This window comes from Pleurodeles waltl, chromosome 3_1 (genome assembly GCF_031143425.1).
Source record: "Pleurodeles waltl isolate 20211129_DDA chromosome 3_1, aPleWal1.hap1.20221129, whole genome shotgun sequence".
NCBI classification, from domain to species: domain Eukaryota; kingdom Metazoa; phylum Chordata; class Amphibia; order Caudata; family Salamandridae; genus Pleurodeles; species Pleurodeles waltl.
The window spans coordinates 1,628,533,928-1,629,110,643 of NC_090440.1; the positions used below are offsets into that span (position 1 = coordinate 1,628,533,928).

The 576,716-nt window shown below is 42.6% G+C and overlaps 1 protein-coding gene across 1 annotated transcript; it reads right to left on the minus strand.

Moving 5' to 3' along the window:
• Nucleotides 1–15,590: 15,590 nt before the first annotated feature.
• On the minus strand, nucleotides 15,591–379,537 carry LRP2 (LDL receptor related protein 2). Its single transcript, XM_069225286.1, has 79 exons — nucleotides 379,275–379,537; nucleotides 319,961–320,068; nucleotides 305,095–305,217; nucleotides 299,570–299,686; nucleotides 295,755–295,865; nucleotides 294,439–294,552; nucleotides 294,173–294,289; nucleotides 288,948–289,091; nucleotides 286,578–286,697; nucleotides 282,467–282,595; nucleotides 281,627–281,796; nucleotides 276,904–277,127; nucleotides 266,321–266,527; nucleotides 264,553–264,755; nucleotides 260,884–261,024; nucleotides 257,785–257,988; nucleotides 248,753–248,945; nucleotides 241,295–241,420; nucleotides 240,252–240,382; nucleotides 229,198–229,335; nucleotides 227,752–228,033; nucleotides 220,249–220,488; nucleotides 213,278–213,397; nucleotides 213,074–213,190; nucleotides 210,887–211,264; nucleotides 207,821–208,069; nucleotides 198,749–198,960; nucleotides 194,665–194,849; nucleotides 178,305–178,533; nucleotides 177,505–177,682; nucleotides 177,096–177,224; nucleotides 168,916–169,082; nucleotides 165,158–165,301; nucleotides 164,598–164,707; nucleotides 159,643–159,820; nucleotides 144,488–144,701; nucleotides 139,395–139,634; nucleotides 130,913–131,101; nucleotides 129,369–130,289; nucleotides 128,290–128,455; nucleotides 126,265–126,423; nucleotides 124,820–125,109; nucleotides 119,753–119,956; nucleotides 118,228–118,470; nucleotides 114,464–114,589; nucleotides 110,097–110,216; nucleotides 108,360–108,491; nucleotides 106,725–106,926; nucleotides 104,147–104,442; nucleotides 99,292–99,808; nucleotides 98,367–98,519; nucleotides 91,336–91,506; nucleotides 88,789–89,012; nucleotides 87,842–88,019; nucleotides 86,716–86,912; nucleotides 84,178–84,423; nucleotides 83,106–83,234; nucleotides 82,455–82,574; nucleotides 80,214–80,330; nucleotides 79,986–80,102; nucleotides 78,511–78,648; nucleotides 78,046–78,168; nucleotides 75,885–76,013; nucleotides 75,437–75,568; nucleotides 74,652–74,783; nucleotides 68,358–68,501; nucleotides 65,245–65,410; nucleotides 52,824–52,952; nucleotides 47,298–47,518; nucleotides 45,696–45,875; nucleotides 43,921–44,040; nucleotides 42,330–42,417; nucleotides 39,734–39,801; nucleotides 39,493–39,613; nucleotides 37,376–37,511; nucleotides 33,391–33,504; nucleotides 25,480–25,593; nucleotides 23,575–23,646; nucleotides 15,591–19,439 (listed from the first exon to the last, which is right to left on the minus strand). The coding sequence occupies exons 1-79, from the start codon at nucleotides 379,372–379,374 to the stop codon at nucleotides 19,275–19,277; spliced, it is 14,001 nt and encodes a 4,666-aa protein (XP_069081387.1). The 5' UTR covers nucleotides 379,375–379,537; the 3' UTR covers nucleotides 15,591–19,274.
• Nucleotides 379,538–576,716: the final 197,179 nt, after the last annotated feature.

Sequence of the window (576,716 nt, forward strand, 5' to 3'; positions counted from 1 at the left end):
TGTGTTTATTGTAAGGGAGTTGACTTTTTAGAGGGGGTTGATTCACAAAAGCATGTTAGACTATGTAAAGGATTTCTCCTGTGGTACCACTTCCATGACTCATAAATGCCTTTATGAACTGGCCCCATATGTACAGAATATTTTCATGAAAGCCTATGTGACAGACTGTTCAACCCTGCACTCAAAAATCAGGAAACATACAAAAAAAACACTTGCAAAATAACAACGCTTTCTGTTCGAGAGCCAAACCAGCAGTTCATCGAATAGCACCTAGTGAATGTAAAAGAAGAACTACAGAGTGTCATTAGGAGAGACAGAACTTCCTGTTTTCAAATGTCAGACAATCACGAGCCAAAAAGACCCTGGTTTTTAAGAACACCAACCATATTTTTATTGAGAAGGGTTTTTTTGCTTCCAAGAGTGCTGTCAGTGCAAGAACAGACCAAGGGCCAAGTATGGACTAGGCCGGGGCGGAACTTGCAGAGTTTCACTCTGTGGAATTCCTCAGATACAGAAAAACTCCATAATATTTTGCAGAGTTCCATGAGCGGGAGTAATGTGGCACTCACACACTTGAGCTGATTTTTAGTGCCTGGAGCTTCTTCCACACTGTAAAATCAGCGTGAATAGCACCCTGCAGCACATGAGAGGGCACTGCTTCTTTCTGACGGTCAAGTATATTTTCAAACAGTAGCTTTCTAAACGCAAACGGTTGTGGCCTGCCGCGATGGCCTGCATTGAGAAATAATCCTAGGAAGCATCTTAGCACCTAAAAATTGTGCTAGGCAATGCAAATTCTCACTCGCCAATTTAACTTTGGCAAGCCACATACGAGACAAAATGCCACCCTTGGTGCAGAATTTTTCACCCAACACTGGTATGGATCAGATTTCTCCAAGTTTCCCCCGCATAAGAATGGGCACAGCTCCTGCAGCATTCACGGAAGCGTCCATCATACTTGTAGACAATGGGCAACGACAGCTAAAGCTACCCTAACTGACACAACAGATAAATTATGGATACAAGCTTGTTTCAAACACACAAGCGGCACAACTAAGTGGTAGTGCAAAAATTAAATCCTCACATGTATAGAATAGGTACAGCACAGACAGGAAGAGTGCAGGCATTCTTTACACAAAACAGGTAAGAGACAAGTAGCAAAAAGCAAGATAATTTCACAGAAAAACAAGTAGAGTACACTTGAAGTGACAATCCAGCCAATTCATAGAGAGACAAGTCGGAACTGAGCCAGTGGCCTAACCCAGCTGTAAAAAACAAATCACAACGAGCCATCCAAGGAGATGCCATGTAACTGACACAGCAAAAGTCACGTAAAAATGTGTTAAATTGTATTGTATTGTATTGTAATCGTATTTATATAACGCTTACTACCCCTGACGAGGCATCGAAGCGCTTTTCGATGAGTAGCACGCTACTCCGGAACCCAACAAGAATTAGTGATGGATTAGTATCGTTAAATAATGAGTACAGTTTTAGTATTATTATGAGTTAATTTGAGCCGCGGATATGAGAGTTTGTTAGTTAGACTGGAGTAATGGAGGGGTGGAGGAGGAAATAAATCCAGAGGTGTTAATTGGGAGTATATCCTTCATTTACTCAACCCAAAGGCTTGGGATGAGTAAAGGGGGGTGGAGGGGGAAGAGAATGTGGAAGGGTTAGGGAGAGCATAGTAGCAGGGTGAGATGAATGCAGGAGAATTTAGTAGGGTTGTGTGGGAGGTCACAGAGGTAGAGTGAGGTTTGGTGAGTTAGATGTGGAGGGAAGAGCTTAGGCAGAGATATTTAGGAGATGAAAGTGGTAGAAGGGATTTGGGATGAGTCAGAGTGAGAATGGAGGATAGTTTGATAGAGACATGACATAAGAGTGATGAGTAGATAAGTGTGATAAGATGAGAGCAGGAATTCATAGATATCTAGTATAACAACCCAAAAAAAACAGGAGCCATGCAATGATCCACGAACATGCCAAGCACAGAAACAACATATACACATACACATACATATATACATATATATATATATATACACACACACACACACACATATGCACATACAATACATAATTAGAATCATGGGTAAAAAAATACTTAGTCAGACAGGTTTAAAGAGTGTGTGTGTATTTTATTGTTATGACATAGTAGCAATACATATTTTCCAAAGAAACTATAAATAAATAGAAATATACATATAATCTGAAAAAAATATTTATCCACATAGGCATATGCAGTTCATAGTTGTTTGAAAAAGGTGGTTATGAAGGAAAGAGCCAACTCTTGAGTAGTTTTCTGAAGACCAGAAAGTTATCTGTGGCTCTTATAGTTGGGGGTAATGAATTCCATAGTTTGGCTGCTTGGACGGAGAAGGATGTACCACCTATAGTCTTTTTGTAGTATGTTGGTGTTCTAAGGCAGGGTGCCAGTCTTGAGCGGAGGGTTCTTTGTTGGATGTATTTGGTCATTTTCTTTCTGATAAAAAGCGGTCCTGTTCCATGTATAGCTTTGTGGGTGATACAAAGCAGCTTGAAAGTGCATCTTCTGGCAACGGGTAACAGTGTAGTGCTCTCAAGGCAGGGGAGATGTGGGCTTGCGGCTTTATATGGAGTAGTAGCCTGGCTGCGGAATTCTGGATATGTTGTTAAAGACTGTTTGAATAAAACAATAGGCAATTTTTAACACTTTTGTTTCAGTTTAGTGCGTTTTCTTACGCCATTGTATGAATACCTGTTACAAGTGGTAGCTTTTAAACATAAACATTCCCCCACCATCAATATCTGCCACGAATGAACCAAGCGATATCAGTTTGTCATATGTGCTGCTTATATAAGGCCTTTATTTTACGAGGGGTAACACTGTTGTCCGTTAAAACATACACACATCCTGGACTTAATTCCTTCTATGTGCCTCAGATTTCACATTCGATGAAAATGAAGCACAGTAAATTAAAGACTTCGCAAAGGATCACACATTGTGGTCACATGTGACGTCAGGATTCAGGTTTCCCGGTTACACGTTGTGCTATGCAGCCGCTGGGAGAATATATCTTTCTTCCTCTCTTTTACAACAAAAGGATAAATCTTTTTATGTAATAATGTCATTACCTAAATTAGTTCACCGTGCTCAATAAATACAAGAATGACATATTAATTCCCCAAAATATATGAGTGAAAGATAAACACAATATATGGAAAATTTAAGCTCAACCCAGTTACACATCAAAGAAAACTACTTTTGTCTACATTTCACAGGCTAAGGTGTCTTGGTTTAAGAACCGATTTAGGGAGAGAAAAATGCAATCCCCGAGATTGTTCACTCGGCTCTGTTTTGGCTCGCCAGTCCCCAAAGGCCAAGGGCAGCGCTAGAGCCAGGCATGAAGCCCGAGCTTGCCTTGTTATGCTACTTCTACAAATCTACATCAACAGAGCAGGCATTTCTTACGCAATAGGGACAGCACTAGGCCCGGGGGAAATTTAAATGATGGAATTTCAAGAAATTCTCTTTGTTACTCGAAGATTTTGAAATAATGCCATTACACTGTCATTTAATTATGCTCCCGTTCACGGCTACAGGAACCATGTGAACAACCAGAAAGGTAGAGGCTATTGTGAACAGTTTTAATCTGAAATTCATCTTTGCATCAAAAGGATAAATTTTGTGCTAAAATTTAGAGCACATGTACATTTGTCTGCTTTGCACCCAGTAGTTTTTAATCGAGTGCACTATTTTCCTTAATAGAATTGAAAATTCTTGTTGCGAAAGCTAGAAAGTTTTAGATTCACTGCTTTACAGAAATGTGCTCTGTGTAATGTGGCAGATATCATAGTTCATCAGTACCACAATGAAGGGGCCCACGGAGAGAGAGAGACCACCCACCCACCCAGCTTAGGAAGGCAGGGGGAGGAGAGGATAGTTAGGCAGGAAAGTAGGCAGGTAGGGGTGGTTAACAGTCATTTAGGACAGGTGAGTGAGAGAGGTAGCAGGAGATGTGGGAGGGTGGAGAGCCAGGTGCGGGCTTGTCCACCCTTCCAGGGGGAAAAACAAGGAGGTGAAGGATCAGAGCGGGGAGGGGTAGGCTACAGGCAGAGAAGGCATGAGAGGAATAGGGGAGCATATACGGTAGGAAAATTGAAGGGAGATATTTGAGGAGAAAATGAAGGCAAGGGAATTGTAAAAGTTAAAGTCTGCTTTTAAAAGAAGATATACAGTTAAATGTTTAAGTAATGTTGTGTTAAAATCCTGTTCTAAATAAATTACCTTTTACACCAACAAAGAGTGTCACGTATGTATGTCCCGAATAGACTCTGTCGGTGGTGTGCAAGTGAAAAATGTTGCTAGTCGGTTGTGTCCCTTTTCAGAGTTGCGTGTAACATCTGCGGCTTTTTAGCCAACATATCTGAAAGTTAAACTGCAAAAACATGGTTTGTCGTTACTCTTTCCAAAGAGTTTTTGGGCTAATGTGGAGCAATGTGAGATTGTGTGATATTGTTTTCTCAGGATTGTTTGAGTTTCCCAATCTGGCACTGTCAGAAAATACGATCCACATTCATGAATAATGCAACAACATGTAATTTAGACACGTGTTTAAGGGACCTCTAGTAATCTGATTAGAAATAGGGACGCGTTAGATAAAAAAGGAGACAGGAAAATACAGATCATGGTGGTTATGTAATAATCTTCCTCTCCCTTGGCCTTACCAAAATTACTTATGCAAAATTGCACTGCCTTTTTCAATGTAAAGGCTGCAAAAGCAATCTAAGTTGTACTGGTTTTTAGAGCATGACGCTGGACATGGACATGTCAACACTGATGTTCTGAATTGTCATCCTTCCAAAGTTCAGATTCCTTTTTGTGTGTCCTGTTTATTTGATCCTTACTTCTGCACCTCTTGTTACTCACATTCTTTCACTTTGATATTTGATATTTCTTTAACTTGCGAATACCCGAGTGTGTCTTGGCGCTAAGGACTTTCAACACTGACCAGGAGTGTATAATTACTTAGAGAGAGCGAAAACAGCCAACACTTCAGCTGTTTACGGAAAATAAACAAATTGGAATGGCTTTTAATATGTAATGGCATGGTATTCCGTAGCTGACAAGTGGAAAAAACAAATCGGCGACCACTCCGGGAACCTTTATTTATGCTGGGAACAGAGGCCAGAAATAAGGAAGCAGATCTTTGTCTTCTCTGGGGTGGTACCACTTACATTTTTTTCCTGAGGTAATCAGGCCCTACTCCAATCAAAGCTTCATATGCCAGACATAATGCCTTAAAGGCAACCCTCTTCTTTACAGGAAGTCAGTGAAGCTTCATCAAGATGGCTGTTATTGACCTGTGTTTAGGAATTTTTTAAGAAGACGGGCAGCTTCATTCTGCAGCATCTGGAGCTTTTTTAGTGCGCCCTGTGTGGCACCCATATAGCGGACATTATGTTGTCGATCTTTCATAGAACCAAGCCCATGACTACTGTTTTTTGCAGGTGAAAAGGAATGAAAGGCAACACTTTCCTCAACGATCTTAGCATCAAAAAGCAGGAAGAGGTCAGTTTATTTACCTGTTCCCTTAAGGATGAATCTGAGTCAAAGACCACTCTGAGGTTTCATACCTGGTTCAGGCTGAGAACCAGGAGTCCTCGGCCACCAAGGGTCATTCAAAAAACTGGTCTCCGTCCCAAAAAATAAGAACCTGTGTTTTGTCTGAGTTTAACTTCAGACAGCTAGCAGACATCCAGTTGACAATTGTGCTCATACACTTGTTAAATCTGTCATGGACTTCTTCCAGGTTGGCTTAACTTATTGCCCATTGCCTCATATCCTTTAAGAAGTCTTGTTATTCTTCCATTCTTCAGCATCCGACCTTCTTATGCATTCATCCTCTATAGCTTAGTCAGTGAGATTGGGTTGGGTGGGTGGGGATATCAGTTGGAACTTAAATATCTAAACTTAAAAAGCAGTTGGCCACAGGGTGAATGGGTGAGATGAGCAAGTTCCGGTGGAGAACTGCTCCCATGGGGAGCAGGGTCAGTACTTACATGTATTAGGTAGGCCTCTGGGGTTGATTTAGAATTTAGGAGATACGATATGTATTGATGGAGTAGGCACTGTCAGAGATAAGCCGTCCAACCATCTGGCCTATTTAGAGTGGGGAGTCAAATGGCTTTCTTTTAGCATCTGGCACTGCCAGGTATATCCTAGTGGTGAGGGACAGTAAAATAATTCAAATGACTCCTAAGCCATGGGTTAAATATCCCATGGTATGCTGGTAATTAGTTTTTTTATTTCTCAAAAAGAAACTCCCCTTTGGGTGTTTGTGTTTGAAAAATGTATGAAGTTTGGAAAGATTTGACAGCCAGCCATCATGTTTGATGAGTCATCGATCAAACTTTTTGCACTTTAGCAGGAGCCACTACAACATCGATTGCTGCCAATGTATAGTGATATTCACAGGGTGGGCAGATGAAAAGTCCTCTGCCAAGCTGTCTGCCTTTACTCCATCTCCCAAAACCTAAATCAGGCTTTCTGTCTAGAGTGTCACACTGAGTGAAAAACAATGGGTTGGGGGAGGTCGACAACTCTCATGGTTGTGTGGACGTGATCCACAGAGACTCTGCACTATACTTTGCAGACCCATCGCTAACTGCCCTGATAACCTGATCGATTCTTCCTTTACAACACAGCATGGATTAAAGGATATCCTGGGGATGCTCGAGCTACAAAAGTCGCCATCTACAGCTCAGTGCAACATTAATTTTTCCCCTGCTGCCCATCCGGCACGATGGTAGCATGGCGGCGATTAGAGAGATGTCGCAGCTCCAACTGAGAGGACACCTATCCTGCGGGGAATTCTCCCATCCCAGAAGGGGGCTGCAAACAGTACCAGGGATGCTGGGTGGGAGCTGCTGAGTCTCGCGGGGGCCCCAACCAGTTCTCTGCAAAGCACACTGGTGGCTTACATCTGCAGGTATCTTCCTGCAGCAAGGTGAGCCACCCCTATCAAGCTCATGGCAATAAGCACCTTATCTGTGTAGCAGTTAAGCTCCTTTTACAGCTAGCTACTTTGTGGGCACCACATCGGAATGCTCTATGCTCCCCAATCTCAGCCTTCAAGATTCGTCTGGCACACATCACTTATTCGCAGCTGCTCTCCTACGGAGGCCTGACTGAGGCATCCCCACTCAGTGGGACGCCACAGGCATGACCACTATGAACTTCTGCCCATAACTGGCGCAATCTCAGTGCGCCACGGACTCCGTGGTGTGAGAAAAGGTCAACATTCACCTCGCCACTCATTGAGAGGGACCCCAGTAACGAGCCTACAATTCCCCGTGCATATGCCACCTACCTAGCCATCAGGTAATTTTATGGGCTCCAGGACATCCAGGGGCAGGACTGACACCCCTCTTCTGCTTGCCCTGGTATTTCCCCTGCTTTGTACATGAATGCAACCTCTAAAGACAAGCAGCCCGCATACACTGCTGGAATGTAACAGGCTGTATGCTTACACTAATAGTCTGGAACCTAGTACATGCAGCCATTCACTCAAACCTGCTCCCACCGTCCTCCTGAAGGATCCTCTTGGCTGCTACGCTCACAGACTGTTGTCAGTTGGAGACCTCCATCTGGTGTCACACAGCTATACACTATAGACAGCCTGTTTGCTGCCAAAGAAGATGCAATCCAACGGGGTGTCAAGTTCTTTCTCTCAGGCGATGGCTAAAGACATAAGCGATGCTTCAAACTCTTATGTGGGCATGGTCCTGGCAAAAGAAGACCTTCTTTCTTATCTCTGGGACAAATTGAGAGCAACTTTGACCTCCTCCCTGGACACCCTCAGGGCAGACTTCAATTCCAGGTAATCTGTGCTACAGGCTGATCTGAACTCATGGGGCACATGCACACTTGATCTCGAAACAAAATGTCATGACTTCAGCCAGAAAATGGTCCCATTAGAAACAGAGACAGAACAGATATGTATGCAACTGTGGACAGTCCACCTGAAATATGAAGATTTGGACAATCACTCCAAAAGAGACAACATCCGAATGTGAGGTCTGGAGGAGTGGGCAGAAGTACCAGACCTTGAAGGCTTCACAGTGGGCATGTTCTCGGGACTCCTGAGAGATGACCACACCAATGTACGACTGGATAGAGTCCACAGGGTCAGTCCATAGACCTCCGGGGAAGAGAAACGTCCCTGACATATATTTGCCAAGTTGCACTCCTTCAAGACGAAAGAGTTCATTCTTCAAGCAGACGAAAAGCAAGACCCGGTGACATTTCATGGAGCTACGTGTTCTCTTTTTCAAAATATCGCACCGGCCACCCCAGCGAGATACCTGCAACTCAAACCGGTTACCGACCAACTACGCAACCGCTGGACCTACCCCTTTTGCCTAGCCTTTGAATACAAGGATAAGCTGCACCACTTCACTGACCTGGAGGGTGCTGAACACCTGCTAGGCTTAGCTGGAGTGCCACACTGGGCAGCTGAAGACAAGATGGGAGGCGCTTCTGTGGATCTTATGCAAACCGAACCTGGAGGACAATGGCAGACTCAACATAAAGGAAGACATACTCGCAAATGGCACACTATTATGTGGAATCCATGATTCCCCATATTAGGCCTAATGGGGAGGTCCTACCAGGAGAAACATTATTATACTCAACTCTGGACATGACGCTTCGAAGTTTCCTTACAAATGCCCAACATTAGCTGCGACCTCTGCCCGAGGGAAGGCTCTAACTAGACACGATTGGGGTCATACTTCTTAAACAGCATTTGCAAGAGTCTGGACTAAGAGAAAGGCATTAAACTTTTAGGCCACTCAAAGTATCCTGCAGAGTATACTGGCAAGCAATGACCATAGATCCTGGATCTTATGTGGTTTAAGATAAGTTTAGTTTATCTTGGGGAGCCTAGTCTCCCATGTTTTTATAGTTTCTTGATGTTCTTTTTATTGCATGTCTTGAGATGCATGAAAGTGGGGTGGGCTCGGAGGGTTCTGGGAAGGGGAAGAGGAGTTGAGCCAGTGGCAGCCAGGTAGTTGAGGATCACACACAATAGTTGCTCCCGTAATCCCAATGCCTCAAGCAGGACCAACATACACTTGACCCCCATGGCTGTGAACACTTTCTCAAGGAATTTTAAGGTCCTTAACTCCCCTGCCAAATGCCACAAATTCCGGAATTATATCCTAGACCAACACTTTGATGTAATAGGGTTGCAGGAAACTCATTTTAAATGTAGTGAAGACCACAGACTAAAACTCAAATCCTACTCACTGATCTACAAATCATCGGCAGGTATTAAACACAATAGGGTGGCAAGGCTTTTCCACTCCTCCCTGAAATTGCAAACTATGGAGCTTGAGTCTGACAAGGATGGGAAAGGATTCATGGCTAAGGGATCCTTCAGAGGACGTACTTGTGCAATAACTTTGATCTATGCGTCAAACGTGGGTCAAATGGATTTGCTCCTAACTTTCCTCTTCCAAATGGGGGGTTTTGCAGAAGGGGATATCATAATGTTGAGAGACTTCAATCTCATCTGGGACCCAAACCTAGACAGTACTCACCCCCATAGGAAACATACAGGCAATTCTACAAAGTCTACGGAACAGGAGCTGAGACAGGTTGGCCTACTAAACGCATGGAGAAAGCTTCTACTGAGAACACAAGACTACACTTTCTCCTCTCATTCACACCATACATATTCCACACTCAATCATATTTTTGTCAGTCAAATGTTACAACATGCCTTCAAAGCCACCAACATCTACTCCGTCACAATCTTAGACCATGCCCGGTAGAAGAATCCCTAGAATGGCAAGCTCAGAAGACCTCCTTGCACAGATGGCTTTTTCCAAACACTCTTACGTGTGACAAGAAAAGGAATATATAGGTCAAAAATCAAGGGGCTGATGGGAAATTGGTCCAAACGGAAGAGAGGAAGGCTAGTGTCTTCTGAACCTTTTACAAAACCCGTTGCATGTCCGACATCGTAAACAACCCTAAACAGCTGGAGTATCCTGTGGGCAGGAACTTACCCAAAATCTCACCGACCCAACATGAACTCCTAGAGGAACCCATTAATGAGGCAGAGGTCCAAAGGGCAATAGATTCCCTCAAGATACACAAATACCCAGGAACTGATGGGTTCACTTCTCAGCTCTGCAAAACATGTAGTTCCAACCTCCTGCCACATCTGACTACCCTTTTTAAATCATATCGCCGAGATACACGCTGTGACCCGTTCCATGGGGCAAGCCCTGATATCTGTCATCCCAAAATTTGGGAAAGACCCTTGTAAATGTGTGCCTTTACGACCGATTGTGCTGCTCAACCCTAAAGCGAAGCTGTATACCAAAATATTAGCCAACCGGTTCGAGGATGACATGCCAGAATTGATCCATCCGGATCAATCTGGCTTCATCAAAGGGCAACAGACCCATGACAATCTGAGAAGGGTGATCCACCTAGTGGAGAAGGCAACCAAGAAACAGATAGCTGGGGTGCCATTGGTGTTAGATGCAGAAAAAGCATTTGATCGGGTGGATTGGAACTTTCTCTTTCTTACACTAGCCCACTTTGGTTTCAGAGACAAAGTCATAGCAATGATCTGGTCCAACTATGCCCACCCCTGCTCTAGGGTCTTAGTAAACGGGACCGCTTTTGAATATTTCTCACTAGAATGGGGTACAAGGCAGAGGTGTCTCCTTTCCCTCCTTTTACTTGCTCTCAGCATTGAGCCCCTAGTGGCTAGGATTCAGGTCTCCCCCTTATCCAAGGATGACATTTTGGGTCCATAAATCATAAGATTTCCATGTCTGCGGATGGCGCCCTGCTAACCCTTACTTCCCTCCGAACATCAGTAATAGTCCTGCAAGCAGAACTCTTAGCATTTGAGCCTGTTCCTGGCTTCAAGGTTACTATGAATAAATCCTTTATACCTAACCTCACAGCAGCACAGGAGATGGAGCGAATAGCTTCCCCCACTCCATTTCAATGGAGAAAGAAATCACTTATTTAGGCATAAAAATTACTCCTAAGATAGCCAATCTCTATAGAGCTAATTATCCTCCACTCTTAACTATAGCAAAAACTTTAAAAATGGGCTCCATTATACTTGACTTGGCTGGTTCATACAAATTCTATAAAGATGACAATGTGTTATAGAAAATTCTATACCTCTTCCAAGGTCTCCCTATTGACATGGGGCAGGATTGTTTTTCTATACTCTTCACTCCAAGCTCAATGCCTTTGTCTGGCAAAACCATACAGCCCGTCTCCCATATAAAGTATTGATCCTTTTTAAAGAAGCACAGGGACTGGCCCTTCTGAATTTTCCACTATACCACAACTAGTAATAACAGAATGGTCTTTGAGGGGATCTGACGAACACTGGCTACAAATGGACAGGGCGGTAACAGGAAGAACAATATGGGATGTCCTATGGAAACCTAAATCAGTCTGCCCACCCAATACTTATCTAAGCACTCAGACTAGAGCTGTTCTGAAAGCCTGGGATGGGGCAACCCGCCTGCATGGTCTGATAATCTTCCCCTCACCCTACGCCCCCACACACAATAGAGCTTTTGCACCTGCTTTGTACCCTGGACCTTCGATTTGTGGTGCGAGGGGGGCAGCCTAACCATCTCCGACCTCTTCCACAGGTGTGAAATCCTCACATTGGACAACTACCAGTGTAACTTTAACCTACTGGCCACCGAGCTCTACCACTACACCCAGCTAAAGCACTGGGTAATACAGCCTGAGGTTAAACAAGCAGCCACTAGAGCTCTACTTCCCACAGAGAAATGAGTGCGCCACTCAGGGGATCCCGGGTTGCATTTCCTTTCTCTACGCACTCTTGGCCTCCACTACCAGCAGTGCCACTCCTAGACACATGACCCTCTGGGACCAGAGCTTAGGGACAACAATTAGCCCAGATAATGGTGGAAACTCTGGAGTGATATCCCTACATTCAAACGCTCAAAAGGTCTCAGAGACACCCACTGCAAAATACTTTATGACTGGAACTTGTACCCATCAAAAATATGCCCAGAGACGTTGGATAGGTTTTGGAGAGGATGTGGGCTTTTCGGTGACTTCCACCATATCTGGTGCTACTGCCCCATGATACTTCCCTATTAGAATGAGATTTTAGCACAGATGTGGGATATCTTGGACTACTCCCTTCCCCACACACTGGAGTTTGTCCTCCTACAGCTGTGTGACACATCCCTTAAGCATCAAACAGTGGGAGATTGATCCATCATATGACTAGGTTTGGGAGCAGCTAAGATGGCACTGGCAGCAGCCTGGAAGAAACCTGCAGCCCACTCACTGTTGCAATGGCACACTCACCTCTGGCAGAGCCTCAACATGGAACACATGACAGATGTTCTTACAGATTCTTGTGAAAATTTCAAATACATATGGGGCCCCTTGAGATTTTTGTCCATCATCCTACTTCACTTTTCTTGCTCCCACATAAGAGAGCAATCCACCTCTTCTGGACCTAAGCCCCAGCAATTGCTGGGACGTCCCTGGTTCTGGCCACAGTGAGCGCTCTAGGGCCCACCCAGCACACCCACTTCCACCAATCACAAGTTAGCTTCAATAAGAACTACTCTGTGCATGCATGTACATTTGTTCAATTGTTTCCTTTGTTTAGGGACGTTAAGGGATGGGGGTTGTATTGGGCTCAATCATGAAATGCTTTATGACATGATGTACTAGAAGCAACTCATTGTTTGATTGCTGCATTGGCGGACCCATATATATATGACACTGTACTTAACAATGGATTCTATGTAGGAAGGGGGTCTTAAGCCGTATCAACCCATATGCATAATTTCTTTGCCCAAAAAATCAATAAAGCTTAAGAAAAAAACAATAGGTTGGAATGCTATCCTAAGGGAACCCCTGTGGTTAGATTATTTACAAGCATTCATCTCATCACATTTTGTATGTTTGATTGCCAATAGTATGCCTAGAAACTGTGGACTTGCATGGATTTCCAAGCCTACTTCTGCCAGTAATTTCAAATTCTAAATAGTAATCCTTCTGCATCCATTCAATTAGTACTTCCATGGGTGCATATTTGCTACTTGTTAGTGAACCGTTCACTATATATATATATATATATATATATATATATATATATATATATATATATAAATATATATATATATATATATTGGTTTTAAGTTCCTGATCCAAATGATTCAAAAAATGAACAAGTTCAACCTCTGTATGAAATGAGGATGATGAGAAAAACCAACACAGTCACAACAGACCCAACTCAGGGCCCCCAAACCCAACTACCAGGCTAAGAATGCTCTTCTTGAGGGATGTCACGCCCAAAACATCCCCATGAAGCTATGTCCTAGGCTTTAAGTTTCAGATGATTTCCATTGTTATTATTGTCACTCCATCTTCCTTTTATTTACAAGAATTCATCTCATCACATTTTGTATGTTTGATTGCCAATAGTATGCCTAGAAACTGTGGACTTGCATGGATTTCCAAGCCTACTTCTGCCAGTAATTTCAAATTCTAAATAGTAATCCTTCTGCATCCATTCAATTAGTACTTCCATGGGTGCATATTTGCTACTTGTTAGTGAACCGTTCAATATATATATATATATATATATATATATATAAATATATATATATATATATATATATATTGGTTTTAAGTTCCTGATCCAAATGATTCAAAAAATGAACAAGTTCAACCTCTGTATGAAATGAGGATGATGAGAAAAACCAACACAGTCACAACAGACCCAACTCAGGGCCCCCAAACCCAACTACCAGGCTAAGAATGCTCTTCTTGAGGGATGTCACACCCAAAACATCCCCATGAAGCTATGTCCTAGGCTTTATGTTTCAGATGATTTCCATTGTTATTATTGTCACTCCATCTTCCTTTCTGTTTCACTTTGTGCTCCTTCCTTTTTTCTTGGGTTAAGTTTCATTTTGAGGTGCCTCTTCGACCCACTTCCATCTTCCTATTTTTCAACTTCATGCTTTTTTCTCATGCCCATTGTGCCCTTTCTGTGTGCGTGGCTGAATCACATTGAACACATGTAGGCACATGTAGGCAAGACAGTGTTGCACTGCATGCCCCACAGCCTTGCTAAACAAATTATCAGTGGAACTCTGTGGCCATCCGTGATGCTGTCTGTGACAAAGAATAGTGAGTTGAGTGAGTGATAGTGTCACTGTGTGACAGTGTGTAACCAGTCACTGCTCCTTATGATTAGTCAAGCTGGTGGTTCCACTGGCACTACTTTTTGGTACTAGAACTTATTTTTAATCATCAAAAGTTTACCCAGAAAGAGGGAGAAAAAAACAGCAAAGGAGGAAAGGAGGAGTAAGAAAAAGATAGAATAAGGATTGAAAGAAGGAATGAAAAAGATCTTGCAAGAATGAGATTAGGAGGTAGTGACAGTGTGTTGGATGAAGAAAGAAGGATGAGGTGGTATCAAGCCCACAATGCATTGATATTTGCCAGCCCTGGCGCTGGCCAGTGCCACCAACGGGCGTCTGAGAAATAATTAGGCCCCAGCACTTATTCTTTTGACAATTAAACACTGCTGGCTCCTGCTCACTGGTTTATTCTAGAAAAGAGAGCTCTCTGTGCACTGTGCTTCCATAAAAGAGGCTGACATTTTGAAGGCAGGTGGTAACACAACGTCAACACCGTATAGGGAAAAGGCATGATTTGGTTGGCTAAATGTCTCCACCACTACCTTTTTATCTCCTTTCAACATGTTTGCAGTCCTCCCTGCTTGTCCTAAATGCAGTCTTCTGGGTGTGGCAGTTTTACATCATGGGAACTGGGATGCAACGAGGAACACAGTGTCATGGAAAAATAGCCACCAGGATTGGTATTCAGAACTCAGCATTTCTTCGTAACAGATATAAAAAGCATGACGCATGCCAATGTAGGCCTGAGTGAAACATCCAAAGTAAATACATTGATGACACTCTGTAGATAGTCAAAATAAGCATTGGCAAAGCCTTGCATTGTGAGCACTGACAAAAGCATTTAAAAAAACTACTTCAGGAAAAATACAAAACAAGAAACTGATTTCAGTATACAATGTCTCAATGAGATAACGAATTACATTTTTGATTCATCATATTATATGTAAAATAGATCCTTGCACATTTCAAAGTAAGCACCCGTCATAGGAGCCGGAAGGATACACCAAACAGCCAATAGAATAGGAAAGCGAGAAACAGTCCTTTGAGAAGAGCCTGTATGCATTTGAAAACATTGGGCACAGTAGTTCGTCCAGAGAGCTGCACTGCAAGAGAGTCATAAAAATGGATGGATTGGTAACCACTGTAATACTACATTAGCATATGCTTTAGTCACGCTTCTATTATTAGTTCCAGCTCTCACTGCCAAAGCTTGCATGCGTGGATGCCCTGTACAAAAGCAAGACCTATTGCCTTGACGAATGCTTTTTTTCATACTATGTATGAAAGTGGATAATGTTGTTGCCTTTCTTTGCAAATTGTCAGTGAATTATTGTCCACAAATGGTTTCATAAATATATGATAAAATAACACATTTATTCAATAGATTCAGCAGCATAATTTTCCAGTTGTCATTTCTGAGAAGATTACATATCGATATAGTTACAATCATCATTGCAATTGTGTTTGCCATAGTTCTCTGTGGTCTGAAGTACGAAACAATAAGCAGCAGAAACCTCATCCGTCGATCCTCACAACAGCATCCGCAAGTTTAGAAGCAGCTGTCTGGCTGTCACATGAAAAGGTCCCCTCGCCATCCTGTTCATTATACTCTGATTTTTCTATAAAATACGTATTCAATAATTCGACATCGAACATTGCCAATCAATGGAAAACATGAACAGGAAAGCATTTCAAAAGAACATCACGAGCAATGCTGTTTTTGAAGATATTGTTTCCCTTTCCGTAAAAATGTGCTTAGACCTTACATAATAAGAAACTCATGATGAATGCTGTCGTTATAGATTGATTTTAAAGCAACCAGTTTATTTTGAAGTTCTGTTCGTGCAGGTGTTGAGCATTTAGGCACGGCCACGGACATTAAAGATGATTCCAAAATTGATTAGCAGTAGCATAAAATAACACATTAGGGGTCATTTAGAGATTCCGCCCAAACAGAGCTTGCTCGGGAAAAGGGCTGGGCTGACAGTGGCAAAGGTCCAGCCGAGTCCACTGGTCTAAGCCTTTCTTGACGGCCAAATAGTGAAACTCACAAAGGCCACGTACACACAGGGAGAAACTAATTATATTTGACAACCCCCCCCCCCGTCCATTAACCCACTGAAGACAGGAGCATCTCTAGATATGCTGGGGCCGACCGCCATACTGTGAGAGGCGCATTGTGTTAAGGCGATTGTCACACGTAAAGAGCAACATGAATGATAGATGGTGCCGATAATACGGGAAATACATTCTATGGGTGTTCCGCAATGTGTGGATGTAGTTTCCGAAGTTCACGCAGAAGAACTTGAGTAGGAATTTAAGTAGAAGGTACTGTATCTCAAAAAACGAATGTGTTGTGTAAGTGAAAGTGCCTGTTTTGCATTGTAGTAAGTCACTGAATTACATCATTACATCATGCAGACTCTTTCATGAGCTCAACTGAGGATGGCATTCTAGGAATGTAAATTGGAAATAGGGGAAACGACTGGGAAAAATAGAACACACCATAAAACTAATGTCAGCCTATTTGGCTCCATTTGATGTACTGTATGTCCGTGTATAATAGACCAAAGTTAAGTACACCGTCGTGTGGATAAATTGTGTGTTCAGGGTTGTAAAATAAAAGGTATGCACGGTAGTGGCTGGCTGCTGTGGAACAGAGGAAGATGCCAAAGGTAGAAGTATCTTAGGGCCATATGTACGAAAGCTTTTTCCCATAGACACAGAATGGGCAAAATCCTTTGGTACATCTGGCCCTTAGAAACTACTGTTTCGATTGCACTAAGCACACCAGAGCCACAAGCAAAAAACAGTGAACTTCATAGAGTTTCAAGTACTGGTGAATGAGAAACTTACACGTTTAGGAACTAAAAGGAATGCACTGGGACTGTGGACATGGCTGCAAAAATAGTAAAACTTTATGAGTAAAAATAGAAAACAGCGAACTCATTTTTCACTGGTTCGAACTTCATCTGACCTCGGCATAGAAGTTAATTAAGATAGCTACGTTTTGAGGTTTTACTAAATGGGCTGATCATTAATGTTGAAAGCAGCGCACTTCAGGCAAAATTGAACTGTTCGACAGTCTCTGAGCTCTTTTTCACTTTTACCGAGTGATTTCTTAACGACCTTATTTTGTTTCTTATGCAGCCTTACAAAAGCAAAAAATTAAGCTGTACTGTGCATATTTTAGGAAATATCCACATACGAATTTTTGAGGTATACATGTGTGTAAGAATATACTTTGGAAATACATATGTGTAATGAGATAGCTTCTATTTGTAGGATCTCCCATTCAAACTATCAACATGCCTGTTGTGCAAGCATTAGCTAATGCAAAAGTGTGCACTTCCTTAGGTAATCATCATCTGGCTATAAAAATAGCTTTATGTACGGAATAAAGTAGTCCCCGCCATACATTCTAAAGATATTGCAAGTCGCCAACTAGTTGCAGAACCATATAGAGGAACGAGGTCAAAGGGCGAGTTCCTTTATAAGGTTATGGAACTGATAGGTGACTTGCAATATATTTATCATGTACAGCAGGGGTCCTTCATCCCATATAATAGATGGTCACACCATCACCTTTCGCATAAACTACTTAAAACATTGGTGGGTAGCTTTTTCATATGAAAGAGAGAGCATGTTTGCAACAATGAAAAATAAAAATAGAACCTCTTTTGCAAAATTAACCACATCAAAAACCTGTTAGACAGATGTTGTAAAAATATATCAGAAACAGTTGAATACAAATCAGCTTTTTTTCTTTCTTTAAAAGTAGCTCGGAATGTGTAGAAACATGCAAAAAAGATTCTAACTTTACTATAATTATACAAGGAGTACAAAAAACAAACATGTTCTTTCTGCTTGTCAAGTAGGCTACAAAAATAGAGCAGAAGAAGAAAAACAACATTCATTGCTTTGAACAGTTGTTCTGTGACCTGATCTGCCATTCACCCCGGCTGCTCACAGCAGGCAATATGATGCAGACGTTGACTACAATACCAAAGAAAGTAGAGATGGGCATTTATACAGGTATTGCAGAATCCTATGTATTATACGGAAATGCCTTTTACTGATATATTATCATCTATGTATGTGCCTGTGAGGAGAAGAAGAAAAGGAGAGGCAAGAGCACATAGACAAAATACATTCATTTTAATGTGAAGGTGTATTCACAAGCATATGTTGTAGGCACAGTAGCAAAGGTTAATAAAGACCCAGAATCTCTAGGGCCTGAAATGTATGTACTTGGTTGAAAACACTAGAAGACACTTTTATTAATAGCACTGTCACCAATAAACCCTGAAGAGTGATTGTGCAGAGCGAACAATGCCATTGGAGTAGATGTCTGAGGCAAGCATTTACATAACTCAATCAAGCAATAAACACAGTTGATACGAGATCAGCAGTTTTAATCATAAAGATTACTGAGAGGGTCAATGCACAAGCTTATTCTGTACCTCTGAATACAGTGGTGCCTCTTGTAACTAATGCCTTAGTGCTGCATCCCACCTAAACATTCCAAAAATGAGCATATCAGTATGTTGAGGAGGCGATCCGGGGCGTCTAGGACCTACCATTGGCATAGCAGCCTCTTTGTGTGTGTGCTGATTTGACTTCCAAAGTCTCTGTAACTGAGTTACCACATTACGTGCAGCACACACATTTTTTGAGTTTGATCATTCTTTTCACCCCCTCCCAAGGAAACCACAAATCCTGCAAACATTTTCGTTAGCAGCAACAAGAACAAGATAATTATTTTTAACAAATTTACAAATGTACAATATATTTATAACATTATTTTCAGACAGCTTCAGTGCAAAGATATACATATATTACACCGTGATCATTGATCATAAACACAAGGATTGGCATAGGGTAAGTTGTTAAAAAAACAAGGCATAGCTTCAAGAGACCTCTTCCGCTATGGGGCCAGAGGAATTTTAAAGCATGGAATGTTAACCTCTTATTTCATCTGTTTTTTACAAAAATATGTGCAAATGTTGTTTTTACTTCTTCCCTAATGGATTCTATGGTTATACATCAGAGTCCTCCTTTACAAGGGTGGCAGTGTCTTTAAATGTGTCTTCTGTTGGAATGTAAGCGTGTTGTTGGTCTATTTTTAGTGAGGGTTGTGCTTGTGGCGAGGATGTTGATTGGTCAGGGCCATCTTCTCTGCTACCTTTCTGTTCTTTGTCCATCTGTAAAATGTATAAAGGCAACAGAATTAAAAAGACAATAACATAGGTTGTAGTAAAGCCTTCATTTTTGTCAGCAGGCAAGTAATAAAAAAAGCATGTGCATAAATCACTAACCATGTGTGACAAAACTGCTCTTTAAACTTGTCCTATGAGTGAGCCATGCCATTACATGTACTTTCTGGAGAAAGTCATTCTTGTAATGACATGTTGAGAGGCAACTTTGCACCTTCAGTGGAATAGGTTTTGGTAAGTTTCCTCTATATTGAGTAGGTGTCCACGTTAATATTCCTGATAAACAAAGCAAACTCAAAAAGGATATTTTAGTTGAGCTCTATATTTTGTGATTCATGTAACATGGTTCATCACCTATTCCTTTAAATAGTCATAAAGACCATTCAGATATGCAAAATTCCCTTTTCATACATGTTTAGCTCTCGTCTAGGCAATGCATGCGTGATGTCTCTTTGAGACATGTTGTATCCACAATATGGGCTTAAAACACTGCCCATCTTTTTCATTGGTTCCTCTTACTGTCCTTTGTAAATGCTCGCTTTTGTTTGGTGAATACGTCCCTCCTTTTGGACTTTTGTATCCTCCCATGAGGACTGCCCCCGTTACATGAGTTCTTACGCTTGAAGTTATTTAGGATACTTTGTGAGCATTCTTTTTTTGGTTGGCGTGCCTCTCCTCGTATTAAGTGTTTGTGTTTTGTTTACTTGTGCGGCTAATAGTTTCTTTTGTGTTCGCGCACTCTTTTTGTTGCAGAGCACACTGGTTTTCCTGGCTCAGTGCGGCGTCCGCTTCATGGATGCTACACTTTATCTTTTACAGTCATTCTATTTTCTCCCCATTATTTACAGGACAGCAGCAGTGAAAAAAGCTTCCCCCGGCCCAGCTATGTGACGTGCCTTAAGGAGTGGTGACAAACACGCTTGTTTTTTGCCATAAAGATCCTCTTTGAAATTGCTCACAGGCATCTATAAATGGCAGCATTTTGTTGGCTTTCACCATTGTTTTACTTACATTTTTCAGATCGGCAAAGTCTCAGCATTTTATTTCTGGAAGGCATGGCGAGAGATGATGCTAAGACTCAAAACCTGTTGTCCGGGTTCCAAAGTCGGCAGCTGTGAAGGTTATGCCACATCCTCTCTCCAAAACATTTTTTTAGGGGATGGTCTCTTTTTCCCCCACTAAGTTACCCTCCCAGCATGCAACTGCCATTATTCCCTTCCTCCCTTTTGTTTCCCTGAGTGCCCCTCGTGAGTGCATGGGAAAGGCATTCCCTTGATTACATGGAAGTGTGCTGTTAGGAGGTGGGCACTGAAGATGTGGATAGCGCTTTACTCTATTTTAAGACCCCAAAGCAAGGACAGCATAGATAACCTGTATTCCTCCATTATGCAACAAGGTCAGACATGACACTACTAGGCACATTATAGCACTGTATTGAGAAGTACTTATTTAAAGTGTTATCTCCCTGTGCCTTCCAAAAATAAAAATGCTGGGACATGTCGATCTGAAATATTTAAGTATAACAATGGTGAAAGTCAATAAAATGCTGCCATTTATAGGTGTTTTTGTGCAATTACTAAGAGAATATTGACGGAAAAAAACAAGCATGTTTTGGGTCGGGGGACCTCTTTTCACTACTGCTGTCCTATAAGGAACAGGAAGGAGAGCGAGCATCTGTTAAAGATATAGTGCAGCATCCATTTTGTTGCTTTGATCTTGTTTCACTCAGATAAATATTCTTTATTACCTAAACTGATGTTAAATCTTTTTGTGGTGTCTTTCACTTTGTTACTGTAATTAAGTGTTGCACAAATACTTTACACATTGCCTCTTAAGTTAAGCCTGCCTGCCTGCTCTGTGCCAAGCTACCACAGGGTGAGAACAGGTTAATTTAGGGTGTGTATCTGACTCACCCTGATTGTGGTCACTACTAGGACAGCGTGTTTACCTCTGCCAACTAGAGACCCAATTTCTAACAGTCAGCTAAGGTTTGGCATGCAAAATTTACATGCCAATCTGTGAAGAGGAAAAAAAGTTAAGGTAGGGTGAAAATATGTTTTCCCATTTTGGCTCCTATAGGAAATTCTGTGCATACCTATAGCCAAAAGCATTGAACAGAATTGCGTCAAATGTGGCATGAAAATAGAAGTTTACTCAGAAAGCATACTTTAGTTTGGTGTACATTCATTCATCGATTTTAAGATAAAAATGTATTAAAAAGTAACCAAGTGTGCTCTAAAGACTTAATATTTGAGTATATCTTGGCCATTTCAGATCTGCAAATTCAAATATTTAACAAATTAGAGGAATACAGTTAAACAAGGAAGTATTTTCTCCTATCGGCCATTCTGGATCCGTGGTTCTATGAGATTGGAATCGCAGATCTGAGTGATGTGATTGGCTAGGCACAAGAGAAAAAAAATCTGTTGTGGCTGCCATTTCAGAATGGAGGACAGGGTTCTATGCCCTGGAAAAAGGTTAAAAGGCGAAAAAGGGCCAGAGTGGTGTTCACTCTAACTTCCAAGCCACAGCAGGGGACACTCTAAGCATCCCATTTGTTTAAATTAAAAAAAATAAAGTTGCAGGTTTTGCGGGTCCTGTGCATGTTTCACGGTTTCCCTGACACCTAAAATGACAGTAGGTATCCCTGGTATCAAGATAAGTAGCACAAGCGTGAGCAGTCATTTTAGATATTGAGGATACCTGAGTCCTGGAAAAGTGTTGCAAATTTGCCAGAGAAAGGCCAATCCATGGCTAGCTTTATGTACCCATGCACCACCTAATAAATATTTGTTGACAGGGATTCGGAACTTTGAACACCCTATACGAGCCGCATGGATCAGAGAACCTTTCCCTGAGTTTGCAGTACCTAGACTTGAGGCTTATAATGGATTCATGGTACCACATAATGACATAAGGATCTATGAATCCAAAAAAAAGACTTAATTGACAAAAACATGCAAAATTCGACCTGACCAAAGGCCAAGGTGTGTGGCTTAAGCTTGCTGCATAGAGAGGTTTGGTCGGCCACAGTGTAGAGAGGAAGAGAGAAATAATACCAAAAACACAAAGGTTGGTGCTGTTGTGAAGAACAGCCTGACTACAGCAACACCATACACTCCCCAACAACCTATTGTAAACCCACTGCTGCCACTCACTCTGCTTCAGTGGCATGAAAGCAAGGAAGATTGTCTCACCTGTTGCCAGGTTGGTTAATAAAAGACAACAGGACTGAGGTTTCATGGGCCCCTTACTACCCCTTTGACCTGGTGCAACTGCATATGCTGCAGTAATTATAGCTACAAACCTACCCAGAATTTGAGTCTGCAAAGTAAGATTGAAGAATGCAGTAACACTCTATCAGTGCTCAAGATACCCTCATCCTAAGTAGTATTCAAAGGAGAATTGAAGAGCCTGTTGTTCAGGTGTCACTTTCTCCCACAAAAGCCCATCATGTGCCATTAGGTAGTGTCATATTCAATCCAGTTATAAATATTATGCTCAGCTTTCGTATGGGCTAGTCAAATATATCCAAAGCAACTTCGGTACCTCCAAGAGTTTCAACAGAAATGGGAAATTATGGAATAGTCTCAAGTGCAAAATCAACCGTTATGGTCAAAATAAGCGGTTTTCAGAAGCGTCTTTTAATTACATCCCTCAACACGGAGGATAAGGGGCCTTCATTCTGAGAAAACAACTAGAGGTAGACTCATACTGCAACTATATTTCACATGCCCCATGTCTAGATGAGCTACTAAATTCAATGTAGGAATCTCAAGGACAACCCTTTCTCAAACTTTAAGTCTGTGCATCTGAGGCTCTTTTCATCAGTTGTCTATAATGGTTAATAATGTCCTTTAAACATTTTAAAATAATTAGCCTCAAGCGGGTGGCAGAACGATTGGTGCATTCTTCGAAGCAGTGACTGCACAGTCACTATAATTACCTACATTATTATTATTATTATTGATAGTAGTAGTAGTAGTTGTTATTGCGGTTATTATCGCCATTATAATATTATTATTATTAATAGCATTATTATTATTATTATTGTTATACAATGATCACAGACAATTACTGAAAATGCAAAGCTTCAAGGAAAATGGAAAGAATTAAACATTACCTCTCCGTAGGTTGGGTTTTCAAAGTTAGTGCTTTGTTTCAATTTTCTTTTAAAGAAACTCCACTTTGACTCCTGTGAGATAAAAAAGCACCTTAGCACAAGATTTGGAAATCGGCCTGGCTTCTCAAATAAAAGGTTACTACACAGAAATCAAACTCTGTAAAAAGCAAAAGATCACAACAGATTATTTAGTAAATATGCAAGTGATACTTTTTTGCAGCAAACTTGCTTTTTAAAAAGATACCACATTTGCACCCAATAAACATTTTTAAGTGTAGGCTGTGATTTGTTTTCAAATTATAATATTTTTCCAGATAATATTTACTGCTGTGAGTAATACTGTCAACACTCAAGCCTGGATAAGGATGCCATTCTAGTGACGTGGTCACTCCTGCCTCTCAGTGTCAATGGCCAAGCAGGCAAGACCGAGGTCGGCCATACTTTTTTCTGCCTCTCAGGGAGAGAGGGAATATTCAGAGCAGTAAACTTACTAATGTGAAGAAGGCTAGCCATTTTTCTGGGATTAGCATTTCTAGAACTTGGGCTGGTTAGATATCAGGCTCAAATGTTTAATATATGATTTTATGGAAAAGATGGATATGAAATTGAGATACTACCTATGAAAAAAGTGGTGGAGACAAGAAGAGAAAAATGAATCCAAAGGGTCATGTTAGATAGTTGTATGTCAGAATAACAAGGACTAAAATATTGAGGGGCCAAAATATTGTGGCCTAAATATCTAGAGCCAAAATATTGTGAACATAAGTGCATATAAATAAGTATAAGCTTACTATTCTTAACTCCATGTTTATGTACTTAGACGACAGATAAATCATCAAGGTACATGCACATGGAGTGAGTTAACAACAGAAAATCTATACTTACCTTCACAATATCTTGGTTATCAATCTTTAGACATTATATTTTGACACCACAATATTTTGTACTCGATATCCCAATGGTTTATTTTTCGCACAGATATGAGCAGTACATCTATGTTCAAAGATGAGAACAACAGGGCCTTTTTATGAGAAGGTGATGCAGCAGGGCAAGTCACCTTGCTGTGCTGCACTGTGACACAGGGAAAGAGCAGGAATACAATGTATTCAAGGCAATACACTGCATTCCTGCCTATTCCCCTGCGCTGGTGTCTTCTTGGCAGACTAGAGCCAACACAGGTACCCTTGTACCATGGTGAAAGGATTCCTGCACTGCATGCAGGGACATCTTCCTGCACATAAACAATTCTCAGAGGTATATTCCTCTTTCTATGTGGGCAACAGAATGCAGCACACATAGAGGAATTAACGAGGCGAACTAAAGATATTTCTCCTCGTTACGCCTCACCTGAGAAAGCATATCTTTTTGGTGCATTCCCAGGTCTACCTTTCCAGGTAAATCCGGGAATTCATCAAAAACAATGGAAGTTACATGGGAACCCCCATGCAACAACTTACTAGGACAGAGTAAGACAATGCAGCAATTTGCGCTGCGTTGCCTTACTCCAGATTTATGGAGCCACTCAGGGACACACAAAGTGGGCTTGCGTGGCTTCCTAAATCACATGTAAGATGTGCATCAGGTACGTATCACGTTATATGCCCCTAAGTAGCTTCAAAGTGCCCAGAGTATGAACAGAGATGGGCAGACTAAATGGCATAGTTGTCTTCTTCTGTCAGTGTGTGTGTGTGTGTGTGTGTGCACGCGCACCAGGAACTGCAAGTGCCTATGCAGCAACTACAGGTAGATATGTGGGCCTCCAAGCTCCACTCTGCCTCATAACTAATGTGGTTTCACAGACCAGTGACACTCCCCAAAGAGATCGATGTCGCTGTGGTTATATTAGTTCCAAAGGCCATTTCTACACATACAATAGGTAGGTAAAAGGATAAGGCATGTTGCTACCTGTGTAGTATCTTCACTCGGGGTAGGTTTTGGTGGAGCAAAGGATTCTAGAGTGGCATAAAAAGGATTCTCAAAACTTCCTCCTGCTGCGTCTCCAGTATTTGTGATTGCTGCCTGGAAAAGAAAAGCAGAAACATTAGCTCACAAATAGCAAAGCAGAGTCATCATTGGCTCCAGACAGAAACATGCACCTTGACTGTAATGCATTGAAAATAATGTGATAATTTATTCATGCTAATACATCAGTAATTTTTTTGTCAGAATTTGCATTTTCGTTTTCTATTTAGTACTGCTGTGTTGTATAGTCTATTTATTTTTTATTTTATTTTACTGATTTTTAAATTGCATGCTTATGATATGCAGCCACTCTATGTCAGCAGTAGTACTGCACAGACATTTCTGATTTCAAATGCTGCATTTCTCAAGGAGAAGAATGCTGCAGAACAAAAACAAATCCTCGCCACCAGGAAATAATATGTACAGTGTGTATTGTAGTGCTTGTCAGTGTGATTTAATTAAATATATAAAACAAGCAGATAGTTTTTGTTCTGCTTTTCCAAATGGATTGAGAAGCAGTGATCTCACACTCATCTCTGTTAATTTCAAGTCGTTAATGATAGAAATTATTTCATGTCTACAAATTCATCATTATCTTTTACATGCAAAGCGCCTTGTTCACAAGTCCCGAGCTGCATACTGCCTCACTGTAGTGTGATTTTTTTTTTTTATGCTCTGGTGGTGCAGTGTGCCAACCCATATTTACAATGTCATGCAAAGCCTCCTTGCATGACTTTTAATGGCCTTGTAAATATGCCCCCCTTTCACGCATAACTCTGCTTGAAAGGAGCATTCCATGAGTGTTGCTGTCGGTGTTCCCATGCAACACCAATGGAATCTGGTGCATTCCCAGATTTACAAGGCTGGGAATGTTACAGATCGCTATGCCACCTCAGGGGTGGTGTTAAAGTGGTGCAACAGGGAGAAATAACATTATTTTTCCCTGCTTTTTCCACTTTCTATGTTTATGTGCAGGGAGATGTGCCTTCCCGCACATAAACAATCATCCCTGCAATGCAGACACCCTTGCACCATGGCGCAAGGGTGCCTGTGTTGGTGCTAGGCAGCAATTTTTGCGCCAGGGCAGAGGAAAGTACAGGAATGCGTTGTATTTCTGTAAATGTGATGCATACCTGCACATTCAAAATGATGCAGCACAGCGGAGCAAGCTGGCTTGCATCGCCATGCTGTGTCATTTCTTTGTAAAGGAGCCCCCAAATCTCAGATTCTACTGAAAAGGCATTTTTTGTTTGCTTATAACTGTGATGCCTGTTGAAGAGGCTGTAAAGGAGGCTGTAAATGTTATAACCATTGATCACATGTGGGGCTCCAAAAGAACCCACAGTACCCTAAAAACTAAAATAAAAAACAACTTTCTTGCAATGCCCATGGACCCCAGGCAAGGTTTTTTGAACCAAGGACTTGTCTGAGCGTACGTGGTACTGCAACTTTTTCCATATACACAGAATACAGCTGCACGGACCTGTTTGAGCAGTGGCATGGTGGCTTGAGCACAGGTTATGCTCTTCTGCAACCATCCTCTGCTGTGGATGGCAAAATGCTATGATGTGCAGTGAGGACTGGCAGTCTGTTGGAGCTTGATCATCACAGGGATTGGTTTCAGGACATGGCCTCAGGTAACAAAACCCCGATGCACGTCGCCATATACCTTACAATTTGGAGTTCGGTCATGAAATTGATTAGGAATAGAATCTCACTATCCATCCTTGGGCAAGGGACTATGGACAGACCCTGTATTTGGTTTGTCCAGCAGTATGCATAGCAGAAGTAATTGTACAGTAGGAAAGAGCTGCACAGGGCATAAGGTGTTGCGCTTGGGTGAATACAAGGTCATGTGACCAACTCCAATGCATAATGCCAAAAGCCTTGCTGAGCAGTGGCTGCCTGTGGGGGGGTATGGGCAAGTTCTTTATTTATCCAGCTGTCAGCCTCTGCTACACAAGCCAAAGGCCTTGTGCAGCAGGCATCAGTCATGTGAGTGTTTACTTCAGTGCCAGCACTGGTGCTGTTGTCCTCCCTAACCTTTGGTCAGACAATGTTGCCTAATTACCAGGCAACCATCCCATGCTGAATATGGCTAAATGCCTTGCCAAGTGAGGCTGGCCATGTGGTAAACTCGACACTGCACCTGTGTAGTGGTGGTTGCTTTATTTAGCAGTTTTTCGGATCCTGAACTCAAGTCCCTAAACAGAAAAAACACCTCTGAGCCAAACTGAGTGTGGTGAGGACAGGCCACCTCTGAGTTGCAGGCAGTGCCTCACCACAGACAATACTCTGAATACAAGCTCTGGCATCTGGAAGACGTATGCTCCTAGCATCGATGACCATTCAATGAGTACACACGGTTTTTAAAATTACTTCCGATTTTTAAAAAAATGAGAAGTTCTTGAACAATGATAACTGTCGTTTTTATGTACAGAGATACAACAAATGGACTTAAAGAAATGTTTCATTTTTACCAAGAATAGACATTTGTGGAAAGAATTTGTTTATATGTTTTATGTTTTTGCTATTTTTGTGTTTATATTGTCCGTTTTATCTTCCCAAAAAATTAGTGGGAACTAATCACACCAACAGAAACAAAAATAACGTAATGTAACGTATTTTAGGCAAAACAAAACCCAAACTAAGCACGAAACTCCCTGCGGTTTGCAGCCATCCATCCAACTTCTTTGCAATTCTCACATTCTAGCACCCTGCTCCATACCAGATAAATGCTTTGCATTCTGTACAGTAGTTTGACATTCTCTTCATTCTTAGATGAAACCCATGCTGCTCTCGCTGATTGATTATCTTCGTGAAGGTTTGTTGCTCCTTTGGCCTGTGGCTGTTCCAGGATGGTTTTGGCCTGCCACTTCTTTAAGTTTTCGGTGTATTTTCTTTATTCATGGGCTCAGATAGCACGATCTCCCAAAACAGTTGTCTCCTTGCGTGTCGACTTTTATTTTCATTTTATGGATGTGTGAAATATCCCCCTCCTTTGTTTTATCTCCGTCTGAAGTATCTTCTATATTTATGGCATTTCCAGAAGTTTCTGGTTGTAGCAGTGAGGAGGTCGGTAATTAAACTGCTGTCTTCCGCCCTGATGAAGCTTTCCGATTCAGTCACAGGTTATGCTGCTCCCTAATTAAATGGTGTAGCCGACGTTCCTGGGAATAGAATATTCACAATGGACTTACACTGGGTCTTTTTTCAAAGAAATATGTCCTAAACCTGAGAGGAAATATAGGTATAGTCTGAATCAAGTGCATCTCCGGTTTGGCAAAGTTGTTGTAAGTCCTTGGAGTCTCCAACTGTTCAGCGGGCTCCATCAATCCCAGAAACCAGACGCCCACTGTCACCAGTGTGAAGGGCAATGGACATACCATTAGTTATTATGAGCCTAAAATAATGTGTTGATACATTTAAAAAGACCCATTCTGTTTATAAAGCCGATGAAATCACTGCTTGTGCCAAACTGTCCCAAAACAGACCTGACACTGAGGTGAGATTTTCCGATCAGGTCTAAGGATCTTGACTAATAAGTCATGCTGTTTAGTCATGCAAAGTGGTTATAACTAAAGGTATAAAACCAGAAGCAAGAGAAAAGGAGTTCCATTCATACTTTGAGATAAAGTCGCACTGAACAGGCCTTCTGACTATAGGGAGAGCTGCTTTCTTCTGTCTAACATTCATAACCTGCTTTCTGTGAGAAAGTAAGCAGTTTAGTTTCATTTCAGCTACGCTGTACTGTTGCTATAGCTATGAATCTTACGATTAGGTTATTAATGCATTTGTGAATGTCCATATGTTGGTACACTTGCTCTACAATAACTTGTTAATGGGCCACATTCTCTTACTCTCTCTCTTACACACACACACACACACACACACACAGACGCACACATGCGCACATGCCATGGCTTTGCTTCCTGTCTGAAGTTCGGACCCCTCTCCACACACACACACACACACACAGAAAACATTAATAACCAAAACCAAAGTACTTTTGCTCCACAGGTAATACAATTCCCTGCATTATTACTGGAGAAGGTTGTCAATAAACAATGGTCTTCCTTTTGAAAAGTATCAGAATTCTCAATGAGGAACAAAAGGAGTTATTTCATTCTCATGGTACTGAAACCCTATAGAATGTGTAGCTCAGCTTTAGCATGCATTAAGGCATACTTGTCAAACAGGGTTCAAGTTCTGCAGCACAGCCCCCTTCAATGAGAGTTCAAATTTGTTTTTCAGGGCCATCCTTAGAGCTCCTTGAATAGACCTACACTTTTCAATCCATGTGCACGCCCTTTGGCTTTGCATCTTTAGATGGAAATTTAGATGTTATGCTGACAAGACTCAGATCTTGACCACACAACATGATAATTTACAAAGTACCGTCTCTATTTTCAGTTCTGTTTGCTTTCTATTATGGTTGATTGACATTTATATGTGACTTTGCCACCATTGAACATTGATGGTAGTGTGGAACAATATAACTACGGGGGCCCTGGGAGACTGGCCGGACAGTCTTGGGACCCTGCCATCTCCATCACCCGCTATAAAAAGCTTAGGAATGTGGCTACACAGCTCCCTTTTCAATGGAAGCACAAGTCAAAACAGTGACTAGTTCCTGTTTTGCAGCATTCAGAATAATATGGAAAATACTCAAATCAATCATTTGTAAACCGTGCTACTCACCTGCTAGGATGTCAAGGTGCTGAGAGTGGGGGGGGGGGAGGACTGCTACTACTCGATTAACCAGGTCTTGAGGCGTATCCTGAAGGTCAGGAGGTCCTGGGTCTGTCGTACATGGGCGTGGAGGGTGTTCCAGGTCTTGGCGGCGTGGTGGGAGAAGGATCTGCCGCCGGCTGTAGTTCGATGGATGTGAAGGACAGTGGCAAAGGCAAGGTTGGCGGAGCAGAGTTGGCGGGTGGGAGTGTGGAAGGTGAGTCGGTCGTTGAGGAAGGCCTTGATTCAATATCCTCCCTCTCCTGAAGAATGGTGGTAAAAGCACTTACTTTGCCACACCTGGACTATGGAAATTCCCTGCATCTAGGTGTGCCTAAATAAGATGTAAAAAGGCTTCAAATGACGCAAAATGCTGCGGCGAGGACAATTTTCAAGCTACCCAAGTGGTCCTCAGCAAAAAAGGCCAGTGGACACCCTGCATTGACTCCCTGTAGTGAAGAGAGTAAAGTTCATGGCATTATGCCTTACACACAGGGAAATTAATGGGAGAGGTCCCCTTATGATCAGATCACTTTTGACACCTTACACCCCAAAGAGGACTTTAAGGTCTTCCAACTTAGGTTTCTTAAGTGTTCCACACATACCGAAGGTCAGATGGGGGAGAGGGGGATCTTTTTCTTTTCTTTCACCCAAACTATGGAACTACTTGCCTAAAGGTTTGAGATTGGAGCCCGATGAAACTAAATACAGAAAGATGTTGAAAACTTGGCCCTATTCAAATTAATCATTTAGTATAACTGACAAGCAGAAAAGAACATGCTAGGAAGCCTTGGGGTAGCTACACACTTTATAAATCTGCTCAACTTAACTATTGAACATTCCAAAAATGCTTGTGAAACTCAATGTACCACACTCCAAATTGGAAAAGTTTTGTCTTCTTCTTCTTCTGAGTACAAGATTTGCAACATAAGCAGCAGTGGTGATTCAGTGATCATACCCAAAATCATTCATTGAGTTGATACTCTGTCTTATTGCCCCTATTATTTGTAAAACATTATTTTGAAAATTGTGGTTTTGCATGGGCATCAGTTGGCTGTATCAACAGGTGCTACTCAACTTGTCATTTGCTCCTTTGACATTCCACTTACTACCACTGTTTTAAGGAGTCTCGAAGGTAGTGATAGAAATAGAAGGTAAACAGAACCACATTTACTGCCATTTATTTTCACACTTTACCATCTCACTAATCCCACAGTTGTTGAAGGTCTGAGGGCAGAACAGTGTTTGTCAACAATGTGATATCACCAGCAATCAAAGAGTGAGTGATGATACTTTTACTACACTACTTGGCAACTTTACATCTATGTACTGTGATCATTCAAAACATCATTCAGCCTTTTGACTCCTGAGGACCCCCACTGAATCATTACTGGAAGCCGGGGACCCCCAAGCAATTTGTACGATTTAAATTTCAAACATCAAAACAGTAATCCGCAAAAAACACACAAAGAAGTACACATCAAACAAATATTCAAATTACTAAAGATATAATTATTTTATATTGAAAAAATATACAAATATCGAGAGAAAAAAATAATGCAAAGGTTGGCGCTGAATCTCGGTGACTAACTTTTCAATGTTTCGTTTTATTAAGGAAAGCTGAATCCTAAGGTCACATCCAGCATTTCCCAAGTGATTTCTGTGTTAATTTTTTGGGCACATAAATATCTGAGAAAGCTTTTTCACATAAATATGTGGTGGGGAAAGTAAGTTAAACCATAAGGGCCTTTCATGTCTCCATAGCCTCTCTCTCACATGTAATTCATTTGTTTTATAGCACCTCTGAAATCAGTGTAGGGCATCAGGGCACTTTACAGGGGACTAAAAGTTGTAGGATTCACGTCATCCACACTGGTAGGCATTTTCGAAGAGTGATTGGTCTGGAGAAGCACCAACTCGGGATTCAGAACACAATTCAGTGGTTAGCGTTGACTTTAATATTAGGAAAGTATTTCTGTGTAAGCAACCCTTTTTTAGTAGCATAAGGAAAATTAAAGACTGGGGAAATAACTACTTTCTAATTTGTGCCATGCAGTTTGACTGCAGCTCTTTAATGGCAGTTCATAGCTCACTGCGGTGGATTATGATTGTAACACATGAACTGTGCATTAACAAAAGAATCTTTGTGACAAAAGCAGTAACACACCATGCTAGGCACATCAAATTCTGTTCTCTGCAGCAGCAGTCCTCAATTTGTAAATAAAAAGGTGCCGGTGCCCACAGCCCTCCTCCTAAACACACAGCTGCTGCAATTAAATGTGTGGACACAGAATACTCAGACAGAGTAATCCTGAAGCCATCAAAGGCCTCTTCAATCTATATAAAGCCACTCCCTGTCCCTTCAGCTAACTCTTGCAGTTTTCTACTTTCTCTATTTGTGACGCTTTTTTGTTTATCTTTCCTCCGTCTTTCCCATATGAGCCTTTTGCTCGCACAAATGCTTGAGGCAGAAGAGTAAGCCCCAGCCCTAAAAAAAAAGTGCTAGTGCTCAGCACCGGAAACAACAAGCACAAATTAAGCACTGTGCAGCAGGCATATTAACCATCAACTCTACCGTTAAGTCAAAATTGCCACTAGACAAAACTCCCATCTCTCACCAGCAGGTCCATTAATCACTAGAGTAATCTTGACGCTTTTAGTTTTGCCTGAAAGATGGTGGATGTACAAGGAACTCTGCAGTACTTTTAAAGCTGCTGCACAAATGAAGTAACAAATCTAAACACATGCAAGCATTGCTGTAGAGGCCCCAGTTTGAGAAGTCCCTTCCTCCGAGCCCAGGCCTGCAGACCCCTAGGAATGTGTCATAGACTTCTGGGGGTATGTGGACCACAGGTTGGGAACCACTGCTGCAGAACATTAACAGTCTTGAAGCTTTTTCAATAGGTACTGCATTGGTCTGGTGCACTGGTCCATAAACATGCATTTGTCCACCACTGTCCTTCCCATCCAGACTTCATGACATAAAATAGGGGGAAAGGTGACAATGACTGATCAAACATTGCAAGGCAAATAAACTGCTGTAAATGGCCTCAACAGGGTTGAGTGATGAGATACAGCACAGAAATACACTGCTTTGAACTTCAATCGGCAATTCCTTCTCACCTGGGCTGGCTGGTCCACTGTAACAATGCTAACACTGCCTTCTTTGCTGGTTAAGTATAGCGGATTTTCAAATGTAATAGGTTGCTTTCCTGGATCTACAGTGAAATTATCATTCTAGGAAAAAGGAAACAAGAAGATACAAAATTAGTTAGTGCCACTTAGTTACATGCACCATTTGGCTGACTGTCCAGCTCCCACAAGCATTTTGAACAGTAAAATTAAAATATTGAATTCAAATCTTCACAAAAGTCCATGTTTGCAAGGGTGCAGAAGTAAATGGGTCTAGCGAGAGTGGTGGAGTAAAACAGTGAGGGGGCATGTGAGTGAGGGAAACAAGAAGATACAAAATTAGTTAGTGTCACTTAGTGTCATGCACCATTTGGCTGACTGTCCAGCTCCCACAAGCATTTTGAACAGTAAAATTAAAATATTGAATTAAAATCTGCACAAAAGTCCATGTTTGCAAGGGTGCAGAAGTAAGTGGGTCTAGAGAGAGTGGTGGAGTAAAACATTGAGGGGGCATGTGAGTGAGGGATTGCTTAAAGCAGAACTCCACGTGGCAAACTGTCAATTGCAGCTAACAAAAACACAATTGGAAATTGGTAAAAAAAAGTATATCATACATTGACTGGAAGCTGTGTTGGTTAATTCAGTATTGTGTCTGAATGTTTCACGATCATCAAATCATTTATATACACTTCTGAAGATTGGTTTAATGTAGTAAAAAGTATATTTTTAACAGTTCAAAGGTTGATACTAATGCTAATTGTCAGACAGACAGCAAAACCCATGTGCTTCTTTTACACTGCCTTGCGTCTTAGTGACCAGAGGAATTATTATGCTTACAGGTACTTACAAGTGTAAAGTGTGATTAGCATTCAAGACTCTACTCTATCATGTTATTATTCTTGTTTTGGTGAGTTGGCTTATGGAGTATGACTAGATAGCACTTAAAAAGAGATCTTAAGTTATATGGAGAGGTTTGGAAATCAAGTCTGGACCATTTGTGTGAGTTATGAAGTACCATGACACAGAAAAAATGTTGTTACATTGTCGTAGCAATGAATGGTTTGTAGTCTACAGAGTCATGAAAATAGTCATGAATCCTAGAGTCCAAATAAGGACATTGATGGTCTTTAACAGTATGTGCGGGATTGGTTTTCCTCTAATTTCTATAGAATGCTAAGCATCAGTGCAATCAATCATTGTTATTCAGAGTTCCCCGATCTCCAAAAGGGACTCAAATACCCTCTAAGTTGTCTCTTGAACTCATTAGCTTAATGCAATTACTGTATTAAATATATAGAAAGAGCTAATTCAGCCAACATGACCCTTAAAATTGTCTGATTGTGAGTACCAGCTGAGGATAATGAGGTAACTGCCAGATGATCACTAGTAAACAGTGTCAGTGCTTAACGCACATTTAAATAATCCTGCTTTGAATCATAATAAACACCTGATGTTGACCTGTAGTGATTATTAAACTTTCGTAGAAAAAACAAAATACATATGTATTAGGCTGGGGTTTATTTGTTCACTTCATGTTTTACCTTACAGTTTATTGTAGTCTATTGTATTATGGTATTAGTATTGCACTTACTAAACTATGTGGCTCAATGAAGCACTTAAGCACTTATCCACGAGGGTCGAACGCAACACCACATCAGTGTGTGGTTGGACACGTATTGTCTTTACTCTGAATCTACGTGGAAAGTGCGTCCATGTCATGGAGATGACTCTCAATGTAAAAAAGCTGCTGGCATGACTTTTTCTACCTTTTTCAGGGTCACAACCCCCTATTCAGAGACATTTTTTGCCTAAACAAGTTCAGTCTTGAGTTTTAGAATTGTAAAAATGCCCTTGTATCTGCCCTATTGAGAACCAGATTTCGAACTGCGGTGCTGGAACAAGTTAATTACTCTCCTAGCCAGTTGGCTGATTAAAGCCTTCCTCTGAGAAATAGGCCCTTCGACTGGGAGTAGCCTTCTCCTGGGAGAGGAAGGGGCAGGGGAGAAATCTCCATACAGTGCCTACCTCTATTCAGCCTGGAAATGTGGTTTTGACAAAGGCAAATAATGAGCAGGTAGAACTCCAGCGCCATTCACTGAGGGGTTACCTTTAAAGTCTTGGAGGGAAGAAACCAGTTCTGGCTGTGGGAGGTAATCACATCAGATACGTTCTTCTCAACCTTGGTTAAAACCACCATTTTTAAAATTTCTAGAATAAAACACAGGAGAGCTGTACAGTTCAAGGGCTGCTCCAAAGAAAAGTCGTTAAGAGATGAATCGATGATGTTGCATCCCAGGACTCAGTATATGCTCCCACTTCCTTAGAAATATCATCTACATTTTTAAGACCTTGCACTTAGGAAAACACTTTCAGAAAAGCGGAGGAAAAAAGATGATGGGTGGACTAGCTTTCTGATGAAGGCCTGTATGGAGTGAAAGGACTCTGGACTTGTACTTCTTGGACTTCTGTTGAACTCAGACTCCAGAGTCAGTGGTATTTGTTCTCCACCTCCCAGTTATAGGCAGTATAGGTTGAACTTACTGGGGAACCTGAAGGTAGTAGTTCTCCTTGGACTCTTGTGGGCTGTTCCTGGCTGGAGGTGACCTAAAAAGTGTGTGCCAGGCTTCTCCTTGACACACAGACACTGTGCAAGTGGCCAGGGGGCCTGGTTGCCTGGGTCATACAGTCAGAAAGAGTAGTCTGCCTTGTGGCTTTGGGATGCCCGCATGAAGATCCCAGGCCAGGAGACTACAGGAGGTGGGACAGGAGGGCAAGTTTCAAAGATCTTTTTCATATTATTGCTGTTTAAGTGAGGATTCTGCAGTGTCCAGTGGCTGAGAGAAGTGTTTTATCAAACAACCAGAGCATACACCTACATTTTTAAGGTCAGAGGGCACTTAAGTGACTATGAAGGTGCTCCGCACAGGTCACCAGGAGCAAGGAACAAAAAACCTCATTTGATACTGTCCACTGGAGCAGTATTAATCTTAAAAAAATAATCTGCTTGTGCATTTTCAGTGGTACCCTGACTATCACTGCTGGAGAGTCTACTGCCTGTTGGAGCCCTGTTGTGGGGCAGCAAGGTTCAAAGCATTGTCACACAACAACAAAATCTCTTTGGAGGTAAGGGTAGGTGTTATGGAGAAGCTCCATTTAACGGAGTGCTGACTGTCCTCCCCTTGTCACCCTGCAATGAGGCTGGGTCTGAAAGCTCATCGCCCTCCAGTACGTTGCCATCCGCTCTCCCATCTCCAGAAGGAGTTAGAGCAGGAGAGCAGAGGGGCCAGCATGGAGTGCGTGGGCTCTGAGGCGTCCACACAATCCTCTACACCAAATGAGTGCATGTCCCTCAAAGACAGGTATACTTGTTTTGGGGTTGTGGTATCAACGGGCAAATCAATGAGAGGAAAACAAAAGAAACGCAAAAAGGAAACTATTGGTGGCTACATCAAAGCATTGACATTATTTCTGGCTTGAAACATTTTAGAGCTGTTAAAATGCTTATGGTTGAATATATCTTGGAACATTGCTGAATATAATGCTAAACCAATTTTGACTTAAATTACGAATTAATTTTTGGGGTACACTGAGGATAACCACCCTCTTCCAGGTCATGTCTGACACTATATCCAGTCCTGGAATTTTGTGACACATCCTATTGCATTCTGGGAGTTGTAGTCTAGTCTTGTTTAGCTTCTGCTGAACAAATCACACTTATGCAGATGAAATCACTGATTCGTAATTGAAAAGTTTAGAAATGGAGACAGTGTCTGCAATGACCTGGCGTGAGGTGGTCACTCTAGGTACACACTCTGTAAATGAACACATTATTTTGAGGTGAAAACCATGTTACTCTGCATGCACATTTCAAAAAACATTCTAGCAATTTGAGATGTTACTTACATTTTATTACATGCATTAAACTTCTTATAAAAACACATGAAAAGCAAACATTTGTTTCTAGATTGCTACCTACCAATTGCATTGCTCTGTCTATGGTTGAGTCTGCCCCAAAGCCTGACATGCCAACGTCCATAGTAACGTCTGAGCCTGATCGGAATGTAACCCCGTTACTGCTGCCGTTCTCTGTTGACTTCACCAAACTGCTTAAACTTAAGAATAAGTAATAAATATCTTAAGTAAACATGGCATTGTAAAGAGTATTTTCCATATGGGGAACAGCAATACTTGAATGGCATATAAAGTAATGAGCTGCAAAATCATCCGAAATCGCATTCTTCAACATTAGCAAGTTGAGAAACCCTTATGAAGTTGGTAAAAACAGACGACTCACTACTCATTATCATGCATACTTGCTACAGCTCTGACAAATGGTTAATAAGAAACTGATAAGACATTGTGCTCTTTCAGAGTCCGAATCCTGATGTTTATTTACTTGAACTGCACTTTTTATAGACTGACTTGACAGTGCAGCTATCGCCAAACAGTTATGTGAGAACCACCAGGAGAGGGGCTTTGTCTCCACCCACATGTTGAGAGCCAGGAGTACATGTTTTGATTGGGCAGATGTTGTGTGCTTCCAGGAAACAGTGCTTGCTGACCATACAGCTATGCTCATTTTGTTTATTTATGCAGCTGTCTGAGCTTGAACTTTTCGGGGCACACACGTGCCACTGTGATGCTATTATAATGTCTTAGATAACTAAATAGTTTTTTTTTGGAAGGCAATAAAAATGATGGAATATGCAGAGCATTGGGGCATTGGAGCAAGGCTGATAAATTACAATCCTCTCCCGCTACCAGAGAATACCAATATATGATCAGGAACTAAAATATCATAAAACTCAGAGATTTTTGGAATACCAAATATGATAGGGAAAAGTGATTAACTATTCCTTCGAACCTGGAAGTAGTCGGGGAATTTCCTTGACATTGCTCGATGTGTATTTTGGCTCCACTACCAACATTTGCTGCAGTTGGCTGTACCTTCCCATACGGGTGGCACAGCGGGTACAGGCAACTGTACTTCCTTGCTACTGCCCAAGCAGCAGTGAGGTAACACCAGAGCCACTTGATGTTATCCTTGTCCTGCGACTTCTGGGCGCTGGGCAAGGGGGAGTGTGTGCTGCCCAGCTGAAAAGAAATGAAAGCGATGACAAGTGCCACAAACAGGGATTCACTGCAGTGGGAATATTCCCACCACAGCAGAGAGCCACTTTGTTGCCAGCGTTTGTTTTAAAACTTCGCTTGATTTGTGGTTTGCAAAGCTGACGTATTTAAAAACAATTTTAAAGTTTGTAGGCGCAAAACTACAAATTTGCTGCCCACCCATAAGTTGGAATTAGGACATTAAAAGAAGAACATGGCAGAATGTGAAGGGTATGATATATGCACAGAACACACTCTCTTTCTACACCAGAGCACAAAGGGATGCAGAAGTAGGCAGGTAAAGTATATGTCTCCTCCTTTGATCAATAAATCTTGGGTGCCTCAGACTTTGGTTCCAGTCCATCAAAAACACAGCTGTGTATGTACAAAGAAAAACTTTATTGCTGTATATTTCAGGTGCCTGTTACACCTCCTTCATGCATGATTTACAATTTGTTCATTTATCATAATAATATAGCCTCTGAGTTATCCTTAAAAAATGTGGTAACTGTAACACTAGATCAGCTAGCATATCCCTTGAACAAATCTGTATATTCTCTGGGAAGCACGAGTAATTAGCCACCAATTGATTAAAATTACTTCACAACTGTGAACAGCTGTTACCTAAGCGATTATGTTGTCCACAAACTACTCTCAGACTATGTCTGCCTGTTCCAATTTCGGCCTGAATCAGTGCATTACACAGGTCCTGAACACTATGGATGGGAGACAACATTCAAGTTGTCTTCTACTGACTGAAAAAGTTAACTATTCCTAGGTGACTGTTCCCTCCTGCCCCAGTACTGAGTGAAGGAAAGGGCACGTTCATTTGAATATATTTTTGAGGTTCTCAAACTATAAAGCATACATGTCATTAAAACCTTTCTCCACTTAGAAATAAAAATAATATGTGGAAAACAGCATAAAAGTTGGTCATTTTCTACTCAGAGAAGTAAGTGATATAATCGCACATGTCAAGCCTACCTGGGTAACTTGGGAAGGGGTGGCAAAAGAGAGCCAGTTTTTCTGTAGTTGAAGAAAGAGCCAATGGCAAGAGTTGCAATTACTATGATGAGAATCACTGTAAGCAACACTGCTACCGCTGCTGTGAGGGAAATCAAACAACATAAAAGAGAAGTTCAAAGCAAGGGAATATGACTGCTAACTTGTGACACAAGGGGGCTGCACATGATAGCGCTTCTTGTAACATAGTTTCTTAACTTACCTGTTCCAGGAGGGACTCCCCGAGAGTAGCCTATCTGACAGTAGCTTCCAGAGTAGCCAGGAACACAACTGCAACGACAAATGCCACAATAACTACCATTTCTTGGGGTTAGTGATAACCTTATTTTTTTCTTAGTTTGACTATCATTCATGGTGGGTCAAGGAATGCTACTCCCTCACTAGTTGCGGCCAAGCTTTGACCTACTGTTACATCAGTCGCCAGCACTACAGAAAAACAGCAACCGTATGTATAACTTTGAAAAACCACACTGCCTGTTTCTTGCTTCTATTCACTCCTCATCTGACCGATCATTTTGGTCATATTAATATAGTTTGAATTCAGTTGCACTTCATACAGAATCGCATTTTGGAGAACTCATATTAATATATTTCGAATTCAGTTTCACTTCCTACAGAATCGCATTTTGGAGATGCTTAGTAACTTGATCACTGTTGTCGTGGTTCAAAAAGCCCTTTCGGAAAAACTTAGAAAACTACTCCAACTGGGTTTTTTCGTATATTTGGATTTATAGGATTGTATAAGATTCTCAAAAATCTCTGGGAGTTCTCTTAGCAATCTACTGGATTTAGATAGTGCCAGAACACTTCCTCTATATCTTTAGTAATTTTCCAGTCTGCAAACCAAACAACCCAACTACCTAAGGAGCCAATTTAGAGTTAGCGGTGCGGTCTGTCATCCACCAGGGAAGTGGAATAAATGCTTCATTTGAAAAATAATGAGTGCCAGTGCCCAAAGTGCTGCTCGGAAGCTCGTGGCTGGCACTATTAAATTTCAGAGTGCCAAATACCAAGGCTGCATAATCTGAAAGCCCCTCAGGCCTCTTCAATTGCCTGTCAAACAAAGCTGCAACTTTATCTCACTCTTACAGGTTTCTGCTTTCCCCATTGGTGATGTATGTTTTCTGTGTTTCTCTTCCTCCTTCTTTCTCGTATCTGTATTTTTCCTTCTCCTGCTCTTGGGACATGTCTGATGAGAAAAAATAAGTGCTGGTCCCCAAACATGAGTGCCTGTATTAAGCACCGAGGCGAGGTCATGACCTCTGTTCCCCAAGCAGGCTATCACCCACCATACTTAGGGATGCTTGCCTGCCTAGCAGAGATTTCTACACCTTTAGAGGAACCGCCAACATGACACCTCTTCTAAAGGCATTTAAAGTTTGCTGAGTGGCCACCATGTTTAATGCAGCTGCTCAGCATACTTTTTGTTTTACAAACCCAAACTCCGAAAGAGAAAGTTTGTTTTTATAAAACAAAAAAAAAGTTGACCCTGACACCCTGAGAGTTTTCTCCCAGAGTGTGGGGGTTTTTCTTTTTTTCTTTTCATGACCGCTAGGCTTTTCCTGGTATTCCCGAAGAGAAACAAAAGTGTATTTAACCACCCGCTATAAACGGGGCAGGTGGTGTAATGCACTTACGTGGGGAAGTTGGTGTAAAGTTTCCGCTGTAAAGCCGGCAGAGGAACCGCAGGTGGACACAGTCATGATGGTTCACCCGAATTTAAAGTGAGCCGACAGACAGTTGTTTTGGTAGCTAGGGTACTCCACCATGTTTGTGGCAGGCTAACAACCAACTCTAAATCAGGGCTTAAGTATGGTGGTAATGCGTATTTGCACAATTCATTACTTTTTCCTGTGGAAAAACCCCATAAAATTTGGCATCCCATTCTCAAACTGAAAACAATTTTGGTACAATGCTTTGAGGAACAACTTTGTAAGTATTCACATGATTGGAAAGGCCATGCAAAACAATTCTGCAATACCTTCAATCCTACGCATTTGAACGTGTTTCACATATTTCGCACAGCCAACGCCTTACACTCCTCACTTGCGACCATGATGAATAGAAATAATGTGAGGCTTGGAAACCAGGCCCAATTCCCAATGTAATCACATAAAACTTACAAAATCACATTTTTAGAAGTGTCATTTGGAGAAGGCCTTTTTTTACTCCTATGGATTTGAAAGTATGGGAACGAGTCAGAAAAGTATTTTCAACTAATCAAACATTTCTTTCAAAGTAAATTCAGTTGGTTTGTTGTTATTCCACCAGCTCTGCGCGCAGCTATTACTAGGAAAAGGGTATGTCCAGCACAGTAGGAAATATTCTGTGAAGTATTAGTGCTTATGAGGAACGCCCTAACCCATTTAAGACAAACTTTGAAAACATCCTTTGAAAGTCACAAGTTATTTTATAACATAATATTAGTAATGTCACAAGCCCCTCACTTCATTCACAACAGTGGAGTAACGAAACTTGAGCCCCCCCCCCCGGCCCCCACCCCCCCTGCAAAATACATGGACTGCTCTGGACCGAGTCAGAAGCTCTTAGGCCAGTGGCCCGCCACGCGTGCACAGTGCCGGTGGGGGGCCCCTGGACTGAGGGAGCTGCTGGGGCTATTGTTACACCACTGATCCACTATGCTATTCTTTGTTTCAAAAAAATCAAAGGATGGTATCCCATGATGCACTTCTTTTGGATGCATGCCCACACACAGCAATACGGTGGGAATGGTTTGCAGTGCTGATAGTCAATGCTCAGTGGTCATTTAATAACAGTAGAGCAGCAGCTGGACTTACTTGCATTTCGGGAGATCACCTTCAATGGAGCACGTTCCTCCATGCATACACCTGCATGCTGGTGGCATTGTAGGGGGAGGTTCGATGGCTGAGGAAATGGGAAGCCATGCACATGTTAAATGAGCCCCTTTGGCAAGGCATGCAACTTGTACGTTTAATGCAAGGGGTGGCAGTGCTGAGGCTTGTTCAGTACATGCTAGGGTATATGAAACAGTCATGCCTGCACAATAGCAAGCCATTCGTTTACATAATAAATACATGACAGGAACATACCATACCTCGGTTAATTCTATGATAACATGAAAGTAAGCTATAATGAATACATGCAGTCAAAGCTATTATGTTTGAAAGAGCAGGAAGGTGGAAGTGACGCTGTCCGCACCTTATTTTAATTAGTTTTGCCTTCTGTGGCTAAATGCATGGAGTAAAAACCTATGATCCGGTGAGTAAGCCGGATACACATTAGCCATTAAGCTAAATGAAAGGCAAGCGGGATTACTTGTGCTGACCTTTAGGCTTCACACCTTAAGCTGATAATGGCGTGAAGAATTTAACATTATGAAGGAACTGACATCTGCAACATAAACTACTTGATTATTCTCTTCTTCAGTGTTTTGTGTAGCACTAAATGAAAGAGGGCGAGAACAGGGAAAATTAGGCAATTATTAAAGCACCGAGTAAGAAGACACATGCTTATTAGCAAGCATTGGACAATGTGAGAAGATATCCTTATGGAATGAATGAGAGCAAAGGGGTGAACAAGTAATGGAAGGAGTAAGAGGGACAAAAAGCAACCAAGTCAGGGAAGACATTAGAATGGAAGTAGAATGAACTGGAAGGAGACGAAAAAAGGTGGGTCAAGGATTAGATGAGGTGAGTTAAAAGCGATTTGGGGCTAGCCACTGGATGGTATGTGAGGGAAGAGAAAGGTATAACAGTACAGGAAGTGGTAAGAGGAGGGAAGAGTAAGGCGAGAGCGGAAAGGTAAGATACAGAGCATGGGGTAAAAACTGGAAACAACTGGAGAAGAAAAGGCCAAGGCATGCATTGAAAGGGCTAGGAGAAAGAAAGCCTATACATGATACAACAAAGGAATCTAGTAGACACTGCACCACAAGGGGAGAAAAGCCTTAAGGCATCCTTACTGATAATTCTCTGCCTGGAATTCCGAGGAAGAGGTTCAAGAAGTATATCCTACAATTTTAAGATTTCATTTAACTCAGGAAACATTGAACAATGGAAGTGTTTGAAGTCAATGATAGATCAGATAAATCAGTTTCACAAAAATAGGACTTTGTTTTCCACTTACATGCTCGTGTGAGTTTTCATTTTTTGCAACCTGCTAAATATTCATATTTTAGTTCAATGGGTGTGAGTATTTTTTAGTGTGCCATAAGAAATGAGTGTGACGTTAATCATGTATGCAATAACCACTTTTTATGTGAATGTGTGAAATGCCACATAAAGTACAAAACAGCATGCTCCACTATCAAACAAATCATTATTCCCACCATCACAAGGTTCCATGTCTAAACAATACCAAAGTAATGGTAATCCTCGTTATATGTCTCCACTTTGAAGGAAGATCTACCTGCATCACATTGTGTATCACTGCCTTCAATAAATCGTGAGCTTTGTGGACAAGAGCACGTGTATCCTCTAGGTCGCAGCAGGCACAGATGGGAGCAGACATCCTTACAGGGGCTGGAAACTGGAAAGGAAATCATGCAATCAAGTGTCAGTAAAAGCACTTCAGAATATGTTGGCTTATATTTTTTTCAACTGTACACTTCAGATGACATTGTTTGGCATTAGTCACCACATGAGCTTTGTCCCACTTCAAGGCTGAGCCTGAAACTGAGAGAACATTATGTCCCCTTAAGAGGGACAGATAATGACATACCTACGCATGTTTGGAAACACTATCAGGAGCTTTGTTGTTGATGAAGAAATCATATTTGTTTTACCTGGAATATACAACTTGACTGTTCTTTGTGGTGCTGAGTTAGAAAAGAGTGCTGTGTCTGGCTTTCAGGAACTTAAACACTGATTGACTCCACTGATGCGGATGACATCACCCCATGAATCATGCAATTTGTTTTTACTGGAGACAGTGGACAAACTAATTTGGACTATTTTTAATCACTGGATATGGACAACGTTCTCAAAAAAACAAAGGAGCCATTTCTAAAAAGAAAATGGAGGCGCCCAAATGAATATAAGTGGCCAAAAGGTGTTACCTGCACTCACAAATGACACATTCTCAGATATGCCAACTCACACAGTGCAATCACGTGACACACTGTCGCCCAGTGAGAAGCTGATATCACACAGTGGCAAGGAAAACGAGCTAAAAACTACTGCAAATGGTGGATTTCCAGCTCGTTTTCGGAGACTGAACTGCTGAAGTCCATTAAGGGGTGTGAAAACACCCCAGGACACCGGCACCAGCCTCAGCAAGTTTTTTGGGGGAGGAAAGGGTTTGGAGGTGGGGTGGGGGAAAAAGTGTATCTTTGGTACTTCTTAGCACGAGACCTCCACCCCCTGCAAGGCCACACTTCCTTCTCACACGGTGCATTTTATGTTTCAGTTGGCAGGCGTGCGTTCTAATTTGCAGAATAAGGATCTCCTGAGTTTTTGCGAGTGCAGATGTTGTATACTATGGTGAAATAGCCACCAGTTGAATAGATTTTCTGTTGACTTATGGAGCTAGAAACATGGATGCCTAAACTTGCCCTTGCTAATAAAATATTTGTCAGGGGTGTAGTTAAAGCAGAAAAGTGCCCTAAACATTTATTTTGTTTTCCAATGGATGTAGCGAAAAGGATTTAAACAAATGGAAACATTTTATCGACCCAGACCATAAAAGGAGAAAAAGGACCAAAATCCACCATTCACAAAACCCTCTTAGTGTAAAACGTGTGCAGGATCAGATCTGTCAGAGACAGACATACGTCTGGAAATAAGGAAATCTCATACATTTCTAAGTGGAGTGCCTGATGGCTTTGAGATTCTTAAAAATGTGGTCAAGTTTTCTAATCTTTGATGTAGGCCTGCAACTGTATGGTACTCCCCGTTCATGGATTTTGCCTACCTTTTGACCACAGAATTAAAGTTATTTTTCAGGTCCACACTGGTTGTTGCACTTTTAGTCGCATTGTTTGTGACTGACACTTAAAGCCACGTTATTTGCTTTTCACAGGACGTTTGGGTTGAGTGTAGTTATTTACATATTTAAAGGTTCCGTTTATAATTCCTATTGTGAATTCATTTAAAAAAAAAAATCCCTAAGCCTCAGGACAGGGGAGTAGTCTCAATATTTTGTTTTCTGCATATTGCACCATGTTGTCAATCAAAGGAACTTACTCGAATGGTTGTATCTGAGTTGATGATAGACTCGCACTTGCGTGAGCCATGGATTCACGGTCAGCACTTTAGTTTTTCCTCCATTCCCAAACTTATCCTCTTTCCACACCTCTCCCTTCTCCTTCGTTGTCCAGTAGAGATGACTTTCAAAGACATCCAGGCTATAAGGATTTCCGAGGTCTTATCAAACACAAGAAAAACATGTCACTGACCAAAATATTTATAAACTACTAAAAATGCATGATAAATCCCAACTCTGTTTGTGCTGCGCAGCTTTACAGTGAACTAGTTTCTGCAAGCAAAAATAACAAACTCAATGTAGCAACAAACATTAGCAGCAAAGTTTGCGAGCAGATCCTTGACAAATATTTATAAAACAAGCAAGGCTGTTCAAAAGCAAATCAAATGTACTTGATTTTAGTTCCTACAACACAAATGTCTGTGCAGATGTTATAGTGTACAACCTTTGACCATGAGGCCCATTAATGTATTCTTGGGTTACATGAGGTGTTTTAATTATGTATTTCTAAGACATAATCACACTTTAAATTGTATGGCACAAAGACATATGTGACGAATTAACACATAAGCGTGAGATTTCTATTCATGACCCTTGCTTTAATGGATGATCTTTTCTTCCCTGTGAATAGGAATGGCTACCACAACTGGCATCAGTATTTTCATGAGTTTGCCCGCAATTAACCTTTGGTGCCGGGGTGTAGAGAGGCGCAGGTGGCAGACTGGCATGTTTCTGAGAATGGAATCTTCACAAGGAAGAAAGTGGCGGCTACTTCGAAACATGGTAAACTGATCTTTAGACATTTAAAACAGGGTAAAGTACCAGATTAATTAAAAAACAATGCACCCAACTCCGCATGCAGCTGGACAGACAAACGTGCAGATCAAAAATAATTGTATAGCCGTGCCTTTAGGGCATGCTATTTCTTTCTAACTCTTCATAAGGTGGCTTATCAAGTATGCCATTGACTCTGGTGTAAGCAAAGAAAATAGTTCCCCTGAAACTTAATGGAATAATAAAAGGCAGAGGTAGGTGCTGGTCAGTGGGCCTGTCACAGCCCTGACATCAGTACAACTGCACTGGCTGCACTAATGGATTGTATGTTACTATATCACAGTCAAAATATCGACCTACAATAGTATGGCATCCTCATTACGTACTACTACATCGTCACGGAAATTACATAAGTACTATTCTTATGTTATGTTATCTTTTATCTTATCTTGTGAGTGGTCTAAGGCATATGGCAAATCAGAGAAGTAAAAAGGGTAATCTGCAGGAAACAACATGAACTTTCAAGACTGCAAATTAAATTTCCTCAGACTCACTTTCTATTCTCTACTAGTGTGCCCCTTCTACATAGTAAAGTGATAAATATATGTTCATAATTGAATACATGGTTGACAAATTACACTAAAAAAGAGAGAAAGCCTGTTGCTTTGAAACTAGGCAGCAGACTGTGCCAATGTGATGTGGTCAATTTCTGCTTTAATCCATTTCCTGCTATAGTGATGTTTAAATGGTGTCTTAGAAGAGAAGCTAAAATCTGATTTAAGATTTCAATTCAGGCCCTGCATTTTTACCTCCAACTAAAACAGTTCTCCTTTCACTACCATCGTACTTCATGGTTTCAACAATATTTTCTTTAGAGTCACTCCAGTAGATCCTGTCATTGTTTAAATAATCAATGGTAAGGCCAGTTGGCCAGCCGAGGTCTTCTGAGATCAGGACTCGCCTTTGCTGACCATCCATCCAAGCACATTCAATCTTCGGCTGTCTTCCCCAGTCAGTCCAGTACATGAGTCTGCAAACATAACACAGAGAGAAAGATCAGCTTTCAACTCCAGAGTTAAAGATGTGATTCAATTAGATTGATAACTTTTTTCAACAAATTAAAAAAGTCATAAAAGTACAAAGTGATATCAACAATATATAAAATACACAGACATGAGATTGCACAAATATATTAAAACATTAGTTTAAACAACCTCATCTCATACCATCCTTTCCGAGTTAAACTACCTTCTAAATAAAGTGAATACAGAGAGAAGAATACACAAACATGCTAACCTTTTAGTAGAAACAACCTAATATCAAACCATCCATTTCCTGATTTGTATTGCCTTCATGAAAAAAGTGCTACATTTAAACACACACATGGGTTGTCAAGTGCAAACAGGCAGTTTAGCTCAGATTTATAGTCTCTAATATGCTATGCAAAGAAGATTGGTTTAAGATTATATCGCCTCAAATGCTTATAGAAACCCCAGGACAGCATAAAGTGCTCAGTGCCTTGCTGGGTGTGCCTGTGACAAGGGCAAGGTGTCATATCCAGAGGGCATACCTTCATTGCCGGGAATGCAACTAAGTTATGTGCTATGCCAGCATGAAATCTAGACATTACAACACGATCAATATTAGTCGCAGAAGATAAGTAATACTGACAAATAACCAGTAGGACAGATTATATCTAATAGACAACAGTCGACTTCCTTAACACAGCACACATTCTACGGTCCTGCCTATGATTAAGAAAACATGTATAGATAAAACTGATATCGAGGGTCAAGGATTGACGATGATCTTGAAGAGCAGAAATATTAAATGAAACTACTAAAGGACACACCAATGTAAGGGAGCCCAGGGACATTTAAATAAATGATCCAGAGCGGTACAGTCTGAAATGACTGATTTGGTAAAGCCAGTTTCCGCTTTGGACCAAACAGCGAACCACAGTAATAGGGGTTTTACAAGGAGCAGATCTTCTAAAAATTGCAATCCAACCTCCCTGTGCATAATCACTGAAGAAACTGAGGCAGGCTTAACAGCTGCTTCAAAAAGAAAGTCTCCTCTACCAGGAGGGGGCTGCTGGAGGTTTAACCTAACCCCACAGTCCTCTTTCAAATGTGGCAGTGGACAGTCCTCTATCTTTATATGTGTCTACCATCTCTTTAACCGGTCAACTGCCCAACTTGGGTGAAAACCTAAAGATCCCCAGACAATTCCTGGTCAACTTGGATCTAGCATTAACGACCAGTTGGGACCATGTGCCATTGCTCCTAGAAAGTATCCCTAAATAGCAAAAGGAGTTAACTCTAACAATAGGTGATTCCCCAATAGAGAAAGATCAGCACTTCTGTGACTTCTTCCCACAGACCATAATAAATGTTTTGGATTTATTATTAACCATTTTCTTAGAGTCCATAAAATCCCTAAATACATTCATCAGTTTCTGGAGGCTGATTGTTCTCCTAGATAATAAAACAGCAACATCAGCATATAACAAGACAGGGACAGGCCTACCTGCAATGCTGGGTGCATCGGCTTACACAGCTTGGAGAGCACATTCTACTCCATTAATAAAAAGGGAAAACAAAAAAGTCAGCAGTACACAGCCCTGTCTGATTCTCCTCTTCACTCCAAAGAGGGGAGAGCATTCTCCATTGTGGCCATACCATACCTTCGATGAAAGGTTCCTGTAAAGATGGGCCAGAAACAAATGATCTCCTCCAGGGCACCAAGAGAGATCAAGGTAGGCCAAAGGATAGAATGGTTAACTAAATCAAAAGTGCTACAAAAATCAGCAAAACAAAGATAAAAGGACCCAGGCTCAGCCTTGGTATACTTGCAAATCAGCAACTTGAGGTACACACATTGTTCGATTGTACCCATAACCTTCCTAAAACCAAACTGCACCTCCGATAGTATGGAGTTTTCCCATGCCCAATCCTCAAGTCTCAACATGAGAATCCTACTCATCATTTTCACTGAGGAGTCTAGGAGGGATATATGGTGATGACATTTAGAGTCTGTCTTGTATCCTTTCTTAAAGATTGGGACAATAATAAACACAGCCCAGGAGGGCCGATCTAAAACTCTGCTGCTGCATTAAATACCCGTGTCAGGATGGGGCACCGTAGATCACTCAAGGATTGAAAGGCATGGAACAGGACCCCGTCTGGGCATGGGGACTTTCCACCTCTGCTTTGTTCAAGGGCAAGGAGAACCTCCTGAAGAGTCAAAGCTAATTGGAGATGGTTCAAACACATGGCTTGTTTGCCCACAGCTGGTCGGCAAACCTCCTGGGCAGAATCAGAAATGATTGCAATATGTGCCACCCATGCCTCCCAAAAAACAAAAGAACTGAGCTCAGGGACACTGTCATTCTTAAAAAAAAGTGCATTAACAGTATTCCAAAACAACTTAGGGTCATGTGTATCGGCAGCCTGTAGCAATTTAGGCCAGGCCTCTTCTTGCAATGCCTTTTTCCTACCCACTAATACTTGCCTATAATTCTTGCGCAATAGTCTTATAAGTAAGTCATGACTTTGGGGTGCTATGTAAAGCCAATTTCAGGGGCTTTGAAGCCATGGTGCACGAATAGTCAAATCACCCGCATTTTTGGGTATTATTATAAATTACATGTAGAGTAAGAAGTGCTCTTAGTGACCTGCTGATCATGTCAAAGGAGGCCAATAATTTTTCCTGATCCACCACCATCTCTAAACAGTAATCAAACTCTACAGTGTTCCTTCGTACTACCTGTCCTGTTCTAAAACAGGATTAAGATCAATCCCCGCTCATTTAATTTGTACACTATTGGGCCTTACTGAAGCAATATTAACTACGGATTCAGAAACGCCAGCATTTATGTTCCAGGAGGACAAGTACAGAACAGGTGGGTTGTGATCTCTCATTAGAGTTGGGATAACACAAAAAGAACTAAACAAATAAACAAATTATTAGCAATGGAAGAGACAAGAACATGGTCAATAAGAGTAGTGGGCTCTCTACCTATAACAGAAAGAATCAACATGAATTTATCAGTGCAACTACTAGTAAGTAAAATGAGGTCATATTTAAAAATTAATGAATTAAATGCATCCCCACAGTCATTGTGTGGGAAATGCGGTATACCATCCCTTTCTGTATCTGTAATCCCACATATCCACTTAGCCAGCAAGGGGCAGACCTGGATATTAAAGGCACCAGCTCAAAGTATAATAAAATTGGAATGAATTGGACATAAGAAGGCTTCCAACCAAAGTCGAGTGCACAAACCACCATATTGCATGACAAATTAAATACATTATTATAAAAAATGATCACCACTAAATCAGGACCACCCCTAGATGGCAGCCAGATAAACTGGGAATTGGCTGTTAATTTGGCAATTCACAAAATAGGGTGTGTGGTAAATGAGGAAACTTCAGCATTGGTGGTAACATCTGAACAATACAATGTCTTTAAATAGTCTTCATGATTATTACACGTGGACTTTGGGCACATGCTTATCAGTGGCCCTTCCACAAACTCTGTATAAAAGGTAATGGTGACTGTAAGAGAACACAAAAGCTCATTGTACCATCGGACTGAAGCTGGCCCCGCTGATGAGGCCAAATAAAGCTAAAACCATCCTGTAGCTGCTTTTGTTCCTGTTCATGGGGTGTGGGGGGTGTGGGCGAGCAATGCAGCAAGACTGTACCTCTTGGAGTAGGACCAAAGCTGATTTAGATATGGCAGCTCCCTGCCTGTTTGGTGGCACTGTGAGCAAAAATAACAATGTGTTGGAATTCAGCTCAAAGTGATTACCAGTGACTGAGGTTATTTCAATCTTTCCACCCATCACTGTTTTTGTGTTCTATGGCTTAGAGCAAATACATTTCACTTTCAATTGTAGGTGTTATCTACATCAAGCAGTGCATGTTATGACAGAAAAACAGCATCTTTCAAGTACTTTCTCTAGTTATAGTACAATGAATACTTGCTGAATAACTCCTGAATGCACTCTGAAGCTAATGCTCATTTATGCATCTAGCACAGTAGTAGATCACCCTCATTTTTTTTAGAAAAGTCTGTTGTTCTAATGACTCCTTCTTATGACCAATGTTGCTGTAGGTGCCTCCATGGTCTTCTGTAGATTTTGATGGTACATCTGATTGCAAAATATGAGTCTTTTTACAAAGCTGAAAGTGGACTGTTAGTGTGCTAGAATGCTAAGTTTACAAGCCTGGGTGGGGAATGGCAGTAATCTTGAATCCTATTGAAAGCTAAGGTCATCTTGAATTCAAACTCTAGCTAAAGTTGGTATGTTCCCTCACCCTCTGAATTTATGACAAAATGAGAACTATAATCTCCTTTTCAATGTATGATCAGAGGGAGATAGGGGTTTATCTACCATTGGTACAGCAGGTGCAGCAGCCCAATGAACCCTGACAATTATGGTATTTTACTATCGAAAAAGCAGTCAAAGGGCCCTTTCCCTTGCATGCACCAGGTTGCACGACATCCTTACAACACTACTGCGTGAGGATAGTGTGTTGGGATGTGTTTATTGATACAGATGCAATACTGGAACTTTTGAAAACATCTAGGGCCTGTTTTCAGGGATCTTAGTTTGCACCCTGAGCTCTGCCATTGCATGCCACCTAGAGCCTTTGTACAGATTGCAGTAGAAACTGAAGGAGCATCAGAACCTCTGGTTTGAGTGAAAAGATGGACCTCTACAGATAGCATTAAACAACATCTTTGCAATTTCTCAAAAGTCTACCAAGATAAATTGAAAACGTATTAGACATCCATGGTGTCAAATGATGGTTTGCAAAACAACTCCAATCACTGTTCTACAACACTTCTTTATCACTAAACTCACACAGACTGTTGCTGTGGGATAAGCTCACATCTGCTGCCTTTACCTGGGGAACCATGATTTCACAGTGGTCTATCCTGGACTTTGCAACCTTTTTAGGTCTGGCTTGACATTGGCCTTCTCTGCCAACCTATTGTTACCACTTATTTTTAAATAAAGAGTGGATCTTGGCTCCATCCATCCAGAATCCACCATCACTATTGCCTTCTTGGTGCATCATTACATCTCCTATAGAGTGTTTGCATTGTAATGCATGACAGACCATTTTACATCTCAAAATTACACGGACTCATCTTATAGATGTATTATAATCTCTGTGTTATCGTAAAAATATTTATTTTTCTGTGTAGCAGGCTTTGTTAATTTTTTTGTCTCAAACTGCAACTCTGATCCAATGACTTTGTGTTTGTTTTAGAACTGTTGACAGTTGAGTATACGTGCTGATGAGCGCAATTCTTACCCAAGTTTAGGATTCACAGCAATCGCTGCTGGCTGGTCCAGCTCAGATGAAACAAGCCATTTCCTGTATCTTCCGTCCAACATGGCCACCTCTATTCGGTTTGTCCCTGCATCGGTCCAGTACAGATGCCTGCATTTTTGGGATTAAAATACAAAATGCCATTTTCAGCTCTTCATTTTTCAGTAAGTATGAATAAACATTTCAGCATGTAATTTCTAGATGCCTTTAAAGCTATTTATTTGATTGACTTTCTGCTTTCATACGGATATAATTATCAGAAAATATACTTACTCATTTATTTACAAAATTCAACCTAATTAATCACAGGTTAAATATAAACGTCAATTACAGTGCAGTTGTTAAATCTATTTTACTCTTTTTTTAATCTTCCTTTCAGTATCATACAGTCTTTCCGTAAACAATATATTTGAAAAGAGAACTACAATGTTCCTGTAACAGCTATTTTAAATCAGCAAGCCAATCACATTTGTCATGAGGCTAAACAAATCCTCTAAATTCTGATTTTGTTGGAAAAACAAAGGGAGGAGTCATTATTTGGGCATTTTTATCTTAAGGAACACAGCAGGAGCATTCAGCAAGTTCCCAGAGAACCGCATCTGTGTCTGACTTTCAGGACGGTACCACTTTTTGCACACATCCTAAAAATCTACCGGGGTTCGCCCCTCCCCCCCCCCATGTATACGTTGGAAATATAACATAGCCATGGATATTGAACATGAATGGACAGTAGTTTTGAGATCCAAATAGTTTCCTACAACAATAATAATCAACAGTGGGGCATCATCCCTGTTCTGAACATGAATTGTCAGGGCACTTTAGGGAAAAATAAAATGGCGCCGTTTAGTTTACTGGTGTTCCAGAACGTGTAGCAATTCATCAAAGACAATTTAATAATCGAACTTACGGTCAAGAACCATTTAAAGGGGCTTCTGTCTCATTTAAATGTAATTTAACAGAAGTAAATTATTGCTCATTCGTGCAATGGTGTCATTCAGACAGTCTGTGCCTTGCTGTTTCCCTACTTATTGGCCTGGAATGTGTTGTCTTTGGCAGGAAAGGAAAATGCTATTTTAACCTGCTGAATAATTGAATAAAAATAATATGCAATTCTAAAACGGAGCCCTGGTACATTAATGGACAGGCATCTTTGTTTGCACGAGTCTAGCATGGTCATCCCTATTTAAGCAGAAAAGAAATGAACACCACGGAAAAGCCACCGAAATGTATTAAAACGCGTTCAACACAGGCAGTAGCAACACAGTAAGGTGTGATACCAAAAAGAGATTAAATGCAAGTGAGATAAAGAACAGCAAGAAAGCATAAAAACTAAATAAACGAAAGACCACACCTCCCAACAATCCTTCACATTTTGCCGCAGTATTTTATATTATACCCCACAGACTTGGGTATCTCACAAGTAGAGCATTGGATGTGACATTGGAAGTAGTTATATATTTCGCAAACATATGCAAAAGAGATCCAATGTATAAAGCCAATATAAGGTAAGCAAAAACGATGCAGTCCAAGGGTCGTGTTCATCTAGCTGGGAAAAAATAGATAAAAAATGCCCCATCACAAAACAATGGTAAAATAAATTGCTTGCTGACCCTAAGGGTGAAGTCAGCCAAGGACGCTAAAAGGAGGAGACACGATTTGAAAAAGAAAAAAAACAAAGGTTACAGGGATATTATAGATAGGAAATAGAATTACAAAAACCATAGAAATTCACTGCAAAAACCAAACATTACAGGGATGTTATAGTTAGGCTAACATTTTAAACATACCAAACCTCAGAAATTCACCTATTATAGTTGGAGTTATCTCAGGTAACTATAACTCGTGTCCTAAGGTAACTCTAGCTTCAGACCCCGCCATGGACAGCTTTTTTGTAAAAAATGTTACTGCAAATATTACATTGATATTATAAATGATGTTTTCAAAGATTTCCTTAGTGCCGTATTTTGTGAGCTAATTAGCAGTGCATAGAGAGGGCTTGAGTTATAGTTACCTTACGGCACGAATTAGAGTTACTTGAGATAACCCTAACTATAACAGGTGAATTTCTATGGTTTGGTACGTTTAAATGTGAGCCTAACTATAACGTCCCTATAATCTTTGTTTTTTAGTGAACTTCTATATTTTTAAGTCTATTTCCTAATTATAACGTCCCTGTAACCTTTGTTTTTTTCATTGAATTTCTATGTTTTTTTTAACTTATAGTAATTTTCATTACTATAAGTTAATCCAACCACCGCCGTTCACGGCCTTTGGCCATGTGCAGCAGCAGTTGGGCGCATGGCCTGACATCCATTTTGATAAGTGCCACGGGGAGGTGGCAGTCCCCGGGGCTGTGGGGGAGACAGGCAGCAACTCTTCATCCATTTTAGGTAAAAGCCCCCCGAGGCTAGTACCCCCGGGGCTGCAGGTTGGCCTGGGCGGCCCCCAATGTAAATGTAATTGCCCCCGGGACCTGGCCCACCCGGGGGCTGTTTTCAAAACAAATACGGGAGCCCGAGTTTTACTTTGTTTTGATTTTCTGTGGCTCCATGCTGAACATTTTTAAAAAATGATTTTTAAGTCTAGGTGGGTTCCCTCTGGAGCCCTAGCACCAGAGCTAAAGGGTCAGGAAGTCCCTACCCTGGCCCCTTTTTCTTATTTTTTTTTACTTTTTTTTAGGGACTCAACTGAATCTGAGTCCCAACATGGCTGCCAACACTTCCTTGTTGAAGTGTTGTCAGCCAAACAGATCTCACCACAAGATCGGGAGGGTTCATGGAGCCTGCACATCCCTAGATATATCAATTTGGTTCTCCTTTAAATACTAAAAAACAATATAACAGATTTACACCAACTAACAAGAGCGACATTTCTGCCAAATCATGTCATTCTGTCCAGCGGTTCAGGCGCTATCTCTGTTCAAAATCCCTATGGAAAAATGAATGGGGAAAGGGTTTTGGGACACCCCTTTTTTCTCGTTCCCGTTTGACAGATCGCCCAAAACCTTTCCAGACAGCAGCTCACGTGAGCGTAAATTTTTTGGGGGAAAATGTGGCGAAGTTTCATCAGCCAGCATAAAAGATAAGGGAAAGTAAAAATCTTTTTTTCTATAGAAACTAGGTCCTAATTATAGCTACCGAGGGGCAACTGCCTATAACTATAACTGCAACTATAACTCGCGCCCTAAGGTAACTATAATTCGTGCCTTCACCATGCACAGCTAATTACTCCACATATTATATCATTGATGACATCTTCTTTGGCATATTTGATATTATCACTACAACATTTGCAATAAAATTATTGATAAGAAAACATGGTGAGGGTGTGAGTTATAGTTACTTGAAAGAACTCTAACTATAAATGCTGAATTTTTATGGTTTTGTACGAGTAAATTCAGAACCATAATGTCCCTGTAACCTTTGTTTTATTCTGTGAATTTCTATGGGTTTTTAACTAATGAAATTTTAATTACTATAAGTTATTCCATCCTCTGCCGCACGCGGCCTTTGGCTGTGCACAGTGGGAACTGGTTGCAAGGCCTGGCCAGCAGCCAAGTCTTGTAGCCAAGCCCTTATAACCACACAACCCTGCGCCATATATGGCCTGTGGCCATGTGCAGCACAGATTGGCCACAGAGCCTGTCTCTGTTAGTGGATCTGTGAGTGGGTGCATGAGTGTCTGAGTGGGTGTGTGAGTGGGCGCATGAGTCTAAGTGCATGAATGAGGTTGTGGTTTTTCTTTCAAATTTTTTCATATTTACCAATATTTTGCAAATAATTCCTAAAAACATGGTGACAAAAATTATTTTAAACCCATATTTTGCCCCTAAAACACACCTATTTCACACCCCTGGGGTAAGAGTACCTTTACCTTGACCCCCTTATGCCAATTTCAATTGGGATTTTCACCTTCAGGGACCTTGTCCCGTGAAATTAAATGCCAGCCACAACTTTCTAGTTAAGTTGCAGTCAGCCAATTACACCGCTTCTTTTCGCATGCGCATTCATGAACATTTTTGAATTTCTGCAAAATATTTGCAAAATATTCACAAAGTCGCCACTGCCAGAGATATATAAATTTGGATTTCCCTAAATATTATAAACACAATCTGCGTACCGAAAACCTACTTTTCTGCCAAATTTGGTATAATTCATCCAGCGGTTTGGGCTGTAGACGTTTCTAAAGGTCCTATTGGAATTCACATGGGAAAAACAACTTTTTTCATCCCCCCATTTTTCGTGGCCCCCGCACGACGGATCACCCCCAAACCTTCTGTGCATTACCAGAAACACCACAACACTTTTTTTGGGAAATTTTCGTGAAGATTCAGAACATGACACCAAAGCTATAGGGAAGTCCAAAATGCTTTTTCTATGGAGACATGGTCCTAACTATAACTACCTAGTGGCAACCGCCACTAGATTATATATTAGTTAGGTGAATTTCTCACCTAACCAAGCTACGCCTCTGGGTGCAGCACCTTCAGATCTTGTTTTTTTTAACAAGTAGTATCTTTTTTGACTGCTGTTGCATAGAACGTACACTGTTCTTAGTAGGTTTTTTTGTAATACTGTGTGGTGTATTTACCAGGAGAACTTCACTGTTTGCAACAATGTGGCATAGAGTTTCTGTTCATAGACTAAACACTGTTTATAGTACTCAATTCTCTACTGATATGAAGTTAATTTCTTAATGTAGCTTCAGTGTGTGTCTAATGTTTGATACAGATAAAATCTGTCCCTAGTAGGGCATTTGTTGAGGTATTAGCCTTTATTATTTTGGCTTTCTTTAACCAGTTGTATAGCTATTTAACAACTTGTGCAATTAGGGTTTCCTATATATCTGTGGTTGGTTGATAAAGTAAACTCTGCTTCCCATAAAGTCTAAGGTGTAGGGCAGTGCTTAATTAAAGTTTATGGTATAGGGCAGTGCTTAATTTGAGACAGTATTTTCCAGTGCGGGGCACCAGCAGATATATTTGAGGATTGGAACTTATTTTTCTGCCTCAAGCATTTACTGCAAGCCAAAGGCACACATGGGAAAGGCGGAGGAAGAGAACAACGAAAAAGTGTCACAAAGGGAGAAAATAGGAAGCTGCAAGAGTGAGCTGAAGGGGCAGGGAGTGGCTGTAAATAGATTAAAGAGACCCGAGATGGCTTTAGGATTACACTGCCTCAATATTTCGTGCTCGCATATTTAATTGGAGCAGCTGCATGTTTCAGTGGAGAGCTTTGAGCACCGGCACATTTTTATTTACAAATTAAGAACTGGTATAGGGTCAATGTTGCACATAATGCTTGCTTTCAGCACCTAAGGGAATTGTGTCCGGGTTTGTAGAAATGATGCCTGATCAGCTATTTTGTACTTACAGTTAGACCTGTAATGCAATGGTTATATGGATACCTGTATGCAGGAAAATAAAGTTTGGATGATGTCATAAGTGATGTTATTGGTGATGTCATGTGAGATGTCATCAGTGATGTCATAATTGATGTCATAGAACATGTCAAGAGAGATGTCATATGTGAATCATAAGCACTGCATGGCTGGGTACAAGTTATAGTTAGTGCTGCTAACTATAACTGGTGAGTTTCTGTGTTTTTTAGTTCAAAATGCTAACTTTGTCAGTGAGAAATTCACCTAACTTTAACGTCACTTTAATGTTTTTTTTTTCAGTGAACTTCTAAGGTTCTTTTAAAAACAAAAACAGATATTCTTATTACATCTAACTATAATGTTACTTATAACCTTTGTTTTATTTCAGTTAATTTCTAGGATTTAAAAAAAAGTAAATTAGTTTATTATTTAATGGCAATCTCTAATACAGTAGTAAAAAAAAGATGGTTGGATTATTTTTTAAACTGATGGCTCTTGCGAGATGGTCGCAGGAGCCGGATGCACAATCCCCAGAGTGGACTCCAGGGCGGGCTCTACCTTCTATTCTACTCTTGTTAACCACTCGCAAGATTGTACATTTAGAATTGTTAATTACAGTGTTTTGCACATGCTGTTTAAGGTAGAAAACTGACTGGTGCACTGTTGTATAGAAGATATAAAGGAAGTATTTATTTACTGTCTTGCAAGCTGATGGGGTGCATATTTAGGTGGGTACATGGGCTGGTCTCTCCTGTCACACCTGTTATTCAGATGACAGATGTGCATATTACGGTGTGTACATGGATGAACCTTTCTTTCCAGCCCTCACTCTCAGATAAGGGGTGTGCCTAGTAGTGTGTGTGGCGAGACACTGGCCTCTCCGTTGAGACCTCTGCCTCAGATGACTAGTGTGCTTAGAAGGATGTGTGGGGAGAAATTCACCTCTCTGTTTAGATTTGTCTGTTTAGATTTATCTCTCAGATGACAGGTGTGCATAGTAGTAAGCGGAGAGGGACTGCCCTTTCCTAGCAGAACTCTGTCTTAGATGACGGGTGTACATATTAAGGTGTGTACATACTGGCCTCTCCTGTCATACCTGTCTCTCGGATGACGGGTGTGCATAGTAGGGCGTGTGCATGGACTGGCCTCTCCTTTCAGACCTCTCTCTCAGATGATTAGTGAGTGTAGTAGGATGTGTGACTGGAATGGCCTCTCCTTTAACACCTTTCTTTCAAATGACGGGTGTGTGTAGTAGGGTGTGCGCATGGACTGACCTTTTCTGTCAGACCTCTCTCTCAAATGATGGGTGTGCATAGTTGTGTGTGTGGAGAGAGACTGGCCTCTCCACTAAGACGTCTCACTCAGATGACAAGAGTGCATAGTAGTGAGTGGAAAGGGACTGCCCTTTAATATCAGACCTCTCTCTGAGATGATGGGTGTGCGTATTAGGGTGCATACATAGACTGCCCTATCCTGTCAGACCTCTCTCTCAGATGATGGGTGTGCATAGTAGGGTGTGTGGATAGACTGGCCTCTGCTATCAGACCTCTCTCTCAGATGATGGGTGTATGGAGAGAGACTGGCCTCTCTACTGAGAGCTCTCTCTTAGATGACAAGTGTGCATAGTAGTGACTGGCAAGGTACTGCAGTTTCCTGTGTACATTCCATACAGTTGTCCTCGGTTAATTATCTAATATGCAATCAGGAAGACTAAAGGTTTGCAGAGTGCCAGAGCCTAAGTGCATTGTGCTATGAAGGCTAAGGGTTGGTGAGCATTGGGGAAGATGCTCTTGGAGTTGCAGGGAATAACTCTCAAAAAGCAATGCAGTGTTTTCCAGTCGCAGAGATCGAAGAACAAGTAGCAGGCTCCGAACAATCTGGCAAGGAATGAGTCAGTTGCATTCAAGTGTTCTTAAACATCGGCCATACACAGCATGTGATTGGCCGTAATGTTTTTACTTGAAGTAACTATAACTCACGCCCATTTTACATCAGTTGTGATGTGTTCTAGGACATCTGAAATGACACTATTGATGACAACACTGTGCATGGTAGGGTCATGAACTTCAAACTGATATGAAACTAGAGGGTCACAATTGTGAGGCGAGGTATGGGTTTTTTAGTAACTTGAGACAAATGTATTTTTAAAAGGACTAAAATATAGTTAACGTAGGTAAAATCATTTAATAGCTCCCTAAATTTAATATTGTAACATTTTGGTAAACAAATATATATAGATATATATAACTGCGCCTAAAGTTACTTAACGGCACAAGCTATGTTTTTTTCAGATAAGTAAAACTATAAATATCACTATAACTGCTGAATTTCTATGATTTTTTGATTTTGTGTGGATAGAACGTGAACCTGACTATGATGTCCCTCTAACCTCTGTTTTTTTTCAGTGAATTCCTATTTTTTTTTAATGAAAAGTAATATATAATTATGATATGTTAATACATACACTGCCATGGGGGTTGGCCACAAGACAGACTATCGCCAGTAGGTAAAATAAAGATAGATATATATCAAGATACACAGTTTGTTGCCCATAGAAACAATTAGACCTTTTTCAACACAAAATGACAAGAATTACACATCTATACTTGATGGCCACATGACTGACAGCTTCTCTCGTACCACAGAAAAGAAGCAAATGTCATTGTTTCACTTGCCGTCCGCCTGATGGTGTCAACATGTGTGCTGACGCATCGCGTGGCTTAATGGTTCTAGATACGTCCCCCATGCCAGTAACCAGCAAAAGGCCGGGCTTTGAGGGCATGGTTTGGTCCTCAGAGGGTCCGTACCCTTGACAAAGTAAGATGGGGGAGAGGGACGGTTTAGCAAGCTTATTTAAAAAACAATCTATAACTGAAAAGCTTAAATAATAAACCCTAACTGAGGTTTTATACCTAAGTTTCTTTCTTTGTTTTACAGAGTGGGTCATAGGGTCTACCCACCTCTAGGACTCTACCAAGTGTTTGCCAAGAAGAGTATGCTTGTATGTTTCATATAAGTTGAATGCAACTAAGCACAATTGTGTACTACATCATCCTTGTTTACTTTAAAGATCTCACTTTAGCATGGGGGAACTGTGTGTCACCTAGTTTCATCAGTTTTGACATATTATAATTATCAAATAGTTATTTGAATGAACATGTGTATATAGCTCTTACCTTTATTTAGAAGTGCAGTGAATTTCACTAATCTCACAAAAAGGACACCGGTACAAGATGAAAAGACATTCCAGTAATAATCAAGTCTCTCCCTATTCATTTATTATTGCACATATTCGAATGAGGCTACGTACTATTGAAGTCCCATTAATTGTTTGCAAGGCATGCAAAAAAGATTGCAGCAGGAATATGTTTCAATGACAAAGACATTTACCGTACAAAGAGTGTTTGGACTGTAAGGCACAGTGAATAGGGATCTTTAATTCTGGCCTTGAAGAAAAGCAGTCAACCCTTTTGGGAGATTTGTAGTGACTGAAACATGTAGTTCCCTTGATGTAAGATTAGAGTAAAAACTCCAAAGACAACATCAGATTGTGTTTTTAACCTTGCAAGGGTTCCCCAAAAATAAACTTTCTCAGAAACATGGGATAACCACAGGCAATTTTAATATGGATTCCTTAGAAAATAGTAACAAAGAGCTTTGCTGATAAGCATTGAGCCAACCCAGACACACTAGGCATCGTGGGTGAGGACCCAAGGAAAATGCTTGCCACTAGTCTAACTGGTGGGTAAGGGTCCTTTTAACTAAAAAGGTTTCTTCCCCCAGCCCCAATATTTGTTTATTGACATGGAGAATAGATTAATTAGCAAAACAAGTTATCTCTCATTTGATATTATGATTTAAATCAGCAAGAAGTGGAGCGAATGCATAAACCTGGCTTCTCATTCTCTCTTTGTTGTAAGGATGATAAAAATAACAAATTCACTGAAAACAATCAAAGGTTAAATTGACTTTATAGTTAGGTATTTCTAATATGACCTTATGGTACATTAAAAAAACTGAAATTCACTGAAATACCAAAGGTGGAAGTGACATTATAATTAGGTATGCCAAAAAGCCAAACGTTAAAGTGATGTTTTAGTTAGGCCGTGCAATAACTTGCACCCCTGCCATGCACTGCTTATGACCTCATATAATACATCACCCATGACATGTTAAATTATATAATTGAGCCTGTTTTACTGAGATCACTTAAAGTGAATCAGTTGCAAATGCTCCCACATAAGGCAAAAACAAATTAACGTTACTTAGATACAGCTATCAGGTAAAATCAAACTGAGTGAAGCTTCCCGGTTAAACACACAAAGTACTAAATTCTTTTTCTAAGGCAGACTCACACTCAGACTTAAACAAAGGTGCTAAATGAACTGCAGTAAGATCTTAAATGCCACTGATGTTGTTTCTCACATAAAAAACGTGAATGGAGTTTGAAAGAAATGAAATGTATCAACAATGTTGGTATGCCTACTTTGGGTTTGCAGGGCTTTATTCATTTACATGGGCTATACAGATAGATTGTCCCACTGATTTTCCTGACACACAGAGATGCATTCATGTTCCTTTCAAACACATATCAGGCAAAATTGAACTGTATGAAGCTTCACTGTTAAACACACAAAGTACTAACTAATGTTTCTAAGGCTGGCTCACATGTAAACTGAAAAATAGGAGCTAAATACACTGCAGTAAGGACTGGTATATAGTTGACTTAATTACTCACATAAAAAATGTGCCTGGACATTTGTATCAAGAACCTTGGTATGTCCACACAGAGTTTGCAGGGCTTTATTCATTAACATGGGATGTTTTCTTTGTTGCTGATCAAAAAACATACGTCACTGACTATTACATGCCTATGGTGCCAGTGCTTTAGACTTTTTGCAATCATTCCTCCCATCATCTTTTATGTGTTTGATGTAACAGCCTAAGTGGCCAAGGGTATTTCCAGAAGAGAGTAAATTGCAAGGCAGAAACCAGGGTGGGGTTACTTATGATCCATTCAGGAAGGACTTTGCCTGGCAGTTTGGAATGGACTGTTTCCGGGAGAAGCAGGGTCAGTAAAAATTTGCATAAGTTTGCTTCTCCATCTAGAAATGGTTTGAAATGCTAACCAGAGATATTTCTAGCAGTTTAGATATTTTGCAAGCTTTCCTCCTATCAGCTTTTGTGTGCTTGGTTGTAAGTAAGAAAGTCCTCTGTACATACATCTTTTACCACAGTATTATGAAAAAAGGTTTGTGGAGGTAGTAATGAATGACCAGAATATTTGTGCTTATTTGTTGTACTTTTTTTATGTGGCGATGATGTGCTCTGTTATTGTGTTTTATTAAGATTGTTGTATTATTTTGTATCATTTGGTATGTTGTCCCTGTTGTTTTTTTACGTTATTTTGCTTTGTGGTATGATACTGTTATGTCTTTGTTGTATTGAGTAGTTATTTTAGAGATGACAATAAATGTTGCTACATTTCCAGCTAAAGCAGCAAATCACTTTGATGATATGATGTTACACTGACAAGCAACTATTTGCCCCTGGCTAAGGAAGAGAAAATACTGCTCTAGTTCTTCAACTACTTAAAGCAATATTTAAAACTGTGGCTGAAAACGTCAGCCGGATACCATAAGGAAAGCACGGCAGGTGCTAATTTAAAAAAACAGGCTCAGCTACAGTCGTGGACTGGCTGGTGTCTTAAATAGGTGAAGGGCTGGAGCATCACTATTTTAACACAAAGGAAAGTGGTGCTTATAACAGGAATGCCAGTGGCGTGTCTTGTTTTGGGGTGGAAATGTGTGTAGAAGCATTTGTACACATATCTAAAGAAAATAACGGGACAAAGCACAATTTTACACACAAAGCAACATCATATTGTAATTAAAATATAAGAAAACGAAAAACAATCAAAACAGAAAGCAATATTAATTGACAAACGCATAACACAGTAACATCATGTTGCAATGGTGCATCATGACAACAGGACACATCAAAATGCCACACACCTTACATGCACAAACATTCTTCCAGCACACAACCCCCTCCAAGCAGAAACCTTCTTTCATAATGGTGATAACAGATGTCTGTATCAAACACTTCCTTAATTTACAATCAAACATGAAACAGCGTCCGTGAAAAAACGTTACAAGATCCAATCCAAGCGATCTCTTTATGTTATACTGTGATAAGCCCCTACTAACCCTCCCCGGAGTTTCTGAGTAGGTGTGAGGTTGGGGTGGCAAAAATAAAGTGAAAGAAAACCATGACATCGAACCCCGAGCACCAGGGCATTAGCACTCCTAAGAGCGCCATATTTAAGTACTCTTGCTTGCGAGTGATGCGGCGTAGAAGAGAGAGGCAGAGGCGTTCTAGATATCTTCAAAACAACAACAAAAATACCCTATTTATTTGTATTCTCAGCAGACGTGAGTCCTCAAAGAGATCGCGTTCCATTGTGCATTAATTTGTCCTATACTAATGCTGTAGCGCCACCGTGTGGGCATTGCACACTGTTTAGGGAACAGCTGCCACAATATCTATTCCCTTTCACTTAGTTGGAATACACAGCTATATCCTTTGCACTTTTAAAACAGTGTACGTCGGAGGTGGAGCATTTGCCCAACATTCTCTTTGTTTATATCAGTATTACCTTACTCTTTCGTTTTGGTTCTTCCCTTACACTAATTTCCACATGTACTTCCCCATTCCATAGTGGCATTAATACAAATAGTTTCAAACTTATGGTAATAATGCAACCTGATTTACTGATACCCCCAAGTATTGGCAGTAAGTGGTGTCGTCTTACCACTCTAAAAATACAGATGAAGATGTAATGGAGGTCTTATTGCTACATTCCTCATATATAAACAAAATAGATGATCTGAATTCCAGTGTAAAATAAAAGGTTCCTTTTAGCAACATATTGAATAAACTATGTACTGTACATATGCGCTCTGCATCAATGCAAATTCATTTTTCTTTCTATTACGTAGGGATAAATGTTGAGTCAGCTTACCTTCCTACCCAGTCCACAGCTATGCCCTCAGGTTTTGTAATGTAGCGCAGGTTCAAGTCAACTTCTTTTACAGGGTTGTTTCCACTGAAATCGAAAGTGGGTAAGTATGCTCGCTTGATGGCGCCATAGGAGGCACCACGCCCCTGAATGCTGTAGTATACAATGCCTGCAGCAAAACCAAAATGTTATTTTTACAAGCACCTCTATATCTCTGAAAATAAAAGTGCGCCCTTCATTCGTTCATACTGTAAAATGTGAATCCCATGTGCAGGACATATTATAAAGAAAATATTTATATAATTTCGCTTTTAGGAAAAAAAAAGTTATGCCTGTTAATATGTACCTAAATAATATATTTGCATGTGGGTACATATACATATATATATATATATATATATATATATATATATATATATAGAGAGAGAGAGAGAGAGAGAGAAAATAACTGTAGGCTACAACAATAACACTTCTAGAGAGATGAGTAATGTTAAGTCACATTCAGTCCAGGACCATACACTGTATTTTACCCTCCTAATGTCCTGTAAATTTTTATGTTATATAAACAGTAATGCATTTTAAAAACTGAATACAACTTAACGTTTTGCATTTTTTAATTTATTTCTATTCCGTTTCCCATAACCTCACAAAGGCTCATAAAATTGTGCTGCTTACCAATGCCTAATTTGTAAAAATAAAATAATCATAAATAACGAAAAAAATAAATGCAGCACAGAATAGTTTATCCTAGGTACCCGCTGTCAGCACTGCAGAAACGTTAGTGAATATCAAAGCTGCCTAGTCTTTCTGATGCCTCTTTCTATCCACCCCTCACACTTCCTGCCTCTTTCTCTCACTCCTTTTCATCACAGCTTTCTGCCTTTGTCACTATTTACTTATATATTGTTTTCTACTCATCTTCCCTTTTCTACATTTCTCACTCTAGCTCTGGGTCAAAGTCTGAAAATAAAAAATACGTCCCAGTCCCAAAAATGAGTTCTGATGTCTTCCACCTGCAGCCACCCACACAACTTAAGAAGTGCCCTTTAAGTTTGTTTTTCTTTCAACATCTCAAGAACTATGTTAATAGTCTTAAAGATAGGCACTTGTGGAGTGGCCAGAACACTGGTTAATGACAGGTTATCCGTATAGCCTGATCAAGACTCATAATACAATATAGCCTTAGAGCCCGCTGTAGCGAGCGATACTTGTGAAGGGCTTTACGGACATTAGAACATTCTGCCACAAGGGGGCAGAATGTTCTAATAAATAAAACAAAGTCCTCACGGAGCTCGAGGGGATTAAAATACACTCAGGCTCCGTGAGGCCTTTGATCACAGCTGTTGTTGTGAACAAAGAACATTGGAGAGTTGACGCTCCAGGCTTTTACCAGCCAGTAAAAGCCCGGAGCACTCCATTGTCTCCAATGGAGCTCCCAACATTCCAATGTTCTAATATAGCCTTAGAACCCGCCGTAGCGGGCTCTACCGGCTATTAAAGGCCAAGGGAGAGGGACTTTAATAGCCGGTAGAGCCCGCTACGGCGGGTTCTAAGGCTATTAGAACATTCTGCCACTCAGGGCAGAATGTTCTATTAAAAAAAAAAAATGTTCACGGAGCCCGAGGGGATTAAAATCCCCTCGGGCTCCGTGAGGCTTTGTTCACAGCTGTTGCTGTGAACAAAGCGAACATTGGAATGTTGGTGCTGCGGGCTTTTACCGGCCAGTAAAAGCCCGCAGCACTCCATTGTTTTCAATGGAGCTACCAACATTCCAATGTTCTAATAGTAGTTAGAATGTTCAAGGAAGCAAACTCCACCAACTAAAAATATCAGTCTCTAATCTTCATACAAGACACTTTTTCTCATGCTAGCAGTCCACCATTTTTTATTCATTTCTAAAATTCAGCTACAGAAAGCTCCTGTCATTATTAAAGAATCATAGTAGACTGTTGTTACTCATCTCTTCTTCCAATGACCCATTTTGGAAATGTAAACTGTTAATTTCTAATTGATGACACCCCAATATATAATCCTGATCAATGAATGAATAGCTTAAAAAACTGAACGACTTAAATGACCGTTTGCGGTAAAACTAGACACCAAATCTTGCTAGTCCAGAAGCAATAGGGCTCCAGCATCAAAGATTCAAAGGAACGAGACTGCCAAAATGATTGTGTAAGTTTCATCACTTTTCAAGGATGCATAGATCACTGCAGCATATAAATCTATCGGTGTTTAAATGTGCTTTATACTTTAAAACTTCCTATGAATTGAGCTCAACAAAGTGGATTACAACAGATCGCGTATTCAGGTACAGCTAAACATGTGGAATCTGGCACCTCCAGCTGAAGAGCAAATTTAAATGTGTTCCATTGTAGGGTGGAAATGTCGATTTTTACTAATTTGATATTTTTATTTTGGGTACAACAATACAAAAGCTGAACTTCGGCTTATAGAGGGTGAGAAAAGATTGAGCAAAAGAAACAATACAAAAAGGTATTTTGGTAGAACACCATTAAAATACAGAGAGGGAGAGAATGCAAAGGCTAACCACTGATTAAAAACATATACATCAGCCAGTAAAAGAAACTAGCAGCCTTTCCTCTTATTCATACCCAAGAAACATAAGTAATATACCTAAAGGTGTATGCAACAGCAAAGAGCACATAAAAATAGTGATAGTAATACTCATTCTTTTTCATTTGTTCTTCATGTTAACATTAAATAGGGCTCTTCAGTTGGCCCGCCGCATTAGAATAAATATTAATTTGTATTGAACGTTATATTCAACATAATTATTTTCAAAACGAGTGTCAAAGTAGGGGTGATGTACAGAGCCATAGTTCTCTATAATTCAGTAGGTGCAGTGGCACCGGGGCCCAGTGGATGAGAGGAATCCTCTTCAGCCCAATCATAGCTGTCTTTATCACTTAACTAGGTGATAGGGGCATCGCCCTTGCTTACCTTAAATCCTTTATGCTCCTGCTACATCAGCAGTGATAAAGTTGGTCTAAAGACTGAAAAAGAGACCCAGTGTGGTGTACCAAGAAGAGTGACAACGAGGTGTGACTGAACACCCACATCAAAGGTGAAAAGGAAAAAAAGACTGTACTTACTGAGCCCTAATCCCTCTGGATCCCAATCATAGTCCACGGCGTGGATGTGCTCTTGGTTATCAATGTAGTCTGAGTACTGCTCTGAGGAGAGGTTGTACTGGCGGATGCGCACACTGTCTGGGAGCAATAACAATGGAGGATTTCCTGCAGACGACAAAACAGTACAACTGTCATTAACTTTTGATTACAAGTTCAAGCACACGATATCTGAGGGACTTTGAAAGGTCTTAAATGTCTCTACGTTTTGAGTTTTTTTACAGTGGCCCAATGTTTTTAGGACAATGGCAAACACTTTCAAAGCTAGTCGATCTATCTTTAACGTGCCAACACATTTAACCTCATTGCTGTTTACATGTAATGGATTTGCAAATGTTGTTTATCTCATAAAAGCCAGCCCTTACCAAACAACAGTACAAAAAGGATTTATTTGTGTTTAAAAGAGGAGGTAAAGAATGGAACTTGAGAGCGTCTAATAATTGTGTCTCTTTTCAGATGTAAAATAGTTCCTCATTCATTCCAAAAGAAACACTTTCAGGAAGGCGGAATGATAAACCAAAAAGCCAATAGCATATGGGTGAAGCCAAACCCACTGTAGGTATATTTTAAAGATTAAGGGCCAGATGTATCGTTCTTCACAATAGTGATTACCTAATTGCGATTTTTTGTGAATCACAATTAAGTAATCGCTATTGGAATGTAAGAAACTCCAGGAGTTTCATACTGCGATTCGCAAGGGCTCGCAAATGGACCTACCTCATTAATATTCATGAGGTAGGTCGCAATTTGCTAGCCATTTGAAATGGCTCCAATCACAGGGATGGTGGCCTGCTGGGCTTAGCAATAAAGCAATCTTTTTTTTTTTATGCAACCCGTTTTCCTCAAAGGAAAACGGGATGCATTTAAAAATGAAAAATGAAAAGTTTTGTTTTCATTTTTTAACAGTAGGCAGTGGTCCATAGGACCACTGCCTGCTCTTAAACAAACGTTTTTGCATGCATTCACATAGGGTAAGGGGTCCCTTGGGGGCCCCTTCCTCTTTGCAAATGGGTTACCTCCAATTTTAATTTGGTGGTAACTGCGATTGTTTTGCGACCGCATTCACGGTCACAAAAAAATCATACATACCTCTGCGATTCGGTATTAGAAAGGGACCCCCTTTCCTAATACCGAATCAGTATGTAGTCGCAAATTGGAAATGTGACATACCAAAATGCATTTTTGCGACCGCAAAAATGTTTGCTACATCTGGCCCTTGGTAACAAGAAGTCTAAGACAACTGCACTGCCAAGCCAGACCTAAAAATCTTTAACTACCCCATCAATTTAAGTAAGGTACAGGTGCTTACAATAACTAGCTAGTTACGAAGCATTAAGATCTCACATTCAATGTCTTGAGGAGTTCCTCCTTCTCGCTGGGTTGCAAAATGCCTTCAGATAAGTTTCATAAATCATACAAGTGACTTTTTGTAAAATTCCAAATACATTAATCCGCCATCCATTGAAAGGCAAGGACAATTTTAAACCCCAACAGATGTGATTTATGAGAAACACTCTATTGTGTGAGCTGCACACTGCAAGTGCGCCTGCTACAGAGATTTGAGTGGGCTGCATTTGATTCCTGATGTGTTTTCTTCTTTTTATTGGATTTAGTAATCATGCACTATTGGATAAAAGCAATGCACATTATTAAATTGCTCAGAAACTAAAAGGGACTGGTTCCAATAAAGGCACTTGTTATCCCCAGCATTGTAGCTGGACCCATGATATGTTTCACAAGACAGTTCATCGTGTGACAAGCTAGCTTCTTGCACAAGATGGAATCATAGCACTATAAGTAATAACTTATTTTAATTCTTCCAAGGTTGATAAACCTAATGCCATTAAACTGAGTAAAAGAACCGCTTTTTAGGGTCGAGCGCACGAATAGCCCTGTCCCTGATGTAATCTCTCTGTGGGGTTTTACCCACGCCCATGTCACGCCCATCAGTTTGGTTGGTTTGTGGGCTTGCCTTTTAAAATTCGCTTGATTCAATTAGTGAAAGGCATACATACGTCATGCCTTTTCTGGTGCTTAGCCTGCCTAGAGCGCACCGGCCAACTACTGAAAACATATGAGGCTCCATGTTTTCGGTATGGTTTCTGGACTACTTTGTCTCTTTATTTCATGGGCAGTGTAATCTCGCTGGGCAGTAGCCCAGCGCTTTGCATAACATCGACCCTGTTACATGGATATTTGCACTTTTGCCGGTTACATGGCTAATTGCACTTTTGCCGGTACGTTTCACTGCTAGCGAACTTCTGTTTCCTTTTGTGTGTCTGCTTTGCCCTCATAGCAGTCGCCGCTCGCTTATGTGAAATTGTCTTACTTTTCATTTTCACTTTATGTGGCAAGAAAAGTCCAATTAGTTATGTGAAACTGTTTTACTTTTCTTTTTCAGATTATGTGGTAAGAACAGTCTGATTAGGAGTTTACAACACCAATAGCTTTAACTCGAGCAAACGCGAGACCCATTGCATTGCACATGCTTGTTATTCATTTGGGACTAAAAATGGCAAAACTGTGCTGTAAAACTCTATGAAGAAACAAATTGTTAATGTGCAGCTCTTTATGCATTAAGTATTAGATGGAGTGCAGAAGCTTTGATATGTGAGCAGAGTGTATAGGTTTAGTAAGAACAGGTTTGAGAAACATTAGGCCCAGACACCACAAAAGTATTGGTAAAAGTCATAAATGCCTGAGAAACATTACTGAACCGCATTTAAGAGTGAGGTATGGGACATCAATGACTCTTCAGTGGTTTCTGATATCAGAACTTTGCGAAATATATTTTCTGTAGTTCATACACTCTTAGACACACACTGAGCACTGTACAAACTCACAAGGACAAGGTATGCGATGTGTCAGACGTCCATAGGTACACATACATCATATACACAGTGAAAGATGAATGTATAGTATCTTCAATTTTATTTCACCACTTTGTTTGGAAAAATATTTAACACACATATTTAGTCAATAACATTTAAATTGCATCTAATAAATAACATTTACCCGTGCAAATATAACATACAGTTTCTATCCGTGTAATGGTTAGTTATCTTGAACAGTGTGCTATGTAGGCACAAAGAACATCTGTGTCTTGTAGATCATGCCTTACTAGGCACTAACATGCTCCAACTATAAAGATAAACTAAATGCATTAAGTTTCAGGAGACTACATATTCTTTCTTTGTCAGAATTCTTTTTGTCTCTAGTCTGAAATTTGTCTGCCATTAATTCCTGGATTTAAAAGACCAGTCACCCAACAATTCTGATCCCTTCTTAGACATATTGTTTGCCTGATATACCTTTCATGACCGTGCATGTTCTCCCTGTACTAAAAGTCCACTCTGCGGCTTTCCTTTTCAAAGCAAATTGTCCACACCTCCACGGGCTGCTGCACTTCAGGTTGGGCCCTAACCAAGAAGGCAGACTGCTGCCAAGATTCCACCTTTGTTCCCAAACATCTCATCCTTTAATCTTCAGGGCTACCTTAGCCCTGGACTTCTGAGGAGAGGAGAGCACCTCCACTAATTTCTTTCTGCTGACAAGAATATCACAAGCAGCCTTTGATGGTGGGTAATTAGGAAGTGAATGCAAAAAAACGCCTTAGTTTTAGGGCTCTCAAGACATACTTTACTAAGTCTAACTGTCGATGAAAGAAACTCTGTTTTTTACCTATTCATTTATACCTGACAATAATGTATGGTGCTTCAGAAGGACAATTTTAAATTATTCTCATATTTCTTAAGTGGGTCCTAATGAACAGAACAATTAGTAAGAAGCCATTTCACATATGTTATTTCACTGCAATATGCTGATAAACTGTATTGTTATGATCATTTTCTAATCTAATCGAAAATTCGCATCCAAAAGCCATCAGTTGGGTAAAAAAGCAGTGCACTGTTGCAGCTGTAAAATGCATACACAGCTCCTTTGCTGAAGCTGGGAGCACCGCTGTTAAAATTTATTTTGATTGCTCCTGGCACTGAAACATTCTGCACTGTTCCAGGGTTATGCCGATGTAAACTATGGCACAGGAGATCGAAATGGGCTGGTGTTATGTATGCTCATTTCAAAATAATGAAGGGTGCAATAAGATATTGGGATTTCTTTCAATTCTCAACAGTGACAGTGAAGGCCACACATAGACTCCAATACACAAAGCCATTCATGAGTATTTGAAGTAGTACTCCTGCCGTACTTGTTTGCTCACTGTATATTTCTTTCTGAACTGGCCCAAAAACATCTAAAATGGGAAAAATATGGGAATAGTCAGTGGATACTAATATACAATTAACAAAAACAAAAAGGAATGTGCCCTCTTTTTACCTTTACTAATAGGGAGATGGACATTTTGGGCTGATTCAGAAAGGCATGAGAGAGTACTCATGTAGTACTACTTCCTGTACTCGTAAATGCTTTTGTTAATCTGCCTCTTCAAAGTGATCCAAAATGGCAAAATTCATTGAAATCTGAATTGTGCAAAGATTAACATTTGCAAGAATTGCCACTTTAGAAGCAAAACCACCGCCCAATTAGTAAAACACCTTGTACCTCCGTCCTGAAGTTACCAATGTCGTAGGCATCCGTTAACCCAGGAGGCTGGTAAAATACTTTCAGCTCCACGCTTTTAAAGAATAACATCCAAGATCTGGTGCTTTCACACTGATTACTAGGCATGGGTGAAATTTTAATTAAGCAGGAGTGATCAGAATAATTTCAGTAATTACGCATTACTCCTGTAATGCAAAATTACCAAAAGTATGAGATTACGCCAGTTTGAGTAATTAATAGTAATTTAGGGCACAAATCCTACAGTAGGAGCACAGGAATAACAAACTAAGGGAGAACAAGAGGCTGCTGGATACTGCTGTAGTTAGTACTATTTTGTATATGCAAGAGCGCATGTTGCACTGAGAAAATAAAGTTAAATGCTGAATTACGCTTCTCTCGTAAATATGGATAATTACGAGTAATTTTGTGGTAGTTATGAGTAATTACTCTAGAGAGAATTACACCAGTTACACCCACCCATACTGATTACTGCATGTTTTACCCAATAATTCATCTAAAGACTTCACCTGCTTGCACCATCTGAAGTCCACAAGTGAAAAACTCCTAATACTACTGACCTCATATTCCAGGCAGAGCACTCTGTGTGGAGCAAATTTGCTGCAAAACGATGTTTTTTTAACACTAATTTTATCTAACAATGTAAATAATTAATTGAGATAGATACCGTCAGAACTTGTGATGAGGTGTTTGTCTTCCGATCTAGCAATTAACAATAATTGAGAAACTAAATGTTAGATTTAGAAAAGTTAGACACTGATCAAAATTAGTGAGCAGATGTATTTTGCTAATGTTTTGCTGTTCAAAACGAAGAATGCGGGAAATAGGTTATTCTCTACATTTCTTGAGTCTTGCTACCTAAGAACTACACTATAGTAAACATTTCATATTGCTTTTGCTTTTTGCATATTAATGCAGAGAAAACACATTTATTTCTTTCTTTTTTTTTAATAATGAAAGGTCGCACAAAATGTAAGGCAAAATCACTTTGCTCTATTTTCTATGCAAGAAAAAAAAATATCTGGTGAAAAATGTTTATATAACATTGCCCAGTAGCAAAATCTATTTCCTCAAGCCTTGTTGCAAAAGCAGACAAATGGTGCAAAAGTGTTTTCCCCATTATTGACTCTGAAGCTAGTCAATAACATTGGTTGTCGGTTACCCTCATTGTTAAGGCTAGCCTATGGCTTATACTTTTGGTGAGGTCTAATAATGAGCATTTTTAAACACCCTTTAAGTCAATGATGCTAGGAGATGCTTTGGGTGTCTAGAGGTCACTGTAGCTATCGGGACAGGAGATGCTTTTGGTGTCTAGAGGTCACTGTAGCTATCTGGACAGGAGATGCTTCGGGTGTCTAGAGGTCACTAGCTATCTGGACAGGAGATGCTTTGGGTGTCTAGAGTTCACCGTAGCTATTGGGACAGGAGATGCTTTGGGTGGGTGTCTAGAGGTCACTGTAGCTATCTGGACAGAAGATGCTTTGGGTGTCTAGAGGTCACCATTGCTATCTGGACAGGAGACGTGTTGGGTGTCTACAGGTCACCGTAGCTATCTGGACAGGAGATGCTTTGGGTGTCTAGAGGTCACCGTAGCTATCAGGACAGGAGATGCTTTGGGTGTCTAGAGGTCACTGTAGCTATCTGGACAGGAGATGCTTTGCACGGTGTTGGTAAACTTACCATCTGCTGCACACTGCCTGCCCTGATGATCACCGACTGATTTAAATCCCTGGGCGCAGAAGCACTCATAACTCCCCTTCGAATTCTTACAGTCTTGCGGACAAGAGCCATAGATTTGACATTCATCAATATCTAGATAAGACAAAAAACAAAAGTTACGTTATTTTTTTTTTTTTTTTTTCTGGATGCCCTGTATGCTGCAATGGTTTGGCACAGTGCTAGGAATTGAATGGAATACCGATGTTACATTGACATCCTAACCTCAAAAATGTTGAAGGATGATAGAATGAGTCTGTCTTTCCACCTTCAAACCCATGCCATGACCTCTGACCTGCCCCAACGATAAAGGTTTACAAAAAACGTGACAATTAAACAAGCACTGACAAAACCAAAAGGCTGGCAAGAAACTTCAGTCCTATTGGCTTTCCTAATGCTTGTTTTTGTGCTAGGAATAGAGAATTCCATTTAATTCACCATTTGTATAGCATAGGCAATTGACATATTTAGTATGAACATATATTCCAGCCTGGCCTCTGCTGCCATCATTGGCTTACTATTGAGAACCATATAAGTATGCAACATTAACACGTAATTGATAGCATCTGGGCGTTATATATAAAACAAGAATGTACTCTAATCCCTATCAAATGTTTCACCTCTTAAAACAAAGTCTTGAAACGCAGGGAGCGCATTAGAATGCACCATTTGGTGTAAAAAATACATTTGTACACACTAAGGCACTGCACCAGCCAACACATCCCACAAACAGTGAGCTGATTATTTACCATCACATGAGTTCCGGTCACTGTCACTGGCTCTGTATCCAGGGTGGCAGGAACAGATGAACCCGCCTTCATTCAGGTTGGTGCAGTTATGTTCACATTTATTTTCAGAGCACGTCCGACCTGCTCCCGGATCTGGGGAAGATTAAAAACATGTAAATGGAAGTAGAAAGGACTTGTGTCATGATATTCCCATTGTGCTGCATCGAGTACAGTGCGGGACATCCTCCCTGCACATTTATACATTAAAATATACAATCATCAGACAACCTACCCAAGTGCCACTTTATTAACTATGTCCTTAAGGTTTATTTAGCTTAAAAAAGGTCCCTTTAACACGGAAGTACAAAAGTTTCATACAACTTGGATAAACTGGTGCTAAATAGGGAGGTCACACTAATACATTCAGTTCTACCACAAATGGTGCTGATACAATGAAGGGTGAACTTACTGCAACCAAGTTCATCTGTGTGGTCTCCGCAGTCATCATAGTTATCACATACACTGTGCAGAGCTACGCAGTGCCCATTGGCACACTTATATTCTTCAGTAGTACACGGTGCATTAGTCGGTGCTCTACCTATGAAAAACATGAGCCACAGGTCAATATTTTTAGTTCAATAGAAAAATCTAAGTGGCTTTTCAGTTACGCACTTTTGTGTGATTCAGAAAGTCATTTATCGCATTCTTTAAAAAATCATGTTCAAATTTAGAAGAAATGTGTAGTATAACACACGAAAACCCAAAGTAAGCCAATTATAACGTATAACAACACAAGATAGACCAGACAAAATAACTCTCCAAGCACTTTCTTAAATGGGTGGGAGTCACTTCAAAATTAAGGGCCAGATTTACATATTGGCGGACGGCCCACCATTCCACCATGGGGACGGAGTAAACTACTGTGCCCACCAAATTTATAGATCACCACCAAGAAAATGGTCATTTAGAATTCATTGGCAGGGACTGCCCTCACGGGGTTCCTGTCCATGCATCTCACTGTTTAGCGTAGGGCTGCGTCAGCATGACGCAACCCTGCATCACACAGTTATCTTTTTTTTATTTTCAAAAAGAAAACCCTCACACAGGATTTTCATTTTGAAAATAAAAATAGGAATGTTTCCCTCGTCATGGGAGTCATCTGTCATTGCCGGTAGCGTTGTTTGCTGTTTACTGTCCCTCACAGCCTGGGTTTTCCTGGCAGTGACAGACAATAAATAAGCTAATACATCTCTACCCACCCTGATTAGGGGGATATACATGTAGCCATTTCTCTGACAAACCCTACTCTTCATGAAATTTGGCTATGGGGGTGACAGATTAGTCTCTGCCATTGCTAAATCAGTGGTGCACTCGAAAATAAATCAAGAGGGTCATGTTGGTGGGGTGTATACTCCGTCACACCGCCAACATGTCAATAGGGCCAAAAGATATGATACGAGGTTTGACAGGCTAATAACTGCAAGGGCAACAAATCACATCTTAAGGAGAGGAAAATTAACAGAACATTGAGTTAACTTAGGAAACAAAGCACAATATAGGCAAACATGAATCTCTTCCTGAAGAAGAGCAGTTTGACAAGAAAATGCTTCTTAATCATCTCAGTGATGGACAGAAAATCTGAAAGATTCCATAATTCATTGTAGAAACATCGCCTCCTTCGCAGAGCACTTCACTGTCATACCTGTTCTCTTTGTTTCATGACAGGCCAGGAGAACTTGTCCCAATAAACACAAAAGTGTGGGGAGTTGGAAATGTTACAAAAACCACAACCCCCGATATTAGCTTAAATGTGTCCGTTCTGAAAGGCAGAATGAGGGCTCACGTTTTCAATGAACACTTAAGCCATCTGTAAAGCAATCGCATCTGCAATCTAAACACAGATTCGTGCTAACACCTGCTGGGTCCTGCCCTCTTTTGAATGCTCCTTAGTCAACTAAGCAATATTTAATCATAAATGAGCTGTAATTGCTTTTCATTGTTGTCTGTTTCTTAAACGAAAAGTACACCTCGCAAATGCCTGCTTGAACCTTTTTTCAGGCTAACGAAAACCCCATCTAAATAAATACACTGAAAACATATAAATAAAATGAATAATCTGAGCTGTAAATAGAAGTCTACGCTACAGAAATAGCTTTTGGTCTCGCAAGAAGTATGGAAAGCGCTATACAAATGCCATTACAGCAAAGAAAATAACACCCATTGCTCAAAGGTGTTTTCACAGGAATTAGCTATAATTATGAAACAACTTGTGATGTAACCAGATGCTTTTGCTCTTCCGTTGCTCTTCTGTGTTAAGATCATTTCATACAGAGTCTCTCTGACTGGAGTGATGGTGCCATTTTGCAAGTAACAATCATAGGAAACAATTTGCTTATCTGGGAATATGTTGCATAATACATTAGTACAATTCATACATACAAAATCAATCGTGGTATTTTGCTAGTTGTCTCCTCTCATTCTAGGTATTTCGAGGGTGAATTGTTCAGTTGTAGAACGTGCGAAATAAAATGTTCTTCAATATCGGTATTTGCATCATATAATTACTGTATATTATAAACTAATAAAATTCTCTACCATAAGCACCAAAGACCAGAGCCAAGAAAACTTACAGTTCTCTTCCTTCTCATCACTTCCATCTCCACAATCATCGATGTGATTGCACAACTCGTGACTGTAGATGCAGCGGGTGTTTTCACAGCGGAAGCGGAATGGTGGCTCACAGGGAATGTCCACTGAAATGCAATATATACTGATGTTATCCACACAGAACAACACTTTTGAACAAAGCTATAAAATTATAGTCCACTTTTGAGGGCTACACTGCCAGTCAAAGGCCCGCTCAAGGGTTATCGGTGAAAGCTGAAGGCTGGGGCTAATAACCAAAGAAGCATTACAAAAGGGTCGACACATTGTAAATATGCACTAAAGTATTAAAAAAGAGGGCATGTACTTGAGCGAACCTTTTGCTGTACACATTAAAATGGAACACAGAGGAAAAAGCAATTTTTTTCTCAAAATTGTCCAAAACCAATGTGTCAGACAGTTTTTTAGCAATTATTTTAACAGTCACTTACAGCACAGGTGAAGTTCTTCATCGGACCCGTCTCCACAGTCATTGTCTCCATCGCATTTCCACAATGGCTGGATACAGATGTGGTTCTTGCACTCAAACATCCAAGGGGGGCAGTAAGTCCCATTTGGATAGCGGGTTGCTGGTCAAAGCAAATCAAGATATGTACCAAGTTTAAAATATTATTGTTTCTGGTACATTCAAATTGTATGCTAACCACAACTGACTAGATTTACAATCTCATTGGTTACTTGACTTTGATTAAAAAGTGCATTTTATACAAGCATAAACAGTTGTAGATGTATGATAAACTTTCAATGCAGTAGAAACCCTTGAGACCAGGTTCTTCAAAATATCCTTCCGACTTATAGAATGGCATTTTTTACCAACGCATATCTTGCCCATTGGGGAGTAATATTACGCAAACAAGTTAAATTAAAAAAAAAAACAGAACTCTGTGCTCCATGCTTACACCCCAGCTCATCATACCTCCTTACCAAACTCCAGGTAGGCACTGCTTTCACAGTACTATCTGCCAAGCTCTGGAAAGCACTACCAGCCAAGATTCGAGTCAAAGCATAAAAAGCATTTAGGAGACACACTTCAGAAGGCAGTTGAAAAATCGCTGTTTCCAAGATAACTATATCATCCCACAGCCAAGCAATTTCAAAGATAACTATACCATCCCACAGCCAAGCAATTTCAAAGATAACTACACCATCCCACAACCTTGGGAGATAACCCAGAAAGAAAATGATACCTTCAAAGGACAATCTGCAGTTTACAGAACAGATATGGAACAACCTAACCAGTACACTACTTCTACATCCAGGTAAGCAAGAAGTGTTGCTTCTTAAAATTATCAAGTGATGTCAATTCACATAAAACCTTTCTGGCCCACACAGGTAATAATACTATACCACTCAGTGGTCGGCTGCCACTTGTAGCTTAATCCTCCTACACTCATATCAGACAGATCTGTTACAGGTCTTGTCCATCACCCAGCCCTATAGGGGCAAGAGCTAGAGTGCCCCACATAGGAATATAAATCCCTATATAAATGCTGCCATACTATGCAAAACAAAAACTGCCCTGTGACTCAGGTGATAAGAGGGGCCCTAGAGGTCCATTTTTCTGCTGCAGAATAGGATTTCCTCCCACACAATCACAGAAGGCCCCAAGGTCCCACCGGCCCCAGATAACCACATTGCCAAATGTAATAGGGACAGAAAATGGAGGTGGTTAATCTGAGCATGTAAATGGCCATGAACATGTATCGGAACACCACATGCAATTTCCTTCTGAAAACAGGGCCAGTAGCAGCACAGTAAGTGCCAGGATGTTACCTGTACGTCAAACCTTTCACATAATCAAATAACTGTTCTTTAAGTGAGAAATATTCATGAAAATGTATAACATCTGACTTGCTTGCTGAGCATACTGCAGGTTAAAAACTTCCAGTAACAGATTTCAACTCACGGCAAGTAGACTCGTCAGAGAAATCGAGGCAATCTGCACTTCCATCACATCGAAATCGCTCTGGAACACAGTGGCCACTAGTACACTGAAAATAATCAGGGTGGCAGGTCCTCAGTTCTAGAGAAAGGAAACAGTGTCATAAAGGTAATCACGGTATTAGTGGGAGAAGCACCTGCATGTATAACTTATTCTCTCCAAGCTTTATTTGGATAAACTGAGCTAACTTACCACAGTCCCGTTCATCAGAATTGTCTTCACAGTCATTGTCGTGGTCACAAACCCAGCGGTTAGGAATGCAGCGGAGGTTGTCACAACGATGTTCACTTTCTGTACAATCACGAGGACCTTAAGAAAAGGAGATGATAACACTCAGCGTGAGTAGAAGTGGGCGAGACTGAACCAGAGCTGAGCCAGTGGTGTGTCGGAGCTCTAAGAGCTCATGCATGACCCACGCCCTGGAAATATTTGCACTTAAATAGTCTAACAAACACCATATAACTATATGATAAGGTGTTCAAAATATAAAGAAGTGTTTTTTCTTTAACATGCAGAAGTGTTTCAACTTAGTACATCAGATTACATAACTCTTTGAGAGGCATTCATTAAAAACTGGCACATTTGAAAGGTTAACTAAAACATATTCCTCCCCGTCCGCCGCGCCATGATGTCACTGCCATTAGTGAACTAAAAGGCAAGTCACTTGTAGTGTGCATCCTATATGTGGCTTAAAGTGTAAACTGGAGCAACGTAATATTCTATTTAATTCAGGCACAAGAGAGGTGTCTGTACAGCACGCAGCCCCACCTCACATGCTGCAAAGTGCTCTCAAATGCAATAATGAATACAAAGGAAATAAAATATTTGTCCAGAATCTCACAGTTTGGTAAAGCAGAAAAGCCGGCGTTATTCAGGTTATCTGGTTTCACACTGTGTCATTCAGCCACTAGATGGGTCTGTGTTTCCCTTTCAAGTTTTACATCAAAGATTAAAATGTTTTCTTAAATTTTCGGCACATGTGGCTAGTGTGTGGGTGGCAGGCAGATGCCACAGTAAAACTCAGCTCGTTTTGGGCTCGAGGTTCAAACAGGACCTTGAGCTGAGCGAGCACCAGGAACCTGGCTAGAGCCTGGCTCGAGTTTCTAGTGGCTTGTCCACCTTTAAGGGAAAGGTCCTGTTAAACAGAGATTTCCTTTCTTGCTACCCAGCTCAAGATTATGGGCCATATGTACTAAAGCATTTTCCCATAGACACAGAATGGGTAAAATCCTTTGGTACATCTGACCCTATATTTTAAGACAATGTTAGCAAGATCATTGAGCTACCACAGATATTCCTTGTGTGAAGTGACATTTAAAAACTAATACCAGGCTTAAATACCTTCAATGCTAAAGGACATTTTGTAGCTGTGCTACAGGGATTCCAAATCATCTTAACGAACGGCAAGCCGAACACAGCAGCATAAATTGCAGTATTGATGCAGTGGCAATTTTTCTGTGCTGAAATGCCTCCGGCCTTGCCAATGCTTCTGAGACTATGGAGGTGTCCTCTTTGCAAGGTCAGTTTGCCTCAGAAGATGTGGGCCCAACAGTGAACATTTTCTTTGTGCAATATTTTCAGCACTCATGGGCCAAGGCAGTCCTATCAGGGGCACTTCCAGAACTGCTGTAAACTTCCCAAATGGGCACTTTGGAGGTTTAATGAGTCCTTTTGCTTAGATAAGAGGCTTAACTGGTGCACCAGGAGAATTGGATATTGCCCTCCTTCATACTTGTTTTAATAATTACTAGCTAAAGCGCACCAAGGACACAGTGGTGGCAGAGAAGATGGTAAAGACATTCAAGATGAGGGTTTGGATTCTGCAAAATCCAAACTAGCACCTAACCACCCAAAGCTGTCATTGCTCACTCAGCTGCTATGAGTGGCACACTATTTCACATGCTTTAGGAAGAGCCTGAACATCTCCTTGATATAATTGATCAAAAATTAGCTGCAGTCGAACGGTAGGTGATGCAATGCTAATGCACCATAAATTTCTGCCCAGTAAATCAGCACATTAGCAATGCTTGTAATATAGATGGTGTGGCTAGAAATATCACAACTGATATTGCAGATGTAGGAGTATACTGAGAACAATTTTGGTAATGATTCTAGTAATATCTATGGGGCTGACAATACCACCTACAATTAAATCACAAGATGTGGCAAAGCAGCCAAAGTCTCAGATGTAACACTAGGGGAAACATGCAGGAATCTGTAGGTGCACAATGATTATTGTATGTTAGCCACCGGTGCCAATAACTCCGGGGAGAAATAAACATTTTGATTTACAGAGTAGTTATTGTCTCACCCTTAGTGGTTAGCAAACCAGACCATCAGAACAGTTTAACGTCACTCTACCAACCAAATCTTTAATATCTCTAAGAAATTAATATTGGTTAAAAAAAAACACAGAAAGAAATTCTAACTTACTGCAGTTGCGCTCATCGGATTCATCGCCACAGTCATTATCACCATCACACTTCCATCGCAGAGGAATGCACCGATGATTGTCACAACGGAAATCCCCCAAAGGATCACAAGTCAATACCTCTAAAAAAATAAACGAGGAAAGTTTAAAGAATAGCTGGTTGAACCAAGACCTGCCACTCCCTACAGATCTGGCGCCTTACTCTTGACCCTCTCCTAGCATATTTAGAGTATTTTAAGCTCATCCCTTTCAGAAAACCTTTGCAACCTTCACAGACTTGAAATGATTTGTTGCCTCAACTTTTTTGCCATTAAGACTCCAGAATGTAGGGTAATTCTGTGAAACACGTTAGCAGCTGTGTGCTTCTGAGTGACAACTACTAAATGTTGTCTAAAATCTTCATGATGTTTGTAGCTTATTGTTGAAGAATATTTGTTGTATTAAAGCGGCTCATACACACTGTAGGGTGGCTAGTGTTTTGTGGCGGGCACTAAATGCTGGGCTTAGGAATCTTCTTACCTATCTTATAATTATAGCCTGTAAAATACTGTTATAACGTCTGTGTCAGATGCTCACAAGCACATGCCACACACATTCAAGATTATTTTCAAAACTGTTGGCTTATGCAGCGCTCATCATCTCCCAAAACTTACCGCAACCTTGTTCGTCACTGTTGTCCCTGCAATCATCATAGCCATTGCACACGGCCCACTGCGGCACACAGCGATAGTTTGTTCTGCAGTCAAAATCTGTGTGGTTGTCGCAGCGGTAAGCAGGCCCCACTAAAACACACACAAATATGTTTTTAATCAAATCAATTGATGGACTTGCAATGGCTGCATTTTATCCTGCAACCGCTTTTAACAGCAATGCCTATATATTGGATTTATGCAGAGCTCGTGAAATGATCTTTATGGTCTATCAAGCTAGTAGATTGGCTAAACGTGGCAAATACAATTTAGTTCACATAATTTGCTTTCATTGCTACAAGGAGAATAGTAACACTTCATGATTGTTATGTGTTAATAAGACGACAATGAGATTTCTAGTACAATAAATAAGTGTCTGCATGGTACAAGAGTGCAGTTTTAGCCACACAGACATTAACTACAACTGACCCAGCCCCGAATCTTATCATTATTATATCTGCTAAAATCTGATACCCCGGGGATTGCACTTTAACAGCTGCGTACATATCGCCTATGCCAAGTTCAGCCCTGCAAAATGGGGCAAATCATGGGGATTTTGAGCCCATACAAACATCTGCATCCCCTGGTATTTTCGGGGCTGAAATTTACCAGGGGAAAAATTGCAAGAGTGCGTTTTTTGTCACAAAAAGTTCACAGGTGTGTTACCAAGAGTTACAACACATACCTGCATTTCGCAGGATGCTGGTAATGAAGGCCACATCTTAACTAAGCAATTGTAATTTTCTCTGTTGACGGGAATCAGTTACTAATTCTAGACGATATTACATCCCATGAGTGTTACGAACACATTTTTATCATCTGCATCGACAACACTGGGCTAGTGAGGGATTTCAAATTCTCTGTTTTTCCCCGTGCATTCCCTATTTTGTCACTGCTAGAGAGAGAAAGATTTATTTTTATTTCCCAAGAATTGCAATTGAAGATGATTTTGCATGTCAGGCCAAATGTTGGGACTAATCATATTTTAATTTCTGAACTAAGCATCATTCCAACCCCTTCCCTTCCTGCTACTCACTGCATTCATCAAGCGGTTCGTCTGAGTGATCTCCACAATCGTCATCCACGTCACACTTCCAGCTCTGCGGAATGCAGCGACCATTGTTGCATTTAAACTGTCCCGGGTTACAGGTCCGGCCGGCACAGTGGGAGCTTTCCTCGTCTGAGTTATCTCCACAGTCATTGTCTCCGTCACACTGCCAGGCCTCAGGGATACACCGCTGATTGGTGCACTGCCACTGGTGAGTCTCACACTGGTGATTGGCTACACAAAGAGCAAACAACACACAAAATATGACACTTTTGAGAAAGATGCGTGTTTCTCTATGCTGCTCATTCAATACAAGTAAGGATCAAAGGTTCGAACACGCTATCTTCTTAGAGTCTCCAGGCCTGACTCACAAAGGTAAACTTGAACTTTTGTGTAAGGTTACTCTTTTTCAGTATTCACAAAACACAATTTAATAGTAAGTTTATGAGTACCAAGACTCAGCAGATAGAAAGGACAGGCTTATCATTTTATGTGCGGTGTTCTCCACCCCAACTGCGGAGTCTTACTATTAAATTGCAGTTTTGTGAATAGCGAAAAAGAGTAAACATACACAAGTGTGTAAGCTTGCCATTGTGAATCAGGCCCTCCATTTTTTGTTATCTGAGGCATAATATAATAAGAAAAGTACAGAGCTTGATATAATTAGTCAGAGATTTGAGGATAAAAAAGCTTGCATATCACTGAATAACCTGGTTAACCATCACCAGACATTAAAGGAGGTCCCATCCACCAGATCCCCCAGAAGACACACTACATGTAATGGAATCATTTAAAAATATGTTGAAGGATGACTAAAATGTAGTGGCACAGAAGGCCAAATTATGGAAGAAATGCTTACCTAAAATAACCATTTGAAGAATGAACATTTTTGGCCTTGGTCATGAGTCAGAAGGAGCAGAATTACCTCAAGAATTCCACGCCACCTGATTCTAAGTGGGTTGTTTTTTATACACTGGTTCTGGGTTTGGGAGAACTCCTCTGATTTTTCCAATCTCTAATGCTGTTCGACTTTTCTAACCAAGGGAGCATACCAGAAAGCACCTTCTCCTTAACTCGCCTACTTCCATCACCTCCCTCCATCACCCTCCACCTCACCAAGACATCCCTGCAAAACCTGCTCAGAGCTGGTGGTAAACGTATTCATAACACCTCATGGAACGAGGGTATTCTGTGTGGTTTTAGTAGAAAAATTAGTCTCAGATACTAATTCCCCATTCCAAGGGTTTAACTTGTAATAGCATGGTACTGAGGTGGATTCACAGGACGATTAGAGTTGAATTGTATGCAATTTTACCATGCCTTCATGGCCATGCAACATGTAATCAGCCCCTTTGGCCAAAAAGGACAGTGTAAGGATGTTTGTCAATCAAGGCCAAATTACATTGTGCTACCTCTTGCGGTACCTCTAGCGGTACAGCCAGTTCAGGAATATTTGGGTTAGGCCCACATTCAATTACCAAATGCCTGCCCTCTGATTTCTATCAAGCTTTGTTGCTATCCATCACCCCTATGTTGGTTCTTTAAAAGATCTCTTTAATTAGGTAACTAGTATTGTTATCTTGGACAATGTCATAATACATCATTGTCCTAGGACCATGATGTAAAGAAAGCAGGACCTAGGCATTTCACCTCTGCAATTTTCCTGCCTTACTTGCCCAGTCACAAGCCAACAGAGAGAGAAGGACAGGCCTCCTAATGTCACACACCCTCTTCCACACATGTTCTTTCTGGCTCCCCTGTTTGACAATTGTTTGGATTCACATTACACACACTGATCCAGGGCATATATCCAGGTGCCAGAAGAGATTCGGCGACACCACAGGCTTAACAGTACTTTCATGTCCACATACTCGTATTCTTGAGCCTCTATTCTACAATGTTTTTAACACTGAGACAGGAATGGTTTTCCACGTATATGGTAACTTAAACACAGTGGTCACTGATTGCACTTGCAGGCATGTGATAGACAGTCACATAGCCCAATCTCCCCATAGAGCCACTTCCAGTGTTACAAACTGCAATCACCAGACAGTAATAGCATTCTGTTACATCTCAGCTAAGTTTATGCTGTGAAGACAGCAAACATATATAGCCAAGATGCAATGGTCTTCATCCTGGAACCTCAACATTGCCAAGAGACCAAGGACATGTAGAACAAGGCGCAATACAAATCTATGTCTCATAATATATCAAGCATTTATCTTCGAGGGAAAAAAACTGCTAATGGTCATGTGAGTTAAGAAGAATGAATAAAAAACATAATGTACTTTAAGGTCTGAAAGTGCTCCTTTGACACATATTTACATTTCCCTATGTTTATATCAGGTTTCACAGGTGCTTCTAATATTTGAAGGCATGACTCAACATTTGCGAAATATTTAAATGATCACATTTGTAGTTCACAATTTCAGGATATAACAGAAAACAAAGATTAAATCCATGTGCTCCTTCACTGAAACAGATGACATTAACATTATGAGATAAAGTGAAATTTCTGCAACATACCACACAGCACCTGATCCTCATCAGATCCATCTGGGCAATCGGACACAGTGTTGCACAGGAAATGGGAGCTTGTACAGTTGCCATCGTTACACTGGAATTGTCCCACTGGGCAGTAGCGATGTGGACAAAGAGAAGGCTCATCTGATCCATCTCTGCAATCCCTCTGTCCATCACATTTCCACCAAATGGGAATGCACCTTAAAAGAGAATGTGGGGATTTATGTGATCAATTCGCAGTCAATTTATAAGAACATTTATAACTGTTAGGTTTGTGGCGAAGTCACAGAAGCTGAGCACATCTTTGCCTGTAAATGTTCTTCACTGGCCACACTTATTTTGGTATTCATCAGATGACCTCTTCTTTTAGCTAACCTGATTTAAACAATACCCAGACGAGTAATATATATGTATTATGCATGTCTACTTAATTTCAAACCGTTCATTTGTAGAATGATAGTCTCAATTTAGTGAGACCAATTATTGCCAGTCTGTTGTGTGACTGTTTCTTGTCGATAGAGATAATGTGTGTGAGGCAAGATAAACAAATTAATATAAATACTATTTTAAATACAGTGACATAATTGTGAATGATAGCTAGGTGTTCATGAAGAATTTAAACGACCATGCTGGACAAAGTGTAATATCCTATTTAATAAAATGGTGGACTGAAGTCCAATAACGGTAGGCCGAAACCTATTTTCATCAGCATGTGTCAGCCAATAGGCAGGCTAAAACTGTCAGACAGCTGATTGTCACTAAACGGTCTGCCTTGAAATTAATCTCTAGAATATGTCTCTTTGCAGTGAAACAGTAACAATAAAATATTTATGCTCATTTACTATTGGTCTTGGGAGTTTACCTTAGGGACTTGAATTGAGTGCCATGTCCAAAAATGTAAATTGTTTACTATAGAAGGGGGCGAATAATTTTTTGTGTTGTCACTACTTAAACACCTGCTCACATTGATTGACTAGGAAAATGCAAGGCAACTAAAAATTATCCACCTACTTTTGGTAGTTTTTCTCTTCTCTGCTGTTGTGATATTAAACTGTCTATTTCTGAAGAAAACCAATAATTGCCTTAAGGAATATTTTGACAGTGACATTTGACTTGCCCGGCAGTTTACCTTTCACTATCTGCACATAAGAACTGTGTGCTTGAACACGTGGGCAGGCAGCGTGCGATGGCACCAAGCTGAATTGTCAGAAAGTTGTCTGGACACTCGCAGCTGTAACCTTGACCTCCAGCTTTGATCAGGCAGAGGTGGGAGCAGCCACCATTATTGGTTCCACAGGGGTTGCTTACTGAAAAAAATAGAATAACATCAGTCTTTCACAGTCCCTCTAATTAAAACATGACAATTCTTTACCTGCTATAAAACCATGGGGTGATTTTTGACAATTTTTCTAACTAATGAGTATCAAAAATATTCACCAATGCAAACGTAATCATGTGATCCAATGATGAACAAGATAATTATTTGCTGCCCTATTATGACCCCTCTTACACACGCACAAACACACGAATTCACATCCATACAGGCATACCTACATACCTCTGGGGTTCAGAGAATGATTCCAAATGAACCTCAATCTTTCTTGGCTTATTATCACTGCCTTACAATCTTTATCTCCACTTGTGTTTCAACCTCTCTTTTCTTTTACTTTGTCGCACACAAATACATCCCTGGCTCGTACAAGTTGCACCTCTATGAGGACTGCTCCCTGAAGAGTGTAGTCAGTATTTTATAGTGGGGTCTTCTTCGATTTTCATGAAAGCAGAAACTGAACTAAAGACAATGCTTCTGCGCTGAAACATTTTTATTTCTTATGTAGGTCAGAAGTGTTTAAAACATATAAGAATAAATCCTCATAATCAAACGTTCCTAGCAAAGAGAGAATGTGCCTGGAAGGCCCATGCACAGACAGACAGACAGACAGACAGACAGACAGACAGACAGGTAAACACACATTGTTGTGTGCGAAGTTTTATAATAACAATTACTTATAAACAGCAAAACGTGTATTAACTGGGTTAGCTACTGTACAAAATGACAGCATGATGTCAACTTACCTGTAGGCTGTCTATACGGATGATAGACATGAATATCAAAGGGCCTGTGTGTCGTGTTGACCAAAACTTCTCTATCCAATCCAGTATACTTGTTTCCCTTTTCTACTGTTCGGGTGTTCCAGTCAGTCCAGTAGATGGTATCTTCAAAAATACTGATAGCAAATGGATGAGGCAAAGTTCCATCGTATACAGTGTGTCGGTGCCTTCCCTCTAGGTCACAGTATCTGCATGAACACCCAAAGAAAACATGGTCAGCAAAAAAGTTTGTATACCATTGCTACACAGGCTAACACACCCCTGCTGTACATTATAGTTTCCCAGGAATTCTTGTATAAAATCGTGGAACTTCAAAGTGACCTTTTAATGCAGGCCAGAGGGGATTTTGTTCCAAATAATACATGATCACACTGTCACCCATGCCACAAATTGCTTATGTCCTTGTTGTCTTGGTCCTTCATATTCAAGAAGTACTATGGTTGTAGGCAAGAAAAATAAAGGTAGAATCTACAGTGCAAATATAAAGACGCCACACAGCACTAAGACATCTTTTGCAGAGACATTATTAAAACCACTTTAATGTAAATTCGATTACTCATTTATCTGCTCATTCTTGCCCATCCATGACATCACTAACAAACCCTCGCCAATCAAGACTTGCCTTATATATCTTTAGTCTTTGTCAGGCCCAGATATGTTTTTAACATCAAGCACAACGGTGACTATCAAACCAAGAATGCCAGAAAATAGACTGTGTTTCAATCTCTACATGCTGAATAGTCATATACATGTCTTTCACTCTCACCCACTTTAGACTGCTAGACACATTTATTATTTTAAAAGCTATATAGTACAGCTTTTATCCCTGGGTTTTAGGGATGTGAGCTGCGGTAAAAAAAGGCTCTCTTTGTCTGGAGAATGGTCTACTTAATCTTATCTTTATGGATCATTGCTTGTTTGGTGGCCAGTAAGATGAACTGTTTAAAAAGGTTCTTTGAGAAACGTCATTACTCCCCGCCTCTCTGGTTTAAAATAATCTCCCCCTCTTGAGTTTTCATCATTCATCATTTTCAAAGACAGTCTTGTCCTTGAGTGTAAGACTTGTGAACGTTAGAAGAAAGGTAATCATTGATCTATGTGGTGTTGTCCCTTAAAGGGCCAGATCTATTCATATATTGGCTTCCTGCACAAGAAACAATGTGAATACCGTTTAATGGCTTTCTATATTAGTGATCTTTTTGGAGAAACTCCAGGGAGGGAACTTAATTTCTATGTAAACAATGCTAAATTAATGTTGTTATACAAGTGGAATGCTAGGAGAATGCTTGGGTTATATGTCCGGTATCCTGTGGGTAGGATTTCTAGTAGTGACTCCAAAGAAGAAGAGACTGAGGCCTTCTTTCCTAGGACAGCCAATGGAAGTAGGTTCAAAAGAACACAGCATAAGAAATATAGAGGACCAGGGACCTCTTTTTTAATCAGAGTTTCCATGGACAGCTGACAACAGGGTGCTTATGTCTGAACTTGAATGCATTTCAACGCTCTAAAGCAATGCTTAGTTTGTGAAAAAAAGAGAAGAGCTGAAAGTTTTTCTTGGAAGCCTGCTGCAGGCACTGATGAATGTCCTGTTTGTTGAACACATGTACAACTGCTGCCTTCTCTTCTCACTTTTGTAAGTTCTTTTTTTATTTCTAAGTTCTATACTTCACTCTGTTTTCCTACCTTTCTTTTCTCTTCTCCCCCCTCCTTTTCTCCCTTTTCTCTCTTGTTCAGGGTCATAGCCTGAAGCTGAAAAATATTTTCAAGTCCACCAAGATAAGTGTGTCTCAAGCACTAAGATAAAGAATGCAGTACCTGGTCATTTCTTTTTAACATCTGCAAAGGAAAGGCAGCAAATATGTATTTTTTTCAGATTGTTCAGGCAATGTGTATAAAGTGGTTTAAGCCCTACACCTATAATTAATCTGAAAGCTCTGTGTATTTGACACAAAGCCTTCAATACCTCGGTTTCTAACTGTTTCTAAAAGCTGGCCTCCATCTGAAATTCTATCACACTTTACTACTCTAGTTGGGCAACAAGACTTGTGCCCTCCAAATTCTGCTACACAAAAGTGGGAAGGAGGTAAATTAATTCATTTCTCTGCCAAGGGCGTTCAGGTCAAGTGGCACGATTTTTCCTCAATTCTTTTCTTTCCCTGTTCTGTGCACTGGAGTCAGCCTTCGCTAATGTATGCAGAGTCGTAACATATGCCCCTGCGACACAGGGACTGGCTTCAAGCCTTCAGGAGCCAAAGGCCATTGAATATCTGTGGGACATGGGAGTTTCAGAGGCCCCTCTTCACATTCTGCATAATTTTGCAATACATTACTGATGAGGGAGTGTTAATCAGAAGATGTCAACAGATGTCAAGAACTGAGACTCTCTGCATTTCCAAACCTTCCTGCACACCATGGTAAAACCAGTGAGACACTTTTCAGTTAAAGTGCTTTGCTGAATATTTCATGTCAAACGATATTCTGTTGCATTAGCCTCCTCTTCCCACTACTTACTCAATGTAGTTCAGGTGAGCATCGGCCCAGTATAGGTTGTCATTGGTGTAGTCAATCGTGAGTCCATTAGGCCACTCAATTTTGGTGGATATTATCACCGTCTTGTTCTTGCCATCCATGCCAACGCGACCAATGAATGCTCTGTCTCCCCAGTCTGTCCAGTATACCTGTCTATTTACATAGAAAGGAATGTTAAGCAATCAAATAGCAGGATTTTTGAAATAATACCAAAGTATGCAAATATATTTCAATTTCTGAAATACAGGATCAAGTGTTCAGGTCATAAAGGAAACGCAAATTGAAACCTTTCCCCAATAACACAGCAACATAATAACATATAGCAAATCCTTGTACTTGGGATATGCTACACGCTGGAAGTTAGTAGTGCATAATGATTTGCAAACTAATGTACTACACATACAAAATATTACAAATATTAAGTAACTATTCATAAAACAACAGTGTAGAATAATCTTTGCAGTGTTAGATATGTTATTGAGTGGCAAACATGTATAGCGACAGACCATCCTATCACCACAGACATAGTGCATAAACTGCAGCAGTACTTTTTATAAAATAGTTAAAGAAACCATGTTGCTACTCTGCACCCTAAATACATTTAAGGCCCTAGTTATGAGTGGCCCAGTAAATGGATCAGAATTGCTTTGCTACAGTAGTTACGATACTGGTGCTGCTGCTAAATCCAGAAGTGGAGAAAATCCAGCCCACTACAAGTTGGGCCTTCAAATTGCAATAAGTAGTGAGGAATTACCATGGGAATTTGTATTTCTGGATAGACTTCCCCTGGTAATTCCTCATTTTCCTCCATACTTTCCCACAGCGTTTTGGCTTTTTTCAGCAGACCATGCACAGGCAGATCTCATAATTCCATAGGGGCCAGTAACTTCTATTACCGGCCCCATAAGAATTGAGATGCCACCGGTAATAAGGCCAAAATGTAGAATGAAAGCTTCTTATTTTTCCCATTAAACAGAGAATTCAATCATGTGTAAAGTTTGCACACAGATTTCAGAATGGCCAGTAATCAGGAATGCAACTGGTCTGCACTGAGCAGTTCCCAGAGATTACAGGAAAAATGAGAAAAAGGGAAAAGTATAACTAAGGTTTAGAAGAGAAAATTTCCCATATTTTCTATAAATATTCTTCTTGATCTGCACTTTGTGTACAGAGATCTTCTATTCACCCTGACTCTGGTCCAGAAGATGTATCTTCCTACTTATAAGCAGGGTGAGCTCAGTAAGAATTGAAATAGGAGAGAAGCATGCAGTGACTAAAAATAGTACACATTATTGTGTGCTTCCTTCGAGCCCTACCACATTTCAGGGTCTCACACTCTGTCTCCCTCAGCAAAGAAAGGCAAATTTATGGACACTTTTCTCACTTTGTGCTGTCAACCTGTCTATCAACTGTGTCAACTGAATGGTCTCGCACAAGCAGATATGAAAACAGTGAGAGCGTAGTGTATCTCAAGACGTTATGATAAGCTAGGGCGTCATGACCTACACACGTCCTCAAATGCAACAGTTGTAGCGTATGATCATCGCTTTCTCAACCATGAGTATGTCAGGATGCTGAACCAAGTGGACAAAACTGTCTTACTATTAGGGACTCTAGAGTACAACAAATGACAATCGTACCAGGTTTTTTGACATGAGGCATCTGTTCGTATGACAGGAGAAATGGCCAATGTAGGCCTAGTCTAAAGCATCAGAGGCAGTTCTTCACGCTGATGGTAATTTTACAATATTAGAGAGCACCTTTCAAAACAGACAATAAACCAGTGTGAGATCAACACAGTGGTCACATACTAACTATCACCTTAACCCTGAACTTAAACAGAATCCAAGAGATATTGTATTGCTTGTATTGTATTGCTTTAAACTTAAAAACTCAACACATTCTTTATATTCAAAGCATTAATAGTTGGGACCATCTCCAGGTACCACCTATAATCATCAATGAGAACAGAACTTTTACTGTGTACAACACACTCAAAACATTGTGTGAGAAAACACCTTGTTGATGATTCTAGCCATGAATATGTTTCAAGGGCCTCCCCGTGATCCCTGTTACAAGCACTTCAGTATATCTCTGTTCTTTCTCCTAGCCAGTCACATCTCCTTCCTGTCACTTCCCCATTGCTCTACATTTTCTTTTGTCCTCAGGCTCTCCCAATGCTCTCCCAATGGTGAATCCGAGAAGTGTGGCCAGTTCTATATTATTTCTGTTTGTAAATTGCATTTTCAGTTTACTTTCCCACTGTAAAAACTGAGCTGAAGAAAATAGCTACAGGGAGAGGACTCCCAATGACATATTCTGAATCCAGCACACAGTAAACACACAACCCTTTTGCCATGATTACCCACTGTCCCTTTACCTTCCTCGACGCCCTGAGTCTTACTCACCAAATTCTTCCAACCTGACACAGCACTTCTACCTTCCACCAAGTGACACCATAAGGTCAGCGACATTAATGTGACACTTGTACTTCACAGATGTTAGCTACATTGAAAACCAATACCATACAAAGTGGCATAACTATTCATCTCGCCTCTGTTATTTGTGTACGCTATAGATTAAATGTTCCCAAGAGAAAAAACAACTTTGTTAGGGGTTATTTTGAGCCTTCTGATGTTCTTTTCAATTTTATTACATGTCAAAGCATTGCAAAAGACACTAGTAGGAGTCATGTGTGCGATTCACTAAGGATTGGCATTTCTCTGAGACTTCTTCACGCAATCAGGAGTGAAAGATATTTCGGACAGTAGATCAGGTTTACTTCTGCTGACAATCTGCCACTTTCCAGATTGTACATTAGTATATTGCAGGCCACGGATGGATAAGAGGCATTGATGGGATTTTGCCCAGCAAAAGTTAGTAAATATACACAAACTTGTATGTTTATGTGTACTAAGAAATATTTGTAGGATCATTCTTACCATGGGAAGATACTCATGGAAAGAGAAGGAATTTAGTCGGTTTCCAAGGTGAGAAATTATTTGATAAACCCACACAGTTCATGGGTGAGTAGCATTAAGGGGATGCTTGCTTTTGATACATATGCCAGACGATTGTCTGTCATGCAGAAAATCCTCTACAGTATGTGTAGTTGACTATGACAGTCTAGGAAGCAACAATTCGCGACAACGTCTACACTATACTTTTTTTTATTTTAAATGCGTTATCTAGGGGGAGGTTTAACATGCATCTAGTTGTACATTTTATGTGTGGGGGGTTTCCTTAGGAAATTAAGCTCCTTGACTTTGTTTTAATTAGTATTTGTGCTCATGTGAGCTAAAGCGTTTTCTCACCTATAAAGCCCATATCACTATGAATGGTGAAGAAAGGAAGCAGACATCAAGTTTTATAAATCTGTTCAAATACTTTAAGTTGTTTATGAATGCTCCCCAGACCACCAAATATGCAAACTTGTTTTTTAATGACAGAATATGATGCTAAAGAGTTAAAATGCTAAGTTGCATTAAAAATGCACTCTAATGGGCCACTTTCATTCCATTACTTATTCATTATTTCAGAACAAATAACAATAGTGTAGAAGCACAAGGATAAAAACAATAAACATGATTAAAGTCTGGAATGTAAAAAACATTCACTTATGGGATACATTTTCATACTTTAGGGCATATTTATGGGAGGCTTGAACCGCCGTTGTCACTTTTAGTGATGCAACAGTGGTGCAAATCTTTCAACGATATCTGAGGCCATGTAAAGCCTCTTTGCATGGCTTTAAATGGCCTCAAATATGTAGAGTAAGGCAAGGCAGCGCAAGCCGCTACCTTGCCTTACCCTGGGCAAGGGAGGGGTTCTGTGGGCATTGTAGTGGGTGTTCCCTTGCAAAACCCATGCATTTTGACACATCCCCAGATTTATAAGAGCCTGTGTACCTGGGGATGTGCCAAAACCTTACGCCTACCAAAAGGGAGGTCCAACAAGGAGAAATATATTTATTTCTACTAGTTTTTAGGGTCAAGTGCGCAAAGCGCTCTGTCCCTGTTGTAATCTTTCTATGTGCTTGTAACCACGCCCATGTCACGCCCATCAGTTTGGTTGGTTTGTGGGCTTGCCTTTTAAAATTTGCTTGATTTCATTAGTGAAAGGCATACATACGTCATGCCTTTTCCGGTGTTTAGACCTCCTCAGGGTCGAGCACGTAAAGCGCTCTGTCCCTGTTGTAATCTCTCTATGGGCTTATAACCATGCTCATATCACACCCATCAGATTGGTTAGTTTGTGGGCTTGCCTTTTTAAATTTGCTTGATTTCATTGGTGAAAGGCATGCCTTTTCTGGTGTTTAGCCCTCCTCGAGCGCACTGGCCAACTACTGAAAACATACGAGGCTCCATGTTTTCCGTGTGGTTTCTGGACTACTTTTTCTCTTTATTTCATAGGCAGAACGATCTCGCTGGGCAGTAGTTGAGCGCTTTGCATGACATCGACCCTGTTGCATGGATAATTGTACTTTTGCCAGTTACATGGATAATTGCAATTTTGTCGCTAACATGGATAATTGCACTTTTGCTGATACGTTTCACTGCGAGCAAACTTCTGTTTCCTTTTGTGTGTCTTCTTTGCACTCATGGCAGCCATCAGCTCGTTTTTAATTAGGTTTCTTGGTGAGCAACATTAATATTCCTATCCCGTGTTTTTCTTGGTCTTGGCCTGGCCAGAAGAGAACGCTGCATTACACGCTCCTGTGCTCTGTACTGTGGTAGCCTCGAACATACACAGTTTATTCACAGGGAATTCAGGTGTCGTGCTTTGATGTGAGAGTGCAGCTTACAATAGAATACTGAGGACTTCATTTGTATGGAACTCTTAAATTGTTCAGTTCTCGCTACCTTTGTGTGTGAGTAGCACAGCCGCTGAAGGTACCCCAGCAGAGCGAACATGGCAAGTAGCATGTCCACTGTGTTATGGCAGACAGACCGTGCATGAGGCCAACAGCCAATGGGATTCGGCGTGATGCCCAAATTACAACCCCATGCCACATAAATTCAAAAGAGTAGCGCTGGCTGTACCTTTGTTTGGTGGTCCATGTGCCTTGAATCTGTGACCTGGGTGAAAGGGTCCACATCACTTGTTATTTCGCATGTTGTCCTTTTTAAAAGATGATTTTGTATGAGTGCTTGTGGCGATAGGTGCAGGAGTGAAGTCTAGAGCATGTCTAGGGGTGATGGGATGTAATTGTAAGGAATGCATGGATGAAGGGGTTATTGACCTAGTGCAAGGTTGAATGAGTTATAAGGTGCAAAGGTGAATAAATGCACACCAACTTGAGTATATGGAAGAATGATGCAGGTACAGATGGATGAATGAGTAGGTGAAAAGTGAGTGACTGTGTGGCTGAATGCGTAAGACTAAGTGGGTGCATGGATGAGGGAGGCCAGGATGTTGCAGATTGATGTCGTCCTGCTGATGAGAGGTACCTGCTCTCTGCCACTGCTCATTAACTCATGCATTGAGCCATGTTACCAGGTATTCATCCCCTCATACGACGATCTACTGGCTCATGCAGCCATTTGTTCGCCTGTTGACTCATTTTCTTATTCTATTCTGCATGTGTTATCCTCAGGTAGGTTGTCTTGAGTAACCACCTGGACCAGTGTTGCAGAATTTGACTTGTTTTCATTTATTACCCATCTTTCATGCAATTTAGCAATACACATATACGTTTTGATATTTTCTTTTCTTCAGGACATGTTACAGTTAAAAATTCTGGAAATCCTGCACAAAATAAAAACATGACTAACCTCTTTAAATGCCCAATTGCTCTTCGTACACCTGACATGTAGGTAGATTAGGTTGTTTGCCAGTTCCTTGTAATCGTGAAAAATAGTGGTACTTAAAAATACATATATAGATACATATATTGTGTCAGCCCCTGCTCAATTATTATATTAATCAGATTTGGATGCAGTTAATAGTGGGGAACAGAAGCTCAAGCAGGAGAAGCTGCACGAGGTGTTCCAAGTATCATGCAAACTAAAGAAGCTACTACATCCTTTTATGATTAACGGAAATTATTGTCTCCCTGTCTAAAAGGAATACTAACATCTTTTGTGTAGCAGCCATGTTGGAACATGAGAACACTCCACACATAGATTTGAGGATCCTTCCGGTCAGAGGCTACCAATAAGGTATGCTACTTTCAGAGTTTGAATAAAAAATGGGCAACCCACTAAGTACTTGCAAGCTTGGGAACAAGCCAAAGTAAAAGTATTATGCTGACAAGGGAATCACTCTTAAATTAATCAACTGAATCATGTGTCCCTAAAATGGTGACATTATGAATTAATTAAAGAGAAATCTATCAAAGGAAAACATGTGTATTAATCAGAGTCAAGATAAGTGTGTAGTTTTTAATTATTTAGGTTTCAGAGGCGTCATGGTCACGTGCGATTTCACTTTTTCAGTTACTGTGGCTGCAGTTGCACCAGGACTTTATGTGGGATGAAAAAAGTAGGGATGTCTCTAAACAGGGAGTGGCCTTTGTAAATAAGGAAGTGGTTTACGCATGTGAACTGAATTTCTGTGACTTCCATTGTGTGCCACCAAACCAGTATTTTGGTTCCTCGTTACACTTTTTGGGTCAAGTGCGCAAGCGCTCTGGCCTGTTGTAATCTATCTGTGGGCTTTTAACCACACCCAGCGCGCGCCCATCACTATCACTCGTTCGTGGGCTAGCCTTTCAACAATCTTTTAGCATTGGTAAATGCTTTACGTTTGTGCCTACAACACAGACACCTTTGCACCATGGTGCAAGGGTGCTTGTATTGGCGCTTTGCAGCCAAAATGGTGCCAGAGCAATGGAAAAGGACAGGGATGTGCCGTATTGTATAGATACGGTGCATTCCTGCCCTTTCCCTGTGACGCTCTTGCTGTGCTGCCCTGCGTCAAAAGCCCATAAATCTGGGCTTGAGTGTCTGTGGGTTTAAACTAAAGGACTAAACATAAATCTTGTTGATAATGTATTTCTGAAGCCATCTTACCCATATTTCGGATGAACCACTATCGCTCTAGGGTTTTGAAAGCAGAAAGTGTTGTTTCCATCCATACATCGGTCAGCCAGTCTTTTTCGAAATCTGCCATCTAGCTCAGCAACGTTCAGAGAATCCCTGGTCGCATCCACCCAGTAGAGTTTCCTAAAATCCATCAAGACAAATAAGAGTTTTGAGATGTGTTTTTATAATATATTTGAAGGTTACATTTTCCATTATGCAAAAAGTGCTCCATTGATTCTGTGGTAGGTGACTCAAGTATACCTCTTACTTGTGCCCCCAGTAACAGATTATGAACAAAAAACAATTACGTTTCAACTACTTCAGAAGAAAATGCTAACTTCTAATACAATAGGTGGGGGGCAGTCAACATATCAGTTTATGGGATCTCACAACAGCGTCAGAGTGAATGGTAGAGGTGGGGACAGTTTCTACATATGACCAGTTCTTTGAAGGTGGGACAGACGCTGCCTGTCCAGCACCCACACAACCCGATTTATAATTAGAGAGATGGAGGAATCAAAACACATTTTGCGTTTTTACGCTAGATAGGTCTAGCGTAAACAGTCACAAAACAAAGGCATAATTTTGAGTTTTAGAACATCCAGTTTAACACACAAATTTAAGTTTATGTTTCTTACGAGGTGTTTAAGGTGAAACATAAAGCAATAACTCAGACATTTTATTAATTATGTATTCACACACAACACAAATTAAAACAATGCAATAAATCCCTAAATATCTTAATTTTGAAAATAAATGTGATAACGATATTGATCAGTTAATATAAGCCCCACCCATGTCTCTGACCCACCAATTTTAAGGCACTCATCACATTCACTTCGACTTTGAAGATGTGAGGAACAAACCTACTTGGGCACACAGCATGAATCTACAAGTCCTACATTTTTCTTACCTTGCTACCCAGTCAATGGCCAGCCCTTCTCCATTGGGCACATCGTAGCTGATAATTGTCTCTCGGTTTGTGCCATTTAGGAACATCCTTTCAATGACCCTTCTGGCTACATCAATCCAGTACAACCTCCTTTCTACCCTGTCAAAGTCCAGAGCCACAACGCTGCTTAGCCCTTGTAAAATAAGAGAGTAGGAAAGGCCATCAGCAGTTAGGTTTCTTAGGTAGTAGCGATTGCTAAATATGAGATAGGGTGAGATGTTGCTGTTCTGCCGACACTGTCGTCCATTAGGCTCCCGGATATAGCCTGGGGAACATTTACATATGTATGAGCCTGCAATGTTCTCACAGACCTGGCTACAAACAGATGGATTGTCAGTGCATTCATCAATATCATCGCAGGTCCGCTTGTCTGACATGAGCCGGTATCCCGGACGACACGAACAGAAGAAACTTGTTTGAGTGTCTGTGCAGTTGTGATCACAACCACTAAGTGAAGGGTTGGTACATTCATTAATGCCTGAAAACACAATAAAAATATGTTAGTCACCTACTGAATGATGAGTGGACCGAAGAATCAACACTACTGAAAGTTTTAACATGTATTTTGTAAATGCATTTCTGGTTTATTATCAATGACAGACTGACAATCGTCCCCACAGACGATACTCTTGTATTTACTCATACTCTTTGAACAATACTTATAGTAATTATGGTGAAGGTTACATCTAAAACAATATGGAAATTCTATTTTTTGACTAGCAGAACATGTGAGTAAAAAGATCTTTAGTCAACAAACTTTGCAAGAACGCGTCTGACAAAAGTAGTTAAAGATTAGAATGGTTACAAGAAGCCTAATATAGTGAGAGAGAAAAAAAGTTCACAATAGTAACTTGTTAATAAATAATGCAAATAATGTCCTACTAATTTGTATAAAATATGACAATGGGAAGGTACTGTGTTTAAAATAGCAAAAACATATTAAGCCAATTTTTACAAAATGTCAAAACAGTATCCTCCACTCTGAGACACATTACATCCCTAAGACTTGGAAAACAGAAGTTATCTAAATTGTTCCTTGCTAATGATAACAGTGAATGACTGTGTTTTATGTAACTCTTGGGTGACTGCATGGAAGGGAAGAGGGTTCCCTAATAATCCTTTCTTTTCATTATATAATTAATATTGTTCACTTAATATATAAAAGGTGTATTTGACTTAGAGTATATCTCCTAACTTATGGTAGAATCAACCCCTCATAGATTTTATTTATATGTACATAAGGGTGGTCAAGGGTGGCAGGGTGGCATGCTGGGCCCACTGGGTCAGTGGATGCCTTATTTCACCACAACAGAGGACTGTCCATCCATTTACAGATCCCCATTTTGTCACTGTCTAATTAAAGGTGAAGGCCCTGGAAAAGAGGAAAAAGGATCACTCAGACCAATTCTATTGTCATATACTGAACTACATTGGTAGAGTGCCTGAAGGTAATAGATGAATCTCTGTATTTTGCCTGTGAAAACAAAAGCAACATTTGGGATTGGCCCTTTAATTCAGTTTTGAATTAATTAAAAGTGGCACGAATGTCTCAATACACCTTGGGAAGTAATGTGGGTCCAGATGACCCCACTGCTCCCCACTTCAGCTGACAACCATTAGTGGAACCCCATCTCATATACATGGAGTGTGAGAAATACAGTGCAAGTGTTTGTCTCTAGTCTGAGTGTTACTCCCAAGTCAACTCCACCACTGTAAGCATTTTACAGCACCTATGCATTCTTGATGGATTATCCATCCCCTTTTGTCATTGCCCATAAAATGCCCCTGTCACCACAATAAAAAAATATAATCTAGATGACTGCACAACTGTCAGTGCAGGCATTAAAGTCAAGGTAGTGGAATTAACACACACATATAACCAGTTTGTCATTCAAAAAAGAAATCATGAAGAGGGCTCTTCACTTGAGGTGTCATTGACTAAAGTGCAAAGGTAACAACAAATTGTTTGAAATCCTGGATTAGTCAGGCGGTGGCTCCTGTGGAAAGAGTACTTTACTTACTGAAAAAGTAGCACCTGAAAGCTGTGTGCTTGAAGGCAATTCTGTTTATCAAGAGGGTGCTGCATATTAGTAGACCATATTTGCACCACCTACTCGGAGCACCTGAACTGCTTTGAGCTGATGGGTCTTGTTGTTCAACATTCTTCCAGTCCACTGTTGCAGTGGTAGTATTTGTGTAGACTGCATTCCAATACAGGGAACCCCACCAACCACTTCTCCAAGAGGCCTTTATCACTGAAGGCCACTACCAGCATTTACAACCACCTATAAGCATCTCAGCCTACACAACTGAAGCCTACTGTCATGCAACCTTAAGAACTTGTCTAAGAGATCCTGCCCCAGTCATAGCATCATCTCGAGTGCCATTGGGCTTTGTTTTTTTTGGAGGATTTTGTGTGAAGTTGTGACCAGAGGTCTTTTCTGATAACAGGCTATTTTTGGGGGGCTAAATATAATATCCTTTTGATCCACCTTTCTTATTGTGGATATGGCAACATTTTGTTTCAGACTGAACCCATTTGAAGCCAAAAGTGTTCCAGGATAATTATCTATTTAAGGGTTATTTTTTATCAACATCCTCAAAATGTTAATAAAAATATGTACACTTTTATTTAAAATTGTGTTTAGTGTAAGTTATTTTTTATTGAATATTCGATTGGTGAGTTAAACATAACACCTTTATACATTTTATCTGAAGACTATCTTGCTTCTAAGGCCAACCTAGCAAATGTGAGCTAAAGTTGAACTCATTGAAACCTCTTTGTCTCTCTGATTCCTCCTTTTTAAACAGTGGAGAAGTTTAGTGACAGGTCCCTCCAGAGTATGACCATCCTGTCCCTCACACTGTCAGGTGGAGTCCTTATAGTAAGACTCGGCCAAGTTGGTGTAACTTTTCTAGTCATATGGAGAATCAAACACTTACCTAGGTGGGCGATATTAAAAAATAAGAATGTGGGTGTTAAAAATAAATGTTAACATTGAACTAATGGAAGAAAAAGTGAGAGTGATGCAGGTATATAAGCACAGAAGTGTCTGTATTAGAAAACAATTATTTTATAACCAAATAATATAATAACTCCATAGGGTCAATCCTGTGCAGAGGAAAGTCTGAATAAACACAATGGAACAAACTGTATTCACACTACCCCCTGATTTGGCACTATCTCTCCTCAATGAATCTCTTAATCAAGGAACTGTACCTAATTCTTTTAAAGAGGCAGTAGTAATTCCACTACAAAAGAAAGCAGGTGAGGATCCCCGCAACTTAAAAATGTATCAACCAATGTCTTTACTCCCGTATTTGGCAAAGATTGTCGAGGCACATGTACCTAGGCACCTATGCTCCTTTCTCGAGGATACAGATTATGCCGATCCTTGCCAAAGGGGTTTTCGACTGGCTCACTCCACAGAAGCAGTTATTCTATCATTAGTGGATGATCTGCATGAAGAGGTGGATAGAGGTATGATTCAAGCTCCTGTCTTTCTTGATCTCTCAGTGGCCTTCGACATGGTCAATCATAATTTTTTCAGTGACTGTGTCAGGACCACAGGACTTCAGACCTCTGCAATTGACTGAGTGGCTTCTTTTTTAAAAGATAGATCACAATCAGTCAAACTGTCCCCTTTCAATTCCCCTCAAGTACAGGTAAATTGTGGAGTGCCACAAGGGTCTTCGCTTTCTCCACACCTCTTCAACCTCTGTAATCGCCCCCTGGTTCACTCTCTCAAAAACATGAAAGTCAAAATATATAATTATGCCGATGACATGTAGTTTCTTTTTATAACTGGCAACACTCCCATTTCCAAGACACTATACTGTTCATCTAAGACCGGATGAACAGTAATCAACTAAATTGTGACAAAATAGAGAGAGTTATAACTAAAAACAAGCTCAATATATGGAATCCATCATTGTGGCCTACCACAATGGATACTTCCCCTCCTCCTAAGAAATCAGTAAAAAGCCTTGGCTTTATTATTGATGTGGACCTATCTCTGAAACCACAGATTAGTTCTATGATATCTTCCTGTTTCTTCCAACTCTGCAGAATTAAGATTTAAAAAGTCTTACTGTGGATGCCTTGGTCCAAGTCATCATAGCTTTGGTAATGCCAAGAATTGACTATGCCATATCCCTGTATCTGGGTCTCCTAAATACCTCACTTGCAGGTTCCTGCTAGCTCAAAATCAAGTGGCACAGTTGGTTTATCAACTTCCTAGACACTGGCATATTTTTCAAGCTACAAGAGATCTTTACTGGCTTCCAGTTGCTCAGAGAACCATATTTAAATCTTGTTGCATAGTCTTTAAAGCCTTGCACATGAAGAGCCCAGCCTTTGTTAAATCCTGTAGCCACAATTACTCCCTTGTCGGGCTTCTCAGATCTACCTACTCACACTTTCTAGTTACTCCCCAATTTAAAAGGAAACGGACAGATAGAGTTTCCTTCACAGCTATGGCTCCTCACATCTGGAACTCCCTGCCTCTAGACATCAGGATTAATTCCAACAATGGGAGATTCAAACAACTACTCAAGACCTGTCTCTTCAAGCAACCCTATCAGTAGATTTCTGAAGTCATGACAGTTGAGTTACTCTAGGACCAAGAAACTGTCCGGTGTATGAGTGCTTTATAAATCTCAGTAACATAACATAACATAACTTAACATAACATAACATCATAGTTTGTCTTGTGAAGAGCTTCCCTATGACAAACAATGTCATGCACACATCAGAGTCAATTTAGGGAGACCTTCTTCCCTGTGGAGGCCCTATTTAAAATAAAGTTATACATACCACATCCTTTTTCATCGCTATTATCAGAGCAGTCATCCAGGTGATTACAAATTTTCACTGCTTCTATACAATGTCCATTCTCACACTTGAAGTGATGTGGAGCACAAGTTGCTTCAGGGGTGCTGCAAAGGTGTTCCAGCTCATCTGACTCATCGCCACAGTCGTTATCTCCATCACAGACAAACGCCCTAGTAATGCAGCGCCCATTCTGACAGGTGAATTGATTCTGCTGACATGTTGGGTAAGTGCAGCCTCGCTCATCACTGCTATCACCACAGTCATTGCGCCTGTCACATCTGCAAAAAAACAGCCGTATTAGGTATAATCCAGGAGTACGAATATGTGTGTGTGTGGGGGGGGAAGGTGCGTGTTGTGTGTGTGTTGTGTGTGCCCCAAGTTTAACCTACACTGCAAGGACTGTGTGTTTACATACTTTCAAGCACATGTATCTAAATACTAAAAGTGTGGTTATGTTTGCTTTGGTTCACTTTATAACCTGACCCAGTAGTAAGACGTAGGCGTGGAGTTAGAATATTAGATACAAAGGGGCTTATTTACAAGCTCCTTGCGCCACTGGAGCATCACTTTTTGCAACACTCCAGTGGCACTGTGCCCTGCTCCATATTTACCTGTCCACATTAAGCCACTTTTTGTGGCTTCATGCAGCCTTGTAAATATAGGCCGCCCCAACAACGTTTTCTGCGGCAAAGGGGCGTGCAATGGGTGTTGCTGTGGGCGTACTCATGCAACACCCATTGCTTTTTGACGCTGCCCCCGATGTACATGGAAACATAAATCTGAAACAGCGCCAAAAACGAATGCCTCCCCAGGGGTGACATTAGAGCGGCTTTGAAATGGGCCTTCCACTGGATTGCAACGTGTGTCGTCACATTTTAAGTAATTTTTGAACTGTTAAATCTAGAAATACATTTTTTGTTAAATTCTGCAGAATATGCGGTAGATGCAGATGGATTATGTGGCAAATGTGGCAACTCAATAATTATACACAAATCGCCACAGTTGCACAATCACATAATTCCTATTGTAATCAATTACCTGGCTGGTCCTCATAAATATAGATATGATATGTTGTGTGTATGTGTGTGTGTTCACCCACAATTAAACATGTGGGTGGATGATGGATGATGGATACAGAGTCTAATTGCAAAGAGGCTGCTATGCATTATCAGTTGGTAATCATGAATCTTTTTCACTAATCACTCTCACTTTGGTCATAACTTCAGTTTGGAAAACCAAAAGAAGAAAACAAAATATTACCAGACTCCAATCATATTTAAACAGAACAAGATAATATTGATAGCTCACAGGAAGGAAATGAAAGAACAGTGAGGTAGGACTACTGGTGTTTGCGCTCTGACACAACATTTCAATACTTTTTTCTCTGTCTTGTTAGCTAGCGGTGTATTTGTTTATAGCAGGAATAAGTCACTAACAATAAGTGGGCTAGCTATCAATCAGTTACAAGGACTTGTTAGGAGAGGGAACAGGAAGCTTCAGAAGTACCAAACTCGGAAGTACTGAGAGCACGCAGTATAGAAATTACTAGGTGATGTATTACCTCGCCGTTATATGCTTTCTCCTATGGAATGGGGAATAATGGTGGGTATCTTTGATTTTTAACACATCCCTGTAGGTTTTTCCAACATGTAAGACAGGTTTCAATAGAAATATTCTGCCAAGATTTCACTGCTGAAATATGCCCAGTGGAAAAATCCTAAGGAGTAGATGTAAGCGCAAAACACAAAATTTCTATTTTAGGAACAAAATCGAGCACCTAAGCCTGATCAATACACTCTAGAGACTAACACCAATTTACACTCTTGGTACCAAGAAAAAAATGTATGTGAAGTAAACCAACGGTGCCATATTTAAGAAACTTGCACAACTGCAATAACCTTTCGCTTGGTACAGCACAACTAATTTAAATCAGTGGCATCATCCTACAAATACGATTGGGGTAGTTGAAATTACATCTCATGCTCTTTGACTCATGATGGTATCATGTAGCATCACAGGACTTTTCACACTGATGAAAGGCCTTATGTTTTTAAGTCTGTATTGTAAGTTCGATCCTTCAGCACTTTACTAAGCAATGATTGATAAAGACTTCATACATCTCAACATTTTAAAACTGGGAAATGGGAGATTGTGGGAAAAAATGGAGGAATGTATTTTCCCTATAGTCTTATGTTGAAACAAAAGCAATTTTAGGGAGGAGTCACCTAAAAAAAAGCAATGATATGCTTAAAAAAATTGGGAGTCTTCCATCTGAATTGGGTCTGTATGAAACACTGATCAATGAAAACGAACAAAACCTAAGGCATACTTGTTTTTAAAGATCATTTGTTAAGAGCAGGGGGTTAAAAAGCAGTCCACATGTGTTACAAGCAGCAAAGACTAAGGGCACTAAACCACTCAGGACTACCTCGCTTAAGCAACATTCTCAATTACAAACAAAAATACTGAGATCCACAGCAAAACCCTGAAGCTGAAAGTATTAGACAAAGCACCTGCCATGTTGCCAAAGCTTTTGTACAGTACTAGTTATGTCACTAACCTGTAAGAATTGCGGACACACAGCCCGTTACTGCAGGTAAATTCATTTTCACTGCATGATCTTCTGGTACAATTCTGGTGTTCATCGTAGGCATCGGAGCAGTCAGCATCCCCATCACAGACCCATGTTCGAGGGATGCACCTCCGCATGGGTGGCCTGTTGTTCACACATGTGAACTCAGATCCTGTGCAGTTTCGACTCGCTAAGGACCAATTAAAAAATTAGCAGCATATCAAATGTTCACATGCAATAAGTAGTTCTCTATCTCAAACACTTTGCACTGTATGTTAGCAGTTTGTGCTTCATAAATAGCCGCAGCCACTGACATACAGCTGTATTCTTCCTATGTATTGTTGCACATAGTGAATAGGTGTGACTGATTATTAGCAGTACTTTTTTAGCAACATCTGACTACTGCATACGTAAACATTAGCTCTGATGAAGCCACACTGGGTGATTGTTGTAAGTATATGTAACAATAGCATACATACAACTAGCTGATAGTACAAAGTTGGTAGTGTGTGTGTGTGCATGTGTGGGCACTTTCGTGGGTGGGTGTGTCTGTTTGAAGCCACGGTACGGAAGAAAGATTCACAAGTACAATGTTCCAGTGCTAGAAAAACTACACAAGTCATTTAACAACTATCTGCATAAATGAGAAATGATCAAGGTCTTTGCTGTGAGCTCTAAATTCTTAACATCCTAATCAAAATAAAGACAGACAGCCAGGGCAGTAGTTCGTCATGCTGGGACTGGAAGCATGTTACAATGGTCACTAGACATGAACTTACTCTCAAATAATGGGGGTTTATAAATTCACATCACAGCATTGTTTATAACGTCCCATTGTGAAAACCTGATTAGAAATTCAAATACAATGACCCGCTGATGGCAACAGCTGTATGATTCTCCCTACCGAGCTTTGCGGTATGGGAGAATGCTCCAACCATACATGATTTTAGTACCACATATTAAGCTAGACCTTAAGAGGTGGTGGGAAATTAAGATATTAAGGCCCAGATTTAATGGTGCCTAGCACCATTCCAACGCCACATTAGAGTCATTTCTTTACGCTTATGTGGCGTTGGAAGGCCAAAAACGATGCGCCATATTTACAATGTGGCACAATGCTTGCATTGTAGCAATTTGTAACCCCTTGCGCCAAGCATAATGTATGTAACGGGGTAGGGCGATTCTAGTGCAGGGGGGCCAAAAAAATGGTGCAAAAATATTGAAGAGATTTATTTGCATCATTTTTATTGGCATTTTTAACGCCTGCCAAGAGAAGGCGTTAAAGGGAGGCTCCCATTGTTTTCAATGGGCCTCTGGGTGCTTTGCAGGATTAGTGTCAAAATGTTTGACGCTAATCCTGCAAAGTGCTGGACTAGCATCAAAAGTTTTGACGCTAGTACGCCTGACTACTACCATGGTGCGCTGTATTTTAAATATCGCGCACACATGGTGGTGCTAGGGGGGCGCTAAGGTTCACAAGAAAAGTGGCGCTGCACTAGGTGCAGTGCCACCTTTCATAAATTTGTCCCTAAATTACTAGTATAGGGCAAGAGTTGTATTTGAAAGCTGACATAAACGACAACTTTGGAAGAGGAAAACCTGTTCTAAAACTAAAAAACTTACCGCAGTTATGTCTCTGGTCCTCATCACTCATGTCACCGCAGTCATTGTCCCCATCACAGATCCACGCTCCTGGGATGCAGCGGCCATCATCACACCTGAACTGCTCATTCGAACATGTCTGCACATGTGCAGCTTTGAAATGAACACAATCGTTTTGCTCGTTATAATAGGCTACAGTGTTAAGATTCATCAACCATTGCATATGATTTTAATAGAGCAGTGGAGTCCCAGCAGACAGACCTAATTATAACAGGTATAGGAAACCCTTTTACGTTTTAATGCACATCATAGGAAAATATGATTCTTAATGGCACCAAATAAAAGGTACTGTTCACTTTAAATTAATGTAAACTGAAAACATAGTTTAAAGGCAAAAGGATGACTAAACAATTAAAATCACAAAGAATAATTTTAAAAAAATCAGGATAAAGAAGCTGTTGGCCCGCAAGCCCTGAAATGAAGTGCACTTAATATTAGGTGGATGTGCACGTGAGCTGGCAAAATGCGCTCGTTCATAATAGCAATAGAGGCATATGCTGCAGTGGGGTGACTGCTTGCCCTGTGCTAGAAGCTGTGGTGAGCAGAAACAAAATGCGAATGACAGTTGAGCAGACCAATGTTTGTAGGGATACTTTTGAGGTATGAATGTTTGTACGTATTTTTATTTGTGATTTTTTTATTGCATGGGATGGAGAACAGCTGAAGCAGTCTCAAGCCAGGCCTAAAAACATTCTTACGAATAGATATGCCGTTCAAATACACTTGACATCAGGTCACTATTATAAGGGAGCATTATTCCTCACTGCTACCAGATTTATTTGTATAGCTCTATTACACTATCAACATTGCAAATGCATCATCATTCTATTTATCTGAGGAAATTAAGGAAATAGGATTTCGGAAAAGAAAAATTGCATGGACTTAAATAGTATGGAATTTTAAATCAGCATAAAAAGACGATTGGTTGTCTTCTGTTACTGAATGTGTAAATCAAAATAGAGTTGGTTTGTATTCAGACACAACTTTTACAAGGTATTTAATGCCTTCCACCTTCCAAATTGACAGTACATCATATAAGATGAGCTGGATCAAACCAGCCACAAAACACGCAGTACCATACAAAATCCACACACTAAAATTTTGATAAATCTGTACATGCGATTCCGAACATAATCCTTTCCACCCCTGATCAGGACACTAAACCTGGAGCTGGGCCAAAAGGTTCTGTTCTTATTGTTATAACTATCTGGCATTGATTTAATTCCCAGGAAGTTGCTTAACAGCATTGCATTATTAAACTAAGCTCCGCAATTAGGAGCACTGCAATTGCTCGGGAACTTCAATGCTCAACCATATTGTTGACCGGTCAGCAAAGATTCAACTCATTTATTATTTGTGTTCCTCTGTCTAACTCAAAACTGTATTTTCCTCTCAGAAAAGGGAGACTGTTGGAAGGGCCAACTATATAAGACAGGTCAACAAACAAAACACTGGACCAAGCATTGGTCTGAAGGAGTCCTGGGTCAGGGACCCTATGTCGTAATGATGCCTTCTCATTTCAATTGTCAAACATACATGAAAGCCTTGTAGAACTTAGTGGGTTTGGAACACCTTGTTGAGAATTCTACGGCAGAAGTTTAGATATCCTGGTGAAATAAACTTGCTGGAATTATGTGGCCATTTTATACACCTGTCCTTCATATTTGAACCAGTTTCTAATTTTAGAAAGCTACTCACCACAAGACAGTGGCTCATCTGAGCCATCAGCACAATCCACCCCACGGTCACAGTACCAGTGAGAAGGGATACAGCGTCCGGATGTACAACGGAACTCACGGTCTGTGCATGTCAAAGAAACTGGAAAAAATGGCAAAGATTATTCTCTTTTTGTTTCAACTACTGATTCTGCTTTTTTGTTTATTGTGAATTAACATATTGGCTTTGAGGAGGACATTCAAGTGCATTTGCCTGACTACTGTATATTGCATCTAAAAGTACAAAATCACTGGTCATAAGGGGAATGGAAGATGCAATTAAGATAGTAGGATATACGATAAATAAGAAAGGATCAATACCATTCAGAACATACATGGACCAGATGTCCCAGCATCGGAAATAAACAGGGGCTAAGAAAACTAGAGGATGTCAGAAAAAATCCAGCTCAGGTGCTCGAAGATATCCAATGAGTGTACAACTCCACAGTCTAGTTCCATTTCGTGGCTGTTAATTTATGTATTTGGACTTTAACTTAAGTTCTGAACAATTAGTTCTTTTAACCCACGAATTACCTGCAAGACCTTTGGTTCCACATAATTTTATTTCATTTTCTGAAAGTTTCTTTGGTCTATTAATTTATAACATTAATCTGGATTTATGGAGTGCATATGGATGGGTCCCATGTATGTTTGTAATGATTCCTGTGAGATCTTTGTAGGGATTTTGCAGATCACTGAATACATTAACTCGTCCCTCTTTATCTTTTGTACTCCACGTTTGGCAATCTAAATCCCTCTCAGCACACCCTGGTCAAAGAGTTCACTTCCACACCCCTTTGCTTGATCCAACTTGTGTATCATGCTAGCTACACCAACCTCTACTGCTATCTCCATTCAGAGTCTGTTGTTAGACCCTGAATAGCAAACATTTAGTAAATGTCACCTACCTAATATTTTTTTTTAATGGCCCACTTACTGTCCCTTTTTACCCCGCCCTAATCAACTGCCCTTAACTCTAACTCATGTCCTCATTATTGAATAAACATGAATGGGTTTAAGGTTTATTTAACCGTTGATGACACTAAAGTTCATATTCAATGACCCTTGCATGTATTTTAGCTTCATTGTCTGACATTTTCACATCAGGGAAAGGTTGCAAGAATACTGCTAGCCCTAAAGTACTTTCCAAAATCTAACATTACTCCACAAATTTAATAGCAAATTATTTGGTGGGAATGTCACTGCTTCGAAAGTTGAAATACTTTGATAGTGGGATGGTGCACGCTAATTGTGGAGCTGTTATGCAGTGACAGCTGGTAGTGTAAAGCTTGAGGCCCTGTTCTAGTTTATAAAGAGCATCCTATTATTTGCGTACATCTGCACAGCTAACAATTAAAAAAAATGAATGGAGACATGTAACACTTTCCTCAACGAAAATCCATGTAGAAGTACAATGAAGGTGTAGTTGTTTATTGATTCATGAAAGGACAGATGCCTCACTTGCTTCAGAATCACAGCACGTAGTAGTTCATCCATGATATTGCTAAAATAATGTAAACCGTATTATTCGTTTTGTAACATAAATAGTTTTCATACTGTGCCCAGAGGTGTAACTCGGGCCCCTGCAGCTGCTGCGGAGCATGAGGCCCCAAACCGTTCAGTGGGCCACATTCATGTTAAGTCCAATGAATATCTGTGAGATAAGGGAGAATAAGGGCCCCCTCTTTACATTCTGCCCGGGGCCCCATTATTTTGCCTTACACCAATGATTGTGCCCTCAGGTTCCTTATATTTGCTTTTAACGAAACTAAAGACTGTGAACCCATCTAGCTGCAAGACGCTGCAGGCCTGCTGCGTCCCACATCCACAGACGTCTCCCTGAGCTATGGGTGTGCCAGACATAAAGCTATTGCAGTCCGGAGACTCGGTGTGTGTTGGGAAGTCAGCTATGGTGCCACATACTCCACTGTACTGAGCCAAGCCTTGCATCTCTGTGCTGGCCTTACTAGATCAAAGAGGACTGAAAAAGGACCCAGATTATAACAACAATAATTCAAAAGTACATCTAATAGCGCTAACAAAGAGCATAGACAACAAAGATAAGAAGCTAGAAATGTCATAGGCATTCAAATGAATTTTGGGGTACAGTTTCGAGGGGTCGAATTTAAGGATGAAAGGTAGGGAGTTTTTTCTCCGTTGCCAGGAATACCACCCTTGAATTCCCTCTGGTGGAACATGAGCCTATTATATTCTTTTAGCTCTAAATAACATGCATGTGATAAATTATAATTCAGCCAAAACACCAATATAAGCAACTGTTTGAGGAGCGGCAATGAGAACTGCATCAACAAATGCTCATCAGGATACAACACAAGGGGAACTATGTCCCACACAAAACACATCAACAGTAACAATGTGCCTCAGGATACAATGCAAGAGGAACTGTCACTGAAAAAAGTGCATCAACAAAAATCATGCATTTCAGCGTGTAATGCAGGGCAAACATTGCCACTCCGAACACGGCATCAACAGAAATAATGTTCCTCTGCATGGAATGCAAGGAAAGGAAAACTGAGCCAATTGGAAACTGCAGCAACAGAAATAATGTTGATCTGCATGGAATGCAAGGAAACTATGCCAATTAGAACACTTCATCAGCAGAAATTATGTTCCTCTGCATGGAATGCATGGAAAGGAAAACTCAGACACTTGGAAACTGCATCAACAGAAATAATTTTCCTCTATATGGAATGCAAGGAAAACTATGGCACTTAGAACACTTCATCAACAGAAGTAATGTTCCTCTGCATGGAATGCAAGGAAAGAACAATTGAGCCACTTAGAAACTGCATCAACAGAAATAATTTTCCTCTGCATGGAATGCAAGGAAAACTATGCGACTTAGAACACTTCATCAATATAAACAATATTCCCCTGAATGCAATGCAAGGAAAGAAAAACTAAGCCAATTGGAAACTGCATCAACAGAAATAATGGCCCTCAGCATATAATGGAATAGAAACTACGACCCTCCGACCACTTTATAAAGATATAAAGAGTAATAATCTCCCCCAGTTTACAAATGGAAACTATGCCACTCACAATATATTTGTGAGGAAAAATTGCTCTTCGAATTGCAATGTCAAGGCAAAGCATACCTTCAGCATAGAGCATCAATAGAAATAATGGCAATGAAAGGAATAGACAATTAAAAGAAATCCTTGCTGCAACAGGCTGTTCGCCTGTAGAATAACTCACCCCCATTTATTAAAACAGGTGTCCCATCAAGTTATTATAAGACCTTCGTCATTGGAATGTGATTTATAGTTAAAGTCCTTGAGCTTGTCCTAAATTGTTTCGTTGCAGCAGCTCGTGCCATTTCAGGTAAGAAGACAGAGGTCTGACTATTGAGTGATATGGGCTTGTGGAGTAAATAAACATGCTATCATTTAAAAAAAAAATATTGTATTATGGCACAGCTCTGGGTGCCTCTTTAGAAGTCAAAAGGCAACCTGAGGCTCTTAGCTGACCATGGGTTCAAGTCTGCACTATATACCACTAAAAAATGGAATACTAATGTTTATTGAATGGACAAAAAATAATTTTCGGGTGAACTCCTGTTCAATATTCCTGGATATTTAAATGATACCAAAAAATCTGTATCAGTGCTTTCAGCAGCATTGCAACTAAGGGGTGAATGCTATCTACATGCCCTTTGCAGAAGTAACTTTCAATCCAACCCAAGGATGCCAAAGGGTTCAATTTCACTTTGTGAATGTTCAAAAACGTGCGTTTGTGGGTGTTCGGAAAGGAACAGCACGCCTTGTGGTACCCACATCCCACCGTGCCCATGGCAGAGGACTTAGGGAGTAGTAAATCTATTTCCACCTTCAATTCCTGACAGGAGTAAATGAGGTATTTTAGGCTATTAACATACAATTGTGGTGCATAAATGGGGCCCAAAATGCAAATGGCAATGTTTTAAATAATCAGTGATTATCCCGAACACCAGTCACGGATCAAATCCTTCAGGGCCTTCTTACGTACCCCTGTGTTAGGTTGAGACACGAAATATTGAACTTTAACCACTGCGATCAAAATAATATACACACAGACCTCAAACTTTAAAATGTACATGCAAGTGCTCAACACTGCACCGCCCAAAACATGTGTGAACAGCTTAGTGTCTGTCATTGGTTTGCCTGATTGCCCTTTTCCACGATTGCAACATAACTTCTAACACTACCGCGGGAAAAAAACAACATTGAATATTTTTTAATCAGAGCCCTATTTTTATCACTGGTGTTTCCTAGCCTGTGCTTTCGGAAAAGATATGCGTCTGTGAGCCAGGAGAGTGCCAGAACACGACTTGGAGTCATATCAACTTACGGCAGTGAGTGGCGCTTTCATCGCTCATGTCCCCGCAGTCATTATCGCCGTCACAAAGGTAAGTACGAGGAATGCAGATGTTTGTGCTTTGGCATTTCGTGAAGCCTGGTTGACAAGTGCGGTCAGCTTTAAAAAGACAGAAAAAGGCAGAACTGAATGGAACATTTTTCTTTTGACTTCATCAGCATTTCTTTCATCTAACAGAGTTAGGGCTACCATTAATACCAGATAAGTAGAGCTCTTTGTCTACAAAAGACTTCAACCAAGAGGGTGAGGGCAGAGTTATTTTCTGTTCCAGAGACCAGACCTACAGTTAATTTGATAGCTAAACAAAAGATATACACAGAACTAAACTATGGTCTTTGGTAACTATTTTTAACAGTATTCTCTGTCTAAAGAAAAACACAAGTCCTGATAAATATTGTAGGTAAACAGGGGTTTCTGCTAATGTCTCTGACAAAATGAAAATCCATTTTAATGAAAAAATGTGCACCTCAAAAGAAACGTACTTAACAAACAACACAAGGTACTCAATCGAGGAAGGAAACATCATCTGTTGGTGCCACTCAGTTGCTCTCTATTCCCTCCTCTGTGACTGTGTATACCCAGCTTTTTGCCCCAAAGATAGGGGGCAGCGGTGTAATCTTTCCAGAGTGTCATTAACACTTACATTTACATCTTACTGGACAAATGACTGAGTGCCCGTGAGTCTACCTCGTTGATTGCTTGGAAAGCATTCCATCTTCAACCTAATACATTCCTGACATTAAACCCCAGAAAGATATGGCCTATTTTCTAAAGAGTAAAGCTCTAGATGAGAGGTCACAAACCTTCTCATTGTTTCCTTCCAATTCGAATGACACATATCTGAAACTTTTGTATTATCTTTCGTAGAATTCCTGTATATGGCTTAGTGGCTAAACCGCTAACCTTTGCCTTAGACCACTTGGGTTATTATCTTGGCATTGGCACTTGACTGACATTCCTGTGATTTTGGTAAAACACTCAATCTCTGAACTAGATTGTAACTATTTGTTTATTGTAATATATGGGACATATAGAGATAATTTTCCAAACCACATTTGATACGGACATTGCGGGTCACTGAGGAGTTCGGTGATCCTCAAAGTGGCTTGCAATATCCTTTTTAATGTGTAGTTTGAGCCACGTTATTCCTTATAAATGGATTTCCCTTGCACTCTGCTTCCTCTACGGAGCTCACTATTCAATCAAGGAAAGGAATTAGTACATCCACACCTGTTTTAATATTTTGATTCTGATACATGTACCGTGTTTCAAAAATAAAATAAGAACTTAACGTTTCTGAATGCAAAGCAAATAGTAGGTCTGGGTAAGCTATGCACACTTTTTAAATTACCACCACCTCTCTAATAAAGGTCTACCATAACCTTTACTATTCATATGAAGCAATCAGGTGCGAGCGGAGTGAGGTAAGGGCCTTGAGATGAGGGTAGGGTGATCTGAGCCTCTCAAAAACATATGCACAGTTTGGAGGATAATCGTTCACTCTGCTGACTGTACCCTCTTGCTAGTGGATCACATTCTTTCAGTGAGAGTGCCATCCCAGGAGGTCATCAAAGAAGCAAAAACAGGGACATGTTGGCTGCCATGTGTAACATAGTTTAAGAAGCTATGCTGCTGCCGAAAGCAGTGAAAGGGTTCAATGCTCCCTCATTTAGGGGCAAAGTCACGAAGGAGAAGAATTAGCAGCATAATGACGTCTACAGCTAGCCAACTACCACGGCTACACTTGTAATACAACTCAAGACAGTGCAAGTGAGAGGCAGACTTGGTCTATCAAGTCTTTGAGGAGAATCCACCGAGGGCACCTTCCTCATGTGGTGAACTATCTGAGGGGGGAGGAAATGAGTCCGTAAGCTACACTGCATATAGAAAGACAGGCCAGGACCATTATTTCACTTTGCACTTGTAATAAGTTACTGCAAGTGACTATTGATGGGATTTTCTTATTACAGACATTTTCTGATGGCAGAATGCGCCTGACATAAACAAATTAATAATGTCTATAATAGAGAGATAGACCTCTTTGATTTTTTTTAATGTACTGTCTCACATATTGTTATTGTTGTTGCCTCCTTCTTCACCTTCACTACCTCTGTGTAACCATCCTTGCTGATTAGTTTTACTATCGGAAAGGTTATAACTCTAATCTTCGCAGTCTCGAAATTAAGCTAAAGGTTTTCCTCACTAGTCAACCTGTCCCCCAAAAATGTACACAGTAGTACCCCCTTATTCTGAACCATCACCTAACTTCCAGCAAGAAGGAGTATTTCGTGAAAAAAATACTACAGAATTATTATCTTTAAGAAACTGGGATTTCTAAACTAACAATGCTCTTAAAATACACTCCGATCCACTCAACTATTGTACTACTGGTTCTCATGTTTGGAATAAAAGAGCGTAAAGGCTGAAGTGTGTATTGGACTAATTTGGCCTTTTGCTAGACAGAGTGATATACCAATGATCCTCTTGTGATCTCGATTCTCACTGCCTCTCTGTCTACTTCTCATGTATTGTGGTCTGGCACCTGCTCGAGTTCTCCAAGCATTCTATATGGCACATTCTGCTAATACAGCACTGAAGATTCATCGTATGAAACAAAAAAATACATTGGCCCATGAAAGGCTTTCGTCATAACATCTACAAGTCACTATTTTATGAATGCAAAAATCTAGTTTGTGTGGCGTCTCTTTAGAGAGCAGGGGTGTGTGTTCAATCTCTTTTTATTTAAATCATTATTTTAACACTTTTCGTTTTGCAATTTCATTGGTAACTAGGCAAGCTAAATAAATGCACATAAGGGTGTTTACATTTAAACAATCCTAAAAAATGATTGGACTTCGCAATGCACCACAGCAATGTCCCATCCATATAGGTGAACTTGGCGAAGCAAACTTAGGCCCTCATTCTGACCCTGGCGGATTGAATCCGCCAGGGCCGAGGGCAGCGAATGCACCGCCAACAGGCTGGCGGTGCATTCATGGGCATTCTGACCGCGGCGGTAACGCCGCGGTCAGAAACGGGAAACCAGCGGTCTCCCGCCGGTTTCCCGCTGCCCATGGGAATCCTCCATGGCGGCGCAGCAAGCTGCGCCGCCATGGGGATTCCGACCCCCTTCCCGCCAGCCTGGTTCTGGCGGTTTACACCGCCAGAACCTGGCTGGCGGGAACGGGTGTCGTGGGGCCCCTTGGGGCCCCTGCAGTGCCCATGCCAATGGCATGGGCACTGCAGGGGCCCCCTAACAGGGCCCCACATTGCTTTTCAGTGTCTGCTTAGCAGACACTGAAAAGCGCGACGGGTGCCACAGCACCCGTCGCACACCTTCCACTCCGCCGGCTCCATTCGGAGCCGGCATCCTCGTGGAAGGCGCTTTCCCGCTGGGCCGGCGGGCGATCTTTTGCAGATCGCCCGCCGGCCCAGCGGGAAAGTTGAAATGCCCCCGCGGTCTTCTGACCGCGGGGCGGTGTTTGGGCGGTTTCCGCCCGGCGGGCGGCGTCCGCCGCCCGTCCGGGTCGGAATGAGGCCCTTAGTGTTGGGTACCAAGTTAAGTGAAAAAAACCTAAACTTAAGGAGAACATTTATAAGGGAAAAAAAAAATTGAAAAAATGGTGATTACACTTATTAATAGTTTGCCTAAATAGTTAGTTGCTACCAGACAACGTCAGCTTTATCTTTGAATTACATAGTGAAGCCATTTAAATATACAGGTAGGCGGAACTTACGGCAGTTTCTCTCATCTGAAGTGCCATTGTCATAGCAATTGTTGACCCCGTTGCACACATACTGGAGGTTAATGCACCTCCTGTTGTTGCAAGTGAATTCTGTTGCAGCATCACATGTCCGAAAGATGCATCCTGCCTCATCGCTATTGTCCCCGCAGTCATTGTAGTGATCGCATCGATAATGATATGGGACACACCGGCCATTCCCGCAGGTGAACGCAGTTGGGAGACACGTATGGAAAGCTACCAACAAAAAGCACCGAGATAATGACATGGAAAGAACAAAATGACCTTTAAGACCAAAAGAATGGAACACATTATGGTTGCACACTTCTGTTTTACCTGCCAGAGCAAAAACTGCTGCAAACCGGACTGCATGAAAAGCAAAATACACATTTAAATTAGTCATAAATATCTGCTTTTACACATTCAAATATCTTTTTGAGTGATTCTGAAGTAAATGTAAATGTTTTTTTCATATTGCTAGAGAGTGAACAGAAATACCCATGGAGAAAGCAAACTGAAAGATTATAGTGCAGCGCATATTGTGGGAGTAAAGTGGCACTATGTTCGGGCTAAAGGGGGAGTCTGGAAAGTAGCATTTGGTGAGATGATCCCTGACAGAGTATCAGGTTCAGGATGATGCTACCTTGGTAGAGAGGTTCAGGATGGGAAGTATATAGTGAAAACATCTCCCCTAAGAATGTAATACTTTGGCGATGGTTTGCCAGCAGCTTCTGGGAGGCTGACCTTAGGAGACAAGTCAATCAGGTCAGAAGGTAGTGTGCATGCGCTCTAGCGATGTAGCATACCACCTCGTCAGGAAATGCCTAACTGATCCAGCTCAAGATCTTAAAGTTGATGCAATAGTTAGCTGGACGCAACTGCACAGATTTCCCGGCTCAGAAATGTGATCAGATTAGGGGCTGGTTGAAAGACCCTATGTAGTTGGGAAGGTTCTCTCTCCAGGAAAGTGGAAGACGTTTTCTGACTTTGAGGTGATTTGTGAGCGACCCAGCTTCACACAAATTGCATATTTCCAGGCAAAGGAGAAGGCAGAACCCTATGGTTGGAAATGGCCAACCAAAGTGTGACAGAGGATGGTACAGGGGTTGGGGAAGGGTTCAGGATCTGTGTATGAGGCAGGGATGGCCTTCTAGAAAGGTAACTTGCTCTGAAAGAAGTTGGGATCTGTTTAGGGAACGAGCCTATGATGGGATCCGTTAGTCCTTGTGAGACTTTGCAGCAGGCAACTAAACTGTCCTTTGTGAAAAAAAAATGTTCACATGCCACTAGACATCAATTTTGTAAGAGTATGCATGAAGCCATTGAGGTGGTGTCCAGTTAATCATATTCAGATTGCCAAACTCAGTTAAGGCAATGTTTGAAATCTAGAAAATTATTGTAACACACTGTTTTAATGCACTAATATAGTCTTCAATTTCTGTGGATACAATTCTTTATGCAAAGTATGTGGCACACAATTACAGTCTCATTCCCATAGGATAGGGATTCAAATTCTTACCGCAGACACTTTCCAGCTCATCAGAGTTATCCCCACAGTCATTATCATTATCGCATTTCCATCGCTCTTGGGTACATCGACCATTCAAGCAGGTGAACATGCCTGAGTCACACCTGGTCCCATTGTCCACAATGCAGTGTTTGTTGTTGTTAGCCAAATACCAGCTTCCTCCAGCAGGGCACTGACACTCTGCGCCATTAGGCCCTGTTCATGAAAAGAATTAAGAGCTATTGCATATTTCTGTTGCTCCACAATTCCATATATTTATGCACTTATCTGTAAACCTATAGATGCCTTTAACAAAGTCATCAAATGTGGCATAGTTCTCAGAATGACTTGAATGCCAGTCTTCTCCCCCTCTTCTGTCATGCACTGCACTTTAGTCCCTACCTTAATCAACGAAAACATAATCACTATCTACCATCCCTCAGGTGCCAAATTCACAACGACCTTGCTTCAATCTTATGCAATAAATCATCCAATTATTTAAACAACACTGGGAATTGAACCTTGAACTCACAGTATGCAATATGCACCTTCTCTCCCACACCTCACGCCTGTAAACAGTGATATCACCTAAAATTCAGAGTTTCAAAAATAAAATGGGAACACTTTTATGCAAATAATGCAGGAAAACGTCCACCTCAAACCCCGAAGAATAGAAACATGCTTAAATACACCATCACCAGCCAACACTCTGACATTGCTAGCTCTTCATACTTTCAGACCCTGACAGTCTACTCTCCCCCCACCTAAAGCATTCAAGGCCTGACAGCACATGGTTTTGCACTCATATTTCTTCTCAAAGACCACTACTATTAGGGACATCCTAGCAACATTACTCATTACTCCTACACACCTATGGAACCTCATTCATATTCAACACTCTTTTTGAATCAACATCTCCAAAATAACACATTCCAATAATCAATTTTGCGCACCATCTGACCCTTTGACCCTCAGACCATCAAACCACTAGCTTGCACATAAACGTCCTCTCCTGATATCAAAAACATCCAGTCTCTAAACTCCCCTTTTCTCCAAGATATTAGAATAATTGAGCTTCAATTACCAATCACATCGATGCATTTCCATAGCTTTATGCGTACCTGACTGTTAAACATTATACATCTGTCACCTATGTATCATAAAAGTGGCTTTGTACATTTCCAATCGAAATGTTACTGCTGTCAATCAATCAATAAATCAATACATTCCTAAGTATTTCGCTTAGATAGCTGTAGTCCATTGTATAAAGACTAGGCCTGTTATCCGCCTTTCTTCTGACTGTTACATCTAGACTCAGTGGTGTCTTACTTTAAAGATCAAAGTCCAGATTTACAAATAAATATTGCAATGCAGTGCAGCAAGTAAAGTTGCAGTGCTGCATTGTGTGAACGTAAGATAGTAGAACAGCGCCATATCTTGAAAAATATTGATGCACTCTATTCTGTCATGTGTCAACAAAGACAGCATTCACCGTTGTGCAAAGGTGTCTGCATTGTGATCAGTATAGGTTTTGTGCTGGAAGGAGTCCCTTACCGCACAAAACCTATGCTAAAAGGCAATATCCTCTTAATATGTGTGCTGCAGAATGCAGAGGAAGAGAAATAAAGATATTTCTCCTCATTAAGCCAGAATCACGGAGGCAAAGGATTTTTGTGTAAAACCATGTATGCAAGTCTTTGTAGACATGGATTTGTGTGACAATCCATAGGTGCATGCACCTCTCATGGAAGCCTCTCGATGCAACGTAATGCAATTGCTGCCTCGCTTTGCTTTGCGCGACACATATTTGCATCTGGTTTGTGTTAACACACCCCTGATGCAAAATCTTTGTAAATCTGGGCCCCAGTGGAGTTGATTCTAAATTCACTGATGGGCCATTAATTTTATTTTCTAGCCTAGAGAACATTTGTAAAGAAACTAATTCAAATATTTCTATACAAACCTATTTGTGAGGAAGTCATTGTTAAATCTTAAGATTTGTTCGAAAGAATATTATACCCAGATGGCAAGACAATGGGAAAGGGACAAGGCAATGATTGTCAAGTTTTAGTAAGGTATCACATCAACTTTTTATTGAAGACTCAATCACCTCTCACTATACACATATAAATTAGCAACCATGTCAACCATGTCTATCGTCACCTAGGAAAAATGCTGTGTCCTCTCTTTTTTTTGGTTTCTAACAGAAAACTTCTGATCTCTTTAATCTTTCTTGTGGCACAGGCTGCAAATTTGTTACCTTTAGACAGGTTCCTACAATAGGGATTTGTAGAAATAGGTTTTGACTCTGTCTTTGCTGCTAACCACAACCCTACATTACCTCTGCACTAACCATCTAATATACCTGCATGACTAGTTCAACTGAACTGTAAATTTTTTAATCTGACACTACGAATACAATCATCACTGAGTGAAACTGGAAATATCTACAGATTTCATGACATAATTCCAGATTTGACCTCCAATGAAGGAATAGTGTTTATGGTCCTTGACTGCACTGTTTACAATAGTGTCTGGGAGAGGTACAGTACTGCAATGACGGGGATGATAAATGGGACCAAGGTGGATTTTTTTATTTTTTTATTTCATGAGCAGGTACACATTACAAGTCATCAAAGGCTCAGATCCAGCATTGTTTGTCAAATGCTTGACCCCAGGGATGCAGTTAAAAAGAAAGGGACGTATCATGATGAGCTGAGAGCTGGAAACAGTGAGCAGGAATTTCTGCTCTCTGTTTTTGACTTGTTCTGTCTAAGGCTCATGCATTTACCTAGAGAAATTCTGAGATATATGTCTGAACTTTAGACACGTCAAACACAAAAAAGTAGCCACTCTTCTCATCATGAAGGTCAAACTGAATTCTGAATATATCCTGAGAAAACAGGTGGGGGGCACTGTATGAACCATCTTCTTTCAACTATCTCAACTAAGAAACTAAATTCATTTAATATCTTCCTAGTACCATCACCTTGATGTAGGCCCAATTGTCATCTCAAGGCTGGATTATTCAAGGAACCCTTATGTTGGCATTAAAGGACAATTTAACAGTAAGCTTCGATGTGTACAACGTCCCAAGAAAGACTTTGTCTTAGCAAATGTAGTCCAACTGCTCAGGATGGGTGAGACACTTCTTAATTTGAGCTGATAGTTGCCAGTGGGCACCATCGCCAGTCATTTTAGGAGACATGGATGCTTTGTATTTGTCACATGGGCTATAGTCCCATTTGTTAAACATTAAGAATAAACAAAGCTTACTGAACTGAATAAACAGCACTGGTACACATGGTTTGGTTATATTAATGGCTGTATTTAATCACCAGCATGTAATAGTCTTGCACCACCTTCTGACAGAATTAAAAGAGCAGCTTAGAAAAAAAAAATGTACCACTACACAATTAACATTAATAATTAAGTATTCATAGGAAGCTTAATATATTGTATTTGAAATGTTACTTTGGTTATGGCTCTTTTATCTTAGGTACCTTAAAATGAGCCAGAAACCAAAGTACTACTTCGGTAATGATAGATGATGTTTCTATGAATTAACAGACTACTCAACAGATTGAAAATGGCCACACCCGTTGGGGAGGTGAACAGTGTCCTCCTTTGGAAACTTTTGTGCACCTGCACTTTTAAAAAATATATATTATTAGTGATTGGGCATTGCGCTTGCTTAAATGACAAGATTTCCAATGGTAAAGCTAGGCTCCATGATTACAAAATGCTGTCCCATATGACACAGTTTTGTGGCTGGCTGGAAGAAAAAGAAGTGGGAGAAGTTTCACATTTGTGGGATCTACGTACTTTGAATGATCTACCCAACAATATTCAAAGGGAAAACCAATGACTCAACTTTCACACCTCCATAAACACCCTCCTTTTAATTGATGGATTGCTGAGCTATCCATCAATCTACCTACAGGACTTTCTGGCATCTTAACACTTCAGGCTCAAAGGGACATGTTATGCAAAGGGCACCATGTAAAAGTTATGCGCTCATCCATTGACTAATCCAAGATATGGTATTCCATTGAACATGGCTTAGTTGTATTTGGAGCATTTACCACATGAGGCATTGCAACTATGTTAAGTTTCTTTAAGTGCCCTCTTTGCTAAAGTAAAAAGGTTTGATTGTTCATGTATTTTCCATAATTTGCAAAGAGGGATGATGGTGTAGAACCATTGTTCATTACAACATATGTCCATCATCCTCTCCCTTATGTCTGTACTGAAAAGGTGTCCAAAGTTCTCTAGTCAGAAAGATACAGAGGCCTGCAGACAGTCTTCTTTTAATGAGCCTCACTGAAGAATTTGTAAGTCAAGCATAGCGTCCTTGCTTAGATTCTTAATTGTATAGGGGTTTATTGGTTTCTACCTTTCTCTTTCTACAGCCATATACATTTCGTCACTATTCCTTCTTTTTTCACATTTAAGTAATCTACAGTTTTAAAATCTTAAAATTTCCTAGCAGAGTACAATCCACCATATTTATAGATCTTCACTAGGCAGACAGAGATCTCTGTACCTTCAGCAGAGTTGCCAGCATTGCATCTCCACCAAAGGCACTGACCCTTGTTGTGTGGATGCCATATTTACTGTCTAAAGTAGTTTTTTTCAGAATCAAACATCCAAATCAGGTGTTTGGTGTTGAAAAACAAAAAAATAATGGCCCTGATGAACTTGGCGATTTTTTCCACACTTGACAGTCATTAATCCTATTTCTTGTTTGGAACCATCAAGCATGAAATAATGATGTTGCAATAGTTAAGTTACTATTGCAATGGAATAGTAACTTAACATTTATTAAGTTTAGATCTGCATATAATTGTACATTTTAAGTCTAAAATATATTTAAGAAATAAGATAGGTCATATTACTAATAGTCTAGTGCAACTGATAACTGATATCTATTCTCATTGTATCAATAGGAAAATACTTCATTCCCTGAGGGACAGGCTGATTCCAATCTCAGACATAAGTCTGAATGTCCTCTTTTATGTTTCAACAGTTGAACAATTTCTTTCATACAGATTCATCACACAAGTGATAGTGTCTCACCTGGAGCACAGATATGACTGCAGCCACCATTGAACTGGTCACAGGGGTTGCTGCACTGCTGTTGTTTACTGTTGGAGAGAACATGGATATCCATCGGCCGCTGTGGCAGATTCTGTATCATGATAAGCTGATCGGACCCATCATGCTTGTTGGCCCTATACACACTCCGGGTGTTCCAGTCTGTCCAGTAGATGTGCTGATCAAAGAGAGTCATGGCAAAAGGATACACAGCAGTGCTAACAATGACTTCACGATTTGTTCCGGTTAGGCTGCAGCGTTCAATCTTCTTTCTAGAATTGACCAACATGCCAAAATGCATTTCTGAACATAAGACATGATTCAAATTTGACTCTATTAGCTCATATAACTACTTGTTTATTTCTTCATTCAAGGCCTCTTTTTGTTCTGGATGAGACATTTCCTTGATATTGATATGAAAATACAGTTTGACAGGCGATAAGGACTATCAGACCCATTCAGTACACATAAATATGCTTGCTTCTTACACACAGATCGCCCATACTGTCCATGGGGGCCCCAGCTGCATTTTCTCCATGAGGTTGTCAATTATCAGTTTTGCTTCCTTCATCTCTGGTTTCAACCCGCCCAGGATAAAGCATGTCTAATGAGACTAAGGCGGTCCTTACGAACATGGCAGTCTGGACCGCCATACTCGCGGTGGTGGTAATTTCCACCATCGGCATGGCGGTCCAGACCGCCATATAATGTACGTGGCAGAACCACCACATTTGAGACGCCGCCACCACCAGGCTTCCGCCACCAGGCAGCCTGGCGGTGGCATCATTTCTGATCCAACTGGGCAGCACTGCAAGCAGTGCTGCCCGCCGGATAATGAGTCAGGCTCCACTAGCCTTTCCCTGGCGGTTTGCACCGCCAGGGAAAGGCTGACGGAATGAGTGACTCGGGCCCTCCTGGGGGCCCCTGAACTGCCCATGAACTTGGCAAGGGCAGTGCAGAGGCCCCCATGCACAGCCCCATCGCGCATTAAACTGCCCAATTTATGGGCAGTGAAAGGCGCGACGGTGTTGTTGCACCTGCCTCACTGCTACATTGCCGCCAGCTCCATTTGGAGCCGGCATCAATGTTCAGGCCCTGCATTCAGCTGGGCCAGCGGGCGGAAACAGTGTTTCCGATCGCCGGCCCAGTTGGATGTTCTTTATGTGGCCAGCGGGGGGTTCTGCGCACTGGCGGTCTTCAGTTGACCGTCATCGCCGATCTCGGTATAACGTTCGCAAAATAAATTAAAAGAGTTCTTCTCAAGGTGACCCTCGAGGAGAGACCATTGGTTAAGTATAGGAATGAATGCTACAGGTATTTTATCATCTTTGAGTACAAATAAAATCTTAGCCTCTACCTTTGGCAATTTGGAAGTTGGGGCTCTTAATGAACACACTCATACAAAAGACACAAGTCACAAGACTTACATGCTTGCATCTGCCCAGTAGAGACGCTGCTCATCATAGTCCAGAGTAAGTCCATTTGGCCAAACCAAGCTGGTGTTCACAATGTCTGTCCTGAAGTTACCTCCAAGTGTAGCTCGTTCTATTTTAGCATTGGTGCCCCAGTCAGTCCAGTACATGTACCTACAGATTGTTAATCAAAGTACAAAAATATTTTTTTGGGTGGGATGGGCATTCATTTTTTCCACATAAAGGTCCCTCAAAATAATAAGGCTAGTTTTTACTTTGTAATTATGTGTCAAGATTGAGGTGCAGTGCCACTATTTTTCAATACAAAATGCTTTCTTAATTACATGGTGATAATGGGAACATTTTCTGCAACGACATTTAAATTTGTCAATTAATATTTAAGGTTCTATGGTTAAAGATTAATGTATGTTTATGAATGTATTTGTGTAAATAATTGTATTTAACATCAATCATGTTGCCTCTAGACCACCTAATAGTGCCTCTTGAGAAACAAAATGAGTTACCCAAGATATAATAGGGATACATACACCACTAGATAAATTGAAACTGGAACCGAGAAAAAACAAGTGCCAGCAAATAAGATACGCAGCACAGTCAGGATGAGTCAGTAGTCTTCAGCCAGTAGCCTGTAGCCTCCAGTTATCTAATCTGATAACATTTGTTGGTCTTCATACTTGCCAACATAAGGCAAACATCAGGTGTTCCCTGAAACACAGATGATTGGTATCTTCACATTTCAGGGGTCCTCTAGCTCAGCCTATTGCCCTTGTTTATTCAGGAAATGGCACAACTGCTTTTTGTGTTATGCTACTGAGGTCACCAAATTCGTTAGACTAAACTAATACATTGAAGGCATATTCTTGCTCCTTCCCATGAACCTAGCTATTCATGTTAGTAAGAAAATATGTAAACATGGAACAAAGCATTGCTGAAGTCAAAATAAAAAAGAATCATTGAACCATTTGGAATAATTAGTTAAGTAGTCTTTTACAAATTTTATTATAGGTCAAGTCGAATAGGCTGGGGCAGAGAGCAAGTTTACTCCATTTTTACATTTCACAGTAAACCCTGTGCTAAAACCTGAGCATGAGTGGGCACATTCTGAAGCAGAAACAACATTGGAAAGGCTAGGATGGACACCATGAGTATGAAATGCACATTTTTATTATTAAAATCTTTTGGAATTCTTGAGCTCACTCCTGGGTATGAGTGATGTTGGATTTACCCAACAGTGTTCCATGACACCTTTACTTCAACTTGCGAACTGTGATCACAGACTCAACAGCGACACTTTTTTGATTACCCATGGGGCTAGTGAAGGGTGGCTGTATGCATACTCAAAATAAGCTTAGCTGATCCGCGTTCATGAATCCCCAGAGAAGAAGGAGCTGGTGTAATGCAGGTTAGCCCTCGATTGGAATAGTGCAGTTTTAAACCCAAGTTGGGACAGTGTATGTTTCCTTTGGAAAAGGATTTCCCCACATTCAGAGGTACCAATCTAACCTAAATCATACGGGAAGACACTTTACATTGTAATAAAGATGTGTTTGATGTGAGACTGTGGACTACTTGTTTATCTTATATAAGGGGCGACTACCTCTGTCCTAAATTGTCTGGTTATACCAGGGACGAGCACCTATGTCCCAAACTGTGTGGTTTATGAGGTCACCACACATATGTTATGTGCTTTAGTGATCAATACAACGGCTGAAATTGTAAGGCAAAATTCTGACTTAGGCTTTTTACCAGTTCCTCAGTGCTCAATACTTAGGTAAATCAGGTGTAGGTCGGACTGCTTAATTTATTAAACTATTTTGAGAGATGCTGTATCTCATGTACAGTTAGAAAACAATGTTGCAAACTATTCATGATTTTTTACATGAAAAAATAAAAAAAATTGTAATTATATTTACAAATTCGTATATGCAGTATGTCACCTCTTTGACTAAAAATGTGTTTTTTCTATTTTTGTCTTGGATACATAAACAATAGCATCATTTAAAAATGAGAAAAACATACCCTTGGCAAGGATCCAATGTGATCGCTCTAGGTCGTGGGACTTGGGCAATCACAGTACGGTTAGACCCATCAGTGGCCATGGAGCTGATTGAATGGTTCAGGTAGTCACTGTAATAAATCCTTTTATTGATCCAATCGAAGGCTATGCCATCTGGAGCACCCAGGTCTACAAAACAGAGACAGAATCAGGAAGAGAGGAAACTTAAGCTCTAACTCTAGGTTTTGAAATTATCGTGGACCAGTTCAGAATGTTAACTAGATGGAAATTGCTGTAAATCAATGAAGTATGTTCTTCAAAAACACCTATCCACAAATAATTGTTGTGCAGGGACACAGCTGTACTTCTGTAGCTCCTAAATGTACAAATATGTGCAGCCAATGGAATGGGAAGGGTTTTTGCTCCATAGGAGTGAATAAGGCCTTTCTCATTCTAATATCTGGTGCTCACAATCTCCACAATCTCCACCCACATTTATAGGAACAGGTTATATATATATATATATATATATATATATATATATATATATATATACTCCCCAAGTACAGGAGTAGGGTTACTGAAACTTTCAAGGGTGTAAATTAATTTATAAATGTAAAAACAACTTTCCTGATTTTAAAAAGTAGTTTTGAACTCTTTAAATAAGTTACTGTTTAACAAACATATAAGTGCATGTACTCCTAACTTATACATGAAAAAAGCTTCAAGAATGAGACCCAGTCCATAGAAACTAGTACGTTTGCAGATATCAAACTTGCATTTGAAAAAGACTGAACTGTACATGCACAAATGCAAAGTATATCTCATGTTACATTTCTCAAGGTATCTTTGCTTATACACCTTCTCTAGATTTTGGGATTGGGCATTATTTTAGAATGGCTTTTTCCTAACAGAAGACATATTACTAAAAATGAGCTTCATAACAATTATGTGAAATCAAGCATTATTACCTTTAATCATTTGCTAAGTGCTCAATTCTACTCTGCAAGATGGCATGGGTTTCGAGAAACTCCAGTACTTTACTCCAGTTCAAATGAAAGCTTTCGCCATCTAAATCACAGAGTATAGTTGAATTAGTTACCTGATGCTACTGTGGTAGACATTCTGGAAGATGAAGAAAGGCTGAAGTAACTGATTCTGCTGCGCCCAGCGCCAGAGCTTTGTGTGTAGTAGATTCTATTGTCTGCACTGTCATAGTCAAGGGCAATCGCGGTTCTAAAGACATTCATGGGGGCAAATGGAGGACTGTGGTTCTCTGGATCCAGGTGCAAACTTCTAACAGAAGTCTCAAGTGCAAAAATAAGATAATTGTCTGTTGAAATTGAACAAATTTTTCCAGTAGGGTCCAGCTGTCCATAGGCACACCCACATGTGGGTGTTTGCAATCCAGGTATGGCAAAACACAAATGAGCGCAACCTCCATTGTTTGTCAAGCAAGGATTGTTGTTAATTGCTTGAGGTGACTGTGGCTGAAACCGCTGATCATATATTGTGACATCTCTCAGAAAGTTGATATTATCTCTTATGACAGTTGGTTGCTCTGAGTTTCCTGGGTCCTTAGTGGCTTGGAAGACTTTTTTCAGGTTGCGGTCCACCCATATGATAGAGTTTTCAAAAATCGTAATGCCGTATGGCGTGGGATAACGGCTTCCATATCGCACTATTTCACTTTCACCCCCCTCAGGTCGAATTCTGGCAATCATATCAAGGGAATCATCAACCCAATAAATGTAGCCATTGTTGTGGTCTACTGCTAAGCCTCGGGGTGTAATGATGCCCTCAGAAACAATCACTGTCCTATTAGTACCATCAAGGAAAGCACGCTCAATCTTGGGATTTTGTCCATAGTCTGCCCAAAAAATGAATCGATTCTTTGGATCTACCACAATATGTCTAGGCATGTCGATGGAGGTTTTAAGCAGAACACGGCGGTATGAGGTGTTCAAACGTAAAACTTCAATGAAGGTCTCTGTCAGGAAAGCATTTGTGAAGTAAATATTTCCTGCAAAAAAATAATAATTAAATGGTTATATGCAGTAGTTCTCATTATTATTCTATCATATTGTTTTACTTCTACTGTAAAACACTTTATAAATAATTTTCCCTGAGCTTCTTAAAATCTAACTTACAAAAATTATTGAAGAAGATTTAAAGTAAAACACACACAAATCTACATATAGGTCCATAAGAGAATGTATAATAACTGATCCACGCCTTTTTCTCCAGGGACACAAAGCCTGAAATGTAATAGATATCTGAAGAAAGTTATCACATATACATGGAATACTGCTAAAGTCAGGTTTGTCAAATTTACCCTACTTGTTACTGTATTTAGCTGTTTCTACCATAATTAATATGGCCTCTCATCCTCGTCCATCATAAGTGAAAATGAATGCTCAAATCACGTTTTGAGTGACACCTAATCTCATGTCAATTTAGCTAGTAAATATATACAATATAATTCTAAACTAAATGTAAAACATCAGTGAGTTACATAACAAAAGATCAGTGTGACATCACTTGGGAACAAATATTTTGAACATACATTTATAGCATGGCAAAGATACAGAGGCATACATACTAAAAAAACGTGCTGAATTCCACATCATTGACTGATGTACATACCAGCGACCCAGTCAATGGCAATTCCACGGATTCCATTCCGCCCTATTCCACTTCCAACAATGGTTCTGAAGGATGAACCATCTGGTTTAATTCGGCGGATTCCATTTTGTGCAGCCGTACTGCTACTAAAGTCACACCAGTAAATGAAACCAGAAGGCATGTGAACATCTACATGAAGCACATTTCGACCTGAAACAATAATACCATTAGAAAATGCATTTAAAAATGCCAAATTTACATATATCTTCATCAAATTAATATTATGTTTTAAAAACAAGTTAAAGTGAATGGTGTTCAAACGTTTGTTATATTATCTATTCACAGCCAGGCCTGATCAGTTCATATTTGCTTATTTTGAGGTCCCTGTGTACATATTACCAAGACTGGCACCAAACACCTGCATTTTTCAAATTGCATTTGGTGAAAAGCGACTTTTAAATTGGGAATTTTCTAACTGTCCATTGTTAATGCTCACATTATATGTATATGTTCTCCAGCAGTCATGCCCCTTACTTGTTGAAATGCTCATACATTGCTCACATTACATGCACTTCATGAAATATATTGGTATAGACATACTTAATAAAAAAGATCAATTTGTCACATTTTATTTATTTAGGAAAATAATCTCTATGTACTTTTGGGTGGTGATATGAAAAGACATTGTGGAGGATTTCCCAGACTGTGAAACTAATATAAGACACTTTCTAATTTGTCTTTAGCACATTTTCCATTTAAAGTTGGCTCCATTCTCACAAACCTTTATGTTATACAATTTCTGGGATTTCTTTGTTCTTTGGCAACTCTCCTAGAAGGGGTGCAAAGCCTGTCACCTGATATCTACCTAGGATGAAGTAGCATCACTGCTATATGAATGACCTATTTTTAACTCTCTCCTGATCTCCCGCGTGCAGCTTTCCATTTCACATCACCGGTTCAACTTTTATTTTTAAAAACAACAGTTTCTTTGGTGCTTTCCCACCACTCGTTAGTGGCTATAACTTACTACTGCCCCTGTGTTTTATGTCATTTTTTAAATCTTTTAAAGAGGGTCGGCTAGCTGTAATTTGGTATTGGGCTGTTCCTGTCTGCAAATGCGCTTTCATGTCCCATTTGTTTTTTCTTCTTTTTAAATGTATTACTCCTAAATTGGCATCTACTATTTCGGGAAGGGAAATTTAAAAAAAAGTGAAAAAGATTGCTGTGTCATGATAAATGCACCTTCATATGTCATTGCGGAAGGGCCAAAAGGGGTGCTTCACCATGATGTATGAATGTGCATACGTCATCCAGGTGAGAACGGCGATGCGTCACGACACACACGTGCCCATGCACAGTAAGGAAAGAAGCATCAAAATCACCAGAGGTCTTGTATAATGCAGACGCCTTACATCCAACATGAGGTAAAACGTTTTTGAGTTTCCCTCCAGAGCTTCTATCATTTAGTCTGATATGATGTATGAATCTATACAACCCAATATCAACCTCGAAAGTCAATCTGGCACGAAAAAAAACCACGAGATTAGCAAACTGTAATCAAAGGGCTGAAACAAGAGAAATTCCACCATCTTGAAAGATGAGAATTAACAAGTACCTCTTTCAGGCCAAAATTACTTTTATTTCTCTGCATGTCGATCGGGAAGTCTAGAGTTTGGACTCAGTATTGTTACAGCTCCTTTAAATAGCAAGTAAGAATACCAAAAACGTTCAACAATTTTTTTTAAAAACATTAACAATTTTGTAACTGCAACTTTCCCCAAACGATTCTGGTAAAGATTAGTTAATTGACTAGGAAACTTGGAACTAAGCTTTACCAACACCGTTTATTGTGACAAGTTTGCTTCAATTAAAAAAAAAAAACACATGGCTATGTTAAGTCAGCCCTAGAACTAACCAGATGTCCTTTTGGTAAAGCAGGGCAAACTGAGGCCGGTTCACTTATATTAGAGTATTTGTCTGACACAAAATAATTCCATTAAAACTCCCGCTACGCTCTTCTTTCAGCTTCTTTCTTGAAATAAGGTCACATTTAACATGTATTTTATGATAAACAACTGCATACAGATCTTTCTACTGCTCTTTAATGAATACATCAACAAACGGAAAGGTCAATTTATTTTCCCAATATAATTGACCAGGTCACAATAGCTACCCGCATCCAGGCAGCTCATCTCTTGTTTTTATCCTCGATTCACTGTAAGATTAGCTGTGCACTGCATGCTAAAACTTGTAAATTGTTCTGAACGCACAACCACATTCCCTGATTTATTTAATTAAGAAGGAACAGTGTTCAGACAATTATGGCTGTCTAAAACATTACTCCTTCACATTTTTACATAAACACGCTGATGGGAAATTACAATTGGGACTGCAATTCCCACTTCTTTAGCGCAGCTTTTAAAACTGAATACCATGGGAATGGTGTGATAATTATAGACCATTATAACATGGGCATTTTAAACTGGACATAACATATTGATTTTGGTGCTTTGAGCACGGTTACCGGGCATTTAATATTTCAGGACAACAAAATAAATTAGCAATATTTCACCTGATGAATTTTACCTGGGGAAAATATACAGGATTTGGTAATTGTAGCATCCTCCTCAGCCTGGGTACCTGCCAATGACTATACCACACACGGAGCTGTAAATCATGTCTATTCCCCTGTATGTATCTGTGAACTCCAACATTCTAAACTAAGCTTTCATTACCTTCTATTATAGTGATTATGTCACATTGATACAGAGTCCATCTGGAAACAGAAAGGTACCTAAAACATGCAAGACATTACATTTCCTCCTCTGTTCAATGAAGATTTAAAATTTTTATAAAATCAATATATATTGATCAATCTTCATGGTGCTTTGATCACACAACCGATCTGGATACTGGAAGCAGTAAGCAGTCATTTTCAGTGTCAGGAACTGCTAAAGTTTGTAAGGAGTCAGCAGCAGTCACTGAGCTTTCAAAGTCAGTCTTTCTTTCACCATCTCTTGGTGACGACTAATGAAACACAGGCCTGAAGTGACAAGTCTCTGGTAACAGACTGGGCAGTCACCATGTGTCCCTTGGAAGACACAATTTGCAAAGGTTCAGCATCATTTGGCGCATCAAAATGTATTTTGCACATCTGCTGGGCAATCACCAAATCTCCTTTTCTAAAAGGGATGTCCTTTGCATGTCACCTCTTGTCTGCATAAGCTCCCATTTTCTGCTTGTTAACCAAGTCCCTTGGATGAATCATGTTTTCACTTTTGTCTCTCTTTGTGATCCATTGAGGTAACCTGATTGTCATTGGTCTCCTGAACATCAAAGTGGCAGGACTTTCATCTGTGGTTGAGTGGGGTGTTGAATGATAAGCTTGTGGAGTAGACTTCAATAGTTTTCAAATTGACCTTCTCAAGAGTTGCACGCTGTACTGCTTTCTTTAGTGTACTCTGAAAACATTCAGCAAGTCCACTGGCCTGCCGATGTAAAGGTGTAATCTTTTGATGCTTAAAGTACAGATTAATTATTTACTATTAAAGGTAGGGTTATTATCAAACTTCACAATGGCTGGGATCCCCTATGTCGTAAATATGCCATTTAGCTTTTCAATAACTTGTTCGTAAGTCATGGATGAGAGATATTCAACCAAAGGAAAACATGAGTATTCATGTAAAATTACCATTAGATGATGACATTATCAAGTGGACCAAAGAAAATGATGGCTCTTCTCTCCCTTCCATGTCTAGGGAGTCCTGACATGATCAGAGTATGTTGAGTAACACTGTTTGACAGGCAGTTGCATATGTGACAGGCCTTAAGTTCCTTTTCTTTCATCTAAGTATGGAAAACAAGCTCAATCTTGCAGAGCTCTCTTTGTGGCAATGATACCTCAATGTCCTTCACTAGCCACTTCAATAATTTTCTGCTGCATACCCTCTGGAGTCAGGATTCTTGACTCTCACAGTATAACTCCTTCCTGAGTTACAGACAATTCATCTTTGACATTTTTATGTTTTTGATATTCATCATCAATTTTGAGAGGACAAATGTGTTTGTTCCACAACTGATGTGTACTTATGGGCCAGATGTAGCAAAGGTTTTTCCCCATTCTGTGTCTATGGGAAAAAGTGTTCTTACATATGGCCCTATGTCTTTTAACTTCAGCTGGTCACTATCATGGCTTGTGGCAGTGACAATCTGGGCTACCGATATAGCAGTTGGTGTACTTGACTTGACAATGAAATTAATGTAGGTCTCAGCCATCTTGGATGGAATACCGTGACCTTGTATAGGCGCTCTTGAAAAATACTCTTGTAATCATAGTCCCCATTGTTCAATGCGAAGAGACATCTTGGCTCTTGGATTGCCAAAGATGGTCAGCAAAGCTTGATGATCAGTTACCAGCGTAAAAAGGCTTTCTGTATTGGAATACATTGAAATGTTCACAAGTTCTCACCACAGCCAAACTTTCTTTCTCAGGCTGTGACTAAGCAAGTTCTGTTTGGGACAAACCTCTACTAGCATAGGACACAATATGCAGATGAGCATTTGGGCGTCCACTATCATGTGCAAGGATAGTGCCTAACCCAACTCATGTAGCATCGACCACAACCTCTGTATGATGCTTTGGACTGAAGTATAGTATTTCAGTAACATTTTCAATGTCATGTTTGATTCTCTTGAAACTTTCCTCAAGTTCTTATGACTATTGAAAAGAAACATTTTTCTTTGCCAACTCTCACAGAGGAGCACTAATAGTGGCAAAGTCTTGTATGTATCATGAACAGTAACTAGCCATACCAAGAAAAGAACGACCCATTGAAACATCTTGTGAGGCATCAGCATTTGACAGAGCCAGTACTTTGCCGGATAAGGCATCATATCCCCATCAGAAAAGATACGGTCAAAGAATTTCAGTTTTATCTTGTTAAAATCACACTTGTCTCCATTCAAAGTCAACCTGCATCACTGAGTAATTGACATACCTGTGTGAGAACTCTTTCGTACTCCTTCTGTGTAGCTCTGAAAACTAATATGTCATCGCTATAATTTTATGCATTCACAACAGGCTGTACGATATGTCAAATTACACCTTAGAAAAGGTCTGCAGCCAAAAACACACCAAAACTAAGGGCCTGATTTAGAGTTTGGCAGGGGGGTTACTCTGTCACAAACATCACAGATATCCTGTCCACCGTATTGCAGTTCTATCATAGCCTTTGAAACTTGTACTATGGCGAATGAGATATCCATCACATTTGTGTCCCCGCTGCCAAACTTTACATCAGGCCCTAAGTCTCTTGTATCTAAAAAAACAAACATGTGTAGAAAAGGTTGTAATGTACCTGCAGCTTTCTTTATGTTCCAACTTATGACAACCCTTATTTAAATAAAATTGAGAAAAGACCTTGGCACCATTCAATTAAGTTATCATGTCAGTAATGTTAGCGTTTCTGGATGTTGTTTTTGTTCAATTGCTTTGTTTGCCTGATGCATGTCAACGCATATGTGCACAGCTTGTTCACTTTCCTTTTTAGTCACTACTATGATGGGACAAACCTATGTTGCTGGGCCAGTGGAACGCTCAATAATGTCATACTTAAGTAACGATTCAGTTCTTTTTCAACAGCTTCTTGTAAATGAAAAGCAATTTGTCTATGTCTCTGAGCAACAGGACAGACATCCTCATTATTATGCAGTTCTAACTTCACAGTCTTTAGCATTCCTAAACCATGAAACAATGAAGGGAAGTGACTTACTATTTTGTGATGAGCATTCATGTTGCAATTCACATAAAAAGCCCCATACCAGCACCCGTATTGAAACTGAGAAAACAGGCACTTGACATTGTACCTTGAAGCACATAAATCAGTGCTTTTATCTTAATTGTCTTAAGTTTCACTGTCACTACCAATGAACCTTGATTCTTTATGGGCGTTGATGCAACCCAGGTATACATTTTGGTCTTTGACGGCATATGTCGCATTATGGAGATCGTTCATTGTATTTCTCTTCAGGCACTAGATTGATCAATGCACCATTGTCAATCATGAAAGGTATCAAACAACCATTTCTTTTCAATGTAATCGCTAAACAGTGTTTGTATGAGTTAGCTACTTTGGCATGTCGACTTTTCTTTGATTGACAACTTTCTTCACATGCAACCTGTACAACATGTTCACATTTTTCTGAGATAAACATCAACAATGCACAATCACTTTCTTCACTTTCACTTGTTAATGACCCAGGAGAACTGTTTGACAGTGATTTGTGTGATGGGCAACTTCATTTAGCATCTGTTTGCCTCAACTGATGCCACCACTTAACCCTATGGTTGCTTCTGGAATGTTCTGGCAGCCATTTTGTCTTCGCGCCGTTATGCACTTATTTTTTATTTTGCTTTACACACCACCACAAAATAATTCTCTTCTTCGCAGCCTTTGTGCATCTGTCCAATGTCAGGACATTTATTTTCATGTGGAAAGAAAAATCCACATCTAAAATACAATTTCGTTTTATGTGTAGACATCACTTTCTGTCCTTCAGTTTTTTGTTTCAGATTATTTTTCACACTCATGACTGACTCACTCTGGGCACCTCCGGCCTCCATGCCAGCTGCTTGTTTCTCAGCACATTCCTCAGCTCTAACAGCCATCAACACTCGCTTCAGACTATGAGTTTCTCTCAATGTCTGAATGAATATGACAAACATCCATCAATAAATTTAAGACGCATGGCTTCTTCATCATTAAATTCATTGAACCTACTGTGTTTGATTAGTGTATTGAGCCTTTCCACAAATTCATCAATTGTTTCACCTACTCTTTGACATTCTCAACTGAAAACCTATCCCTCATAATCAGCGTTGGGAACTGGCTTGAACTTAAAATTCAAAGCACTTACGGTATATGACTTCTTTGTCAGTTCTCAGATTTTCTTTATGACTTTTTTACACAGCAAGATCTTTGAGCTACTTGATAATCTTTATGTTATCAGTCTCAAGTGCATCAATGAAATCTTCAAATGTCGCTATCCAAGCTGTCAATCTATTGCCAATATTTTGCTTTTTGGCAGCATCAAAAGGTGGTGGGGTTTCAGGAAGGTGGCAGCGTTGTAACTGTTCTTGTGAGTGGCTGCCACTAAGGATGGAGCTTTGTCAGATTCTGTCAGCTATACCAGGGAATAGGCATCATCACTGAGGCCTGATGATTGTTCAGCCTCCAGGTCTTCTAGGACAGTCACTGAAGTTTTGACCTTCTGATTGATATTCATCGGAGCACCATTAATCGTGGAGACCTCTAGAGTTATTCTACCTGGCAGCTTTAGTGATGTGCTGCTTCAGGTACTGGACAGCTCACTAAGCACAACCCCCAGTGCTTTTTCTTGGGACTCCCCACCCTGGTGCTGAGGTCGTAACACTCCACTTGTCAAGAGTCTGGTAAGTGTAATAGTATGCTTCCCTTTTACTTGTTCCATCAGACAGCACTATTATTCACAATCATATGTGGTAAGTTATGATTGTCCTTAACTCCACTTTGTAAAACTGGTTGTATCTGCCTTCAGCATTAATGCTCTGTACAACGTAGTAGTACATCTTTGGATAAACGTAACCCATGAGACCACTGTGTTCAATGGACACAAAGATTTTCTAACTGGTCAAGGATGCTACTCACACTTTTGTTCAGGGTAGATTCGTTCATGGTAGATCAGCCAAGTAGATCAGCTGGGGGGGTGGGGGTGATTGCTTCCTGGGCTTAGGTGTCGGGATATTCCTCTTTTGGATGTGTGTGGGGCAACAATATGGGACTTCCCTTCTGTTTTACTAGTATGCTATCAAATGATGTTTTGAGATCACCCACATTTGGTGGTAGGACAATCTGTGGTTCATGCAGTTAGGAGTTGATTGTGTCGCACATTTTCACTTATGTTTTTTTTTTTTTTTTTGTAAGTACAGTGTTCATTAGTAATTGCATAGATTTCTCATGCACTGTGTTGATATATTTCTGATTTTATTACTCCTTCAACTACTGAATTGGGTATGTTCTCCTTTGAATACAGGAAGGGCACGAGGAACAAAGGAAGGAGAGGTAATGTTTGTCTCCATTAGTCATTGCACCATTCCTTGATTTGTAATGGGGCTGACGGGGAGCGAGGGGAAATGTGTTTTAATGAAATGGAGGAAGCTCGCAAGATTCTTGGATCCTTTTTACAGGCCCTCCTACAAAGGGAACTCCTGAAAGAGGTAAACTTCAAAGAAGGAGTCCAAAACTCCTTGGATTTACAAATACTTCTGATAAGAGGCAGAAGTCCATATGTACATTAGCGGTACAAGGAAGAAGAGAGGGAGAGGTAATTGATATCCAACAGTTCCCAATGAGTTATACGTAAATACCTTGTTGCCAAAATGTTTAGAATATTTCATGTAGTTTGGTAACTGCAATCAAATAAACTATACTGTGGATTGTGAAAAGATAATGCACTTTTAACTTACCTCTTCCTGCCAATGGAACCATTGCTTCTGAATGATCAGCTGCCTCTAAGCTAAAGCCTTTCACTGCAGTTAGCATGGAAACAACCACAAAAGAATTGTAGGGAGAACAGGTCCGGTTATTGGCATCCAGCTGAAATCCTGTTGAACAGGCACAGGAGAACTGGCCTCGTGGTTTAGGTAGGCATATCTGTTGACATGTATTTGGATTGTTACTGCAGCCATTGTCGGAACCAGCTGAATCTGGAATTAGGAAAACATCAATCATACCCAATTCTAAATATTATATCCATTGCATTACAAAAGAAATGAAAGACTAGAAAGATGGAACTTAAGTGATGACATCAGGGATTATATTGCGATTTTAGATTGAGTGACTTGTGACCAAACACTGTGGGGTGGTGGCAGAATCAATCAGCAGTGCAAGAATAAATGGTCAGTCCCTTCAAGAAATTGAAGGACCAGCAACTAAAAGAAATGCAATCTCAATAAATCCCTATAGATGTAAGAGGGGTTTGATTCTGGTTGGAATAGTACATTACTCTAGACTGCACTTAGCCCTCAGGCATTATGTGTGTGTTTGTAGTTGAATGAAAATAAGGATACCTGGGCTGTAAATGAAAGAAGCGCCACAGGTATTTTTTTAAAGCTTTAGATATTTGAGCCCATATATATGAGATCCTTGCACTGCAGCTGTATCACGTTTTGTGACGTAACGGCGGTGCAAATCACTGTATCATATTTATGAAGCCACGCAAAGCGTGGCTTTGAATAGCTTCATAAACATGGAGTGAGGCAAGGCAGCACAAACCAGTGCATTGCCTTACTCTGCGCAACGGAGGCTTTCCATGGGTGTTGCAGTGAGTGTTCCCATGCAACACCCATGGATTTTGATCCATTTCCATATTTATAAGACTTTTTAACCTGCGGCAGTGCCAAAACCTTATGCCTCACCAGGGGAGGCACAACAAGGAGAAATATAACTATTTCTCCTAATTTTTTCCTCTTTCGATGTGTGCTGCATTCTGCAACACACACAGAAAGAGGGAAACGCCTCCCAGGATTGTTTTTGTGCAAGAAAGTGCTCCTTCCTGCACAAAATCAATCATGCATGCCATGCATACAGCCTTGCACAATGGTGCAAAGGTGCCTGCATTGGTCCTAGGTAGCTAAAGGGCGCCAGAACAGGGGTAAAGCACAGTATTCCATTGCATACCATAGATATAATGCATTCCTGCCTTTTCCCTTTGATGCAGGGCAGCACAACAAGGTGACTTGCTGCGTTGCCCTGGGCCACAATTCCATAAATCTGTGCCTTAATGTAGAGTAAAGGAATTAGTTTCATACTGTTACGAAAGATTGGTCCTATCATTGTATTTCTTGTAGCAAAAACTTTCTATCCTGCTATTATGCCCGATGACAAATGATTGTCACATATTATAAATCAAAAAGGCAGGAAGGACTTCATTAGTGGCATAATTTAGTGACACTTCTGTGTATTTTGCTCCTTCATTGTTGCATACGTCCAGTGGGCCTGAATATAGACAGTTAATGTTTCACTGTTGTGATGATTGGCCACGTTCTTGCTGCTGTTTCAGAAACTGCACCGCTAGTTGAAAGGAAGAAACATTCTTCAATATATGTGACCCACACACATGAGATGAGAGCACTCCCAAAGGTAAAATACAAACACTTAACTCCGCCCACATAAAACAGTGTCTGATTTATTCAGGGACCCATGCTCTCATCATTACATGTAGTTGTTGTAAATATGTCACCCTAATTCTGCACTTTTTAATGAAAAAGTTCTATACATGACTCAGATTTAAACCATTTTTGCAATAACTGCCTTATTTATAATTTCTTCTACTGATGTCCATTTTTGTCCCATAAATGCATTTAGCATCTCTGATATATCTGAACTAGTTATATCTAAATTATATTCTGCCTGGGTGTTTCTCTAACGGGGTGGAAAAATACTGGAAGATGCAGACGTAAATTAGATATGGCCCCAGACTGGCAGAAGTTTATAACAATAATAGAGCTCCCTTCATCCAGGATCTAAAGCATTTTTGCTCTGAGGGGAAGTAATGTCCTGATATGAAAACTTTTTTGTGGCCACAAAGCACTGCGGTTCACAAAATTACAGGTTTTGATACCACAAAAAAGGGAATGTGTGAACAGTGCCTTTGCAAGTCAGAAATGACATTTCAACTCGTTCTTGGAAAATCTAAACGTGTAGAGATACACCCCTCCTCCTTCCGATTTCCAAAGCCCTTTAGAGGACATGGACTACTTTTAAAATAAGTTAGCGTTCTGTGAATGTGAATGCAGGCTCCATCCCTGCATCCGCAGCCTGATCACTGATCAGTGGTATAGGTAAACTGAATCCTGTCTCCATAATATAGTATTGCTGAAGGATTCTGACACAGATTTGTACATCTCTTGTGCAAAACTGAGGTCGGGTTGTAAAGCAGTTGCTGTTCATCATATAGTGACTGCTTTTCGACCAGCCCTATCTATACCCTTGCCCTGGGAAGCTTATTCAGTTTATCATTTATGGTATGGTAGAGATTCGACCCAGTGGCCATGCCTTCTCTTAAACGGTCACAGGACCACAGTTGAGTATTTGTTGGAGTCACAAGGGACCTCGGCAGTGTGGTTTATGAAGCGTGCCCAATAACTGTACCCACCTACTCACATCCATCTCTTTGAATCCTGGGGCGCCGGTCCATAAACTGTCCAGTAATACAAATGAATACTATGAATGGGGTAGGTTTTTTGCTTCAAGAGGGCATGTATAACTCTCGCCTTACTATAACCATGCACAGCCTTGACTGAGAGGCTGTGATGCTTGATATGAGGTGTTTGTTACACAGCTCAAGGTCTGCTGGGGACACAAACTGTGCCGTGCATGTGTTACATGATCATTTACCAAGGACCTCTTGAGCTGCAGCTATGTGCTTGAAAAATTAATTCCGGTGACTATTTCCTTCCTATTCTAGAACAACTGGGAGCAGTCACTGCCTGTACTGTGGGGAAGAAAAAAAGGGTTTACTGCAGTATTTAATACATGCATAGTCCCCGGCTAACACTCTCTTTACGCATGTAGAATTCTTCAAGAGACTTCACCCTAGGATCTAGTCACAAGGGCAAGCTGCTTACCAGGGCATCTTCCCAGGAAAAAAAAAAACTCCAATGATTGTAGAAGTCCCTTGTAATACTGTTTGATGATAAAATAACACTGTCTTAAGAAGAGGATTTACTCCCAGCATCATGTCATAAAAGCTAAAATAGAGGCATCATGAACAGATTCTGGGGTGAAATCAACTAATTCTTGGCTGCAAATGGGAAAACCATCACAAGTTACCAATGAACGTACTTCAAGTATAGCCATCAAACTGTAAAAACTAAATTCAAACTAAAGTGTGGGAAAGACCGACAAATGATGCATCTAGGGCCAGATATACTAACATTAGAAATACTGATTTCCTAACTGCGATTCTCTCTGAATCACAATTTGGAAATCAGTATTCCTAATGTATGAAAATCTTTTGAGTTTCATTAGAAATTTCTAGTGGGTTTCAAATAGACCTATCCATGCATATTAATGAGGTAGGTCGTAATTTGCAACCCATTAGGAATCGCATCCATCACAAGGATGGTGGCCTGATGAGGTCAATGCATCACTATGTCTGTGATTGCTTTTTTAATAAAGCTTTTTTTTTTTTAATGCAGCCCTTTCTCCTAAAAGAAATGGGATGTGTTGAAAAAGAAAAAACAAAACTTTGCAGTTTTATTTTTTAAGTGTAGGCAGTGGTCCATAGGACATTTTTTAACATCCCTAGGGACCCCTTCCCCTTTAGAATGGATTATTGGTGATAAAATACTACTATTTTGCGAATGGAATTCAGTGGCAAAACAATAATACATACCGTACCCATTCAGTATCAGTGGCAAAATAATAATACATGCCATACCCATTAGGTATTTGGAAGGGACGTTCTAAAAACACCCCTTCCAAGTGCGAAATCGCAAATGCAAAATGCGATTCGGTAACAAATTAGTGAATCGCATTTTGCATTTTATACATCAGAAAAGGCATTTTTCCGTTTATAACGGGAAAAATACTTTGTGCATCTGGCACTCAGTCCCATCCCATCCGGTTAGCCTCTCACTTCCCTACATTCAGAACTTCACATGTCTATTTACTTTCTTGTTCCAGGGTTTGAATTGTCCTAGTTGACATGCTGTCCTATAAAAAAATATATATAAAAAAAAATTAAAAATCGAGTAAACTTTACCACACCACTATAAGTGTGTATATTTCTCAGCTGTCCTCTTTGTAGTTTTAAACCAGTTTTTCATCTTTCTGAGGCCCATTAATTGAAAACCATGAAATAAAGTAAAAAATAACACCTGTTGTTTACAGCACATAGAGACAGAAAAACTGGCATGGGAACCACTATCTAAAAGCAAGTTACTTTAAATAACTCTTAGGCCCTGTTTACAAGTGCCCTGAACAGTGTCTGTGAATGTATGGCATTTTTGGCATGTCTCAGGTCTATTACATTAGAATTATTCGCAATTTTTGTGGAAAACAGGAGAGATTTGTGTGTGTAATCCACCAAAATCCCCCTGTGACGGTTAATAACGTAGCGTTATGTCGCATTATCGTTTCCACTCGCAGATTCACCTGTCACACGCTTCGACATACAATGATTTTTCCCTGGAAAAGCACATGCCCACTTTTTCTCCGGTGTCTGGCTGGAGTGCCTGAATTACCCCGGCACTGACGCCATACACGGTATGGATGGCACGCCACTCATATGGTAATGCTGGACCAGAAAGCGCTTGTATGCCATCGATTACAGCTTGTCATTGTGTCGGCAGTAAATTGACGGAATATGATTTCAATTCTACAGACCTTTCTACTGTGCCATTTACTAAAATAATAATATTCTTGTCGAAAAACGGTTACTTTGTAAAGTCGTCCAATAAACGCTGAAAAAAGAATCGCTTTTGACCTACAAACGCTTCACAGGACAATTTCCTTGAGTAGCAGGGCTCACTGAACTGCGACACAAAATACTCACTGTCTCTGTAATGGACGCGCAGGCACTTGAGTCCTGAAATGTTGTCTCTCATCACCACCTTGTTTGCGCCGGTGACCTTGTCAACCCGCTCGATGACCTCATAATCGCGATCAGTGTAATAGAGGAAGGACTCGTGGACAGCAATGCCCCAAGGGTGGGAGAGGTGGTTGACCACAATGATACGGTTTGTTCCGTCCACGTTTGCTCTTTCGATCTACGAGGGCAGTTACAAAATCTGTTACTATCACGCACACTGGGCAACAGGTTTGTAGAAGTAAACATCGGGAACCAGAAAGTCCGATCTCTTTTTCAACACTTCATTAAACACTACAAAATTTAACATCACACATATCCTCGTTGTTTGTATTCTCACACAGTGGTACCGCGTGATTCAGTTGTGAGCGAAAAAAATAGAAAGCAAAACAATCAGAAAGAGAGAGTAAAATGTCACATTAACAGTTCCAGATGGCACGTATTAGTTTGTGCATAAAACAGCGCTTTATTAGTTTGAGTTCGGCCACAGAAATACAAGGACACATCAATACACAATGAAATCGATTTTCAAATATGTGGAAGGAAGGGCCAGATGTATGAACTATCCACTTTGCAATTTCCTAATAGTGAATATGAGCGATTCGCTATTAGGAAATCACAAATTGGGATGTATAACAGTGGGCAAGATGTATGACCATTTCATTTTGCAAGTCTCTAATTGTGACTTTTTGCGAGTCGCAATTAGAGACTAGTAAAATGAAATGAACAAATGTGTCTTAGACATATTTAGCGCTTCCAATTAGGGTCGCAAAGACCTACCTCATCAATATTCATGAGGTAGGCTGCAATTTGCGACCCCATTGGGAATGGCCGCACTCTGAGGGATGGTGGCCTGCAGACCACCATGCCTGTGACTGCTTTTTAAATAAAGCAGTTTTTTTTAAGTGCAGCCCATTTTCCTTTACGGAAAACGGGGTGCATTTCAAACAAATAAATGAAAAGTTTTCTTTTAATTTTTTTTGAGTAGGCAGTGGTCCGCGGGACCACTACCTGATCTGAAAAAATATTTTTGCTACCATTCCTGTTTGCAAATAGGTTACCACCAATTTGAAGTTGGTGGTATGTGCAATTGTTTTGGAACTGCATTCACGCTCACAAAACAATCTTATATCCCCCTGCGACTCATTGTGAGAAAGGGATGCCTTTGGCACGCCCCTTCCTAATAGCGACTCACAAACCTATCATGCGAGTCAGTAACAGGTTTCCGACTCGCAGAATAGGCTTGTTACATTGTGAAAAGCCTTTTCCCAGTCGCAAACGGCCCATCCAGGAAAAGGCTTTATAAATCTGTCCCAGTGTGTTTAACCCTGTTTGCGATTCTCAAATGGGTCGCAAAAGACCTGCCTCATTAATATTCATGAGGCAGGTAGTAATTTGCGACCCATTTAGGAATGGCTTCAATCACAGGGATGGTGGCCTGCTGGGGTCAGCAGACCACCATGTCAGTGATTGCTTTTCAATAAAGGCATCTTTTTTTTTGTGATGCAGCCCGTTTTCCTTAAAGGAAAACAGGATGCATTACAAAAAGAAAACTGAAAAGTTTTCTTTTAATTTCTTAAGAGTAGGCAGTGGTCTGTGGGACCGCTGGCTGCTCTTATAAAATGTTTGCACCTCCACTGGCAAAGGGGAAGGGGTCCCTTGGGGACTTGTACTTGTTTGCAAATGGCTTACCATCAACCTGAAGTTGGTGATAATTTCAATAGTTTTGCGACCGCATTCCTGGACACAAAACATTCTTACATCCTCCTGTGATTTGCAATGAGGAAGCGACGCCCTTAGCACACCCCTTCCTAATAGTGATTCGCAAATCTATTTTGCGAATCAGTAACACATTACCGACTCGCAGAATAGGATTGTTACATGGGGAAAAGCCTTTCACCGGTTGGAAACGGCCGATCGCCGGTAAAAGGCTTTCATACATCTGGCCCATAGTGTGCACCACATATTTATGTTCCAAAAAACAACTTCCGGGATCATGTAGCATCTATACCTATAGACCCAATTCAGATGGAAGATTTATTTTGTCTGTCTCCCTCCTGAAGTTGCCTCTGCTTTAGTAGGTGCTAATTGGGAAATACATTCTCCCAATTGTTTTTTAAAAGTTTCCCACATTGTAAAATGTTGGCATGCATGATGTAGCTACATAGGACGAAAGAAGCAGACTGAGTATTAAGATCTTGCAGAGAGATAGCACTGTGATCTACAATCTATTAGGGGGTAGGGCGACTCAGGGTTGCATGCTAGGCTGTCTTTTCCCAATCTTTTTCTTTAGACTTGGATCTAGAGGTAGATCACAGCATTACACAGATGATCTCAATTTACTGAAGTAAAGAATGTGTTATTAATAGAGGCAGTGCTTTAAATGGGAAAAAAGTGTAGGTACTTAGTAAAATGAGCCAGAGGTGTGGTGAGTTGGTAGGGATACGCGTGGGGTTAAGGGCAAGACATGTTGATACTTAATGACTTCTACCAGTTCCAGCACATACCAAAACATGACAAATGCACCAATATAAGCAAAACAGGGTAACTCGTGACACAAAATGAAAGCCAACTGTTGGAAAATGGGTTATTGGTAAGGGCAGGTAGGTACCTACACCTAGCAACAAGCCACTAACCTCCACCTAGGTACAGTTAGGTCTCAGTAAATTAATCCCAGCTCAACCCTTGGTAGCTTGGCAACAAGCGTCAAGGCTTAACTTAGGAGACAAAGTGTAAAGCATTCAAATATCACAAAACAGTAATCAAATAAAACACAGGAAACAGTTTAAAAATCCAAAACCAATTTATAAAAATAGTTTATATTTTTATCTTTATAATGACTAAAACGATTAAAATCGGTTCAGGGGAACCGGAGATATGAATTTTTAAAGAATTACTATTTTTCTAGCGCTTAGAAACAAAAAGCGCCAATCGAGTCATCTGGTTGCACCAGGACCAGGGCAAAGTCAAAGTTTCAGGCCGACCGCGATGGAGCCCTGCTCGGCTACAGGTCGCGGGAGGCCTCGGTTAAAAAGTTACCTTCTGACTTAGTCTTTATTTTGAAGTTTTTCTTCACCAGGACGAACCTGCCAGTTGAATCCGACCTCCTGGAGCCCTTGTCCGGATACGCGATGTGGGTTTCCTCGGTGGTGATTTTTACCTTCGGACTTAGTCGTTTTTTCGAGATGAAAATCCTTCGACCGGGGTAAACCTGGATCTTGATCTGACGTCCGTGGAGCCCTTCTCGGATACGATGGCTGGGAGGTCCCGGTCAACTTTTTACCTTCGGACTTAGTCTCTTTTTTGGATGTTTTTCTTTACCGGGACGAACCATGAAGTCAGGCCGGGTCGTGGTTGAGGCAAGCCGGCTAGAATTTCCGCGGCGGGTCGGTCCCTCTCTGGAGCTTTTTTCCAAAAATTCTCAAATCTTTTCCAAACTTCTGGGGCTTCACCCAGATGTTCTTTTAAGGTTCTTTTGGGGTCCACAACTCACCCCAAGGGTCCAGAAGTTCTGTGATGGTCCTTGGGGGGTGCGGACTTCAACTCCCAGAATGCACCTGGTGCAAACTCCTTTTTGGCCACTGGACAGTGGTCAGCTGGTCGCTTTCTTCAGGAGTTGGTGCAGGGGACTCTGGTTAGCAATTTTTCACCTGTAGCAAACAGGGAGTCCCTCCTCGAACCAGTTGAAGCCAGGCAAAGTCCTTCTTGTGGTGAAGCCCAAGTGTGCAGCTGGTGCAGTCCTTCTGAGTGCAGGTTCCAGGTGCAGGCCAGGGGTCCAGCAGGGCAGTCCTTCTTCTTCTTTAGTTCCTTTCTTGTTGAATTCTGGAGGGGATCTGAGGTGTGGGGGCAGGTCTGCCAGTTTTATCCTTGCTCCTGGGTGAAAAGCAGGGGGGTCCTGATCCTCCAATCAGGTACAGGGTCGTCCCCCTGTGATGACCACTTCCTGGGAAGTGTGGCAAAAATCCATCCCAAAAGGCAACAGTCTCTAAAAATCCAACATGGCTGAATCTGATTTTTGGAGGTTACATCTAGATGAGCCCACCCACTGGTGTGGCTAAAAATCATAAACACACCCCTCTCCTGCCCTCTCCTAATCTAATCAAGGGGGCACCTAATTGTCTGGGGTTGCAGGATGTGGGGGTGTTGCTGGGTGCTCCAAATGTCCTTCTCTGCCTTTGAAGACCAGTTTGGCAGCCCTCCCCCTTCCTGCCTCACCATCTGCTGAGGGGAGATTCTCTCCCCCAAGCACATTCCTTTGTGTGAAGCCAGGCCACTTCACACCTCATCAAGGCAGCCTGGCAGAAGCTGCTGCAGGCTGGCCAATCAGAGCACAGCAGCAAAAACAATGCAGAGCTGAAATTGGCAACTTTTTAGGTAAAGTCTAAACTTTTTACCTGAACAAGTTATATTAAATCCAACAACTGGAAGCTGTGGGATTTATTACAACAATTAATTTGATACCAAATTCTTGGTATGTAACATTTAAGGAGACTTTAAAATTTAAAATAAAGTCTGCCCATTCTAGCCTATGAAGGCCATTTACTTCAATGAGGGAAAAACGAATTTGGCTGTTTTTACCTCACCAGGGCTTATAAATCTATTTTTATAAAGTCCCTGCTTATAGTTACATGGCACCCAGCCCTAGGGGCACATAGGGCACACCTTAGGGGTGACTTATATGTAAAAATAAGGTAGTTTAAGACTTTGGAAGTACCTTTAATTCCAAAGTCGAATTTGCATATAACTTTAATTTAAAAGCAGCCAGCAAGGCAGGCTTGCTTTTAAAATGACACTGGGCACCTCAGCAGTTCACCTAGGTGTGCACCACCTATGCTGTGGTCCCTAAACCTACATGCCCTACCATATACTAGGGACTTATAGGTAGGTTAACTTAGCCAATTATAATTAGCCTAATTTGCATATCCATTTTACACAGAGCACAGGCCCTGGGACTGGTTAGCAGTACCCAGGGCACCATCAGAGTCAGGAAAACACCAGCATAAAGTGGAAAATGGGGGCAAAAAGTTAGGGGCCTCTGCAATCAGCCCTGTTTTCTCACACAGCCCCCCCCCAGCCCACACGCCCAGGAGACTCAGCCCAACCCTGGGAGAGTCTTCCTGGCTTGTTAGGCGAGGAAGACAGTGAAGAAAACTGGCTGTCCCTTTGCAGGGTCTACTCTGCCTTACATCTTCCTGTCAGGGTCTCTCCCTCTGGGTAGTGAACCCACCCCAACAATGAAAGGACCCATTTCAAACTGAAACTTCCCTCTAGGGGGACTTCCTCCTCTCTCTCTGCCAACTTGGGTAGTGAGGTGCCCACCTCCCCTACTCCTAACTTTGCTAGGGCAACACCTAGCTTACCCAAAGAGGTCACCCAACACTTGAGCAACCCCACCATGACCAACAGGGTCAGGGGGCCTACTTTGCTATTGGCCCTGGGGTCTGCCTCCCAGGCCAAGTACAGTGCTGCCAGGAAGGCTAGCACCCAGCAGAGGCTACTGACAGCTGTCAGTACCCTGAACCACACCCTAAGCTCTCCACTGACAGGTGGCTGAGCTGCTTTAGGGGCAACTTTGGGGTCCTGGCACCCCTCCTGCTGTCTAGAGTGGGGGCTACCACCTCCTGTGGCAGACACCCTCCTTCCACTCTCCCTTCTGTCAGTGCAGGGGCAACACCCTGCATCTGGACAGCTGCCTGTCTACTCAGGACTTCCTTGGGGTCAGGGGAGGCCTCACCAGTGCCAACTCTGGGCTCCCCCCCTACTGGGGCAGAAGGCCTTTGGCTCCCTGGAATTCTCTTTAAGAGTGGCCTACCCTTCCTTTTCTTCTTTCCTTTTCTTGGGGACCCCTGTCTCCTAACTGTAGGGACTGACTCCCCAGGACTTTGGTTTGGGGGGGCGCCCTGGGCGACCGCCCCATCTGGGACCAGACTCACCTCTGGGAGGTCATTGCCCAGGATACAATCTAGGGGGAGGTCAGCACTGACTACCACCCTAATCCAGTCAAGGATACCCTCCCTCTCTAGGGGCACTATGGCTACAGGTTTGGAGGTGACCTCCCTGTGGCTATCCTGACTTTCTTTGTCTCTCCTGGGACATACATGTCTGGGGTCACTAACCGGTCACTCACTATAGTGTGACTGGCACAGGTGTCTCTCAGGCCAGTGGTAGGGATCCCATTCACTTGAATGTGGTGGAAGTGCCTACTCCCACCCTCAGGGATTACCAGCTTACCATCTGGTCCTGTCTCCCAGCTCATTGCTAGGAGGACTTCATCATCTGAGGAGTCCTCCTCTATGGCTACACTGGACAGCCCAGTGCTAACCACCTTCTTTGGACAGGCTGCATCTCCTCTGAAGTGACCTGTCTGCTGACAGTCAAAGCAAGCCCTACTGTCCAAGAGCTTTTTTAACCCTGGGTCTCCCTGTCTCTGATTGTCAGAGTGGGAGTGGGATTTACTCTCCTCCTTCTTAGGGTTCTGGGGTACAGAGGGAGTCTCTGTGGTGGGCTTACCACCTCCCTCCTTAGGTTTTTGGGGACCTGCCCCCCCCTTCTTGGAGTCTCCCCCCTGGGACTTGACAACCACCCTGGTTCTCAACCACTCATCAGCTGCCTCCCCTAGCTCTCTAGGGTTGGTCTGCTTAGAGTCCACTAGATGCTGGCGTAACCTTTCTTGGGTACAATTGGTCAAGATGTGCTCTCTCATGATCAGATTGTATAACCCCTCATAAGTATCCACTTTGTTACCAATAATCCAGCCCTCTAGTGCCTTTAGTGAAATGTCCACAAAGTCAACCCAAGACTGGGTACTGACCTTCTGGGTGTCCCTGAACTTCATTCTATATTGCTCTGGGGTCAGACCAAACTTCTTGGCTAAGCACCTCTTCATACTAGGGTATGAATCTGCCTCCTCCCCCCTTAAGGTCAGAAGCCTATCCCTCCCTGAGTTGGGAACTAACTCCCAAAGAAGTGAACCCCAGTACTGAGGCTTGACTCTCCTCATCTGGAGGGCCCTCTCAAAGGCCCCCAGCCACTTATCTATGTCATCCCCCTCTACATAAGCAGGAACCACCCCCTTGGGTAATCTGGGGCAAACTCCCCCACCCATGGACACCTCAGCTTCTTTATCGCTGCCTCCATCTCTTTTCTCTTTGTATGCCCACTTTTTCTTTTCTAGGGCCAGCTTGTCTGCTTCCAAAGCTATGTATGCTAGCTGGGCCTCCAGCTCTCTTTCTCTGATGGATGGGTTCTCTCCTCCTGAAAGGACCCCCTTCCCACCACTAGCTTTGGGTCTGCCCCTAGTGACTGTATTTACTGAGGACCGTTCTTCCTCATCCTCACTTAGGCTCAGATGCCTTCCCTCCCCTGAGTGGTTAGAGCTTGCATCCTCCCTTCTTTCTCCCTCCTCTGGAGCTTCTTCTGACTCTACCTCTTGGGCCTCAGCCCATGCTGTCAGGGATGTGATCAGGATTTGCTTCCTGAGATCAGTGGTTGCAGGCAACCCTCTTTCAATACACAACCCCCTAAGCTGGACTACTGTCAGTGTGGGTAGGCTAGCCAGATCAAGCTCCATGGTTCCCTAGTTTTGTGTCAACAAAAACTTTTTGCAAAAATTGGAAACAAGAATTTAGAAAAATTACAAAAATTCAATAATTGAAATTAATCCAAATTAAAAATTAAAAACAATTTTTGCACTAGGACAATTTAAAGGATTTTTAATTTGTTTTACCTAAAACTGTAACGTGATATGGAACACAAGTACAGGATCCCGTCGCTGCTTCCAATTATGTTGGAAAATGGGTTATTGGTAAGGGCAGGTAGGTACCTACACCTAGCAACAAGCCACTAACCTCCACCTAGGTACAGTTAGGTCTCATTAAATTAATCCCAGCTCAACCCTTGGTAGCTTGGCAACGAGCGTCAAGGCTTAACTTAGGAGACAAAGTGTAAAGCATTCAAATATCACAAAACAGTAATCAAATAAAACACAGGAAACAGTTTAAAAATCCAAAACCAATTTATAAAAATAGTTTATATTTTTATCTTTAACATGACACAAAAACGATTAAAATCGGTTCAGGGGAACCGGAGATATGAATTTTTAAAGAATTACTATTTTTCTAGCGCTTAGAAACAAAAAGCGCCAATCGGGTCATCTGGTTGCACCAGGACCGGGGCAAAGTCAAAGTTTCAGGCCGACCGCGATGGAGCCCTGCTCGGCTACAGGTCGCGGGAGGCCTCGGTTAAAAAGTTACCTTCTGACTTAGTCTTTATTTTGAAGTTTTTCTTCACCGGGACGAACCTGCCAGTTGAATCCGACCTCCTGGAGCCCTTGTCCGGATACGCGATGTGGGTTTCCTCGGTGGTGATTTTTACCTTCGGACTTAGTCGTTTTTTCGAGATGAAAATCCTTCGACCGGGGTAAACCTGGATCTTGATCCGACGTCCGTGGAGCCCTTCTCGGATACGATGGCTGGAAGGTCCCGGTCAACTTTTTACCTTCGGACTTAGTCTCTTTTTTGGATGTTTTTCTTTACCGGGACGAACCACGAAGTCAGGCCGGGTCGCGGTTGAGGCAAGCCGGCTAGAATTTCCGCGGCGGGTCGGTCCCTCTCTGGAGCTTTTTTCCAAAAATTCTCAAATCTTTTCCAAACTTCTGGGGCTTCACCCAGATGTTCTTTTAAGGTTCTTTTGGGGTCCACAGCTCACCCCAAGGGTCCAGAAGTTCTGTGATGGTCCTTGGGGGGTGCGGACTTCAACTCCCAGAATGCACCTGGCGCAAACTCCTTTTTGGCCACTGGACAGTGGTCAGCTGGTCGCTTTCTTCAGGAGTTGGTGCAGGGGACTCTGGTTAGCAATTTTTCACCTGTAGCAAACAGGGAGTCCCTCCTTGAACCAGTTGAAGCCAGGCAAAGTCCTTCTTGTGGTGAAGCCCAAGTGTGCAGCTGGTGCAGTCCTTCTGAGTGCAGGTTCCAGGTGCAGGCCAGGGGTCCAGCAGGGCAGTCCTTCTTCTTCTTTAGTTCCTTTCTTGTTGAATTCTGGAGGGGATCTGAGGTGTGGGGGCAGGTCTGCCAGTTTTATCCTTGCTCCTGGGTGAAAAGCAGGGGGGTCCTGATCCTCCAATCAGGTACAGGGTCGTCCCCCTGTGATGACCACTTCCTGGGAAGTGTGGCAAAAATCCATCCCAAAAGGCAACAGTCTCTAAAAATCCAACATGGCTGAATCTGATTTTTGGAGGTTACATCTGGCTGAGCCCACCCACTGGTGTGGCTAAAAATCATAAACACACCCCTCTCCTGCCCTCTCCTAATCTAATCAAGGGAGCACCTAATTGTCTGGGGTTGCAGGATGTGGGGGTGTTGCTGGGTGCTCCAAATGGCCTTCTCTGCCTTTGAAGACCAGTTTGGCAGCCCTCCCCCTTCCTGCCTCACCATCTGCTGAGGGGAGATTCTCTCCCCCAAGCACATTCCTTTGTGTGAAGCCAGGCCACTTCACACCTCATCAAGGCAGCCTGGCAGAAGCTGCTGCAGGCTGGCCAATCAGAGCACAGCAGCAAAAACAATGCAGAGCTGAAATTGGCAACTTTTTAGGTAAAGTCTAAACTTTTTACCTGGGCAAGTTATATTAAATCCAACAACTGGAAGTTGTGGGATTTATTATAACAATCAATTTGATACCAAATTATTGGTATGTAACATTTAAGGAGACTTTAAAATTTAAAATAAAGTCTGCCCATTCTAGCCTATGAAGGCCATTTACTTCAATGAGGGAAAAACGAATTTGGCTGTTTTTACCTCACCAGGGCTTATAAATCTATTTTTATAAAGTCCCTGCTTATAGTTACATGGCACCCAGCCCTAGGGGCACATAGGGCACACCTTAGGGGTGACTTATATGTAAAAATAAGGTAGTTTAAGACTTTGGAAGTACCTTTAATTCCAAAGTCGAATTTGCATATAACTTTAATTTAAAAGCAGCCAGCAAGGCAGGCTTGCTTTTAAAATGACACTGGGCACCTCAGCAGTGCACCTAGGTGTGCACCACCTATGCTGTGGTCCCTAAACCTACATGCCCTACCATATACTAGGGACTTATAGGTAGGTTAACTTAGCCAATTATAATTAGCCTAATTTGCATATCCATTTTACACAGAGCACAGGCCCTGGGACTGGTTAGCAGTACCCAGGGGACCATCAGAGTCAGGAAAACACCAGCATAAAGTGGAAAATGGGGGCAAAAAGTTAGGGGGCCTCTGCAATCAGCCCTGTTTTCTCACACCAACCGTGATGATATGTTAAAATTTCCTTGTTTTTGTTATATTTGGAGCTTCTTAATGGCATACTGTTATTTATTTAGCACAATATTTGTTTTTTCCGAGCATGCACACACTTAGAAAGAAACAAGCAAACATGCACACAAAAAGCATTCCATACATTTCCTTTAAAATACCTCCAGAGAGTGTCCCGATTCTTTACCGCTTTCTCTTGCCTTTCCCTCACACAATAAACATGCACACACAAGCAGGCAAACACAGGCTCTCACACAATAGCCTAAGGTGGGTTTAAAGCCAATTTAAACTACTGATCTCGCATGGCTGGTTCTCTTAATTGCCGTTGTCTTGCCTTGACCCCATGGTTTATTTTTTTATGTAGTTATTTATTTATGCATTTTTATATAGCGCAGACATTACCCGGAGGTGTCAGAGCGCTTTACAACAGAACAATAGAACGTTACGGATACAATTGCTCATTGCGATAGTTATGTATACGTATTTACAAGTTACAAAATCAAAACATAATAGATAGTGCAAAGGAAAAAAACCAAAAAGGGTCAAGTTGCAGAATTTCATATTTACAAAGTTGGAACTAAAGGTCATTAAAGCTCTTGAGGGTGTCATGGAACAGACAAGGGTCAATTACATATTGTGAAGGCATATGACTAGTGGGGGCAATTGATAAAGTGTGCTATTGAGATAAATGTCTTTGGAAGAGAATAGTTTTACCCAAATTGTGTTTGCACAAATGCACACAATAGTGTGAATGTGATTGACTGCACAGGGCTTGAATGGATCCCACTCTGTCAAACACAGTGTGATGGTAAACTTTCCGACACAATGCAAATAACCCCATGCTGAATAGTTCAACTGCTGCTCACCTCAGGGCTATGGAAGCGCCTTGGCTGGCAAAGACAGGGTACACTCTGACAACCTAGTACTCACCAGCACTAGCCGTCAATGAGCCATCCCTTTCATGAGACCCAGTAACCTCCTTGGCAGTAGAGAAGTGCTGGTAGTCCAAGTGATAACAATAAGAAGTGCCAGTACTGTGAGTTTTTGCCCATTAAAAAGCACTGACTAGAGGTAGACGAGCCACTGAAAGCTTAAGCCAAGCTTGACGGTGAGGCCTGGCTCTGGCTCAGCTCGAGGTCCGTTTGGAACCTGGAGCCCATAACCAGACTAGCTTTCATGTGGGTTCTTCCTGCCTGCCTCTCTCTACCTGGTCAGCAGCATTACGACCAGAGCTGCTGACCAGGTTTGAGTCTCGGCATTAGCTCAAACTCCTGTGTTTTGGGTCAAATCACTTAATCTCCCCCGCCTTTACACAATGAATGTGACCCTGTGTAATGTAACTAACGCTCATGTAAAGTGCTCCAATACATCGAGTTGAGTTCCCAATATATATAAAACTGCAGAAAAATGCAGGAGGTGAAAATAAAGCCTTAACATAAGGATAAAGAAATAGATACCCAAATCACAACTTCCCCACTTAAATTGCGTGATATTAGGCACATTTTTTATTCCACCAAAATTATTTTTTCTTCATTATCACATATGAAAGCCCTTTCAACTATATGAGTTCAGAATACATGCTTGACTTAATAGACTGTAATGTCGCTCTATAAAAATCTGGGTCCGGTGCAGTGTTTACATGACAATTGTTTTTTTGTGTGCTAATGGTTCATGTTTAATAACTACCACTTTTAATAAGTACTTCTTGCTGCGGTGCTGTAATGTGATTTCTTATTGTCAAAAACTAAGATGTTAAGGAAAGACACTTTCTTAAATGTCAAAACATCTTTATCATACTTTACTTAATGTTTGTTGTGTGATTCACATAACAAACGCTTTTAGGGCCCAGCTCGTGCATGGGCTCTTAGAAGTTATGGAATAGGTATTTTTTAAGTTATATTTTAGGTGTGGTATGCTAGGTTTGTAGGGGTACAGGGTGGGAAATTAATTCATTAATAGTTGAATAACAAATATTTATTAATTGATAATTATTTTACATAGTTTTTTATTTTTTACAAATAAATATATATATGTGTATATTATAAATATACATTTTATATATATTTTTAACTACAATATTTTTTTTATTAAGAATTTGTTATTTTGTATACATTCATGGGGTTATTCATATATGTACTGTGTTTGAAGTGAAGCCTTTTCCCCATTCTTGTTAAAACTGCATTAGGAATAGTAAAATGAATGTCCTTGCAGTTCAATACTTTCATTATTGTTGCCCTGTTTTGAGCGGAAATAGTAAATTTCACCACTCCGAAATCTAACGCTTTCACTTTTGTTGTACAGACTGGAGGGTAATAGTACATTTTACTGCTCCGAAGTACAAAACTTTCTCTACTACTGTGCTGTTTGGAGCGGGAATAGTAAATTTAATCTCTCTGAAGTCCAATGCTTTCCCTACTGTTTCGCTGTTTGGAGTAGGAATAGTATATTTATCCCTCCAAAGCCCAACACTTTCCCTATTGTTCTGTAGACTAGAGTGGGAATAGTATATTTAATATTCGTGGACTCTAAAAGTTTTCATAGTATTGGTTGATTAGATTTTATAGCATTAATTGTTCAGTTTTGTACCTTTATTATTAGTTTTAATTTTTACAATTTTTAATGTGTAAGGTTTTTGTAAATGTAAACAAAATTAATAAAAATATCTATTTTGAAACAGATAATAATAAAGTTAGTGTTTTAAATGTATTACTATGAATAAATACGCACATTTATTTTCATAGTAATTAATTTACAATATTCAAAAATAATATAATGTATAATAAACATTTTCTTACATATAATTATATATATATATGTATATAGACTCCCGCAGGAGTGCATTGGCCCAAGGGGAAATACTCCCTGAGCCAATTAGAACACTCAGGGCTGTGAGAATGTTCATTGCGGAGATTCCGCCCCAAGTGTAGAGACTCCCCCACAACTGCAGGACCTCAGCCACAAGTGCAAAGCACCTTTGTGAATCAGGCCCTTTATTTTGTTAAATTAAATTCCAGACATACAAACATTTTAGAACCTTAGTTTTTTGCCAAAACTACTGGACAGATTTACAATACAACACAGAAAGCACTGTGTACCAAGATCTAGCTTCCTGCAAAATCTAGTGTAATTCCCTTCCAGCAGTTCTCGCGGTAGCGCTACTTAAAGAAGTCAATGGAAAAAGCATAGGGAAATTTGCTATGTAACCCCCTTTTTTCTCAGGCCATGCTTGACGGATCACCCTAAAGCTTTCCAGGAGGGAGCTGAAGGGAATTTGCTTTTTTGGAAAGTTTTGTGAAAATTTGTCAAACAATGAAAAAGGTTTAGCCATCCAAAAAGCACCTTGTCAATGGAAACACTGACCTAACTAAAACTGCCTAGTGGCAACTGCCCTGGGTAACATACACATATATTTATATATAACCTACTGGCAGTGGCCAGTAGGTAGTTATAGTTAGGACATAGTTTCCTTAGGATGTTTTTTTGGTTGTTTTGCAAATAACTTTGGCACCGCTTGAGCAAGTCCCTGATTGGTTGGCCGCAACCTGACAAAAAAGTTGCGACCGCCATTTTCTTTTGTCGCATCGGCTCAGGGGTGGGAAATGAACAGTGAAAAAACACATAAGGGTTCAGGATACAGGTATCCTGACCCCATAAGCACATAGAGGGGTCCTTTAGGGACCCCTTGTGGGCAAAATGTTCCAATTTTTTGAGTTTGGCCCGATCCATGGATCCACTGCTGGGTCTGCAGATCTAGAAAAAATGGAAAAAAAAAAACACGCACTGCACCCAAGCTCATGAAGGCAGTGCGCAGCTTGGGTTTGGGTGCCTACAGGAAGGTTGGCTGCCGGGCCTGGCCATAGGACAGGCCCTGCTGACAAACCCCGCTGTGCACGGCCAAAGGCTGTGCGCAGCGCAAGATTGAGTTTTTATGGGTTTGATCACAGGCCTTTTGGCCAACCCCCACTTTGCATGGTCAAAGGCTTCTCGCAGTGCAGGGTTGGGTTGTTATAAGGGTTGGCCGCAGGCTCTGCGGCCAACCACCGTTGCACACGGCCAAAGGCCGGGCGCAGTGGTGGTTGGATAAACAAATAGCAATGAAAATTACTTTACGTTAAAAAAAACAAAGAAATTCATTGAAAGAAAAAAGGTTACAATGACGTTATAGTTAGGAAATAGAATAAAAAAACACATAGAATTTCATTTAAAAAAACGTTACAAAGACGTTGTAATGAGGCTCACATTTTACACATACAAAACCACAGAATTTCACTTGTTAGAGTTATTTCAAGTAACTACAACTCGCACACTAAAGTAACTATAACTCGTACCCCCACCATGCACAGTTATCTGATCAATAATTTTACTGCACATGTTCCAGTAACATTATCAATGATGTTATCAAAGATGTCATGAGTGATGTAATTTGTGGGGTAATTAGCAGTGCATTGCAAGGGCAAGAGTTAATGTTATCTTAGGACGTGAGTTATAGCTACGTGAATTTCTATCGTTTTGTATGTGTAAAATGTGAGCCTAACTATAATGTCCCTGTAATTTTTGGATGTGTGTTTGTGTGTGTGTGTCTGTGTGTTTACGAGATACAGCTGATTGAGAGTTTGTCAGAGATGGTACTTTATCACAAGGCCAACAAATTACCATTGCCACCAAACTCTCAGTCTGAGTGTCACTTTTAGAGGGGAGTTGACCTCAGGTGTACTCCAAATGAGTAATCATCTCTCAAAAAAACATTCAAAAGGATGTAGAATGTCAGTTCATCAGATTAAAAAAACACTGAACATGCTTAACATATTTCAAGAAAAGAATCACTTGTTTGCTTTACCACACCACTGCTGGTAACAGCCCAGTATATTTTCTGCTCCTTGATGTCAATGGTGATGAACTCCACATGGTCAAGATTATTGACAACCAGTACTGCAGCATTGGAGCCATCCATATCTGCACTGGCGATCTTTGCCTGTATACCACTCTCAGTCCCTTGGTCTGTCCAGTACATTTTGCTGCAGTAGAGAACAGCTTGTCATTTACAGAGGCATACAGTGATGAGGTCATAAGGTAGAAAGGATAAAAATACATCTATATGAACATTTACAAAGCAAATCATGACAATGTCAATAACATGTTAGTTCTGTAAAGCTGTTGATTAATTTATAGCTTTGCAAATCATTTTATTCAAATTAATTGTTATGAGTGTAGGAAGATGAAAGACTGGTGTGTGGCTTTACAACTAACTAGATGGCTGCCAAACTGTAGAGCTACTCATGTCAGCAGAGTTTTACTGAATTTATGCACCATTTAACTTCCTCATCATCCACATACAATTAGGATGCTTTCAACTTGCCCCTCTTGAAATATGAGCTTTGAATTATGGCATAGGATACAGTTTAAGCACATTTTCTTTGAGCCCTCTAAAGTATTTTCATGACATGAACAAGCCCTCAATTTTGATTACTGTTAGTGCTCAAACTCAAAGCTTTCTTCATGTCATTTTCATTTGGCAAATTTTCACTAGTTATCCCCATTTGCTGCAGTATGTTTTATGTAGTGATTTTCTTTTTATTTGTCCTGGCAAGCCTGTATTTCATATTGTCAAAAAACATTAATTTTGAATTGTTCACAGAGTTTTGCAGTTAATTTGACTGTCTTTTGCTCCTACTTTTATTTTGTATTAATTTGGGTTAATAATATATGATAAAAATATTATATTCTTGTTTTTTAAATGCTTCATGGGTCCTTTCAGAGAGATATCTAGACCCGCTTACCTGAAAACTAAGGGGGTCATTATGACCTCAGCGGTCTTTTGTAAAGACCGCCGAGGGACCGCCGTGCGGAAGACCGCCAGTGGTGGCGGTTTGCCGCTCGGCCTATTATGACCGTTGGCAGCTCTCTGTCCTTTTACGGACGGAGAGCCGCCAACAGCCATACTGGCAGGAGGCGGGGAAGTGGAGGTTGCTCCACCTCCACCGCCACGCCAACAGAACACCGCCCAGCGAATCACGTCCTGTGATTCGCCGTGGCGGTGTTCTGTTGGAGGTGTGGTGTCGGCGGAGCTGCCCCCATGGCTCCCGTCCCCTCCCGGAGGATCGGCAGACCAGGTAAGTCGATCGTCCGTGAGGGGAGGGGGGTGGAGGGGTGTTGTGTGTTGTGTGGGTGCATGGGGGTGTGCGTGTGTGTAGGTAGAGGGCGTGTGTGAGTGCGTGTATGCTTGCGGGGGTGTTGTGTGTATGGGAATGAGTGCGTGTATGTCTGTGGGTATGTCTGTATGGATGTGTGCATGTATGTTTGTATGTGGGTGTGCGTGTCTGCCTGTGTGTGTGTATGTAGGCATGTATGTTGGCGTGTGTGCGTGTAAGTGTGTAGGTGGTGCCTGCGTGCGTGTCGTGTGGGTATGGGTGATGTGATGTTGGGGGTCGGGGTGGGGAGGGGGGGCCCTGCCACCTTTGGGGGGTGGCAGGGGTGGTGAGGGGGGTAGGGGAGGGAGTCAGGGTGGGGGTGACCACTATCAGTGCCAAGGAATTCCCTGGCACTGATAGTGCTTACCGCCATGGATTTCATGGTGGTTCAAACCGCTGGAAATCCACAGCGGTAAGCCAGGTCAAAATACCGCAGGCGGTATAGTGACGGCTGCCGGGCTGGAGACCCAGGTCTCCAGCCCGACGGGCAGAACGGAGAACCGGCGGATGACTATGGTGGTAACCGCCATGGTCATAATTCCATAAAGTAAGACCGCCAGCCTGTTGGCGGTCTTACTGCCGGTTCTCCGCCTTCCGCCAGGGTCATAATGACCCCCTAAATGTCTCAACACTTTTTTGGGTTCACTATATTGAAGATTTAAATATATTTCACTACTCTTAAACCCAAAAGTGACAAATTTAATGTCTTCAGCTTTAAAGCTCTTCTTGTTTCTTCTGGTGCTAAACTGAAGTGTGTTAAAAATGACCCAGAAAACACAAGATGATTCTCTCGAATCAAGGTGATCGCGTGCGGTGATCGCGCGTGACCTATACATCACAGGGGGGAGGGCCTCCTATCAGTGACTGGAAAGTAATTCCCTGTCACTGATAGGGCCTACCGCCACGGTTTTCATGGCGTTATGAACACCATGGAAACCATGGTTGTAGGCAGGGTCATGATACTGCAGGTGGCACAATAGCCACTGCCAGGGTGGAGATTGTTATCTCCAGCCCAGCGGCTGCTACCGCCATAGCGGTCAGAGTAGTACATTGGCGGATTACCTTCAGCCAACCCGCTAATGTCATAATGTGGTGGTAAGCACCGCCAGCCTGTTGACAGTACTGCCACTACATTATCTCTGACCGCCGGGGTCATAATGACATCCCCCATTTATTTAATGCATTTTTTGTGGTATTTGTTCCCTTAAAAAGTTAAAGCTCCTGGTCCTTATGGTTTTTCTATTGTGTTACCATACATTTTTTATTAAGTGCTCTTAAATATTTGGGGTTACATAATTCATTTTTACCTACATATCTGGCTCATGGAGCCTTTTTATAATCTCTTTTTAAGATTATTCACAAACTTGACAACGGCGATCAATATAGTAAAAATTATAGAGATGTGTTTTTGACTAATAGTTTTTGTAGCATACTTAATTACTCCTTTGTCAGCAGTAGATGTGCCTCAGATGATGCAGTAATATACTGTAATATTATTCTTCATTTCCCTCCTAATATAAATGTTCTTTTAGCTTTCCTATTACTAGATGTCAAGAAGGCCCTCAACTGAATTAGTTGGAACAATCTGTTTAGAGCTCCAAAATGATTTTGTTTTGGTGAAAAATTATTAAGATACTTTAATTTAATAGTATTGAACTCTACATATATCACAGCTGCTACAATTGCATGTGCACTATCCAACATGGAACTATTGCCTCTTAGTCTCCACAAGAAAATGTCATTTCATAATGATGTGTCTCCTGGTTCCATTTTAGCCTAGGAATCTAGAATACAGGATATGAAGAGCAACTGTTTAGTAAGCTTGACATGTTTGGTTCGTGTTTATCTGTACCAATAGACTAAGGACCTGAATTAGTGCTTGGTGGATGCAGGATATGTGCTAAAATATGGAGGACATTCACCCTCCACTCTGTTTAGAGTGCAAAGACATCAATACACTCTAATGGGGTGGATAGGACAGCTGCTACTTTGTGACAGAAGCCTCACATCCAACAAAGTCTAGATCCACCCCATGTCTCTCAATGATCTGTCTAGTCACCTAGTGAAGTTACAATAAAACTTAGAATTTTTTCTCACTTTCCTTTAATCTTTAATGCGTCAAATCCAATATTAAGGGCCCTTTCTTCCCTTATTACACATACTATAACCATTTTCTTTTCAGCTATTTTATGAATTAGATCAGTGGTTCTTAGCCTTTTGACTTCTGTGTACCCCCACTGAATTATTATTGAAGTTCAGGACCACACTGAGGTATTATTGGAGTCCGGTAACCATAGCTGAAGCAATTCTGATGATTTGAACCATAAAACAGTACACATAAATAGAGAAACAAAAGGTCATCAAACAAATTCACGAATGCTTAAATGTTTTATGTAATTCACAAGCAAATATAAACAAATCTACATTTTAATTTTGATGAGAAGTATGGAGCTTTTGTAAAATCATATAAGGCTACCTGTTATCCATTTTATATTCATTTTAATGCACTTGCTCTGCCCTCATGAATCAATATGACAGTACCAACTTAATTGTTATCCTCTAGTTTCAAATTCCTTTGCATTTACTGAAAATGTTGAACCTTTGTATTTTATATTTTGTTTCTTTATTGATATACACCTTATGAATTTGTTGATATTAATTAATTTTCTAAGCAGTCGTGGACTCCCTGAGTAGGTGTCGTAGACCCCCAAGCATCCACAGACCACAGGTTAAGAACCACTGATTCAGATAATGAAATCAACTTATTAAGTTGTCTTGTATGTGTACAGAAAATCTAATTTTATTCCTTAATTCGTTGACATTTTTTAAAAATCTCTTTTACCCCTTTTAATTCTGAAACAAATTATTGTGCTTAGGCTCCTCTAAAATCCAAAGTTTTGGTCACTGTGACATGCAATCATTTTTTCTGGGCCAAGTTACTGACTGCTGTTTTTTCATAGAATCAGCTTCGGGTACCATTTGTATTCTCTTAAACCCCTCTGATTGAAGGCATAAAATGCTCTTCACATGGGAATTTCTTTGAGTGTGATTATTGTTTAAAAAAACTAACCATCCGAGAGGTTTTACCAATGCGTATTTTCACAAAGCTCCAAAAGAGAACTTTAGATCTTCATTAAACATGCAGTTATATGGTGTTGAAACTTGCTGTGCTTCCTGAAGTGTTGCCACAAGTTAATAATCAAACTGCTCCTCACCATGAACTGGGCAAGAATGAGGGTCAGGTGGACCAGTAACTTCGACCTACACTTTATTATACTAAAAATGTCACTGGGACTTTAGGATTATTTACAAACATGTTCAGCCCTGCTAAGAACAAACAAATATCCACCTAACCCTGTATTCTAATGGGAACTTTAATTATTTATATATGTTTGAAAGGGCTGAAGGTCATCTTTACATTACAATTATTTGAGATTTTCAAGAACACTGTTTCGTAAAACAAGTCATGTTTGCATAATTATTTTCATAACGCTCTGCAACCTTTCTTGTAGTCAGTTAAATAATTATTTTTCAAAAGCATTTGGTAGACTTCATTAACTGCTCATATTCAGATATGATAGAGACAAATATACAGCGCACTCACCCTCGGGCTGGATCAACAGCAATTCCTATTGGCCTTCCAGTAGCCGTAGGTGACCCGTCGTTAGTGATCAGAGTCTTTCTGCGCTGAACTTCACTACGTAATGTTAACACCTGCATAAGTACAGTTGGAGTTAGGCATTGTAGACTTTTGTTACAGGTTTCACAGGCAATCAAAGTGCTGTTAAACATTCACCGCAAAATCCACCCAGGTATGCAATGCTATCATGGCACACCTCGAGATCCTGCATATGTATCAACGTATACACAAGACTTTTTGAAACTGAAGCCCCTGAATCTGAAAGATTTATGCTATTTGATGGTCATTACAAATCCGTTAAAAGGACACACACAAAATGAGAATCTTGTAGCCTATTTATTTATTTATTTATATATAGGACATTAACCATGGTCAGATTTCCACTAGATATTGCAAGGTATATACTTGATTGTCTTTTTTACTGAAAAGTCAAAAGATCTTAGCTTTACACAATTCCCCAGCACCTATTTACAGACTGTTGCAAAATGTATGTATATGTTAACTTTAAATGTTGCAGTACATACCTCAATTGACTGCGTTCCAGGGTTAGTGTAGTAAAGGTTTCCTGAGATCCAGTCTACAGCCAGGCCAATAGGAGTGCCCAGGATTGCGGCTGGAGCAAAAACAGTTCTGTTAGTTCCATCAGACTTCACTCTGTGAATTTCACCCTTAGAAGGAAGGGGACGAAAAGAGAACAGAAATGTTTGAAAGAAGTTAGCATACTTTTATGTGTCCCTACAGCCCTTATGGTATATATTTCTTTAAAAAATATAATCTTTCTCAAATTGTATATCTAGTAAAAAAAATTAACTATCAAATATAAATTCATTGACATGTTTGGTATGTTAAAATTGGTGAAAAGCAATGACAGTTGGAGAAACATAAAATAGAAAACACAGTCACTACTACATGAAGAATGGAGAGCGCATAAGGCACAGTTGAATCAGATTGATTTGTGAAATATTGCTGTCCTATCAATTTGAAGCCATTGAAAAGAGTAGAAGGCATTTAGGCAAGGAATGGCCACTATAGTGTTGTGTCCCTAAACAATGTGCCTTTAATGACCATGTCCCCATCATGTTCATGTCCCCAGGCACCAAAATATCTAGGTTTTCTTACACTGAGAAACTAATAGGGTACACAATATTATTGTTAAGCATGTGTATGGTACATTTTAAGGAAAACATAACCTATTTGTTAACAATGTGAGCATTTCTCATGACTGTTGTTTGTTTTAGAATGCCTGATTGAAATAAATAAAAGCCTGCATCAGATCCACATTTAGCTGTGTTACCCATTTGAAGTAAAACAAACCACACCGTAGACAGCCCTAACCCACCCTCAGAACCAAATTTACCTACATACTACAACCTCAGAAACAAATGTTCCTACATACTACAATTAATTATAATCACAAATGTTTTGGTCTAAAGGCAAGGTGAGTATTTTAAAAGTGGATTTAATTAAAAAAACAAAAAGTATGCATTTTCCAGTACGAAATTGAATGACTAAACTGAAAGTTACATCAATAGTTTGGGGGATGTAAGTTAGGAAGAGGTGGTGTGTATATTACCATGGTGCTTTCAATGAGGATGAATATTGTGGTTTTCATGCTACACGTGAGAATTTGTGTCATGGTACCTTACTCAGTATTATGATTGACGTTGTCAGGTATTTAACTGCTAGGGAAAACATCTAGCCATGAAAAGCATTGTCTTCATCCCAGGGCAGTGAGCACATCTATGAAGCCTGCTGTACTGTACTGTAGCAAAGAAATTACTATCTGAAAATCCAGTTTTCAAGTTCACAGTACAAGATGAGAAAAACTGTGTTGTGTACATCAGTGGGTATATAAAACTGAATTTCTGTGAGTGCTCAACTTTATAATCAAATGAGTTCTCCTCACAGTTCGATTCTAAAGCTTATTTTGTATATCTCCATTTGAAGGATTTTGCTTTTTTGATAATGACTGATTTTGCGGCGATCAGACTGCACCACGAGTCTGGCGGTCCCATGACCGCCAGACTCATAATTTGGGCCTGAGTGTGCAAGCATTCATTTTCAACACTTTTGATCATGAAATCAAATATGACCAAGGCTGTTACTCTGATACAATCTTAAATGGTCTAATTTCTCCATTTACTCTACATGCATTGAATATATTTTTAAACAAGGATGACTCATAATATAGACACATGCCAAGGATGTACAACACATTACACTTCATTCACTTTTGATTTTCAGATCTTTCTACTCAACTGCACACTGTTTGAGCTACAAATTTGCTTAAGGTCAGCCTCATACATCTAATAATATGAGGGACATTCGCAATAGAAATATCTAGGAATAGTCCTGCTGCATTTTAACTTTACATAATGTGGACTTTTCTGGTCATGAGCTACAGGTAGGGAGACCAACTCCTTATTACAGACATGGCTTCTATTCTCAAACGTTTTAAAGATAACTTGCTGCATTCTGGGTTTGTAGTCTGGTTAGGCTTCCATTGAACTTATTAGCCTATCATACCTGAAAACAATGATTTGTAGATGACAATTTCAAGACTGGAGGCAACATTGATAAAGACTGGAGTGAGGTGGACACACTATCTAGAGGCATCCCATTTTATCTGAAAAATTATCAAATCATAATCATTTCAAACCAGCCTCATTAAGCAGACCATGACCCTCATATTGAACTGTAACATAGCAACACCCATAACCAGCTCTGAAAATTAGAAACACACTGTCTGCTATACAACATCGCTCAACCGTTTACTGATATGTTGCCAGAAATGATTTTAGATGGGTGGTCCAATGCTATGTTAGTGTTTGCTTTGTCCTATCTTGGTCTGCCACTGCAGCATGATGATACCATCTATTGGAGTCCCTCACCCCTTTGGAATAATCTATCAGGAAAAAAAAAAATGGAAGCACATTTGTCTCCGGAACGGGGGCTACACATGCAGATTTGAATCTGGCATTTCTAAGGCCAAATGGTATTCTGCATTCTGGGGGCAAAAACCCAGAACAGCGAGATTTAACTGTTGGGATGGCAACTGCAGATTTTAATTCTGGCCATTGGTACAACTGCATGTCAATCCAGCACATTCTTAAATGAGACTCTAGAGCTCTATTGTGCCTTAAATTATATTCATTACTAGTTATGTTTTGAATTTAATTTGTTTGGGAATTGGCCTAATTATCTCTGGACCTGATCTGAAAAATAGTGGACAGTGATATGCATTCTCTTTTTCTTTTACAGGCTTTAAGCCACAAGTTTATCCAAGCTACCAAACAGTCAGTTAGGAGTAATCCTAGGTCATCTTATAGGTTACTTTCTACCTGCAAATGTCCCAGAGATTTCAGAAGTGCCAGGTTCATTACCATTTTGAAGAATCGAAGAGATGTGGAATATTTAAGGGCATTAATGTTACAATGATAAACCAGTTAATTCTATTCACGGATTGCTCTGCAAGTTAAACTAATGTAACATTTTAGTTTTATATGTAACTTTGTTTTTTGTCAAGTTACGTGGATAATTGTTTCACAGTCTGTTGGGGTATAAGGGTCTTGTTAGAGGTCAGCTGATGCTTGGGATCCACCAAATAAAGGCAGAAGCCCTGCAAACAGTATGTTTCCTGATCCTCACTTAGAGGTCAGGGAACTGCGGTGTTTCCAGTGGCAGAGCCTCACACAGCTCTGCCACTGAAAATCCCTGATCCGACTTCCCATCTGCCACTGGGCCACCAGCACAAATTGATGGTCTCCCTTCCCTATTTAAGACAGTGTGTCCATCCATGGATTTTCCTGGCCGGAACAGCCATGTCAGGGCCAATGCTTTTTAATTTACTGAAATAAACTCCTGAGAGATTGTTTGGTTAAAACAATTACGTATGCTCGGCAGGTGTAAAATGAGGGCCACACATACTGCTATGCCTACAATGTCTCTTCTGCACTGTAGGCAGTGAGATTCCCACCTGACAGGCAGGTACCTCAAAATATGGCACATGCTACATCTGTCAAGAGATCAAAGGCCACAACTTTTGTTGACTAGGCAAACTTAGTGCTATTCTCAAGGATATGAATGAGGGTGTAAATAAGACCAAAGAGTTTGGGGCTAAATGCATGGATGAAAGGAGTTCGGGATATGAATGGTAAATTTACTCTGACTTCCAATATTACCTCTTGAGATATATGGTGAAGAAATGAAGTAGAATCCAATGTTATTTATGTGAACTCACTGACCTCTAATGAACCTCTATCAACTATTATTCTTTACTTACAGTGTATTCAACCCAGTAGATCATCTGCTGTGTGTCATCAAAGTCAACATCATAACCACTGTAAAGCCCAGCTATTGGCACCATGGCATCATTAGATTTCTCACTGGGGTTTAACGACATCCCATAAATGATGCTGTCTTTTACAACAATAAGGAATGGCTGGGAATCTGAGAAAACAAAATAATATCAATCAGGCATACCGTGTGGAATAGTATACCAAAACAGTGGGCATGTATTGCATCTGAAGCCTGTTTAATAATCAACATACAGCACTAGAATTTAGCAAGAAAACAGTTAACTGGAAATATGTTTCTGTCTTCCAAGCATTTACAGTGCTAATGCCAGTTCCTATACAGATATATCAAGATGCATAACAAAAATACAGATACTATTTAATGTATTTTATTTAGTACAAAGGAGCACCAGTTCATATTAGAATATTCCACTTGTTCATAAAGTTCCAAAGTGACTAAGGGCGTTGGACGTAGGGGTGCGGGATGTGGCTGCAGCACCCCCAATATAACTCTGCACGAGTTCAAAAGGAAAATTAGCAATAAAGTAGTCATTAAACTGTGTTTTTAAAATACCCATTTGCTGTTAGCTCAAAGCATAGTTGAAGTGCCAGGCAATGACTTCTGATAAACTGCTGTTTATTTAACATGAAGGTTTGTGTTTATTTTTCCTTTCATTGATTTTGTACTTGAAATTGCGTAATGTGAATTAAGTGACAACCTTGCTATCGTTCAGGAAGCGTGAATGGAAAGGCTGCAAAATGCCAAAATGGGTACTAACAGGTAACACAATTTAAATACTTCTACTAGAACTAAAAATATATCAAAATGTATCAACAGAAAAGAAAGTACAAATGAGGTACATCGTGTTTTGTAATTTTGAAGAGTGATGAAATCAAAAAATGTAATAGGGTCAAAACAAAACTAGAAACTTTACTTGTGTGATGCACAAATAATAAATACGCAGAAATCTCACTTTCCCACGTAATTTGTGGTACGCCGTATATATTTAGCAGTTAAACTGCAAGGTTGATGATAATTTAGAGGACACTTCAAAATGCTATTTCAATGGAAAATGTGCTCTCTGTAAATTACACTACCCAGGAACACCATGCTTCAGTCATTTATTAGAGGAAGTGCTCTCCAAGATGTGCCATTGTCTGCACACTGCTCCCACACCAATGCTCATTTGGTATGCTTGTTCTTTGTGTAATGCTGCGATTTGTCATCATCTCTGTTACTTCACTGTCATAACCATTGATGGCAGCACCCCCTAAGTTAAAACTGTTCCAACACAACCGAAAGGGGCCCTCTATTAAAAAAAGTCTGATCCTTCTTTTTATTAGGTGAATATGTTGTTTCAATTCTGTAATTACCAATACTAGTGAAGCATGTCGGACAGGTGATGGACCAGAAGACGTGCTATGTTACTGTTTTTTTCATAATTGATCAAACAATTAACAAATGGGCCTAATTCAAAAAGGGCTGGAAGGGAGTCAGAAATTAATTCCTTTAGAATTATTGCCACATTTAGAGCAGGTTTCGGATTTTTCAGGGATTCACAAATAATCACTGCAGTTATCCAGTCTATGACAGGGGTAGACTGTACAGATAATTTTAATGAATAACATTTATAGATGACACATTTCTTCTAGAAGGCAAATTCTGCATGAAAGTAATTTCTCAATTGAAAACACTTTCCTCTGTATTAACATCAAATATGCAGATATCACCTATACATTTCGATTTGCAAACATGCCTTTGATCCAAGCACATTTACATGTATTGGGAAACCACTTAAAAGAGATGTGGGAACACGTTGATCTATCCAAGGAAACGCAAAGTCCCTCCCCATCTCTAAATGTTGGTTTGCAGCATTTCCACCAACCTGGCAGAATTTCTACATGTGTAAGTCAACCTTACAAATGGGAAGCTCCTTTGATTTTGATTGTTGAGCAGGAATAGATTAAAATGTCTGCAAGGAAGCCTTTTATGAACTTAAAATTAACTTAGATGTGCAAAATGCTTTGTGAATCAGGCCATTATAATTAATTTTCCTTGGCTCAGTTCAACAATCAACAATTGGAAGTTCCTAGAGGCAATTCAATGCACAAAGTGCACTAGAGAATGAAAATAGTCAGAGATTCTGAAAATAACAAAAAAAATTCTCTTCACTAAGGGCCAGATGTACTGTCACAGAAGTGGCCCCAAACTGTGACTCTTCCCTTTGCAACCAGCATCTGTTTTTGAAAACTGACTTATGTATTACTAGGTTGTTTCACAAAATATTGAATCATAGGTAGGCACAGACTGACCTGCTTAAGGAAAAATAATTAGGCAGGTCACAACTTGTGAGGCTACAATCACAGGGATGGTGGCCTGCAAGGGTCAGTAGGCCATATATCCTATGATTGATTTTTGTAAGAAATTAAGTTGTTGGTAGGAGGGAGAGTGAGGCCTTCTTAAGCAACTACCAAGCAACACCCTTGTCAGGGTGAATCACATACGTCACTATATTAACCTGTGCTTAACCCTTTGGCAGCCTGGCACAAGAAGAGTCAGGCTTAACTTGGAGGCAATGTGATACCCTGACACCGGTCCCAGGATGCTTGTTGCTGGTTTCGGGAGGACCTGACCTGGCAGTTTGGGCTAGACTGTTCTCATCGAGAACAGGGTCAAGACTGGTTTACATATGGCTGGGTCCAAACTGGAATGGTTTGGCAAGCAAAAAAAACCCTATGGATTACACCCAGATCTGTGACTGGGGGTGAATGTTTGATTTGTTCAGCATCCCGTCCATTATCTGTTTTTTTTGCATTTGTCGACCTAAGTGGAAAAGGTATGCCAGACGTGGGTCCCATGCTCGCTATGCCACCAGATTCAAGCTAGCCTGGCTGAACTGGCTGAAGAGGGTGATACCCCGAAACCAGTCCCAGGATGCTTGTTTCTGGTCCACGGGAAACCTGGCCTGGCAGTTTGGGCTGAAAGGGCTGCACCTGATCTTACATAATGCAGTCTCCAACCCCCTGGTGAGTGTCTGGGGCCTGTCCAAGGCAGGGTCCTGTAAACAAGAGATACTTTTCTTTGAAGTTGGGCAACTTCACAGGCAGAAAGGGGTATAAGTATTGGGCCCAAAACCCCAGACTTGAGATCACTTCTGGAATCAAGAGGAACCTCTGCCAGGGAGAACAGCTGAAGAGCTGAGGAGAAGTGCTGCCCCTTCCTTTGACTGTACTTTGTTGGGCTATCCTGCAGTTGCTGCTTCTGCTTGTGAAAGGGGACAAAGACTGGACTTTGTTGTGCATTCCTGCTTGAGAGGTATCTACAAGGGCTTGGAGTAGAGCTTGCCTCCTGTTTTGAAGCCACAAGGACAGTAAAGGCTTCACCATCCAGTTCTGAGTCTGCCTGTTGTGGACTCCAGCTTGCTAGAAGGTGCCATTCCAGTTCCTTTGCCCTTCTAAGTGAATTTCTGGAGAAAACCTGCCTAACGATGTCGGACGATGCCGTGCGACTTCGCTGAGGATGCTGCTGCACGGAAACCGTGCCACCTGCCCTAAAGCCATGGACCTCGCAGAAGTGCGACGACTCCAACAACTCTGCAGGCTTTGTGTTACCGCAACCCCTGACCGTGGACAAATTATCAGAGATTGAAGTGCAGTAAGTCCAACATCCGTGACACCTGACGCCATGGCACCTCCTGCGGCCTTGTGATGTCATTGCAACCCCATGAGGTCGCCCCACAGCATTGTGACTTCGCTGGACTTCATATCTGCTGGAACCAAGGGACCGACAACTCGCAACTGACGCCAACTCACCTCCACTGCTCTTCAGTAAGGGCCCGATGCCACTGCGCAACACCTCTCCTCCTCTGCCCTGCAGCATCGGAGCTGATACCGCATCGGATCCAGCGATGCCTCACTCCCCGACTCTGTACACCAGCCTGTTTTCTACCTGTTTTACAAATATACCGTACCTGGGGGTCATATGACTCCGTAAATGGCGCCAGTGGCATGCCATTGTGGAAAACAACTCTGTCACTACGCCGCTTAATGCCAAATTGCAGCATTTGTTTTTAAGTGCTAACATCATGTTTTTAATGATGTATTGTGGAATTCTATTGTATTTGGTCTTGTTAATTTAGATAAAATATTTACTATTTTTCTAAACCTGTGTTGTGTCATTTTGTAGTGGTTTACTGTATTACTGTGTGTGTTGGTACAAATACTTATTACATTGTCTCTGAGTTAAGCCTGCCTGCTCGTGCCAAGCTACCAAGGTGGTGAGTGGGGGATTAACTGAGCGTAATTCTCCTTTACCCTGACTAGAGTGAGGGTCCTTACAAGGACAGGGGGCAATCTGACTGCGAACTAAATTCTCCATTTCTAACAGCAGGCATCAGGCACACAGCAGCCCTCTTGGTGCAACAGGCAGTCCTCTTAAGCACACAGTAGGCCACAAGTAGTAGGGTAGTCCTCTAAGAGCCCCTCTGAAGGTCCAGAAGTAAACTAAAGAATGGCACTGAGGGTCCTAATGTTATGCCTGGTGCCCGCTTTGAAGTGGAAGAACAAGCAGGTGCTTTTTCTCCACACACATGTCTGAAATTTCCTGTTTCCCTACACTGGTCCCAGGCTGCCTGCAGTCATAATAGCCTAGTGTGAAGTTCTGTGTGTGTGCGCTGAGGCAGTGTCTTTGAAGTGCAAGTGGGACTGTGCACAGCTCCGCCCCTTCATCCAGCTAGGATGGCCCATCCTGCCAACACCTTGTCCCTCTATTGTGTGGCTATCTGGAAGGAATACACAAAAGCCAACTGCCAACGGCACCTACTCCTGTGACAAAGGAACAGGCTGCAGAAATCAAATGGTTAGGACAAGAAAATGGCAGCTTTCTGAAGGTGTCATTTTTCAGAATAATAAATTAAAACACAATTTTACCATAAAAGCAAATTTTAAATTACAATTTCTTCGACACAAAACACAACATTTGTACCTGTTGTCAAACAAAAGTTATCATTTATTAAACGTAATAGGGGGACCCATTTCTAGCATATTAGAGAGATACGCCTCACAAGAGTGAAAAAAAAAAGTGAAAAACATAGTTTTGTGTTTTTCACTAGCAGGACATATAAAACTTAAAAGTACATGCCCAACTTTTTAAGGACAGTGCACTCTGCCCTATGGGCTGTTTAGGGTCTGCTTTAGGGGTGACATATGTGTATTAAAAATGGGGTTTTAGGCCTGGCAAAGGGTTTGTGTTGTCAGGTTCATTTGACTGTTTAAATTAAAAACTGCACAAAGGCTACAATAGCAAGCCTGAGACATGTTTGAAAGGGCTACTTAAGGTGGCATAGCGACCACTTTACTAGGGACTTCTAAGTAAATTAAATATGCCAATCAGGTCTCATCCAATTTTGCCATGTTTTAGGGAGTGGGGGTGGCACTTTAGCGCTGGTTAGCAGTGGAGAAGTCCACAGAGTCGTAAAACTACCCAAAATCGGTTCAGAAAAAAAGGAGGGTGAAGGCAAAAAGTTTGGGTGTGACCCCTTCGAATTTACGATTTGGAATCCATTTGGAAACCCATTTTAGGCTTCAGTAAAGTTTTATTTAGTACTAAACTCGGTTCAGTACATTGAAAATAAAGGTTTAGCTGCTGCAAACACTCCGATTGCGACTTTAAATACTTTTGTACATCTGTCCCTGTATTGTTACAGCACTGCTGTTTCCCTCTGCTTGTAAAGCTCTTGATTGCCCCTATGGCTATGTCTGCACTAAACAAATTCCTTAAATAAATAATTGTAATTCTATTACATATGCTTTGGCATTTGCATCTATCTCTGCATATTGCTATTCGGGGACGAATGCACTTACTTGTGGTACTTTTGGTAGAAAATAGTTAAAACAAGAAATGTCATCTTTTGAACCCAGAGACGTAAAGGTTTGTTGTGAATGAAATTCATTGTGTCAAAAGCAAGCAATGGCAAGGAAAAATTCAGGAAGTTACACTTTTCAATCAACCTTGATTCAGGTAACCTTAGCTACAGCAATTACCGAGGCCAAGGAGAAACATATTACCGTGTTGAAAAGTCTACAATAAGCACAAGCTCTGATTGGCTAAAAGTAATCTTTTTGATGAAAGTTGGTGCTAGCATGTAAAAATAAACAATGCCAGAAAGGATCCACTTCATAATAAAGTGTGAAGGGGCGAGGCAATCGGTCACTGTTTTCCATTCATTAGCGATAATTAAATCTCCAGTGTGCCTAAAATCAGAGTCAGTGTCCTAAAGTGCTTCTTTTATGATAAACTATGACCTACTCCGAGTCCAGAGGAAGAAACAACTGAGCGGCGGGCCGGTATGTGTCGCTCACTTCTGAGATGTTAGATTTTAAATGTACCGTTTAAAGAATAAGACTGGCCAAAAAAAAACGAAATTTGTTAGCCTTCAGGTGTGTATTACAACAAAAGGCAATGTGTTATTTTCCCAATGTTAGGGTTACTTTCAGTAACATATCTATGGCATGGATGCAGTGCTCTATAAAAGACGTGCTGCAGTATGTTGCATGTTGAAGGGCGTAAACTAATGCCTTTTTGAAAGTTTACACAGATTACGCCACTCCTGCCTTAAATCTTAGTCAACGTTGTGGATATTACCTGACCTGCTGACTTTGTACATGTGTATTACGCTCTATGGTGTTCTTTCCTGCACTTCGTCTATTGAGAGGCCTTTAAAGCCTTTGAACTGTTGATAATCCCGAGGATATTCTAAAATGTTGAGTAAGGAAGATACAGCAGAGAAACATGTACATTATACAGGCGCAGCTCCTCCATTAGGGCAGCAGCAGCTCCAAACCTTTTCCCAAAAAAACGATAATAAACGATGTATATTAGTGTTTTTTTGGTAAAAGGGGCGGGTCCACAGGCTATGACGAGCACTGAGGAGAAGTACACAGCACACCCCCTCACTGCGTATGTATGTTTGGCTTTCCGTTGCAGGCCGGCCAAACACACATGCGCGGTAGGCTGTCTCCAGCCCAGCACTGGGTTGCCAGGCTTGAGAGAGCAGGCACAGGCTCTCATTCTGCCTGGGAGCTCCTTGGCTGGGCGCTCCCAACCAATCCTAACGCAGCTTTGAGCAGTGTCAAGATTGGCCACAGCCTCTCTGCAGGACAGGAGCAGCACGGTGGTGACAGTGGCACAGGTACGTTTTTTTAAAATTAATTCCCACTTCACCAACCACCACCCCACCTGTGTGTGCGACGCTCCACCTCTATTTAGCACCGCAAGCCGCTCCTGACATTATATGCTATTTCCAGGCCCTGCTCTGCCCAGGCAATGCGGGTCCCCTGACGTTATTCTTCCCTAACATGTTCACTGCTCTCCCTGGTCCCCTACAGCTAAGAACTAGCTGATACAGATACTTAAATCAGTTTGATGGCTCTCTGGCAAACCAGTATGCTACCTTTCTCTGGCAATTTAAAAATCATCTGAATAAAAAGCCATCAGTCAAGGTTTACATTTTTGCTATTTAAAGTGGTTTTTCTTTCTCTCTTTCTCTCCTTGTTGCTTAAGAGAATGCTGACTACAGTAATAGTAAACCCACTAAATTAATTTTTCTTTCCGTGGAAATATATTAGTACCGTTTGGTTACCCTAGATGATGCCTCATATCTGTTCATACAAAAGGTCTAAAACTTTTTCAAATCCTGTTACCATTATTTTATTCTTAACAAACTGTGTTACTTTATCCTTCTTTTCCATATGCCCCATTTCCTAACTTTTCATGCACTTGAAATACAGTGGATGGAATATCTGTCACTTCTGTGATGGAGTGTCCTGTACACCAAACTCTCAATTAGGTCCTAGATAGTTAAGAGGCCACCTATTCCACTTACTTCACAACATATCTTAAACTACCTTATATGAAGAATTCCCAGAGGCTTTCCACTTCACTTTCTCCAAGCCCCCTCTAGTTTGGGTCACTTGAATGAGGTGGTTGAACACAGAAATGTTGTAATGTCAAGTGTTGTAGGGAATCAAAATCTAACAACAGCCACAGTTCTCTGCCGTACTTATCTTTATTTTCATGCTTCAGATATCTGTAAAATATAACTTAATTTTTTTCTTTGCCATCTTCTATTCAACAACAAAACAATAGCAACAGAACTGGTTGTTCTACCTTGTCTGCAATTAACAGAATCCGTATCAAGAGACCATCCAGAAGGGCAAGCGCAGGAGTAGAACCTTGGGCCAGATGACGAAAGTAAACACAAATGACTGCATGAAGATGATGCACATACATTGACTCCTAGGAAATAGATAAAATAGTAAGTGAATGTTAGATTGGTCCTAACAAAACAATTCTATCTGTATTTGATGGGATTAGCAGTGAATGCCATTAAACATATAAATATATATATATACATTTACTGCAATTCAATCCTTCTAATCATGAAACATTCTTTGTTATCCCCTCCCTCATTTCCATCATTGTGTACTACTAATGGCATGCAAAATAAAAATAATTTAGAGCATAAATATGTTAGAATTTTGTCATTAGGTTGGCATCGAAATATAGTTATGCTTACCAGGAGATTGTTTTATTGGATGTACAGCGGAAATACCCATTGGCTGTGGAATATTATATATCAGGACAGTTTGATTTCTTCCATTCCATTTGTTTGCTCGAATAATTCTATTAGTGTGGCGGTCACTCCAATATACAAAGTCCTCATAGACAGTTATAGCATGTGGATGTCGTAAAACCTTTTACAAAAAAATATAAGCAACACATTGGTTAGGTATCTTTAACTGAATACAGGGTCCTCCATTATGACAGGACCCGCTAAAGCATTGAGAGCAATTATAAATTCCTATGGTAGATTTACGATATTATTCACAAACAAGGGATCATAGCCAATGGTCAATGGGGGAGAGCTTAAAATGTCAGCTATGTACCTGAAAATATAGGTGGTGGTTTCCATGACTTGGAATCATAGGAACCTGGTGAAATAATTTTATTGTCAGAAGATCTAAACAGCTCTTAATTGGTAAGAATTTGCCTTCACTAGAAACTTTGAAGAACACTGCATTGTATACCACATCCATAGACAAAAGGTACATGTTTAGAGTAATGGCATGTATTTGTTACATTTTCAGAATCACATCAATTATTAAATCAAATTAATATGTGAGAAAATCTAACCATTTCTAAGGTTTGACACTGCTGGATGAATAGCTGTCTTCTCTGCAACATAAAATCATGTAACAATTCACTATTAAAATTTGTTAACATCTGTTTAGAACGATGTGAATCTAAATCTTTGTAAAGTATACTTCTTGATTCAAATCTCATGTGACCCAGTTTTGAAATAAACTGGGATCTTACCAAGTCACTGGCTAAAACCTGACGTCGGTTGTTTCCATTGTAATCACAAAAATCGATGTAATCCAAATATGCATCTGCAAAGTAGAGCAGTCTATTTGGGTAGTCAATTGAAAGACCATTTGGCCAATAAATCTTCTCACTAACAATGACAGTTCGCTGCTTGCCATCCATGCTGGCTTTTTCAATCCGGGGATTTCTGCCCCAGTCTGTCCAGAACATCACATGAGCACTGCAAAAAAGGAGATGAGTTTTCATCAGCATAATTAAAACTCTTATTCTAATTATCTCAATACATGATTAAGCACACATTACTTTAGGTATATACTTTATCTATAAAATAATCAAGTGTCTAGTCTTTAAATCTTATTGATCTCTGAATCTGTTTCTCAGGGTCCATAAATCTATTTCTCTTTCTAGATATCTAACAAAATAATGTGCAACTTGCTGCAGTTGCCTTACTTCATTAGAAGGGTTTCAAAATCTACAGTCAGTTAACCAAATCAGATTTCAAGAGTATGTTGAAGCATAATCATTACAGTATTTTCTTGGTAATAGTCCTTCAAAATAAATATTAATATATTTTCTGGTCCCACTGACTTTAAAGATTGTATTTCCTTTCCCTGAATGTAGGATATATGTTTTTCTGAAAGCTCCTATCAATCATGGCTGACATAGTATGATGACTCAAGGTATCACAATTCATATTTCATATCCCGGAGAGAGAAGTACATTCTAGTTATTTGTATCATTGAATTATTAATTTAGTAAGTTTGGACAATCTAAGGCCCGTATTTCTACTTTTTTTGCGCCGCATTTGCGTCGTTTTTTGACGCAAAAACGGCGCAAACTTGCAAAATACAAAGGCCCGTATTTATACTTTTTTTAGCGCCGCATTTGCGCCGCTTTTTGACGCAAAACGGCGCAAACCTACAAAATACAATGGTATTTTGCAAGTTTGCGCCGTTTTTGCGTCAAAAAACGACGCAAATGCGGCGCTAAAAAAGTATAAATACGGGCCATTGCAATGTATTTTGCAAGTTAGCGCCATTTTTGCGTCAAAAAACGACGCAAATGCGGCGCAAAAAAAGTATAAATACGGGCCTAAATGCTATTCAAACTTGTGGTTTAGCAATGCAGGCAAAAAGCATATTGAGCAAGGAGCCAAAGGACACTAGAAGATGCTTACATATATGTATAGTTATCAATTCTTCTGTAGTGTCACTTGGAAATAGAACACAGCTATTTTCACCAACTACAAAATAGGGGAGATGCCCATAGCTCACAGCACGACCAAGGAGGACTATGGGGACCAGACAGCAGCGTGGCAGGAGCCGCTTGTCATTCTGCTCTTGCGCCAACCGGTGCTTAAACCTGACTCACCAACCCCGCTGCACGGGACACCCACAGCTCGCAGCAGGACCAAGGAGGACTACGGGCCAGATAGCAGCATGGCTGGAGCCGCTCTTCATTCTGCTCTTGTGCCAACCGGTGCTTAAACCTGACTCACCAACCCCGCTGCTCAGGACTTCCATAGCTCACAGCAGGGCAAAGGAGGACTATGGGGCTCAGATAGCAGTACGCGGGAGCTGCACATCATTCTACTCTCGTCCCAACTGATGCTTAAACCTGACTCACCAACCCCGCTGTGCAGGACACCCATAGCTCACAGCAGAGCCCAGGAGGACTACGGGACCCAGATAGGAGCACAGCAGAAGTCGCTTGTCATTCTGCTCTCTCGCCAACCAGCACTTAAACCTGACTCACAAACCCTGCTGCACTAGATGCCCATAGCTCACAGCAGGGGCAAAGAGGACTACAGGGCCCAGATAGCATCACAGCAGGAGCTGCTCATCATTCTGCTCTTGTGCCAACCGGCGCCTAAACCTGACTCACCAACCCCACTGTGCAGGATGCCCACAGCTCACAGCAGGGCCAAGGAGGACTACGGGGCCCAGATAGCAGCGTGGCAGGAGCTGGTGATTATTATGCTCTCGTGCCAACCGGCGCTTACACCTGACTCATCCAACTCTGCTGCGCCGGATGCGCATAGCTCACAGCAGGAGGAAGGAGGACAAGGGGACACAGATAGGAGCATAGCAGGAGTCGCTTGTCATTCTGCTCTCTCGCCAACCAGCACTTAAACCTGACTCACCAACCCTGCTGCACCAGATGCCCATAGCTCACAGCAGGGGCAAGGAGGACTACGGGGCACTGATAGCATCACAGCAGGAGCTTCTCGTCATTCTGCTCTCGTGCCAACCGGTGCCTAAACCTGACTCACAAACCCCACTGTGCAGAATGCCCACAGCTCACAACAGGGCCATAGAGGACTACGGGGCCCAGATAGCAGCGTGGCAGGAGCTGGTGATTATTATGCTCTCGTGCCAACCGGCGCTTACACCTGACTCATCCAACTCTGCTGCGCCGGATGCGCATAGCTCACAGCAGGAGGAAGGAGGACAAGGGGACACAGATAGGAGCATAGCAGGAGTCGCTTGTCATTCTGCTCTCTCGCCAACCAGCACTTAAACCTGACTCACCAACCCTGCTGCACCAGATGCCCATAGCTCACAGCAGGGGCAAGGAGGACTACGGGGCACTGATAGCATCACGGCAGGAGCTTCTCGTCATTCTGCTCTCGTGCCAACCAGTGCCTAAACCTGACTCACAAACCCCACTGTGCAGAATGCCCATAGCTCAATGCAGGGCCAAGATAACAGCGCAACAGGAGCCGCTCATCGTTTTTTTCTCACTCCAACCGGTGATTAAACCTTGCTTGCCCTTCCGCACCCATCAGTGACTGAAGAGCTGGGCTGGGACATCCCTCTTTGGCCTGGTAGAGGATTTTCCTAGACTTTGGTAATCATCCAGCCATGGGTAAACTTAAAGCTCCAGAGACAGCAACAGGGGGTTGGGGGCAACCCTTGACAGGTTCTTAAAGAAAGCAGTCAGGGCTACTGAGGATGAAATCCAGCAGGCACAGCAAAGACTGTCTTTACCCTCATCTTTAACATCTCCTACCAATTTGGGCCCCTCACTAGAGAGAATGTAACAGGGGCTGGAAATGTATCCTATTCAGTCCTGAGAGGATGCAAGGCAGCCCCTTTCGTGGAGAAAGTCTTTAGTCACACTGGTTGCTTTGCCCCAGCCAGTACCATCTCTGCACTAACTACAGAAGTGGGTGGAATTAATCAAGTGTGCTGCAACAGTGGAAAAAAAGAATGGCCAAATTGGGAAAAGGAAGATGGCGGACTTGGGTGCGAAATCTAAGAGACTATGGCCCATATTTACACTTTTTTAGCGCCGCATTTGCGCCACTTTTTGGCGCAAAAACTGCGCTAACTTACAAAATACAATTGTATTTGCCAGTTTGCGCCGCTTTTGCATAAAAAATTACGCAAATGCAGCGCAAAAAAGTATAAATATGGGCCTATGTATGTCCAACCTTGGTTCACAACCTGCTTTGCAGATGGGCACGGACACACAAATGTGAGGTCCTTCATTTGATACACCTAAGAATTTTGGTGATTACTAGAAAACATTTCTGGTGGAAAAATTTGAATGTATTTTGTCATGCTTAGGGAAAATTAAAGCTCAACTTGATTGTTTGGGTTTGATGTGTTCAGTGGACACATTAACTAACACTGTCGATGATGATGCTGTAAATATTGCAGATAAATTGGCACCTTTGCATAAATTATATAGGGATAATAAGGAAAGTAGTGCATTGAAAATTGACTCTGTTAGTATAACGAGCAGTGCCCACAAGTATTGGAGCCAGTTCCGTTAAAAAATGCTTCTAGGCCATCTAGTAATATTGTTAGGCCTGTTAATGAACCTGGGAAGGCTGTGCATTATAACCACAAAGGCAGCACAATGTCAAATGATCTCAGGAGGCCTGGGGTAAAAGAAAACCTGCCACCCTACAAAGGGGATCAAATTGTCTCCCTTCCTCCAACTTCCACTTGAGTGTACACCATATGTTCTGATCTTTAAAAATTTACCAGTTTTTTCCCTCAGGTAAAGTTGAGGATTTTTATGGTTTAAAAATACAACTATGAATTGATTAAATTCCCATGTGGGGAATTGCATGTACCTCTAGTCAGAGATAGAAATGGTTAGGATGATCCCTTGGATTGGCCCAGGGCCAAAAAAGGGTTGCGAGAGATTGTGTGATTGTAAGTTTTAAGTCTCCTGATTCTGTGGATTTTTTCCTTAATACCCTAGTTGGCATCTTCCCCACCATTCTATGAAAAGCATCCAGGCAGTTCAGTTGGGGTACTTTTATAGGCCCAGGGATCGAACTTGTGCTGATTCTACTATACACAAAACCCAGGCTAAAGGGAGTACTCCACATTTTGTAGTTTCCACACACAATTCATTTGACCAATTAGCCACTCTGGATGACTTGTATTGATGCCTGTACAATATTTCATCTATTTTGGGTGCAGATGGTATGCCAACAGGGCGATCGAAGGGAAGGGGCTGTGGTTTCTCAGCTTAACAAAGCTGACCTCCTCAATATTAATTTGAGTGAGGAGAAGGGGAAGCAAATACCAGGGAATGAATTAAAGGGCTGCCAAAGAACTTCCGGCCATCTCCCCTTGCCTATAGCTTCTATAAAGCTAATAGATTTCTCCTGGAATTTACCGGGCGTCAAGCCCAAGTTAAATTATGTGAATTGGGGAAATTTTGTAGATGGCTTTGATATGTGCATCTTTCGAGATACATGGTTTGGTCCAGAGGGTGGGATTTACAAATATTAGCATTGAAGCAACCCCCTCACAAGGGTCAATGTTAGCTCGCAGTGTATCTTAAACAGATTAGATGTTAGTTCCAGAGACATACTGGTTATTAGATTTAGTGATACACAGAGACTAACGTCAGCATTTGTGGTTAACACTTATAACAGATTCCCCTCACAGCTTCAGGAATTGCCTATGTTAATAGCCTTGGATGACTTTTTGGAAAGGATTGAGGGAGTTGATCTCTTTTTGGTGCCAGGAGACTTAAATTAAATACTACGTATGACCCCACGGAGCTGAGGGCAGTGGCCTCACAGGAGGAAGACAAGTAGTAGGGAGATCCCTTGTTTGGGTGATGCCAGCCCAGCCTGGCAAACAAAAGTTGCTTTTCAGATCCCTCTACTAACACTTAAACATGGTCTATGAGCATGCAATTGTTCCAGTTCCGATAAGCAGCTAAAGCATACATTTAAAGAGGGTCAACTGTGTTTCACAAATGTATTTTATTTTATTAGAATGACCTTCTTGGAGGTATATGAATGATATGATAATAATTGAAAAATTGGATAGTGATCACAATGCTCTGGTTGTAGATTTGGATTCGATGCTGTTTGACCTTGGAGCTATTCCAGTGATAGTGGAAGTTCATCCTTTGGTCACAACTAATAATAGGAGGATCAAATGGCCCAAGATTGAGGGCCGTAAAGATGTTATGGCCAGTATCTATATGAATGTGGTAAATGCACTTAGATATTTGAGGAAAAACAAGGGTGATATACCGCATAGTGTAACCACTTGTTGTAAATTATTGGAAAACATCAAATCCTTCTTCTATAAAGCAATGAAGGGTAATGCTAAATGCTTAAATAAAAATGAATGGTATAATGAATCCTGCAAGGCTTTTAGAGAAGAAATGAAGGAAGCATTGAAATCTGGGTGCAGAACAACAGTGGCGTATAAAAGGAAGCTATATCCAAAAGCTCAAAATGTGGGACTGGGAGGAAACCCAATGGAGATATTTACTAAAATCTGCTAAAATAAGGATGGTAAATTGTTCTCGCATCTTGCAGCAAAGGTACTAAGGGTCAAGTTATTAAAGAGGATTACCACATACAACCTCAACTGTAGGAAAGTCATTTTAGTGTATTATATGCTGACCTGTGCCCCAAGGTCAAGGGGACAGTTGGGATATTAAGCCAGGGTGCCCAGTAGAGCCTTGGGGAACCAGAACCCATTGTTTTCAGCTTGGAGGAAACAAGGCGAGCCCTCTCTGCTCTACAGAGATAAAATTCCAGGTGACCTGTACCTCACTGAAAAAGGAGAATGGAGGGTTATTCTTAATCAAAGATTTAACCCCATTTTGGAAGGAGCACGAATCCCTGACTCTTGGTAAGAAGGGGAGGTGTTCTGAGTATATTAAAAGGGTGGGGGGGGCGACCCTACAAATTATAGGCTTATTAGCCTCATAGATATAACTCAAACACTTTTTTGCAGGCAGGTCTTAGGTAGATTATTGGATTGGATAAGGGAAAACAACATTCTCTCGTCCCTTGATGCTGGTTTTAGGGAAAACACTGATACCATGGATCAGCTGTTTAGGTTTTTGCTTATATTATGAAAATATGTGGTGATCAAAAAAGAACACATATATGTGGTCTTCAATGATTTATGGGCTGCTTTTGACCTTATTCCTAGGTGGAAACTGTGGGAGGTATTGGACCAGCTGGGCAACCCAACTTTATGCAGTTGAATATAAGGCTCCACCAGACACATTATGCACAAATAAGATGGGGTTGTAAAGGGGAGCTCACTGACCGCGTTAAGGTGGACAAGTGAGTGAAGCAAGTGTGTCTATTGCCCGACCCTATTCACTTTGTGCCTTAATGAGCTAATTGAGTCCTTGTTCGGCTGTAATGAGATCTACCTAAGACTGCTGGTTGCCCTGTAGAATCACTTTTGTATGCGGACAATACTTTACTGGTATCAAGAACACCGTTGGGACTTCAGAACTTATTGGACAGATTCTCTGAGGCATGTAAAAATCTTGGGCCAGAGATAAATATCAATAAAACAATGTGGATGGCATTTATGGCCTTATTACAAGACTGGCGGTCAGAAGACCACCAGCCTAGTGGTGACGGAAGGACCACCGTGGCGGTTTGACCGACACATTACAAGGTTGGTGAGCAGAACCGCCAACCTACCGCCGTTCCCAACACGATCTCCAATCCCGATGAGGTGACACGGTGCAGGTTGTAATTAGCCAAGGTGGCACTGAAGTCAGCACCGCCCTGCTGATTACAACCTTGTCCTCTGCCAGCCTTTTCATGGCGGTCTGACAGCCACGAAAAGGCTAGCAGAGAACAAGTGCAGAGGCCCACAGGGGGGGCCCTCCACTGCCCATGCCCAGGGCATGGGCAGTGCAAAGGTCCTCCTGTCCAGCACCCTCAAATTACGCATTGTCTGCTGTGCGGACAGTGTACCTTTTGAGGGTGATGGTGCCCACTGCGTGCAGCAGCATTGCCGCCGCCTATCGTATAAGCCGGCGACAGTGCTGGCGCACCTTTCCTACTGGGCTGGCCAGCGAAAACCTTGGTATCTGCTGGTCAGCCTACTGGGAAAGTCGCAATGGGGCCATCAGGGAGGTCACCAGCTCTGCTGCGACCTCCCCCTCAGGAGATTGCTGGGCGGATGTTTCCGTCCGCCAAGATCATAATCAGCTCCATAATCCCTATAATCCTATATTGGTAAGGTAAAGATGGATACAATCTATTTAGAGCAGGTTAGAGAATTTGATTATCTAGGGATAAGGCGTTCTAACATACTAGCATGGACTTCACATATCACCAAACGTCAGCTTACCCTTCAGAATATCAGCTGTGCTCTATTAAGGAGAGTAAAAATGTGTAGGTTCCGACCAGTTAGTCCCATTATTTAAATACATCAGGCCAAAGGGGTCAGTGCTGCACTTTATGGCAAAGAGCTATGGGACATATATAATCTGGGGGGTCTGGAAAAAGCTGAGAACGGTTTTATGAGATCAGTTGTAGGTCTACCTCAGGATACACCCATAAACCGATGCACCTGCATTTTGGACTTCAAAATATTGCCCATGTCGCAGCATTTAGACCATTGATGTATTGGCTGCATGTATAACTTAACAGAAAACCATTCCCGTTGCGGGAATCACTGTCTGAAATCTTGGAGCTTAATCGTAGAGATAGCATCCCCTGGTTGAAACATGTGAAATCATGATCAATCACTCTTGGCATGGGTGATTTGTGGATTAATCCACATTACATTGACAAAAACTCTTTAGTGCTCCTCAAGGAAATATATTGTGGCCATATTTGTGATACATGGCTGAATGAGGGTAGCATGGGGGAGTTGATGAATAGGTTCTTGGCCTTTAAAGTTAACTTGCAATATGAGGAATTTATGAGTATTATTGAACCTCCTCAGGCAAAGACCGTGTACTTAAAATTTAGATCTAGCATCTTGCCATTAAATAGCTTGGAATGGGTTAAATATCTCCCCCTTGTGCCCGGATTGCCAAGATACCCGAGAAACTGAAGAGCATTTTCTAATTCTTGCCCTTACTATATCAAGATTAGGCGGTCTTGGCTACTACCACTTTGCTGAGCATTAGCATCAAGACAGTTGAGGTTTACTATAAAATCCTCAAAAGCGATGATGTATTTTAACTACAACAATACAAAATCGATGGCTGTAACAATGAAAAGTTAATGTTACATTTATGGCGCTGTGACCAAATGCCTTCTGCATACAGGTGTGTACTATGTCCATCCTCCGTTACTTAGTATTCCTAATTACATGGTCCCTTATAAAACAAATGGAAAAAGTATTTGACAACCAAAATTAGAAAAAATAATGATTATATTTAACTGTAAATGGTAAGATGCTGACCAGCCTTAACACGATCACTGTGCTTTTTTTAAATGTGCTTCACTTGTAGTTACTCACATGCTCTCATGTTCATGTACAATTTGTTGAAGATTTGATAAGTTTTTAAAATTTGATTAGTCTACCTCCGAGTACGGAGGCACTCACGGATGTATTAGTGTACATTGTGAGTGATGTACTGAGTAGAGTTACAGCACTACACTTAACTGCTCATGTGTGATCTCACAAGTAAAGACCAGGGCACTACACACAAACATAACTAGGCGCCAAGGAGCCTCCATCACTAATTGTAATTTCAAGATGTTTCCTAAGTTATACTATTCATAATACCATTTTAAACAACATTCAATTAACATACAGTTGTCCTCTGTGACCTTTCACAATATGAATCATGCATTTCTTTTATACAAAAATAGCATCTTTATGTTTGTCACATTGCTGACTTGATTCACGTTTCTCAGAATTCTCTGAAGTTATTAGTTCTTCTGGGTCAAAGTCAATGTAATTCTTGATTTCCTAGTAACTTTGGAATTAATAATTGATGTAAGACACCTTTAAAATCATTAATTTTTAATATCCTTAATAAAGTGATTTGTGGCTTTTCCCTGGAAATGATTTAAAGTTAATGTACACTGTTGAAGTAAGTATTGGCCCCAGGTTGACCTTAAGTTATTAGCAGGGACTTGTTAAAAAATTATTATCTGTTTCTGTTTCTTAATTGATTTTCTCATATTGGAAATCTATAAGATTTCTTAGCACCCTGTCTCTTTGGAATGATCTGTAGTTATTGGATACATTAGACAATATGTTTCACATATATATTGAAGTAAATAGATATTCCAAATCGCCTTGAATTAGTTTGTCTTCAGGTATATCAGAAGAAGGCTGTAATATATCTATGAAGCAAAATATCACAATTGGATATAAAATAGTAGTGTAACTGATAAAGACAATGGTTTTAAAGAACTGTTTAATTGTGGTCAAAATATTTACTGCAAAGCATTTTTAAACTAAGGGCCTGGTTTAGATCCTGGCAGAGGGAATATTCCGTCACAAATATGACGAATATCCTGTCCGCCATATAAAGATCCCCATCGGATACAATGGGATTGTAATACGGTGGATGGGATATCTGTCACATTTGTGATGGATTAACTCCCTCCACCAGGATCTAAACTTGGCCCATCTTTTGTATAACAACAGCAGCATGAAGTCACCTCATGTGTGCTACTAGTATGAGCGATAAACCTGAGTAAGTTTCCAATGTGTATCCACAATAAACCTCTGTTATTTCTAAATCTCATAAATATTTATAGACTACCTATTTTGTCATTAGGAACATTGTAGGTTAAGGCACTCACATATGTTAAGGCAAAGTCTTACCATGAGTTTTTTGTCAGCATGTGGGCCAGGCATCCAGGAAAAATATAAATAGGATAATGATTCTCTAACCATCTATTAAGGTCATACAGCTCTTGTTTGACTAACGTGGCTCTCAAATAAGAACTAGTATAATAATAAACAACTGTAATAGATACATTATTACCTTCATCTCCAGCCATCACCATGCCAAACTCCACCAACTTTGTCAGGTTGCATAACAGGTTGGGGTTGTGGATTTTCTTTGTAATTAAAACACAACCTTTACTAGTTCTCACTGTAAGTCTGTCAAAGAGAAATACTTGACTGTCCATTAGCTGCTGGGTGGATGTGAAGATTAGAGTAGCAGGTACGCCCCTCTGACGATGGTGGTGGCCAATGGGATCCACCCACTTACAGGAGGAGCACTGCGAGATATAATATGGAGCATTACCTGAATTATTCTGGGAACCATCCATGTGGTAATACACCATAGCACTGGTGTAATGCATTAATATGCCTTAGTGGAGCTACATTTGTAATATACAGAACACAGCTATTAAGAGGCATACCTCATATGTTTGTTATCTTTTCTAAAGACTGAAATTTTGTGGCCTATTATCTATAATAAATGCATTTTCACGACTAATCGCTGAATGAAGTTCAACAATGGCTTTCATAAAGGGGAATTCAATAAAAGAACTATGTCTGGGACACTTATCACAATGGTTAACAGAACGTACTCAACTTTTAGGACACTCAGTAGATCCAACTTTCTACAATTTTCTAACACCCACCTTCTCCTGCCTTACTAATTGATTTCTAAGAAGACCTTGCTGAAGTTCGTTCTGTCTTTTACAAACACATAAACGCAAACCTCAATATACACTGTAGTCCATTTCCAGGGTAATATGCACACTTATAAATGAACCAGCTCACCGAGAAAAAAAAACCGTTGGTTAAAATGCCTTCCTAAAGTTCAGCATGAAATCCACTATTACTTAATTAAGCACCAAAATAGCACACATTATCAACAATATAACAGGGAATTAGCCATGGCATGACATTGTTAGTGGATCACCTCAACTAGGTTAAGCATATTTTTATCGGATTCAAATGAAAATTCAGTGCACAAAATGAATTAACTGTAATCTAGCTCCAGATTAAAGGACTAACACAAACTCATCTTACTAAAAATTAAAGTACCAATGAAACCACACACGCCAAACCGTCCTAAAAACAGTTTAAGACAATCCTCAATCTTATCAGCCCTCTTGTGCCAATATGGTCTGTTCAAAAAATTCTGTGACTCATGGGCACAATTTGTTTCCTATGAAAGGAAAACCTACAAAATCAGCATGCTCACATCAAGGAAAAAACCTCTCCTGTATGTCCATTGGACAAGCCACAAATTTCCACATAATACAAATTATAATATGACACCATTCTCCACTTTTTCAAGACTCTCCCATTAGGCAATTTCAGTAAAGACTTCATCCCCTGGCAGGCTCTCATATGTTGTGCTCCAGCCAACAGCTCACTGTTTAAAAAAGTGACAAAGTCCGAATGTCGAAATTTCACAGAGACTTCATTCACCGGCTCCTGGTGACAACGCCTCCTCCTCTGACAGTGTTGGCTACCTTTACCTTCTCAGGCATTTTTATTGCAAATGTCATCTAAGTCTGAAGGTAAACTGAGACAAGGCCCAATGTACCTCATGTATCCTGACCACACTCAGCCTCAGTCTGCCAAAACTTGAGACCTTTCCCTGGCCTTGCGTAACTAGATGTCCCCTGCGATGCTTTGAACTTTAAGGCACTAGTTTTCCCTGAAAACTTTAAAAATTCATAACTCTGATTATGCTAATTTGATATTTGTAATTTTGTTGTTAAATAATTTACTAAATGTGTCTCTATTTTTCTAAATTGGTGTGAGATTTTTCTTGTGTTGTGTTTCACTTTATTACTGTTTCAGTGGTGCACAAAAACTTAGGACACTGTCTGTAAGTTAAGTCTGACTGCTTTTCTGCCAAATTACCATTGGGGGTAAGCACAGGATAATTTAGTGACTTTTGTGATTCACTCTGACAGGGATTGTGCTTGCTGCTTGAAAAGGGTTCTCACTCCCCATATAAGACATGTTTGATGTTGGTTGACTGGGGTTTGACCCCTTGTCACGCAGCAACCATGATCCTTGTCAGGGTAAGGCACAAACAAACCCAAAATTAACCTGTGCTCAGCCCACTGGTAGCTTTGCACACAGCAGTCAGGCTTAACCTAGAGACAATGTAAAGTGTTTGTGCAAAACTTCAAACAGTAACACAGTGAAAACACCCCACAAAAGTAGGGGTGGGTGGTCAACTTCTCTCTGCCAGCAGAGTTTGCAAAGTTTTGCCACTTGGAGTTCAGCGTTCAGCAAAAACTAGACCAACCACTGCATTGTGGAGTTTACCTGCACCCACAACTAGTACTTAGAGGCATCAAAATAATAGCCATTTCACCTTTCCAAAATGGCCACCACTATTCCTTACCAGAGTTCCTATTCTCGCCACTTGTTAATTGTCTTCTCTCTATGTCTATCCATGCCTCCAACCTCATACAGATGCTGTTGTGCTTGTGTGTGGAATGGGACGCTTGCTTAGCCGGCTGTTTGTGTGTGTGCGCATGCAATGCGCTTCTTGACTTAGAGCAGCGCACTTTACAAGAGCGCCGGTTACATCACATAGGAGCCCACAAGAGGCAGCAGAAATATTGGGCGAGAAGTGAAGAAAGGGTATAAGAGAGAAGTGACAAGGAGAGGAACACGGTGAGGATAGCGAGTCATGAACTGGAGCTCAGGATATGTAACTGGAGGCTTTGACATAGCTCGACAGTGGAGAAAGTCGCTGTGAGGTCTACTGAGCTCCTCTTTCCATTGGTTTCCGGTCAGAGCTTGGATTTTCATGGCGGTATCTGGGTTTAAGCTGCAGCAGCATGTCGGGAAGTCGCAAGGAAGAGCACAGGAAAGTGGCGAGATCATCAAGCACTGCAACAACACAACTGGTTGGATCAGTTTGAAATCAGCCAGCCTACTACTGTGGTGAGTCACTTTCTGGGTCATTCTATAGAACAGCTGGTGCTAGTGAACTGTTGCTGGACTACAGAGGTGTCAATGTTTTAATGTAGGTGGGTGGAGTCGGTGGCATCTGTCTTTTATATACATTATACTAAAGGGCTTTTGTTGTCAGGAGGAGCATTTGCACGTTCAGTTTGCCTATATGATATAACAGTGACAAATATATAACAATGTTAAGAACACTAGGAGTCAAAATAGCTAATTGGGTGAGAGCTTCCGGCGGAGATCAGAGTGTAAACTTCAAGTCATGGCTTCCAGGCCTGGTATGATAGCTTGAGGGTAAATGTACTTGTAACAAATATATATTCGTAACTTGGAAGTCATCTATTCATTTTCATTTTCTCCAGCGCCCCATGTGCCTTTCACGTGAATGCAGCAGACACCTGCGCAATCAGCACATAACGAATCCCAGAAAGCTCAACTTAACCTGTCATGCCTGCTATTTAAAAACAGCACTGCATTTGGTTTTTGGCAGGTGCTGGTAGAAAGTCTTTCCCAGTGTACACTCAGCTTCAACTTTAAAGTGATTCCATTTCCACCGGTTCTAAGGAAGGACAGGACATAACCCTTGAACAGTCTGCAACCAGCCTCCTATTGTTTCCTAGCAATTAAAGTGATCTTTACACAGTAGCCTTTCACATTGCACTAGTGATGACACAAAAATTGATACTGTCAGAGCTAAACCCGAAAAGGTGCAGAAAAAGAAGACAGTGAAGTGGGAGGTAAAGTGATGTGTCCAGACTTCCTGTCACTCACTAAACTAGGGCAGAACAAACCCAATTTCTCTCCAAGAAGTTGTTAATCTTTGTTGTCATTAAATTGATTAAAAGTATTTCACACCATGTTTCTCCTGTAATCTTGATAGCGTTACATTTAAAACCTTTATTATAATTCTTGCTTTTAAGTGCTGGTCTGTAAAAACTCAAAGCTTCCTCTGCAACTAGGGGTGGGCAGAACTCCATGGAATCTCACATAATTTTTATGTAATGCTGCAGAATTTCACAAAGTAAAGCTCTGCGAATTCCTGCCACCCTACACAAAATGAGCCCACAACACAGTGATACAAAGAGTAGTTTTTAATAAATAGAAAAAGACCAAAATGACAAAAATCAAATGAGTTGAACCAGAGATATTGAATTTAAAAGTAGCAGCAAAAGGCATAAAGCTCCAACTGTAGATATCTGATCACACTGGACCGGGACATTGTCACAAGTTTAGGCCGCTGGCGCTGGAGTGCAGGCTGGCTACAGGGACCCAGTTAGGCCCCTGCACAAAAGTACCATAAATCCTGGTTTGCAGAGTGTTGCATTGATCAGCGTCAAAGATGCATCGCTCACCTGAGACAATACGTTGGTCCCCAAATGAAGCCAAGTCCTGTTGAGTAAATTTCCAGGATCTCATTGACGGGGCTTGCGATACAAAATCCATTGTCGGGAATGCATCGTACATTTGGGTTGATGCGTCCGTTCAAAGATCTGTGGGGCTATGATGCAGAGTAATTGCTGTGCTGTGGAAATGGTGCGCAGCAGTGGTTCCAAATGTGATGCAGGTTGTGGAGGTGATGTAACTTTTTGTGATGGATCCAATCCATGCAGTGGTAGTGATGCATCAGTTCTGAAAGGGTTTATGCACAGCAGAGGAGATGCGCTGGTTCCGCAGGATCCACAGGCCGACAGAGCATGTTAGGCCCACTTCCCAGGGTCAAGGACTGGGATGGCACCACTTGTAAGGGAAGATTCACATTTGGCCAAGTCCAGGCACAGATGCAAGGTTGTTGGAAGCCTGTAATGCCCCTGAGGCTTCAGATCAGGAGGCCAGACAACTAGTCCTTCTGGTTTAAAGAGATGCAGGTCCAACCCTTCTCTCCCAGGTGAGAGGGCAGCAGACATCAGGACAGCACAGAACAGCAGGTGTTATACGGTTCCTACTAAAAAGTAGGACTCCGTATTAGGGCAGTAGAAAATGAGGATGAGGGGACTGAGTCCATTTACACCATCAGAAACTGCCAACCCTATTCCTAGCTAGATTACATTGCGTCACCTAAACCCCCAACTTTCACAGTGAAACAGGTGGTTTCAGCAACCTCAAACATGACATTCTAACTACTAAGGAAGTTGTGGAAGCATCTGACACCTTTCATTGTTTATTAATGCCTGCCCCAGGTAAACACAAGAAAGATACGAATAAAGGTTTTCAAACATTTATTGAAATAATTATATTTTTGCACAGAGAAGAGAGAATGAGCTGTGAGAATTAGGCAGATGAAACAAAGCATTGTAACCATTGTTACTAGCATGGTGAAAAGAATAAATAGTGCAACCATGATGATCTTAGACCTGTATATTCCTACCTAGCTTTATTCTAAGCCACCTCTCAATTTATCATGTATTTGTTGCTGGTGTTTGCTTGGTGGATATAAATCTAATTGCCAACCTTATTCTACAGATCCCTCTACCACTATGGTATACAGTATATCTCTGTGACTAGGTAAACTTGCACTGTCCTTCTCAGTGACACATATTTGACATATGTTAATAAGCACTGGAGCATAATAATATGTGTAAATGGAAATACACATTCATATGAATATTATTTTTGTCAGTGTTCAGAAGTAGACAGGGCACAGGTTTCTGTTGCTCTTTGGAAGTTGACAAGGTAGGCGTGTAGATACTATGTTTATAATATTTCTTTTGATTTTAAGAAATTGACTGCCTTCCCACGATTGGCTAGTGTTGTTGTGGTAACCTTGCAAGAACATTCCAACAGCATGCAATCACCAAGGTTTCCATTAGCCCTCAAGTCATGTCTGCTAAAGGAGCAGATTATTTGTGTAGATAACATTCTCAAACTTACATTGTATCATGAGACTCTTTTCCTAACTTGTGACCATTGCTTATCAGATTTTATATTAGATTATGACTAGGGTCCATTAATATCTGTAAATGAATGCATTTTTTCAAACTCTCAGCACCTGTTGATTTCATCTTACCTTGCTGTTCTGCACTTACCTTATGATATCTGAAGTAACTGCCCTACACACTTTTTGCCATTAGAGCATGCTTCAGTGATGGACATCAAGTAAGTAATACAGCTACACACATATAACTAAATAAACTGGAAATGCATTCAGACTTTAAACTATCATTGACATTTGTTGGACACTGGCTGCAATTTTTAAAGAAATAGTAGTTCAACATTACAAGACAAATAAATCCTACTTGTCTCGGGGATCCAGTGCTAGACCGCGTGGGTTTGTTACATTTTCGCTTATGAGTACTGTCCTATGGGTTCCATCCAGTTTAGAGACTTCAATTGTTTCGAGAATGTAGTCAGTCCAGTAAAGATTACGTCCTACCCAATCCACTGCTAGACTTTCAGTGACAGTAACACCGCTATCGAAGACCTAATTGAAAACAAAGATAGAAATGTGTTTAGGAATGAACGACTAGTCTACAGATTGCCTTTTTCAATATTCAACTCTGAATGGAATGGCCCTCTGCATCTAGGGGCATGACTGCTAGTCCTTAGGAGACGAGAAACAACAAGTGTCATATCAACCATTCCTTTTGTGTGTATCTATGCCACTTCACTTTACAGACTGAGATGCAACCCTCCAACTATATCTTCACGTTTTTGACAAAATGTTCTAACATGAAAGCGCTTAATAACAACATTCTAAAATAAGAAGGAACAGATGGTCAATAAAGTGGAGCATGAAAATCATGGTGAACAATTAGGATGTAGGAGTATACATCTACCACAGTTGTGCTATTGCCCCTTATGAAATGAAAAATGGTTTTCAGCAAGTCCATGTTTCTAGTGCTGTGCAGCACCATGGCTGTAGCACCAATATCGAAGTAGACATGCACATGGGATGTCTTCCCCCATCATATCATACACCAGCTGAAGAGCTGCCCTTGCACCACTGTCAATACTGGTGCCAGTCAGGGCCTATGGCAGGTGTCAGGGAAACCTTTCTGGTTATGTAGACCACATATATCCTCAACTACTGGGGTGGGAGTGTGCCAGAGGTTTTCAGGGTCTCATGGATAATACAAAAAAGGCAATGTCACTGCTATAATATTAGAGTTGTGATATTGCATCAGGTTTTGAGTCATCACAGCATATATTATTTTTGCTTATTTCTGAAAGCAGAGCATTAATATTGTAATTAGATAACACAAATACATTACAAATCCTTAAACATTTTTTTAAATGACATAATATTGATAATATACAAATTCGTCTTTGGAAATTGCATTATTGTACAATGACCACAGTGACACAAAGTCGAATCTGATCCTGTACTGCAGGTGTGCTCTATTTTAGATGTGAACCAATGACTCCCTCTGGTACCCCAACAAGCTACTTTAAGTTCCAGTAAACAGGCTTTTACGTTTGATCTCAACCAGAAGCCAATAGAAATATATCAGAAGACAACCTTAAACTGAATTTCGATTGGACATGAGTGGGAGCATAACCTGTACTCCTTCTTTTATGTCCCACTGGATTCTATTGTTTAAAACGAATTTCCTATGGAACCTCTCATTCTATTCCTTGGGAATCATTGGGCTTGACATCAAGGCATGAGCCACTCGACGTTATAGAAAGCAAGGTTATAAGACTTACACTATAGAAAAGTGCTTTTTTCGTGCCCCTTTATTCTGATCTGTGGATGTTTTCTATGGCAGTTAATTGGTATTGCCTCTACCTAGAGTTTACACCAGAAAATTCTTCCTGGAATGGACTTATTTAGGCTACGTGTAGGACTGCTACAATGCATGTAACACTCTGATTTTCTCATGCATGCTCTTTACACCCACCGAATGATATGGCCATTCACAGAGAAATGGGAAGTGATTTGGGGGTGAGTAATGGGAGGCACACTATGATGTAAGACGGTCAAGTTATTTATTTGTATATGCAGCACTTTGACCCCAACAGTATCTTAGAAGACCGAAGGTATTAAATGCACATGCGCGATTCCCCTGACGTACTTGAAACCTTCACACTGAATCACCCATCGGCAATCATTTATGGGGACTGGTACTTATTTTTCTCATCAGACATTTCCCAAGAGCAAGAAAGGGAAACACACACAAAGGGCAAAGAAGGAGGTAGAGAAAAACGGAATATACTTTACCAAGGGAGTAAGCAGGGACCTGCAAGAGTGAGATAAAGGGGCAGAGAGTGTCTGGCAGTGAATTAAAAAGGCCTGAGGTGGATTAAGGACTATGCAGTCATGGTTTTCAGGCGCTGACATATAGAAGCACAGCCCACGGACTTCTGAGCAGAGCTTTAGGCCCCCTCATTATTTAATGAATTAAGCACTGGTCACATACTTTCAAAGCCTTTCAAAATTTCATTCATTCAGACTCACCTCACAAGGTCACATAGATTTTCAACTGAACTCTGAAGGGGCATCACTTTGATTTGTCTAGCTGGTGCATGGGGATTTTCAGAAAGACACAAGTATATAGGAGTGTATGGTAAAGCGGACTGGCATTTTAAAATTCAGGTGGTTCTATTTCTCCTCTATGCTCTCAACAGAGAGGCTTAAACATGTCTGTCATGCGGACAAGGACCAATTTAGTGACTGAAACCGTGAAGTCACGCAGTCAGGTTTTCTCAATCTCAAATGAAGCCTGATTACTGCATTTGGAATACATAGTCAGTTTATGGCATAATCACCTTGTGTTTACTACTAAGATTTTCAGTGGGAAGAAGGGACAGTAGTCTGCCTTTACGTTATTGTAGAAAGGCATCAACCCAAAGGCCGGTGGAAGAATACGCATCAGCAAAAATGCTCAAATTCTCGACTAGATGGGTAGGATTGGGACATTGGAACATGCCACTTCTAAATGACCAAAAGACCATCGGCTAGAACCATCTTTCATAGATGGGATTCCTTATTTCCAGAAGATTCTCGGACTTTGTCACATTTTGTTGTAGGAACTTGACATCCACAAATCTAGATATTATTAGAATCCTGGATGCTAAACCAAGAGAGATGGTGTAAGAGAAGTGGATGATTGGTCATGTTCGAAGCTACAGTAAAAACAAATGGATCAAGGCACTGACACAAATATCATCCAGCTCCATGCTGAGCTCCCCCAGAACTGAAGGGGGTAAGATTCGGTGCTCATGCCAGGAGGAACCTGCCTGAAAAGGAAGATTACTCAGTGAACTGTCATCACGGGATGGAGGGTTGGCCTGGCAGGAGAGTTTGGATAATTAGCATTTACTTCTCTTATGAACTATTGTATTCACATAATTGGGAAGCCATGTGCAGCTGTTCTTTCATTCTCACCCCGGCACAAGTTACTTTATGACTGCATAACTCGATAATGAGGAGGGTTGTCTGAGAGTTTTTTTCTACTGCTGAAAGCCTCCCAAAATTGTAAAATTCTCAATGAAAATGAAAGGTCTTTGCTGAAAGTGGTATCCTCATCCCGGCCCATCTATGCAAAATAAAGTTTTTTTTTTCTTGCAGGCAGCTGGAGGACTGAGCATGACGCTGGACATGCTCTGAAGAAAAGAGTCAAAAACCCTTTCTTAGTTAGGAACGGGGGTGGCGACTTTTCACAAGTTCAAAGCGGTAGCAACACATCTTATAGACAATACTGCGTTTGCGTACCACACATTTTTCTATTCTTTTATGGGAAAACAAACAGAGGCAGCTCCTTCGCAATGGCAAAGGGGCGTCGCCCCACTGGGTAAGAGCCAGCAACTGAAAAATAAAACAATGTTTTGTAATTGTTTTATTTTTCAGCTGCTGACTCAGCCAGCAGGTGCAGGGAGGAGTGGGGCTGGTCCATTGGAGAGGGGGAAGTGGGGGAGTGGACAGTACACTAAGTGCACATGCCAATTTGGCTGGCCGTCTCAGGCTGGCCAAACTGTCATTCACATTTAAGTTTTTCCAACCCAGCTGTGTTGCACAGCGGGGTTGGAGAAACTGCACAGACGCCCATGCAGTGTGCCACTCAGACTAATCCTGGCACTTCTCTCATGCTAAGTAGAGCATACTTAGCATGAGGGATGTGCCAGGATTGTGTGGGGAGACTGTGCTGCTGTCCCAGGGACAGCTGGGATACCAGCACCATCAGAAGAGGAGCAAGGCGGCCGGCGGCGGCAGGAAAAGGTAAGTTCATTCATTTTTTTATTATTATTTTTGTTTACTTCCCCTGGCCCCCTCCCCGTCACCACCCTACCACCCCTTCCAGGCCACGGGTGAGAACAAATAAATATAATAATTAAAAACTAAAATAGCAACGGGTCTGAAAACAATTCGGAAAGACTTACCACTTTTCTGTCTGTTCCATTTTGAAGAGCGCTCCAAATTTTATCTTGCGTGGTATCAGACCAGTAAATTCGATTTGTAACTGAATCGAAATCGATAGCCACAATATTTCTTCCATCTCGAACCAAAGCAGAGATACTGCGCCCTTGAGAAGTGATGTTCGCAGCAACTATTTGATTGCGACTTGCAACCAACAGCAGAAAATTCTGAGAGTCTATCAAAGAAATTAGACAACAGATGCTTTCAAGATTCAACGCAAATAAAACATGAACATTGTTATTAGAAAATAAAATAACCAGAAACATTGCGTGAGAATTTAGCAGCTCAGATAGTTTAAAATAAATAATGCTCAAAGATGAGGAGAAAACATCCTTGGTTTCTTTGATTCAATGCTTCTAGTTGACCTACTAATGATTCATCAGTTTGATGAGGCTGATGAACAACAAAAACCACAGGGGCAGATCTATCATTTTTTCACACAGCGCAGTGCAGCAAGCCACCTTGCTGTGCTGCTTAAAAGGGCAGGAACAGGGCCGTCGCTAAGTATGGGCAGTGAGGGCAGCTGCCCAGGGCCCCACGCCAGTTAGCATGCAAGAGGGGCCTCGCAGCAGTGCCTTTTAAAAGACTAGGTTACAGTGCAGTGCTGTGAGGCCCAAGGAAGGGGGGCTAGCACCCATGGGCCGAAAGGGCTTCAGTAATCTAATGGATGTATCTGCATGAAAACAGCGATTAGATGGGTATTTGAAGTGCCCATAGGTGTGAAGTGAGCCCTGGCCCTGCACAAATGAAAAGCAGGGTATCCTGCAGGGCTCACAAAAATGACAGAAACACAATGCATCACAATGAACATTAGTCACCTTAGGGCTGCAAGCTTCCCAAGAGAAAAATAACGGCCAATTGTTGTTTTTAAAGAGTCTGCAAATGCCCAGACATTGTACTAAATAGGACTTTATAAAAATGTATGTTTTCATTTGTTACATGACTTTCCTGCCTTTCTTTACTTCAACTATTAGTCAGGTATCATTAATACATTTCTAGAACACATTTAAAAGTACTTTCGATTTATACTTGCTATTTGAAGTATGTACAGGGAAGGGTTAAAAATACTGGCTTTAGGAAATTTTGCTTCTTTAGGAAATTGTCCAGGTGACTACCCTATTCACCTAGCATGAAGGAAAAGGGTGAATTACAGAGAATGGAAGTGCAGTACATATGAAGGGGGTATAGCAAAGAAAAGAACTAAGATAAGAGGGGTGGAGAGATGACAGCAAAACTAAAGCAGAGAGGAGACAGATGAAGGTAATGGGGGAAGACCAGCAACAAAGAGCAAGAGGCTTGAGGAAACAGAAAGGGGAAGAGGATGTTACGGGCAGAATCAGTAAGAGAAGGAAAGAGTTTGGGAAGGGTCGGCACTAATCATGTGCAATGTGGCTGCTGCCCTGGCCCCGCGCTCAGGTTGAAAACATGGGGCCCTGCTTCTGTGTGTAATGGAACACTATCAATCAGCCCGCTTGCTCCTCCAGTGCCTCCTCCCCAATCCGATCACATCACAAATGTATATTTCAGGGGAGGTGTCTTGACCTCCCTGGTCAAAGGGTGTGGTGGAATTCCTAGGGTTTTGGGGGTAGGGAAAGGAAAACAGTGAGTGGGGAAGTGGGATGCAATAAAGGCAGCAACTGTGTTGGCTCACAACATAATGGGCTGGGCAGCACCTCCCTTATAAAGCTGCCCTGAAGCCTTTGCTGCCTTTTCTGTATTGCGTTGCCAGGCAAAAAAGGGTCCCTTTGTTCCAAGGATGAGCCAGACATTAACAGGTGAGGAGAAGTGGGTTGGGGAAGAAGGGACCAGCCAGAAAAAGTTGACATGGCAGGGCAGGTTTTGGCAAAACTCAGTCCCCTGGACCTTGATGTGCTGGATCAGGCTGCAAGGTCCAGGTATGAGGCCCCCTTCCCTGGGCCTTGCTGCCATTATTCAGTGCTGCGTGGCCCAGGGCAGGGGGGCTCCCTCTCCTTGACAAGTGCTGTGAAATCTAGGGGATGAAACTTCAGCACATGGAGTAGTTTAATGGAAGTGCAGAACCAGGTACAGGTCCTGGAATTGTCTCTAAATCCTGTGATTCTGGGGAAATCATGAAATCTCCTGGTGCCTAAAAAACACCGACCTTTTGCAATGGGATTGCTTCTTTTGTAAAGCACTCCAAAGACCTCGAGGCCATGTTCCTGCTATATAAAAGTGAAGAGAAAAAAAAGGAACCACAACGCCATGTCACAGTCACCTCACATCCTGGTACTATGCATCATGCATGACCCGTAAACACCCTGCTAAATGGATGGGTCGCAGGGTAAATGGATATGTGGAATGGTGGATCGATGAGTGAAAGGAAGGATGGATGGATAGATTGGCGGGGGATGGGTGAGTGAAATGATGGATGGATGGCTAGGTTTGGAGACAGATGGATAGGTTTGGATAAGAATGGGAACAAGGATGGATAGACATACAGAATGGTGAAAGACAATGATGTATGAAAGAATAAATGGATGACAGAATTTAGAGGGAAAATAATGGAACTCAGCGGTGGATGGGAGGATGAATGGATGGATGCTTAAATTGAAGAGGCAAGTGAGCTCTCTGGGGAAGGTTACAATGACTTGCTTGGTGCAATAAAAGCTTTGGTTAAAAGTGAGGGGTATTTTAATTTCCTAGCTCTCCCTTGCCTATTTGTGATATTTCTATATTTGTTGTGTGTTTACATATGGCATATCTACATCATATGTATGACATTTTGAGTGACACCCCACTGCTACTTAAATGTTACACTAGTAATTATAAATTGTAGCATGTTTTGTTTTAAGTTTAAGGCTATAAGGAGAGCCTTTTAGACCAATAAGCTGTGCTTGAGGTGTATAGTGGGCATGTAGCAATAGGTAAGGTGTCCAAAATATATTGTGCAATAGTGAATTTTCAGTGCCTTCTTCAAGAGCGCCGCAGAGAAAAGCACTTTGTGGCCCCTGCCAGCCAGTGCTAACCTCCCAGTATGGCAAACTTATTGCAGCTCTATGCAATGCCCCTATAAACAAAGTCTGACTCTTTATTTTAAGTCCCACTTGTTGACACACTTATAATGCGGCCCCTATAGTGGGTCCACCAGAGCAATCCCCCTTAGTTCATCATCACAGCAAAAGCAGTTTAGTAACAGCCCGTCAGCAATGTGATGCAAGAACTTCTTAATGACTCTAAGAGTATATAAGACCAATTCTCCAGGGATGAGTAAGACATCAGCTTCGAGTTTTTAGCTAAGAAACGGAGCTGTTTCGCAGTACCCTTGAGGCAAAACCTAATTGCTGATATTGTTTCTCTGCCCAGATGATACAAAGGCCTAAACCTTCATCTTATAGCAGCAACAGGAATAAACAGTACTGGTATACTGGTGTAACAAACACGCACACGTGTATGAACAGTCACACCAAAGCTGTCCACTGCCTTATCCTCGCAAATGGTTCTAAAATAAGTCCATCATCAAACTTTTTATCAGTCACAGTATATGGGATTTATATGAAAATTGTAACTCTCACTAGCACAGACTTCCACCAGAGGAGGTCCCAAGTGCTTATTTATACAACATGTAAGTAGTTCTGTTGTTATTTTCTTGCATTCTGGAACTCGACTTTTCATTTTTCCATCATAAATGTGGCAGTACAAGATCCAAATGAAAGGAATAAATCAAATGAAGAATTTATTGAGCTGAAACCGGTTGCATACTTTTTACCATAGTGATGCCAGTCAATTAATATTCTGCAGTGTTCTGGACCTTTTATCATGCACTAATGTGGAAACAATCAGTTAACATTGAGTAAGGAAATCCATATTTGTGAGACTTATGCCTACCTTTTCCATTCAATGCGACTAGTGTAATCCACGTATACAGCTTTAAGATAGACACTTATTTCACTTGCATATTTATATTTTTATCTATGTAACTCATATCCACACTAGGTCACTTGGTGATATCAAAGAAGATTAAAACTCCTCACTTTCTGTGGTGTCACTTCTTCTGATGTCACATGCAAATTACAGGGGACTCACATCTTCCCTTTCGCCAGGGCCCCAAAAATCCTAGAACCGGCCCTGGGCAGGAATACATCATTTTTACCATCATACAGCACATTCCCTTCCTTTCCTAGTGTGGGTGCACTACTGGTTGCATAGCAGCAACACAGGCACCCTTGCGTCATTTTACAAGGGTACCTGCATTGTAGGCAGGATTGGTTTTGCGCAGGAAGGAATACCTTCCTGCACAGAAGCAATCCTCAGAGGCATTTTCCTCTTTCTATGTGTGATACAGAATGCAGCGCACGTAGAAAGCGAAAAACCAAAGAGACATAAAGGTATTTCTCATTGTTACACCTCACTTAGGAAGGCATAGCATTTTGAGGCGTTCCCGCCTTTCCCACTAATTATAAATGTGGGAATGCATCAAAATCCATAGGTGGATGCAAGGGAACATTTATGCTCCACCCATGGAACGCCTCCCTGCTGCAGAGTAACACAAGGCAGGAATTTACGCTGCCTTGCGTTACTCTAGATTTATTAAGCCATGCAGTGCCATGCAAGGTGGCCTTGCATGGCTTTATAAATCTCACTTAGGCTTTGCGCTGCCCTTGCGCCCCCTTGGGTGGCGCAAGAGTGACGCAAAACCTTGATAATTATGGGCCACAGTTCGAATGGTGGGTTAAAACAAATAACGTTAATGCTATGATGTAGTTTAAAAAAAGCTCCTCTTTACCCATTTTTCTTTTACTTGCATTAATTTTAAAATTATTTAGAAAGTAACTTTACAAAAGAATTAAAGTATTGATTTAAATTTTTCTTCCAAGAAGTTCTATTCACCACTGCAGAAAATGTAAACCTACCATCAATGCGGCAGAGGAAAATATGACATATTTTGAGCTCTCAGGAAGGGTTGCTGAAATTCCTCTACAGAAGTGGCTAAATTTGCCACTGGATTAGCGATTTAGAGAATTTTGCCAGCACTTGTAAGCACTGGAAATCTACCTCCAAAGCGAGAGTGTAAGGCCAGAGCTCACAAATAAACTTTCTCCCAACCTGCTAGAGATGCTGGTCACAACAGCATACTTGGCTCATCGTGCACGTCTGGCACTTCTTCCTTGAGAAGGTTGTACAAAAGTAATAGTGCCAGAAATAATGGGTCATCCCCACTGTTTCAACCAGTGCTCAAGTAAAGCGCTTGTGCTGTTGGGCCAAATTTGCACCATATAAAACTAAAAAAAAAAATGCAAAAGATATATCTGTTATGGTTTTGATAGAATCTTTTCTAAAGTTTGAATTACACTTCCAAATTGATTTTTTTTCTTAAAAAAGAAGATGGAACCAGAGGAAAGGCCAATCATAGCACTGGGGAACTTTAGAAGTAGTGGTGGCGCACAGGAAAACAAAAGGTGCACTGTTTTTAAAGAGAACAGCATCTGGTGGGCCTGGGAAAGTGCATGAGTCAACAACAAGGTTTAAAGCCAGGCCTGGTAGTGAGGCTTAGCTGGAAGATTTGAATGAATGGCCGCATGTCATTCAACTCAGGGGCAGCTTCAGAGCTCATTATTTTTACCTTCATAGTGCCTACATCTAACCACAGTGCCTCGTCAGTTTGTTGCTCGGTTACAAACAGCGCTTCAACCTTATGACACTTCATTGAAGCAGAGATCATTCAGCTTATGATCATCAGATCACAAAGAAAAAAGGATGGGGAAAATCTGTTCAAAGGCCGGGTCTATTTGAAAGGTTCGACACTGAAGAAACCATTATGTGTTCTAGAGATACACTGGAGTTAGACAGGCTCTATCAAGTAGACAGGCCTTTGATTGCTGGTCAGATATGTGATTATTATGATATTATATTGGTATGGAACATGCATGGTAGAACATTTTTGATTCTATGGTCTTGACATCCATGTTTTTGTGAAGGACCAACATTAGGCTTCACAATATTTAAAGCGGGAGGCATAAGAAATGTTTACTATACTCACATTATTGCCACAGGTGACAAGATCAACATGGTTTTGTAATGAAAGCAGTTGACATAGGCGACTCCTGGAAAGATGTGACTGGCTGCTGGCATTTCGCTAAACAACCTCAATGAGCCAGCTGAATTCTGTTGTATTCCAATTAGTAAATATGCTACAGCTTCTACCCAAATGCAATTTGCTGTTGATTAGAACCCAGGTTGGGTTCTCTGGAAACCATACCACAAATGGAGTTTCACTAAAATATTCAATTGGTAAGATGGAATGTACCAGGAATGCAAGACTAGTAGCAGAGACAACAGTAGAAAGACGATAGAAGGTTTTGAGAAAGGCAGTACACTTTTTGGCTGCTAGCAATTGTGGTAATCCGGATAGCATGCTGGGGGACAAGCACAAAGTGTCTTTTGGCTAACCCATCCACCATTTCCTGGAGCAGGACATCTTTTTAAATATGCATATCTTCGGTGTGAAAAATCTGAAAACCTCCATCTACGCCCCACAGGCCTCAATTTAAAAAATGTGCCTGACTCTTTGAGTGCCTATAAAAATATGCATACCTATACTAAAAATCACATCCTCCCCTAGAAGCAGTTATCTTTTGAAAGATGTTTTAGTTTTAGCATTCTGTCCCTAAACAATGTAATTCATTTATCCATTTGCTTTTGCTTAGAATAACGACATCTAACCAGTAAGAAGCTACCAGACTGATCCAACTTCTTTATACTGTGGATTTTAAGAATTAAGAAGATACAAATTTAAGATCAAAATGTGTCAAATCCACTAGGATTCAATTCCTTTAACACTTCCTATTTTCTTCTTCAACACAGTAAACTGCTCAAAGTTAGTGCTAAATACCTCCTTTGAAAATAGTGAGATATTGAACTTCTCCTATTGTTCCTTGCACCCTGAAAATTATCATCAGAATTAATGGAAGACAAGACATAAGGAAGAGACTCGTCAAGCTCAAAAGGCTTTGCGAAATATCATAAGCACATTACACTGTCTTCAATTCAGAGTTGATTATTTTCACCTCAGGTGCCCTGTCCTGAGAGATTAAATACATTTTGGATGGTTCAACAATATAGGGTTTTATTCACTACTCTCAGATACCACCACATCTAAGTATACAAGACTTCCCATTTGTGCATAGGCGAGAAATGGAATTCATGGATACATTCTGAGATTATTCCTCCAGAGAAATGTCAACTTAAACAATGAATCCTCAAAAAGAACCTTTGCCTAAAGGTACAATCTCTAACAGTTGGATGGATTACTCTCAAAAGTCCACCAATTGCAAATCTGTCTTCAGTCTTCTCAGTGCTGCTCTGTCTCTAACATTTTCAATTATTTTACCTATAGGCCATCTCGCCCTAGTGTCCCTCTTGTTGATACTAGGATTTTGATATACAGGCTTTCAGCGAACAAGATACATACACCTCTTTGTGTTCTTACTGCAGGTGTATGCACCACAAGCCCTCTCAATTTCTTATTAATATTTACTTCCTCATTGTGCAAACGAGTCTCCAACAGAAGCACAATACCAGCCTGCTTGAGGTTTAAAATAATAATAATTATTCAACGTGTGCTCCCAGAGCTCTTCCAGCCCTATGCGGGCCTTGTGCAGGCAGCAGCAATGCAAATGCTTTGTAAAACTAAACCCTGTGCTACACCTGAAGCAAACACATACTGTTAGTCCCCTGGCCCCTAGGCGCCCGTGTACGGTGAGGTACCACTAGATCGTAGTCAAAATATTGTCTTACACAAATCTCATATCCTCAATATTGTTTAAAATATTAATATTAATATTAAGAGTAGAAAATCTACACCCAATGGGATATTTTTGTATAAAATATTAGGGACACAATGGGCCTTATCACGACATTGACTGAGAAGTTTCCTCCATCACAAATGTGTTGGATATCCCATCTGCCGTATTACGATTTCCATTAAATACAGTGGGATCACAATACGTCGGACAGGATATCCACCATATTTGTGATGGAGGAAACCCCACCGTCAAGGTTGTAATAAGGCCTATAATTTATGTCAGACAATATTTCTGATTATGGTATTCTGACGTACAACCCGAGTATCCATGTTTCTGCTTCAACAGGGATTATTACTGTATTTGAATAGCAAAAATCTATGTAAAGCACTTTGACAATCACTCAATACTACATACATCAGACAAAATATATAACTTATGTGGGAAGTCCCACCATCTCTCGACTACAACATCACCCCAACAATATTATGCACTCTTGCAATCAAATCCTTCTCTTGGTGTATTTTATTTTAAATATTTCATATAACAGAAACGCATCTCCAAAAAGCAGTGAAGTACTTTATAGAGAGCATTTTTATTGCAAAAGGGACACCTCAAACAAGAGGTCCTGTATGTAGAATAGTAGCGTGTGTGTGTGTGGGATCCAAATGTCTAATTGAAACTAGATTATAGAATTCAAGTTGTGATTAACAGGCTGATAAGGACAGGTAATAGGCACTGTATAGTTTTCTTGCATCTGACATATTTACATCACAATACTAATTTACAGTACAAGGCAAAGGGCGATAAAGTGATCGGCCCAGAATCACATCATTTGTGTCCAAGAGGCAGAGTTGGGATTAGAACACAGGAATCCAATAGTAGGAGCCTTAGTAGGCAAAGACGATGCATATAAGTGGTAAAAATTGCTGCTAAGTATGTTACTGGACATTTCCACAGTTTTGCTGCATTTAATAATTGCCATTACTACTGTAGGGCATCACCGGAGTATGTACTAGCAAGATTTTACTGAGGGCTTATGCAGTTTGACCAAATCTTGGCTTCTTAGTCCAAGGAGTTGACAGAAGGACACACAACCTATTATCGTCCATATTGAAATTAGCAAGCTAATTTTCAGAGAAAAATACTTACCCGTTCTGAATTCTCTTTGAACCCATGCCTCCTAGCCTGATGTGCCACGAAGGCTGAGATGGACTGCCCATGTCTACTGATCCACAGCAGATAAATACATCATTATATGTTAGTGTTTCTCACCTGCTGCTTTACAAGTTCTCCCGTTGGGTTCCAGTATGTAGCCGTCTTCACAGTAGCACCTGAAGGAACCGCGTTCATTGAAACAGCGTTGGCTGCAGGTACCAGGAGGCTCACATTCGTCAATGTCTTCACAGGTCTTAGAATCATTGGTGAGCTGGTACCCAACAGGGCATGAACACTGTGCCCCGAAAGGACCCTGGATGCAGGTATGAGTGCAGCCAGCGTTGTTGTCAGAGCAGCTTTCTTCATCTGGGGTGGAATGAGATATCACAATTACTTTTCGGTACTGTATACTTTAATTGATGTTTTCTTTTTATTTTTATAAAATTACTATTTGTCTGCATGTTTTCAAACTCAAGTTTTCATTTATGCAAAAAGTTGCAAGTGGAGAAGTGTAGTACTAATTATAGTAGCTCAGAAGTAGAACCGTTTTCAAGGTGCTAGCCTGTGAAGTGTCTCTCTTTAAAGAAACTGAATAGGAAAATAAGTTCAAGTAAATTTTCATTTCTTAGAATTCGTTTTGATCACATCGGATCAACAACAAGGCATTAGTTTAGAACAACAAATGTCCATGTTATTACATATTTATTGTAATTATTAATGTCTAGCTCTGAGGTCACCTAAGCACTTTCTAAAAATGTATGGACAAGGGACACCATGGAACCTAATAATTAGCGGGTGCGATTTGAATTTTGGGTTGTGTGTAGAAAGCCCTAAATAAGTTTATGTGGTTTCAGTGAACGGTGTATGGTTGCACCCGTAAATTACACATAGATGGGAATCACAAAAATATGAGCTCACGACAGGTGCTTCAGAGTTAGGAGCCATGTATTGGTGCTACATATAAACTGGCACAGGGAAGAAGAGGGTATAGACAAGGTCCTATGTACTTATGCACCACAAAGGAGTGTTCCGGTAAGGGTTTTTCTGCACAAAAAGGGCCCACTGTCACAAGCTCAACATGAGAGAAGCTCCTGAACCAGTGAGTTCTACCCAGAGCAGCATTCAGGGAAGGTTGCTGGACAAAAAGTTACCAACCATGTTTTTCTGGGAGATTGCTGTAAAAAGAGGAACTAGTTAGCAAATGCTTTTCATGTAGAAGTGTAAACATGGCTGGATTTTAGAGTGAAACCTATGGACAGGTGGTACAGTCACATATGTAGGGGAGAATTCTAGCGAGAGACACCCATGGAAGGTTGCTCCACAAATGGGGCAATGATACCATGGTGCTTCTTTCAGAATGGGTCCATGGTAGACTGTTCTGCAAACAGAACCTGCTGGTGACCAGTATGCAGAGAGTATTCTATTAAGAGGTTTTTTATTGAGGGAAGCCAGGGGTGACAACCAGCACTGGAGCACAAAAAGGAGCCTATGGTCACATTTACCACAGTGAGATGGCCTGAAATTGAGACCTACCCACAGATAGATACATAAGAGCCCACTCTTGGAATACTCTATCTTGATATCACTTTGAAAAGTGATTTAGCATGATGCATGATGGAAAGGAAATGGAAAATGAAATGAAGTTAGATTGGTTAGATTGGAGGCTAAGAGAGGGATGATTAATGCTTTAATAGACCCTACAATTCAATTAGTAAAAATCCATCATCATATCCCCACTCCAAACCTTGCAGTTTGTAGGGTGGTAGGGAAACCACAAGGCTTCTACCAATGGAGCCTCAACTAGCTCCACCTGTGTAAACTCCTTCACTTTGTGACATATCAGACACAGGGCTGCCTAGTCATAGCAACCTCTGGCCACGTCATAGGGACAGCTTCACCACCATATTTAGGGGTACCATGACTAAATTACTCTGCAACTAGGTTACATAAGCACTAATCTGTGCTTTTCTTCTGTCAGTGTTCTTGTGTATTATCATAGGCCATAGTGGGAAACGACCGATGGATACGTATGAGTCCAGGAACTGGAAATGACCATTGAGCAATGTGTCTATCACACGTGTGTTATGAGAGAATTCAGCATGTTCTATGGTATGATGTTCAGAGATGTCAATATGAAACTGGCTTTTGTCAGCAAAGATAAGGAAGTGAACAATCGGATTCTACAGGAAAATCACACAGTGGGTTAGTGAATATGTTAGAAACGGATAATGGATGTAAAGTCTAGTTATATTGTACAGCTTGGATATAGAAACTACAAAACAATATGTTGCAAAGGTAAACATGCATAATAGCAACACAATCCCCAAGACTTGATAGCCATCTAATAAATCACAAAGTAGTAAATCTAAACTAAACTAGTTTGCAAGCAGAGTCTACGTGAGGCAGTCTATTGTTACATGCAAACATACTTTTCACCAGTGCACAGTACCTGGTTTGAGTTCATCTGAAAATAGGCATTGATTAAAAAGAGGAAAGAGAGAAAAGAGATAATTAAGTGAAATCAATCAGTAGTGTAATCACAACAATCAGAAATTCCCCACCACCTTGATTTGTTTCTTGCATTGTGTGATTATTGTCAGAAGAGGACTAGAGTTAAGAAAACACAAACAGAGAGACATTTGGTGATATTGCCACATCAAGAGCGTAACTGAGAGTATACAAAAAATACTTAAACAAATAAATAATAAAAATAGAAAGTTTTCTATATCATTTACTGAGGCATGCATATACACCCGAAAGCACTAAAGCTCCGGAAAGGACTTCTCTAAATTTAAAACACTATCAAGAAGACTCATCAAAAGACTACCATAGTATAGATGTGACCTCAGGTAGACACATACATAAATGCTTAAAATACTGCTGGTTGTGCAAAGAATATTAACGAATGAGGAGGACTTAACATTTCAAGCTGAGTTGGATTTAAAGAAGGGATACAGAGAACTTGCTATCACCTATGAGAGAAGCACTCTGAAATATAATTGGGACACGTCTCTGTAGAGAGGATGCAACCTCTCATTTTGCGTCATAGACTTCACAGTAAAGATGCATTCATGTGTGACAAGATATTGTAGGACAATTTGTAGAAAGTAGTGGCATTTTTTTCCTGTTACTAGATATCAAGTGTTAAAAATGTTGTCAACAACATGCAAATGAATTACTTACTGCAGAGTGGAGACTCATCAGCTCCGTTGGAACAATCAGGGGTGTTATCACACACTTTATTGAGAGGTAAACACACGTTTTGACCAGGACACTGCCACTGCCAGCTGGGACAGCGGAACGGCGGGACCGGGCAATCTCTCTCATCACTCATGTCCCTGCAATCATTGTCACCATCACAGACCCATGATCGGAATATGCAGTTGCCATTATCACAGCGGAAACGGGTGGGTGGGCAGGTCCTGACAAGACAGCTATGATGTTCATCAGAGCCGTCAATGCAGTCAGGATGGCCATCACATTCCCAGAGGGAAGGAACACAAGCACCATCAGATTGGCACTGGAACTCATTGTGGTGGCACATTCCTGGAGGTCTGGTGGCTACAAGGAGAAGGGTTAGTTTCATTGAAAATGTGTATTTACAATTTTTCAATATACAATTAAAGTCACAGTTTTATTGATACAAGCTACACCAAGGATTAATTCACTTTTAAGTAGACACTTTTCCACTTACAATGTGTGCCAAAAACCACAATTTATAAACTGTATCTAAACTTTTGAAACAAGATATGAATATGTCATTAATCTTTCTGTCATATGATCTTTAAAGATATTTCTAATCAATGCCATCTTAATTGCAAGCTAACACGCAGTCTCTTCTTGAGCCTGTTTGACCGATAAAATGCAAGAAGTCATTTTAGGAAGGCCCGAAATGTTGAAGTGTACAAGAAAAGGGCAGATACACAACATATTGGAAAGGAATAGGAAGTGTTCACATATAGTAATATTACTTCCTGTCTCTTGTCTTTGTGTTTTTAAAATCTGGCAGAACAAAGTTTATAAGAATCCTCATTTCTACACACAAACTGAGATACATAAATGATTAAAAAATGCTAAATATGTAAAACTTTCATAAATATAACTTTCCTGCTTAATTTTTTCTAAAAGCGCTAGTAAATAAGATCTAAAAATGTAGCCAGTTTTCTAATGGATTGGCAGTCATTTGGAGAAAAACCGTACATTATAGCTTTCCTAATTGTCCTGCAATTAGCAAAAACAAATGCAGACTAATTTATTTTATCCTCAAGTCCAGTAGGGCAGGACATAGACCAGTAAGCTGTTCAATAGATTCCTCCTTATAATCATAACATGTCTTCGAAGTTGAACAGTTTGTATTCCATAAGCCTTTTGAATGTGTAAGCCTATAATGTAATAACATAGTACAGTGAGCAATCTAGACTGTCTCTGTCATATTGACCACTTTAAAAAAATAAATGTTGGCAGTCCATAGTTCAGTTCAGTAGCAACATCAACACCGGGCCAAAGGCTCAATTTAGGGAAATGCCCTTGTAAACTAAATTAGCACTACTGAACGAATTTGAAAAAAAACAACTAGTAACTGAGTGGTGTAGAAATTGCTCAGTTGGCAAATGTGTGCTTAGTAGTAACTATCCCTGGAACAACTCTAGACTTGGCACCACTGTAATATTCGAATAGTGACAAGTGCCCCAGTTCTACCTTCTGCTTTTGCAAACGGTGGCAATAAAAGCAACCACTGGCAGAAAAGAGGGCTTACATAACAAATCCCCTGAGATAAAAAAAACCTCAGGGTATAGCCTTTACTTTGTTTGCACTATATGTTGTACGGAACCAAAATCATCAAAATATTACATTGTCTCTTGGTGCTTTATGCTAGGAGGTTGTTCCTTGTTTGCTTTTTCACATTAAAACTAACAATACCAGACCTTTTTCATAAATACCTCACTCCCTGTGTGCTTACAATAAAGAGCAACTGTTTGAATGCTACTTTATGGTCCTTCTATAGGCTTAAGTGCAGATGATTCAGAATTCCATTGCCCAGGGCACTGAGATCATGTTTTTAAAAATAGAGAGGTTTAAGTTCCCCTAATTGTTATATACTCACTGCTGCACCTAACTCAGTTTCTGTTTATCCATGGTTTCATAAATTATAGCGGCGTAATCACTGCTGCAATTTTAGCTCAACTGCACACCATGTTTTGTAACAACATTTCCACAGAAGACAAATTAAGGTTAGTACTTTATATCTCACATCCGAGAATTTCAGCCATATAATACATTCTAAATTATCATAATCTGAGCATTTGTGTATTTGTACTTGCTTGGTTTAGTGTTTTGATCACATTTTAAATTTTTAGATATCATACTTACGACAGCCAGTCTCATCTGAGTGATCATTGCAGTCAAACACCCCATCGCAACGGTAATAGTTGTTCACACACTGATCTCCACTTGCACATTTAAACTGTGTGCCGGTGCAGTTATAGCCTGAAACAGGGCATCAAAGGGTTAGTCTCCATCTCATCTCAAAATTAGATTATTTAGTTAGTATTGAAAGCGTATCAAGAAACATACTGCATCCATTTTCATCAGCTCCATCCACGCAATCTCTGTCCCCATCGCAGACGTATGATGGATCAATGCAGCGATGGTCAGGGCACTGGAATTGACCTGGTTGGCACGTCCCTGAAAAATCTGACAAGAACACCCAAAAGTAAATTACTATTCACTCAATTCACCTTTTTTACCCTTTAGGGAACAACAATGATTGAACTTTGTCTTTGGTTTCTGGGCGAGCCATCTATGCCACCCGTGCCCACCAAATGAAAGTAGACAAGGAAAGTGTTGGTCTGTCTGGGAGGAGGACAGCAACTTATCGCCACAGTTTCCCTAACAGTGATTCGTATTTCAGAACTGGAGATGGAAGTGGACGAGAGCAGTTTTGTGTGGGATATGCCTGGATATATGTCACAAAATCGAGTGACAAAATATTATCCTACAATTTGATGAAGGTGAATATAGATAAATACAGATTAACTATGTTTTCCATACCTTGAAAAACATATATGTGAGTGAGGAATTGTGTGTCTGTGTGTCTGTCTATATACAAAAAAGACAGCAAGGAACTCTGGTTATTACTAATCCAAAGTTGTAATGCTGTGCCTGAAGTGGTAAAACGCTTTTGCCATGTTTCAGCTCTGCAAGGTTGGCACTAGATAACCCTATGCTTAAAGACTGTTGTACAAATTGCAAAGGATTTAGGGGCTGGTTATGAGTTTGGTGGAAGGAAACATCCATCCGCCAAACTCCTGATGGGGAGGTCGCCGCAATGCTGGCAACCTCCCCACCTGCCCCATTACAACTTTCCCACTGGACTGACCGGCAGAAACCAAGGTTTGCGCTGGTCAGCCCAATGGGAAAGGTGCAGCAGCATTGCCACCGGCTCATCATAGAGCTGGTGGCACTGCTGCCACACGCAGGGTGCACCAGTACCCTTGAAATACGCAATGTCTGCACAGCACACCGGGTGGAGTAATTCTGTGTTTTTCCCTGCCCCCAAGAGCACAGGCAGGCAGATACTTTTGTGCTCCCATCCAGCGAGAACAGCTTTCTGCTCCCGTCGGTGGGAGCACCTTAGACTTCCCTGCTTAAGCTTTAGTAGGCAGGGAAAGCATGGAGTCCTGTGGGTTGAGGTCCCTAGGACACACCGTCCAAGAGCCGTCCCTGGGTGATTGTGTCCCTGAGGCCATACAGTGGATCGGGGAGGGTCAGGGTAGTGGGGGATCATGCCTCTTTCACTTATTTACATATCGGTCCTGGGGATGTGGTCCCCAAGGCCTTACAGAGGATAAGGGAGTGGGACCACACTAGGCCTGCCCCTTATATTGTTTTTGATTGTTTTTTTCAGGACTGGGAACTAAGTTTCAGAGTCCTAAGATGGCTGCCGCCACATCCTTGTTAATGTGGTGCCAGTCAATCAGATCGTGTCTTGAGATTTGTCAGCCCTGTGGAACCTAAATAGCAATATTTTTCAAACCTTAATGTCTCGGAAAACTACTTAATGCAATTATACCAAATCACAAAAAGCATGCTTTCTGGGCCTCAATCTTGCTTTCTGGCAAATTTGGTGTAATTTTGCTCAGCCTTTTGGGCAGTAGCTGTGTCTAGTGTTCCAATAAAAAAAGAATGGGGAAAACGCGTTTTGGGACCCCCATCTTTTCTCAGCTCCCATTTGATGGATTTCCCCAAAACTTTCCAGAAAGGAGCCAAGATGAAAGTGCATGAAAGGTGCTGTGAAGATTGGTTAATAGGTGTGCCAGACCCTGCATATTTTAATTTAGTTTATGAAAAGAGTCATGAGCAAAAAAGATATATAATGCTGAAGTTGCAAGCGTTTCATAGCAGATTGTGGAATTATCTAGCTATAGTTGAAATACTGTCTGTAACAGGGCTCAGTAGTGTGGTAATAAACGGAACATAACTTCATTATAGGAACTTACATTGCAGCATGTTCTTAACAAAAGAGGGGGAAACATTAAAAAAAAAATATTTCTACAATTATTATTTTCCTACTTCTCCAATCGAGCTCTATGCATACCACCGCAATACTGTAGTAGCCAATATTATTGATACATTATTTTGGCAGGATTATATTTAAAAATCAATATTGTGGAGGAACACTCATTTCCCCCTATGCAACTATCATATATAATCAGACGTTGATGGCTATTATGTGAAACTGGTCGGATTTTCAAACTGAGGTTCTCCATCTGTCATGAAAAACCATCACATAATGGATGGTCCATACACTTATCACTAGCTATTAGAGACCACCCATTTATGTTGGTCTCTGTGCTTTAGGAACTGCAACTCAAAGTCTTATGTGATGTCTAACTTTGGGAATAAGGTAAATTAAAATAAAATGTAAAGAATGAATTTGGAGTTTGGCTGACTGCTGCAAGGGACACACTACAATGAAAACATGGCAGAAAGCACTGATACCACCAATATTTCAAGCAGGACACATTAGGTTACTAAAGACAATGTGCAATAACAGCTACGTTGACTTCAGAGGTCATGCCAGAGTTCACAGTAAATAAATCTTACTTCATTGAAGAAGAATTGGTAATTGCTTATGCCTTGTAATCTTAAACAGCATCATGCTAAGCAACCCTTTTACTCTAGTAGGCCATTGAGAAAGAAATACATACAAGCATCGTTCAGAAAATAGAGAAAGATACTATATATATATATATATATATATATATATATATATATATATAAAGCTTTCTTATTATTCAGTTCTATACAACTGTCTTGAGAGGCTTTAATTGCGTCTCCAGATCACTGGGTGGATCTCAGAAGAGACCCGTCAGGCGCCTGGAAGTGAAGGTTGCCGGCTGGTCCCTTACTTTTCTAATGCTTTATTTTGATTTGCTGCTAGGTGAGCTGCATGCAAAATTGGAATAGCGTCAAACAAATTATGGCCCTGGTAAAATATTGGGAGACAAAGAAACATTGTACTGAGTAAAATTTGAAAAACTTGAATCCACCTTAGCTGCCAACTGTCCCTCATCAGGATGGACAATGACTCATTTGCGATCCAAAAATGACCTATTTCATTCAATGTCTGGCTTTATGCCTTCCAAAGTCCATTTCACCCCTCGCATTTCATTGGGGTGGTTCGAGCATGTCAGTCATGAGGCATTCATTTGGCCTCTATTTGAACTTTGTAAACATGGGAACTATGAATTAGCTGCTTGCATCATACAGTTACAGTGTAGGTAATGCTCAGCTGTCATCACTGGAATACCAGAACACCCTTCCAAAACAATTTACAAAAAGGAAGCAGTGAGCCCTATCCCATTAAGTACACTAATTGGAGAAGTCAGAACAGCCCTTCATTCATTCTGCCTTTGCATTCAGTAAACTGTGGCATTATAGAAAGTGCATTTTAACACTATGGGGGTTATTCCAACTTTGGAGGAGGTGTTAATCCGTCCCAAAAGTGACGGAAAAGTGACGGATTTACCACCAGCCGTATTACGAGTCCATTATATCCTATGGAACTCGTAATACGGCTGGTGGTATATCCGTCACTTTACCGTCACTTTTGGGACGGATTAACACTCCTCCAAAGTTAGAATAACCCCCTATATAATGCAGCAAATATGCCCACCAAGCTCCTCAAGTAACAAATTGAAGCTATTGTTCAGATTTGAGATTTCTTATTTCTTTAGGGGGAGTCCACAATCTAAACAGAACATTTCTACTTTGCTTAATAATTGGGCCAATGTAGGAAGTACAGCTGTGGCATTCTCTTCAATCTCAGGGAACACTTTTTAGGCCACAGGAGGAGTGAATCTCAGTCAGTGGTGGGCAAGGTTTGAACCTGAAGTAAGTTGGACATACAGCTGCAGCTTCAGTACATGTTTTGGACTCACACCAAGCTCCGGACCGCCAAGAGGTACTAAAGTATGCAACATGTGTGGGCGGTTTCCACAAGCGCACAGCAAAACTCCTTTACAACAATGACTTTACATGCAATGGCTTTACCACGCATGACTTTATCATGCAGGGACGTATTTGTGTTTCTTCCACGCATGGTATGTGTGTATTGGTAAGGTAAGTCTATATTATATACATACATATAAATATATATAAGTATGTATATAAAAACACACACACTCTCCTAAATACATACAGGTACATGTTACAAATAACTGTCAGGTTACATTTAGGCTTCAGGGTGGGTAGTGTTAAAGAGTGCTAAAGGTAATCTTAGGGCTTAGGGGAGGGTAATGGTACAGATATGTAAGGATACGTTTTCAGGTTTAGGAGCTGATAGTGGTAAAAGGTGGTTAGGGTAATTTTAGGGTTTAGAGGTGGGTAGTGGTAAAGGAAGGTTATGAGTTAATAAAAAAAGGGTGCAGTTTGGGGTTTTTCCCCAAAAAGGAAAAACATAACAATAATTTCAATAAAATATTAAGGTTAGAGTTTAGGGGTGGGTAGTGATAAAGGGCGGTAAAGGGAGGTATGCGTAGATTTACGGCATAGGATATGTAGTGGAAAAGGCAGGTTAGGAGTATATTAAAAAAATGGAAGGATTTGGAGGTTCCTCCCCTAGAAAGAATGAATATATGGAATGTGAAATATGAATATATATATATATATATATATATATATATATATATATATATATATATATATATATATTACCTGGTGGCGTTTGCCACTAGGTAGCTATAGTTAGGACCTAGTGATGGGGGGCTACCTGGACCCCTCCTGAGCCCCAGGGATTACCACTTTCCTGGTGCTAAATCAGAGTAATGGCTGGGGCCGGGTGAACCACCCTCAGGCATGAAGACCACCACCCCTCCGGGGCCAAATGAGCATAATAGGGAGGGCCTCATGGACCCCCTCCCATGCCCCTGGGACCACCACCTCCACGAGGCGAACTTGAAGGTAAAGGAGGTGCCACACAGACCCCCTGGGGACCACTATATCCCCTAGGACAAATGAGGAGTAGTAAGGGAGGGCTCATGGACCCCTCCATGCCCTGGGGACCACCATCTCCCTAGGGCTAACTTGAAAGTAATGGTGAGGCCTCGTGGACCCCCACCCAGGGCCCACCTCCCAGGGCCCAAAAAAGTTTTGAAATTGGGTGGGGGCTGGTCGGTCCCCCTCCCAGGCCATATACGGCCCCGGGGACCACTATCTCCCCTGGGCTGGCATGTGAAAGCAGAAGGGGGAGGGCCATGCAACACCCCCCTCCTGGAGCCAATAATGGCCCTGTGGACCACTACCCCCAAGGCTGACTCCTGCTATGTCCCGGGTACCCTAAGAAATAGCTGTTTGCTCTGACTTTGTGGGAGCTGTCAGCAAACACAACTCCGCTCCTAAGAAGCGAGAACTGTCAAACAGCCCTCGCTTGCTGGGAGATACGTTTTTGTCAGTTTCCCAGCCTGCAGACATGAAGGCAGGGAAACAGATGATTGCTCTCACACAGAGGGAGCTACATGTTAAGAGGCCCTTGTGTGTGACAGCAATGCCGACTGGGGCCGCGGGGTCATTCAGACTCCCCCTGCAGTCCCTAACACTGCTGAATGGGTGCCCTGAGGGCACCCAGATGACATGGTCAAGCCCCGGGGGGATGGGGTTCCTGGGGTCGAGATCGGCCGGAAAAGGGGGCTGCGCAGCCCCCCTCCCAAAAAAAAAATATATATTTTATGGCCTGGTCCCAGGGGATGGGGTCCCTGGGGCCTAAAATCGGCCTGGGTAGGGGGCCACCCAGCCCCCCTCCCACATTAAAGAAATATATATTTTAAGGCCGGGCCCTGGGGGATGGGGTCTTTGGGCCCAAAATCGGCCCAGGGAGGGGGGGCTGCAAAAATAGGGCTCATCTGGACCAAGAGCTAGCTTTTTGCCAAATTTGGTGTAATTCTGTCCAGCGGTTCAGGTTGTAGTTGTGTCTAAAATCCCTGTTGGGATTTGCATGGGGAAAAGTCATTTTGGGACCCCTTTTCCTCAATCCCAGCTTGACAAGTGACCCTGAAACTTTCCACACAACAGCTAAAGTGACTCGCATACTAGTTTTGAAAATTTTGTGAAGATTCTTCAAATGGCGCCAAAGTTATAGGCAAAACGAAAAATGCTTTTCTTAAAGAAACTAGGTCCTATCTATCTATCTATCTATCTATCTATCTATCTATCTCTCCCTGTCTCTCTCTCTCTATCTCTCTCTCTCTCTCTCTCTCTCTCTATCTCTCTCTCTCTCTCTATATATATATATATATATATATACTTATATACACCTATATATATTTGTATATATTATATATGCACACATCTGTGTGTGTGTAGGTTTTTCCCTTGTTACATTTACCATGCTCGTTAAAGGCATGTGTGGCAGAAGGCTGTACAGCTGAAAATGAAGCCACATAAAGCAATCCTCGACTGTAAGCCTCAGTTTACATAACAGTGTAGTCGGCGGCTAACTATCCTGGATGTAAGGAACATTGCCCTCCTCTGTGTGCAATCTACGGAAGTAGTATGTAGTCTTGACTGAGTTATATGTTTGACCTTGGTGAGTGTACATTAAATCTACCTTAGCATTACACTCTTAAATAATATTTAGAATTGTTCCTAATTTCTACATTAAAATATGCAAGTTACTAAAATAACAAGGGAAAGGAAGCAAAACGCTTGCATATTTCCAAAAGGATAAATGTTGAATAATATTAAAATGCCTACCACAGAATAAGAGATACAAACATGTAATCCATTTACTTTGAGGTTTTTTTTCCCAACATTGTCTACACAAAGGTCTAAATGAGGGTGAATGCTCGATTAAAACAAAAAAACTGGAGAGCTTTTGATTTTGTTATATTTTATGTATGGCTAAACGCATCCTCCGCAACGCCTTAGAGCAGCGTGTTCTGTAAGCAGCAGAAATAATGTTTCACAATAACAACTTCTGCTCGTGGTCACTTCTTCATATTCAACAGTGACAACACCCAGTGGGAATGTAGTGTGTATTTACTTACCGCAGCCTGCTTCATCCGATCCATCGCCACAGTCGTTGTCTGTGTCGCATTGCCAAATGCGAGGGATGCACCTGTTGTTGGCACAGGTGAACATGTTAGCGGAGCAGCTCGTGGGGCCTTGGGTGGGACAGTTCCGCTCGTCACTGCCATCCGTGCAGTCATTGTGTCGATCACAGCGCCAGCGCGAAGGGATGCACCGCCCATTGCCGCATGTAAATGCCATAGTAGAGCAAGTGCTGTCTGAAATGTAATAAAACAAGGAAACATGCTTCACCGGAGGGTAAATGGGCAGATCGACAGACATGTAAGCATTATATTGAGAACGATAATAATAGTTGTTCTGGTCGTATGTCAGAATATCATTAGCAAAAATACTGTCTGACAGAAACGAATTCTAAATACATTTAAAAATCAAAGTGTCTCAATCTGTACTGATTTTCTGTTATTACATTCAAAAGTACTATATTTTTGTAAACGATATATATATGACATGGTATTTCTGTCAGATCATACTTTGGTTATGATATTTCTGAACCTTACTTATTTATATGGCATACAACGTCCCCCTCCAAGGTGTTTAACGTGACTACTAGTAATGATCAAGCACTTCAACCTTGGAAGTATGAGAGTCTGAATCAGTGCAGATAGGATCAGACTCTGTAACCGGCACGTAGCACACAAAGGGCTGTAGAAAGCTTCCTGCGCACTCAAACTGACTTTAGAAAAGCAAGCCAGCTAGTTGAAGGTCATCTCTTTGCTTCCAGAAACGTGTCACACATTCTCTTTCTAACACCTAAGAAACAAGTCATCCAGTAACTCTTGGGCATTGGTGTGCATGTGCTCGAGGAAGGCGCTAAGCCTGTTCGAGAGTTTCTTCTCGCACCACCTTAGTTATTTATATTCGGGGGAGAGGTGATGTGTAGCGCTGACCACTTCTTGAGAAAACACTAGGCCATTGCACCAGGTGGATGCAAGGATACATGTTAGAAATCAGAGAATACTATCATACTGGTCGGACCAGAGCCAAGGCTTCAGAGATTGAAGCCTATGTGGCTGTGGTTTTAAGTCCATGCAGGTATTTGATGTCATCTGTTTCCTGTTGTCACTGCACTCGAGAGTGATCTCCCAGTGTTAACATGCAGGGTGTTAATAGAAGTTAACCTGAGGCATCTGGTAATCTTATGATGGTGAGTCGATCACATTTTGGCATTGGTTCACATGGTCTAGTACTTTTAAAGGTGTCCAGTTTTTAGGTCTGGCATTTGAGACAGCTTTTCTAGCTTCTTACACTTTTGTTTTTCAGTTAATTCATACAAAATATACATACATTGAGGGTCTTTTTTCACTGGGCTTCATATATTGGTCTTTTTAATTTCCATTCACATTTTGCTTCATTCGACCACAACATATAGCATGGGTCAGCCCACTTTACCCACTGTCTCATTATACTTTGAGTGTCTGTACAAAGCATGTGTACAATGTTCTCATAGTATAAAATAGTTCCTTTATTTGAAATGACAAATCCTGTTCAAATTGTTTTTATTTTATTTATTTTGTATTTTAACTTCAAACACTGGCTACAGATTTTGTCCACACGAAGGTTGCCCAGCTACACGCTAAATAGGTTTCAGGGTCTTTTTCAAAGTTGGTGTTATAAAGGGGCTTTGTGGCATTGCAACATTGTGGCTACCTGCAATTTAAGTGCCTTGTTATGTGTGGTTTGTTGTTGTCTCCTTCACAAATATTAATAACAATAATATTTATACCTATAACAAAATCCAAGGCACAACTGGAAGGCTTTGCTATTTAAAAAAAACTCTGGAAAATGGCTACTTGAGTTAATGTTTTTTTTTCATTTTAAATCTTTTATGGGAAGCATATTGCACACAAGACTGAGGCATGTTTTCTTTTTTGTCTATCGATTTTTATAGGATAAGTGTGCAATAAAATATTGTACAAAATAAACATCGCACCAATTTGCAATGGGCCAGACATAGGTTTTGCAAATGCTTGTTCAATTAAGAATTAGTAATGAAGTGTGCAGTACCAATGGAAGATAGTCGTGGGCTTTAATGAGAAGCAAGGACGATGGAGATACATGCCAGCTGGCCGGGTAGTAAAAAGTAAAAAAAAATTGGTGTGATTCTTGCGATAGGAGACATCCTCAGTATGGGCGTGCGGGTAGCAACTGTTAAGGAGGGACAAGATTTGGTCTTGGTTTGTCACCTTGCCATGGCTGTGCAGTAATGGGGGGTATATACGAGATGTTCAGAACCCAATATTTCCAAGAGATTGGTAGTTGGATTCAAGGGAGACATTTTTAGTGTAGCGTTATTGTGGCGGTGCATTGGAAAACGATTCCTGAGCATAGATTACCACTTGAAATATCCTTTGGAGCGTTTTAGTACTGTATATTTGAGGACAAAGTATTACCAGGATCCTAACTTTAAGAATCTGGGCACTCATAATAGGAGAACACATCCAGTCACTGACGCCCTTGACCTGAAAAAGAAGTTTGTCTTCTTGTGATACAGAAAAACACGTGTTGGCATCTCTCGCTTGGCTGTTGTCTGTTCTCATGAAGCTTAGGAATATTGCAAGAAGGTTTGTATTGAACAATTGGCTTTAACAGAACTGCACCAATGGGTCTTTCTTTTGTGATGTTTTATGTGCTCAGATATTCATATATGTTTGTAAAATATCTAAGATGTCCAAGCGCAGCTTTTTTTGACAATAAATGTAAGCCTACTCAGAAAATATATTGAAACATTTCTGGTGAAAACAAAGCCTGACCTAACCAAAGAGACCTGCTTCCTTGTCACCTGTTTGCCTAAGTCCTCTGGCATTGCAGTCGGCAGACCCATGTGTAATTGGTTTAGAGCACACAAAGCACGGAACACAGGATCAAAATTGTTATTAGGGTGGACCATTTTCTGCACCATTTTCTGGGGGTCTTTAGCCGTGGAACATCTTTCAAGCATTTAAGCTGTCTCGTGTCACTGCCAGTTCAAAAAGACCGCAGGTAGCACCAAGGCTGAAGGCCTTAAGGAGAATCACATTATTTCCATTTGTTGGCACTGCTTTCTAGGTTTCTTCATTGAAGCATGAGTAACACACCCTGGTCTATATGTCACTGTGCAAACAAGAGAATCGATTACAAGTCCCAAAATCCAAAGAAAGAACAGGAATGGATCTTCTCACACCTTAGAAAACGTGTGTTCTCTCTTGGAAAATGACTTAAAATACAGAAATTATGTTCCTTCCTAAAATATATCCTACAGGCCCTATACCCACCTAAAGTCTCTTGGCCTGCAGGGAGTTTCAATATTCATAAAATGTACATTTGGAGCACTTTAACGTAGCAATACACAGCTAATGGGAGCTCTTCAAGATCATCACTCAAGCTGGGCGTCAGGCGTTCTTTCTGTGTATATATCAGATTGGGTTTTACCCATGTTGGTGTATTTGCAACTCTGAATGACACTGTAAGTTCACATTGACATAGTATTAAAAATCCTCACAAACGCATCTCTAATAAAGAAGGAATAAATTGACCGTAGAAATTCCAAACTCGTAATCACAAAAATATAATCATAACCATTAAGTTGCTTTCCTGAAAGCTGTGAGTAAAAAAAGTCTAACAAGAAATATCTAGTCCTTATGAACAAAATGTGGTTTATCAAAGACATCTGTGCCCCACGTGTCAAAACCTGGTAATGTCAGGACCCTGGGAATGTCAATGTATAATTTTGTGGATTTCGGTTTGGTGTATAAGATATGCACTCTGAAACAAGTACTCGAACATAGTAACCCCAAAATATTTCTGTGGAAGGATTTTCTGGTGAAGCTGTGTGCTTCACTGATTGGGAATATAGATTTTTCATGGTGGAAACACTACAGGTGGAAATAGCCAGAGTGACTAAACATTCCAGCATACGTCCTTGTGTTTCCATTCTGGAAGATGAGCCCCTTGTAAAACTAGATGTCATCTGATTCATATCAAAATATACTATCCCTCTTCAATAGAATTGCTATTCGTCAAAGTAAAGAAAACAGTTGCAGCTGTTGAACAAAACTTCTCATTTAAAATGGTCTGGTAACTGGTGCAATATTTATCAGACTTGACAAAATCCGACTTCACTGGGTTGGAATTTATTGCATGTGATAAATGTCACCAGAATATGCAGTTTGTAGGAAATAGTGGGGATTTTGGCTGCAATGGCAGTTACTGAACACATCACAATTAGCTTGAAATGAGGTCCTAAGTAACTTCAAAGCTATGCCTAGTGCTATGAGCGTCAGGTAGTAAAGCCCTTAGAAAAGCCATCAGTAGATCACCATAGTCCATCAAAATCAACTAGGAAGTAGAATTGAGATTATCTGTTCATTTAAGCTACCTTTTGATAACCTGGTCACCTCCTCTCTTCAGGTATACTCTACGATATTAAAAAGAGAGACAGGTCTGGATGTGGGGGAACTCACCATCGTTTAGCATTTTCCAAAAATACATCGGATTATTTGCCTAATAGATGTTGTTATGCTTCGGTCCAAGCACTAAATGTATTGGCTTCTAGTATTTGCTGCCTTAAGATCTTATTTTGGGATTCTGTTATTGGGCCTTCATAACTGGATTTGGGCTGGGACAGTAGGATGTACATTATTAAAAACAGTATCCTTCAGTTTCTCCTTTTTTTGAGTCATGCTAGCTAGACGGGAATATATATATAATATTCTTCATGGCTTTAATTTTCTGAACCTTTTTGACAATAATACCACGCCAATACAAAACGGAGAGGATATGCATATGTTTGGGAGCATTCAAGAGACTGGTTACTATTCCTGATTTCTCACACTCAGTTTTCATAAATATAATGAGAAAAACACCCAAACGTCCCCATATTTCAATGGCATGTATGTAAAAGGATTTGGATATATGCGTTTCTAACTTGCAAACAGAGCCAGAAAAGCAATGGAGCACTGTACAGGGTCAAAGACAAGCATAAAGTCAACAAGTGCTCTGAGAAATATCTAGACTGTGGATACTTTTCGCATTGCAAGTTACTGTTTGGGGTGTCCAGATGGATAAAGGGATGTTGTTCCAGATCCTTTATACATAGATTTTTCCAACCCGAACTCTCCAAGATGTCAATGATGTGTAGGTGAAAGGATTTCTCTACTCAACCTTCCCGATATTTCAACAGAGCGTAAGTGAAAGGATTTCCAGACCAGGATAACTATTTTACTAGTGGAGAAAAAAAGAACGTTTGGTCACTTCACAGGAATATGTATGAAAGAGGAGGAGTAAGCATGGAAATGTGTGCTTTGTGTTGATTTCCATGTAAAGACAGGGATTTTTTTTTTTTATCCCAGCAGAAAGCCTGAAATCGATTCAAATCATAGGTCTACATCTATGAACCATAGATTTACGATTTCCTAAGCATTAACTGTGAATCAGACAAAAATGCCTACATTCATTAAGTTGTGTAGCTACTCGTGCAACACACCACAATTTAACGCTGTGCACAAAAGCCTTTAAAACAGTAAATAAATTGACACTATTTTTTGCGTTGTGTTGGGTCACTCATATGCCCTTGCAAAACTTTAGTCAATGTGGGCTATAGTATCCACACATGGACATGGTATACTAAATGTTGATAAATACCAGTTTCATCAATTTTCTTTTGATGTACCTCTTTCTACCCACGAAAGACTACAGCAGGGGTTCCATCTTTGAAAAAGTTGCAGATATTGTCAGTAAATTACACCACAAAGGCTTTCAGGGGAAGACACCATCTAAGTAATTCTGTCCAATGCCATAAAAATGTTGTTCCTTCATAACAGTCACTTGTCCAGCACTCCACTTGCTGGACACAATTTGGAATGGATTCCACATAGGCATGTTTCTAATTTTCACTCGATAACATAATAAACATTTTTGAAGTTCTCCATTTAGCTATCACATCTTCAATGAGAATAAAATGTGCTTTCTAGATGTGTTATAGAGTAGTGCCAGAACAAGGCACAAATTACATATAACTCCATATTTACTCTTCACTGATGGTAGAGTACCTCCTAAGGCCTTTTGCAGCATGAGTGATACACCAGTAATATAGCTGGGCTGGTGACTGACATTATTCTAGCATTCAAAGTAAACTTAGTGCCTGATTTGGAGTTCAATTAAAAATGCTCCATATTTTGGAGAAAATGCTAAATCCACAGAAGAATACACAGGCTGAACTCCTCCACATTGGGGAGATTATGGTGAATTAAATTCAATTTGTGGATTTTATTCGGAATTTAGCATTTTCAACCAGAATAGCCCAAAACAAAAAAAAGAATTCTATGTAGGCAGGTAGGTGTATATAATGCATTTTACAATGCTGTGCAAGTAGGATGTATGAGATACTTTGAGAACATTTAAATTGCATATATTGAAGACCACTGGAATTATGCAACAGGGGAGGACCAAATTATGTGTCAGGATTGACTAAATTATGTGGCAAGAAAAGGCAATTTATGCGACGTAATGCAGCACATTTTTTGATAGCATTACTTAATTATTTGCCATTTCAACACTCTTTAACACTGTCTGGGCATAGGTTGCAACGCATTAGTACCAGTTAAGCACTGAAATACAGCAATAAACAACAGAAAGGCGATCAGTCAACATTTAGAAAGGGCCTTCCACTGCACAGCCTTACAAGTTGCTGCGTGTTTTAGTCACTTTCATCTAGAAACATCTGTTGTTAAAATCTACAGACTATGCGGTAGATGATGGATTATGTGGCAAATTTGGGAAATCTATTATTATGCAAAAAAACGCCACAGCCACACTATTGCATAATTCCAGTGGTCCTGCATATATTGCATTGGTTTATTTGTTATCGTCCTTTAAACAAGTATGTTTTAATTTAACCATTTCTGATCTGTGCTTACAAATGTTCATTGCAATGACAGCAATTAATTCAAACTAGGTACCTGAATACCGTACAATACACATTCATGAGAAAACTCCTTAAAATATATAATTGCGAAGGCTTCAATAGCTATGCACTTCCATGGCAAGTGAAAGCATAACTTAAAAATTTAGGAAGAGATGAAAAAAACATAATCAGTAATCACCACATCTCACAAAAACAGGTGTTTCACTTTTTTAATTGCAATCTATGTTTTTATTGCTGACAGTGAATATATATATATATATACATATATATATATATATATATATATATATATATATATATATATATATATATATGGGGAGGGGCGGGTGTGTGTGTGCTCGTATAAAGAGTAATGTTGATGTTGCACTCCTCCATGCTGGGGTCTTTCATACCACACAATATGTGATTGGCGTTTGCTGAATTAAAATCGGGGGCAGCTGAAGAAGTGAGGATAGTGCCAAAAATGCAAAGTAGCCCGACCCTTTTGACGGTCTTCAATATTCCCCGGCTACAATTGTGACTGTGAGGAACAAAGATTGCCCCGTGCTTTACTACTTACTTAGTGATCCACAGCCCTGTTCATCACTGTTGTCATGGCAATCATCAACACCGTCGCAGCGGAAGTATGTTGGCACGCATTTCCCATTAGCGCAGGGGAAAGAAAAGAAACCGCACTGCAAAGTGGGTGGCTCGCTTGATGGGTCGTCAACACATGTCAATTGATTGGAGCTCAGCTTCATGCCATATGGGCAGCCACAAACCCTCTGCATGTTAGGCACTGGATAGCAGAAATGGCTGCAGTCACCATTGGGATTGGCTTGCCGATTGCAATAGTTAGAGCCTTGAAAGGAAGCACAGAAACAAACAAAAAGGGACTCTCAGTATTTACACTTCTTTATTCCATTTACAAGATAATCCAAGTAAGGGTGACAGCTGCTGCATGTTTCATCCCCCCTCCCACACGTTCCCGCCATCTACCCTCCCTCGCCTTTGCGTCTCACCCAAGTGAGACACTGCGCTCAATTAGTTCTGAATACAGTACATAAACTCGGGTGACCAGCAGCACTGGAATGGTCACACAGGCCGACATCAAATTTCTGATGGAGTGCAGAATAGTAAAGTAATTTCAGGCAAAGTCAGCTCACTTAAACCTCAAATAAAAACTTTAATTCTGTTTTAGGCAGACGCATAGTTTGAAGCAAGGAAGCTCCCGGGTACTGTACCACGACATGATAGAATTCAATTTTTTTTTTTTCAGAACAGCCTGTGAAACCCACAACATTTTTGCCAAATATTTGGAAAATAGGATGAAAAATTAGTCACTAGTAAGGATCCCCCCATACTCCCCGAGTCCTTCCCCGATTCGGTGTATATTCAGCTTGTGAAAAGAGACAAGTAAATACACTGACTGTGGAAAGAATCTATAATTTTCCCTTGTAAATGGAACTACGCCCTCGGTGCATTGTGGGCCCAAGTTCGACAAATCAGCATTGGCCCATCGTGTACAATGAGAAAGCTACTTGCACCTCAGTGGCATTGCTTTTTGTTAGGCAGAAATACACCGGTGTTTGAGGGGATTGTTTCTGCATTAAAATAAGCCTGCAGTCCTCCATGATATGTTGCCACACTAGCATTATATTTTGACCAAAGATGTCCTTGCTGTGTAGATGAGGACACTTAACCATAAATGATGGCTTCCAAACCAACTGGTGCTTCTGAAAGCAGTGAGTGGTCCTCTCTCTAGTGGTCCTCTGTCTAGTGCTACTGCTGAACTAGCCGTAGGGGTCTAAATGACCAGCTTTTCATTTGATCTTTTTGATGAAACACCAGTTGTTACAATGTTTACATAGTTTTGCATTTTAACTGATATAAACCCATTCTGAATGTAATTTAATATGCCAGAAAATCCCCAAGAAGACCACCATCTATCTTATTGTAATGTTTTTTCATAGAGAACATTCTGTGTGTATGGGAAAAAGCTTTCGTACATATGGCCCAATCTTACCAGTCTGAGAATTTGCATCAAATGATTTCACATCCTTGATGTTACTTATGCCTCGTCGAATTACAGTCATCTCTCCTCCATCTGTTTTCCTGACTCTTATAATTCCACCAAGCCGCCAGTCAGTAACATATGCAAAACCTATGTCACAGGGAAGAAGACAGACAAATGCCAATCAAATACAAAGAAGCAGAAGTTGTGGTTACAAGGAAATATCCATAGGGCGTTGAAAATCCTTTCTTCTCCATAAACGCACCATTGAGTAAATAGAAGCTAGGAAAACATTACATACCTGTAACAACTGGTTTGCAACTTGCAGTGCTGTAGATTTACATTCTATGCAAACTCCTGCCCCCTAGTGTTGGGCTAGTAACCCTACAAGTTGGTTTTGTTTAAACTTGGAATTTCAGTTTCGAGGTGACGAATGGTACCTCCCTCGAAAACCAGACACCACCCCTGATTTTATTTTCCTCCCAAGGGTAGGTATATTTGTGCAGAAGAACATCATTATAATATCTGTGTACTAGAGACGAAACAGGCAACTCTTAGAGAAAAGGTAACTATTGACTCTGCCTATACATCTTGCCATGAATTTACTTTCAGGAAAGTGGGTAGGGTGCATGTGAATCTACAATCGCAGCCCGATTTTTACAGTTAAGTAACTTTTTATATCTGCAGCATGGCTAGCTGTTGTCACATGCTGTGTATTGATTGAAAACCAATGTTCAAACACCTACTGTGATAACGTACAAGGACATTTGGAAGATGTTTGGACAGGGGCAGCATCAAGGCATTTCATCCCTTTAAACTGATAGAGGACCCTGCTCTCTGGGTAGGCAATCCCCATACCATGAGAAAGAAGGAGAGTGTGAAGCCCACAGCTTCAGCCAAAGGCAGGATGGAGGCGTTGTGTTAGTAATTAATGGTTTATCAAGTCTTTTATAGAATGTATTGTTTAGTGTTCTTTATTTTATTGGTATTTGTGAAATACATTGGAATGAGGGCCCAGACCTATTCCAGGAACTCCATGCTTAATTCTGAAATAGGCCCCTCTTTATCTTCAGCTATGCCTGCATTTGGACCAATGTTTTAAACAGAGTGCCTGACTTGTTGTTATTATCGAGCCTGAAACTCCACAAAGGACATCTTAGTAAACGTAACAAAGTCAACGTAACAGCTTTAGAAAATGTGTGCTAGTGGAATATTAGCCAGGATCACCACTAGGGCCCCTTTCTAGCAAGTAGAACATGCTCTGGATATATTATGTGGTGTGCATTTGACTTTTGCATAGCATAGCTGAATGCTAAACCCACAGGTACCTAGGGCCATGTGTACGAAAGCTTTTTCCCATAGACACAGAATGGGTAAAATCCTTTGGTACATCTGGCCCCTAATCGCAAAATTCAGGGACATGAGGTAGGGATGCAGTAACTGTCATTTATGCTGGCTCAGGATGGGGGTTGTGAATGTTCATGTGGTTGAATGGAAATCCCTTACAGTTGCAAGAACCATGGTTGAAGGGCCCATGTTGGGCAGTTGAGAATTAGCATCACTGTACCTTTGCCATTTTCCATACTAAAGAAATTAGTAGTAACTGGAGAAAGCTGTGGGCTGCTATCCCGGATGTGCTTATCCTTTTGGGAACCACCCAGGGATCTTGGGGGTGGTTATCTTGAGGCAAAGCTTTGACATTTTGCATTTGTGTGGGTGGTAAACAAGCCCACTGCTGGAGTACCCCAGTAGTGGAAATAGTGGTTGAGGATTTGTGAGTTCATCACCAATTTGTGAATTTCTTGATGCATCCTGCTGAGGAGATCAGAAAAGTTGCTTTCCATCCTGAGACAAACTGCATCAGCATGGGCATGTGATGACTTAGCACCCAATTCCAAAGTGTTTAGGCGGGGCTGGGTTCTACGCTTCCTTGTTTCTGTGTATAATACATAGCTGTTGTATTGTCTGTTCACATCAGGAGCACTTTGTTTCAAAATCTGGTTTGAGAAGCTTGACAAACTAGTTGTAGAACCCTGAGATTCAGCACATTGATAAAGCAGATGTTCTGGCGGAAACCACTGACCATAAATGATGAGGTCAAGGTGTGTGGGGGAGCAGCTGACCAAGGTGGCCTCACATCAGTGAAGTTCCCAAGACCTCACCTGCATGCTGCGGCCTGCTGACGCCATCCTGCCCACTACATGAGCCCCACTATCATCACTGCATATAGGCCGGGACCAGGTACCTGACTGCCCGACCTGGAGCCGATGCATTGACGGCCACCGTGGCCTGGCACAGCCCTCAGAGTCCCTGTGGTGATAGGGTCCATGGGTAAGCCTAGAGCAGGGCCGCAGAGTGGTCGCCCTACACTGGGAGTTCTGCTGCTGGGCCGAGTTGGGGATTGAAGCAGCCTGGGACATACTTGGGAGCCACCTGCCTGTTTTCTGGCCTGTGACTTAGCTGCCTGTCGGCTTGAGGTTCCCTGTGGCCACGGAGTCTCTTTGGTCGTGGGACTGGGGGATCATGGGAGAGCCGTGTCCCACCTGATCTGCATACAGATATTCTCCTCCCCAATGGGCTCCTCCAACTGGCACTGTATCACCCCCTTTTTTTGATCTGCAGTAGGACAGGCTGAGGGATCCTGCATGATCTCAGGAAAATGCAGTGAATTGCCAGATGGCACATGCAACCTCACCTATTCTGGTTGAACCTGCTATCAACCGGGACGTCATTGCATGCCTCACAGTGTGAACGCATCAACCAAAAAGCCATCAGATTACGTGGTGCAGAGTGACGAATATCTGACATACAGGATGATAATTCCAAAACCAAAAAGTGAATGGAGAGAATTGAGTGCTTATAGAAAACTGTTGCCATCAAAAATGATGATTTAGAGCCGCGCTCAAGTTGCAATAATCTTTGCATTACTGGGGTGGCAGAGATAACCAACACCAGGCGAATGGACATCTTTGTTGAAAAACTATTGGTGGACGTATATGGTAGAGACTCATTTACTGAACACTTTTGTTGTTGAGACGGTCCATCAATCACTTGGCCCGTGCCCTATTCCAGGAGCACCACCACGCCCAGTTTTCGAGATCGGGACACTGATCTACACCTGTCATGAAAGAAGGGACCACCACAGTATCAAGGGATGACCTTATCTCTCTTCCCAGATTTTACACCAATTGTCCAAGAGTCACAACGCAAATATGCCAACATTGAATTGAAAGTGCAGAAATGCGGCATCCGATATGGTATGCCATACACAGCACAACTGTGAACTGAGATGAATAGCAAACACCATATGTTCAACTCACGTGGGATGCTGCACTTTTTTGCAAGCAACATAAACTCATACAGACTTCACCCAGGTGTCACTCCTCTGTCGGCTCTCCAGTTCCCTTACCATCGGAACTACAGCGTGTCCCTTCACCCTAACAACTCATCCACCAAATGCTCTTGTTGTCTTCTGGCCCAGGTTTCGCACTTACCTTGATGGATGACATGAAGAGAACTATGTGAACATTGCACCCTTCACTTACATCTTCTGTTGGCAGGCCCCATACTGCTACATAACCGCTTTACAATATGGCGATATCACTCACTACGGAGCGTTGCTGCACCACCTTTGGCTGTTTGTTTGGTTTGGGAATCACTGTGTTTCATTGGTGGTTGCTTACTCCGGTGTGGTTATGTTCACACACAGATGTTACAATACTCTTTCCTTCATGACAATTTACAATGCAGACACTGCCGATACACCACACATTTGTCATTACCCACATGATACCATGGGAGACCGGTGATCGTTCTTTTGACCTCTCTTGCATACATGGAACATCAGAGACCTCAGTAATCCGAGGAAGGGGGAACAAGCCCTCTCTTACTTAAACACTGTATCAAATTGGCATTCTTACAGGAAGCTCATTTAGCACACAGCACTGACTGTTTATACGCTTCACAATGGGGCAAAAATCATTTTTTGCGTACTACAGCTCATACTACTGGGGGGTTGGCACGCTAATTCACAAGAGCATCCCTTTTGAAAGTCGAAATTCCATCTCTGACCCAGAGGGAAGATATCTATTAGTATACAGGATCTAGGCCGGCAAGCCTATCTTGCTAGTTAATGTGTGTGCGCCTAACGTAGATGCTCCTAAGTTGTTTTGCGAGCTTTCGACACATATGGATCAATTCCAGCCTGAACACATCCTACTACATAGGGATTTAAACATTATGTGCCACCCTAATCTTGACTCCACTGGTTCCTCTGGGGTTACCAAACCACAGTCCCTGCAAGCTCTAACAGGTTTATACCTTCCACCTCACCGATGCCTGGCGCACTAGACATCCATGCACAAAAGGCTATACCTTCTATTCTGCCCCACACAATGTCTGGTCCTGCTTTGACCACTGGTACCTTTCCCCAGAAATGCTCCTTTGGCTCTCCGATATTGCGCATCACCCATGCACTTTATCTTAACAATCCCCAGCTACGGTAACACTACGTGTTCCATGCCGAAACAAACCTATCAGAAACTGGTGTTTCCCTGTGAATGTATTGCAGGATGCTGTCTTCAGTATTGAGTTACATGATGCAATTACTGAATACTTTTCACTAAATATGGGGACTGTACAGAAACACTCAGCACTTTGGGAATCCATCAAAGCATACATTAGGGGGTATGCATAGCTAAACATGTAGGAGTATTTGCAGCATCAGAGGTGACTTAGCAAAGATTGAGAGGAAACTGTACGCCCTGGACTGTCAGAGTATGTCCCGACACATTCTGTGCCATTATACATTAGGTCTGCGTTATTACAGGAGTTTCAGGAGCTGGCTACTCGTGAAGTAGCTTACCTTCGTAAATACGCTAGGGTGCGCGGATGCGGAGAGGACGAGAGGTGAGGTTGCATGTTAGCCAGACTATTACGTTCACCCTACCAAGCCTCGTATGTCACAAATTGACTTCAGGAAGATGGCACAATGGCAACTGATACTCCTGCCACAGTGACTGCGTTTACTGCATATTATAGGCAATTATATACATCATGCACTAACATGTCTGATGCCACCCTGGCAGATTACTTATCCAAAATTGCCATGGTATAGCTTGAAGACTGTCAACAGCAATTCTTAGCCTCCCCCATCACATGTGAGGAGATATCCCAAGACATTGACACCCTAAGTGGCTCTAAAGCCCCTGGAACAGACGATTTTACTGGTGATTTCTATAAAGCTTATAAACATATACTAGCTCCTCACCTACTAGACCAGGGTTCTGCAAAGTCGGTCCTGGAGAGCCGGGTCCATGCCAGATTTTTAGCATATTCACATTTAGAAAAATTTAGAATTCTGAAACATCTTGTTTCTAAATGTGGATATGCTAAAAATCTGGCATGGACCCGGCTCTCCAGGACAGACTTTTCAGAACCTTGTACTAGACGTATACGCTTAGTCCCTGGAACTGGGTGTCCTACCTCCCACACTGAGAGAGGCAGTCATTACACTGCTTCTTAAACCTGGAAAGCCCCCTCACTTGTGCACATCGTACAGGCCTTTGTCACTACTAAACCACAACAATAAAATGCTAGCAAAATGTGATTGCTACATACCTCTCCCTGTTGATGGACAGCATAATCTCCCCTATGCAGTCAGGGTTTGTTCCCCATCATTCAACTCTATCAACCTTTGCACTGTGTTTGCGATCATCAATCAAGTTTCCACAGATCTCCATGCAGCGGCAGTGTTATTAGATGCCAAAAAGCCATTCAATTCCCTCAAAGACCTTTTTAACACAATACTTTAACAAATTTGGGGATCCCCAGAGGATTTAGAGACTTGATTTCATTTCTATATAAAACCTGTTTAGACTTCTACAGGTTAATGGCAGACTTTCCGAGTTGTTTCCATAGAGACGGTCCACCGGTCAGGGTAGCCCACTCCCCCCCCTTATTCATTATTTGCAAAGACCCCCTGGTTTGTCACCTCCAAGAATGTCATTTAAATCGAGGTCTTCAGTTTCACTGAGGCCTGTTGCTGGCCATTCATTACATGGATGACATATTGTTATTTGTCTGGGACCCCGCATATAATCTCCTCTGGTGATTAGAGGCGTGGTTCATTTTGTCCATCAATTGGAGAAAGTCAGAACTTTTCAGTGGCCATGGTTCCTTGAACTTTTATGGCGGCCGCACTTTCTTGCTTCTCGATTACCCCCTACTCTGTTGTGAGGACTCCATTAAGTACCTTGGAATTTACCTCCACTGAGACAGCACTGAAGTGATTTAGCACAATTTTGGTCCAGCAGTCGAAAAGCTCTCGGCCCAAGTCAAACAATGGATCAAGCTACCCTTGTCACTAGCACGGCAGATAGCCATATTTAAAATGGTAGCCCTCCCATTGTTTCTAAATTTGTTTCTGAATATCCCCATTGCCCTGACTAGGAGTTTCTTTGACTCTGCACAGCTTGCTTACATGTCTCGTATGGGAGCACTTTGACGCTTCTTTCCAACAGCGATGGCTTCGGAGTCTCTGATTTCTATTTTTATTATTTGGTCGCACAAGCACATTTTGCTTACTCTTGGTAACACCCAATTTATAGAATCCAATATCTCAAACCAGAATGGATCCAGACCCTCCCCCTTTTCCTTCCCAGCATAATACCCCAGGGCTTACCCAGGAACCTGGCAGAGATACAGACACTTCCCACCACGTGCTGGGCAAGGACCAAACTCCTTCGCTAGGTGGGTTACGACACTTTATGTCCCTCTCAAATTCCGCTCGCCAACAAACCATGGCTCTCCCTCACCCGAGAGTGACTGACTCATCATACACTCGTGACACATCAGCTGCACACCACTGGCAACCTGGTCGTCAACTCCACTCTACATTCTGTCTCCACCCTGACAGAGGGCCTCAACACCTCAAACATGGCATATCCATTGATCACACAGAAAGTTACATGCTGCTTTTACGTACCTACCCTGAAGGACCGAAGGAATTTCCACCCTCACCTTAATTATTACTGCCCCAATAGTGCTCACCTGAAATCCTGATTATATCATACCTTCTTACAGTTCAGGCCTACTGAGGCAGAGAAGTCGAAGGATGCTTGGGAGAGAGATTTGGGGCACCCCCTCCCTGATAAAACATGGTATTATTGCTGTGCACAAACAAAGATGATTTCTAATAATAACTATCATAAACTGTCACATTATAAATATCTGCACTGTGCCTACACCACCCCTAATCCACTAGCTAAACTAAACCCAAAGAGATAGCATCGCTGCCCTAAATGTACAGTGGAACATGCCGACTTTGTTCATTTAGCATGGAACTGTGCCCTGGTCCTCACATTTTGGGAAGACATTCATTCTATTTTACCCCCGCGTTATAGAGCAGGTGCTTATTCATGACCTACTTCTGGCCCTACTCAGGTATGTTAAGCCCCTGGGCATACAATGCTTCACTGCTCTTGCACCTGCTGGTGGCCAAACCACAGATTGCCTTCCATTGGGGTAGCAGCACACATCCTACAGTGGCAGCCTGGCTGCTGGATATGTCTTATTGCGATACCACAAGTGAACTCTAAGCTTCACTACAGCCTCCATCGCCAAGGCCTAAAGACATATGACAGCCACTCAGAGACTATCTCCTGTCACTAACTCCTACTGCTGAAGATGAAGGGGAAGAGATTTACTCGTCCTCGTGACTGGATTGTTTTCTTGTAGCTCATTATTTAGCTGCTCCTACTGGTGTGTAATCCCATCCCCATTCCCTCTCTGTCCTTATTTCCTCTTTCATATATACTCTAACCTCCAACATTATCCCACCACCTCTATTTTTCTCATTCTTGTTTCTCTCCTTTTTATTACTTGCTTTTAGACAGACATTATGTTATATGATTTTGAAGTGTTGTGATTACACTCATGGTTTTACATTTTGTAACTTCTGTGCTTCTGAGTTTCCGGACCTTGGCCTCAAGGCTGCACCAGTGAGAAAGGTGCTTTTTGCCACTGAATAGTCTAAACAGTAGGCAGACACACTATCTTTTTTCGGAAGAGGTGGTTATTGGACCACGTCTTGCCATGGAGCTGAGGCTCCTTTCAAGTTCAATCCCAAGGAGGGACCGCACTTTGCCCTGTGGCTTTGGTATGTTTTTTCAAGACTTAGGGCAATGTGACTAGTCCTGTGACATGTCCCGAAACCCTAGGATTTGTCTTAGTCCTTGGTGTAGGTTTCATTGAGCCTGCTAGAGATCCTTTGTTTCTGGATTCAGATTCTTCAGAGAACACACTTATGAGTCCCATGCCTCATGTGCTTCCAGGCTACAGGAGAGGCTTCAACATCACTGTCCAATTCAATCCCTTTAACATCCATGGCTATAATGCTAGATGAGGATTAGGTGGAATCCTGCTGCTGCATGACTGTATAGTGCATCCGCCTTCTATCTCGTTGATACTGAATAGTTCTCATGCAAGGAAAACCACTCCATGCCAAACAAGCCTCTTATTGTGTTCCACATTAGGTAGAGGTAACAGACCCAATGCTGGTTCCACCTTGGAAACTTGCTATTGCAAACGGGGCAACATTTAACTGAAGAATTTTACATTCCCTCCCACCCCCCCCCAAATGAGTCAGTCTGATGCAACCTGGTCCTGCCCGCTTCAAATCACATGATTCTAAAGCAGACTAAATCATTCAGATTTAGCCTGATGCCTTCTTGGAAGTCCTAATGTTTTCACTCGATGTGCAGCGCTAATGGAACAGTCAAAACACCTTTTGAACCTAATAGCACAAAGCGAGTCTGTGTCCTCGTGCAATGTGAGTTTCAGGGGAGTTTACACACCACCTCAAAAAGGACTTCACAGGTACATATGCAGCAAACATCTGCAGCAAACACCTGCAAATATTACAAAGTGATCATACTTTTGGAGCCTTTAGTTGGGATGGAAATTGGAGGTGAAAAGGATTGGGAGGAAAACAGGGCAGATGGCATGCCATGTAGGGATAATACAGGGCACCTCTGGAGTCACTCTGAGTAGCCTGGATTCCAGGTAAGCCAGTCCAACAATTCTTCAGTCAGCAGGGCAGGATCTCTTCCTCAGGGTGCACAAGCATTTTAGAACTGGTTAGAAGGAGTAAAGTGCACAGAGTCCTAATGCCAACAAAAATAAGTTTAGAAAAAAATCAGGGAATGAAAGCAAAAGGTCTGAGGGAATACCATGCCAGGTATGTCAGGCCTAACAATAACAAAGAACTGTAGGGATATTGTGTGAGTCCAACATGGATGAGAAGGGAATATAGGAATACATTCCTGTCAGTGGGCAGGTGGGGAAGCACCTTTGAGAGGTGCTAGAGTAGAAGGGGAGGATTAACATAATTAGTGGAGGGCTAAACGAGCTCAGTTTTGAGGTTCCTCGATATTCCTTAGAGAGTATTCTGACCCATTTATATGTGTGCCAATTTTAAGAACTCTCTTCACACCACTCACACCACTCCCATGTCTGACTGCACAAAAATAATGATTATTCTCTCATCGTAGCCACCATTACATCTGGCTACCTGTAGCCAACTTTAGAGCCACCGCTCCTATTCTTCTCAGCTGGCTGCCTCCACTGGGGGAGCAGGTGAGAATCACCAGGGTCTCAGGTAAATCGTGTTAGCAATAACAGCAAATAAACCAGTGGGTTCAGTTGCAGGATTAGCATACGCTAAGTGGCAGCCAGACCAGTTTTGTGCTCACAGGGCTGAATGGTAAGGCTACTGGAAACTGCCAGAGGAGGCAAATCTAGCCTAGAATTCCTAGATCACATGATGTGGGTGGAATAGGCACTAACTGCCATTGTATGTTAAATGTTTAAAATCTATTTGGAGAAACTCCTTTTCATTTGCCATAGTTTTGCAAAAGTGTTTTTGTGAAAAGAACCACATTCTTAGTCAAGAAGGACCACAATGATGTTTCATCCCAGCGATAAACTTGGAGAACGCAAATAATGGTCTGTTTTGATCCTCAACTGACATGTAACTGTTTGGCAGATGACGACCCTTTCTTTAAGTCATAAGGTAAAATCATGGATGCAAATTATTAGGTAATATCAGGATCATTGGCAATCCAATTTACATTTAGCCAACACCTGCTACAGACTCCCTCCTCTTTGTTTGGGATAAAATGACTTACCTCAAGAAGTTGTGAAGGTTCTGGAAGACCATCTTCTATGCAAAAGCCTTTTAATACTAGTGAGATGTCCTGCTTCCATCACCCAATATCACCCAAAACCACCAGAAACACGATAACTCATTTTTTGCCTTAAATGTGTGAAAAGTCATTGCCAATACCATTTGTTTATAAAACATTCTTTCAGACTTTTGTCACACCACCACCAAAGAGCACAAGCAACTGTGTTTGTCCATACTAACCATCTGTTACTAGTTTCTTACTGTTCCTCGTTCCTACAGATACTAACTCACTGCCCTCACTGGCTACACTTTGGGCAAATGTGCAGCTACTGTTATGCCTTCTAATTCTAAGGAGCTATATGTCCTCGATTAATCTATACAACATCAAAATGCCACTAGTCAGCTCAGTTCATTGGAATCCACTAACTGAGGGACTCAGCTAAGAGAAAACCTGCTTTAAGAAAAGGATCTAATATATCAATGTTTTATATTGTTTGGAAATCAGATAGAAGTTAACGTTGGTCCAGACTGTTTTGAAGTCTTCGCTTAAGTGTTAAACAAACAACACCCAGGTAATATGGTGTATGATTCCTGGTCACCAATATATATGTCAAACATACTTAAGGATCAACAATTTCACATGTCAAATATTCACAATTGATCAGTACAGTGTTAAATCACCAACATAAACTATACCTTGTAACATTCAAAATAAACAAACCATGCACAAGTTTAGAGTTGATGGGTGATACATTCAATCATCATCAGTGAAGGGATAGGCAATCGGACCTAGATCAATAATACAAAATAGTACATTTTGCTCTGAACATTGGTGTAAACAGTTTTTTGCACTAGAGAAGCACATTCATTCAGAACTCACCTCCAAAGATGGTAAGGCCATACGGGTGAGTCATTTGGCTAATGCGATCAAGAGTGCGTCTGTCTGAACCATCAAAAGTACTGTGCTCAATTTTATCGAAAAAGGCATCCACCCAGTAAAGTCGTAAGGAACTAAAAAGGGAATTTAAAAAAGTAACTGAAGATTTGTACAAATCCGTTTTTTCTTGACTTGTTTAAAACATTATATAACTGATACAGAATCAGAAATGCTCCTTCTCTCCCAAACCAACAGGGTTTATAAAACTTGTTACATGTCAACAGCATTCTCCTCTTTTGTGCCCTGATATCTCCATTCTCCAGTGCCCAGTTCTTAGTACATAACACGTTTATGAGCTGCAGAGTGTGATTTCTGAGCTCACTACACAAACTAATCTTACAAGCTTATATTTCTCCATAGGGTCAGCATTCAACTGCACCTGATTTAATGATATCCAAGCAAACTGATTAATTAGCACAATTACAATTTCTCAGTCTGGCATAGAAACTCATGTCTGTGTATACTTCATGCAGTGCTGTATTGCATATTATACATGGCTACGCAGACCGTTATGCCCAAATGACATAAAATGTATCATCCAATATGAACAGACAGAAAATTATACAGTTGAATCAGCTTTGCATGAAAATCATATTGTGCCCCTCCCATGATTACCTGTTTTGTAAATGCATCTGCAATACATATGAAGAATATGAACTCAAATTAATGAATGGCACCTCAAGTGCCCCTATATGTATTTGATTAAAGTGTATGCATTTCTTACAAATACAGACATTTAAAAAAAAGTAATTGTCCAGCAACGTTAGCGGGGAAGGGCACTATGTATACTGTGAAATCCTTAGAGCTAGTAAGATTGCGTGCATCAGTCTAGCATGGTGGAGGAAGCAATAGGCTTCTGCTGAGGAGTAATCTACCACTGGTTATTTATTGTGGGATGAAATATTATTTTTTAAAAGGGCAATACCTTGGGACTCATAAGAACTTAAAATGCTGTTGGAATAAAACTTTCAAATAAGTTTGCTTACCTCCAGTCAATAGCTAAGCCATTTGGCCAGCCAAGAGTTGTGTTCACAATCGGCAGTGCATGAGATCCATCACACCATGCTCTCATAATCTTAGCTGGGCGAAACCAATCTGTCCAAAAAATATACCTAAAGATAAGAAAAATAGACTCTATATGAAACGAGTTAAAGACCAGAGTTAGGTTGATTGTATTTTCATAAGAGAAATTTAATTAATAATTACAGTTAAATGTATTGCCCACAATCATTAAACTTACAAAATTGTGTCAAAGCATTTCTATTAAGAATTCTTAAAGCTCTCTTAAAGAAGTGCATACAAATATACTCACTATTTGTTTTAATGTGTTTTTTCAAATCTGCCTTTCCACCAATATCAGATGTAGCAGAAGAGATGCCACATGCAGTGTTTGACTATATTGGTATCACAGAAAGTGGTATTGCATGACATATAATCCACGAACAAGTCAGTGTGAATGATTCTTTTCGAGGGTCTGGCTTGACAGCACAGCGGGTGCCAGTGCCAGACAACTATGTGACCATCACCAGTGAAGGGCTTTGGCTCCTTCCACATGTTGGGAGCTAGGAGTACATGGTTTGATTCGGCAGAAGTTGTATGCTTCCACAAAACAATGCTTGGCCGACCACACAGCTGTGATCATTTTATTTATTTTTCCAGCTACCTACAGTTTGAACTTTGAGGGGCACGCACATTGGAAAGCTAATAAGCTAATAAAGTGTCTTCGATAACAGATAATGGTTTTCTCTGGCACCAGCACAGATGGTAGTAGGACAGCCATTAACCTTGATGGATTTTTGGGTCTGTCATGGCAGTGCAACAGTCCCCTTACTGTTTAACCTTCACCAATATTTTTCTATAGTTCTTTGCTTCCGCATAAATGCATATCTCTTCCTATGCTATTTACTTGTAATGTTTCACATTGCTATACAATATTCCTTTACAGCCATACCTATTGGCATTGCCAGTGCTTGTTTAAACAATTTTACTAAGAACTGAAAGTTGACATAATTAATAAACAGCAATTTATAAGAGGTAAAAAAATAAATAGCTACTCAAATTAACAAAATGCAAGAGGTGGAATTATATTCAAAGGATCACTGATCAGATGGGTTATAATTGAGGGATTGCAAATAAGTCTACGCGGGGTGTAAGTTGAAACACTGGGGTAAATGTTTCAGCTGCTGGCTTTCTTGACCTCTGTGTTTTTGTATCTACACTAGAGCCTTACACATCTGTAACACAATAGTTTAAGTCCATTCCTTGTTTGTTCTCTGATTTACAAATATTGTCCCGTTCTAGGCTCAAAGGGTACAAGCTGAATTTTCACCTGTGGTTGAAATTTGTGGAAGAGTATTTTCTGGAAGTCATTCTAATTTCAGGGACTTTTATGCCAAAATTTAAGAAAAGTGGCACTGCATTTTAAGCAGCTCCACTTTTCTAGCGTCCCTTAGTGCCCACCACACGCCACCATGTGTGCGCCATATTAAACATTCGGCGCACCATGGCTCAGGTTAGGGACAATAGAGTCAGCATTTTTGATGCTATTGTTGTACTTTGCAGGATTAGCACCAAACATTTCAAAGCTAATCCTGCTAAAAATATAGGGGGGAACATTATTAATAATGGTGTGCCTCCTTTTAACGTCTGCTCTATGCAGTCATTAAAAAATGCTGCAAAAAATGGCGCAGTGGAATCTTCTAGATTCCACTGCGCCATTTTTGCAGTGCCCCTAACGGGGGAACGGTCCCCTTGCACTCATTATGCCTGGGGCAGACATAATGTGACGCAAGGGGGTTACAAAGTGTCAAAATGCATGCATTGTGCCAATTAGTAAATCTGGCGCTGTGGTTTTGGGCTTGTTGAGCCATATTAGCATCATACAAAATTATGCTAATGTGGCACAAGAAGGCGCTAGGCCCTCTTAAATTTGGGCCTTAGAGCGCAGAAAAGCCTGTTTGGTTAGATGTTTCTGTATTCAGCAAATTCCGGACAAAGTTCAGAAATTTCAGCCTCAACAATTGTTATTTAAAATTGCAGAATGAAAAATTGGGGGCCTTTGCCAATCAACTTGAAATGAGGAAATATGAATGCATGATTTATATGGAATACATTTTTAAGGCTTTCTACTGACACAAAGAAAAATAGCTGCACATTTCTACTTAACAGAACGTAATAAAAATTATTTATGTTTGTTTTGGAAGACAAGATAAATAAAAGTTGATTTTGCACTAAAACAACTTCATTGTTATCAAGTATTCAAAAACTCTTGAGTTGGTGAGGTGACCAATATTTTTCAGACTTCCTTTTAAGAAGTGTCTTACCAATGATACAATTGGGAGTTCTTAATCTTTCTTATAAAACTGGCAGTTTTCCAAATAACATTCATACTTAACTTATGTTGTCCATTTCCTGTATATCTTAATGAATGTCTTTATTACTAATTTTTAAACTGTAATAGTGATTTGACTGTCTTGTAATATGTTTTTAATTGTGTGAATCTCATTTCGACCAGATTTCTAAGGCATATAGATTTTTTTAATTTTCAGTTCTATTATCTATAAATATAATACCACTGCATCTATATAAGGGCACAGGTTAACAAATACTGGTTATGTAGTGATATATTCCTCATAGACACAGTTTCTTGTTGTTTTCAATGATATCAGATCTGTTTGGTCCCATTTCAATGAGTTATTATTAATATTTATTTGTTAGAGCTCAATAGTATCCTAAAAATGCATCCTTGTGCCGGTTATCACAAGGGGCAGGCAGATAAAGGTAAGGACAATATTACCCACTAAAAGATTAAAAGCCCAGTTTCCACCACTTTCAAGAAGATCCTTTGTTGAACAAAGTGAGGGGGAATAGCCATTTCCAAAGGCGGGAAGGGTACCCTGACCAGAAAAAAGCACGTCCTCTCACACGCATGCCTTTTATACTTGGGAACGGCAAGCTGATTTGCATTGGTTGAACGGAGAGTGCTCTGAGGCAGTTGACGTTTGAACTTTTCCTGTAAAAACAGATCTTTGACTTTTTCCCTTACGCAGGGTCATCCCCAACCTTTTTGCCTCCTGCCTCCTATTTTTCTGACCTGCTGTTGTTGGCTTTAGAACTCTGAGCACTTTACCACTGCTAACCAGTGCTAAAGTGCATATGCTCTCTGTGTAAGTTGTATTGTTGATTGGATTTCCATGATTGGCATATTTGATTTACAGGTAAGTTCCTAGTACAGTGCACTAGAGGTGTCCAGGGCCTGTAAATCAAATGCTACTAGTGGGCCTGCAGCACTGGTTGTGCCACCCACATTAGTAGCCCTGTATACATGGCTCAGACCTGCCACTGCAGTGTCTGTGTGTGCAGTTTTAAACTGCCAATGTGACTTAAACCTTACCTTTCCTTACATGTAAGACACCCCTAAAGTAGGCCCTAGGTAGCCCCATGGGCAGGGTGCACTGTATATTTAAGGTAGAACATATACTAATGTGTTTTATATGTCCTAACAGTGAAATACTACTAATTTCGTTTTTCACTGTTGCAAGGCTTATTCCTCTCATAGGTTAACATGGGGCTGCCTTTAAATATGCTTAAAGTGTAGGTTCCCTTTGGGAGCAGATAGACATATGGAGTTTGGGGTCTCTGAGCTCACAATTTAAAAATACATCTTTTAGTAAAAAAGACACAAAAGGAGCTGGAGTGTAGCCTTCATATCCTGATGAGCCATCTGTACTCGGAGGGAGGCGAGGAGTGGTCACTTACACCTGAAAGGGCTGTGCCTCCTCTCACACAATGCAGTCTCCAACCCCCTTGTGAGTGTCTGGGGCCTGGCCTGGGCAAGGCAGGATTTCACAAATAAGGGAGACTTTCCTTTAAAGTAAGTGATGTGCTTCAAAGGCCAAAATTGGTATAAGAAGGGCACCGAAAACCACAGACTTTAGATCACTTCTGGACATAAAGAGGAACCTCTGCCTGGAGAAGAGCTGAACAGCCGAGGAGAAGTGCTGCCCTGCCTGTGACTGTGCTTTGTGGAGCTTTCCTGCAGTTGCTGCTTCTGCCTGGTAAAAGGGGACAAAGATTGGACTTTGTTGTGCATTTCTGCTTGTAAGGAAATCTCCAAGGGCTTGTCCTGAGCTTCCCTCCTGTTTTTGAAGTCTCAGGGACATCAAAGACTTCTCGCTGCCAGCACCTGGACTCTCTGGTGAGACTCCTGCCCTGCCAAGGGGTGCCCTATCCAGTTCCTGGCGCGTTTACAGGTGAAGCTGGCAGACCAAGATAAAAAATCCATGCACAGACCGCCGTGCAGGGAAAATATTGACGCAGCTTCCGAGACTCTGCTGAAAAATGACGCGCCGCTGGCTTTGCGGCAGAAATCGATGCTCTACTGGCATCGCGGCTGGAAGATCGATGCACGCAGCTGGAGAAATGACGCGCAACACCTGCTGACAGAGGCTGATAACGTCGCAACCCACATAGCGCGGTTTTGCTGATACCGTGTGGCAGGATTTTCGACGCAAGCCTTGCTGGGTGCAGAAAAATGATGCAACGCCTGTCCGGACCCGAGGCTTGCCCGGATTGATGCATCGCTCTCCTGCGCAAAGGAAAAATGACGCATGCCGACCCGACCGGAAAAGGATACACAACGCATGGTCTCACTTCCGGGTGAGAAATCGACACATCGCTAACCTTTTTCGACGCACACTCGCCCGTGTGTGTTATTTTGACACTACCCAGGTACGTTTCAACGCTAACAGTGTTTTTACGGTTTTCTCAAGGATTTAAGACTCTTCCGCTTTTAAAATGAATAACTTGACTTGTGTATGTTTGATTTTTGTCATTTTGGTCTTGTTTTGTTTAGATAAATATTTCCTATTTTTCTAAAACTGTGTTGTGTCATTTTGTAGTGTTTTCACTGAGTTACTGTGTGTGTTGGTACAAATACTTTACACCAAGACTCTGAAGTTAAGCCTGCCTGGTCGTGCCAAGCTACCAAGGGGGTGAGCTGGGGTTAACTGAGGTGGGTTTCCCTTTACCATGACTAGAGTGAGGGTCCTTGCTTGCACGGGGGTAACCTGACTGCCAATCAAAGACCCTATTTCTAACAACAGAGAACCAGTCTGGGGTGAGGTTAGAGGAGGACATGACATACCCATAGAATATTAAGACCCTTACTATTCACAAACTCTCCTTCTATAATCTGTACAGCAAGAAAGGACCTAAAACTGTTGTAAATGTACTCCAACTTAGTGCTGGAGTATTGTCCAGCACCACCCATGGCTACTCACAGGTAATGCAACACCCTTCTAAAGAAAATTATGGAGGTAGGGACTTAAAATAAAACACACAAGAGCTAATGGTAAAATGAATTAAATTATTTAAACTGTTTAAAAGTATAATTAAATTGTGTTAAATGCTTAAAAAGTCTGAAAATAAAACATAATTATTATGACTTCAAGTTGATGGTAACCATGTGCAATTTAAAAAACATATCAAAATGCTTTTTTTAAAGTGCAATAGAGCACACACATGCCCCTTGGGCATATGTGTGCTCTACATGTGCTCCACTGTTTTTGGGGTGCAATTTGGGGGGCCTTTTGCCCATAGCCATCCTTGGTTTTGCATTTTCCAAATAGTGATTGCCTAACAGGAAATGCAAAATTGGCATATTGTCACAAATTGCCTCTGATTTCATACTTGCAATTTCCTAACAGTGATTCCTACCGTTAGGTAATCTGTATCTTGTACATGGCATTTTGCATTTCCTAAATAGTGATTTCTATGAAGTCGCTATTTAGGAAGTGCAAAATTGCATCTACGTATATCTGGCCGTATATCTTTTCTGTGTGTGAAGTAAGCACCCTCGCAATTCTCAGTACATTATAAATGTTTGGAAAAAGGGTTGCTTGAGCATTGACAGCCAAGGTAAAATGCTGTACGTGCTCGCTTCCACTGCCTCCTTTAAAATAAGGCTGCTGGGTCCCATTACTCATTCTCACATGGCACATTACTCATTTGCAAAGGGCAGCTTTGCAGAAGATCATCAGGACCCTCGAGTCCAGATTCCAGGTTCCTAGTCAGACAGCTATTATGCAATCATAACTAAAAGCCACAGAACATCAAAACTCCTACTTGCGGCACCTTGTGCATCTAGAGTCCAAAGGAATTATTGCTAATCTCTAACAGAAAGCTCCTGGGCAGCTCAAGGTCCATGAGAAACGCTGGTCTATCGTGGTCTGTGGTTTTGAAAATCTGGAAACCCGAGGCTTAATGAAGTGATAGAGCGTCAGTCACTTACATTTAGGAAAGTATTATACTTGTTCTCTGTAACCCCCTCAGACAAGTTGATCTCGGCTCATGCTAACCCAGAGAGATGTGCAGGCTGGTGATCCCATGTCAGATTCCAACACTGCATATCACATTATTGATCAAGTAAAACATGAAAATCTTTGAGCTTGGACATATTCTTAGGTGTTATTTGTTTGTCTAAAAGCTGAATCCCATGGGCAGCTTATATAACGATTCAGGAAAAAGCAGTAGGCCACACACTCTAGGGTTGCAAGATCCTTGAATACAATCTGGTTTTCACACAAAAGTACATGGAATAACTTACTGAGACATGACATGGTATAGTAAGCCATGTACAAATACATCATCATAAAATATGATACAATCAAATGTATGTTTGATGAGGAAGCTACCTAGAGGGGGGCCATACTGACTCCTATACACGCTTCCCTTGGAATGTCATCTGGGGGTGCACTGAGTGTGTGCCACCTCTAGGTGAGACACGGTCAGTGTGTTTCTGACAGCTTATTTGCCTCTGGGCCCGCACTTATAATATGGTGTCGGTGTAGTGTAAAATGTCCCTGATTAACATGGGACCACACCCCCATGCAAAAGTGCGAACTCCCCATTGTAATTGCACTGGTGCAAAAGTTGTGCCAAAATAATTAATTTTATAGAAGAGGCTGCAGAAGTATCTGCCGCCTTTTCTATCATAAAAATATGGCCAGGGGGCACAAGAAGTGTCAGCAAATGCCCATTGAGCTCCCGGTGCACCGTCTCTAATACAGACCATAGTGTATGTCCACAATTTATAATTGTGTTGAAATTATAATAGATATGGAGTTAAAATTTTAATTACATCAATGATGTGCTAAAGCATAACATATCATTTTAGGAACTTTGGGAAACTAAAAGTGTTCTTCTAAAGATACAACTTTGTTACCTTCCTGTCGTAGTGTAATTGACATTATCTAACATTTTATTCAGCGATTCTTGCACAATATGAAGATATAGATTGTGAAAGAGCGAAGTGCTTATAAGAAAAAGATGATGTAGACGCTGCATAACGAGATACTCTGTGGGGTAAACTTGTGCTGCATTATTTGAGATGAGAAGAAAAGGAAGCACTTAGAAATTTCAAGAGAGGAATAAGCTATATTTACCCAATGACCGGGTGCACCACGATGGAGCGAGGGTTATTTAAATTTTGCACAATAGCTCGTCTTGACTTATCCGCAAGTTTCATGACGCTAATGCTTCTGTATCTTGGGTCTGTCCAATAGAGGTTCTTTGAAATCCAGTCAAAGGCCAAAGCTTCCACACTTTCCACCCTTTGAGCTGTAATAATTTCTCTTCCTGAAAAATGAAATTTACAAACGTCATAAATTAAAATATCATTAGAGAGAATTACAAAAACATTTTCTATAAAAATATTAAGCATTTTCCTATGAAGCTGTCACCAAGGGCCTCATTCTCACAGCCCACTAATTCCTTCCCCTAGAATTACTGATAGCTGGGATACTGGTAGGTGCAGGGGTTGGAGCTAACATGTATTACAAAAGGGATCCGGGGAGGTCCCCTTATAAAGGAGGACTTAGGGCCACATTTAGAGTTTAGCAAATGCAGAACTTCAGCCAAAAAACTGCAGAGATCTGTCAGCCCACATCTGCCAAATTCTCAATAAGGCACTTTGGGCCAGATGTAGCAAGCATTTTGCATGGTGCAAACTGCAAAAATCGCAGTTTGCGCCATGCAAAATGCCCATCGCAATGCACATTCACAATTTGCGAGTCGGTACCGACTCGCAAATTGTGAATGCGACTCCCAAATAGGAAGGGGTGTCCCCTTCCTATTTGCGACTCGCATCGCTATGCTAAATTGCTTTGTGACCGCGAATGTGGTCGCAAAGCAATTTGCAGTTACCACCAGTGTCACACTGGTGGTAACCCATTCGCAAAATGAAAGGGGACCCCATGGGACCCCTTCCCCTTTGTGAATGTTGCCCAGAATGTTTTTTCAGAGCAGGCAGTGGTCCAATGGACCACTGCCTACACTGAAAAAACGAAACCAAATGGTTTCGGTATTTTTTGTATTTTGCAACTCGTTTTCCTTTAAGGAAAACGGGCTGCAAAATAAAAAAAAAGCTGCTTTATTTAAAAAGCAGTCACAGACATGGAGGTCTGCTGACTTCAGCAGGCTACCATCCCTGTGAGTGCAGGGACTCGCTATGGGGTCGCAAAATGCGACCCACCTCATTAATATTCATGAGGTGGGTCTTTGCGACCCCATAGCGAGTCGCAGACGGTGTCTGAGACACCGTTCTGCATCTGGTATTGCGACTCGGAAATTGCGAGTCGCACCGACTCGCAATTTCAGAATCGCAAAAGCAGATCTTGCTACATCTGGCCCTTACTTTCTGAGCCCGATTCCCCTCAACATTCCTAATTTCACAGCCAGTACTTCATATGAAGAGTTTGACTACATTTGGCAACTGAACTCTCCAGATGAAATATTCCGGGTCTGTGGTATTCTGTGTAGCCTGTAATCATGATGGGGCAGGTAATATAAATTTTCTTCATATTAATTAACTTAGTATTGTGATTGGAACAGCACCTGAATTTGCTTCACTTAAATGACCATCTTCTTTCGAAGATATTACAGACTAGTGCAAGGTTCTTGTGAAGTGTATGCTTATCTCAGCCAAAGTGCCATTTCTTCCTTGCTGCCAGCTCTATAGGACAGTCAACATCATAAAATGTGGACCAAACCTACTAACGTAGAGGTTAAGAGCAAGTGAGTGATTTTTTGTACAGGACCCCGTCTGTGAAATATCCATCTTTGTATGTCTCTATTTACAGAATACCTCCATTAGTAACATCTCCACAGAAGAGGACTGTTGATATGGAGGTTGGCAATAAGACTGGACACAATTTTAAATTACGCTGAAGTAATCAGACTAATTTCAGAAAGTTTGCATTATACTTTTGTGAGAAATTGGTTGTTGGTTGACTAGATGTGAGCCGTGGTCAAGCAGCAACCACAGTCCTTGTCAGGTTAAGGCACAACCAAACCTCAAATTAACCTGAGCGCAACTCCTTGGTAGCCTGGCAAAGAGCAGTCAGGCTTTACTTAGAGGCAATGTGTAAAGTATTTGTGCAACACTTCCAACAGAAAACAGTAAAAACACCACACAAAATGGATCCCACACCAAGTTAAAGAATAGAGCAAAACTTAATAAGTAAACCAATAACAAAATGACAAAAATCCAATCAATAGAACAGGAGTTATGAATTGTTAAATAATACATTCCTGTGAAACAGTGCCTCAAAGCACAAAGTGCCAACTAGAGCTAAATGGTTGCGCTGGACTGGGTCAATGTCAAAACTTCAGGCTGACAGCAATGGAGTGCAGGTCGGATACAGTCCCAGATTAGTCCCTCTGAAGTTTTACCTTCTCAAGTTTTGTGTCAGGAGTCCAGTTTGCACTGGAGATGGGAATGAGGACCAAGGAGAAAATCACAGGAGTCTGTTGGTATGGCATGAAGAGCAGGCCAGACATCGTGGACAGGTAGGCTGGAGCTTTGCATCAGCAATTCCCTGCGAGTGCTTGTTGCTGAAATGCAAAGAGATGGGCTGACCCAAACCAAGGGTCCAGGACCTGAGGGGTATCACTTAGGGGTCAAGCACTCACTGCAGCAGTATCCAGGAGCTGGTTGGGGAGTGTTTTGTGTCCCTGAGGCTCAGATCAGGAGGCCAGCAGACTAGCCCTTGGAGTCGCTCTGGGGTCCTTGGTTTAAGATGAAGTTGCAGGTCCAGTTCTTTTTCCCTAGGCAAGAGGGCAGCAGAGCAGTGCAGCAGGTCATATAGAGTGGCAGTCCAGCATAGGGGTAGACAGGCTACAGGCACTAAATGGATGAGGCAAGAAAATGCTAACTTTCTAAAAGTGGCATATTCAGAACTGCAATTTAAAATCCAACTTTACCATAAGTTAGGATTTTACATTATAATTCCAGAGACACTAAACATGAACTGGTTACCTTTTCTAATTTGTAAACTACTCTTATAAAATGTAAAAATGTAATTCCAACGTTTCAGTGTTGAAAAATGAATGTAAGAGTTTTTCACTACCAGGACATGTAAAACTTAAAAGTACATGCACTGCATCCTGCCCTCTGGGATAAAGAGGGCCTATCCCAGGGGTGACTTGACATATGTATTAAAAAGGAAGGTTTGGGCCTTTACAAGGAGCTTATAAATAAATGAAATATGCCACTAGAGTATGAGCCAATGTTACCATGTTGTAAAGAGAGCACAAGCACTTAAGCACTGGTTAGCAGTGGTAAGGTGAACAAAGTCATAACACCAGCAAAAATGTGGTCAGAAAAAATGAAGGAGGAAAGCAAAAGGTTTGGGAGAAGACCACCCTAAGGCTAAATGGTCTAACATCCTTTGACAAGAAATTACAGAAAAGTACGTGACTCTGCCTGTTCATGTAATTATGAGAATTTTGGAATAAAAATCCTCCCACAAGAGCACAGGAATGGCAAACTTAGTGAGCAGTTGCTGGCTGCAGGTGTTTACATTCTGTTGTATTTACCACTATTTTCTTAATGCAAAATGCATCCTTGGGCCCATTGCGGATGCAAGGGTACGTCACATCTGATGGATGTAAAGCCATTCCCTGTATATTCTGCGAGGTCATCTTCTCGAACAACGTCCAAACCAACAACTAGAACAACTTTCTTTCGCACGTAGAGATTACATAAACCTAGCAAACAAGCCAGGGACTGATAAACAGTAATTGATCACACATCAGGGTACTTCCTACACAATCATTTACTTTGTTAATTTCAGGGCGGGGGTTATAGGCCCAGGAGACATTCGGACAGTCACTGTCTCTTCTGTCATAACTGTAAAAGATAAAACACACCTAAGTGAGGCTTGCATATCCCACACAGTATCCACCATGTGGTACTCATGGGCCCTATACAGTGGACCATTAGAAACAATTATACTACTTTTTCTACTGCTTTTTCTGCATATTTATCGATTTGTTGCATTTGGCACATAATCCACCATCTGGTGCCTAATTTACAAATTTGGCCAAAACAAGTGAGTTTCTGGACGAAATGGATCAAAATTTGCGAAAAGACGTACGCATCAAACCATCTCATCTCTATGGCGTAAGTATGTACATTCGCAAAGGTCAACTAATGACCTTCCAATTGATTGGTGTTTTCAAGTGTTTAATTTGTACTAACGACATGCAACTTTTCCAAGGCACTATATACAGGTTGTGAAATCACAAAATGGTGAAATAATCTTGTGACTGAGATTGTTGTATTATGTTGCATAATTTGCCAAATTTAACAACAAAAATTGTTCTGCCTAAAATGGATCAAAAGTTTCCATAAACACAGCAAAACATGTTCCTGTGCAGTGGAAAGCCCTTTGGAAAGTCTGCCAGTCCTGTTGTTGATAGCTGTTATTTGGGTGGCAGACTGGTACAAATTAAGTGTAACTTTGCCCAGATAGTGTTAGCACAATAATGAGCTAACACTATCACAAAATGTGCCACATTATTCTGCATAAGTTGCTTTTTCTTGACACATAATTCAGTAAACCTTGCCACATAACTTGTCCCTTCCCTGCCACATAATTTCAGTGGCTCTGCTTATGTGGCAATGGTGTAAAAAATGTGTACACCCTTGCTCACCCAGCACTGACTCTTCTTATGAGCAATAATAGATGTCTATATACTTTCACATGCCATGGTTTGCACATGAGCAAGAAATGCAGCACGGTGGGAGACCTCTCCTACCAAGAGAATTCAGAACTTCTGTAATACCCTCATCCTCCACACTAACTGGAACCATTTTAAACCAAAATACTGCAATAACAGAGAGACAGATAAGACTCTTATCAGTGAGCACACTATTAGCGTGCGGAGATGTAACACTATTTCAGTCAGACTCGCCAGAGACATCGCTCTCCCGGATGGAGGAGTCGAAAACAAAACTGAGCTCACGCACCAGCCTGACGAGGTGGCACCAGCACGTACCAGTGAAGCTGGCTGCCCACACATATTTCCCTCGCGAGCTTTAACACCCGTCGGCTCTCCTCGCCTTTCACAGGGGCACATCAACACCTTGCGCACTGTTAGCCATTGCTCACTACCAAAGCCTCAAACCCGCATTTTTACAACTAAAAACGATTTAAAAAATCTTGAACGGGAGTGAGGTCCCTGCCTCGAAAGACCGAGCAGAAACATGATTCTAAAACAGGCGCATCCCTCCTAAACCCCTTCTCGTGTGAAGGGCTCGACAGACACACTATTAAATGGGTTTCACTCGCTCATGGGATGCCACTCGTTGGTGATATATTATTTATTAAGTTCTTTCATATTTTTTATTTAATGATTTGAATTCTATATTAAAATTATTGTGGTTTTAGCAGCACGGACGAGGAAGAAGAAATGTTTGTGTTACTGTGTTGGTTACGCACATTTAAATGTGATATTTTTAAGTCTTAAAACGTCTTCCATTATGGATAATATAAGCAGATTAACTAAAGAATTTGGGGCCAGATGTATCATTATTTCAAACAGCTATTACCAAATTGTGATTCTCTGCCAGTAGCAATTAGGTAATCGCTATTTCAATGTATGAGTTTCATTTCCTAAAGGGTCGCAAATCGACCTACCTCATTAATATTCATGAGGTGGACGCAATTTACAACCTATTAGGAAAAGCAAAAATCACAAGGGTGGTGGCCTGATGGAGCCAGCAGACTGCCATGTCTGTGATTGCTTTTGAATAAAGCAATCTCAATTTTTTTAAATGCAGCTCGTTTTCCTTAAAGGAAAAAGGGATATGTTTAAAAAATAAAAATGAAAAGTTTTTTTTTCTTCATTTTTTAAGCGCAGGCAGTGGTCTATAGGACCACTGCCTGCTCTTAAAAAACATTTTGGCTACAATTCACAAAGGGGAAGCATCCCTTGGGGACCCCTTCCCATTTGCGAATGGGTTACCAACTACTTAAAGTAGGTGATAAAATGCAAATGTTTTGCGACCGCGTTTCAGTCACAAAACATTCCTACATATTGATGTGATTCAGCATTAGGTAGCGACACCCTGAACATGCCCCTTTCTAATACTGAATCGGTATGTATTTGCAATTCCAAATTGCGATTCAGTAACATGTTACTGAATCACAAATTGGAATACATACATACCAAAATGCATTTTACTGGTCGCAAATGGCCTGATTCTGTGAATTAGGCAGTTTGCGACAGGTAAAATACATGATAAACTTGGGGCCTGATGTACAACCATTTTTTTTGCGACTTGCAATTTGCGTTTTTTTGTAAATTGCAAGTTGCAAAACAAAATGTACAAGTGTCAACCACACTCTTTTCAATTCGCAAATGGGTTGCAAGGGACCTGCCTCATCCATATTCATGAGGCAGGTCGCAAATTGTGACCCATTTGTGAATGGCTGCACTCACAGGGATGGTGGGCCATTGGGGTCAGCAGACCACCATATCTGTGACTGATTTTTAAATAAAGTATGTTTTTTTAATGCCGCCTGTTTGCCTTACAGGAAAACGGGCTGCATTTCAAAAATAAAAATGAAACGTTTCAGTTTAATTTTTTCAGAGAAGGCAGTTATCCGTGGGACCACTACCTGCTCTGAAAAAATGTTGGCCCCCAATCACCAAGGGAAAGGGGTCTCTTGGGGACCCCTTCCAGTTTGCAAATGGGTTAACTGCGATTGTTTTCTGACCGCATTCACGGCCACAAAACAATCATACATAGGTCTGCTAGCCGCAATTAGGAAGGAATACCCTTGGAACACCTCTTCCTAATTGTGAGTCGCAATCCCTATTTTGTGAGTCAGTAACAAAATAGGGATGGTGCATCCTACAAGACCATTTTGCGGTCGCGAAAGGCGATTTTCCAATTTTGTGACCGCAAAATACCTTTGTACATCTGGCCAAAGGCCCCTGGCTTACAATGCTGTTAGCTAGGGATGTAGTCATTGAGAAAAGATATAGGGCCACATGTACAAATGTCAGGTTTTGTGACTCGCAAATTGCAAGTCTTAGCAACTCGCAGTTTGTGAGTCGCAAAACCTGATGTACAACACTGTATCAGACACTGTTAACGATTCCCAAATGGATCACAAGGGACCTGCCTTATTATTATTCATGAGGCAGGTGGCAATTTGTGACCCATTGGGACTGGCCATCACTCAAAGAGATGGTGGCCTGCTGGGGTCAGGAGACCACCATGTCTGTGACTGCTTTTTAACAAAAGCTGTTTTTTTAAAAAGAAAACAAGATGCATTTCAAAAATACAAAAAAAAGTTTCCTTTTCATTTTTTGAAAGTAGGCAGTGGTCAGTGGGACCACTACCTGCTCTGAAAATGTTTTGGCTCAGCCATTCACAAAGGGGAAAGGGTCACATTGGGACCCCTTCCCGTTTGGAAATGGCTTGCCACCAATTTAAAGTTGGTGATAATCTGAGAATGTTTTGAGATCACATTTTGGTAGCAAAACATTCATACATAACTTTCAGATTCGGTATTAGAAAGGGACACCCTGAACACACCCTTTCCTAATACCGAATTGCAAAACCCAAAATGCGATTCGGTAACAAGTTACCGAATCGCAAATTGGGCTTTGTACATCTCAAAAAGCATTTTTCTAATCGCAAATGGGCTGATTCTGCGAATCAGCCCATTTGTGACTAGAAAAATGTGTTGTACATGTGGCCCACAGTAAATGAAGATCACTCAAAATATAGGCAACTATCTGATTCAATGTAAGGAAAGTGCAAAGTGCGGGCCTGGGTGAATTGTAAAAGCTGTTCATACACAGAATAATAGCATCAACCCCACTCAATAACAGGACACACTCATTTCTGAAACGATTTTTAGACTGAGAACTGCTATCTGGTGAATAAACTCCCTGCAATCAGAGTCCATGTGGACACCGTCTATTCTTCCTACAAATGTACTCAGTTTTTCTTAACACATAATAACAGCAACGCCTTCCAGGTCTTTCCATGTTTACATATTGTTCCTAAATTATTGCCACATTATTCCCCTGATTACAGAACATCAACTGCATAACGTTCTAGCCAATTGAGCCTGTATTTATGAAGCTACCGTAACTTTCATGTCCCTAACAGCGAGAAACATTGTGTGGGGCCCTTTTTGTCCCGTCCAAAAGGACTTTTGGTGGGTGGGCAATGGGAGGTGCACAATGCACAACACCTTCTGAGTGGTCTACATTCAATGCCCCTCCAGTAAAGTATTGTGCTCCAATGCACGTCCAGCAATATGGACATTGACAGGGCAATTAAGATGCTTTCTTTTGCACCGGCATAAAATAAGGCACCAGCCAGCTGAGAAATGTGCTGCACATTTAGGAATTTCTTAAGTTGCTGAAAACCCGAGCTGTGGACTCACAAGCATTTGTGACAATTGGATGCTTCATTAAGTTTAGGCTCAATGAGCCATTACTACAATAAACGATATAACTGCTTCTCACAAAAATATGTTAGGACCAATTTCTGCACCTCTGGTAGTTGGAGTTCTTTCTAAGACAAAATTTCCCTCAGTGAATCCTCCTCTACTTTTGCCATAGGGACCCCCTAGGTGTAGCAGCAGCTCAGCAAGGTATAATTGAGGGTTAAATGTGTAAATTGGGTTGGGCAGAGTCAGGTATGTGAAACCACCATGGGCATATTGAAAGACAGGATGAGGTATGCTAGAAAGTTAGTGGGACTAGACATGTGGGTACAAGACAATGTACCGCCAATGTGAAGGTGCATTCCCAACCACCACAGCTGGTGGGCTGATTTCTGTCTATCATCATTGCCATTTACAGCATTTCCACTGAGGTTTTCAAAACAAAAGTGGTTCCACAGAGGGCGGACACAGAAACCTCAGTAGCTTTGGTGGAAAACTGAAAATGCAGTGGGATTCCCATCAGAAGTGTGGTAAATTATGTATATTCCTTAAACTGCTGGAAATTCTGCAGGCAAAATACAAGAGTCTACAGGTTTGAGAAAAGCTATTTTTCAACATATCGCTCAACATTCCATGAACATGGCAACAGAAGTTTGGAAAGGAAAACTACTTCAGAAACAGAAGGGAGACAAAGCAAAAGGCAACTGACTGCTGCTCACCTGTACCATCAGTTTTTTGTTTGTAAATAATGTCTCTGGCGGTGTCAGAGAAGAAAATTGTATTTTCCTGAGCATCAAAGTCAATCCCAATAAAGTTAGATGGTATTCCTGTCAGTGGAAGGATGACATCTTCTTGCGTGGAGAGGTTAAATGGAATGCCACGAATTGATAACTGAGACGAGAACAGCAAAAACTGCTTCACAACTGCAAAAGAAAAGATGTCCAAACAGGTATTTTAAGCATGGAGGTCTTGAAGAATGTCAAAAGTGTTGTAGAAACACGGCTTGCAGCCAATAGCAGGGAGGTCATGGACTGGAAGAGCATTAGAATGAAAACAACAACATAGCTGCAGTTTCAGATAGCAGATGGAGGGTTGTTTGAAATAAATAATACTGTTTAAAGGAAACAAAAAGGCAGAGAAACGTGAAAGTCAAATCTCTAGAAGAAAAGCATGGCTCTTAATGGAGAGAACATCTGAGAATAAAACAAGAATACATTTCACAAGTAAACAAGACAATTGTGAAAATCTAAGTGTCTTTGACATAAAGGAAAATATACTTTATTTGACATAAAGGAAAATATACTTTATTTACCTTAGCACTTGCTTGGATTTTCTCTAATGTGTTGATATTGTGCAACTACTTAGCTTTGGTGGCAATATTTATAGTGGAGCCATAATCTTCCCACAGATTCCTCATCTGTTAAAGCCTAGAAGAAGTGAAGGCTATGCAGAGAGATTATACATCCATCAGAAGGAAAGGTTACTTATGTTTGGTAATGATATTTCATATGGATCCATAAACGTGCTGTAGAGCGCTCACCTCCCAAATACTCCTTCCAGGCTTCATAAGGTGAGGAGCTTGTGGTAAGATATATTCATCAGAATGGCTTCTCCACTAAACTGAAGTTCTTCCTGCCACTTTTAAAGTTGGCTGGAACTTAAGTATGTCAGTGATGGAGACTACTCAGGCTCGCTGCTAACATAGGGCCTGATTACAATCTTGGTGGATGGAATACTCCATCACAATGTGACGGATATTCCATCCACTGTATTACGATCTCTCTAGGTTATAATGGGATCATAATATGGTGGAAGGCATATCCATCAAGTTTGTGATGGAGTAACCCTGTCCGGCAAGATCATATTCAGACCATAATCCTCTGACAGCCTGGCTGAGGAATGGACATTGGAGATTTGGCTATTTGTTCGCCCTCCTTATTTAGAGTGGGTGGACAAATGGCCAATTTTTACTTTCACACACCACCACCCCAAATGTGGCAATAAGTAGAAGCAAAAACATTTTAATGACCCCCTCACACCTTGGGAGAAAACTCCCATGGCAAGTGGGTAATTGTTTTTTCATTTTTAAAAAGAAAATCTGGCTTTGCGATTGTGCTTTTGAAAATAATAAAAACATGTTGAAAGTGTGCCGTATGCAATGTCTTGATGATTGACTCACACAGCACACTTTCAATGCATTGACAGAAACCACTGTGACAGTAGTTCCTGCCAGTGTAAGAGATGTCCTCAGTGGTAGCAGACATTTCTAAATTCAGAGTGCGGTTATCCTGAAAAGGGCCGGAGTATTTTACTGTGCCGCCCTAATGGAGTAAAATCCTTACTCTGATATCTACATGAGCCCCTTAATCAGTTTTTACACTTGCAAAACTATCCTTTCTTCATAGCTTCTTCGACAGGCAGGGTAGGATTGTAAACTCTGCCAGAAAAGATATCTTTTGCCAAATATTATTTAGGTCAGTACAGTGTCTCCCATCTGCGACTAAAAAACTGCATTGTACATGTGGCTTTTCCTCAAAATTCACAATGTTCAAAGCAAATTTGATTTTCATAGTTCTGACCTGGGTAAGGATGATCTGCTACTTTCTTAATCTTTCCCATGTTCCTGAGATTTAACCCCACAGCCAATCTAACAAGAGTTGTCTCTTGTCCCACATGCAAGCGAAGACAAGGCATTGCAGCCTAGGATCTTTTATTTAAGCTGTTACATTCACATATTATTAAAATGATTGCACACCTCAATTCATCAGTTCATCCGGACTGCATGAATGTTATAAAAGACCAGAAGACCTTCAACTAAAACAAGTTGTGTCTTCAAATGAAAACATTTCTGAACATTGTACATTTCAATGGCTATGCTAGTTTACATTGCTATGTAGCGGCTATTCAGGTGTTTGATGCTCTTCTCTAGACATTTATTTGAAAACATGCAAAGCCTACTGCAACAAGTCAAAGTAACCATCTTTATTGCATCTGCCAGTCTTGGCTGGTTTTGTTGGAAGCTTATTACAGTTCACATCAGTTAAGCACCCTGAACCTACCCTAGAAATTCACACAATCCTATCTAAGCTACTCAGGGGTCATCACAAGCTACAGCATAAATTACTCTTTCTATGCTGAATGATAACTTTCCGCATAGATACTGTTCCTGATAGTTTGATTCTCTGACATGCCACATACGCCTCTTACTTGATTCAAAGGTTGATTTTACAATGCATCTAGTTTCCCTAGTGTAAGGTATTCCAAGAGTCTTTGTAATGGGAAGCTGTTTCAAAGTAAAGTAAGTTAAAGTAAGATGGACTACTTGTATTAAGTGTTGTTGAAACATGTTAAACCATGATATGTCAGGTAGTCTCAGGGCTGGCCCTACAAAGCAGGGCTTTAACTCTGTACCTCTAATACTTTCAGATAATAGCCCCTCAGTGTGAATCTCAAAAGAAGCCCATGAAATAGTACTTCATCTTCAGGAAGAAATACAGTTTAGATCTGTATTCTAATAATTAATCCCAGGCTATATAATATGTTCTCAAAACATGATCAGTTGAATTCTGACTTACCATCAGCCCCTTTCTATTAGGATTCGCTTCTTGGTTCTCTTTTCCTCGACATGCAAATTGATAGATCCTTATTTGGAAAAAACAATTTCTATTTTTTCTCCAAAAGTGAGTAGGAGATTTTTGTCTGTGTCACTTATTTGAGTGAGCTAAAAAGTGGTGTAAGTGTTTTGTATAGACACGTTTCTGTAAGAGATTTACAGCGCACATCAACCTCACCTGTTATCAGCAATAAAGTCTTCTTACCAGTACAACGCTTCCCGTCAAGTTGCAAGTCAAAGCCGAGCCTGCATCTGCAACGATAGCCCAGTCCATCATTATCTGTTCTGTGGCTCAGAATGCAGATCTGTTCACACCCACCATTATTGATTCCACAAGGATTTCTTACTAGAAAAAGGAAACATGAATTCAACCAAGATAACTGTTTATCACCCAAGATCAAGTCACATTTTCAGGTGAATGTTTTTCATAACATGCATCTTCCTGACTCATAAAGGGGGAGTATTTCAATCAACACAAAAGCAGCACAGCCTTTCACATGTTTTTATGGTATGGAGAAGGAAAGTAAAGTATTGGCAAAATCAATAGGTCTTTCCTTGCAAAGACATTTGCGGGACTTTGGCTTTGCCAGTGCTTGTTACGCAGAGTGATAATGTGTGTGAATGTACATCGCCAAACTGCTGCAGTCATTTTGGCTTTTTTTTTTCCCTGTCCAAGACAGCAGATGCATGTTCTAGCACAGTAAATTGAAAAGAACACAAGAAAAGGTGCACAACAGCACATTGCAAAGAAAGGAGTGGTGAAGTAGCAAATTAGCTGACTGATCCTCCAAAAACGTAAAGCAAAAAATGAAAATGGGAAGGGTTTAAAGTGAGGGAACAATGGCAGAGCAGAGAGGAAGCTGAGGGAAGAATCCCACCAAGCAGGGATGGATGGCAGATCTTCTGGAAAAAAATGAAGAACTAAAGAAAGAGAGAGGGATGAGGAGAAACAGGGATGCAAATGAAAAGCTAGAGTGTGGGAGCAACATAGAGAGCTTGGGGGAGGCGGCAGTGTGAGTGGGAGACCATGAAAGCATATGCACTACCATGAAGTGTTAAAAAAGAATGTTTCCCTGAATGTAAGCAGTTGAAGGATGCAAGTCATCAAGCCAGAAGGATGGGAAAGTAGGATGGTAATGATGTCATTCTCAATGGGAGGGACAAACACAAGAAGAAGGAAAGCCATTGAATAAGCAACAAGCAAATGAGATGGGCATGAAAGCCAACCAGCCATGAACAATGAGCACACTCAAAGCCATAGGCACTAAGTTTTAGTTTTGTACACAATAGAATTTTTGATAACATAGCTGTCTTTAGGCAAGACCAAGAAAAACAAAGAGAGAATGGAGCCTAAGCAAGAAGACATTGTGCCTACTGAAAAGCGGAGGGAAGATATTTCTAAACTCCATTAATTTGTCTAATTGGGTTAAAACTGGAAGTTAGATTTCTTTGTATAGAAAACATCTAAAAATGTCTGATTTTGCCTGAGAATGTGCTGTAGGCAATGTTATCACTCCAAAAATCACTTTCAGGCATACTTGGGTGTTGCAGGCACAGGACGGGAAACCATGGGGATTTCAAATGTGTGGCAGCAGAAGATAGGTACCATAGTCTCAAGTTCAGTTTGGGTCATCCAGCTCAGATGAGGTGTCCCTAGAGGCCAAATAAAGGACAAATGTAGTCCATTTAGCTTTGGGCTTAGGAGAGGCAGGCATTACAATCTAGTACAGCTCTAACCATTCTTGGCAGCAGGCATCAGGGAGCCAGTTCGTGACCACGGGGGAGTCCTTTAGAAACCTGTTCTAAAAGGAGGTGGAGTATAGTCTGGTAATCAGCTTTCTGGGGGAACGGTGAGGCCAATATACAGTTCAAGGCTGCAAGGCTAAGGGATTCTTCAGGGTAGTCTGCATGTGCTTCTCTTCAGAAATTTCGCAAGTGATAGTAAAGGAAATGTCTAGGGGTATATTGACTGCTCTCTCTATTATGTTCTGCAGTTGAAGAAAAGTATTTTTAGGGTAGAGCTCCGTCAGTGTGGAGAGGCCCATGTGCTGTTGTCATCTGCTGATCCAGTTCTCCAGAGTGAGGGGCAGTGCTGGGTTTTGTGCCAGTAGTAGTCCACATGAATATAAGCAGGACAGCCTGCTCTGTGTTAGAGCGTATTCCATTCCCATATTGTGCACAGGGCCATGTCAATTCCGTCTGTAGGGCATGGCACTTAGGGATCAAGCATATTGCCATCATAAGCAGGCACGGGTCTGCAAAGTCTGCCTCGACCTCAACATGCAGTTGGAAGACTCTCAATATAGCCAGTGGTGGGCAAACTATGCCTGTGCACAGTAGTAATAAAGTTCAAAGTCCAGTGCACAGTCAACATTACGGAAACTGAATCATGAAGACCTCCCATTTCAGTCTCGGTTGTTTACAATCCCAAGCCAAGCTGATCAATAAGGATTTGAGATGGAGAAAGAAGGCACTGGTCAATGGAATTGTAATGTTGACAAGGAGGTAGAGAAACTTGGGGAGGATCACCATTTTTGCAATGGCAATCCTGCCAGTCATACACAGGGGCAATTTAGTCCATTGAGGGACTCGCTCCTCCAACCATGACATGGCCTTTCCATAGTTTTCACCCCAGAGCTTATCCATCTCTCTGCTGACAAAGATGACATATTGTTTAATCGTCAAGCCAGACTTCCGTAGTGGGTATTGTGATTCTATCCTTGTTGTGACTGAAGTCAGCAAGAAGACGACCTACTTGGCCCTATTGATATGGATGACAGTGAGCCCACTGAATTGGAAGAACACCCTCAGTAAGGGCTCCAGGTTCTGTGCAGTGTCCCGGACATACATGGTCATGTTGTTCGCATACATGGAAACGATGAGTCTGCAAGCAGTATAGTTTAGACCTCTTTTTGTATAGTGCTGCTGCAGGTGAACCGTAAGTGACTCCATAGATATAGCATAGAGAATGGGGGGCAGCCATGCAGCATTCACCTACTTATGGGCAGAGATCACACCTTTGATTCACAGCCATACAACTGGTTCTGTGCAGAGGAGTGGATGCTCGTGGAGAAAGGATGGGCTACTACTAATCCTCCTCAGCAAGTGGAATAGGTAGGGCCGATCCGGGGAGGTAAAAGCTTTTGTCACGTCTATAAAGACCGCTGTCGCCTTAAACTGTGGGTTTAAAGAGTGAAGCAATGCAAATCACTTTCAGGCATAGTGATTGCAGTACTTATGACTGTGAGGAATGCAAGAACTAGTGAATGTCCAGCAATGGCAGCAACAGCAGGGCCTGGAAATCCCCTAGTAAATAAAGCACAGTAGAGATTTCTAGTATGAGATGATCATCCTTGCCTTCCAATTAAATGATGAGCTGAAAGTTCGAAATGGGGCTGCAGCCCAAAGAGATCAACAGGATATTGACTGGTTCACATTGTAATTAACAACCATAATGTCCAAAGTTATTCTTGCTGGCCACCCTCGCTTGGGTTTAATCAAATGTTGATGGTTTTTGCCATCCATGAAAGCCTTTTCCAGCTCTGAATAACAATGGGGAGGAAGAGGTCTGGGGATGAAAGAGGGAAAAGATGGTGGATAAAGTTGTGAGGAAAGGCGTGTTAAGAGAGCAAGGGGCTGAAGGGAAGGGTGAGGACAATGAGAGGCAGAAATAGGTGAGGGTCATAGGTCAGTGCTCATGAGGAAAGAGGAGAGAAAACAAAACATGGTATTTATTCATCAGTGTAGGTTTCAATACCACCAGTAACTCTAAGCAAACCATAATTATCTATTTCTAATCCTTCAGCTCTGCCACAGACATAAAGAATGTGGCCCACTGTAAATGTTACTTAAGTTCATGAAATGTTTCTCTTACCGTATGGCTGCCTGAGACTGTGGTAGACTGTTAGACCGTAAGGTCTCATTGGGGACTGGAAAACCACCTGTGGATTTGTTTCAGTGAACTTATTGGACTTCATTACTGCAAGTCTTGTCCAATCAGTGAAATATACGTGATGTTCAAACAGGCTGATCGCAAAAGGATGTGGGATCAATGAACCACCATGAATGACCGTCTTCCTGTGAAACAAAAGAATCATGTATTTTTCATCTTAAGATTCCCAACTTCCTGCCATTAGTAATCTAGACATATCATAATAATGTGTTTTGTTGACAGCAGGTGTCTAAATTCTTCCCATTTGGTAGCGCTCTGCACAACATACCTTTCTGGTGATAAACTCAATAGTTCTCATAATACATCTGTTTTACAGTTCTAAGAAAACACTCAAACCAGTGAGTCATTTTCACAAAGGTAAATTGGGTCATAAAAGTAAGTTTTAAAACAAATGTCCATGTTTAAACCTACCAGGAATCCATAAAGGGATTCCTAGTTGGCATAAATCTATTTACTATTGTGGATTTCACTGCCACGAGTGCAGAAAAATTGTCAGTCGTAAATCCCACTCTAGGGGTGTAAAGAGGGCATTAACAGTTGTTATTTGCTTTGAAGCTTTGGGAAAGCCAACAAACATGTACCACTTGCGGACAGTCCCAAACTCCTATTCGACGTCTTTCCACCCTGGAAATTAACAGATCTTTACTCAATTCAAGGCATGCAGTAACTTCCCCTCCAGGTCCGAGAGGGGACTGGGTCACTCAAAGATTTTTGTGTGGGTTGTAAGGGAAAGGTTATCCCCACAGGGGAAAATATTTTTCCAGCCGAGAAAAAAAAGAATTGGATTTGCACAGGAAGATCTGCTCTGCCTCTGTGAATTCTCCGCTGTGAAGTGTTCTGCACAGTGGGAACAGGAACCATTATAAAAAGTCACATGACAATTCCCAAAGGATACATGGTGCACATCTCCTGGTGTACATGGGAATATTACTAAATCTTGAAAATTAGTAAATCTGCACCTGTACCTAGGTAACTTTCTATGAGTGTTTTGGGCTGAATACAACTCAGTGTGTGCAGTAGTTAAAGACAGCCTACTAAAACAAAACAAAACAAAAATATATAATACTAGGCATTTTGCCACTCCAGTGTACTTTTGCAAGACAATGCTTTCATTGAAAATGTTGCCTTAATTTAAAATGATTGGCATGCGCCACATGCCTATAGCCTATTCGATCAGGCAGTGGCTCTGTGCCCAGTATCTAAAATAAAAGGAAGTTTATTGTCTAGTGCCAATGTAATCAAAATTGTCTGCCATGTGATTTTTCCATGTCCCTTTTATTGTTTTGTGTCTTGTTTAGGTTGGCACAATTTAATGCTAGCCAACGATTGTATTTTCGCTAGTATTTTCTGTTGTTTTCATGTATTCATCTGTTCCTCTGCGAGCATCTTGGCTTCTATTTACCTTTTCTATCACCGAGCCAGGTCAACATAATGAATCCAGTCTCAATGAGGCCGCTTACATAAGCATTTTAGAGCCTACCCCATTGTCTGTAAGTATAATACAACTGAGCTCACCATTATTAGAATTCTACCATGAAAAAATTGTAAAATCAAAATGGTCTTCTTCTCATCTTAGCTCGGCATGCAACAGCATCACAGGCTGGTCTAACATACTAATAGCGATATTCGGTGAATTAACATGAATACAAATGGTTATGGACTGTAATCATTGTCAGCTATTCCATCCTACCTTTGAAGGCCATCATAGGTTGCAGTCTCAATATAATCATAGCGATTATCTGCCCAGTAAACTCTTTTGGCCACAATGTCCAGAGTTATTCCAGCTGGCCATCCTAGCTTGGTTTTAATCAAATCTTGTCGGTTGGTGCCATCCATGAAAGCCCTTTCCAACTTTGGCTCTCCAGAAACTCGGTCCAAAGCAGAGAAAAATAAATACCTACACGGGAAAGGGAGAACACAGCATGTTTCATCTGCTTTTTACACATAATTATTTGCATATTAAAGGATGTATGATGGACCAACGCCTGTGCCAACCACACATGTCTGAACAACGTGGTCGGAACAATGACCGTGTTGTTTCCACGAATGCGTTTCCGACGCATGCCTTTACAAAGATTTTTCGTTATAAAGACATGCCTAATAGACTAGGCATGTGTGGAAAGGAATGCTTGGTTTTCGCATGTCACTCCACCCACCCTATGAACACAACTACCCCGACCCCCCCACCAGCCATAAAAATTAAACTACCCTGATCCCCCCACCTGCCCCTAAAAACTACCCCACTAACCCCACCGACCCTGAGCCCTAAAGCTTATCCGGACCCCCACACCCTAAAAACAACTGACCCCCACCCCAAAAATAAAACTACCCCGCCCCTAAAAACAAAATTACTCCAACCACCCACCCTGCCCTAAAAATAAAACTAACCAACCCCCACCCGCTCCAAAAATAAAACTACTCTGACCCCCCACCCTCCTCTAAAAACTACCCTGATACACCCACCCACTCTGAGCACTAAAGCCTACCCCAAGCCCCCACCTGCCCTAAAAACAGCCTATCCCCACCACCAAATATAAAACTACCCCACCCCTAAAAACAAAATTACCCTGACCCCTCCCCTAAAAACCTGACCCCCCCACCTCCCCTAAATACAAAATTACCTCGAACCCTCACCCCTTCCCCTAAAAAAACACCCCATCACACACTAAATACAAAATTACTCTGACCCCCCACCCCTGCCCCTAAAAACAAAATTACCCGACCTCCCCACCCCTGCCTTAAAAACCATAGTACCCCGACTCTCCACCCCCCGCCCTAAAAACAAAACTACTCCGGCCCCTCCACCTTCACCTCTTAAAAAAAATAACCCAACCACCCCACCTCAAAAAAATAACCCAACCCTCCCCCAGCCCCACTTACACGATCACGCCTACCCCGACCTCCCACCCCTAAAAACAAAATTACCTCCACCCCTGAAAACCAGAGCCCCCACCCGCCCTAAATACAAAATTACCCCGACCCCCGCCCCTAAAAACCTGCCCCCCACCCGTCATAATAATAAAATTACCCTGAACCCCCTCCCCCTAAAAACTACCGCCCGCCCCACTTACCTGACCGCATCCTCTCCTGATGCACTCTTCCTTTTTCTCTGCCTTAACCACGCATGTGCGTTGTTCAGCACATGCGTGGTTAAGGCAGAGAAAAAGGGAGTCGTTGTTAATGCAAGCGTGGTTACGCTTGCGTTAACAACGTTGTAGTGGTTCTGGCGTCGTTGTTCCGGATGTTTCCCCATATTAAAAATAACGATTTATTAGATTTGTTGTTTGCTTGACATACCATTGAAAATTTTCAACATTGCACGGTTATCTATAACTAATTGTGGCCAATATTTTCTATTAAAAGTGAAGTTGCTCTTTTACAGCATATTAACAATTGCACTGTTTCGAATTCGGAAACCAAAAGAGTGACTATCTAAACATACAGTTAAGATTTTATGCTGTAGTCCAATTTGATCCCAATAATTGAAAATGTATATGTTGACTTGACTTAAGGCAACAACCTAACTCCATGCCTTTTGGTACATTTCCATGACTACTGAGTTTCCAATTCCTGACTCCTCATTGCCTTGCTTGCTTAATGTGCATATTGCTTTTAATCTATCAAAACATTTCTGTTGTTTTATATAACACCAGTGCGTTACGTAAAAAGCAAGTTGGACCACATTAAGCATGGATTTAACCCTCAAGCAGCCCCAAGTCTACTGCCTTGTTCACAACCAGCCTTTTGTCCACTAGACACCACAGGAAATCTCCTGACATTTACTCAAAGTAAAGCTTTCAAAGCTCTCCCCTGATTTGCCACAATGGTGTGCTGTGTGATGTCCACCACTGTCCATTAAGACATGAGTCTATATGGAATGCTGGGATATTGAATAGAAGTGATAAATACACACCTAAGCACGATATAAGTTAAAAGGCCTGTGGTTCACACTGCTGCAGTTTTTGATGGTTCCTCTCTAAACACAATTTTATGCGCCAGTAAGTCACCTTTTACATTTTCTAGGTAATATTCACTTACTGGATACTAGTTTAACATTTCCCCACTGAACAACTTTCTTTCAGCATCACATGCAGAAGGGTGCATGGGCTAAACAGTTTGCCAATGGGCAAATTGAGATGAATTTCTTAGAAATTGTATTTCTGTCACCCTCCCTTTGAATTATGCCTCTGTGCGTACAGCTCAAAATAAGAGAGGCACAGAATGAAACGTTTCACCGACAAAAACAATAAAACCTAACAAAGTCCCATCCCCTTTGATCAAGTCTGTCCACTGGGTGGAAAATTCCACTTTTCCACTTGGAGCTGGGAGTACAGAAGCGGTGGCATGAGCCCAGATTAAATTTCGCAATATGTATTGGGCAGGGGAGGCCCCTCCGCTATGGCGGAGGAGCGTCGCTCCACTGCTAACAAGCAGCAAAAAAATAAAATGATACTAAATTACTATCATTTTATTTTCCCCTGAGTCTGGGGTGGGGTCAACATCCTCTGTGTCATCAGGGAAGAGGAGTAGTGGTGCACTCTAAGTGTGCATGTCATTTTGGCTGGCCATCTGAAGCCAGCCAAACTGGCATGTGCACTTAGAACTGTCCACCCGGCTGTATTTCACAGCTGGGCGGAGACCAAGCACAGGCTTCCACTTCCTCCCTGAGCGGCATTTCAGTCTGCTCAGGCCAATACCAGCGCTTCTCTCATGCTGTGTAACTGCATGAGAGAAGTATCTGGATCGGGTGGGGAGGGGAGAAAGGCTAGCACTGAGGTGGTGGAGGTGAGGCAGCAGGTAAGTGTATTTTATTTATTATTGTTCCCATGCCTCCCCCCTGCTCTGCACGCTGCCCCACCAGCCCTTACTGGCAGCATCAGCTGTACCTGGTATTGGGGGAGTTGTGCAATGTATTTATTGTTTAGACACTAGAAAGTAACATAGGCTTCAAAAGTTAGCAAGATAGCTACACTTGGGTGCCACCTGTTAATAAGAACTATACTACGACATTATGGATAAAAACAAATAAAACTGCTAAACCCTGTGTTATAATATTTATATTTTGTACTTGGTTGGATCTTGAAAATATTTGAGCGCTAAATGTACTGTGGGCATTTGGATATATGAAATTTGTTCAGTTTTTTCATAAACTAATATGTTATAGTAGATGTGTTTTTGTATCATAGGGACATAAAGTGCTGTTGGACTTCCATTTTAATGCATCTATTAAAATAGTTTATAGGGTGATTACTAGCATGGAGAGTGGATTGGAGGAGCCATACAAACAGCCTAAACAACTGAAACAATTATTACAAATGTTTCTCAATTCAATTTATTATTTATTATTTCGGCTACAAGCCTTACAATGAGTAAACAATATACATAAAACAATGCAATAAAAAGATAAATAGCAAATGTATAAAAAACAATTAATCATTAAGCTAAAAAGGACGACATACAGCAGCGCAACTCCACACAGGGCAGCTCACTGATTCACAAAGCCACACTTCGCGCATGCATATACAGTGCCATTATCTAGGCACAACACCAAGGCATTAAATGCACCAACGATCTTCCATCAGAATTGTATTTTTATTGATGGCATCGCAGGGTTCCATTTTAAAATAACCACAGATCACCATCAGATTCCTACCATTCTTACCACACACTCCCCTCATTGATTTGCTATCACAGCCCTTCTAACACTTCCAATATATGTAGAGCAATCATTCCAGAGCTCCTGCACCTACGGGGACCAGCCTGGCAGAATATATATTACACAACCACCCCCTCCCCTCGTCCTAAGCCTCACATGATTGATGTATAAAGAAAGCGTCAAAGATGGCAGGTCTACTTGTTCTACTTTACAATTTAGCTTACATGAAACCCATACTCAAAGGCCACCATATGGATGCCCCTTCCTGGAGCGGGCAGCCAGTGTATCAACCCCCAAGGACCCATTGACACATGTTTCCTCAAGAGCCCAAGTTTCCTGAAAGCAGCAAATGTCATATAGGCTGACAAATTCAAGCCAGTCATTCTCCTTCAGAGAGATTGAATTGCAAGCATCTATATTCTCCACGATTGGCAAATTCTTCCCCTTTTTCACTGCATTCCCCTTCTTCTTGATGCCCACAATTGGCGCATCCCCTTTTTTACCAGGAGCTTTACCCAGTGGTCTGGAGGTTCCCACCTGTGACTTATACATACTGCCAGCCAGTACCTGTTTAGATTTAGTAGTGGCGATAACATTTTTAAGGCTGCTAACCTGGTGCTCATGTATGAAGTGGCTATCCCTCACCACTCTGATGACCCCGTCACCCTATCCACAGCTGCAGGCACCATGAGCAAAAACAGCAGCCATAGACACATCAGCTTGCGTTTGGCTCTCGGTTTGTACTGTAGTTTGAACCGTGAACCCAGGCAGGAATTAATTTTAAATGTTGTAGATTTAATACGGCTGCAGCCATCTCTCTGTGAGTCACATCATACTTCCTTCCATCTGCAGCTAGGGCCTGTGGTATCATGGTTAGTAGTGACTCAATATGATCAGTTCCCCCGTGGATTTCTCCAGTAGTGCGAGGATTGATGCTAGAACATTATTTAGTGCATCCATAGCTTCAGAGATTACAAATCCCTGCGGGGACTCTGCAAATGTAGGAGTACCCCTCGAGTACTTACTATCAGGAATGCTCTGAAGTATGGAGTCATCCAAACAGAACCCCCTATTAGAGGTAATACTACCATTAACAGATTTAGCATCAGAAGTGGCCTCCGCCCGGGCCTCCTCAGTACCGCCATCTAATATAGATGGAGTGTCAGGCAATCCACGAGGTTTAATCCTTCTTACGCTAGCCTTGTTTTCAAAGGCTACTGTACTACAAGATACATCTGGGAGTATATACTCAAGGAAATTAAGGGATTCAAAATATCACTTTTCCCTTTTTGTTTGCCATCTCCATGACAGCTGCTTGGAACCATTGGGTCTCTGTTGCAACCACTGTAGAGCAAGACCTCTAACTCCTTCCTTCCCTGAAGCAGAGCCGCAAGTTGATTCACTTCCTTTGAAATTTCTATTGAACTTTGTTGGCTTTTAGATGTAACACATGACCTCGCACATGGGCAAGGATGCTGGGGGTCCAGAAGGAACAATTTCAGAGTCTACGGCAACTCTCACTTCACTAATTCCCTCTAAGCTTCCACCGGAGGGCTCTTCTCCAAGTCCTCCAGGGTACGCCCCTGTGTCATTATTTGTTCCTCTGACCCTGCTGACTCAGCAATCCACTGCAGAGGGGGCACCTTATCCATCTTCCAATAAAAGTTGGTTACTAGCCCCGAGGGAAGTCTGGAAATGGGATTGGTCTCTATGGCCGAATCACAACTATAATTACTAGTGCCCAGAAGGTTAGCAAGGCAGGAAGTGTTGGGCCCTGTAGACTCAGGATTGTAGAGGGCGTCGACTACCCCTGCCACAAGCCTGGGCTCCTACCGCCCAAATCCTTTAGACTTAGGGTGGGTCATAATCAGCCCGTTAAACACTCACTATCTTGCACTATTACCTTTCCTGCTCTTTAAAGGCATATTTCTTACCCACTCATTCAGCCTGGCTCCACAGGCTCTGGCACATATTGGGCATGGAGAAACTTTCTCTGGTTCTTACACAACAGGCAATACACATACGGGGTACTATGGAAACCACTTATCACATTATTGTCTCAGGATTTTCAGGAACTTAGTGCCCCAGGTATCTGAGGCCCTTGGAACTAAATCCAGCAAATGGAACCCACCGCAGTGAATCTTAGTTAGCATAGACATTTTCTCCCTTTCTCAGTCATAGGCTTGAGTGTACCAGGGGGGGAGGAGTGGGAGCAGGAGGGTTGTTTTGCACATTTCTTAACATTGTTGAAAATGCTTAATTTCAGCCTGTGACAGAAGCTTGATAAGATTTAAACCATTAAGTCATATTTCTACAACGTTGTCTGCAGCAGCCAGGCCTCAATTAGTAGCAACTCACAGTCTTGATGTCTTGGTGTCCAATACTGCAAGGAACTATGTGTGGGCGTTACACAGTGTCGACTGTATCCTGCAGCACATGCTATCATTACAAAAATTGCTGCAAAATCCAGCACACTGGTTAGGGTGGCGGCGGAGCACACAGAGTGGAACAAGCTGCACCGAGGCCTGGCCCGTCCCGCTTCCGCACCTCTCCGGCTCTATTCTAGGCCTCTGGTTCTAGCACCACAGCCACGCACACCTCTCCATCCACAGGTTCCACTGGTCATTAATCATACAGCACTCTCTATATTTACCACTGGATGTATTAGATGAAGTGTGGGCCAGCTCACATTGTAGACCCCCATACTTGTATCTTTTAAATCTTTGAACATTTACCCCCACTGTACTCCATTCTATTAATGGTTCACCAGAGCCAAGGGAGTAGAGGGGGTCCCAGAACACATCAACTTAACAGGGCCTTCTTCTTGGTGCTTGATATTTAGCACTTGGGCTAGTTAGTTTTAGTTATAATTTTGATTATATTAGCAAATACAATGCAAGTAAGCAGTACGCAGAGGCATCAACAAGCAATAGGTAGGGAGCAGGGGCTCAGAGCTAACTGATTTGGCTGACAGCAGGTTTATTCTGAATTGTTTCTGAATTGTTCTGAGTTACTTTCTTTTTTCAAAGAATGTTTTAAAATTGACTTTCTCTCTCCTTTAGAACAGCACAACAGCAAGGCAAAGCATAGCATAGTCTTCACCTCTCCATTTACCTCCGATTTCACTGGCCGCTGCTCCGTTGTTCGTTGTCCTAACAGAGAACTAGAGCGGGCTGCGTCCACATGCAGTTTTCCTGCTCTCTGCTGTCTGCACCACCCACTCACCTGCTCTCGCTGCCGCCTCGCCTCACCTCCTTGCCTCCGTTGGTGTGTAAGGTTGTAAGGCGGGATGATCCGTTGGTCACTCCGTTCCTGCTGGCTCTGTACTGCGGCCCCGAAAGCCCCCCAGGAACTTCAGGAGAACACCAGAACGCCAAAAGCCACGTCGCTCCATTCCGCTACAGTGACTCCTCCTTCACAGTGCCCAACATCACAGCGTCTCCTCCTGTCACCCACAGCATCTCCTCCTCACTTTCCAGCGTCCCATCCTCACTTTCCATGCAAATGTTTCACTTTATGACATAGTAATGGGACTGTATTGTACATCCAGTAATATAAATTGCCTCTTGACAAACAAGATTAAAAATCAACCTTAAAAAAAGTTCAGATGTCCAAAGCACTAAGGCCCCCATGTACAAAGCTTTTTTTTTTCTCGTTGCAAACTTGGGCCGTTTGTGACAAGAAAAAAGAATTTTAAGATGCAGAAACCCAATTTTGAGATTCGGTAATCCCTTTACTGAATCGCAAAAAGGGTTTGCAAGTCGCAATTAGGAAGAGGTGTCCCCTTGCTAACTGCGAGTCGCAGTGCGATGTATGATTATTTTATGACCGTGAATGCGGTCACAAAACAATCGCAGTTAGCACCAATTTCAAATTGGTAGTAATCCATTCGCAAACGGGAAGGGGTCCCAATGGGACCCCATCTCATTTGTGAATGCCTGCGAAAATATTTTTTCTGAGCAGGCAGTGGTCCCAGGGACCACTGCCTGCTCGGCAAAAAATGAAAAGAAAACTTTTCATTATTGCTTTTGAAATGCATTCCGTTTTCCTTTAAGGAAAACAGGCTATATTTTTTTTTTAAATACTGCTTTATTTGAAACCACTCACAGACGTGGTGGTCTGCTGTCCCCAGCAGGCCCCCATCCCTGTGAGTACGGCCATTCCCAATGGGGTCGCAAATTGCAACCTACCTCATGAATATTAATGAGGTGGGTCATTTTCGACCCCACTGGGAATCACAAACAGTGTGAGTTACACTTTTGTGCATTTGGTATCGCAAAGATTCGCAAATTGCGAGCTGCAATATCAAAGGGTCGTACATCAAGAATTAGGGAAAAGGTGCAAACAAAACCAATCGGGATGGAGAAAAGGAATTCAACAGTGGAATTTATTCAGTGTTCGGAGACACAAGATGTGGTTTTCCACCGAACCTGGGCCAGATGTATCAAAGGGTTTTACCCATTCTGTGTCTTTGGGAAAATGTCTTCATACATATGGCCCTTAGTTTTAAAAGAGGTGTATTTCAGTACCTTGGTGCAAGGCAGAAAGGCAACAACCTCTTTTGTGGGCTTTCCTAAACTGTGGTGTGCTTATCCTTCGTAGATTTCCAGTCGGCAAAGCTGGGCTGTTGTTGTATGGATGGAGAGTTCAGATATTTTCAGGTGAAAAAAGCTCTGAGGTCTGTCTGAGGCATTTTAACCGCACTCTTTGCCCCACCGGTCATTGTGCAGTTGTCTTATGGTTTCTCAAACAGGATCGAATTTATAGAAAACTTTATCAACTCTGGCTGAAAAAGTTTGTATTTTGTGTTTTGGTTATTTTCTTGCTATTACCACAAACAGTGCTTGCAGCAAGCACAATTGAATTCAGTTCTCCAATACCTTACAAAATACCTATATAGATTGTCTTTACAAGCTCAAAATTGGCCTGAGCCTGATTTGCAAATGTAGGCCACTTTTTAAGCTATCTGGTTCACTAAAAAGGTCCCCTTTTATTTTGGTGCTTGGGCCTATTTTTGCCCCAGTCCGACCCTGGACTTAGCCCTATAGGCAGGCAGAGGATGGACCCCCATGAAGGATGGCCACAAAGTACTGTCCTTATGCCCCAGGTGATAAGATTAAATTCTACTAATGCACGATTTAAGCGACTGTACTGACCTTCAACATGTATGAAAATGTGAATGAATGAATGATGCACGGACGCTGCAGGGCATATATATTCAATATAGGTTCATATCTATATTGACACAAGTAGAAAACAAATGATGTGACAGGAATTCCAGCTCTGACAAAGACAAAAGAGAAACTCAAATAGAGGAAGACTGGTGACTGGCCACAAACTGAATAAGTGTAAATTAAGCCAGAAGTATGTGTACCCAAATAAGACATCACATCAAAGAAAGTAACTACTGCCAGCAAGGAACTCTAGAACCTAATGAGAATTATTAAAATAGATAGACAACTGTCTTCTATGTGCTTCATCTCACCTACATCTAGCGCTCATTCTCTTTAATATGTTATGCCCCGACTGAATTTTTCCAAACTGAATGCTCCTGGCCTAACAGCTAGAAATTAGCTAGACTACTCACTGCCCTCCCACCTTAATTTCCTATGCCACCTTCTTCCCACTAAGGGCCAGAATTAGAACTGGGAGGATGGGTTACTTGACTGATACCCCATCCGCCACCAGCTAAATCCCATTATATTCTCTGGGATTTAGATTTCAGTGGTCGGGATATCCGTCACCATTGTGATGAAGTAACCCATTTTCCGAGTTCTAAATCAGGCCCTAAATCTCAAATGACTGCATTCATCTTAATTGCCACCTATCATCAGGTCAATACTAAAATCAAGAATGCACCCACATATTCCAGTGGCGAAACTGCCCCCTCTGCCATGAGTTGCCCTTGCCTACCCCTGCATGGTCTAAACACTTGCTTACGGGGCATAAAGAGTAGAATTATGATCTGTATCCCATCCCTAGTGTGCTTATTGCTAAACTGTTTGCATGCACCCGATCTCCCTTCTGCCTCACTATACACAGTTGCACTGCTCCTGTCATCTATCCCCACATTCTCTTCTATGCTTATTGCCTCCCTGCCAGCTTTCAGCCATCACGTTGTGCCTTCCACTCTTACCCCCCCCCCACTGTGATGGCTAAATTGTCAGCTCCTCATGTCCTCTCTCGTGAATTCCCATTTCACAGCTCCTATACTGATTGTTGTAGCACCCTTACTATACTTATGGTTTAGCAGCTGGCATCTGCCAGGGCCACCAATATCCTCACTTGCACACTTTACCCACATAAGATAATAGTGCAATAAAGTCACTATTGTGGTGTCTGGACATAGACATAGACAGATGGACAGACAGAACAACAGACAGACAAGCAGATAGAAAGATAGATAGATAGATAGATAGATAGATAGATAGATAGATAGATAGATAGATAGATAGATAGATAGATAGATAGATAGATAGATAGATAGATAGATAGATAGATAGATTTCCAAAGGGATACAGCAGAGAGATTGTGCTGGATGCAATCAGAAAATGTACTAGTAAATTCATTGGCAATCTCTTATAGGATCAGTGGGCTTTAATCTCACAGTAACTTACCCAACTGTTGGATCCAGTGCTATTCCTCTTGGTACACCCAAATTTTCGGCAATTAGAGTCACACGGTTGCTTCCATCTAAATTTGCCACATCTATTCTGTTTACACTGGTCTCTACTACATAGAGCTTGTTACTGATCCAATCCACTGCTAAGTTCTCTGGGTTGTTAATTGAAACATTTAACACCTCACGAATGTCAGATCCACTGATGTCTGCAGAAAACACCTAGCAGGAAAAGTAGAAATATTAACAGCAAGTCAACTTGCAAGGTAATGCAGGATTTGTGGTTAGAACACTATAGAAAGATTAGAATGGATGCATGGTATAAACATTTATAGTATAAACACATGCCTGCTTCTATTTATATCGCATGAGGAAGATGTTTTACTATGAATTATTAAAGTATACAGGTAAGATTTGTTTATGATAGGTGAAGCAATAAAAAGGAAGTTGTGACAGTAGATGAATGGTAGAGTTTCTTAATAGGGTGCATGAAAATCCTGTGTTGTCACTCCCACTACAAGGTTTACCATTTTATGCCTTTGGGTTTAGAGGAACCCACAGCAACCCAAGGACTCTGCATTTGGATTTAATCCTCTAGATGCAATATTCGACCATTCCGGCCCCCGAAACAGATTGTAGATGCCATCGACTAGAATTATACCCTTGCACCACTCAACCAATTTTCCCCCTTCAAAGCATCCTCACGCAGCAGAAACACTCAATTCACGGTCCTTTAGAAATGCCCAAATAAATTTAAAAAATAGTAGGTCTGGACCAGATCTGAACCATGGAAAAACGACTAAATGTAGAGTGGCAAGCTAAAAATTTGGAACATACGCATATGAGGAATACATTTTGATGACCGTTAGACAACAGAGATGAGAATGACTAAGTTGAGGAGTAGGAGGTGTTTTGGGACAGTGATTAAAATCTGCAGACTAACATTCAAAAAACTTTTAGAACTAAACAATCTACTCCACCGTAAATGAAAAGGTTTGTTTCAGTCAGTGCTTAATTTCGAAAAACATGAGTGCCATGGCACTTGTCCAAAGGCCAGTGCAGCTTGCACCACCCATTGCCCCGCCAGCACTGCCAATGATAGTACCAATACAACTAACCAACACACTCCTATAAGTGTGCCTATTCAGACTTAATGTACATTAATGATGATTAGCACTTGCGGTCTAAGCTATTATTATTGCTTGCATGGCAGGTATTAGTCATTTTAATGTATATTGACTTATTAAACAACTGTTGCTGTGCTCATCACAAAATTAGACAAACAGCACTAATATGTGACAGACTGTCCTAAGTGCTGGTATTGACAGAGTGCAGGTGCCAAGCCTTGAAAATCACCATCTCAAATTAAACACTAGTTTCAGTAATGTTCTTACTTTTCTCTGTAATTTTGTAATTCCAGAGACAGAAACAGATACTGTGAGGGCACAGGCGCGAGCTGCAGTCTTGAGCGAACAGAGGGAAAAATCACCCAACCTATGTGAATATCCAACCTAATGGTGATGGCACTTATGCTACAGAAGCATAGCATGGAAAAGTGTGGTGGACTTACTCGAAAAGCTCAACCTAATGTTTTAAGAGTTCCTGGTCTCCGATCATTGTGTCCAAGCAGCCATGGGTAAAGGAACATAAATACTAAGCAGTGTGTGTTATATTAACCACAAATGATTAGACAGCAAATGCAAGGACTTAGTCATCCCTGTCACCATGTGATATTGTGAAAAGATAGCCAAGTAGACCTTCATGTGGTGCCCATAATTAGAAAATAAACATCTCCTACCACAACTTATTAGGATGAAGCCTGTCTATTGTGTCACAATGATGTCCCTCTCTCTCTCCTCTGGTGTGGAAAAGATAGACCTAGTTATAAATGCAATGCTATGCCTGACTGAGGGGCCAGTTTCAAGCAGTTTGACAGGTTCACACAAATAACTGATGTGCTGGTTTTACAGTGAGATATATGCTATTTTGCACCCATTTCATGCTCATTTTAGGGAAAGTTTAAATCTAAATGTGAAATAATGGCATGCAGTTTCTGTGGGGAAATGGCTGGCCAATTAGAGAACACATATCTACATTTTGGAGGAAAATGTATGCTCAGTGTTGCTAAGATGAAAGTCTATTAGGGGTAGATAAGGTTAGCAGCTACTTCTCCTAGACTTAGAGGTCGTGAAATTAGTGAAAACAACCCTACTAACTTTTTGTAACACACTCATTGTTCTTCACCTACCACTGAATAGAAAGCGGTTGTGGGACAAGGGGGGCACTACATCTCAATTTTGTGATGTCACTGGGGTAAAGGTTGCATGATGATAATTTTTCCTGTAAGGTTGGGATGTTTTGTCAAATTGATGTCTAAGGGAAAAGTCAATGCCATTGAAAGTAGTTGAAACGGAATGCTTGGCTTACCTCAACCTGACTTTCTGAGTTTTTTCATCTTGGCTATGGAAACATTATCATGTTCATTTAAAAACAACTTTTTGTGGTGTAAGGACAATTTCTCATTGAAGTCATCTTACTGGCTTTACTAATGGACTACTTGAGACACCCTAGTGACATTGTATCACTCTATTTTCATCAATTTACTGATCTCAAATTGAGGGCCTGATTTAGATCTTATCGGAGGGGAACATTGTGTCACAAACATGACGGACATACAGTCTGCCGTATTACAATCCCATTATATCCTATGGAGATTGTTAAGCGGTGGATGGAAAATGCATTTGTGATGGAGTATTCCCTTCACCGAGATTTATATCAAGCCCTAAATAGAAGCATTATGACAACCATATTGGTCCAGAAGTGTAAAAGAAGTCTGGGTTTATCTTAACAAAGAAAGCCATAGAAGCAACCATTTTCTTTCCTCATGTATGACCTGAACTGCTCTAATGTCCACTCTCCATACTGTATTCAGTATGTCACCAGACAGCATGGGGGAACAGAAGCACTGAACCTTTGAACAGGATTTGCACCTAATATTGCAACTAAGGTCCTAATTAAAAGTGGCCAAGTATTTGCTACCCAATTTTGAGTTTTTCGGAATTAACATGCAGCTTTTGTTTTTATCACACCAAAATCTACATGCACCAGTAAAAAACAAAATGCTTCCCTTATAAAGATCTGCAGTTCTGACCTACTTATGTTTATCACAAAACTCATAATTGTAATATACAGGGTAACAGGAGTTACCACACATATTGCAATTAACCAGGTCACTCCAAATGAGGGCCCAAATGTTCTCTTCTATATTTTTCCCCATCCAGATAACTAAAAATGTCCAAACGAATCAGATGCAGATAATTAGGGCCTCATTTACTAGACCCTAGCAGCACACTACGCCACTGGAGCGTCATTTTTTTATGCGCCAGTGGCACAGTGTGCCAGCCCATATTTACAAGGCCATGCAAGGCCACCTTGCGTGGCTTTACATGGCCTTGTAAACACTGTGTGAAAGGGGTGTTCTGTGGATGTTGCTTAGGGTGTTCCCATCCAACACATATGGAACCTGAAGGAATCGGACAAATTCCCAGATTTACAAGTCTGGGAATGTGTCAGATTCCTACGCCATCTCAGGGGTGGCGTAAGAGTGATGCAATGGGGAGAAATATCTTTCTTTCTCCCTGTTTTCTTCTCTTTCTATGTGTGCTGCAGATTTTTTCCTCTTTCTATGTGTCATGTATCCGGTAGCACAAGAAAAAGACAAACATCTCTTGTGATTGTTTTTATGCAGGAAGATGGCCCTTCCGGCTCAAAAACAATCATCCCCCCAATGCAGGCACCCTTGTACCATGCTGCAAGGGTGCCGGCATTGGCACATTGCAGCATATTTTGCGCCGGCGCAGGGGGAGAGGACAGAAATGTGCGGCGCAGCAAGGCACTGCCTTGCACCACAAGCTTTGTAAATGAGACCCCCATTGTGCTTTTTGGACTACCACCACAACACTTTTATTCATCTGAGTTGTTTATTAAAAGTGGTTCATGTTTTGAAACAACACTTTAAAAAAACAACATTTCACCACTTGATTTTTTTGAAAATTCTTAAAGAGACGTCCTGCAATACATCAGGCGCAGCATAAAAAAAAGTCCATGAATACATATTTTTAAAAACGAAGAAACGTGAGATATCAGTGTAGAAAAGACTCCAACCAAGTTGTTACAACATGTTTACACTGCTTATATAAAGTAAGTTTGAAGTCATTCCTTAGTCTTTGGAACATCTAACCATTTTGTATCTTAGGAAAAAAAAGATGTGAAACCAAAGAGCTTCTCTTTCTGAACAATGCTGACAATAGTTGTTATGCACGACCCAATTACCAACCCATTACGCTCATGCTGCAGAAATCAGATTTTTATCATCCAGAATGGTAAGGTAGCATTCACATCTGAAACGATCGGGTTTCAAAAAATTGCTTACAAAAATCCGACTAGTTTGGAAAGAATGTCTACTATTCGCCTGATTAGGAATGTGGACGCCGTTGAGAATAAAATTAAAAGTAGCTTAGGACAGAATCCTATAAAAGCACGCTTTGTTTAATGTATCCTTGTAACAGTATAATTCGAAATTGTGTTTTAAAGTTCATATTGTGGAAAGACAGGAAACTTCCCTTGTCTGCTTGAGTCACAAATATGATACCCACGCAGCATATCATGCTTCCTGGGCCTTACCTGCCCAAAAATCTATTTCACTTGAAGCTTTGTCCTACCTTGTTTTGCACTGTGTCGGACCAGAATATTCTGCGAAGCTGGTAATGAAAGTCCACACCAATGGCCACCCCTCGATTACGGGATTGCACGAGGTTGCGGAGGTTTCGTCCATGCACATCCCCGATCAGCAAATCCCGGCCGTTGGAGAAGATTATCGATGGCGACCCAGCTGAAAGAACACATCAGGGACTGTCAATACTACATCAAAATTTGGTATACCAGAAGCTCCTAAACATTTGCTTATTATTGTTCAGATTCATACATGTAGTGGCGCAGTATGGAAATGTGCAGATAAGAGTGTGGAACTAGGATGTGGCTCTGCACCACGCTGACAACATGAGCTCCACCACGCACATGTCTGTCAGGCAAGTCAATGGGACACAAGAAGCCCAGCTCATGTCAGAGTTATGATCCAAATCAGAGAGCTAGGATGTGAAGGACAAGGGACATCTACCACAAATCTACACCTCTCAGCTTCTTCTTGAAGACATATGTTATGCTATGTTATGTCATAGCTCGAAGACTTGGCTCTTCCAGCAGTAGCAGCACCCTCTCCCCCCAGCGCCTTGAAACCCTCACGGGTATGTAGCGCGCTTTACAAATTGAATGATTTATTGATAGTCATTCAATCTGTAGCAGTAGTAATTTGCCTTTTTCTGAGACAGCATTCAATTTACACACTACGTGCATATACTGATCTGCTGTTAGCAGACCATAACAGTTTACCTGGTATAAAACATGCCACTCTGCAAATCATCATATTAGCTATCAAATAACACTGGTTAAATTTGACAGCAGACTTCAGGTATGGAACAAACAAACCAAGGCTAAATTCTTACATGAGGTGTTAGCACGACAGTGCCTGTGGTGCTCTAGAGTGTACCCTTCTATGCAGCTGCAGTGGTGACTGCCCACACGATCTTCACATAGCTGGTCGCAGACTCCCCACATCTTGCAGTCATCGAAATCTAGGGCAATGGCAAAGGAAATATGGTTATAGTTTTCTGTGACGCTTGTATTGGGAAAGGAAATGTAAAACATTCAGGCATACAACATAAGTGGCGAAATAAGGGCCTGATTTAGACCCTGAGGCATAGCGCACTGATGAGAGTGCGATAGAGGTAATCTCCTCTGCCACCCCAGCAAGACTATCGCCCACCAAATTACAAGATCAAATCCAGCCCTGTGGTGAACTCTGTGCCTTCAGAACACTGAACACGTTTCCGAGCCCTCCACTCCCCGCTTTCTTACCTTCTTCCCTCCTCCAGGGGCAACAGAGCACTCATTCACCACAACCCTTGCACTTCTGAACACACAAAGACCTCTAAAGCTCCAGATAGCAATAATCACATGAGTTATTCATTGCCTGTCCTAAATCAGTTCACAAGCATATTGCAGTCCTGCAGGCCCCGGAAGCCACACATTGTGGCAGGTCGGCAATGCTGCTATATATTTCTATCACTGACCTCCAAAGACAATTCAGCCACAACATAGACTCTTCTACATTTTTTGTGTATTGGTGTGTGAGACCTTTGTAAGTCCTCACAAGGACAGTTACCATTTAGGGTATGAATGGAGTGGTTTGTTGCCTAAAAGTGACTATTTATGAAAAAGTATGTGAAATGCTGGCTCACGTGCAAAGCACCGAACCAGTGCTTCCAGAAGTTTCGGCTCAGTGGCATTCTTCTGGTTAATGATGAACCAGTAAAACGACGGACAAGCAATCCTTTTGTTCTCCGTGCCATCCTTCTTGTGTAACTGGTTTCTAAAGTATTTCATGTTTGTATATCTGTGTCTAATGCTACAAATTAAATTAATTAGGAATTTTGCAATCTTCCCTCACAGCTCAAATGAGAGTAAACCTCCAGTTTGAGGCAACCAGTACTTAATTTGAGCAGGTGGCTGCCGGTGGGGCACACTGGCACTCATTTTGGGGGATCAACACTTCTTTTTCCTTATCAGACGAAAGCAAAAGTGTCAAAAACACTCAAAGATAAACAGAAAGAAAAAGATGAAAAAAACACCACTAAGGTACAGAGCAGGAACTTGCACGAGTGAGATAAAGGGACAGGGAGTGTCTGATAGAGGATGGAAGAGCCATGAGATCGATTTAAGACTACACGCCTTGTATAGCCTGGTATACGGTACACTGATGTTTAATAATAATACAGGTTGTGGGTTTCAGAGCAGAGCTTTGTGCATAGGCACTCATTCTATCACAAATGAAGTACTGGAGCCAATTGAGTAACTAATGAAAATGTCAAACGACTGATATAGTATCTGCCATCTTTGTACTATTTTTTGCACGATGGTGATTTTTTGATAGCAGAGTATTGGTAAAGAAAACATTTAGGGCTGAAATAACTGACAGAGATTTCGTGTCACCATCACAGTATACCATGGCACAATGATGAGTGCACTCTCTGTTAGAAGTGTTCAATTCTCTTTCATGGTCTGATGCATCTTCAGGGATATTTTGATTCCATAAGTGCTGGTGATTTCCCAGACATCCCCAAAAGGTATGGTGCCCAAGAGAACCAGTGGGAAAGGGACGGGAAGAGTGGTATAGCAAAATGGACAAGCATGAAGCATACACATGGTGGAGGTCCATAAAAATGTAAGTGAGCAACTGAATCATGTTATTATCAGCTCCAGTTCTGGACAAGATGTAAGCCTACACAGGGCTGCACCGTCTGCAAAAAGGATTCTTTGCAAATTGGATACTTAGCGGATAGTTTAATCTTTTGCTTTTGATGTGTGGACTACTTCACAGTGTTGTAATGTAAGTTTAGTCAATTTGCTCATGTGCCTCGTGTATTTAGCAGTTAAAATGACACTGTGATTTCTTTCTGTGAGCTGTGATTCCAATTAACACGCCGGCTGTACAGTTGTACAGGGAAGTTACTGTGCTGCATTATGTGAAAGGAAAAGAGTGGAAATGAACCATATTTACAAAGATATGCACAATGATGCCTGCATGATGGGCAGGACTGGTTTTGTGCAGGAAGGAACACCTTTCTGCACCAAAACAAACCTTAGGGGTTAATTTCTCTTGCTACATGAGCTATAGTATGCAACATATATGGAAAGAGGACATAACAAGGTCAAATAAAGCAATTTCTCCTAGTTGTGCCTCTGTTCGGTAGGGGCACCATTTTGGCACAAACATAGGTATGCAACTCTTTGAAATTATGAGTTTGCATCAAAATAAATAGATGGATACATGAGATTGCCCATTCTCCACCCATGTAACGCCTACCTGACACAATGTAATGCAAGGCAGCTCTATGCGCTGCTCTGCGTTTTGTTACTCTGCATTTACTAAACCACACAAACAGAGGCGTTGTCTGGTTTAGTAAATGCCACAAAGGATTTCGTATACACATCATTCCCTAAATATATTTTAGAAAAATACCTTCCCATTGGGTTTCGAATTTCTATTATTAACACCAGTTTTTTGTCAGATGATATTCTGACAATTATAATCTAGTACCACACTCATTTCATGAGGGAAGTCTTTTCTGTTGCATAGTTTATTTGTTTTCTTACAAAGGGCTGACCCTCCTTTCTATTTAAACCTTTCATTTTCCTTTCTACTCATTAAGTGGTTCTTGGTGGCAGTCTTAGCTCTGATTAGTCCTCATGCTCCAACCATTCCGCTCTAGTAGGAATTGCTCAACTGGTGCTCTGCAGCTTCTGATGTTATCCTGTTCTCTCACCAGATAGCCATTGGTACAAAGACACTGTAGCTATATCCAGCTGCCTCTACTCTCCTGGACTGAATAGCTGCCATGTTAATGAGTACAGCAGTTTTTTACACTCACACTATTATGAATGCTGCTATAATACCATCTTTGATTGCTGTAATCACACAAGAATAATAGAGCTGGGAAGTTCACATTAGCACAACAGATGCAGCTGCTATGCCTGTAGAAACCAGGCAGCTAAAGTAGTAATTCTACTAGTTTGACTGAATGCAGTTGCTGGCGAGATCAAACTACCATTGGGTTGCCAGCTCACATTGGTGGTGAGCTTCCGTTATTTAGGTCAGGACTATCCCCACTTATTTTTCATTGCTAACGTTGTTCCCGGAAGGAAAACATACAAATGTCCCTGGCAACCAGGGAAAACTCCTTGCTTGTCAAGGACTCTTCACCTTTGTTTTTCAGCAGCACCTTCTACTTTGGGATTTGTTGTGGAAAACGAAAAGAGAAAGGCTTGTGGGCTGAAAATATAGTGGTACATCAATGGCACCAGTGAATGTCATTGCATGACACAGATTCCTGCCAACCATATAAGGGCCTCTAATTATGATAGGCAGTCTTCCACTGCAGGGTGGTGGCGAGGACTTCCACTGACTCAACGGGCTGGTAGTCTCCAGCCAAACAGTAAAAGAGTCCCTCTGTGTCTTAGGTGTTCTCTGGTGTAAAACAAGATGCCCTCATCCTCCATAATATCTTTCAATCTCTTCCATTTCCATGCATTTCTGGAGAGAGCAAAGCATTCATAAGTTGCCTGTAGGAGACTGTGTCAAGGTAGAGTGACTATACAGTGACATTTCTTCTGCCATCAGCAGATGAACACTGAGTGGGTGCATCCAAGTTGGGTGGAAGAACTACTTGCATGCCCACACCTTCACTATGACTCTATCTTTAGCTCTGTCCATTAATCTTCCACTCCCTAGATGATGTACTACTCAAATATTGAGTCCAGCTTTCTACGAATGTTCAAAAGTCACATAATGCGAAAATTATTGTGATGCCCAATTGAGAATGACATTATCCGTTAGCACAGCTATTGCAGATGATCAATGTAGGTGCTTATCATATCATATTTCAGTTAGAAATATATTTTTAAAAGCTGCTGCAGTGAGGTGATGGGAGAGTAACATTGTTGGCATGACTCTGAAAATCACTTTCATAATCCCCATCATTTTTTCTGGCCACTTACCAATGCATGTCCGGTTATCATTGGGGTTGATCACATAACCAGAGGGGCAATAACATGATCCGCCAGTAGGTGAAGCATGACATCGGTGCTGACAACTCAACGCAGCACAGAGAGCTATACCTAAAACAATCCATGAAACATAAGCAGGAAGATAAAACATATAGCAGGAAGGAAGATAAAGAAAATATTCACATTAGGAGATAATCTAAGAATCGTTTTTCTCTTTTGTAATACATGCAACAAATTATTCCCTTAGGATGGAAGAGCATCATTAAATTTAATATGACATTATTTCCTTCAGTGATAAATGTTAGGAATAGGCCTGGACACAATTTTGATTATGCTGCAGTAATCAGAATACTTTTGGTAATTCAGAGTTACTCTTAGATACAGATTTATCGATAATTATGTGATTACTCCTGCTCATCTAGTTAAGAGTAATTTGGGTGAAGTAATCCTACCATGAGAGCACATTTGCCAAGCTTGACCAGCCGCTCATGCTCACTATTCATGTTCTGCTGCATTTAGCACTGTTTCTTAGCACAAAATGCATCCTCACATCCATTTTGGATATAAGGGTGCATTTACACTAAAGAAACAACATTAAATGCAGGTAGTAAGTTGGGAGAAAGTCCTACCCCAAGAGCAAATTTAGTAAGCGTGAGTGGCTGCTCGCGCTCACTGGTCATTTCCCACTGGATTTAGCGCTATTTCTTAGTGCAGTATTACTACGGTCATGTAAGTGCACGGTATTCCTAAGTAGTTCTTCTTGACTACGCTGCACAGAATGGTGCAAGTTACGCCCATCCCTAGCTATGATATGCAATAACTTGCTGCAGATACTGCTGTTGGAAACACAATCAACAGTTTACACTTGCATTTGATACCTCTTTATTGCTGCAAGGCTTTAGTGGGCATGTTGCCTAACATATTTAATAAGCCCCTCACCAGCATGTGCATCACCACACAAAGCTATTTCATTAAATAAAAAATGCAGATTTTCAGGTAGAAATAATTTCTGCATTTTCACTGTAATACAACATATGGTCTACAGCCCCACCAGATATGTACATTAGTTCAGTTTCCCCTTACTATTCAGCTCTGTTGTGTGATCTGGCACGCTGCTCTTACAGGCTGTTACAACTCAACTTATATTACAACTTGATTTCAGTACTTACCTACCAAAATAATAATGCCACTAAAAGATATATCTAAAGAATAGAAACAAGGACTACTCATCACCATGCTGGTTCTAGTGACATCCACTCAGTCAGCTTATTCTGTCAGTTCATCTTTATTTACAGGCTGCAGCTACTCTTGTATATAGGTAGAGCAGGAAAGTATGTCTGTGACCCTCCAAAATAATTCTCTGTTCTGGTGTCATTTAAATGTTGCCAGCTTAAACCATGAAAAAGTTGAAGAAAGGGGCACATTGGATTACCATTCAAGTTTCCATTCAAACACTTTGAGCAGTTGTAGGTTAGAAAAGAAGAAAAATCCGTTAGAAAAAGACAAATTTTTAAGACTGAAAATCAGGTTTTTTGGTTGCAAGAGATGGGCAGTTGACGTGTATTCAGAGTATAAGGGGCTTTTCATTCTTTTGATTGGTTCGGAGCTACGAGGAAGTATGTCAATCTTTTTTAGGAGGGCCGTAATACAAATATTTGTTATACCATTTTATTGAACACAGCATAAACCACAGAGTCAAAAATCAACTTTTCACTTTGGTACTTACTGTAATTTGTAAGTGAAAGAAGTTTCAAGTCTCACTATTAAAGCTACCCTAATAGCCTTTCTGTCTTCAACAATGACAATATATAACTCACTCAATGATTCTCTGGCACTCGTATGTTTTGTGAACTGCACACAGGACCACTGGCATTATGCTGTGTTTTCTCCATAACTAACTTGCCACATTACTCCCCCAAATACTGCTTTATTTGCCAATTTCATTCCAAAACAATTGTTTCTAACTCAAACGGATCAAAAGTTACAAAAAAACACCATCTCACATGCTGCTCCTCCGATCCTTTGCAGAGTTTAATTGGTCAGCATTTCTTTGGTGATTGCTATTTTCAAATATTAAACTCGTACTAAACAGGTGAAATATTTGTCCAGTTAATGTAGTCTGTGATAAGATGGAAAAATAGCGAGATAAAACTGCCCTGTAAGTGATGAATTATGCTCCACAATTTGCCTCTTGTTGCAATAATGAGTCAACCCCACCACGTATATTGATTCTCTTTTGCCACATAATCCCAGTGGCCCTGATTATACACAAACATGCTGTGTTTTCATCTCTCTAGAATCATTAGGAGCGCCATTTGGTACATTCATGTTTCTGACACATTTCACACTTGTGACACTTACTGCAGTTCCTGCCAACAGTGCTATTGCTTTCATCTTCCCCGGTAGGACAGTCCGCTGTTCTATCGCACAATTTTTCAATTGGTATGCAGCGTCCAGACGTAGGACAGGCCCATTCACCGGGTGAGCACTCTCGGTGACCACTTTCTTGGAGTAGAAACAGACGTGAGATTAAGTTAACATTCAATTTCTGCGCACTGATGCCGTTGAAAAGCAAATTGGTAACATGGCAGGAGATGATCCAACATTTGATGATCCTATGTGTAATGTGGCAAAACAGCAATGATTTAAAATTGAAAATAACTTTGTATGACATAGCATACTTCATGAATTATCTGTGTCCATTTTTACACTGCCCCCATTGAAAAAAATAAAATCCGGCTATTGCAAATTCAAGGACAAAATATGCACAACTATGATTTTTATGAATTTAAACTGAAACGTTGTGCATATTTCTAGATGACACATGTATATCATATTTATGTCATATGTATATTTTATGTCAGATTTATGAAGCCACTTTAAGTGCCCTGAGTGGCTCCATCAGTCTGAAGTAAGGCAGTGCAAATCACTGCATTGCCTTACTCTGCCTTGGGAAGTCGTTCCAAGGGTGTTTTTTTTTAATGCATTTCCAGATTTACCAGAACTGGTAAACCTGGCAATGTGCAAAAAAGATATGCCTTCTCAGGAAAGGTGTAACAAGGAGAAATATCTTTAGGCATCTCAGGATTGTTTTTGTATAAGAAGATGTCCCTTCCTGCACAAAAACAATCCTGCATGCAATGGAGGCACCCTTGCACCATGGTGCAAGGATGCCTGCGTTGGTGCGAGGCTGCCATAAGGGCACCAGCACAGGGGAAAAGGCAGGAATGCACTATATTGCCTTAAGTATGGCACATTTCTGCCCTTTCCCTGTCCTGCATTACTATGCAGCAAGATGACTTGCTGTGCTGCACTGCGTGACTTTTTCGTAAATAGGCCCACATGTCTCACAATTTAGAAATATCAATCCTAATAGCAGTATTATACCCAAAATATAAAAAAGATGGCCAAATACAGTAAGGCATAATGAAAATAGCTTCTGCATTTTTGTTTTCTTTAAGTGTTCATTCTTTTCATTGAATAAGTCTGTGTTTAAAGCCATGATCCCTTCAGCTGTTAAAGATCAGGGGGCATTGATGCCAGAAAGAGACTGAGTAACACAATCTCTCTCCTTCAGATTGTAAACAAGATCCTTGCCCCAGTTTTACCTGTGGAGACTGCAAGTCCTTCTGACGGTCCATGGAAAACTGGATCAATCAATCAATCAATCAATATTTGTAAAGTGCAGCTACTCACCCGTGAGGGTCTCAAGGCGCTGAGGGGGGGGGAGAGGCCTTATCCAAAGAGCCACATCTTGAGGTTCTTCCTGAAGATGGTGAGCAATGGGCTTTGTCTGAGGTGCAGGGGGAGGTTGTTCCAGCTCTTTGCTGCAGTGAAGGTGAAAGATCGTCCTCCGGAGGTGGTTTTACTGATGCGGGGGACAGTGGCCGGGGCCATCTGGGCAGAGCGGAGGGATCTGGTGGGGGTGTGGAAGGAGTCTTAGTGGTTCAGGTAGGCTGGTCCTGCGTTATGAATGGCCTTATACATGTGGGTGAGAAGCTTGCAGGTGACTTGTTTCTCATCTGGTAGCCAGTGGAGGGTCCTCAGGTGTTGGGAGATGTGTTCTCAGCAAGGGAGGTTCAGAATGAGTCTGGCAGTGGCGTTCTGGATTAGTTGAAGTTTTTTGCTGTTCCTAGTTGAGGTGCCAGCGTACAGGGCGTTGCTGTAATGGAGCTTGCTAGTGACTAAGGCGTGGGTGACTGTCCTGCTACAGTCTGCTGGTATCCATCTGAAGATCTTCCGAAGTTTGCAGAGTGTGTGACAGCAGGAGGAGGTGACAGGGTTTACCTGGTAGGTCATGGATAGGGAGGAGTTGAGGATGATTCCTACATTGTAGGCATGCTCAGTCGGTGCAGACGGGGCTCTGAGGGATGTGAGCCACCAGGAGTCATCCCCAGCTGAGGGTGCGTTTCCAAAGATGATGAGGTCAGTCTTGTCGGAGTTAAGCGTGAAGCGGCTTTCTCTCACCCAGGTGGCAACGGCTTCCATTCCTTAGTGGAAGTTCCTTTTCGTCGTGTACGGGTCTTCGGTGAGGGAATGATGAGTTGTGTATCATCGGCATATGACACGATGTTCATACCGTGGCTTCTGACGATGGCAGCAAGAGGGGCTATGTATAGGTTGAACAGTGTGGGACTCAGTGAGGATCCTTGGGGGACTCTGCAGTTGACTTCTGTGGGTCTGGAAGTGTGGGGCGGGAATCTGACCCTCTGCGTCCTCCCGGAGGGGAAGGATTGGGTCCATTCCAGGGCTCTTCTGCAGATTCCTGTTTTGTGGAGTCTGGCGTGCAGAGTGCTGTGGGAGGCTGTGTCGAATGCTGCTGAGAAGTCGAGGAGTATGAGTACTGTGACGTATAGGAGTAATCGGATGTTGTCAGTGGCTGTCAGGAGGACTGTCTAAATGCTGTGATTGCTGCGGAAGCCAGACTGGGAGCTGTCCATGGAGTTGTTGGCCTCAGTGAAATTCCATAGTTATGCGTTGATTGCTTTCTCCAGTACGTTGGCAGGGTAGGGTAACAGCGAGATGGGCCGGAAATTCTTTAGTTCTGATTTGTCGGCCAAAGGTTTCTTCAGGAGAGGGCATATTTCAGCGTGTTTCCAGTCCTCTGGAAAGGTGCCCATGTTGATTGAGCAGTTGATTGTATTACGGAGCTCGGGGACAATGAATGCACTGGCTCTGAGGTATGTAATGCGGGCAGGGGTCCGAGGGTGGGTCGGTCACAGGTTCAGGTGCCAGGATTTTCCGGGAGGAAGCTGCCGTAAATGTCCTGAATCTTATTAGTTTGTCGCAGAGGTCCTGTGATGGGGAGATGCTGGTGGCTTCGGAGGGGGGATCTGTGAACTCGTTGATGACTGAGAAAAGTTCCTTAGAGATGTGTGTGGAGGAGTTGATGCACTCCCAGAGTGCGTCCTTCCTTGCGTTCTTGATTTTTCATCAGTGGGCGGCAGTTGCGGCTCTAAATGTGGCGAGGTCTTCGTTGGTTTAGCTATTCCTCATTTTTTTCTCTGAACGTCTGCGGATACGCTTTGATTCTTGGAGTTCGGTGGTGAACCAGCTGGCTTTCTTAGGTACGCGTTTGGCCGATGTTAGCTGGAGAGGGGCTAGATTGTCAGCGCATTCGGTGATCCATGCGTTGAGATTGCGTGCTGCTGTGTTGGCGTCATACGAGGGAGGAGGGAGGGATTTGGTGAGTGATGAGATGAGTTGCTCGTTGGTGAGTTTGTTCCATTTCCTGTGGGGGGTCCTGGAGATGCGAGTACGGCTGCTTAGTGCAGTGATTGTGAAGTGTATGCAGCGGTGGTCAGTCCAGCCTGGGGTGGAGATGGTCTCAATGGTGATCCAGTTGCTTGAGGTGAAGATAGGGTCCAGTGTGTGTCCTGCGATGTGTGTGGGTGCAGACACCAGTTGTCTGAGGCCGAGGGGGGCGGCGTTGTCAGGTAGAGTAGTGGTGTTTGGGTCGGTGCGGTCCTCGAGGTGGAAATTCAGGTCGCCAAGGAGGAGGCATTTGACTCACGCCAGGGCCTGGGGGTAGCGATGTCTTCAACATCGTTTATGAAAGCTGGGCGGGGGCTGAGTGGCTTGTACACCAGGGTGCCACAGATGGAAAAGTTGTGATTGGAGTGGACCAGGAAGTTAAAGTGTTCCATCGTGGTGGAGTGTTTTTCTGGAATGGCCTTGACACGCAGTGAGGACTTATGCACAATATCGAGTCCTGCACCCGGGTGGGAGGGCCGGTCCCTTCTTGGGATGCTGTAAACATCAGGAATGGCAATGGCAATGTCTGGATCCGAGGTGTGGTTGGTCCAGGTCACGGTAAAAAAGGCTATGTCGGGTGGGCGGTGTCGATCAGGTCCCAGAGTTTGGTGGCGTGTTTGTGGAGGGAGCAGATGTTAAGGAGTAGGCAGTAGATGGGGTTGTGGAGGTTGTTGGTATCTTTGTGTGCGGAGCGTACCTTCGGCTTGTTGAGGCTGGCACTGAAGTTGCAGTTCCTGCAGGTGAAGGGTTCGTGGGTGTCCTTGAGGGAGATGGTGAAGCAGTTGCTGAGACGTCCGGTGCTGAGGCGGAGGAGGGTTTTGGAGTTGTAATGGAGGCAGACCAGGGGGTGCTTTAATGGAGATTCAGGGTTCCTGGTGCTGGGTGCGGTTCAGGCGCAGACGGTCTTGCCTTTGGCGCTTGTACAGCCGCCATCAAGAAGGGGTGTTGGAGTGGTCAGCTGGGAGGCGGGAGGGCGGGAAAGGTGCTTTGCGGGGGTAGGGTACAGAGGAAAGAGGATGGTTTAATTTTAATTCAGAAAAAGCAAGTGGGAATTAGTGTGGTGTGTAAGGAAAGTGTTGGGAGACTCTTGTGTGTGCAATCCGCAGAAGCTTCCAAGCCAAACGGCAGCAGGTCCACTCTTGCACACCAATAAATTTCCCTAAAAACCCTGGTACAAGACCAGCAAGGGAATTGTCTTTCCCACTGGCATATTTTTCACTGTTAACATCGGCTTTGTAATTCAGGGTGGAATTACAGCCGATGGAAAAGCAGTGTGTGGATCTAATTAGTATGGTGTATGACCCAATGCAAACACATTTTGTTGGAGGAGAATTTTGAACTGATAGTCGGTAAACAAGGCCAGCGCACCACATTTTGCGTTTTGCCCACCCGTCTATATGGAGAACTGGTTTACTGCCAACAGACTCATTCCACTTCTGTCATTGACAATATATTGTCGGCTCTTTGGCGAGAGCCCAAAATCCCATACATTGCTTCTGAGAATTTCAGTTTGCTACTAAGACGAAGCAAACATTGTATGAACTTGTGATAAATTCAAACAGGAGATTTTTTTAATTTTTGAGTTTTGTTAAAAACGTATGGTATTTTTTCACTCTGCACATTTGCACACAGGAAAAAGTTCAGTTCTACATGGAAAAGAGATTGACAACAAGATCCAAATTAGAATTAATATAGCCCTCGAAATGGGTTTACTTTTCAATCAAGTCAAAGTGGTACTGCACTTTTAAGAGACACAGCACCAGGCAAAGCAACATGGCTAAAGAGCATCTTTTGTCATATTGATATTTCAAAGGGGTGGTCCTTGGCCATACCACATCCATCCTCATCAGAAGAGTCCTCACAATCAAGATCTCCATCACAAATCCAGCTCTGGTGGATGCAGCGGCCGCTGCCGCATGTGAAGTAGTTGCCGCTGCAGGTTGGGTAGCCTGAAAGAGAGAATACACTTTGGCTCAACACAACAGAGCTAACCAATCCATACAGCAGAGAAATAGATACTATACAAAAAGCACATTAACAGCAACAAACTTTGACTCGAGTGGTAAACTAAAGCCGAAAGTAAATAAAACCACAGTACTGCAATTGCGTTCATCGCTGCCATCTCCACAGTCATCATCATGGTCACAGATGAAGGCCCGAGGAATGCACTCTTCGTTGCCACACTGAAACTGGTCGCTGAGACATCTTCGAGCTACCAAACAGGACAGGAATGTTGTATTAGTGCAATCACATTAGCAAGTATGGAATTATAGACTAAAGTGACTACAAAGAAATAACAGGCCTCGAACAAAAAGGTAAGGACACTACAGCACAAGGTGTCTGAACAGAATGTCCAAGGCCTGGATTTGTATCTGACCCACATCAGTATTGATTAATAGTCAGTGATTGGGAATTGGCCAGAGAGACTTGCAATCACGCTTTGCGTGAATTTCTTAATGAGCCAAAGTGCACATCATCATACCTACCATCACAACTAGCGCTACTTGTCACAGTTAGCTGAAGCAGCTGCTACAAAGTCGGTGACTCTCTATGAAGATTAGTTAAGAGAATAGTGACTATCCTTTTCATATAAGTATTCTAAATGCTGGACCCAATGAGGCAATTATTTTGTATTCTTCAAATGTGTATCATTTCATTAAACTTGAGAAGAAAGTTATAGTTGCAGCACATCTCTAGGACTGGGGAATTTGCAAGCCTATCACAGTGCCTCCTACAACATTCAAAAGAACTAGGCGCATTCCTAGAGTCCAAGCAGACCCAGAAAAGATGTGCATTCATGCCTCGTATCTAGAGAAGATTCCTGCAGAATGTACGAACAGGTTACATGTAAAATGAGGAAAAGCCAATCCTTCCTCTGCCAGTGAGTGGGGGATTTGAGGCGTCTACAAACAACTCAGGAGCATAAAAGTGAATTTAGAGACGACATGGTAGAGAATTGTCAGTACTAAACTAACATAAAGCCTCATTTACATGATGTATCTATTCAGGTAACAAATAGAGAGTTTTTGTGAGTTACTGTTTTCATGCTGTTACTTTCTTGTACACTGAGGTTAATTGTAAATCAAGAAATGAAGAAAAATGCACGTTAATCATTTGAGGCAGTCGCTATCATAATTCAAAGCACTTTGAGGATCATATCTGTTTGTACGGCTTCTTTGAAGTAGCAGGAAAATACAATTTGTGCCACTGCAAACACCTCCAGCTTGTTCTAAAATTATGATACTGACACTGCCTCTTGTGCCAGTATGCAGTTGCAACTGCAACCCTTACACAGACACAGCTCTCCTTTTGCAATACGAATTAGGCGTGATCTACTTGACAACACACAGCAACATGAAATCAGGATCACCCACATCTGAAACAGATGTAATGGGCGCGATATGGTGAACTTACTGCAGTTGCTTTCGTCAGACAAATCTCTGCAGTCCGTTTTCCCATCACAACGCTGACTTGTGTTATAACATGCTCCGTTTGCGCAGGACAATTGGCCACACGCAGGGTATTCTACAAAAATAATGGTTGCCGGAATAAATTGGACAATATCACATCATCTTACATAACATTTGCAGCTCTCATACAAAAATAATATGCATACATTTCCTCAGTTAATGTTGGCATCAGGGGCTGCTACACCATGTGATGAGTGGAAAGCAGAACCTTTCACATTCCATACCATTTGCAAACTATGTCGACAGTGGACACCATTTTTATTTACTTTTAAAGTGGGATATGGTCACAAAAACCAGCAGCAACTAACCCCCGAATTCTACCATTTTGGTCCTCAGACACAACACACGTTTGTGTTATCCCTATGTGTTGATATCTCAAACCGGACAAAATGTAAATCATGTGGTGTACAATTTGCCTTTAACTGCATAACGTTATTTCTAATTTGTCTTTGTTTGTCGCAAACATTTGCTGCCTATGTTAGTCAACCCTGCTGGATAATTCAGCCCTACGCTGCTGCATAATTCCTGTAGATCTGGTGAAGGATAAATCACTATGAGGAAGGGTGTGAGCCACTGTGTCCTCCGGTCATGACATATACCCCAGCAGCATCTTTCAAAATCAAATCTATATGTTCAAGGTAGGTCCTAGCAAAAGACATTGACATTACAGGGCATCTTAGATTTCGCCTACAAGACCTACATTTGGTCCCATTGACATGTTCCTGAGGGGATACTTTTTCTGCGAGTGCTGGGAAAATCCTTGTATCCCCTTTACTTATATTGCATAATATCATTGTTTCATGTGGAAGGGAAACCCGAAGGTGCATCCGTGTTTTCTGCTGGTGATCCAGTTATAAGATAAATGGATTCAGTGCGAGAAACAACCAGTTTCGACGTATTACTTGCTAAGTTGCTCAGTTAATATTTAAGGTGTTTTGCAGTTGAGTGGTCTTTCAGATCATCGGCAGTATCTCACACATGGAGTCCGAGCTCGGCTTTCTTTTAAAAAAAAAAATATGCGCCTTCTGCAGAGTTGTAAGTTTTTCGCTTGTGCACTACCTACACAAAACTCATGCGCTCACAAACACATGCGTGCACACACACGCACCACACATCTGCCCACCACACACCCACAAACACAAACATACACCAAATGCACCCACACTGAGCTATCTTTAGAAGACCCTTCATGGCTGCATTGGGCCTGTAGGCTCCAGGTAGCTGGACTGATTCTTTCCTCCTTCACATTGCCTGCCATTCATTGTCAAACACACCTTTTATACATGTGTTCTTAAGCATATCTGAGAGCAAGGTTTCCAAGCCCACAAATAATTTGGCTGAATTCCCTGTTAGCAATTCCAGTTGTGTGTTGTTACTAGCTTCTCATGTACTATTTCTTGGTGTTTGAAGACATCTCTCTTGATGTTACATTAGCAGGCAAAATTTAATTCGTTGTTCCTCTACTCATTTGCAGTCCATGCCATGAGGACACACAGGATACTGCACTTTTCAAAGCAATCCTAATTTTGGAAAGCCACTGGAACTGAGGCAATGAAAATAAAGTGACATGCATCCTTCTTGTTTCTTTTGCAATCATGGTGGGTGCCTGTGTGTTTTCCATGAATCATGGCGCCAAGGGGCCAGCAGCAGTCTGAGATCAGGGTTTATACGCCCGCCATCAACGTCACTAGATGAGGCACCATGTGATCAGAGACACGAGGACATATCCAGTCCTGGGCGTTTTCTATTTGCAAATCTTTGCTTTAGGGTTTGCTCACCCCATTTGCTAAATTGAAATGTACCAAGACTTCAACTCCCAGAATGCATAACATAGTTAAAGGAAACCCTTGGACTTAAAAAATGTGTCCCAAATGACATGGAATCATCTGATGTTCTTGCATTCGTGTACATTTCAGCCGGACAGAAGACAACATTCTGTAGAAAGTCCAGCTATAGAGATGTAGAGGAGGTCGGTCAGTTAAAAATAGTTTAAAACAATGTTGCTATAAAATGGTAAAGTGCTACCTGCACGCATTCAAAATATAAGTATTGTATTATTAATAGGTGAATATCAAATAGAAGTTAAATGTTATTAGCCACATTTACGTTAAGGCAACCACAAAAAAGGATGTTCACAAGTGTAGCTAGGTTACAAAAATGGATGGGCATTCTAGGAAATATTCTAAGTGGTGAGGTGCCACTTTAGCTTTTGAAAACTCCTGCATCATCGCAGTCTAAAGAGCTTCTTCATTAACTGTGCGTTGAAAATTTCCATCTGGGAACTTGGCTACATCTTCACCATCACAAAGTCGGCAAAAAGCCATTCAGTTCACCCCTTGTACGGACACCACCTTATGAGTCACAAAAAACTCCTGTGAGATTTATCCTCAGGAGTAAGTAGAAGAACCAACAGGCAATGCCTTTGGTTCCATTGAGTAAAAGCTGTCATGCAAATAAAGTTTCCAACTCTAATATAATATTATGCATCGGGTGTCAGCCTTCGGGGCACCTGAAAGTCATACACATATATCAAGTTTAGTGGCTGAGATATGATGTAATAAGCGGGACGGATATGCCGCCCTCAGTATTACAACTCCCCATCTGCCAAACTCTAAAGGAGACCTTAAGTACCTAACTCTCTGTGCGACCTTTTAGACATTACTGTTTGTTAATATACCCTATAAAAGTCAATCATTTCATCAACATTTACGTGCTATCGTTTTTCCATTTAAATATACCATAAATGAAATATTCCTGTTTTCCAATATTCTTTCATTTAACTTTAGAAGTGCATAATATATGGTGCCCGATGTCTGTAGTATGTAGATTCAAAATGAAATCAAAAAGTAGAATTAGAAGGCCCAATTCACAAAGTCATTTGCAGATCTAAATCCACTTAGATTAGCAAATTGCTCAGTTTAAGAGTACCAGGTATTCAGTTAAGGTGACTTGGACTCATAAATCCATGTATTCATGTGCAATATTACCCCATATTTAAATAATACTGTGTGTGAGAAAATTCTAGTCAATTTAGTAGGAAGTGTGCATTGCAGAGTTGGGTTTCCCTGGAAGTTTGGGAATAACCATTAATTGGAGAGTTTGTGAGAATTACCCAACACACTATGTAAATGCTTGAAGATTTACTCCTGCAAAAAGCAGAAATCTATTCCTTTCCTGGAAGAAGGGAAACAGATTGTGGGCTTGAAAACCTTGCTCTCTGATATGCTTAGAGCAAATTGATAATTGGGATTGGGCCAGCTCCTCGTGAATAATTGTGAAGGATGTACAATTGTGCCTGCAGAAATGCTTCTGCATGTTCGCAATTCCATATTCACAAATGTATCCCGCAACAGTTGCAGGTTTGGAGACATAACCTGGGAAACCTTTGTAAACCCTTGGTGAAGATTTACTCATTTACGAACCTAGTGTTTTTTTCACATCTAAGTACTGCAGAAGCATTTTCATAGAGATTTTCTGATATCTTTAGTTTCACTGATTTCTAATGCTGCAAAGGGAGGAATGAATATCCCTCTGCAGTACAATGAGCCCAGTAAGGCTTCACCACAATCATATAACTCCATCAGGAGGACATCAGCACTAATCCACAAAAGAATCTGCAACGAAATGCTGATAACAAGAAGCATATTGTGACCATTGATGTCTGTCAACAAGCCCCTTAATCTTACAAATTGATTAAAATGCCAAAGAAAGCAGAGGGTGAAATCAAAGCTGGTGTTAACATATAAAAGAAAAACTCACGGCAGCCCCTCTCATCGGCTCCATCCGAGCAGTCCCTGACGCGATCACACCGGTAAGTCTGCGGCACACAAACTCCATCAGAGCAGGTGATTTGCTGACTTGAGCAGGTCCCCGTCGCTATAAAATATAAAACATATGGTTCCATCTGTTTTAATTTTCCACATTCTAGATTCCAAAGGTGGGTTTGCTGAATGGGTAGGAAATCACAAAGCAGAAAATCAGTTGCTACTTTTCTAATATGATGACCATAGTGGTAGGTACCATATGTTTGTAGATGTTTGCATCTTTTGTTTACAATCTCTGCTCATGCATCATTGAAATTACAGTGGATGGAGTCATGCATGGTCAGAGCAAGTTGCCACCGAGCTGAGCTCACCAAGTACTACAAATGTAGATGACCCCACCAGGTCTCAGTTGCTAATCTTCCTAGGAGGATCCCATGGCCTTGTTACTCCTACAGAGGGCCTACACTCCACACTTGATCAACTGTGATTTCTACCACTATGAGATGGCACCTGCCCTCTGTTAACGCTGACCTTTCCAAATTTTCATGTGCTTAAAATGTTGAATCTGCATAGAAAATGAATTAATATAGAAAAATAATATACAATTTTGAAAACGTGCCTTCTTGAGTGGCCTCCCGTCATCACAAAGTGTCCTTATTAACTGTCCATTAATATGGAAACTCATGCTCTTGTGTAGATTAATGTAGTAGTGTGTTATATTAATGATTATGTATTATGTATTTCCTTTAATAATTGTAGGCCTTAAGTTAGCGAGGACTTGGGCCTAGTTGCACAGCCTCATGTTAAGTTGCACTGCTTAAATAAATCACACAAAATGGCTGCGTAGAGAAATTGATTTGTATTTTTCCACTGTGTTGACCACATGCTTGTAAATGATTTTCTTTCCCCTGAGAACTGCTTGCTAGAAAATGCTGTATTAGCTATTGTTACAATGTAAAGTTTAGTGTGTGTGAAAGCAATGTTCCCAGGAGCTAACGATGGATGCACAGACTGAAGTACAGAGAGATACTAAATTGTTACTTTATGAGTCCGATGACGGGAACAGGAGAAGAAGAGCCAGTCATCGACATGTGAAAGACAGTTTTGTTATATCTTCGGTTTGAGGTTATACTTTAATTGGACTAATGGCTAACGTATGATTCTTTGACCAATGGCAACGTGGAAAGTGTTCTGGATGATTTTAACTCAGCCGGACTGCACAGAGAAATGCGGCCCATTATGATTATTCTCATCTTCCAGGCTTTTTCCCACTTTGATATCCTCCTGAGAGGAGTTTGTTTATTCTGCCTGAGGAGCTGAGCAGTTCCTGAGGACTTTAAATTCTATCTTTAACTTTATTGCTTAGACTTAGATGCTGAATGCTGATCCTTAGACTATGCCTTACAAATGGTTCAGATAGCTTAGAGTCCCCTGTTCTGAACCATCCCTTTTCATGGTCCGATGCTGACCGAACCGATGTCTAATTGACGAAGACAGTCACAGTTTGATGATCCATACTGAGGCAAGGTATAATGAAATGTCATTGTTCTTGTTGTAATTGGTCTTTTGTTTCTAGGTACTAACCACTACTTTTATTGAGCCATAGCTAGATGTTTTTCAACTTTGTGTTGACTAAATTGTTTTGCATGAAGCCCAAACATGCTATTCTAATCAGAAGGTTAGCTAGGAAACTCACTGAAGGTGTTTGCTAATTGTTAACAACAGTTAATGCAATTTCTGTGCTGAATCTAAATGTATGCCATTTCTACTGCGCAGTTATTCTTGCTATTGAGTGGTACTGTAATCCTAGAGTGCGTAACCATAAATGCTTTGATTAAATTGAGATTCTTTAGATGATTTTGTCAACCAATATTGTTTCTCTATGTTTATCCTTTGATTTTGAGACAAAGTTATGTGATATTAGCATTGTTAATATAGGGAAATAAACATTCTACAGTATGTTTTACATAAAGTTGTGATTATTCATGGCCAAAAGGGTCATGGTGAGTGGAATTAATGACTCCAAAGATTATTGATTCTATTGATTGATATTGTTATTGATTTGCATTGAAATTGAGTCCTATGGTGGGATTTACTCTAAGTGCAGTCAAAAGGTCCATTGAACCCCTAACGCGTCCCCTTATGAATTAAAGATAAAAATCCAAATAAGGTCAGACATGCTAACACCTCCAACCTATCAAGCAACTCTCTGTGTCTCAAAGTGAATCGAGCTGCTGTAGTCCATGGTTTGATTGTTAGCGGGCCTGCAAAAATGGTGCAGTGGAATCTAGGAGATTCCACTGCACCATTTTTAGTGGCATCTTTAAAGCCTGCACAGAGCAAGTGTTTAAAGGAGGCATACCATTATTTATAATGGGCCTCTGTGTCCTTTGCAGGATTAGCACCAATATGTTTGGCACTAATTCTGCAAAGCACAACTATAGCATAAAAAATTATGATGCCATTGTCCCTAACCTGCACCATAGTGCACCGTATGTTAAATAAGGCGCATACATGGTGGCGTTAGGGGGGCACAATGGGCCACAAGGAAAGTGGCGCTTAATAACATGAAGCTCCACTTTTCTTAAATCTGGGACAAACATTCTTACAGGTGAGCCCCAAACATCTGAGAGAGAGAAGAACCAGAGCGTTACAAGTGAATCGGCAGCGAGCCATTGACAGCAGCTGAAAGTACCACCACTCCTTCACTATGCTTATTGGTGAAGCTGCCGACCACACAATAAAATTCACATATAGCACTTTTTGGGGGGATCCTTCCTTCATCTTCTAAAGTGTAACTTGGGCCATTTCCAATTGCTGTGCAGTAATATATTTTTGTTTTGTTGACAACTTATATTTTTTCTATATGAAAAAGTCATCACTTTAAGTTCTGGGCATACCAAAGTGACCACACCCCTCCGGTTCATTACGAACATTGTTTCCAGTCACAGTCTTTAGTGGAATAGCCTAATGTATTCTGTTTTTTTTTATTCCACTCAGCTAATTTGATTAACACACCTAAAATCAATGATGTGTAGATGAAAGGATCAAGACTGGAGAAAGTGTCCATAATGACCCGAAGTGGGGAGGTCACCCTAGCCTTATCATGTGTTTTTAACGTGTTTTGACATATTTCCTACCAGTGTTAGGGTTGTCACAAAACAATGAATAAAATAGAATCTTAAATTATCAAAGATTTCTTTACCTGGTATTTGGCTTGAAGGTCTTAGCTGTGAATCCTGCTCTCTGGTAATTGTGTGGATATTTTTGATGAGTTTTACAAGTTGCAAGAAAAACACAATAACGTTCTCTAAAGAAAGTGGAGTCTGGTAAAGGAAAACTCCCAGATTTGGGTTGGTGTTGTTACGGACTAAGAGTTAAAGAAATATTGAGCATATTGCAGTTGTAATCCCCATTACAATTTCCCTCGCCGTCATTCATTTTATTGGGAGATTAAATTCACTAGCTCTTTTCCACATCAAAGCGCTACCTGTGGAGTCTGTGAGACCTTGGCTGCTGCAGCAGAATGGCTGCCAGAACGACGGTGTTCCTTTTTAAAATAATAATCAGCTTCACCGGGTGAGCCCCACTGACCAAAATAGTCGGTGCCAAGGTTTGAGCGCCTTCATCTTTTTTCAAAGTGTATCCTTCAAGAGTCAGCTGACGGATTCAGAGCCACCCGCACCTCAAATTCCTAGCGCCTTACTGTGTATGTGACTCAATATAATCCCCTCTGCTAAGTCCTCAGTTAACAGGGAGGCAATAACGGAAGTGGGTACCAGTCACTGCACACTGCAATGTATAGTCACAATTACTTGTGTGAAGGCTGCAAGCTTCTGTTGTACTTTAAATGGCTATTCATTAGAACCTGTTCGGTCCACAATGGGTTGTTTATAAGAAGGTCAGTTAATGTGCTTTTGTGTTGACTGTTGTGCATAATTGAGTGGCTAACTGCTGTGGAGTCTGAATATTTCTTTCTGAATGAATGTGATATTTTATATCGATAAAATGCCTCATAGAAGGATGCTGAGAACTTTGAGCAGTTAGAAATGTGAAAATATGTGGCCAATGGGAAGCCAAGAAAATAATATATTTAATTAAGTATGGCAGGCTGTACTCTTTTCTTCTAATTAAGTGGAGGGATGTACCCTGCTGCCCCGGTGGAGTGCAGCCTGACATATTTAGAGATTTCCACCGTATGGGCAGAGAGCTCTGTACATTCAACAGAGCTGCAATCATGGCTGTTCCACTGAAGGCATAGAAGCTTTGCTGTGCAGATGCCATCTTCAATACAGCAGCACAGCAGCATTTTTTTTCTTTTTTTTTATACAAAGTACTCAAGTAGGAGTTTGCTGTTGAAATACAAAAAATGAATGACTCTATAGTGCAGTGAGTTTATGCCAATTGGTGGGATTATTAATCCTATTTCCTGTTCAAGACCAACAGGTTTGTCCTTGCAGTACTGAACAATAACAAAATGACATTACTAGGGTTGATGGTCTGACATCCATTGACCAAAGGCCCACTGTCATTCAGACCACTCGTCAAAGGTTTACATTGGCGGAGCCAGTGTAGGCTCCACCTTCAGAAGTGAGGGAAAGGCACCTTTACCGGAGAGAGAACTAAGCCATGTTTTTGACAGAAAATCTTGTTCACCAGAAACTGAATAAAGCTATAGTTCTTAAAATTAACCAACGTGACTGTAAAAATGTGAGATTTTAGCACTTGCCTCTATTTCTATTTCTGACATTAGTTATGTTTATGAACTGATTAGCCACCAAACAAGATCTGTAGAATGTATTTGTAATTGATTCTGCCTTGGCCTAGCAAAGCTGTTGCACAGCTGTGATGCTTTATATAAGATGGATCAATTTTTCTGCATCCTTTATGCATGATGATATGTGCTTTGATCAGGTCCTGTCCATCCCGGGCAGCTGGTGGGGGATACGCAAAATCAGAACCTGGTCTCGCTTGTCAAGGACTTTTCTATAAGCCTGACTGTACAATATATAAGATGTATAATACGCTTCAGCAATCCAGTAGTTTAAAAAACCTGGAGGTGACCATTGCTTTCATGTTGGGAAGTGGCAGAAGAACTTATACAACACAAAATTATTCTTCATATTTGCTTCCTTTCTGGAAACCTTTTCTAAACTGTAGTGCTAGTTTCCATTTTTATTCAATCTTTTGCCGCCATGAAGATTCAGTGTACATATGCTTAATTATTAACATAACATGCATTGCTGCAACTAACAATTTCCATTTTCTGATTGGCTTAAGCCTTCTATGGCATTCTTCATAATAAACCAGGTTAACCATCATGGTCAAATACGTATTTTAAAAATATGTTAAAATGTAAAACTTGAAGTAGTGCAATGAATGGGAACAAACCATCGTTTTATAGAGATGTCTACTGTGACGTTTTGTCTATACAACAATCTAGTATAAAGTAGAAAATGCCAGAGGTAAGTGTTGTGGTCGAAGCAGAGTCAGGCAAAAAGTATCTCCAAAATGACTTACAGCACTGTTGGCGTTCGTCAGATCCATCATCACAATCTTCTTCATCGTCACAAACCCATGATCGAGGGATACAGTCTCCATCACTCACACACCGAAATTCATTTGCTTCACATGTAGTTGGAGCTACAAAAATAAAAAATAAAAATAAACAATTATTAAAATGGTGTTTTCAACACCAAAACACTCCTATTTCCCGCATTGATTCAAGCTATCTCTCCTGTGTACTTCAGTTGTCAGACCTCATACGGCCACACAGTATTTCTTGCATAAGTGCTATTCAACATGGAAAATTGAGAAATGACCTTTACAATATTTTGGCAAACTTATTGGAAACATAGAAATAACTGGCATGACCTGAGGTTCAAGAATATAAAACATGGAATTCTCGATGATTAGAAATGTAAAGGTTTAAAGGAATTTAAAGGTGTGTTGTTTTGTCCTTGTACTTGTTCTATAACCTTCGGAAAATGGTGAGTTCCACTTAACTGTGATTGTGTGTCATATGCTCTGTTGAATTTACATACGTTAGAAGTACATTCAGTAGAAACGGATTTCATTTAAAATACTGGAAGTGTTGCACTGGTTGTACTACTTTTATAGCAACTGTATATTTATTTTCTTTAAAGGACTGGATTACAATAAAATTGCATTGTTGATTAATATGCCATTTTCGTTTAACGAAGAATTTTCAAATCCATGATACAATGATAAAAATTACAGAAGCAAAACGCATGAATAATAAATAATCATAAAAGGCTGAAATAAAATTATTGTCTAGATTCTGTGTATTTCAGAATATACAGAGATTGTTATCCCAATGCAGGGAAATCATGCATACTACGCAAAGTGAATGAATGATGGAAAGCACCACGCCATGTAAATGTTCAAACTCTACAAAATGTGCAAATGAAACCTTAGCAGCACTGTAATGAACTACTGATGTACAACACAAAAGAATCTGAAAATACAGAGCACGCAACTGAAAAATCTGTTTTCTCCTTCCATACTTTTGGGAGCTAACAAAAATACTGATGCATCCAACTTGTTGGAAAAAGTGAGTTTCAACCGATTGCATAAAGTCCTCTCAACACTGACCCAAAATTACAGATCTCATCAATCCTTCCGTTCCTCAGGGGAGAGACATCTGCCTTCTTCATAGGCAATGGATACGCTGTGCAAGCACATGCTGCCGTCTCTCGCTTCCTGTGCCTTCTACATGCCTTGCATGGGCACTTGGACCATGGGAAATCCAGAGGCATTATCTTGCCAGAACTATGCCGGTGTTCTATATCTGCAAGGCAACCCATTTTCCAAGGCCTAGGGGTCCCAAAGACAGTGGTAAACCCAAGGATTACATTTTCTGAGATACAAGCGCGCTCACTCACAAAAGAGGAAACCTGAGGATGCCTCTGCCAAAAACGTGCTCATGTGCAGAAGGCGATTCCCAGTTTTTACGGTGCATGTATGCACTGTCAGCAGGGGTGCCTTTGGGGGGATGATAAATGTCTCATATACCACCAAGCTAATGAAACCCCGTGGCCAACTGACCATATGTGGTAGGCATGTGAGAGAATACCCTTCAATGAGGGGAGGTCGAGCTACTACCAGCTATGAGCTGGTGGCCTCCACCACCACCTCCTGAATAGCATCTTTCTGTGCTCTCAGGACATGTCAGAAATTGATTGGAGAATGCTTCCACCAGATCCTGACAGTAGGGGCTGGTGTGCCACAGGTGGTGGCTGAGGACGGGGTACCCCTTCTGTCTTTCCCCAGCAGCACCGCTACCTAGTTTATTCGTTCACTTTATGTTTTTTTAATGATGTTCAAGTTGTTGGTTTAGGGGTGCGACAGGCACGTGCTATGGCACGTGCCAGACACATTACCTGAGATGGTGATATCCCTGATCAGTTTCCGCTGTGCGCTCACAATTGTTTCAAGTGGAAGTCGTTTTTAGGGTCGAGCCTGCGTTGCATGCGCTCGCGCATGCGTATCGCAGTGAGACTCTTTAGTGTTTAGAAAAGGGCTCGGAGCCCTGTCAACATCACGTCAGTGTTTTTTATTGGTTCCTGGGCTTGCCTAATAAAATCTGCTTGCTTTCATTAGTCGAAGGCACGCATACGGCATGCCTTTTCCGGTGGCTAGCCCTCCTCGAGCGCAGCGTCCAAGTACAGAAAACATGCGTGGCTCGCTGTTTTCCATCGGGCTCGTGGACTTCTTTTTCTCTAATTTACGAGCGCGATCTCGCTTGGCAGAAGTCGAGCGCTTTACATAGTTAATTGCACTTTTTCGGTTACGTATATAAATGCACTTTTGCCCGATAGGTGAAAAGTCGGGTTAGGAGTTTCAACGCTATCAGCTCTAAAATGAGCAAACGCGAGACCCGTTGCATTGCAAATGCTTGTTATGAGGTTGCCAATTATACTGCAAAATGCAACTTGTAGCTGGTTAGAAACATTTTAAGGAAACGTTTTTCACTTCTTTTTAATTATTTGCATTAGGTATTTAATCCTCAGTCAGTTCATCCAAGTTCAATAAGTGAGAATGCCCATTCATGTTAAAAAATCTTTGTTAGTAAATCTTCAGGGGTCTAAGTGATCTATAACTAAAAATAAATTCTGATCTAGGCTGAAAAACACAATATTTCACACTAACCACGTTCTCAATGTGATAAAGGTTACAAACCAAATTCATATTGCTTACATTCAACATTCACTGTTTAGCACCTCATGTAAGTTCCTCTAATTTGTATTATACCGTGTATAGATCAGGGTACCCCCATCTCTTTGAGAGTCTCCTTGTCTCCAAGAAGTCATATCAAAGTCCTGAGAAGTTTTCCTAACAGTATGCACACCTCTTTTTAAGGAAAATGAGTTGTTTCAATAAGTTTGAATCAAAACAAATATTTTCTTGCCACAAAAGACCTGTTATGGAAATATAACTTTCTTTTATTGAATATTGGATAATTCTTTCTTGAAGTTTATCATTCTAGCAAGAGGGTTGATTCTTGACATGTTTTGGGCATGCCCCTTCTTCTGAAAACAAACAATCCGTCAAACAAATTGTAAAACTATGTCAAACGAAAAAATCATTACTGTCTCAATTATAATAAGATAGCTTAGAGAAACTCTGTGCCAAATGGGGAAACCGACACACAGCTAATTTATTTGAGGGGGAGCATACAAATATCCATGCACGTCACAAAAAAGTCTGCCATTAACAAACAGAACCTCTCGCCTGTGGCTTAAACAGGAAATGCTGCATATTAATTTGTGGGAACTAAGAACATTGGTTAATGTAGCCATTGAGTACTTCATAATTTCATAATTTCTTTACACACATCCTGGTATCCTAGGGCAACATTTCTGGAAGCATTGTTGTATCTTATACATATATACATATAAATACATATAAAAAGGTATATTTACCTACAATATTGCACTCACTGGGTGCACAAGGAAAAAGCCTGAAGAATAAAACAGATGTCAGGCAGAAAATAATCTATGCTGAAAATAATAGGCGGACAGAATTCTCATCCCAATATCACTTCAAAAGCCTGATTATTTCCGACAATTTCAACATGTTGTGCCAGTTCACCAACTCTCGTGTATTGGGTCTTGAAACAGTGGATGTAACCCATAATAAAAATACAATTGTGTCTATACTGGAAATGGTCCTCTTTTGCAGGGTCATAACAAATTCAGCTGCGGTTTCTTCTGGAGAGCAGATGAGCATCGCCCCCCTGCCCGGTGCGAGCCGCACAGGCAAAAATAAAATGGCAATGAAAAAATTAATTGTCATTTTACTTTTACCTGTGCAGTGCGCACTGGCGCAGTGCCAGCCTCGAGCCCAGAAACATGCTGGGCGTGTCTCCTGCTGCTGATTGGCAGCAGAAGACTTAAGCAGGGCTGACTGGATTCTCCAAAGTGCGCATGTCATTTGGCTGGCTGTTTTGCATCTGCCAAAGTGACATGCTCTCTTTGAAGTACTCCACTCTGCTATCTTAAGATAGCTGGATTGAGACCAAGAACAGGACTCCAGGGCCTGATGTAGCGCCCAGCCAGTCCGTTCCATCCAATCCAGGCACTTCTCTTATGCTGGTGAACAGCGTGAAAGCAGTATCTGAATTGGTTAGGGGAGCTCTTCCTCTATCGGAGAGCAGAAGAGCACAGAGGAGGACACGCAGCCCATGGCGAGTGCCATTTTTTTCATTTATTTCAAGTGTGTAATGCATGTAAGTTTTGTTGGCCTTAGGACTAACCAGTGCTAAAATGCTTGTGCTCCCTCCCTAAAACATGTTTTAATTTGTATTTACATAATTGGCATATTTAATGCACTTATTAGCTTCTAGTAAAGTGTACGACATGCACTCATGGTCTTTAAATTAAATGCTACTAGTGGGCTTGTAGCACTGCTTGTACCACCCACTTAAGTAGCACTTTAAAACATGTCCCAGTCTCGCCATTGCAGCCTGAATGCAGTATTACACATGCCATGTCGACTTAGCATTTCAACCTTGTTGTCAGGCCTTAAACTCCCCTTTTAAAGCATATGTCACCCCTTAGGTAGGCCCTAGGTATCCCAGAGCACAGGGTGCTATGCAATTAAAAGGTAGGACATAAACTTTTAGTTTTACATGTCCTAGAAGTGGAAAACTCTCAAATTCGTTTTTCACTACTGTGAGGCCTACCCCTCCAATAGGTCAACATTGGGGATTCCTTATTACATTTATTAGGCTGTAATTCCTGATTGGAAAGGGTTAGACCTGTCATGTTTAGTACCTATGGAATTGTAATGATAAATCCTCTTTTGTGGTAAAGTCAGATTTATTGTTCCACTTTGGAAAATGCCACTATTAGAAAGTTGCAATTTTTCTGTTCTTAGCCCTGTGAGCCTGCAGCCTGTCTCCAATACCCATCTGGGTTGGGTGACAGTTAGACTTTGTGCATTCCCTCTAGACAGCCACACACAAAGGGAGCTTAGTTGTGACTTATGGACCATCAACATCCTGATGGCCTACCCTAGGCAGGATTGGCAGAGGAGCTAACACTTACACCTGAACAGGCAGTGGCCTGCTTCATCACAAAATGCTGCACAACTCCCTGCAGTGAGTCTAAAGACAGGGCAGGAAGAAAGGACCTCTGTGCACTTCAAATACCATTCTTTGAATTTACCTGCACTTTAAAAGTGCAATTGGGTGTAAGTATTGAACCTCTGCCCCTACCAAATCAGTACATTTCTGAACCTGTGAAGACCTCTGCCAGGAACAAGGACTGTTGTACTGCTACAAGGACTGCCACTCTGGACTGCTGCTCTGGAAGAACTGTTGTTCTGCTGTGTTGCCCTGCTGCCATCTGCCCTGCTGAGGAAGGACTGGACCCATCTCACTGGAAGCTAGAGTGACTCCAATGGCATGCTGGCTTGCCTCTAGTTCTGACATCTTAGGAGCATTAAAGACTTCACTCACCCTTGCTACAGCCTCTGGATTCTGCCAACTGTGAGTCCTGCCCTGCCCAGTGGTGCCAATATAGTCCTGGGCCCTCGGAGTGGGTCCTGCAGCTGTTCCTGGAAAATCTCATGCATCACCCTCATTGAGCTGATCAGAACCGCCACATCTCTCCTCGACACTGATGCTGAGGACAAAGACATCGTAACATCGACTGCGCAAGCCCAGGATCAACGCATCACCTTCGTATCGTCAGCAGCGCGGCTCAATGACAACACATTGCCTCATCACAAGGGGTTTGACACCACACTTCGAGGACATTGCATTAAAGATTGGACGGCTCAATGACAACGCATCCCTTACTGCATGGATCAGAAAAGATACTTTGCCTTAACAGCACCCTTTCCCACTCCTCACATCGGATCTTCAACAATGAATCAACCCACCATACAAGGTACTCTCTCAGCGGGCCAAGGTTGGTCCCTGTAGCCAGCCGACGCTCCATCATGGTTGTCCTAAACTTTGGAATCTTTAAGCTTCTAATCACTATGTTTGCAGACATTCTTTAATAATTGATATCTTGACTTCTACTTATTGGATTTTTGACATATGGTCTTGTTTTATTCATAAAAATATAATCTATTTTTCTAACTTTGTGTGGAGTCTTTTTGTAGTATTTCCACCATGTTATTGTTTGAGGTGTTGCACAAATAATTTACACATTGCCTCTTAAGTTAAAGCTGCCTGCTCTGTGCCAAGCTACCAGAGGGTGAGCACCGGTTAATTTAAGGTATGGACTTACCATGACTAAGATTGTGATACCTACTTGGACAGGATGCATACCTCTGCCAAGTAGAGACTCAATTTCTAATAGTTCTATAACTGAGAGAAAGTTTTGGGGGAATGTTTTTGGAGAGTTGTGATCATATGACATCTACTCCGAGGAGAGACAGTTTAGGGAATCACTATTTTGCTTCTTTCATGTTGTTGGTGCCCGTGTCTTAAATGGCCAGTTTCATTTAGATCACCCAATGACTTTGTTTCAAAGCTTTACAAATAAGATGGTCATGTCGGTTTATTCCTTTGCCTCTCTGCAGTTATTCCTTTACATTCGAAATCAAATATGTAAAAGTGACCATTTATCCCAATCATTCTGTAATAGAAGCTCTCATGTTGCTTTGAGTTTCCGTTCCTGTCTTGAAACGAATTTCAAAATCAAGCAAATAAAAAGTATACAGTGGAACAAAAATCCTACTCAACAATATGATGCTTGGAGGGCCTCTTCAGAGAGGTTGCAGGCTCCAAAATAAAGGATGCCACAAGTGAATCAAACTGGATTAGTGAAAATAAGTTTTTGACTAGCCATGTATTTCAAAAGTTAGGAATAATAAAAACCCAGCAGAAGAAATGACAACATGAAAATGTAAAAAATAAGTAGTTTACTAAATCATTGAGAATTTACAAGTTAAACAGGGAATTTAGAACATTGAATATAACATAATGTAATACAAATCAATTACTACAGTTAAGAACACTTACCTTGATGAAAGTTATTTGGAGTGCTAAGAGATTCCAAAAAGAAAATATGGAATTGAATTATTCTAGGCCTAAGCTAGCAAAAAATTTAAGGAGATTTTGGATCTCTATAAACAAAAAAGAGAACGGTTCAACTAATGAAAAGGATAATGATGTTACTGAAACATCAGAACTAAATACTTCAGTTTGTTTTACATGGGACGATTGTCTCTCTCTTTACCCTCTTTAACTGAAGATGAAAATAATGATATTACTCCATCTTGTCAAAGCTCATAAGACAAGGATATTATTCGCACAAGTAGAACAGATGATGCCCTGGAGCCACATGTCCTGCTGCTGCCCTGTTCAAACCTGACGTTTATTTCTGGGCTGAGATCGTATATTTATTTTTTATACATCATCAGCAACTAAGGGCCATAACAGAATTTTGTCAAGGCTCAGTATTACATCCTTTATATAAAAAGGATGCACTGCTGATCCTGCTAGTTACAGATGAATTATTAGATGTGGAGGCCAAGTATTTTGCAAACCTTATATTGAAGGAGCTTGAGACCTCAACCTTTGTATTCACCTCAAGGCACTCTGCAATAAGGGTACGTATGATATGTAAAGAAGCCAGGACCCCACTATATATTACGTTTTAGGCTAACATCAGACCTTCTTCCAAATTAGCACTAGAGGAAATTCAGGTGGTTTTGGAACACAGATGACTCAACCCTGAAAACAAAATCTAATTGTCCGATTTCCTCTGCAGCCTCAAACCTTGTAGTCATTTGGATTGCCTAGCAACTTCAAAGCTGAGATTGAACTTGCTCTCCTCCATCCAGGGCATGGGGCATTCGATGTACAGCGTAAAGTTGGTGTCCCTAGCCCACCTGACTGCACTGGTCACTTGTCACTATAGAACTGCCTTCACCTAAGAAGTTGAAGTTGAGTTATTAGTTTAGAGGGATAAAAGCCCCACTAAAATAATAAATACAATACATGTCAGACTGAACCTTAAGTCACAAAATAAACATATGCTTAACCTCCTGGAAGCTTGGCACAAAAGTAGCCAGGCTTAACTCAGAGGCAATGTGTGAAGTATTAATGCAGCACTCAAACAATAATAAAGTGAAAAACAGCACAAGACAAATCCCAAACCAATCTAGAACAACAGAGTACACTTTAATAAATCACATTACACCAACATAACAAACAATATACACAGTAGAACCAGATATATGAGTTTTTAAAGTTTTAGGTGAAAATAGTGTTAAGTGTTAAGACACGCAAAGCATCACTGACGGTAATCTGGTCGCACTTCAACAGGGTAAAGTCACAAGTTCAGGCTAACCATGATGGATCATGGGTCAGATATAGGGGCCAGGCTTGTCTTACTGAAGAGTTACCTTCTCAGGCTCAGTCTAAAAATGCCACCGTTGGCACCGGCCAGTGCTGGGAAGGGAAGCTTTTCTTCTCAAGGAGCAGGTCGGATATTGCAGATGGTCACTGCTGCAGCACAAAAAACTGGTTGTCACTGGAGATTTACATTGGTGGTTGATGTAGGCTGTCACTGTTGGTGGAAGGGCAGGTTTCACTTGAGCTTCACATTGACAATTATCATGAACAGCCATTGTCGGTGCAAACAGCAGATCCTGCTGGACCTTTGTGGTGGCAGTTGTTGTAGCCAGTTGATTATCGGCACAAAGAGGTCACTTTGTGGTCACAAGAAGCCAAAACATCACGAGCTTCAGCTTTTCTTCAGGAGGAGCCCACACTGATGCCAGTTAAGGGTCCAGAACCTAGGAGATACCTCTTGGGGATCAGGACTCACTCCGCCAGAGGACAGCAGCAGGGCTCAGGCAGGTTAAAGGCAGGGCTAGTTGGTGCTGGTCATTTGAGTAGTTGCAGTAAGGCCGCTGGAAGTTTGTTGTTGTCCCTGTAGCTCAAACAGGTGATCAACGAACTGACTCTACAAGTCACTCTGGTGAGCCACGGTTCAAGGTAAAGCAGGTCCAATCTTCCTTCTTCGGACAGCAGGGAAATCCTTCTACTAAATCTTCCACAGCTCAGTGTTCAGATGAGAGGTTCTGAATGTCCAGCATTTATACGTAGCACCACACATAGTGTGGCGTAATTTCCTCCAAAACTGGTTCTAGTTGGTTATTCCACTTCCCTTGGTCCTGGCTCTAAACTGTCTAGGGTGTCAAAGGCAATGGGAGGCCTGGTGTCAAATTCTATTTTTTTTTTCCTTTTTTTTCTTTCTCAGAAACAGGGTTTTATTTTTAGAACATGTTACAATGGAAACCAATGGAAATCGCACAGTGAACACAGGGTGAGCAAATGTATCAATAAATTAACAAATCACAGTACAGCACTATAAGATGTCATAATGCCAACATTCTAGCACTATCCTCCTAACTGCATAACAATAAGTCTCTTCTGATTTAATGCCACTGCACATATCACAGCAAACGTGTCACATAAACAATGGAAAGCTTCATAACTGAACTGTCTACAATGCGCAAGCACCTCGAGAACAACATGTCCCTACAAAACATCAGAGCAGGTTTTACTGAGCTAGTGAGAAATTGAAATGCATGCCCAATGCTCCAAAAGACGAGGTGGGCTCAAGGCATAATTGAGGCATTGTTTTACCCATGCCAAGAAAACACAGACTAGGACAACTCCACATTATCATTTCAGTTGCAAATGACTCATGTTAATTGGTACATCGACTATGATTTTTTTTTTTTATTTATTGTCAAATTCTCTTATGAGTGCTGCAGGGCTTTTGAAATGTAATCAGGGCAGATGACAACTCCCCCCCAGCTATTCAGTCAGCAATATGCTCTCCCTTCACACCTAGGCCGCATTTGTCTCAATGTAAGGAAGCAAAACAGACCACCAACAGGAGAGCCACACACAGTCATGTGATCCAGGACCCTGGCAGAAGGACACAGTTGGTTTGGGCAGGAAACTACCAGCTTTCTAAAAGTGGCATTTTCAAAATCATAACTCAAAATCCGACTTCACCATTAAAGATGATTTAAAGTTACAATTAACATGAGTAGAAACAGCATTTCTCTATCTGGTCCCAAATTGAAGTCAGCACTTAATCACTGAAATAAGGTAACTCGGTGTTAGTCAATGGACGAGATAGCCTTGCAGCAGCGAAAAAAAAGGAGTTCTCCATTGCCATGACATGTAAAACTTAAGTACATGTCTTATTTTGTAAATACCATGCACCCTGCCTTATGAGCTTTTAGGGCATACCTTAGAGGTAACTCATAAGTACTAAAAAGGAATGTCAAAATACCTGTCAAAAGATTTACTTTGTCAAGTCAAAACAGCAATTTAAAAGTGGCCTGAGACATGTTTTAGAGTGCTACTTTAGTGGGTGGCATAATGGGTGGGGTGCTGCAGCCTACTTGTAGCAGGTATTTTACAGGCCCTGGATCCAGGTAGCACTATTTACCAGGTACTTATGGGTGAATTCATTGCACCGACTGGGCATATGTCTAGTTTAGAAAGTTTGCAGGAAAGAGCACAAATGCTTTGCCACTGGTTAGCAGATGGAAAGTGCACAGGGACCGAATGCCAATGAAAACAACTTTAGCAAATCCGGGGAGAACAAAATGTCTAGGGGAATACCACGCTACCATGTGCCCCCCCCTACTCAGCTGAAAGCAGACACAACTACCCACCTGCAACCGATTTCTCATCACTAAGGTGGGAAAACTTAAAAAGACCATTACCATTGGCATTGTCAGTCCCAGGGCAAAATTCCACAGTAGAGTCCACCTCTGCACTTTGTCAGGTATAGCAAAAGTGATCTCTTTCCGAAGCCACAACTGCTTGGCATTTGGGCTCAATACACCTTCTTTCCCTTCAGAAAGCACTCAACAGTTCATCTTTTCCAATTTTCTTGGATGTGTTGATTACTTTAATCCAATGCCACCACTACATTTCAGAACTTGGCTGTTCCAATTGTATTCTCTTTGCTCTCTCTGCTCCCAAATATTGCTATTAGTATCCTACATTGTTCACAATGCCCTTATGCTCTCTCATGTAGCAGCCCTACATAATGATCTTAAATAGGAATACAAAATATGCTTGGTCAAAGACTAGCTCACAGAAGGTGTTGTAATGCTTAGTCCAGGCAAAGTACAACACAATTACCACAGTTGGATAAACATGAGCATGTGTGGCCAGAGATATTAGTTGACGCAATAGACAATATCGCATACTAAATATCTGTACCTGCTGTGAAAATATTGACTAAATGATGAAAAGCAGGCAAATCAAATAAGCAACAAAATAACACAAAGCAATGTTGTGGCAACACTGGGCACCCAGTTACACACAATATGTATTATTCACAATCAGTGAACACTGAACTGTTTTTAGACCTAAGTGGAAATGGAAGAGTGCGATCGTGCACCAAAATCACAACTCTCAACGTGACAAACTAGTCACAAACACCAGAAATATTGTGAAAATGTGCATGGTAAGAAAGGAGAAAGGATTCTACAACAGTAATGCAAATGTCTCACAGTCAACTATGCAGAGTTGTGGCACAGGAAATATATGTTTATCCCGTGGTTTAGGCTCAGAGAGTGCCGGTGTATTAAATGGTGTATACCTCATGACTTAGGGATAGCAGGGTCAATGCCTCTGCAATCAAGGAAGGCACGTCCAGGTACTGAAGAGAGACAGACAGCTTTCAAACCCACAGGGATGATCACTGTGTGACTCACTGGTGCAAAGGTACACAAAAGTAATCACATAGGACCTCTTTGATCTATCTGGATCCTGCTAACGCAAAACCTGAGTGCTAGACCTCCACACTGGAAACATGGGTTAGGAGACCCACAAATTTGGCAGTACTTGTTCTGACATCCAGGCCCTCGTAGGGTGGTGACTGGCCTGTGCTCAAAGCACACCAGGTGGAGGCCAGCAGTAATAGAAAAGGGCAAGCGAGGAGAAACCACAAAGAAGAAGAAAGGCACAACTGTAAACAATGGTGAATCGACAGAATGTACTCAGGAGACAAGGTCACTACCCAATTCATCTCACTTGTAGATTTTGTTCTTTTGGCTTCCTTCCACTGATCTCAGGGGTTATTTGTGCTCTGTTTTTGAGTCCCTAAACTCCTTGTTCTGGTTTGGGACTTACGCAGCGAAACTGTCAGCAGACTGTCAGGCCTGCAAAACTTCAGAACAGCATCATACGTAGTTTAGCCTCAAGGAAATCATCAATAAACAAACTCAGATTCAGGAATCCCCACTACAGGACCCATCCAGGTATGAGTTTGTATACATCGTCACTGAGCTACTGCTTAAATTTACAGTGTTTGAGGAGCCGGTACATACTTTAAGTTCATAACTGCAATCAATTCAGTTGGGACCGAGTTTCTATCCTCAAGGGAGCTTATGGAAATAAAAAGCCTAACTTTCCTTTTTAAATACACTACGAGCACCAGTCCCTATGGAACGTGAGCCAGGCATAAACTCCGGGGTTCTGATCGTTCATGAAACCTTCACTATTCCATTCAGAACAGATCTAGTGTGGGGGCAGGGGTTGTCCCTATGATGTCTCTGTTGGCAGGAGCCACCCTCTGTTCTGCACACATCATTTCCTACTAAAAGATGTTGGGAGCAGGTAGAGGTAACCCTACTACAGGCTCATTGAAGGCCCTGTAAATGATCCAGTTCCCTTCATGATGTGTGACTTTGTTTCATGCTAAAGTTTACGAGGCACAAGGTGCCTGTTCTTTCTTCAAGAAAGAAATCTACTGCACATATTCGATTTAATTCTGCTGTTATTTTAACAAGTAAAGTAGTAACGAGATCCTGTCCTAAATATCTCAGTAAGAGTAGGCAATCTACGGTAACAACAAGGTTTCAATACCAGGATAATATTTTCAAACGTTTTGAGTGATCTAAAATGGTACATTATATTAACCCCAATGACAGTCACTGAAATGAAACAAATCAAACTAAAAGATACATTCTTTCGAAACAAAAGCAGGAGCTGCCATGTTGCCTATAGTTACACAGAATGTCTTGTATTATAATAAATACAATTTAAAACAACGTTTTTCAATATTTCACTTGTGCTCAGCACACACAGTGTAGAAACTGCAAAGCAAAGGTACTTAAACAAGTGTGTATCATCATTTTCTGGCGCCAGCTATCTTAGTAAGGTTTTTGAGACTGTGGAGAATGTAACTTTTGTTAGACATAACAAGAATATCATAATCTGACGGCATTTCGAACCGCTCATGAATTATGGGTTATATTCAGTATGATGCCAATTTAAACAGTTAAGTACTAAATTTGAAAAAGAGGAGTTATATAGGGGGTGATTCTGAGCTTGGCGGGCGGCGGTAGCCGCCCGCCAAGCGGGAACCGCCAGAAGACGGCGGTCATTCTGGGTTTCCCACTGGGCTGGCGGGCGACCGCCGAAAGTCCGCCCGCCAGCCCAGCGGGAAACACCCTTCCCACGAGGACGCCGGCTCAGAATTGAGCCGGCGGAGTGGGAAGGTGCGACGGGTGCAGTTGCACCCGTCGCGAATTTCAGTGTCTGCTAGGCAGACACTGAAATTCTTTTTGGGGCCCTCTTACGGAGGCCCCTGCAGTGCCCATGCCATTGGCATGGGCACTGCAGGGGCCCCCAGGGGCCCCGCGGCACCCCCTACCGCCATCCTGTTCCCGGCGGGAGAACCGCCAGGAACAGGATGGCGGTAGGGGGTGTCAGAATCCCCATGGCGGCGGACCGCACTCTGCCGCCATGGAGGATTCTCAAGGGCAGCGGAAAGTCGGCGGGACACCGCCGACTTTCCGTTTCTGGCCGCGGCTGAACCGCCGCTGTCAGAATGCCCAGCGGTGCACCGCCAGCCTGTTGGCGGTGCTACCGCGGTCGTTCGCCCTGGCGGTTTTTACCGCCAGGGTTAGAATGACCCCCATAGTGTTGAGTTGCAGGAGAGACAGATAATTGAAAATGGGGTAACTTTGTATCCTCCCAATTATCAACAGAACAATGGAAGATGAAAAATGAGGCTGCATTAGGTTCAAGCAAAGTTCAGTGGATGTGTCAAAAATAAGGAATTTAAGCAGTGCATGTTGATGGTACCTGTGACAAAATATTTGAAAATATTATTCTTTTGTCCTCATAACATATGATTCCTTTTGCTTGTTCTGTATAGTGTAGGTGGGAAGATTCAAAAGGCAGGCACTGTCTCCTTTATAATTTGTGGGATAAGCAGTAACATAGAAGACTGAGAAGCCTTGGAATCAAACCTATTCATTACTGTGATCTGTCCCTCTGGATGTGGTATGAGGTTGCTACTGTTACTGAATTGATAATTGCCTTTGCAGAGATTAACCACTAGCAGCCACTAAGCAGCAGGCTGAGTAATGCGTACCCACAGAAGGCAGGCAGGCACCAAGCAGAGTGCAAAAGCTGAAGCATTAACTTGACCGCTCAACATTACTTTGTAAAGACATTAATACAGTGAAGTTCAACATCAATTTAGGTTTAGGTTTGAAACACAGAATATGAAAGCTCAAATTGGTACATGTCAATTGCCACAGCTACCATGGTTCACAAACATAAAAACAATACATTAAATGTATGCATAAGGCCCTACTGAAGAGCCACAGCTTACAGACAATCAGATAGTCAGCTTCTTAATTATGTTTGTCTTTTCCTAATATGTACATGGGTACTGAGAGGCTGTTATCTGCCCATCAAGCCTAACATGAAAGGTCCTCTACCATGTACACAGTGTATGTTCATGTTGTTGTAAAGTATAGGTATTTTCTAGGTCATTAGTGGAAGCATGTCAAAGTTTGAAAATTGTTTGGGCCACTCAAATAAGTTTCACTGCCTTTGACTTACGACAGCCAGCTTCATCTGTGTTATCCGAGCAGTCACCCGTTCCATCACATCTCCAGCTAGCGGGAATACAACGCCCATTCCCACATCGAAACTGTGAACTGCTACAACCTGAAACACATAGAAAACAAGAACAGTTATTAACAATCCTGATTCTGTTAACGCCAGCTTAATTTCTATACCCGCAAATATCCATTAACTAGTACCTGGATGATATCTCTTAACTATAACTTTCTAACTTATTTGTGAGGAACACATCACACAACATCATGCACCTTGCAGTCACCTAAATACAAAAATACATTTTTGGGCATTGCATATTTGGGATTACTAGAACCTTGCCATACAGTAATAAATGTTGAATAAACAAATGAACATATCACTTTGGGATGCATCAGAAAATGATGATTGTTTTCACATTACAGGAAAGTTATGACCTCAAGCAGAAGCCGTTCATCATAGAAATAGAACAATTGTTAAGACAAGCCCTGCTATGGTCCCCCATGGTGGAAGCAATGCATACTTTCCATTGAAAGTCTTTCCATACATACAAATGAATCAGATGACCAGGAGATCTTCCATGACTACTTTGAATATCTACCTGTAAAGTGGAGTGGATGTGTGTGTATAGCTCATGGCAATATTTTTTATAGACACAGCACACATGGGTTAGTGACAAACTCATTCAATTTCAATGTCCATCGGTTCAAGTATCACTGGAAAAGTCCCTTTGATTGCACACCCTTTTAAATAGATATTTCTTCTTCCACCATGCACCTGGTCCATAGGTCTATTACATACACCATCTCTTTACAACTTCTAAACTAGTGCTTCAAAACCTTCATATTCTGAGTCATCACGTAAAATGAAATTGAATACATAAAATAAGACATACTGCAGAATGACTTTCACTGCCGCATGCACACCTGCTGGGCAGGTATAAGTAACACATCCAAAAAACAAATAGGGTACAATTGACGGATCAAAATAAAAAGAACAGTTTTTCATAAGAAAGTCTTGATACAATTAAGTCCACTTTTGGGGAGATTAAACATACTATGGCTACAAATATTTAGAAATGTCATGTTGACCACTATTAGTAAAACCCTGTAAAGTATTAGGATAAGATGGGGTCCAGGTTATCTGTCATAAGGCGTCCTGATTATCAAGCCTTTATCAATAATAAAACTTGTAATGGAATACTCAAAGCAGTGGTTTGACTAGCTATTAACTCCAGATCCCATGGATTACTTTTTCCTATGTGCTAGAAAAGTTTAGCATATGTAACAAGATAGTAGTTACTTAACAGATATTAATAACTCGCACAACATTTATATTTTCAAAGAATATATCTTTGCCAAACAAAGGTACTGTATCTATATTCTCAGTAGGTACACAATATGCATATTTATCGATCTACAGTCATGTATATATAAAGCTCTAGCTCATAAGTGATCCATGTTTGTTTTAAAGATAAATGGATTGCACTGGTGATCTATGAATCTACAAATGTGATTTTATTTTATTTCAATAATGACGCAGAATTGCTCACAGCATGCTCTCTCACTCATTTCATGCAACTGGCAATCTTCAATGACCAGATCATGACCAGATTCAAGGAGTGGCGTCTCTAGAGGGGGCCAGATGGGGCCCATGGCCCAGCTCTGTTTGTCCTGATTCCCCTTCCATGTCCCATCACTACAGATGCTGAATGTACTAATGGGCAACACAGGAAAAAAAGCACTGCAGCTTCCACACAGATTATTGTGGTCAACTACCTATCATTGCAAAGCAGATTCGTTTGTTTAAAAAAAAACACTGAAATTCAACAGTTATAGTTATTTCAAGTAACTATAATGCAAGCAACCGCAATGCACAGTGTTGCAGTCAATGGTGTCATTTCAGTTGTCATCAGTAATGTTTTCAATGATGTTACAGAAAATGCCATGAGTGTTGTAATATGAGACCATAAGCAGTACATGGAGAGAAAGCTATTTATAGTTACCTGAAATAACTATAATTGTAGAATTTCAGTTTTTTTTTAGTTTAATACGTAACATTTACACTGACATTTGCAACTAACTAAAACAACACTTTAACTTTTGTTTTTTAGTGATTTTTTAGGTTTTTTTGTAACACAAAGTGCAATTTTATTAATTTGATAGCCATACCTAGTTATAGTGTCACTTTAGCCATTGTTTTTTTTCAGTGAAATTCTAGGCTTTTTTTTTTTTTATGTGAAGTACTTTTTTATTACTGTGCATAAGGCCAACACCCTGCCAGCACAGCACACAGCCAGGACCTGCATCAAACTCTGCTACCAGTCAACACCCCAACATGCACAGCCTTTAGCCGTTTGTGGCAGATGGTTGGCCGCAGGGCCCAACAGCCCTGTGCAACTAACCCACCCAGTGACAATGGCCTTCGCCTGTTCACAACAACCCACTGCAGACACTCCGGCCCTGCCCCTCCTCCTTTTTAAATGAAATTCTGATCTGGCAAGACTCTTGTGAGAGGTGGTGCAGTCACTGCACACCCGTGGGACACCCTTGAAAGTCCAGTTGGTCATGCTGGCTCCCACAGGTCACCCATGGGATTGTGCCAACTCAAATTAGTTTTTTCTTAAACTTGGTCGGGATGGGGGGGTTGGTCACTTACCACCATTCACAAGGTCCAGGGGGGTCATGGTAGCCCTACCCTGCCCCCGTATACCTTTGGTTTTAATTTTCAGGACACCAGGACCGAGTTACCATGTCCTAAAATTATGTCCAAAACGTTCCTCTTTTTCATCAGAGCGCAAGCTCCCACAGGGGTTCATGGGAGCCTTAAGCTCGGCCAATCAGATTGCTCTATTATTTCAATTTGTGTGATCACAGGACTCTTGTAAGCCTCCCTTGATCCCAACCAACAGATATACAAAGTTTTTGCACCTTAATTTCTCAAAATCAACTGAATGGATTCAGACCAAATCACAAAAAGCTTGCTTTCTGGACCAGGATCTAGCATTCTGTCAAATTGGTGTATTTCTGTTCAGCCATTTCACAGCACCACTGTTCAAATTTCCTGTGGAAATTTGCATGGGAAACTGTGTTTCGGCAGCTTCATGGATCAACCTGAAATTTTCTGGGAAGGAGCTGAGGTGCATATACTTCTTGTTTTGGAAAGTTTTGTGAGGAGCTCTTGCTATGATAACTATGTCCTACCTATAGCTACAGAGTAGTGCCTACTGCCAATTTATACTATATATATATATATATATATATATACACATATATATATATATATATATATATATATATATACTGTATATCTTCACACCAGTTTGACAATTAAGTCAAGGATGCGGCACTCACAGGATTCCGTCAGACTTCTTTTATTACATAAAAAGACCCCCAACAAACTAACACCAACGCGTTTCGACCTTCCCGGTCTTGATCACAGTAATTCATCAATCCATTACCTGCACTATTTATACTTATCCTCTAAGCCATGCCCTTATGTGGCATTCTGGGATATGTAGTCTTTACAATATCTATTGTGCTGTACACCACACCAATAACTTTATTAACCCCAGTGTATACTACAAACATAGAAGAAAAACTAAAAATACAAATGCAACAATATAAAATCTCAGTGCAACCATGGCTATTTCATTTATTTAATTAAAATAAATGAAATAGCCATAGTCTAGAAGAGTGGGGCGAAGTATCCCTATGGGTAAATGAGGAAACATTGGTTGAAATCTTGTTGTTGACAAATTGGAAAAATGCTAATTTCTGAGTTGAAAATGTAAATAGCAAGGACAGTGGAATATTATAACAAATGGTAATGATGAGTAGAGTAGCTGTTGTTGTGTTCATGATATTTTGCCTTTTCATTGTTTGGTATGTAATAAAAGAAGTCTGACAAACAGGTGGCAAACAACACACATCCCACCCCTGGTATCTCACATGTACAGCAGCCTACAACAACAGTACTCAGGAAAAAAGGATTTGCTGCATCCTATATTTTCCAAAAAATGGAAACAACAATGCTTCAAATGGACAGGCGGCTGGCCAAGATGGCTAAATAAAATAAGAAGCAAACAAAGATAATGTTGAACTTGCTGGAGGACTCTCTCTCATTACATACCCTTCCCTGTTTATTGTACCGGTTTTAAAGTATTACACAAAACATTCACCCCACACACTAAAATCCTTAAACATTATAAAAAACTAACAATAAAACATACCTAAAAACATCTTACTTGCATATATCTAAACTATTCTATGCTTAAACCTACACTAAACACTATGAACTCAAAAGAAGTCTGACGCATCCTTGACTTAATTGTCAAACTGGTGTGAAGATTAATGGGAGTAGGTCCTTACCTGATGCTGGCACCGACAAGATATGAGCGCACCTTTCCTGGATCTGTTGGAGCTGATATATATATATATATATATATATATATATATATATATATATATATATATATATATATATACACATATATATATATCCAAGCGTGTCCTGTTATTCTTCCTGTGCTCGCCTGACGAGGTGGGTGCTCAAACAATGGGCACAGGACCCATTCTAAGTATGCTTCACATAAGATTCAAACGATGGCACTCCATGCAGTATACTGTCCTTTATTTATGTCAGGAATTCCATATCAATTCAAAACCTCAAGGAATCACAGGTTTAGGGTGACGCGTTTCAACCATCACGGTCTTCCTCCTGGCCCTCCAAGTGTTCAAGTCATGTGACCCATCTCACTCTTTAAATAACCACTAGTCTAATTAATAGACATAGAAGAAATCGCTCTCTTTTTTTTTTTTTCTTTTTCTTCCCCTTCTTCTTTGTGTCCCATATGCATTGCTCTTCTATGTAAATTATACATTTCTAATTACCTAATTCATCTATTCATCTCTGATGGCCATCATTGCCCCTCCCAACCTCAAAATTAACCTATAGGACAATACGTCATTATTTATACCGTTCCTTGTCTCCCTTTTAGGAGGACATGACTTCAATAACTGAGTTAAAACTGTAAAACTAAAAAACTACCAATTTGTATAACACTAACCCAATTCTCCCTTTACTGGATATTGTGTACTCATCCAATATGGACATGAAGTTCTTCATCCTTGTTCAATCACCACGGGAAACGACAATTCAATCGAATAATGTATTCTGATTCGATCTTCCTCAATTGTTTCTCTCTGTCGCCCCCCCTGATGGTACCCACTACCCTATCAATCCCAAATAATCTCATCTAATTTCTCATCATGTACTAAGTTACAATGGCGCGCCACTGGATATGTAGTATCCTTATTCACTATCGCTCTCCAATGTTCTAAGATACGTGTTTTAAGAGGGAAAATTGTACTGCCAGCATATTGCAACCCACAAGGGCATTCAATGACATAAATGGCAAAATCTGAGGTACAGGTGATAAGTTTCTTAATATTCTCTTTCTTGCCCGTCGGTACAATATACTTGTTTCAGATTACTACTATGTCTGCATGCTTTGCATTTGGAACATTTGTAGAACCCCAATTGTGTGTCTAGAAAGGTTCCCTTCCTTTTCGGTATAAAACTGTGTACCACAATATCTCACATGGAACTACTTTTTCTGTAGGTTATCAGTGGTAGGGGACTGACTAACTGGCCAATCACTTTATCAGCTTTAATTGAATGCCAATATTTGGTCATAATCTTCTTAACCTCCAATGAATATGCATTAAAAGTTGTCACAAATCTCGGGGGACCAGGGTCAGTCTCCTTCTTTTTTGGGACTAAAAGTTTCTCTCTATGAACCTCCCCTGCCTTACGGCATGCCTGCCTCACAATATTGCATGGATATCCCCTGGATTTGAACCTCTGTATCATTATATCTCATTCCCTGTCATAACTTTGCCGTGTACTACAATTTCTCTTTGCTCTAAGCAATTCTGCATAGGGAATGCTCCATTTAAGACAGGGTGGGTGGTGACTTGCGGCATGTAGGATACTGTTACCGGCTGTGGTTTTCCTGAATAGCCTAGTATGTAGGGTGCCATCTTCTACGCTGACCTCTACATCTAAGAATTCCATATTCTGGCTATGTATTTTATATGAAAACTGTAAATTCAAATCATTATTTGGTAAGGCACTCAAAATTCATGTAACAGTAATTCTGGACCGTCCCAAATCCTAAAAATATCATCGATGTATTGTGTCCAAAAAATGATATGTTGGAACCATTTCAAGTTCTCATCTGCCATTACCCATTGTGTTTCCCCCCACCCCATAAACAAACAGGCATAACTTGGAGCAAAGCAGCTCCCCATTGCAGTCCCGGTAGTTTGTTTATACCACTGATCCTCAAATATAAAAAAATTGTTCTCCAAACAAAACCTCAACATATTCAAAAGACACTCAGAATGTTCCAAAAGTCTAATAGGTTTGTCTCTGAAAAAATGTCTGCATGCTCGAATTCCCTTCTCATGTGGGATGCATGTATACAGTGATACCACATCTATGGTCACCATGATATAATTAGTTTGCCATGGTATGTCCTGTATTTTGGTCAAAAAATCCATAGTATCCCTACAATACGAACGTAGATTCAAAACATACGGACTTAGGAAGTGATCTAAATAGATTGAAGCATTCTCTAAGATACTGCCTCTTGCTGACACAATAGGTCGCCCAGGAGGGTTATCAAGATCCTTATGTATCTTTGGTAACAGATAAAAGCAAGGTGCCACTGGTTTCCGTACCAATAAAAATCTATACTCATCCTCCGAAAGCAGGCCTCTGCTGACACTATCAGACAAAAAATCATGAAACCTATTTATAGATTGTCGATATGCTGAAACAGTAGATATCTCATAACAAGTAGATTCTAGCAGTTGTCTCTTTGCTTCTTTCTGGTATTTACAAAGGTCCCATTAGACAACATTACCCCCCTTGTCTGCTGGTTTGATGACAAAGGACAATGCTTTCTTGAGGGACAGTAATGCTGTCCTTTGACCTGGGGTTAAATTCTGCGCAAAAATATCGTTTGTTCTCTTCCACAGTCTAAATAAATCATATGTTACCGCTTCATGAAAAGCATCAAGGTTGTCATGTGATAAGATTGGGTTATATTTGGATTTAGCTTTGAACCCACTGCCACTGGTACTATCTGTATGTAAACCCAGGTCACCTAATAACTCGAAATCAGTTGTCCATGTTTTTTTACCTATTTCTAATTCTCTTAAAGCAGCTAGCCCTGCTATATCTCCAATCATTAAACATGAGGTACCATCTGTATTGCCCACTTTCTCTGTCTGTATAGTGCCTGTACCTTTCTTTTGGGCAAACATTTTCATCAACTTCAATTTCCTAATTAACAGGAACATATACATTCGTGTTTTGGTATAGTCAAAGTTGGCAGTGGGGCAGAAGGATAATCCTAGTTCTAATACACTACGTTCATCCTGCGTTAAAGTGTGTGAAGTAATATTCACTACCGTCAACTTTCTGTCCTGCATTATTACCTCCTCCTGTTCTGGGGTGCATTTCTGCCAATTAATTTTTCGCTTCCTTGCTGACATGCCCCCTCTCCTATTCTTTCTGGTCCTGCGCTTTCTCCCCTGCCTTGTGGGGGTTTTCACTGCGGTCTTGAACTCATTTGTAAAAAGCGATATTCCTCCAAGGTTGTGAAGGGTTGTCCCACCACTGCACTTGAGCCCAGTGCCTCATCAATCTCTGAAATATTCTCCATGCTGGATTCCGATGAGGATAACTCCTGTCGTCGTAGGGCCTCCCCCTGTCTATAATCCTGTCTGGCTTGGTCAAATTGGCTGCCAAATGTCAAAATACGTCCCATTGCATAGTCATTCTTGTCTCGTAGGAATTTTCTCCTCTTTCTCAATTTAATCTCATCTTCATATTTCTTAAGTCGGTCTTCCATTGATTCACAAAATTTCTTAATCTCGTGGTTATTTAAAGAGTGAGATGGGTCACATGACTTGAACACTTGGAGGGCCAGGAGGAAGACCGTGATGGTTGAAACGCGTCGCCCTAAACCTGTGATTCCTTGAGGTTTTGAATTGATATGGAATTCCTGACATAAATAAAGGACAGTTTACTGCATGGAGTGCCGTCGTTTGAATCTTATGTGAAGTATATATATATATATATATATATATATATATATACATATTTCTGTTTGAAATCTTTCTTTTATGGTTTGCTTAAAACCAAATAAAGCTTGATTTGAACTTTATATATATATATATATATTCGTAACCAAGTCCCGGAATGCAGGTGCTCCACACAGCGGTCCTGGATGGGTTCCGAGAGACCCTAATATAACCTTAAACACTCCTTCCAATATCAGGAGAACCAGGACACCTCCAATATGAAAATTCAGTTTATTTCAGCACAAAATCCATTTTGTGCTGAAATAAACTGAATTTTCATATTGGAGGTGTCCTGGTTCTCCTGATATTGGAAGGAGTGTTTAAGGTTTTATATATATATATATATATATATATAACCTAGTGGGGTCCCCAAGTTTCCTTTGAAAAAGCATTTTTTGACTTGCCTATATCTTTGCCAGCATTTGACAAATTTTCACGACATTTTCCCAAAAAAGTGTGCCGTGATTTTTGTCGAGTATGGGGAGTTTCTGGGTGAAGTGGGGGCCACGAAAAAAAGGGGGGGCAAAAAACGTGTGTTTCCCATCTTAATTACCATAGGAGTTTTAAACACAATTACAGCTCAAACTGTTGGACGTAATTACACCAAATTTAGCAGAAATCTAGATTTTGTTCCGTAGATTGTGCTTTCCGTCCTTTGGTGTAAATCTGTTCAATAGTTTTTGAGATATTAAAGGCAAAATACATTTGTATATCTGGGGCTTCCTTCCCTCCCTGATGACTTTGTGAGTAATAAGAGCTCGTGCATAGAGCTGCAGAGCTCTGACTGGCCGCCAACACTTCAACAAGGAAGTGTTGGCAGCCATCTTGGGACTCTCCTCCAGCCGAGTCCCAGAAAAAAAGTGGAAAAAAAAGAAAAGAATCCAGGGTAGGGACACCTTGACCCCTTAGCTCTGGTGCTGGGGTCCCAGAGGGACCCTGCCAGGGCAAAAAAGCACTTTTCTATAAAAAAGAAAAATGCCACGAATATTTGATTTCAGCACCAGGGAGGTGGCGTACTATAGCTCAGGCCCTAACCATGCACTGCTGATTACCCCACAAATTAAGGCACTCACGACATCTTTGATGACATCATTGATAATATCAGTATAATATTTGCTTAGTAACAAGTGAATTTCTATGGTTTTGTAAGTTTAAAATGTGAGCTTAACTATAATGTCCCTGTAACCTTGGTTTTTTTCAGCGAATGTATATGTATGTGTGTGTGTGTCTATGTGTGTACATCACCCTTGCCCAATCCAGCAGGAAAATGTGTACCCTTGAGTTGCTGTGAAAGAAATTTAATACAAAACGAGGTGGCTACAACACCCGAAGCGTTCTCATACAAGCCTTTCTCACAGGACCCATGGCAAAGGCAAACTTATTTAAAGTACAAAAGTGCAAAGTACCTTTTTCCAGTTCATGGCGTTAGTGACCTAAAAAGTGTGAGGAAAGAGATGCGAGGGAGATGGGGAAATGTCCTCAACAAGTGATACATGCAGGATGAACAAAACTGGACTGAATAAGGCCCTTGCACATTATAAACTCACATCTATAATTAAAAAAACGAGTGAACGCACTCTGACATAAAAGGATTCTTCTGAAAAAAATCAAGCAGGTTGGAAAATAATCTGTGACAAATATTATAGACATGATAAAGGTAAGGCCAAACTGTGATACTATTTCTCGCTTGTCAAGGATGGGTGACATGGCAAGTAAACGATGGGGGAAAGCATCAATCTGAATGTGCATTCACAACCATAGATAGGTTGAGCCTTATTTGGCCTGCAACAAATTATGGCAGCAAAGTTTGCGAAATTCTCAAAAATGTTATTACATCTAATTTTCAAAAATTGACATAAAGCGTTGTTGCATAATTTATGACACTGAGAGAATGATTCATGGTTAAGGTTTCTGTTTGAGCAAGTCTCCTGCCAGTGTCTTGCACGACTTTTTAATCAAATATGCCTTTGTGTGAAAAACGGTGTGTAAAACACCAGCAAATACATTTTCATTCTAACAACATAATTTCACTAAATGTCCATGAAATTTTATGAAACGTCCACACAAAAAATTCAGACGGTTCACCCACGTTTGTCTGTCGTGCTTTAGGAATAATTGGTTTGATGAGCATCATTTAATAGGGAATTCCTCATTAATCCTGAAAGTCTGAAGTACTAATTAATGCTAACTGCGATAAATGTTAAGAACTATTTGTCGGAGTCCCAAGTTAACAGTGGGTGTGCGAACCACGCATGTAATAAGTGAACTGTTAAAAGTTACTTAAAAACATATATTAAAGATCAATTAATTAAAGGTAATCAATCCGATTCATTTGGAGCGCTTCAATGACGTAAACTTGCGTGTTCATATGACCTGGAAAGCGCAGGCTGCTGTTAGAGATCACACTGGCAGAAACTCGCCAAAAGTAATTCCTAACTCCAGCTACCCCCGGCCCATCAACGCTGCCACTCAAACTGAATGTGTGATCTTGTTTATCTGCTCTCGAGGAAGCCGCTTTGTAGCTGGAATGTGCAAATCTGATTGCCGAGCAGTGACACCCTGATTTATGGTGTAGCCAGGGAATGGGCATGGCATGGACGAAGTGGTGGTACTGAGTGGTACAGGGGTGTGCTAAGCCCGAATACCTTCGAGACTGATGTATGCTGGTCGTAGGTGGTGGTGCAGGTCTCAGGTTGGTGGTGCGGGCCTCTTATCAACTACCTAAGAAACACAACAACCTCCCTTGCGAACGTGCTACAGCAATGCAAAGCATGGGCCCTGGAATCCCGAGCTTGTGCTGTGAAGGATGCTGTGCTAAGCACTGCACTTCCACACGAGATTACAGACTTTGCTTTTTTAATAAAAAAACAAATTTCCATTAAAAATCTACAAAAAAAGATTGAATTTGAATGTATCGATTTGACACGTTTTCAAGTCAGTAGCCTGTTCATGTCTATAGAATACACGTCACAGTTGTATAATGTATGCAGTAAAGTAGGAGGCACTGTTTACTTTTACATTTCCGTGCCACAGGTATAGGATTCCAGACAAACAGTAGGGTCCGTGGATTTTGCAAGAGCTAATTTCTCCTCTTTTCAATATATTTTCTGTGGCTACAGCGTGGATGCTCTTTCTTCACATGCTGTTGTGTCTCCCAAGCCCATCCTTCCCTTTTCACTGCACCTGGCAGAGTTTAATTTGTAAAAGAATAAGTGCAGTGGCCTAAAGACGCCTGCTACTAGCACTATCAAAGATCGGGGTGCCGAATACCAAGGATTCATAGTCTTGATTCCAATTCATATCTCTTTCATCTGCCACTAGGCACCCCATGGCCCTTTATCTCAGTTGTGCAGGTTATTGCTTTCTCCCTCCGTCACGTTTTTTTCCCATCTGTGTATATATCCTTCTTTATCTCTTTTGTTTTTTTCCATCTACTGCTCTGGGTTTGATGAGGAAAAATAAGTGTTGGTCCCCACAAATGAGTGCCGGTGGGCCCTACCTGCGACCACCAGCTTAATTTGATCACTGCTTACCACAGTCATTCTCCAAATCTTCAGACTGTTCTGCCACCCTTCTACCATGCCCAGCTGTCCGTTCTGAGCCAGGGCTGGACTCAAAACCAGAATCAGCCCTATCAAAAATGGGCAAAACAGCCGCACGTTACATGAGGAAGTATCTAGAAAGTGGCCTTGGGATCTTTCATGAGTAGGTCATGGCAGTCAACTCAGCACTGAAAGAAGCCTCCTAGCCTGCGGCCCACTTGGAAAATATCAACGTGTCAAAATGGCATGCCCATTCCAGTTATAAGCACATGCTGGTACACTATTAAAAACATTGACAAAGAGCTGGCCGTGCCTTCTCTCAAGTACATATGTGGCAATACTCCTATTGCCATGTATCTTCAAACTGGTAATGTATCTGGGAATGGACCTGATCTTCTGAAGTCTAAATTGCCAAGATTTATGAAAATACAATGTTTATATGGACATTGCCATACAAACCTCTATATATTCATTGACAGAAAGTGATCTACATAATAAATTACTAGACACTATGGGCCTCAATCTGAGTTTGGCGGGTGGCTTCTGCCACTCACCAAACTCGTTCCTCCATCAGGCTGCCTGTGCGGCCTGAACACCGCCAGCCGTATTAGAGTTCACCGCAGGGCCATCGGGTGGAAACAGCGTTTGCGGTGAACAGGGCCTTAACATTGATGCCGGCCCCTATTGGAGCTGGCACCCATGTAGCATTGCGGCATGTGCAGCAGCACCCATCACGCATCCCACTGCCCGTAATTCAGGCAGTGGAATATGTGACGGGGCTGTGCATGGGGGCCTCCGCACTACCCATGCCAGGATTACAACCGCCAGGCTGCTGGCTGGCGGCAGCCTGGCGGTGTAGGCAGTTGGCCGTGTCATAATGTGGCAGTTGGACTGCCACGACAGCGGCGGTCTGACCGCCACCATGGGTTTGGCGGTCTTAAGACCACCAGACTCATAATGAGGCACTATGTGGAGATTGCACCACCTTCATCAAAACTAAAGGAATATCAAGTACCCTCATTACTGATAAATTTATATGACCACACTTACCCAAGAGATCATTGAAAAAACACATATATCTATACAGTTGGCACAAAGATGACCCAACAGCTGCATTGCAAATATAAAAATTGCTTAGAGATCTAATTTGCACCAAAAACAGGTTTAAGACACTCATCTTCCCACGAACAAATACCCACAAGTGCTCCTTAAAATTAAAAATCGAGAACACACACAGTCATGCTAATGAAAATAAGGGTTAAGTTCTAAGAAAGCACAGAAAGCAAAAAATAAAACAATTGAACACTTTGAGCAAACAAAAGGATAACTCAAAGAAACGCAGATCTGCAAAATGTGGACGTGGGGCATTGCATTCAATGCAGTATGAATTATATTTCAAAAACATTGTGAGAACACAAATGCAAACACTATTAAGGCACAAGCATTACTACTGGTACCCACTCCCATTTTTAAGCAAGAACTAAACTGCATGCTGTGGACTACAGCAATGCAGACAATCTGCAAGAAGACTTCTCTTTCATATATATGCATCTCCACTTGGAGCACATACCTAAACGTTAACACCAAAAGCAAATGTATAGAGAGATTTAGACTCAAACAGGATATCATCAGCGAACCCTATTCCACATCTTGCCTGACAACCCATCAATGAAATGTAAGCCTTGAGCCATGACAACAGCTGCAGAACTCTGTGTTCACTATGATGATATGCTGCTGGGTTTTGCAAGGTGTCACTGGAAACACAATCGGTATCTCACAGTCATTGATATTCAAGAATAATGCGCTCAATCACTTATGCACTCAAATCGCACAGTCCACACTATTTAATATTCCTACACACACTACAACCAACAAGTATGACAAGCATTGACAAAGATCTATGGCATCATTGGGTCATAGTCATAGTGACCATTGCTTGCTTAAACGTAGCAACTAAGGGATCCCACACATGCCACTTCATTTACATCAGCCACAAAACAAACAGCAGCTTCAGTGTACATCTGGTATTTGATGCTATCCAAAGCTTCAAGCACACTTATAACATTTTGCTTTCTCATGGCACAATGCACCCATCTGGAAAACAGTTATTTTGAGTAAGATTTAATAGAGCAAGGTACTGAAACTGTATTGGTCAAAGACACATTCAATACCACACAGTACTTCTACATAATTCTCCAAACACTCATGCTTCGGTCCTACACCACACGGGTGACATTGGACATCCTGAAAGCTATGACTGATGACAAAATGTCACTACTTGGCAAACTGGGAATAGAAGAGGCACTACAAGACATGTAGGCCCTCATTATGAGGCTGGCGGTCATCGGACCCGGCAGTAAGACCAGCACATCACAAATTGTGAAAACCTCCACAACGCCGCCTGGCCTGCCGGTGCGGTTGCACCGACGTGGCTGGCTGTGAGCACCTCCACCCCAGCGGCAGGCCTCTGCCTGCCGGCTGGATGACAAGGATGCAGACCACCAGACTTTCCGTGGCAGTCACCCCTGCCACAAAAACCCTTGCGGTAACGCACCTAGCAACAAGAATCCCCATTCCTGTTGCCGGCACACACACAACACACGTCCACACTCTTACAAACACGCACCCCACTCACCCATGCATCGCTACATACACCCCCATTCACTAGGAGACACACACTGAAACACGCACACCCATGCAAATGTGCACACAAACGCCCCCATTCACGAGCACACACATGCACACAGACATTCACATTAAATTGCATACATGCATGTATTCACAACCCCCTCCCCCTCTGCATACTCGCACTCATGCACTCACACACGCAGACACAGGCAACCCCCTACACCGCATACACGCACCCACAAACACCCCCTCAAATGTACACATCCATTCACACACCCGCACTCACACAAATGTACTCCCCTCATTTGCACAGTTGCACACAGACACCCCCACTCACTCGCTCACGAAGGCGCACACATACACCCCCGTTCACACACATACACGCATGCACATGCACCCAACACTCCCCAACTCCCCCCTTTCGGATGATCACCTTACCTTTTCCAGCGAGCTGGTTGTCTGGGGGGGTGGGTCCTGGTAGTTTTGCACCACCAGCACTACCACACCAGCAAGACTCTGCCGAGTCGTATTACGGCTCATAATACGTGTGTGGGCGGAGTCTTACTGCCATGGTGGTGCTGCTGGTGCTGGCGATGCAACCACCTCTTCAGAGTCTGGGTTCTGCCCATAAATGGGCAAAAGTCCTCCAATGACTCCAAATATGGCAGTCAGCAGGCCGCCAGCACTGGCGGCAGCAGCTTTGGCGGTCTTTGAAAAAGACCACCGAAGTCATAATGAGAGCCATATTCTGACATAATTTTCCTTAGAGAAGGACTTTGGAATACTCAAGCCATCCTATGCCAGCATCAAGGAATATGTGGGATCGAAGTAGTGCCACTTTAGGCAGAGGATCTGCTGCAGGTCTGCTTCATGCTCCACAACAAAGCCATCAACAGTTGGCTAGACAACCTCACCTCTAGCAACTCCTCTAATTTAATCACAGGTATGTTCAAATGGCACATCTTCCTGTTCTGTTCTATTACTGGAAGTCAGAGGTAATCTCTGAAGGAGCATTGCAGTTACTAGCATTCTGGTCTGGTGGCACTTGATCTTTAGTTGGGTCTGTTCATAGAATTACTACTGTGTCACCTCATAAGCCTTTATACAAAGCTGTTTCCCAGAAAGGCAGGGCAGTGTTACATGAAGGTGTATCTCCTGGATAAGAATAAACATGTCATCTTAATGTGGTTAAGAATCTTAGTTGCCCCTAACAATCTGGTTCTGGTGACCTTTGTAGGTGAAAACGCTTAATGGTAACTGCCTGGATTCACTGGCGGGGTTTTATGTGTTTGTAGTTTCTTGCTCTTGTATACTCATTAGCTGTAAAGTGATAACCTTACTGAATACCACTTTCAGTGACAATTCCATCAGCCACCCTCCAGGTATCCTGTCCTTGGCTGTCCAAGTGAGATGGGGAACTTGGACAACCACTTTTCCTGTTTCTAGAAGTCTATTTATTCTTTTAATGTTTTCAGGGCATGTCTATGACACTGGTCCTTTTGGTGTAGTCAGTGAGGTGACTCGGTTTGTGTTGGCATTTAATGGGGTAGGGAGCAAGGGCCACATATAATTTGATGATAGGGAGCTACATTTGTGACGTGACTGATAACAGCACAGTAAACGGAGTTCCAGATTCAAGAATTGATGCTGCTTTAGCGTCTGTAGGTGCCTTCCATGCCAAAGAGTTTTTCCACTGAAATCCCTTGGTGTATGTGAGGTTCTACAGGAGAAGGCACATCAATGTGTAAAATGAGATGGGACTCATATTGGCATTGGGGTCATATGTGGCTTCCTTCAATTCAGCTGTTTTCAGATTATTTTATTTCTAATTCATGAGTTGTCCTCTGCATAAGAGGTTAGTACGGTATTAGATGAGCTGTTGCTGGTCACTTTATATTTCACGTAGGCTTTCATGTGTCTACTGTACTCTCTCTACTAAATAGCCAGATGCTAAATTCTAAATCCAAGAACATACTTTGATCGGGTTTGGTCTTTGATGATGGGCCAAGGACCTCTTTGTACAATATTGACTCTTACATCTTTGGCCTTACAAATGTAACTGCGTGAAGATACGTCTCTGTTAGATCTTAATTAAAACATATTTGTACGATAGAAGCATATATAATGCTGAAAATAACAAGACACTCAAATCATGATTTGGCTCATCAATTCCCCCCGCTGGACATCATGGCACTGAAGACATGGGTGATTCAGACACAACATCCTACAGGTAGAGCTTTTGCAGGGAACAGATTGAACTACTAAAGATCAAGCTGTCATGTATAGCCCTCATGGAAGAGTTTCAATAGGATGAAGCTACTACAAAGGAGGGGATGAAGTAATAATCCAGATGACAATCACAAAGTGCACTTGGTGTTGTAATGAGCTGCTATTTGAGGTCCCAGAGAGTACATGTGGTGTGCGATGAATAACACCTCAGAACTTATATGCAGGGATTCGGGTATTGTCAAAATCTGGTGTTTGTGGCCTACATGCAGAAACATTAGATCGTGAGCAGGCATTCCACAGATGCTAGAGATGGAAAATCATGTATTCCACGAGGACAATGTAAATAAATTTTGCATATTCAATTCTTGAGATCACCGGTACTGGAATTAAATTACCTTTTTTGTGTGTGCATGAAGAAGAAAGGCATAGTGAAGGGACTTTGAGTAGAAAATAAGGGAATCTGGTATAACTTTGCAACAAATATATTCCAAAGGTATTTCCTCTTGGAGATGTGTGCATTATAGGTTCTAAGCAAACTATCACAGATTTCCTTTGGTCAGGTATCAGGAGGGGCTGCTACCACCACAGTATCTCGTGTGACGCTCAACTATTTGAAGCCAGGAGTAAGAAAAATTGCTTTGATGGTGAGACGAGTCTCAGCAGCAGCTCAGTATTTCAGTGGATCTACATACAAATAGCCCCAAACAAATGAACAAGTTGCATTAAATCACACAATTGGGATGCGACGCACTAAAAACTCAGATTTACACAACCTCATATAAATCTTTACATTTTAATAAATAAATGTTTTGCTTCTGCTGTAGTACTGTAATATACATGTTATGTTCTAAATCCCAGACGGATCATCAAGAAGTGAAAACAAAAAGAAGTGAAGACAAACCTGTCTTGTGTTTTGGCTCCTTTAAATTACACAAACACCCACACAACCGGCAGTTCATTACATTCTCATATATGTTTTTGAACCTGCAAAATGATTAAACTCTAATGCTGATGTTTGATGATGAGCTCTCAAAAGTGAAATCTAATTAATCTCTGAAAATGCCCCTTATCTCACCCTATAGTGAAAACTGTGAAATGAATAAAGGATATGAACTGATTTGGCATTCTGCAGCACACATAGAAGAAGCAAAATGCCATGGACAATTGTTTACATGTAGGAAGGGACACCTTCCTGCACATAAACAATCATTCAAAATGATGCTTTGCTACGTCTATGTGTGCATCACACATAGATGTGCCAAATCGCCATTATTGATAGTTTATGTACACATAGACGTAGCAATGTGGCATTTTGAATGATTGTTTATGTGCAGAAAGGAACACATTCCTGCACATAAACAATCTATCCCTTCAACGCAGATACCCTTGCACCATGGTGCAGCTTAATTCAGAGCCAGCGCAGGGGGAAACGCAGAGGTGCACCGTATTCCTCTAAATACGCCACACTCCTGCATTTCTAAAGTGGCAGAGCGTGGCACTGCTATTTTTGGCACAGCACAGTGTTGCACCACTTTAGCATAAATCTGGGCCTTTATTTACGTAGTTCATTTTGGACACTGGCTGACCCAGACTGGAGTTTATTAGGTTCCTCAACTGTAAACTATGGTTCTCGCACTGCAGGAGCCTGGATTAACCCCTCCTCATCTCTATGCTAATTAGGAACAGACAGTCCATACCAGAGCCTTTTATAAGGGATATGGCTCCATCCAATAGTTATGTATCTGTAGAAGTCCTTCTCTCTGCATGAATATAAGGGAACATTTTGTCAGTTTTTGATATGCAATTGAATGGTGGTTTCTGTGCTTGTGAGTAGGGTTGTGGATGGAAGCTATTTTTTTCTTCCAACATTCACAGGGCTCTGTAGACAAAATGGCAAACCTCAAGAAGTTGCAAAGTTTTACATTTGCAAGAAGATCATATCGCTTGTGAAAATTTACACTGCAAACGGCAAACCTTCAGCAATTAAATTGGGATGGATTGCCATTGTGCTTAGAAAAACTCTGCAAACTTGCAGAAAAAAAATGCAAACGTTGTATCTTTGCTTGGTTTGATCACAGTAAAAAAAAGAAATTGTGTAGTGCATTGAAAACTAACTTACAATTAGGGAAATTCGCAAAACTTTGCTAACATAAAGAAATTCCACAGACTCGAAGTGATTGTACTGCAGAGGGTCCATACTTTCATTAACACAACCGGTGCCGTGTGGAAATATTTTGGGCCGAATTTAAGAAAAGTGGAGCTGCATCCAATGCAGCACCACTTTTCTTGTGCACTTTAGTACCCCCGCTAACGCCACCATGTGTGCACCGTATTTAACATACAGCGCACCATCACGGTAGTTGGGGAACTAGCATCACATTTTTTATGCTAGTTTGGTGCTTTGCAGGATTGGCGCCCAACATTTAGACACTAATTCTGCAAAGCACATTGAAGTCCATTGAAAACAATGGTGTGCCCCTTTTAATGACTGCACCTGTGCAGGTGTTAAAACTGCAGCTATAAATTGGCACAAATAAATCTTTTAGATTAGATTGTGTCATTTTGTCGGCCCCACTAATGGGGGAACATCCCTCCTGCATACATTATGCCTGGTACAGGCAACATGTGGCGCAAGGGCTTACAAAGTGGCACAATGCATTCATTGTGCCACTTTGTAAATATGGCACGGTGTTTTTACCATAAAAAAAGCCACATTAGCGTCATAAAAATGACGATATGTGGCGCTAGGCCCTCTTAAATATGGGCTTTTGTTTTCTATGAATACTAATATCCATGTGTATGTAAAATACTATTCTGTGTAGTGTGTATTGTGTGCCTAAACGCTCGGAAACAAGCACACAGTTGTCGCAGTGTAGCACACAATTTGGCACCATGAATTTCGCACAGAAAATAAAACTATCTTGCACAAGAGTTTCCAAGTTTTATTGTTAGCACTCCCAAATGTAGTATTACAACGTACTCGGTACTAGCTCTTTTCAAAACAATCTGGCCTAATTTCAGAAAGCCAGCTCAAGGACGCCCAGTGTGTACCCCTCCGTGTGTCTGCATCAGCAAGTATGCATGCTCCATTATTGTGCCAAAGGATAAACCAAAACATACTGAGAAGAATGTGAACTATTTTGTGGCACAGAATCCTTCATGTGAGTATTGTAAGCTAACCAGAGATTTATTTTCAATTGTATTGTCAAACGATATGAAGTACAGACATCTTAGTATCTGCTGATTTAAAAATAGCTGAAAGTCCCTGAAAAAATGTTAAAATTAAACAATAAAAAAAGTAGAATAGAAACCGATGTCTGCTTTGACATTGTGCTGCTTGGACTGAGCGTGAGGCTGCTCAGAAACTACCTGGTATCGGAAGTCAGAGGCTGGCACGTCAGCAGGAGCTAGTATGCAGGTCATCATTATGTGAATGTTTGCTCAAAGGTTTTAATTTAAAAACAATTCGAATATAAATTATAATAATAATGAAATAAAGCATGCAATGTATATCATCAACCATCAACGATATCACCGAGCTAAGCCAGAAATAGCAGACAAACATAAGCAGCCATTAAAGAACACTTCCAGTAACCACAAAGTCAGGGAGCAAACAAATATGGATGGAGTGATTACATCGTCAAGCAAGTGTTCACATAGAACCAGCATGTCAATATAGCCTTATAGCCAGCTGCTATGGGCTGTACTGGTTGTTAAAGGCCCAGAAGCTGAGTTCTAGCACGAGCCACAGGCAGTAAAACAAGCATTTGCAATGTAATGGGTTAGAGCTGTTAGCGTTGTAAACTCCTAACCAGACTTTTCTTGCCACATAAACTGAAAATGAAAAATAATTCAATGTCACATAGGGGAGCCGATTTAAAGCGTCACACCATGAGCGTGAATCTGACTAATCTGAACAAAGAGACCAATCCGGATTTGCCTTTACATAGTAAAAAATAAAAAACAAAAGAGCGAGATCACTCTGTGTAAAACCTTGAATTTACGAAGGAGCACTAGGATAAACAGTAGAATTAAACTGGTAGTCATGAAAAGTGCTCTATTAGTGCCCATCGAGATCACGCTGCCTACAAAATAAAAAGAAAAAGTGGTTGAGAAACCATATGGAAAATATGGAGCCTCGTATGTTTTCTGTAGTTGGCTGGTGCTCTTGAGGAGGGCTAAACACTGGAAAAGGCATGACGTATGCATACCTTTCACTAATAAAATCAAGTGAATATTAAAAGGCAAGTCCAAAAACCAACCAACCTTATGGGCGTGACATGGGCATGGTTAAAAGCCCACAGAGAGAATACAACAGGGGCAGAGCGCTTGGGCGCTAGACCCTAAAAACTATAAGCTAATCATTTAGCATCTGTGTTAAAACGCAAGATGAAGAAAGGTTTAGTGCAGAATGCGAAACATATTGCCACGATACACCTAAACCTAGCGTTACAACAGGACAACAACATGCACCATGGTGCCATGCGTGAGACGTCAGTTTCTTATGTAACCCAATGAGTGGGACATATTAATTATTCCTGCTTTGGGGCATAAAATCAAAGCAGTGTTATGTGGCTTTATCTCAGAGTGAGGAAATTACAGACGAAAGTGCCCTTAGAATTCTCAAAGAAAAATTATTGGAGTTCATAGTAATCTCTCATTGCCATTTTTTAACTCCGAATCATTCTCCTAGGAAATATAGTAGCCTCATTCTCTAGCAATATCTCTGACTCATTTCGCTTGGAAAACACAAGAGCACCCCAAATTTATGAGTAATACTGACAAGTAGTAACTGGCTCCTGGCTTGTCTAATAGAATTGTATGATGGCTGCCACCGTACAAATAGTTTATTAGTCTTCAATGTGTATGTAAACCAATGGGTGTCCCAGAAGGGAAAGTATGATGCTTTCCAGAGGGATTTGATGGCTTTGACATGGCTCCCTGGGGCCCCTCCAATCCTCTTATTGGTTAGCTCCTGTCCTCTCCAGGTTGAGGTTGGTGACAGCGACATACTTGAGATTTATGGCATTCAATACACTTTTTTTCCAGAATGCACTCAAAGTATGAGCTGCATCTAATAAAATGTCTCTATGAGTTAGGCTTTGTTAGCCTAAATGGTCAGTTTACAGGGGATATTGTGGCAGCACAAAGGTATGTGCATGGTAGCCAGAGCTGTCCAATAGACTATGGTCCATATTTATACTTTTTTAGCGCTGCATTTGCGCCATTTTGTGACGCAAAAACGGTGCAAACGTGCAAAATTCAATTGTATTTTGTAAGCTTGCGCCGCTTTTGCGTCAAATAAGTATGCAAAAGCGGCGCTAAAAAAGTATAAATATGGGCCTATATGTTAATACAGACATGTATCTTTAAGATCTGAACAAGCTTTGAGATGCAAAGATTAAAGGGCCATGAATATTGGGCCTTAAAAATTACGCTTCTAGCAGCCCCAGACCTAAGAAGTGGGTGATCCCGATGGAAGTATCCTACCCTAAACACTTGTAGACAAGAATTGATGTAAGATACATGTCTTTTCTAATGCAATACCAAATTACCAATGATATGGGGCTTGTTGGAGAATTGGGCCTGAATACACTAAACTGATATTCTGAAATCATCTAAGAGATAGTCAAACGATTAACCTCCTTAGTTAGACTGTGCAATTATGGGTCAAAAAGGAAAAGTCCAGTGGGTCAAAATAGCCCTGGTTTGATAATGAGTGTCTAACAGCTAGGAAGAGTTTAAGGAAAGCAGTTAGGGCAAAGGATTTCTCAGGTGGGATTATTGGGAACCATGGCTACAACTGTATAAGAAAGAAGTATGAGACGCAGATCAAGGCTACGGAGCAGGCTTACTATCAGTCAAATTAGGATCTAATGATTTGCACTCTCCAGGATAAGGACATGAAAACATTTTGGAAGCTAGTTAAGCGAGGGTGCACAAGATCGGTTCCCCCGGTAAGGTGCACGGTTCCAGAAAATTCTTGGGCCACTTATCTAAGCCAGATTTACAAAACTAGAGAGGAAACCGTGAGAGGAACCTGGCCCAAATTCGGAGAGAGGTCCTTGGTGTCCTTCTCAGTACAATCCATTGTAAGGCTGATAGCCTCTGTGAATTTAACTAAGGCAGTCGGACCAGATAATCTTCTGGCAATTGTAATAAAGTCTAATCCTATTTGGCGGGCATCCTTCTTCTCAAAAACGTTTTGCTTGATAAGCCTCCTTGACATAGGTGCAGAACTATACTCGAAGGTAATACTTATCTCTCTGAAAAATTGGACTGAGGGTACTGATATTGTCCCAATGGAACAGGAAGGCTTCAAGCAAGGGCATTCAAAGCTTGACTACTGTTTTAGCTTGTGGGCCCATGGGGAAAAATGCCATTGAAATGACAGGGTATTTGTATTGCTGTTTTGTTGATTTTAGCTCTCCATTTGATTTAGTGGATAATAGTATCCTGTGGGAGAAGCTGCGACAACTATATATTCCCTCTTCCTTATTAGCAATACTTCGGGACTCCCTTCACAGAAGTGGGCCCAAAAGAGCTTCACCTAAATGGGGCCCTTTCGAAAAGAATCCCCTTTGGAAATTGGCTGAGGCTGGGTTGTGTCCTGCCCCTATGTTGTTTTCTTTGTTTCTCGCAGATCTCCCTAGTATCCTAGCTACCACCGACTCCTTCTCGCTAAAAGGGGGGCAGACACATCACATGCCTCCTTTATATGTAGATGACTTGGCCATTTTAGACTTGACCCAAGAAGGCCTTCAAAGGAAATAGGCTTAAGGTTAACTTGGAAACAAATTATCATTTTTGGGGAAAACATTAAACCGTTCAAGTGGTGATTGGGTAACAGGAAGGTGGAGATGGTCACCTCTTACAATTAGGAATTATATTTACCTAAAAACTGAATTGGGCTCTACATAAAGAAACTGTCTAGATATATGCAGCTTTGACTATAGGGGGACTGGTACGCTTTAAAAACTCTTTTGGTAGTCCCTCGCTTTTAACGGCCTATAATGCGATAGTTCTCTCCCAATGCCTTTATGGTGCGGAGCTATTGTCCTTAAGTTTGGAGACAAGCTGGGAGAAGGGGGAGGGCAAATGTTTGAAAAAATTGTTTGGTCTGCCTAAAAGCATGATGGGCCCGGCGATAAGATTTGAAGGGTATTTGTAGTTTTGGAATTTCCTGGCCTACAAATCAACCCTGAAGTTCTGGGATAAACTGTGGACCTCGAAGGCCCAAAAGGTATCGCTACTGTGTGCAAAAGAAATGAGTGAGCTAAAATGGGCAGTGCAGACCAGGCACAGATAAGGAAAAATTGCTGAGGCTTTACAATTGGAACATTTCAAGCTGGCAGAGGCCTTCCTGCTCTTAAAAGTTAAACTAAAAAGGGTTTGCAAAAGACAGTCAAGGTTGTCCGACTTAGGGTATGTAAAGAGTAAACCCTCAGCAAATTACATGTTGGAATCCTGGGATAATCAGAGGGTATTCCCGTATATAGCTGATTTGCCTAATGCCCAGTTATGTCTATTACTATTAACATTCTGGATTGCTCTGAATGTGCGTTATCTAAGGCCTGAGAAGTTTAATGCACTTTAAAATGTTGAGAATAATTGTATGTGTGGACCAGGATTTCAGAATTTTAATGTTAATCTTTTATTAAATTGTATGCACTTTTATAGGATACGCTGCATGATTTTAAAACCACTTTTTATAAAACAAAATATTTCTCATTGGATTGAAGCACTTGCACTTTTGACGAACATGGAATTAGTGGATGTTGCATGTGCCCTCACAAAGTTCCTAAAAGCAAGTTCGGACTAGAAATATGGTGCTCACAAACCATGGCTTGAAGTCGTATATAATGGACTGACTGGTAGATGTACCATATGGAGATACTTGAGGAATTTGCTTGGTTGGCCAGAGCGGACCGTAGGGCTCTTTGTGTAGTTGGGGTTTTTGGAATGGATGGGGTGGAGAGGGATGGGGAGTACTATTTTATGTCTATGCATGTATTTATTGTTGTCTGAACATAAATAATCTTAAAAAATGAACTTGGGGGTAGAATAGCATCTGTTTGACAATTAGCGCAAGGATTAATTCTCAGGTGGTGTACTGAGTGAATGGTAAATAAGCACGAGGAAGAGAAACTTGTCAATAAGTAGGCATTACTCAAATAGGTCAGATGAACTGTGCATTAGCCCCGGAAGAGTCTGCATGCTTACATGAATGGTGGATGGGTGATACTGTCATGAGAACAGACGATAACCAAAACAGAATCCCAGTGTATTATATATGTAAATCTGCTCATTTACAGAGTGTCAGTGGGACAAAGTAAGAGAAACTAACATGAACTCCTGCAGTAGTTAGCCCAAACCTAATCTTTGGGCCTTTATTACATCCCAAACCTCTGCTCATAGACCTAGACAGGCTGTATGTTTATATTGGCTAAAGAATTTAGTGTTGTTTTTTTTTGCCAAACGAAAAGTGCATATATATATTTGCATACAAATTGATTTAGAAAGGACCGTTGTAGTTGTGATTAAAAATAAATGTCAAATGAAGATCATCTCTGTGAATGTACTCAACATTGATTGGACACCTATAACCACTGGTTGATTCCTGGGAAAGAGTAAGGATCTGACTTTCGTTACATTTTGCAGGTTATTGGGGGCAGCTTGAGAGGGACTGTGATAAGTGCCTTGTGCTTTATTATTCAGTGGTGCTTCAGCTTTCCATAATCTATTACCATACTTTATCAAAAGAACTTACTATAGCACTAACTCCCGTGCAAATAATGTTCCTTTTTACAGTTTTACATGCTCAACGTTGCGTACTATCTCAAAAAGCCTCCTCCCACTATATTCTTTAAATCCTGCATGAAAAATTGCCCTTCACTTAAAACTATTGAGTGCTCGCTCTCCTTCTTCGAATGACCCTTTCCATACATTCCATCTTCTGCATATGTCTTCTATTGGAGTATAGCCTACTCTAAAAATCGCATGTCTGTCGGCGCATTATAATATTTCTGCAAACTGTCCACAACTCATTAGATAGATCGCAACTTATCCTTCTTCGAAACCGTATCCATGTAACCTAACAATAACCATTTCCAATCTCCTCAAGCCTATCTAGTCATCCCACTCATGGTTTGCACTTTCCAAAATACCACTTACTATGATCAGACCTAGGTCCTAGTACTTTTGTCTACCACAAAGAGTTTGGAATAAATATGTGCAGTGGTTTCCCAGAGAGCTCAAGACTAATCACAATGACCAGTAGCCACTGATTTGACCACCAAACCTGGCTTCGACAGTAGCATTCATCTCTCCATATGGTGCTTCGACACCTCTTTAGGGGTAGTAAGCACTAAATGCTTGGAATTTCTGGTGCGGGCAGAACCCTCTCCAAATGGCGCCTTCTGGGTGGATTTTCTTGCTCTAATTCTTTTACCACATTGATGCCAGAGCACAGGCCGTCCTTTTCTTAATGTTTCGCTGCTAGAAAGTGAAGGTTTGACCTACAAAAAGATGTGACAACGCAGTCAAAGCAGAAGTAGTGAATGTTGCTGTCAATACTGTTCTTTCACCTTCTACCGTGACCTCAGCCGTTTGGTATGAATAACGAGCGTGTCCTTTTGAAGAGACTTAAAAGACACTTTTTTTATATTTGTGTGCCAGAATTTCAAGTATCTGAGCCGCGAGCCAGTAATTGTAATTGCCATGCCAGTCCCTACACAAAGCTCTCTATTCTAGCCTGATGCATTCATGGTGGATGTACATGCTTCCTCATGTGAGTGTGCAGTACCGTAACTGCCTATGTTATCACTCTGCAGGTAGTTCACACGCCCCAGTTATCTCACTTCTGGGTTACAAAGGGAAGTTGTAAACCTAAGATAAGCCCAAATTAACATGTCTCGTAATATGATCCTAGATATCCAGGTACAACAATCTCTGAAAGCTTTGTTAGCTTCAATATCATGATTTATCAAATTACAGTGCACTTAAGTGTGCAATATTATTTTTGAAAATGGAGTCGATTGCACCATGACACTGGACGACCTGCTTAAGTTTATTTAATATATTGAAACAATTTCGGAACATAAACAATGAAATGTATTGTTAGATTAGGGTGCGATTGGTCTTAACGAAAGATACAATAGATGGATAGATAGATAGATAGATAGATAGATAGATAGATAGATAGATAGATAGATAGATAGATAGATAGATAGATAGATAGATAGATAGATAGATAACAATGGACAGCTGATCCAACGTAGGTCCTAATGGATTTCAGGATATCCACTTTTGATACATTTCAATGCAACGAGTCTGAGCGGAACTCAATCACTTAGGCCGAGATTTATTAACATTTTGCGTCGTGGTTGTGCCACTTTTTTGGCACACCCACATCGCAAACGGTTAATTGTTTTTTACTAAAGCGGGTTGACTTTCTTCGCCTGGCACAGCTTAGTGAAGAAAATGTAAGGCAACACAGCCCCTTGTGCTGAGTTGCTTTCAACCACATCTAGGACGCTTTCCATGGGTGGAGCGTGGATGTTCCCATGCAACCACCCAATGATTTTGGTAAAGATTCCCAGATTTACGAAAGTAAACCTGGGAATATGTCAAAATGCTACGCCTTCTCCACTAGGCATAACGAGGAGAAATATCTTTATTTCTCCTCATTATTTCTTATTTCCTCTTTTCATAGGTGATGTATTCTACATCACAATTAGAAAGAGACAAATACCACTCTGGATTGTTTTTGTGCAGAAATGTATCGCTTCCTGCACAAAAACAATGCTGTCCATAACGCAGACTCCTTTGCAGCATGGCGTAAGGGTGCCAACATTGGCCTAGGCAGCCACAAGTGCACCAGTGCTGAAAGAGATCTAAGTAAATATGGCACACTTCGCCTCTCTACCATTCATGCAACACATCCCGGCAACTTGCCCTGCTGCACTGGTTGCATGAACTCTTAGTAGGTTTGGACCCCCATGGATTATCTGTAATTCTGGCGTGGATCCAGCTCTCCTCCTCTAACAGTAGGTACACCTTGCCTGAGCAGCTATGGTCCTGGGGTGGTCCGCAGGTAGTGGAAATATAGCTCAGTGGCATCAGTGAAAAGTACAAATGCCAGGCAGTGCCCTTTGCTCTCTGACACTGTGGTAAGAGTACTGCAGAAACGAAACACAGCAGCGCCACCACTGTTCACTTTCAACAACTGTAATGTGCTGTACAGGAGAAAGAGGATGAGGGACATCCTTCCTTTATCATTTGAACTTTCCAAACAAATGGATTTGAAAGGGGCTACTGTCCACTTACTTTCCGGTTCAAAAGGTAAAGTCAAAGTCATCTCAAACTAGTGCGCATGATGTGGCGCTGCGAGTAGGGGTGTGGCAGGTGCTGCAGCACCTCAGAAAACCTTTAGTGATTTCAACAAGAACTTGGGTCATAATAAGTGCCTTTTAATTACTTTCTCCTTCAGTCTTTTGTCTATCCATAGTTGTTCAATGGTTACATTTAATGAAATCACAGGGAAACAGTTTTTGTAAACACTGGGGCATATTTACAACAAATTGACGTAGGGTAGTGCCACAGGTCTTTTTGCTGCATTGCCCTACACCAATTTGAAAGGTCAGGAATGCACTGTATTTATGATATACTGTGCATTGCTGTCCCTTCAGCCAGCGCGGGGCACAATTTGGTGCCCAGAGCCTATGCAGGCACCCTTGCACCATGGTGCAAGGGTGTCTGAGTTGTTGGCAAGATTGTTTTTGTGCAGGACGTGGCACCTTCCTGCACAAAAACAATCCATGGAGTCTCTTTCTTCTTTCTATGTGTACTGCAGAAGGAAAAATAAGGAGAAATAAAGATACTTCTCCTTGCTACGCGTACGGTTTTGCTGCACTCCCAGGCTCACACATCCTTGGAAATTTGGGAATGCATCAAAACTCATGGGTGTTGTGTGGGAAAACCTAAAGCAAAACGCCCATGGCACCCACCCTGGTGCAGTGTAAGGTAACCCAGCAACTTATACTGCATTGCCTTACACCGTATCTACAAGGCCATGAAAAGTGACGTAAAGTGGCTTTGCGTGGCCTCGTAGATATCGCTCTGTATTCTACGCCACCGAATTGCAAAAAATATTGCACCCTGGCGGAGCAAGGGGCTTGTAAATATGCCCCACTGTACTCTGTCAAAACACATCTCTTTGAAAGGGGTCAGCTAAAAAATGGGAGATTTTTATAATTTGAAGTTTGGTGACACTTGCTGGGAATCAAAATATGCAAAAAGCAAAATAATAATAACAAAAGTCTTTTAAACTTGTTAAATTTCACAGTTGCAAAAATCATTTGCAGCAGCCCTCTCATGAAAATAACCAATTGCTCTAAATATATAACCAACACCTAAAGTAAAAATAACACAAGTGCCACTTAATGTTTAAGTACATGGAGAAAATGTATTTTGGGATGAGTAAAAAAGCAAACCTGAGAAATTAATTTTACTTTTACTTGAGAAATCCACATTTTACTGCAGGAACCACAGGCCCAGTTGTACCAGGTGTAGAAATGCACCCTATAAAATCACATGTGGGTTCACCCAACCCTCACGAACATATATACAAATAGACCTGCCTCATCAATATTCATGACACAGGTCCTAATTTGCGCCCCACTGTGAATGGCCAAAATCACAGGGATGGTGACCTGGTGGGGTCAGCAGACCACCATGTCTGTGATTGCTTTTTGAATTGACCAATTTTTTTTTAATGCAGCCCGTTTTCTTTGAAGGAAAACGGGGTGCAATACAAAAACAAAAATGGGGAGCTTTCTTTTCAGTTTTTAAGAGTAGGCAGTGGTACACTCAAAAAATGTTTGTGCCCACATTCACAAACAGGAAGGGGGCTCTTGGGGACTCCTTCTCATTTGCGAATGGGTTACCAACTCTTTGAAGGAGTGCGAATCCGAATGTTTCACAACCGCATTTCAGTCGCAAAATATTCACACACACCAGTGTGCTTCGGTATTAGGAAGGGACGCCCTAAACACGCCCCTTATTAACAACAAATTGCAAAATGCAATTCATTAACAAGTCACCGAGACGCATTTTGCCTTAGGTACATTGTAAAAAGCATTTTTCAAGAAAAATGCTTTGTACATCTGGCCCTAAGTAGCTATTAGACTACTCACCATTAGAAAAATTAATTGGAGGGAACCACTCTCAACCCCACCGCCATTTTACTTGCTGCCATATAACAATAGTGTACGGGGCATTCACAAAAGAATGCACAGCATCACTTTTCGCAGGAAGGCAAAAGTCCTTCCTCAGGCCTTCTCACTGGGTCTCTTCTTGCCTGGGTAGAATGAGCGAGGAGAGACCATACGTGTCCTTTCCACCCTGAACATTAGTAACTTTAATGTCTGGAACAGGCTGCTACATGACACCTCCCATAGCTGTATATTTGAATATAAGTACAGCGTATAATTCAACACTTCTTTCTACATCCTGTGATTGAAAAAGAAGTAGAACGACTGTTGTATATTTTCTAATCTGCCCCTTTATATTTGTCCATTGTGAACTATATCTAATATAGGGGCATCATCAAAAGGAATAATTAGGGGTGGATGAAATAGCAAAATTTTGTTTTTGTGAAATGTTCTGAAATGTATGTAGAAGGAGTCATGTGTGCAAATTGAATGCAAGGGCATAGGTTGCATTCAAAAAGCCCACGAGATACCAAGGGAAGATGGGTTTGAAGAGAATATGTGACCTTGTGACATTTTTACCGTTCCTCTGAGAGATGTTTAGCTTAATCAGTCTGCCTCATACAAACTTCACAAGATTTCAAAAAAGAATTCTCCCCGGCTAGTGATAATGCAGCACAGATACACACTGGTTAACATTATAGGTCATACGATTTTGCAACCAATAGCTAATACCTTGATAAACTTGTGTTGACACGTCGACATATTCTGGTGTCTTTGAACAAATGACCGCAGCTATGTTTATTTCCTCCAACCATAGCTGCCTGATACAGCTCGGTCCTGCTTGATGATAACAACTGCATAGACAATAGTCATTAGCATGGGCTCTCACATCTGTAAGTTAGTGGTCGTGGGAGTGGAAGGGGTGCATAGTGAAGGACACTAAACCTTTGCATCTTGCCAAATTTAGTTTCAGGAGAAATAAAGTGTAGCCAAGAGGCCATCAAGATATAGCCACATATCCCAATAGCTTTGGGAGGAACTGCTTTGGTCTCCACATTAATTAAGTAATGGCGTGCTTCATTGTTAACGTAGTTACAACACTAATGCTCTACATACAAGCCTATTAGAGATGATCAGTGATGCTGAAAGAGGCTAGGTATGCTTATTTTCCCAAGGAACTACTTGTGCTAGATAACAGTTCACCAGAGCAGGTGGATTCTCAGGATGTTGCTCAATTTGCTAAGACTGATTGTGGTTAATTTTTATACAGGCTCAATCCTCAGAGAGTACAAGTAAAGCCATGGATTAGGTTACAAATAATCCCATTTTGCCACTGTCAACACCACACATAGTTCACAAACTGGCCTCGGTTTAAAAAACTCTTTTGCCATGACAATTACCACAGTGTCCATAACTGAAGCCTCTTTGCTGTAAATGCTTCTACTTTGCACCAGTATGCAAAACACATCGCAATACCAATTTCTACCTTTCCCCCGTAAAGTAAAGTTCTATCCCCACACCAGTTTCGTGTTTGCCCATCATGCAAAGTGCTATTGTGCCCGTTTACATTTGTTTTTCAATTTCATTGTTCTGGTGTGGCAATATGGGCACCGATTGATCCATTCTAAACTACTCAACAAAGTAGCAGATTCGGGTCTCATGTGTGACATACATAAAAGGCTGATGAGCTTGAGAATGGAGTTTATGACTTAGCAAGTGAAGGTGTTGTGGGTAGACCTGTATTATTTTCTATTCCCATGCAGTGCATCCATGTTGGCAAGTAGCAGCACAGTGGGTTTTAAAATGCTATTTTGTTAATGAATAATATAATATAATATAATATAATATAATATAATATAATATAATATAATATAATATAATATAATACAATATAATATAATACAAATCAATTTTATGTATTCTACGGTATTCATTGTTAGATTATGTTACTGAATGTTTGCACAACGCAGCATTTTAGAATTAAGTAGCCTCTTGGCACTTAATAGCTATGTGTTTTTTTAGGGATGAGAAACAGCTGGAAATAGATGCTGCCGAGTTAAATACGGCTCCTAGCACACCAAGAGATTACCCAGAGACACTTATTTACCACTTTCATTGTACCTGCTGTCTATCTGTGTGGACTCTTCATTATCCTGTCACCTTTATCATGACTGACGAGTTGGAGTTAGGGCTCCCCAATAATAGAACTCTGTGTAAGCAAGATAATGAGAGGAGAAAAGCCAATCACATATATTGAAGTTTGAAACTTAGGTTAAAGATTCTGGGCCAGGAAGCAGGTGCTTGCCTACAAACGAATCTAGCCAATCAGAGCTGTCTGTAATAGATTGATCTAATGTGCATAGTGGTCAGAGCAGTCCAGAAATGTCGGCCTAGTAAGGTATCCTGCTCATGGGCACATGGTATCAGTGCTTCTTTTGTGCAGATTGCGTAGACTTTGGCCCAGAGCAAGAGAGAGAAGGAGAAAGTATGAGGAAGAGAACGATAAGAAAACACGATTGAGCTAAAAATAGAGGTAGTGCGTGATGTTAGAAGAAAGAGGTCAGAGGTGGAAAGAAAACTGGTACTGGTATTCGGTAATCACAATATTCTGCACAACTGGTGGCGGGCTCAGAATCAAAAAATGTGGGTCCTTTCCCTTTTTTTTAACAAATGTTTACAAATTAAGTCCTGCAGGGACCTGTACTGAAACAGGTCCTACAAAGTGCGTATATGCCGCATACTCTGACCATGCTTGAGGTATTACCTTGCTCTACGTCGTCGCGGACTCCGCTTCCAGTCCTGAACTTTCATTCACAAATCTTTCCTATCAGGTGCGTTACTTTAATTGCCACAATTGTAGCAAACACAAACTACAATAGCCAGAATATATTAAGCCCTCAAACTGAAAACCGGGACAGAAACAGTGCCCTTGACGACCTTGAATGGGGGGATTACGTCTGCTCTCCACACGACATTGGAAGATACAGACAGGGAGACATGAACACATGAACACATGAACACATGAACATTCACTTGGAGAATAGAACAGGAAAACATGGAGTGGATGACCTGGATTCTGACAGTGGGACATATAAACTCAGAACGGTACTGGATAAACGCGAGACCAAGGCAAGGTGATACAGGAGTGAATACTAGAACGGGGAGAAACGGACATAGACATGATCAATGAAACAGGAAGACACTGAACCCAGCACCACGACAGGGAGATGCTGACACCATCACAGAGGCAGGACTCCACAGCAAAGTGGTAAAACACACTGCAGTGAGCTCCCACAGCTCTGAGCCCTATTTATGGCAGAGGTGCACTATACAAATACACAGTACATAACATAGTATAAACTTACACTATGCGAGGTTGTGTTGACTAGTTTACACAGGGCTTGATTAATGCAAGTGTTACTTTGGTGCTAGAAGCTGTGTAGGGCCATGCATGCTGAAGAATATGAGGTTATGACAAAATAGATCTAAACCATTTTTAGAACATCACTTGGTCCTTAGTGATCCTACTGCTTTAGGCAGGAAGTAGAGGGAGCCACAGAATGGGTTTTCTTTTTTGCAGAAATATTTAATTAAACAAGATCACCCAGGTACATGTGTCCTACTCTCAAAGGCTGAAAAACAACCAAGAGTCTGAGTTCAATTGGAGGTGGGGGATAAGCCACTGGTACCTATCTCAGACTGTTATCTACTATCCACAGATTTTCCTCCTCAACTCACAGTGGAAGAAATTTTAGAAAGGACCTGACATAGCGCATAAAAAAAATTATCTTGGAAAACAGAGAAAATCACATTGGTCCACAAAGAGCTACACCATCCTTCGCAGTCTTCATACTGCCCAGAAAGCCTCCATACTCTAGTTTTATCAGTAAGTAACTCTATGTAACAAGCTGCCAGACCTAGATCTCAATCATTGAGTTCAAGAACTCATCCAGATCGACTGAAAATCATTACCCCCACCATTTCTCAGAGCCAGAAACGGAAAGTGATCCTCATCTCTAAAGAGCATTTTTTCATCACTGCCACCAGCATGGGCCTATTCTCAGATATCAGGTCTGATCTAATAAAAAACCGAATCACTGCTCTTAGTTTCCTTCCCTCCATAGAATCAGGGATCCAAGGCAAGCACTTATTTGAATCTCTCGTCATACCCTTCATCTCAACCTTAGACTCAAGCTGCTCAAAGGAATCATAGCAAGTGGGCAGTATCTCTGTTCAGACTGTCTATCATGTACGACATACGTTGTTGCCACCTTCATCACACTTTCTTTATTGTTTTTTTTTTTTTTAATCTGGCACTCAGAGAATCAATTTAAGTATATCCTGCACGAAAGTTACGCTTGCCTCAATATTATAGGAGGTGATCTGCTATTCCAGCCCTGTGTCACTGTCTTTCTATGTCTTCTCCTGTGCCACCCTCATTCAGGATGAGGATAGTTGTTCAACGGCTCGGTGGCACACTGTGCAGCATAAGCTTGTTTACGAGGTATGCTGGGCATAAACTTTAATGCATTCTCAAAGTCAATACGAAGGGTTATGGGTCTCTTAGTAAAAGACTGCTGCAAATTACTGTGCTACTTTTTTGGTGTAGGAAACCACACTCACTGTTTCAATTACCTTTTCTGGGCTACCTTCAACATGAACAGACTGGAAACAGGTGCTCACAGTAGAGCTCCAAGAAAAAAGGTTGCAGATAAAGGCCCTCATTCTGACCTTGGCGGGCGGCGGAGGCCGCCCGCCAAAGTCCCGCCGTCAGGTTACCGTTCCGCGGTCGAAAGACCGCGGCGGTAATTCTGACTTTCCCGCTGGGCTGGCGGGCGGTCGCCTTCAGACCGCCCGCCAGCCCAGCGGGAAAGAGGCTTCCACGATGAAGCCGGCTCGGAATCGAGCCGGCGGAGTGGAAGCTGTGCGACGGGTGCAGTTGCACCCGTCGCGTATTTCACTGTCTGAGCAGCAGACAGTGAAATACATGTAGGGGCCCTCTTACGGGGGCCCCTGCAATGCCCATGCCAGTGGCATGGGCACTGCAGGGGCCCCCAGGGGCCCTGCGACCCCCCCCTACCGCCATCCGGATCTCGGCGGTCCGACCGCCGGGATCTGGATGGCGGTAGGGGGGGTCGGAATCCCCGCAGCGGTGCAGCAAGCTGCGCCGCCGCGGAGGATTCAATGGGGCCGCGGTACACTGGCGGGACCCCGCCAGTGGTGCCGGTCCGACCGCGGCTTTACCGCCGCGGTCGGAATCCCCATTGGAGCACCGCCGGCCTGTCGGCGGTGCTCCCGCGGTCCTCCGCCCTGGCGGTCAAAGACCGCCAGGGTCAGAATGACCACCAAAGTGTCCAGCAAGATCTGCCTCATAAAATGTCTCGTTCCCACCAAATTCTTTCTTCATTAAATCTCTAGATCACTAAAGTCTTACATATCCACTAAAAGTGGGAGAGGTGGAGGTGAGGGTTTTATTGGGCCCAGTAAATACTGAAACTGAGGGGTGCAATATTTTACTAGGTTCAGTAAATGCCTACTAATTTGAATTTCTCTTGTAAATGTTACATGTATCAGAATTTACAATATGGTTTCACCCAATAAATGTTAGTCAGTTTGACCTGCAGAAATTCACTATTGTAGAGAAGTGGTAATGACAGCAATATCTCGAAATCCCAATGTCTTGCCAAACTGGGGTTTACGAGGGATCAGAATTTATGGTCCACTAGCGTTCAAGGACTTACATCATGTTTTATCCCATATCCTTAGCACCTCCTGTATTACTTGTGTAAGTTTGGTCATTTTCTCCCATATATGTAGTGTGAGTAAGTGGAGTCTTGCATGGCCACCCTGTCCAAGCATTTTGAGGGATCATAACTTAGGGCATGCATTAAGTCATTGAGAGCAAGGAGGTGAGAGACCCGGTAGTAGAGTTGTATATAAGGGGTGCAATGCCACTTGCACAGATGGTTCTATATGTGTGTTCATACCAATTAGTTGAGATTCACCTATTGAGGTAGGATGTATCCTGAATTACCCAAAATAGTTTGAGCAATGTTATCATCTTGAAGATGTAAGCCCAGCCCCAGAGTGATATTGGCAGCTTCTGCTATCTCATCGCATCTGATATGAAATCGGAACGCAGTCTCCTGTTGACAGACAAGGAATCGATCTTTATTTAGGGTTACTTCTATTCCCAGGTAGCCAAATCTATCCACAATTACTTGTATATTCCACAATTGGAGTGCTTCGTCATCCCATCCATACATTATCAGTATTGCAGACTTTTCTCAATGAGGCTGGTACCCGGATATTCACCAAAGGTCCAGGAAATGGCGAATAGCTGCAGCATTGTCCGGAATGGCTCACCTAAATACAGAAGAATGTTGTCTGCTTAAAGTTAGAGTCTATTCCCTGTACTATCTTCACTCTTGAATCAACTAATTTGCATACCTAAGCCAACAAGTGAGGGGTTTGATATCCACTGCAAATAAAATTAAAGTGGTTCAGCATCCCTGCTTCATGCCTCTAACCAAGTTCAAAAGGACTGGATATCACTCCTTTCACCCCTATTATATATTTGGGGTGATGTATGAAGTTCAGCGAGGATATGAACACTGGACCCATTTCAAAGCACTCAAGCTCTTGGGACAGGTAACATCATTCAGTAGAATCAAATGCTTTTTCAGCCCCTAATGAAAGAATTGCTAGTGGCACGTCATTGTTTGAATCTATTTTATTGGTTTTTGTTAGAAATGGGGTTTTTGGTTGGCAGTTAGGTTGCCCTCTGTCCAAGCAAGAACCCTCACTCTAGTCAGGGTAAGTCACACACAATCCAAAATCAGCCTGTGCTCACCCTCCGGTAGCTTGGCACGAGCAGTCAGGCTTAACTTAGAAGGCAATGTGTAAAGCATTTGTGCAATAAATCATACAACACCATAGCATAACACCACAAAAATACACCACACAGTATTTAGAAAAATATATAATATTTATCTGGGTATCTTCATGTCAAAACGATCAAAGTTGCAATATGAATTTGTAAAGATATCACTGAAAAGTGATATAAAGTGTCTTAAGTCTTTAGAAAGTAAACAGAGTCTCTTTCAAACACAAAGTACCTGGTTTCTGGTGGAAAATCTCCTCAGAGGGCCACAAAGGAAGAGGTGCGTGGAAAAAGGGTGTGTGCGTCGATTGCTCCCCAGCACACACGGACCTGCGTCGTTATTTTCCACGCGGGGAAGTCGGGCGTCGTTTTCCGGCGCGCGGACAGTCTCTTTCTGTGGGTCGCGGGGATTACCAGATGTCCCGGGTCTGTGCGTGGATTTTCCTGCTTGTTTTCCGGCTGCGCGTCGTTCTGCGGGGCTGCGCGTCGAAGTTTCGATCTCACGGCAGGCGTCGCGTCGATTTCTCCTGCGGAGTCGGGCGGCGTTGTCCTTGCGAGGCCGTGCGTCAAAGTTTTGATCTCACGGCAGGCGTCGCGTCGATTTCTCCTGCGGAGTCGGGCGGCGTTGTCCTTGCGAGGCCGTGCGTCAAAGTTTTGATCTCACGGCAGGCGTCGCGTCGATTTCTCCTGCGGAGTCGGGCGGCGTTGTCCTTGCGAGGCCGTGCGTCAAAGTTTCGGTCGTCCCGAAGGCGTCGCGTTGATCAGCGTCGGTGTGCGGCGTTTTTCTTGCCGCGGAACAAGCTGTGCGTCGAAAAGTTCGGCGCACGGAGCGTCCAAGAGGAAGAGTGAAGTCTTTTTGGTCCTGAGACTTCAGGGAACAGGAGGCAAGCTCTATCCAAGCCCTTGGAGAGCACTTTTACAGCCAGGCAAGAGTTCAGCAAGGCAGCAGGCCAACAGCAAGGCAGCAGTCCTTTGTAGAAAAGCAGACAGGTGAGTCCTTTGAGTAGCCAGGCAGTTCTTCTTGGCAGGATGTAGTTTCTGGTTCAGGTTTCTTCTCCAGCAAGTGTCTGATGAGGTAGGGCAGAGGCCCTGTTTTATACTAAGTTGTGCCTTTGAAGTGGGGGTGACTTCAAAGAGTCTCTAAGAAATGCACCAAGTTCCCTTTCAGCTCAATCCTGTCTGCCAGAGTCCCAGTAGGGGGTGTGGCAGTCCTTTGTGTGAGGGCAGGCCCTCCACCCTCCCAGCCCAGGAAGACCCATTCAAAATGCAGATGTATGTAAGTGAGGCTGAGTACCCTGTGTTTGGGGTGTGTCTGAGTGAATGCACAAGGAGCTGTCAACTAAACCTAGCCAGACGTGGATTGAAGGGCACAACAAGATTTTAGTGCAAAGAAATGCTCACTTTCTAAAAGTGGCATTTCTAGAATAGTAATATTAAATCCGACTTCACCAGTCAGCAGGATTTTGTATTACCATTCTGGCCATACTAAATATGACCTTCCTGCTCCTTTCAGATCAGCAGCTGCCACTTCAACAGTGTATGAGGGCAGCCCCAATGTTAGCCTATGAAAGGAGCAGGCCTCACAGTAGTGTAAAAACGAATTTAGGAGTTTCACACTACCAGGACATATAACTACACAGGTACATGTCCTGCCTTTTACCTACACCGCACACTGCTCTAGGGGTTACCTAGGGCACACATTAGGGATGACTTATATGTAGTAAAAGGGGAGTTCTAGGCTTGGCAAGTACTTTTAAATGCCAAGTCGAAGTGGCAGTGAAACTGCACACACAGGCCTTGCAATGGCAGGCCTGAGACAGGGTTAAGGGGCTACTGAGGTGGGTGGCACAATCAGTGCTGCAGGCCCACTAGTAGCATTTAATCTACCTGCCCTAGGCACATGTAGTGCACTCTACCAGGGACTTACAAGTAAATTAAATAGTCAATCATGGATAAACCAATCAGTAGTACAATGTACCCAGAGAGCATATGCACTTTAGCACTGGTTAGCAGTGGTAAAGTGCCCAGAGGTCAAAAGCCAACAACAACAGGTCAGAAAAAATAGGAGGAAGGAGGCAAAAAGTTTGGGGATGTCCCTGTCAAAAAGCCAGGTCCAACATGACCCCCTACCAGCCTAAAGCCAGGGGAGAACAATCACTATCCTGATGTACTTCCCTGTTTGAGGCGACAGAACAAGGACCCAGGCCCACAACAGCAGGGGCATGCTCCAGTTCTTCGCCTTCCTGACTCCAATTGGATCACTCTGTCCATACTCTCAGGGCCCACTAAGCCAACCCATGGGGAACCTTTCTCCTTACCTGCGGATCCCATCTGTGCAGCACCTAACCTTACTTTGCTCACAGATGTATCCCAGGAGCAGGATAGTACCACCATGACCAACACAGTGGTATTGCCCACTCTACCCCTGGGGTGTGACACTTGTCCCCTCCCCAGGGATAACTCTGTCCACCCGGACAGCAAGCCACAGTGATTACTGACAGCTGCCAGGGATGAGAGCCAGGCCCCAGGCCTCTCAAAGCTCTCCAACCACTGTGGCTGTGGAGAGTGGGGGGCGGTAGCCCCAGGTGCTGGGCACCCTTTAACCACTCTCCCTTCCACCAGGTCAGGGATGACAGCCTGAACCTGGTCCTCCCCTCTGGGGCTTTGTACCCTCCCTCCTGGAGCGGTACCCCCAGAGTCCAACATGGTCAGGGTGCTTACAGAAGTCACCCTGTACCATTCCTCCACCAGTGCAGGGCTGTTAACCTGCAACTGGCCCACCAACCTGGGGCCTGTACCTTCAGGTTGGACTAGGGCCCGGGGTGAGGCTTCCCTCCCCCTGCCCTCCCTTCTGGGGTCCAGCACCCTCCAACTAGGAGTGGCCTCCTCAGAAGACAACATGGTAGGGGCACTGTTATCAGTAGCCCCTCCCTCCAGGTCCGGGGGGACACCCTGAACCGGGTCTTCCAGCCCAGGGTCTGTACCCTCAGACTGGATCACTGCCTGGCAAACCAGGACTTCCTGGGAGGCACACCTACCCCCCACCAGGTCAGAGTTTAACCTCTGCACCTGCCCACTCAACTCAGAGTCACCACCCTGAAGTTGAACAATGGCCTGGCACGCCAGGACTTCCTGGAGGGCACACTGACCCTCCACCAGGTCAGAGTTTAACCTCTGCACCTGACCATTCAACTCAGAGTCACCACCCTGAAGTTGAACAATTGCCTGGCACGCCAGGACTTCCTGGGAGGCACACCTACCCCCCACCAGGTCAGTGTTTAACCTCTGCACCTGACCATTCAACTCAGAGTCACCACCCTGAAGTTGAACAATTGCCTGGCACGCCAGGACTTCCTGGAGGGCACACTGACCCTCCACCAGGTCAGAGTTTAACCTCTGAACTTGGCCATTCAACTCAGAGTCACCACCCTGAAGTTGAACAATTGCCTGGCACGCCAGGACTTCCTGGAGGGCACACTGACCCTCCACCAGGTCAGAGTTTAACCTCTGAACTTGGCCATTCAACTCAGAGTCACCACCCTGAAGTTGAACAATTGCCTGGCGCACCAGGACTTTCTGGGAGGCACACCTACCTCCCACCAGGTCAGAGTTTAACCTCTGAGCCTGGTTCCCCAACCCAGGGTCACCACCCTGAGGTTGGGCAATTGCCTGGCACGCCAGGACTTTCTGGGGGGCACACCTACCCCCCACCAGTTCAGAGTTTAACCTCTGAACCTGGTCATCCAACCCAGAGTCAACACCCTGAGGTTGGACAATTGCCTGGCACAGCAGGGCTTCTTGGGAGGCACACCTACCTCCCACCAGGTCAGAGTTTAACCTCTGAACCTGGGTATCCAACCCAGAGTCACTACCCTGAGGTTGAACAATTGCCTGGCAGGCCAGGACTTTCTGGGGGGCACACCTACCCCCCACCAGGTCAGAGTTTAACCTCTGAATCCGGTTATCCAACCCAGAGTCAGCACTCTGAGGTTGAACAATTGCCTGGCAGGCCAGGACTTTCTGGGGGGCACACCTACCCCCCACCAGGTCAGAGTTTAACCTCTGAACCCGGTTATCCAACCCAGAGTCAGCACTCTGAGGTTGGACCACTGCCTGGTACACCAGGACTTCCTGGGGGGCACGCCTACCCCCCAACAGGTCAGAGCTTATTCCCTGAACCTGGTTAGCCAACCCAGAGTCACCACCCAGAGGTTGAACCATTGCCTGGCAGGCCAGGACTTCCAGGGAGGCACACCTACCTCCCACCAGGTCAGAGTTTAACCTCTGAGCCTGGTTCCCCAACCCAGGGTCACCACCCTGAGGTTGGGCAATTGCCTGGCACGCCAGGACTTTCTGGGGGGCACACCTACCCCCCGCCAGGTCAGAGTTTAACCTCTGAACCTGGTCATCCAACCCAGAGTCAACACCCTGAGGTTGGACAATTGCCTGGCACAGCAGGACTTCTTGGGAGGCACATCTACCTCCCACCAGGTCAGAGTTTAACCTCTGAACCTGGGTATCCAACCCAGAGTCACCACCCCGAGGTTGAATCTTTGCCTGGCATGCCAGGACTTCCTGGGGGGCACTCTCACCCCCCACAAGGGACACACCATCCCCAAGGGCCACACAAGAGTCTGGTTGGCGCAGGTCTCCCGACCTCTGCCCATCCGGCAGAGTCTGGGTTTCCCCCAAACCAGAAACGGTTTCACCTGGGTCATTCCTGGGGGGCTCTGCTCTCAGAGCTGTCCCCTGACTCTCAAGGTCCTCCACTGGGGTCTGCAACCCCCTCTCAACCCTATGTCTGGACTTCTGCACCCCCTCACTATGAGGGGTACTGCCAGACACCAGAACTGTTGGGATGCTGGCTACAGTCACCCCCCCAAGTTCTTCTGACACTGCGGGGCTTCCTTCAAAAGGTGGCCCTACGGTACAGGCTAGGCTTCCCTCCTGGTGTTCCCTCATGGAACCCTCTAGGACCTGGGACCTACCTGGGACACTACAATCCTTTCCCACCACACTCGGTTGGGAACCACCTAGACCACTCCCTTCAGGAGCACCCCCAAATGCCTCTTCAGACTCTCTGGTACTCACCCAGAAGTCTGCCTCCATTGTAAGCTCCCTGGGGTCAGAGAACTCACACTCCACCTGGTGTTGGCGTAGCTCTGGAAAATAAGGACCAGACATATGCTCTCCAGCAATTACATCACTCTGCCCTTCACTTGTATTAACCACAGTACCCTTCACCCAACCACCCAGTAACTCAACCTTGGAAAAGCACTCTACTTCGCCCTCCTGAGACTGGTGAGACAGTATCTGTCTGTCCCTGACACTCAACCCAAACTCTTCTGGGATGTCTCTACACTCTATATCCAGGACGTCCACCAGGGGGGAACCCTTTTCTCTGTCACTCTCTGCTAGAGTCAGTAAAGTGTCCCTCCCCCCAGTAGGAATATGACTCCCTGTGCCAGTTCCCCAATCCTTCTCAGGGACCCTGTGCATAACGGGAACTACCTCATACCCTTGAACCGCCTGGGGTGTGTCAACTCCCTTCTTCAAGTTGGGCACCACATCTCTGGGCTTGTGCCCTTCTTCAGCAGTACTGGATGCAAGATTTTTGCTGCCACCATCTGAACTGGACTCAGCCCTTCCGGCCTCCAGTTTCAGCTCTTTACAGCTCAGCTCTTGAGCTGCAATCTTTTCTTCTTCCAGGGCTAAGAGACTTGCTGCCTCAGCCCTTTCAAGCTGCTCATCTAGCTCTTCTAGACACCGCTCTAGAGCTAGGAGCCATTCATCTCCCACTGGTTCTCTTTCCTCATCTGAGTAGTCTTCCTCCTCATGTGAGTAGTCTTCCTCCTCATGTGAGTAGTCCTCCTCCTCATCTGAGGGGTACTTAGTCATTTGGTTTCTTGCTGCCTCTCTCTCTGCCCATCTTTCCTCCCCCCAGACTATGTAGTGATGGAGCATCTCCGCCTTAGTAGATCTCCTTGCTACAGGAAGGCCCCATTTTCTGCAAAGCTTCCTTAGGTCAGCCTTAGTGAGGTGGTCCGTACGAACAAAGAATGAGTAGGTACACAATCCCATTTTGATAAGATCTTATCAGCAAAAACCAAAATCCAAAGTCCAAAATATCAATAGTATATCCAGGAGGACATCAGAGAACCAAGAGCCAAAAAAGATGAAAAATCAAGTTGACCTTCAACTGTGGGTAGGTAGTGAAATACTTAGCTACTGTATGTCACTGCACAAACACAAGTCCTATCCTCACCGCTGATCACCAATGTTAGAAATGGGGTTTTTGGTTGGCAGTTAGGTTGCCCTCTGTCCAAGCAAGAACCCTCACTCTAGTCAGGGTAAGTCACACACAATCCAAAATCAGCCTGTGCTCACCCTCCGGTAGCTTGGCACGAGCAGTCAGGCTTAACTTAGAAGGCAATGTGTAAAGCATTTGTGCAATAAATCATACAACACCATAGCATAACACCACAAAAATACACCACACAGTATTTAGAAAAATATATAATATTTATCTGGGTATCTTCAGGTCAAAACGATCAAAGTTGCAATATGAATTTGTAAAGATATCACTGAAAAGTGATATAAAGTGTCTTAAGTCTTTAGAAAGTAAACAGAGTCTCTTTCAAACACAAAGTACCTGGTTTCTGGTGGAAAATCTCCTCAGAGGGCCACAAAGGAAGAGGTGCGTGGAAAAAGGGTGTGTGCGTCGATTGCTCCCCAGCACACACGGACTTGCGTCGTTATTTTCCACGCGGGGAAGTCGGGCGTCGTTTTCCGGCGCGCGGACAGTCTCTTTCTGTGGGTCGCGGGGATTACCAGATGTCCCGGGTCTGTGCGTGGATTTTCCTGCTTGTTTTCCGGCTGCGCGTCGTTCTGCGGGGCTGCGCGTCGAAGTTTCGATCTCACAGCAGGCGTCGCGTCGATTTCTCCTGCGGAGTTGGGCGGCGTTGTCCTTGCGAGGCCGTGCGTCAAAGTTTTGATCTCACGGCAGGCGTCGCGTCGATTTCTCCTGCGGAGTCGGGCGGCGTTGTCCTTGCGAGGCCGTGCGTCAAAGTTTTGATCTCACGGCAGGCGTCGCGTCGATTTCTCCTGCGGAGTCGGGCGGCGTTGTCCTTGCGAGGCCGTGCGTCAAAGTTTCGGTCGTCCCGAAGGCGTCGCGTTGATCAGCGTCGGTGTGCGGCGTTTTTCTTGCCGCGGAACAAGCTGTGCGTCGAAAAGTTCGGCGCACGGAGCGTCCAAGAGGAAGAGTGAAGTCTTTTTGGTCCTGAGACTTCAGGGAACAGGAGGCAAGCTCTATCCAAGCCCTTGGAGAGCACTTTTACAGCCAGGCAAGAGTTCAGCAAGGCAGCAGGCCAACAGCAAGGCAGCAGTCCTTTGTAGAAAAGCAGACAGGTGAGTCCTTTGAGTAGCCAGGCAGTTCTTCTTGGCAGGATGTAGTTTCTGGTTCAGGTTTCTTCTCCAGCAAGTGTCTGATGAGGTAGGGCAGAGGCCCTGTTTTATACTAAGTTGTGCCTTTGAAGTGGGGGTGACTTCAAAGAGTCTCTAAGAAATGCACCAAGTTCCCTTTCAGCTCAATCCTGTCTGCCAGAGTCCCAGTAGGGGGTGTGGCAGTCCTTTGTGTGAGGGCAGGCCCTCCACCCTCCCAGCCCAGGAAGACCCATTCAAAATGCAGATGTATGCAAGTGAGGCTGAGTACCCTGTGTTTGGGGTGTGTCTGAGTGAATGCACAAGGAGCTGTCAACTAAACCTAGCCAGACGTGGATTGAAGGGCACAACAAGATTTTAGTGCAAAGAAATGCTCACTTTCTAAAAGTGGCATTTCTAGAATAGTAATATTAAATCCGACTTCACCAGTCAGCAGGATTTTGTATTACCATTCTGGCCATACTAAATATGACCTTCCTGCTCCTTTCAGATCAGCAGCTGCCACTTCAACAGTGTATGAGGGCAGCCCCAATGTTAGCCTATGAAAGGAGCAGGCCTCACAGTAGTGTAAAAACGAATTTAGGAGTTTCACACTACCAGGACATATAACTACACAGGTACATGTCCTGCCTTTTACCTACACCGCACCCTGCTCTAGGGGTTACCTAGGGCACACATTAGGGATGACTTATATGTAGTAAAAGGGGAGTTCTAGGCTTGGCAAGTACTTTTAAATGCCAAGTCGAAGTGGCAGTGAATCTGCACACACAGGCCTTGCAATGGCAGGCCTGAGACAGGGTTAAGGGGCTACTGAGGTGGGTGGCACAATCAGTGCTGCAGGCCCACTAGTAGCATTTAATCTACCTGCCCTAGGCACATGTAGTGCACTCTACCAGGGACTTACAAGTAAATTAAATAGTCAATCATGGATAAACCAATCAGTAGTACAATGTACCCAGAGAGCATATGCACTTTAGCACTGGTTAGCAGTGGTAAAGTGCCCAGAGGTCAAAAGCCAACAACAACAGGTCAGAAAAAATAGGAGGAAGGAGGCGAAAAGTTTGGGGATGTCCCTGTCAAAAAGCCAGGTCCAACAGTTTTGTATTGTTGAAACACATATAGTATACTGTTCCTGATTATTAAAAGAATAAAGTGTGTGAACAAAATTCATTGACAGAAAGAAACAGTGTATAACATTTGAAAGTAATGCTAAGAGCGTACTCATCACAATATGCTATGGAATAAAGCAAGATGGGAAAAACAGGTCATCAGTTGGGTATCCAAATAGCACATTTGTAAGTTTAAGTCGATGAGTATCAGAGTCATTATCTCCTCCGGTGTAGTTGCATTGCCCCAGGGTAAAAATGATGCAATTGATTCAACCTTTTAAAACCAGTAGTAACGGTGGCAATTAAATGAAAAACTTTTGGAAAGGCTGAAATTAGTGGGATAAGAGGGTAGGGAGCAAGGAGGGAAGGGGGAGAGATGGTATGTTGGGCTAGGGGAGGTAAGGGAGAGGGGAATGGGGAAAAAGAAGTGTCATTGGCAATAAGATCCATAGACAGTTCTGTTTAAGGCCGGGGGAGCAGCAAAGATGTTGCTCCACCAAAATGATGAGAGCCTTGATAGTTTAACATTATCATCAGTATTGGGGTATACTAAATTGAGTAGCTAGTGAGGTGTCTAATGAGTTCCCTGTGGTGTGTATGGTATGTCAATTACTAAAGGGATTCTGTTATGTCAGCAGCGTAATCTGATGATGATGATGTGGTCTGGTGGTCTGATGATGTGCATATGGACGCATGAAGGTCAACCATGATTAAGTCCCAATTAGTCGCAAACTGATATTTGCGTTGGCCTATGTTGTCTTCACGGTGAAGAGCCCTTCCCTCTGCCCGTGCCCAAACACCTTGGAATTTTAGCCATGCCACATAGGTTGGCGGGTCAGGTGAACGCCATCTGAGGGTGATGAGATGTTTGGCCAAGATTAGGTCCAGGTCAATGGAACGGAATGTGCTGTGGAAAGGACGCTGGAGACAGGCCTCCCAGTTCTGTGGTATTGGTTGGCTCACGCAGTGGGACAACCACAGTAATGTTGTGATCCAGTAATGAGGTAGGCAGTGGATAGTCATTGTTTCTTGTCCTGCCCAGTCGTGAAGTCTATGTAGGTTAGGTCTTAAAGATCTTCTAGTCATGAAGCCAGTTTGATCTGGGTGTATTAGGGTTTTGGAGATTTTTAGGAATCTACCTATCATAATTTTAGCAAGTATTTTTGTCTCATATACCACTATGTAGGGCTACAATATCCATCCCAGATACTTTAAGAATTCATAAATTCTTTGTAAAGGTTGATGTATGATCTAATCCTTGAGTTTAATTTTCTATATATAGCACCCTACCCCTTCACTATCGATGACTTATTCATTGCGCATGGCTTCCTCCTCCTCCCTTCTATTGAGTCATGACAAGAGTAAACCTACTTTGTTACCCAATTCATGTAACTTTTTTTGAGTGTTTGTAGTATAACCAAGATTGATTTTAAACTTCATCCTTGTAGGCTTTGAGGGTTCAACCTCAGTGTGCTCAAGTCTCTCCATGTGGTTATTTTCCCTTTTAAAGCATGTACTTTCTCCAGTCGTGCCCTTGACTCCTCGCCTTTGTTAACTATGAAAGATGTTTAAGCACTGGGGAGATGTTCCTTTCTTTGCTTACCACTTAGGTGAAAAGTGCATCCTGAGTTCTCATTCTGTGTTCTGCAGAATTACTGCAAAATTACTGCAAACCAAGGGTTTGATGCTACACAAATTCCCCCAGGTTCTGTCTGGACGAGTTTACAAGACAAAAAAAGTAATTGAGGGAGAAAACATGCGGATTTTGAGTGTGGGAAAAGCGGATAACGCTTTAGTTTGACTCATCAAGAAAATCTCTTAATGGGACACTAAAAGCACTCTGCTGTAAAATTTAGAGCTGTGGCAACAGATTTTCTTCTGGGTATTTTACCACCTTGTATTCTTACAGGACCTAAATGAAGCCCTGATAAGTCTCTCTTTGACTTGCTTTCAGCAGAAGAAAACAAGACTATAACTCACCATGCGTGGCTAGCCATTCTGCCACTGGGCATTCTACCAGTAGGTGCAAGCTAAGGGGGACTTTTCAGTGCACAGTGGGTTGTTGTGAAGCACCCATGGCCTCATTCTAGATGGGACATTCTCCAGTCTGAGCTGGTCTGAACATGTTTGCAAGGGTTGATCTTGGTTTCAGGAGCAACTTTCTCCTCTAGAGCTGAAATAGCTTTGGCTGACTATGGGATCCTAAGTGGTGAGAAGTGAGGACAACGTATGGAGACCAATTAGTGTTTAGAATATGGTAGTGAGAAAATTAGAAAGCTTCTTTGAAGCTTTGCCTCCACTGTAAGCTGTTGTGCAATCACTGGCGCTATGAAACAACTGTGATGTTGTTTATATTCGAACATGTTTTTCCAGGTGAATAATTTAATTCATGGTCAAATATTTTTTTAGGTACATTACAGCAGGTGTATGTAACGGTTCACCTGAGTTAAAAGGCTGCAGAAACTGTTGCATTTACCCTACAAGTCAAGGACAAGTAAGCAACATTTGTCTAGAACAACCAAAAGATAAGAATCGGTGTTTAGGTGATGAACATTTGCTTAGTTTCAAATTGAATTTTAACATCGATATCTGCAATTCATTGCTTTCCACTATGTTATCATCAAACAGGGAAACACAAGAGGCGTCCTCATACCCGGTTCCTCTTGGTTTCTAACTAGGTGTCCAATGACCCTATGTTTTCTGAAAACACATGAGCAGAGTACCTTTGGAAGGGGGCTCAGGGCACTCTGACAAGGCAGAAGTAAACCCCAGGATAATTTGCCACTGCGGGCCGCACCCCCCTCAGACAGAAGAGCCACCCTTTACATCTCATAAGAGTGCCCCGGGCCAGCAGACAAGTTTCTATGATCTGAAAGGGAGTTGATGTACAACAAATGAGGGATGTTAGCACACTGCTTCCCGACGCTTGCGCGGCCCTATTGTAGGCTCCGATAAGCACCACCGAGCTTACTCGAAAATGTACATGTTAACTCGTTATTCCCCTTTGTTGTTGCCAGCGCTAAGTGTGCAGAGCTGCAAAAACAATAGAGTGCTCAAGCGTGACATCTCATTGCACAGGGCCGTGAAAGTGAGGGACAGAAACTATTCACACACAAATGAACTATCTCATTTAGGCCTCGTCTTCATTTGAATGTAGCCCCATCCTCTCTCTGCACAAAAGACTAGATCACTTCACTACGGGGCATGAGACGGGGGCAAACGCGCAGTTTTTTTGCTGCGAAAGGAACATTTCTATTACATGGTTTATTTATTTAATAGATGCGATGTTAACCATTGCCAGCGTGGTGACTTTGTTAAGCTACCAGATTTCCATAACTTAGCATCCCCTGTTGGCTAACAGCTTGGAGAAAACATCATGTTTTCTGTTATAAGGTGTACATGCGTGGATCATTACCTTAAGAAGAGCAAGCGAGTTTTCAAGAATGTTCTCGAACCGCATTACCAAGTTGCACATAAATTCAATCATTACATTTTTTGCCAATGTGGAGTGTGAAGTTAAAACCTAACTCTGTAGTTTCCGGAGAATTGATTTTATTTTAAGAAAGGCTTTCAACATAAATAATTGCCCAGCAAAACAATAAACATGGTTGAGTGACTGAAATGTACAGAAACAAAAATAGCTGATATGAGTGAAAAAGGATAGGGCAGAATAGGTCTGATAATATCACAATGGGCAAAGATACCCTGAATTAAAAAGCACAACCTGGGTGCAATGTAAACCAGGGCGCAGGTAGCAGATGCAGAAACACCTCGGTTGAACACAGATTTTCTTATAAGATGGGTTCTCACACCGGAATATCACCTATGCGCCAATCAGTGTTGAAGAATGTGTCCAAACGATATCTGCATCTGTTTTGTATAATGCATGTTTTGTTACACCGAAGTATCCTGATTTGGAAAAGCGATTCCCACCTGATAGACCTGGTAAGACTTGCCCACTTGAACAGTGGAGTGAGCGAAATTTGAGCTAGAGTAGACTGAGAAAAACCACTCACATTGAATAAGGATTTATCCTTTGTTCACAAAGTCATGAAAGTTGACCTTTGTGAACATGACCGAAGTTGTCTGACTCTGGACAAAGCAAAATGGAAACAGGTCAAGATTTCATGGGACTCGGGCTGTTCCTTGGGTGTGACATCACACACTAGGAAATCCTGTGTTGGCCAGAACAAACCCCTCAGTGCAGGAACAAGGAGCTGGGATGGGATGGACATGGATAGGATGGGAGATAGATGCACCACAATGAGGACAGCTGGGATTGGTGTTAAAGAACAAGTAGGAAACAGGCCATAGGCCACGATTTAGGACTCAGGGCTTTGTCATGGAGCAGCGTCTTCTACCACAGGATGAATGATAGCTGCTGAGTGGTGGTAAATCACCAATTTTATGTGTGTCCCTGCACTGGAGGGGGAACTGCTTGCTGCTACAATGAGAGGTCATTTAAGTTGCCACTATTATTTTAAACCTTGCAAATGTGGGCGGCATCTAACTTCCCAATTTTGCACATATTTTGGACCAGAGATTGATTGATTTGAAAACCACAGTCAGTGTTTTACAACTGCTGGAGAATTGTTTACAATCAATTTATTTTATAAACAGTGTTCATACCTAATTTCATGAAACAGTTACCACCACCTAGTAGCTGCTGGCGAGTGTCAATACAAAAAAACTGAGCGAGCTCAACTCCATGCTCTAATGGGTGCAAAAATAGAAATGTGAGCAAAGACAACTTGGTCCTGTTGTAAACAAAGCTACAAGTTACTAAATCAGTGCAACCTGCAGTATACGTGCTACCCAAATGCCCAACAAGGTTAAATGCCTGAGCACTGTACAAAGAAGAAAAATAAACCTAGTTTTCTTTCACTTGTCAACAGCCTAAACGAATAAGAATGTAAGAGGCCAGAGAGGGCCTGAGCGATTGTATGTAAATCCAAGAGGCCCAAGCGGAAGAGATTTGAAAGGTTTTAATGAAACTGCATTCAAAGTCCCACAAACGAATCTTGTAGTCATTTCCTCCAAAACACATGAAAACTTAATCAGGATTAAAGAGGGATTTTGTTGCTCAAATTTCCCTTGAGTTCGACTAAGAGCACTCTGGGATTGCCTTACATGGGGCTAAACGTCTAGCATGCACTATGCTACTCTTCAGCATCCCATCTCGCCCGGCACTATTTTTACCCAGACCGAACTTTGAATCCTAATAACTTAACTCTTGTTCAAGAAGTAAGTAACTCAACAAAATGCAGGTGTCGAGCTCCTTAAATTTTTAACAGATTTTGGACAGGGAGTCTTGTTTTCTAAGGTGAATGTGTGATTAAATGGCACATTCTTGATGAGGTTCACTGCCTGTAATTATGCAAAAGAGTCAATTATTAATAAGCAAATGAGGGCAGAGCGTACATAGTCCACTTAAAAAAAAACATCAGTTTCTCAACAGCGGATACAAGACATTAGAGGGACATCTGCACACAGAGATATATTTCCCAGAGCTGGTTAAGCTAAGATTTATATACAGCAAATATGTTTTACTTTAAAAGAATGACGCAACCTGGTGACCCTTCTTCCCTTTTTGTGACTCTTTTAAACTTACATTCCCCTACTTGTCTACTTGTCCTGTTTAGATAAAAGCATAGCCAAAATCTAGGCACCAGCGCACTATGCAATATTTCAAAATCTTAACAATTCACCAGAACAGTCCTCCCACCAAATCGAGGTTGCTTGTCTTCGCTAAGTCAACGTTTAACAGTAATTCATCCTGCTTAGGTTGTGGCTACAAATTTGAAGAGCAGAGTTCTTAACTCTTTCCAACATGCCCCTAGTTCTGGCTAGAGGCATAAACAACTCGTGAGGCTGTTCATCTCCTTGGTTGCATTGCACATGGCAGAGACAGGTGCGGTCTCCAAAACAAATCAGCCCTGGCATAAAAAAAGATCAAGCCAGCCCCACTCGAAAAAAATGGCACCTAATGGACATGGTAGGGTCATGGCAGCCCCTTCCTGCTATGAAAAAGGACCCTAACCTGTAGCCTACCATGGAAATGCCAGAATGGCAGGGTGGCTTGTCTGGCCCTCTGCATGAAAGATATTCTGACTGACACAGTGTTTTCTTGGGTCCACTTTCACTCACCTTGAGCAATTATTTTGAAGATGTACTGAGGATCGCTGATGGGGGGGCAAAAGGGAGTTTAAATCTCATCATAGACTCTTGAAGAAAAGTCAAGATATTTTTATTACTGAAGAGGTTATATGGTTATACTTCTTTCCTCTGGGCACCACTCTGGGAGTTTTGAACAGGACGCCATTTATGGACACCGACATACATCTAAGCAAACTACCCAGTAAAAAGCCAGCTTAAGCATACCCACAAAAGGTATCAGAATTTCACCTCGTCCAGCGATACAAGAGAGAATATAGCTTTGCTGGGCCTATTAATGTGCTTCACTACCATTTGTTGTCTTTTGCGCTAGTCATTACTTACCATGTACATTAACACAGTTTCTAATGAAGTGAATGTTCCTAAAGGGAACACAATGTAGATGTAAAGACACATTGCTGGATTTACAGTTTTGGGTAACAAAAGGGCCTTGGATTTCATGATGGCAAAATTCAGTGGAGAATCCCCTCCAAGAAATTTGTCTGCCATACTTGCTTGCGATGGAGGGAATTCATGGCCTATCCTGTGGATTTAGCAAGAGCTTCAACATTCACCGAGATTTCCCTTACTACCCAACCTCCAATCAGGATCTATGTGGTAAGTTAATTTATATAAGCCAGGTCCTTAATGTAGTGAGTATGAATTTTACTTATACAATAATGCAAAAAGCATTGAACTAGTGCGGGAAACGTCCTTTATGCCGAAGTTTTGATAACGAAGTCGTGGTTAACGAAAGCGGGAACAACGCTTTCTTTAACCACGACTCCGTTATTTTGTGCCTTAACTACGCATGTTCTGAACAACGAACATGCGTGGTTAAGGTACAAAGAAGGGAGTCGGCTAAGGAGGACGACGCAGGTGACGAGGGGACAACTAAGGTAAGTGGGGGTTTTAGGTATTGGGGGGGTGGGGGTTCAGGGGGTTTTAGGTTTTGGGGTGGGGTTGGGGGGGTGGGGCGTTTTTGGTTTTGGGGAGGGGGAGAGGGTGGGGGTTCAGGGGGTTTTCGGTTTTGGGGTGGGGTTGGGGGGTGGGACGTTTTTGGTTTTGGGGAGGGGAGGGGGGTGGGGGGTCAGGGGGTTTTAGGTTTTGGGGTGGGGTTGGGGGGGTGGGGCGTTTTTGGTTTTGGGGAGGGGGTGGGGGGTCAGGGGGTTTTAGGTTTTGGGGTGGGGTTGGGGGGTGGGGCGTTTTTAGTTTTGTGGAGGGGGTGGGGGGTCAGGGGGTTTTAGGTTTTGGGGTGGGGTTGGGGGGTGGGGCGTTTTTGGTTTTGGGGAGGGGGTGGGGGGCGGGGGTTTTAGGTTTTGGGGTGGGGTTGGGGGGGTGGGGTGAGGGATGCAGGATCAATGGTGCCTATTACTAATGCTTTTATCAGGAATGCCTTTACAACGAAATATCGTTGTTAAGGCATTCGTGGTAAAGGCATTAGTAATAACAACGAGGTCGGTGTTCCGACCTCGTTGTTAAGGCACTAGTTGTTCCGTCAGTCGGTGTTCCGTTGTATAACCAACTAGTGCATGTTCTTTCAATAAATATATTTGGTTGCGCTTTACTGAGGGGATATGGTCTAAAGATACTGAAGCTGCTTTTCTGTTCACAACTGCACTTCCCACCATGATGCGCCACACATCAACAGCCAACAGGAAAAATCTGAGGGAATTCCTAACATACATCCAACACAGCCCAAGTGTGCCATGGACCTGGGTATCATGGTACCCAACAGCACTCGCCACCAAGGAATATCACATTCATATACCCACCAACAAATAGGTATGGCCACTATTTTGGAAGATACTCAGGCCTCATTGCTATGACAACAAAACTAAGCATCCTCCACTGAATAAATAAGAGATATAGTGGCATTATCAAAAAACATTAGCAAAGCCAGTAGTTCTGGCATTGGCTGCCAGTCGTTTGGCTTTCTCAATGCATGTTTTATTTTGGCAGGTTTTTGCAAACCTTAACTGTTCTGGGCGCTGCTGGCCCTCATCAATATTTAAAAATTGTCTCAAAACAAAAAATATGTTTTGGTCTCAAAAACACACATCGCCATAGCAGTCCCTGCCACTGAAAGTAACTGCTCTGTGTGCGGATATGCTGCTTATGAAAGAGCAGAATGCTGTCACTCACAGTGCAGTAAACCTCTGACTGAAGTGGGCTGGCCTTTTGTCCCATGAAGTATGCGGTAGTGGGTGGAATTAAATGTGAATGACACTACTGCACCCCACTGGATGAAGAGGGATGGCTTAAGGCCTTTATAAGTAAGTGTTTAATACGCACAATAGTACTAAAATCAAAAGGTCTTGGTTAACGCCATACATAATAATCAGGCCAGATCAGAGAACAATACTATAATGCACCTTTTCTTCAAGGGAGTGCTATTATATCCGGCGAGAGAATGCATCTTGTACAACATAGACGTGTTGAGAAGTAATATGGGACGTCACTTCACAGACCCCACTCTTTCCAGGCTATCTCAGTTTTCGTATGAGTAGCCAAAGCACAGGAGAAGAATATTATTTATCAACAGTGAGCCAGTGTGTAAAGTGCCTGAGTCATGACCTGTATTTCAATTCCCAATTCTAGTCACCTAGATGGCACAGTGAGTTGTATGCCCTCCGCTCATACCTGCATTCACTTTCAGGTCACAATTTCAAATCCTAGCCAGGCCAACTAAGCGATCCATCCTTCTGAGGCTGGAAAACTGAGTACCATTAAATTGGGTAATAGTAACATCTGCTATTTTACAGCATTTTAAGCAGGCAAATATGTGACATGAAGCCATACTCGATACTTATAAAAACAAGATAATAATAATAATAATATTCATAATAATAATTTGTATTATTATTATGGTTGTCATTGTTGTTATTATAATTATTTTTGTTTATTATTATTTTTATTATTGTAAATATTGCACTACATTTATCATCTTAGAGGCCCATGGGAACGCAAGTATTGTGTCAATTAGCGCTAATGCTCAATGTACTCTAGTCATTGTCTTGCTACTATTTATAAGGAAGTCAGCACATGTTGCCTGACTCAAGGACTGCAAAATCTTCCAATCACTTTCCACTTTGCCCCACACCCAAGTCCCATCACCGCACCCCACACACCCAATCTATCAGACATTAACAGCAACGACTTTCCGTAAGCTGGGCTGGAGCATCGGCAACATTTTAGAAGGTGTTGCAAATTGGAAGGGCGTTCGTCTAGCCCAGTCTAGCAGAGGACAAAGAGCAACACAAAGTCACCTCAGTTTCCCTCAACCACGTACAACATATTAACAAATCCGTGACGGACTCTGAACAGCCAGCGGTTAGAAAAGCTTACGCTGCGCTTTCTTAACCAGTAGCTCTTGTCAGGCAGTTATATATGGTCTCTCCAACTATCCAAGTTTCCCCTCTCCCAGAGTGTGCCAAGTAAAAGTGATACAGAAAAAATAAAGACCGGCATTCACATAGTACAAGGCCTTTGTAAACAGAAATCTCTGTATGTCCCATTTCAGCAGAAAGAACACGTAGTATAAATTTAGCAAATGTGGCAAGAAATGATTTGAATTGTAAGGATTCCTTTTTAATCTTTCTCAAAAGTTGGTATCCCTTCTTCAACAGGTGAGTCTATTCTAACTTCACATATAAGATATATATGTCTTCAAGGTACGTAGACGTGGAGTTACGGACAGTAAATCTATCCTTCCTTATATGCACTTACCTTTCGATATTTTGTCCCTCAATAGTCTGTCTGACAGTCATCAGATAGAACCAAATGACTACAGCTGACACCGTGAACCTAAAACACTTAAAGCAGCAAGTCTTAGACTAGACTCATAGTAAATGTTAGAGAATTTGTGACCAAAAGCACACAAAGGTGCAAAAAGACAATAGACCAGACTTACCAAGACCTTCCATTGCAGCAAAGCCAAGCTCAATGAAATAATTGGGGTAAAGTCTTGAAGTTGTATTAGCTTTCCAGCAGTGGCAAAACGCAACTTGAGAGGGACCCCTTGCAAACTACCTGGAGGGGGCCTGCCGTCCATGCATAGTGCACTGTGCTGAGGGGGGCCCCGGAACTCAGAGCCTTTGTTACGCCACTACTTTCCAGTGCAAAACGATAGTGGGCAGGCCAGCCCCAAAGTTGTAAAAATATATTTATTTCTCTGATTAGTGCACACATTGCATGTGTGCTGCAATGTACAACACACATTGGACATGAGAAATGTGTTACAAATTGTCGAAGCATAGGATTTTGTACTAGATTGGCACATTTCCGGTGTACAACCTATGCTACATAACATGCACACACCACTTAAAATGTAAATGGAAATAGAGCTTAGAGAGGATGAAGATCTGACACAAATCTCAAATCACTTGATAACCACCTCAAGCACAACATAAACTGCATCTGCTCTCAATGCTGAATGAAAAGTAGGTATCCTTTTTCCAAAGAATGCCAATATTTGGCGTACCTCAATGAAAAGGCGTCAACCAGATACGTGGAACCAGCTAATGTAAATGGACTTAAAAAGTCCAGGTAAAATTACATTTTGACATCTGGACTTTCACCTTCACCTAGTCATTTGTTGAAATCTTGCACCCTTTGTGGTCTCCTGTGGTGTGCCTTAAGGCAGGTGACCACAGTCACCTTATTGTAGCACAAAGCCCTGTTTAAGAACTCCAAGTCTTTCTGTGCAAGAAGAGCAGGGATGTCCACTCAGTAAATATAAAAGGCCAGGGCAAGCATGCATTCTGTACAGCACTACTAAGATTAATTTTGAGTTGAGTGTGTTGATAAGGCATTGTTCACCCACAAATGACCTTTTCGAATAGTGGATGCAAATGTATATGTGTCAGTATAGGTGCAAAATTCTCACACTTTTAAGTAATGTAATGTAATTTAATCTGTTTTACACTTTTAAGTAATGTACTAAATTGTTTAAGTAATGTACTATTACATGTACTACGTCTACTACTACTAAAAGAGCTACCTCAACAGTCAGATTTTTCTTCAAGCCACCTGCTGAATTTGGAAATTTGCCCCATCAGAAGTCTCCATTCCTTATTCAGTATATTGACATTTACCTTTTAGGCTATTTTGCTGCTCTGCCTCAATGCCAAATAACCATTTTCACTCAACACATGAAATGTGATTGTTCATCTGTAGCACTCACTCGACCCTAAATTATCTTGAAGGTTCGCAAGACTCCTAAAAGGCTATCTTTAGATTACAATTCCTTCACTGAATTGTGCTAGAAAAAGTCATATCTTCCAACACTTGGCTTGAGGAAAAATATTTATCACTTTCTCATAAATTAATACACATCTCATGTTTAAAATGTTACTAAGTGCCAGTACAATTCATTAATATTGGTATTAGTGTCTAATAACTATTACAATTTGATCAATATTATCCAAGCAATTTGTATCTATGCTACAAATTGTTGTATCCCAGGTCAGTGTTGTCAGCTAGAGCATAGTTTGCACACATTAATTGATGGAACTGATCATCAATACTGGATCAGGGCTTGCCAGTAATATAAACTACACTAAAAGTAGAAGAACATCTAAACATATAGGATCCTTTCCATAAAGGTATCCTGGAGTATGTAAATTAGTACCACTGTGAGGCTATTTTCTATCCTCTTATGTGCCTTTGTGGATAGCCCCAAAACATCTAAAACGCAAGTAAAATGGGAATATTCATGGAACAGTTGTTTCCAATATCATGGCCCACCCAGCTTCAAAGTTCTCTGCTGTGTTAATATTCATGAGTTGAGTTTACATTGTATTGTATTGTGGTTGCAGTTATATAGTGCTTACTACTCCTGATGAGGCGCAGAATCATTTTAAGGCAGATAGCACTCTACTCCGGAACAAAATGTATAATAAAAAACGTGTCACTATTAAATTTAAGGCTGTCTCAATGTATTTTTTGTGGAACTGCAGGTGATGGGACCACCAGGCGAGCACTGTCTGATAACACAGAACATCTGGGATAGATTGGTGCATCCTTATATTGTAGAGTTGTATTTTTTATTTATGAGTCTTTTTTGTGTCTCAAAGGCCTATTTCTTTCATGAGCCTTTATAGAGTCAAGTGAGGCTGCCGTTTTTCTACTTAAAATGTGGCTTTGTGGCAATTTCCCATAATCCCTCTCGTCACATGACTGAATAAAATCAGGAATAACTCTTAAAGCAGCTACGTGACATTATATTCCACCGAGTAGGGAGTACAAGAAGGCCCAAAGCCAGAAGGGAATTCAGATGCAAGGGAAGTAATGATGACTTCTATAACATAATTCTAATAACAAAGCAGGTGTGATGCCGTGACTGACTGTCATCGTTCAAATTAACTGCATATATAACAGGTATATTCATTATACCTTTGTTATTGTAATAGATCACCAGAGCAGATTGGATGTTATTTATTGAAGCAGCCACGAGCTCATCTTGTGTACATTTGCCAAAATCAATCTGCCAAGGACACCAAGTGTTAAATATTAACCGTTCCCAAATGAATTTAAATGGTATTGCTGAAAATCGCTTAGTCGGGCAGTGGCGAATTACCACCAGCAACTCCTGTCGAGTTGGGACTTTGTGTGTTTGAAGTAACAGCTCTGTGACATGCAGTTTCATGGCACTGTCATCGCGCACACATCATGTGTTCTTGGCTCTGTGCCCCGGTCTGTTTTTCGTGTCAAAAACGGGTGTTTTTAGCAGCACTGACTGTATGATTACCTTACTTGAATCCCCCTAAGAAGCTTACACTGGGAGTTGAGCAAAGGAAGGAGATTAGAATTTGAATACGTGTCTACGTAGAAGGGTACACGGGCCGTGTCAGTGTGTATGTGGCCCTAGACAGCCATTTTCGCGTCCAGTAAGCCTGCCACAATGGGGGCCTCGCTTTCATTGTATGACAATTAAGTTGTTGGAGGCACATGAGGGAATGGGGGAGGTTTGTCAGCCGCAGCATCAGTGAGGGTGCGTGGAAGGCTGCACCAGGCCTAGATTAGCCGCACAGGACTGCACTCCCAGCACTGGGCGCCAGTCACATGCTGCCCCGTTGCCCGGCAACGTCAAAGCCCAGAGAAAAAGTTGCTCTGGGGGAAGTCTGGGTCTGTGCAGCCCCTGAGAGGCTTTGTGCTGCTGCAGACCACACGTCTGTGTCCAGGGCAATGAGTATTTTCTATGTGCGGTAGCCAAAACACACATACACAGAAATAAACTTTCTTCCATCTCAAACCCTAGAGTAGTTCCACAAGTCACCTCCCTTGTATTGGTAGAAGGTGAGAAGCAGACGCAAAAGCCATGAAAGCATGAACATATCACAAATATTAAGACTGCATAAAAATGTGATTAAGAACACAGTTATAGATTTTAACGTAAAGAATACAGCTCCGTTTAACAAAGATATGAATGCATGTGTCTTAATGGACGTGGGTCATTAAATGTTGTAAAAAGAAAAAAATGCAACATTTTAAGAAACATATAAAAAGTCTTCCCGTGTTGATCAAAAAACGCACTAAAGTTATTTTAAAGTGTGAAGTGTTCACCAATTATTGCCACGACCACAAATGTAGAACTTGTAACTCCGCTTGCTAGCGAATCAAGGCTTCAAGTCAGCTAAAATAAATCTTCACTTGTGTGACAAAGATAAATGTTCTTACCCAGTGCACTTCATTGAAAAGTAAAGGCTTCATCGGTGATTTAACTTTAAAACTATTGGGTTAACACAACAGCAAAAAATGCAAAATATAATATAGTACTCAGGGTCTCTAAACTCTGTGTGGAAGTTTGGGAGGGTGATGCTGTTTGATGAGGACAGTAGGGGCCAGGTCGTCCCTACAGTGCAGGGATTCCGTTATACTAGCCTTCGCTAAAGCCCCAGCTTCCTATGCAAAAACAGGTGTCTGATGCTTGCGGAGCCGGCGGAGAGATGAGGCATCTTACCCTGGCCGTTGGTGAGCACCATGCAGACACTGAAGAAGACCCCCAGGCAGAGAACAGCAGCGGCAGCCGGTCGGTGCATCCCAGGCAGCAGGAGGGCCATCTCTGCCTCACCACTGGTCCAGCAGCCAGGTGGGAAGGGAGCAGCTGATCCGAGAGAGTCTCTCCCGGGAACTGCACTTTCTGGATCCCACGGAGTGTATTTCTTATCCCGCTACTTGCAGCCTGGGAGGCGTGTCCTGGGGCTGAGACATCGCAGTTCTAACACCCTCCCGCCCCCAGACAGGGCATAAAGCTCTTAGAGCCGCCCGGCCCCGGAACCAGCATGGCTCAATCACAGCCCGCTCTACTCATCCCCCCACCGGACGGGCAGGCAGACGGCACAGCGAGGGCAGCGGCTCTGCTGAGGAGGCATTCCAGCACTGCTTGCCCCATCTGCCCACCCGCCGAGCCGGCCTCCACAATATCATTTAAACCATTTCTTAAAGTGCTTTCAACCTGTGGACCTGAGGACATAATAATTATTATTACACTAGCAGGTGGCGCCAAGCACAATTTAAGGCACACCGACCGTTCACGCATATCAGCGTTCAGTACTAAAGAATATGCTTTTTCGTAGCACTTACAAGAACATGTGTAACTGTTACCTGCCTTTTACTCATGCTTATCCCAATAATGCGAGGGGAACATATATCTATCTGCACTGAACACCAGCCTAGCAGATTGAACTCAGATCGATGCAAAATGAGCATCACCGGTTTGGATTACCACACTACCGTTTACTTCCAGGTTACCAAAATGTATATACTGACCGTGTATTTTTGTACTAAACACACAATGAAAAACAGGCATTAAAAGCCATTTGGTCTCGCTTATATTTTGAGTCCTGGTAAAACATTAAAAAGGCTTGTTGCAGTGAAAAAAGGAAAAGCAGTTGCTTTCAATGTGCAAGGTATCCATGACTTGAACAGAGTTTAATGTGTGTTTTTGAAATGTAAAACAGCCTCTTGCGCGTTGCAAACACCACAGGAGGCTGAGTGGCACAGTAAACAGTCAATAGCAAAAGGTGAGAGAAAATACTCTCCTGAGCTAACTCAAAGGCCACACTTTGTACGTTTTAAAGAATTGGTGGCGATATGCCTTGCTGCCCTGTTAAGACAGACTTAAAAATGATGTCTCTGCTTACTGCTTTCATTTTACGCAACCATAATGTAAAGTAAAACTACAGTCACAACATTAACTTCCATATCCCCTTCATTAACAAGTGAAGCATGCCACCTCACGGACAGACCTCTGAAGACCCTCGCTTCATAACCAGAAGTTTTCATTCCCAAGCTGACTGTCGTTTCCAGCCGAGTTTTGCCCTTACCACCTCCCATGACATCTGGGGGGCAGAGGACCACTTCCAGTTATTTTGCCTGTCCACAGACACACCGTTCCATTGAGTTCTGCTCTTTACTTGTGCATTCATTCACAAGCCAATGTGTTACGTCCTGGACTTTTGTTTCTTCCCAAGGTGATCAATCCTTTCCACCTGGTGGTGGTATTTTCTTTGCTGGAGAGAACTTCTTGTCCCATTTTCTGCAATGCTTTTTTGGATATTAAGAGGGTGCTTTTGATATAGCTGGAGTGTGCAGCTGATTTTAGGGCCTGAGTGACTCTTTTTGATAATGTTGGCCATGTTGTGTGTGGGCTGAAACTAGCCACACTAAGCAATGCATTCGATTTCTAATTCTTCAGGTTTACATGTTGAGGGATGCTGTCCTTCCTGTTGGGTTTCACACTGGGTTTCGCTGTTTTTTGGACTTCAGCCTAAGGCTGGCCTCTACTGGATGTCGGATCGGCTTTCTCTCAGGGCACTGCTTCCACTTTTGTTGCCCATTATTGTCTGTGGGTGTCTGAGGGACTGGTTTGGCTGTGGTCAAGTCAGTGTTGGCTGCTTCTGCTATATGAATCTCTATTTTGCTGTTCTAATAAAGTTAGCTCGTGTCTGTGCATGTTTTAACGGATGGACTTTTTGTTTGGTGGGACACGCCTCAATCTGCTGCTTGTTCATTGGCATACCTTCAATTTTCAAAGACTGGAATGCTAAAGAGAATGATGTTGTAGTGATGCTTGATAATTTAGGCTAATTCTAATGCCTCGCTCTTTCTCATTCCCTTTAGTACTTGCCACACTCCTTCCACATGCACTTGTGGTGTGGCTTCTTGGTCTTGTTACAGGAAGTGCCCCTCCAAACTCTGGAAGCTAAGGAAGACAGTAGGGGATGAGCCACACAAGAAGGGAAGAGTATCATGCTGAAAAGACATCTGTGGATGAGGACAAGTACTTCATCTACGAAAGGTGGCACACAAAGGAAATGAAGAAGAGAGGACTAGTAATAATGAGTATTATCTTCAGTGATACCAACATTACTACCTGCATTGTATTCCATATTTTTCAGATGTACAGTTGGCACATGCAGTGACAGGCAATTTTGCTTCTTTGACCCAGCTATTTTGCTTCAGAAGTTTCATTGATCTACCAGTGCAAAAATATAACCTTCATTTTGTGCAAATGTCATTCTTTCACTAATCATTGAGAGTAAAGGGCATTTTGCACAGGTCATTCAATGCTAATGGTGGTACAGATTTGGCAAGTCTTTCTGTCCGATGGTGCAACTCATATTATCCGGAAAGCACATGCTACTCAGCTGGACATTGCATTGGGAATGCCGCTGGTGACTAACAAACTAACAGTCACATCTGAGTAAGGATTTCTTGCTACATGTACTTTTTTCGCTGTGTGACTGCAAGACCAACACTTCAGTAAAAACATACATAGGGTGAGTTCAGGGAAAAGTTACGATTACACCTTATATTTTCACTGCATCCAACATTATGCCAAAAGATTTGAAATGCCTGTTTGCCAAACACAACAGTATTCTTCAGAGCTTCAATTGCTTGCGATCTGGTAATCACATTTTAAAATCCAACTGAGTGGCTCAAACTTTTGTCGATCGTAGGCTAATAAAATTAACACTGCTTGGTTGTATTGTCAAGCCCTTGTTATTTCTCACACTATAAAGTTGAAAGACCACTTCAGGTTAAGTATTTTTAAATATATTTCTTTTTAACCATTTGTTAATTTCTATATATGATCTAATTCTATCATACTGCATCCCCAACTCATAACGTTACCCCAAAACTGTTTCATTGTACACATTTCACTTATGTACTCTTAGTTGGAGCTTCGTTGATATAGCCAGCTACAAATGACACTAGAACTTGGCCAGGGTAACCATGGATTTGATATGCCATTTTACACAGATTTGGAATGCCGCTATCATGGATTTGATATGCCATCATGCACAGATCTGGAATGCCATAATCATCATAATTCCATTATTGATCAAACCCTGGAGGAAATTACAGTTAGAAACTGACCAGTTTCACTCTCCTGCCATACACTTTCAATCAGTGCTTAATTTGTAAATAAAAACGTGCCTGTGCCCAAAGCCCTCCTCTTAAACACGTGGCTGCTATAATTAAATGTGTGAACACCGAATACTGAGGCAGCGTAATCCTGAAGCCATCTCTGGCCTCTTCAATACATTTACAGCCCCTCCTTGCCCCTTTAGCTCACTCTTGCATCTTTCTGCTTTCTCCCATTGTGACACTTTTTGGTTTTTCTCTTCCTCCGTCTGTCCCATATGTGTCTTTTGCTCGCAGCAAATGTTTGAGGCTGAAGAATAAGCGCCTGTGCTCAAAAATAAGTGCCGGTGCTCAGCACCGGAAACAACAAGCACAAATTAACCACTGCTTTCAATACTGTGTGACTTGGATTTTGGTGCCAAACAAGTCTGTTAGACACTTTGATTTGATGTAATTGTTCCTTACGACAATGCTTCCCTAAACTGATTTTATAAATTAATTTGGATGCTAGGATTACAGTAAAAGAATCCCATAGGATCCTACCCTATACCGATGACTTTGTCATTAAACATGAAATCCCACTATTAGCCCAGTCACGACCACCAAGCAAACCTCCTCATATTATCAAGAAAAATTGGAAGTGTCTAGATATTTGTCCTTGAGGAGTGGAGGATTTCTGTGTGTTTGTGTGTGAGGGATTAATGTGCTTGGGGTATGATAGGAAGGCACCAATGTTTTACATATCTGTGTGTTTATTTGTGAGCGTGTGTGGGTGCGCGTGTGGCAAGGAGAAGGTCTGTCAGTTTTTGTGAGGGAGTTTAGAAATTGTGAATGTGTGTGAGTGGGTAGAGTTATCGGTGTGAGGGGCAGTGCTTTAAGTGAAAATATAAAAGTTCAGGTACTCACTATTTAGAGTACCTGTTTGCTCCTGAGAAGTGCTGGTACTCTCCCATTAAATGCACTGCAACAGTGCTGAAAAGTATAGGTACTCTCCCTTTCAAATGAAAGAACTGCAGGTACTCAGTACCAGACAGTACCTGTCCATTTAAAGCACTGGATGAGGCGATAAAAGGATGTATGCATCGAGGGATGTGAGGAACTGCGTTTCGGTGTGAGGTTAGTGTTATTTGAGAGCAAGAGGACTTGTGTGGGTGAGGTGTAGGGGCACAAGAAGCATCTGTTGGCGTGGAGCGAAGCAGGTTGTAATTGATGTGTGCTTGGTGGACTTATCGCGAGAGGAGGGGCTCTGCAATCTTTGTGTGAAAGGAGAGGTGAGTACATTTATTTTTGCACAGGAGGCTTCACTTCGTGTGATAAAAGGGGCCTATGCACCAGAGGCGCCCTGGGGAGCTGTGTGTGTTTGAGCAACAGGGGAGGCGTTAACAGGGACAATGAGTGAGGAGTAGGGTTTGTGTGAGTTTGAATGGCGGGAAGCTCGTGTATGTCTAGGTGCGGTGGCGTTGTTTAGGGCGAGGAAGGGAGGGTTGTGTGCCTCATAGTAAGGACTTCCACTTTCCTTTAGCAATTCGGAAACGATACAGTGACCCCGCACTTGTGTGTGTTCCAAAAGACAAGTAATGTGGAGGGTTGCAAACTCTGCACTCTGACTGGCCGTGACTTGGCGGGAGTCATGCAAATTCCCGACCGCCCGCTGGCTTGGTACCTCAAAGCCCCGGTTAGGAACACGAAGATTAGAATATGCAGTGAGCTGTGGGTACCCCAGCGATGCTCCCTCAAGAGGGGGCGCGAGCACAAACTGTCCCTTACACCCCGCCTTCCCCCTCCTTGCTGTCACTGTAGGAGTGAGCAGGCTGGAGACATTCCTTTCTGCGCGGAAGGCCTTTCTTCATTGTTGTGTCTTTTTTGTGTTTCATGGATGCCTATTTACTGGCATTCCTGCCGTGGTTTCACAGCATGGACCGGACCAGCCTTTCTGGAGTATGCAGATGGGGGAAGCCGCCCTAATCCGATCGTGATGGAAAGCGCATCCACTGTTTAGTGAAACCGCATCTACCCGAGAGGTAAAGAGGGTGTTTAAGGAAAACTGCAGATCTGGACGGAGAGACACTGAAAACAAACCGTTGTTACTAATTTAGTGATTTATTGGAACAAACCACGTTGCCAACGCTCTGAAGCGTCCTAGGGTTGTGAGGCACAGAGGTAATAGGTGATTAATGTATGTGCCCTGGCATCAGGGCTTGATAGGCCTTTTATTCCACCGGGCATTTCCCCAGTGAGTTGGACTCCTGGAGGCCGGTTTTAAAAGCCCAGTGCCGCTGCTGGTGCTTCTAATTGCAGCAGGCACAGGGAAACTTCATGAGCCAAATAAAGAGAGGGAGAGAGGGGTAGAGAGAAAGTGACCTGACAGAAAGAAAAGAAAGGAGGGGGGAGAGAATTGGTGGATGGAAAGAGAGAGCTAATGCGAGGAAACAAAAAGTCGGGGTTGGGGTTTGCATTTTTGACAGGGCTGCTTTTGGTTCCCCAGTCCAGCCTTGGCAGCCATGTCAGAAGTGCCACCCCCACATCATGAGGGCGAAGGAGTGGTATGTGCACTTCTAAGCGCGCATGTCAGTTTGGCCTGCTGTCTGAGGCCGGCCAAACTGACATGCGCACTTAGAACTCTCCACATGTCTGTGTTGTACAGGGTGGAGACCAAGGACAGGCACTCCCTCCCCGAGCGTCATTTCTGCCCACTTAGACCAATCCTGGCGCTTCTCTTATGCTGCAAACAGCATGAGAGAAGTTTCAGGATTGGATTGGAAGGGGAGGAAGAAGACAAGAAGAATCAAGACGGTGGGAGCGGCGGAACACCGAGGCAGCAGGTATGTTTTACATTTTTTTATTATTGATCCCGACACCACCCTGTGCGCTGCCCACCGCCCCCCACCCCTTCCTGGCAGCAGCTGCTAGTGCACATCAGGACACACACAGGGACCTATGTAAATCTTGGCATCCAGATGTAATAAATGGCAAAACTAAGGTCCATGTGAGAAATATTGTAACAAAAATGGTGCAAACTGATTTCCTTTTTTGTCACTTAACTCTATATATAGAAAAAGGAGCAAATTACTTCTCGCTAAACTTAATCCAGTATTGAAGACTTCAAAAGTTGATAAAACTACTCTGTCCATTTATTATTTAAACCCAAAACAAATAGGTCAAAATCATTTTAGTCCACTTTTGACCCTTTTCAAAACTTTAAAATAGTGCAAATAACGTTTACTAAATTTCTTAGCAAGAAAGAAGCATACATGGGCCAAAATGTAATTATCCTAATTGCTGCACCAGTGCAAAACGTTATATAATATGGTCCCACAGACTAACTGTAAGGCCATTGTTTGCTCTTTAGTTTGCTCTTTCTTACTCTTCGTGTGGAACTGTGATACTGATATATTATACACCTTAACAAACAAAAGTCAACACATTCTGTCTTTGTGTTGAATATGCTGTAAAGCATCTCTTGCCATTTGTACTTTGGTAGGTGCATTGGCATTATATGCAAGGTGGTATTTGGATTAAAATTCAAATGAACATGAATCAAATAAAATTAAATTGTGTTATTTGATAATGTCATAGTAGGATACAACTAAAACCCAAAGAGAGATCAATATTCAGCAGTTCGTCCTGTGTTGTGTTGCATTATAATATGCATTATAATATGTGTTGTGTTGCATTATAATATGCGCTTTGATATAGTTCACCTTATCCTTGATGTCGTGCTGAGGTGCTGAGGTTCTTTGCGAATGGGTAGCGCGCAGCTCCACTGGAGTGCCATGGATGGAACAGTGAATGTGCTATAAGCCTATGCGGGTAGTATAGATGTCCTACATGATGATTAGAGTGGTGCGCTTATATTGTGCTTGTCACTGCGGTCACGCATACGCTTGGAACAAGTGGAGTGAATGATAGAGCGCTGATGCATTGACGTGTCGTCAGGCAGATGGGGGTTGCAATTTGTCATGCCCCTTGTCAATGAATCTGTCATGCATGGGTACATTCAAGTGGACCTTGAAGTGGTTCTGTAAACTGTGAAAAATGGTGCGCAAGCAGGCATGCAAGTGTATATCCACTATATGTTATCATAGTCTGAGAGGATTGGTATAGCGTGGTAAAGTCACCTTTGTGAAGGAAACTCAGATGAGTTCTCAAGCCCACTTTGTTCTTACAGAACACTGTACAGTTCGTGAGAGTCAAATGTTTGAATTCCACTAGTTCTATGGGCCAAAGTGATGGCCAATATTCTCTTTTTACCTTTGCTGGTGGTATAGAGAAGTTGAATTTGGGCAATTGCTGCTCTCTTCAGGTGCAAATAAGTCTAGCAGTAAACAGCCACTTGTAGAAGTCGTGACGCAGCACTTTGTCACTAAGTGCTTTCTTAGAGCAACCGCTGAAAGTATCCTCTTCTGCACTGTCGACCTGTGAGAGACCGACTGTGGTGATCTATACGTTTCGGGCTGTCAGCCATTTGCAGATGGTTTAGCCCTCCAGGGATAAGACTCTGTAACTTGCCACTCCCCAGTTGTTCATGTATTAAATTGCTGCTGTGATGTCTGTCTCAATCAACAGCAAATTTGAGGTGAGGAAAGAAGGAAGTATTTTGGTAGTTTTATGGACCACTCTGTGGTCCAGAAATTTCACGTGGTAGTTTGTGTCTTATATTTGGAGGTGATCCATGTGGGTTCCGCAGCTTATCAGAAAAGCACCTTATAATAACTGTCTCAGAGACAATATCCTGATGGAATGGAACACCTTGTCATAGATTCTTTGCTTGGCACGACATTGGAATGAAGTGCACAGCACCTAATGTTAAGGTCAATTTTCCCTCCCAGATTCCTGAGTATTCACTTTATTGATTCTTCAGGCACTGTTGCAGCTGCTGGATATTGCACTAGAAAAATGCAAGATGCTACTGGGACAAGAAGCCATTTAAATGTGACAGACTGTTGGGTGCACAATCCTTTGACGATTACAGCATTTCAAATGGATATAAGATTGTGGCATCCGTAGGGGATTCACTCTTTCCTTGTGAGTGCATTAGACGAGCCAGAGTTAGTGAATTTACTCTTAGGCAAGGTAGAAGGGAAAATCTGTTAATCATAAGTGTTTTGAGGAACTCAAACGAACTTGGGGGATTTAAACCTTTGTTAAATCTGGATCGGACACGATGATCTGACTGGCGACAATATCTTAAATGAAGTATTTCCGAAATTCCTTCCTTTCATATTTAAGTATATCTTTCATAAAGTATTGCAGCAATTACCATAATGATCCTTCATACCTACTTCATAGTTCAGTCCACTTGCTTCTTTCATGGATGTTGCAGCTTGATAAACCCGAAATGAGACCTGTAATTTAGGGATGAAAGCTGTGAAATCTCTTAAGAGCACAACACATTTTATTAAGTAATTTGGTAATTGACTTTTTATCACTTAAAAAGGTAGATAATGTATTGACCCTTTTCTTTATTAATTGTATGTAAATATAATGAGGATAATGGTTGAAATGCAGCCTAACTTTATTTTGGTAGTATTCAGAATACAATATATTCAATATTCTCCTACATACTACCAAGAATGACGTTTGGCCTTATTTCTTTTATGTTTCCCAGATAAACTCTATACAATTAGGGAAGAAAAAGAACAATGAATATGCTATGGATATGAAGATGTGCAGAGTGTAATATATTGGTAATTGCCATTGCTGAGTGTAGAGAGGGGCATGACTGTCAAGGACTGGACTCTGTGAAGGTTTCTCTTGATTCTTTCTTGAGTGCCCAATGACCCTGCCTTCTGTTGCTGAACACACTTTTGTTGGCATTAGGACTCTGAGCAATTTTCCACTGCTAACCAGGGCTAAAGTGCCTGTGCTCTCTCCCCAAAAACATGGCAAAAATGGCTTACACCACATTGGCATATTTAATTTACTTGTAAGTCCATTGTAAACGTTACTGTATGTACCCAGGACCTGTAAATTAAATGCTACTACTGGACCTGCAGCAGTCACTGTACCACCCACTAATGTAGCCTTTTAAAACATGTCTCAGGACTGCCACTGCAGCCTGTGGTATTGTCTTAAACTGCTATTTCAACCTGGCAAAATAAACCTTTTGCCAGGCCGAAACCTTCCTTTTTAATGCAAATAAGTCACCCCTAAGGCAGGCACTAATTTCTCATAGGGCAGGGTGCCTTGCATTTAAAAAGTAGAACATGCAGGTTTAGATTTTACATGACCTGGTAGTGAAAAGCACTTAAAGTCATTTTTCACTACTCTAAGTCCTATCTCTCCTATTGGCTAACATGGGGTTATCTTATTACATTTAATAAGTAATAACCTTTGATTAGGAGCAGATAAAATAAATTATTTACACTCAAATTAATTATAATTTCATTCCTCTTTAATGGTGAAGATGGATTTTAAGTCATAATTCTGCAAAATGTCCCTTTCAGAAATTTGGCATTTTTCCTGCCCTTCTTGTGCATTCTACCAGAGTCCTAGGTCACATGACTGTGAATGGTTCTGCTGTTGGGGTTTGTGTATTCCTTCCAGACAGTGAGACAAAAGGGACTGGGTGTAGGCATGATGGGCCATCCTGTCTGGAGTGCTGGGAGCAGAGCTGTTCCATGCCTCACTTACATTCCAAATGGGCTTGCCTCCAGCAAACAAATAAAACTTGATACTAGTCTTTTGTCACACCAGACTTCTTGGAGCCTTGAAAGGGGAAGAGAACATCTTTCCAGAACAGGATGTGGGGTTAGTGTAGGGAATCCTCACACATCAAAGGATGAACTGAGATTTAAATATTGGGCCTCTAGAACCACTTTTCAGTATACTCCTGGATGTGTGGAGATTACAAGAAAAAGGACTGTCCTGTAGATGGGAGGACTGCCCTGCTGCCTGAGGCTTGCCTTATTCCCCAGAGGACTGCTCTGCTACTTTAGACCTGCCTTGCTTCCCAGAAGACTGCACTGCTGTTTGAGGGCTGTCTTGTCGTCTAGAGGACTTCCTTCTGCTTGAGGCCGCCCTGATCTCTGAGAAGGAATACTGGACTGTTTCCTTCATCGCAGGTTACCTTAGTGACTCCAAGAATCAGTTGTCTGATCTCCTGTTCTAAACTATAGGAACACATCAAACTTCAGATGCCTCCCTGCAACTGCCCAGCTGACTTATTACACTGCAACTGCAACTAGACCAACCTGAGTCCTGCTGGCCTCTGCTAGAGTGAGTGTTTGATCCCCAAAAGGTGCCTCCCCAGGCCCCGGACCCTTGGTTGGAATCAGAGTATACTCCTATACAAGAAAAGGTGAAGTCCTGAAGCTTTGGGCTCTTCACAGCCCCATCAGCCCCATTCACACTGAAACTCTGCTGCCTGCAGCGACCCCCAATGCAAAGTTCTGGTGAATCCGACTCTTTGCGTTACAGTGACTGCCAGCGATGACCGGCAACCTAAGATCTGCACTTCGAGAAGCAGCAACGACTGCTGGTGACCACCAATGAGATGCTCCAGCAACAATAGTCCACAACACCCAATCGAATGTTCATGCTACAGCAACGACTTTCCATAGTGCCAGGACTGCTCTTCACGCTACAACAACAACCGTCCACGACTGTATCCCTTCTCCTCGCGTCCTCCTTCATTGTGACAAGAACTGTTCACGCTTGACTTTGAATATGTTAACTTTTACACTGGGACTACCCTAGTCCTTTTATCCGGCCCACACTCCATTGGGGTCGGCCTGAACTTCTGACTTTCCCCCGGACTAACAGGACCAGATGATCAGGAGTGTCTCTTTGTGTTTTTAGGCACTAGCTCTACTTAAAATTATTATTGCATATCTATGGTTCCACTGATTGGAAGTTTTGCAATTCTGGTACCATCATATTTATTTAAATTTACTATATTTTTCTAAATTGTTTTGGGATTTTTTTTTGTGTTGTGTTTTCACTTTATTACTATTTGTATAGGATAGGTATGGTCACTTTCAGGCAAAATATGGGACAAGTACAAAACAGGGCTTTCTTGTCCATTACTTTGTTGTAGTTGTAACAAGGGATTCCCTTGTGGACTTTCAGAAGCAACAGTCTCTGTTACACACATTTTGGAGTTACAGTCTGGCACAAGATTGGAGCTCAAGTGAACATTGTTTTAAGATATTATATGCTTTTTAGTGTGGACATCCCAATTAAAACTTCCTTTAATGTGTTCCTTCTTTAAGACACAGGTAACATCACCAGTTACATGTGTAAAAATGTAGATAACTCAACAATAAAAATTTGCAATTCCAAGGACACTTTGAGTTTCTTAAACATTAGTGGGAGAAGGCTATTCAAGGATGGCTCACACCTTCTTTGGGTCCAAAGACAAACTATATATATTCAGTCTGAACTCAATCTACTCTTTCTAAAATTCAAATTTCTCTGGATTGTGAGTAAATTGATGTTGCTGAAGCCTATACAACATAAAAGTCACATGTTCTCGACGTTCAGTAGATGTTTTAGAATAAAACAAAATATTGTCCAAATAGATTAGCAAAAAAATAATTCAGGACATCAGAAAAAACTGAATCCATTAAATTTAAAAAAAAACATAAGGAGCATTGTGCAATGCAATTTGAGTTATACAGTACTCTCTTCATTTCACTTCAAAATTAATTTTGGATGCAAGTATGCATCCATAAAAGTACACAATCCAAACTTAAAACATGATATACAAAAAGTACACATTAAAATCCAGATTGAAAGTTGTTAAATAAATGTTCATATATAATAAAATGCAATAAAAACTGTGAGACCACTACATGTAAAAATATAACAAACCAAGAAATCAGTACATCACTCAAAGTGCACTGTGCTATGTGACCGCACAGTGGCTCTCAAGAAAGAGCCGACATGAAGACAAGTATCATCATCCATTAACTGTAGTAAGAAAGTTAACGGCTAAGCTGCACTGCCAAAAGTTCTGAGACATCAGAATGGAAGTAAGAATTGTTTAGTATATTTTGATAAAATTAAAAAAAAAAGTAAACTGCTTCATTGTGTGCCCAGATCTACTGTCACAGGGACATATACAAGAGGCAAGACTTTTGGTAGCACAGTGAAAAACAAAGTAAATACTTGATGGTATCTGCCCTGAAGAATAATAATAAGCATCTTTTTCAACGCCTGCATGTACTAATCAGATATTTGGTTGGCACACCGTTAAGGCTCAAATGCCAATCGGCTGCAATAGACGGTTTTACCATTTTTACAGAAAGTCTCTGGGAATTGACATGGTTGAATAACAATGTTTTCTGTTGCTTTTTATTTAAACTTCCACTAGAGGCCGGATCCGTGAAGGCATGCAGCAGTCCAATCCCTTGAAAAGTTTTCTTCATGTATGCTAGCCAAGGCCCTTGCCACAAGCTAAGCAGGCCTTAATGATGTCTTTATTAAGGGCCACCTCCTCAGTTTTCCAAATAGATAACAAGCTCTAATGCCATCCCTTATATAAGATAGACCCAACTCCTCTAGGCAGATAAAATGGGAGGAACATATAGGGGCAGAGAGAACTTTTCTGTGGTTTTCCTCCACCTGTATAGCCTCGCAATTAGCAATGCCCCATATTTCGGCACCATCTGTTGTGACAGGCTCCCACTAAGTCATATATATGCAAAAGCGATTGACGTGCCCCCTCCCAGGGGGCTGAGATAAACTCAGAGGTGAGCAACTGCCCTGGATAGCTTCACCCTATGCTGTGTGATGTTATGTACCCAAGTGCGGGCTAAGTCAAACATTACCCCAAGGTATGAAAAAGTGTTGGTTTCTAGGCAGTTTGCACCGACAGCAGAGTATGGATCTGGTTGAGCTTAGGACCACAGGCCTTTAGATATTACTTTGAAAAGGTAGTTTGGATGTCAAGAGCAGCCATAAATTGGATAAAAGCAGACACCAACAGATACAGGGCTTTAGTGGTATGAGCCATCAGCATGGCGTTGTCAGCATACAGAAAGGTGGGAAGCGAGATACTATACACCTTAGGGACGTCTGGACTAATGGTTGTTAAGTAGGTACTCAGTTCATTAATATGTGAAATAAACAATAAGGAGGCCAACACACAGCCTTGCTACATACCACAAGACATTTTGATCTCATTAGACCCAAACCTTATTCTGGCCTTCACGTTCTCATGGGGAGAGGCTAAAAAGTGCACAAGTGCTTTGAAGGGGGAGTCACCAGAGCTTCGAATGATTCACACAATCAAATGCTGCAGTCAGATCAATAAATACAAGGTATAATGCTGTTTGCTAGGCTACAGTATACTTGCCTATGATCAAGTTTAAATTCAGACATTGCTCCATTGTACTTATGCGGCTTCGAAATCTGTACTAACAGGTATACACAATAGCATTATCTGAGGCCCTTCCTTAGTCTTATTGTAAATAACTCAGCTAAGCATTTTGACCGATGTATCAATGAGCAAAAGTGGACAGTTGGTCATCATTTGGGACCGTTCACCTTTTTAAAATATTGAGACAACAGTGAAAGCAGTCCAGGAAATGGGTACTGAGTAACGTGCCAGATTATTAAATACATTAGTCAGTAATGGAGACCAATGTTCAATGCTACACTTTATCAGGTCAGTGGGGTCTCTGTCCTGACCAGGTACTTTCCCACCAACACTCTGCTGGATAGAATTAAGAACTTCACAGAGAGTAACCAGTAAGCCCTGCTGGTTGCTACCTAACACGCTTAGCTGCGTTGTCACCACTGTGCCAGAGTATATTTTAGAAAATCAGGTCTCCCAAGCCTCACTAGAGATATGGCAGCTAATCGAGGTCACAATGTGGCTTATTGTTCTCATGGCAGTTGCAGCAGACCAGAAGGATTTACAATCCTTCCTAGATGCAGCTTGAGCTAATATGTTCCACTGCTGGGTAATAACTTCCCTCCATCTTTTTACAATGACAGCTTTATACTGCTAGTGCATGGCAGCTACAAGAAGAAGATTCCTAGGAGTAGGAGTAAGTGCCTTACACAGTGAGTAATTAGCTGCAGAACATTCTTGATTAAACCACCTAGGTGCAGGATGCATGGATCTGATAGGTTTTGTAAGTGCTTTATTAATGGATGCACAAATGGCAACAAAAGAACAGACTACCGGTGCATTGTCTACCTCATCAAGCAAGTAGGACATAAACATTCCTGATTGTTTCTTATGACTGCTTCCAAGAATTGAGCAGGGTGTGGAGTTTCCATACCATTCTACAGTTATCCGTGGATGATTGTAATTTGCTAACTGCACTATCAACAACTGGCTTATATGCCAATGGTTTTGATAATTCTACTTCAATGGGATTGTGGACACCAAAGTTTGAGGGAATAGTTACTCCATACCGTAATGTATTAATTAAGCTGTTTGATAGAAAAACATAACAATCACGGAAGTGCACCTTCTAGCCCTATAACTGCACAGCTCACAACCAATAATACCTCCCAAGTCCATAATTTTACTCAGATCGGTTAATGAGAGGTGCTCCTCTAATTCCTTGCCTCTATGATTCACATTCTCCATAAAGAGCTTGCAATTGTATGATCTAAGAAACTTAGGTAGTCTGGTGTTATAATCACCTGCCAAACATAGATGCACCAGGCACACCCTATCAGTGACATTACCAATCAATGATTCAATAAAATCGAACAAAAGAGGGAATTTGGTGTTCGGTGGGTTAATAAAGTCATTGTTATAAAAATAACAATTAACTAAATATAAACTAAAATTCCTCTTAAAAAGGACAGCCTGGAAATCCCTTCCTGTTATTTCCAAAGCAGAGGGTAGAGTGGGTACACTGAAACACTGAAACCCATTCACCACCAAAGGCTGAGCGTCCCAGATTTCCTGAAACAGCAGAATGTCAGACTTTCTAATAATATGCTGCCAGTCCAAAAGATGTACTTTAGTATGAATACCCACTACATTCCTTCTTAAAAGTTGTATTGACGAAGCTTGTGAGTTAGTCTTAGCACTCAGTAGAGTGAGAACAGGTGGCCATGATAGTGCTAAAATCGGATTGGGTAATATTTCACAGTTAGCAGCCGCATGACCACCCAGTCAATCATTATCAGTAAGCTCAGCCAGGACTGCCAATCTGTTCTTGCACTCCAGGTTTGACTTGGGCTGTAAATCTCTATGTAAAGGGGGGGCATTTTTGGTCTATAAAAACCTTAGGTAGTGTGACAATTCCTGAGGTAACAGGCTTGCCCCCCACATTCAATCTAAGTCTGTAGCTCACAAAGGCTGGATGTCTGAGATTCACTATGGTACAATCTCCCTTTATATTGTTACTAGAAGGGAGGCTCCACCTTAAAAATCATTATGTTCTCATTACAATCCATCAGTTTGAAATGTTTATGTCTGCAGAGCCAGTAAATTACCATATTCTGAATTGTGCCCAGGATGCCAGCTGGTTGCACCTCAGGGGGCTACACCAGCTGAGAGCAGCCCATATGGGCATTTTGCCGGGGATAAATTTAATGTTTTGTTATTAGGGACAATATCAGTTTTTACATTTGCATCTTTCGATGAAGGCCCTACACCAAAATATTCCATTCTGTGTCGGCTTAGTCATCATTAGTGGCATTAGTTGCAGGGCCTTCACATGAGGCAACTGCAGCTTTTACAAGAGGCAAGTGCCACAGGGGTCAACAGTGGAGGGGTTCCATCCCGCTTAGGCACTTCTCGGAGTAAGTTGCCCCTTGCATTTACACAATGCAAGGGTCTTGTGAGTGCAGACATTGGAGTTTGAGTTTTGAAGGCCACAGGTCCTGCTTGATTCCTCTGCTCCCAAACTAGTCAACTGGTTATCGATGTGGTCAAGTTGATCCCTAATAGGTCTTAGTTGTTATGTTAAGATGTGGCAAATTTATTACAAATGTTCTCAGTGCACAGCAGGCCAAGATTAGGTTGAGCGCTGTTCTTTGCTAAATGTAACCAGGGCTGAGGTTGTTTCTTCTTTTTTGGTTTCATGGCTGGCTTTTGTGGTGACTCTACTGCAATGTAGAGGTCTTCAAGTTCACCCCACTTCACCCATGGACTGATGAATCACGACAATGGCACCCTCGTCAACTTCCCCACAACCAGAGCTTCCTCCATTGATGTCTATGGCGGTAATCCTGTAAAGCTAGGATCTTGCCTCAAAAATGCTCTGGTGGCCAGGTCTGTCCCATGTATCCTTTATTGTCCTCAAGACCTCTGTCCTGCCACACTTGGTCACTGAAGTTGTTGAACTAACTGCTACAAACTTTTCAAAAGTTTGCAAACTTTTATTTTGGCCAATGCTTGTTTGCAGTTGATATAAAAGTTATTTATTACTTCTAAAAGCTGTAGTTCCGGAACACACCAGTGGATTTTGATGCCTAACGTCTCTAGATATTTAGAAAAATCGGATCTATTTTTATAAATTGGTGTCTTATTTCTTTTGTGTTGTGTGACTTTCTTATTCAGATGTTTGATGCTGTCCAATGCTTTACACATTGTTTCTTTACTAAGCCTTACTGCTCGCAGTCACAGCTACCCAGAGTTGAGCTTAAAGTTAAGTAAACCTACCTGACTGGACCTAAGACAGTATTTGCAAGTGTACTGTACAGTAGGAGCTCTCATCCATACCAAATAGTACACCCAAAGCCTCACATCTAGGATGTTGTAAAAGAAATGTATTGGTAATAAAGAATTTTCCCTTATTGGCCCAGAGTCCAATGGCATACCATCAACAGTCTGGGCTACCTCAGGCATTGTTTTAGCTCTCTTGAGAATACAGGGACACACTTATCAGAGGGGTTTTGTTGCTCTTGCACCATGCAATGTGGTGCATGCGAGATGCAAGCCCAAAATGCAATTTATGAAGCCATGCAAGGCCACCTTGGTGGCCCTGAGTGGCTTTATAAATTTGGAGTAACGTAACACAGTGCAAATTTCTGCATTGCGTTCCGTTACTCTGCCTCAGGGTGATGGGTGTTGCCAGGGTGTTCCCACTCAAAACCCATGGATTTCAATTCTCTCCCAGATTTTCCAGAAGTGGTTGACCTGGGAACGCTCCAAAATGCTAAGCCTAACCAGGTGGGGCATATTTCTCCTTGTTACTTCCTTTTTCTATGTGTGCCTCATGCTGCACCACCCAACAAGGACAAAACATTAATTGATGTTTCTTCTCCAGTTATCAAGGCAGTCTGCAAGAAAACAAAATGATTGTCTTAACCACTCATGGATAGTCCCATTGAAGAGAACCATCATACGATCACTCTGTTCTTTTTCAGATGTTTATGTGAATCCTTATGAGGATGTTTCGGCCAAGCATGCATCATATGTCCAGAATCTCCCCAGTATAGGTACAATCCACGCTTCCAGTTGCATTTTCATTAGTGGTGTGAGAAATCCACATCATTTGCTTTGGTGTAATTAATTGAAAATTTCTAAATATAACATGAACTTTTGTGTGTTTACACAAAATGCAAATTAATCATTTAGCACTATATTTTAGATCACGATACGCATACGGTGGGCCTCTGTATAATTTGGTACAATGCATAAAAAATTATGGGGTATAATGCTACCCAGAGGATTGCCAGAGGTTTAGGCTGTTTGCAAGAAATATCCCCTCACTCTTTCTGTCTTAAATTTGCTGCTCTGCGCCACCGATGGTTCGGGCAGGAAAAAAAGAACGTCATCTGAGGTGTTGCCCTAAAATAGGTCTACCCTCTGTCTCCTCCAAAACCAATTACACAAGAATTTACTAGGCACAATGGTTCACCCACTGTAGGGGCTGGCAATAGATTAGAACAGGGATTGGCGAGAAGGGCACTATTGCCTACCTGTAAATCAGACTACATACGATGTTCTTTTGGTAGCAAAACAATTTAACCCTCAATACCTATTTTTTGTTGAACCAAAACATAAATGTTTATATGTACATGTATCTGAGATAGGTTAAGTTTTGAACATAACAGCTAAAAACATCTGCTTTATACATCAAACACGGGATACAAAACTACCCCCAGTAAAACAATTATTTTGCAAAATGAAATCTATTTACCCAGAAAAATAATAAAATGGTTCCCATAAAAATGTACTCTTCCACATGATTATACATACAAGATTGTTATAAGACTATTGAAAATCACCGAAACGTTACATGACTTTAAAGAGAAGCAAAGTCAAAGGCAGAATTCCTTTATAAGGTCATAGAACTCTGAGGTGCCTTGTAATCTCCATTTAACTTATGGGCACAGGTTTCCATTCCTTAAAGCTTGATCTCACTTGTGCCTTTCCCTCAAATTCTCGGTCTCTTGCTCTTACAATATTCTGCTAGAAATTTGTTGCGAAACCTATGTGCAGTTAAATTTGTCTCTTTTTATAGCAGCGACTAGATTATAATGTGTGGTAACAAAAAAACCCTGCTTTTATGCATTAAATAAACTATCGCCAGGCAAAAAAATGCTTGCATAAATGTCTCCTTTCTGCTAGCATCTGTATTTTTCAGGAAACCAGTTCAGAAGAGCTGCTCCTTGACCTTACTTTCACACAGTCCGCTGGTTTTGGCAGCATGTTTTGTGACTTCTTCAGTCAACTCCAATTACTTATTACGCTTTTAAAGTCAGAGACTACACTGCAAGGCCTCAGAGACCACGGGCTGGGGCGGGACTTCGTCCTGCAGTCATTTGTGCACCTAGATGGGGCAGGCCCAGATGTAAACCTTGCCTGATGTCGTATAAAGGTGCAAATATTTCTCCGCAGCTCAGGATGCTTTCAAAGTCAGAGGCTATGCTGCAAGGCTTCAGAGACCTCGGGTGGGGTGGGACTACGTCTTCCAGTCATTTGTGCAACCAGGAGGGGCGGGCACAGACGTAAACCTTGCCTGAAGTGCTATAAAGGCGTGAACATTTACCCGCAGCATAGGATGCAAGTGGGACACGCCCGGACTTGCGCCCGGGCAAAGACCATGCCAAAGCAGGGCCGTCTGCGGCCATCCGCCTCAGGACAAGGATGGGCTGGGCCGGGCCACAACACTTGGTTTCATTTTAGCCTTTTTCTCGTCAACATATCTTTGGAATTTAATATTCTTCTTTGTCTCTGGCCAGCTAGTAATGTGAGTTTGATGCATATAATCTTTTCCTTTTTATGGTGTAGGGGGGTTATTTTAGAATTTATAGGGGCACATTAGAGCTAACACTACTATTTGTCTCATGTACAATCTTAGTAGTGCAGGTAGGGATTTCAGATTCACTTTTGTGACAGTATGGTGGGACTTTTCCTCTGTTTCACTTTTTTAGTCAATGCAATAATAGTGTTGTGTTGCATAATCCTGATAATCACAATTCATGCCTTTTTACATAGAATGCAGTTGCTTCAATAAAATGGATTGATCCAACTCCTGCTTCTTTTTTTCTTCGCGTATACGAGACGAGTATAACTAAGAGAAAGGGGTAAGATCTGTTTACCACAAATTTATTGAGAAGTCTTAGAGTGTGCTGCGATAGGCTGCCACAAATCACCTTTACCATTGGGTTCAGATGAGGTGCTGCTAGCTAGCCGAAAGGGTTATTCTGACAGCTAATATACGGTGTGGGATCAGACTCACTCTCCCACGCGCTGTGGTACTGCTGCCAATATCCAGCAGTCTTGTTCCTACAACTAGAGTCCTACAACATACCGCCACCAACATTGGTTAGGCACTAACTTTATGGATCTCTCAAGTATCTCTGTCTCATTACATGCAAAAGGCACCGTAAGTACCATATACGGAGAAGTTTGTGGTATTAGGGAATATCCTCCCCAGCTAGCTAGGTAGCACCTATTCAATGATTTAGGTTATTTAAGCTAGAACATTCAAAAGAATCTCCACAACTGGTATTTGATCTCTGAACAATACTGTCTTAAATATGGCGGACCCTCAATGGGTGTAATTGCAGCAAACATGAGACTCCCCATCACAACACATTCAAGAAATAATGGCCTCACAGATGAGGGAGGAGAAGTTACATTTGTCATTGAGGCACATGCAGCGTACAGAACTGAACTTTTCTATTCTTGGGTTAAATTTCTAGCAGTAGATGAAAACACCCACACATTTCACCACTACACTCCAGCAAATGCACCAGCACAATATAGATGTTACATGTATTTAGAAATACCACTATCTTATCAAGAACCTACCACACGTTCCACAGAATGTTAGATTAGATCCTTTAAGTAATGACAGTCCTACATGGACAAAATTGCCTACGTATACACCACACCCTAATACAGGTGCAATGGCGGTAGCAGTAGTACTCCACCTATAACTAATTTAGTAGAAATATATCGACGCTTAATGCAACTCGTAATGCAAACTTTAAACACTGCTCCAGCAAGGGCTGCTCCAGTGCAACCGCATATGGCTACAGTGGGAATTAACCCTGCTAAGGGGCATTGAATTATGGGGACAGCACCCACCAAATAGGAAGAAACTCCATTTTGGTTAGCACAAAAAATGAGTGCTTTGGAGTCAGTGTTTCTCTACACGGGATCCCAAGACAAACATAGAATTTTCACACTGTGCTTGCCATTTGAGGTGTTTCCCTCAGTGCACACCTGCGCCACTTGATGTGCAGTGTTTACTGCACTCTACACTACTGCACACCATGCACCAACACTTGTGAATCTTCCGGAGGTGTTAAAACAGATTCAAGACAAATACGGCCTGCCCTGGTTCTAGATTTGGGGATGCAATTAATAGGCAATTTTGCCATAGTATCCTCAATAATACTAAGTAATCTTAAAGGGGAGGCAGTAGCATTTTCAGTACGCCAGCGTCTCTGGATGTACCTGCACAGAATCAAGAATGCTGCCAAGAAAGCTGCCAAAGATTATCACCGGGCCTATAGTAGAATAGGTCGGGGTAGTCTGGGAGCCAGATCAGGTAAACCACAAGTACAAGGTAAACCCAATAAGGATTCTACCAAGCGAGCCAAGAAGGGTTTAAAAAAATTCTGGGATAAAAAAATAAAAATAAAGACAGGTTAAAGAAGAGAATCTCCGCATAAGTAGACCTCTGAGAAATGCTACCAATATACTGATACACGCCAATTTCGTTTCTTTCAGGACTTATCGAATAAATGCAGTGAGAGAGGAGGGTGTTCAGAACAATGAAACGAGTATGTGAAACTGAGTACAGATTCACAACGCTCATTTGAAGTTTCCATAAAAAAAGAAGAGAATCTTCCCCAACAGAAACCACAATTAAAAAAGAAAAAGGTGGCAACAATGTCAGCTAAAAATGGCATACATAATAAGAACTTTATTGAAGAACCGGACTTAGACAATGACTCTGCTGGACAGCACAGCAGAGGTCACAGTAGTTCGCTGAAGTCTTCAAGAGCTTCTGGGTGTGACAGCAACTAGCGACTTTTTTAGAAGTCGTAATGGCGGACAGGCTCATCTCCTCTCTGGACTGACTTTACAAAGTGAAAATACAGATAGAGGAAGACATGGAACACAAAATTGAAGGAATATTTTGGAGAAGATTAACACTGAGTTATGATATCCTTTTGGCAGAAAATGACTGGTCACCTGAATTTGTCCGTAATCTCCCATGGGGAGAAGATGTCAGTATGCCATATTTCTTGGTCCTTGTTCCTGAAGAATTAAGAAAGGCTTAAGCCATAGATTGGGCATTGGCACAAGCTCCAGTGCTGTATTGCAATCGTGTAGGATGGGATAAAGACTCCCTCTACCATATGATACCCATTAGATTCAAACCACAGCCTTAACCACAATAACCCATTAAACAATAACTTATGAGGCTAAAACACCAGTTAGAGAAATACTGACACAACTTGAGTACCAGGGTGTAATCACCAAATAACAACCCTTTTCCCCCGTATCTAAGCTAGACCATTCATGTAGAATGGTCTTAGATTACAGACATTTAAATAGTCACACATGCACATTTGCTATACAAAATGCACACAGTACAGCACTTAACAATGTAGTGCACAAAAATATAAAACAACCTTGGCTATTTCCAAATGTTGCCAAAATCTAGCCCCTGAATGTAGGGATCCAAGCGCCTTAGCGCGCTCACCTCTCAAAATAAAATTTTGCCAACCCCCACAGGTGTGTACGAACAGTCCTGAACTGTTCTTAGCACATGTAACATTAATATCACATGATATTGACCCTGAGGTTTGACATAAATGAACTTGTCCCTGTCTTGCAGGAATTGCAGCAGTTCCATGATGAAAACTCATCTGCATGTGTCGCCACCTTGGGAGTGAGGGATTCACACACAACACCACCCAGCTGGATTCCAAATGTTGGGAATCTAGTGCAAGAAAAGATTGCTGTACAAAAGGAATTGGGCCCTTCATATCAAGCACCGGTTCCAGTCCTGAGGATACACAGTACCCCAACTGTCATCCTACCACTGCTGCCTGGTTCTAAAGAAAACTGCTTTGTTTCAATTGACAATGTCAAGTTAACCTATGTGGACAGTCCTGAGCAGTAGACAAACAGGAATCCTGGGTAGTTCCTGAACCCCTCTCACTGCCAATTAGGATGTACCTCTGCAAATTTTAACCAACAGTGATGATACTTCTCCGAACTTGGGGAGGGTGGAGAATGAACTTTCATTAGTACCTGTCAGCACATCTACAACAAGAAATCCCCAAAATTCTGAGCTATAGTGCTAAAATTCAACACAAACGGATGGAATTGTTTACTATGCATCACCGAGGGATACATCTGTCAGTTCTACTTTTCCGACCCCGGCTCCAGTTTTTGCACGAACTGCTTCTGGATATTTTTCTGACATCAACAACTCATTTTCAAATTCTTCAGTGTCTACTGCAGCACCTGTATCAAGAACATGTAAGCTACTCAACTGGCTTGAAACTAACTATCTCATTCATCCATGAAACTATCTGTGGAATCTGTTAACTTAGCTTGCCTTCCTTCTGAGGATTGGTTTTGTCGTTGTTTTCCTTCTGCTGATACATGGTCATTAACTTCCTGAATGCTCTGTCATTGAACCAGTGGATGAGGTTTTAAAGCCTTACCTGTCCTCACATAAGGTCTGAGGAGACTTGTCCCTAGTGAACATTTCAGCTATTTTGATTCCTGATGGGAATGTTTGGGATAAGGTTCCCTTTGATATCTTTGGGCCCACGGAAATTATTCAAATTCCATATGTATTCAAAATTTCTATGAGTGATATAATAATACTGGGATTCTTTCTGATGATTGAGATGTAAAAACAGTTGATCCTATGTTTTCTGAACTTGAATATTGCACTTGAATTTGAAAGTGAAGCTGTTTATCATAGAACAGCAAATTATGGAGAAATGCACTTTTGTCGTTATTACGGACATCATTTTACACATAAAGCCAGCACCCCGTGAACTGTTTATAATTATACACTATAGGAACATTGTCTAACTCCGCCAGTGGGAAGTTCCAAAAAATCTGTAGAGGAATTCCAAATCACATGTAGAAAACTTTGCATATTCTACTGGGCATGATGTTAAAAATGCTGAGTCTTATTATTTTAAATTGCATGAAATTGCAGAACATTTTGTTAACAGATAACAAATTAATTAATTCTGATTCCTTTGTTTCCCAGTTGGCTATTGAAGGCTATAAATACTGGTTGAAGTCAATTGACTTACAGGTGTTTGGGGAAGCAGAAATTGTCGGGGAAGGGAAGCTTTATTTAGAACATGCCTTATTCCATTGCAAATTATATTTTTAAATGAACTGTAACGCAAACAATTTGTTTAGGCTTAGCGAAATGCACCCCATATTCCTTCACCCACTAAATTTGATAAATGGCAAAAGATTGTAAATGTCACTGAAAAACAGCTCAATAGGTGGGTCCAAAATGGAACATTTAATTCAACAGTTACAGGTCCCAACGGGTATGTCGTCATCTCAGTTTCTCCTGAAACTCTGCGTTTTCTCTTCATCCACATGGGAGGACTCCCAGCAGACCTCTTCTCTACCTATTGCACAGGTATGGGATCGGGTTTCCTTCCAGGGACTAGACGGGCAGATTAGAGCTAACCCTGCTATTGCTCTCATGTAGAATCTTAGTAGTGCAGATAGAGATTTTAGATTCACTATTGTGACAGTATGCTGGAACTTTTTCTCTGTTTCACTTTTCTAGTTACCGCAATAATAGTGTTGTGTTTCATTATCCTGATAATTGCAAATCATGCCTATTTACATAAAATGCATTTGCTTCAATAAATGTATTGAACATAATCCTGCTTCTGTTTGTCTTTGCATGTATGAGGTGAGTATAACTGAGAGAAAGGGGTAATATCTGTTCTACCACGACTTTCATGAAAAGTCTTAGAGTGTTGTGTAATAGGCTGCCACAAATCACCTTTACTCTTGGATTCTCATGAGATGCTGCTAGCTAGCCGAAGTGGTTAGGCCGACAATTATCATACAGTGTGGAATCAGACTCAGTCCCCCATGCTTACCCCCCCTTACTTCTTATCTCACAACTGCGATGGGTGCAATTTCAACAGAACTTAATTTTGTAGAAGATTGCATTGAGGCAGTACAAAGGCAGATTGGGAACCTGTTGCCATTAGCCGCTTCCCAACCTAGAGTTCTGGATGAAGAGCTAAATTTGAGCCCTGCTGGCAATTAGAGGAAATAACAACAATCTCATCCTAAGGCCCTTAAACAGATTAGGGGGAAAATTAAGAATCTGTGTGTAGCACATGATGATCTGAATGTCATTAACATCATTACTCCAGACCCATGCAGCCCTGCCTCCTCAAACGCTCAAACGTTAACAAACCAACACCCCCTAAAAGGAAGCAAGGGGATGGGAAAGTTAATAGACCTCTTCAACAGGAATATGTTCCTTAGTGTCCCTCACACACAGTCATAAAAAGGGACATCTTATTTATTTGTCCCACTCAACCAGCACCTCATAGTCCCACACCTTCAGGTAACAACCATTCAAGAAAGCTGTCAACTTTCTGTTGCACATATAGAGGCTTTAGCTAACTCACTTCAGCAGGATATGATGGGTCAAATTAAAGAGCTATCAAATAATGTTCAAACCTTGACTGAGTCAATTAATAGGGCATTTTCAAGTGCCATAAGGGATCCTAAAAAATTATGTTGCAGCAAAAAATGCCACAGCTGCCACAGATGACCTGAGACAAAAGTAACAATCTTCCCTCAGAAGAAGCGCATATTTATGAATGAGCACCCGGGTATACCATCAACGAATGGACGGGAAGGTGAGTGTCCCCCCTATCTACTAGGAACTTGCATATTCAGCTGTATTATGGTGCCCAACAAACTAAACTTTCTGAATCTAAGGGCAAGCAGAATCACTTACCTCTACCCCCTGACTTGGTTTGTTACATAATTGTTTCGGAGGGAGTCCCTTTGACGAGGGCAACACTCAAGAAGACAATCAATGTCTCTTGAACAAAGCTGCATTCTGGTGTAAGAAAAATACAAGTTGTCAATTTGATTTGGTCCATATGATCTTAAAGGCTTGCAGAGTGAAGTGGTGGGCTGGTCACAAAAAACCTCAAGGGGGGACTCTGTAGTCCTTAATTTTAAAGACTAATTTGGTTTATTTATTTTTTTCATTTCTGGATCATTTATCAACACAACATACCAAAATGAGAGCTTTACCATTTGTTTTTTTTTCTATTGCCCATCACCTGCAAATGCCACAATAGCTGAATGGAGTAGTCCCAGTCATTTAAGTTCTCAGTTGCCAATGACATCGGCTCCAATCTCCACCTACAACTAAGTTGAGCCACTTTCAAGATTATCTGAAAATTATTGATGTTCTATGCTGGCCTGAATAGCTAGAACATCTATCAATTCTGCCATTATCCCTGACCCTTTTAGTCTGGCACAGATAGCACTGTTAGATCAGAATGGTGTTAAAACAACTAGGGACTTTCGCCTTTTATCATGGAGTATTGCTGGGATATGTCAGAAATTGCAAAATGAAGATTGAGTATTTTGTATTCAAGACCTCAACATCATTTGCTGTCAGGAAACCTGGGTCACTAATCCAACTCATATTGAGGGTTATAAATTGTATTGTTCCACCACTATCTCCTCAGTTGCTGGCAGGGGGAAGGGAGTCCTAGTTGTCTTTATATCGATTGCGATTAAGACCTTGAAGCTCAAAGTCTTGGCGTGTGAACCCTGTTATCAGGTCTTAAAATGATATCAGTCCACATCAATTAATCTAGTTTGAATACATTTCTATTATAACTTTTTTCACTGCCCAACCAGTGGGTATTAAACAGAAGTTGGGTAAAACTGCAGCGAAATCTATCCACAGTGTGACATCTCAAATATCGCTTATTTGGGCTGGGGATTTCAATAATACTAAATGTATGCATAATGGAAATAATATCTGTGGGTTTATGAATGAGCTAGGTATTAATTGGCGCCATTTTATAGATTCAGTGTATGGGGAGGCTTTAAATGAGATGGTATTAATCAACAATATGAATTTCTCCTCAGAAATTGAAGACCCAAATGTTCTTAGACCTCCCACATTTGTTGGTGTAGGCAAAGGTAGCATTATCGATTTTATCTTGCTCACAGCAGACCTAAATTAGTAAGATGTGAGGACCTCGCATTGCCCTTTTATGATCACAAGCACATTATTTTAAGTATTTCCTTTACTTTATGACTGAGAGCTAAGGAAGGGACCAAACCTCCTTTATATTTTTCGGCCAATAGGGGGGTACATATGAAATGGGAACACATTGACCTGAAACACTTTTTTTCTCAAATTAATATTGGTGGTTTATGAGGATTTTACCTGTTGCCTTTCCCTCAATGCAGATCCAATTTGTGTAAGTATCACAAAGATCTGTAGTATGGCCTCTGGATTTCAATCAAGGGCAGAAGACCAGAAGATGGCCATCCCCATTCATGGTTTAGCTCAGAATGTACTGCTGCCCTTAAAAAAGTCTCTAATATCATTCCACATAATACAGTGATATTAGGGCTGCTAGGAAAGAATATAAAAGGTCTGTAACCATTAAAAAGCAAGAAATTGATATGAGGCGGGGGATGATCTGGAGGCAGCAGACCAAACAAAAGATAATCAAGCATTCTGGGAGATCATAAATTGCTCTTTCTTTTCAGATAGGTCTGGCTTGGGCATTGAGTGTCATGTCCTAGAACAAGACTGGGTAGAGCATTTTTCACAAATATTTCACCATTGTAACCTGGCAGCATCTTAGGCCGGGCTGTGTAAAACCCTCTCCTTTAGATGAAAAATGGCTCAGTGAGCTTGTTACTGTGACAAATGTAAGGAAAGCCATGATGGGTGCTGTTGCCAGGAAGGCTCCTGGCCCTGACAGGGTCCCAATTGACTTATTTAAACATAATTCTGACTTTTGGGTACCCCTGATAATCAATGTACTGAGAGCCGCAATAAGGATGGGCCCCGCAGATTACTGACGACAATCACTAATAGTGTCAATATTAAGAAGAGAGATAGGAATCCGCCAGCTTGTTATCAACCTATATCATTATTAGATTCCTCTGCCAAGATTTTGGGTCATGTGATTCTGATTTAGTTGGAAGAATGGACCGAATTCAAATCTTTTTTCTCAGAAGAACAATATGGGTTTTCGGCCCAGTCTGAACACCGTAGAACAAACATTACATTTGTCCCTTTTATTAGTTAAATATGTCAAAACCAGGAGAGGTGCCATCCATATGGTATCGATGGACCTCTCCTGTGCCTTTGATTTAGTTGATAGAGGAAGATTTTGGAAGCTGATGGAGCAAGCTGGCATTGACCCATTTTTGTTGGATTTACTCAAGCATCTCCATCAAGATACAACCATGAAAGTTCAATATTCCCAAAATGGTGACTGTACCAATTCTATGAGGGTCACAAAGGGGCTTAGGCTAGGATGCATACTGGCACATTTTCTATTTTTATTTGATATGAATGCCTTAGACTCTTTTTTAGCTTCATTAGTCAAAGGTGTTCCTAAAATTAGCCAGTGCCCTGTCCCGGTGCTTTTATATGCAGACCCTGCTGTTCATATGAGTTCTACAACAAACAGATTACGGGCCCTTTTAAATGGTTTCACCATTTTTATGAAGGATCTAAAGTAACAGTTAACCACCAGATATCGTTTATATTGACTTGTGGTCCAAGAAATACTAGATCTAAAAACTTTTTTATAGGTGAGTCCCAATTGTTAACGTTCCTAGTTTTAATTACCTTGGTATTTTGTTTGATGCAAATTTAACTTGGGACAAGTTAATTAACCAGGGATATCAAAAATGTTGTCCTACAAATCGATTTGTTGGTTCACTAGTAAGCTTGGCCACAAGCCAATTCGAGAGATGTCCATATTATATAAGAACCAAAGTCTCTCTGCTGGAATTTATGATATGGTGGCCTGCAGGCAGCTGAAAAAAGATTCTTGTGTAGGTTACTGGCAATTTCAAAATCTACATCAAGCCTTTTAAGACATTTTGGTTAGAAATGGGGTTTCTAGTAGGCAGTGGTCTGCGCCCTGCTCACCCACTTGGAAGCTTGGCACAAGAAGTCTGGCTTATCTCAGAGACAATACGTAAAGTATTTGTACACACACACAGTACCACAGTGAAAACATTACAAAAGGACTCCACACCAGTTTAGAAAAGTAGCCAATGTTCATCTGAATTAAACAAGACCAACATGAAAAAATTCCAACCTACACAAGTAAAGATATCACTTTTTACATGTGTAATATGTCTTAATCCATAGGAATCAATGATTATATATTTTTAGCACAAAGTTCCTGGAATGCATCAAAAACAAAGACAATGCAGGCCACAGGGGAGGTGAGGCGCTGAAAAGCAAATCAATGCGTCAGTTCTTTACTGCCCAGGGGAGGTGATGTGTCGATTCTTTCCTCACCGGAGAGGCGATGCATTGGTTCCTTACTGGCAAGAGGGGTGATGAGTTTATTCTTTCCTCACAGGAAAGGCGATGCATTGATTTCCGGACATGCAGCCTTGTTTTCTTATTGTGGTGTGGGATTGATCAGAAATTGAAGCCCTAGGGCGATGCGCGGTAATATCCAGATGCGCTGTGTTGTGTTGCGCTGTGTTGATGGAGCTGCTGTGAAACAGGTGCTCCGTCGATTCTCCAGCCACGCAGATGCTGGGTTGATTTTTCTGCTGTGGCTCGTTGGCGCATGGATTTTCTTCTTCAGGTTACCAGCTTACACTTCCAAGAGCCCAGGGACTGGAGTTGGCACCACTTGGCAAGTCAGGACTATCAGCAGAAGCAGATGAAGTCTTTGATGTCCCTGAGACTTCTTAACAGGATGCAAGCTCGGTTGAAGCCCTTGGGGAACCTTGGAAAGCAAGAAGTAGAGAGCAAAGTCCTGTCCTTTCACTCCCAGGACAGAAGCATCAAGCAGCAGGCCAGCATAACGAAGCAACCTGCAAAGTGGCAGTCCCTCCTACGGCATCCAGCTCTTCTTCCTGGCACAATGTCCTCAGTCCAGAAGTGTTTTGCCTTTGTGGGGTCAGAGTTCCAGTACCTATACCCATTTCTGCCTTGGAAGTAGGCCATTTCTGCCTTTGAAGTAGGCAAGCTTCAAAGGGAAGTCTTTGTAGTGCACAAGAACCTGCCTTTCCCTGCCCTGGCCCTCAGGCACACTCCTGGGGGTTGGAGACTGCTTTTTCTAAAGACAGGTGCAGCCCTATTCAGTTGCAAGTGTCAGCTCCTCCCACCACTCTAGAAAGACCCATCAGGAAGACCCATCAGGATGTGCAGAGCACACCTCAGCTCTCTTTGTGTGAATGTTTAGAGTGAATTCACGAACAGTCCAACTGTCATTCTGACCCAGGAGGGTATTCCACAGCCAGCAAGAGGCACAGAATGGTTAAGCAAGAAAATGACCACTTTCTAAAAGTGGCATTTTCAAACTTACAATTTAAAAACCAACTCCACCAAAAGATGTATTTTTAAATTGTGAGTTTGGAGATCCCAAACTCCATATTCCTATCTGCTTCCAATTGGAAAATACACTTGAAAGATATTTCAAGGCAATCCCCGTGTTACCCTATGGGAGAGATAGTCCTTGCAATAGTGACTACCAGGACATGTAAAGTACACCAGTACATGTCCTACCTTTTAAATACTCTGCATCCTGTCCATAGGGCTGCCTTGGGCCTACCTTAGGGGTGACTTACATGTAATAAAAGGGAAGGTTTGGGCCTGGCAAGTGAGTGCACTTGTGAGGTTGAACTGGCAGTTCAAAACTGCACACAGAGACACTGCAGTGGCAAGTATGAGACATGTTTACAAGGCTACTTCTGTGGGTGGGACAATCAGTGCTACAGGCGCACTAGTATCATTTGATTTACAGACCCTGGGCACACATTGTGCACTATACTAGGGACTTATTAGCAAATCAAGTATCATGGATAAACCAATCACCAATACCAATAAGACAGAGAGCACTTGCACTTCAGCACTGTTCAGAAGTGGTAAAGTGCCCAGAGTCCTAAAACCAGCAAAAATTAAATTCAGCACCAAATCAAAACAGGAGGTCAGAAGCAAAAGACAGGGGAAACCACACAAGAGCTGACAGGTCAAACAATTATGAACTAGGGTTAGGCTACTTGGAAGACAATGTTAGACTGGTCACCTTATTGCTATAATTGAAATTATGGGCTACTCCTGAGATAAATTGCTCCCGTAAGGTAGTAGAAAATTGTCTCCAACTAAGTAAAGCGAATGCTATACCTTGGCTACGGTTTGTAAGGAATGCACTTTATGAGCTGGATTCGAATTTTTATTTTTATTCGCCAGATCATTTTAATTTGCATATGAAGGAACTGGTAAAACAAAGGTTCCTCGCCAATAGGAAATAAGTTAGACTAGTCAAATCTCTTGATATGTTCTCAATTACACGATATGTGCCGATTTCTACTACCCTAGGGGTGGAACCATATTTAATCTGGATTCAGAATCCCAAGCACAGATTTTATTTTACACGCTTAAGAATGAATGCAATTCATTTCTTGGTAGCATTTCCCATGATTGTTCCTTGGTTTAATTCACTACATTGCTGCCCTTGAGATGCTGCCCCTTCACAGTCCACAACACATTTTATGCTTTTTTGTATGCTATGCCGCACTTTAAGATCCTGTTTATTGCATCCCATGTTAAATCAAAGGAATTTTGTTACCATTTAGACTGGCTGTATTTTTTTTACAAAGATTGATCTCTCCTGATATTTGTTTTGTTCTGTTTTAAACGTCATTATCTCTTCCCTAAAATTAAGGGCAAAATTTCCTTCTGAAATACTTAGCAAAATCGTCCAGTGTAATACGAAATAATGGTCTATGTAAGGATTTGTCTGCATTTAAATAAGTCTTTTAATTCCATCGTACGCACCTTATTGATGTTTGCATATTGTTACAGTTTTCATTGCTCTTGTGCACATAGCCATGCATTTCAAGATTTCCTTATGGCTGTTCTGTTTTGTGTTTTAAGAACTGCTGATATTCGATTGATCTGTTATACCCATTGTCTGCTGCAAATGGTTTATCTTTTTTAGTGTCTTTCCTTTATGCTTTGTATATTGTTCGGTATTTTAGGAATTGCATTTTGATTAATTGGATTGTGATACCACATGTGTTAGCCATGAAAATGAGTTTACCCGCTGATACTGAAATATTTATGAATTGTGCGTTATCAATCTAAATATGCATTTTGGATTGCAATAATCAAAATGTATTTTATGTTGTGTTTTTATGGTCAGAAATGACCGCATAAAGATTACTTGATGATGATGACTTATTACGAAGGAGCAGCTACCCTATTATCTTGTTACAAGTAACCAGTGAATTCACAACTAGTCTGTAAAAAGAAAATTGGAAATCTGTTTAAATACAGGAAATGTATGCCACTATGTATTATAACTACAGTTAAAATGGAGTTTGCTAAATAACACTACAACACTTTATGTAACATAAAATTGATTCATAGCAGTCAAGATACATAATTGATTAAATCTGCAAACCCACTGAGTATTTTGTTAAATGAAATATATCACAACATGCTGAACAACCTTACCCCAAACTACTAAAATGGAATAATTTAAGTAAACTTCCAGTTTTATGTCTGCTTCTGTTGTAGCAAAGACCAAAAATTAATTGGGGAGGTTGAATAGGCAGCACAACTTTCATGCCCACTTCGCACCACCCACTCCCTATTATAACTTTTCCCTTGGACAGTACTGCGCAAAACCTGAGATGCTGAAACATATACACACATGCTAATTGTCTTCCAATTTCATTCATATTTGTTAAACTGCACCAAATTTATCAGCAAAACAGAACGAGATCACCTGGTTAGTTTCCATTTCAGGTATAGAACATTCTGAGCAAAACACATGAGTCTAAATGTGATGTCCTATTATGTCTGCATTCATCTAAAGCCTTTAAGCGTTGGATTAATCACATAACAACCACACAGAGCCCACAAATTGCACAAGGATTTACAATTTCACTCATTATGAAAGTGCATTGCTTTGAAGCATTAATACTCATGATCCCAGTACGAGACTCAGTACTGACCTTAACCCATCCTTAAAGGTACCACAGTGGGAGGAGTTTCTTCAAAAAGTCCGGGAGAACCATATGGTCACTTCTGGGATGTGTGGCCAGTGGCAGGGAACCTATATACTAAGGCCAGTTACAGGGGGATCCAAACTATTTTGGAGCAGAAAAGTAATCACCTGCAATAAAAACTCAAGGGGCTACTTCATGCCAATCCTCCAGGGGTCTTTGCGACACGTCCCCAATAATAGTAATAGGGCTTACAAGGGCCCTATTAGTCCTAAGGGCTCCTCTCCAGGTAATGCTCCACTCCAGTGCATGATTTCATACTCATAAGGTCAAAGCACCTAACCATGGATAAGTCTGGTACGCAGTGGCTAATCAGACGGGTGGGCAGCTTAGGTCCTACCATTCTGACTGTCCTTGGGCCACTTGAAAGACATGCCATTACATTGTCTATTTTCAAATAAATAGTAATATTTCTCTAACAGGATGTGGTCTCAGTTAATTCACTTGTGTTCCTTTATGTGGGTGTGCATACATTTTACTGTGACACGTGTGAGAGTGAACTGTGGGCTATCACTGCTAAGCATTTGTTGCAGGTGGTGGCCACTGACACTCAATGTTGGTCACTGGATACATCATCAGAATATGAACAAGAGCAAAGGAAAGAATGGACTAAAAGTGGGAAAGAACAAGGAGGAGAAATATAGGAAAACTATAGCAAAAGGAAAAAAGCAAGATTGAAAAATAACCTGCAACAGTGAGACAAAAAGACTGGAACTGTAGGGTGATGGAAGAATGAGGCCTGAGATGGCATCAAAACTAGGCAGCCTTAGTATTGGGCAGTCCTAACATTCAAGACTGCTTTACACTAACACCAATTAGGAGCATTGTGCAAATTGTGTTTTCCACATGGTGTTGCCACCAGCTTATTGCAAAAAGTGAGATGTGCCGTAGAAATGTGTGCACAAGGGAAATAAGTTGTATTTTTTTATGTCATCCTTGATTTTCCACTGATGTGTAATAAGATATGGGAACACATCTGGTGACTTATCAGGATGTGCTACACTACCTCAGATCAGGTGCTTAAAGTCATTCTCTTTAATGCAATTTTCTCTGAGTTAGAGCTTTATTTTTGGTCAGTACAACTCTGTAACAGTGAGCAAGATTTGGCCTTTTCTGTTGCCCCTGGTGGTTTTGTGGCCGCAGTTCACAGTGTTATCCAAAGGCTACATTCTGACTCCTACGGAAAAACCAATTCAGGTTTCCAAAATGTGTGGGAGTTACCGCACCCTGTGTTTTTTTGTCCTCATGGTAGTCATCAGGTAAACCTTGATGGAAATTGCGTGAGAAGATCCATAAGCACTCAGAAATCATGTGAAATATGAAATCTTCCTATACTCGTTTGAAGAACTCAGACGGGGGCAGTAAGACCATAACCAGTAAATACCGGATCTGGCAGTATCAGTATTTGCAGAGTGCGTCACTAGGCCCTGAATCTGTGGTGGAAAGTCACTTCCACGGCCCTGAAGCTAACAGTAGGAAGTTCACAAGGCCAGGGGTGTATTTATCAGAGGCGCAGCAGGTGCAGTGGCCATGGGAGCCCAGAGGCTTCAGGGGTCCACTGAACCCGGATCGTTGGTGTTTTTTGCTACCATTACAGCAGTCCGGGGCATAGGGACGGGGGAAGCAATTTTCCTTGCTTGCACTAGGGCCCGTTGTACCCCTGCCTCAACACTGCACAAAGCCAGAAATGTGGTTCCATTGCGACCTCTGCTTTTCATAGATCTGGTCTTGGTGCAGATAAAACATTAATCGTGTGTTCATCCGCTGCTGTGAAGAGTCTTTTTAATGTATAAGCCCCGGCGAACCTGCTTATATTAAACTTTGACCCGTGTTTTGTCTCTTTAGTCCTCAACTTGATTGCAGTACGTACATTTTAGATTAAAAACATGTTATCCAGTAAACTTCATTGACATTCCTTCCCAAGACAAGAAACTGCCATCGTCTTGATCCTTTTTCTGCTTCGCAAGGGCGGGGTGGGAGAAGTTTCCACGATGCCCTTTCTTCCCGACATCTCCTTGTTTGAGTATTTAAGCGTGCTGATATGCTTTCTTTACTCGATGACAGTCTTTCAGATAAACACATTAAGAAATGTGGGCCGCTCGATTGTCTTCTTTAGGCTCCGCCCATCGCCATGATTAGATGTTTGCAGTTTGATTGCGGTTTGCTGACAACACAGACAATAAGACTGCACAGGCCGGTGCCAATAATTAATAGGTTCTTATCTGTCTCATTTAGAAGGACTGATTGACTCTGCGTGTGCACAACTCTAAAGTCATTAGTGCGTATCCATATTTGCTATAAAGATAGATCCGTAACGATACATTTTGCAACAGTGTGGCAATGTAGACGTATACGAACTGCAAAAAAGACATGATGTTAGGTAGTTGGTGCCTGCTGGAGAAGGGTGCATTTAAATCCAAGCGTAAAGTGTTAAATTGATTGAAATGTATCGCCACAGTTAATTTATTCCTTTAATTTGTTTTATGCAGTGCAAAATATGTCACCATACACCGTTTTACAAATAAAAAAAAATGAGTCTTGTGGATACAATTAGGGGAGGAAAAATATACTGATGGGCCAGTAGATCTCTGTTTAGGAGACTATCATGGCAGCTGTTGTAAGGGAAGAAGGGACTACATCCACTGTCCTTTTTGGCTTTCAACAAATTGATTATAGGTGATTTAGTTGCACTGTCAATGATGATCAAGCGAGCTACAGAGAAGGAAACCATGAACTTCATTGGACCTGCCTACGTTTTTGTCCTGCTTGGGCTTCCACTGGTGGATTGTCACGTGTGTCAGGATTTACGATTACTTGAGGGTATGGTATGAGAGTACATGGGGGTGGTATGATAGCAGATTTGTGTGGTTATTCGGGCCCTCGCTTCGGTGACTCTAATGCATAGTATGGTGCACTTTCTGTTGTATCCTGTATTCCAATGGGAGTCATTGGAGTGTGTTTGCTTCCACTGTCATGTTCATCATCTTAGACATTGCATGCAAAAACAATCCATGCTGGATTTTTGAAGAATATATGCAAGATGCCATGCTCCTTCAGTCCAAAATAATTCTACTGATTGGTAGTTTCAATCGGTGAGTGGAAAACAAACAAGGTGCTGGGCAACAGACGTTTAGGAAGCATTGGGTTCATTTACCTAATCACCTTCCGACACACAGAGCTTTTAACACACTAGGCCTGGTCTTCACTGACGAACTGCAAAGCCTCTTTTTGGAAGTCCAGTCTCAAACATGGTTTAAGCATTGCTAGCAATGTTCCGCAATAAAGTAAACAGCGGGCCACCTACATTTGAAAGTCGCCCAACCAGCCATTCTGACAACAAACATGGACCCGCTCTACATCAGTAGCCGATTAAGAACCTGGTTCACGTTTTTTTCAGTGTTACTTACTCTAGACAGAGGTGTGGATTTTTTTGAATTTGTGGGTTTCACTTAAAACGAACCTTTGTGAATTGGTCTCCTTCTTGAGACTGTAGAGAACCTCAAATGAAAAATTATTGGTCAAATCAACAAAACATAAAGTTGTGGCGAGGAATAATTTATTTATCCTGAAGTTTCATGCTACATATTTTAGAGTCAAGACTGCATAATTACACAAGTAGAGTTGTGGAAACTAAGCATGTGAGTTAACTCTTCAAATCCTTTCGAGAAATAAATATTATGGAATCGCTCAAGAGCACAGTACGTGGAGCCATTCATTATTTGCTTTGTTTGAAAATCAAATATCGTATCCCTAAAAAGCACACCATGTGCTATTTAATTCAACTGCTAGGAGCCTCTCACTGACTTGAAACCCAGTATCACTGAATTCTGCGCCACTATCTACAACAATAGAGAACCCTTCTCCTACCTCATCTATATAAATTGCAAAGTGGAGCAGTCGATGCAACCATATCTCCCCTGACCTTTGTTGATCACTGATGGTGACTGGGATTTTCTATTCGATCATCAACAAAAGCACTGCAGTCACTTTATACACTCCAAAATGAAATGTTTTGCTACAGTATTTTAAATATTTTAAATGTATTTTAAAGTTATATTGATTGCATGACCGAAACAGTCTGGTAGACTCACTGTGAACCAGTTCTTGGTATATTCATTTCAAGAATTAATGTTTTGATGTATATTTGTGTTTTACAAATGTTTTAACGCAGATCTCTTCGGAGTATATTTCTGTTTTATGAATGTTTTATGTGGACCTCCTCGGAGTCCCATGATCATAAATAAACTTAAACCTTGAAACCTTGGTCACTGATGGGAGGCAGGGTGGAATTAAGTATCCTAATAAGGGCAATGTGGCTATAATGGTCAGAGGTTACTCTTTCTCAGCTAAACCTTTCTGAGGCATCATGCGGGTTAAAGCCTTACTATGCTGCTGTTCTACCAATTCAAACACTTTTTAAGTAATAACTGTTCCCTGGAAGTCAATGTGACAGACGTGTTGATTATCCTCCTCCAGTGGCGTAGCGTGGGTTGTCAGCACCCGGGGCAAGGCAAGTAATTTGCGCCCCCTAACCCGTGGATTTTAGCACTCGCGAGCGCGCCCCCCCCCAGATGTTGCGCCCGGTGCGGCCGGCACCCCCTGCACCCCCCACGCTACGCCACTGTCCTCCTCTTCCATTCTGGTGCAAATAGGACAATGGTTGCTTAAAAAAACCCTCTATAAACCCTTAATCCTATAAGGAGTTATCTCCAATACCTGTGTGGGTCAACATGAAGTTTGTTTTCAAATTAGTTTGACAGACTTTCTGGTCTCTAGGAATGGTACTCATTTAAGAAAGTCTCATGGCGCATTGCTGCCAGACACAGCATGGTAACGCACATTTAATTTTGAAAGTTCAGCAGATGGGGTTTTATTTTCTTGGTGTAAAAAAAGTTAGAACCCAGTGCCAAACTACTCTGTAGCATGATAAGCAATGCCCTGGCCTACAAACCTAGCTCAGAAGCAGCTGATCTCGTTCGCGCAGTGTGAAAAAAAAAGCCAGCAAAACATACCAACCTATTACATCAGCTCTGGCTTCATTCTTTTTTTTATATACCTCTTTTGACTTTAGTTTTGATGTAATGATAAAATAAACAGCATTGCTGTTTCACAGCAATCGAGAAGGATACATAGATTTCCATTTAGTTTCACCTAAAAATCATCCTACTGCTCCCACTACACATTACGTCCCCTAACCTCAGTGGTCCCACCAATTATCCCATGTGTTATGATATTTATGTAGAATATTATGTGGACTGTTCTTTAAACTGTGGCGCAGATGTCCATTCCATGCTCCCATTTATCTGCTATAGGGGTGGCAACTGTAATCCATTGTCGAGCAATATCGCTCTTCACTACCAGCAGACCCGTTGCCACATGGCAGCGAGCACCCTCTGTCTCTACCCGCCTCCCGCTCCTATATAATATCCAAAATGGAATTTACAAACCAACGATCTCAATTAGAGTGATCTATATTGCAGTCCAATATATTAGGCATTTCTAAGGCACATCCATATAATGTGGAAGAAATCTGCTCTTTCTTCATGGCAGCGTGGACAGGAAGAGCCTTTTCTCATTATTTTATAATCTTTCATTTGGCAGAAATAGCCAAGCACCTTGCTACCATCTTGGCGTCAAGGGACCGACATGCTTTTCATCTAGCTTTCCGTTGTAGCGGGGGACCCACAGAGTTTATTACTAGGGATTTATGTTGAAGTGATATGCTTTTTTTTTTACATTTAGTTCCATTACAATCTTGGCCTCAAGTGGGTTAAACTTTGGGGCTGCTTGCAAGAGGAGGTGGGTGGAGTTTGTGTCTAATTTTCAGGTACCATAGAAATTGAGTGATGCAGTGCATTTTCCTTCGCTAGGTGGGAAAAGTTTTGATGTGCCCACCCTCCACCCTAGTTCCCACTTTTTAAATACCAATACTAAGGCCCACACCCACTAAGCATGAGCCCGAGGCAACCAAGTGCCCCCCATATTAAAGTTGCCAGTGTGATTGTCTTAATGTGACTCAGTGCCCTTTTCCAGCAAATCAAGCGTGTCCTAGTAGACTCAGGGATCCCTCTAAGAAATGATGAGCCAAACACAATAATCTCAAGACTCCATATCTGCAGGATGACTTTTTCTAACCCGCACGTCGGGTCTTGAGTGTCTCCAAATAACTAGTCATTAATGACCAGCAGCTGTGAGGTCCAATAGTGTAGGAAAATGGCCTTTTTTTTGCATGTTTGCCCTCACTTTGTGCTAGTTTTTTCTGCTAACTTTTGAACTTTACATACTGGGACACTGCTGTCCAGAGCATTTGCTCTGAGCCCAAAGAATGTATCTAATTTGTGTACCCCAAATTGGCATACATAACACCTATAATTCCCTATCATATGGTACAAAGTGAACAAGGGGCCTGTATGTTAAATTAGGGGTCTGCAAAATGTTTCATTCCATCGGCGGAATTGGCGGAATTTGGTGCTTCCGCGTTATTCTTGTAACGCGGAGTTCCAGACAAATTCCGCCAATCACCGAATGTTGGAATTTTTTCCCACGAGCTCCAGAAATGCAAGCACAGAGAGATTTGGCATCCCTTAGTGCCATTTTCTGATGCAGGTGGTCGCAAGCGTTTACGGTCAGAGGGCTGCTTCTCGAGTATATCTGCTGCCGCTAGAGTACATTTTCTACTCCAGTGGCAGAAACATCAACTCGAATTGCCATACACTCTTGTGCAATGCATGGTGCCATTCGTGCTGATATTTCACCGCTGCTCGAGCTAATGGTGTTAAATTTCAGCTTGATCAGTGCAATATGCATATTTTCTGCCCTGTAGCAGAACTTTGCAGAATCTCGCTGAGTTGTTATGTAGCTCCACAGAATTCTGCAGAGTGAAACTTTAGGATTCTCTCCCACCCCTATATCAAATGTCACTAGTGGACAACAGTGCACATTCTGCCACCACTGTGTGACTGTGCAAAAATGGCTGTTGGCCTTCCTCTGTAACCTGTCTGTGCAGTTTTAAAACTGCAAATTTGACCTGTCAAAATAACTTCTTTTGAGAGGCCGAAACCCTCCTTTTACTTATTAATACATCTCCTCTAAGGACTTATATGACTATAAGGAAAGCTGCATAATATTTAAGAGGCCGGCATTGAAACATTTAGCGCTAAACATTTCCTTACAGTGACAGTATACTAAAAGTCTATTTCCACTATAGCAGATTTAGCTACTCTATAGAAAAGCACTGGGTACATTATTAAAGTTTGTAAAGTTATCTCCACCTTGAAACCAGATAAAAAGTGAATTCCCGGACTTCTTAAAATATTTATTACAAATCGCATTTATTGGTAAAGTTGGAGTTGTACTAGGTATTTTACAAAAGGTTCTTTTAAAATGTCTATTTTCCTGAGCTTGCAACTGCCAACCGGGAGGTTAATAGCTCCTTGATGAAGGGTGAATTGGCTCCTAGAGCTGAGACAAAGGCCTTGGGTACAGGGAGGAGTTGACTTTACCTTGAACGGATGCCCAGAGGCTGTGTCCAGCCCTTTGTATCTCTTTAAAGCATTTCTACCCTGTCACTGGCAGAAGCAGCTCACACCAGGGCCAGCATCCCGTTTGTCTTTCTATCCAGCGAGGTTCCAATCCCAGTGAGAGAGGAGCTGCCCCCAAAACTAGTTTTAAGTGCCCGCAGAGAAAGGGTTGCTCATTTCCCTGGCAACACCTCTAGGGTGGACACAGGAGAGCCACACAGGGGAAGAAAGATTCTGCTATGTTGGATTTAGGTAGAGGCAGGCCTCCTGGAATTGTTTGTGGAAAGGGCACACAGGGCATGCTCCAAAATAGAGTAGGGTTACCCCTGGGAATATTTCCATATTGGTTACAGAGGAGCCAGGAGTCACCGTCACCCAGAGGCTAGTACCAGGCATAAATGTGGCACTCTTGCCCCCACTACTGCACCTATGTAAGACAGAAGAAGAGTTGCACCTATTGGTGAGATGTGTGAGTAGAACCCTAAGGGCTGGACCTCCAAAGGTCAGTTGACTGACCTGTTAAGCCACAGGGTCACAAAAGCTGCAAGAAGCCCACTTTCCTCGAACAGCCCAGCTGACCACTTCCAAATGGACCTTCCCTGGAGTTTGCTGGTAGCATCTGTGGAGTGAATCCTTACCCCCAAGTGCTGTTCCTGAGGTCCTGAAACTCATGACTGGTGTCAGGGTGTACTCCTCCTGCCTAACCCTAAAAGCGGAGACTTAGGGCCATATGTACGAACACTTTTTCCCATAGACACAGAATGGGTAAAAACCTTTGCTACATCTGGCCCTTAGAAACTTATTGCTAAATTTCTGCCTGGAGAACCGCAACGGGACCAACCTGCCAGCCAATCCATCATGGGTGCATTGACGGTGGGTCTGACATTGCTGCAGCTTCCTCTACATTCTTATCTTCAGCAGCGAATCTGATTCAGTGGGCCCAACACTGACCGGTATCCAGAAACGTTGAGCCATCTCTGGCTACAGCCTACAGCCTTGCCCCACTGAGGAAGTCTAACTTCCAGAAAAGGTTCAAGACTGAAGGTAAAAATGTTCACTGGGCCAGATGTCGATCAGCATCTGATCAACGTTGATGACTTTCTGAGTGCAAACTCTGGAATTTTCCCACTCAGATCTTCTCCCTCCTTTCTCAACAGCTTCATCGAGATCTCATTGGATCCAGCCTGCAGCCTTGCCTCGCTGATGAATCTGCCTTCTTTCATTTTTGAAGGTAAGTCTTTGAACAGAACTAAACTTAACCTCATATTTGACCCACACTCCATTGCAGTCATTGTCAGACCTAACAATTTTCTCAGTCTAGTCTGATCAGTTGTCCAATTTGGCATTTTCAGTTTTTTCGTGCTATTTATTTTTGAACTTTAAAAATTAATAGCTATGGTTCTTCTTATTGGATTTTTTTGTTGCTTTGGTGTCGTTGTTTTCATTAAAATAGCCAGTAGTTTTAAAAGTTGTAGTTGAATTTTTATTGTGTTGTTCTTTTGAGTTAACTGTTTAGGTACTTCCAAATGCTTTACTTATTTTCTTAAGTCGAACCTGTTTGCTCTGTGGCATAGCTACCACAGGTTGAGCTCAGGTTTAATTACTGAAACATTTGCTAGACCTAACAAGAATAGTGCCATTATTACTTGTGGTGGACTACCACCCACCCCAACTAATAATCTACTTTCTCTCAAAATAGTAAAAGTGGAGATATGGCACCCCAGCCATCAACATATGCAATTTGAATGCATTTGGCCAGCAACACCCAGGGTTGAGGTCTAGTCCATAGGAATCTACTAAGTACAATATTAGTGTCACTGGAAAGAGTCTAAGGCAGAGTGTAGGGGAAGGTCTGTAGTACAAAGAGGAACCTGGACAGTATCACCATCTCAAAAATGTCCCCACATTCCATAATTGAGAGGAGCAGCTTATCCTGGCCAGCAATTTGCACTTGGTCCATGACAGAAGAAGAGTAACATTAGGAGTCCAGCAAAGCTGGGGGAACGTAGCTATATGAATACCAAAATATGTGAATTGGCCCCCCCAACTTTGCTCATGCTGGAATTTCTCACTGTCACTTCGTGATCTGAACATATTGTGATTTACAATGATTAATGTGGAGATCAGGGGAATCTTCATGTATTTGGAGCATCTACAGAATCCGAAGCGTAGAGCATTCCTGCCACTGAAGGTACACTAACAGATCAGCACTATACAGCAGGATTCGTCCTCATGACCTAAGCACCATTTGATTCCCCCATGTCCGAATAACAATGAATTCACTCTGTCAGAGATTTAACGATGAACACAAAGAGAAGAGGAGAGAGAGAACATGTCTGCCTTGTACCCCTCTTTTTATTTGCTGCATTTCCAGGCATTGTTCTTGGTGTAGTCACCATTCAGTGTGTCTGCTCCTTATAGTAACTTAGAGGGCAAACTTTTATTAGCAGTATCATGCCACTAGATGTCAACAGAACCAGGAGTGGACTGCTTTGTCCTCCTTGGTATCTGTGGCTGAGATTTCACTGCTTCACTGCTAACAGCACAAAAAGAGTGGCCATTGATAGATGGAGGATTTGTCTCAAACATCCTGGCCATCAGGCTGCATGACTGCTTCTGTGCCATTTCTGAATGTAGGTCATCACGTGTGAGCAGTTAGCTGTGGATACTTCACACTGAACGGCATTTTGGCAGATTTATTGCTTTACAAAGGGGAAAAACTCTGGCTTCTGTTTCTGTGAACTTGCTTCCCCAATACCTTGGACAATGTTTACATTCTGATCATAGACTCTACGTCCTGGCATTAGATATTGATGCAGCAACAGAAGGAGTTGTCAAAGTAAGTGGAGGTGTTGTGATTTGATTTATGTGATACAGCACAGTTCTTTAAATGAGCAGGTACTGTCCGGGACTGAGTAACTGCACCTTCTAAATTTGAAATGGCGAATACCTGTACTTCTCATCTCTGCTGTAATACTTTTAAGGAGAGAGTGCTGACACTTTTCAGGAGCAAACGTGCTTTAGATAATAAATACGTTCACCTCTTTATTTCCATTTAAAGCACTGATCTAGCATATGCTCTGTATTCTTTAGGGTTCTCCTTGCTCTTGCAAATGCTCTATGACTCAGCTGTGCCTTCTTTAGGGTCACTTATTGTGATCAGTTATGGTTCTGAACCTTGGCATCTAGTGCACCAGTTTGCAACACATCAAAATTAGGTGTTCACTGTAGAATGCTGGCTCTCTGTATAGTGTACAAAAATGATGTGCACCATGCAGAGAGTCAAGCAACCCCATGTTAGTTCACAGAGGAAAAAACTAGACCACTAATGCCCTCATTTTTGTGGTAGCTTGGTCGAGCAGTTAGGCCAATCTTGGAGAAGTTCTAAGCATTTGTTGTACTCACAATATCAATAAATGTGTAAGAATAACTCAAGATCAATTTACAAAAATACTTCAGACTTTTATACAGTTTTTAAGACCAAGATCATCAAGTAAGTACTTTTTAAGTTATGATTTTTCAAATTTTAACAAAAATAGTATTTTTGTGCGTAATAGGAATCAATGGGAGAACATTTTAAAATGTATATATAATCAGGCAATGCATTCACAAATGTCACCTTCTGGTTTTAGGTCAAGGTCACCAAGATGTCCTGTGGGCCAGTCGGAGAAGTTTGGGCAGTTACTGGTTCAAGCAGGAGCAGTGGCTGAAAGTATTGGAGCTGGTGCAGGACAGGCGAGGCAGACCGCTTGGAAGTGCACTTCACAGGTGGACTTAAAGGTTAGTCCAGTGGGTCCCCTTAGGGTGTAGAGGTTGCAAGGGGTTGGGGACCCCTAGAGCACAGCTGGTTTTCCGATGCAAGTGCCAGGGAGGCCGGGTGCAGAGCAGATAGGTCGGTCAAGAGCTGTGCCCAAAGGAGCCTTTGGAACCAGAGGACAGGTCACTTTGAGGGTGGATTGCAGGTCAGCCAGGCCAATTTGGGGGGTGGTTCTTGGGTGTCCTGAAGTGCCTCGACTGGTGCTTGCTTCAGGTCTTCAGAGAGTCCAGAGTGGACTTTCCTTCTGGATGTCCAACATTGAGGGTCCAGTACCCCTGGCTATTGCACCGTTCAGCCACTGGAGGTTGCAGTGCCACCAAACTTGGCACACTTGCAGGGTTTGTCCTCTATGTCTGTTGGGGGAAATTTGGTCTGGCTGCTTGTCTGGTTCCTTGGTCAGCGGCCGGTGAGTGAACTGGACTTCACTGGATCTTGCTTGCTGGTTGCAGGGAGTGATTCCTTCACACTAGGGGGAGGTTCTTGGCAATTTTTAGAATGTCGGAGGTTCTTTGGGGTTTCTTAGAGACCATTTGATGTCCAGTCGACCTTTCATTGGCGATTGTTGAGTCCTGGGTGCAACAGGCAGGGTTTGGTGTCTTTTTTCTTCTTGTAGCAGGACTTATTTTCTTGAGCCTTGGGTCTCCTTCGTCACTGGTCTTCTTGCGTCCATCACATCTGATCAGCAGGTCTAGGAATGCCCACTAAATTCTGCATTTAGGGGGCATTTAGAGGACTACCTAGTGATGCCAATGGGCTGTTTATCTTAGGGTGACTACACCCACTATGTAACAACTTCCTGAGGGGAGAGGTCACCTCGCCTGCTACACCTGAGGGGTGGTGCAGGAAGAGGGTGGCCACTCCTCCTAGTCTTTGTGCATTTTACCACCGTTGCTCCTGCCAAAGGTGGCGGTTTGCAAAAAAGGCGGCCATCTGCTGCTAGCAGCAGGGCTGGGGGTCGAGTTTCAAGGGCTGCAAGCCCTTTGAAGGTCGCAGGCATGGCAGTGCACATTACTGGGAAAGAAAATGCAACACCTCTGCCCAGGAAGGTCTTTGTTTTCTGGTCCCAGAAAGCAAAGGCCCTCACTCCAGGGATCCAGAATCTTGTCTGGTGGTGACAGGCTGGTTGAGACAAGCCAGCAACCATGCCAGGGCTAGTTAGCTTTGCAGGGGCCACATCTAAGGTGGCCATTGGGTACAATCTGCAATAAATCCAGTACTGGTACCAGTTTGGATTTGTTGGTCTGAGTTGTTGGATACCAAACAACCCAGGGCTCAGAGTGGCCTTCATGCAGCTGTGAAACTCGTACTGATCAGTATCCAGCACATGCATTTAAAATGGCTGGTCTATACACATACTATGTCCCAGGTTTGGTAAGGACACAGTAGAGGCATATTGCCCATACACTTATGCCCACACGTGCATTATAGTGCACTCTGCCGTAGGCTGTAAGGCCTGCCAGAAGGGTGGCTTACCTATATTGCAATATTGCATGCAGTGTGTAGTGGACAGGTCACACAGGCTGTGTGCCATGTCATGTTTGCATTTTAGGATTGCACCAGGACAGTCAGCCTGCAATGGCAGGGCTGAGTGCACTTTCAAGCAGGGTCCCCGAGTATGGCCCAGCCCTGGGTACCCAGGTACCATTTATTAGGGACTTATAGTGGCTGGTAAAGGTGTTGCCAATTGTGCCAATGCATCACAACAGCTTTGGGAAAGATATCTGACCCTGGGAATCTGTTTAGTAGGGGCCCAGGGCACTTATAACTTTGAAACCACATCCCATACCAGGCAAAAATTGGGGAGCTAACCATGTCAAAAGAGGCATTTTTTCACATTCACTCACTCTAAATTCAAATGCTTGGTCTTTAAATGTTTTATCACATTTCGCTGTTGCCTACAGTGAATGGGATGACAGTTAACACCACCTGGCCCCATATGTGTGGCTGGTGTACGCATTTATCTTAAATAAGATGAACTACAGCTTGTTGGGTGAGGTCAGAAGAGTATTTCAATTTGAAAAGACAGCTGGCAGGATAGCAACCAGTATTTGTGCCCCACATAGATATTTGTGTCAAATACATTACACCTGTGACCGTACAAGAGTTGGTTCACAAACTGCACTTTATGGTATGTGTAGTAGTATTACAGTATTACTACAAAATGCTAGTCACACACCTCTGCCTCCCCTATCTTTTCTATGTGGTAGTCTTTACTCCTGTGATGGAGCTCTCTGCACACATAAGTATATGATGTAGTAGTAAATGTGGGAGGGACAGGTGGGAGTGGCTGGAAAATGAGGAGTACTTACACCTAAATGGGAGGAGTTTAGGGAAGTGCAAGGAGGGAGTTATGGACTGGTAAGGAGGGGTTTAGGGTGGAACAAAGACCTATCCTCAAAAGAGTGAGCCCATTGCTCTTCACAAACTACACTTCTACGTTACTACAGCCAAAAAGTTTCTAAAACAGTAGCAAATGTACTCCAACTCAGCCTTGGTGTAAATCCAGCACCAAACACTGGTATTGCAACACACTCCCATAGAAAACTATGGAGGCAGGGAAACAAAATTAAACACCATCTATAATAATGTTAATTAATTGATTATTAAAAGTATTTTGATCAATAATATCTATCTATCTATAAAAAAGAAAGGTTAAAATGATGTTATAGTTAGGTGACCATGTCTGTTTTGGCGTAACATTTTAAATGAAAAGTAATAGTTAACTGAAGTAACTATAACTTGCTTCCTCGCCTGCACTCCTTATGACATCACATATGACATTATTCATGACATATTCTATGACATTATTGTTAAAATAAAAACAACATCTGAAACACATCATTGACAACACCACTGCACATGATGAGAGAGGGAGTTATAGTTAACTATGAGTGGTAAATTTCACTGTTTTACAGTTTAAAATGTTATGTTAAAACTGATATTTTCACCTAACTATAACATCACTTTAACCTTTTTTTGGTGAATTTCAGTTTTTTAACGTGAAGCGATATTATATTATGATGCGTAACTATACAAACCCCACGCCGAACACTGCATGCATTCAGGCCCTGTGCACATCCCCATGCAGGCAGCCCCCAACCATTGAAAATGGCCAAAGGCTGTGCACAGCATGGGATTCACCACAGGGCCTGTGGCCATGCCCTGCACTACCCCTCATGTGGGCAGCCAACCCCCCCAAATGCCATGCATAGTATGTGTTTGGGTGAGGGCCTGGCCACAGTGCCCAACCCCAAGAGGGCAGTCAACCCCCCAGCAGAACATGCCTAACGCCATGGGCTGCATGAGGTTGGCTGCAGGGCCTGGCTTGAGTTCAGGACCTGTGCCCAACCCCCTGCAAGTACCCTCCCAAAACGCATGGCCTTTGACCATGCGCAGCATGGGTAGCCATAGAGCTAACCCTCCCTTACTCGGCCAACCCACCTCAAACACTCATACCCCCCCTTTTTTAAATGGTATGGTTTTCTGAGCCAAGAGATTCTTGTGGGAGCGAGCACAGGACCCTGTGCTCCTCTCAGACTGAATCCCCGTTGTTAGACTTGGCATCCTTGGCATGGTCTCCCTTAACTTTTTGCCTCTGTTTCCCAGGTTGTTGATGTGTGCTGAACTCTGTTTTTGCTGTTTTTGATACTCTTGACACTTTACCACTGCTAACCAGTCCTAAAGTGCATTTGCTCTCTGTGTAAATTGTATTGTTGATTGGTTTATCCATGATTGGCATATTTGATTTACTAGTAAGTCCCTAGTAAAGGGCACTAGAGGTGCCCAGGGACTGTAAATCAAATGCTACTAGTGGGCCTGCAGCACTGGTTGTGCCACCCACGTGAGTAGCCCTGTAAACATGGCTCAGACTGCCACTGCAGTGTCTGTGTGTGCAGTTTTAAACTGCCAATTCGACTTGGCAAGTGTACCGACTTGCCAGGCCTAAACTTTCCCTTTTTTTTACATGCAAGGCACCCCTAAGGTAGGCCCTAGATAGCCACATGGGCAGGGTGCAGTGTATGTGTAAGGTAGGACATATACTAATGTGTTTTATATGGACTAACAGTGAAAAACTGCCAAATTCGGTTTTCACTGTGCAAGGCCTATCTCTCTCATAGGTTAACATATATTCAGATTCCCGTTGGGAGCAGATTTAAAAATGGAGTTTAGGCTCTCTGAACTCACAATTTAAAAACCCATCTTTTGGTAAAGGTTGTTTTTAGATTGAGTGTTTGAAAATGCCACTTTTTGAAAGTAGGCATTTTCTTGCTTAAACCATTCTGTGAATCTGCCTGTTTGTGGATTCCCTATCTGGGTCAGTTTGACAGTTGGGCTGTGTGCACCTCTCCTCTAGACAGGGACACAAAGGGAGCTGGGGTGTAGCCTGCATATCCTGATGAGCCATCTGTGCCGGGAGGGAGGAGAGGAGTGGTCACTCACATCTGAAAGGGCTGTGCCTGCCCTCACACAGTGCAGGCTCCATCTCCCTGGTGTGTGTGTGGGGCTTGGGCAAGGCAGGCTGTTACAAACAAGAAAGACTTTCCTTTGAAGTTTGCCTACTTCAAAGGCAGAAAGGTGTATACATAGTGGACCCAAAACCCCTGAAAATTAGATCACTTCTGAAATCAAGAGGAACCTCTGCCAAGTAGAAGAGCTGAAGAACTGAGGAGAAGTCAGGCCCTACCTGTTACTGTGCTTTATTGGGCTATCCTGCAGTTGCTGCTTCTGCCTGTGAAAGTTGGCAGACAAGAACTGAAAATCCATGCACAGAACGTAGTGCGGGGAAATTTTCGATGTACCTTCCGTAATGCGGCTGATAAACAACGTGCTGCCGGCCTCCTGGCTGAAATCGACGTTCCACCTGTTTCGCGGCTGGGAAATTGACGTATCGTGGGTGGAGAAACGACACACAACACCCACATATGGAGGCTGATAACAACACAGCACGGTTTTCTGATACTGTGAGACTAGATTTTCCACACATCGGCATTGGGCATCAAAGTCAACCCGACTCTGTGCGGATCCGAGATGCCCCATCCGGAAATGGCAGTGATCATACCGGCGGACGGTAGTAAGCTGGCGCTGCTACCACCAGCACCGCCACGCCAGTTGAACGCCGACAGCCATATCATGACCTGTGATACGGCCTGGCGGTGTTCTGCTGGCGGGGTGCGCCCGGAGGTCGCAGCGCCCCTTCCCTGGCGGAAGACCTCCTCGACCAAGGTAAGTTGGGCTTCTGACGGGGGGGTGGAGATGTGTGTGCGTGTCTGAGTGTGCGCATGAATGTGTGAGTGTGTGTGTGTGAACGCATCTGTGTGTGTTGTGTTGTTTGCGTGGTTGTAGGGGTGTGAGTGAATGCTTGTAAGAATGGTGAAGTGAGTGCGTGTGTGCATGTCAGTGTGATAGTTGTAAGGATGTGCGTGAGCATGTCTGGAAGTATGCATGTATGAATGCGTGTATGGCAGTGTGTGTATGAATGCGTGTATGCCAGTGTGTGTATGAATGTGTGTGTGCCAGTGTGAGTGAGGGAGTGTATGTTTGGTGCGTGTCTGCGGGTGTGTGCGTGTTTGGGTGGTTGGGGTGTGTGTGAGGATTGGAGGGGGTGGATGTCTTATTCTTTTGAAAATTCATATCTTGATTTGTGTAAGTTGGATTTTTTTTTGGTCTGGTCTTGTTTTTCTAAACTGGTGTGGTGTCCATTTTGTAGTGTTTTCACTGTATTACTTTGTGTGTTAGTACAAATACTTTACACATTGCTTCTGAAGTTAAGCCTGCTTGCTTGTGCCAAGCTACCAAGGGGGTGAGCGGGGGTTAACTGAGTGTGATTCTCCTTTACCCTGACTAGAGTGAGGGTCCTTCCTTGGACGGGGGTGACCTGACTGCCAACCAAAGACCCCATTTCTAACACCTGTATCCAGTAGTTGAGGTTGCAACATTCCTCTTCATGCTGCTTGAACTCCAAACGGATTTCTGCTCCCATGGGAGAGTGATGGCTGACAGGGGAAAAAATCTCTCTGGACCAATCAGATTTCTCCATTGTTTGAAGTTGCAGGCACGAAGGGACATAGGACATATGCGAGAGTCCTACGTACCCAATCATCCAGATAGCTATACATTTTGAACCCTAATTTCTCAAAAACTACTGAACACATTTACACCACATCCCAAAAGCACACTTTCTGGGAAAAGCCCTAGCTTTCTGCCAAATTCAGTGTAATTCCATTCTGCTGTTTGAGCTGTAGCGATGTTTAAAGTTCCAAAGGGAAACTGAATGTGAAATTGCATTTCGGGACCCCCTTCATTTTTTTCTTGGCTCATACTTCACAGATCATCCCAGAACTTTCAACTAGGGACTGGGGTGGATAAACGTCTTTTGGAATTTATCAAACAGCCTCAAAATTATTAGCAGAACAAAAAAACGCTCTTCCTATGGAAAGTCTATCATCTCTCTCTCTCTCTCTCTCTCTATATATATATATATATATATATATATACATATATATATATATATATATATATATATATATACTAGAAGATGAAGGATCACAAGAAAACACCAGTGTGCAAAAATCTGGATCCCAAAGAATACAATGAGTCACATGAAAATGAAATATCCAATAAAGCAAGAAAGAAGTGACTCCAACAGATGGTCTCACCAAATAACTAAAATATATTTAGTGTAGCCACTGAACAAACCATCTTGTACTACCTGAGGAAGGCGGAAGCTGAAACGTTGTAGTGGAAATAATTTTTTGTTCTTTGGTGAGACTATCTGTTTGAGTCACGTCTTTCTTGGATATATATATATATATATATATAAATATAAATATATTCACACATACACATATATATCCGATGCACTCAGTGAAACAAGAATCATGTGCTCTCAGGATGATGTTAGTTCAGTAAAATTGCTTTATGCCAAGTGCTCCCAGCCCCTGCAAAGTGTTTCGGCCTCCTGGCCTTGATCAGGCATGATCAGTTATAGTTAGGACCAATTTTTTCCAAAATAATAAATAACTTTGGCGCTGTTTGATGAAGCTTCTCGAAATTTGCAAAACTACTTTGCCACTCACTTTAGATGCTGTGCGGATATTTTCATGGTGGTTTGTCAAGCGGAAGCCGAGAAAAAGGGGGCCCCCCAAACCCTTTTTCCCCCATTCTATGTCTATGGTGATTTTGCAAACTTTAAACACGGCTACAGCCCTAGCCGCTGAACAGAATAATACCAAATTTGTCAGGAAACTAGATCTTGGTCCACAGACCATGCTTTGTGTGATTTGGTGTAAATCTGTTCAGTTGTGGCCTAAGGTTACTTAACAGCACAAGTTATAGTTTCTTCAGATAAGTATAACTATAAGCATAACTATAACTGCAGACTTTTGATTGTTTTGTGTGGGTAAAATGTGAACCTGACTATAACGCTCCTGTAACCTTTGTTTTTTTTTGTGAATTTCTATATTTTTTTACGTAAAGTAATTTATAATTACTAAGGGCCACATGTACAAAGATCCCGTTTTGCAGCTCACAAACTGCGAGTGTTAGAGACTCGCAATTTGCGAGTCGCAAAACCGGATTTACAACAGTGTACTTTACACTGTTTGCGATTCCTAATGTGGTTGCAAATTACCTGCCTCATGAATATTCATGAGGTAGGGCACAATTTGCGACCCCATTTGGAATGGCCGCCCTCACAGGGATGGTGGCCTGCTGGAGACAGAAGACCACCTTGTCTGTGACTGCTTTCAAATAAAGCAGTTTATTTTTTTGGAAATGCAGCCCGTTTTCCTTAAAGGGAAACAAGATGCATTTCAAAAACAAAAATGAAAACTTTTCTCTTCATTTTTTCAGAGCAGGCAGTAGTCCGTGGGACCACTGCCTGCTCTGAAAAAATATTTTCACTGCCATTCACAAAGGGGAAGGGGTCCCATTGCGAATGGGTTAGCACCAGTTTTAAACTGGTGCTAACTACGATTGTTTTGCGACCGCATTCGCGGTCACAAAACAATTATACATACCATTTGGATTCGGTATTAGGAAGGGATGCCCTTGACACGCCCCTTCCTAATACCAAATCGCAAAACCCAAACTGCGATTCGGTAACAAGTTCCAGAATCGCAGTTCGGGCTTTTTACATCCTGAAAAGCATTTTTCAAGTATCAAACGGGCCTATTTTGCGAATTGGCCCTTTTGCGACTTGAAAAATGCTTTGCACATCTGGCCCTATATGTTAATACATGGGTTTGTTATGTGAGTGGGTGCATTTTTTCCCTTGTACTACAGATCCACGGATCCTTCTTGATTTTGCACTGGGGTTCGGGCTGAGTACCGAGGTAAATCTGCAAATCCGTGGATCGGCCCCAAAAAAATATTTGGGCAATGTTTTGCCAATAAGGGGTCTCTCAGTGACCCCTCCTCTATATCTCTATCCTGACGTTTTATCAAGGCTCAGCCCAGAAACAAAATGGCAGCGGCAACTTTCCTTTCAGGTTGCGGCCCGCCAATAACGGCCGTGCTTTTGGTTTTGTGTCCATGTGTACCTGTATTTACACTAAATTACAAAATGGGCTCTTTCTGGACCAAGATCTAGGCTTCTGCCAAATTTGATATAATTCTGTTTGGTTGTGCTGTAGCTGTGTCTACAAATTGCAAAATCGCCATAGACAATGCATGGGCAAAAAATGTTTTGGGACCTCCCCCTTTTTCTTCGACCCCCTCTTGATGATCACCCAGAAACTTTCCACACATCACTTAAAGAGAGTACCAAACTACTTTTGAAAATTTTGTGAAGGTTCGGCAAACAGTGCCAAAGTTATTGGCAAAACAAAAAACACTTTGTTTATGGGAAAAAAAATTACATATGCATAGTTATTATATTAACAGAAAGATTTTTCAGCAACCATTAATTGAAAGAAGAAACAAAGATTTTGCTAAAAATATTAAAGCAATTTAAAATAATTCTATTGGTATTTTTCAATAAATTGTAATGCATGTTAAATGTACACTTTTACTCAAGCTGTGTTCTTCATATTTATTTTAATAAGATTTATTGAATTAATAAATATAGTTTAATATGTCAAATATTTAATCTACATTTCAGTTAATGTGTTTTTGTATTGTATTATATTTGTTCTAGATTTAAATAAATATTTGAAATTAATTTACATTATTATTTTGCAAAAAAAAATGTGTAATGGTTGTGATTTAGTTTAATAAACTATAATATTTTGCTCTATACTTTACCAAAGGGAAAGAGGGAAATCTCTGCCCTAGTGGCAGAGATTTCCACCTATATGTGAGAAGTTATAGTAATAATGTTACACTCATAAATTCTGTCCTAGATGTCTCTATCGCCTTGTTTCATGGGTGGATACTTCAGTCTATAGTTTGGAGTAACTTTTTACTCGGAAATGGTGAATAGCAAAAAAGAGTAAATATAACTTTGGGAATAGGGCCAGCAATATTTAGCCAGTGTTCACTAGGCACATGTGGCAGCACAGACCTGCAGATAAGTCTTTCGTAAATGCCAAGTAAGGAAGCTATGCTGAGCGGAAGGGAAGAGGAATGTGTCTGTACACAATGATAAAATTTAGCGTTTAATTAATCTCACTCTTATAAAAATGTGCTACATCTGCCACTGTTACATAATGCTCTAATAAGTCCTGCCACTTGCACAGGTATAAAAATATTCCATTTCCAGTGACCATTCCTTCTTGTGTAAATTAGGCATATAACTTAAGTTTTCATGCTTCCACCACATTAGGTGGGATTCCTCCGTAAACCATATAGGATGCATGAGACACCATGCTGGTAATGACTTAAGTGGCTCCCCACCCTCCTCGGATCACTGACAAATATCAGAAACAAAATATTGTGTGGACAGAATATTGTGCCTTACATATAGAGGAGCAAAATATTGTGAAGGTAAGTACAAATAGGTAAGTATAGATTTACTATTCTTAACTCCACATCTATGAACCTTGAAGATATATATATTGTCAAGGTATATATATGTTGAGTTACATACATAGCAAAACTTACTTACCTATAGAAACTTACCTTTGCGATGTATTTACCCTCAATATTCTTAACACAATATTTTGTCCACACAATATTTTTTCCAATATTTTGTCTAAACAATATCCTCCTCATGTATACCAGTGTAACTACAGATAAGTATTGTGAGTGTAAGTGCATACAGATAAGTGTAGATTTATTGTCCTTCACTCCAATCTAAGTACCTTGAATATATGTATTTTATCAAGGTACACACAGCTTGAGTTAATCTATTTTTATCTATATGTACTTACTTATCTTCACAATATTTTGGCAGTTGATATTCTGGCTATGTTATTTTTGTAGGATAGTACTTAAAACTCAGTATCCTGGTACTATACAGCAACTGACAATGTTGCCTTCTTCTACTCATGCTGCGCAGGTGTTGTGCATTTACCATGAAGAAGTCTATCCATTACATTTTCTGGACTGTTTGTGGAGTTGTTAGGTGGAATTCAAGCTTTCTGTGTCTTGGTATAAGTGCTCATTTGTACCCCTTGGGTGAAATTTATTGTATATGGTACAAAAGAGACCTCTTGAATTTGAGTACAAAATACATCCCATTTTGATCCTACATTCAAAAAGTGTCATGCAACGTTCCCTATGGGTGGAACTAGTGTGCACATTTACTCCTGTATGCACACTTATGTTTGCTCGACGTGATTGGGTGCTTTAAATTTCTCGATCAGCTATCCACCTTGAAATATTGCATTTTCTTAAGCACTAAACTAGCACCAGTTTGTTAAAAGAAAAGTGGAACACCTGTATCTAAAGAGTTACAAAATCAGCCAGTTTTGCGAAAACACTTTAAAAATGTGGTAACGTTGGGTTGATTGGCAAAGGCTTTCTCATTTGTCCTGAATGAGAGAGAGGGAGAGAGTGTGTGTGTGTGTGTGTGTTGTGTCCAGCACAGGTGTATTCTACTTACACATTAACATTATGGTGGCATGCCATTCTATAATGACTCCCCTAGCACAATGTCGACTCAATAATACATTGTACCCTAAACCCATTGGCAATATGATGACAACTTGTGGCATTTTTGTGGCTCTTGCAAACGTGGGGCATTTTTGGTATCCAGGGATCCATGTCAAAGTTATCATTAATAAAATGGTGATCCAGATATTTTGGTAACATAATTGTGAAATTCTACTAACCATTGACATTGTGTCCGTGAGTGAGAGTGTTTGCAAGTTTCTCAAAGCGACCTCACGATTGATGAGCTCCTGACTAGCAAATGGTGATGGATGTCCCAGAATATAATTGTGCAGTACCTCCAAAATATTTGTCCTCAACTTTCTCCTTTTATCTAATAGCTTCAAATGGCCCATAAATGTGTGGTCCTTAATTCGATCAAGCTCCATCCCACCTCACTTGATCATGTTCCACATGTAACTCCGAAAAATATCAACTAATGCAATGTATTTTAATTCAAAGTTATATATCATGCAACAGGGGCTATATCACACACACAATGCATTTCCCTTGTTTGTGCCTGGTGCACCTTTTAAAAGGTGCGTCTGGCACAAACAAGGAAAATGAGCTGCGTTAGCATGAACGCGTTGCCCCTGGGCAGCCGCAAACTTGTGCTTCATTTTTCACTTTACAGGCGGAAATCCATCTGCACTTTTAAGGGGGATGAGAGATCCCCTTCCAGACGGATGCAGTGACTGACTGCACCGCCTGCAAGGGGATGTCTGGGGTGGTCCATGGGACAGAGGGCTGCCATCAGGGGGTGCACTAACAGTGTTGGCAAATTGTCACTGCGCCTCCTGACAGCTTCCTTGTCTCTGCGCCATTATCTACAATAGGGCGCCGGTGAAGAGGCAAAAGGATTCCCTCATTTGCATGGGGCCACGTCCCTATGCAAATGAGAGAGCACCCTCTGGTGATTGCACTGGCGCTATATGTGCCCCAGCAATATTCGGATTCCAGAAGGGGCCACAAAAGCTTCTACAGCCCCTTCTGTAATATCAAAGTGCCCTGGGGGTGCGCAAAGTGGGTGCACATGCCCTTTGTGCCCTAGGACACTTACATAATACGGGCCGGTAAGCATATAAATACAACCTCCCGTCATTTCATCTCAGCATTGCACACACCACACCATCTCACCACATTACCAGTACACACTGCAACAACACACTCTTGCAAACATACATGAATTCATCGTCACACATGCACTCACCATCGTAGTGTAGTCTGTGAAGAGACCACATTGTTTTGTTTGCTTTCCAGAAGTATTATACACCTTGTTATGCAGGCTTAAGGAATGAGCCAAACGCGTTAGCATAATGTTTGTCCACCCTCTTGCATTAGCAGTATTCTCGTGTAGGAATGATTGTTTGCATTGATTCTATCCCTAAATATGTTGTAAAATAAGACTATAACTACGCTAAGGTAGTAAAATGTGGCCTAATAGCTGTTTTGATATTCTGCGCGATACGTGATTTTAATCGGGATGAAAGTGCCACCTAGTGTTCACTCGGGTTCCAATTCTAGACACGTTGCACTCCCTCGATAAAGGGTGATCTCGAATTTAAATGAATCTCCATTTTCACTGGGCAAGCAAATGATTTATGTTGACCTGTCTGTTGAACTAATCAATCAAACTGATAGATTGTGTTTTTAAACGTTTAGCAGTCGTGGGCGGATAGTTTGTTTGCAAACGTGACGCTTCCCGCCCTGGACGGCGTGGACACCGGCTTGGACACCCATTCTGAAAGGTCAAGGATCATTAAAAATCCCAGTGGAGACGTGTCAGCTGACTGAGAATCTCACTGCAAAGGGACATTAACAAATGTTTACATTTTCAAAGTCATTAAAAAATACCGTGAAAACACTAGCGCAGTCACAACCCTTCCATAGATGTATCAAGTACATGTTGCATCAGATACAATTCTCCGACAACCTAGCACCAGCACACGACACTGCTTAATTAAAGCAAAAAAAAGATAAAGCTAAGGGCAAGCGAAAGCTAGGAAAACTGAAAAAGGGAGAATACAGAGATGGAAAGGAACCCGGAAGAGTGAGACAGAGACCAGAAGCGTAGGGTGGTCAAGAATGAGGCAGAAGCTGGAATCAAGATTTGGAAACCTTGGTATTTGGCAAACGTGATTTGGTAGTACTACTGGCAGAATCCTTAGAAAACTTCGGTCCCATGCCCTGCACAAATTAAGCAGTGAAAGTAAATCTATTTAAAACAGCCTAGAGTGTTTCAGTCTGTACAGTTAAACTAGGGGAGGATGACCAGCTTTTGAAATTCAAAACCTGGATTTGACACCAGCACAGAAATAAGACTACAATTTTGCAAAAACCAAGGGCACTGAATGACGTACCTGACAGCTCTCACAACAATTGAAAATACAGACAGCGAGGCTCTTAAGGGTGATTAAATGCAACGTTTACGATCTGTATCCTATGTATTAATTAAACAGCTTTCTAATGAGAGCTAGTAACTTAACCCTGTACTAGAACACACAAAAACTCACATCAAAGCGTGACTGCTTTGTGTTTAGTCGCCCCTTTCTGAAAATAGGGAGAGGTGCTAAATTTACTAAAATATGACACTACACATGGATAAAAAACTGGTTAACAAACAGGATGTGTGGCCACCCTACTCCAACAGCCATATCATGAACATCCATGCTGGTGCAAATCTTAGCTGTCTGTTTTCAAGACATTTCTCCATCTAAAGAGCATGCACAACTCGAGAATTATGTGTTGGTGCATGAGCAACGGACAGCGCCTCACAGAAAGAGAACATACCACTCACCGTAGCACATCTCATCTACCTGCAGAAATATGATCATATCACCCTCATCCTACTAGAACTTCACTTGCTCCTCTTGAATACCTGCACCATCTTCAAAACCAGCTGTATCCAGGGCTTTAAGTGAGCTGAGTCCCTCCAGTTCTCAGACCCAGTAGCATTTTAGAAATGACATTGAAACAGGCCCCTATCAGGCCCTCTGTTCATGTCCTTAAAGTTACTGATAAAACACTGACAATTTCTTAACAGTTAATGTAATGTGTTCAGGTAATCCATATTAGTGATCTAGTTCCCATTTATAATTCACGTTTTCTTCTGAATCCTGTACTTCATTAGTGTGTTAGCTGTGTCCAGGATGTTGTGTTTTCGTATTTTTTTCGTTCATTACAGTACTCTTGTATAGTACATACTTTGAACCAAGTCACCTAGAGATATTTGTAAGGCCACGATAGAGAGCTCTGGTATTCAAGCTTAAGGCAGTGCGAATTTCCACCAGTGCCTGTCAGTGGTTCAAAAAGATGTTCAGAATGCACGGTCATCTAATTTTTTACCTCTCTGGCAAAGGCAATAGTCCTGGGAGTTTTCGGTGTACGCCTGTTGTGGTGTTATTATATCCGATTGCAATAACAGAAAGGTCAAACAGACACTAAAATACCGGTCAGGTGGCACACTATGGGGATTACAGAAATTCAGTGTATGTTTACGCCACACCTATAACTACATAGGCCAGGCCTGTTTTGGAGACCCCCCCCCCACTTTTTTCATCCAACTTGAAGCCCTGGCTGCATCACTTGCAAAGCCATTGCAACTTCCAAGACTACCTATTGGGCTGACAACCTCACCACCTCTAGTGGCTCTCGGCACACATGAAATTAGAACAACATCAGACTGGAGATGATGAAGCAAAAACATGAAAAATATAAAACAACAGGCTTTTTCCATTTATGAACACAGGATCTGGAACTTCATCCCCCATATCCTTTAGGACCCCACAACCCTGCTCCAATTCAGGAAAGACTTGATGATGCACCTCTTTAAAGAACACTACACTATGATGCTGTTAACTTCTATGACCCAGGTACTTCTCAATTCCCATGTTGACTGTATCCTTTCCTATGATACTGTACAGCTCTCTGGTGCCTTTGGCTAGGTTCACAAGGGTATGTGCTTTAAACAGTGCATTGTCTCAATAACATACTTAGCTGTGCTTCGGTGCATAATTCACGATACTTCCTACAGTAAGAGTAGCATGCCACTGCCAGAAGAAAAATACACCTGATGATGGTAAAAATACAAATAGAATTGTACTTCCTCACAGAAAACCATGTGCTGATAACATTTGCAATTTTTTGCTAGCTGATTTCACTTTAATAACATGATACTGAGTACAAGGTACACAGGACAAATGGAAAATTAGACACGGGAACACAAGGTGTTATAGACATTAACACTGAATTTAGCGACCTTAGAAGTATGAAGGCAGATTTTTGTCTGCAGGAATTGAAACTTGTGACCTGCACTTTTCTGTACAGGCGGCCAGCTACAGATATGTCATAGCACCTGGTGTTGTCTAGAGACTTGCTGATGACAGGATACAGTGGTGAACATCAAAATAAGAACTTTATAGTGTTGCTTAATAAAATCACATGAAATCACCATTCATGTGAGCCCAGCTTTGCATGAGCAGACATAACTTGCAAGATGCTACCCTTGCAGTCTAGCTTACAATTTAAAAACAAAAAATCTTGAGTGCAAATAAAATTTGGGCTGGGTGGTTTGTGGGTTTCTGTAACCGATGTTGCGTTTAGCATAAACATGGAGGCTTATACCTTCAAAACGTCAGTGAAAGCTGTGATCAACTCTATATTAGGGCAACATTAAATATTGGTGTGGGATCTTTTTGAACTCTGTTTTAGAAAAGGCACACCGAACACCTAGGGTGCGTAATCCTAAATCCACCTCATGCCTCTTTATTCGACCACCAGACACTTCCTGCCCTTTATTTCACTCTTGTAGGCTTCAGCTTTCTCCTTTTGTGAGTTTTTCCATCACTTCTTCCATCTTTCGCTTTGTATGTTTTCCTCTCTGGCTCTTGTGAAATGACTGATGCAGAAAAATATGTACTGATTCCCAAAAATGAGTGCTGGTGGCCCCCCACAGGCAAGCAAGTGCCCAAATTAAGCACTGTTATAATGGAAGTAACTTACTCTGGGATCCCATAAATTGGCATTCAACGACTGGCGGCAAAAGAGGGTGGAGTCATAAATTGCAAAGAGGAGCAAATCTGTCAGACAACTTCCACATTTAGTTTAAATTTTTTTTAAAAAAAAACAAATAAATTGGCAGAAAAGACAAGCCTAGGAGCAAATCTATTCTGGATTACTTGATTGATCACATACATACTGCATTTTAAGACCTATGGATTAAGGCACCTACAGCAGATATCGTCATACACACAGCAAATGTCAGGGTACAATAAGAGTAAGATACTTTTTTGTGATTAGTGCCCTTGCTGGAGAAATCTAGGTGCAGTCTAATCACAGGCTTTACTAAAATAGCACTTGGGGCTAAGGTTCCTCATGAAAAGCACAATTTGTACCACGCAGCTCATAAATGTGTATATTATGTATGTAGCTCGGCGGGTTAATGCTTTTGCAGCAGAGATCCCTTTGGTACCTGCTGGTCACAAGTTATAATACTTATCATATATAGCTCAGTAAATTATGAACGGGCACCAAGTAACTACATGCAAACTGCAAGGCATAAGTATAGAACCTCATTGTGTTTTTTGCGGTGCTTAATTTGTCAATAAAGAGGTGCCTGTGCTCAAAGCCCTTCTCTTAAACAGAGGCTGCTGTAATTAAAACTGCCAGCACTGAGTACTGAGGCATTATAATCCTGAAGCCATCTCGGGCCTCTTCAATCCATTTACGGCCACCCCTGCCCCTTCAGCTCATCGTGCAACTTTCTACTTTCTCCCTTTATGACGCTTTTTAGTTTTTTCCTTTTTCTGTCGTTCCCATATGTGTCTTTTGCTCGCAGCAAATGCTTGAGGCATAAGAATAAGCCCCGGCCCTCACAAATAAGTGCCGGTGCTCAGCACCGGAAACAACAAGCACAAATTAAGCACTGCTTGTTTGTCAATATTCTGTCCAGATCTGCGATCTGGACGGCTCCTCCTCATTTCCAACGCTGGTGTTGCACTGTTCGCTAAATTAGGCCACGGATATCAGTTAGAAATAGTCACCGGTACATTTGAGTGCCCATCATAAATTCTCAGCGCTTATTCTCAATTTCATCTGAATATATAAAAAAGCAGCATATACAACAATGCAAATTACGCGCAGAGATGCCATGAAAGAGTTGAAGCAAATATGTATTTTTCGGGTTTAAAGGCCTGACTGATGGTTTGAAAGTGAAAACCTAATCAGAGATACAAAAGAGGTCCATAAAAGATCAAACCAGCATTTTGTCAGTGAAAGATTAATGTCTCTGCCGTTGCCTGCCTTATAATGAAAGTATAATGCGTGTTATTGTGAAGCAATCCGTGTGACTTCTGCGAGTAATAGTTCAGCTGAAAAGACTGATTATAAAGCGCTTGAAAGTAGCTTGTTGCGCTGCTGACCTCTGCCCTATAGCTGATCGCCACATCACACCATCTGGCCACTGGTGTGGCAGGCGGCTGGTGCTTCGGCGATAGACTGACGGTGGTAACAGTTCGCCCCGCTGTTCTGTCAGGGGGTGACGGGCTGAGACGGCTGTGCGCGTTTGTGCTAAGGTCTGAAAGACGGAGGTCTAGAAGGGGATTTCAATACAAGGCTATGTGCACATTGAGTAACACTAAAACACAGATGTGCAGGACGCTACACCAGAGTACATACTTGCTTGTGAGAAGTGCAGGTACTCTGCAAGTAAAGGTACTGCACCTCTACTGAAAGTGCAGGTACTCTTTCTCTCAAAACAAAGAAGCTCAGGTACTCAATACCGGACAGTACCGGCCCATTTAAAGCACCTAATGAACAGGTAATTACACTTCAAGTGCGCAGGACAAATAATTATGCGGTAGGGCACATGGGCAGGATAGGCAGAAGCCTTGTTAAGAAATCTGCAAGACAAGTAGCGCGCGCATGCCTGCAGTCTCGTGGGACCCCCGTCTTTCACACATGGCTAGGAGGAACGGTACTTGATTAGTTGTGATTTCCAAAGTAGGACAACGTTGCGATTCACTTCACAACGTGGGATACATTTCTACAGCACGCGTTTCATATGTTGGTTTTTGGAAATAGATACACCTGTAAGCGTCTTACACATATACATATCTTACATCTCTTGAAAAATGTCCTAATGTTTGCATAATATTCACAGTTCACTAATTATGTGGCCCAACGGCCAAGGAACATTGGCACAGAAATAAACGTGCAACAACATGAGGGGCTAAAGACAGAGTTGTATGTTCAGGTGAACAGCCACCTGGGAATCACTCACTGCATTGCCCCTGCTCAGGTAAAAACAAATATTTTTGGGATGAAATACCCGCAACAGGATGAGGAGGTCAATGGCGGACCACTCTGTCCCTCAAAAAAAGCCCCCACCAACCAATTCCCGAATAAACCAGGCTGCGTCCCTGGGCTATACCGAGGTACACAGAAATATGAGGCAGGAGAGGTCCAAATTATGCAAAACAGTTTAGTAAATTATGCAACAAGAGAAGGCAAATTATGCAGCATAATGCAGCACATTTTGCAATAGTGTTACTTCATTATTTCATAATTTGTATACTTGGCAGTACTGTCTGAGCATTAGGTGGTACCTCTGGAGTACCTGAGAACATCATACCTCCTTTCAAGGGTTGCACTGACTCTGTGACCAGCTCAGTCAGTGTGTTTCCCAATAGCTTGTTTGGTCTTGCGTCCACGTCAGTAATATGCCATGGGCACAAAGGATCCCCTTATTTGCACAGGGTCACGCACCCATGCAAATGAGGGAATGTCCTTTTGGGATTGCGCCAACACAAACTATGTGCCACAGTGCGGGAGTGTGGCATGTTTATGGACTATGGACCATGGCCACTTCAAAATGCAACTCGATGTCTCCTGTCCATGACAAAGAAGTGCAAAAGCGACATTGGTCAAATATTGATATGAAAGCTTTATGGGCCGTATTTAGTAAACTTTCATGCAATGCAGGGTAGCAAGCAGAACTGATGCACTGCGTGAAAGGGAGACCACAGAAATGCTCCACATCAACCAAGAATTGGTGCATTTCCTATGTCGACTAGTGCTTGTGCATGGTGTCCACTTTGGTGGAAGGGTGCAGGCATTTCAGGCAGAAATGTTTTTGTGCAGGAAGGAAATCCTTCCTGCACAAATCCAATCCTTAAAGACATTTTCCTTATTCTAGGTGTGCTGCAGAATGCAGAAGGCGTAGCCTTTTGATGCATTTCCAGATTTACTAGCTTTAGGAAATCTCAGAATGCCCAAAACCCATGGGCCAATGAATGGAAACTCCCTTACTCAACCCACGCTTCCCTAATACACGCTGCCTTGCATTACTGTTTGGGAAAAATCTTGCACAAATCTGATTTGCGTGGTTTTGAAAATCACAAATACCATTTTGCGTTGTGGCTGCACCAAAAAAGTGGTGCATCCATGACTCAAAATTAAAGTCAATCTGCCCCTACATTTCTTGTTTTCATAGTTGAGCTAGGCAGTGCATATTTTGAAATTATGGAACTCAGATTATAATTCCATAAACCGAAATTATAGCAATCATGCAGAATTCAACCTGCTTCTGAATCACTGTCATGAACACCACGATTATCTATAAATTTTGTATACACATTGCCAAATGCTTATGGTATTTGGATAGAGACTTTAGAATTTTGTGAAACTCGCGTCATTTTCTTTTGTGGAAATATGTGAAATTCAGAAAATGTACTGAAAATGCCATTCTGGCATTGCGTGCTAATTTTATGACACGAAGTGCACCCTCACATTCAAAACTGGCAGGAGGATGCACTTCGTGAAGAAATTGCAAAAAAGAGAAAAACATAAGTGTCGCAAACAAGAGCCGCTGTGCGTTTATGTTGTTCCAATGCTCTGAACATATATTTTACCAGATCAACCCTTAATATGTCATGTGGCAAAATGGCGTACTTTCATGACATTTTGTGTAAAATTTGTAATGTGAAAGACCTGAAATGGTGCAAGTTCTGTCGGTATAATTGAAATTTCGTTCAGGCCTCGTACAGAGCAATGCTTAAAAGACAGCCTGTGCTTCTGTTGAACTGTATGTGTCTGGTTTAATTGCTCAGCGACTTAAAACTCACTGCTGAAATCTGTGATGGCATAAAACTCATCAGTTCATTTCCTGGCAGGTTCACTCAGATGTTCATCCTTTGAAGATGATATAATTGAGAGGGCAACAAGAGAGCCTATTATCTAAGTATTAATATTATAATATCGTCAATTTAGTACCCATGTAGACTTATCCTCACAGTAAAGTTTTGGTTCTGCTTGTCAAATATATTTAACTAAGAAGATGAAAATATCGGTACAAGTCAGTAGCGTAGCAAAGATGCCATGGGCCCTGGTGAAAGTAAGAAAATGACCCCTTTGTCTGCTGTTTGAGCAGTGAAATACGACAATTATCCAGGTTCAAAGCCCCCTCAGCGCTCTGGGTCCCAGTGCCACTGCACCTGCTGCACCAATGGAAGCTAGGCCCCTGGGACTTGTCATTTATGACCTGTTACATGGATCGGTTGGCAGATACTCAGTCTTTGGCCAACACATTTCCAAATACACAGGAAACACGCTTTACATCAAAAGGCGACGTGCTGTTGCCAAGCTATAGGGCAGAATCCGGTTGCATCATGTTTATTTGACTGGCTTTTAGCTAAGAGCATATGACATAGAGTGCAGATGTTTTAAACACACCGAGGACGCCTTTGGGAAGTCACTTTGAACAATTCACAGTTTGCTTCCTCCATTTTAAGTTAAGAAACACATTAGAATCTCAAAAGAACCCCAAATGCCCTGCTTGTGTTTGTATTGTCTCCTCCATCTACAGCTTTTATGGGGAAATAGAAGTGATAAGACGCCGCTGGGAGCAAATCATCACAAAATGGCGCCCACGGCAAGGCAGGAGTTCTTTGATTGACAACTGCTGCTCTCCAAGAAATGCAGACATCTTTAGAAGTGGATCAAAGACAAAAGTTAGCTTTCTAGCAGTACAGGAGAAGTCGAGGCAGCAGTGTGTTGTTGCACAATGAGCCTCATCTGGTCTTTAGTGAAGAAGCACAGTAAATGATTGCTGTTGTTTCTTCTGTCCCAAGCCCATCATCTCACAGCGATCGGCCTTTCTCCACCTCGCTGCTATCATAGGTGAGTTGGGCAGGTCAACAGAGTTCGATAGCTTATCTGTTCTGCTGATAAGTTTATGATAAACAATTACTGCTCAGTTAAAGTTGGTAAATACCGTTACGTTAACGTAATCAGTTCTGAGATGGAGGCATTCCGCCACTGACAGTGTCATGAAATCCATTTCCAGCCCCTCTAGATACACTTTACCGGATAGCTCACCGCGCTACCGAGAAGGACGCCGCACAGCTAGTTTTGAACTTTTATGGGTGTGGGCCAGTTTCACAAAAATGTTGCTGTGAGTAGGTGTGGTTTGTGCTTATAGTACTCCTGACTCACTCCCGAGTTTCCGCAGTAAGCCATGTGAGGTCCTGGCTCACTGCTGACACTAACAAGTCATCCAGGAATACTAGAAGAGTAGGTCACAGCAAATCTTTGGGTATTAGGACTTCGGTCTTCTTTTTGACTTGTGCTTTACGCTACCATGGACGTCATTTAGGGGTCGCCAGGGGTCGTAGCTGCGACCCCTGGCATGCTCCTTGCGACTCCTGGCCCTGCTTTTGCGACCCCTGGTATCAGAGGTGCCAAATCTGTACCAGGAGCACAGGGCAGCTCGTCCTTGCAGACATGGGTTGGAGCTCCATTTTTACTTGCTTTCTGTCAGTGTTTTATTACACTAATAGTGGATAATATATCATTCACTGTTAGTGTAATAAAGAATGGAGTACAATTAGCTATAAGATTACCCTCATTGGCATTTGAGGTAAGTAAACTTATTTTTAAACGTATGGTTTGTGCGTGTTTGCGGGTGAGAGTCTGTTTATGTGTGTGTATGTGTGAATCTGTAAAAGTATGTGTGTGAGTAAAACAAAATGTCAAATGCCGTGTTATATCACTTCCCTGGCCTTTTGGCGAATTGACGTTCATGTACGCTACCTGGCATAGTTGGAATTTGGCTTGGGATTTATTTTAAAAACAGACTTATTATGAAAAAGCCTTCACATGACTCAGTCCGTTTTGTTAAATCTCAGCATCGGCAGAAAGAGGTATTAAGATCTTGTTGCGAACTTTGTCCAGAAGAAAGCACACGAGGCAGGTATGCTGTTACAGACGCTTCTGTATTTGCATGCACATCTGGGTCAGTACAGGGGTGCTGGGGGACCCCGGGACTTCTCCTGCCTTGGTGTCTGCCTGCAGGAGTGTGTGTGTGTGTCCAGTACATCCTGCTCCAACCCTCCTGATCCCAAGCAGTGTCCGGTGTACCACGCAGTGACCAGTGTGTGCGAGGTCCTAGTGCGCTGCCACATTCCGTCACAGCAACATCTCCCCCCTTTGTCAAAAAAAGGACACGTTCCCCTGGACAAAAGTGAGAGGGAAGAGAGAAAAACAAGAGAGAAGAGAAGAGAAGAGAATGGAGGGAAGGGGTAAGAGAACAGCAGAGCAGAGCAGTAGCCAAACAAACACAACCGTCTGTGCTTTGGAGCTATAGGTTACATTTCTTAAATTAGTCGTTTGGGCTTCCAAATCACTTGCGATGGGTGTGAGTCTCAAGAATGGCGTTGCCAGCTGCCTGGCCCATCTTCTGTTTCCTTGTCCTGAAATGGTCCATAACCATTGGACGGAGAGAAATTTTCCGCTCCTTGGTTGGCGCCACTCTGGGTCTGCATCTGAGTATTCTTGCTCCCGTCCCCTTCATCATCTTCCAACAGGAGAAATTCTTTGAAATGAGAGCAATCCCTAGGGCCCTGCCGCTGCTGTGATCATTGTCCCTTTGACATCTGTTATCGTCAGTGGCTGGCTTGAGAAAGGACTTTCCGACTTTCGTGTTATATGATGGCGCACAAGAGCTAGGTCTCCAGGCTTGAACCTGGAGGTGGTCGCATGACATCATGTGCCTGACTGCCTTTTCATCTTTTCCTTCACCTCCTGGTTACATGTGACTATGGCGCTATGTTCTGGTGGGGTCTTGTCCTCCAGTGGAGGCAAACCAATTCTGCTTTTCCTTGCCAGTACCAGTTCCAATGGGCATCTCCCCGTGGAGCTGTGTGGTCTCTTGCAATAGACCTGAAGTACTTGGCACAGGGCGTGGCCAGATGAAATGTGTGTCAGCTTGGCTCTTTGGACTGCTTTCTTAATGTTACCCATGAAACGTTTCACCATGCCATTAGCCTGTGGCCATAGTGGCGTTATTTTTCGATGAAGTAATCCTAGGTAGACCATGAATGTGTGAAATTCTTTTCATGAAAAGAGGGGTTCATTGTCAGTCTTGAGCATCAGGGGAGTGTCCCGGCTGCAAAAATCTCATCCAAGACAGGTAGTGTGGCAATTGCTGAGATGGTTGACACTTGGCACACTACAGCGAAACAAGAGTACTCATTAATGATGACCAGTAGGTATCTACCAGTATCCAGTGGCCCAAATAAATCCACAGGCAGTGTCGACCACACAGCCCTGGGGAGGTCTGACATGCGTAGTTGCTCCGGCTTAGATGGCCTCCCTGTGGTCTCACAGAGATGATAGGTCGTGACCATCCCCTCCATCAGGCAGTCAAGACCTAGGAACCATATGTCTTCCCTCAGCATTTTTTTTTGTTCTCACTATTCCTCTGTGGCTCTCATGTGTGAGGCTGACAGTTTGTCAGCGAAGAGTCTGCGGTATTACTAATCTGGTGCCTCGAAGAAGTACCCCTTGCTCCATTTCAGACAATTCTTCCTGCATGTGTTTCAATGCAAGCACTTCTTCTCTATCGAACACTTTGCTGACCGGGCTGTTATTGTTTATGTGTCCCCACCTCTGTTGCTTCTCAAGGTTTTTTTTACCACTCCCAGTGTGACGTCTTTCACTGTTTCTCATATCAAGTCCTCCACCATGATCAGTGTTGGAGTCTTTTGTCGCACCACAAAATTGATATATTCTTCAGGTATGGAAGGAGTCTGTTTTGTAATTCGCAGGGGGTGTCTCGACATGTGGTCCTTCCCTGGTTTGTGAACAATTTTGAAGTCATAGAGCATCAAGCGTATCTCCCACCTCTCAATTTGTGGTGGGATTTTTACATTCGGATTGCCCTATCTTCTAACCAGTGTTTGGTGGTCTGTCACAATCGTGAATGGTTTCCCATATTTGAACATGTGATAGTGTTCACAAGCTCATACCAGTGCTAGACTCTCTTTCTCTGGTCGAAGGTAGGCCCTTTCCACTTTTTTGGGGTTTCTGCTTGTAGGGGCAGAAGTGGAAGAAGAGGACTGGAACGAAGGATCTGATATGGATGAGGATGCACAAGGAAGTGACAAAAGTCTGTATAATCTTCAACCGTGTCCTACACAAAGGCTACAATTGATGACAAGAGACCCAGTAGCGACAAAGAGAAGGTCAATTTTAAAAACAAGGTGACAGAGCAATTCACTGACCTAGTCAGTGAATTGCTCTGCCACCTCTTTGCTCCACCGGCAAGTAAGCCCTTCTGTTCCTCTGAACTCTGACCTCTGTCAAGAGTTCGAGGCCCTCCACCTGCAGGCTTCTGCCTGCGCCTCATCCCTGGTGTCTAGTGGGAGAGCTCTGCTCCTCTACTGGGCTGCTCTCTGCCTCTTTTCTCTTTTTTCCTCTTTTGCCTCTGTACACTCTTTGTATGCTTTTCCTTCCATGTTCTGTTCCTTTTGTGTTCCTTTTGTGTCTTTCGCTTTCTGCGTTTCACTCTCTCCTCGTTTTTCTCCCCTCACTCTGCTCTCTCTCTCTCTCTCACTCCCCCGCTGCTGCTGTGGCCCGCCCCCTCCTCTCTCTTGCGCTCTATCCCTGCCGCTGCTGCCCCCGTGGCCCGCCCCCTTTTTTCACGCCATTTTCTGCTGCCGCCTCCCAGCTGTCCTCTCCTCTCCCCCTCCCTACTTAATGGCGGCCGCTATGCGGCTGCGAGCAGCAGGTGCACCGTTTGCATCCCGAAGGCGCGCCTAAGGCAAGCCCATCTGCGCACATCCGTGCCCGAACGCGACCAGTGCTAGGGCCCCTGGTCCTGCCACCCGCCGCCTCTACACAGCAGATGAACTCATCGCACTCAACCCAGGACGCAACAACTGCAAGCAAGCAGCTCCAGGCAACACACATGGTCCCTTCAGCTGCCTCCCCTGCCATCAAACCTGCACCACTACCAAGACCCGGGACCCAGCACAACCCACCCGCAACAACTCACCGAACCCAAAACCCATGAAGTGCATCCTCCTCAACGTTCCCTCCTTCCATAAACACGCCACGGAAATCTGGGACCTTCTCAACAGCATCACCCTGGACATCGCATTCCTCACGAGACCTGGACCAACAACACCTCAGGCCCAGACATTGCCATCGCCATCCCCCAAGGGTACAAGATCGCCCAGAAAGACCGCCCCAGCCGCCCTGGGGGGGATCGCCATCATCCAAAGATCCAACCTCCGACTGAATACACACTCCAAATACTGCAAATAAGCCACTAACCTGATGGAACACCTCCACTTCAAGCTACACACCAGCCAGACATCCACTATTAGGGGAACCATCATCTACCACCCTCCCGGACCCCGCACACCTTTCGCTGACTCCATCACGGACTTCATTTACGCACAAGCCATCGCAGCCACCAACTACACCCTGATGGGAGACCTCAACTTCCACCACGAGAAACCACAAGACCCCAACACTGCATCCTTCCCAGACAACCTTCACAACATAGGACTTCGACAGATCGTGACAGAGCCAACACACTCAGCAGGACACACCCTCAATCCCATCTTCACTACAGGAACCTCCGCCACTTTCAGCCACACCACGGAACTCCCATGGACAGATCACCGATGCATCCACTTCACCTTCAACTCACCCACCATCACCAGACCCCAACTCCAGCCATCGCATAGAAACTGGACAAGAATAACCGACGATCAGCTCACTGCCGCCCTCGCCATCGCTGCACCCACCATTGCACGCAACAATGACCCAAACACCGCAGCATGCACCTTCCACAGGTGGATCACCGACTGCACCAACACCATACCCTCCCTCAAAAAGAACAACAACACCCACACAAGGAGAGCCAGCTGGTTCGCCCCCAAACTCTGGGAATCAAGACACACCTGTCGGCACCTTGAGAAAATCTGAAGAAGCACTAAATCCCCAGAAGCCCACAGCAACTTCAAAGCCGCCACCACAGCACACCACCAACTCATCAGAAACACTAGAAAGAAGGCTATCCAAGACAGGATCTCCTCACAAGCACACAACAGCAAGAAAATCTTCAACATCATCAAGGAGTTCGCCCAACCCAACAGCAACACAATGGACATCCCACCCTCACAGGACCTATGCGACAGACTCAACACCTACTTCTACCACAAAATCAAGACCATCTAGGACAGTTTCAACAAGGACAACCCACGTGCCGAACCCCCCCATCCAACCACCGACACCAACAAACCCACAATCTCCACCTGGACACCCCACTCCACCAATGAACACTGAAAACCATGAAGTCCATAAACTCTGGGGCCCCCACAGACCCATGCCCCCATCACGTCTTCAACAGAGCTGCAGACACCATCACCGCCAAGCTCCGCCTCACCATCAACTGCTCACTAGCTGCCGCCACAATCCCTGAAAACTGGAAACACGCCGAGATCAACCCCCTCCTCAAGAAATCCTCGGCTAACCCCACCGACCTCAAAAACTTCAGGCCCCTCTCCCTACTTCCATTTCTTGCGAAAGTCATAGAAAAAGCAGTCAACAGCCAAATCACCACGTTTTTAGAAAACCACAACATCCTTGACATCTCCCAATCTGAATTCAGGTCAAACCACAGCACTGAAACGCCCCTCCTGTCCGCAACAGACGACATCCACTCCCTACTGGACAAAGGAGAGACAGCGTCTCTCATTGTACTATATCTCTCAGCAGAGTTCGACACAGTCTCCCATCACACCCTGATAAGAAGACTCCACAAAGCCAGCATTTGAGACAAGGCCCTCGACTGGATCCAATCCTTCCTCTCCGGCAGAACGCAATGAGTGAGACTCGCCCCCTTCCTCGCAGAACCCACTTTCACCACCTGCAGAGTGCCCCAAGGACCCTCCCTCAGCCCCATGCTGTTCAACATCTACATGATCCCGCTAGCCACCATCTTCAGAAGCTACGGAATAAACATAATCTCCTACATCCAACTCATCCTCTCCCTCTCCAGGGAATCAGACAAGGCCAGACACAACTTCCTTGAGGGCATGAAAGCAGTCATCAACTGGATGAGAGATAGCTGCCTTCAACTCAATACAAACAAGACAGAGGTACTCATCCTGGGCCCTCAACCCAACGCATGGAGCGACTCCTGGTGGCCACCCACCCACCCTTGGAAACCCACCCACCCACCCCGCCAGCCAAGCCCGCAACCTCTGAATCATCCTGGACCCGACCTCCGCATGACCTTCAAATGGATCGCTGTCGAGCATAGAAAGACCATCACACACAGCCTCATCACCAGCAGACTGGACTACAGCAACGCACTCTACGCCCGAATCAACAAAAAACTCACCCTCAAATTCAAAATATCCAAAACGCCGCCGCCAGATTGATCCTCGACCTACCCCAACACAGCCACATCTCACAAAACCTAAGCACACTGTACTGTCTCCCTATTGAGAAAAGAATAACTTCAAAAATCCTCACCTACGCACACACCGGCCCTCCAAAACACTGGACCTGCCTACCTTAACCAGTGACTTAACTTCCACATACCCCACAGGACCCTACACTCAGCCCAGCTCTCTCTCGCAGAATTACCCAGCATCCGGAAAACCAGAACAAGAGGACGTTCCTTCTCCTACCTCGCTGTCACCACCTGGAACACCCTACCCATCCACATCAGACAAACCGCCTCCCTCCCCATCTTCACGAAGGAACTGAAGACATGGCTTTTTTAATCCACCTCCGGTACTCGCTAAACCCCCCTCCCCCAGTTCCTCCAGGTGAGTAGCTGTGCTTTAAAAAGCGAAAAAAAACTGACATCTCTGACGGACACAAGAATGCATATTCCAACAATTTTATATGCATGTGGTATAATACTTAGGTGCTCATACACTAATGCACATTGTTGCCAAAATGTGCGTACTGGAGTCTCAAAGAGACTCCAGAGAATAAATAGGGCTACAAAAATAGCGGAGCACACCAAGTACAGTTAGAACACTATTGACTCTTATTAAATTAAATGTATACAAGAAATATCAATACATTTCACATTCATGGAAAAGTGTATCCAAAGGCAGGAAAAGGGTATTCATTATTCTTTCTATAAACAAACAAACATATGTAAAAATACAAAACTACAAATATTTAATGTGACTATACAAAAAGATACACAATAAATTTACAAACATATAAAACAACATAATACATATAAACAATAAGTGTTGAGTAATTAGTATGGAGTCATTTGATGATAATAGGGATAGAATTTTCCAAAACATGTTTTCAGAAAAAATAGAAGGAAAAAATCCAGCTCAGTTAGTAGGGAAGCAATCAGAGGGCATGAAGATTAATTATATTCTCCTACAGAAGCTTCGCAAACAAGAACTATCCTGTTGGTGGGATTCCACAGTACTTAAAAAATATATAACAGACAAAAAGGATCCACGTGGCTTGAGAGTGGTGATATTCCCTTCTTCTGATGACCTTTCACCAAAACATATGTTGGACTGGGAACAGCTACTTTTTGAGGCATCTAAAGGTGTGATGTTAATCCTAATACAACATGCAGAGGATAAAAGAAACAATCTATTAAAAGAGATACAAGAACTTGAGGCTGAAATCCTGTCTCCTAATTTACCAGAAGTAAAAGTAAAAAATGATAAGATTCTGAAGGAAATATTGGATAAGCATCAAATGTATATGAAGAATAAAAAAATGACAAAAATACTGAGAGATGACAGAGATTATGAGAATGGATGTGTTTACACATTTGCAAGAAGATTTGATGGTTTGATCACCAAACCACATAATAGCAATACTCAGGACATTAGGGAAATCACATATTAGTGAGCCAGAACAGTCCATTACATCAGAGGACTCAGAGGGAACCAGTGCTTCAAGTGACAATATAAGCACAGGTCTGAGTGGAGAATCTATGGCCACTACGAGTTTTTTACGGGAGGCAAGAAGGTACAGATTGGGAAACAGGAGGAATTTCTTAAAACAACCTGTCCCAGATCAAATAAGGGAACACGTAGGGGAAAAAGGAGAAGAAAGAATCCAGGAACGACTAGTCACAGGGGTACAGACCAGGGCTGCCAGGAGCAAGACTCAGAACAAATAACAACTATGTGTCTGCAAGATGGAAGCAGCACTCATACTGTACAACAAAATGATAACATATCTATTGTCAATCTGTCTGATGTTATACTTACAGATGAACAAATAAATCTGTTGGGTAAAGGGCTAGGATTTTGTGAAACAAGAACATATAGATCTGTTTAAATTTTTGCAAAAATTGAAACTTAAAAAATATTTTGCAGAAAAGGAGAATTCATCATACAAACAGATATTACAATCAGTACCCAGTTCGCACACAATACAAAATGTCATGAATATCCAGCTTTTACTCACACTGGAAAATATGGACAAGAGTGAGATTGATAGAAAACTTATCCTGATGACTTAAAAATCACTCAGGATTTAAACCTCTGGCTTAAAACCCAGATCGGTTTTTGTTCCCAGCTCATCCAGTAACAATGTAATAGATACTTTTGGAAGACTTGTCAAAGAGGATCTTGGCAAGTTGGAGATTAAAATTAGGAAGGGTAGCTTTCGATTGTCACACAATATAACTTGGAAACAAAAATTGGCTTTGAAAGATCTCTGTGATAATCAAAATATAGTTGTCAAGGAGGCTGACAAAGGAGGAAATATAGTAATTTTAAATAGATCTGACTATATTAAAGAATTTGATAGACAATTAACAGATTGTGTTTCATATTCTAAATTGAAGGAAAATCCGATTAATAAGATTGTGCATGATTTGGAAAGCTTGCTGTCACTATGGTTGGAGCAAGGCTTGATCTCAGACCTTGAGTTCAGATACATTCTCAATACATATCCTACAGCACCATGTATTTACATATTGCCCAAATTACATAAGATTAGTACGTCACCTCCGGGTAGACCCATTATATCAGGGATTGGATCACCGACTAAGAGGTTATTGGAATTTATCAACAGTTTTCTACAACCGATTGTCAAAAATATACCTTCGTATTTACAGGATACGAAAGATGTTATTATGAAGTTGGAGGAAATAATTTGGACACTGGAAATGATCTGGGTCACAATGGATGTTTCTTCACAATATACTTGTATCCCCAAAGACAAAGGTTTGGAAGCGGTACATCATTTCCTCTCTAGTAGATCAGCATCCTACTTAGAACATACAGAGATGCTATCATGAATGATTGATTTCATATTAGAAAATAATGTATTTTTACATGAGGGAGAATGGTTTCGGCAAGCCCAAGTGGTCACCACGGGTTCACGCTTTTCACCTTCTAATGCAAACCTATACATGGGTCTGTTCAAAGCGATTCATATATGGCAACGGGGTCCCCCCCCCATCTTACTGAACACATCTTTTTTTGGGGGAGATATATTGATGACGTACTAATGATCTGAACAGGTTCTGGGCAGCTATTTTTTGAGTTTTTTAACTACATCAACATAAATAGTTTCAATATACAGATGACACATGAGTATAGTAGAACCAACATACATTTCCTTGATTTAGAAATCTTTTCCAAAGGAAACAAGGTGCACACAAAAATCACAAACAAACAGCATGTAACACCTTGTTACATAACGATAATGCCCATCCAAAAAATCAGATCTCAGCCATTCCATTTGGTAAAATGGTTAGATTAAAAAGGAATTGTAGTGAATTGGATACATGTGAATCTGAATTGGATGCGTTAGAACAGAGATTTCTACAAAGAGGATATTTGAAACAAACTATAAGTGCAGCAAGAACAAAGATTAATCAAGTGTCTTGAACATTTTTACTTAGAAAACACAGAAAATGCCAAGTAAAATCTTCACCTACTGTTACCTTTTGTACTCCGTTTAGTCAAAATAGCGGGCATATATATAGAATTTTAAATAAACATTGGAACATCTTACATTCTGATCAAGCTCTTTCTGAGGTAATACCCCAAAACCAAAAATTATTCATAGAAGAGGGAAAACTATTAGAAATTTCATTTGTAGAAGTTTCCTACCCCATATTAAGGAAAATAGATTGACATGGTTTCCAGGAAAAATGAAGGGTTTTTATAAATGTGGTCATTGCAATATGTGCAATATAGCACTACATAAAACCTTTGACTTTTGATATAATGGGAGCAACACATATCAGATTTCAACTTTCATTAATTGCAACACCAAATATATTGTATAAATATTGGTGTGTGAATGTGGTCAAATATATGTGGGTAGTACAATCAGGTCTCTCAAAGAGCGAATTCAGGAACATATACGCTCATTAAGAAATAACGATGTGACATCTGCCGTGGTACGCCTAATGGCAAAAATGCATCCATCCTACGAGTTCCCAGTTATAAAATTTGTGGGTATCAGTCAGACTCCTGTCAATCCTAGGGGTGGCAATAGAACCCTAGAACTGAGGAGAAATTAAGCTAAATGGATTTTTAGACTTAGAGCCATAGAACTTGGAATGAATTTGGATGATGAAATGTACCACTTTTTGTAAACACATCCATTGTTTATATATTGCTCACTTATTGAAAGCTTTCATATATAAGCAATTGTGAATGACGATATACAAACTTTTCTGTTCATCTATAGGTGATATGGACATTTTTGTTCAGTGTGCACACTAATTGCATGTATTACTATGAAATAATTACATAACAACTATTTTATGACCCAGACTAATATATAAGATTCTTTACTAACACGTCATATGATTAACATGCATTTTGGAATAATTTGCTTTTAAGATGAAAGTTAGATTGGTAATAGATACTGCTATAGTAGGTCTACTGAATCACGTAATATTGAATAGATTTTTTGTTGTGAGATGCAGTATTGACATCGTTATAATGATCTTATGGACATCGAGTAATAATCCGATATGTGATATCAATAATATGGCCGCCGCTTTTGCTTGGAGTGAGATCAGTATTATGTTGTCTATGGCAGTCTTAGTGATATTGCGCATTTAATGGGAATGGTGGCTCTATTTTTAATTTCGTCACAATCATGTTTATATAACATGACTAATGTTTGTGACTATGGCACATACGATAAGGGCTGTTATATTAGATACCCCAGAATTGGTGTTATTGTATCACCGAACAATATCAAAATGGCCGCCGTGTTCGGATTTAGCAAGACTATTTTTATGTCGATTACGGTGATGGTGTTTACTTTTTGATTTGGAAACATACTAGCAACATGGTGGTTTTCGTTCAGACTTGGGAACAACGCAAGATACTATTGGACAATTGAAATGCAGAGCAAAAGAGGACTTTCCCATTTAAATAAGTTTGAGATGTAGTACTCATTTCTGCATGATTTTTCATATGTCCGCGATGCCGCTTAACGGATACTTCCACACACAGGTATTATCGCTACAGTCTAATAGCTTCTCTGTTTAGAAAATAAAAAAAGGATGCTTTGTTTTGTTTCAATAGATAATTAATATGGATTTTTGACGATAAACCTTCTGGTTTTGTTTTGGCTATATTTTACAATGGAGCATATCATTTTAGTAATTAAGTTAAGTTAATTAAGGCCTTGGAATTGAATAAAGGAATTAGTCTAAAGTGCATGTTTAGCTTAAAATACTAGCTGTAGTGAACTATATTAGATTTAAAAGTGTGTTTGTGCTTTCAGATATAAAAAAGAAAGGATTATTCCTTGGGTGCGCTTAAGTGGTGCATGCTGAGCTTACCACATACGAAGGTTTATACCATATTTTGAACGGGTGGTTGAGAAGATGGACAATCTTTATCTGATCAAGAGGATGATGTTACTATTTCCTTAGTAGACTCTTTGTGAAAAAACGGTATGTAGAATCTGACTTGGCTGTTACCTTCAGCTATATTAGCCACTGTTATGGTTCTGGATCTAAGACTATTCTTGTTTATTGCAGGTTTGATTTATAGACTAAGGTTAGTTCCAATAAATTAATTAGGGACTATGCATGGACTCTGGGTTTTACTAATCTTTAGGTTTCTGGATTGAATATTATGACTGTATTATGGAAAGGTTTGTTCTGTGGATGCATGTTTTACTTTCCCTAAGACTCCACATTCCCTCACATGTTAGGGTTGCATGTTTTGGGACAAGACTTCTGGTTTTGAATTACACATTATGCACTATTGAGTTTTTTGATTTGGTGAAGGATATTGGGTGTTCTTTTCTCTATGGCTATTGGTTTTATTTGGAGGTTTTATACATTGGAAGACTTTTGGTAACAAAAATGGACCAAACTTTATAAGTGAAGACAAACTGTGTATTATATTGATTGTTGTAATTAATCGGAGGTCTCTTTATTGTGATTCATCAGCCTTGAAAAAGTCCGTCAGTGGACGAAACACGTGTCGGCTGAAGCAGTGCTACAAAGGGGTTGAAGTGTACATCGTTCTGCCTTTGTCCAAAGCATTTTTTTGATTATTAGAAAATTGTTTGTTTGATATATTCATACGTTGATGTCGTCTTGTACTTATTGTTTATATGTATTATGTTGTTTTATATGTTTGTATATTTATTGTATATCTTTTTGTATGGTCACATTAAATATTTTTAGTTTTGTATTATTACATATGTTTGTTTGTTTATAGAAAGAATAATGAACACCCTTTTCCTGCCTTTGGATACACGTTTCCATGAATGTGAAATTTATTGATATTTCTTGTATAGATTTAAATTAATAAGAGTCAATAGTGTTCTAGCTGTACTTGCCGTGCTCCGCTATTTTTGTAATCCTTTAAAAAGCTCTGATTGATTGATTGAAAACAACCAGATTGGGTCCGACACTCATAGAAACGATAGAACGAGAAGAGGATAGTTATTATAGTCAACCATTTTCAGAAGAACCGGCAACATGGACTGAAAGAGACGGGAGAAAACCGTGGCCAAGACAGGGGTCTTTCCAACCCTATGACTTACCCACGACAGAAGACTGTATACGACAGGGACAGGGTGCCCCAGGCTGGAACCATCCATACATGCAGGAATGCCTTGCAGTCTGGGAGCTGTATGCCAGGGGTAAACTTACTGAAGTAATACATAGTAACAGACCAGACCAGAGGTTAAGTCACAGTCCAATAGGTATCCCACCCATCACTCAACTGCCCCTCATTTTTAAGCGAGGGCAAGTACCAACATACGTGTCCTGGCCACAGATGGACAAAGAGAATTTAAAGAGAGCACTGCCCCCGTTGTCTGAAGGTGCAGGGAAATGGATAGGATGTTTTAAAAAACACACTACTGGAGTTAACCTCGCTCTGGGCGACATTAAAGGCTTTCTGAGTTCTCTAGTGGGAGATGAAGTAACTACTATATCTGCAAGGTCAGGACTCCATCAAGTCACATTGACAAACACGCAGTTTGATGGGTCTTCCTTCAACAATGTCCACCAGCAGGTCTTGGCAGTCCTGCATCCTGAGGGACTCACTTGAGTAGCCGGACAACTGGACACTGGTGAGTCAACTTTAACAACCTACCACCACCCCATTCCCTCATGCCAACTCACCCCCTCAACCTGACTCCCTTCACCCCACTCCATCCCACACAGTGCGCCACCCCAATAACCATACCTAAATGTTTACCCCTGCATGCTACACCCACTGCAAGCACATCCATCCCAGAAGATGCCCTGAGTGATGAAAGCAACTCCGGAGGTCTGGATCTGGATGAACACCCTGGCCCATCTGGGACCATTGGTCAGTCAGACACCACATCCCACACCCAGTCCACCACAAGACCACCCCAGTCTCCAACACCACAGCTGCCAGCAAATGCCTCCAAACCTCTGTCCCCAGGACACGCCAATCACTGGTGTGCCCACCTTTACAGGAATCTGAGTCTACACCACACAGGCAAGACGATGAAGGTCCTGATGTCAGAGGGAGTGGGCACACCGTTCAGGCGACACATGCACAGGGGGCCCGGGACACTCAGAGGGCAGCTGTGCGCCAGAGGGAGGACAGGCCAAGGGAACCGACTGTCAGGAGGGACTCACACATGTCCTGGTAGCATACCAACATCCCAGAAAGAAATGTGCAATGTATTGAACTGTGTTATACAGTGCAAATGTCCTGTAATGTGTGAAGCCATCCAACAAATGTGTCTCAGCAGTCTGTAGTCATGACATCAGTACACTGTTGTAACCACGCCAACATCTGCAATAAGGGAAGGTATAGGTGACAGTCAATTGGGATGCAAAAGTAGTGACCGGCATAAACCTACACCCACCCAGCACAGAAATGAAATGTAGACATGTATGGATCAACAGTCTTACCTGAGTGTCATTGGAAGTAGTACTGTCCTGTTGTCCACATCCTTCTCCTCTTCCTCCTCCTCACTGTCCTCAGTGTCCACTGCTGCCACAGGTGCATTGTCACCCCCTCCTCCTGCACATAGGGTACATGGCGTCTGAGGGCCAAATTGTGGTGGCAGACCTTCTCATAGGGATCCACCTGTCAGATGGAGGCACCTGAACCTGGCTTTCAGAAGACCAAAGGTTTGGTCCACAATTCTCCTGGTACGCCAATGAGCATCATTGTACTGACTCTCATCCCTGTTCTCGGATTCCTGACAGGGGTCAACAGGCAAGGACAGGTTTGGGTAGCCTGAGTCACCTGCAAGAAGTGAGGGACACACATTAGCCATGCACAATGGCATGGGATATGACTCCAGTAGGCATACACTGTAATGCATTGGGTGGGGACTCAAGCTCACCTATGAGCCACACTCCGTGCCCCTGTATTCGTGCCATCACCTGTGGGACGCTGCTATTCCTCAGGACATAGGCATCATGCACAGATCCAGGATACTTGGCAGTGACGTGGGTGATGTACTGGTCAGCAAGGCACACCATCTGGACATTGAGAGAGTGGAAACTCGTCCTATTCCTGTACACCTGCTCATTTGCCCTGGGAGGGACTAAGGCAATATGGGTCCCATAAACGGCCCGATCACATGTGGTATGTGTCCCATTGCATAGAATCCAGCCTTAACAGTGGCCAACTCTTCAACCTGGGGAAATGCGATGTAGCTGCACATGTGCTTGAGCAAGGCAGCCAAAACCCTTGCAAGCACAGTCGAGAACATTGGCTGTGACATTCCTGCAGCCAAGCCCACAGTCACCTGGAACAAACCATTTGCCAGGAAATGAAGCACTGACAGTACCTGCACAAGAGGGGGAATTGCTGTGGGGCTATGGATTGCGGTTAACTGATCAGGATCCAGTTGTGCACACAGCTCTGTGATTGTGGCCATGTCAAGACGATAGGTGAGTATGATGTGGCAGTCCTCCAGTGTAGCCAAGTCCACAAGGGGTCTGTTCACAGGTACATGCCTCCTCCTCCTAATCCTCCGCAGTGGTTGGTATCTAACTGAGCCAAAAGTAAGATGGGTGTGACTACAGGATATATGGACACACAACATCCTAGTACACAGAGCATGTATATATGTAGGACATCAGACTTGTCTAGGTGTGTACAGTGGACTCCAATGACCCATATGTGAATTCACAACATGTGTTCCAGCAGTAGGAAATGGCAACTGCCTTTCCTGTATGCAGGGACTGGTGGAAGTGACCCCACTCCGCCTGCATTAAGTGTCATGGCGGTAGGCGGTCTGCACCACCATGCTATTCCTCATTGGTTTACATGGGACTCTATGGAGTACAGGAACCAATGGTGATCAACTCCGGTGGTGGCGGTGTTTACCGCCGCGGATGTGACCACCATTTCCTTTCTGTAACTTCACTTGACTCCTGACTATCCACTGGATGACATCTCCACTGCGTGTTCTGCTGTGGCCTGTGCCTGGAACCTGCCATGGCCCCATTCTACAGGTGAAAGGACCCCAGCCTTCACATCGGAGGAGTTGGAGAAGCTTGTGGATGGAGTCCTACCCCTGTATGGGCAGTTGTACGGGCCTCCGGACAAACAGGTGAGTACAACATGGGTACTTTGCATGCGACATGGCTGCATGGAGATGTATGTGTGTGCTAAAAGTGTGTCAGTTGAGGGGGTCTGACTGCAGGCAATGTGAATGCAGAGGTACAGGTCATGTGTGTGCAACATGAGAGGCAAATGCAGTATGTAGGCCATTTGTGTGAGAGGCTGGATTGTATGGTTTATGATGTCCCTCTGTCTGTTTCCTCTGCAGGTCAGCGTCCATCATAAGAAAAGTTTGTAGTGTGCCATCGCCAAGGATGCGCAGACCCTGGGAGTCCATAGCTGGCGGAACACCTGATGCAGGAAACGGTTGAAGGACATGAGATGCTGGGCCCGTAAGACGCGGAGGCCCAGCTGGGGACGGCCTCCCAACGAGGGAGGGGTACCCGTTGGACGCTGACCCCACTAATGGCCCGCATACTGGCGGTGGCCTACCAAAAGCTAGATGGGCGCTTGAAGGCAACACAGAGCCACAAGGGGTGAGTCCAGTGTGTGTGGCATATATCCTTTCTAGCTTGGAATGGGGTTTGGGTGCAGGTTTCTAGTCAGTGGACGCCCCCATATTCTGGTGTATAAATTCCTGGTGGTCCTGCTTAGCTATGTAGAGTTGGTATGCATTCTTGATATTGCTAGGTTGCTACCTTGCCATGGCTGACAGGGCTTAGTCGTTCCCAGTAGGTGTGCAGGTGGTAGTGCATGGGTTCCTACTTGCTGTAGTGCCTAGGTAATGGGTCATCATTGTGGTCCATACTGCCCAATCTTAGTCTCAGGGAGTGATTGTGATGTGCATGCCATCTGTGCTGTTGTTGCTGTGATTGACCCTGTGCTCCCTTCCTTTCTCTCCCCACTCCTTTTGTCATCCTGTCCATGTCTGCATTAGCATCATCTGGCGAAGGTGCACAGGCACCGGCGAGTGAGGGAGCTGCAACCCACAGGACCCAGGAGGCAGAGTCCACCGATACCGAGGGGACCAGTGGGACGGAGGGCGAGGGGAGCACCATGGGAGAGACTGGAGCTGATACAATTGACTCTGATTCCTCTGATGAAAGCACCCTGGTGGTGGCAGACCCCTCTGGGACCACCTCAGCTACATCATCTTCTGCCACCCCGTATCAGCACCACCCTCCCAGTAGCCCTCCACCGAGTTGCCTGTGTCTGCTCACCCAGGCACCTCAGGTCCTGCCCAAGTCAGCCCTGCTGCCCTCAAAGAGGAGGCTATTGATCTCTCGAGATCCATTCCTGTAGGGCAGTCAACCGTATTGAATGCCATCCAGGGGCTGGCATCCCACATGCAGCAATGCAATGCCTTCCCAGAGGGCATTCACTGTGGCTTGGCGGCCCTACAGAGATCGTTTCAGGCTCTGACCTCCTCTCTGATGGCAACTAGTGTCCCTGTTTCTTCCTTCCCCCCTCCAACTACCTTTTCCCAGTCTCCTCTCCCCCAACCCATGCCACACACACATTCTGACAAGCATGCACCCAAAACAACAGTGAAGACTCACACAGACAAACACAGGCAGCACACATTAGTCCACAAGCACACACACAGCCAATACAAACTTGCACACACAACAGCAGCCACTGCCTCCACTGTCTCCCCCTCGTCTTCCTCCCTCACAGTCACATCAGCACTCACACCTACATGCACAGCATCAACAGTCCCATAACCTGCCACCTGCACAGCCTTGCACACAGTCATCACAACAACAGACCCACAGACATGCACCCCACACACCACATGCTCAGTCACCACCACCACCTCATGCAGCACAGCCACCTCACTTGCAAACACCACCACAACATCCATCCACACGTCCTGTTTGACCTCCCCCACCCTATCTGCCCCGAAGACACAAAAATGCTCGCACTCAAACCCCCAGCACCCATCCACCTCACACACGCACACCGTCCATGTACCTGCACCCAAGTCCAGCACACCTCCTCCTCCTACAACAACTCCCTCTACCTCTACTCCCATACCTCCTCCCACAGCCCGTCCCACTGGTCCTAAGAAGCTTTTCCTTTCCTGCCTTGACCTCTTCCCTACCCCACCCTCCATCCTGCCCATAAAAGAAAGGTCCCACCCCCCAGCCCAGTACCTCTACCTCCCATTCGACTCCTGTTCCTCCCCCTGAGACTGCAACTGCCACTAAGGGTTGCAAGAGTGGCATTCCAGCCTCCCGCCCCAAGCTCACTCCTCCACCCCCTAAATGGAAGGGTCAAGACCCACCCCCTCCCAAACCCAAGCCCAAGCCCAAGGACCCCCCCACCATCTTCTCAAGCGTTGGTGCTCCAGGACAGCCAAGGTGTGGTACAGCATTGGGAAGACTTGCAATTCTGATTCCATGGTGGCCGCGGACTCCTCTCTGCTTCTGGAGATGAGTGTCTCCTTTATATTATGTGTTTCCACCAGGCTTTTGGTGGCGTTGCTAATGCCCTGGAAATCCTGGCAGTGTGCTGTGTCATAATATGGTGGGCGGCTCCTTGTCTTCCTCCTGCCTGTAGGTGGCTACCACCGTGCTTGGTGGTCATACCGCACTGGCGGTTGGTGTGGTACATTGGCTGTCTATGGGAGGGATCACCGCCATGGTCATAATTTGGCGGTCATTACCGCCAGCCTGTCGACGGTACTACCTCCATCGCTGGCTTGGTGATCAGCTGACCGCCAATGTCATATTGATGGCATATGTGTCCAACACTATTGGTAACCCACAGGTCAAAAGAGGAACCCACTGTCCCTTATAGCTCATGAGGAATTAAGGCAGCAGGTCAGAGCAGTACCAGTTCATACGGAGGTTTTTTTGAGTGGCATATACGCTCTGACAGCACACACACCAGAGCTGCAAGGGAAGACAGTACAGTTACTAAAAGAACTACTGTTTAGACCTTGCAAACTCGTGGACCCAATAACAGAATGAGAGATACTACTGGACATATCAGTTCTCGAAATAAGACCAACATATGCGGAGCTCATTGCATTCAACAAGAGGCAGGAAATGTGAGCATCAATAGTGTTCACAGATCCCGGGGTCAAATTAAGGGGTATCTCAGATGAGGAATTGTTTGATAATTACCCTTTGATTGGAACCGTCATGTTTGAAATGGATCTCTCCATTAGAGTGCAGATGCAATACAGGACAGTGCCAAAACATGCACAAGACACTACAATTAGAGAGAGAGATTTGGCAAAAGTACTGTAAGTGCTATGGATGGAGGGGCCACCTGATGTGGGACTGATTAAAGGAGCTGAGCCTGTGAGAATTACGTTGAAACCATTAGCTATATTGCCCAGGATATGTCAGTACCCCTTGTCCAAAGAAGCGTAAGAAGGTATCTTACCTACAATTCAGGCCATACTTGATCAGGTAGTGATATATGAAAGACCGACACCATGTAATACGCCGATTTTTCCAATAAAAACGGGCAAGGGAGGAACGTGGAGAATGATTCAGGATTTGTGCTCTCTGAATGATATAGTCATTCCAGAATTTCTAGTGGTACCCGATCCATCAGATCAGTTATACTGACAAATATCCCCAGAGATGCCACTTTCTTCTCTGTAATCAATTTGAAAAATGCCTTTTTTTAGCATTCCATTAAAGTCAATATTTGACCAGGTTCACATTTAAAAATACTCGATATTGTCCCACAGGGCTTTTGCGAGTCCCTGAGCCTTTTTAAGCAGACAGTGAAAAAAGACTTAGTGAACATTTTACCCCCTTGGCCTCCTCTGCATGCATGCAGACAAAGAATACAAAGTCAACAAAAATAAATTACGTTATGTGCACACAGAGGTCCACTATTTGGGACAACTAATATCTAAAGACGGGAGAAAGGTGACACCTGACAGAGTAGAAAGCATTAGAAATATGCCCAAGCCCACTACTACCAAACAACTGCAGCAATCTGTAATTATGTGAGGCAGTGGGTATTTCATTATGCTATGTTGACAGCACCACTTCTCACTGCCTTAAAGGAGTCCCACGCAACTGCAAACACAATAAATTGGACAGATGAGGGAGAGACAGCGTTCCTGGAGCTAAAGAAAGTGATCAAATATGCTCCAATGTTTGATACACCTGACTACAATAAACAATTATACCTCTTTTGTCATTGTAATGGAATGACGATGAAAACAGTACTGACTCAAAAGACATTTTTGGGACACAAGCCAATTGGCTATCACAGTGGGTGCTAGATCCTGTCATGAAAGGTCACTATCCATGTGAGCAAGCCCTTGCTACAGCAGCGTTTGCAGTCCAGAAGAGCATCACTGTAGTGACGGGATAACCTTTAACACTGTATGTAGCGCATACAGTATTTGCTATCTTGCAAAGAGGCAAGAGCACTCTCACGACTCATAGAGCATCTGGGTACAAAGTAATACTTTTAATACCATCCTTGCAAGCAGTCCGATGTCACACAGTTAATCCAGCGACATTCTTTGCACACCCAGTAACTGATGACGAACAAGTACATGACTGTGTTAAACATGTGCTAGAAGAAGAGATCAAGGTGGGAGAGGACCCAACGCTTCCTGGGAGCATACTGCTCTTTGTGGGTGGATCCTCTTTCATGGATCAGGAAACAGGGATTAGACATTCAGGAGCAGCAGTTGTAAGAGCTGAACAGCAGGGATCATCTGATACCTTACAGATAGTGAGTCATATACCACTACCCTCTCATTTTTCAGCACAAGCTGCAGACCTAGAAACCATTATTGAAGCACTGCAGCATGCTGAGTGTAGGAAAATACCATCTTGCCTGTTACCCCCATTTTTACATGTATGTCAGTTTGTTTTTGCCTGTCTCACTGGGATCCTGATAGCCAGGACCCCAGTGCTCATAGTTTGTGGCCTGAATGCGTATACCTGTGTAGTGACTAAGGGCCATATTTATACTTTTTGACGCAAAACTGCGCTAACGCAGTTTTGCGTCAAAACAATTAGCGCCGGCTAACGCCATTCTGAAGCGCCATGCGGGCGCCGTATTTAGTCAATGACGTTAGCCGGCATTAGCCGCCGGCGCTGCCTGGTGTGCGTGAAAAAAAATGACGTACACCAGGCAGCGCCGGCGTAGGGGAATATGGAGCTTGGGCGCCAAAAAATGGGGCAAGTCAGGCTGAGGCAAATTTTCGCCTCAACCCGATTTGCGCCATTTTTTTCGACTCCCAACCCCCATTGAAATGACTCCTGTCTTAGCAAAGACAGGAGTCATGCCCCCTTGCCCAATGGCCATGCCCAGGGGACTGCTGTCCCCTGGGCATGGTCATTGGGCATAGTGGCATGTAGGGGGGCACAAATCAGGCCCCCCTATGCCACAAAAAAAAAAAATATATACTTACCTGAACTTACCTTATGTTCCCTGGGATGGGTCCCTCCATCCTTAGGCATCCTCCTGGGGTGGGCAAGGGTGACAGGGGGGGTCCCTGGGGGCATGGGAGGGCACCTCTGGGCTCCTTCCGAGCCCACAGGTCCCTTAACGCCTGCCCTGACCAGGCGCTAAAAAACGACGCAAAAGCGGCTGGACGTCATTTTTTTTGACCCGCCCACTCCCGGGCGTGAGTTTTGCCCGGGAGTGTAAATACGGCGCACATGCCGCGGAGTCAATTTTTTTGACGGGAACGCCTACCTTGCATATCATTAACGCAAAGTAGGTGTCCACGCTAAAAAATGACGCAAACTCCATGGACTTTGGCGCTAGACACGTCTAACGCCAAAGTATACATATGGAGTTAGTTTTGCGTCGGAATTGCGTAAAAAAAAAACGACGCTATTCCGGTGCAAACAGAGTATAAATATGCCCCTAACTATGTCACTGAGGCTCTGCTAATCAGAACCTCAGTGCTTATGCTCTCTCTCTGCCTTTAAATTTGTCACTATAGGCTAGTGGCCACTTTTACCAATTTCAATTGGCACACTGAAACACCCTTATAATTCCCTAGTATATGGTACCTAGGTAGGCAGAGTATTGGGGTTCCAGGACATCCCCATGGGCTGCAGCATTTCTTTTTCCACCCATAGGGAGCTCAGACAAACCTTTACACAGGACTGCCACTGCAGCCTGAGTGAAATAACGCACATGTTATTTCACAGCCATTTTCACTGCACTTAAGTAACTTATAAGTCACCTATATGTCCAACCTTCACTTACTGAAGGTTAGGTGCAAAGTTACTAAGTGTGAGGGCATCCTTGTACTAGCAAAGGTGCCCCCATATTGTTCAGGGCCATTTCCCCGGACTTTGTGAGTGCAGGGACACCATTACACGCGTGCACTACATATAGGTCAATACATATATGTACCTTCACAATGGTAACTCCAACATGGCCATGTAACATGTCTGAGATCATGGAATTGTCCCCCCATGCCAAATCTGGTATTGGGGAGCCAATTCTGTGCATCCCCGGCACTCCACTATGGACCCCGGGTACTGCCAAACCAGCTATCTGGGGTTTTCTCTGCAGCTACCGCTGCTGCCACCCCACAGACACGGTTCCACCCTCCTGGGGTCTGGGCAGCCCAGTCCCAGGAAGGCAGAACAAAGCATTTCCTCTGAGAGCAGGGTGTTAAACCCTGTCTCTTTGGAAATAGGTGTTAAAGGCTGGGGAGGGGTAGCCTCTCCCAGCCTCTGGAAATGCTTTGGAGGGCACAGATGGTGCCCTCCTTGCATAAGCCAGTCTACACCAGTTTAGGGAACCCCCAGACCCTGCTCTGGCGCGAAACTGGACAAATGAAAGGGGAGTGACCACTCCCCTGTTCATCACCACCCCAGGGGTGGTGCCCAGAGCTCCTCCAGTGTGTCCCACACCTCTGCCATCTTGTTTCCAGAGGTGTGAGGGCACTCTGGAGGCCTCTGAGTGGCCAGTACCCGTAGGTGACGTCAGAGACCCCTCCTGATAGGTGCTTACCTGACTAGGTGGCCAATCCTCCTCTGAGGGCTATTTAGGGTATCTCCAGTGGGCTTTTCCTCAGATAACGACTTGCAAGAATTCACCAGAGTTCGTCTGCACCTCTCTCTTCGCCTTCTGCCAAGGATCGACCGCTGACTGCTCCAGGACGCCTGCAAAACTGCAACAAAGTAGCCAGAAGACTACCAGCAACATTGTAGCGCCTAGTCCTTCCGGCTTTCTTGACTGTTTCCTGGTGGTGCATGCTCTGGGGGCTGTCTGCCTTCACCCTGCACTGGAAGCCACAAAGAAATCTCCAGTGGGTTGATGGAATCTTCCCCCTGCTTCAGCAGGCACCAAACGTCAGCTTCACCAGTACTCTGGGACCCCTCTCATCCTGACGAGCATGGCCCCTGGAACACAGGTGGTGGACCCAAGTGACTGAGACTGTCCAGTGGTCCATCTGTCCAAATTTGGAGGAGGTAAGTCCTTGCCTCCCCTCTCCAGACAGTAATCCTGTACACCGCGTGAACTGCAGCTGCAAGGGCTTCTGTGCACATTTCCAAGAAATCCTGCATGCACAGCTGAGCCTAGGTCCCCACCACTCTGTCTTGCAATGCTCATCTCCCTGAGTTGATCTCCGGTGTCGTGGGACCTCTCTTTGCAGTGTTGAGATGACCGCCGTGTTCAGAATTCTTGAACCTGTGTTCAAGGGCTTCTGTGGGTGCTTTCTGCCTGTATATGGTCTCTCTAAGTTGCTGAGGGCCCGTTCTGTCTCCTCTCCCAAGTGGCGACATCCTGGTCCTTCCTGGGCCCGGGCAGCACCATTTTTCTACAACTGTGACCCTTGCAGCTAGCAAGGCTTGTTTGCAATATTTTGCCAAGAAAACACTTCTGTATCCTCCAGCATGCCAGGGAGAACTTCCTACCACTTTTCGTTGTTGCAGAATCTTCAGCTTCTTCCATCTGGAGGTAGCCATTTTGCACCTTCATCCGGGGTTTTAGTGGGCTCCTGCCCCCCCGTGGACACTTTCGCGACTCTTGGACTTGGTCCCCTTCCTTTGCAGGTCCTAAGGTCCAGGAATCCATCTTCAGTGTTTTGCAGTCTGTTGTGGTCTTTGCAAAATCCCTTATCACAACTTTAGTGTGTTTCTGGGGAAATAGTAGTACTTTACTCCTACTTTCCAGGGTCTAGGGGTGGGGTATCTTGGACACCCTTAGTGTATTCTTACACTCCCAGCGACCCTCTACACACTACACTAGCCCAGGGGTCCATTCGTGGTTCGCATTCCAATTTCTTAGTATATGGTTTGTGTTGCCCCTAGGCCTATTGCATCCTATTGTATTCTAGTGTTTGCACTACTTTCTGACTGTTTTACTTACCTGATTTGGTCTGTTGTGTATATTTTGTGTATTTTACTTACCTCCTAAGGGAGTATATCCTCTGAGATATTTTTGGTACGTTGTCACTAAAATAAAGTACCTTTTTTTTTGTAACACTGAGTATTGTCTTTCTTATGATATAGTAGCTATATGATATAAGTGGTATTACATGACCTTTGCATGTCTCCTAATTCAGCCTTGGCTGCTCTGCTATGGCTACCTATATCAGCCTAAGCTGCTAGAACATTACTACTCTACTAATAAGGGATAACTTAACCTGGCAAAAGGTGTAAGTACCATTGGTACGCACTATAAGCCAAGCCAGCCTCCTACACTGAGGTGTTAGAAGTCACCATCTATTCAGATTCAGCATATGTTACCACCACTGAACACTCTAGCATTCACAAGTGGGAAAGGAGGGTGTTTCTTAAATCTGATGGGTCCCCTGTGATGCACAGAGATTTACTGGCAAAATTGACATAGGCTTTAACGCTACCACCCATGGTAGCAGTAATAAAATGTGTGGCACATACAAATAAGCACTACCTTGTCTCCTCAGGTAATGCATTGGCAGACTGAGCAGCCAAGGAAGCAGCCAGAACATCTCCAAGTTATACTGAACCAGCACACATTGGAAATGATGATGAGCAGGCAACAGAACGATACTGAATTACCCCTCCCGTACACAAAAACAGCCCAATTACATCTACGTGAGTTGCAAGAGCAGGCACAACCACATGAGAGGGAGCTGTGGGAACAGCAAGGGTGCATACAATCACCAACAGATTTCATATATAGGAAGGAAAGTACAGAGAGACCTGTAATGCCACATACCCTGTTGTATGCAGTGCTGGAGCAACTGCCTCTTCCCCCACACAAAGAATAACTTCTTTCTACATTGCAGGCAGATTGGTTTATCTCACGACTATCTGAAATTATTACTATGTATATTGCCGAATGTGCAGTATGCCAACAATACAACTCAAGACCCACACTAAAAGTTATTACGTCAACTATCCCCCACCCAACAGGTCCATTTAAAAATCTACATTTAGATTTTGTTGACATGGTTGATAGATGTAACAACTACAGGTATCTAATCGTAGTAGTCTGTCCTTTCTCAAAGTAAATTGAGGCAGGACACTGTGTACATAATGATGCCAAAGCAGCAGCCAACCTTTTAATACAAGAAGTCATACCTAGGTGGGGAATTGCAAAAGCGATCCGTTTAGTTAACGGAACACATTTCATTAATGCCATCGTTCAACACATCTGCACCTCTTTGGCACAAAACATAAATTGTCATCTGTCTATCACCCCCAAAGTAATGGTATAATGGAACACCTTAATGGCCTGTTGAAAAATAAAATAAGCAAACTATGTGCTACATTGCATAAGAACCGATTCTACTGCCTTCCGTTAGCCTTGTATGCCCTCAGAAATCAACCAAGAAGTGATCATCACTTGACCCCGCACCAGATAGTGATAGGGCATCCTATGCCGATCCCCTTATAAATAGTAAGACAAAAGACAGATGCTCATAAAACAGCTGCAGTTTTGCGGAATGAAATGTGCTGTTATTTGTCTCAGTTGCTGAAGTCTGCTAAGTTCTTTTCTAAACAGGTGGCACAACAGCAGAAGTGCACCACCGCAGCCTAGCAGATCAGTCTAATCCCTGTAGGTCAACAAGTGTACATTCATAATTTTGTCAGGCGATGGAAAGACAGCTAGTTTGAGGGGCCTTATCCAGTCACCCAGAGCACCCCACCGCAGTGAAAGTGGAGGGCAGGAAACCGTGGATACACCTATCGGACATTCGACTGGCCCCTGCTCTGTGTCAAACATCGCCATCGTTATAGGAACATCTAGAGGAGAGCGAAGAGGAGGAGTGACACTGTTTTTTTTTAAAGAGCGAGCAGAGTACCTTATTGGCTCTGCCAGCAGACATTGATGGATTACTGTTTTGTTTTCCTGCTTGTGTTTTATCATATTTGCAGCTGTATTGCAATGGTATCTTAATCCATGTATGGTATTATGTCCCAATATTGTGCGCTTCAAGAGAGAAGCATAGGAATATAAGAATGCATCTCATAATATCCATGCTAGCTTATTAGATAATATGTGTTATCAGTATATGACCGAAGTAGGCATGCAAAGTACTAACAAGTCTTGCCTGGTATGCTCCTTAATTCCACATGCCAGTGACTCAGATAGATTACATTCATCTAAAGAATTACCCCCGAATGCCACACAGTGGGGGTCATTACAACCCTGGCGGTCCAAGACCGCCAGGGCTGTTATGACGGAAGCACCATCAACAGGCTGGTGGTGATTCCCAGGTCATTACGACCGCGGCGGAAGCGCTGCGGTCGCACCGCCGGGGCCGGGCGGTTGTAATCTGCCAGGGCAACGCTGCTAGCAGCGATGCCCAGGGGATTACGAGTCCCCCTACCGCCAGCCTTTTCCTGGCCGGTTTGAACCGCCAGGAAAAGGCTGGCGGTACGGGGAGTCGTGGGGCCCCGTGCAGCTTTTCACTGTCTGCTATGCACACAGTGAAAAGCGCAACGGGTGCAACTGCACCCGTCGCACGGCCGCAACACCGACGGCTCCATTTGGAGCCGGCCCCTGTGTTGCGGCCGAGATCCCCGCCGGCCCAGCGGGTATGTCCAAATGGCTGCGGCGGGGGTGCGGCTGCATTGGCGGCCACCCGGCGGCCAAGGTCGTAATGAGGGCCAGCGTCTGTTACACCTTTTCCTGTGTAGAATGAGAGCACGGATGCAACCTTCACAGGTACAACAGGGAACCTTTTTAGTAAACATCACACAGTATGAGCAAGAGATAGCTGACATAATGGATGTGGCCAGCAGCAGGGCTGAGGGTGGAGTTTAAGGGTGGCTAGCCCTTTGAAGCTTGCTGGCTGGGCAGTGCGTCTTCAGAGGGAAGGAGGTGGAACTCCTCTGCCCAGGAAGGGCTTTGTTTCCTTGTTCCAGAGAGCAGATGCGCTCTCCACAGGGATCCAGACTCCTGTCTGGTGGTGGCTGGCTGGTTTGAACTAGCCAGGAACTGTGCCAGGGTGGTGCAGGTTTTACAGCTGCACCTCTAAAAGTGGCCCCTGGGTACATTTTATAATAGATCAGACACTGGTACAAGTGAGGATTTATTCACCTGAGTTGTTTGATACCAAACAACCCGGGATTCAGAGTAGTCCTCATGTAGGTGGGAAGTTCATAATGATCAGTGTCCAGCACATGCACTTGTTATGGCTCCCCTATACACTTTAAGGTTTTGTAAAGACACAGTAGGGGCATATCTTCTCATGCACCTATATGCCCTCACATGTGTTATAGTGCACACTGCCTTAGGACTGGAGGGCCTGTCAGAGGGGTGACTTACCTATAGTGCATGCAGTGTTAGTAGACAGGGGACTCTTTGTGAGTGCCTTGTTGAGTTTTCAATTTTTAAATACACCTTGTAATGCACTTGCAATGGCAGTCTGCATGAGTCTGTTATGAGGCCTCTCAAACTGGCACAATTGGTGCAGTAGCTCTGGGGGGCCCTCTTCAGCACCCATGCCGTGAGTACCAGGGGTACCATTTATTGGGGACTTACAGGGGTGACTGAAGTGCCAATACATAGTAACAGTTTTGGGGAACGAGATCTGGCCCTGGGAACCTGTTTAGCAGGGGCCCCGGGCACTTACAATTTTGAAACCACATCTTTTTCCAAGTAAAAAGTGGGGGGCTAACCACTTAAATGAGAACTGTGAGTTGATCATTATGTGGATGGTGCTTCCTAAACAGAGAGCAAAACACGATCAATACAGTTCTGTCATTCCATCAAAGAATGCTTTTTAGCTAATGGGAAAAAAACACTATAGATTCAGTAGTACTATATTGTTTGAGTAGGTATCACTGTTGGGTCATCTGAGACATTTCCGTTCTTTTCAGGTGAATTAACACAAAATAAAATCATTCTGAGTTTCTTACCGTTAACCCAAAATATTTTCTGGAGCATAAAGATTGGATTAATTGTTGCGTAAATTTGACAAATGTCCTAATAATATTTACTTATGAAAAATGAAGCATTTGAGTGTTTGCATGATATCACTTTAATAAATGAACGAAGAGCACACACGTCAAAATGTCTAGTGACAAACCATTTTCATATAACAAAATAATTCTGCACATATATTTGTATACAACAATTCACTAGGACCATATTTACTACAGCCAAAAAATAATACACAAGAATGGCCTTCATGGTTGTCTAATGATGAGGGCTGTTGATGCATTCTTTTTTTTTTTTTTAAGCCACCACTTGTGGTAAATTAGGAGGATCACTGACATAATATCAATGCATACAACAGCGAAACACAAAAATTCCGGAAATCAAATATCAACAAAAATATCACCTCCATATACTTAACTAACAAAACCACAAATATTGCAAACACAATTATTGTTATTAAAAATATCTGTTTTACGTATATCGAAAACACAAATATCATAAACAATATTATAAAAAACACTTTATATGCAAAACAATTATTTAAAATAAACATAAAATATTGTATACACATGTTCGAATATAAAATAAATATATAACCAAAATATTTATAATTCACCCCAATACAATGTATACCTGAATTCATAACAGCATAACCAAAACAAATTGCATAAACTATAGACATTTATACAACAATCTGAATATGTATATATATATATATATATATATATACAAACACACACACACACAACCCTAAGCAATAAATTCAGACAAACAATTAAATCAATCATTTAAAAGGCACACTCATTTCATCTACTATATAATTCAAAAATGACAAATGCTGCAAAGTGAGGCAACAGTGCTGGATCCTCTGACCAGACCCTTAAAGAAGAAATATATACATCTCGTCAACTACCTTACCAAGTAAGTGAAAACCTAAAACCTACTTCTAAATAAAATTAAACATGTAAAATAGCAAATGTTTAACAAAATACTGTACAGCTTCTATTTCTTTATATGTACCTTCTAAAAGAAAACACTACAACTTTGAAAAGTGATTACCTGCCAGAAAAAAAACATCTGTCATACAGCAGCAAAAAGATATAACAAAGTAAGTTACTTGAATTGTTTAAAAATATCAACTCACCACAAAAATGATTGAAAATAAACCTACCTACCTCAACAAACTACCAACAAATAAACATTTAAAATAAAACTGACACTTTTTTTCTTCAAACAGGAAAGAAAGCTCCTGCTCCACATTACAACACCCCCAACGGAAAAGCTGCAAAACAGTGGCAAATATCTAAAAAGAACATATATATAATTATAGATAATAGAGGTGGTGGCATAATTTATATATAAATAACAAACATATACAGTTAATGAAAATTGTATTTATTTATACTATTACACTACTTTCAGAGACAATAACACAGATAGCTAAATATATCACATTCTAGAAAGGAAAGCAGTTACTAAATCACACGGGCCACACCTACAACCAAGAAAGTACATTAACAGAAAATGTGAATCGTAAACGTACGGAATATTATTCTACTGCGTACTATGGGAGAGCCACTACAAAAGATGATGTTATAATTCATGTAAGGGAACACAACCCCCCAAAAATGTAACAGAAGTAGAAGTAAGGGAGGTATTACAGGATAAAAGAGAGTCAAACGCTAGCTCCCAGGAAGTCACAATCAAAATCATGAAAGATATACTCCCTAAAAAAACTCATACATCACAGACCAACTACCACCTATACCCACTTTAAAACTTTTAATTGCAAAAAAAAAAAAAAACAACCAGCAATACTCCTCCTACACCTAGAAAATAGCAAGACATAGAAATATCTGAACATTTAACCATGACATATAATGAGGAACTGTTTTTGCTTAATGGCAACCTAAACAATGATAAATTGTAATTGTAATGTAAATTGTAATACAACAGATATCTTGATAAAACTAATTCATTCTCAAAACTAGATGATGGATAGGACCTTCAAAACATGTCCCAAACCATTCACTCAGATATACACCATATATGGGGACTATCACAACACAAATATCCTGTTTCTATATGTCCTACTACCACAGTGGTTCCCAAACATTTTCGGCCTACGGCTCCCTTGACCTATTGGCCGTTGACCTTGGCTCCCCAATATGTTACTTTTGTTTGGCATGTAGGGGATGTATGCCCGGCCTCAGAAGTACTTCAATTTTTCTTCTGAAAATAATGGGGATGAAGCTGTATGTGTGTTCTTGCCCCCTGTCTGTGTATCTGTGCCTACTGTCTGTGTGTTCCTGCCTATTGTCTGTATGTCCTTGCCTCCTGTGTCCCCATGCCTCCTGTCTGAGTGTTCTTGCATCTTGTCTGTGTCCTCATGCTTCATGTGTGTGTTCTTGCCTCCTGTCTGTGTGTTCCTGCCTACTGTCTGTTTGTCTATGCCTCCTGTCTTTTTTTCATGCCTCCTGTCTGTGCTCTCATGCCTCCGGCTTGATTTGTAGGCACTACACAAAATTGACAGATAAGTTGCTTATTTATTTTTCTTGAGCTTTGATGACTTCTTTAATTCCTGGTCCTTTCCATCGACATTTGAGTAAGGGCATGCTGCGGAACAAGCTCAGCATTTTGCCTTCATGGAACTGCCTATATTTTGGTCAACCTGGCTACCTTGAGCACCCCACAAAAACATGTCTTTGCCCAAGTCGGATTCTAAGCAGCTTGAAAAATAAGAGCACCTCGCAGAGACAGCAAAGGGGTGGATCCACGAAAGACTGACATGTACAATTACTATGGTCTTAAAGCAAGACTTGAGATGAGAACCCACAATTTCCAGGTGTCTCATTCTTTGCCACCCTCTCCTAGCAGTGCCACAGGTTAAAAAAAAGGTTGGCTGCTTAGGACTGCAACCCACCAGCAAACAAATATGATTGGGGAAGGCAGCGCTCTTAAACCCCTGCACATATAAAGTGCCTCTCTAGTGTGTACGTAAGTCAAAATGACCGCTTTATCTTCTAGCACGCTGTCCTTAGCTTCCTGCAACAGGGTGACAAACTTGGTAGTGAGCAACCTCAGGCTTTTCTCGTGGCAGTCGAAGGCACCGCTCTGTCACTCTGAGGCAGCGGCCACAATCGGCGCTTGCCTCCCCAGCCAACCTGCGCCACCGCCTCCTGTTTAGTGCAAGTAAATGCACGATAGCCCCATGTGGAGCAGTATTGACAACACAAGAACCCTGCAGAGTTTCCACATAGGAAGTGATATTGCAGCCTCTCACAGTTGCCAGAGTAACAGGATTGTTGGCCTGTGTTCGGTATGAAAGCTGCCATGCTACAACACTATTAAGGGTAACAGATGGAAGTGTTTTGACTAGTCACAGCAAACCTGGCAGTTGTTAAGCAATAAGACTAGCTGAAACACTTAGAGATCATGATGGATGGGGACAGCGTATTGACGAGTTTAAGACACTAACTATGCATAGCATACCTGATATTAAATCTTTGAAAGGAGAGATGTGATGGGAGGGGAGCTGTAAGGGAATGGGGTGCTAGGTAGTTGGTACACATCGTTTACTCACCAGCCACTGGTTGTAGGTGGCTGTGTGTGTTTAATTGCCTGCACTACATTAAAAAAAATAATTGAACCAAAAGGGATTAGTAAGTCATCTTTTTCACATCCAGATGCTATTAAAAATGACATGCCGTTTTCCTGTTTTTTTCATAGAAGGACTGAAGTATCCATTTCCTTATGCATTCTCATTTGCTTTTTAAAGTAGAAAGTCGAGAAAGAGTTCCAGATGACAAGAGAAAACAAACCACAACAGATGGAAAGGTCGACAGTGGCCCTCTGGTTTGCAGTTTATAGCTCCCGAGTTTCTGAGAGAATGTCCTTGAACGTGGCATTCCGTCAGATTTCGCATTGGCCATCAACTGCTAGTGTATGTGTCCATAAAATTATTTTTTTAGACAAGATTGCGTTGCTAAGAATGGATTAAATATGTAAAAGAGGTGAACAATTTGTATTGTTAAATGCATCTTGGGAACAATGTCAGTGTTGCTTATTTTGACCAGTGTCAGTAGAAAATGTTTCCCCTTCAGACACTTGCTATGATCCAGTGGTTCCCAGAACTCTGTGTTTGGGGCACGGCGCCCCTAGCTAGTTCTCATGGCGCACAGGGGTGCCACGGCGCAAAGTTTGGGAACCACTGTACTACCAGATAAACAAAGCCGCACTTACAACGAACCCTTAAATCTCATTAAATATAAAACTAATAACTACTATTCACAAACAATAGACTTTGAAACAGCCATGATTCAAACAATTAAAAAAATAACCCCAAACAAACATACAAGGCAGTTACTACCATTTCAATTAAAGCATATGGAGACACCTCTAAATATCAGCACTAAGGGCCTTATTACGAGTCTGGAGGTTACAAGACCGCCAGACTCACGGTGGAGGTCAGACCATCGTGGCGGTCTGACCTCCACTTTACGGGTTTGGCGGCTCGAGCCTCCAACAGACTGCTATCTTTGCCAGTATCCAAGATCCAGAGGGACTGATGGTGTCCTGGTTTTAATCAACCAGTGCGGCACTGAACTCAGCGCCACTCTGGTGATTACAACCTTGTTTCCTGCAAGCCTTTTCATGGCGGTTTCCCCACCATGAAAAGGCTGGCAGTGAACAAGTGCTGGAGGCCCCCCTGCCCAGCAGCATCGGAATACACACTGTCTGATTTGCACACAATGTGAATTCCGAGGGTGCTGGTCGGTACCATCTGTGCTACAGGATAGTACTCAGCTTCTTTAAGATGGTCAGCCAGGTCAGACTGATGGAAATCTTGTAATCCTCCCTGTGAGTTTGGCAGTCCTGCATTGGGACAGCCAAACTCGTAATCAGCCCCTAAGTGTTAAATATTCTACTAACAGTCAATTTGCTTTGAAATAAAAAATGATTCCACTCACCAATGTCCCTGTCACAGATGTAGCTAAGCATTACAATTTACTGACGGAAAAACCTTTCTAACAACAAAACAAAGACAAACTAAGCCTCCCTTATGGATTATTCAGAAGTTCTTGGATTTGCAGACTGTATCACTCAGGACACAGATGCCAACCCAAATTCCAAAAACCATGGTGGAATGTCTATGACAGCACTTTGGCACAGGAAGCCAAACCAAACAACCCAGTGGAAGGATGACACAATGCTTTCCAATTCACACTGGACAGAAACCAACCTACACTCTATAAATTTAGAGAAGCATTATAAAAGGGCACAGCAACCTTGAATAGAGTAATATGTAACCCAAATTGCACCTAAATTTAGCAAACAAACCAAAAGGATATCAAACATACTATAATTTAAAGCAAAACTATTCATCAATAACAAAGGAGTGGATTGCTTAGAAATAATAGCCAAAAGCATATTATTAAAATAAGTAATAACATACAAAACTCCCAAAAAGTATATTATAATGTATAAGCCACAATGTTAAAAAAAGACTGAGATAATAAAATAAGATAAAAATTATTTACAAGAAAAATCTAAACCTCACCAACCAAAAAGCTCAAGGAATCAACTCAATCCATCACAGAAAATACATACAACACACACAACACACATTTCCAAAACATAATCACATTATATTCATACGAACAATAATATATAACATTACCCACCCAAAACAAATAAAATAAAAATAAATTACTATTGTGTAGCTGCAGATATTCCTCTGTATCCATGTAGTAATAATACACCAAAAACAGGAAAAAGATTTTCCAAAAATCGCAAAAAATGCAAAAATGAAATAAATCCAATAAAGATTCTTCAACAATCCAACGTATTCAGTAACCATAAAAAGCCCGAAAAATGGTTTAAAAGAGAAACACTTCGGGAAACCCATAAGAAAAGGAATATTGATTTATTATAAATTAAAAGCGATTTTCTTTAAAAATAATGGTAACTCCCAGTGCGCATAAGACACATTATTAGACAGAAGTAAACAAGATAACCCACCCGCAGTACATTCCCAAAACTAGATATTTGTTACACTTAATCATCAAAAAATAATTAACATAATGACACATTACTAAAACAGTGTATGTAAACCCAAAACTACAAAAAAAGTTCAAATCACTACTGGTACTACAACTAAATGTAAGAAAAACCATAAACTACACTATAACAAACTTGTAGACCACCCCCGTACATCTGCCCAATCCTCAAAACCCTTAAAAATACTTTTAAAAAGAGCTTACCTGTTCTGATAAACCGCAGTGACCTACGTCCCAGACAATAGACTAGAAATTTCACAAATAGACTACAAAATAGAAGGTAGCAGTGAAAAAATTATGGTCACTAAATGAAACTAAAAAGAATAATGAAGGTGACAAAGTTAAAAAATGTTGAATAAATGTATTATGAATGTAAAAAAAATGAAACGTAAAATATGTCAAAATATTGTAAAAATGTTTTAATAATATAAACTAGAAATTAAATAATACTATAAAATATATACACTTATTTAATATAAACTAAAGAAACATCTGTTAAAATGATGTTGAAAATATGTATTTAAAGAATATAAGAAATGTAAAAAAAAGTTAAATAGAAAAAAGTGGAAAATGCCCAAAATACAATACAATTTTAATATTATTTTCATTTTTTATGTAATAAGAAAAATCTATTGAAATGTTTTATTTATCTATATGTAAAAGACTATTTTTAAGTTGAAATATATATGTTTAAACATGTAAAAATATACGTTAAACTTTGAAAATATAAATAAAATAAGAAAAATGTGGTAAGTCTTTATTCTATTAAAGTATGTAATTAATAATGTTATTTATTGCAAATATACAACTATTTTTAATTATATTTCTAACAACTAATACTACTAATTAAATAGCATGAACTACTTCTACTACATACAATTACTATTAAAACAAAGGATTTCACCCTAAATTTGTAAACCGAATATTCACACTCTAAACTAAACCATTTTAAAGATAGAGTTGGAGAAGGGGTTGGACACTAAAGAGGTGACATTCACTATTCCCAATTCAATCTTAACCAATTTTTTGAAGGTGTAGGATACTAAAGGGGTGACATTTACTATTCCCAGTCCTAAATAAACTATTTTGAAGAAATTTTGGATCCTAAAGGGGTGACATTTACTATTAGCACTACAATCTAAAATAATTTATGCAAGGCCATACATACTAAACATTTAACATACACAATCAGTACTTCATACTCACAAATAATTTTGTACATTTTTAAAAAGTGAGTAAATATTTTAAAATATATTCCCAACACCAACAATACGAGTTCTGTGCTGCGTGGTGCATGTTAACGTCACACGCCATCGCATTGCTATTGTTTAGTCCTGCCGCTTGCAGCCCTGCAGCTGTATCACCTCTCTAATATCTGTCCATGCTGCCGGTTTCTTGACTCCCCTGCCTGGTGTCCTCACTTCCCTCCCCATAGTGGCCTGTCCAGCCATTCTTGGCTGCCCTCGGCTGCCTTCTGTTTTACCGGCCTATAGTCTTCAGCCCTTGTTGGACCTGGCCCTTTTTGCAGGGTCATCCCCAACCATTTTGCCTCCTTCCTCCTATTTTTTCTGACCTGGTTTTGTTGGCTTTAGGACTCTGGGCACTTTATCAGTGCTAACCAGTGCTTAAGTGCATATGCTCTCTGTCTAAATTGTTTTGGTGATTGATTTATCCATGATTGGCATATTTTATTTGGCAATAAGTCCCCCTGGGAAGAAGTCCTGTTAGTATGGAGACACCCCAGAAAAGTGTGGGTAGAGTGTCACGGACAGTCAGATACTGTCTCACCAATCTCAGGAGGCTGATATGGGGTACTTTTTCAAGGCACTGGATGGTGAGTCGGATGGTAGATTGGTTAACACATGTGAGTGGCTGTGTGATGGGACTGCTGGAGAGCATATGTTCAGTCCTTGTTTTCTGGAGATACGCCAACACCAGGTGGAGTGTGAGTTCTCTGACCCCAGGGAACTTGCACTGGAGTCAGACCTCTGGGTGCATTCCAGAGTGTCAGAAGAGGAATTTGGGTGTACTGCTGAAGGGAGTGGCTCAGGTTTTCCACAACCAAGGTCGGTGGGGGAGGTTTGTAGTGACCCAGGTGGGTCCCAGTGTAGCGGGATGGGTGGGGTGTCCCATGTCCAGTCTCAGAGGAGAGGTAATGCGGGTGGGCTGAGGCCCAGGTTGTCGGAAACCAAGTCCCAGAACCTGGAGGGTTCCATGAGAGAACACCGGGGGTGGAGCTAGCCTGTACCGGGAGGCCATCTGCTGAAGGGGACCCCAAAGTGCCAGGAGGATTTGGGGGGCAGCTGTCACCAGCATCCCACCAGTCCTGGTGTTTGGGGGGGAAGCTGTCACCAGCGTCCCACCAGTCCTGGTGTCTGGCAGTACCACTCCTCGTAAGAGGATACAGAAGTCCAGATGGAGGGGTGAGAGGGGGAGACAGTCCCCAGTGGAGAACCTGGAGGGTCAGGGGTCAGCATTAAGGTCAGAGCTCCCCAGGAATGACCCTGGTGACACCACTTCTGTTCTGAGGGGCTTCATGCTCTGCCATGTGTGGAGAACCTGCAGGGGCAGGGGTCAGCTCTAAGGCCAGAGCTTCCCAGGAATGACCCTGGTGATACCACTTCTGTTCTGGGGGGGCTTCATGCTCTGCAAGATGGGCAGGGGTCAGGAGACAAGCGCAATACAGACTCTTGTGCAATAACTGAAGAGGGTGTGTCTTTTGAGGGGGTAGGAATACACCCCAGGAAGTCCTGGCTTGCCAATCACAGGTCCAGTCTCAGGGAGCAGAACCTATCATGGTGTCCCCCCATACCTGGAGGGAGGGCGACTACTAACCATGTCCCTACCATGTTGTCTTCTGGGGGTACTCTCCTTGATGGGTGTTCAGATTTCTGGAAGGGAGGCAGGGGAGGGAGAGGTTCACCTTTGACCCCGGTTCAAACCAAGGGTACAACTCCTGGGTTGGGAGACCAGTTCCAGGGTAGTGGCCCTGCACTGGTGGGAGAATTGTGCAGGTCTGCTGGCGCCAGTACCCTGACAGCTCTGTAGTCTGGGGGGACCACTCCCAAAAGGAGCCCTCAAAGGAGGGCAGGGGGAGGAAGGACTCACCCCTGGCCTCTGTCCAACCTAAAGGGTTCAGACCCTGGGCTGAAATGAACTGAACTGAACCTGAACTGGTGGGATGGAGAGTGGACAAAGGGTGCCAGTCCCCTGGGGCTACCTCTTCCCACTCTGAGAAACCACAGAGACTAGAGAGCCCAGGAAGGGCAGAGGCCTGGCTCTCATCACTGACAGCTCTCAGTGGCCACTGTGGGTTGCTGTCTTTGTGGACAGGGTTACAGGGTTGCCCTTGGGTTGGGGACAGGAGCCACACCCCAAAGGTGGAATGGGACACACCACTATGTTGGCCATGGTGGTATTGTCTGCTCACTGGGATACGTCTGTGAGTAAAGTAAGGTTAGGTGTTGCACAGAAGGGGGCCACAGGTGAGGAGAAGGATTCCCCATGGGTTATCTTAGTGGGCCCTGAGATTATGGACAGAGGGATCCAACTGGGTTCAGGAAGGTGTAGAACTGGAACGTGTCCCTGCTGTTGCGGGCCAGGGTCCATGTTCTATAATCTCAACCAGGGAAGCCCATCAAGATATTGATTGGTGTCCTCTGGCTTTAGGCTGGTGGGGTGTGTATTACACCTGTCCCTGTTTGCAGGGTCATCCCCAAACGTTTTGCCTCCTTCCTCCTATTTTTTCTGACCTGTTTTTGTTGGCTTTAGGACTCGGGGCACTTTAACACTGCTATCCAGTGCTGAAGTGCATATGCTCTGTCTAAATTGTACTGGTGAATGGTTTATCAATGATTGACATACTTGATTTGCCAGTAAGGCCCTAGTAAAGTGCACTATGTGTGCCCAGGGCCTGTAGATCAATTGCTACTTGTGGGTCTGCTGCACTGATTGTGCCACCCACATGAGTAGTCCTGGAAACCTGTCTCAGATCTGCCACTGCAGTGTCTGTGTGTGCAGTCTTGTACTGCCAGTTCGACCTGGCAAGTGTACCCCCTTGCCAGGCCCAAACCTTTCTTTTTACTACATGTAAGTCACCCCTAATGTAGGCTTTAGGTAGCCCCATAGGCAGTGCACAGTGTATTTAAAAGGTAGGACTTGTACTGGTGTGTTTTATATGTCCTGATAGTGAAAGTCATTTTCATTATTGCAAGGCCTATCTCTACCATAGGTTAACATGGGGATTGCCTTTAAATACCTTTTAAGTGCAGTTTTCCATTGGGAGCAGAAAGAGATGTGGTGTTTGGGGTCTCTGAATTCACAATTTAAAAATACCTCTTTTGGTAAAGTTGGTTTTTAAATCGTCTTTGCGAAAATGCCACTTTTAGAAACTGTGCATTTTCTTGCTTAACCATTCTGTGCTCTGCCTGGCTGCTGGATACATGTCTGGGTCAGACTGACAGTTGGACTGTTTGTGAATTCACTCTGGATAGTGACACAAAGGGAGATGAGGTGTGTCCTGCATATCCTGATGAGTCTTCCTGGGATACAGTGAGAGGGAGGAGCTGTCACCTGCACTTGAAAGGGCTGTGCCTGCCCTCACATAATACAGACAACAAACCCCTAGAGTGTGTCTGGGGCAGGGCAAGGAAGAGGCAGGTTCTTGTGCACTACAAAGACATTCTTTTGAAGTTTGCCTACTTCAAAGGCAGAAATGAGTATAAGTATTGGACCGCTGAAACACAACTTTAGATTACTTCTGGAACAAGAGGAACCTCTACCAAGGAGAAGAGCTTGATGCTTGAGGAGGACCTGCCTCTCTGCCTGTTGCTTTGCTGCACTGGGCTGCTGCTGCTTCTGTTTTGAGAGGGAAAGGACTGGACTTTATTTTCTAAAATCCTGCTTGAGAAGATTCTACAAGGGCTTCTCCGTGCCGGTGCCTGCAATTTGAAGCTGTGGTCCCCGCTGTAGTGCAATGACCCAGACTGACGCTGCAGGCCCGATGCTGCTGCAGCCTCACTGAAGCCTCGCAACATTGTGAGTTCCGAGTTCCATGTCACTGATATCCATGATACCTGACTCCGCCGAAGTGCCTGTTACTCCGTGGCATAAGCGTGACTCTGAGAGGTCACCTCACCACGTCTTGACCCGCTCGATTCATCGACTCCGCTGGATCGAAAGGAACATATGCCTCGCCCGATGCTGCTTCACCTCCCCTGTTCTGCAGTGAGGGTCAGACGCCGCACCAGATCAAGTGACGCAGCGCCTCCCAGACTCCATGCAGTGGCCTGTTTTCCTTGTTACCAAAGTCACTGTACCTAGGGGGTCTGTGTGACCATGACCGGCGCCGCCCTTCCCGTGAGTGGCATTCGACTGTTGGGAACGATTCTGTCAACGACGTCGTATTAGCTCCAGTTGGAGCTATTGTGTTTCTAAGAGCTTTTGTTGTGATCAAATCTTTCAAAATTCATATCTCTGCTTGTGTATGTTGGATTTTTGTCATTTTGGTCTTGTTCGATTTAGATAAATATTAGCTATATTTCCAAATGGGTGTGGAGTCCTTTTGTGGTGTTTTCACTGTGTAACTGGGTATGTTTGTACAAATACCAAGGGGGTAAGCAGGTGTTATCTGAGCAGTGTATCTTCCTAGAGTGAGGGTCTCTACTTGGACAGTATGTAAACTGACTGCCAACTAGATACCCCATTCCCAGTAACCCTTCTGATGTTGATTACTGTGCCGGTAAGACAGGACAGGCAAAAAAGAAAACAATAGGGAAATAAATGGGAAACAACTAGGAAGCAAGAATACAAGACTACACCAAGTTAAAGGCCAAGGCAGCAAGGTACCAAGTTATGGCTGAAACTTTGTAGGTGTGGTACAGCAGGCAGCGAGTTGGCACAAATTGGTAATAATTGGTAAATGGGACTACTTGATAATAATTGGTAATAGTTATTGGAAGCGTCAGAGTTGATACATTCTACAACAGCAGTCTTCCCAGTTAGGCGGGCTTCGTGGGATAGGACCCACGTCTGTGGTTGAGTTTCAGGTGCTGCGGAAGCCGTTCTTCTATACGGGTACGGCTTGTGGACCTGGCGTACTCCACCCTGCTTGGAACAGACTACGGGGCATCACTTGAAGGTAGAATACGGTGACAGCTAAGCGAGCAGAGCAGCCCTGTTTTTGCTGATCTTGCTGAAGAGAGAAGAACAGTCTTCCCTGCTGCATGCTCGTGCCCTTCCATGTTTAGGAGGTATGGCACCGTGGTTAAGTGAAATAGGCAATTTCTGCCTGACAAGTAATGCAACCCTCCTTGAAGTACTCATTTTGAGAGCAGTCAAGGAGATTAAACCTTCTGCTATTAGTTTTCAGAATACTCCAGAATACTAGAAAGGTTGTGGAGTGGAGAGGCGGAACGATGGAGTGACCAAGCCCAGAGAGTGGGGCCAGTGCAAGGCAAACTAAGCTAAAGAGCAGGCACAATGGAATATAAAGCATAAGTATAAGTGTAACAGTGCCATAAACTTGAGTGAGGTAAAAAGTGGAGTGCCTAAGAGTTGGTGTTCTGTTACTGTATGAAAAAGTGTCCACATTATCTCCTAATTATTATTTGTAGACGAATTGGACCACAAAGTCAAGGGAGTCAACAAAAATGTGGTCAGGAAAAGAAAGAGTAACCCAGCAGCTGACTAGGAGAAAACAAACATTGCTTTCGTTGCAGCAAGCAAAGAACTGAAAGATAAAAATGACCGAAGAGCACATGACGTTAATCTCCCCTATCTCGCAAATGTTCAAGAAGTCAGTGAAAGTTCCCTATAAATTTTAATTTTCGAAGGACCCTTTTGGGGCTATATTTACCATTCCTAAAAGTAAAGTGGATCCTCCTCACCCAGTTTCACCATCTAAGAGACTGCTTGGGGGTGATAAGTGATCTAGAGTTACTCACTTTAAAACTGTCATCTCCTTCACCAGCAGCCCCCTCGACTCCGCTGGCACCCATCTCGAGTAGGACCTTGGTAAATGGTGCCCCAGTATGTTTAGAGGTGCATGTAACTGATCAGAAAGGCATGGAAGCCCTAAAAATGTTATTGGCTCAAAAGGCCTGAGAGAGTGGGAATCGTTTTGTATCAGCAAGGCCCAAAGTACACTTTATTTCCTCAATACTAAAGGCTTCCTTGCCTGTGGCTCTTTAGATCTGAGTCCTTCTCCCATGCACAGGACTCAGGATGCGACCATGAAATCTGATTTAATAGATACAGGGGTAGGAACACTAGGAGTGCAAGTTAACAACTTGGATACACAGGAGGAGGCGATGCTCCATGGTTGGAAAATGTTGAGTGGCCATCATGATTATAAAAGAGAGACAGAAAGTTTGGATATAGGATCATAATTCGATTAAATCCCTGTCAGTTTCAACCTGGAAGATAGAAGCAAGAAAAAACACAGAACTCAAAGCCCACTACGTAAGACATATTATGGGCAGTATGGGACATTTTTGTTAAAACATCGGAACTAAGGGGGTCATTCTGACCCTGGCGGTCGGTGATAAAGCGGCAGCCAACCCGCCAACAGGCTGGCGGTTCAAAAAATGGAATTCTGACCCTGGCGGGAACCGCCAACACAGCCCGCCACTTTAACACTCCGACCGCCACGGCGGGACAGACAAACAGCGCGGCGGTCACCGCCAACAGGCAGGCGGCAAACAATGTACCGCCCACCCTATCACAACTCACCAATCCGCCACCTTTTCCGGGGCGGGAGCCCCGCCGATAAAAACACAGCGGAAACAGACTACGAACGGGAAAACGCTCACCTCTATACACTCCACGAGGACGGAGGACAGCATGGAGCCCGAATTACATATCCTACCCGCTCTCGTCTAACTGCTCATCTACCACGAGTACGAACTCCGGCGCAGACGACAACGGTGAGTACCGCACCTACGACACAGGGGAGGGGGGGAGGAGGAAGGGTTACGGGCACACACATACGCATCACACCCACCCCCCAACTATCTACACACCAATGCAGAGCACCAAGTCAAAGTGACCCCACCCAAACCCCCCGGAATAACGAAAAGATATGATTAAAGGGAGAAACAACATTTATGTAAAAAATAGGTTAATTGAAGACATGGTAAAATAGGAAAATGATGCAAAAAATTTCAAATGTAAACATTGCGTGACTGAGAAATAGAGGCAGAAAGTCCCGCACAGTCACAGAAATTGCAAATGTCCGTGGGCCAAAGTGCATCAACACATGGGCAAAGCCCACACAGGAGACCTGAGTCAGTTGGAGAGAACACTGCAGGGGCATCAGATGACAAAACTACAGGCACCTCAGGGGGAAGGGAAGGGGGGGCACCACAGCCACATGAGTCCACGATGCCAGATCCAAGAAGGGGCCACCATGCCCACTGTTCAATCCTGGGGAGTGCAAAGCCACAGTCTCTCAAGTCTCTACAGTGGGTGGCTTGCCCACTGTCATATCCTGGGGAGTGCAAAGCCACAGTCTCTCAAGTCTCTACAGTGGGTGGCTTGCCCACTGTCATATCCTGGGGAGTGCAAAGTCACAGTCCATCAAGTGGATAACAGTCTCCACAGGCAATGGAGGAGGCAGGGTGGCCCGAGTGCAGCGTGAACATTAGCACGACACAGAACCGGCACAGTCATTGGGCCAGCGGTGCTTGAGACGGCGGGGCCCAGCGGAGCGGTGCTTGACAGGAAGGGCCCAGCGGAGCGGTGCCTGAGATGAAGGGCCCAGCGGAGCGGTGCCTGAGACGGCGGGGCCCAGCGGAGCGGTGCCTGAGACGGCGGGGCCCAGCGGAGCGGTGCTTGACAGGAAGGGCCCAGCGGAGCGGTGCTTGAGACGGCGGGGCCCAGCGGAGCGGTGCTTGACAGGAAGGGCCCAGCGGAGCGGTGCTTGAGACGGCGGGGCCCAGCAGAGCGGTGCCTGAGATGAAGGGCCCAGCGGAGCGGTGCTTGAGACGGCGGGGCCCAGCGGAGCGGTGCTTGACAGGAAGGGCCCAGCGGAGCGGTGCTTGACAGGAAGGGCCCAGCGGAGCGGTGCTTGAGATGAAGGGCCCAGCGGAGCGGTGCTTGAGACGGCGGGGCCCAGCGGAGTGGTGCCTGAGATGAAGGGCCCAGCGGAGCGGTGCTTGAGACGGCGGGGCCCAGCGGAGCGGTGCTTGACAGGAAGGGCCCAGCGGAGCGGTGCTTGAGACGGCGGGGCCCAGCGGAGCGGTGCTTGACAGGAAGGGCCCAGCGGAGCGGTGCTTGACAGGAAGGGCCCAGCAGAGCGGTGCTTGAGACGGCGGGGCCCAGCGGAGCGGTGCTTGAGACGGCGGGGCCCAGCAGAGCGGTGCCTGAGATGAAGGGCCCAGCGGAGCGGTGCTTGAGACGGTGGGGCCCAGCGGAGCGGTGCTTGACAGGAAGGGCCCAGCGGAGCGGTGATTGACAGGAAGGGCCCAGCGGAGCGGTGCCTGAGATGAAGGGCCCAGCGGAGCGGTGCTTGAGACGGCGGGGCCCAGCGGAGCGGTGCTTGACAGGAAGGGCCCAGCGGGGCGGTGCCTGAGATGAAGGGCCCAGCGGAGCGGTGCCTGAGACGGCGGGGCCCAGCGGAGCGGTGCTTGACATGAAGGGCCCAGCGGAGCGGTGCTTGACAGGAAGGGCCCAGCGGAGCGGTGCCTGAGATGAAGGGCCCAGCGGAACGGTGCTTGAGACGGTGGGGCCCAGCGGAGCGGTGCTTGACAGGAAGGGCCCAGCGGAGCGGGGCCTGTCTTGGCGGGGCCCTCTTCAGCGGTGCCTTCCTGCATGGCGGGGCCCTCTTCAGCGGTGCCTTTCTGCACGGCGGGGCCCTCTTCAGCGGTGCCTTCCTGCACGGCGGGGCCCTCTTCAGCGGTGCCTTTCTGGACGGCGGTGCCCTCTTCAGCGGTGCCTTTCTGGACGGCGGGGCCCTCTTCAGCGGTGCCTTCCTGCATGGCGGGGCCCTCTTCAGCGGTGCTTGTCCTGTAATTCCAGGGAGTCAGACCTGGGCAGGACTCCCTGCTCAGTCGCCCTCCGACCGTGCAGTTGCTGGACCCTTCGGTGACGGTGTCCTGGGCCCTTGGGTGTCCTCCCTCACACCCGGGATGGGGCTTGTGGGGCCCTCCTGGTCCGCGCTCCTGCTGCCTGACTTCTCCGCCCTGCTGCCCTTGCCCTCCTTCGCTGTGGCTCTCTGGGCCTTGCCTCCCCTGGATGTTGTGGCAGGTGAAGTGTCCGAACATTGGTCCTTGGGGGCAGCCGTGGCACTCCTCCCGCGGCGGCCCCTCACTTTCCGGGTCCTCTTTCCAGGGGGGGCTGGCTGTCCCCTTGCTGCTGACCGATGTCTCACTGCTGGCAAAGGGGGGACTCCAAAATCCATGGACTACGCTGACACGTGAACCCGGGCTGGTGGTGGCTGAGGTGCTCTTGGGACTCTTAGCAGATGGAGGGGGTGGGTCAGGTGAGGGAAAGAGGTCAAGATCGGAGAGGTAAAACTTTTTAGGACCAAGGTAAACAGTAGGTGCAGTGGTTATGGGAGTGGAGGAAGAGGAGGTGGTTGTAGGAGAGTCAGGTGTGCTGTCCTTGGGTGAAGGTGCATGGGCTGCAGGCTGTCGTGAGGTGGTTGGCTGTTGGGTGGGTGGCTGCCTGCGTTTGTGTGTCTTGGAAGAGGGGGTGACAGACACAGTGGGAGAGGACACAGGGGACGTGTAAATGGCAGTGGGGGTGGTGACTGCACGTGTGCGGACTGTAATGGAGGGTGTGCTGGTGATGGGTGTACTGGCTGTTGGTGGTGTGCATGCAGGTGTGAGTGTAGACGTCACAGGGAGGGAGGAGGGAGACGAGGAGGTGGGGGACACAGAGGTGGTAGAGGCTGTTGGCATGTCTGCATCTGGGTGTTGCTTGGGTGAATGTTTGTGTGATCTGTGGTGCTTATGTCTGGATGAGCTGCCCTTGGGTGTTGAGGTGTGTGCAGGCTGGTCTGATGGTGTGGATGGGATAGGCAGAGGAACAGGAGACAGAGGCAGGGTGGAGGCAGTTAGAAGAGGGAGGCTGGAAACAGAGACAATGGCTGCCGTCAGTGCTGAGGCCAGAGAATTGAACGATCGTTGATGGGCAGACTGACCCGAATGAATGCCCTTTAGGTATGCATTGCTACGATGCACCTCCCTCTCTACCCCCTGGATGGCATTCAAAAGGGTAGTCTGCCCAACAATGATGGTCCTCAGGAGGTCAATGACCTCCTCACTGAGGGCAGCAGGGGTAACAGGGGCAGGGGCTGAGGTGCCTGGGGCGAAGGAGATGCCCGCCTTCTTGGGCGAGCGGGCACGGAGCGTAGACTGAGGGGCTGCTGGGAGGGCGGAGCTGGTGCGCTGGGTGGCGGCTGTACCTGTAGAGGCGGGGGGCACGGATGTTGCTGCCACCGCTAGGGAGCTCCCATCCGAGGACGTGTCGGTGTTGCTGGTTTCACCACGGCTCCCCGTTGTGAAGCTCCCCTCGCCCTCCGTATCACTGGTGGCCTCGGTGTCTGTGCCATGGCCCACCGGGGCCTTGTGAGTCGCAGCTCCCTCGTGCTCCGGTGCCAAGTCTCCTCCGCCTGATGATGCTGAAGCACACATGCACAAGAAGATAAAGAAAAAGGGTGGGGGGAGACATAATAAAAGGTTGAGTACATGCATTGTCAACACCGTTGGCGGAGAGGACAGACACAGGAGCCTCATGCACTAAGCCGCGCAATCGGGGTACACTACTGAGTACTTGTGACTGGGCCAACAGGTCTAGGGACAACAAACGCGCACATGGGTGATGCAGGACCATGGCTAGCTGTACCTGTCACCGTACAGAGGTGGGGTGCGGGGGCACAGGGACATGGCTAAAGGAGAGGAATACAATACAGAAAGCGCCCTGGCCTAATGTCACACACAGCCCTCCTCCCCCACCCAGGCACCTCCACTGCGCGTAAAGATAGCTGAATGTGCTGGTACTCACCCCCTTGTGTCTGCTGTGATGTCGTCACGTGCCCATCCAAATCGGGGTAGGCCACCGCCAGGATCCGGGACATCAGGGGGGTCAGGGTACGACTGGCACCCCTCCTAGGTTGGGAGGCCATCCCCAGCAGTGACTCGGCGGTCTTCCTGGTCCCGCGGCGGATGTCCTCCCACCTCTTGCGGCAGTGGGTGCCCCGTCTGTTGTGGACCCCCAGGGTCCGGACTTCCTTGGCGATGGCACGCCAAATGTCGATCTTCTGATGGGCGCTGACCTATTTGACATGTACAGGGTGGAAATTGAACTATCATCAATTTTCCGCATGATAGATGCGATTGGCCCCCCTCCCCAACCTTGCCATGTGGCACATGCTCTCATCTGTCGTGCCTTGCACTCGTCATTGTCCCCCCACCCCACCATCTTACATCCACCATACACAACCCAGGCATAGCCCATTCAACGTGCACACAGTGTACTTACCTGTTGGTCTGGAGGACCGTAGAGTTGCGCATACTGGGGCAGGACCCCATCCACAAGTTTCTCCAACTCTTCTGCAGTGAAGGCAGGGGCCCTTTCCCCAGTCGCAGCAGCCATTGTATCTCCCAAACCGAGGTCACAGCAGCACTTGCAGTATAGTTCCTCTCCTGTGGATGATCAGGTCTCGAGTGATTAACCAGATAGAAAATGGCGGTCACGCCCGCGGCGGCACGTACCGCTGCGGTGCGTTCCGCGACCGCCGGCGCAGCTAGTCATTGGCTCGTGAAACACATAGGGTTCGATGTTAACCAATGCGGCTTTGCGCCGCGGTCTTCGACCGCCTACCGCCACGGTGTGTCACGCCAGCGCATTGACCTCACATCCCACTGTCACACTTCTCAGGTCAGGCAGCCGCCATTACAAGGGACCACAGGGCTTAATTACTACTGCGTCACACAGGCCTAGGCCTTGCATTGCCACTCATACAAGCCATTCAATGCATTGACAATCGTGTACTGTGCAAGCTGGAGTTACGTACCTGTGGGTTGCTTGACTCTGTGCTCCATGTTGTCCTTCCTAGGCACCGTCCGCTGGGACTTGCGAGGAGAAGGATGAATCCTCCCGTGTACAGACCGCTGGTGGACCTGTCGACAATGGAGGAACGTCATATAATACTTCGATACCGACTTGACCGAGCCACTATACATGAACTGTGTGCCCAGCTGGAGCCAGCACTGATGTCCCCCATCCGCCAACCCACAGGAATTCCCCCTCTGGTGCAGGTTCTGTCAGTCCTCCATTTTTTAGCAAGTGGGTCTTTTCAGACAACAGTGGCCATGTCATCAGGGATGTCTCAGCCTATGTTTTCTAAGATTTTGTCCAGAGTGTTGTCTGCCCTGACGAAATACATGCGGAGCTACATTATTTTCCCTGAGGAGGGTGATTTGGCCACTGTGAAGGCTGACTTATATGCCCTTGGACATATCCCCAACATCATTGGTGCCATTGATGGGACCCATGTGGCCTTAGTACCCCCAAAAGACGATGAGCAGGTGTACAGAAACAGGAAAAGTTACCATTCGATGAATGTCCAGGTGGTCTGTTTGGCTGACCAGTACATCTCCCATGTAAATGCCATGTTCCCTGGGTCAGTGCATGACGCGTATGTTATGCGAAATAGCAGCATCCCCTATGTGATGGAACAGCTACAGAGACACCGTGTGTGGCTAATAGGTGACTCTGGTTACCCCAACCTGCCTTGGCTACTGACCCCAGTGAGGAATCCCCGGACCAGGGCAGAGGAACGGTACAATGAGGCCCATGGGCGATCTAGGAGGATCATAGAAAGGACCTTCGGCCTCCTGAAGGCCAGGTTTAGGTGCCTGCATATGACAGGGGGATCCCTAATGTACTCACCCAAGAAGGTGTGCCAGATCATCGTGGCCTGCTGTATGCTTCACAATCTTGCATTGCGACGCCAGGTGCCTTTTCTGCAGGAGGATGGTCCAGATGGTGGTGTTGTAGCAGCTGTGGAGCCTGTGGAGAGTGAAGAGGAGGAAGACGACGGGGACGACACGGACAACAGGGACACGGTCATACAACAGTATTTTCAGTAGCACCCAGGTAAGAATCCCCCACGGCATTTTACATTTACTTCTGGCCTCCTGCATCTCTACTTTCTGTGTTTCCCCCCAGTTCCTTTCAACTGAATTGTGACTTTCCCTTGGCTTTTCAGAGCTGTATGACCCACTGCGTGACTTCTGGTTTGTTCGGCCATGGAGTAAAGCAAATTGACATTGGTATGTTGTCATCACAATGTAACTGTACATTTTTGACCCGTTATGTGTAATACATTTGTTAAGAATACAAGCAGACTCCTGAGTGTTTTAAGTGCAATAAGTGATTTATTTAAAGTGCTACATATAGGTCCATGATAGTAAAATGGTGATGGGTGGGGGTGGAGTGATGTCCATGGCAGAGTCCAGTTCTCGGTCGCACAGGTGCATTGTCCATATGCCTGTGGAAGGATGGAGCAGGGGCAGTTCAAGGTTGGACAGGGTGACGATGTGGGACAGTGGAATGACATCCGGGGGGATCTTAGGCTGGCGGGGGTCTTGGCATCCTACTCTGTCTTCCTTTGTGATCTCAGGCTCCTCTTGCGGGGTGGTTGATCTTCAGCAGGAGGTGGGGTTCTGGTGGCCCGTCGTTGTGTGGGGGCCTCCTGTCCACTAGCGCCGGCGGAGGTGGTAGGCTGTTCCTGGTCCGGGCTGGTGACAGGGGCCCTTTGGGGTGCCACATGGTCCCGCAATGTGGTGACTATTAGGTTCAGGGCCTGGACGATGTTCCTGAGCTCCTCTCTGTACCCCATGTACCGTTCCTCCTGCTGTGCCTGGATCTCCTGGAACCTGGCCATTACCGTCGCCATCGTCTCCTGGGAGTGGTGGTATGCTCCCATGATGGTGGTGAGGGCCTCTTGGAGAGTCGGTTCCCTGGGCCTGTCCTCCCCCCCCTGTCGCACTGCAGCCCTCCCAGTTGCCCTGTTTCCCCGGGCCTCTGTCCCCTGGACGGTGTGCCCACTACCACTGCCCCCAGGTCCCTGTTGTTGTTGGGGTGTTGGGTCAGACTGGGTGCCCTGTAGTGGCGGACACACCGCTGATTGACCTGTCCTGGAGACAGAGGCATGGGCCCGCTGGGTGGGAGCGGTGCTGATATTCCCAGAGGGGGTTAGGTCTGCTGTGGCCTGTGTCTGTGTGTGGGGAACCGACTGTCCAGAGGTCCCCGATGGTCCGGGCTGGTCATCAGGTTCCAGGTCGACAGAGCTGCTGTCCTCACTGCGGGCCTGTTCTGGGGGTGGGATGGAGATATCTGGACCCTCCTGGCCGGTGTGTTGGCGTTCGGGCCCTGAAGGGGTGAAAGAGTATGGTTATTGCTTCTGTGTGTTCCACGGTGTGCGATTTGTGGGTGCTCTTGTCCCCCAGTGCTGGCATTCCCTTGTGGCAGGAATTGTGAGGGTGGTTTGTGGGGGGGATGGGTATGTGCAGTGGTCATGCATAGGTGATGGGTGTCCATGGTTTGTGTTGGCATTCAGGGTTTGGTTTTGGGTTGGGTGGGTTGTGCTGGTGAGACATTGGCAGGGAGGCTGTGTGCTGGGGGTGAGGGTGGGGGTGTGGGTTGGCATGCTGGTGGTTGGGGGGGGGAGTAGTTGAGACTAGACTTACCAGAGTCCATTCCTCCGCCTACTCCGGCGAGGCCCGCAGGATGCAGGATGTTAAGGACCTCTTGCTCCCATGCTGTGAATTCGGGAGGGGTGGGTGGTGGTCCGCCGCCAGTCCTCTGCACAGCGATGTTGTGTCTGGAGACCATCGACCGTACCTTCCCCCGTAGGTCGTTCCAGCGCTTTCTGATGTCTTCACGGTTTCTGGGATGCTGTCCCACAGCGTTGACCCTGTTGACAATCCTCTGCCATAGCTCCGCCTTCCTGGCTTTTGTGGTGTGTTGCACCTGTGTGCCGAAGAGCTGGGGCTCTACCCTTATGATTTCCTCCACCATGACCCGGAGTTCTTGGTCTGAAAACCTGGGGTGTCTTTGGGGTGCCATGGGGTGGTGTGGATGAGGTGTGGGGTGGTGTTTGCGGTGATGTGAGTGGTGGTGTGTGGTGATGTGTGCATAGATGTGGTGTGGTTGATGATGTTGGGTTCCTGTGTGTGTTGGGGTTTTCGATTGCTGTGCTCGCTCGCTCGCTCTCTCTCGCCTTCTCTCCGATTTCCAACTAGTGGGGGTTTGCGGGTGATGTGGGTGTGTGTTTTATAGTTGCTTGGATGTGTGGGGGTGGTGTTTGTATGTGTATCAGGTGTGTGTATTTCAAATTGTCCAATGTGGCTGGGTTTTGGAGCTGGGTGTGTATTTTGACCGCGGCGGTGTGTAGCGCCAATGGAATACCGCGGTTGAATGACCGCCGCGTGGATTGGTGGGTCGTAATGGCATGGGCGTGTTTGTGTTGGCGTGGCGGTGGAGGTTTGGTCATCTCCAGTTTATCGCTGCCCGCTGATGAGGCGGCCTTCCGTGGATGTCGGGTTTTTGGCGGCTTGGCAGTTGTGGGTCAGAATGACCGTGGCGGGTTACCGCAGCCGCGGTGGTAGAATGGCGGTCTTCTGACCGGCGGTAAGAGCCTTTTACCGCCGAGGTCAGAATGACCCCCTAACTCTTGATGATCTGTCTTATCAATCTACAAAAATGGATGTACAGGTGAATCTGTTAAATGTTATTACTAAATCAGTTTCGAGGATTGGCCGAAAGTCTAAGGCCCATATTTATACTTTTTGACGCTAAACTGCGCTAACGCAGTTTAGCGTCATAAATTTTTGCGCCGTCTAACGCCATTCTGAAGCGCCATGCGGGCGCCGTATTTATGGACGCTGCCTGGTTTGCGTGGAAAAAAAACACGTACACCAGACAGCGCCGGCGTAGGGGGAAAATGGCGTATGGGCGTCTTAAAATGGGGCAAGTCAGGTTACGTCGAAAAAATCGTCGTAACTCGACTTGCGCCATTTTTTTTCGACGCCCATCCCCCATCAACATGACTCCTATCATTGTAAAGATAGGAGTCATGCCCCCTTGCCCAATGGCCATGCCCAGGGGACTTCTGTCCATGGTCATTGGGCATAGTGGCATGTAGGGGGGCACAAATAAGGCCCCCCTATGCCACAAAAAAAAATTGAAAAATAACAAAAATTATACTTACCTGAACTTACCTGTACTTCACTGGGATGGGTCCCTCCATCCTTGGGTGTCCTCCTGGGGTGGGCAGGGGTGGCAGGGGGGGTCCCTGGGGGCAGGGGAGGGCACTGTGGGCTCATTTTGAGCCCACTTGTCCCTTAACGCCATCCCTGACCCAGGCGTTAAAAAGCGGCGCAAATGCGCCGTTTTTGGCCACGCCCACTCCCGGGCGTCATTTTTGCCCGGGAGTATAAATACCACGTAAAGGCCTGGGAGTCATTTTTTTAGACGGGAACGCCTCCCTTGCATCTCATTAACGCAAGGAAGGGGTTCACGCTAAAAAATGACGCTCACTCCGGGCACTTTGGCCCCCGAAGCGTCTAACGCCATAGTATAAATATGGCGTTAGTTGGCGTTAGTTTAGCGTCGAATTTGCGTCGAAAAAAACGACGCAAATTCGGCGCAACCAGAGTATAAATACGGCCCTAACTACTTTAATGCTCTGATCAAACGAGCGCAGAACTTTTTGGAAATATCGAACTCTGTCTGTACTTGTGCCCCAATAATTAACAAACTCGATACACTACCAGAATCTCTTGCAAATGTAATGGATGACCTGAAAACCAACTTTAACATGGTTAGTAGTGATAAAAATCAAGGCCCTTCAATTCAACAGTCGGAAGCTTTTGTTTGCACTAGTGGTGATACTTGCAAGGGAGTAAAAGGAGACAAATGTTGTACAGAGCCTGTCAGGGAGGCATACGATCTTACAACTGGAACCTTAACTAAGAGGAAGCTCTCTATTTAATCTCATGTTCAACCTCTTCAATTACCTAAAAAACTGGATAACCCAATTACTAAAAGGCAGAGGAAAAGACAATGTAAGCCAGAAACAAAATAAAGGGGTCTGCTGCTGCCATTAATGATATTTCTGAAGATACAACAGTCACACCTGTAACCATGAAGAAGGAAAATAAGAGATTTGTACTAAATCAAAATAGAAAAAGCAGTTCTGTGCGCACAAAGTTGTCTTTTGGCACTCACTGGGGAGGGCAAGGCCGTACTGAAACCAACGAGGAACTAACCCTCTCTCTGGGTGCTCTCACATCTAAGGAGCATTGTAGTCCTTCTAAAGATCTCGACCAGGCAAATGGGAAGATAGTAATAAACCTTCCTAGACTACAACAATGTACTGAGGGAGAAAATGGGGATAGTAAACAAAGGTCAGTAATCGGGAGTCGAAAAGACTTTATTGAAACTCTACAAGGGGTGGCTGCTCATGTAATGACTACTCAAGGTGACACTGTACAAAGTGCATATACTCAGCAGGAATCTGAAAGTAAACCAGGTGGCCTCGCCACCAAAAATGAATATGCTGTTGGCAAAGGGTGCAGGGAGAGGATGCCCATTTAAGTGTTACTTATGAAGCAAAGTCGGATAATCTACTAAATGATCGGCAGGAACCAAGTTCCCAGTGGGGGTTAGAACTTGGGTCCTGTCCTTTGGCCGCACCCATTGATAAAAGCAGACCAGCCTTAAATACAAAGCTGGATGTTACAAAAAGGGATCCTTACACTCAGTATTTTTCTGGTGGCAATCAGACAGACTTCCAGTCTAGGGGGTTGCACTAAATACTTAGTTGTGGAAATATAATTAAACTGCATGGCCAGCCTTTAAAGGCATTTTGTCAACAGACATTGACTCCATCAAATTCCTGCCTTTGACAAAGTAAAATAAAAATACCTCAAGGTGACACTGTACAATGTGCATATACTCAGGAGGAATCTGAAAGTAAACCAGGTGGCCTCGCCTCCAAAAATGAATATGCTGTTGTGCAAAGAGTTCAGGGAGGGGATACCCATTTAAGGGTTACTTATGAAGCAAAGTCGGACAATCTACTAAATGATCAGCAGGAATCAAGGCCCATATTTATACTTTTTTAGTGCTGCATTTGCGTAATTTTTTGACGCAAAAGCGGTGCAAAGTTACAAAATACATGTGTCAAAAAGCGGCGCAAATGCGGCGCTAAAAAAGTATAAATATGGGCCCAAGTTCCCAGTGAGGGTTAGAACTTGGATCCTGTACTTTGGCTCCACCCATTGATAAAAGCAGGCCAGCCTTAGATACAAATCTGGATGTTACAAACAGGGATCCTTCCACTTGGTATTTTTGTGGTGGCAATCAAACAGAATATCAGTCCACGGGGTTGCACTATATACTTAGTCCTGGAAATAGAATAAAACTGCAATGCCAGCCTTTAAAGGCATTCTGTCAACAGACCTTGACTCCATTAAATTCCTGCCTTTAACTAAGGAAAATGAAAATAACATCCAAGAATCTACTTTGGTCACATGTGCGACATCTCAACTTGCAAGTAAAGTTCTACAAGAGAAAGGCACCTTTTTAAATTGGAGAATTGTGATTTCAGTACCATGTCGGATCTGATATCAGGATCTGATAGTAACCTTAGGAATCTCACCAAAGTTAGACCAAGTGAGAGGACACAGGCAATTTTTTTTGTTTTTTAGGAATACAATGGGAAACACAATTTCGCTCTAAGTGCCGGTTCCTACATCTCATCATACGAGATCACCGTTAAATAACAGGGCTGACATCGAGCATCTAAGTTTAGGGTGGCTGGCAGCTGACGTACAAGAGGTGGTCGTCCTTGACGGTTTCGTAGTTCATCTCCAAGAGTTGGAGGGGCAGAAGTTAATCAAAATCCATTGAACTTGGGGTAAATTCAAAAAATTGGGTAAATTCAAAAAATCAACAAAAGGACTTAACATGTTTGTTACAAGATTTTCAAATTATTTTATTGCAGGAGACCTGGGCAATACAGCCACTTACAATTGATGGGTGCATAGGTTTTTATTCCCCTGCACAAAAAGTAAAAATGTTTGGTCGTCTAAGAGGGGGAGGATGGCAACTTTTATAGCAGCAAGGTTAAAAGCATACTGTAAGCAGGTGGAAGTGGAGAGTGTAAACATCTTAGTAGTTAAATTGCTGAACTGGCACACAGATATTGCAAGGTCATTGGCAGTAATTAATTTGTATATTCCATCAGATGCTCACTCTAAGAAGTTAATGACTTATAATATGGTAGAATTAGTGCTAACAGGTTTACAAGATTCTGTGTTCCCAGAAATTTTAGTATCTGGTGACTTCAATATGAAATCCTTTGACAGAGAATAACGGATTCTGCAACAGGATCTTTTGTGGGCAATTCCACCACAAACAGTGGGGGTTGTTGGATCTGGTCCTATGGATGATAAAATAAGCAGTTTCTTTTGTAAAAAATATGGAGGCCTTGGGTATTAGGTTCCTGAATGGGAGATTTCAGCCAGATACCCCACCTTCGGCATCTTGACATGTGTCGGGCCCACTCAACAATAGATTATACAGCAGCAACGCCGCTTTTACTTAGTTTAGTATCAAATTATCATATTTATGTCAGATCAGAGTGATCATGGTCAGCAATGAATGGAGGTTAATTATCATGTTCTAACGCATAAACATGCAGTTACACTCCTGTAGGAATAGCTACCATCAACTATAAAAAAACTTCGCTGGTGTGAAGGGTCGATTGATACTATTGGAGAAAATGCAATAAATGTGTTTAAGCAATGTCTAAATAATGAATCTGTTGACCCAAATACTACATGCTCCATCTTTTTAGAGAAGCTTATGGCAATGTTTCTCACCAAAAGTCAACAAATACCCCATCAGCATTTCAAGCGTGTTATGGAAATAAATAGAATTAAAATCTCTGACTAGCCTATTAAGGAGTAAGTAGAATAGAACCCTAATAATAGCTAAGAAGCAACTAGGAAATTGGAAAATTCATGAAGATTTTAAAATCATTGAAAAATTAATATCAGAACCAAATCTGGGAAGATAAGGCTTTGAGAAGGTACGATCTTTGGGCCAAAGCATTATACTTAAGTAAAAATAGTAACTTGCATGGGTTTTTAGAAATGATGAATGGTTTGAATAAGGCTCCAATGACTATAACAAGCTCTAACATTTCGGAACTGGTCTGGTCTGACTTTCTAAATCAACACTTTAACCATACCAAAGAAATTAAGGAGGAATCTTCTCAATCGGGAGCTGTATGGGAAGATCTAAGCTCAGGTATGGGGGAATTACTGACTCTTGATAAACACTTTGGAGCTTCAGACTTCTTTTTCAGTAGATCCGATTATTAGCCAGATTAGAAAAAGTAGGCAGGCGGGGGCACCCAAACCCAATGGTGTACCAAATGCTTTATATAAAACAAATCCGGAATTCTGGGCTGAAAAGCTGATGATTGTTTATAATAGTTTCTTGGCGTTTGAAACCATCCCAAAATCATGGAGGGGTTTGATAACTACGCCGATTTTTAAAGGGGGAAATTGCTTCTGCCTGCAAAATTACAGTTTAATAACTTTAACGGATACTGAGGCAAAGTATTATGCAGGTTTACTTTTAAAGGATTTTGTAGCCTGGGCACCATAAATGATATTATCTTTGCAAACCAGTCAGGTTTTGTTAAAGGGGCAGGGATGGCAGCTAATATTTTACCCCTGTCAATTATTATGGATAAGTGTAATCAATAAACTCAACCATTATACTTGTGTTTTGTGGACTTTAAGTCTGCTTTCAACCTGGTGGAGCGCAACCATCTTTGGGAACAGTTAGCCCCTTGGGGCATCCCTGGCTGCTTACTAAAAGCGATACAGATGCTATATACTGACACCTAGATTAGGGTGAAGATAGGGGACGGTTCTTTTCTGTCAAGGAAAATAGAGACAAAACAAGGTCTTAAGCAGGGGTGCGTGCTTGCACCATATTTGTTTAATCTTTTTTTTTTAATCAGATCTGACTCCAACCTTAGATGAAGTGATTGAACAGCCCCCCGAAATTAGGAGACATGTTTATTTCAAAACTGCTTTATGCAGATGACGTAATTCTCCTAAGTCAACCAAAAATAACAGTGCTGCAGCTTATTGATAGGTTGTCTGAGTATTCAGAGAAGCTAACAGATTGATAAAAAAAAAAAAAAAAAAGACAAATCATGGAAATCAGTAAAAAAATACAGAAAATCTTTAAGTGGTACCTGCAATGTCAAGAACAAGACCAGGTTAAATGTTAAAAGTATTTGAGAGTTTTATTTGATGGAAAGGGATCTTTTCTTCATCAAAAATAGGATTTACAGAGGAAAGGTAACACACTGATGCATGCCTTATGTATTTTGTCAAGATTGCTAGACAGCCCTATTTACCGGCCCCTGTTACAAGTAATTACAGCAAAATTTGTGCCAAGCATTAGTTATAGAAGTGAGGCTTTGAGAAGAAGTGATGCAGGTACTTTAAACAGGATCATTGCAAAAATGTTTAGGTCCCTGTTCCATCTCCCAAGTAAGTCATCACAAGCTCAGATATGGCTTGAGTTTGGGTATTTAAACCAAACCATAGCAGGAAAAGGGAGCTATTTTGAGACATGTAAATTCCTGCAGGTAACTACAGGGAGCAGACTTTACCGAGCACTATGGGAAGAGGTTAGCTCGAACTCCCTGGCTCCATCACAGCAGTACTTGGATCAATCATTGGTCGATTTGGGGGTTTGATCTTTGTGGGAGAGTAGTATCCCCTAGGATGATTTTTAAAAAGTGATTAACCCTACAATGAAGAACATATCTATAATTATGGATAAGGGGATTTTCTCGACTAGATCCCACTCATGGTTGATAATAAATGAGTATAAAACTCTTCAACCCAAGCCCTATCTGCAGGCTGGATGGTCAAGAAGGGAAAATGACTAATTTATTAGATATTGTTTTGCCCATAACAGTTATTATTTTAAATCCTAAGTTTACTAAATTCCTGCACTAAGCGCAAAAGGCTGCATGACTGTGAAAAGGTGAATTCCAAAGGGGTAGTAAAGTGGATGTGTTTTAAAACCTCTCTCTGTTAGAAGAAAAGTGCCGATAAGAGCTAAGCTGAGGGTTAAATAGTAACAACACTTTACGACATGCCTAAGTATTTGCTAAATGTTGGAGTTTAACATGTGGCTATAGAAGGTAGGACAGTTTATTCGATCTTTTACTGTAAGCCGTGTGGGAAAACTGTATCTTATATTATGTTCCGGGGTGTCATATGAAAAAATAGAACATTTGTATTGGCGCACAGTGCACTTTATCATCAGGTACTTTGTAATTTTAGTATTGAAGGCTGTACGGAAAAATGTATGTATTTTATATTATCTGTTGGGAGGCTGTATTAGAAAACAGAACGTTTTTACAGTCATACAGTACTACTGTACCTGGGGCATCTTGCTTACAGGCAAATGCTGTAGACAAGACACGGTAATAGGAGATAAGCAATAACTTTTCCATATAGGGGATTTTAACGTTTGGTATCATTTAGCTGGAGTACGGTAGCCCATGCAAATAATTTTGATTGCACAGTACGCTATGTGTTTAACACCTTGTAATTTTTAGCACTCTAGGTAGTGAGGAAAAAGTTTTGAACATGATATTGCGCATTGGTGGGCTGTAGCTAAAGTTACAATGTTTTAAAGGTATACAGCAGTAATGCATTATGCGTTTTTAATATGTTTGTCTTTTTAATAATGCACTTTTTTACTAAACTGAAACTGAAACACATATTCTAATATTAAACATAATAAAAACCTGATAGTTTTTTCACAAATAATTCATAAATAAACTAATAACAAATAAATATACAAAACTATATAAATTCAACATCAAAATTAATAAATATTTATATTATTTTCATATTATAATTAAACATTTCCAAAAAGTTTCAAATAGATATAAATATAAAAATACAATGTGTCCCAAAATGTTTTTACATGTACATAATAATTTGCATAATACAAATAAGACTAAAATAATAGAATTTTGATAAAAAGGTAAATTATTTCAAACTTAAAATATCAATTTTATTTTAAAAGCAATTACATTTATTAAAAAAATGTTTAAATGTGTTCTCATTTTATCATTTATTTAACGATTTAACTAATATAGTATTTTCAAATGTAATATAATTAATATATTCATATTTATTCTAATCTAGTATTTATTAGCATTATTAATGTAACAAAATACATTTAACATTTTTACTATACTAATCTGCATATTAATAAGAAATGAGCATTACATTTAAATTAAACTCTCCAATTTTTAATAATTTCCACACCCTTAACCCCTAAAAATCCATTATCCTGCTACTATAAAACCATTTTTATTTTTATTTTTCAAAGACACTAATTTCACCAATGCTGTAGTTACTGAATTATCCTCCTAAAAAACACCAATAACAAAATTAATAAACACATATTATAAAACACTCTACAATAAGTGTTGGATGCCAAACAGCAGTCCGTGCAAATAGAATTGATCCTGAAACAAAAAAAAGATTCTTAATGAAGCAGATCCTTTCTCACTTTAGAGTAAAATTAATGGCAACATTGTAAGGACTGTGTCTAGCTTCAAGGGACAGTTCCATCACTTTTAGGAAAGTGCTTTAGGGAGCACTTGTGTACAATGCGTTCTTGATTGTTTTCATCAGGGTTGGTCTTTCAGAGGCCTTTCAGAGCAATTGATGTTTCTTGCAGGTAGGCTATGGTCTTGGAAGTAGTGGCTTTATGAAGCCAGCTATATGTTTAGATACTGTTTGTAATAGTAAGCCATAACCCAACAGTATTATTCTGCCTAGGGGTGGGTAAGGGGGCTGAATCCTTGTGTGTTGTGGGTAGTGTCAGAGTGGTTTCCCCTAATGTTTGCCCTCTGACCTCTTGTTTTCCTGACTCATTTTTGCCGGCTTTTAGGATTCTGAGCATTTTACCACTGCTGACCAGTGTTAAAGTGCAGCTGCTCTGTACTCTAAACATGGTAACATTGGCTTCACCACAACTGGCATATTTAATTTACTTGTAAGTCCCTAGGAAAGTGCACTATTTGTGCCCAGGACCTGTAAATTAAAAGCTACTAGTGGGCCCGCAGCACTGATTGTGCAACCCACTACAGTAGCCTTTCAAACATGTCTCTGGCTGCCTCTGCAGAACATATGTGTTCAGTTTTAAACTGCCACTGCGACCTGGCTAGTGTACCCACTTAGCAGGCCCACACCTTCCTTTTTCTTACATATCTCACTCCTAAGGTAGACTCTAGTTAGCCCTAAAGGCAGGGTGCAGTGTATTTAAAAAGTTGGACATGTATTGTTAAGTTTAACATGTGCTGGTAGTGAAAAATTGCCAAATTCTGTACTACAAGACCTATTTCTCCCATGTGGTAGCTTAAAGCATCCTTTAAGTGTAACTTTAAATTAGGAAAAGATAGAAAAGATTGTCGTCTCTAGACTCACAATTTAAAATTACAACTAATGAAGTCGGATTTTAAATTGTAAGTCTGAAAATGCCACTTTTAGAAAGTTGGTATTTTCTTACTTTAACCATTTTGTGCCTCTGCCTTTCTCTGATCACAGTTGGGCTGAGTGCATTCTCTCTAGACAGTCACACACTAAGGGAGCTTGGGTGTGACATTTGCATCATGTTGGCCCATCACCAGGCTGATGGGTCTTCCTTGGCTTTATAAGAGAGAGGAGCTGGGACGTACACCTGAATAGGGCTGTGCCTGTCCTCACACAAAGGGCTGCATAACCCCCTACAGAATGCCTGGAGGCAGGGAAGGAAAGGCAGAGACCTTATGATCTTTAAAGGCCTCTTTGAAGTCCTCCCCACTTCAAAGGTTCTTTTGGTTATAAGTACTGGACCCTAAACCCCACCAAATCTGAAATATACTTGAACAAAGGACATTCTGCCAGGAAGAAAGACTGCCACACTAATTACTGCATTGCTGTGTTGGCCTACTGCTTCCTGTGTGCTGTGCTGTAGGAGGGACTGCCTCTTCGCTACTTCTTTTGCTGTTTTGGCCTGCAGCCTGCTGCGTCTTGCCTGGAGTGAGAAGGACTGAACCTGCTCTCTATATCCATGAATCTAAGTTCTCCAATGGCTTATTGACTTGGCCCCTGTTAAAGAAATCTCAAGACTTTGTTTACGCTTATCGAACTATTGCAGAAGCAGTCCTGTGGGAACTAGAGCTTCAAGTGTTCAAGAGAACAACTTTGTGCGATGGTCACCTGGGCTCTGCTCTGCAGCAACCAAGAGCCCTGTGTGATAAAATTCTGTGCTTGCCCGATCCCCAACTGGCCTTAGCACTCTGGGTACTATCTCAACAAAGGACCTGCACATCTGGAGCAAACACCACAGAGCCCTGCCGGTGCCAAAGTGTAGCAGGGAACAGCGTTGAGCATCCCACCTATGATTTCGGGAGAGAGAGACTGCTGCGGCGCCGCTCAAACACAGACCACTGGGACTCCCTGCCGCACCCCCGCCGGCACTCAGCTTGACGGAACGAGATACGATCCTGCTGCCTCCTTCAAGAGGTACTGTATACAAGAGACCCGTGAGATCTCAGAAGGTCTCAGAAGCAGCTATTCTCGGCTGCACAGGTGGTTGTGTTTACGTGTAGATCTCGGACCTGAGAGCCCGACCGTGACCTCTTCCAGTGCAACTTTCTTCTAAAGCACTACCCGCAAATCACTGAGTGTTCAGAACTTTGCCCTGTCCCTGACGGGACTGTAAACCCCTAACTAGAAATTGCACAGGCACGCCGCACGTGGTACAATAAATTGCTTAGAAATTTGTCAAGCCCCCAGCGGGACCATAAATTCCAGTACAGAAGTGCACAGGCACTTCCAAAGTTGCACTGATTTGCATAACTGTTATAAACGTCTATATCTCGACAAGTACTATTTGGATTTTTGTTGTTTTGGTCTTATAGGAATTATATAAATATCCTTTATTTTTCTAGACTGGTGTAGATTATTTTTTGTGGTGTTCCCACTGTGTTACTGTACCAATACGTTACACATTGCCTCTTAAATTAAGCCTGACTGCTCTGTGCCAAGCTATCAGAGGGTGAACACAGGGTAATTTAGGTTGTGTACCTGACTTACCCTGACTAGGATTGTGGCCCCTATTTGGACAGGGTGCATAACTCTCCCAAACAGAGACTCAATTTCTAACAAGTAGTATGTATATAACTGGTGTTCTAGGGTTTTATATCGTACATAAGTATATTGCTTTTCCATCCTTCTCTCAAACCCTCATCCAGTATCCATGTTATGGAGTTGTGTATTTTATGTGTTTTTTTTTTTTTCCATCTGCAGTGTTGTGGATTGTCACGCTATGATAATACTTCTGCATTGTATGAATCTATGCCAAGAATGACCATGACTCCACTTGTGTCCCAGAATCAAAGAGCAAACAGAAATGTTGTTCTTGTGATTGAGGAGTGAAGTAGCTGTAAGAAGGTGGAGGGGGATTGTGCCCTCAAATGCAACATAGGTTCACTATGATTGGACTGGATGGCCCAGGATTAAAACATGCATTTTGTTTTTAATGCCAGAGTCAAAAAGAAAGAAAAACCATCATGCTAAGACTATTGTCTCCACATGATTGGATATACTGAGAAAAGACTGCTCTACTGACTCCCAGGAACTCTGCAGCCTTTCCTCTGTATTGATCCAGAAGCCGTATCACACTCTGTTGAAGTTCTCATGTAATAGTGCCGGTCAGTGAGTTAGCAATAAAGAAAGTCAAGGCCTGATACAGTTTATGTTGAGATGCAAACATCATTGTGAGGGTAACAGAAATGTTGACTGGTTTCTGTTATTGATGTTACAGTGCCTCCTCCACCAAAGACACATGAAAAATCAGAGCTTTGTGTCCTAATTATACTGTACCAGTAATGATACTTCAAGACATAAATAAAGGTTATTAATCTCCTTCATTCGCACTAGGGATTAATTATATATTTTGTTGCTAAAAGCCATTTTTGCCCTGTAGGGATTCATGGTGACATCCTTACTTAGATGTTATGTTAGAGAGCTGAAGGGCCATATTGTGTCAAAATGCCTAAATGAAGTGAAAGTAAGGGACATGGTACTGCAATCTGATCCTTCTTTGAATTAGGCTTCCAGTAAACAACACAAGCATGGACTCATTTTTGCTTTATTGAATACAAGTCAGGAAATGATCTAGACTGCATTTGCAGGCACCAAATGTGCTACATACAGCAGTACGTATGTGTATTATATGTGCTGCTCCAATCGGAGGTAAAAATAAACACGCTGAACCAGTCTTGAAAATACAGACTACTATGGCCCCTGGTCTGCATTGCAATGATCAGATTCTGCAGATAGCCAATTTAATGGACAAAACAGTTTTGTTCTGAAACAGTGATTTGTGGCAGAAGCTGGTTGGGTACCTGATCCACTGCCACCTGTGACCATTGGCTTGCAGATCTTTTACCATAGCATGGTTTTGGTAGATAGAATGTTTTGTTCCACCCGGGATGTGCCCACGCACTAATTTCAGTCTGGAAAGCAAAAATTTGCCCAACCCACAACAAGGGATTAGACATGCTGTCAACTTGTTTGAGGGTCTGCACTTTCGTTGCTATTCTCCTAAGCCATTCCTTGCCTTCAACAACTGAAATTGCCATAACCTATCTGCCTTATTCAGGAAAGCTTTCTCAGCACCAAGAGCATCATGCTGGAGAATGTCACTTTCAGGGAGCATCATCCTGAAGGGGTGGTGGAATAATTTATCACTACAATGGAGCTGAATCACAAATGAAGAGGCACCACAGCTGGTGATCACACCAGGATAGTTGCCGTACTTCACTACATTATATGACCAAATGCAGGCCAGCAGAGCAGAAGAGAATCTGCACTTTCTGAGCTTTTCACACTGCTTAAAGTATTGTATTTTAGAGTCTCAAGATTCCTGTAAACAGTGATTGGAAGCACAAGAACACTGGTTGATAAAGTTCCACCCTTCACAAGTGAAAAGCAGGAGAGCATAGTTTGCAACATGCATGTGACTGGGAGCAATGCAAAGCTGCACTGACTCCTTTCATCATGGCAGCACAGTAAAAGTAAGAATTTCAGGTTGGCAGCATGCAAGGCTCAAGACACTACCTCTCGGCCTCTGAACATGCCATGACATTACATAAACTGGTGTCTTGTTAAGGTACGTTCATTGCCCCTCAGTGTGCTTGCCATTTTTCCTTCACATATACCAATAACTTGGGTGCTGAGGGAGCTGCGATGATTTTTTTTCTCACACATATGGCATTTCTTCCTGAAATGTTATTCTAAAAAGGCAACATATGTTCTTTATAGCATTCTTACATAAACTTATGTTTCTCCACAGCTAGTACTTTTTATCTCATTAAGAAGCATTTGGTTGGGTAATTACCTGAATTTTCTATTTTTACAGTATATAGAGAAATAGACTACATTCTTTCTGAAATAATAAACTTCAAGTTGTTTAGGCCATTTTTTCAATCTCAACCGATCTTGCTGATGCACTGCTTACATGTTATTCCTCATTCATGGGTATATTTAGGAAATCAGCTGTACTCTCTACGTCAACAAACTTGTGGCAAAAGATAATTCTGAAGATCGTGCTGACACAATGTATGCTTCAGGTGAATCTAAACAATAAAGAATTGTTTCTTCATTTTTAATAAGACTTCAACTAATTGCTCTTCATATCAGTCCTGGCGTAATAAAACGTTTGTAAACCCCTCAGAACAGACCACTAAAAGATGTAAAAAAGATCCCCCTTCTCCAGCTAAACCATGTACACCTATTTCCAATAAACTATTGCTAGAGGAAATTTGAACATTGCGTCCTTACATGGAAGAAACCAAGGTTGCAAAGACTTGACGACATATGGTCTTGAATGGGACAAAGAATATGGAAGGTAGAAAAACAGGTTTCTACTCTACAAGACATCACATCCAACATAAACAGCCTTCAGTCAGAAGTTTCCCTTCTTCAAAACAAGTTAAGGACTAGGAAAACCAAAGCAGAAAGAATAAACTACAAATTCATGGCTTAACAGAGGGCATCGAAGATACTGAGTTAGTGTCCTGTTTCAACCATTGCTACCTAAAATCATAGATCTGTAAGAATTGCCACTACTCAACATTCAAAGAGCCTACAAATTGGTATGGACCAACCACTGCCTCACCATCTGATAAGCCTAGAGGAATTATTCTATATTTCTTAAGATATACAGACTCGCTTAAAGTCATAGCAGCAGCCAAAGTTAAGAAACACATTTCTTATATCTCAAAATGTAAATTGTATGGAAATTGGTTGAATACTAATTTCTGATCATGTACCTGTCATTGCACACTTAGATCTTCTACCTAAACCTAGTGGACCAAAACAATAGTGATTTAATAACACATTATTATAAGACATTGATTTTAGGTCTTCTTTTACTTCTTTTATTAATAAATTTTTTCAAGATACTTTAACAGAAGACACTGCTTTTCACAGTATTTGGGACTTTTTTTTAAGGCAACCACTAGAGATTTTACTATTACCTGTGTATCCAAAAAAATGGATGAACACTGACAAATCCAAAAAAACATTTAAAAAATATTAAACAGTTAGAGCATAAATACTATACCCCATGATCTAAAGATTGTTTACAAAAATAAATGAATGCAAACTTCTATTTTTACAAGTTTTCCATTGAAAACATGAAAACATGGCAGTTTATCTCCTCAGTTTCAGTGCCATTTTGCAAGACTTTGTAGTGGTATTGCTGATAGAGGCAAAGAATTCTTGAGCATGAGACTGACACTGCATTCCCTCTGTACAATATTTGCTCTTTTTTTCACCCTTGTCTTTTCAAGGCAGCTTATAAAAATAAAACAATAAAATATGAAGACCTGGTGAGATTAAGGCATTATTTAGAGAACAGTAAAGCTGAAGACATTAATTCAGATCAAATGAATTTTGACTTTCTCATTTATCTCAGCTCTTTAACATAATACTTTAAAGGTTTTAGCTTACAATATTATTTTTACAGTTTCCAAAATTAAAGTTTAGTTTTTTTTAAATGATTGTTGCAGTTCATTTCCCTGCTAGCTACTATTATCACTAAACTCATTTCATATTGTTTTTGCAGCCTTGTCTGATTTACTTGGAATATAGCTGTGCTTATCTTACCTCCCCTTCGCCAAAGATTCTCCCGCATCCCTACCTTAGAGCCAAAGTTTGTCATCTTCATTATGTGGCCTCAAAACCCTCATTGTTTCATCTTTTATATAGGTATATTTTTTATCCTTCCTGTATGTCCTATAAAAATGGCATCTTTCTCTTTTCTATTTCTTTTATACTTCTTCTGTTCCCCCCTTTCATTCATTTCTTTCCTCCCTTTTCCTTTTCTTTCTACTATATTTGCATGATTGTTTCTCAAAGCATTTCTTCTCTCAATTCACATATATTTGGTTAGTTCTACAGTATGCTCAGACTGATTTGATATCTGTTACCTTTGTAATATATATTTTTTTACAAAACGTTATTCGGCACATATGCCATAAAAGTATTTTCATAAAAATATAAATAAGGCAGACATTAAAATTACAAATATCATAAAATACACAAATAATGCAAAACCCATAAAACAAATGTGATAAAATTAATATAAATAAAAAAGATGCATATACAAAGGGAGAGGGCTTAATCACAATTGCAGTGAGGTGCTTCATTAGTGGTAGACAAAGCCGTCCGCCATTCGTTTTTGTAGTACCCTCCACATGGCCAGCAGAGACCCTGAGACCCCAAAAACCACAGGTTGTCTAGTATCATATGTCAAGATTCTTAGTGCTTCTCTACATTCCTGGACCCTAATAGTATGACAAAGTGGTAATATCCAGGTCTTTCTAGCACATCGATATGCTGGACAAAATATATCACATGCCGTAAAGTTTCTTTCAAAATAGTGCAAAAGGGGGGTAATCCTAGGCCAGGCCTGAGAGCAGGTGCTCAACCGGCTGTGAGGCAATTTAAGGGAAGGGTCCCATATCTCAGCTGTAGATAATGCTTTCTGGCTAGCATTGGCTAGATTTCATCTAAAAAATGCTCCTGTCTATACACATCCTTTTGTAACAGGAATGATGTGGACAAAGAGCCTAAGTTGAACCAACTATAAAGTAGGCTCAAATTATATTGCCCATAGGTTACCTTAACTTGAACCTGAGTAATCATACAGGCCTCCAAAGAAGTACCCCAAGGGTGTGCTAGCTAATATTAGTCAGAGTTGCCATCACACTCTTCAGCCACGGGATAGACCCAGCTCCCTGTAGGCGTAGAATCTCAGACAGTCCCAGCTGATCAGAAGACAACTAGGTGGTGGCCCATACTCTTTTCCAATACAAGATCAGCCTTAAATGTGCCCTGCCCACTACGCTTTCTAGCTCCAAATCCAGCCTCAAGGGAATCAATGGTGTTCTGATGGGTAGGCCTGTTAATTACTGCATAAAATGATTTTCTGATATGCCAAGGGTAGACAAATCCACATGTCTCCACAACTTGACACCATAGAGGGCTGCGTCGAGCACTTCACATGCAGTGTGGGGATAATAGGATGAAAGTGTGAGCCCCCTTTGCACCTTTATTATGCCTCCTGCAGTTTGCTCTAGTTTAAGATTACACCTTGCCAAATATTTCTGCCAATCAAAGTGTTCAGTAAGGGTAACCCCCAGAAAGTCAAAAGTATGAACACTTTGTAAGGGAGAACCTCTAAGGACAGGGTTTTGGTGTTTAGAACTATAAGGGCTGAATACCATGTATTTGGTATTCGAGATATTTATATCAAGCACCTAGAAATTATAGAAGCAGTCAAATCCATCAAGGATTTTTGCAGGCCCGTAGGAGTCTTTGACAAAAAAAACATGTCATCCGCAAACATCAGAGCTGGGGCCCTGATGCCTGCAAGATGCGGTGTGTCTGACTCACGGTGGTCCACATAAGCCACCAAGTCATTAATAAAAAGAATGCATAGGGGCCAGGACGCACCTCTGTCGGACCCCCCAATCCACTGGAAATGGGTCTGTCTTTTCCCCCAACTGTCCACTTCTGACTTGGGTGAAGTTATTTTCATGGAGCCTCATGATCATCTTCAACAACTAATGAGGGACCCCGATATCAGCCAAGATCTGCCACAACTTAGGGCGCGATTTGAGGTTGAAAGCTGACCTAAGATTAACAAACACCACATAAAGATACCCCTGCTCCAAAAAGACAAACTTCAAAATAGCAACTGAATCCGTAGTACGTGGTCTAAAGTGTTCGCGCAATCTCTAAATCCTGTATGTAGGGGGGTTAACATCTGGGAGGTGGTCATCCATTCTTGGACTCTAGACAATATGACATGCGCAAACACTGTTTGGGTATTGTCTTCGAGGCTGATCAGACTGTAATTTGATGGAAGATTGCAAGCCCCTTTCTTAAAAATAGGAATGATCTTGGCTCCGGCCCAAGAAGGAGGTATGGATACGCCCCTCATTATGACACAAAAAATTTGAGCCACGTAGGGACACCTTGGGGTTATCCAGAAAGAGATCCCCTGGTACCTTATTCAGCACTTGAGTCTTTTGTGGGGCTATTTTACTTATTACTTGAAAAACTTCTTGGGTGATAAAGAGGCAAGATTGTTGGTCTATGCTCAAAATGTGGAGGTCGGACATTAGATTGATCCATAGGCTTCACCACGACCAGAGGATTTAAAGACTTGTGGGGGGGTTCCATTGACCCAGACATGGAAAATAGTGTAGAAAATTTGGCAACCCAATCTGTCATATGTATGTAATTTTCTATCGGGCAACGACCCTTCTACTGCCAGTTGTGACAATGTTCCAGAAAGATTGCAAGTCGCCTCTCTTTGCTGCTGCTAACAGGCCCTCCCATTTCCTAGTTTCCTATTCCTTCTTGGCTTCCACGATAGTGAGCTTGTAGAGGCATTTAATAGCACATTTTAATACCACTCTAGCATTTTTACACTGTTTGCTATACTAGGTGTTGGGGCGGGGCTGTGTCTCCTGACTGAACAATTTATTTCCTCATAGAAGAACCCTTTAAGTTTTTTAAACATTTGTGAGTGATTCAACATAAGGTTTGTCAGGACTGCCCCCTCCTCAGCTGGCTGTTCCAGAACAACAAGATTTCTCCTATGCCTTCAGAGACCTGTTTGTACAAATTGCAGAGGGAAATTGGTGAATGGCATAAAGCACTCCATTTAACACTGTGATTACTATTGGACAGGAACAGCCTTCTATCAAAAGGCTCATTATACACTGGGCTTGCAGCCAGGGCTGGTACCTACATATCTAGAGTTTATTCCTTATGGTCACTGTCCGTAGATGGAACTACAACCAAATCAATTAATTTAGCCCATAATTCGGTTATGGACTAAAGGTGGTCCTCCTCTGATAAATACAACCTAAGTTAGTCGTCTAGAGGCTCAAACTGGCAGTTTACGTCTCCTCTCACAATTTTAAAAAACTCAACTGCAAGAGTTGGTAAATGGGCAGATAGCGACTTGATTACACCTGACTCCATTTTGTTTGCCGTGGGCATGCAATAAATATTTTAAATATAACAAATTACATTGTTATGCTAGGTCATGGTAATGCAAAGCAACTCAGGTGAATCAAAAACTATTTCCCTTACAATACATTTCAAGGTAGTCTTGACCCAAATAGTAATAACCCTGTCGGTCTGCCTTTGCCTGAAAAAATAGTCACTCGGCTATAGGAAGAAAATCCAGATTGATGGAAAGGGATGAGGGACCATGTCTCTTGTTTTAGGCAGATGTTAAAAGTGTCAATAAACCTGCACCACTCAGGAATACCCAGCTTGGACTGAAGACCTGCTACATTCCAAGAAATCAATTTAAGCAGAGATGTAGGACCTGCAGCCATTGAAGCACAATCATTATCACAGTGGGATGGGCACCCAGCCCCCACTTGTCAATCAATGTCTGCCAATACTTCAATTCGATTTTGTGTCATGATCCCAAAAGATGAGGCAGAAGGAGGGCTGGGGACAGTAGCCATGGGGGGCACTTGTGGGGGCCTTTTGCAGGTCCTTTTAATGAAAAGCGGATTTTTATAAAAGTAACCCAATGGTAATGGTACGATTCCACTAGCAAACTGTTGGTTGCACAAATTTTGACCAAACAATAGACGATGAACTAAAGTTACGGTTCTAAATTTAACAATGACATAGGGGGTCATTACAACATTGGCGGTAAAAGCCGCATACCACCGTGCAGAAGACCTCCAACACACCGCGGCGGCCGCGGAATTCCACCACGGTCATTTTGACCCAAAGGCCGGAATCTGCCAAAATCTAGACACCCACACAAGTCCGCCACACCAAAGGTCAGTGATAAACTGGCAATAACAAATCCTCCACCGTCACGCTAACAGGAATACGCCCGCACTATTACGACCCACAAATCCACGCAGCGGTCTTTCAACCACGGTATTCCATTGGCGGTACACACCACCGCGCTCAAAATATACACTCATATACAAAACACTACCACATTGGACAATTTGAAATACACACACCTGATACACATACACACTCCACTCCCACACACCCAATACAATATAAAACACATACCCACATCACCCACAAACCCCTACGACAACAATTGCGACAGAAGGCCAGAGAGAGACACCACCAGAAAGAACAATAGCATCCACAGGCACTCAACACCATCACCCACATAGCATCCACGCACCTCACACAACACACCTCTAAAATCACCCCACACATCACAACACATACCACCCCACACATCACCCACACCACCCCATGGCACGGCAAAGTCACCCCAGGTTCTCTGAGGAGGAACTCAGGGTCATGGTGGAGGAAATCATCCAGGTAGAACCACAGCTATTCGGATCACAGGTGCAGCACACCTCCATAGCTAGGAAGATGGAGCTATGGCGAAGAATAGTGGACAGGGTCAACACAGTGGGACAGCGCCCAAGAAATAAGGATGACACTCAGGAAGAGGTGGAACGACCTACGTGGGAAGGTGCGTTCCATGGTCTGAAGACACCACATCGCGGTACAGAGGACTGGCGGCGGACCCCCACCTCCTCCCCCGCAACTAACAACATGGGAGGAGCAGGTCTTGGCTATTCTGCATCCTGAGGGCCTCGCAGGAGTAGCTGGAGGAATGGACTCTGGTAAGTCAATTCTTTACTATTACATCCCCCACCCTACCTGCATGCCATCACATACCCCCACCCTCGCCCTTACCCCATCACTCCTACTCCTCACACATGTCCCAATATCACAAACCACCCATCCCAACACCAAGCCCTGCATGCAACACCAAAGCATGGACACCCATCACCAATGCATGGCCACTGCACATACTCATACAACCCACTAAACCATCATCACACAAGGTCCTACACAGGAATGCAAGCACTGGGGTACAGGGTCATCCACTCATTGCACACCATGGCACATACAGATGCAATAATCATGCCTTTACACCCCTGCAGGACCCCTACCCAACATCACCGGACAGGATGGTCCAGACATGTCCACTCCACCCACAGAAGAGGCCCACAGTGATGACAGCAGCTCTGTCCAACTGAATCTAGATGACCATCCCGGCCCATCTGGGACCTCGGGACAGTCGGTTCCCCTCACACTGGCACAGGCCACTACAGAGCTTGCCCCCTCTGGAAACACCAGCACAGCACCCACCCAGCGGGCCCATACCTCTGTCCCCAGGACACGTCAAGCAGCAGTGTGTCCACCACTACAGGGAACCCAGGATGACCAACCACCCCAACAACACCAGGGACCTGGGGGCAGTGGTAGTGGGCACACGGTTCAGGGGACAGAGGCCCAGGAATACAGGGGAACTGGGAGGGCTGCTGTGCAACAGGGGGAGGACAGGCCCAGGGAACCCACTCTCCATAAGGCCCTCTCCAACATCATGGGAGCCTACCACCATTCCCAGGAGACGATGGCAACGGTACTGGCCAAGTCTCAGGAGACCCAGCGGCTGCAGGAGGAACAGTATTTGGGCTTCAGGGAGGAACTCAGATCCATCAATTCCACCCTGGGCACCATTATAGGGGTGCTGAAGGAACTCGTCAACACCAGGAGGGACACTGTGGCACAACAAGGGGCCCCTGACACTAGCCTGGACGATGAACTGCCCACCACCTCCGCCGGCGCTAGTGGACAGGAGGCACCACCGCAGGACCACAACACCGGCAGATAGAGAGCCACCCCGCAAGCTGTCCCTGAGATCCAGGACAAAGACAGAGCACGATGCCAAGACCCCCGCCAAGAAATTAGACCACCCTGATTGTCATCCTTCTGTCCCACCTTGTCACCCTGTGAAGAACTTAAATTGCCCCAGCTCCACTTCCTATGCCCCTTTGAGACTAATAGACTGCACTCTGCCATGGACATTCCTGCACCATCACCCCTCACCATTTTATAACCCCCTCCAATATTGAGCACTTAAATAAACACCCTTAAATCAGGATCAGTCTGTGATTTCGAAATAGTGTATTAGCAATAAATGCTCTTTCAAATGTAATGTCAACATACCTATGTCACACAGCTCTAGTCCATGAGGAAACAAAGCAGATGTCACACTGTGGGACCCACATCTGTGAAATCGTAAGGGAAAGTGACCATACACAGGGTGAAAATGACAGACAGTAGAGAGGTAGTACATTTAAATCAGATGTAGCAGGCAGTCTTATCTTCTTACCTGTGTCTCACTGGAAGTATTGCAGGATCATCGTGTTCCTGTTGTCGATGTCCTCTTCTTCTGCTTCCTCGTCTTCACTGTCCACAGGGTCTACAGCTGCCACAACACCTCCATCTGTACCATCCTCCAGCAGAAAAGGCACCTGTCGTCGCAAAGCTAAGTTGTGAAGCATACAGCAGGCCACGATGATCTGGCACACCTTCTTTGGTGAGTAGAATAGGGAACCACCAGTCATATGCAGGCACCGGAACCTGGCCTTCAGGAGGCCGAAGGTCTGCTCTATAATCCTCCTAGTTCGCCCATGGGCCTCATTGTAGCATTCCTCTGCCCTTGTCCTGGGATTCCTCACTGGGGTCAGTAGCCATGACAGGTTGGGGTAACCAGAGTCACCTGCAAATGGCGAGGGACAACTGTTAGACACACACTGACTCATAGGGACATCCACAGACCCAGACAACTATTCCCACTGATTTGGGTCCAGGTGCTCACCTAAAAGCCACACCCGGTGCCTCTGGAGTTGCCCCATCACATAAGGGATGCTGCTATTCCGCAGGATGTAAGCGTCATGCACTGAGCCAGGGAATTTGGCATTAACATGGGAGATGTACTGGTCTGCCAAACACACCATCTGCACATTCATCGAATGGTAACTCTTCCGGTTTCTATACACCTGTTCACTCCTGCGGGGGGGGTACCAAGGCCACATGTGTCCCATCAATAGCACCTATGATGTTGGGGATATGTCCCAGGGCATGGAAGTCACCTTTCACTGTAGGCAAATCCTCCACCTGAGAGAAAACGATGTAGCTCCGCATGTGTTTCAGCAGGGCAGACAACAGTCTGGACAACACGTTGGAAAACATAGGCTGGGACATCCCTGATGCTATGGCCACTGTTGTTTGAAATGACCCACTTGCTAGGAAATGGAGTACTGACAGCACCTGCACTTGAGGGGGGGTTCCTGTGGGATGGCGAATAGCTGACATCAGGTCTGGCTCCAACTGGGCACACAGTTCCTGGTTTGTGGCACGATCAAGCCTGTAGGTGATGATCACATGTCTTTCCTCCATTGTCGATAGGTCCACCAGCGGTCTGTACACCGGAGGATGCCGCCATCTCCTCACATGCCCCAGCGGACGGTGCCTATGGAGGAGAACAGCGAGCAGATAGTCAAACAACTGAGGTACGTAAACACAGCTTACTCTGAAAATATTCATAAATCGAAATTTGGCTGTATGAATGGTGAGGCAAGGCCTAGGTACGTGTGACACAGTAAAAAATAATGCCATGTGGGCCCCTGAAATGGTGGCTGCCTGACCTGTAAAGTGGGACAGGGGGATATGAGGTAACTGCGCTGACGTTCTACACCGTTGCGGTAGGCGGTCAAAGACCGCAGCGCAATTCTGCATTGGTTAACATTGGGCCCTACGGGTCCCAGGAGCCAATGACGTTGTACGCCAGTGGTGACGGTACGCACCGTCTCGGACGTGACCGCCGTTTTCTATCTGTTCAATCACTCGATACCTGATCTTCGACAGGAGAGGACCTACACTGCAAGTGCTGCTGTGACCTCAGTCTGGAAGAGACAATGGCTCGTGTGTCTGGGGAAAGGGCCCCTGCCTTCAGCACGGAGGAGTTGGAGAAACTCGTGGATGGGGTCCTCCCCCAGTACACGCTACTCTATGGTCCTCCAGACAAACAGGTAAGTACAGTGTGAGCATGCTGTATGGGCAATGCCTGTGTGGAGTGGGGTGGATGAAATATAGGGGGGGTGAGAATGAGGCGTACATGAAACGACGGTGAGTGCATGTGCGTCATGGCAAGGGTAGGGATGCGGGCCAATGACTGTGACGGTGCAGTTGGTAATTACTTCTCTTTTCCCCTGTACAATTCCTGTAGGTCAGCGCCCACCAGAAGAAGGACAGAAGAAGGACATCTGGCGTGCCATCGCCAAGGAAGTCTGGACCCTGGGGGTCTACCACAGACGGAGCACCCACTGCCGGAAAAGATGGGAGGACATTCGCCGCTGGAGCAAGAAGACGGCGGAGGCCCAGCTGGGGATGGCCTCCCAACGTGGGAGGGTTGCCCATCTCACCATGACCCCCCCTGATGTTCAGGATCCTGGCGGTGGCATATCCGGAGTTGGATGGGCGCTTGAGGGCATCACAGCAGCCACAAGGAGGTTAGTACAATCTCATTCTGATGATTCAGCGCGCATTTTAGGTGTCTGGGTGGGGGAGGTGGGCTGTGGGTTCCTCTAGGCCAGGGCGAGTTTGCTAGTTAAGTTCCCTACTTCAGGCAGGCCCTGTGGCACCCCACCCCACCTGTGTACAGTGCAAACTACACCTAGTCAGGCTCCTGTGACATCCATGTGTGCAGAAATCAGCCATAGCCCTGTAAGCCATGTCCCAGGGATTGAATAGTGGACCCCAAGTGCATGGCGTAGTGCAGGGTGCTTCTGTGTCTGTCGTGTCCGCCAACGGTAGCGGTATTGCATGCACTGAACATGTCTTTCTTCTGTCTTCCCCCCTCTTTTTGTGGTCTCCCTGTACTTATGTGCATTAGCATCATCGGGCGGAGGAGCAGTGGCACCGGAGCAGGAGGGAGCTGCATCCCACATGGCCCTGGAGGGCGACACTACGGAGTCGGAATTTACCAGTGGGACGGAGGGCGAGGGGAGCTCCATGGTGGGGACAGGAGCTGACACCAGCGAGACGGACTCCTCCTCTGATGGGAGCTCCCTTGCGGTGGCAGCCCCATCTGTGTCCCCGCATCAACAGGTACAGCCGCCCCCCCTCACCAGCACTGTCCTCCCAGCAGCCCCTCAGCCTTTGCCGCATGCCCGCTCACCCAGGAGGGTGGGCATTACGTTCGCCCCAGGCACCTCAGGCCCTGCCCCTGTCACTCCTGCTGCCCTCACTGAGGAGGCCATTGACCTCCTCAGGTCACTCACTGTTGGGCAGTCTACCATTTTGAATGCCATCCAGGGTGTAGAGAGGCAGTTGCAACAAACCATTGCATTCCTGGAGGGCATTCACTCTGGTCAGACAGCCCTTCAGCAAGCTTTTCAGACTCTGGCCTCTGCACTGATGGCAGCCATTGTCCCTGTCTCTAGCCTCCCCCTCCAACTTCCTCCACCCAGACCCACACGTCTGTACCTCAGCCTATCCCAAGCACACCATCAGAACAGCATGCACACACCTCAACACACAAGGGAAGCTCTGGCAAACATAAGCACCACACATCTCACAGGCACTCACGCAAGCATCATACACATGCAGACACACCAACATCCACTGCCTCCACTGTGTCCCCCTCCTCCTCATCTCCCTCCTTCTTCCCTGTCTCGTCTCCACTCACACCTGCATGCACTACATCCTCAGCCACTACGTCCATCACCAGCACACCCACCACCACACCCCGCTCACGTGCAGTCACCACCCCCACTACCATTCACACATCCCCTGTGTCCTCTCCCAGTGTGTCTGTGAGGCCACCTCCCAAGGTACACAAACGCAGCCTCACACCCACCCAACAGCCATCCACCTCACGACAGCCTCCAGCCCATGCACCTCCACCCAAAGTCACCAAACGTACACCGACGACAACCACTACCTCTTCCTCCACTCCCAAACCCCCTCCAGCTACCAATCCCAGTGTTCCTAAGAAACTTTTCCTGGCCAGCCTTGACCTCTTTCCCTCACCTCCCCCACCCCGTCAGTCTCCTAGCGCCCGACTCTCCAGGTCCCAACCTAGCACCTCAGCCACAACATCGGCTGGACCAGTGGTGCCAGTAGTCACCGGATTATGTAGTGCACCAGGCAGCAGGGCAGGCAGTGTGGCAAGGAGCCAGAGCATGGACAGTCCCCACCTGTTAAGCATAAAAAGATGGACAGTGCCCGGCGGGAGAGGGGAAAGAAACCAGCCACCAAACCCGCTCCCTGGGGTCCAGTTGGGAGTGTGGAGACAGCTGCGACACCATACAAGGGGGGAAAGGGGCACAGTAAAAGCGGCAAGTCTGGGAAAATCAGCACGGCGGACAAGACCACCACCAGCCCCGCTGCCCAGGAAGCGACCGCCAGCAGCAGCCCTGCTGCCACAGACAGGACCGCCAGCAGCCCCGCTGCCGAGGAAGCGACCGCCAGCAGCAGCCCCGCTGCAACAGACAGGACCGCCAGCAGCCCCGCTGCCCAGGAAGTGACTGCCAGCAGCAGCCTCGCTGCCACAGACAGGACCGCCAGCAGCCCCGCTGCCCAGGAAGCGACCGCCAGCAGCTGAACCGCTGCCCAGGACACCGCCGCCAGCAGCCCCGCAGGGCAGAACAAGACCACCAGCAGCTGATCCGCTGCCCAGGACACCGCCGCCACAAGCAGCGCTGCCAAGGACACCGCCACAAGCACCGCTGCCCAGGACAGCGCCGCCAGCAGCCGCGCAGGGCAGAACAAGACCGCCAGCAGCTGAACCACTGCCCAGGACCCTGCCGCCACAAGCAGCGCTGCCAAGGACACCGCCACAAGCTCCGCTGCCCAGGACACCGCCGCCAGCAGCCCCGCAGGCCAGTCGGCGCAAATGATTCAAACGCTACTGAGTCCGCCACGGGCAGGATGAAGCACTCTGGGCACAAGGCCCCCTCCAGAACCAGTGGAGAGATACATCCACTACCTCTGTCCTTGGCAGGATGAAGCACTCTGGACACAAGACCCCCTCCAGAACCAGTGGTGACTGTTATCCACTTGAGAGACTGTGGCTTTGCACTCCCCTGGATTGAACAGTGGGCAAACCACCCACTGTAGAGAGTTGTGAGACTATGGCTTTGCACTCCCCAGGATTGAACAGTGGGCAACCCACCCACTGTAGAGACTTGTGAGACTGTGGCTTTGCACTCCCCAGGATTGAACAGTGGGCAAACCACCCACTGTTGAGACTTGAGAGACTGTGGCTTTGCACTCCCCAGGATTGAACAGTGGGCAAACCACCCACTGTAGAGACTTGAGAGACTGTGGCTTTGCTCTCCCCAGGATTGAAAAGTGGGCAACCCACCCACTGTAGAGACTTGTGAGACTGTGGCTTTGCACTCCCCAGGATTGAACAGTGGGCAAACCACCCACTGTAGAGACTTGTGAGACTGTGGCTTTGCACTCCCCAGGATTGAACAGTGGGCAAACCACCCACTGTAGAGACTTGTGAGACTGTGGCTTTGCACTCCCCAGGATATATCAATGGGCATGGAGCCCCCCTCGTGGATCTAGCATTGTGCACTCAACCAGCTGAGGTGCCCCACCTTCCATTCCCCCTGAGGTGCCTGTTTTATTTCCATCTGATGCCCCTGCAGTGTTCTCTCCGTTTTGATCGGGTATTGAGTGTGGGCCTCGCCCATGCGTTTTGGGCCCAGTGATCCACAGACTATGATGGTGGAATCCCTTGGACTTGTGTTCTTGGTGCATATAATTGTATATCGTATAAATGTATATATTTGTATATATTTTAGATTCATGTCTTTGAATATATCCAATTATTCAACTCATTTCCTTTTGTCCTTGCATTCTTCCAGGGGGGGTTGGAGGTGTAACTGTGATGTATCAACATGTACTTGTGTGTGTGTTGTAGTGGGTGAGGGTGGGGGTTTTGCGTGTTGCGTGTGTGTGTCACTGTTTTTTCCCTCCCTCCTCCCCTGTGTCGTAGGTGCAGTACTCACCGTTGTCTTTGCCGCCGGCGTTCGTGCTCCTGGTAGAGGAGCAGGAAGATAAAGGCTGGCAGAATTTGGAGCTCTGGTTCCATTGCGTCCTGGTTCCTTGTGGGGTGCGTAGAGGTGAGCGTTTTCCCTTCGAAGTCCTGTTTCCGCCGTGCTTTTGTTTGCGGTGAATCCGCCCCGGAAATGGTGGCGGATTGGTGGGTTGTAATTCTGTGGGCGGTACATTGTCATCCGCCTGTCTGTTGGCGGTTACCGCCGCGGTGTTTGTTTGTACCGCCTTGGCGGTCGGAGTGTTAAAGTGGCTGTCCATGTTGGCAGTTTCTGCCACGGTCGTAATTCCATTTTTTTTACCGCCGGCCTGTTGGCGGTTTTACCGCCGCTTTAACACCGACCGCCAGGGTTGTAATGGTCACCATAGTCTCCTTGTCGAGCTATGGGCCTGGGTCCAATCCTCCCCACCCTTCTGGTCAGCAAGTTGTTATCGGCCATGTGTGAAGGAAAGTTTCTACAGCGGCCCAACCAATTCAGGGTCTTATTGTACACATCTTTATGAGTTTCCCTCTGACCCTTGCATAAGGGAGATACTCCAGATAAAGCCAAAACATGAGGGCAGGCAGCTGGGGGAAGGTTGATCACAGTCTGATTTCCTAAATGACCACATGGACCTGAACCTTGTGGGCAGAGTGAGACATAAACGTCTCCTTCAAGATAAAATGTTGCTGGTTGTCGGGGCTTGTTTGAGATTTATCCAAAGAATTACCAGGATCATTCTCCCATCTTGGGTTAGCGGCTGAGGGCTTTGAATAAGCCTGATCCATTGGGCACGGGAGCAGCTTGCAGACCCAGCAGAGACATAATTTTGATCCCTCTCCTTGTCAGAGTCCAAAGATATCTCTGGGTTAAGTGCCTGCATGTGTGATTCCACTGGGAGCTTGGAATTCCTAATAAAAGACTCAATTGCTTCCAACCTTACAAGAACTGGAGTCAACTCTGCACACAACAGGTCCCTTAATTTGTCAATGCTGCACTCCAAAAGATTCTTAATCTCAAGGGACTCAATTGCAGAGCTCTCAGCAACTCACCTGCAATCGAACTGTTAGGAGCAGCTGGAATTGATGCTGCCGTATTACACTGTAATGGGACAATTGTCTGGACAGCAGCAGATAGCTGAGGAAGGGCGGGAGCTTGCCCTCAGGCTTGGGACTGCAAAAGCAACTGGGGAGGTGGAGGTAACCAGGGGGAGACTGTAGAAAGCTGGCTTTGTACATACTACATCAAAGTGAGATATATGGGGTTGTTACGACCCTGGCGGCTGACGGAACACTGGCGGTAACACCGCCATCAGGCTGGCAGTGTTCCACCAGTGTATTATGACCATCGCTCATTAGCCACGGCCATACCACCGGCCCCTCCACTATACCGCCAGGCTTCCGCCAGGTGGTCATAATCCCCAGGGCAGTGCTGCAAGCAGTGCTGCCCTGGGGGTTATGAGTCCCCAACCGCCAGCCTGCCCATGGCGGTAAACACTGCCATGGAAAGGCTGGCAGTAAGGCAGACTCGGGGTGCCCCTGGGGGCCCCTGCACTGCCCGTGCACTTGGCATGGGCAATGCAGGGGCCCCCATGCACAGCCCCATCGCATATTTCACTGCCTGAATTTCGGGCAGTGAAATGCGTGAGGGGTGCTGCTGCACCCGCTGCACATCAACATTGCCGCTGGCTCTATTATGAGCCGACTTCAATGTTGATATGACTTTTCCGCTGGGCCAGCGGAAATGTCAAAATAGAATGCCACGAATACCACCAGCACTGGCGGTATTGTGGTGCTGCGGCTTCGGCAGTCTTTTTTCAAGTCCGCCGAAGTCGTATTAAGGCCCATAGTGTGCACAGAGTCCAGGGGTTCCCCAGGGGCATGACCGATGCAATAATAGATAATAGTAATGCGCTATTTGTGGAAGTGTGGTCGAGCAGTTAGGCTTATCAGAGGGTAGTGTTAAGCATTTGTTGTACACACACAAGCAATAGAAGAAACACACACACAATGACTTAACTCCAGACCAATTGAATTTTATATAGAAAAATATAATTTTGTTACTTTATTACTAGAGCCACAAGATTTAGTACTTAGCATAGACATCAATGTAACTCTGTTTCACTTTAGTCAAGTAAACAGTTTTTAAAAAACAGAGAATATCTATATTAAAAGTGGACAGTTCCTGGGGGAAGAAAATAAAGTACAGTTTTAGAGATAAACACACAACTTACAGTTCCAGTCTCCGGGATATAGGTAGTTCACCATCGGGGGGTTCAAGTTGACCCCAAACACCCACCACCAGAAACAAGGGGCCGGCCGGGTGCAGAGGTCAAAGTTGAGCAATTTTAACGTTGGCTCCTTTGGAGACCGGGGTTACTCGGAATTCGGTTCACCAGCAGGTAAGTACCCGTGGCTTGGAAGGCAGACCAGGGGGGATTAGAAGAGCACTGGAGGGGCCACAAGCAGGCACCAAACACGCATCCTCTGCGGCACAGGGGCGGCCGGGTGAAAACATCGGGCTTCCAATGCTGGTCTATCAGGGGACCCCGGGGGTCACTCAGAGGCTGCAAGCGAGGTCCAGGGGGGTGTCTCGGGCACACCACCAGTCGGACAGGGAAGAGGGACACCTGTTGATCGTTGCTGCACTGGGTGTCGGTTTCTCCAAGGCGTAGGGGGTGCGGGTGCAGTAGGTCCTTTGGCATTGGGTATCTTCATCCGGAACTTTCCCGGTCAGGGGGGTCCTCTGGATTCCCTCTGCAGGCGTCGGCGTGCAGGGGTGGAGGGTTCAACCCAGGGTGAGCACTTGCTCAGAATCGCATGTGGAACCTCTCTGGCTGGGTAGACCACCTAACACATGCTGGGACGTCGGGTGCAGTGTGGTCAGGACTCACACTTCTGAAGTGAGGTGGGAGTCCTTCAGAAGGATTATATGACGGAACACCGAATTAAAAACAACTACTAACCTTAGCAACGAGGTCGGAACACCGACCTCGTCCTTACTACTAATGATTTTACCACGAATGCCTTAACAACAATATTTCATTGTAAAGGCATTCCTGATAAAATCATTAGCAGTAGGCACCATTCACCCTACATCCCTCACCCCACCCCCCCAACCCCACCCAAAAACCTAAAACCCCCTGACCCCCCACCCACTCCCCAAAACCAAAAACGCCCCACCCCCCCAACCCCACCCTAAAACCTAAAACCCCCCACCCACTCCCCAAAACCAAAAACGCCCCACCCCCCCAACCCCACCCCAAAACCTAAAACCCCCTGACCCCCCACCCACTCCCCAAAACCAAAAACGCCCCACCCCCCCAACCCCACCCCAAAACCTAAAACCCCCTGACCCCCCCACCCCCTCCCCAAAACCAAAAACGCCCCACGCCCCAACCCCACCCCAAAACCTAAAACCCCCTACCCCCTCCCCAAAACCAAAAACGCCCCACCCCCCCAACCCCACCCCAAAACCTAAAACCCCCTAACCCCCCACCCCCTCCCCAAAACCAAAAACGCCCCACCCCACCCCCCCAACCCCACCCCAAAACCTAAAACCCCCTAACCCCCCACCCCCTCCCCAAAACCAAAAACGCCCCACCCCCCCAACCCCACCCCAAAACCTAAACCCACCACTTACCTTCGCCAACTACCTTCTTTGTACCTTAACCACGCATGTTCGTTGTTCAGAACATACGTAGTTAAGGCACAAAAATACAAAGTCGTGGTTAAAAAAAGCGTTGTTACGCTTTCGTTAACCACGACTTTCGTAATAAAAAAGTCGTAAAAAAGGATGTTTCCCCTTCAGAAGAAGTTTCTTCTTCCGTTCTTCTTTGGACAGGGCCACTGTCCAAGGGAGTTCTTGATCCTCTGTGATGCAGGCAGTGCTCTGGAGGTTTTTCAGAAGTCACTGGACCTGCAGGCCGCGTCACTTTTCTTCTGTAGTATCTTTGAAGCAGGAGACAGGCCGGTAGGGCCCGGGGCCAAGTCAGTTGTTGTCTCCTTTCCTTCTCTGCTGGGGTTTCAGCTAAGCAGTCCTTCTTCTTCTTGTGAGGTTGTCAGGAATCTGACTAGCTTGGTTTCAGGGAGCCCTTAAAAACAATCTTTAGGGCCGTTTTAGGGGTCCGAGTGACTACACCCTCCTTGTGTCCACTCCCTATGGGGAGGGGGGCACATTCCTATCCCAATTGGTCCATGTCCTCCAAACCAAGATGGAGGATTCTGCAGGGAGGTGGTCACTTCAGCTCTGTACACCTTACAGGTGGTCCCAGCTGAAGTGGTCACTCCTCCTTGTTTTTCTTAAGGTTCCCGCCAAACTGGCCGCCCAAAAGTGGGGGCTTGTCCGGAGGGCGGGCATCTCCACTAGCTGCAGTGCCCTGGGGCACTGTAACACGAGGCCTTGAGGTTCACCGCCAGTTGTTACAGTTCCTGCAGGGGGGAGGTGTGAAGCACCTCCTCCCAGAGCCGGCTTTGTTTCTGACCTCAGAGAGCACAAAGGCTCTCACTCCAGGGAGTCAGAAACTTGTCTCTTAGTGGCAGGCTGGAAACAGACCAGACTGTCCTACACTAGAGAATTGGGTAAAATACAGGGGGCATCTCTAAGATGCCCTCTGTGTGCAGTTTTTTATACATCCAACTCTGGCATCAGTGTGGGTTTATTGTGCTGATAAGTTTGATACCAAACTTCCCAGTATTCAGTTTAGCCAGAATGGAACTGTGGAGTTCATTTTGAAAAACTCCCAGACCACATACTTAATATGGCCACACTGCACTTACAATATCTAAGAATGGACTTAGACACTGTAGGGGCACATTGCTCATGCAGCTATGCTCTCACCTGTGGTATAGTGCACCCTGCCTTAGGGCTTTAAGGCCTGCTAGAGGGGTGCCTTACCTATGCCACAGGCAGTGGTTTGTGGGCATGGCACCCTGAGGGGGATGCCAGGTCAACTTTGCCTTTTTCCCCCCACAAACACACACAATCTACAATGGTGGTGTGCATGTGTTAGGTGAGGGGTCCCTTAAGGTGGCACAACACATGTTGCAGCCCTTAGGGACCTTCCCTGGTCACAGGACCCTTGGTACCACTGGTACCTTTTACAAGGGACTTATCTGTATGCCAGGGGTGTGCCAATTGTGGAAACAATGGTACATTTGGATGGAAAGAACACTGGTACTGGGGCCTGGTTAGCAGGATCCCAGCACACTCTTTCAAGTCAGCATCAATATCAGGCAAAAAGTGGGGGGAGGGGTGTAACTGCAACAAGGGCCATTTTCCTACACAAGCCTCCCCCCCCCCCACCATCCCACAGGCCAGGAGACTCAGCCAAACATGGGAGAGTCTTCCCAGTCTGTCAGGCGAGGAAGAGTAGGGGAACCCTGTTGGTTGCAGGGCCTACTCTGCCTTACATCCTCTTGTCTAGGTCATTCCCTCTGGGGAATGAACCTACCTCAACAGTGATAGGACCCAATCTGAATTGTTTCTTGTCTGTGCTTTTAGTGTCTTCACCCATTCTTTTTATTTTGGACTTAGAGGTATCCCCTCCGCTAATCTTATCCTAGCCAGGGTCACTCCTAGCTTACTCAAAACGGTTACCTACAGCTGGAGTAACCCCACCATGACCAACAGGGTAATGGGGGCTATCTTGCTATTTGGCATGGGGTCAGACAACCATGCCAAGGACAGTGCAGCCATAAAGGCTAACACCCAGCAGAGGCTTCTGACAGCTGGCAGTGCCCAGAACCACACCTTTAGCTCTTCACCAACAAGGGTAGGGGCTAGGCAACAGGCTTCTTTGGGTTCAGGGTGCCTATCTGCTGTGATAGAGTGGGAGATTGCCACACCTTGTAGTAAACACCCTCCTTCCACTCTTTCATTTGTTAGCTGAGGAGCCACTCACTCATGCTTAACAGTTGCCTGACTAGTCAGGACTTCTTGTGGGTCAGGTTGGACTTTACCAGTGCCACTTTTGGAGTTCTCCCCTACTTGCGCTGAATTTCCTTGGCTTACTGGAACCTTGGCTAAAGGTTGACCACCTTTCCTGCACTGTTTTATCTTTTTTCTCTTCTGGGGCCTACCTTTAGACACTGCAGGGGCCGTACCTCCAGAATCCTTGGGAGAGGAGCAGTTCCTGGACCAGTTCCTCTTTTAGGCTCTGAGTAACCTCTGGGTAGTCATTTCCAAGGAGAAAATCAAGGGGGAGGTCTGTACTGACTACCGCCCTTCTCCAGCTAAAAGTCCTACCTACTTCTAGGGACACTAAAGCCACAGGCCTATTAGTGACCTTTTCTGTGCTAACCCTTACTCTGGCAGTCTCACCTGGGTTGTACTGGTTTGAGAGCACCAGCATGTCATGCACAATAGTGCAACTGGCACAAGTGTCTCTCAGGGTGGTGGCTGGGATTCCATTCACCAGTAGGTGGTGGAAGTGTCTACTTCCCTCTGGAATCTCCAACTCACCTGTTGGGCCCATTTTCCAGTTGAAGGCTATGAGGACCTCCTCATCTGAGGAGACATCCCCAGTGGCTACACTGGTCAACCCTGGGTTTTTCCCAGGGGGTTTGTTTTTGGGACAAGAAGTGTCCTTGGTGTGTCTCCCTGTCTGTCTACAATTGTGGCACTATGCCTTGGTGGCATCCCAGTTTTTATCCTGGTACCCACTTTTGTGTTGGGATGTGTCTTGGGGCCCACCCAACTGCACAGGTTTTGGGGGGCCTACAGAGGGCTCTTTTTCTTTGCTTCTAGGAGTGTCACCCACTTTCCCCTGGGTAGGCTTTGTAACCCTTTGCTTTTGGTCACCCCCAGTGAAAGTCTTTGTTACGCTAGTCTTGACCCAATGGTGTGCTTTCTTTCCCAATTCTTGGAGAGAAATTGGACCTACGTCTACCAGATATTGATGCAACTTTTCACTGAAGCAGTTACTTAAAATGTGTTCTTTCATAAACAAATTATAAAGCCCATCATAGTCATGCACTTCATTGCTAGTTACCCAACCATCCTATATTTTCACTGAGTAGTCTACAAAATCAACCCAGGACTGGCTCAAGGTTTTGTGAGCCCCCCTGAATCCAATTCTATACTCCTCATTGGTGAATCGAAAGCCCTCAATCAGGGTACCCTTCATGAGGTCATATGCTTCAACATCTGCACCAGTGAGTGTGAGGAGCCTATCCCTACACTTATCAGTAAACAGTTCCCAAAGGAGAGCTCCCCAGTGAGACTTTTTTAATCTTCTGGTTCCATAGGCCCGCTCAAAGGCTGTGAATCACTTGGTAATGTCATCACCATCCTCATATTTGGGGACAATCTCTTTGGGGATTTTAAGGGTATCAGAATACTCTATGTCCCTAGTTCTTATGATGTTGCCGCCATTAATGGGTGCTAACCCCATTTCTGTTCTCTCCCTTTCTATAGCCAGGAGTTGTTTCTTCATGGCTAATCTTTTGGCCATCCTTGCTAAAAGGATGTTATGTTATGTTATGTTATTGCGACTTATATAGTGCCAGCTACCCGGAGGCCTCGTAGCGCTGATCAGTTTGAAAAGTTTAGAACATACTGGAGGAATCTCAAACTTCACTGGAGAGGGGGAACTTAGAAGAATTTAGAATAGCCAGGTTTTAATGGCTTTCCTAAATTCAGTCTCCTGATTCATCATGCGAATATTCGTGGGTAGAGCGTTCCAAAGTCTGTCTCCCTGGTACTTCAGGGATCTTCCTCCCCATGATGTTCTCTTTACTTTGGGTACCACTACCAGGGCTTTAGAGGCCGATCTCAAAACTCTTGTGGGTGTGTATAGTGAAAATAATGATTTTAGATAATGAGGATCCTTTTTATATAAAGCTCTGTGGAAGAAGCAAAGAGCCTTAAACGTTATCCTTTTTGCCACTGGAAGCCAGTGCAGTTCAATCAGAGCTTTTTTAGCTGATTAGGCAGATTAAAGAGCAAACGTGCTGCAGCATTTTGTACCACCTGTAGTTTGTTAACCACATAACCTGGAGATCCCAAAAAGAGGCTGTTTCCATAATCTAATCTGGATAAAATCAGGGCTTGTACAGCCAATCTTTTGGCCAATGGCGGAAGCAGACCAATAATCTTCCTTAGTAGCTTAAGAATCCCAAAACAGGTGGCTGACGTTCTCTTGGCTTGATGTTCCAAGGTGAGTTTGGGATCCAACCAAACTCTCAAGGCTTTAATCTGAGCTTTGGGGGGGGGGGGGGGGTAAGTAATCTAAATATATTAATGGTCCTATATTTTTGTCAGGGTTGGCCAGTTTTCCTAAAAACATAATTTCTGTCTTTTCTTCGTTGAGTTGCAGCCTGCTTTCTGTCATCCAGGCAGCAATCGCTTGGAGACAGGCAGGCAAGGCCAAGTTGTCCGCCTCCTTATTGGGGGAGAAGGAAACCACCAGCTGTGTGTCGTCCGCATATGACACCAGGGATACCCCAAAGGGTTCTATGACTTCTGCTAGGGGGTACATGTAAATGTTGAACAGAGTGGGACTCAAAGATGAGCCCTGCGGAACTCCGCATAAAAGTTTCAACTGGGCTGATAAAAAAGAGCGATCCAAGACTTGAAAGGTTCTATTTTAGGTTAAGAACGAGCTTAACCATTTAAGCGCCCTTCCCTTAATCCCACTATTTTCCATTCTTTGAATGAGTAGATCATGATTGACCGTATCAAATGCCGCGCTCAAATCTAGCATTATTGTTACAGTTGCCTGACCTTGGTCCATTCGTTTTCTCGCTTCTTCCGTAACCGCAATCATGGCAGATTCAGTGCTGTGGCCCGGTCTAAAGCCCATTTGAGTTATATGCAGAATCTTATGTTCCTCCAAAAAGTCCGATAGTTGTATATTTACGTGCTTATCAATAAGTTTTGTCATCATGGGAAGAAGCGAGATAGGCCTATAGTTTTTAAAGACCGCTCCATTTAGATTAGGCTTCTTTAGAAGGGGCTTGACCACTGCATGTTTCCAGGAGTCCGGCACCATCCCACTTTGTAGCGAGCTGCTTAACAGCTCGGTTATTACTGGATTTAGCACTACTCTACCCTGCATAATAATATGGGGAGGTGCGGGATCAAGTGGAGAGCTTGATTTTAATTTGCTGAGGCGCCCCAAAGCTACTTCCTCAGAGATGGGAAGAAAACGCTGTAAAACATTTTCGCCTTCCTTCTTCTCCATCGCATGCCCTGCGACTCCCCCTACTTCCCCTGAGAAGTTTTCATAGATGTCCTCAATCTTCTTTAAGAAGAAGGAGGCAAACTTGTTACTATGTTCTTCTGAAGCTTCCATTGCTTCCGGGCATGCGGGAATACACAATAGCTCCTTGAGCACACCAAAAATTTATTTTGGAGATCCTGCCGCCTTTTCAATTTTATCTCCATAAAAGGTCACTTGGGCTAATCTGATCTCCTTCTGGTACAACCTAATTGAACCTCTGTACTCTTCTCTGTCCTCCTCCTTAAAGTGATTTCCTCCATTTCCTTTCAATCTTCCTACAGTTCCTCTTTAATGTCATTAAGTGGTTATTGAACCACGGAGCCTTTCCTCCAGTCTTTTTCCCAGAGAGGGTTGTATAGGGCAGCACTCTGTCCAGACTAACAGAGATCCACTCATTAAAAGAGGTAGGGTCTATCTGCCGGTCCCTCATAAAATATTTTTTATTTCTATTCAGTGAATTGACCCATTCTGTTGTCTTTAGTTTATTCCACTTCCTAATCTTACTGTTGAAGTGATGGTGGTGTCCAAACCTATTAGTTATGTTAGCCTTTAAGGTGATTAAAAAATGATCGGACCATGCAACAGGGGTAGGGGGTAGTGTGACTGAACGATGAAAGATTACTAAACACCAGGTCTAAAGTATGCCCTTTCTCCTGTGTGGGGCTGCTGATCAATTGGTGTAATCCCAGCGCTTCCAGATCATTCACTAACCGCTTAGTTGCCATCAGTTCTAAATTATCGACTTCGATATTAAAATCTCCTAATCAAGTAAAATTCGGCCTATTGCAAGTGAGACTTGCCATCCGCTCTGGTAATAGGTTCAGGAATTCATCATACGTCCCTGGGGGGCGGTAAAGTAGTACTCCTGTAAATGTAAACGTAGGATTGAAGGTAATGGAAAAAAAATTCCCTCACACCCTGCGAGGTCAAGGGGACTATAGTTAAAAAGAAAATCTTGTTTAAAAATAATTGCTATTCCCCCTCCTTTACCTTTATCTCTATTGGTTCTTGCTATCACATACCCTTTGGGTAAAGCAAGAGCTAAATCCGGCCCTGAACCCTCATGGAGCCACGTTTCTGTCAAAAAGAGGGCATCTGGTGCCCCCTCGCTCAGCAAGAGATTTATATCTAGTTTGTGTGCTGGCAGAGAGCGGCAATTTATTAGCTGAATCCTCACATTATATTTGGAGGGTTCTGCCTGATCTGAGTCAGGACCCATAGGCTTTTCCAGAGTCCAATCACATCTAGGGCAGGACCATGTCTCCCTCACATCGCTGGGACAAATGTAGCAGCCCTCTCCTACTCTTTTCCTAAGGTCCTTTAGTGCACCTGACGAATAGGTAAAGGTATCAGGACTTACCATCCTTAATAGATGCAGGGGGGGTGGCCCCTAGCCCCGTCCTGGCGCGGACGGGCACAGACGGGCTTGCCTTTGGTGCGCCTTCGGCACGTAGACGGCGCGCCCGCTGCGCGGACGCCGGGACCTTTTTTATTAAAGCTGGGAGGCGGTCAACTAGACCGCCAACCCCCCAAGATGGCGGACCTCCGTGGGCCTCTACAGTGTAGTAAAAATGGCTGCCCCTTAAAAACCGAACTTCATTACAGATTCAATACAATTTTAAAAAGATGTTTAAAAACTTTGCAATAAAATGTGCTAATCGGCTGACCTTAAAAAACCAAATGGTCAGGCTAGGAAAAAGCAGTCTGACCAAAAGTGCAGTGCTCCTTCTCCTAAATAAATCGTAATTTCCTCTTGTTCACATCAACTTTTCCACCTATTTCAATTTTTCCCCACACCTTAGTTCCCTCTTCCTCCCACTCTCCACTACCAGTTTACATGAATTCAGCCTCTTTTAAAAAAAACTTCAAAATCCGATCTCCAGCTCGGACGCCGGGACCGGATTTATTAAAGCTGGGAGGCGGTCAACTAGACCGCCAACCCCCCAAGATGGCGGACCTCCATGGGCCTCTACAGTGTAGTAAAAATGGCTGCCCCTTAAAAACCAAACTTCATTACAGATTCAATACTATTTTAAAAAGATGTTTAAAAACTTTGCAATAAAATGTGCTAATCAGCTGACCTTAAAAAACCAATGGTCAGGCTAGGAAAATGCAGTCTGACCAAAAGTGCAGTGCTCCTTCTCCTAAATAAATTGCAATTTCCTCTTGTTCACATCAACTTTTCCACCTATTTCAATTTTTCCCCACACCTTAGTTCCCTCTTCCTCCCACTCTCCACTACCAGTTTACATGAATTCAGCCACTTAAAAAACCTTAAAAATCCGATTGAATGTCCTCTTCATTGAGGCTGCCTTCAATGTTCCCAGAGAAGCTGGACTCCCCTTTGGAAGATCCAGATTCTGTGAGTGCTATCTGTGGAGACAGGGATCTCGGAACCCTGGTCTCCCTAGTTAGGTTAGGAGGGGGGAGTTCATTCTCCTGATCCCTAACTTCTTCCCCATCTGAGGGGAGGTCTTCCTCTTCAGCAGGGTGGTCCCTTGTAGACTCTGCCAAGAGCTCTTGAAGCTTGACCTTGGTAGGGTTGGAACCTGTTTTGATTTTCTTGAGGATGCAGAGATTCCTTAACTCTCTCATCCCAAGATGGAGGTAAGGGGTAAGGTTGAGTTCCATCACTATGTCCTCTGAGCTACTCATTTTGTTACTAAAGTTGGGGATTACTTTGAAGAACTAAAAGCTACTTCTAGTTACTAAATCCCTAACATACAATGACTTTTAAATCTAAAAAGAAATACTAAGGGGACTTAACAACGCCCTAGCAGGAGTTTTGAAAATTTGGAAAAAATAGTCAAATAAAAAAATCAGTTTTCTAAAGACAATTTTGGAATTTAGTTGTGTGATTTGGTATTGGCCTAGTAGTTCAACAAATGCAAAGTCGTAGACCCCACCGCTGATCCACCAATGTGGGAAGCTGGTTTTGTATATACTATATAAAAATGAGATATAGGGGCTCATTATGAACCCGGGGGTTCAGACCGCCATGCAGGTGGCGGTGGAAAAGACCGCCACCGGCATGGTGGTCTGAAACGCCACATAATAAATACAGGGCGGACCGCCTGTGGCGGCCCTCTACCACCACCAAGGTACCTCCGACAGGCAGCCTGACAATGGTAGAATACATTATCCGACAGGGCAGTGCTACAAACAGCCTGCCTTCCGGATAATGAATCCTGTTTCCCCCAGCCTTTTCATGGCGGGTTCCCCCACCAGGCAAAGACTGGCGGAAGGGGTGCTCCGGGGTCCCTCTGGAGGCCCCTACACTGCCCATGCACTCGGCATGGGCAGTGCTGGGGCCCCCGTGCAGTGTTCCCTCACGCAGGTCACTGCCCGATTTATGGGCAGTGATCTGCGGGATGCCGCACTGAGGCATTGACGATGGCTCCATGTGGAGCCGACGTCAAAGTCCCGGCCCAGCAGATTGTTCGGAATGCCCCCGGCAGTGTCTCAAGGTCTTTCCATAGACCGCCAGCATGAACATGACATGAACACTTAAATACAAGATTTAGGGGCGTTTTAGGGGTCAGATGGCAGTAGCCAATGGCTACTGTCCCTGAGGGTGATTACACCCTTCTTGTGTCCACTCCCTATGTGGAGGGAGGCACATTCCTCTCCCTATTGGTCCCTGTCCTCTAAATCAAGACGGAGGATTCTGCAGGAAGGGGATCACTTCAGCTCTGGACACCTTAGGGTTGGTCCAAGCTGAAGTGGTCAATCTCCCTTGTTTTTCTTAAGTTTCCCACCAAACTGGCTGCCCAAAGTGGGGGCTTGTCGTGGGGGGCAGGCATCTCAACTAGCTGGAGTGCCCTGGGGCACTGTAACACGAGGCCTGAGCGTTTGAGGCTCACAGCCAGGTGTTACAGTTCCTGCAGGGGGAGGTGTGAAGCACCTCCACCCAGAGCAGACTTTGTTTCTGACCTCAGAGAGCACAATGGCTCTCACTCCAGGGGGTCAGAAACTCATCTCTTGTGGCAGGCTGGCACAGACCAGTCAGTCCTGCACTATAGGATTGGGTAAAATACAGGGGGCATCTCTAAGATGCCCTCTGTGTGCATTTTGTAATGAAATCAACACTGGCATCAGTGTGGGTTTATTGTGCTGAGATGTTTGATACCAAACTTCCCAGTATTCAGTGTAGCCATTATGGATCTGTGGAGTTCATTATGACAAACTACCAGACCATATACTTAATATGGCCACACTGCACTTACAATGTCTAAGAATGGACTTGGACACTGTAGGGGAATATTGCTCATGCAGCTATGCCCTCACCTGTGGTAAAGTGCACCCTGCCTTAGGGCTTTAAGGCCTGCTAGAGGGGTGACTTACCTATGCCACAGGCAGTGTTTAGTGGGCATGGCACTCTGAGGGGAATGCCAGGTCAACTTTGCCTTTTTCTCTCCACCAACACACACAATCTACAATGGCAGAGCGCATGTGTTAGATGAGGGGTCCCTTATGGTGGCACAACACATGCTGCAGCCCTTAGGGGCTTTCCCTGGTCACAGGGCCCTTGGTACCACTGGTACCTTTTACAAGGAACTTATCTGTATGCCAGGGGTGTGACAATTGTGGAAAGAATGGTACATTTTTAGGGAAAGAACACTGGTGCTGGGGCCTGGTTAGCAGAATCCCAGCCCACTCTGTCAAGTCAGCATCAATTTCAGGCAAAAAGTGGGGGGGGTAACTGCAACAAGGGCCATTTTCCTACAGAAAGGAAGAAATGAAGCTCTTGATGCACTCCAAGTGGGGAATCAGCAAGTTGCTTAGAGGGACAAGCGCATTGCTAGAGCTGAGTGACAATCTGCATTTGGTGAGGTCAGTTTGATTACTGATGACATTTACAGCTCTCTGGAGCATCCTATCGATGGAAGTTGATGTAGAAAGAGGGGTTGATATACCAGGGGCTATGCCTACCTTTTCTTCCCATTCCGTATTATTCTGGCTGCAGACCACATTTCACCAGTGTCTGGATAATTTCCATAAACCAAGGGATAAACCACATGTACTTTCAAATCAAAATCAAGAGGGAAGGCCCAGAAAAGCCTCCTCCGGGCTTTGATGGGCATGGGTGGGCCTGCACTTGGCCCAGACTCTGCCTGGGCATGGCCTACACGCATCCTGCACAGGGAAGACTGATGGCGCCTTAAGTACTAGTGGTGGCTCCTCCCCTCTTCACAGCTGAGGCCTGGGCAAGAGCAGTGCTCCCTGGAACCAAGAGCCCCACCAGGGAGCTCAAGTCAGGCTAATCTTTTAGGTGCGTTCACGCTACGGGGAGGCTGATGGCGCATTAAGCAAAAGTGCTGGCTCCTCCCCCCTTTATAGCTGAGGCCAGGTCAAGTGCGGTGCTCCCTGAAACCGAACGTCCCACCCTTCAGGGCTTTTAGGTCAGGCTAGTCTTTTAGGCACGTCCTGCGCCGGGGGGAGACTGATGACGCTTTAAGCGCTAGCGCTGGCTCCACCTCCCCATGCCAGCTGAGGCCATGACAAGTGCTGTGCTCCCTGGGACCAAGAGTCCTACCAGGGAGTTCAGGTAAGGCTAGTCTTTTAGGTACATCTTTAAAAATTATATCTAGGAATGTCAAGGAGTTAGACTCACCCATTAAAAGACAACAAGTATTGTCATTTGTCACACTTACTCAAACTCACTGCTGACATTGCAATTATACAAGAGTTACATCTTGCAGAATCTGAGGGGCATATTTATACTCCGTTTGCGACGGAATTGCGTCGTTTTTGTTTTACGCAATTCCGACGCAAAAGTAACTCCATATTTATACTTTGGCGTTAGACGCGTCTAGCGCCAAAGTCCATGGAGTTTGCGTCCTTTTCAACGCACGTTTTGGTGGAATAAAGGAAATGTCCGTCCACCTTCTTCAGGACCACCTTTAGAGGAATTTAGGGCCAGATGTACGAAGCATTTTTCAAGTCGCAAACCGTGAATCGGCCCGTTTGCGACTTGAAAAATGCTATTTGACATGTACAAAGCCCAAATTGCGATTCAGTAACTTGTGACAGAATCGCAGTTTGGGTTTTGTGATTCGGTATTAGGAAGGGGCGTGACAAGGGCGTCCCTTCCTAATACCGAATCCAGATGGTATGTGTGATTGTTTTGTGACCGCGTATGCGGTTGCAAAACAATCACAGTTAGCACCAGTTTCAAAATGGTGCTAACCCATTCGCAAACGGAAAGGAGTCCCCATGGGACCCCTTCTCCTTTGTGAAAGGCAGCGAAAATATTTTTCAATCAATCAATCAATCAAGAAATTTGTAAAGCGTGCTACTCACCCGGAGGGTCTCAAGGCGCTGGGGGAGGGGGAACCGCTACTGATCGAACAGCCAGGTCTTGAGTTGCTTCCTGAAGGAGAGGTGGTCTTGGGTCAGACGGAGGTGGATGGGGAGGGAGTTCCAAGTCTTGGCTGCCAGGTAGGAGAAGGATCTTCCTCCCATGGTGGCTTTTCTAATTCGTGGCACGCGGCGAGGGCGTGGCTGGTCGATCGTAGCTGGCGGGTGGGAGTGTAGAAGGTCAGGCGGTTGTTGAGGTACCTGGGGCCCAGGTCGTGGAGGGCCTTGTGTGTGTGGGTGAGGAGACGGAACGTGATTCTCATGCTGACGGGGAGCCAGTGCAGGTCTCTCAGGTGTCCAGAGATGTGGCTGTGTCGGGGGATGTCAAGGATGAGGCGTGCGGAGGCGTTCTGGATGCGTTGGAGTCTTTTCTGTAGTTTGGCAGTGGTTCCGGTGTAGAGGGGGTTACCGTAGTCCAGTCGGCTGGTGACGAGTGCCTGGGTGACCGTCTTCCTGGTTTCGGTGGGGATCAATCGGAAGATCTTTCAGAGCGTGCGTAGGATGTTGAAGCATGATGATGAGACGGCGTTGACTTGTCTGGTCATCGAGAGGGAGGAGTCCAGGATGAAGCCCAGGTTGCGTGCGTGGTCCGTTGGTTTGGGTGCGCTGCCACCAGGAGTCGTCCCAGGCAGAGGGTGATGATCCAAGGATGAGGACTTCCGTCTTGTCTGAGTTCAGTTTCAGGCGGCTGTTCATCATCCACTCGGCTACGTCTTTCATCCCTTCGTGCAGGTTGGTTCTGGCGGTGGCTGGGTCGTTGGTGAGGGAGAGGATCAGCTGGGTGTCGTCGGCGTAGGAGATGATGTTGAGGTTTTGTTGGCGTGAGATGGCTGCGAGGAGGCTCATGTAGACGTTGAAGAGGGTGGGGCTGAGTGATGATCCTTGTGGTACGCCGCAGATGACTTTGGTGGCCTCGGATCTGAACGGGGGGAGGCGGATTCTCTGGGTTCTTCCGGCGAGGAACGAGATGATCCACTCTAGTGCCTTCTCTTGGATTCCGATGTTGCTGAGGCGCTGCACTAGGGTGCGGTGGCAGACAGTGTCGAACGCTGCGGAGAGGTCCAGGAGGATGAGGGCCGATGTTTCCCCGTTGTCGAGCAGGGCTCGGATGTCATCAGTGGCTGCGATGAGGGCGGTCTCGGTGCTGTGGTTGGCTCGGAAGCCGGACTGCGAGTGGTCGAGGGATCCATTAGTCTCGAGGAAGGCGGCTAGCTGTCTGAGCGAGATGGGGCGGTAGTTCTTGAGGTCGGTGGGGTCTGCTGATGGTTTCTTCAGGAGGGCGCTGAGTTCGGCATGCTTCCAGCTCTCCGGGAAGGTGGCGGTGTTGAAGGAGCAGTTGATGATGTCCCGGAGATGGGGTGCGATGACGGAGTCGGCCTTGTTGAAGACGTGGTGGGGGCATGGGTCGGTTGGTGATCCTGAATGGATGGTGTTCATCATATGGATGGTGTCTTCGGTGCTGACCGGGGTCCAGGCGCAGAGGGTGGTGTTGGGGGGCGTCGGTTTGGTGATTGGGTGCGTGGTCTGTGCGCCGAAGCTGTTGTGTATGTCGGCGATCTTGCGGTGAAAGAACGAGGCGAGTGAGTCGCAGAGGTCTTGTGAGGGAGTGATGTCGTTGTTTCCGGCGCTGGGGTTGGAGAGCTCTTTGATGATGCTGAAGAGTTCCTTGCTGTTGTGTGCGTTGTTGTCTAGTCGTTCTATGAATGCTGTCTTCTTGGTGGTGTGGATCAGCTGGTGGTGTTTGCGGGAGGCGTGCTTGAGGGCGGTCATGTTGTCTGTAGTCGGGTTTTTTCGCCAGGCTTTCTCGAGGGTGCGGCAGTTCTTCTTGGAGTTCTTGAGGTCGTTGTTGAACCAGGAGGCTTTCTTGCTGTTGGGCCTGATGGGATGGGTTTTCAGAGGTGCGAGGTTGTCAGCGCAGTTGGTGATCCACTGTGTGAGGTTGTTGGCTGCTTGGTTGGGGTCCGCTGAGCTGGCGGGAGGGTTCTGGCTCAGTGATGTGGAGAGCTGGTCGGTGGTGATCTTGTTCCAGCTCCTGCGGGGAGCCTGTTGTGGGTGATGGTGAGTCGTGGTTCTTCTGAAGCTGAAGTGGACGCAGCTGTGGTCTGTCCAGTGGAGTCCGGTGGAGTGGCTGAAGGAGATGTACTTGCTGGAGGAGAAGACTGGGTCAAGCGTGTGTCCGGCGTAGTGGGTGGGGGTGTTCACCAGTTGCTTGAGTCCGAGGTTGGCGAGGTTGTCCAGCAGGGTGGTGGTGTTGTTGTCGTTGTTGTTCTCCAGGTGGAAGTTGAGGTCCCCTAGGAGGATGTAGTCAGCGGAGGGGAGGGCGTGTGGGCTGATGAAGTCTGCGATGTCTTCGCTGAATTGTGTGCGGGGTCCTGGGGGTCTGTAGATGAGGGTGCCTCTGAGTGTGGCTCGGCAGCACCCGGGGATCCGGCTGGTGTTGAGTGCGAGGAGGGTGGCGGCGTCGTAGGTCCGGCGGGTAGGCTGGCAGCGGCGGGGGCCAGGGGGTCTGGCGCTGGGCGCGGTCCAGGCGCGGACGGGCGCAGACGGGCTCGCCTTTGGCGCGCCTTTGGCGCGCCCGCTGCGCGGCCTCCATATAAGGGGAAGAGGGAGGGAGGAGCAGCTGGGAGGTGGGAGCGGGGTGGCCAATGGGGTGCAATGGGGCGGAGCTACCGGGACGCGGCAGCGGGAAAACGGGCGGCGAGGGGGTGACGCGGCGAGACGAGGGAAACAGAAAGTAAAAGGGAGCACAGTCAGGGCAACAAAAGTAAGGGAGAACAAATCAGGGCAACAATACGAGGGACACAGGCACTCGGGGTACAGAATAAAAAAGCGGACACAGGCACTCGGGGCACAAAATCAGAGAGGACACTGGCGCTCGGTCACAGAAGGCAGGCACAGGCAGTCAGGGCACGGCAGCGGTCACACTGGGGGCTGCGTGGCGGTGAGGGGAGCGACCTGCCTGGGCGTCCCTTCCTAATACCGAATCCAGATGGTATGTGTGATTGTTTTGTGACCGCGTATGCGGTTGCAAAACAATCACAGTTAGCACCAGTTTCAAACTAGTGCCAACCCATTCGCAAACGGAAAGGAGTCCCCATGGGACCCCTTCTCCTTTGTGAAAGGCAGCGAAAACATTTTTCAGAGCAGGCAGTGGTCCCAGGGACCACTGCCTGCTCTGAAAAAATTAAAAGAAAACTTTGCATTTTTAATTTTGAAATGTATCTCATTTTCCTTTAACGAAAACGGACTTCATTAAAAATAAAAACTGCTTTATTTAAAAGCAGTCACAGACATGGCGGTCTGCTGTCTCCAGCAGGCCACCATCCCTGTGAGGGCAGCCATTCCCAATGGGGTCGCAAATTGCGACCTACCTCATGAATATTCATGAGGTAGGTCATTTGCGACCCCATCGGGAATCGCAAACAGTGTCATTGATACTGTTGTACATCAGGTTTTGCGAGTTTTAAAACCTGATTTTTGTATGTGGTCCTTCATTATTTGTGGATCTATGGGGGTATTTGCAAAGCAACATATGCAAATAAGCATCTGCTCAGACCGAAAAATGTAATTAGTGCATATTACTTTACTGGAACATTGAATAAAATCCACTCTTTGAGCCATGGACCAAGAAGTAAATGCCACCACCTAGGTGTCAAGTGATACAACACTATAACCTGATCAATAACTTATACCTTAAAACCTGTGAGACAAAATTAACTAATCACCAGACCCAAATTCTCAAGTGGTCTAATTGCATGCTACAAAACAGGAGGCCAAACGCAGAAGTGTACCCGACTGATACCTGGTGGAGTCTCCAAGTACTTCACCAGATCTGGATTCTATAGTTCATAAAGCCAGGATAAGGCAGTCTGCTACTGTGTGGCCCAAGGTCCTAATGCCAGAAAGGGCAACAAACCTTATCTGAAAGATCTCTTCCAAAATAGGGCTAGTACTAAGCCTGCATGAATTTGCTGACATATGGGCAGTACCTTTAAAAGGTTGTCATTTAGTTCTATCTTGCTTTATACTTCCTGGAGTTGTGTGGGAAGGCTATCTATAGGTCTTGTTTATATGCTCAAGACATGCCACAAAACATCACATTCCTCTTGTAGATAAAGAATGGAATACACCATGTAAAACTAGCATCCCAAAAATATACAGTAAACAATGACAGGTTTAAAAAAAATATATATTAGCCCATTCCATGGAACAGCCCACTCCGGGGAGTGGGATCCACTTGAACCATTCGGGCACAAAACATACACTTCATGGAATATGCCCAATGTACATTTCAATTGGTCATGCTTTCATAGATGCACGCTCATCCCTGAATCTTTATTGGCCAACTCTGAATAGAGTGGCTTCCTTTATGGTAGTAGATTAAGTTCAAGTTCAAGCTTATTTATTTATGATAAGGAACCCTCAAAGAGATCCACTTAAAAAGATAGATAACCAAACCGGATATAATAAATACATAAAAACTTCATACATTTCTTAGTGATTAATGGCACAAAGAAATCCTAAAAAGAGAGAAATTTTATATTAGCATACAGTTCCATTAATACAACTTCAAAAAGCACTTAAAATAGTTAAAAATTCTGTAACAAAACATTTTATTAGGGGGTACATACAAAGACTGTAAACGCTCTGAGGTGGAAAGTATAGAAAGCTAAAGGCAGATGGGTTTTAGCCATTTGCGCCTAAATGGTAAAAGTACTGGACAGACTAAAAGAACACAATTCAAGTCTTGAACCTTAGATTGACATAGATTACATTCCGCTGACGTTCTGTACCATTTGGCCAGAAGGGCATTTAATGGGAGCAGACCCTGTCGCACCAGACTCCAGAAACGTCTAACCCAATGCTGCACATTCCATGTGATATAGAGTTGCACTTTCTTTACTAAAATGGAGTAAATTAAATTCTGAAAGCCACTTTTCTTTAGGCATGCTTCCTTGTCGAGCCAGAAACTTAAGGACCACATAGCCTGTTTTAATCTGGCTTTTAACTGCAACAATTTTAAAGCAAATACCTGGTCATGATCTAACTCTAACAAATCTAAGGCAAAGGAAAAGTTTCTACTGATTGTGAACCTTCTTCTGTTATTCACCCAGATTTCTTTCTTCAACAGGGACCTTAGTGTATCATTCTCACTCCTTGCAAGACTGACAACCCAACGTACCACCTATGCCAGGCCCTGAAAAAACGCAAGCCAAAGGACCCATCTCAAACATTAGAGCTGCCACTGAAGTCACCACATTAATAGAGGCGAGATTCCTAAGAATTCTTCCCTCCGTCAAATCCAGGAAGCTCCATTTAGAAATGTCAATCCATTCCAGACCATAGAGGAGCAAGACAGGAACTTTTGCTCAATAGACATCTAAAAGGTTCAAAAAGTGTCTCCTCCCAGTCGCCCTGTAGAAAGCCCATAAACCTTTTGCTTGTGACCTGGCTTTACACAAGTTATTGTCCATATAGGCCTTGTCACAAAGGACCCCACACATAATTTTTCCAAGGAAGGTATAAGATCTCACAACTTCTAGGTTTTATGCCCCCGAAAAACATTCAAAGTCGCTAATTTTCATATCTTTTTCCTTGGAAATACATGATTTTGCTTTTTTGAAATGCTAATCTGTAGGAAGTGGGCCTCTGCAAAATGTTTCAGTGCCTTAGACAACAGTTCAATCTTTTCGGGGTGAGATCCAAGATTACAATGTTGTCTGTCTAACAGGCAAACTACAGATCTTCCACAACTATCGGGTGTAACCCTCACTCTGAGATAGGTGTGTCGGTAGGTCTGAAATATATAATGAAACGGGGAGAAAGGCTAAGAGACATACTTGTTTTAGGCCGTTCAGGGTAGGAATTTCTTGTGACAAGCCCCTATCATCACCTAGCAGTACTCTACACCAGGTGGAAGAGTGTAAAGAAATAACTAGATCCAATAGAGTGCTTAGCATACCCAGTATAGAGAGCTTTCTCCACAGCAAGGCCCGATCCACTCTATGAAATGCAGTCAAAAAATCAATATAGACCACATAGGTCACTCCTCCTCTCGCTTTTACATATCTTTCTTTGATCACTTGAAGGGCTGCTATGTTTTCAATTGTGCCATGATTTCTCCTAAGCTCAGCTTGCTGTAAGGATATAATTGTATTTTCTTCCACCCACTCATCTGCGACAATAAACTTTGAAAGAAAACTTTACCCACCACATCTAGCAGAGCAATCTGGAGACAATTGCCTGGGGATTTTAGATCTCCCTTCTTGAATAAAGGCACTATGGGGCATATTTATACTCTGTTTGCGCCGGAATTGCGTCGTTTTTTTTTACGCAAATCCGACTCAAAGCTAACTCCATATTTATACTTTGGCGTTAGACCCATCTAGCGCCAAAGATCTGGAGTTAGCGTCATTTTTTAGCGTGGACACCTACCTTGCGTTAATGATATGCAAGGTAGGCGTTCCCGTCTAAAAAATGACTCCAAGGCATGTGCGCCTTATTTAAACTTCCGTGCAAAAATGGCGCACGGGAGTGGGCGGGTCAAAAAAAATGACGTCCAGCCGCTTTTGCATCATTTTTTAACGCCTGGTCAGGGCAGGCGTTAAGGGACCTGTGGGCTCGGAAGGAGCCCAGAGGTGCCCTCCCATGCCCCCAGGGACACCCCCTGCCACCCTTGCCCACCCCAGGAGGACACCCAAGGATGGAGGGACCCATCCCAGGGAAGGAAAGGTAAGTTCGAGTAAGTAATTTTTGAAAAAATGTTTGTGGCATAGGGGGGCCTGATTTGTGCCCCCCTACATGCCACTATGCCCAATGACCATGCCCAGGGGACATAAGTCCCCTGGGCATGGCCATTGGGCAAGGGGGCATGACTCCTGTCTTTGCTAAGACAGGAGTCATGTCAATGGAGGGTGGGAGTCAAAAAAATGGCGCAACTCGGGTTGAGGCAGATTTTTTGCCTCAGACCGACTTGCCCCATTTTTTGACGCCCAAGCTCCATTTCCCCCTACGCCGGCGCTGCCTGGTGTGGGTCATTTTTTTTTACGCACACCAGTCAGCTCCGCCGGCTATCGTCATTCCATAAATAAGGCGCCCGCATTGCGCTTTGGAATGGCGTTAGCCGGCGTTAACATTTTTGACGCACAACTGCGTTGGCGCAGTTGTGCGTCAAAAAGTATAAATATGGCCCTAGGACACTTCCCGTCCGGGGGGAGGGGTACTGGGGGTGTTGATTGGTTATTTTGAAAACAACTTTCAAAGAGCAAGAATAGGATTTTACTCCAGGAGCAGACGTCTTGCTTTCTAACTGGAATTGGTATTTCATCTGGGCCCATCGTGGCAGAGGAACACCTTCCTTGAATGCGCAGCTCTATTTCTGTTTCAGAAGGGAAGTCAAGAGGATGTGGACATCTATTTATCAGGGGCCATTCCCTCACACCCCATTGGAGGCACAAAGATTAGAAATAAACACAACCTAACTAGCCTCATTGATAGCTATAGGAGAGGATCTTACTCTTGACCACATCCATCAGTGACCAGAGACCAAAAGCGCCTTGCCTGAATTTTTACTGCAGCCTTCCTTAAATGGATCCAGAGCCTGTCCCACGCTTCCCTTTTTATATAAGCTTTCAATCGCCTTCTTCTTCTTTTTAATAGAGACAACCAAGTGTTTATTTCTGGACAGTATGCTATATATTGGTTCCTAACTAGGGTGTTTGTTTCCCTATTCAGCAGAAGAGGATGGGGATCGCCTCAGACTTACTCTTGGTCAGATTACAAAGGGTCCCTGCTAGCAACTGCTTCATGATCCTGCCAAAGCTCTCTAATTGCCCCCCTCCTGCTTCAAGATTTGCAAGAGTGATTTCTATTGTATGTTTCAGACTTGTAATCATGATGTGATTCCAATAAGTCCTCCCAATCTTTCTATCAAATTTAGGTAGTGCCCCATCAAACTTCAAGGACCCAGTGGGCAGCATGTTCCAATTCAAGTAGAGAACTAATTGACTATGATCGCTAAGAGGAGGTATCTATAATCTTTAGTTCACCTAAAAAAAAGAATGACAAACTACCTATAATCACATAGTCTAGACTTGCCTTAACCCTAGTGGACGTATGCGTATACGATGCTGGAGTGTCCAAAGGTAGTCTCCTGCTAACTATGGTACAATCATTATCCCTCAGAAGATCGAGAATGAGTTTCCCTCTCTCATCTGTTCTTACTAGTTAGAAACTTTGCAATTTAAATCTCCCACTACTATACCATGATGGGTCTGCTCACTATCGAGAGATTTGTTGATAAAAGAAAATATCCTGTGCAGAAGAACATCATAGGCAGCATCAGGGGGAGTTTACGCATTAACCAATAAGAGGGAGACTGTACCCAGAACCCTTTCAGAGGCACAAAGGATAGGGCCAAAAATAAGTTACTAGGATCCCTCGAGCATTCATACTTCCACTTATGTTTATTAGACAGCAAGCATTCCATTCCACCCTTTGAGTGCCCCCACCTAGAAGGCCTAGCATTACAATCTAAGGTATAATAATCCTCTCACAATAGATCTCCATCACACCAAGGCCCTCATTACAACATTGGCGGGTGGCAACTGCCGCCCGTCAAGTTGTAACCGCCGTGTGGCCGCACTCCCGCGTTGCCCATTATGACATCCCCGCTGGGCCGGCGGGCGGAAACAGAGTTTACGCCCGCCGGCCCAGCGGGAATGTGGGCTGCAACATGGGAGCCGCCTCCAAATGGAGCTGGCGGTGTTGCGGCCGTGCGACGGGTGCAGTTGCACCCATCGAGCTTTTCACTGTCTGCAGAGCAGACAGTGAAAAGCCGCATGGGGCCCTGTCAGGGGGCCCCGCGACTCCCCGTACCGCCAGCCTTTTCCGGGCAGTTCAAACTGCCAGGAAAAGCGTGGCGGTAGGGGGACTCGTAATCCCTGGCGGATTACTACCGCCGGGACCATTGTGGCGGGAAACCGCCGGCCGCGGTCGTAATGACCCTGGAAGCACCGCCAGCCTGTTGGCGGTGCTTCCGTCATTTCAGCCCTGGCGGTCCTGCACCACCAGGGTTGAAGAGACCCCCATAGTCTCTTGAAGACAAATCACATCAGCTGAAACTGTATTTTAAAAAATGCGGTTTCTCCCAACTGTTCTTCATCCCTGTGGCATTCTGAGATACATCTATGCCATAATTTGGGTTTTGGGTAGGGGGTTTTAATGATTGGTTGAGCCACACCTGCCAGCCGTTCCCTCCAAGACTTCCAGCCCCTGGAAACTTAATGAGGACTGAAAAAGGGGATACATCACCCACTGCCCCCTTTGTCCCCTATGACACCCTGAGGAGTAACCCCCCTCTAGTATGTATTTCATTCTCTCCTAGAAATGGAACAATGTCAATTCCCCTGTATTGCATAAATTCAGCATTTTGTAGAATCATATTGACCGTGAGCTTCCAAACAAAAGGTCACCCTTGATTTAAAGCCCAACCCAAAGCACAGTAAAGAAATCAAATCGATATCATTGCTTTGAATTAGCCTCTAGGACTCGAACTCAAGAAAAATTTGAAGTAAGGTTGATCTGTTCAGAATTAAATCTGCATCGAAAAGGGGCAAAAAGTCTAACATGTACATGTTCACATTGCACCAGGGAGTTCTTTATGCAGAATATTCCAGATGACCAAGAAAGTAATCTTTCAATTTGTACATCCAAGTCCAAATATACACCTACTTTGGACATGGTGGGTTCGGAAGTCTCTAAAGATCTCATTAACATTACTAAATCCATTCCTCCAGCTACACTGAATCTGACAAAGGGCCAAACAGCTGCCTTGAAGAAATTACAAGCAAATACAAAACTTACCATCAAACCCAGTGACATGGGTGGGAGAATAGTAGCAATGGATACCAATCACAACATTGAAAAGATATAAACCATGCTAGCAGTACCAAAACAGTACAAGAAAGTGAGATCGACAGTATTTGAAAAGCTGAAAAAACAAGTTCAAAAATGTGCAATGAAAGTCCTAAGAGATGGTTATATAGACAAGAAGGAATGCAAATTATTGGTCAAAGTCAATCCTGTTATTCCTACTGTATATGGAGTTCCAAAAATTCACAAAAACACAGAAGATCCACCCCTTTGACTGATTACTTTCTCCATAGACTCCATTACGGAACCTCTGCCCAGATATGTGGATGCCCATCTCTGCCCCCTGACAAAGACCTATGAGTCCTTTATTAGGGACACTGGAGACATGATCATCAAAATTGCAGATGTGGCTTTCAATTCAAACAGAGTTCCTTGTCATGTTGGACATAGAGGTCTCTATACAAACATCCCTCAGAAAGAAGTAATAGAAGCAGTTGTAGCCCTCCTAGGAAGAACACCAGAGGGCTGACCAGATGAATTCATATTGAAGTGCTTGAAAATAGTGTTCTTCAATAACTATTTTGATTTTAACATAAATACTTACCAGCAGATTAAGGGCAACAGCAGGGGGGCATCTTGTACCCAAAGTATAGCAAATATCTATATGGGTGAATTTGAACATACACATATTTACAATGAAGATACACCCTTCTTTGAGAATGTCAAGCATTGGTATCGTATCTTCTTTGTGTGGGAAAGGGAAGAAGATCTTCAAGAGTTTATTGTATGGTTGAGCGCCAGTGATAAGAACCTGATGTTCACTGCCAATTACAATAAAGAAAAAGTGGAATTATTGAATATCTGGATCCCAGGTGTACAAGGGCATTTACAGGTAAGTTTCTATAGGAAGCAAACTGCAAGAATTACCTTATTACAGCATTTGAGTTTCCACCAAAATTGCCAGAAAGATTCAATTCTATTCGGGTAATTCTAAGAATTGAGATAAATTACTTTACTATGGATGAATTCATGCCACATGGAGAAGAACTTAAAGGCAGACTCCTCTAATGAGGGTACCCCAGAACTTAGTTAGGCATGCTTTTAAAAGAGCTAAGTATTGCAATTGAGATGCCCTCTTGTAGAGACAGCACCGAAGACAAGATGGCTAGCTGGTATGCATCCTTAATCACTCTCATAGAGTCACTAGGATTTTTGAGAAAAATTTGAAAATTTTGAACATCAACGAAGAGGACAGCAAGCTGGAAAGACCTATTTGTGCATACAGATGGAACTCCAACTTAAGGGTCAAGCTTATCCACACTAAATTGAAGAAAGGAAGGGGAGCCCATCAGGGTACGACTGATGGCACTACCCTACTCAAGTGGAATCATAGGTGTGGGACTTGCCAAGCATGTGACGCAGCTTGAAAGACTGAGCAATGGGAGAATATGGGCCATTGTGGCACCCTAAAGGATATGACTAATTGCAGTAGTCACAAAGTGGTATATCTCGTCATCTGCCCCTGTGGTTTGGGCTATATTTTGGAGGACCCCGGTATGTACAGCATAAATTTGCAATCAGGACCAAAAACTACAGGCACTGATAGTCCAACATTGTCTGGAGAAAGGACATACAGAAAATGACTTAAAATGGCTCATATCAGAGAAGATCAAGAAACGACAGGGACGTACCATGCAGAAATATATAAGGAGAGAGATTCTTATTGGTCATTTTGCCCCAATACTGTGAAGGAGGGTTTGAATGAAGAAATAACTTGGCAAGTAATATCATTTATTCTCATTCAGCCTATCCAACATATGTTCCTGAGGCATTCACAGAAGTGTACTCTTCCTAAGACACAAGTCAGGAACTATTCTCTTGTGCAAATTGCAGAAATTAGACTTGTAAGCATAGGTCACTTTCCTTTGGTTTTGCTTTTTGAGAATCATTGTTACGCCACTGTCAAATGGAACACTAGTTTGGCATAAGATGATTTGAGTGATACAGACCACCAGGCATGAGGTATTTAAGTTGGTGCCCACATCAATATCTTTTCTACAGCTTGATTTGACTATGTTTGCCCGGTCTGGTTACAAGGATCCGTTCAAAGGTACTTTTGCAGCATAACATATGGGCTAGGAAATAATTTTCAGTGTAAGATGGGTGTTTTGACTTCTTATACTCAGGTTATTATTTAGTAGTTGGTAACATTGGGTGGTTCTTTAGCCACAAAAAGATGGCGTCTTCATCGAGGCCCGACATGCGATCTTAGTGAGTATCGCGAGAATAGTGATATCTTGGGATGTCCTTTATAATGCACTGTGCAACCTAGCATCGGATTGACCTTCATTAAATTCTTACCGAGCATCCAGACGGATGCATGGAAGAGGACAGACAAACTTGGTAAGCAAATCCTTAGAAAGAGGCGTGCACGGGCAGCATCTGGCAGAGACTTCACAAATAGCCCAGTGCAGCCTCGCATTGCGTATAGTGTGTTTTCCATTTTAGTCCCTGGGGCCCGTGTAAACGAGGTTAGGGTGTTAGCGTATATATGGAGTAGGAGTTTCAGAACTAGGCATACGTTTTGTTTTTAAATATACCAACACATCTTTTCTTACTAGCTTAGCCAGCAGTGTACAAACTGCATGGTGGTACATACCATATTTTTACTGCTGTAAAGGACACCACTTTATTCAGAGTTGGCCAATAAATGTGCAGGGATGAGTGTGCATCTAGGAAAACATAAGCAATAGAAATGTAGACTGGGCATGTTCCATGAAGTGTATCTTCTGTGCTCAACCAGTTCAAGTGTATCCTCCTCCTTGGAGTGGGCTGCTTCATGGAATAGGCTAATATATATTTTTTAAAACCTGTCTTTGTTTACTATATATTTTTGGGATGCTAGATTTACAGGGTGTATTCTATTTTTTATCTATAGTAGAACGCAGTGAAGTTTTGTGGCATGTCTTGAGCATCTAAACAAGGCCCATTGATATCCTTCTACACAACTCCAGGAAGTATAAAGCAAGCTAAAACTAAATGACAACCTTTTAAAGGTACTGCCCATATGTCAGCAAGCTTGTGCAGCTTTAGTACTAGCCCCAGGGAGGAAGATATTGTTCAAATAAAGGTTATTTGTCTTTTCTGTTCATCACAATCCATACTGGCAATAGGAGCTTAGGTAACACAGTAGCAGACTGCTTTATCCTGGCTTTATGAACTTTAGAATCCAGACCTGGCGAAGTACTGTGAGATTTCACATACACATATACATATGGCCTCCTTTTTTGTAGCAAGCGATTAGACTACTTGAGAATTTGGGTCTGGTGATTAGTTGATTTTGTCTAACAGCTTATAAGGTATAAGGTATTAAACAGGTTATAGTGTTGTATCATTCTTGACACCTAGGTGGTAGCGCATATTTATGAGTGCGTAGCTCAAACAGTGGATTTTATTCAATGTTCTAGTAAAGTAATATGCTGTAATTACATTTTTTGGTCTGACCAGATGCTTATTTGCATATGTGGCTGTGCAGAATACCCGACATAGATCCACCAGTAGTGAAATTCCTCTAAAGGTGGTCCTGAAAAAGGTGGACTGGCATTTCCTTTATTCCACCGAAACGTGCATTGACTTATTTTGAGTGAACATCCTAGCCTGCAACACAACAACTGCTGAAATTGGAGAGCTCTTTTCCCATTGTACTATGGAGTGTATGTGACAAGTGACTGGGGTGGGAATGCTTGAGTACAAATGCAAAAGTGAGTGGCAGTGTGATATTGAGGGAGGGTAAAAGCAGGTATGTGCAATGGAATCATATATGGCTAGTTTTAAGAAAATATGTTAAAAATGATTCTTTTGGTTATCAATGTGTGTTTTCAGAAAAAAAGAAGGAATGATGTACAGAATTAATAACAGTATAAAGATGTACAATGTCATGAAATAAACTATGTGAATTACATCAAAATGAACAAATGCTGAAAACAAATAAATTAATATAAATGTAATTGTAGAAGAGTATTGTTTCTGATCAGACCTTTTGAGCTGTTTTCAAGCCTTACAGGAAGAAATTCAGGTCCAAATTCAGGTTGTGTGGAGTTTTGTATGTTGATGTATTGTTTATTTCCCCCTTATCCCAGAATTGTATACATAGGGGGTACCTTTTTCTTCAGTGCAGTGGGGCAATGGTTGCTCAACCAGATTTAGTATTGATAATATTCCAATTTTCATTTTTAATAATTATGGCCCAACTCACACAGATTGCCATTTTTGGTGTACTATTACCCAAAATCTCATGAATTGCCCTGAAGATAACCTTATATTTATTATCCGGAATAAATCACAAAAGCTCATTGTCAGCGCAATGCAAAAAAGTGTTATTATATGGATGTAGTTATGTAACCTTAAATTAAGAGAGTTTATTTGCTGTTCTCTGGTTCATCACACTTAGTTAAGAGAAATTATACTTTCATTTACCATATTTTATCTCAAATGTTAGATTTTACAGAAATTGGTTTAATACTAATTTCTGATCATGCACCTGTTACTGCACACCTAGATCTTTTACCTAAACCTAATGGACCAAAACAATAGTGATTTAAAAACACATTATTAGACGATTATTATAACATTATTATATTATTCACTTTAGGTCTTCCCTTACTTCTTTCATTAATATATTTTTTCAAGATAATTTTCCTGAAGACATTGCTTTTCACAATATTTGGGACTCTTTTAAGGCAACCACTAGAGATTTTACTATTACCTGTGTGTCCAAAAAATGGATGACCAATGAGAAATCCAAAATACATTTTCAAAAATATTAAACAGAGCATAAATACTGTCCCTCAAAATCTAAAGATTGTTTACCAAAATAAATTAATGCAAGCTTCCATTTGACCAAATTAACCACTAAAAATGTGGCAGCTGATCTCCTTAATTTCAGTGCCATGTACTACGGTACTCTGAATACATCTGGTAAGCTCTTAGCAAATGACCTCAAAATGAAATAGCATTGGTCAAAGTTAATTCCATACTTGCTTCTCAAAATACTATTTAACATAAAGATTCAAATGTTTTAAATTTAAATAAATGTGTCCAATATTACAAGAACGTATACACTTCACAGAATAAAAGATTGCACATCACCTTTCTGACACAGAGAAATCTTTTGATGTACATATAGACCTTTCACCCCTGGATTCGGATATCTCAATGGCTGATTTTGTAACAGCTCTTCACTCACTTAAAAAAGATAAAGCTCTGGGTCTTGATGGATTTACAGTTGAATTCTTTACACACCTCTAACAACTCCTTATACCTGCTAACACGTCCCTTTATGATAATTTATAACACATCAGGACTCGTTTTAGGCCAATGAATCTTTTGACCCAGTTGAGAGACACCATAGGACGAGATAGCTAATCAATATGTCAATCAATACGTCAATAATGTCATCAATATTTATCACAACAATACATTTCACTTTAGTCAAAGACATTAATCAATTCAAGACACCACCATGACCTGACAGTCATGAATAACCACACCAGTTTAGTAGAATATTATGAGTTTTATTCCCTATTAGTTACAATTCTAAAAGCAGATGTGTTAATCTCAAAACCAAGAAACACATTAACATAGTCACAATATGGCAATTCTGATAAGATTTCACTAAGGCAAGAATCGCGAACATCAGAACATAACACGGCGTGTACATAAATCAACTTTAGCAGAGTATCATCAACGCGTCAGTTCAACAAAGCATAGTTTCAGTCGTTTGTCTATTTGCGTCAATTTTAGTGAACCCCTGTCCTAACCACTGATTAGCATTAGCATGTTGGGCTTCATGCAAAACAATTTAGGACACCAATTTGGAAAAACATCTAGCTACGGTCTCTGTCAAAAGTAAGTAGTTGGTACCTAGAAAGGAAAAGCAAACAGACAAATCACAATATCATTGTCATAGTTACCCTCCAAGGTTTAGGTCAGCACTCAGGTTCAGTCTTTGTCTTCAGGGCATCAGTTGATTCACCATCAGTCAGAACTCAGATCTGGGGCAAAAGAGGGGGCACTTCCCTCATAAGGAGGCAAAGTGTAAATGGGCAAATCTAAGGAAAAGGATGGTTCTAAGAAAATCAGCAAAGTCACCAAACAGAGTGACACAGTTTCTGGATAAAATCAATAGCATTCCCTACCTAATTCTAATGGTTCTCTGTGTCATGGGTTTTTATCCCTTTTTCGTTGTACATTTCCCTAAAATTTCATTGGTCCGTGGTTATACCCCACTATCTTTACCCTATTAGAAAATGGATTATGTCATTAATCTTTCACCCCATATTAGTTTACAGACATTTTATTGGTCCATGTAATTGACGCCTTCCGAGGTAGCACGTCCGGTATGATTTCATCCTTCTGTAATTCTTTGCACATCTTTTGGTCAGTAGCTCCATTGTCTTTACCGGTTTAAACGACCTCGTACATTACACTAATCTACACTGTTGCATTTTGTCTAATATTTTCTACAAGCAATGTGAATTTTCATGGGAACGGATCCACTATGGTTACATTCAGCTTCTAGTTTGAAGAAAACAAGAGGTCATGTCCTTTTGCGAGTCAGCACACTGCACGTTTAGAAAAACACATTTAATATGAGAGCCAGGCAGCTAAGCTTCGGCTCACGCTAACTTAAGGCCTACAAGATTCATTTAGCATTATTGTAATAACATAATCATTAGTAATTAGTACAAAACCACACTTTAATATCATATTTTATCAACATTAGTCATATCTATTAGTTCCCGTATACATTGGCGGCCACTCCCCGTGGGCATATTTCATGTGCACGTTTAAGCAAAATGTATTAATGCAATTTCTATGCGGCATTATCACATATTAGTTCATAAACATTTCAAGTTAATATAGATTATATAAGCTATGATCTCTCATACCTAAATCTTTAAGCTTAACGAGGTCATTCATACAGTCTGGTAATTTCAATGGACCTTTCATTGATCATCTAATTTCAAAGCAAAGTAAAGATACACAACATTGTAAAAACTATAAACCTATTTCACTTGTCAATATAAACTTCAAACTGATTTATAAGATTTTGTCCTTAGGACTAAAATCTTTCCTTCCATAATTACTTGGTAAGGAACGGTCTGAGTTTGTCAACAAGAGGTTTATCTCTGATACAACCATGTTATTTATGTATTATTCTGTCCAAATCTAGAAAAGGTATGGATCCTATGATGGCAATCGCTTCTGATGCTGAAAAGGGCTTTGATTGAGTTAACTGCTCTTTCATTTTTCCAACCCTAAATGGTTTAGAATTAGTCCTCTGATTACTATCTCAATATCCCTTTTACACATTTTCTTTCAACGCTGCCATTTACACCTTCATATTATAATTTACCTTGAGGTATAAGACTAGGCTCTCATCCCCCACCCTTACTCTGCAATCTAACATTAGAACCTTTCATATCCAAGTTGCAGCAAAATTCAGATCTTTATGGATTTTGCTATAATAAATAGCATGTCAGTTTAGTACTTTATTCAAACAACATACTATTGCTCTTATCAAAACATCTATACCACCTCCTTAAATGAAGTTGATTTATATTGTTCTGTATCTGGATATCAAGTACATCTTGACAAATGTGAAATTCTGCCATGAAATAAATATAGCTTCAAACAGGATTTTACATATACAGTTACAAACCTTTTATGGAACACTCATAAAATCAAATATCTAGTTTTATGGTTCACCCAATTCAATAAAGACTCCATCACATTAAATATTGAAGAATGTCTCACTTAATTTCTGGTACTCATTAACAGAAGGTATCCTCAACATCTCTCTTAATGGGGCTTGTTAAACTCCCTTAAAAGTATGGTAGTCCCTATTATTTTTATACGCAGTACCTACCATTTCTTTATATTCCTTTCAAATTTTGATGAAAAATCAATTTAATTTCCTCTTTTCTCTAGGATAACAAAAAACTCACTTATCCTTATCAAAGTTTTAAAAAATCAAAGCAAGATGCGTGGGGTGACACATATTTCAGATTTTTATTATTATCATGAGGCCTTTTTATTAAAACAATCCATTCATCAGATATCGTATCCTTACTTCTCTCCTCTTTGGGTTACTTTAGAATGGATCCTTTGATCTCAAGCTTCTCCTAAAGAACATATGGCATTCTCGCAATAATCAAAAATATTTCTTCTCCAAACCTTATCAACATGTGTAGACTATTAGAATCTTTAGGGTTGTTTACTCATGAACAATGTTTTTAAACTCAACCATATGATATAATAAATTGATAAAGATAAATACACTTTCTGGAAAATGTTGAATAAGAAAGGTTTAATTTGGGCTCCTCAATTGTTCTAAAATGAATCCTTAATCTCATTTTCACAAGCAGAATTCCTTTTTTAATTTCAAAGCTTCATTTAAAAACTAATGTAATTTATTAATTAACACTATATCAGCCACCTACAACCAATTGTATTCACAAGTCCAAGGCAACTCAACCTTAGTTACACATGTATACACTGTTTTATAAACTCCCCCAAAATCATCTACCATATACAAATTCCAACAACTAGAAAAATATAGGCTTAGATCAGACATAGAAAGCAAATGCGATCATGATCTGGATGTAGCCTGGCAATTTCCATATGGAGACATTTTTGGATGAAGGTTAGGAAGTCTAGATTGTGGCTAACTCTACTAAGACACTATTTTTTGTATGTAACTGAGTTTTATCATCCACTTCAACTTTACATACAACTTAATCAGAGGTTTCTGTTACTTGCTAATGTGGTAATGAACAGAACACTGACATAAAACATTTATCATTTTCATGTTGCTTTTTTCAAGATTTCTGGTTAAAAGTTTAGAATCAAATTAATTATATTTTTCAGCCTAATGTATCGTTTACCTTTGTAAATATCTTTTTGGAAAGATGTTAAAATGCTTCTGTTTATGGGTACAAACGTTGGGGCATATTTACAAGGAGCTTGCACCATTGCTGTGTCATTTCTTTTGGCATAGCAGTAGCGTAATCACTATTTACAAAGTGGCGCATTAGGCATAATGCGTCACTTTTCTCTGTCCTGCGTCGCTTGTTTCCTGCGCTACAACCAGCTGCACCAGGTAATGTTAATCATATGCAAGATAGGCGTTCCCTTTTGAAATCCTATGCAGAACTGACGCACCCATATTTACAAGTGACGCATTGTTGGCATATGACCCACAGAGTCCGAAATGTGCCAAAATTCTTATGCCTCCTCCTTAACCCACTGTGTAAAAATGACACAGTGGCTCTCCAGTGGAAATCACTTTGCACACTGGAGTATGTTTTCATTTTGCTTCCCCTCTACTAGTAGTGGATCTTCACATGTGACAATCATGTTGTAGGACCCATTGAGCAAGCTGGGACCATGGCATGTATGATTTCCTCATCCACTGCAGCGAGGCAATGTGACATTGTGTACTTTTTGTAAGGGACAGGCTAGGATTGTCACTTACCCATGGAGGAAGGGGTCACCAAGTCCAGGCCTGTGTACTGCAAAGGTCAACAGGTAAGTACACACATAAGGTAGGTGATACATGTATTGCCACTTTACATTCCTGCATATATTTGTGTTCACTTACATTACACTGTCACTCACTATGTCGAACATTTTTGTATGAAAAGTGTTGTGAGAACTGAGGAAAGACTGATACCAAACTGCTCATCTATCCACCCAAGGCACATCACCGGTCAGCCTGACCTTCATGTAGTTCCAGCTACATTCTCTGCAGCAATAAATCCTGTTCAGCAGTCCCTCAGATAAGGAGTAGCTGACCTCCTAGAACTCCTGTTAGCCACAGCCTCCAGCTTCATCACGCTGAAGATTTCGACTCGCAAAAAAGTGACTCAGGGCCTGATTTAGAGTTCAACGGATGGGTTACTCTGTCACATCCCCATCCACTGTAATATGATTCTCATAGGATATAATGGGATTGTAATATGGAGGACAGGATATCTGGGACGGAGTAACCCTATCCGCCAAACTCTAAATCAGGCCATAAGTCTGAACGTAGAAATCTTCACCACTACGTTGTTCAGTGGCTCCTCAATGATGACATTCCCTCCTCAGAAACCACCTGCAGACTTGTTCCGCTGAACTATAGTTTCTCAGAACATTTTTCAAGAAATTCTTCTATGTCCAAAGGTGAGCACTGACCAATCCGTTTCTTGTATCCGCCCCACGCTCTGTGGAGGACGGCCTTATTTTAAAACTTTGCCTTGGTCTCCTACAACAAGATGTCTGCTGTTGGCACTTTGATCATTTAGGCGCTAGATCTTACTAAAATCTTTAAAAATTCATAACTTCAGTTCTACTGATTGGATTTTAGTCATTTTGTTGTCAAATAATTTATCAAAATGTACTCTATTTTTCTAAGTTGGTTTGGAATTTCTCTTTTGTTGTGTTGTCACTTTATTACTGTTTTTGTGCTAAATAAATACTTTACACATTGACTCCAAGTGAAGCCTGACTGCTTCTTGTGCCAAACTACCAACGTTAAGCACAGGTTGATTTAGTGACCTTTTGTGGTTCACCCAGCCAGGAATTGTGAATGTTGATTTAGCAGAGTTGACCCCCACCTTCAACCAACAACCAGTTCCTAACACACTGGCCTGATGGCAGCCGTTTTATTTAACTATTTAACATTGTTTTGGATCTAAGTAAAACCTGTGCTGGATACCTAGTGGCTCAAGTTAACAAGTTATGGTTTTACTAGCCTAACATTTAACAGATTTATAATTAACCAAGCAACATGGGCACATCCCTCATCATTAAGTTAACCAGATGACTCCATGACACCAAGGACCCAACACTTCAGTTTTGGACTTTCAATTCACAGCATAGAGCATTGTGGTAATTTGAGATCACAATTTGACTATATTAATGAATTACCAGATTTCTCCAAAGTCCCTTCATCTTCTCAGTGTCACACCTCTCTACAGCTTCTACATCTTTTCATTGTCCCATCTCTCCACAGTCCCAGCATCTATTCACTGGTCCACCTATCCATATTCTTACCATCTCCTCTTTTAGCTGCTGCTTCACAGGACCCAGAAAGGTGGGAATACTATCTGTTGTAGAGGTCATCCCAATTGTATTGTAATGCAATGTCTGTGTTCTATTGAGTCATTGGCACTTAGTCAAGGCGGCACTTACAATGACTGTCTTTCTGTTATCATTTTGAAGGACACTTTCCACACCTGATGACACTTTAGAGGCTTGAATGAACCTTGTGCACATGGTGATACCAAAAGACTGTTTTTGCAAAGCAACAGGAGTCACATAGCAAATATTTGGGCTTTTATTTTATTTCCCCTTAGTCTAAATCAAGCGATCAAGATGTAACTTGGATGTATACTGAATAGAGTGTAATGTCCAGTCACAATGTATTTGTGTTTCAAACACCATACTACCACCTGGAAAAAGCTGAGACTGCTTGCTATTAGCACTTTCAAAAGACAACTTTTCAAATAGAATGAATAGTCTTAAGCCAAACTAGCCAAAAAGGCAGTTGAATGCTGTACAGGGTTAAAGACAAGCATAAAGCCAATGAGTGATAGGACAGGTAGCTGGTTTGTAAACTGTCAATGCATTGTGATGTAATGTTTTTTAAAGAGGTACACCCTGAAGTCTTTTCTAAAGTGGAGTAGCATTGGACCAGTCCAAATCGATACAGGGACATTGTTTAAGATCCAGAGTGCATACATTGAAAAGGATAGTTTTTTTCTTTACTTTTCTTAGTCTGCAGCCTGACTAACGTTCTTGTTACGGGTGTGCAGAGAATAACTAGAGTTGGTGAGCTTGTCTGTGAGCCAGCATGCAGAGTCAATGAAATCAGGATGGGGATGAAGTAATCATATTTCACCCGACCTTGTATGAGATGTGTTACAATGTGAAGAATGCCCCTAAAAGGTGCAAGAGTGGAGTCTACAATGCCATGAAGCTGAACAATGCCATCATTCGGATGCAGAGTATGTGGGCTTGAACAGTAGTTCTGAAGTTGCATTCTGGAAGAAACGGTTCCACTTCCTTTAAAAGAAAGAGCTGGTACCAAGCATGGATAAAAAAAAATGTGACTGGAGAAGGAAGACTGGAACTGCTTGCCTTGAACCCACGCTACCCAGAGTGACTCTAGGGGTTAGCTGTCTGACCTCATGTGTGAGCCAAAGGTACACAACAAGCTTCCAGAGCCTCCCTGCAACTGCTCAGTTGCCCAGCACCAACTGGACTGTGCTTGAGCCTCGATACTGGCCTCATCTGGAGGGAGTTCTGAGCTCAAATAGGTACCCTTAGGTCCTGCACCATTGGCTGGAATCAGTGTGATTTCCCCCTGAAGAAAAGGTGAAAATACAGATGTTTTTGTGACATCTTTGCACTGAAAAATGAAAACCAACGAAGACCGGCAAGACTTGCACTTTGCACTGACAGTGACCGTCTACAATGATCAACCAATGCGAAGCTCCAGCGACAACCAGCTCTTCACACTCATACAGCAACAGTCCTTGAACTGGGCTACTCCCTGCTCTAACAGCAATCTCCAGTGGCACCCTCTAAAGGAACTCTTTCCAAACACTTTGAGAAGGCAAATCTTCAGTGGGACTAACTTGGTCCCTGTATCCGACCCCCACTCCATTATAGTTGGCCTGAACTTCTGACTTTTCCCTGGTCCAGCACATCCAGACAACTTCGAGTAGTGGTTCTTTGCACTATTTTCACCTGAAATTTAAAAAATGAATATCTTCAGTTCAACTGATTGGATTTTTGTCAGTTTGATTCCATTCTATTTATTATATTATACTTCTATGTATACCTATGCAGATTTTTTTCTGAATTAGTTTGGGATTTTATTGGTGTTGTGTTTTTACTTTAATATTGTTTGAGTCCTGTATAACTACTTTATACATTGACTCTAAGTTAAACCTGACTGCTTTTATGCCAAAAGGGTTAGGCACATGCTAATTTAGTGACTTTTGTGGTTCATCCTGACAAGGATTGTTCTTAGTATTTGATTAGGGTTTCTAACCCTCTCCACTAATACCTCAATTTCTTACATTGATGTGCAGTGGTGGGATCCAGTACTTGTGTTTGTGCAGTATCACTCAGTTATTTATGCAAAACTAAAAATCCCTAATAATAATCTTACATCAAAAAGGATTTATATTTAAGTTCTCCTTGATTGGCTACTTTTTTCCAAAATCATTCCTTCCTCACACTTGTACATCTGTGACATATTTTCAAAAAAGGACTGAATCCTGTGAAACATTGAACTGTACACGCTGGTTAAGCAGAAACAGCTATTCATGGAAAGGGGGCTGCTAGAGACAAAGAGCTCAAAGAAAAAGAGGCTACAGATAGCCTTTTAGGACAGGAGAACTGAAATAGAATTCAGACTGCAGCTAGCTAAGCTGAAATTAGCAGCAGAAAAGGAAAAGGCAGCTAGAAAGGAAGCAGATACAAAAAGGTCCCTGGTCTGGAGGATACTGGCTCAGGGGGGAGTAAAGCGCTAAGGCAGAGACTCCGTTAGTAATTGTGGCATTGACAACAAATTGGCCATTGGAGACAGAAAGGTCCAACCTTGTGTCTGGTGCCTAGTTATGTAGCCTGGGATGATACTGACTAGTGGTTTGCTGCTTAAAAAGTAGCCCTGCATATGCATAAGGTCCATGAGGAAGACTGGGAAGGCTAGTTTCTGGATGCATATGCCAAGTATTGGAAGGAATACCTTGTTCGACGTATAGGTAGCTGATGAGATGCTTTATGTTACCATTCCTTGTCACCAGAGCCAGTGGAGCCCCAGATCTTATAGAACCAGTGGACCAGGACCAGGCCCAATGAGGTTAAGGGGAGATCACTTAACAGGTGGATCTCAAGACCCTCAAGAATACCCTGAGAGTCCTGCATGTCTATTGCCTCAAACCCCACTTTGACAGGTTTGATGTAACCATGCCTCTGGTGATAGATGATGGTGTGGAGAAAGAGAGTAAGCTTCTCTCTGACCTTTTGTCTTTCAAGGAACAAGATGGGATAGTAGAAAGAATTGTCCTTTCTCCTACCCTGACCCCAGAGCATCAGAGGGACTGGAGCCACTTGCTGGGGCAGTTCACCTCACTCAACCCACTAACCCCAGGGCTCACTAATGAGTGTACCCATAATATTCAATCCAATACATTCTATATGGTGATTGGATAGCTACAATGAGAGTAGAATGTGGGAATGGAATGGTGGGGCAAGGAGAATGTTGTGGGCGGCAGTTGCTGCGGGGCGGTTGCTGGAGGATGTCGAGTTGCCGTTGCTTCCTTACGACGAACCCTGTTTTTATTAAATTGAGTTGGAAACAAATTTGTCTTGGTGGCACATTCTTTTCTCCACAATGGCGACGAGGGGGAGAGGAGCAATGCCACTTTAAAGTCACATAACTCTGTGTCTACTATGCGTTTGTTTATGCCGGCAAACTTTATGAACAAAAACATTTCCCAGAAGGAGAAGAAGGATCGGACGAGCCGGTTTGCCACAGTAGTAATCATACTTGTTCGAGGAGTATGTTTTGGAAGTAAAGGTACGATAAAGTTGTGCGTGGAGCTGTGCCCGAGCATTTATTGACACATACAAGGAAGTGCACTTAGCACATGGAGCTGTGCACAAGGCCTTATTGATGCATACAGTGGAGTGAATTCTGGGTAAAAACAAGCCCCAATGTCAACTGGAAAAACGTAAGATTACGTCTTGGCCGTCATCTTTGTTGTTTGGGAGGATTGCTTTTTACAGCTTTGTTTGTACAGCAATCAATAAGGATATTCACTTCGACTTTCCCTTCTATCCTATGCGTTCGGTGATGTGCACACATTTAATTACTGAAGGATTAGCAATTGTCAGGTGGGTTGTACAGCAATCGGTACAACCAGTTACTTTGACTCTGCGCGCTCGATGATGCGCACACCCAAAACTCAGAAAATAATTATTTTAAGAGGTGACACACACTGACCACACACACATACTTGGGGCAGTGGAAATTGTGGCCACACGTGAGGATTTATTGATTTACTTCTTATAGTGGGATAGATATGTCTAGCATTCAAACACCACCTTTCTTTTTAGCTGAGCATGGACACCCACCTATTCCATGGGAATTGTGGTTGGATTTATTTGATGCATATGTGGAAGTATTAGAGGATAGGGAATGTACACTGGAAAGACATTTGTCCTTACTAAAGCACAGGCTAGGTGCAATAGGTCTTAGAGAATTAAAAAATCTGCTGAGGTTGGATACCGTTGATGAGGAAGATATGTATGAATGTGCTCTCAAATTAACGTAGTCATGGAAAGATATAAGTTTTACTAAAGAGGGCAAAAAGAAGATGAATCAGTTGACCAATATTTGGCAGTGTTGAGGGGGCTTGCTGTAACTTGTGCGTTCGAAAACATGACATATGACCAAGTATTAAGGGACCAGCTACTGATGAGAATTAAATACAATAAAATTCAAGAGAAACTATGGTCTTCCAGTGAATTATCTTTAAAAAATGCAATAGAAGTAACAAGAGATATTGAGATTACTGAGAGATGTATACAAGCAGTGAGGAATGAAAATAAAAACAATGGCACTGTATGTGCTGTAGGAAGTAAGAAGAGTGGTAAGGAAAAAAAGAATCTTGCTGCTGGTAAAACCGGAGGACTACTGTGTTTTCGATGCAGAGCTAATACACATTTAGCTAATGCTAAATTGTGCCCTGCCATTGGAAAGACATGCAATGTGTGTAAGAAGAGAGGACATATTTTACGTGTGTGTAAAAGTATGGAAAAAAAGTTAATTGTATTGTGGCGGATACTAATGATGAGGAGCTTGAGTATGGAATGTGTGATGTGGTATTAAGTGTGCAGAGCGAGAACAGCAAAGCGAAGTATGTCCAATTGCCTAAGTGTACATTAAGCATAGACGGAATACAGGTCACAGATATGGTGGACTCTTGTACATGGTACACCATAATGGGGAGAAGGTTGTTTGACAAACTATGGACTGGTAGATTGATAGAGAATACTAATTCAAGCCCAAGTTCCTATTCTGGTCATAAAATTTCTTTTGTGGGGTCTGTGCAAGCTGAAATTAGATTTGCCGGAAACGTATGTTTAAGAAATGTGCTTATAGTAGTAAAAGGAGCTATGATTTTAAGTTGGCCACACATGACTGAACTCGGAGTGAGAGTTGACCTTAAAGCTGACCCACCCATGTATGCAGTGGGTGAGGGTAATAGGGTGATATTAAAAGTACAAATTATACATATTCTGTCTTAAGGGAGAAATGTTCGTGTGTTTTTAGCAGCAAGTTAGGAACCTTGAAAATGTTTTAACATAACATATTCTTAAAAGAGAATGCTATACCTGTGAGGCAAAAGTTAAGAAATGTTCAGTTGAATTACAGTGGGAAACTAAAAGACATTTTGTATGATTTATGTGAAAGGGACATGATAGAACCAATTGAAAGTTCTGATTGGGTATCTCCAATTGTAATTTCCTTGAAATCCAATTGCGATCTAAGACTTTGTGTGGACTTCCGTTCTTTAAGCAATGCTATTTGGGTGGGTGCCTTCCGGTTACCAAATTTAAAAGAATTAATATTGTCCATTGGTGATGCTAAAATTTGCTTAACAATTGATTTAGCTAGCACATCATCAAATTCCGCTGGATCCGACCTCTAAGCACTGCACAGCCTTCATAACACCTGCAGGTTTGTTCCAGTACAAAAATATGCCATTTGATTTAGCCAGTGCATCCGTCGTGTTCAAATGGCATTATCTAGAGTATTATCAAATATAACTGGTGCGAACGTTTTGCAGGATGACATATTGATATTTGGGAATGATAAAAAGGAACATGATTGCACATTGAGGGAAGTTCTACAAGCACTTATGGACAATTGGTTAACTGTGAAAGAATACAAATGCAAATTTGTGAAACAACATGTGGAATATTTGGGTCGCGTAATTTCAGAGGATGGCATTCATCCGAAAATTAGCCATGTAAAAGCCATTTGCGATGCCCCAGAACCCAAGAGCAAGGAACAGTTGGTATCCTTCTTAGGGCTGACAGAATTTTACGCACATTTCATAGAAAATCACGCATCCAAGGTTGAGAATCTTAGAGCACTATGAAGGAAAAATGCAACGTTTTGCTGAGAACAGAGACATACTAAAGAATTTGCTGCACTTAAAAAAGAAATTGTAAATGCATCATACCTAAGATCATTTGATAAAGATGCAAATTGTATCATTTCTGTGTATGCTAATGGGTATGGCATTGGTGCTGCCTTATCCCAAAAAAGGAAAGGGAATGAGGGGGTGGTCGCATATACATCCCGTACTCTAACACAAGCAGAGAGAAACTACTCTGTTATTGAAAGGGAATTACTAGCTGCGACTTGGGGTGTGATTTTTTTTAGGATATATATGTGTGGGGTTGCAAATTTAAGAAATGTACGGATCACAAACCCTTGGTAAATATCTTGAGTCCTGGAGGTGGAAGAAATCTTACCCCCCGGTTAGTGAGACTCGCCTCAAAATTGCAAATGTACAATTATGAGATCATGCACTTGCAAAGGAAAGATAGTCGGGTGGCGGATGAATCATTACGGTTTCCTTCGATGAATGAGAATTGTGAGGAAGTGGATGATGATGAGTGTGATGTGGCATTTACGTATGAAGATGTGGTATTTATTGAAGATCTTGGGATGGAATTAGAGTTTTCAGAGGATAAGTAGATCAAGGAAATGAAAAACGATGGAATCTTAGCAAAGGTAAAGGAATTTCTTCCAAAGGGGTGGCCATCTGAGCGTCAGCTTCAAGGGGAATGCAGTACATTTTGGAAGATCAAGGATGAGTTATCCATATGTAATAACATCCTCTTGAGAGGTGATAAAATAGTACCTCCTTATGGCATACGTGAACTTATTGTCAGGTTAGGACATGAAGAGCATGGTGGTATAGCAAGTACCAGAAGGAAAATGAAGGAAAGCTTTTGGTGGCCAGGGTTGGATAGTATGGTGGACCGTTGGGTGAGAGAATGCAATGCATGCAAGGCAAGTGACAAGTCTGTTAAGCCAGAAGTAGTACCTCTGCAGATGGTCGAATTCCCTTAAGCACCTTGGTTGAAGGTAGCGATTGATTTTATGGGGCCTTTCGCCACCTTACCATCCGGAGAGGTGTATGCCATTGTCCCTATTGATTATTATTCTAAGTGGCCAGATGTTCGTATGGTTGGCAATGTGACCACGGAGATGGTCATCAATTTTAGAGGATAATTGTAACTCTGAACCTCGGCATGTTTGGTGTCAAACAGGTCAGAATCATACCCCAATACTGTTGCCAATATTGGCTGTATGATTCCATGCACTTTGGGGGCTCCTTAGAAGACCCCCAGTATTGCTCCTACCATTCTTAAGGAGTTTTCTGGGCAGCCCACGCTGCTGCCATCCCTCAGACAGGTTTCTGCCCGCCTGCTGCTTGACCAGCCCAGGCAGAGGAGGGCAGAACAAAGGATTTCCTGTAGTAGAGTGAGGTAACATCCTCTCCCTTGGAAATAGGAGTTACAAGGCTTGGGAGGATTAGCCTCCCTAAGCCACCAGTTTGCTTTGAAGGGCACATTTGTTGCCACCCTTGCATAAACCAGTTTTTACCACCCCAGGCACCCTTGGTCCCTGCTCTGGTGCAAAACTGGACAAAGGAAAGGGGAATGAACACTCCCTTGTCCATCACCACCCCCAGGGGTGGTGCACAGAGCTTCTTCAGGTGGCCACGCAATTCTGCCATCTTGAATCCAAGATAGGCAGAGGCTCCTCGGAGCATCTGAGTTGCCAGGTCAGGAAGGTGACGTCACAGCCCCCTCCTAATAGGTGGTCACCTTGCAGGGGACCAAGTCCCCTTTTAGAGTTATTTAGGGTCTCCCTCTTGGGTGGATCCTCAGATGTGATGTGCAAGATTCCAGCAGGACTGCTCTGTATTATTTACTTCATCTTTTGGCCACTGGAACCACAACTGGACTCTTCAGGAAGCAATAATCTGCAACTTCAACGATGACTCCGCTTTGTGACATTGTTTCTCCGGCTCCTTCCAGCAAGTGCAACATTTCCCTGGCTGTGCATCATTTGAGGTCAACAAGACTCCAGCCTGCACCAAGAAGTAAGAAGGAATCTCATTTGGAGTGAAGGAGTCACTCCCCTGCATCTGCAGGCACCAACTGCAATGACAACCAGCTGCGTGGATCTGCTCTTCTCTGGAACTGTGTGGATCCTGCATCACAGGTGGTGGTTTGGAGTGGTCCACTTGGTCCTTTCTGCCAGCTGTCCAACTTGCTCGATGGTAAGCCCTTGCCTGTCCTTGCAGGACCGTACTCCTGTGCACCAGGACTCTTGCAGCCATCAAGGCTTGTTGACTCCTGCTCCAAGGGATCTTCAGGCTTCGGGTAGCCCTGCTACCTGCACTTCTTCCTGCCAAGCACAGTCTCCTCTCTGCTGCTTCAGCGACATGGGCCTCCTCTTCAGGGGTACTGAGTGGGCATCACTGCAACTTGCTGTGCCTGCTGCCAGTGAGTTGCCTGTGGGGGCTGCATCCTTTTCTAGTGACTCTCCCAACTGCTGAGGGTCACCCTAGACTCCCCTCCTTGGGTCTAGTCCCCTGAGCCTTGTTGGGTCTCTTCAGCCTTGCAACTTGTCTTCCTCTTCTTTTGCATTTGCCAAAGCTTGTTGGTGGTCTTCCTGCACCACTGACCCACTGCAACCTGACAGCTGTCGGGGGACACCATCTACATCACTTCAGGGGCTCCTCTCCGGCTCCTGTGCTGCACAGCTGGTCTTCTTCGCCCCCTGTCGACCTGGTCCTGCATCCACAGAAGAGTGGGTAGTGGCTCCTGACACAACCGGACACTCCATTACAAACTGGACTTGGGCCCCTTCCTTTGCAGGTCCTCCTCTGCTAGAATCCACCTTTAGGTTCTTCCAGTCTGGTTGGGGTCTCGCACAATCCTTTTCCAAAATCCTCCTGTTGGGTTTGGGGATACCTCTGCTCTCCTGGTCGCTGGGGGTCACTCTGGTACTCACCTCTTGGGGTTACTAGTTCCTCCAGCTCCCCTTTAATGATTCCATTCTACATCCTTGGGTGGGGGGGCTGCATCTCTCAATCCATTTATTTAGTATATGGTTCCCCCAAACCCCAGGGCCTACACTGTTTTCTAATACTTTTGCCAATGTGTTGCTTTTATGTTCTTTACTGACTACTGTTAGGAATGGGTTTTCTTGTTGGCTAGGGTATACATCTAAGCCAGGCAGCACCTACCAACTCTAGTCAGGGCAAGGGAGTTACACGTCCAAGATAACCCCTGCTCACCCCCTTGGTAGCTTGGCACGAGCAGTCAGGCCTAACCCGGAGGCAATGTGTAAAGCGTTTGCGCAACACACACAACACACGTGACGCAAGATGTACACAACAAAGTAAACACAACACTGAGCTATGTTAAAATAAACTGTATTGTACAAAACATAATTAGACCAACATTACACGTTATTAATACCCTGCTACCTTAGCAGTTGTCAGAACGTTACACAAGTTACTAATACTCTGCAAGAATACACAGTTTGTCACATTAGAACACGTAAGTACTCAGGATTCTGCAAAATAAGCAGTAGTCAGGAATTACAGTAAGAATTCTATGCACTTGTCATGAATACCTCGTAAATACCCATAAAATGAACATTAGAGAACATATCACGTCATAAAAAATACATATCAGCATGTCATGCCCATAAAAGGAACATCAGCACATATATGTAGCATCATGAAAGCAGGTAGGAACATATAAAGCCCCCCAAGGTTCATACTAGGCTCACTGAGCCAATATCTCCTAAAAAGTACCTGATTTTATGAAGAAGAGGCACTCTTAGTGCCTAGAAGAGCATAGGGGCCCCCAGCACTCCTATGCACAAAATGGGGGCCACGCGGTCTCTGTGGGGGAGAGAGGCGTACTGCACCCTCTCTGTAGTGACAAAATGGGCCCCGCCTGGGGCCTGCGATCTCTGTGGGCCCCCCGGGCCTCCAATGGCACTCTCTCAAAGGGTGGGGCCACCAACAATTTCCCAACTGAAGTTACAGGGCAATCCCGCCTCTTAGGCAGTGGCTGGGGGGGGAGGATCTCCCTTTCCGCTCCCGTGCCCTGCAATACTGAGAGCAGTGAGGTCTCGTGGCGCGGGGGCCTCCGATGAGGCCTCCTCCCTCCCGCAATCTCAAAGTGTGGCAGCGGAGGTGGAGATGCCCAGGACTTGGCAGCCTGGGACCCCGTCCTCGAGGTCCGGCTGCACAGGAGGAGTCCCAGCTCTTCTCCTCCAGCGGCGTTGGCTCCCACGTGGAGCAGATTAAACAGGTGCCCCGGGGGCACGGGTCCAGGTTCGATTGCTCCGGGGGCACGACAGGAGTGCACTCGCTCCTTCCTGTGAGTTTGGTGGTGCTTTGGGAGCACTGGGGGCAGCGCGGCTCTGGCACGCAAAAATCAATAAAGTTGGGCCACGGCGGTGATTCTAGCCACCAGGGGAGCACTTGTCAAAGCGCGAGGGTACTATTATACGCCCGGGTTGCGGTGGTGATTTTGGCCAGGAAAACATTTCAAAAGTGTGCCAGGCACCCAGGAGCGCTCTCCCAGCGCTACATCATCAAAGCAGCACTCCTTGTACTGAAGTAAGATTACATAGGTCAGGGCCCACAGCACCCTGCCTCTGGAGATAAAAATGAAGAAGGGGCACAGGGCTGGCGAACCCAGCTACAGGCCAGCGCACAAGTGGATGCCAGCAGTGGCAGTTTCTCCTAGTGACCAGGGAGGTCACAGGTCAGCACAGCAGCAGCAGTTCAAGGTGGGTCCTGGTGAATCCATTCAGCAGCGTCCAGTGTCCAGCTTCAGGTAAGCTTCTTCAAGGTTCAAGAATGTCCAAAGAATGTCTAAATTGTGGGGAACATTCCCCTGTACTTATACTAAATTTACAGTGTGTTTTACAATGGGGAGGAGAGGGGGTTCCAACCAGTTACATTTGGTTCTGGGAGTGCCCTTTCTCTCCTCCAGCACAGGCTCCAAACATCAGCTGGGGGTAAACAACCCTATTGTGGGAGGCCAGGGCACAGCCTTTACAAATGTAGGTCTTCCCCTCTCTTCCTTCTCTCAGCTTAGGAAGGCTATACAATATGTAGATGCACCTCTGTGACACCTCCATCCTCCCTGTGTACAGGCTGTCTGAAAAGTATGCACAAAGCCCCAACTGTCAGTCTGCACAGACATGGATTGGAGGTAAGCTGCAAAACACCAGACTCATAAGCACAGAAAAATGCACACTTTCTAGAAGTGGCATTTCTGTGATAGTAATAAAACATATACCTACACCAGTAAGCAGCATTTCTTATCACTATCACAACCATACCAAACATACCTACGCTACCCCTCATAAATCAGACAATTACCCCTTAGATATAAGGCTGGGTATTTCTAATGCAGTCCAGTGAGAAGGCAGCACTCACAGCAGTGAGACACCAAGTCAGGCTGTTTCTCACTAACAGGACAGGCCACGCAACCTGGAACATGCCCTGCCTTCTACATACATGGCACCCTGCCCATAGGTCTAGCTAGGGTGTACCTTAGGGGTGAGTTACATGTAGTAAAAGGGGAGTTCTGAGCCTGGCAAGTAAATTTAGATGCCAGATCCCTGCGGCAGAAAACTGCGCACACAGGCCCTGTGCTAGCACGCCTGAGATAGGTTTGACAGGCTACTTCAGTGGGAGGCGCAAGCAGCGCTGCAGGCCCACTAGTAGCACTTAATTTACAGGCCCTGGGTATCGGGATACCACGTTACAAGGGACTTATAGGTAAATAAAATATGCCAATTAGGTATAAGCCAATCATACCAATTTTACAAGGGAGAGCACATGCACTTTAGCACTGGTTAGCAGTGAAAAAGTGCTCAGAGTATTAATGTCAGCCAACAAAGGTCAGAAAAATAAGGAGGCAAAAGGCAAACAGTCCGGGGAATGACCCTGTAAAAGGGTCAGGTCTAACAACTACTAATGTGTATATAATTAGTATGTTTACTTATCTCAAGTTATGGGGCTACCTATTAGTGTTCTAGTATTTTCTAGTATTTGTGTTATTTTTGTAACACTGTGTGATTCTTTCATGTGTGATAGTGCTGTGTGACTATAGTGGTATTGCATACGTTTTGGATGTCTCCTAGATAAGTCTTGGCTGCTCATCCACAGCTACCTCTAGAGAGCTCTGGCTTGCTAGACTCTGCCTATACTTCACTATTAGGGGATAACTGCACCTGGTATAAGGGGATAACTCCATAGGTGCTCACCACACACCAGGCCAGCTTTCTACAGTTTGGGGCAGGGTAAGCAGACGAATTGACTAGTACAAGTTTTGGGGGAGGGTCAGGGAATTCAACTACACAAAGGCTGACACCAGGTATACAAATAAGACCGTCAGAAGCTCTCATCAGAACACTCCTGGACCTGTGGAAGATTCCTAAGAAGAAATGCCCAGCTGCATGAGGAAGAGGGTCTGCCCTGCTAAATAAAGAAAGACAATTGTCCCTGCTTGCATTTAACCCAGGTGTTGGAAACTGGATTACTGGGTTAGAGGGGTAAAACCCTACTCAAGCAGCGACAACAATCCTTGTCAGGGTGAAACACATACAAACTCAAAATTAAACTGTGCTTAACCCTTTGGCAGCTTGGCACAAAAGCAGTCAGGCTTAACTTAGAGGCAGTGTATAAAGTATTTATGCAACATTTGAAACAGTAATAAAGTGAAAAAACAACGCAAGACAAATTCCACACCAATTTAGTAAAATAAAGCAAAATTTAGTAAATTATTTGACATCATAATGACAAAATCCAATCAGTAGAACCGGAGATAGGCAATTTTCAAGACTTAAGTGAAAATAGTGCCTGTAAGCACAAGCACCAACTGTGGTTTTCTGATCATACTGGACTGGGATAAAGTCACAAGTTCAGGCTGACTGCAACGGAGCATTGGCCAGATACAGGGACCAAACTAGGCCCACTGACGAAGTACCTTAAATTCTGATTTGCAGAGCAATATGAGATACTGCGTTGAGGATGTGTCGCGCAGCAGCGATTCCAAGGAATGTGAAGTGCTGTGATGCAGACGCTTCCGTTGACGTAAAGGAGGCCATCGACCAGGGGCTTGCAATGCGAATTCCGGCATTAAGGAACCCTCTTCCTTACTGGTGGACCGCATCTGTGCAACGTCTAACCTTAATCTGCTCACAGATGAACAAACGTATGACCTCACCTCATTCAGAGCCGCAAGCGCCGCCCACAGACAGAAAATCAAGAACGCAAGGAAGGACGCACTCTGGGAGCACATCAACTCCTCTGCATACAACTCAAAGGAACTCTTCTCAGTCATCAACGAGTTCACAGATCCCCCATCCGAAGTTACCAGCCTCCCCATCACAGGACCTCTGCGACAAACTTGCCTCCTTTTTCCACCACAAGATCCAGGACATCTATGACAGCTTCCTGTCACCTGGCACCGGAATCTGTGACCGAGCCACCCCACCAGAACCCACCCAGACTATCCACACCTGGTCCACACTCACCACAGAGAAAACAGTCAACATCACGAACAGCACCCACTCCGGAGCCCCCTCGGCCCCATGCCCACACCACATATACATCAGAACCAGCTTCTCCATCACCCCCAAGCTTTGTAACACAATCAACTGCTCCATCAGTATGGGCACCTTCCCTGAGGACTGAAAACACGCCAAAATATGCCCTCTCTTGAAGAAACATTCGGCCGACCAATCAGAACTAAAGGATTTCCGGCCTATCTCGCTGCTACCCTACCGCGCCAAAGTACTAGAGAAAGCAATCAACGCACAAAAATGGAATTTCATCAAAGCCAACAACTCCCTGGACAGCTCCCAGTTTGGCTCCCGCAGCAATCACAGCACGGAGACAGCACTCCTGGCAGCCACAGATGACATCTGATTACTCCTAGGCTGCGGCCATACCAGAGCACTCATACTCCTCGACCTCTCAGTAGCTTTCGACAAGGTATCCCACAGTACTCTGTGCACCAGACTCCACAACATAGAAATCCGTGGAAGAGCCCTGGAATGGATCCATTTCTTCCTCTCTGGGAGGATGCAGAGGGTCAGATGCCTGCCCTACACCGCCAGTCCCACAGGAGTCAACTGCGGAGTCCCCCAAGGATCCTCACTGAGTTCCACACTGTTCAAAGTAAAAGTGGCCCCTCTTGATGCCATAGTCAGAAGCCACGGTATGAACATCGTGTCATATGTCGATGACACACAACTCATCATTTCCCTCACCAAAGACCCAGACATGGTCAAAAGGAACTTTCACGCAGGAATGGAAGCCATTGCCACCTGGATGAGAGAAAGCTGCCTCAAGCTCATCTCCGACAAGCTCATCATCTTCGAAAACGCCACCTCAGCTTGGGATAACTCCTGGTGGCCCACATCCCTCAGCACTCCCCCTGCACAGACCGAGCTTGGCCGCAACTCATCCTTGTTAGAAATGGGTCTTTGGTTGACAGTCAATTTACCCCCTGTTCAAGCAAGGACCCTCACTGTAGTCAGGGTAAAAGAGAATCACCCTCAGCTAACCCCTGCTTACCCCCTTGGTAGCTTGGCAGAGCAGTAGGCTTAACTTCAGAGTGCTAGGTGTAAAGTATTTGTACCAACGCACACAGTAACTTACTGAAAACACTACAAAATTACACACCAGTTTAGAACAATAGGAAATATTTATCTAAACAAAACAAGACCAAAACGACAAACATCCGACATATACAAGTCAAGTTATGAATTTGAATATGAATGCTTCGAAGAGGTGTTAACACGGCGTCATGACGGAGTTGTTCCAAACAATGCGACACCAGCGGTGCCAGACACAGAGTCGCAGTGACCCCCGGGTACAGTACCTTGGGTGAAGAGTGAAAACAAGCCGATGCGCGAAGTCAGAGATCACGCCGTCTGTGCGAAACATTGAATCCGTGCACTTTGAGCGGAGTCGGTCATGGTGTGGTGTGGCGACTTCCACTGAGTTGTGGACTTCAGCGGGGCTGCAGCGGTGTCGGGCCTGCGAAGGTCGTCGCGTTCCAGCGAAGATCACGGAGTCGGGTGCAGGCGGCGTCACCGGATGCAGCAGCAGCGTCGGTCCGGAGTCGTCCGAAGCCGATTTTCTTGAATTTTCACCAGCTTTGCCTTTCAAGGGCCCAGGGACTGGATAGGGCACCACTTGTCAGGGCAGGAATCCCTCCAGAAACTCCAGGTGCTGGCAGAGAGAAGTCTTTGCTGTCCCTGAGACTTCAAACAACAGGAGGCAAGCTCTTGATCAAGCCCTTGGAGATTTCTTCTCAAGATGGAAGGCACACAAAGTCCATTCTTTGCCCTCTTACTCTGACAGAACCAGCAACTGCAGGATAGCTCCACAAAGCACAGTCACAGGCAGGGCAGCTCTTCTTCCTCAGCTCTTCAGCTCTTCTCCAGGCAAAGGTTCCTCTTGTTTCCAGAAGTGTTCTAAAGTCTGTGGTTTTGGGTGCCCTTCTTATACCCAATTTCTCCTTTGAAGTAGGCCTATTTCAAAGTGAAGTCTCTTTTGAATGTGAAATCCTGCCTTGCCCAGGCCAGTCCCCAGACACTCACCAGGGGGTCGGAGACTGCATTGTGTGAGGACAGGCACAGCCCTTTTAGGTGTAAGTGACCACTCCTCCCCTCCCTCCTAGCACAGATGACTCATCAGAAAATGCAGACTACACCCAGCTCCCTTTGTGTCACTGTCTAGTGTGAGGTGCAACCAGCCAACTGTCAAACTGACCCAGACAGGGAATCCACAAACAGGCAGAGTCACAGAAATGGCATAAGCAAGAAAATACTCACTTTCTGAAAGTGGCATTTTCAAACACACAATCTTAAAAACAACTTTACTTAAAGATGTATTTTTAAATTGTGAGCTCAGAGACCACATGTCCATCTGCTCCCAAAGGGAATCTACACTTTAATCAAATTTAAAGGTAGCCCCCATATTAACCTATGAGAGGGAAAGGCCTTGCAACAGTGAAAAACAAATTTAGCAATATTTCACTGTCAGGACATATAAAACACATCACTATAGCCCTCATTACAACCCTGGCGGTAAATAGCGCTTACCGCCGTGCAGAAGACCGCCAACATACCGCTGCGCCCGCAGAATTCCGCTACAGCTATTACGGCTCGGAATCCGCCATAATACAGACACCCACACAAGTCCGCGACACCAAAGGTCAGTGATAAACTGGCGATAACAAAACCGACACCGTCACGCCAACAGGAATACGCTCACACTATCACGACCCACGAATCCACGCGGCTGTCTTTCAACTACGGTATTCCATTAGCGGTACACACCACCGCGCTCAAAATAAACACACATTTACAAAACACAACCACATTGGACAATTGGAAATACACACACCTGATACACATACACACACCACACCCACACACCCAATACAATATAAAACACACACCCACATCACCCACAAACCCTTACTACCAGAATTCTGATACCACGCCCGAGAGAGACACCACCATCAACAATACCAGCATCCACAGACACACAACACCATCACTTAAACAGCATCCACACACCTCAAACCAAACACAACACATCCCTTCAAACATCACAACACACACCACCTCACACATCACCCACACCACATCATGGCACCTCAACGACACCCCAGGTTCTCTGAGGAGGAGCTCAGGGTCATGGTGGAGGAAATCGTCTGGGTAGAGCCACAGCTATTCGGATCACAGGTGCAGCACACCTCCATTGTAAGGAAGATGGAGCTATGGTGCAGAATCGTCGACAGGGTCAACGCAGTGGGACAGCATCCAAGAACTAGGGATGACATCAAGAAGAGGTGGAACGACCTACCGGGGAAGGTCTGTTCCGTGGTCTCCAGACACCAGATTGCTGTACAGATGACTGGCGGTGGACCCCAACTACCTCCCCCATAACTAACAACATGGGAGGAGCAGGTCTTGGCAATACTGCATCCTTAGGGCTTCGCAGGAGTAGCAGGAGG

Excerpts from the sequence above, each read along its gene's own strand:
- LRP2 (XM_069225286.1), bottom strand. The coding sequence starts at position 379,374 with ATGGCCCTCCTGCTGCCTGGGATGCACCGACCGGCTGCCGCTGCTGTT. Across the intron at positions 286,698-288,947 it reads CACTGTTGGCAGGAACTGCA|GTATAGCTCTCTGTGCTGCG; the intron begins GTAAGTGTCACA and ends GGATTGTTTTAG. Across the intron at positions 75,569-75,884 it reads CACAGATGAACTTGGTTGCA|ATCCGGGAGCAGGTCGGACG; the intron begins GTAAGTTCACCC and ends AATCTTCCCCAG.